Here is a 576,716-nt window from a genome sequence, read left to right as displayed (position 1 = left end):
AAAAGCGGTCTTTCTAAAAAGCTGCTCCCTCCCACCAGATTCCCAGTACGGGCTATGGGCTAAATGATAACCCACTAATATATCTTTCAAACAATTCATTATACATACAATACACCTGTGCCAAACCCTATGCACTGTTTGCAAGCAAGCAGGCGTCACAGAGATTTCTAAAAAACAAACAAAAAAACAACTTTCTTTCTAGAGAAACATCATTTAGCTCAAGGCTACAAGAACCATCTTAAAATGGACTTTAGTATTAAATGAAAACTTGGCTTCACAGCCCATTAACTCATAAAGACAAGGTGATTGAGCTAGGAAGTGTCTCATTTAATTTATAAACTTTAAAATAATTTGAAAACAGATGTTTTATGTATTTGATTCTGTTTCACTCATTTTTAAGAGTAGAGTTTATTACATGTTAAACTTGGCAAATGCCAGTGTTCGTGATCGCATCAAGCTCTGGCCTATTAAAATATAGCTGTTCTACGGGCACCACCTACTGAGACCTTCTGTCTTCGTTCTGGGTGAGATTAATGGTGTGGCCGTGGGATACAAAGGTTACACACCTTCTTGTTTCACCTCCAGAAACAGTGATAAAATGTGTATAGAACCCCCACTGGCAAGAAAACATGGTTTTAATCACTGTCTACATTCTTTCACTCGCATATGACTCTCTCTAGCTGAATATCAAAGTGCCTCTAGTCCAAACAAAAATAACTCCAGCAGGTGTTCATTTCTTCTCTAACACATTTTATCTCACTTTAGGGACTATGGACACCAATACTGTGCACCACAGACTGTGTTATAAAGAAAACAAAAAGCAAAAACCCACCACTGTGATGAGAAAATTATTTAAATGAACCCTCACTAGGGAAAATATTCCACTTCCAGGTTTTACAATGTACTTGGCATATCACAGAATGTATTTCTTTGTCTAGAAAGTCAGCAAAGATATGTGTACAATATTATGAGAATCCCAGTAGAAACAGTTACATACGGAACAGCAGCATAGATTTATATCTTAATTTCTTTTTGCGTTTTGCCAATAATAATATGTGTACTAATATATTTTTCACTATTAAATATACCTTACCATTCTCTTTTAATGCACATAGTTGCTGAAGATTTACATGATCTTTTCAACAGAATGAATGGAAAAAGTAATATAGAAACCTAATTTATCCTAGTTAATAGGATATTAAACCAATGACAATTGTTGGTTGGTAGTCAAGTGATTTTTTATACCTTGTTAAGGCCATACAATTTCATGATTTATCCATTTTCCTTGCCCAAACTTTATTTATATTAATAATATGAGACGATTTCCATCAGAAAACAGAATCTCCTGAATAAGAAAAAGAGAAAATAGTGAGAACAGCAATTAATGACACAGGGGAGGGATGCTGTCAGCATCATTTGAGGTCAGTCAGAATTACCTGTCTACCTCACAATTACACGAATCAGTAAGTTCCAGTTAAAACTTAACAACAGAAGCACTTTTGAATATTTATGTATGTAACAAAATGTTAAAAGTAACATTTTCCTGTTACCTCAGATGTTTGCAGAGAATTCAAAATAGGAGACAATGTTTTATGTCCTATATCCTCAATTAAGTTTCTGATCTATCCTCTCAGACTTGCTAAAAGATAGGGTAACTCATTCGGACTGCACTTACCTAGAACCCTAAGACTCTATGTGAGAAGAAAAGCATTCTTTGGAATTTGAAAAGTCCAGAGATAAGGAAAGACTTGGTATGTTCTGGGTTTCCCTCATTACCTTCTGTCCGCAGAGAGGAGAGGGCACTTCCCTCTCATTTTAATCCAGGTGATGGGTACTGAAAAAAGAAAAATTGGAGAGTTTTACACAGTTCCCTGGAGATAGACAAACAAACAGGTAGGTTTCTAATTTTCACCTTCCTGGAATAATCGAAGAACTAGAGATGTTGGCTGGAACATCCTCTGCCTGTTGGCTAAGTGAGAAGAAAAGAAACCTTAAGTATGGCTTATGCTTTCAAGTGTTCGGTAGGACAATGGCATGGATATAGGTGGATTTTGAAAAAGGCAGCCAAGTGGAAGACCCTGGACAAAAGAACAGCACAAGGACACGAAAGGAGCACAATGGAGAAGTAACCCACTAGAAGCCAGGGAGACGAGTGGAAAGCGATGAGTGGCCAGCAGCTGTGTATTTCTACATCAGCGAAATTTTCATAGCAGAGTTCCTTGGGTGGTTTCCAACCAACCCAGAAAAGAACCCCACTAGAAAATAAATTTACCCTTTAAATCTGCTTAACTAGAATGCACACTACACAAGGATTTTCTGTTTCCTTTCCAACTTTAACTTTAGATTCAGGGAGTACATGTTCCGTTTGGTACATGGGTAAATTGCATGTCGCAGGGGTTTAGTGTACACATTATTTCATCCCCCAGGTAATGAGGTAGATTTTCAATCCTCACTCTCCTTCCACATTCCACCCTCAAATAGGCCCCGGTGTCTCTTGTTCCCATCTTTGTGTTCATGTGTATTCAATCTTTAGCTCCCATTTCTAAGTGAGAATGTACAGTATTTGGTTTTTGTTGTTACTGTTCTTGCATTAATTCACTTAGGATAATGGCCTCCAGCACCATCCATGTGGCAGCAAAGGACATGATTTAATTCTTTTTTATGGCTGCCTAGTATTCTGTGGTATATATGTGCCACATTTCCTTTATCCAGTCTACCATTGATGGGCATTTAGGTTGATCCCATGTCTTCGCTATCGCGAAGAGTGCTTCAGTGAACACACACATTCATGTGTCTTTATAATAGAATAATTTATATTCCTTTGGGTATATACCTAGTAATGAGATTGCTGGATCAAATCGTAGCTCTGTTTTAAGTTCTCTGAGAAATTTTCAAACTGCTTTCCACAGTAGCAGAACTAATTCACATTCCCATAAGCAGTATGTAAGCATTTCCTTTTCTCCGCAACCTCACCATCATCTATTTTTTGACTTTTTAGTAATAGCCACAGAATCTGCAATTTGTTCTTTCTGCAGCTCCGATGATAGAGGAGCCCAATAAGGCTTAATGATTTGGGGGCAGACACGGTTGCTCATGCCTATTATCCCAGCATTTAGGAGGCAGATCACAAGGTCAGGAGATCAAGACTATCCTGGCTAACACAGTGAAACTTCATTGTTACTAAAAATACAAAAAAAAAAAAAAAAAAATAGCCAGTGGTGTGTGCCTGTAATCCCAGCTACTCGGGAGGCTGAGACAAAATAATCACTTGAACCTGGGAGGCATAGGTTGCAGTAAGCTAAGAGCCTGCCCCTGTACTCTAGCCTGGGCGACAGAGCAAGACTCCATCTCAAAAAAAAAAAAAAAAAAATACTTAATGAGTGGGAGAGAGAAGTTAAAGATCCAGGTGTAGAAACTGAGAAGCAGCAGCTCATGCCCAACTCCCTGACCCACTTCTGAATTCCAGGAGCTGTTATGTTCAAGCCTTGGGAGACAGAATCTTTACATGTCGTGAAACTTTTGAGAAAGTGAACTGCATAACTTGATACTAGTCTTGGCTACAAAAAAAAAAAAAAAAAAAAAAAGAGGCTTCCGTATATTTATGTCTCCACTGAATATTTATTAAGTACTTCTTAGACGTCCGGCAGTATTCTCAATGGTGGAATAAAACAGTAAACAAGCAGAGAGAGTGGCTGCTAGCAGGGGACTTCCATTTATTTGGAAAAGACAGAAACAAGTCAAATGACAAAATAAACAAGACTACTTCAGTTAATGTTAGGGGAAAAAATAAGCAGGGTAAAGGGAATCTAGAGTAAGATCACCCACGACATTCTAGTCTCAGACTGCCTCTCTAAAGAAGTGAGAAGAGGAGAGTATACGCTACTACGATTCCAATCACAATGTTCCTAAGAGAACATGAACAATGCCTCCAACAAACACAGCGGAGGCCAACAATGCATGCTTCTAACAGGAAATAGACATGGCCATGCCTAAATACAAAAATGAGTGCATTCCGTTCTTTTAAGGTAGTTGCTTCTTTCTTTCTCTCTTTCTTTCTTTCAAGGTAGTTGCTTCTTTTTTTATTTCTTTTTCTTTCCTTTCTTTCTTTCCTCCTCTGTTGCTCAGGCTGAAGTGCAGTGGCGCAATCTCAGCTCACTGCAACCTGGGTCTCCCAGATTCAAGTAATTCTCCTGCCTCAGCCTTCCGAGTAGCTGGGACTGCAAGCGCCCACCACCACAACTAGCTATTTTTTTTTTTTTTTTTTTTTAACAGAGACAGGGTTTCACCATGTTGGCCAGGCTCATCTTGAACTCCTGACCCCAGGTGATCTACCTGCCTCAACCTCCCAAAGTGCTGGAATTAGTAGTTGCTGCTTTCTTAACAGTGACACACCTTGCTTTGTCTCATTCTTCCTTTCTGCCATAGAAAATTATTGAGACTTCTACAATACAGACAGAAGGTCTGTGTTCCCGAGTCTTAGTTAAGGAGGAAAAGAAGGGTAGGATATAGTATTAGAAAGGTAGTCAGATTAGATAGGAGCATAATGTGATTGAAATTTATTTGATGTGAATTGCAAGTCCTCTGGAAGATTTTAAGCAGCAGAATAAAATGGTCTAACTGGAAAAGATTACTCCCATTGCTATGTGCAAAATACATTAATGGGGTGGGTTGTGGGAGTGAGATGGCAATAATGGAAGCAGTATAACCAATTAAGGGACGACTTTCAGTTGTCTGTGTAAGAGTTAATGGTGGTTATAACTAGTCTTAAAAGAAATAGTTGAGTTATGTGTATATTTTAAAGGTACGGCCAATAGGAGTTTTGGAAGAATTTGATGTAAAGATAAAGAAAAGTGAAAAATTCAGAAAAAAAATTGAATTTTGGCTTGAACAATTGGGTTATGAGTGGTGCTATTGGCAGTAGTGGGAAAACATGGGACAACTAAGTTTACAGGGAAAATAAGGATATATCCTTTGATAAAATTTAAATAATTTGTTGAGCAGAGAGCTAGATATTAATAAATATGAAAGTGATATGTATGCTGATGTCTGGAATCGATCAGCCAAGAGAGGTATAAAAGTTTGTTTGTGGAATTTGTTTAAGGAATTTGCTTACTATGTGCAGAAGAAGGAGAACAGAAGAGATATACAAAATAATGAAACAAAAGAAAAATAAGGAAAACACAACAGAGGATAAAGAAGAAAAACAATTCGGATAAGAGGAAAGAGAGAAAAGATTTCTAAAAATTAGAAGTAGAGTCATCTGGCCCAAATGTCCCCAGGAAAGGTTTTAACCTGTATATTATTGTGAAGTGGTGCAAGGCAAGTTACCTGAAGTTGGAAGGAACATTGTAAGAACACATGTGAATGGGAGTAGCTCATTGCCCTCATGAGATATGTACATGTATATATTTTGTGTTGTCCTACATGGCTCATTTCAACTGAGTACAGTTTTCTACATTAGACTAGCATTATTCTTGGGTGAAATTTACATTGTGCTCGAATTGTTTCCTAACAGATAAACTGCATTGGAAAGACTGTTTCCAAAACAAGCATTAACAGCAGGACTAACGATGTTTAAAACAAAACCAAGTGGCTAGATATCAATGATGATAATAGTCCTCATAATTATTATGACTATGATTATGAACATATGGCACTTATTATATGCCAGGCACTCTTCTAATTTTTATGCATATTAGTTCATTTAATCTTCACCAAAAGGCCAAGGGAGAAAAATATTTTAGGAAGAAGTGGACAAAAAATTAACCATCGGATTTTATGTGATGGAGCTTTTTGTAACTCTGACAGAAGTGGTTTCAGATAAATTTAGTTAAGATGCCTTTGGGAAAATACTTGTCTAATTCTAACTGTAATCTTCAAGGTTAGAAATACACACTTCTTTCAATGAATGTTGTCATATATACAGTATGCCTTAACTGTTGGAGTGGTTTTACTACCAGATAGAGGATAAAGTAAATATTCTGAGCACTGAGAGCTATCAATCATCCCTGAATCTTGCCTATTATGGATATTAAAATTTGACTTATTCAATTCCAATACTGCAGGTTCTAAAGTAGGTGGAGATAAACAGATAATAGATAGGGAGCTAGATAGATGGAGAGACATAGAAGATAGATAGATGACAAATGGATAGATAAATAGGTATATAGATTGATTATATATATATATATATATATATGTGTGTGTGTGTGTGTGTGTGTTCCATATTTTATTTAAACATGGATTCCACATAGGATTGAATTTATGAAGTTAATACATTCATTTATAAATTAAAAATTTATAAATTAGATGGAATCTGGATTTTCAATAACTTCTGCTGTTTTTCTCTACTAAGCTGTATGTCGTGATAGGTTGTGATACGATTTGGCTATGTCTCCACCCAAATCTCACCTTGAATCGTAATCCCCACAGTTCTAGGGAGGAACCTGTAATCCCCACTAGTTGAGGGAGTGAAGTGATTGGATCATGTGGGCAGTTTCCCTCTTGCTGTTCTCATGATAGTGAGTGGCTTCTCATGGTATCTGATGGCTTTATAAATGTTTGAAAGTTGCTCTTTCATTCTTCTCTCTCCTGCCATCATGTGAAGAAGAACTATGCTTTCCCTTCACCTTCCTTCATGATTGTAAGTTTCCTGAGGCCTCTCCAGCCACGTGGAACTGTGAGTCAATTAAATCTTTCCTTTATAAATGACCCAGTCTCGGGTAGTATCTTATTTATTTTTTATTTTGCTTTAAGCTCTGAGATACATGTGCAGAATGTGCAGGTTTGTTACATAGATATAAATGTGCCATGGTGGTTTGCTGCACCTCTCAACCCGTCACCTAGGTTTTAAGACCCACATACATTAGGTATTTGTCCTAATCATCTCCTTCCCCTTGCCCGCCAACCCCCTGACAGTCCCCAGTGTGTGATGATTCCCTCTCTGTATCCATGTGTTCTTGTTGTTCAGCTCCTACTTATGAGTGAGAACATGTGGCGTTTGGTTTTCTGTTTCTGTATTAGTTTACTGAGAATGATTGCTTCCAGCTTCTTCCATGTCCCTGAAAAGGACATTGACTCATTGTTTTTTACGGCTGCCACTCATAAGAAAACATTTACGCAGCCAAGAAACATGAAAAAACATCATCATCACTGGTCATTAGAGAAATGCAAATCAGAACCACAATGAGATACCATTTCATGCCAGTTAGAATAATGATTATTAAAAAGTCAGGAATCACCACATGTTCTCACTCATAGGTGGGTGTAGAGCAATGAGAACACAGACACAGGGAGGGGAGCATCATGTACTGTGGTCTGTGTGGGGGGAACTAGAGGAGGGACTGCGGGGGGTGGGGATTTGGGGAGGGATAACATGGGGAGAAATGTCAGATACAGGTGATGGGGAGGAAGGCAGCAAACCACATTGCCATGTGTGTACCTATGCAAAAATCTTGCATGTTCTTCACATGTACCCCAAAACCTAAAATACAATTTTATATATATGGACAGGAATCAGGAGATCAACAGATGCTGGTGAGGCTATGGAGAAATAGGAATGCTTTTACACTGTTGGTGGTAGTGTAAATTAGTTCAACCATTATAAAAGACAGTGTGGTGATTCAGGTATTACATTTAAGTATTTGATCCATTTTCATTTAATTTTTATATATGGTGAGAGATAAAAGTCTAGTGTCATTCTTCTGCATATAGTGGTCTAGTTTTCCTAAAATCATTTATTTACCTCCCATGGTAAAGAAGAGGTTCTGCTCTATTCTGGTCAGAAAAGATACTTGCTATGTCAAAGATGAGTTCACTGTAAATGCATAAATTTTTATCTGGTTCCTATATTCTGTTTCATTGGCTTATGTGTCTTGTTTTTATGCTAGTGCTATGCTGACTTGGTTACTGTAGCTGTGTAGTAAATTTTGAAGCCAGGTAGTGTGATGCCTCCAGCTTTGCTATTTTTGCTGAGGATTGTTTTTCTTATTCAGTCTTTTTTGGTTCCCCATAAATTTTAGGACTTTTTTTTCTATTTCTGTGAAGAATGTCACTGATACTTTGATGGAGATTGCATTGAATCTGCAAATTTCTTTCAGTGTATTGTCATTTTAACAATGTTAATTCTTCCTATTTATGAGCATGGAATGTCTTTTCATTTTTTTGTGTCTTCTTCAATTTCTTTCATCAATGTTTCGTAGTTTTCCTTATAAAATATTTTACCTACTTGGTTAAATTGATTCCTAGGTGTTTTATATTCTTTGTAGCTATTGTAAATGGGATTGTTTTCTTGATTTCTCTTTCAGATTGTTCACTGTTGGCATATATAAATGCTACTGATTTTTTTATCTTGATTTTGTATCCTGCAAGTTTACTGAATTCAATTATCCAGTTACAACAGTTTGTTGATGGGAGTCTTTAGGTTTTTCTAAGCATAAGATTATGTCATTTGTGAGCAAGTCCAATTGACTTCTTCCTTTTCAATTTAGATGTCCTTCTTATCTTTCTCTTGCCTAATTGCTCCAGTCAAGACTTTCAGCCTTACGTTGAATAAAAATGGTAAAAGTGGGGAACCTTTCCTTGCTCCATATCCTAGAAGAAAGCCTTTCAGTTTTCACCTATTCAGTACAATGTTAACTGTGGTTTTGTTATATGTGGCTTTTATTATCTTGTTGTATGTTCCTTCTATACGCAGTTTGATCAGGGGTTTCTTTTCAATGGTAAAGGGATGTTGAATTTATCAAATGCTCTTTCAGCAGCTGTTAAAATAATCATATGTTTTTGTTCTTGCTACTGTTAAAGTGATGTATCATGTTTGTTGATTTGCATATATCAAACCATCCTTGCATCCCTGGGGTAAATCCCAGTTGATCATAGAGCACAGTTTTTTTTTTTTAATGTAATGTTGAATTTGTTTTACTAGTATTTTGTTGATAATTTTTACATCTATTTTTATTCTTGGCTAGTTTTGATATCATGATAATGCTGGCCTCATAAAATGAGTAAGGAATAATTCCCTCTTCTTCAAGTTTTTTTAAGACATTAGGATTAGTATTAATTTTTTAAATGTTTGGTAGACTCAGCAGTGAAGCCATCAGATCCTGGGCTCTTCTTTGATGAAAGACTTTTTATTACAGCTTTCCTACTAACTGTTGGCTCATTAAGGCTTTCTATTTCTTCACAGTTTAATATTTTTGTGTGTGTGTGTCCAGTAATTTGTCCATTTCTTCTAGATTTTCCAGTTTGTTGGAGAATAGTTGTTGATAATAGTTTTAAATCATTTTTTATATCTCTGTGGCCTTAGTTGCTATGTCTCCTTTGTCACTTCTGAGATTATTTATTTGGATCTTTTTTTTTTAATTAGTCTAGCGAAAGTTTTTTGATTTTATTTTTCTTTTAAAAAAATGAACTTTTCATTTTATTGTTCTCTGTATTGCTTTTTAGTCTCAGTTTCATCTATTTCTGCTCTATTTTTATTATTTCTTTTCTTCTACTAATTTTGAGTTTGGTTGGTTCTTGCTATCCTAATTTCTTGTGGTGCATTATGTGGTGTTTATTTAAAGTCTTTCTACTTTTCTGATGCAAGTGTTTATTTTGAGAAACTTCCCTCCTACTATAGCTTTTGCTGTATCCCAAAGATTTTGGTATATTGTATTTCCATATTTATTTGTTTCATGAAACTTTTTAATCTCTGTTCTAATTTCTTCATTGACTCATAGGTCATTCGGGAACATGTTGTTTACAATTCATGTGTTTGTGAAGTTTCCAATGTTCCTGTGATTGATTTCTAGTTTTATTCTATTGTCATCAGAAAAGATACTTGATACAATTTCTACTTTTTGGAATGTGCTGAGACTTGTCTTGTGGCCTAGGATATGGTCTATTCTGGCAAATGTTCCATTTGTCAATAAAAAGAATGTGTATTCTGCAGCAGTTCCATAAATGTTCATGAGGCCTATTAGGTCCAGTTTGTAATTTAACTTGGATTTTTTTGTTGATTTTTTTTTTCTTTGGTCTGGATGGCATATTGATTACTAAAAGTGGGATATTACAGTCCCTTAGTATTGTTGTGTTGCAGTCTATCTCTCCGTATAGGTCTATTAATATTTGCTTTATATACTTGACGGCTCTTGTGTTAGGTGCATAGACATTTATAATTGTTACGTATTTTCATCATTATATAGTGACCTTCTTTGTATTTTTTCCTGGTCTTTAATTTATAGTCTCCCTTAACTGATATGAGCGCAGTTACTCCTGCTTTTTTTGGTTTCCAGTACCATGGAATATTTTTATTCATTTCTTTACTTTCAATCTATGTGTATCTTTACACGTGAAGTGTGTTTCTTATGGACAGAATATAGTTAGGTCTTGTTTCTTTATCCAGTTAGTCACATTATACCTTTTAATTGGAGGACTGAGTTCACTTATATCCAGTGTTATTATTAATATGGAAGATCTTACTACTGCCATTTTGTTTGGCATTTCTTGTTGTTTTAACTCCCTCTTCTATTTGTTCTTTCTTACCGTCTTTCTTTGTTGTTAATTTTCTTTGGTAGCATGTTTCAATTTGTTGCTTTTTTGTGTTCGTGAATTACATAGGTTTTGGTGTTGTGGTTACCATGAGGCTTACACATAACAAATGAAGCTTTAAAATAAGTTATTTTAAAGAAATGACAACTTATCTTTATCACAACAAAAAGAATTAAAAAATAAAAATAAAAAATTCTACACTACATTCCCCCATATTTTGAATTTATGTTGTCTCAATTTAAGTATTTTATATTACCTGCCTCTTAAGAGATTCTGTAGCTATTACGGTTTTTGACAGATTTGACTTTTTAGCTTTATACTAGAGTTATGTCTAGATTGCAAACTATAATCATAGTATGATTCTTAGTCTGTTTGTGTACTTAATATTACCAGTGCACTTTGCACCTTCAAATGTTCTTTATTTTCACATTTTCTTTTCATTGAGATTGAAGAACTCTCTTTAACATTTCTTACAAGACAGGTCTGATGGTAGTGAATTCTCTCAGGTATTGTTTGCCTTGGGAAGATCATCTTTACTTCATACTCAAAGAATAATTTTACTGGATATGATAACTTGATGGCAGTTTTCTTTTTCTTTGAACATTTTGAAAATATTGTTCCACTCCCTCCTAGCCTGTATGGTTTCTATTGAGAAATCTGTTGCTAGACAAATTGGAGCTCTTTGTATGTTATTTGCTTCATAATTCTTGCTGCCTTTAGGATTTGCTCTTTGTCCTTGACCTTTCAGATTTTGATTATTATATAACTTTAGGTGGTCTTACTTGGGTTGAATCTGGTATTCTCTGACCCTCCTGTACCTGGATAGTATATCTATGTAATGTTTTAGAGAGTTTCCTGTTATTACTTCTTTAAATATTTTTTATGTTTCTTTCTCTTGCTCAATTCCCACTTGATTATCAATAAATTTTGTCTCAAGGTAATTTTCTGTATCTTGTACGTCATCTTTGTGGTTTATCTGTTTTTTGTTCTTTCTTCTTTTCTCTGCTTTGACTCTGTATTTTTAAATATCCCATCTTCAAGCACACTGACTCCTTCCTCTTCTTGATACATTCTGCTGTGATAGTCTCTAATGAATTTTTCAGTTCAGCAAAATTAGTTCTCAGTTCCAAGATTTCTTTTTAATTTTTTTATTATTTAAATTTCCTTATTAAACTTATCTGATAAATTTCTGAATTGATTTTCTATATTATCTTAGAGATCACTGAGTTTTCTAAAACTACTATTTTAAATTCTTAGTCAGAGAGCTCACATATCACTGTCTACTTGGGGTCAGTTACTGATTCCTTACTTTGTCTATTTGGAGAGATCATGGTTCCCTGTTTGCTGTTGTTTCTTGCAGATGTATGATTCTTATGGATGTATGTCTATCTTGTTTTGATTTTTATTTAATATATTTATTTAGAGGTTTACCACGAGGTTGCTGCAGCTCTCAATGGCTCCTTAAGCCCAGGTTCACCTCAGCTCTCATAAACAATAGGAGTACCACCTTTCCTGAATTGGGGAGGTCCCAAAGGTAATATCCAGGCAATGTGGGAAGATTGGCCAATGGCTCATGCCTAGGTTCATGCAGTCGTTTATGTCTCCTACAATATGGTGCTGCTGAATAGCCACTTTGACGTGGCACCTCCTCTGGCAGTGTTACAGAGCAGAGTTCCCAGGGGTGGGGATGGTAGTCCCACTTCCCCCTTTGTCTCCACTTGTTCCTTCAGGCACTAACAATCTTCCAGTGAGTTAAGGCAGGGACAGATTTCCTGCCGTAGAACTTAGGATAATGAAGAAGCTTCTTATCCACCTCAATTTACATTTTCCAGTGCAGACACAATGAGTTGGAAAAAAAAATTTCTCTGTGCTTGGTGTTGGGCAGAATGAGAGGAAGGGGTTTATGGATGTGAAAGTCCAATTCATTTGCCATGGGCTCAGAGTTTTTTTCACTTCTCTGCAGCCCCAGAAAGTGACTCATCTTCATATTTGAGTTCTAGGATATTTCTTTTCTTTTTCTTTTTATTTCCTGAAAGTAACTCTCACTCTGCCACCCAGGCTGGTGTGTGGAGTGCAGTGGTGTGATCCCCGGCTCACTGCAACCTCCACCTCCTGGGCTCAAGCAACTTTCCTGCCTCAGCCTCCCAGAGTTCTAGGATATTACTATATGTTTGTTTTTGTTTTTTGGTTTTTTGTTTGTTTTTGAGATGGGGTTTCACTCTCTCTTTTTTTTTTTTTTTTTTTTTTTAACAGAACCACAAGATTATACAATTTATTTATTGATAGCCTCCTCTCCACCCTTGCAGTCTCTAGGTCACTTTTTCTGCTTGTAGATTTTGCATGCAAGCCCCAGAAAGATAGCTGGGGGAAGGGGCGCTGCATACCGTTCAATGAGACCCATAATGTGGTTGTAACTGTCTTCCTCATACTGCAAGAACACGGCCGGCAGATCCAGCTCCTCATATAATGCCTTCACTTGGGCCACATTCTCAGCCTCCTTCTGCCCATAACTTTCCTTCAGGATCTGGTGCTGTTCCAGAGTGGGCCGTTGCAGACACTGGACCACCAGCCAGCTGCATTTGTTGTCCTGGATGTCAGTGCCAACTTTGCCAGTCACACTGGGGTCCCCAAAGAGGTCAAGGTAATCATCCTGAATTTGAAAGAACTCTCCCATCTCCAACAGGATCTTCTTGGCATTGGCATGCTCCTTCTTGCCATCAATTCCTGCCATGTACATGGCAGCAGCTACAGGAAGGTAGAAGGAGTAGAAAGCCGTCTTGTACTTGACAATAGATTTGTACCTCTTTTCAGTAAATCTGCCGAGATCCACATTGCCCTGGGGGGCTGTGATGAGGTCCAGGGTCTGCCCAATCTCAGTCTGATAGGAACTCTGCAGGAAGAACTCAATCAGGTTCAGGTAATAGGGCTGCTCCCGGCAGTAGAGCTTCAGCAGGCGGTAGATACATACTTCCAGGATAGCATCATTGATGGCATCCAAACCCACGCCTGGCTTCTGATACCAGCAGAGCTGTCTCTGGCGGGTGAGGAATGAATCCATGATGTCATCTGTCACCAGGAAGAAAGCTTGCAGCAGTTCCACACACCAGCCCACAGTCAGGGCCCCCTGGAGACTATCAGCATCCTGTTTCCTTGGCTCCACCAACTCGCAGAATGCTACTAGCACCGTCACACCCTGGTGATACTTGCCTCCAATGGCGTTGTACTCCAGGACCTCCTTGAGCCGGGCAATAGCATCTCCTGTCTCTGGGTGCTCCATCTCATCCTCAGTTAGCACCCTAACGATCTGGGAGAAGTGCTGAACAAAATCCTGCTTTTCTTGGGCATAAACATCTGATTTCTGGTCTCCATTCATTCTGAGGGAGGAGCAAAGGGCTCTGTTCCTGGATGCGGGTTCCTGCTCCTGGGGTTTCACTCTTGTCAGCCAGGTTGGAGTGCAATGGCACAATCTCTGCTCACTGCAACCTCTGCCTCCTGGGTTCGAGCAATTTTCCTGCCTCAGCCTCCCAAGTAGCTGGGATGATATGCACATACCCCCACGCCTAGATACTTTTTGTATTTTTAGTAAAGATAGGGCTTCACCATGTTGGCCAGGCTGGTCTTGAACTCCTGACCTCAGATGATCCACCAGTCTCCATCTCTCAAAGGGCTGGAATTACAAGCATCGGCCACTGTGCTGGTTCTGTTTTATTTGTCTATTTTGTTTTGTTTTGTTTTGTTTTGTTTGAGAAAAGTGGCAAAGTCAGCTTGCTTCTACATCACAATTTTGGAGTCAATTGAGTCACTGAGTCTTTGAACAACTTGTCCTAAAATCCCAAATCAATAGGTAACCTTTTATCTACACTCACTGCTTTTATCTGAATTTCTTTCCCAGAATGGATATATGGAACACCAACATGAGTTTCCACTAACTTATCCCACTACAAGTTCATTTACTGAGGGTTAACTGTCTACCAGACTCTATGTTTAGTATATTATATATTTTCTCTCACTACATCTCTTCTAGTTCACTGTTTTCAAATTATAACGAGAAATGTTATATAACTATTACAAGTCATTGACTCCTGATAGAGGGATCAGATGTGGTTTGGGACTTTAATAAATTAAATTTTGTTAGATAATCAAGGAATCTGCAAATAATATTTTTTCCTTTTTATTGTAGTTTCCTGGAGGAAGAATAACACACAAAAGTAGACAATGATAAATGGAAAATACAGCTTTGTTCTTAACTGGAATAGTGCCATGGACATCTCTTTGGCTAGCCTTTCAATAGGCCCTAGATTTCTTACCATGTCTTTTACATGGAAGGAGAAAACAAAAGAATAATACTATACCCATGAGTTTGAATGTTTTATACAATATACTTTATAGCTCCAATGACTACTAAATGTCACTAATGTACTGTCTTAAAATTCTGTGAAATAGATCCTTCTTGGATTGTAGCAAGCAGGGAGAGAAGGGTGGGCAGAAGAAGAAAAATTTCCATCTTCCCTGAAATATAATAAACTCTTTTTGAAAAATCTCCACTTCCAATACTGACTCTGACATGAACCCCTCTTCTACAACTGTTTTCTTTTACCTTAGCTACTCTCTAATAACAACCCAACTTGTTCATTATTATTGTGACCTATAGCCCCTTGACTTATTCCCTATTCTCAGAGGCCAGTATTTCTCAATATGGGATCAGAATGATATTTCTAAGTATGGGACTCAGAGCACCTGTGTCTGAATCACCCGGGACACTCATTACAACACAAAACCTTGGCAGTACCTTATTTCTAATTAAATAATAGCATATCTGGAGTGGGTCCAGGGAAATTTTATCAAGCATCGGAGATTAGATTCATACTTCGACTGAAATGTGGAAATCAAACCTGAACCACTTCAGACCATGACCTGTATTGTGCTTCATTCTGCCTCTAGGTTATACACATGGGAAGTGTTTTAAAAATGCATTCACTATAACTCAGAATTTCGATGTCTTTTTTGCTATTCAATAGCTCTGAGAAAACTGCATTTTTTGTCTTCATTGCTCTCTCCCAAGCTACCTAGTATAGCTAGAAGTTTGCAGAAATTCTACTTTCATTAATTGCATGTACTTGCTTGCTATCTTACCTTGGTTCTTCCCTTTGTGTTGCCTTTCAACTTCCTGCTATCTGTCTCTCATCATCTTCCCAAAAAAAGCCTTTCCCAAACTTTCTCCATCCTCACTTCAAGCCTTCATGCCTAGCCCTAAAGTTCTTACTTTTATTATACAATATCAGTTCCTAATAGCACTGTAAAGAAGTGGTGACCTTTGTCTCCAACTTGAAGTCTTCTTGCTGTGTCTACTCTTTGTATTTACTCTGCTCACATATCTGAGAATCAAATTTTATTCTTTCTTGCCAAATATTTTCTTTGATTGTAACGTTTTTCACTTATAATAGATGCCTCGATTCCTTTTATCGGAACTTTCCCCATATTCTATGACATGTTGAGTTTCCATACCCTAAAGGAAATGCTATTTTTTGGCATTCCTTACAAATATCTCTTCCTCAAGCTACTGTATAATTTTTCTCCTGTCACCAAATATTTTACTTGAATATTCTGCCCTCATTGCCTCAGTTTTTTTTTTCACTTTTAAAACTTTGCAATGTTTTCACATTATCAGAGAGAGATTGTTCTCCTGAGAAAGATGATGGCCTCTTGATCGTGAAATTCGATAGCATTTTTCATTCTTCAAACTCTTTGCAGTTTTGTTGTTGCCGAAACCCTTTTTTCCTTTAAACTCCTTAACTTTTTGATCCCACATAACACCACAACTCCCTCTCTATTTCGTCTCCGCCTCTGCTATGTTCCTCATTATCCCAAATGAAACTATTCCTGATAGTTTGGTCCTTAGCTCTCAGAAGTTGTCCTTTTGCACTGCTTCCCATGACAATTTAGCTCATGCCAAGACTATCAACTCTGAGCATAATTAAAACTACCAGTAGATCTGTATTCGTTTTCTATAGCTCATTGCTAATTTCTTTCTTAGCCCTCATCAGCAGTGCTTTCTAACTTCCATATTTATGCCAGTACTCTGTTTATGATGTATCATGTAAGAGGATACAGCTTTTCTCTAGCATCCTCATCTCTGCCTGACCCCGCATAGGCAGAGTCTTCAACCTTGACATTTTGAGGAATAGTCTGTTAAAGAAAATCTAGGTTTTTCTATTATGCTTGTTGAAATTATTGCAACCACTGTCTATGGCCCAGTTCCAAAGTCCTTTTCACATACATAGGTGTTTCTTACAGCAGCATCCCACTTTCAGGTACCAGAATCTGTGTTTGTTTTCTATTGCTGCTGTGACAAATTACCAGAAATGTAGTAGCTTAAGGAAACACAGGTTTACTGTTGTGTAGGTCTGGAGGTCGGGAGTCTGCAATAGGTTTCACTGGGCCAAAATCAAGGTGTCAGCAGTGGCCTGTTTCCTTCAGAGGCTGAGGGAGTGATGCAATTTCCTTGCATTTTTCAGCTTCTAGAGGCTGACTTGGCTCATGACCTTTCCACCAATTTTAAAGTTAGCAGAGTAGCATTTTCTCTCCTGTTTGACCTCTGTTCCTATCGATGCATTTTCTCAACGACATTGTGCTTCCTACCCCCATCACAAAGCGATTTTTGTGATTAAATTGGACCCATTCATATTCACAGATTCGAGGACTGGATGTGGATATCTTTGGGTGGCCATGATACAGCCTACTTCAATCTCTAAACCTTAGTCTTCCAATTCCTAAGCACAATTCCAACAGCTTGCCATCCATTTTTATTCAAATATTTTCTTGGCACTTTGAAATCAACAGCTCTAAGAGCAAAGGCATGTTTCTACCAAGACCAATGAACCCTTCTGATATCTTGAACCTTAATGATCTAAGTGGAAAATACAATATATTCCACTTCCACAGTATTTTTTACACAAATCCTTTTATTTCTAATCTCACTGCCACCTGCATTAATTATCATGCCATTACAGCTTGTCTGGATAATTATTTTATAAGTCATGTATTTTAACTATTTGTCTGCCTGTATCTTCAGATTATAGCTCCCTTAAGGGTAGAAAGTATGCCTTGATTATCTCTTTTTGACCTGCAAACTTAGCATACAATATTATGTGTTTGCATAGAAAGAAAAAAAATGAATTGTCTGTAATTTCACTTCTATCAGTTTTGTACAATTATGTACAAATACCCCAGATATACATATGCTGAAAAGAACATAGAAACAAAGACATTTTGAACCCAAAGGACATTTTTACTCAATGAGATTCAATTCAATTCAAAGTCATGTATGTGCTTAGTCCATAGCAGACACTATTTTATGTGTTACAAATATATCCATAAGCCAGACAAGTCCATTGCCACTGAGAGGAAAACACAAATAAAAACAACAACAGTTCCAATGTGCTGTGTGCTCTGATAGGAATTAGTATGGTGACCTGTGGGTATAGGATCATGTCCCCAAGCCTTTGAAGAATCTAGCTGAAAGTCTAAAGTAGGGAAGGCCTGTTAGCCTAAGGAACATAAATGAAAGCCAGTTCCATATCAGAGTGTTGTCAATGCCTTTTAAAAACTTTACATTTATATTTGCATTAAAAATTTATGAAAATGCAGACTTAATATTTTACATTTAATTTGGACTTTTTAAAGTCCTCAAATGTACTTTCTTGAATGTTTTGGAAATATAAATTTCTTTTCAAAAAAGAAGAGAAAGGAAAGAAGAAAGAGGAAGAAGAATAATTATTATAAAAACAATCCTAAATACTTGCTCTGAAAAGCCTATGGAAGTGGTTTGCAGTAAGTCAAAATTTCTGAAAATGTTTATTCTACTTTTTATATGAGAACAAATCTCAAGAAATGGTATTTTCCCCTTGTTTTATTACATAGAATAGATATTAAGTGGTTTAAATTATGTTTCTCCAAAGAAACCAACTTTTTCTCCCTCGTGGCACAAGAGCTTATAAAATATAAATTTCCGACTACTTTCTCAAAGGTATTATTAGGTAGGGGTTTATTTGCTATTAAAATTACAAACAAGTTCCCTAATCCCTTATTCTTTTTTATCTAGGGTAAAATAAATGAAAAACATCACCACTGATGGCAAAATGTTTCGGCAGATTCTTCCTTACGGTTTCTCTGTCAGCATTTTAATATCATCCAGACTGAGTTCAAGAGGGTCACTTTTTAATAAATACAGGAGCGTGTAAAGGCTTTTATAAATGAAACTAAGCCATCCTGCCTTTTGTCAGGTTGTTCATGTTGCACAGAATGTTCCTTTCCCTTGCTGTACTGATCACATTATATCCTTTTATTTTTCTAGGCCCCAACTTCACAACACACTAATGGATCAAACCTATTTCACACCATGTAATACCTTGTATTATATAAGTGTTTGTTTACAAAGGCATTGCCTTAAAATAGAGTAGTGGGAAAAGACAGTGCCAAAGACCAATTCTATTACCTAATATCATTAGTGGAAAAATTTATTGTCACTGGAAGTAGTGTATTGCTGACAACAGCTTTGGCGAAGCCACATCTGTTTATCCTAATGCTTAAGGGGTAAGAAGTGTGACAGAGAATGAGAATATGCCATTTGAGTTGCTGCTATTACCTGACTTCAAAGACAATGGATAGGTGCATAAATAGAGGCTAACCAATATTACAGTGCAGCAACTGGACCTCCTTTCAAAAAGCTGAAGCTTTAAGCAGACTGCAGAATTGCTGTACCATGGTAAACAATATTGTAATACATTCTCTTAATGTCAGGACTTATTCTCAAATAAAAATACATTTTAAAAACTTTTAGACGTGACTTTTAAATGTCACTTTTAATGTGAATTTCCTTTTATTATTTTAGAAAAATCAAGTCAGGCAATGTCTATCCCTTCAAGCAACTTTTCTTCCTAACTCGTTTATTGGTGTGTGATATAATAGTTTATTTAGAAATCACTCTATTTTGACAAACCAATAGTATAGATACAGACAGGAGGCAGGGAAATATAGCAGAAGAGGATGGTTCCCCAGGAAAGGTCTCACCCTCAAGTCTGGAAACACACAGTCCTAAATGGGAAGAAGCATTCCTATTTTTGCACCGATTTTTCCTTTTGGCCTACCACATTCCCGTATCCTGTATTCATATGAACTCCAAACCTCAGGCTCTATGAGCAGATGAACAGAAGAATGAAGTGCAGAGGAACAGAAGAGTGGTGCAGCAAAGAATGTAAGAAGAGAAAGACCATTTGATCATTAAATGGAGCGCAGCTGGGGACCATAGGAGAAGAGATCAACCACAAGACTGCCACACTCTTCCGACTTTATCCCCTTTCCAACTCTCCATCCACCCTGCTGAGAGCCACCTCCATCTGTCCATAAAAGTCCCCCTAATTTACCATCCTTCAGTTTGTTCATGTGACCTGATTCTTCCTGAATGCCAGCCAAGAACCTAGTTACCAAGAGGGCACTGAGCTGGTTAACACTTAAGCTGTCTGTGGACATCAGAGCTAAAAAAAAAAAAAAAAGGACTGTGACATGCCCACTAGGGCTTTGGGAGTCACAAGCACCCACACATAAATGCTACTGTGGGTATGGAGCCCAAAGGCTCTCTCCCTGGTTCCTCTGGCTCCTGCACCTGCCCATCAGTGTGCTGCCCCTCCTGTAAAGGGTTTGAGCATGAAATGACCCAACAAATGTGACATACCTCTATTGCATGTCCTGTGAAGGGGGTCAGGGAACTCTCCCATATTAATATCCTACTTTTGCCAAATCTAAAAGTTTTCTGAATGCCAATTGAGATGAAAGAGAGTCCCTTTGAGGTTTAAGTTTGGTTTTAAAGAACTATTTGATGATTTCAAGAAATAAAATGGAGTCCTAGAAAAAAATGTAAGGTTATAAGTATAACAGAAGTTTGGAGATGAGTTGTCATTCTGAGAACCAATATATGTCAAAGCCAGCATTTGTCATTCTTAACTAACTCCACTCTGGAATTAGCCAGAATGTATAAATATGTCTTAATATTAGAGTGCCCTAGAAATAATACAGAGTAAATTTATAAAGTAGTACCCTTTTAATTACTGTTATTTATATGCAATCATTTGCATTTCTGAGAAGAACTGTGACACTGTTTTCCTTAAGACACAAGTCCTCATTATGCCATTCAAAATGGAGTATAGCAGCATTATCTCAGCTTGCGGTAACCTCAAACTCCTGGGTTCCAGTGATCCCACGTAGCTGGAACTACTACAGCCACGTATTCACACCTCATTATTTTGCTGTTGTTCTTGTTAGAGAAGGAACTCTTGCTATGCTGTCCAAACTGCTTGAACTCCTGGCATCAAGCAACATTCTCTTTTCAGCTTCCCAAAGTGTTAGGATTATAGGTAGGAGTCACCCTGCCCAGCCTTTTTACACATTTTTTAAAAGGAAATAATCATCATAAATCTAGGCATTTTAGTTATACAACAAAAGTAAACTATAAAGAAGATAAGTCTATTTATAAAATTATTCCCCTTAGTCTATACCCACAGTGGCAGTGAACAAACAAGGTTCAAATCCCAAACTGTCACTCAGTAAATAATTGTCATGTGCCAGGTACTGTGTTAGATCATATATAGGATTCTTAAAATGGTAAAACATGGCCACTGCTCAAAGATAACTTATCCAGTAAGAAAAACAAAAATATAAATAAGGCACCTTAAGCAAAGGTAATACGTGCTCTGAGAGTGTAAAAATTACTAGGAGTAGAACAGAGAACATTCAATTCTGCCCAGGAAAGTTGGAAGAATTCCATACCTTAGAGGATGAGTAACTTTTAAGTCATTGAAGGGATCAAAGAGAATTCAAAACAGAGATAATATCCAGAATGAAGATACTGGCATGATGTTACGTGGCATTTTCTGGAAAACCATGAGTCAGGAAGGTGAATCCTACAAAGTAGAATTATGGTCTAGGACTGTCAGAGTCTGATAATAGACTAACAGCATAGGCAGAGTAGACTACGATTAGCAATACTAACTCTGGAGCCAGACTGCTTAGGCCCAAAGCCCAGCACCCACACATACAAGGTTTGTCATTTTGGGCAACAACTTAACATCTCTATGACTCAATTTCCTCCTCTGTAAGTGGAAATAATGATAGAATCTACTCCCTACGGTTGTATGAGTTACTACGGATATGAAAGATGACAAAAACTACCTCTTCAAAGGAAAAGACTTGAAAGTGAGTATACCCTCTCACCTGGAAATATAACTTCTGTAAATGACAATGACCCTACTTTAGTTTGTATTGTATGTCATCCCCACAAACTTCACATTTCTGCATCGGTATATCTCTGTTTTGCAAAGGAATTTGAAATTGAGAGAAGCCAAGAAGCGTGGTCAGGTTTCAGCAGTTATAACCATAACAAAATTGGAAGTCAAATAGAGGGCTGCCTTTATGTGATATCTGTGCAGTTCTTGCTGCCGTTCTATCATCCTGAGTCTGTTTGAGATAGTCCTGGTGGCTGCAGGGGCCTGGGCCAGAGGGTAGAGAAATCTTTATAGAGTTGCAAGAAAATTCTTTTGAAGAGTGAATAAGAACGGAAAATGTATTCAAAGGAAGGGAGAGTTTACCAGCCAGAGGGGAGATCATGTGCAAAGAGATCCAAAAGAAAAAATACATTTGGGGGACAGAGAGCCCTGTTTTGTTGCTGATGCTCATAATGCCGGTGGCGAGGTGGAGGGAGAAGACTTAGAGAGGTAAACAGGTGGCAAAGCTTTTGTGCCATTCTATGGCTTTGATTTTTTTTCACTCAGAGCTCTGGGGAGTCGTTAAAGCTTTTTGAGCTGGAGAATAGCATAATCAGATTTGAATTTGTAAGAGCTTACCCTGGCAGTGGTGCAGAAAGAGCTAGACTATAGACAGGGAGATTGGTTAGAAAGCAATTTAATGAATTGAAGGCATAGGCAAGGAAAATTAAAGGAAAGGGTGAGGTTGCAGAAATATTCAGGTCTTTTTTATTTTTAATTTTTACGGCTACATAATCATTGCACAATTTTAAAATATAATATAGATAAATATATTTCTATAGCCCGGAAAAGGACAAATATTTAGGTCTAAAGATTATTTCATTCTTCCAAAAGTAATTGACTTCCTCATGTCCTTAACAGTCTCTGGCTTTCCAATAATACCTCACAGGCCTTTGTGCCCTGGCTAGAATTGTCTTTCTGAACGAAAGAGAATTTATTTTCCTTTCCATTTTCTGTAATTAGCTCAATTTGCTTGTGCTACTCTTCACTGTGTATTAAAATAGTACTTTCAATTTCTTTAGGTGCTTGCATTTTAACAGACACATTTTTGAGAACTATTCCTTAATCAGAATATTTTCTTTCTAAAGGTAGAAGTAAAATCATCAAATTATGCCCAGGAAGAAAAAAAAAAAACAAAAAACTGTGAGAAAGGTGACTTATATGCTTGAAAGTTCTCACACTTGAACTTAGAAGTTTTCATCATAAAGTTATGTAGGTACAGAGAAACATTGTCAAGATTTTTAAAATTAATTAATTTATTATTATTATTATTTTTAGCTGGAGTCTCACTCTGTCACACAGGCTGGAGTGCAATGGCAGGATCTCCGCTCATTGCAATGGCCACCTCCCAGGTTCAAGCAATTCTCCTGCATCAGTCGCCTGAGTAGCTGGGATTACAGGTGCCCGACATCATGCCCAGATAACTTGTATTTTTAGTAGAGGTCAGGTTTCACCCTGTTGGTCTGGTTGGTCTTGAACTCCTGACCCCCAGTGACCCACCCACCTTGGCCTCCCACAGTGCTGGGATTACAGGCATGAGCCACCACACCAGGCCTTTATCTAAACTTTTAATTTTAGATTATTATAGGTACATAATAGTTGTATGTATCTGTGGGGTATGTTATGTTTTGATACAGGCATACATTAGCAAGATAAAAGAAGGGATTCATTAAACTCATATTGTGTCTCAGTAATAGACTGTATTGCCTGCCCTTGAAACAATTATCTTACAAATTCTCTATTTATGTCAATAGTATCATTTCATTTTTAATTTAATGTTTAATGTGAGCATTTCAATCAACTAACATAACTTTATTACACTGTTGCAGGAGTGGCCGTGGGAAACAGATCTCTCAGACACCGAATATTGGAGGAAGGAGTCTATTCGGCTGGGAGCAAGGTGGCATATTTGCCTAATACCCAAGCTCACCTGACAAAAGAAGGTTCCTTCTTTATATAGGCTTATACTTTAGATGTTACATGTGGAAGAATCTTAGGTTCACAGCTTAACATATGAAAAGGGTCTCTGTTTACAGTCTTAAGAATTACATATGAAAAGGGTTTCAGTTTACAGTCTTAGGAATTACATATGAAAAGGGTTTCCTGTTTACAGTCTTAGGAATGAAAAGGGGAAGTTTACAGTCTTAGGAAAAGGGAAGTTGATCTGAGATGCCTGGATCTCCCTCTTCAATACATGTATTTGTATTATGTCAGTGAGTACAAAATACAGAAGTATCCCAGGCCTCCTTCAAAGTCTGAAAGATCCTGCCTTCCTATTTATTCAACAGCCAAATGCAGAGGCAGGTAAAAGGGGGTCCCAAGAAAATCTTCCATCTGCCCCACTAGTGTTTACATCACATGTTTTTGTGGATGAAGGAACCTGCCCAGGACTTGTCGGGACATGGCCACAGAGAACTGGAGCCTGACATGCGCCCTGGGGGAAGTGGGTGGAGGCATGGGGAATTTGTAACTTATGCAGGGGAGGGGCCTTCCCTCTTCAGCTCCAGTGTTGACCTGGGAGTCAGTCTGCGAAGTTGGGGTCTGTTAGGAGGACTCTATCATGTTTTGCTGAGTTTTTGCTTTTTTGTTTTTTTTCCTTTTTGCCCAGTGGCATCCTGCTCTAATCACCCTCCAATGTGCCACGTGCCTAAATTTTCCTGGTCATGTGACAAGAACCCAGATGTTAGTTAAACTAAATTCTGCAGCATGGACATAAAATCCTATATAGAGTTTCTAATTGTGAAGGATACAGTCATTAATTTATTCATCAAACTTAGTGTGTGCCAGTCAGTGTTTAGTTGTTAAAGGTAGGTAAACATAACCACTGCATTTGGCCCACAATCTATTGCCCTCTTTTCCAAAATGCTGGTCACAAACCATTGCTGGGTAATGAAACCAACCAAGTTGTTCATATGAAGAACATATTTCAAAAATGAAAACATAATAAAAGAGTAGAAAACATGAGAGTAACGATGCTACACAAAGTAAATATAGTATTTTTTTTTATAATATCATTTTACTTATTTAAGGGGGAAGAGAAATACAACTGAGTTGAACAGTAAAATACAGTTGACCCTTGAATAACACAGGTTTGAATGGTATGGGTCCACTTGTATGTGAATTTTCTTCCGTCTCTGCCACCCTGAGACAGCAATACCAAATCCCTCCTCTTTCTCTTCCTCTTCCTACTTAGCATACACAGCATGAAAATGATGAGAATAAACACATTTAAGATGATCCATTTCTATCTAATGAATAGTAAATACATTTTCCCCCTTATGATTTTTAACCATTTTCTTTTCTGTAGCTTTATCGTATGAATACAGTACATAATATATATAACATACAAAATATATGTCAATCTATTGTTTCTCGTATCAGTAAGGCTTCCAGTCAATAGTAGACTATTAGTAGTTAAGAACTGGGGGAGTCAGGGGCCAGGCACGGTGGCTCAAGCCGGTAATCCCACCACTTTGGGAGGCCGAGGTGGGTGGATCACGAAGTCAAGAGATCGAGACCATCCTGGTCAACATGGTGAAACCCCGTCTCTACTAAAAATACAAAAAAATTAGCTGGGCATGGTGGTGCATGCCTGTAATCCCAGCTACTCAGGAGGCTGAGGCAGGAGAATTGCCTGAACCCAGGAGGTGGAGGTTGCGGTGAGCCGAGATCGCGCCATTGCACTCCAGCCTGGGTAACAAGAGCGAAACTCCGTCTCAAAAAAAAAAAAAAAAAAAAAAAAAAGAATTGGGGGAGTCAAAAGCTATATGTGATTTCTGAATATGCAGGGAATCATTGCCCCTTACCCCTGTGCTGTTTAAGGGTCAACTGTGTATCTTTTCTTGAGCATCAAAATTTTAAAACATCTATAAAGCTCTTAACTTTTAATGAGTCATTGACAAAATTATGTGGTGGTCTCCTCAAAGGAGGTTAAAGTTAGTAAGGCCAGGCGCAGTGGCTCATGTCTGTAATCCCAACACTTTGGGAGGCCTAGGTGGGAGGATCACCTGAGGTTATGAGTTTGATACCATCCTAGCCAACATGGTGAAACCCTGTCTCTATTAAAAGTACAAAAATTGACTGGGCATGGTGGTGGGTGCCTGTAATCCCAGCTACTCAGGATTCTGAGGTAGAAAAATCATTTGAACCCAGGAGGCGGAGGTTGCAGTGAGCCAAGATAGCACCACTGCTCTCCAGGATGGGTGACAAGAGCAAGACTCTGCCTCAAAAAAAGAAAAAAAAAAAAAGCACATAAGCAGAAAACAGATAAATAGATAAATTACAACATAGATGAGTGAAGCAGTGGAAGCAGGCAGAGAGGAGAGAGGCATGGACACTGACTGAATTGCTTTGAGCAGGGAAAGGATCTGACCTTTTGTGTGTTTTCTTCCTTACTTCTTTTTGTCTTAGAAAAAGCCACAGAACTTACTAAAACTAATATTCTTAATCTTGTGACTCTGAAGGTCTATTATGCTCTAACCTCTAGAAGAAGAAACTATCTCCATTTCCTTCTGTGAGGCTTTTCTTAAACATGTCAGCCTGAACTCCATTAAAGACAATATTTGGATAGAGTTGTCTTGGCCAGCAATATAAGCAGACAGATGAAATTTCAGAAGACCTGTACTCTGTACATACCTTAAGAGCCTTTCTGTTCCAAGCTGATAATGCTTCCTGGTTGAACAACTGGTGCTACCATGTCTAGAGACCATACTACTCCCTATGCCATGTCAACCTCCAGGAATTTCAGAATTTCGAATTGTCTCTTAAATTATCACTTAAATAATCTAAGTGTGGTTAAATTATACTTAACTAATGTCTTCTTTTTCTGTACTAGAAACTAGGTTAAGCACCAAATGAAAAACTAAATTGCAAAATGAGGTTCTTCTTTCTCAAAAAGTTTTCTCTGATAGTGGCTGATATGCACATTAAGCACATAATATTATGCATAAACATATAATATGTGCTATAAAATGAAACATACATACCTAAGACAGAATATTTCTAGAAAACCAAATTAAATTTCAGGTGAAATTCACAGACATTCTCACTGAAATTGTCATCTTTGATGAGAGTGGATGGACAGGAGCAAACATGGGGTGATGGATGAAGTGAGGAAGGGAATGGATGGCATCACTGTGAGAGAAATGAATATCTGTGAAATATACATAAAGACCCTGAGGTAGAATCCAGTGTGCCGGAAGAACTGAAAAACTGGCCATGATGGGACCAGTGAGAAGACTGAGGAGAATAACAGCACAAAATACACTGAGAAGACACAGGATGTACGGGATCTTTTGTGTATGTTCAGAATTTGAGACTTTTATTTGAAGAGCAATGTGAAGTCACTGAAAAGCTTTAAGCACACAAATTGTGAAAACAATTACAAAATATGTGATGTGTCTAATATCTTTACAGTAACTAACTGCAGAAACGTTGTTTGGTTTATGGTAATTATATTCAGTCATATTTTATGTATTCTTTAGTTAAAAATGCATGAGACTTCATGCATATATGAATTTTATGAAGATATCACTTAAGTTATTTTACATGTCCCATAAATAGTTATAACACCATTTATAGTTAAGCAAATGATCTTCAATTGAGAATACAGTGTTTTGTTTCTTTATACTCACTGTTTATTTTCACTAGATGATATATTGAATATGTCTTTCTTATCGGTTTTCTGTTGGATTTTTCCTACTCAAGGTGATTTCTTAATACCCGAGTGTGCAACCAAATAAAACAACTTTTCTTAATTGCCAGTTCACATATACATTTTTCTGGTTTGCTTAACACCAATTTCCCTAAAATTCTTCGTTACATAAGTTTATATTTTTTTCAAGTCTCATGTGATTTCTTCACAACTAAGCTAAACAAACACTAGTTTTATCAAAATTAGTGGAAAATGAAAAATTTTCCACAAAAACCTAATAGTCTCATAAAAAATCAAAACTTACCAAGTATGCTTATCTCTGCAAGATAGTTGAGGAAAAAAGATCAGGCAAAAGAGAATGATTGGAAACTTGATTGGTTCCCAAATTCTAGATAAACAACTGTTTTGTGAAACAATATTTCAACCACTCATAATCAGAGAGCAAACACATTAAGCTGTGTGGTTTTATAACTGAACCTATTATTTTGCTTAAACTTGGCTGATGGCTTTCAGATACTATGGTTTTGGGATTAGAGTAAAAAGGAAATCTTGCGGATATATATAATGATTCTGCTTGAGGGAACATATTTTGTTACCTTTTCTTATTTGTGACATATTTGTGCAAATTAAAAAAATAAAATATTATCGTTGATTTTAATTACTCAAATAGAGGAATGAATCTTAATCCTTCCACTGAATCACCATTCACATTTCTTTACACATTTAGCTTTGTTGTTAAGGTATATGAATTAAAATATGTTTGTAAAAGGCTAAGTTTAGATCGCCTTCTGTGGGTCTAAATTTCAGATATGCAAGAGGTACATTTGTGAGCAGCAAAGCTGCAGCATTATGATGTATAGAGAAAAGAAATCTGGCTCCTCCAAGGTTCCTCCATGATGACATCTTTAAACCAAAATTGACATTTAGCAGAGGCCACTGAAAAGCTAGAAGAGACCATACTCTGAAATTGTCCTCATAAATAAAGGTTGAGTATATTAATATTGTGATGCTGAAATCCATATTAAACTCTATTATAAAAAGATGGCCTGATCATAAAACTTGTCAGATTAAAAATGAGCTCCATAGCTAATGAAAAACATCTTATTAGCCACAGCCCCATTTACCTTCTCTTTCCTTCTCTCCTCCTTTCAGCAGACTCTGAAACAACTTGCTTCTTACTGCACTGCAGCCTGGGCAACAGAGTAAGACTTCATCTCAAACAACAACAACAACAACAACAACAACAACAACAACAACAACAACAACTTGCTTCTTCATGGCCGTCGTCTACAGGGAGGAATTTTTTTCTTCTCATAAAGTCATCTACAGGTAGAGATTTTTTTTTCATTACTTTGAAAGAATATGCACATATGTACATATTTCTTATTTTTGAATATGCACGTATTTTATACATATATAAATACATAGGTATGTCTAAAATAGAAAATATATGTGCACGTTCAACAATTCATATTTGCTTTGTTATTTGTTTATATTCAGAACTTGATAGAGGCACTCAAAATATTTCAGAAATATTGTACCGAGAACCTGAAGATTGGGTTTTAAGCCTAGCTATGCCACAAGCTAATTTCATTATTTTTGACTTGATCTAGTCATTTAATTTAAAATGTAATTAGATGATATTAGTGCTGAGTTGAGTCCCATTTCCCTGAAATTGACTATTGAGCCTCCACAGCTAAGAATGAAAGATGTCTTTTTCCCACACATCAACTGCAAAGAGATCAGTTGTTGGAATTTATACATTCCCCACAGCTATGTCACTCTTCTTAGCATAATCAAGAGGCGCACTTGGAGACACAAGCTTGTATTTTGGAAAAGAGCATCCACAGAAAAACCATTCTCTTTCCGTCCTTCCCCAGGGCAAAAATAATGAATTTTTAAAACCCAAATATTTATTGAAATTTTATTATATGCTAAATTCTACCATTAGTAATTCATTTAATCATTACCTCCTTCCCCAAAATAACTATTGAAACACGGATAAGCATCACCAACATTTTACAGGTGAAATAACCATGTCACAGAGAAGTGACATAACTTGCCCATGGTCACCTTGCTAGTAAATGACAGAGGTAGTGTTTATGCCCGGTAGTCTCTCCTAGATATGGTCAAACTGTGCAAGGCAACACTAATTTCCCTTTTCATTTAATCTCAGCCAGAGAACCAAATGGTGATAGAGACGAAAAAGCCAAAACAAATTTGAGTTAATACTGATTTTTTTAAACGAATAGAACAAATATTTAAAAATGAAAAGTCTATTTTCACAATTGTTGGTACTTGAAAAAATGTAGAGCTGGGATGAGAACTGTTATGCCTTCCTACTATTATACCTTTGGCAAAGGGAAGTTTCAACAAATACTTGTGAATATTGGTGTTTACTGGAAAAAAATGAAGCCATTTCATGTGTATACTCTCAAAAGTTGTTACTCCTCAGCAAGCTGATTCCAAACAGCTGTCTCACCTTTTAAATGGGGCATTTTAGGGTGTCCTAAAATGATTTGGAGTTTGTAAAGTGAGTTAGAAATCCAGTTTGGCATTTCCACTTTCTTGCACTTTGGCCTTACATAATTCAGGTTTCTCATTGGTAAAATGAGGACAATAATACCTATTTCTCAATATTATCATAAAACATAGATGAGATGGGTATATGTATTAGGGAAGACCTATGCTGCTTGAATAACAAGACCTGCATGTGGCTTAACAGTGGCTTAACAGGCTAAAATGTTATGTGCTATTCATATAAAATTATTAGATGGGAATTCAGGTCAGCCGGGTGGCTCTTCATTGTGTAATCATTAGGGAGCTAGGCTGATCATAGCTAAGACTGTAACAGAGAGAGAGAGAGAGAGAGAGAGAGAGAAAGAAATAAAGAGAATAAATCCACCTGGAGGGTTTTTGTGGGCAAGGCCAACGGTGGTGAATTATTTCTACCTATATTTCTATAAAGAAACTCCAGTCACATGACTGTACCCACCTGTAGGAAATTCTGGGAAATGTAATCTCTGTGTCCAAAGAATGGAAAGAGAATGCTGTGGATGGCTGGCAATTTTTGTCAGATGTACCAAAAATGCCTGGCACAAATTGCATTCAATTTAGTTGCAGCTAGCTCTCAAAGCCCTAATGGATTCAAAATTCTAAGAAGTAGAAATGGAAAATTATTTTAATTAAACCATAGATAACCAAATTTCTTGTAAACAGGATACTTTGAGCATTACAGTAGGTTTTACTCAAGCATAAGTATACACATGTTGATGGTAAGATAATAATTATTTCCAGTAAATAGCGAAGTTTGAACATTATATAATCTCCCTCTCCAAGAAATAGCAAAAACAGATATTAAGATTTGAAAACAAGAAACAAATACAAAAGCTTTCATGGGAAAAAAAAAAAAAGGTAGGAAAATCTACTTTCTAAAGCTCTTATAAATTTCTGCTTAAAAACGTGCAAGTTGAAAACAGCCTTACAGCCTAACATCAACACACATTTTTTCGTGAGAAATGAACTTTCTACAATTCTATTCCAACTCTCCCAGGATGCAGATCTCAAAGGTGCCAACACTCAGCTACATCTATTAGCTCTCCAGTTTTTGAACTGATATGAAACCTCTAATATTATCCCAGTAAATATTTAAAGGAATCAAGGGATATTCGTTTATAGCATTTGGTAGTTAATACAGTAACAGGATAGACTTCATTATGTTCAAGGATGGATTACCAGTGGAAAAGAGAAAATAAGAAAAAAATAATCAATACAGAAATAGCTGATGTAACATAATAGAAGGGAGAAAAACAGCATTTGAGAGACAGAAATTTTCTGTAGCATCTCCTTAGAGATTCCCATGGAGTTGAACAGAATGTGCACTTTATGAAGCTGGAGATAAAAGATTGGCTGACAATATATGAACCAAAGTGAAAAGTTAGCTGTCAGAATTTAAGAAGAAAGTTAAGGACACAAAGAATGCTTTAGCAAAATGTAAACAGCATAAACAGCAGAATTTGGGGAAAACTGTAAAAAAAAATATAGATATAAATTCCTGTGGTCCTAGCTATGGTTCTATCCAACAATTTTGGACAGTTTTAGGAAAGAGAAAATTAATATCATAAATATTTTTCTGTAGCAACCTGGGCATAGAGTTGTTTTAACATATCCTATAGGATAAGGGCTTTCAAACTTTAATTACCACTACCCGCAATGAAAACATCGTTTTACCTCGTGATCTCATATACATACACATACCACGTACAAAGACAAAAAGCTTCTGAAACAACACTGTGCCTTATATAATGCTCTCTAGAATTTTCTATTCTTTTCTAATTTATTTAAAATGACATTTATTTAGATGCATTAATCTGATAATCTGATCACCTAATGTGTTTGACTAATAGTCTGAAATACACTGATGAAGATGTCTGTGAATTTGCAGTGAAACAGAAAAAATGCTGATTCCATGCTTTAAGTTTCTTTTTGTTCAAGTTTCCTGACAAGCCTATCCAGTGCTCTTGATTTATTAAAGGGCCCATCCTTGTCTTTAAGCTCCTAGAGGATTCCTCTAGGCAAAGCTTAGTGGGGATTTACCTAGAAAATGTTATTAAAGAAAATGAAGGCTGTGAGTAAATTTCTTATTAGCTACATCTGTATGTGCACTAGACTCCAGGGAACTCAATAAACTGTAAAGACTAGACAACGTGGAAGACCAAATACTTGAAATTTCTACTGTCATTGAGCTGATGGCTAGAAGCAGCCCCCGTCTACATTTGCCTGTACCAAGAGTGAACAATCCCAGCTCAGGTCTTCAGGCATTTTAACAATTAAAACATCAGAGTGCTACAGACAGTGCAAATAAACTCATTCAGTACCGTTTAAGTTCCAGGATACCACTAAACACTGGACCTTGAAGTAAACTGAGTCACGATAGCATTAAAAATTTAAATGGAACAGAAATACCTGACCACTTTGCAGCTTTTAAGCACAATTTATCATTTTTTCATTTACTTAAATAAGTAACTGTCTAATTATATATGTCTGTGAACATGCATACATGATATAAAATGTCTTATAGTATGTCACTGAGTAAAGACATCATAAACTACTTTAGTTATTATTTTGTCATTGCATTTAAAAGGAAGCAAAAAGACTGAGAAACTTACTGGCTCTTACTGTTGGGGTCAGAGAATATTCATTTGATTATGAACAAGATTTAAAAAAATCAGTTTACCATTCAGAAATGTCCTCTACACACACACAAAAAAAGGCAAACAAATCTCTCATAATAACTACGTTGCAAAAAATTGTATTGGATTTATTACAAAACTACCACATAACCCTTCCATAATACACAGTAACAACAAAAATACTAAGAACTGTAAACAATCCAAAGACGTAAAATATAGAAAACTAACAACAATGTATAATATAAAATACAATAGTAAGCTGGACACAGCGGCACCTGCCTGTAGTCTCAGCTACTCAGAAGGCTGAGGCGGGCGGATAGCTTGAGCCTAAGAATTCAAGGCCCATCAGGGAAATATAATGAGATCCTACCTCTTTAAAGCAAATACAGTGGCAATTACAATTATACACCACACAATTTCAATCAGTGATGGACCTCATATCCAACGGTGATCCCATAGGGTGATAATGGAGATGAAAAACTGCTATTGACCAGCAACATTATAGCTGCATAACGTCACAGTGCAGCACATTATTCATGTGTTTGTGGCGTTGCTGCTATAAACAGACCTACTGTGCTGCCAGTCTTTATAGCACATACCGTTATATACAGTACATATCACCTGATAATGATCGTAAATGACTATGTTACTGGTTTAGGTATTTACTACACTGTGCTTTTTATCATTATTTTAGAGTGTACTTGTTTAACTTATTTAAAAAAAAAATCGTTAACTGCAAACAGTCTCAGGCCCTTTAGAAGTTCTTCCAGAAGAAGACGTTGCTTACAGGAGATGACATTTCCATGTGTGTCACTGCCCCTGAAGACCTTCCACTGGGACAGGATGTGGGTGTTGAAGACAGTGATATTGATGATCCTGACTCTGTGTAGGCCTGGGCTAAAGTGTGTGTTTGTGTCGTATTTTTTACTGAAAACGTTTAAAAAGTAAAAATAAATAAATACATAAATTTAAAAAATAAAAAATAAAGTAGAAAAATGCTTACAAAGAAAGACATAATAAAAGAAAGTGGTTCTATACAGTTTTACAGTTTCTTTGTGTTTGAAGCTAAGTGTTACCACTTAAAACTGAAAAAAACAAATAAATAAATAAATAAAAGTTTAGGAAGTAAAATAGTTGTCCTGGTTTGGTGGCTCATGCCTGTAATCCCAACACTTTAGGAGGCCGAGGTGGGCAAATCACGAGGTCAAGAGATCAAGAGCATCCTGGCCAAAATGGTGAAACCCCGACTCTAGTAAAAATACAAAAATCAGCTGAGCACGATGGCACATACCTGCATTCCCAGCTACTTTGGAGGCTGAGACAGGAGAATAGCTTGAACCCGGAAGGTGGAGATTGCACCATTGCACTCCAACCTTGTGATAGAGCAACACTCTGTCAAAAAAAAAAAGAAAAAAAAAGAAAGTAAAAAAGTTAAGCCTGGTGCAGTGGCTCACACCTGTAATCCCAGCACTTTAGGTAGCCACGACAGGCAGATCACCTGAGGCTGGGAGTTCAAGACCAGCCTGACCAACATGGTGAAACTCAGTCTCTACTACAAATTCAAAAATTAGCCAGGCATGGTGGTGCACACCTGTAATCCCAGCTACTCAGGAGGCTGAGGCAGGAGAATCACTTGAACCTGGGAGGCAGAGGTTGCAGTGAGCCAAGATAGCACCATTGCACTCCAGCCTGGGTGACAGAGTGAGACTCCATCTCAAAAAAAAAAAAAAAAAAAAAAAAAAAAAAGAGAAGAGTAAGCTAAAGTTAATTTATTACTAAAGGAAAAAAAAGTTTAATAAATGTAGTGTAGTCTAAGCATACTGTGTTTATAAAGTCTACAGTAGTGTCCAATAATGTCCTAGGCATCACATTCATTCACCACTCACTCACTCATTTACGCACAGCAACTTCCAATCCTGTGAGCTCCATTCGTTGTAAATACCTTATACAGGTGCACTATTTTTATCTTTTATAGCATATTTTTACCATACTTTACTCTGTTTAGATATGTTTAGATATAGAGATATAATTTTCTTCTAACTGACTACACTATTTGTTATAGTAACATTCTGTACTTATTTGTAGCCTACGAGCAATAAGCTATACTGTAGCACCTAGGTTTGTGACAGGTTATACCATCTAGGTTTGTGTAAGTACACTCTGATTTTTCCATAATAATAAAATTACCTAAAGACACATTTCTCAGAAGATATCCCCATCCTTGTCTCCATCATTGCTTTATAAGCAAAAATAATTAGAACAGAAATATTTTTCAAGATTTTTAAAAAACTCTTAAGAAGAAAAATATTTAAATTTACATTTATTTATTAGACAGCTAAAATTAACTGATTGAGGAAAATTATTACAAGCCATAAAGATCTATATTAACCACCACCTAGAAGATTCTGATTATTTAAGTCCTTTAAGCCTTTTGTTAAAATAGTGCTTAGATGGGAAGAAAAATTAGGCTGAATGGTAATTAAAGAAACAAAGCCTTATCTATTTCCACTGAAAACAGAGTCCAACAATGAATGCATTTTCAAATAATTAGAAATAGAAGCTTATTGAAATAAAAATAACACCCTTTTTTTTTAAAAAAAAAAAAAAGGGCAGGGGAATAATGGAAAGGGTCATCATTGTGCAATGCTGACAGAAAAGAAATAAAGGGCAGGTATGGTGTCTCACACCTGTAATCTTAGCACTTTGGGAGGCAAAGATGAGAGAATTGCTTGAGCCCAGCAGTTTGAGACCAGCCTAAGCAACATGGTGAGATCTTGTCTGTTAACAAACAAAATAGCCTGGCATGGCGGTGTGCCCCTGTGGTCCCAGCTACTCTGGAGGCTGAGGTGTGAGGATTGCTGCAGCTGGGGAGGTCAAGGCTGCAATGAGGTATGATTGGGCCGCCACCTTCCAGTCCAAATGACAGAATGAGACCTTCTTCCAAAAAAAAAAGAAAAAAAAAATTATAATGTACATTTAAAGTAAATATCTAAAACAGTTCAAAGAAAAGAAGAAATCTGTTAAGCAAAAACAGAAAGCAAAGGAGGCAATAGTTCCTTTTGAGTTGGAGGAAACTGCTTACTGCAAAGAACCATCCTTCCCCCATAAACATAGTGACTGCTGATGACCCGATTGTTTACCTGTGACAAAGCCAGACACAGACCTTTGACTTTTCCACTTCTTAATTCTAAACGATTAATAAAACTGTTCATCCCGTTGACCAATCTAGACCAAATGCCCACAAACTTAACTTACCCAATGTTAGCCAGGTTCCCCACTCCTCACCAGCCATGAGACTTTGTCATTCAAGCAGTCATTGAAAATCAGAACAACTTCTCCTTAATGATCCCTCCCAGGAAACAGCTAACACTGGAGAAAAATATCCTTGAGAATAACTTACTGCTCCCATACCTGACCCACACTTTCTTTCTAGTCTTGTTTAAGACTTACTGTTAAAGAGCCTTTTCTACCTACCTAACCATTGAGATACTTGCAGATCTTGTGAATGAAGAGTTCTTCTGTAACCGCCTCCCTACCTGTTCCAATAACGTTTTCAAATAAAGTCTTTTCTTACACAAGTCCAAATTTGTTTTCATTTGACAAATGCAACCTTTTTCTATAGCACATAATTTTCTTTAAAACCTATTTAAAAAAAAAAAAGACAAACTGATAGAAACTGTTGTAATAGATGACTAAAATCTACCTCTATCCATCCTACAACTATCAAGTAAGAGAAAAGTAAATGAAGTTATAGGAGATTTGAAGGATAAAGTTAACAGAGCTAATTTATTAACTACATTTTAAATCAAGCACATGGAATAACGGAAAATATTAACAAAAAATAGATAATATTTGTATTATTTTTATAAATGATTTGTGTACACAGATAAAAGTGATTTAAAATAAAGCAATTAAATTAATAAGAGTTTAATAATGTTTTTATTTAATATATAATACGTATATATATAATATATTTTAAATATATGTTATACTATACATTTAATGTAGATGCAACTACAAAAAAGATTCATGAAAGATGACTTAAATAAATATGATATAATACCTCCAGGAAAGAAAAAAATGTTTTTATTGGTATTTGTGTTCTCCCTGGATTATAAAATTACCTCAATATTCATGAGGCTTCAGAGACATACTGTACTGATCACCTTGAATATGGATAATGTTGCAGCATCAAATGATTCTCAAATTTTTGCTTCTTACAACAACGATTTATTTTTAACTATCCCTGTGTGTCTATTGTTACTTTTGTCACCAGTGCACACTCTGTCTGGTTACAGTGAGTCCTATGGCGAAGGGAAAAAAGAAATGAGGAATTACATGATTGTCTCACAGTATTAGCTCAGAAGTAGCAAACGTCCCCCCACTCACAATTCAATGGTCAAAACATCACCACTTTAGCCTCATGTCAACAAGGCGGGGGGATGTGTATACTGCCCCTAGGAGGACAGAGGAACAGGGGTTATTTGTAATTAATTTTGTGTGTAGGGGTGTGTGTGTGTGCGCGCGTGTGTGTGTGTGTGTGTGTGTGTGTGTGTGTGGAGAGAGAGAGAGAGAGACAGTGATAACGAGAGAAAGAGACTAGCACTTTTACGCCCATGTGAAAAAGAATCAATTTTAATACAACTTACTCTTTTCAGAAAGCAATTGCAAATAAAAGGAAAAAAGTAAAAGGTAGATTTTTTTCAGTTTTACTTCCTTTTAAAATAAATTCAATTTTCACTAAGAAACTATAAAGGTCCTAGAAGTAAATCGCATACATTTATTCATGGGCTGAGGGAAGTTTTTTTTTTTTTTTTTTTTTTTAACACAAAAATAGAAAATGCCAAAAAAGACTCATAGATATGGTACATGAAAAAATAGGGGCATATATATTCATGCATATGTGTCTGTATATATATATACATATTGATCTATGTGTGTGTGCATATAAATATATACATTTATACACAAAAAAAGACAAAAAAAACTCTGAGAATGCTTTGAAACCGATGTTTTACCAAAGTGTTGATACACTTAATTAGTCCTTATATGGGTAAATTGTGTATGACATGATTCTAAGGGACAAAATTCACTTTTACAATGCTTGGACATTTGTTTACTACAGATTTGCCAATCTGACAATTTTGCTGGAAGATTGCAGGCAGTGATGTGTCCTGAAGAAGGGGCGGCTTTTTCTAATTCATACAATGTGCTATTTGGAAGAGGGTGGTGATGGAAATGATTGTTGTTCCCGGCAGAGTAAAGAAAACAGCTGATTCTTATTACACACTGCAATTTTATACTCAGGTTTACACCGCTTGCCAGTTGAAGTTATACAAATATCATGTTCTTCTATTGAAGGGAATGTTTACAAATATCAAGTTGTGCTGGTCCCTGAGTCAAGCTCAGCAACAGTAAGGCAACAGCCCAGCCTTTAAACATTTCAGAAAGCCTGCTGCTATTTCCCATGCTAAATAAAAAGAAAAACATTTTTAAAATGGAAAGAAAAGTATCAATACATATAATGAAATTCAACTCAACGTCACAGTTACTAAAGTAATGCAAACAAAAATGTGGTGATTGTCTTATTGCTGTGAAAATGAAAGGTCAATAATGAAAATGTATTTTCATGAGGGCAGGAAGTTGCTAATTTCCAACATCGTTAATGCTTTTGTATATTTTTTTCCAGAAAGAAATTAGATAATGTTTCAAAATTCTTAAAAATATTATTGTATTTCTAGGAATTCACAGCAAGGAAGTAATATTCAGAGATGTGAAAGAAGTGTATGTACAATAATATTCATTCTATCATTAATTTATTATTATTATTATTTTGAGATGGAGTCACGCTGTATTGCCCAGGCTGGAGTGCAGTGGCGCAATCTCAGCTCACTGCAACTTCTGCCTCCTGGGTTCAAGCAATTCCCTGTCTCAGCCACCTGAGTAGCTGGAATTACAAGTGCCAGCCACCATGCCTGGCTAATTTTTGTATTTCTAGTAGAGATGGGACCTCACCATCTAGACCAGCCTAATCTTGAACTCCTGATCTCTTGATCCACTGACCTCGGCCTCCCAAAGTGCTGGGATTACAGGAATGAGCCGCCATGTCTGGCCTCCCTCTACCATTATTTTTGATAACAAAATACATAAACTTTATAATAAAAATAAAAATGTTTGTTAAATTGGAAATTTTTCAACACATTTATAAGTTTAAAAGGAGGTTAAAATATGTGAATATGGGCTAGGCACTGTGGCTCACACCTGTAATTCCAGCACTTTGGGAGGCTGAGGCGGGTGGATCATGAGGTCAAGAGATTGAGACCATCCTGGCCAACATAGTGAAACTATGTCTCTACTAAAATACAAAAATTAGCTGGATATGGTGGCTCATGCCTGTAGTCCCAGATACGTGGGAGGCTGAGGCAGGAGAATTGCTTGAACCCAGGAGGAAGAGGTTGCAGTGAGCCGAGATCGCGCCATTGCACTCCAACCTGGTGCCTGGTGACAGAGCAAGACTGTCTCAAAAAAAAAATGAATATGATTATATATTTTATTTACTATATATAATAGGTAAAAAAATATATGATTTATAACCTTTTCTATATAATATCTTATCTGTTACTTCTACCATATATACGTATATATCATATAAGGTATATTGCATAATGTTCAGGCACAGTGGCTCATGCTTATAATTCCAGTGCTTTGGAAGGAGGGAAGATTGCCTGAGGCCAGGACCACTTTGAACAACATAGCAGAACTCTGTCTCCACCAAAATGTTTTTTCCCATATCTGAATTTGGTGACATACACCTGTAATAGTCTTGGCTACTTGGGAGGCTAAGGTGAATGAATGGTTTAAGCTTGGAGTTGCAGTGAGCTAGATCATGCAACAGCCTGGGTGACAGAATAAGACCCTGTCTCTAGAAAAACTATATGATATACACCTATATGATATATCACTTTAATATATCATATACTATAATGAATAAGATACATTATATATTATGCATAATTTACATATTTGATTATATCATAAATTTACTATATTTAATTATATGGCATTTTTTAGCTTCTTCTATGGACTGAATACTTACGTTTTCCCAAAATATTTGTATATTGAAGCCCTAACCTCCACCATAGCTGCATTTGGAGATGGCACCTTTACAGAAGTAATTAAGGTTAAATCATGTTCCTAAGAAGAGATACCAGAGAGCCTTCTCTCCTCTCTCTCTCTCTCTCTCTCTCTCTCTCTCTCTCTCTCTCTCCTCTCTCTGAGTACACTTCTTTCTGAGTACACACACAGGAAAGACCACATGAGCACATAGCAGGATGTCCACCTTCTGCAAGCCAAGAAGAGAGCCCTCCCCAGCAACCAAATAGTTTACCACCCTGATTTTCCACTTCCCAGCTTCAAGAAGTGAGAGTGATAAATTTGTATTTTTTATGTCATCCAGGTTACAGGCAGACTAAGGCAGCTTCTTCTACTTGTTCAAATTTTCTACATTTTAAATTTTTATAATGTGTTTCGGTTGTTTTAAGTAGAACTTTGCAGCATTTCTTATGCTTTGGTGACATTTTTAGAATACTAAATAAAAGCAGGTTAAACAATAAAGACATTTATTTTCTCAGTAAAAAAGTCAGTGCCAGATTTAGCAGAGGCAGTTCCAATCTTCATCAAGTGGCTCAGTGACATCATCAAGGACTGTCTCTTCTCATCTTTCCCTGTCCACTATCCTCAGAAGATTGTTGAACCTCATCTTTGAAAGATGGTCATTGCACTTTCTACGATCAAAAGTTCTTGTCAGATATCACCCAAAACAGAAAGGATAACGTCAGAGGAAAAATTGTCTTCTGTGGTGGAAAATTAAATAAGCAAGAGTTCGTTAGTCTGATGCTGTCGCCATACTTTAAGTTCACACATAGCAAACCACAACCCAACTTAGTTTGTAAACAAACCAAAACTGAACTTAGAAGTACACTTTTTATAACCAATAGTCCAGTTTCAGCCAATCACAGGCAGCAAACTAATCAAATCATGTTGAAATAAGGAAAATACCTCATCATAGCATTTCCAAATAAGGCAAATGCCTAACTGTGGCCAATCGGAAAATTTTTCTGTCTTGCTTCCATGTTCACCTATAAAAGCTTGCCGCTCTCACTGCTAGGTGAGTCCTCTGAACTTCTTCTGGCTCTGAGTGCTGGCCAGTTCATAAACTTTTCTTCACTCAAATAAACTCTGTAAAATTTAACTTTTCTAAAGTTCTTTTTTTGACATTTGCCATAAATTGAGTCATATCCCCACCTAAATAAGACAATTATTGGTAATGGGCAATGGAATTACCATGATTGTTTAACAAATAACTATTTATGTTGTAGGTCTTGGCCCACTGTCAAAAATAGTGTTCTATTGATTAAGAACAAAATTGAGGATCAGCCTACATTATTATTTGAAGTGTAATCTAATATGATATCACATTATCAAATCTCCTTCACTGTCAAGATGGCTGCCAACAAAATAATATCAGCACTTCAACAAATATGACTTAGACTCAGATAGGAATTAAAACCAAGGGAGGTTTTTCGTATGGTTACATAATAGAAGTTTTGTGGGAATGCTGCAAACATCTAGTTTCTGTTCCCACCAGTCTGACTAGGGAACAGACACCCTGAAGTGGCTGCAATCCAGATCGTCCTCTTTAGGATTGAGGCACATTCCCCAGCTGCCAGGAATGTTTGCTCAAAATGGTAATTATATGTCACCATGTTTCTTCTTATAGTTTCCCTGTAATTTCCTCATTTCTGAATTATTAAAGAATTAAGGGCCTATTCTTGTTAACATATCAGAGTAAAACAAATATTTTTCTCTTAGCATGAAGTTACTTTTCTAAAGCAAAAATAGTTAATGTTTCAGGTAGTTTGGTTTTATTGCTATAAACTGTCACCCCAACATTCATTTTTTTTTTTTTTTTTTTTTTGAGATGGAGTTTCACTCTTGTTGCTCAGGCTGGAGTACAATGGTGCAATCTTGGCTCCCTGCAACCTCTGCTGCCCAGGTTCAAATGATCCTCCTGCCTCAGTCTCCTGAGTAGCTGGGATTACAGGCATGCAACACCGTGCTCAGCTAATTTTGTTTTTTTTTGTAGAGTTGGGCTTTCTCCATGTTGGTCAGACTGGTCTTGAACTCTCGACCTCAGGTGATTCACCAGCCTCAGTCTCCCAAAGTGCTGGGAAATTCATGTCTTTTGTGTTTATAAATGCTTCATGGAAATCAGAGAAAGATGGCTAAGGTCCAAATATAGCAATATCTAGCATGAGAAAAAGAAACCAACCACGGAAAATGTGGTAGACAGAATAATGGTCCTTCAAAGATGTTTACATTCTAGTATGCTGAGCCTGATATAAAACATTGTATTTATATTTATATATGTTATGCAATTAATAAATATAAGATATCAATGTTACAAAACATAATAACATTTATTCTTTCTGCTACCTTAATCACTCTTCACCTTCTATGGCAAAGAATTATTAAGGTAGCAGATAGAATAAATGATGCTAAATCAGCTGAGCTTAAACTTGATTATCTCAGCAGGCTTGATGTAATGGCAGTGGTCATTTAAAGTGGAAGAAGGAGGCTGAGGAGCACCTCACAGTGATATGGTATGAAAAGATCTTCAATCTGGCTTTGAAGATGAAGTAAGGGAACAAAGACCCAAGGGTTGTGCATTGTCTCTAGAAGCTGAAAACTGCAAGAAATGGTCTCTCCTCTGGAGCCTCCAGAAAATAATGTAGCCCTGCCTAAAAATGCACAAAATTCCAGGCAGAGCATGAGATTGTTCAGAGAATGGAAGTGGGGTAATTAAGCCAATGTAATATAAATCTCAAAAGATAGGTTAACCATAACTGAATCTTAACATCTAGATTTAGCTACAAAACATGACTGTTTCCACTGCTGTTGTGACTGTTGCCATTGTTACAGTTGATGCTGGATTTTGACCACTCATATTTGCATTTTACTCAATTCTGGGTTTGGGTTCATGATCCTCTATTTATCTTACCCTCAAAGTGAATCTCCAAATTGTTATTTCTCTGTGACCATGTATTGCATGAAGACCACAGCCCAGAAGCATCTTCTAAAGCTGCAGTCCTCAAACTGCAGTGTGCTAAAAACAGATATTCAGAGACTATCCTGGGAGTAAGAAAATCTATATCATCTTCACAACTAATCTTTAGGCAATATCAGTTTTACTCAAAGATCTAAGGGGAAACAGTTTTATTTTGTTTATTTATTTTTATATTACAAATAAGCAAACAAAACCATAGAAACCTACTTTCCTAGTTTAGTTAATTTTATACTTCTTTTTCTTATCCACATACTGATATTTACATGCAGTCAGATACTAAAAGACTGTGTACTTTTATGCTGTCAAAGAATCACATAACAGTGTTATTAGTACTGCAGTCTTGATTGAGCCAGAATGAATTATGCTATTTCACTGGTTTACATAGCTAATTCTAGTTCCTACACTTAACCCCAATAAAATTATCTTGACAACACAACCAGACTTTTTTTACTCAAATGATCTTGGAGCCCAAAACTGGAATTTTTTACTTCATCGTTTTGTGAACCATTGTTGTTATTTTTATTCATAAACAACACACATGCACACCCACATGCATGCACACATATATACATGCATACACATGTATGTCTACAAATCAATTCAATGCCTTTTGACAACTTTATCAAACTTCCAGGTAACAAAACAATTGAATATTCGATATTTCACATAAATATTGAAAAATATTTTTAGAGTAGCTTATCTAAATATCATAATTTAGGTTTTTATTAAGCATATGTGCTTTATTGCCAAGGAAATGCAAGTCAGTTTAAACCAACAGAATTGATATCTTGCAACTTCTGAGCCTACTTTCCAAGAGATCTTAAAGCTTGCTATGGTTTTGCTGTGTCACCACCCAAATCTCATCTTAAATTGTAATCCGAATTGTAATCCAAATTGTAGTCCCCGTGTGTTGAGGGAGGGACCTGGCAGAAAGTGATTGGATAATGAGAGCGGTTTCCCCAATGCTGTTCTCATGACAGTGAGGGAGTTCTCATGAGATTTAGTTGTTAGATTAGTGTCTGCTGCTACCCTTTTTCTTTCTCTCTCTCCTGCCACCTTGTGAAAAAGGTACCTGCTTCCCCTTTGCCCTCCACCATGATTGTATGTTTACTGAGGCCTCCCCAGCCATGGAGAACTGTGAGTCAATTAAAACTCTTTTGTTTACAAATTACCCAGTCTCAGGTAGTATCCTACCTGATAGCAGAATGAGAACAGACTAATATACAGCTTTTAGACTACCTTTTTTGGAAACTTGCCCTGAGATCACCATAGATAGAAGCCCTAACGTGCTTAATGGAGAATAAGAAAGTATATGAAAGAGAAGCAAGTTGAACCAGGTAGGGCTTCCCAAGCAACCATCTGCCAGCCAGCATCAGCTTCAAGACATATGAGTGAGACTGTCTTAGATTACTGAATCCTTGTAAAGCCGTCAAATCTACAGTTGCATAAATGACCCTTGGCAAAAAGAAAAGAAAAGAAAAAACCAACAGAAGCATTGCCTAGGTGAGCCAAATCCAAGCTGACCTGTAGAATCCTGACCAGGAACAGTTACAGTTTTAAGAATATGTGTTGGCCAGGTGCAGTGGGTTGCACCTGTAATCATAGCACTTTGGGAGGCCCAGGCAGACAGGTCACAAGGTCAAGAGATTGAGACCCTCCTGGCCAACATGGTGAAACCCGGTCTCTACCAAAAATACAAAAATTAGCTGGGCATGGTGGTGCACACCTGTTCTCCCAGCTGCTCAGGAGGCTGAGGCAGGAGAATCACTTGAATCCCTGAGGCGGAGATTGTAGTGAACCGAGATCGTTCCACTGCACTCCAGTGGCTTGGCAACAGGTGAGACTCTGTCTCAGAAAACAAAAACAAACAATTGAAAAAGAGTATGTGTTTCACATTTTATTTTTTTAGACAGCAATTAGTAACTGATACAGTATGTTCATCACCTAGTGTGCATGCAAAACCTGGATATGCATTTATAAGACATCAAAAATATTATTAGAACACACTAAAATAAATCAACTGGCATATTTAACATTTGGCTTTAAAATATCCTTAGTCACATCTACATGTTCATCAGAAAAAAATGTGTATTTTTCAATTTACTGCAAATAATAGTTTTGGCAATTTTTTTTATGACTCTGTAAGTCACCAGTTTTCCAACTTCTATTAGAAGTTTTCTCACTAGTTTGCAAGTGCCCACTGACAATTTGTGTGCCTTGTCTACAGCCTTGCAATTTTTACAGCCTATTCCCACGATTTCTCTTGAAGCCAATGCCACTTGTTTGGAGATTTTGTTAAGGCACTGCCCTAAACCTAGGTACAAATTTCTGTATCCGTTATCTACTGACACTTAACTTAGTGATGCCAACTTAGTAAGTTAAAAGAAACTATTTATTTTGCTCACTATGTTGTCAGTAATTTGGGGTAGAATTAGTTGGACAACTCTTCTGCTAGTCTTGCTTGTGTTATGCAGTGGCTGTCATCTGACCCTGGACTGGGGCTGGATGAGTGTAGTAGTCCGTTATCACGCTGCTGATAAAGACATACCCAATACTGGGTAATTTACAAAGAAAAAGAGGTCTGGTAGACTCACAGTTCCACATGGTTGGGGAAGCCTCATAATCCTGGAAGAAAGCAAAAGGCACATCTTACATGGTGGCAGGCAAGAGAGAATATGAGGGCCAAATGAAAGAGGAAACCCCTTATGAAACCATTGGATCTTGTGAGATATATTCACTACCACCAGAACTGTATGGGAAATACTTGCCCCATGATTCAATTATCTCCCACTGGGTCCCTCCCACAACATGTGGGAATTACGGGAGATACAATTGAAGATGAGATCTGGGTAGAGACACAGCCAAACCATATCAATGGACTATGATATCTTCACTAATATAACTGGCAGTTACTGCTGGGTATAGGTCAGTTGCCTTATGCTGAAAAATCTGACTCTGTTCCATAAGGCTTTCATGCTTCAGTCTAGTAGATCATATCTTTTTTTCATAATAGTCTCAAGGCTGCATTCAAGAAGAATAAAAGCAGAAGCTGGACGCAACTTAAGCCCATGGTTTTTCTGCCAAAATCTATTGATTGAAGTTGATCATAAGACCAACCTATATTTATGGGGTAGTATAATGGTTTGCATAATGGCTTCTCAAGATATTCATCTGTCTTAATACCCAGACACTGTGAATATTACCTTACTTAGACAAAAGGTCTTCACACATGTAATTAACTTTTGTGATGATACCCTCCTGGATATACCCAGACAGGCCCTGAATCCAGTGACAAATGTTCTTGTATAAGAGGCAGAAAAGAAGACACAGAGAAGAGGAAAACCCCATTTGAAGACAGAGAAGCTGAAAGAGGCAAAGAAAGCTTTTCCCTTCTAGAACCTTCAGAGGAAGTACAGCCCTGATAACACCTTGATTTCAGATTTCTGGTCTCCATAACTGTGAGAGAATAAATTTTTCATTTTTTTAGTCACCAAATTTATAGCTTGTTACTATGGCCACTGAATATGGCCTCCACCTTCTTATGTGAGGTATAAGTGGCAAAGTCACCTTGCAAAGGAATAGACATAAGGAGTGAGAGAAATTATTGCAGATATATTTGAAAGCAATCTACCATATATATGAAGCCACAGCTCTTGCATTTCCAAGGCATTTTCATTAAAAATGGAAATTTGAATGAGAGTGAGAATTGTATTCAATTAAAACATGAGATGTCTTGCATAGAAACAATACATTTACAAGTTCAATTCAACATGTAATTTTTTAATTCTCAAATTCTCTTATTTATCAGTTTCATGCTTTTCGATAAAAGTATATTAATAGGAAAAACTTGGTAACTTTTTGCCTTTATAGATTAAACTGTTTTGCATAAAAAAGCACCATAGCTGAGAAAGATGACCTTAATTTTAAAAATTGATGATGCATTTAAATGACTTCAAAAGATATACTTGAGCTATTGATTGAAAGACAGTTTGTTATCTCAAAGTAACTATTTATATTTTTGTTTATATTAATAATGATAGTCTCTATAGAACAGTTAATTTGCAAATCATGTATGGAAAAATTGATGTGGAAGGTATTTTAGAAAGTAGCACAATTCTTTTAGCAAGGAATATTAACCATTGAAAATAATAATAAGTTCTGGAACCATGCACAGATGAAGCCAAATCTATGGGTAACCAAAAAAATAAGAGTGACATCTCAAAACAAGTTCATTGTAAGTCCTTATTATTACCATCATTAATCACCAGTGAAGTCTTTGTTCAATGAAGATATTGTTTCTTAATTGTCTCAGGGTGGTCAGTGAAATGATAACATTCAAAATTCTGTGCAAAGAAAAACCAGTGGTTTTAATATTCATGTTTAAAACCGATTTATAATTAAAGTAGAGTGAATGTACATCATCTTGCCCTGTCAACACACAGAAGGTGCTTACAGTTTTTGAACCCAGAGCTAAATTGTTGTTACAGATTTTTCTTTACTTTTTCCTTATAAAGGAATGAAAAGAAATAAAGAGACCACAAAGGATTTTAAAGCTTGATTAATTTTCCTTAATGAGCAATGCCCTCCAAGTTGGGTAGTTTTGTGGATCTAACTCCAAGGCTTAAGACTCCTAAACAACTTCAAGGCACAGCAATAAATGTTTTTATGACCTAGGACAACAAAACTACAAAAACAACGAAGTGTAAAAACTGGATGAGGAGAAATGATTACAGAGATTGTGATTTGAATGTGACTTGTAATTCATTTATTTGTTGTTTAAGTTACAGATTCTATAGGATGGTGAAGAATAACACTACTGATTATTTTTCTTCAATGATAAAAACAGTTTGGTGATTATTGACTTGAGGCCATCAAAAAGACTAACCAGTGGATTCAAGAGCCTCTTAGTCTACCGTAGAGAGAAAGTTTTGCATTTCTTCTTTCCATTTCTACTCTTCCCATTTTTACCCTCCCCTAAAGAAAATTTCCACTAATGTTTCATTGTTTTATTTATTGGTCAGTTTCTTAGGCAACATACCTTAGTAACTACCTGATCATATGAGTTAGAAGAAAAATGTTGTTACTTGTAATTACGTATTAACGGAAGGCTAAGCTTTCAAAATATTATGAAAACATAACAATGAAAAGAACTTGCTGTACTGTTACCTGTTATAATCATAGCCCTTTTTTCAGTTGACAGTTTCTGTAACAGCCCATCTTTAATTTACGATCAAGAAAATAAGAAAACACCCTATCATTTGTCCTTAAAACATTGCACTGTATTTTGAAACAGACTTAATTTGTTTTTTATAAAAAAATTCCAAACAGAACCACCCAATTTTACAGTATGCATACATGTTATGTCCCAGAGTTTTAGTGTTTGAGTTCACTTACCTCTAGACTACTTAGGTTTCAGAAGTTGGAAACAAACTATTCTGAAATGTGTTTCTCAACACAGCTTTATAATGTTTTTTGTCAGACACTGTTTGAGGGCAAATTTCTGGCCTCATATGTTCTATGAACAACCAACGATCTACTCTTGAGATTCTTTAGGATATTTTATTTACATTAACCCCATAAATTGGTGCGAGTGGTGATTGGTGGTCATGATTCCAGAAGAAAGTATATCATATTTGGAAACAACAGATCTCTTTTTTAAATTTCTTTCACTTTCACAGTTTGTCCTGGTGACTTAATGCAGTCTCTCTCTCTCTCTCTCTCCATATATATATATATATATATATATATATATATATATATACTTGTTTTAAGGGGGACTTTTTGTTTCAGTAGGGTTAAAAACTCCCCCTTGAAACAAATCATAGGATGACACATTTACAACTTTTTAAAACCACTTCTTTCTTCTAACCCCTTCTCCCCCACATACACACACTCACCTTGTTGGTAATATCTGCAGATCAAAATTTACAGGTAAAATTGATGATTGTCTTAGTTCACTTTCTGTTCCTATAACAGGATATCACAGACTAGGTAATTTGTAAAGAAAAGACATTTATTTGGTTCATGGATCTGGATGCTGGGAAGTGCAAGACAGAGGGGCTGTATCTGGTGACTGGTGAGGGCCTTGTTTCTGAGTCATAACATGATAGAATGCATCACATAGTTAGTGCAGGTAAGAGAGAGAAGAAAAGAAGGCCAAACACTCCCCCCTCCCCCCTGCCCTTTTATCAGGATCCCACTCCTATAAGTAACCCACTCCTATGATAATGGTATTAATCCATTCATGAGGGCAGAACCTCTATACCTAATCATGTATTAAAGACCTCATTGCAATGTAATGGTACATTGGCAATTAAATTTCAATATGAATTTTGAAGGGGACGTTCAAACCATAAATAATGGTGTTATGGGGAGCTCACTGTTGTTATGACAAAATCCAATCTTTCTCCAGATTTCATATAAGAAATACAACTCAACTTTTCCAATTACTGCTCAGATCTATTTGCTTTCTTTAAAACTCCTTGGATTTGAAGCTTAGTTTTTATCAGTTGACTTAATGGCCTCATTAAACTTTCATTAACTTACAGGAGGACACTTTCATATTCTTTATTCAGTTTATTACTTTACCTAGATTATACGTATTGTTAGTGTGTGCATGCCTTCAAAAGGCTTATGTTAAGATAAAGGCTAACTCTGTCCTTCAATTACTATTAAATTCTCCATAGTTAGGTTGGAAGTATTTTATCTACTGCATTTTGGATAAATAAGACAACCATATGCACCTTATATCAGTTTATTCTGTTGCATTTTCCATTAAGTATTTCAAGAAATGTTGAAATTTTATTAATATAAAGAAGCAAGACTCAGTTGGAAATGTCAAAACTATTTTTATTGAAGCGATAATCAATTCCTGTTGGCTTTGCTAAAAACTACCAAAAGATTTGTTTATTAATTCAACAAATAATAGGATAAGATTATGTGCCTTTCCAAAAACCAGATTATTCTTAAGAATACTACCTAATCAAAGATGTGAAGGGCCCAGCTGCTGTCTTCTACAAGTATACAAAAAAGAACAGAAAAACTGTTATTTAGAGTCAAATTTCAATTTATTAGAGCTGTTATTTTGTCAACATGTTACTTCTGTGGTTTGTTTGACATTCTGCTAGCTGGACTCTCTTTTCTTGTCAATTTTTCCAGTCTTTTGAAGAACTTGTCAGTAAAAAATATAAAAATCATAGTTGTCTAATGAAGTCTTGCCATATGCATACACGTATATCTATGGTATGGATGGTGTTTTAGATCTGTGGATAAAATAAATTCAATTATTTGTTCATTATTGTTTTCCATTAGCTCTAAGCTAATTATTCAAGTAATTAGGGTTTATCTTCTTTTAGATAAATCACCTTTATACAATGAAGGATCCCTTAATTTTTATAAATGTCTAAAGTGCCATATATTTGCTGTTTTTATTTCATGTTTTAGCATGACACAAGCGATTTTCTTGCAATACTTAGTTTTCTAAAAATAAATCATATTAGCAAAACCTAAAGAAGCTTTTCAGCTTTGACATGACATATACATTGCATGAGCTTTCAGTATGTCCTTGATAAATGTAAAGGCTTATTAAAGGAGCTTCTGTAAGACAAAAGAATCATCAGTTTCATTTTGCTTATATGAGCGTCATTCAAAGGTCCCTCAGACAATTTTTAAGTTTCTTCATTCAGTCAACAAATATTTATTTTGTGCCTACCATATGTCAAGCACTTTTCTAGAGACAAGAGATACACAGTAAGACAAGGCCAAATCCCTGTTGTAATAGATTTTACACACATGGATGTTGGAAGAGGGGAATATTTGATAGAAAAACTAGACATGTGAATAACTTGATAATGTTTCAGTTGTTGATATAAAATAGGGCATGGTATGGGAGATATAGTTACCTGGGTGAGTGTTGCTAATTGATATAGGATATCAGGGAATTGAGGTCCTCCCTGATAAGGTGACATTTCAGTAGAGATTTCAAGGAAGTAAGAGAATGAGCCCTGCAGATTATCCTGTCAAAGAATGTTCCAAGCAGAGCTGGTACAGTAATGCAAAAGGCAAGAAATAGGATCCTGTTTGTCATGGTCAAGGGATAATAAAAGGACAGTATGCCAAGGATTGTTTTTTTTATTTTCAGTTACCAATGTTTGAAATTACTGGCTATACTTTTACTTTAAGAATATTTTAAGAATTACCAAACATTTGAATATATTATTGTGTTGATCACTACATGCCCGTGATACCACTGGGAATTATTATCCTAACATTATTCGGGAAGACATTGAAGTTCCAAGATTTTAAACAGCGTTATCTTAAATTTCATAGCTGCTGAATAGACATGCTAAAACTGCAACATAAATTTACTGATTCCTAGAACATTTTTCTCACTATTATTATTATCTTTTTCCCATTATTACTATATTTTGCATCACAGAGGAGAAGGGGCCTTTTCTAAAATTTTCTTTTTTTCGATTTTTCTAAATTTTCTAAACTTTTCATTTTCTAAAATACATTTTTTTTCAAAGGAAAAATTTAACCACAAACATGAGAATCCAGAAGCAAAATCTGGAAGAAAATCTCTTATAAAATACATGCCATGATGTACGAGTTCATGGCCTTTGCAGGAACATGGATGAAGCTGAAAACCATAATTCTCAGCAAACTAACACAAGAAGAATAAACCAAACACCACATGTTCTCACTCGTAAGTGGGAGTTGAACAATGAGAACACATGGACACAGGGAGGGGAACATCACACACCAGGGCCTGTCACGGGGATGGGAGCCTAGGGGAGGGAGAGCACTGGGAGAAATATCTAATGTAGATGATGGGTTGATGGTGCAGCAAACCACCATGGCACATGTATACCTATGTAACAAACCTGCATGTTCTGCACATGTATTCCAGAACTTAAATTTTTTTAAAAAGTGCACGCTGACAAGCAACCAGAGTGACTATCTGTCGAAACCTTCACATTTGGCAAAGAAGAAACTAAGATCAAGAGTTACATATTTACAAAGCTTGTAAGACACTGGAATTAAAAAATTGTTTTTCTCCTAAGGAATAGCACACTAATTATCCTTAGATAAAAAGTATTAACTCTCATTTAATGATTAATTGATGTGAGACTTTAAAATTATTTGAGTCCAAAAACTAAGAACATATCAGACATCCACTGAACATAGGATATGCCATTCTGCCACCAATCCTTTATTACCTTCATATCATCTACCTAAAATACATTTTCATTTCTCACCACCTCTGAAAGGTTTTTTATTGTTTGAGGTATCATTCATGAACCACTAGGCCAATCACTCCCTGACTCCTTTATATCAGTCTCATACAGGTCAGAACAGCATCAATGCTTCGGCTGATTTCTCATTTTGAAGCTAAAATATGCTTTATTTATTGTCAGTTACATTTAAACTGTCTATAATATCTGTCCTAGCATCCCTAAACAAAACAAATGGTAAACTTTTATTGGCTCTTTGTATTTTCAGCCCATTTATTTTACACACACATGAACATATATACATATACATAGAAACACACATGTGTATATATATAATAAATTATGTAATAATCACTTATAATAAATGGTGGTGATAATAAAAAAAGATGACTTAAATCAAACTGACTGATCATACACAAATTATGCTGCATATGGACTCTACACCTTCCAGAATCTTATAATTATATTCAAGTGCCCATTTCCAACCAAATGCTTACTAATCTTCCTTTGGAGATATAGAGTTGTGAGGGGAGAAATTTAAAATTATAGTGCCTTTGCCCTAATTTAAATAGTGCACTGTATTCTACACTAGGGAATGTTACGGTGAGCATAATGAGTAATTCACCTAAAGAAGAAATTTAAATTTTTTGATGACTTTTTTTCTAGTAATGATCAGAATTTTCTTCCCTGAAACTCTCTGAAAAAAAAAAAAAAAAAAAAAAAAAAAAAAACCCTTATTAGTTAGCTAAGCATTAACAGTTCCTTTACTACTTGGATCTTTAGTCTTCCTAATTATGTCTCAAGGGCTTAATAATCTGGCAGACAAAGGGAAACCAGTTTTGTGCTTATTTCAAAAATTCTTTAAAGCAGAGGAAGTTTATATTACTTTATGCATTTAAAGCAAACCAATTGCTAAACCAAGGTCTTTCTTAGGGAATGGAAATAAATTATACAACTTTAACCAAGGTTTTACTTTAAGCAGGAAAAAGAAAATTTCTGATAGTATATGCAAAATGAAAGTGGTAAATCAAAATGTAAATAATTTCAAAGAAATGTGAAATAAATGAGCAAACCATACAGTCATGCTTTTTGATGATGAGTGAATCATGATAAGAAGTCGCCTTTTATTGACGATTATCCGTTTCACTTAAGTAACTCAGTACATGGATATTGACTAGAAACTCGGGTTAGGCAAGCAAAAAAAAAAAAAAAGAAAAAAAAATGGTTTTATGTATGGATGCACAAGGAACATATCCAAGAAGAAAAACTAAGTTTAATAAGGTCCCAAGGTTTATTACAAGAAGGATATCAAGAAGTAGCTCTGAATCTATTTTTGTGAGATAATGTTTTACAACTTAGAATATTGAGCCGGAGAGAAATCTTGGACTATTGTTATCTTTTGCTGCCATAATAGTCCTGAGCTAGAAAGCACCCTGCATAAAGCACTAAATAAAGAAAACGCCAACTGATAAAACAAACCATCCACTTATCTTGGTGTTTCCAAAGACAGTTGAAACGAGAGTGACAAAAGTTCTCCTAGAAGCCTAGAATGCTGGTAGGATTTAGAGAGATCAAAATTCAGCAGGCCAATCTTAATCAAGAATTGCTCATTTCTAGTGGAATTTGTGGCTCCAGATAGCAGTGTAGTAACAGGACCCTTCAACTAATCAAATATAATGAAATAAAAATCATTAAATGTAATTTTAAACAGTGGTCAAAAGTATTTTGGAGGAAAAGCCAAAACCCTGGAGAAATGATAGACCAAATAGCTCGTTTTTGTTCCCAAAGTATGCTGGACAACCTAAAATTTTAGAAGACTTTTTAAGTCACAAGATCATTGCACCTATGCTGCTCTCGGTGTATAAATTGTTATAAATGAACAATACTATTTGATGCACAAAAGAAATCCTTTGGGGAAAGAAATAACCATTAGCTGGGTCAGGCAATTCTGTGACAGTGCCACAACACGCCCACCTGATATAGCTTAATATCACTGACATTGTATTGTAAATAACAAGCTGGGGTTGTGCTGAATAAACAAGAAAAATAGCACTGGACTTTGAATACTTACTAGGCAATACACTATGCATTGTACACAGACTTCCTCATTTAAGCATTACAGCCACCATATGAGGCAGGTTTTTACCTCACTTTTTAAATGGAAAAATTGTAATAAGAGGGGAAAACAGGAGAGAAGGCAAGGGAGAGAAAGAAAAGTTGAGAAGCAGAAAAAATGTTGAAAGATCCAAGACAGCTGAATTTTTTTAATGCTTCAGTGCTGATGCATTCCAAGACAGTTGTCCCACTTCCAAACTGCTCATAAAATGTAACTCTAAATATAAATTGAATTAATTCAGCAGTAGAAAATTCTCATTTAAAGGCATTTACTGAAAAGTGAGCCAAATATTGATTTCTGGAAATAACTATTTGAAATTAAAATCTAGATCACAAAAGAAATCACCAATGATTGATATCAACATTTGCCAAAATATATTCCTGAAGATTACTCTGCATGGCCATGAAAACACCATGCAGTTTTTTGATTACAAGCTCTTAACTAAGCACCTCCCTTGCCCCTGTTCATATTTAAGTTCGGTTTTTTAAAAAAGAAAGATCTAAATCAGAGATCAAAAAGCTTTTTTAAATTATTACATGTGGCAATTTGAATTTAGGTTATATGTAGAATTGACTTTTCTGAAACTAAGGTGATAAGGTACTGTTTTATATTTAGAAGGAAAAAAAAAAGTCTACTTGAAATTTTCCCAAGATTCCTCCCGTCATAATTATTTCCCTGCCTCTCCTTTTTCTTTTACTGTTTCTGTGAAGGATATAGTCACATTTCCTACAAAAAGGTCAAACTAAGCAGTTCTGTATGCCTCACATACATACAGTTTTATTCCCCTTTGTACATAATGAAAATTTTCATGAGTATCACAAATTCTAAATGGATGTTCAGTATTTTTTTTCATCAAAGAATTCTAAATATTCTATGGATTCAGAGATAAATTTCTCCGTGTCTTTATGCAATTTGAAGAAATCTTAAAGTATAGCAGCTCCAGGTTGGGTGGGTTGGCTCACGCCTATAATCCCAGCACTTTGGAAGGCTGAGGCAGGTGGATCACGAGGTCAGGAGATCAAGACCATCCTGGCCAACATGGTGAAATCCCATCTTAATTAGCCAGACATGGTGGTGCATACCTGTAATCCCAGCTACTTAGAAGGCTGAGGCAGGAGAATTGCTTGAACCCAGGAGGCAGAGGTCGCAGTGAGCTGAGATTGAGCCACTGCACTCCAGCCTGGTGACAGAAGGAGACTCTGTCTCAAAAAAAAAAGTATAGCAGCTCTGCTATCACAAGACATTAAAAATCATAACAATAAAAACCTTCTGATTGGGAAATTGGGCACTCATGGTTGAACCATTTGGAGAACTGGTTATTTCTTTGTGGCATAAAAAGAGCCCTCATGTTTAGGGCTCACATTCACATTGCCCTGTACATCCATTACTCTTAACTTCAATAGCTCTGTCATGAGCTTTGCTTTTTTTATGTTTTAAACTTGCTTTTAATTTTTATTCTTACTCCTGGAATTGTCCAATAGTCAAGGCACCTGATAATTTTAATTTCCTGTTTATTTTTTCTTAATACCCCAAATAATTTCAAACTGAAAAGAAAATGGGTTAGGGTGATAGTATCACACTAGCTCGAATACATATTGCCTAATTAATTTTTTACCTGTCCTGTATAACTTAACTAGTCCTTTTTTTTTTTTCTGGGCTGGAAAATAAAAGTCATTTCATTAGTAAGATAAATAGAACCAGGAGCTTTTTCCTTTACTATGAATCTCACATTAGTCGAAACTGAACCTACCCCTATTTCTTGCATATTGTCTATTTAATATTCATTAATGTATGGTTCTCTTTTCTTCTGGTTAAATGTGAACCCCCTTTGAACTGCCCTCTAAATATTTGTTATTATCCTATTTTACAATAGAGAATAACTTGAGAGTAAAGATATTTTCTTCCTGAGCTCCTTCCTCAACCTTCATGGGTTCGAATAATAATAATAAATAAAAATACTTCTTTTAGTTTGAGCAAAGAAAGCACTCTCAGAAAATCCAATTTTTCTTAGATACCGCATAGCGTAAGAATGACAGGAAGTAATTATCAAATAGTCACAAAATAAGTTTCCCTGACTCATGTTCACTCACAGAGGTGGAATTTTCATTTATCCACTTTGTTATATAGTACACATATTGGAAACTCATTTTTGTCTAATGTGATATAAACTGGTCTCTAGGAAGACACTAGGAAGTATTTTCACTCAGACAACTCTGCAATCTCATTTGTCTGCCTAGACAAGCTAATCTGATTGTAATCATGTTACTTATCTTTTAATTTCTTTTGAAGCTGATGTACATCAGAAGTGGCATTCAGCTGGGAATAACATAGGTAAAATTGATTTTTATCATATTTGAATGTTTCAGGGCCTGGGCATGTGTTTTTTAGATATGCAATCATAAACCACCTTGGGGTGGGAGTCCAACAGAGAAGCCACAGGCATAAACTCAGTGGTGAAAAATAACAAGACTGTAATATTGCCAACAACAATTATAATAAGTTCCAATTCCCATTGTTTTTTTTTTTTTCAGAGTGAATTAGCCATAGATAATCACTAACAAATGCACACCTATTTTATTATAGAACTAAAGAAACTATTATTGTTTAAACAACACCTGACTGCCTTCCTCCTCTTGCATTACATGCCCTTGCAATGTCAAAAACAAATATTATGAACAACAATAGTATCATTTACTTCTAAACTGGATTCATGAGAGCTATTAAATAGCCAAGTCATTTTAAAATGAAGCACATCAGTTGCAAATTTTACTTGATAACCATTGGTTGAGCAGGGAAAAAAAAAACACTAAAAACTGTAGAAGTGATCATGATTTTATTTATTTATGATCTTGTACACACACTTCTTGGTCTGCAGAAAGATATAAGAAGCCTTCAATTTCAGGACACTGAATTAGATAATTTCTCAAGGTAACTTCTTCGAGAACTGGGTGCTGACAGCCTATACCATGGAGCGGCAGATCCATGTTGGGAGGTCTAGGTAACAGATAATGGGAGGATGGCCAGCTAGGCAATTAGACACAGGCATCCAGAACTGTGATGATAATTGTCTGGTGGTAGAAATCACAGCAGATGGTTGAATGGAGGAAGAATGATCAATCACAGCATTGTTTGTAGTAACTAAAATTTGGAAATAACTAAATGCCTATCATTAGAGAAATAGATCATGAGAACATGGAATATTAATGGAACAATGATCAAAAATAGTATACACAGGGAGATAGAGACATGCAAGTGTGTACCACAGAGAGAATGAAAGAGAGAGATTAATTTTAAGGACAAAATAAAAAGCTAAAGAAACAAATCATATTATAATATATATTTTTAAAAAGCTACCCTTCGACTTAAATTTGTTACAAATAAATATACATGTAAGTAAAAGGATAAAAACAGACTGGAAATGCATACACTGACCTCTTGATGGTCACTGTCTCTGGAAATATAGGTAGGGATTATTGTAAGGAAGATAACATTATAAATATTTTATATTATTATTTGTGTTTTTCTATATTTTTACATGTATTTACAATGAAAAAAATAAAAAGAAAATGCGTAAAACACATTCAGGTAGGTAATATGAGAATACCAGATATTCTGTCTATGGAGTTCTCAAGAGTTATAGTAGGGGGCATGGATGTATGCTACTGGGGAAATAAATTACAAGAGAAAATATAATATGTTCCACTTGCTATGAGTAATTGCATTATTTAGGATTCTTCATTGCAAGAAATAAGTCTGGGAGCAAGGAGGGAGGGTGAGAATGGAAAAAGAGGATACATCCATCAAATGTTACAAAGTTTCTGTTAGACTGGAGGAATAAATTGTAGTGTTTTATTGCACTGCAAACATCATACCTAAAAGGGAAACATAAAACATTTTTTCCATAAACATGAGAAGATGATAGTGATGTGCAGATTTAATCATTCATTCATTATTTTAATAGAAGTCCTAACCAATGCATTAAGACAAGAAAAAGCATTAAAAGGCATCCAAGTTTGACAGGAAAAAGTGAAACCATCCTTTTTTTTTTTTTTTAACATGAGACGCAATTGTGTTTCTAAGTAACCCTAAGGACACAATGACAATAAAGTAAAACCCAACATAATAATAAGGAAAGTTAATAAAGTTGCAAGGTAGGTGATCAATATACCAAAATTAATTTTGTGTTCCTACACAATACTAAAAATTGAATTTAAAAATATTTAAAATTGCAGAAAATTATGAAATGTTTAGGAATAAAAATTCAATGGTCCAAAATAAGCTCTACTCTGAAAACTACAAATCATTACTAAAATCATGAATTAAAACCCAAGAAAACAGAAAACTCTATCATATTCATAGAATCCTCCAAAATAATCTATAAGCCAATCCAATCATAATCAGAATGTCCATTAGGATTTTGAAATAATAAGAAAATTCTAAAATTTGTTTAAAAACTCAAAGTATTCAGAAGAGTTAAAAATCTGCAGGAAAAATATGCATAGGAGAATATCCTTGGAACCTTAAAACAGTGAAATATGCCTTTGCCAAGACAAAAATATCATGAAATAAAAAAGAAAGATAAATAAATTGAACTGAATCAAAACTTAAAATTTCTGCTCCTCAAAAGCCAATATTAAGAATATTTAAGCCACAGACTGATAGAAAATAAAATACAAGAAGAACTATATTCAGCATTTAAAAATAATTTATACATTAATAATAAAATTTTAAATAATTCACTAAAAATTGGCAAAAGACTTGAATAGACATTTGAAATAGAAGATACACAGATACCTTGAAAAGATCTTTGACATGGTTTTGCTGTGCCCCCACCCAAATCTCAACTTGAATTGTATCTCCCAGAATTCCTATGCATTGTGGGAGGGACCCAGGGGGAGGTAATTGAATCATGGGGCCAGTCTTTCACATGCTATTCTCATAATAGTGAATAAGTCTCAGGAGACCTGATGGATTTATCAGGGGTTTCCAGTTTTGCTTCTTTCCCATTTTTATTTTGCTGCTGCCATATAATAAGTGCCTTTCCCCTCCTGCCATGATGCTGAGGCCTCCGTAGCCATGTGGAAATGCAAGTCCAATTAAACCTCATTTTCTTCCTAGTTTCAGGTATGTGTTTATCAGCAGTGTGAAGACAGACTAATACAGTAAATGAATACCAGTAGAGTGGGACACTGCTGAAAAAATACCCAAAAATGTGGAAGCAACATTGGAACTGGGTAACAGGCAGAGGCAGGAACAGTTTGGAGGGCTCAAAAGGATACTGGAAAATTTGGGAAAGTTTGGAATCTCATGGAGACTTGTTGAATGACTTTGACAAAAATGCTGATAGTGATATGCACAATAAGGTCCAGGTTGAGGTAGAGATGAAGAACTTGTTGGGGACTGGAGCAAAGGTGACTCTTGTTATGTTTTAGCAAAGAGGCTGGCAGCATTTTGCCCCTGCCCTAGAGATCTGTGGAATTTTGAACTTGAGAGAGATGATTTAGGATATCTGGTGGAAGAAATTTCTAAGTAGCAAAGCATTCAAAAGGTGACTTGGGTGCTGTTGTTTCAAGAGGAAAACAGACCACAAAAGTTCAGAAAATTTGTAGCTCGATGATGCGGTAGAGAAGAAAAACCCATGTTGTTAGGAGAAAGTCAAGTAACTGCAGAAATTTCCATCAGTAGCAAGGAGCCAAATGTTAATCCCTAAGACCATAAGGAAAATGCCTCCAGGCCATGTCAGAGACCTTCACAGCAGTACCCTGCCATCACAGGGCTGGAGGCCCAGGAGGAAAAAGTGGTTTCGTGGGCTGGGGACAAGGTCCTTAAGGTATGTGCAGTCTAGGGATTTGGTCCCCTGTGTGCCATCTGCCCCAGCTATGGCTGAAAGGGGCCAAAGTAGAGCTCAGGCTGTGGCTTCAGAGGTTGGAAGCCCCATTCTTGGCAGCTTACACATGGTGTTGTTGAGCCTGCAGGTGCACACAAGTAGGATTTGAGGTTTGGAAACCTCCACCTACATTTCAGAAGATATATGGAAATGCCTGGCTGCCAAGGCAAAAGTTTGCTACAGGGGCAGGGTCCTCATGGAGAACCTCTGTTAGGTCAGTGTGGAAGGAAATGTGGCATCAGAGCCCCCACATAGAGTCCCTACTGGGACACTGCCTAGTGGAGCTATGAGAAGAGGGCCACTGTCCTCCAGACACTAGAATGGTAGATTTATCAACAGCTTGCATCATGTGCCTGGAAACAATGCAGCCACTCAACACCAGCCCATAAAAGCAGCCAGGAGGGAGGCTGTAGCCTGCAAAGCCACAGGGTGGTGCTGCCCAAGACCATGGGAACCCACCTTTTGCACCAGTGCAACCTGGAGACAAAGGAGATAACGTTGGAGACTTAAAATTTGACAGCTCTGCTGGATTTCGGACTTGTATGGGCCCTGAAACCCCTTTATTTTGACCAACTTCTCCCATTTGGGTAGGCTATATTTACCCAATACCTGTATCCCCATTGTATCTAGGAAGTAACTAGCTTGTTTTGATTTTACAGGCTCATAGGAAGAAGGCACTTGCCTTGTCTCAGATGAGACTTTGGACTGTGGACTTCTGGGTTAAGGCTGAACTGGTTTAAGACTCTGGGGACTGTTGGGAAGGCATGATAGTTTTGAAATGTGAGGACATGAGATTTGAAGGGGCCAGGGGTAGAATTAGATGGTTTAGCTGTGTTCCTATCCAAATCTCAACTTGAATTGTATCTCTCAGAATTCCCATGTATTGTAGGGGTGACGCAGGAGAGGTAATTCAATATTGGGAGCTGGTCTTTCTCATGCCATTCTCATGATAGCAAATAAGTCTCAGAAGATCTGATGGGTTTATCATGGGTTTCTGCTTTTGCTTCTTCCTCATTTTTCTCTTTCCACTGTCTCCCACCATGATTCCCAGGCCTCTGAAGCCATATGGAATCATAAGTCCAATTAAACTTACTTTTCTTACCAAACTCAGATACGTCTTTATCAGCAGCATGAAAATAGACTAATATCACCTTCAAAGTAATCATCCGTATCACAGTCCATTTACTGTTGTTATAAAGGACTCCCTGAGGTTGGGTAATTTATAAAGAAAAGAAGTGTCTCACAGTTCTACAGGCTGTACAAGAAACATGAGGCCAGCATCTGGTTCTGGTGAGGGTGTCAGGCTGTTTTCACTTATGGCAGAAGGTGAAGGGGAGCTGGTATGTAGAGATCACATGACCAGAGTGGAAGCAAGAGGAGAAGGGGAAGGTACCAATTTTTTTTTTTTAATGACCAATTTTCACAAAAACTATAGAGGGTAAACTCACTCACCCTCCCCCTAGAAGAGTATTAATCTATTAATGAGGTAACAACTCCCATGAACCGAATGTCTCCCATTAGACCCACTTTCGATATTGGGGATTAAATTTTAACATGGGATTTGGAGTGGGCAAACATCTAAACTATAGCAATCAGTAAACTGAAAACTAAAACAACAATGAGAGACCATTTCATTTGCATTTGAATAGCTAAAATTAAAATGTCTGATGATGCCAAATACTGGCAAAGATATAGATCATATTGGAACTCTCATATGTTGCTGGCGAGGAAATAAAAAGTGACAAATACTTTGGAGCACTGTTCCTGATAATGTAATCAATTCCTGATACTGTTAAACAAATGTCTAACGATTTGAGAACAGATAAATAATTTGTGTAATTATATAATCTCACCATGAGATATGACTAGTAATAAACACTTTGTTCTGTAAAAGAAATCTGAAAATAATTGCTTCTTGGAGAATGAGAATGACTGTACAGTACACAAGGAAACCTTTTGGGATTCTAGAAATATTTTGTATCTCGTTTTGCACAGTGCTTACTTTGCTATATACATTTGACAAATTCATTGAAATGAACCACTAAAATCTATGCATGTTATTTTACGTAAATTATACCTCAATGAAAAAAAACACAAAAAATCAAAACTTGTGCATTTTCTTTCATGTCAATTACACCTCAATAAAAAAAAAAAAGAAAAAAGTGAAATTGACAAGCAATTCAATCAACAAGTATTTATTGATTGAATACCAGCTGGATCCAATGGTGATGAAGGTGTAATTAATGCTAGCAGCACAAGATTCCTAATCTCAAACAACTAATTAGCAAAAAAGGTTAAAACAAAATTTGAAATAACAATTTAAGTAATGGTGCAATACATTCTACGGTAAATTGTATTTTGTTCTTCTCTTTCTGGATGCTCTTGGACGAAATCTGTTTTCTGGCTTTTTCCAGCTTCTAGAGGTCACCTCCATTCTCTGGCTTAGTGGCCTCTTCCTACATCATCAAAGACAGTAGCATAGGATCTTGAAATCCCTCTCTGAACTCTAATGTACAACGCCCTTAACCTGATTACATCTGCCTAGTTTCTTTCTTTTCTTTTCTTTTCTTTTCTTTGCCAGGTAAGGTAACATATTCACAAGTTTTGGGGAATAAAAAGTGGACCTCTTGTGTGTGTATGTGGTGGTGTCTATGACAGCACACTTCTAATCTCCATTATTCATATGTGTTCTACATGCAAAATATATTCACCCCATTTCAGGATTCCTAAAAGTCTCAATCCATGACGGCTTCAATTCAAAATCCAAGGTCTCATCAGTTCAAAGTTTCCAATTCTTACGTACATTATCTAAATTGGATATGAGTGAGGCTCTGGGTGTAATTCATCCAGGAGCAAAATTCTTCATCTGCAAGTCTGTGACACTCAAGAAATGAGTTGTCTGCTCTCAAAATACAGCAGTGGGACAGGCATATGATAACAGTTACACACGTGGACCCACCTTCATGATGGCTTACTCACATGACCAGCAAGTGGTCTTCTGCATATCAGAAGGAGGCCTTGGTTTCTCACCATGTGCATTTTTACGGGAGAACTGCATAATGTGGTGGTTGATTTCCCCTTAACTGAGCAATCTAAGAAAAGAGAGCAGAAGTAGCAAAGTCTTTGCTCTTGTCCATATCCTATTGGCTATATAGCCCAATTTTTGTTTGTTTGTTTGTTTTGGGGGTTTGTTTGTTTGTTTTAAGATGGAGTCTCACTCTGTCACCCAGGCTGGAGTATGGTGGTGCAATCTCTGCTCACTGCAACCTCTATCTCCTGGGTTCAAGTGATTCCCCTGCCTCAGCCTCCCAAGTAGCTGGGATTACAGGCATGGACCACTACACCCAGCTACTTTTTGTGGATTTTTTTTTAGTAGAGATGGCATTTCACCATGTTGGCCAGGCTGGTCTCGAACTCCTGACCTCAAGTAATCTGCCCGCCTCAGCCTCCCAAAGGGCTGGAATTACAGGCCTGAGCCACTGCACCTGGCCACATAGCCCAAAGTTTTTCAGGGAACTACACAGTGGGGTAAAATGAGAAGGTCAATATCACTTGGGGCCATTTTTGAGATGGCTACCACAGTGAGCAATATCGAAATTACAGAAAAATTTACCAGATAAAAACTCACCTGTGAAACAAATTCTCACAGGAGATGAGGGGGAACCTCCATGATCTGTGAAGAATATGAATTCGGTATTAAGAAAAACACTTTAGGCCAAGCATAGTTGCTCACGCCTGTAATCCCAGCACTTTGGGAGACTGCAGTGGGTGCATCACTTGAGGTCAGGAGTTCAAAACTAACCTGGCCAACATGGTAGAACCCCATCTGTTCCAAAAATACAAAAATTAGTGAGGCGTGGTGGTGGGGACCTGTAATGCCAGCTACTCAGGAAGCTGAGGCAGGAGAATGGCTCGAACCTGGGAGATGGAGGTTGCAGCGAGCTGAGATGGTGCCACTGCAACCTCCAGCCTAGGTGACAGAGAAACTGTTTCAAACACACACACACACACACACACACACACACACACACACACACATCTTTGTTTTAAAAACATTCTTAGGTTTATACTGAGAAAGAAAACTGACAATAATCAGGCTGTAGACTTCATGAAAAACAGAGTATTATTGACATGTATAACATAAAAGTTAATATGGATCTAAACCACTGAAAACATTCGAGCCATATGTAGTACTTGAGACCCTGAAAGAGCATTTATCAACTGTGTGTTTACAAAATTAATCTTACAAAAGTGGGCACGGCTTCTAGAGTCATGTCAACACATTTTTAAAAATATATATTGTTTTAACCGGAATTTAGCCAGTATTTCGAAAATACCTTGGCTCTAAATTTATCATTGTGCAAAAATCATAATTGAAAGGAAAAGTAAGAGGTCATCTAACATTTTCTCCTAGCAGAATGCGTAGCAAATCATTAGGGTCACATTCAAAATGAATGGATAATTGTTTGGATTTCTGTTCCAAATCTTGCCTTTTGCTGGAAGTAACAATGACCTGTGGGATACCCCAAGGCTAATGTCGTTCCTGTATTGTAACAAGCTATTTATTTGGTTTTGTTGGAAACATTGTAAATGCAGGTGATACATGGGATTGGGGCCCAGAATATGGTTGAGTAAATAGAACTCTTTTACTCGGCTTCCTCTAAAGGCGTATGATCTGATTTCAGCTATGCTTCTTTTTAGAAAATAATAAAAACAATAAAGGACAATTTCAGACAATATAAAGTATAAACCTCACAGTTTTTACTCATCAACAAATAGGTACATAATATTTATTTTACTTAATATAATGTTGGACATTATATAGGAAATAATACCAAAATAATAGAGAATCTTTAACACGAAGGAACTTAACATGAAACATCTTGACTCCTGTTGGAATTTGGAGATGTCACTTACTCACCCTCTTGGTCTCTAGGTTCCCCATGGCAAATCCTAGGCCAAAAGGAGAAGAGAATGAAAATGTCAAGGTTATTAATGGCCACCTAGATGCAGATACCGCAGTAAAGGTGGATTGGAGGACAGAACTGTATGTATAATGAAAACGCGGTAGACACGATCCACCAGTCTCACAGCTTCCCGTTTTACTTTCCTCCCCACAATAATGCAACCCTAATTTCTCTCAATTTGCCCACAATTAGGCTAAATCTGACAAAACAAATGCTTATCCAATACAACAGGAAAGACTGTTTATCCTTAGGGATTAATATGCATTTTATCTCCTTGTCTGAATGTCTCAAGATAACCCAGGGTTACACAGCAGCTTCTACCAGGGTGATAGGCCCCGAGTCTCCCTAAATACTGCTGGAATACATCAGCAACCTGACATCTTCAGTATCTTTCATTAACGTATCTCAGTCCCTGAGTCCTGCTAAGGGCGCATGTTGTGTGATTTTTGCAGTCACTAAAATTTACAGCAAAACTCTCTAACAAATGACTAGGAAGATTTTAGGAGAAGCCCCAACACCTTATTCCATATAACATCATTAATTTATATCTAGTTAGAGAGAAAAAGAAAATGAATCACAGCACAAGAGCTCCAGAGAAACCTTTAGAGTGTGTATTATAAAGTTGCTTTGAAGCTCTGAACATGAAATGGGAATGAATTAAACTGATATCATTTCATTTCACTAATGAGCAAATATTTAAACAGCTTTATTTGCCATCTGGAGGGCTGCCAATAGGAAAGCTCCTTCAATGAAGAGTTGCTATCCTCTTGCTTATTAAAGCTGTGTTGTTTTACATATCTGTCCTCCTTCAGGTTTTTAGTGAAAAATGTAAGAATATTAAAATAAGAGGGTCAGGTATCAAGCAACATTAAAATATTTTCACTTACATTATAGGCATATGAACTAATTAGATTAGCATATAATTACCGAAGTCCATGTTAACATATAGAAGGAAGCTGATATGGGAGGAAGCAAGCTGAAATATTTTAATAACTTCAAGATTATGAAATAACACATTTCTGTCCTTGTAAGCTACATGAAATAACACAGTTTTCCACAGTGCAGAAAACTAATAGAGCCAAGCAATAACACCCTTACCAATAGCAAGATTATCTATGCTTCTAATTGAACTACTGCCAATTGTTAACCATAATACAATTGATAGTAAATACATACATCTGCATAAACACAGATTCTATTACTCTATTCTGATGCTGCCAATACAGACATACCAGAGACTGGGTAATTTATAAAGGAAAGAGTTTTAATGGACTCACAGTTCCACATGGCTGGGGAGGCCTCACAATTATGGCAGAAGGCAAAGGAGGAACAAAGTCACGTCTTGCATTGCAGCGGGCAAGAGATCCTGTGCAGGGGAACGCCCTTTTATAAACCCATCAGATCTCATGAGACTTATTCACTATCACGAGGTCAACACGGGAAAATCCTGCCCCCATGATTCAGTTATGTCCCACTGGTTCCCTCCCACTACATGTAGGAATCATGGGAGTTACAATTCAAGTTGAAATTTGGGTGGGGACACAGACAAACCACATCACAAATTCACAAGCACAAATACGCACAAACACAATGGGATTAATTGGTTTTGGAAATGAGTAGCCTTCATTCTATATTTGTGATCAATGCTCATGAAACAAATAGGTGGCGTGTATTATAATGTCCAAAAAATAATACTAAAAAATAATACTGAAAAGTATTAAAACAAAGTCATGCTTTGCGATCTCAGTGGTTATACCATTCTGTGTCAAATGTAGTTGTCACTATAAAGAGCAATCATATTATTGCTTCCCCGTTAGCACTGGCTAAATATTATTGCTCTGATATTGCAACAGCAAACTGCAGTCCTTTGGAGCCAGCGGGCTCTCCTCAAGGACTTGCTGATGTGTAGCAAAAATATTGTAGTGTGAAAAAACTACTCCCTAGTGTACTTGTTTGCAAACTGCTGAATTTCTAGATAAGTCTAACTATGTTTGAAGACTATTTTTGATAGTGCAGATCTGGTGCTGAAATGCTTCTAAAGAATCAACACTTCTTTTTTCTTTCTTCTTTTTTATTTTTATTTATTTATTTATTTATTTATTTTTACTTTTTTTAGTCACAGCATGATAAACCCAGTAGAAGCACAGAGCTGCTTGGGTAGTAATTTTTTTATTTTGAACAGTAATTTGTTATGTTGAACTCAGACCTGTTTCATGCTTACAAAAAGCAGTCAAGTGAAATGCAAATTAATATGAAACTCAAATACTCGACTTAACAGCTTTCAACTTAGTAGACTCAATTGCCAAATGAATGTAAAGCAAAGCTTTAACACTGCTGTTAATTGTGCTTTTCTTGCCAGAAACACTTTTGCCATTACCTAGAAACTGTAAGGAATTGTTTTATTTCATTCCGAAATTTCTGTGTAATTTAATTACTGTTTATTTCCGTTTTATCCTCATCTACTTTTGTTTGCATAAAATCCAGCAACAAAGCAAATAGTTTTCCTAATGGTTCTGTTTAATGTACACCAAAAACTGAAGCCCATTTCACTACCACAATAAAGTCTAGTTAAAGACTGAAAATTTCTTTTTGCATTGTTGTACTTCATATAGATTAAATGTACTTTTACTTTTGTATCCTCTACTGAGAATATGCTTTTGTATATCTGATTACATCTATTTATATTAATAAACTTTTAATACACTTAAACTTAAATATGTTTATGCAAGTGACATTGATATTATAGACAATCGAGACTGTTACACATTTAGTGTTTACATTATAGCCATGCATAGAAGAACTTTTACCATTTGTATATGAGATACTATGTGCTGTATTACACTCTGGTATTGAAAGGATAGACAAGACATTGTGCTTTCTTTGTGGAACTCAACATCTTGTGATGGGATATATATTAAAACACATAATTGCAATAAAAAGTACAAAGTATTATAATTGTTTTTCATAAAATCAATATATTTTGTTTTATCATCAGGCACTTAAGACCTATCCACAATGTGTGTTTTTTTATTCCTCGGATACCAGGCCCATATATTTCAGTAGGTTGGTAAATGTATACTTGGTACTGTATTTTTCTGTCACGTTAGATGGAGCATGAACTGTCTGATTTATCACTATTTCTACCACTCCCAACTGTTACACACAAGCACAGAGTGTCTCTTGGATTACCAAAGTCATTTCAGTTTGAGACCTTGAAGTGGTAGTTCCTCTAGTAAATGACATAAACCCTCATGTTGACTGTCTAAACTAAACTTAATTGGACTTCTGGCTCAAATATTCAATTACTGTACAATTGTATAACTGACAAATCTCCACTTCACTTTTCAGTACCAGAACACATGTCGTCCTTCATACGCTCAAGTGACATTACTGACCCACCATCTGTCTTGAGAATTTTTCCTGGTGGTGAGAAGAGATTTCCATGGATCCATATACACCTGGTCCCATTTGTGACAAAGAGCATGCATTTTGGAGACAGCTGGCCAAAGTTAGGGGCAAGCTGTGTGGGTGTGGAATAGGGCACAGTAAACTGGCCCCACATGGGGATTGAACCTCGGCCTCATTAGTAATAAACTGTAATCAGTTGGTCTCAATAGTCTCTAACAGCTCTATTGCAAATGAACAATATGTTCAGCCATCCACTGTGAATTTGCTCTTTCTTAAGTGTGTCAGACCAGACATTCTCTGCAAGTTTTAAATTTGCTTTTTTGTTTGCTCTTATTTCCGAGGAAAAAAGGGCTTACTGTCTACTGTTTTCTCCATATCTCTCCACTAACATTTTTTCTTTTTTAGTTTGCTTTTTTTTTCCCCTGGATATTTTCCTATTCTTACCACCCATTTTATGTAGGTGAAGGGGCAATTAGGGGTTATAACCTGGAGTATGTTAATGTCATACAGCTTCGAAGAGTGGGCCTTAGGCATGAGGGCTGAAAAGAGTAGACTTTGAAGTAGGACTTTTGCTTACCAAAAAATATTGATATAATTGTCTTACGAAATTAATTTGATCCTCCGGGTAATGTGAGGATGGGACTGCTGTGATAAAAATAATACCAGTGGTTTTCTATAGCAGCATAACCAACTACGGTTTTAAGCTCATGAACATTCAGAGCTGGAAAAATCCTCACAGTACATCTAGCCCACTGAAACCCAAAGAAATGAAATAATTTTTTCAAAATTCCAAAAACTAGGTAATGCAGAGTTGAGTTTCACATTACTTAAGGGATACACTGAGCTGTAATAACAAGGAAACCAAAATAGAATGATTGGAATAAGTTCTTTTTGAGATAACAAAACAGAGGTGTGGTCCAGGGTCGTTTTATACGTTCTGCCATCTTTAACTTACAGCATTCATTTCTGAGTCTAAGGCAGATTCTCCAGTTGTCACCAACTCCCAGCCAGTGGGAGAGGAAAATAAAGAATTGGAAAGTGGATACCAATTATCTGCCACTTCCCACATTTCTTTGGCCAAAAGGTAGTCACACGGTATATGTAGCTCTGTGCAAAATAATCTAAGAAATATATTCTCTAACTGGGCACATTTTTTGCCCAGCTTACGCTTGGAGGCGATCTTTATTATTATTAAACAAACATTACTAAAGGACTAAGAAAGAAAGAACTTTATTTCTTTTGTTATTATTTAAAGTGCTATTTTATTAAATGGAACTGTATAAAAGGACTAAGAAAACAATAGATGTTGCTGTCCAAGTAGAATTGCTGTAGAACTCTAGTATCTTGACTACAATGCTAGTCGTCTTTATAGCACCATAGCTTTACAGTTTGATTAACTTATTCTTTTGCTTAAAATTACTATATTATTAAAATTTTATATCATAACACCATCTTTGTGATTGCCTTAGATGAACTTACCTCATCTCTTTTGCAATTTCTTTACACTATACTTCTGTTTATGTGAGAAAAAGTGGAAATTTTAATGTATATAATTATTTAAAGCCTTATTCAATATTTAAGTGTCCAGTGCTTTCACCTCACTAGGAAAATTAATTAGATTCATTGACTTGAGTCTTAATCCTTTTTTACTGGATCAAATTACAATATTATGACATTTGAACCCAGATAAAGGAATTTCTTTATTTATTTCAAAGTTTTCATATACTATGAAATGATATTCAAAAGAACACATGACTTACCAAACAAGTTCTAGTGCTTGGAATATTTGAAACAATTTAATTCCTCAAATAAGTTTTTGTATACATTGATCAGTAAATGAATGAATGAATGAGTGAATCAACATTTCCCAAGAACAACTTTGATTTTTTTTTCATAACTGATTAATCTCTATAGATTAGGGCTGGGGTCAGTGGCTCACACATGTAATCCCAGCACTTCAAGAGGTAGAGTTGGACAGATTACCTGAGGTTGGGAGTTTGAGACCAGCCTGACAAACATGGTGAAATCTCATCTCTACTAAAAATACAAAAAATAAAATAGCTGAGTGAGGTGGTGCACACCTATAGTCCCAGCTACTCAGGAGGCTGAGGCAGGAGAATCACTTGAACTCAGGAGATGATTACAGTGAGCCGAGATCACACCACAGCCTTGGCAACAGAGGCAGACTCCATGTCAAAACCAAAAAACCAAAAACCTGTAGAGATTAAATATTTGTAAACTCCTTATTAAATTTATAAATTCCCTGAGAGATGGTTACTGATTGCCTTTTCGTCTCCTAGATCATTAAAAATAGTTTTATGTCCTCTTTGACTTGGCATTGAGGGTTCAGTAATGAGAATAAGTGTGAATCTGCATATGGTCAAAAGCTTGGCTTTGTTTTTTTTGTCCAGCTATATAAATGCCATCCATTTTCATATCAGAAGATTTAAGAGTGAGTGCTACAAATGTCCTTTAGCATATATCAGTGAAACATCCCATGACTTTTGCTATCTCCATACTCAGGATTATCAGTGATACTGTATTGGTGTATTTTTCCAAGTCTCCCCAAGTCAAAGCCATTTCTTTCCCCCTTGTTTTTTATTCTTCTTGAGTTCCTGTCATCTCTCTCCTTAGCCTACTAAAAAGACATCCCAAAGATTTCCCAATGATAAGCTGTGGAAGCTTTTTAAAGAGGTTTTTGTTTTCTTTCTTAGTTTTTGGGTAGGAGTTAAAAAAAAGCAAAAGGAAAAGGAACCACTGGAGACAGTGGGATGTACTGTATTGTTTATCTGACTATAAAGTCTAGCAGTATCTCTTTGTTTCCCTTTCTCTTTGAAAATCTCTGGCCTCCAGCCAGGCCTCTGACCAGCTGACTAGCTGGTACCACACCCTTAGGAATAAGGAAATCTTCCCTTTGTAGGGCTTAACTGTCAGTGCCCAGGCATTTCACGTCACAGGATGGCTTTCTCGTTTCCCATAAATACAATTTACTTTTAGAAGAACTGCATCTAATGTAAAACTATTGATAACCTTAAGACATTAAAAGTAGACATTTTAAAGTACAGAAATGATTTTTGAAAACATATACCAAGTAATCTAGAAGAAGAACTAAGGATACATTAAAATGTATAATAGATGATGTTGTTGTGAAATTTCTAAATCTAATAACGTGATTCCTGTCTTTTATAAATTCAATTTTAAAAGCATTTCCAAGATCTGCTTATAATAAAGTAACTCTTCATTAATGTTTCTTTCTACTAGCTGTAAGCTGGTGAAAGCTGTACTGCTTTGTTTCTTGATTTTAAAGCTAACTTAGACCTATGGAGTTGTTTTGCTTTCTATTTTGTTAATTGGCTGCAAATTTCAAGCATCTAAGTGGAGAATAAACTACAGTGATAATATTTCTATTGATCTGGTCTTTGACACATGTTTAAAGCATACAAATTGAAATTAGTTTTATTACAAAGGCATGCATAAATACATTAGCATTTTTTCACATAAACTAATTTTTCATGGTTCTATAAAATTGCAATATAAACTTTCTCTGAAGCCAAATTAGCAAAAATAGAACCAATCAAATTTCATTAAACAGAAGGATATATGCATTCACAAGTTTGCAAAATTAGTGAAACTCATTTTTCAGAAATTAAAACCAAAAGAAAGGAGAGCAAAGAAAGAAAAGACGCAGGATATCAGCTGGGAAAAGAAAAAACATGAGACCTCCCTTTGAATATTTGAAGATTTATTTGGTGGAGGGTCTTCTGGGGAGGCCAAAGAGTAGACCTAGGCATAATAGATTAAAATCACTGTGACATTGACCATATTTTATTATGAAGGCTTTCTATTAATATGAGTCATTGGGAAGGTAATCTGCTGCCTTTTCAGGTGATAAGGATCCTATTAAGGCCAGTGTCCTGAGATATACCAACAGATTGCCAATGCATTGACTATTAGACTGAATGAGATCAACTGGTTTAATCTGATGTTCACACTGATACAGTTTGGCTGTGTCCCCACTGAAATCTCGTCTTGAATAGCAGCTCTGATAATTCCCATGTGTTGCATGAGATACCCAGTGTGAGATAGTCAAATCATGGGTTTGGGTCTTTCTGGTTCTGTTCTAGTGATAGTGAATAAGTCTCATAAGATCTGATGGTTTTATAAGGGTGAGGTTTCCTGCACAAATTCTCTCTTGTCTGCTACCATGTAAGATGTGCCCTTTACCTTCTACCATGATTGTGGGGCCTCCCCAGCCACGTGGAACTGTGAATTCGTTAAACCTCTTTTCCTTTACAAATTACCTAGTCTCAGGTATATCTTTTTCAGCAGCATGAAATGGACTAATAAACACACCAAAATTATACCTGCTATTAATCATATTTTTTCCCATCTGGCCTGAAATCCTCCTCTTTAGTAATCTCTTAGAAAAACAAACAATAACAACAAAACCCAACTTAAAAAAAAAAAAAAAAAAAGAACATTTTTTCTTAGAATCCTTAAATGAGTATCGTATGTATAACCCAGGTATGACCCTCTAGGCTACCCCATTATCATAGTAGTATGTGCTAGATTATCAGAACACCTTTTGACATAGATAAAGTCAAGGTGATTTTCAATAAAATTACTGCTGAATATAGCAGCTACCAGTACTGGGAGGTAAGAAGTACATGGATGAGAATAATGCCCTGGGTGGAGGTGTTCATTAATGCTCGTTGATAAGGTATATGCAATCCATATTTTGTTCCATCGCATTTATTGTAGTCTAAGATATTCTGTTAATTATATTTAATATCTGCTGCCAGAACTTTTACTATAGTTTCTCCAGTTTTTTCCTGGCTTTCTAAAATTAATTTCTCTACTAATATACTGAAGTGTAGCTCAAATGTAAACTCTTCCTTGGATTCTTGGGTATTACTTACTGACATAAAACTATGTTCACAGGCTGGGTGCAGTGGCTCACACTTGTAATCCCAGCACTTTGGGAGTCCGAGGCAGGTGGATCACAAGGTTGGAAATTCAAGACCAGCCTGGCCAAGATGGTGGTCTTTTAGTAAAAAGACCATATTTTTGTAAAAACTCCATCTTTATTAAAAATGAAAAATTAGCTTTGTGTGGTGGCCAGTGCCTGTAATCCCAGCTACTCAGGAGACTAAGGCAGAGAATTGCTTGACCCTGGGAGGTGGAGGTTGTAGTGAGCTGAGATTGCACCACTGCACTCCAGCCTTTATTTTATCTTTTTTTTTTTTTTTTTTTTGAGACAGAGCAAGACTCTGTCTCAAAAATAAATAAATAAACAAAACAAAACAAAAAAAACAACTATGTTCACTAGTCCTGGAAAGACTTTGGCTGAATATAAATTTTTCAGTTCATACACTTTCTCCTTAAGTGTTACATAGATATTACTTCTCTGTTATTATTGATTGTTATCTTGATGTAGAGAAATAGGCTAGCTTTACCTTTCCCCTTTAGAATTCTTCTTTCATTATTATTGTTGAGAAACTCCAACCAGCTTGCCCACTGAGGTGGAGCCTCATGAAGTTCAGGATGCTTGCAGCAGGGAGGAGCCTGGTGCATCTTCTTCCTATATGTGGAAACTGGGATTCAAGCTACTGGCAGGAAGTGCTCTAGTGGAGAGACCCTGGCCTTATGAGAGTCCCTGTTACCCACTTTTCTTCCTTTTCACCCAATAAAACCCAGTCTCACTCCCCATTCAAATTGTCTATGAGCCTGAATTTTCATGGCCCTGGGACAAAGACACCCGTCTTTAGCTGAACTAAGGAAAAGCCCTGCAACACTTACTTTTCTTAATACTCTTCATTAACTGAGTTGTCTTTTGCTTGACTAGCCCTTTTCAGAAGAATTCCATGGAGTGTATGGAAAGCAGAACCCCAGGGTCACCTTCTAGACTTCCCAAAACCAAGCTCCTTTTGGTTTGCCAAAGAAGCATCTTGCAAATGTTACTTAGCTATATTGTGCATAGCTCTGCTGCCTCTTTTCCTATTACTTTGTGCACAGGAAGCCTTTTCCTTCCAATTCTCTTCACCTCCGTTTCCTCTGCTATTATTTTCCACACGAGATTTAGTGTTTTCACTTCATGATCATGCCCTCAAATTTAGAAAGTATGTTTCGCTGGCATATTCTCAGATCTGCCAGCATTTGGCCCTCTCCCCACTCTTCATGTTTTTATTTCACTTTTGTTTCCTCTTGCTCCACATTTCTGCCCTACTCAGCTGTTTTTAGTAGGCTTTACTCTGTTTGGAAGTCTGTGAATTTTGTATTTTTTTCTATTTTTGTTTAAAATCATTTTTCTTAATACCCAGAAGGAAAGGGGATAGATAACCATTTACACAGATATGCTGTTTTAGGAAGTCCCTATATTGTTATTTTCATTTAAAAAAATGAATAGTTGACTATAGAAGTTTGGGAAAAGTGAGAAATGAGTCTTGTCTGTTGAGTCTGAATTTCTCAACATGGTATTAAGCAGTGATCCAGGTATGAAATTTTATTCTTTTTTTTGATATGCCTTACGATCAGGTATAGAGAGACATTGTTCTCAAGGAATTAAAAGTTTATTTGAAAGTAAGACTGTAAACAAAAGCCATGGTATTTTTTCAACAATATTTTTCCTTTACTATTAAAAAATACACAAATGCTACAAAAGCCAAATTTTATCAAGTTTAAGTGTCTACAGCGTAGTTCAAAAACTCACAATTTCAGGTTAAATTTCAACCAGACTCCATCCCTTCTTTTTTCCTGTTTCACTAATTGCACCTGCAATCAGTCAATAGCTTGCTCAAGAGGTTATTTGCACCTGCATTTTGGCACCTGCAATTTCAGTGACCTTTTGAGAGTAATATGCATGCCTCTATTCACTTATCAAAAGTACTAAGCTAACCAAATCATAGATCTTATCTAAAGTGTTCAATTTTTTTCCTTAGTGTTTTCCAGGTGAATTTGGAGATAAGCAGAAGACTTGACAATATTTTAATTTTACAAAGTTGAGTCTATTGTATGGTGAAATGAACAATTGAAATTTTTCAAAGAAAGAATCCTTACAAATAAACAAACATAAAACTTAAAGATCATTTAAAAGTGTTAGATAGGGCCGGGCGCAGTGGCTCAAGCCTGTAATCCCAGCACTTTGGGAGGCCGAGGCGGGTGGATCACGAGGTCAAGAGATCAAGACCATCCCGGTCAACATAGTGAAACCCCGTCTCTACTAAAAATACAAAAAAAAAAAAAAAATTAGCTGGGCATGGTGGCACGTGCCTGTAATCCCAGCTACTCAGGAGGCTGAGACAGGAGAATTGCCTGAACCCAGGAGGCGGAGGTTGAGGTGAGCCGAGATCGCGCCATTGCACTCCAGCCTGGGTAACAAGAGTGAAACTCTGTCTCAAAAGAAAAAAAAAAAAAGTGTTAGATATCATGCATTTATTACATGAAAATAAATGCTATTTCAAAAAACAATAGGATCTCTCTCTAATCTTATAAATGATATCTGTTTTTGTCTTGACATGCTTCATGGAAGGTTCAAAGGTTATATATAAAAGATGTTCCTTCTACAGCCTGAAACGTCACCTCTGAAGGAGAGAAGAAGAATTGGAGCTTCTGGACCCTTAAGATTTTTATCTTTTATTAAGTGATGTCTAAGTTCAGGTTCTGATAATTTGAAATGAAGTCAAACAGACAAACTACTTAACCTGAGATGAAAATTAATGGTTGGAAATAAATTAACTCCCTAAATATTTAATTACTTACAGACATAAAAGTCAGTGGTCAGGACCAAAGGTAATCTTTTGACACATTACTCAGCGGGGTATTTCTGACTGAAATCTTTGATTTTTTTTTTTTTTTTTTTTTTTTTTTGAAACAGAGTTTACTCTGTCCCCCAGGCTGGAGTCTAGTGACGTGACTTCGGCTCACTGCAACCTCTGCTTCCTGAGTTCAGTCAATTATCTGCCTCAGCCTCCCGAGTAGTTGTGATTACAGGCACCTACCACCACACCTGGCTAATTTTTTTTTGTATTTTTAGTAGAGATGGGGTTTCACTATCTTGGCTAGGCTGGTCTAGAACTCCTGACCTCGTGATCCACCTGCCTTGGCCTTCCAAAGCACTGACACTACAGGTGTGAGCCACCACACATCACAGAAATCTTTGATTTTTAGGAAATATTAATAAGAAAGTAAATTTTTAAAAATTGTAAGTTAGATGACAACACTAGTTTGTTCTGATATTTGAATCTATAGTCTGTGTTCCATCTCAAATATGTTTTTTAAGCGTTCTTTTATGGGTTCTGAAATCCCACCAGCACAGAACTAAGAAAAATATTAGCTTGTTGAGACCTTGAGAACTATAGAAGCAATAAAGCCACCAAAATGACCAAATGTGTTGCCAACTGGGAGTCCACACAGATTTGCTTGTACATTCCCTGTGTCTATTATTCTCATCCATAATGTTAAATGTGCAAAGGAGAAGAGGAAGATTAATTTATTCCAAGTGGTTCTATTCTGTTTCTGGATTTACCAAGTCTATGGCCCCTGACCAAGTATTATGTTTACTGACTTACACTTAGGTAATACGCTATTGCCCAAATTAAAGGAGCTCATAAGAAACTGCTGATGGAAGATGGGGCAATTCATTTAGTGAAACCATTTTTCACTGGATTAGACATTCTTTTAATCAGCACCCTCATGGTACGTGCTTCTGGACTTTTGCAGAGTAGTTATGTTTCCTTTGAGCCAGTAGTTCATTTTTGTATTACAGATATTATAAACATCTAGACTTGATCTATTTTCTTCTTCCTGTCAGTTGCCAAGAAGCTTAGAGCAACATCCTGATCAACCTTCAAGAAAAGATTAGCATACTGACATGCATTTTATGTATTCTTCATTTTATTCCCCTGCATGCCTATTCTCTTTGCTCTTCATTTTCCTTATTTATTTGTGGGATGTGGAAGGATATAACAATTACCTCGAAAAATCAGATAGGTACTTAAAACCGATCAAAGAAGCATTAACTGTGATTTACTAGCATTGTATGTTTTAGAAACAAATAAATAAGAAGCTAGTATGAAGAAAGATGACTGTTTTCCTGTGAATCTGCTTTTTTTCTGGAGAGTAAAATGTGTGTGTGTGTGTGTGTGTGTGTGTGTGTGTGCTGTGGTGCGTTTGTGTGTGTGTGTAGATTTATGTGGCAGTCACAGTGGTTGCTAACCTACCACTTGCCTGCTAACAGTATCTTAATTTTCTTAAGGCATCAAGCAGAAATCCTTTTATCTTACAGAAAGTGGGCCTAAATCTCTTCATTTAGGGAGTGGTCATTATCTAGATCTCCTGAAAGTAATAAAGAAGAAATCTGCTAAGAATTTTTGTGAAAAGATAATTTTACAAAGAGGAAACAGTCATGAGAAGTTTTCTTACTGCTGTGGCTTATATCCTTGTCTTAGAATGAGGTCTTGCTGTCTGGAGCTGTGGCAGCCTTCTTGTAAGCATGAGGCAGCAAACCTAAGAATAAAAGACCAAAATTCAGAGGATTGTGGAGTAGAAAGATAAGACCATCCTGGGATCTTTATGATGCTGCTGAATAGCTGAACCATTACTATCAGTATTTCACCTCCAAATTAATTGTTGAATAGAAGAAAAAATATTTTTCATGGTACTTTCAATGGCAAAAGCCTCAGTTATATTTGCACCAATCTAATATTTTCTTAATGTTACTTACAACTGAATGCGATCAATGATATAGTTTTTAAAGACAAGACTTAGGAATATTTGGAAGCCTAGCCATTTTTTAATAGTGATTTATAAAAGAACAAAGGATGAGCTCTTTTGTAGTCACAATACTAAAGTTTATTATCTTTCCCTCTATAATAAGTAGTCTGACAACTTCCTTTCTCTGCCTTTACAAACCAATAATGTTGGATAGTTGCTTAATATCAAGTGTTATATACTACCTATAATTGTATGCACTATGCTTTTAGAAGACTGGTAGCATTGGCCAGGCATGGTGGCTCACGCCTATAATCCCAGCACTTTGGGAGGCTGAGGCAGGCAGATTACCTGAGGTCAGGAGTTCAAGACCAGCCTGGCCAACATGTTGAAAAACCCCATCTCTACAAAAATACAAAACTTATCCCGGCATGATGGCAGGTGCCTATAATCCCAGCTACTCTGCAGACTGAGGCAGGAAAATTGTTGAACCCAGGAGGCACAGGTTGTAGTGAGCCAAGATCCAGCTATTGCACTTCAGCCAGGGTAACAGCGAAAGACTCCATTAAAAAAAAAAAAAAAAAAAAGGACTGGCAGCATAGTAAGTTTGTTTATACCAGTATCATCATAAGCATGTGAGTAATATGTTCTGCTATGATCTTAGAACAGCTCTGACATCACGAGGCAGTGGAAATTTTTCAGCTCCATTATAATCTTATGTGACCACTGTTGTATGCAGAATGTAGTTATGTGATGTGTGACTGTACCAGAAACCCACTCAATATGGTGATCAGTTCACACTGTGGGACATATGTAAGATCTAAAGCCAAGTAATGGAAAAGTAAGTTTACTTGCTAGTTTCAGGATAATTCTGGAACATTTTCTTCATTTATTTGTTTATTGTGTGGAATGTTAAATAAAGTAAACTGCACCATTTAAAATGTATTTTCGGTCCCTTCTGTGTATGTATGTGTGCGGGGGGGAGTGTTATTTCATAATTTAATTATTACAGGTAAAATGCAATTATAATGCAACTTCACTGTATTTGAAGACTGATGTCTTATTTGATAATTATTTGAGAATTTATTCCTTTGTTATGAAGAAAAATTGGTATCTGTGTGTGTGTTAACTAGGTGTTCTATGTGTGCTGAAAGAAGAAAAATAAGGTTTAAGCTAAAATTTGTCATGTGTATTAGAAAATCTGAATTAAAACCCTTGGTCAACAGCTTATTACTGGAATGACTCAGTAAGTATATAACATTATACATTTTTGCTTACTCACTTGAAAAATAAAAGTAAAACAGTAAGAATCAAGTGAAACTGTACACATGTATACACACAGAAAGAGAGAGAGAGAGAGAGAGAGAGAGAGAGAGAGAGAGGTTTAGCAACCTAAATCCCAAAATACAAAATCTGAAATGTTCTAAAATCTGAAACTGTTTGAAAACTAACAGGATACTTGGGGGAAATGCTCATGAGAGTATTTCAGATCTCAGGTTTTGGATTCAGGCAACTTAATTAGTAAATATACAATGCAAATATTCCAAAATTATGAAAAAATAAAAAATACGCTGGTCCCAGGCATATCAATAATGGATCTCTGTGTGTGGCAGGGATGGGGGTGGGTGTTTGTGTGTGTTTGTTGGGGATAGATGTGTGAGTGTGGGGTATGTTGGGGGGATGGTTGTGGGTGTGTGTGCATTTTTAAAGTATTACATTAGCGATACTTGTTTAAATAAATATGAATTCAGTATATGAATTTGAATTTTTATATATATATTAAACAATGTTTAAAAGTTCTTTATAAGTAATTCACTGTAGCATAATAAAGACACACACACACACACACACATATATATATATATATATATATATATATTTATATATATTATATATAATTTTTCCCTGAAAAACTTCACTGGATATAGGGAATCCACCTTCACTGTGGGTAGCATGTAGTTGCAGTCTTACTGACTAACATCAAATCACAAAATGAAATCAGGAAGTCTAACCCATGCTTCATATTCCCAAGTTAACTTTTCCATGGTGTTTTTATTCCCTTTTTATTTCATTCTTTCTTTCCACACATATCTTTGTGTGTGTAATATTTTTTGAAACTGAATTTAGAACCGAAATCAATGACATACTAGTAAACAGTGATTCTTTAAATGGTAACTGCTTAACTTTGCCTTCTAAAAGTTCCAGATCTGACTACTTCAGCAATTGTGGCAGCATCACTTACCCGTAACAATAAAGAATGTAACATAATTACTCAAGGTTCAGAATCATTGACAATGCATTAGTCCATCGGCACTGCTTAGCTGCTATGGGAGAAAGTGAAGGTGTTGAAGATAGAGTGTCTACCTTCAGTTGCTTTTATTACATCTACTACAAAAGATACCCTTTCTGACTTTCACTTCTTCATCTTCTCATGGCAGAAGAGTCTTTACCTGCAACTCTAAATACCTAGAATGGCTTCTCTGTTCTGATCAGGCTCTGACCTCCTGAATTTGTCCCCCGTAATCAAATGGGTACCTGAGGCCTTGGCAGATGGTTCAAGCTGAACTACTTAGAGTTCTTTTCTTTGGAATTTAGAATTAAAAATAAGAGGTTTCAGTCTCAGCTGGGGTTAATTTCTTGAGCCGGAGGTATGTAACAGCACACGATGAGCCACATGGCTCCATATGAACTAGATAGTAGGGAAAGCTGGCCTGCAGGGAGACAGGGAAACAAATGCCCAGAAAGATACAAAGACAAGAGAGGGGTGGGGATGGGTCACAAAATGGGAAGGGGAAAGGACAGAGAGAGAGAGAAAGAGATTTCCAGATTCTGGAAGGTTCCCAATTTCCTGTTGCAATCCCTGCCTTCCCTTGATTTCCAGAAAACATGTCTGTGTCCTTGGGACAAAGTCTTTTTTTGTGGCTTCATTTAGCACATGCTGGTGTTTACCATTCGCAACAAAAATGTTCTAATTTATGCAAACAGCTACCTTTGGATTGACAGTTCTTATCAGGTGAATGGATGTGTCCAAAAAAGAGAAAAGAATTAAATAAATGGTTAAAAAAACCTATGATTGCTCATCCATTGGTTTTCATTCGTATCCAAATATTTCTGGGATTGAGAGACACATTCCTGTCCAAAACAGCCCTGGGGAGCAAAGCACATTCTCCAACTAACCCTGGACTACAAATATGAAGATCATGAAGTTTCTTGGGGTGGTAGATATGATGGGTGATTTTCACAAGACTAAAGATTATGAGCCCGTTTATATACATTTCCTGAACTTTTTTGGCCCTTCAGGCAATGTCTAATATAAAAAATCAAAACAATCTCTTGCTCCATAAACAGAACTGAAAGAATGTCTTTTATTAAATTCCAATCCTGGGTGAGCTAAGAAAAACTTTCAGATCAAAATTAAAAGCTGAATAGGTTTCATAGGAGAAAAAAAATACAATAAAAATATGTGTAATTAGGTATTTTATCAATTAGAAAACTAAAAACAAAGTTGCATTCCTGACATACCCCATAAGCATCTAGTCTTTAATAATCAGAGAGATTGACAGAAGTGTTATGATATTTTCAAGAATGCTCTTTTGAAAAAGGCAATGTTAAAATGATGCTTGGTTCCTAACCTAAGTAGCTAAATCTAGAGGGGAATATACATCCTCTCTGGGAAATGCCACACAGTTAAAAGTAGAATACTTCAAAAGTCCAGAGGAAAGACTTGGCGTTTTTAATATAGAGGTTGATTAGAAATGTAAGAACTCATAAGTGTTTCTCAAAAGGACAAAGAATAGAGAAATTTATAAGGAAATCATTTCTAATCAGGCCAGAGGCCTGGTGAATTGAGTGCTGGCTCACCTGGAGGCCTCAGGGGTTCTAGCTGTTGGTTAGAAGAAACTAATCATGCTGGGTGCCGTGGCTCATGCCTGTAATCCCAGCACTTTGGGAGGCTGAGGGCAGGTGGATCCCATGAGGTCAGGAATTTGAGTTTGAGGCCAACCTGGCCAACAAGGTGAAACTCCATTTCTACTAAAAATTCAAAAAATTAGTAAGGCAAAGTGGCGTGTGCCTGTAGCCCCAGCTACTCAAAAGATTAAGGCATGAGAATCGCTTGAACCCGAGAGGTGGAGGTTGCAGTGAGCTGAGCTCCTGCCACTGCCTTCCAGCCTGGGCAGCAGAGCCAGACTCTGTATCAAAAAAAAAAAAAAAAAAAAAGGTAAAAGGAAAAAGGAATCAGTTGCTTGGTCTTAATTGTGTCTTCATCTTAGCGGTGATAATTAAAAACAAGGCGTGTCCAAGATGCTTTCGCTGCCGAAAGGAACCTAAGAAGACACTAGGACTAAATTGAAGCCTGGTATCTGGGAACAGAGAAAGGACATTAGGGTGTGATGATTAATATTGACTGTCAACTCGATTGGATTAAAGGATGCAAGGTATTGTTCCTGGGTGTGTCTGTGAGGGTGTTGCCAAAGGAGATTAACATTTGAGTCAGTGGGATTGGAGAGGCAGACCCACGGTCAATCTGGGTGAGTACCATTTAATCGGTTGCCAACACAGCTAGAATAAAGCAGGCAGAAATAGATGGAAGAGTAGACTTGCTGGGTCTTCCAGCCTTCATCTTTCTACCATGCTGGATGCTTCCTGTCCCAGAATATCAGACTCCAAATTCTTCAGCTTTTGAATTCTTCAACTTACACCAGTGCTTTGCCAGGGGCTCTCAGGCCTTTGGCAACAGACTGAAGGCTGCACTGCCGGCTTCCCTACTTTTGAGGTGTTGGGAATCTAACTGAACCAACACTGGCTTCCTTGCTCAACTTGCAAACAGCCTATGGTGGGACTTTACCTTGTGATCCTGTGAGTCAATTCTCTGTGATAAACATTTTCACATATGCATCTATCCTATTAGTTCTGTCCCTCCAGAAAACCCTGACTAATATAAAAGGTGAATTTACTCTCTCCTCTCTCTTCTGGGACTGGATGGCCTTCATCTCCTGCCCTTAGACATCAGGATCCCAGGTTCTAAATAAATTAATTTTGTAATGTATCTATGTAGCAGATTTAGCAATGTATCTATATTATTTAATTAATCATGACAAATACATCATACTAATTAATAAAAGATGTTAATAATGGGGCAAATGGGTACCGGATGCAAAGGAACCCCCTGTACCATCTTCGTAATTTGTCTGTAAAACTAGAAATGCTTTAAAATAAAAGGTTGATTCAAGGGGGCAGCCCTTCCCTGGCTCCTGTGCCAGGGCTTGGGCTGCCTTCACTTAAAAAAAAAAAAAAGAAAGAAAGAAAAAAAGAAGGGTTATTTAAGTCCAGGTGTGATGGCTCATGCCTGTAATCCCAGCATTTTGGGAGGCCGAGGTGGACAGATCACCTGAGGTCAGGAGTTTGAGACCAACCTGGTCAACATGGTGAAACCCTGTCTGTACTAAAAATACAAAAATTAGCCAGGCGTGATGGCAGTCACCTGTAATCCCAGCTACTAGGGAGGCTAAGGCAGAGAATAGCTTGAACTCAAGAGGCGGGGGTTGCAGTGAGCTGAGATAGTGAACTACAGCGCTCCAGCCTGGGTGACAGAGGGAGCCTCCATCTCAAAAACAAACAAACAAACAAAAAGTGTATTTTAAAAAATTGCAAAACAGTAAGAGATAAACTTCCTGAAAGCAAGAATGCTGTTGTATCTACCCTTCTATCCCTTTATAGTGACATCTGGCACAGGCTCCAGAAGTATTGATGATTAGACGAATGGGTTGAACAAATGAATAAATGCAGGAAACCATATACCAATTACCAAGGTAACACTGGATTTGAAGTAATCAATTATTCTGGGGAGTTTCAGCAAAGGTTTTATTTATTTATTTATTATTTATTTGAGACAGAGTCTCTCTCTGTCACCCAGGTTGCAGTGCAGTGGCCCGATCTCGCCTCACTGCAACCTCCACCTCCCAAGTTCAAGCGATCCACCTGCCTCAGCCTCCCAAGCAGCTGGGTCTATAGGTGCACAGCAGCATGCATGGCTAAGTTGTTTTTTTTTTTTTGTAATTTTTGGCAGAGACAGGGTTTCATCGTGTGAGCCAGGATAATCTCAATCTTCTGACTTCGTGATCTGCCCGTCTTGGCCTCCCAAAGTGCTAAGATTACACTGTGCCTGGCCTCAGCAAAGGTTTTTATAAAACACCCAGTAATTTATTATAGAAATCAGTATGTGTGAGGTCAACTCCAGAGAAAACAGAGTAGATACTAAAACCGTGTACACGTGTTGTTTGTTTCTTTTTCATATTAAGATGACATCATAGCACGTTAATATTAAAGCTCCCAGCTTGCCTCAAACTTGCCACTTGCTGCTACTATAGTCCAGATACAATGCCCTCAACTTGATTTTTAAATAGGTCAATTTCCTAATTTTTTTCAAGGTTCCAGTCTGGTATATTATCTCTACTCCCACACTGCTTTTCTTGCTCCCACCGTTACCTGATCAATTCTCATTCAGTCTTCGTCTTAAACCATTTTGTTTTGTTATAACAGAATACCACAGACTTGGAAATTTAGAAAGAAAAGAAGTTTATTTCTCATAGTTCCAGAGTATGGGAAATGCAATATCAAGATGCCAGCAGCTGGCAAGGGCCTTTTTGTTACCTCGTCTACTCCCTGGTAGAGATGAAGAGATCAAATTCACAGCTTCAGTACTTTCATAGCTGGCATTAATCCATTCAAAAGGGTGGAGCCTTCATGACTTAGACACCTCCCATTAGACCCTATCTCCCAAAACTGGTTCACTGGGGATTAAGCTTCCAACATATGCTTTTTTGGAGACATCTTCAAACCATAGCAGTCTTCTAATCTCACATTAACTGTCACTTCCTCAAGGAACTCTTCCTCCTTGGACCAGAAAACGTGTTTTTGTCGTTGCTGTTGTTGTTTCAACGATTTGAAAGCATCCTGTATTTTTGTTTTTCCACTTGAATCTCTTATCACCACTACAAGTACATAAACCACACACACACACACACACACATTTCAATGACTATAAATTCTACAAGAGCAGGAATTACACTCTTGTATTGTCTGCATCTAGCATGATACCTAGGGCATGGTAAAATACTATATATATTTATATGAATTAATCAATGAGAAAATGCACTAATTAAATAGTAATTGTGGGAAATAACAAGCAAATGAATTATCAACTTTTCTATGCTACAAACGTATCATTTTTTCCCATGAATGATGGTTTTTCTTATTTCTTCCTCTAGCTATTTAACACAGTTTCAGATCTTCATTCCTAAAACCCAGGTTACTCCAAAATAAAGTGCCTTGCAATTTCCTCTTAATATTGGCTCCCTCCCTCTTTGTAATAGGCAATCGGTCCTCAGATTCCTTAATATAAGAGAGCCATTACAGGACTTCTTTTTGCGAACTGGAAGTTCACATATACACAGAAATAAATAAAAAGATGTCTCTACTGATCTTGCAGCCTACTGTAAATTTAATTCATTTTAAGGGACTCCAGAAAACACCAAAATTATGCTTTTCAGCTCCATGTGGATATACTGCATGAACTACATGAAATATCTGGCTTGATTCAGCATCTGAATCTAAAAATATCTCCTTTTGTTATTTGTGGCTGCTGCTATATCTTACGAAATTAGCTGAACCTGTAGAGATAAGAATGTTTTCGTATTTTACATGAGACATGCACATCCATATATACATATACATGGGGTTTTAATAAAGGGAGAGGAGCAGACAGAAATGGATGCTTTTCTGACATGGAGCACAAAAGCGATATTTCTCATCATAAATATTCTGCTGTCTATCTACAGAGCAATAAGACCTAGTCATGGAATCTTGTAGAAATCTAGCTATTGCCTGTTAAATTGATCTACCCTTGCAAAATCTAAAAAGAAAAAAAAAAAAGTTGTCATCACCAATTACTTAGGTTAGGCTAGCTGTATATTTTAACTTTTTTTTTTCCCAATAGAAAAATCAGACATTTAACTTTGCAGAATATCATTAGTTCCTTGAGAAAATAAGATTTGGGGAACTAAATTTTCAAAGCCATCAAGAGAGGATACAAAATGGTTTAATTTGATGTTATCTTGATTCCATGTAGTAAAAGACCCCTCTGATTAAATCTAATTGCCTTTGTTATTAAGGAGGCCTTGTTCACTCTTGGGAATAATCCCACAGAACATTTTTTAAAGTCCTTAAAATCAGATAAGGTAGGTTTATTTGCAACCCAAGGGTCTACAAAATTTGCAGTAAGCTATGGTTTTACCTAAGCAAGTGGCTCAGGTAAGTGACCAAAGTATGTTTTGGAAACTCTTCTCTTGTGTTATTAATAAGTAGACATCCTGCAACTGCAAGAAAAACTGAAAACCTTCTTATTTAGGAATTTGAACAAAATACCTCTTTTACATGCATAATATATTAGACTATTTAAAGAGGCAAAGATTAGGAAGAATGAAGATATGTAAATACAATATGCTTACAATTTCATCCTAGAAGATTATTTTGGAAATCCCTAACTCATGCCAATCTATGTAGTCCTGGATGAATTCTTCCTCATTGCAAAATTTTCCTCAATGGGCACATATAAAATTTCCCTCTGACTGCAAGTTGCATATTAATTTTTAAGAGTAACCAGGTCTCCAACTTAGTGATGGTAACATGACAATTAAATACATATTCACAGGGGTTTCTAGGCTGGGGGCCCTCTTAGGACAGGAGAAAAAGATAAAATCTCTTGTCTGTTGGAAACATTCTGGTAAGGCAGATACAATACATTTGAACAATCACTAAGATGCAATGTGATAAATACTTTTTTAAAAAATAGAGAGAGGCAATACTATAGGGATTTAGATGAAGAAACAAATAATTTTGTACCATCCAGGATGGTTTCAGAGAGGAGATGTATAGGTGTCTTCTAAATACAGTGCCACAAAATACATGTTTGTTCCCAGAGAGTGTCCAGAGAGTATTAGGCTTCTCCAAATCACATCCCTCTCCATTTCTGATATACAGGAAAACTTTAGCCATGCATCAAAGAGAAGATACTCCAACAGTCTGACATTTGTCACGATTTACTTAGGTTTCAGTTAGTTTGCATGGCCACATTTGCTTCTTATCAGAATATACACAGTTATTTGGAACTTATCTCAATAATAACATCATACAAGAGACACAGTCACACAAAGACAACGTGAAAAATATTCTCTCATGAAAACACATTTGATTTTCAAGACCCATTCAACAACATTTCTGAAAGAGTAAAAAAAATATATAGATGGTTTGATTAGATCTGAAGGGTGATAGAAAACACTACCCCATAATATGCCATTTGGCATAAGGATTATTTTGAGCTGTATTCTCTTAAAAAATCTGAAGTTTCAAGAGCTCCTGACCCTCTTCTTTTTCTTCCTGAAAGCAGGTGATAAATACTCCATGTAAAAGACATCTTCCTCATACCAGAAGGAATGTAACATTTTTATTACCAAGAAAGTGAAGTTGAAACTGAGAGAACTCTGTACTGTTTGTTAAAATAATCCTTATCTTTCTTTAGCCTCTCTGGATAGTTTAGTCACTATTTCACAATTGCCTTTCTTTGTTGAACCTAGCATCAAAGCATTTAGATTTTGTGACTTCTTTGAGTCTTTATTTCCTTCTGAAGATTCTCATGTCATGTAGAACTTACCGTAATGAATTTTACAAGCTTTACTCCTATTAATCAGTTTATGTCACTTTAATTCTCAGGCCTAGTTGAAAACTCTGAGACGGTAAGAAAAGTTGTCCTCCCTACAGGTTCCTCCAGAAACATGTATCTAAAATTATTTGCATTAACCAATAAATCTGGAGCTTAAACATTTTTTAAACTTATGATAAAAAATATTAAAGATGTGCTGTACTCCACACATAACAAACAAATTGAGTGGACAGTCTCAGATGACTGTCATTGACTAGTTGACTCTCATTGACTAGTATTAAAAGGACAAAATGGGGCTTTTGTAAACTAAGTATGAGTAAGATACAATAAGAAAGCCAGTCTAGGTTAAAGGCTGAGCTAATAGAAATAAGAAAAAACAGAAAAAAGACAAAAGAGAATAATTAAAATATGTAGAAAACTCAGAGATTTGAGTCTGCTGAAGGTGTCCTGAAAAGCACAGGATCTAGTATCCAACTCGATGGTTAAATATCTTTTCTCTTACTTTTATGCCCTAGTTTAATATTAGGTTACTGCAAAAGTTGTTGTGGTTTTTGCCACTGAAAGCAATAGAAAAAAATCTCAATAACTTTTGCACCTATTGATTGCAGCTTTTACCATTAAAATTAATCTAGTGGTATGACAGGATACTGTTCCTCATTTCACCACACACACACACACACACACACACACACACACACTAACCCCTTTATATTCCTTACAGTGAATTAATAAAGCAAGTGAACAAACTAGCATCTAATTCAGAATACCATTGGTAATGTTGGAGTTTTTCTCCTTGGTCATACTGGATAACTGCAGCACACTTAACAAGTTGTGGTTTAACTTTATTACTTCCATACACTTCATTAGCTTACATAAATTTAAGAGGAAATAATCTGTGCATACATTATATCAAAAAGATTTCAATCTCTTGAGCTGAAAATCTATTTGTAAGGTTTTACTGCCCCTATATTTAATAAAAAAGAAATGAAATTACTTTTATTTGCTGAGGGGAAAATTTTTAGACGATGTATTTAGGTATCTAATTAAAATGCTTGTGTACCTTGCCTAATTAAAAATAGACACTTATTCAAAATAACAGTACATCTAATACATCTATGTATAAATAACACAGACAAAATGTCTAGAAATAAGGAGAAGCATGGTAACTAAACTCTGTTCATGCAGTCACCTTCAAGTTCGCCCACCCACGGCATATTTACAAGAAAACCTTGTGTAAAACAAGTCCTGCCCTCATTAGCTTTAGAAAAATCTCCAGTGGTGGCATAGCATAAAGCAAAACATCTAAAGCTAAGCATTTGATTTTTTTTTTTTTTTTTTTTTTTGCCATTAGTGTTGTGACCACAACCCAGAATAAATTAGTCATGTTAGGATCATAAGATGACTTTTTTTTCAATGGACTTGAAGGGGTTCATGAATGCAAAATGGACCCAAAGAGCCCACTTAGTCTCTAGCTGCTGACATGTCTTTAATCATAGAAAAGAGCCTCTATCTTAGAAGACAAAAACTATTTGTGTAAAAACCCCAAACAAACCTTGGATGAGGATCTGGGGCATGTGGTAACATTTAAAAATAGTTGAATGAATGAGATAGGAAACAGAATGTTGACTGGAATATGGAAGAACTCAAACTTGGTTTTGAGACTCTTAACCAGAATTTTCTTAGATCCTAGATCCAAATTCATTTAGGTGGAATCTGTTGTATGTATTGTCTTTAAGAACTTTCAAATATGATTCATAGTCACCACTCATTTTATAATAGTAGAAGTTAAAATTTCACAGAAAATCCAAAAAGGTAGAAAGTATTATGTTTAATGACAATATTTTATATATTGTCCCTATGGAAATTATAGACATATAGGAATGCTTGTGACAAAGTGTGTTTTTATACAATATAACAGGGAAAAGTTTGGAATGAATAAGTCATTTTGTGAATTAATTCTTTTTAAAACAGGGTGAATTTTCTGATCACAGTCACAATAAAAATTTGAAGGTCATTCATTTAGAGGATAGTTACATTCTGGAATTGACAGTTAAGAACACATTTTCAATGAGCTTTCCATATATTAGTTAAAAGCCTATCTTCCTTCCTACCTTCTTCTCTTCTCTTTCTTATGTTTCACTTCTTACTGGGCTTCAACTATGTGTCATAAACTGGGTTACTTTACTGTGATATAATACTGAATAAGGTAGACAGGTTGCCTGTCCTCTTGGAACTTAGAATCCAATTGGAAAGCCTGTCTATCTGTTGATCCTACAGAAATGATACCTTTCCTCTTAAAATCAGTGGGTATTCAAGTAGTAAATTAGTATTATCTACAATTTGTTTCGACTTCAACTTGACCATATGACATACATTTCTAGGATTTGAACACTCACATTGACTGACTTGAGTTTATTTTTTTGGCAAACCTGATACCTTGAATTTCTATCAATCACAGCTTTAAAGTTTGCACTGTATAAATTATAAACAAGCAGACATAGAAGCTATAATTCACATAAATCCAGTGGTTTTAAATAGGCCATCCAATTATGCTTGCAGAATCTCCAGAATTATTTAAGACTCTGCCAAGAAGCAGTTTCACAAAGCTCTGTACCTATTCACCTGAGAGCACTGCTGAAGTCAGCTTCCCCCGGCCTCTGAAGTACCAGTAGATTATGTTAGACAATGAAATGTGCTTTTTTTATAGAAAATATTTTTGAAAGATACATTCATTCAGAGATTTAGAAAGTCTGTCTTTAGCTTCTGAGGTTATGTGTAAATAGTCCCCTACTTTTATATGTCTGAAGGGCTGGAGCAAATGTGACTTCACTTTTACTAATAAATGACGGGTAAATCATATGGTTAGGGGCACAGACTCTGGAGGCCAAAATCTGGGGTTTGAATTTGTAATCCACTTTTGGTGACCTTGGGCAATTTGCTGAACTTTTGTGTCTCAGTTTCCTTCCCTGAAAAGTAAGAGAGTAAGATTAATTCTCATAGATTGTTTTGAAGGTTAAATAAGTTAATATTCATAAAGCTCTTGGAATAGTTCCATACACATAGAAAATCACATATAAGTATATATGTGTGTGTTTATAAATATGTATACTGGATTAATTTATTTTAATTTGAAAATTAGCTATAATTGAATTGCACAGAGTGACCCTAGAGACCCTAGTGACCCTAGAGAAAGTTTAAACCCATGTTTAAACTTTACCTTTCTTTTATTTTAGATCTACATACATGTTGAATAAATTAAAAAGGGGAAAAAAAGAAACAAGAATCTGAAGAAAAAAGTCTAGTGTTAAAATCAAATATCCAGAACAACAGAGAAGGCATATGGGAATTACAGTAGAAATCTCATTAAAAATTTTCTCTTGTAGACCATTTATTCTGCTGGCAGTAAAAGACAGTGCTGACTGTATATCATTCCTTGAAAGAATATCTTGAAGGTCATAATTGCTTCTGTTGCATTAGTAGAGTTCTGTTTTTGCCAAATAGAAATCAGAGACGTTATTCTCTTAGTCTACTGAAGTCTAAATGGTAGAAGTTTTGACATATATGATGCCCTTACCACTTTTATCACACAGAAGTGGTTAAGTGAAATTCACATGAAATTTCAAGAAGGAGCCCAACAGTCCTTTTTTTTCTCCTTTGGCAGAATAAAACAGTCACCTATTCTCTCCCAGCTTAGAGATGTAAGTCAAATTATTTCTTCATGTAAATTCAGTAAAAGATGTAAGATAAGATAAGTAATGATTCTAAAGAAGTTTAAAACAAATACAATTTTGGCATATATTAATTTATATTATTCTCAAGGAAACACTATGGGTAAGTTTTTTTTTCCCAAATATTATAGATTCTGAAATGCATATTCAAAACTATGTCAAAGGATATAATAAATAGTGAAATGGTCTCAAAAAAGGGTATTATGATCTACTTTTTTGGCTCTTGGCATAACTATAAATCATAGCACCTTTTTGAGAGCAGTGAATAAAGACACCTATTACTCTGCAATCAGTCACTCAACATTAGTGCATTAGTGAACATTGAAATTGTTGAAATACTGAATGATTTAGCAGAAATTGTGCTCAATTACTTCCAAGAATTATTTCATAACTACATGTAATGTCACTCTAGAAATTCTTTAGTACTGAAACATTGTTTCTCTTATAATGGAGACTTCAAAAGCAAAGACAAGATATTATGGTAAGAATTTTATCAAAATCAGTGTCTTGATATCTATCAATATTATCTCATTAGCATTTGCATAATAAGAGCTATGGAAAAGATAGAGAAAACTTTTAATTTTCTATATCTACCTCTGTCTCAATCTTCATCTCTCTCTCTCTCTCTCTCTCTGTGTGTGTGTGTGTGTGTGTGTGTGTGTGTGTGTGTATGCATATATGATCTATAGGATGGGATATAAATGCAAGAAGCAAATATTTCACTAAGCAAGACAAAAAACCAAATTATTCCCCTGTGGTTAATACTTTCGATTTTTGTCATTGTTGTTGTATTTTTGTTTTGTTTTGTTTTTATTTAATACTTTTGATTTTAAAAGATTTGGATTCAAGAAATAAAATGAGCTAATATCTGTTTCTCATCCATGAATTAAGTCAGTCTGCTATGAGGAGGAGTGAAATATGAGGCAAGAAACTAAGAGTGTTTTGTAAAACTCTCTCTCATATAGGAAAGGATAAATGAAGAAATGATATTCCTCTTCTCAATTAGAATTTCAAGGAATAGAGAGATGATTTTTGAGCTGAAACAATCAAAGTAGGTACTAGGGAATCTAACGTTAAGGTAAGCGCGTGCCATGGGCAGGATTTGAGTAGGTTTTCCGGAAGCACATGCTTTGTGATGAAGGAATAATGTGAAAAAAAAAATGGCCTAGTGATTCAAATACAAAAGGCAAGTTCAGAAAAAAGAAACGTGAGTAACTAGAGCAGAGTAGCCATGGGAATATTGGGGCAGATACACCTGGCAAGGTCAGACGATACAACAACATGAAAAGGAGGCTGGGAACATGAACTTGTTTTCTGCATTTTCATGCTTTTGACCCTACAGTCAATACTATTAAGCAGGTATTGCAGGTTTAGGATTAAAATGCTCACTAAAAGGCAGAAGCTAGGTCAACTCTTTTAAGGCTCCTTGGAAACAGCTCTGGGGCTCAAGGCTGCTGAGATAAGAAATAATGTTTAGGGCTTCACAATTAGAATCAGTCAGCTCAAACCATTTTCTGGCTCTGAGTTCTCCTCCAAATTGGAGAAAGGATCAAGTTGGCCCAACTTGAATCCCTACCCAATATGTGGCCAGGAGAAAATGGAGATGCTTAGCCACAGACAGCTGGCAAAGGAAAACTGAGGTGATTTTGCCAAAAGATGGCAGAAGAAAGGCTTGGTTGATGAAACGAGCAGGTGTCCACCATTAGTGATACCTCGAAACAGTAGGGAAGAGAGATTTAATCACATACACTGTGTATGTGAAAAATGGGGCTAAGAAGCAGGCACTTACAAAAACTGTGTATTATGGAATAGTAGGGACCCTACCCCTCTTATCATTGTGCTCTAGGAATTCTGAATACTTGCAGGCACTACCTCTGATTTTCCTGTTTTCATACCTTTAACCTTTAGCTTTAGTGTTCTCTGTGCTTGAGATACTTATCTTTCACTTATTGGTTTTCTTACATTCTCTTAATCTTTCCATGCTAACTTTTAAAGAACCATCTATATCAGCTTCTCCTGATGCTTCAGACAGACCAGTCGCTATGATTTCATTTATAATCATATCTATACATGTCACTTTTACTGGATATAATGCCTGTCATCTCTTTCTATGGCCCAAAACAGCAGAGGAATTTCCTATGATTGTATCATCATACTTTGTTTTGCCTTATCCTGGAATTGGCTGATTGCAGCAGGATGACCTGAAAGCAGCCAGTAGGATGACCAACATTTCCTTTGAATTAGTTTAAAAACAATCGCTGAAGTTATTTAGCACTTTGAGGGGAGAAAATAGCTAATGTGAAATGTCATAAGTGAATGATAATTTAATTTTTTTAAAATACAATTTTCTTTGGGGGCATGATCAGATAAACAATATTCAGTGCCTTAAAATTAAGCTGTATCTTTTACTATTTTTAAGTTTATTCACTGAACTACCCATAATTTTAAAATAGTATCAAAATGTTTACTTTTTCATGTTGTTAATGTAAAATATATTGTGCACAATTTGAAAAATACAAACAAAAATTAAAAATAAGCTCCAAGAATGCTGTTATGTTCATCAAAGTATTTCTTCTTTTCATTTTGTGCATATCATGCTCTAAATATGAAACAATACCATTTTTTTATTTACTACAATATAATGAGAATTTATGTATGACATTTAAATGCAAAAATGTTTAAAGCTTTTGATCCAAAGGAGAATAGCAATCTCCCACCTCTAACCCCAAAGTGGGCACTTCTAGAATAAGATACTCTTTTTTTTTTTTTTTTTTAACTTTTTAAGTGGAGAATTATTCCTGCATTAGGAATCTTTTTTTTTTTTTTTTTCTCTTTTGTGGCCTGAAGACTTCCTGCACATTGACCTGCTTCTCTTACAGACTCAAACTTTTGTAATATAGGGATGAGATTTTTTACATAAGTAGTCAATAGGAAGCTAGTCAATGAGAAAGAAAGACTCTGATAAGCATGGTGACCATATAATTTAACCTTTAAACATGAATAATAATAGATGTGTTGGAGAATCCATAAACCAGCACTGTTCTAGGCAAAGAGGAACATATTTAAGGAAGGTATCAAAAAAGAAATTTGAGTAATAAATTCTAAAATTAATATCAATTGAAATCATTTTGTGTATACCAGACTCAGTAAACTAAAATCTATTGGCCACATCCGGCCCCAGTGTCTCTTTATATGTTTTCTCAACTAAGAATTGTATTATGCGTCTAACTGACTGAAAAAAAAATCTTAAGCGTGATTCTTTCTTGTCATAGAAGTACCTACACAATGTCCTTCATTTTGCATCTTGAATTACAAAGCCTAAAATATTTATAATTTGGCCCTTTACGGAAAAAAGCTTGTCATCCTCTGTATATGCTAATATATTCTACTCTAATAGTTTACATTGTTTCATGCTTTGCTGCTTATCAGTTTCTCTGATTTCGTGGTTCTCACAACTGAGTAAAATATGGACTCTTGTAAAAAAAAGAAGAAAATTCTTTAAACTCCAGACAATACAGTTTTTCATGCAATAGATGAGTAACCATTGACTTACAAAGCAAACTTCTGTTCTGTAAAATTCAGCTTCAACTGAGAATTACCACTGAGAAATATGCTGAAATATTACTTTGATCATTATATTAACAATACTGAAAAATTCTCTCAGTGGACCTCAAATGCTAGTTTAAGAAATTGTTATTCTAGTATATTCCAGCTGTACTGTAGGGTCTGGGAAAGCATTCAAATAATTGTTTTCCTTCTAAAGGCAGGTATTAAAACTGTAAGTAAATAATCTATCCAACTACTTACTTTATTTCATTCTACTCTTTTTTGCTTCCATTTTCTGTATATAAATGTATTATAAAATGGTTTAAATATGCAGTCAAACTTTTATAACAATCCATAAAATTGCAATAGATATATTTTCTGTAATATTATGTAAAGCACATAGAAAAAACTGACATAATCCTATCAAGCTATGACTAATTTGACTAAGTCTTGGATATTGTAATGCATTTTTAATTAAATTGACAAAATAAAAAACTTGTTTTAATTTTTTTAGTTTTCTTATTCGTTTCTTTAATGCACTTTTTAAAAAAGTAGGCACACTCATTAACATTTTTGTCTTTCAAAACTCATTCTAATCTTTAAGATAATATCTGGCATTATTTCATTGATCTCATGAATCTTTCTTATGATCTTTCTGGTAAGGGATCACTTGAACCATGATAACTTCCTGGAAAAAACAAAACTGAACATCATGAATAAACTATAATTTTTTAGCACCATCTGACAGTGTTGGGGGCAATTTTTTATTTATAAACTATTAAGCGTCTTCTACATTTTCCCACAGGAGGTTCAACAAATACACAAAATTATTTCTGTGTGGGTCACACATATTAAAATCAACCAATGAATGAAATTTACATTTAACCAGAAACACAACAGGAATAAATAAAATTAGGGTTAAAGGAAAGCATAAATAGCTTTCCACATTTTACATTCATATCCATTCCTTACTAGCTGTGGCTTAGAAAATTTATATTATCTTGGTTAATCACCTTCCTTCACGCAGTTTATAAACAAGTATTAGAGTAAAGGATAAAGATAAGAGAAAATAAACAAATTTAAGTTCATTTCCCTATTTACTCTGTTTCCTAAGAGCTCAAGTTAGTTGATATTGTAAGTTTCCACTAAAATAAAGCTGATTGTGTTGCAAATTCTCTAGACCTTTGTTAAGCACCTAACATCCCCTTGTCTAGTGGGAAAATGATGTTTGCTTTCCAAAAAGGAAAAGCACAGAGTGAGTAACTTCTCAAAGTGTGGCGAAAGGTTTTGGAATGAGGACACTAAAAGGTTAAAAATACAAAAAGAAAGAAAAAAGACAAAAACTCAATAGACAATTTCTCTGTGTAATCAACCTATTGAAAACTAAAGTCAGTTTGGGAATTCTACAATTATCTGATCCATCTTGATAGTGCTGACTGTTGGTTGTGGAAATTTGAGTTCCCTAAGGTAGGCTATTTATCAACCCAAGTTCCACCAAAACCTCGTTGCCTGATAGACTAGATCAGGGGTATTCAGCAGAAATAAATTTGGCTATGAAGTTTCCAAGATTTACAATTTGCTATCTGAAATATTATTCAAGTTACAATTACTGCCAGAGTATGCTGTGCAATGTCACGTGAAGATAATTAGATGTCAGCCTGCATAATTAGTGTCCTCTTCCTGAGATTCCTTTTTTACCAAATAATTATTATTTTCAGGTAAGTGTGGAAAGTTTTTTTATTTTTCTTGTCCCTATGGTAAATCATGTGAAATGTTTGGATTGGTACATAAGCCAGTAGAGGGAAGAATGCTAATATTGGTAGAACGTTGTGTTGAAATTTTTATTAACCTAAAAATTATTAAAAGTAAAATCTCCCATACATGGTGGTTGTAATCTCAGCAATAGAGAAGGCTGAGGCAGGAGGATAGCTTGAGGGAAGGAGTTCAAGACCAGCCTGAGCAACAGAGCAAGACCCTTCCCCTACAAGAAAAAAAAAAAAAAAAAAAAAGCTGGGCAGGGTGGTGGCAACTACCTGTAGTCCTAACTACTTGGGAGAGAGGCTGAAGTGGGAGAATCTATTGAGCCCAGGAGTTCCAGGTGATGGTGAAGTATAATGGAACAACTGCACCCCGACCTGGAGATATAAAACCCTGTGTCTAAAAACTAATTAATTAAAATAAATAAAAAATAAGTAAAAATAAATGAAAGTAAAATCTACCTTCATAAATGGCTTATCTAACTACAGCTTATGTTGCAGGTATGAGACTTTCAAGATAAATCTTATAGTGAAGGTAAAATATTGCTGTGAGCAGGTCATTGTGCTGAAGTCAAGCTTCTAAGTTACAAGATGAAGTTCTTCCAGTGAATTGGAGATGGTAGAATAACTAAATCTATGCCTTGGAAGCAGGACTGTGCGGTTTTTGTTGGCCTGCTTCATGTCTATCTTCTTTCTAAAGTATATCACCTTATATTTACATGTTTGAGTTTTCCTTGTTTTATTTTTAAATACATTAAGAACGTAATTTTATAGTAAAAATGTTTCTTAAAATCGAAATGAAAAATTTAAATGAAGACTACATAGTGACCTCGTTTTACGTACTATTTCATTAAAATATGTGCACATTTACTTTTCACCACTAGAAAAGCAGAAAGCCAAAATGAATGGACAGATCATTTCTTCACCCCATTCCAACTTGAAGTAGCCTTTCTTACCACATTTCAACTTAATTCCTTCTTTAGAGAAGAAAGGCTGCCAATGAAACTCAATTTACAAAGATATCTTTGATTCAAGAAAGTATATGTCATCTAATATAAATAAAATATATTAAATTTTCACATAAGAGGGGGGAAAACTGGCAGAGAAACCTCAGGCAATGATATTTAGAATTTTTTTTCAAATTGGTAAATTTTAGCATTGCTGTTGAGATGGGACAGAAATTCAAAGCAATCTGTTAGTACACATAGAAATGTTTTCTTTCTTTTTTTAAGTTTCTGAGTTGAAAAGAAGGCCACGATTAAGAGATTGAATAAGAGAAGGTGCTTACTTGAATAGATACCAATTTAACAAATAAAGAAGATAACTATAATAGTCAGGGACATAATTTTACAACAAATAGCAAGAAAATAATTAAAAATAGATAATAAATGATATAAATAGAAAAACTTGAAGAAAAAAATACATTATCAAAGTAAAATTATTTTTCCTTTATTTTCTCTACATTTTACATGATTTTTAAAAGTCTGTAACTTTTTCGTATTTGTCATTAATTTAGATATAAAACAAAAATTTCCTAAAAAAAGATAACATTTTGACTTAGGATTACTTTTATCTTAAATGTGAAATTTCTGTAGATGCCTCTGAAAATAAATCAATCTTCATATTAATGATAAGTTCTTTTTCCTACCATATGCTGTAAGATTGTAAAGCTAGCCAGGTAAATGTCTCAGGAATTATTTTGATGAAAGTGAAGGATCTGAGTTCTACTCCATTATGAGGCAAAGTAATGTGACAGTTATGCATTGTCCCCCCTAAATCCACAGGTGCTGCCACATTAGCTTCCTTGCTGTGTCTTTATTTACAAGGAATCAAACCATCTTAAATCAAACTGGTACGTGCATCCATTCACTTCTCTTCCAATCAAACTGAATTACCTGTCAACAGAGAAGTACACTTACAAGTGTGAAACCATTTGACCATGTTATATTTTAATTTGCAGAGACAAAAATGACAAGCAATTTATTTACATAAAACTGTACAAAAGCAAATTAAATTATGTAAAGTATTTCATAAATAGTTGGACGAGTGTTTAATACATTTCGCCATGTTAAGCATAGTTGCGTGCATAGTGACTCATAATAAACGATGATAAATTGTTCTCTGCTTCACTATCAACATCCAAGTAGCAGAACAATAGTCAATGATTAACATTACAAACAGATCGTACCACACTGAATGCAAGTGCTTTAAAATGTAGGAAAATCTGAAAGTAAACCCTAGGTAGCTGAAAAAAATGATGCCTTCCTCCAGATGTTATCATTATACCTTTGCTTAAGTCACACCTAACATCCTTTATTATATTCATGATCATCTTCACTTTTTTTTTTTTTTCTTAAGGACACATTTACTTATTTATCGCTGATAGCATATACCTAAGATTGTTTAGGTCTTTAACTTTCTCATGACTGTTTTTGGATGGCTGTTTGATTCTTGACAATTTCTTCTGGTCTGTGTGTTTCATTCTATTTTCCTACAAGACAGCTTCCTAGGGTAGTGTTTCAGTCAGACATCCTCAGTACCATCTTAGTTCTTCCTCCCATAAAAATAATGCCTCCCTTGTTTTCTGAAACTCAGGCAGCAGGCCAGTCAGAAGCCATACAGAAATGATATCTGGAGATTCAGAAAGAGCAGTAGATTTTAGACTGAAGCTACAGACGTTTTAACATACATAAATTTATATAGTTACTCATTAATTTATAAATGTGTCCTAATGTATAATGCATGCAAAATTCACTTGAGATTCTTGTGTACAGAAAACAAATATGGTTTATATACTGTACAACCAAAATGAAATCTTAGCTAAAAGAAACAAGAAAACAAAAAAGAAATAAAGAATAAAATTCTAAATCAATATTTACCTTGCAAATGGACTGATTTCACTCCTGATAAAACCTGTTACTCTTACAATACATGCTTTCATCTTTTAGTCAGATTTAAGCAGCCCATATTAATGCCTTAATTTTGCTTTATAAAATAACAATATTTAAGACTGGTCCATTATCTGAGTTTGTCAGAAGGCAAATTTTTAATATATTATTTATTATTTTCAGAAAATAAACATGGATAAATATACAGGATCAAAAAAGGTGGGAATAGCCCATTTCCCCTCATCGTCCAAACCCAACAACCGTTTTTTTACCATAACAACAGGTATAAAAGGCACAGTTGCTTATTTTGCATTCACTCATTTATTTATTTATTTTTTTGTTTCTTTTTATTGATTTTTTTTCAAAAGCACTCTATATATGGAGTGGCACCAGATTTAACCTATTCAAAATAAAAGTCATACAAACACAAAATATATTTCTGTGTCATGCCAGCTCATTATAGAATAAACATGTTATGATAGCTAATTCTACTAGAATTACTGGAATACTTACAGTACACTGAATTGTATTCTTTCACACCCATTTTAGTTCTAAAGAGAGGTTCACGAGTTAAATGACAATGGCATGGCTGTCTTGAATGTGGTGCAAACATCATTGGGGAATGTGGATCCAATTAATCCAAAGGTCCGGTGTGACCCGTATTAGTTTTATAGACAAGAGAAGGGTTTAAGATAGAGTGAAATGAGCTATCAGCAGTTTCAGTGTCTCGTGAAAGAAAGAAATGCATTTAAAAAAAGCTTGTTGAACATCTGTGTTATGCAATTATTTCCTTTGTAACGTGCAAGAAAAAATATGTATACATTTCATAAGTATCTTTAGAAGTATTTTGTCTTAATAGGTACTTACAGATTATACAAGGCAGAACTGCTTTAATGCAGTTTCCTAACAAAGTACTAGAAATGCATCTTTCCATAGTGTAAATAATCAAACATAAACATGTTCAATTACCGATATTTTAGTCCAATGTTTTTGTTTCATTACATATCTTTTTGCATCCTACCTATTATACATAAACTGACATCAAAATGAAAACTTCATTTAAGAAAGAGCATAAGGAAATGACCCCCAAATAGTACTCCACCAAACAGAGAAGTGGTTTTCAAAGGTAAGTATTTTGAGGACCTATAGTGAATTATCAACCTATATTCCAGGCTGTGTCACTTTATATTCTAAGAACTTCTGCAAAGCATGAAACTACCCAAAGCTACATTGTTTCTACAGTTTGCTAGATAGCCATCAAGGCTATGCCTTAACCAGCTTACAAACATTCATTGACATTGATGAGAGTTTGTTGTCTTCACACCTGTTTTTCCCTATTCTGTCCATGGATTGTCACTTTCGTCTGAATGTCCCAGCTCAATTTTCAGGCGCATTCGGTTATCCTCTATAGAGTAAGTAGCTCAAAATCTGCATATTCTGTTTCTTTTTATTGCACTGGAAAAACTCTGCTTTCAACTTTGGGATATACATCCTGTGAAAAATGTCACTGCCCAGAACCCCTTTCTTTCATGTTCAGTCTAAATTTAAAACATGCATTAAATAATGTTCAAATCACATTACTGATAAATTCAATTAAGGTGTCACCTTGTTTCAATGTTGTGAGTCTCAAAATATTTCCATATTGCACACAATTTAAAATTAATGCACTTGTGGTGCATTAATGTGTGCACTGAACAAGTAAAAAATGCAATTGTACTTTAAAATATGGATAAAAAGAGCAGCAATCATAGCCTGGATTTTGAAATAGTAATTGTGGACCTAACTTACAAGACTGTATACCAATGCATCTTTCTTGACCTACCCATGACCCATAAATACTATTTTAAAACATGGAATCCTCCCTGAAAATGATACCTGAAACTAAACTTGAACCTCAACCAATTGCCTCTTATAATACCAAAAATGTATCTCACTAGTTTTCATTTTCTGAGCTTTCAAATGAAATCCATTTTAAAAGAATAAAGATGTTCCTGGGCACTATAAAATAAGCGAGTGTTTGATTGTTTCTGTGCACACACGGGTTCAGTTGCTTTTGTTGCTTAATGGTTTTCCACGTCAAGACCAAATCAACTTCATGATTTCCCTGATCCGCCATATGATCTTTGGCCTTTGGATGATAGAGTTGCTCAAGTTAGTTAATAATAGTGGTCCTGTTCTGAAAAAAATATGCTTTTTTGCAAGTCATAATTAGTGAAATTGATACATGTAATCACAACTGTATGTATACTGAGAATATTTGGTGAATATATGAAATTGAAGTTGATGCTCTTGACCTGAAAATAACAACATATGCCAATTTAACACTGCAATCACCCACTGAGTATTGTTTTGCTCTTAGTCTTTGTTGGAATATTAAAGCTTTGATCTTCCCAAAATGCTTTTTAATATGCTCCCTCTTTCTAAGGACTGTACCTTTAGAGAGACTCTATCACTTTCAAAGGATTGCCTTTGATGGTGATAAACCATATTCCGATGATATGTCTGAAATATATTTTATCTGTCCTGCTTATTTTTGACCAGCCGGATGACACTCGAACAAAATCAAAGTGACTAAAATCATGCTTCAGCTTAGGGATAATGAGAGTGTGTTGTGTTCTGCTAATCAGGCTTCGTACAGTTACCGTGAAAGAAACTTGCAACCATCCCCTCTTTTTTTTTTCTTTCCTTTTTTTTTTTTCTTTTGGAGAGGGGTGGGGAAGAGAGAAAGTGAGTGTTGGGAATCAGTGAAGGGGTTAGACATGCAAGTAACAAGAATGGGTTCTACATTGTACAGTAGAATCAGGCTAACAGTATCACTAAAGGCCTGATCTGGAGGCAGAAGTGGCAGGCAAAGCTTTGTCTCTTTGGTAGCCCCTTCTCTGTGATTAAACCATTTTGCTTTGTAAGGTTTTTTGCCCCTTATTCTCCTTTTCACACATGTAAAGAACTTTGCTGTTGCTCCTTGATAGCCTACAGGTAAACTTCTCTTCTAGTGAGAGTATTCACAGGAGATGGCTTATATTCCCCCGTTTTTGTAAGGGGAATATCCTCAGGGTGGGCTTCCTCATTTTTGCTGAAACTAGCTGCACTGAAGGTCTCATAGGATGAGGTTAACTTTTTGTTCAGGAGGTTTCTGTTGCGGTCACCCATGATGGCGGCCTCCCCATTGGCCAGCTTTTCCTGGCTTCCTCGTTCATCAACAGGCATGAAAGTAGAGAGTTTAGGCTGGCTCTTCTTCCTCTCGGGAGAAGTGCGGACGGGCATCCAGCAGGAGTCTGAGTGGCCATACTCATCACACTCACGAGTGCACTTCCCAGTCAGGGCTACATCTGGAAGAGGCCTTGAATCTGAAATCCAAGGAGAATAACCCATTAGTACTGGACACTCCTCAACAGGCTTCCCTGATCTACATGGCATTGGGGAATATATAAATATATTCTTTACCATCTTTTTTTCTCATTTCCCAACACCCTCTAGCTCATCATTCCATAGGATAGTTTTTAATCTAATGTGCATCAAATATAAGGTTTTGCAAAGACATTCAATATTATAGAATAGGAAAATAGACAAAATGATACGTTTTGATACAAAAGTGTGTAGATGCGACAGATATATATGTGTTTGTTACAGGACAGGGACATGAGGATATTCTCAATTAGAAGCTCTAAGTACATAGGTAAATTTGTATGGGTGTTAATATTTTCCACATCCATAAGAAAAATGATTAAATCCAAATAGACAATTTTCTGGACTTATAAATTATCCCAGAAGTGGTATGCTTTTGCCAATTAAATTTCTTCCTGCTAATACATTATTCATAGAATGCAAATATGCAAAACCTTATATTTAAAATATATTCTAAGACATGGGGTGACTCAGAAGTAGAACGTAAATTGACAGCATGTTATGCGGTAAAAAGTAAAATACTGGTAGTTATAGGTATGACTGCCCTAACAATATCACGCACCTGCCCACCCTAGCCCACATCCCCCTCACCCCATCCCAAATGTGCTGTAGGATAGTTCCCTGAGTGTTCACACAGAAATGCATTGGCCATATTATCTGTAATGTAATGTATTGGGTGAATATAGGCAAGTTACTATACTTTTGATGAACTTGCATGTACTCCTAATTAATGGTGCCATGCAATAAAGTGGGAAATGACTTTTACTTCTAAAAAGCTAAATCATGTCCAAATAATTCTTAGGCAACAAGACTAAAGATGGCAGTTAATAATTATGTGTATGTGTAATTGAAAGCATGCATCTGTCTTTGGAGAATAGTTATGTATTTTCTAAATATTAAAAATGTTTTTATAGACTGTTTTTGTTTGAGAAAGAGAGAATGGGAGATAGAAAAACCTGCTCTACTTCAACAGATTCTAAGGAAATAACCTGGAGGGTTTTATTTAAAATGTTTTATTGTTTTTATTGCCAAACAAAATAACATATGATTGCATTCCAGTTATTATCACATGGTATCATTTTATTCTAAGACTTGGGACTTAAAGACTGACAAATTTGACCTCTGAAGATATATTTGCAATCAGTGGAATCAGTGAGATTTGCATATGCACAATTCTAGTAGATATGTTTAAAATAAAAGAGAAGTTATGTAAATTATTCCCAATATAAGTACACTCTCTGCTTTTGCTTCTATATACCATCCCCTGTAGTTTAACATTTATATAGGATATTTTAGAAGTTTTATTTGGCTAAATCTCCTAAATTAAGGCTTTCCACTAATGCTGGTCATTTTTTCCTTCAATGATAGGTAACTGAAATATTGACATTTTTTGGTTCATCGATGATTGAACCTCAGTGTCCTGGGATTTCTATTGCCCTGTACTATGCATTCACATGGAAATTCCAGTGTTCTACACAGAAATCTAGAATTATCTGACCCTCTTCTATAGGTAAAGTGTAAGGTTAACTATTTATTCCCGTTGCCCATGCTGCTGTTTGACTTCTAAGTGGGCATATTATCTTAACTTTATCATCAGAAGGAAAAAAGTACTTTATTACTCATTTTTTATCCTAAATTTTCTGTTTCTCAAAGATGTAGTTTAGATGCATTGTAAGAACCAAAATATTGACAAATTTTATTAATGGTTTTTGTAATCTAGTTGGTTTAAATGAACAAACTGCAAGTTCTTTGAGAATATTTCCTATCTTGGGATACTTTTTTTTTTTTTTTTTTAACTGACCTAAGTGCTTTGAACAGGGGGAAAAAAGTATACAAATGCAAAGTGTAAGGTCAGGTCTACTTTTTACTCAAAATATTTCCTTTTTTTTCACTGCTTCAACAAATCAAATGGTTCCTCTTTTCTTATGAGAGTCAATGGCAAGGACATGTGAAAATAATCAGGAATTGAGCTTCTGAGATAGAAAAATAATATTTTTATGAATGTGGTTGTCATTCCCTGCAGAAATGACCCAGAATTGTCTCCAGTCATGTCTCCGCATTTATTTATGTCTCCCAAATATGTCGGCTCACTTATACAATGACTTATACAGGTGGCTGCTTTTCAGGGATTAATTTGTGTTTTTAGCTTAAAAGTCATTGCACTTGTTTTCTTTCTGTTTGAGATGCATTTATAAACAGGTTGTAATTCTATACTGATGCTCAAACAAGTCTTCTTACTTTTTAACTTGTGTACCTAAACTATCTACTGCTCAGAAGAGATTATACTCATTTATTAAATAGACTGACTGAATCTCCAATCAGCTGTGAGATGCTCTTCAGTTCTTTACTTCAGTCTTTACTTCATAGTCTGGAGTACTTTCTGCCAAAATTGATTTCCTCTATTGCTTTTAATGAAAGGCAGCTTGTCTTCTGTGCCATCTTATACATGCAAGCTGCCACATCTCTTATCCAAGAAGCATGACTTTTAATAAGGATCTCCTGTCATTTCCAAAGTAAAACACTTGATTGGGGACCACAGTGGAAGTTGACAAGCCTAATTGGCTGAGACATGTTGCAGTGTTTGTCATCAAATTCAGAAAAATAATCAAGAAGGGCTATAAGACATTCATCATAAGCAATCAAAACTTCCAATTTGGTTGACTAAAGTGAGTCTTCAAAAGAAACACCAGTGATTAACAAATGCAATCTGTATTACGATGCAACTTATTAAAGAAGGGCATGAGTGAAATTGTATTTTTCTTTATTTACGTATTTTCTTATTTTAATTATGCATGCATATATTATAAATTTTTTAAAACACAAAATTTATGCAGGATCTTAGAGAATCATCAAATGCAATTCTTTCTTCTTTGCACAAAAGAGATACTTTTAAACTGTCCTACTTTTTGTGGCATTATAGAGGAAAAATCTTTCATAATTAGTAACTCTTCTGATTCTTCACCGAGGGATGTGTTTTCTCACATCTAAGAATATTATTTTATGCTTTAGCGCTGTTTTTAAAAATGTTGATCTTAATGAAGATGGAAAACACCTGATCACAAATCTTCTTAGCTGGCATTGAGTGAATCACTACAAATGGACAATAGGAAAATGTAATAGTATTCTCTGTAAGCATTTTCCAAAATAAAGCCAGCTCTTCAGAGATTTTCTTTTTCTGTATTTCTCAATGCCCCCAAACCCCATCAATCATATCAAATTTTGAGAAGACTGGAAGTAAAAATGGGATCCATCAAATCCTGTTCTTGCTTAATACACTTGCAGAGGTTTCCATTTTAATCAAGTTATACTATTTATTAGAACCAATGCATCATTTTAGAAAGTTAAGATCCTTTCCTAGACATAAAGTTAATGTCCCTTTTAAAAGCAGACAGTTTTTCTTTTCTTTTTTTTGAGACAGGTTCTCACTCTGCTGCCCAGACACCAGTGCGGTGGCACAATCTTGGCTCACCGCAGCATTAGCCTCTTAGGCTCAAGTGATTCTCCTGCGTAGCTGTGGTTACAGGCACATGCCAGTACCACCCGGCTAATTTTTGTATTGTTAGTAGAGACAGGGTTTCACAATGTTGGCCAGGCGGGTCTTGAACTTCTGACCTCAAATGATTCACCAGCCTCAGCCTCCCAAAGTGCTGGGAGAAAGTAGACACTTTTAAGCCATCATACTAGCAAACAATCTTAGAACAATTCATAACACATGAAGTACTTCCCACATGAAGTTCATCTTTTTAATTTAGCACCTAAATCATATAGCAAGGAGGATGGAGCTGTGAAGGGGTCCAAGCTATGGGAGAGCTGAAGCCAAAGAATAAGTGTTTTGACTTTCAGTTTACTGTTTTCCCACTACAACACATTGCTTCTTCTTAAAATATAACAGCTGAGTTATTTAGAGGTCAATTACTGCTACTTATAACCATCAGAAAAAGCTACAGTCTGCAAAGAAAGAGAAAACAAATCTGAGTAGCACAGGAAATAGATGCCACAGAGTCACAAATTTTACTAATTAGTGAAAAGAATGACACAACCTCCCTAAAACTATGTTTCTGAAAGTGAGGAAAATTATATGCTATCCTAAGAAGTCAGATTTTCACTCAAAAACATAGTATTTTTGTTCTTACTAGGCAGGGTAGATAGATGGGTGGTGGGCAGATGCTGCTAGATGCTGTTACAATGACCTCAATGAGAAGTGACAGAGAGATAATAGATAAAATCATTAGAAATAACAAGGAAAGCCCAGGGTTAGAGAGGAATTTCATGTTTCCAGAAGCTGCCCTACACAATTCAGAACCCATTAGCGGCATCATTATGATAGGAGAGCACAGTAGACTCATTAAGACTTGAAGACAGTTCTGCACCAGGAAGGATTTTAAGTACGCAGAGTTATGCCTCCTGCTAGATTCCAAGTCACTCACTCTACTCCAGGTCTGTGGCTTTGGGCTAGAGATACACGGATCTTTGTATTTACTGAGAGAAGATACAAAAAGGTTATATTTAGTTTTAATATACTGTCAATGAGTCTTCTTAAAGATCAGATATGTAAAACTGTATGTATCATTTGCTTATTTAATTCATACATTATTTGTCTTGCTGACCACATGAGATAAGTGGGTTGTAAGTCCACGTGTGGAGTTCCCTTACGTCCACACCATTCCTCCAGTATAGCCATTAACATCAAGCTCCAGCACATGATTAACATTACTTGACAAAATCTGCAAAAAAATAAGTAGCAATTTCTTTTCTTTATTAATTTATATTATTTTGTTTTATTTTATCTTATATTTTGAGATAGGGTCTTGCTCTGTCACCCAGGCTGGAGTGCAGTGGCACAATCTCGACTCACTGCAACCTCCACCTCCTGGGTTCAAGCGATTCTTGTGCCTCAGCCTCCTAAGTAGCTGGCACTACAGGTGTGCACCACCAAACCCAGATAATTTTTGTATTTTTAGTAGAGATGAGGTTTGGCCATGTTGGTCAGGCTGGTCTCGAACTCCTGATCTCAAGCGATCCACCCGCCTCAGCCTCCCAAAGTGCTGGGATTATAGGCGTGAACCACTGCACCTGGCCTGGTATTTTCTTCCGTTAGAGAAAAAATAACAGCAACAACAACAAACACACATATGAACATTTTCCTTTATCCCTTTTTAAAGTGTTTGGTTTTCTTTCCATGCTTCTTGACTTCCCTCTACACAAAGACTTTTATTTTTTCTAGAAGCACACTTAAATGCTCGTGAAATTTGGTGGACTTATAGAAGGTTTTACAAAAGGATAAACAGGAAAAATAAAAGATAAGTGAGAAGTATTTTATAAAAATTATTTTCACATTCCCTTCACTGTCATTGGTCTAAATGAAATGATTACATAAGTGCTTTATTCTAAAATAGCAGTTAGAAAAATGTTTACTTTCACCTTGTATAATAGGACTGAGGAAAAAAATAATTAAATAAATTTTGGTTAACCAAACCTTTTTTTGGATAATTATTATCGCAGTTGATAAAGACTGGAGGTGAAGAGACAAGATCCAAAAGACACACAACTGGTCTGGACTTGGCTTTTTCATATAAATAACTAAGAGATCCCCGCCTTTTGCCTGTTGGGGAATTTGGGAAGACTAGACAGGCAAACACATCACCGTTCACAGTCACAGTTCACAGTCAGGGCAGGAATCACTTATTGAGACAAGCAGTCTGTGATGCTCTAAATGTGGGGACACTTTCTGAAAGAGGGGAAATTTATAGTTAAGTAAGTAAGTGTCACTCTGGCCACAAAAGGGCCATTAAGATTCCTAAAGCGTGTTCTAATTTATTATAAAATCACTTAATTTAACCAAATTAGAAGAATATACGAAGACCGGCCAATCAGTCACTCCTTGCTGTAGCATTCCTGGGCCTTTCCTGCAAAGAGTGATGAACTTTTGAAAAGAGCAGGAGATTTAGAGTCCCAATATTGCTCACTGTGATTTCCCGGCTCAACCACTTAGAAGCTGTGTGACTTCTGACATAATTTTTCTGAGCTTCAAGTTCCTTATATGTGAGATAATAATACCTACTCCTCCATGTATTGTGAGATAAAAGAGTCAATGTCTATACAGCTTGTAATATGGTCCCAGCTGCCATGTAGGTGCTCAGTAAATAGTAGGTCATAGCCCCTGGAGAGATTTAAGGAGGTAGAGATTTTTTTCTCTCTGCAGTCTTCCAGGAATAAAAATAATATTGTTGAAGAGAACAGGCTCAGTAGCCAGGTGATCTAGATTCACATTCTAACTTTGTTACTTCACAGCTGTATGCATGTGGACAAGTTACTCAATTTTAGTTTCCTCATCTGTATAATAAATGTTTAAGAATGTATTAATGTCTTAGAACAACTGTGAGAATTAAATGCAATTCTTTAATATATGTAAAGTACTTATAATAATGCTTGACACGCAGTAAGGCCTCAATAAATATTACCTACTTCAGGTGCACACCCCCTTATCCAAATTCAGTCTTCAAAAGATCTTAGGAAACAAAAACGGTTTCTTTTCCCCCCCTTCATAAGTACAGCAAACCTGATATGAATTCATGCAAGGCCATTTTCATCTTTTTTAGCTCACATAGTGTGAATATTCATATGTTTTACTATAGAAATAATGTGTTTAATTAAACACATGGCCTTAGACTCTTAGGTTTTTGAAATAATATATGTCACATGTATGACGTTAACTCTTACAACATATGAAGGATTCCAAATTTTGTGATGTATCTGGCCCCAACTGTTTCAGATAATTTAGTATAGAGTAAGTACCCATTGTCAACCAAATGGGTACATATTTTGAGTTACTCTTCTAGCAGTGCTAAGAGATTTATGCTGATAGAGCCTGTGATACACAGAGCTATTATCTGTCTAGAAAAATATGCTGGCTACCGCATTCTGGTTACTCTACATTAGGCATCCTCTGAATACTTCTTTATTAGGTGTTTGCTGAAAAAAAGATTTATTCAGTATGTGTCAGGGTTGCTCAAAATTCAAGGGCAAATGATGTATTATTTGGAGTTATCTTTACAACCTCACAGATTAACCTCACAATTAATTGTTTTACTTGAGACTTGCCCCTAAGATACTAGGTTGTCAGCTCGCTATCTTGCTTAGCTTGCATTGGCACTACAAGGACCAGCTCCATTTAAAGACGGGTTAAAATAAGCAATAAATTACTTTAAGAATAAGAAGTTGAAAATCAGGACAAGACAATGTAAACACAGGGTAAATACCTAAAATGCAATGCTCTATTCATACATCAAAAATAATAAAACCAAACAAGCCATTCAGCATGAGCTATGAAGATTTCACGATGCACAGATGTGAATTTCTTCCAGTCTCCCTACACACACCCACTTTGGAATGTGACATTGCTACTCTCACTGTCAATTCTGCACCCCTTGAAGCTGGACTGGCATTGACAAGCAGAATGTGGCAGAAGTGATACCGTGCTATTTTCAGTCTAGCTATTAGGAAGTCACAATTTTGCATTCACTTCTGGAACTCTGGGATCATCATGCTGAGAGAAAGCATGCTCTAGCCTCTTTGCAGATGGAACCCCACTTCAGAGAAAGAGACCCAACTGTCCCAGCAAAGTCTTTCTCAGCCAGTTCTCCAGTTGAATGCAGCCACATGAGTGAACCAGTGAGAACATGAAAAACCATGTAGCCAATCCATAGAAATGTGGGAAGTAATTGATCTTTGTTGTTTGAAGTTTGAAGCCACTAAGTTATAGTTGCGTGTTTGTTTGTTTGGAGGAAAGATTTCATTGACAAAGCAATAGGCCACTGAAATAATTATCATAGATATATTACCTGCAATAAATTAACTGTTCCAAACAATAGCCTGGGATCTAACAACAATACATTCTACTTCTTTTTCTTTTTTTGAGATGGAGTCTAGGTCCGTTGCCAGGCTGGAGTGCAGTGGCCTGATCTCAGCTCACTGCAATCTCCGCCTCCCAGGTTTAAGAGATTCTCGTGTCTCTGCCTCCAGAGTAGCTGGGATTATGGGCACATGCTGCCATGTCCAGCTAATTTTTGTGTTTTTAGTAGAGACAAGATTTCACCATCTTGGCCAGGATGGTCCCCAGGATGGTCTCGGTCTCTTGACCTCATGATATGCCCATCTTGGCCTCCCAAAGTGCTGGGATTACAGGCATGAGCCACCACGCCTGGCCCATTCTACTTATTTTATGTCTCCTTATCATGGATAATAGACTGACCAATATCACCACAAGTACAACACTTTTAACAGAACATTTTCAGAGACGTAAGCATATTTAATTAAGAAGTTCAAGTAGAGGGCTACTATCTAAAACTTCAGAAATTTCTGTCCTTTAATTACAGGATTCCACTGGGTTATACCTAGGAGTGCTCTAGTTCAAGCTGACATGCCAAGACAGTATTAAAATGTTTAAACATGTTTGAAAGCATCAACTTTTCTCCGTACCTTAGGCTAAACTCAGACAGCAATTGAATGTATCTCAAGAAGCATTTACTGCCCTTAGGCTTAGACCACTGTCATTCTGAATGTGGCATTATTATATGCAATGGAGATTCTGCCCGCCATGTCTCAAGCAGTCTTGCTGAATCAACTCAAACATGAATCTGCCGACTGGCACATGAAAACTGCACTACAGCAGAAAAATGTGTGGAGACTGCTTGAAAGTGATCAATTTATGCACATCAGAGATGTGGCTTCACTTAGGTTCCCCTCTTTACCCATGCCAAGTTAGACACAGCAGAGGTTCTCTTGTGAAGGAGCAGAGTGGAAAGAAAGGAAGGAAGTCCTGCAAATGAGATGATTCCCTGATGTGGATAAAGGTAATTTATAAAACTCGGGAACAGACAGGACCATATATTCCACAATAATCAATGGATTATCCCTCTAAGAATAGACTCAATTCTTGGTCATTCATGTTTATTTTTTCACGGAAATAATCATAGCTTTCATGATTTTCCTTCTAGTCTCTTGGATTTTCTTATATTCAAAATTACTTGCTCAGAAATGATGAACTTTAATATTCTGCTGAAAACTGAATGTACTGTCTCTTCCCAGAAATGCAAATGTGTACCCAGAAAAGTTTACATACAGTTTCTCTGGGGTTCAAGATACCTGAATGAGCATCTCAGAATAGTTCCAACATCCAGGTAGATGAGAAAAAGGCAGTGTACTTTGACACTTAGCCCTTTTTCCCCCCATTGAGTTAAAATCAAAGGTTAAGAAATATTTTAAAACTCAACACCTATTATAATAAGTAGAAATTACATGTGGTAAATAAACTCCCATTCAGTGACACAAAGTTTTAAAACAAGCAAATTATAAAACACATATTTAGAAGAAAAGGAAACAGGTCTAATTATGTCAATATTTTAGGTTAGTTCTTCAGAGGCCCAAATCTGAAAATTCCAATAATTTGCAAAATTTTGTTTAAATAGAAAGTTGATGCTTGGGAATGGATTTAACCAGTTGGTGATCACCAACCTGAAAACCTGTTTTCTTTTGTAAAGTCCACGTTCAGCATTGGCTTTGAACCAGAGCCTTGAACTGCCAGCAACTGAATCTTCATGTTTATTTGTCATAAGAAGAGAAATCAGTTCTTGTTATCATGGAAGTTCAAATAAGAACAGTAATGATGCACATGGGGTGCTTTCTATAAGTTAATAGAATTTTTTAGTCACTTTACAATGATTTTACTAGAAAGTGTGTTGGTGTGGTACTAAAAGAGTTGGAAGTATCAATTTAGAGCCATTTTACTTTAATGGTCTCAAACTGTCAAAGTTTTACATCATAACTGGGTAATTATCATCTGGCAGTATGATCTTTTTACTCATTAGTTCTGTAACTGGATTATTAACTAAATGTTTATTATTTAAGATAAAGTTGTAGAACATATATTCTGTAATAAATATTAATATTGGCTTCAGGAATGGATGTTTACTCTAAAAATCGTACATAAAGTCTCCATTAACTGTTAGAATATTACCTTTGGGTTGTAATGTTGGAGGAAGTGCTCATTTTATCTTTGCTATTCCCCATGACATATATTGTTATACAAATAAAAAGATGGAAGAGAAAATAGAACTGAAAAACGTATAATAGATATTTTCTCAAACTGTCTTTGCTTCCATATAAACCATCATAAAGCATTTTAAAAGTGAAAAGCAAGAAATAGCCTCTGCAATAAATAACTCTTATTAAAATACTTAATGAGTACAAATATGCTAAATCAATTCAGTAGTAGCAGATGTCTTAAGAAAGAACATACCATTACAGTAGGCATCATGTGATATGTGGTATTTCTATGTTTTGTTTTCTATTTGTTTTATGTGAAAGTCTGAAAGGAACCACATTAAAGCTCAAATCACATTGGATGTAGAATTGAAAGGTGATCACTTTTTGCACAGGGGCAAATCATAGCACTTTAGATTTACCGAAGTAATCCTAATTTTTTTAATGTACCGAATATCATGACATCCATTCATTTTTCTTTGCTGTAGTGATCCTGAGAAACTATACAGTTATTCTAATAACATGGTTATTTTCAAATCATATTCAAATATAATATATTCAAATCATATTCTCAAACTCTTTGCTTAGGATTGCCTATTGAAACATTTCAGAAATCACAGCGAAAAGTTTATTGGGTTGGAACCTCTCCTTTAATAACAAGCTGAGTTGTAATAGAATTTCACTAATGATTGTGATTTGAGACAAAGACAAAGGTTTCAACCTCTGAGGAAGGTTTCAAGCGAACATTGAGTTCTCAAATACTGTTGAGAGATGAGGCTCTGAGAGCTTTTGGTAGGGGCTGAAAAACCATTCATGGGAAGAGTTTTAAACATTTGGAATGCTGGCTTCTTACTCTGGTCAATAAGCTGATCAGTTGAAAGTAAAGTCGGCAATCACAATTCGGAGCAAAAGAGTGTTGAAGAGCTCAGGAATGCAGAGCAGGTAAATAAAAGGAAAAGGAGGAACATGATCTCTGGTGACCAGCAAACGAAACTCAATGATCAGCTAAAAGGGGGGAGAAATCAATGAAGCAGCACTGGATCAGGTTACTTCATTGATTTTCCCGGTTCATTGAAATGTTTTCCTTTGTTTACTTCCTATTTCTTTGGAGAGTGGCAAAATCTCACTGTTAAACTTCCCTGGGAGCCTGCGATGGGCGGAGAAGCAAGCTCTGGAGATCCCCTCATGCCTGCATTATGCCTTCCCGGGCTGCATGGATTCAGAGGCATCAGAGGTAGTCTTAGTGCTGTCTGTGATGGGGCTGGAGCTTCCCTACACATTCATTCTCACAATCTCTCTTGGCAGGCAGAATAATGGTCCCCTCCAAAAATGGATGCATCCTAATCTGTGGAACTGTGAACCTGCTAGGTTAACATGGTTAAGTGGAATGAGGGTTTCAGGTGGTACTGTTACCTCAATTCTTCATTCCCCCTTGCCATGGTTGCTAATAAACTAATCTTAAAATAGGGAGATTATACTGGATAACCTGACTGACCCATATTGTGATCAAGGGTTCTTAGAAGTGGAAGTGGGAGGCAGAAGAAAAGTCAATGTCAGAATAAACTTTTGTGAGAAAGACTGAACTTATCAATGCCAGCTTTGAAGATGGAAGAGGGGCTACAAATCCAGAAATGTAGGCATGCTCCAGACACCGGAAGAGGCAAGGAAGCCGATTCTCCCCTTGAGTCTCTAGAAAGGAATGCAGTCTTGCTGAGATTTTGATTTTAGCTCCAGCAGATTTATGTCAGACTTCTGAACTACAGGATTTTTAGAAAATAGATTTTTATTGTCTTAAGACCCTCATATGGTAGTTATTGTTTACAGCTACAATGGGAACCTTAAACACATTCCCACTTCTCCGGTTACAGTAAGCCTGCAAAGACTTGATGCATTTGGTCCTTTCTACCCGTATTTCATCCATTAAAGGACAAGGAGTGGAAAAACTGATTTTTATTTCCCATCGAGTCATGTGTACCTAACTTTTTAGAATACACTAAAGAATTTTCATTTTGCACTTCTGAAAATTCGACTTCACCCTAGTATCCAATTGTCCATGTTATTTGCTTATGATCAATCAACACAACCCAAATTCTTCTTGTTCAGTAAAGTACAAACAGCTCACCTTTCTGGGTGATAATATTTTCTTCTCTCTACCCTTAGTGACAGCTGCCTCTGGCATTATAATCAAAGGAATCACTTTAAGTCATTCTAAATTTGGGTAATGTAATTCTAAGAAGAAAAAATAATCTGACATAACATTTAAGAACTAGTGTCAGGTACCAGGCACAACTCGAATGAGTACTTTATAGGATTTATGGTATTTTTGTGATTTCCTGATGCTTGTTATTTGTTCATCACTTATTTTTTGTGTCATTTTTTATAACCTGTTTCCATCCTAGGGATTAGCAGGAAAGTGTATCTAATAAAAAATAATTTGCTGGCCAGGCGTGGTGGCTCACGCCTGTAATCCCAACACTTTGGGAGGTCTAGGCAGGTGGATAACCTGAGGTCAGGAGTTTGAGACCAGCCTGGCCAACATGGCAAAACTCCATCTCTGCTAAATACACAAAACTTAGCTGGGCACGGTGACAGGTGCCTGTAAATCCCCTAGTCAGGAGGCTGAACCAGGAGCATCAATTGAAAGTGCGAGGCAGAGGCTGCAGTGAGCCGAGATTGCACCATTACACTCCAACCAGAGAGACAGCAAGACTCAGTCTCAAAAACACGAGAGAATTTTATGATTATTTTAGGAAATGTATGAAATGTATGTAGAGTAACAAGTCTGTCCCTAGTTTAAAACTCTCCTCTACCAACTTCAGTATAAATCACAGTCCCTTATTTTAGCACAGAAGAGCCTTCTGGATCTGAACTCTTATCTCTTCCCATTCTCACATGCTCCCATTTGCCACTTCCACAGATCGAAGGTAGGTATCATTTCTGAAAAGACTCGTGCTGTTCCATGTCTTCATGGCATTAATGTGTTTCTTCTGCTATTCCATGACACTGATGTGTTTCTTCTGCTCTTCCTTGACTCGTTATCTATCTATTTCTCATGAGTCCTTCAAAATAGAGTTCCGGGGCATCTCATTCAAGATTTCTTCTGGATTGCCTGTGTAATTCTGATTCCTCATTGCCTCTTTGGTCTTCATCCTTTGCCTACCTCTTCTTAGCACTTAATGTATAGCTACCTATTCATGTGACCTTTTCTGTAAAGTATAACTGTCTATGGGCAGGGTAAGGATAAGTTGTTCAAGCACATACTCTGAATCCTAGGACCATTCCAGTCCCATGCTCAGGAAGTGCCTGCTGAATGGCTGAATGAAGAATACAGCAGGGAGACAGATTATCTGTGATCTCCGAGGATTATATCTACCTTCACAATGGCTACAGGCAGAATTATTAGCAAGACATTTGTTAATCCCAATTGCAATGCCACTGGCCAAGCTGAGAAAGCAATGTGGCTTTTGCTTTTTTGTTTGGCATTTGCTGATTTTGTTTGGTTTTGCGTTTTTTGAACTTCTGAATGAACGTCACCCCTCTCCTCATCCCCTTTTTAGGACCTAGCCTATAACCTTTTTAGTTGAGATGTTCTTTCTAACAGGGCAATGTAGTCAACTGGAATAATCCATGGATGTGTTTTATAACACAAAATGCAGTCCTCAAACCCAGCCTAGGGAGCAGGGTGTTGTCAGCAGAGTCAGTAAAGACTGCTAAGAAAAAGTCCAATGGGAAAATTCTATACTTAGTGGTCACAAGGATACACACATGAACTAATTTGTTAAGCTTCTTTGCTTATGGGTAGTAGCTATTTTATAGTTATTTTAGTGTTGTCATGACTTATAGTTGGTGGTTATACATGACTTTTAAGAATAAACTTGGGGGATACAATTTATTATTGTCCCGTGCATAGCTCATTCCATAGATTAAAACTGTCAAAACGCAGAGGAAATATTCCTATCTGGTAGAAGAAATGAACAGCACAAGGCTCTCTTCTCCCATTCCTGTAACTGAGTGTATTGTGATAGGAACTACTGTAGGCAGTGTGCAACCGAATTCAGTTTGACAAATCTTATTTTCCCTGTGGTTGTAACCTGATGAGTACATTTAAAATGGGTATCATCATGGACAGTTTAGATCAGTGCTTTTCAACCGAGCACCATGACCCATGCGATGGTGACTGAATCCATTTAAGGAGCTCTAACCAGCTATACATGAAGTTCAGGTTGTTTAAAGAAAATTTTGTTTTAGATTTTTATATGTGTGTGTATATATATATACACATATATACATGTGATATGCATACACATATATGCAGACACATATATGTGCATATATATGCATACACATATATGTACTTGATCATTCTGAAAAATTAATTTCTTATTTTGAGTCGCACTAAAAAAGCTTGAAAGCCTCTAAAATTTAAACCGTATTATATGAAAATTTGTGTATGTTGGCTATTTTTGAGTAAACTCTATCCTATGACATTTAATACAGCATAATATAATTTTAATATGCACACAATGTCATCTGAATTTTAAATTTTACTTTTAGCTGTCATTTCAAATTGTACTTCAGAGACTAAGGTTTTATTCTTATTAAAAAATAATTCAGATAACTCAAAGAATAAGAGTTAGTTACAGTTTCAATAACCACTTTAGGAAATCTACTGTAAATATAGTTTCTTACCTTGAGATATTCTGAATTTACACTTAATTCCCTAGATTTCAATTTTCTAGAATTAGGTGTAATTGTGATGAGCCTTCTCATAATTCACTTAAATCCTCTGGTAGACTTTCATTTATTTCAATCAACAAAATGGCAACAGACCCTTTAAAAAAGGAGGATTTAATGTGACTTCTTAAAGTCATATAGACATTAAGATGTAGGACACATTTAAGCAGTCTAATTGTACTGCTGGTCTAATGCCTAAGTATTAATCTGTCACAATGTCAAATTACATACATTTAGGCTTTTTTCTTTAAACGTGTCTGTGCTTAACAAACTCACAGAGTAAAAAAATCAGGAGTGCAATTAGAATGTCATCTTTCCCGTAGATGACTTAAGAAAAGCATGAATCAGAGCTTAGCAGTCAACATAATTTCATAGATAATCATGGCAAAATGATGGTACTGCAACAATTTCAAGGGAGTACAGTGAGTGAGACTAGCAGACAGTGATGATCAACTATTCATCTCCACCATCTGCCACACATGCTCTTTATTTCAGTCTCTCGTTTTTGTTTTTGTTTTTGCCAATATTTTCTGTTTTGACTTTGCCAGCATTGGGCATCACATAGGAGAACAGGTTTCATGGTGTAAACAGATTTTCGCATGTGTGCGATGAATTAGCTTCACTGGCTATTCTGCAGTTCTTAGGCAAAGAAGACTGGCTGGAGGGAATTCATTTCTGCAAGTCTTTGTATATTGGCCAGTGTCTTGTACAATTCAAATAAATCAATCCTATCAGAAACAAAGAGATCAAACCACAAGTATTGTTAGCAAAAGATCATCACTAAAGAGAATTTTCCCTTAAATGACACACTTAAAGTTTATGTGAACTGCATTAACCATTTGGTGGTACTTTGTGAATACTGAAGTGAATCATCAGATGGAAAAAACTGGCAATCTCTGCTTTCTAATTTGTCATCTTTCCCTGGTCTGCAAATAAGCTAAGGATTAGTGGAACTGAGATTTGCTATGGCAGGACATAGAATCTCAGTGGAAATTCCAAGATGAAGAGGAAATAAGAACAAATGGACTTAACTGCACAAAACTGGCATGAAGTTTCCAGGCTTAGGGAAGATGGGTGCCACTATTGTAGTACTATAACTCCAAAACTATATTTATTCATACAATTTAAGAAATATGTCTGGGTGAGGTGGCTCAGGCCTGTAATCCCAGCACCCTGAGAGGCTGAGGCGAGCAGATCCCTTGAGGCCAGGAGTTCAAGATCAGCCTGGCCAACACGGCAAAACTCCTTCTCTAGTGAAAAAAAAAAAAAAAAAAAAAAAAAAAAGAAAAAGAAAAAGAAAAAAAAGCCAGGCGTAATGGTGCACACCTGTAATCCTAGCTACACAGGAGGCTGAGGCATGAGACTCTCTTGAACCCAGGAAGCAGAGGTTGCAGCGAGGCAAGAACACACCTATGAACTCCAGACTGGATGACAGAGATTCTGTCTCAAAAAACAAAAAAGAAAAAAAAACGATATGTCAGGTGCTATTCTAAGAAATTTACAAATAACTAGTTGTATACTACCCCATTTCACAGATGAGGAAACCATGGCACAAAGAAGTTAAGTGAGTTACCCAGGAGCTTGTATCTTCCAAGTGGCAGAATTAGGTCATACACCCAAGTAGTCTGATGTCAAACCCGTGCTCTTAACCATGACACTATGCAACATCTTGATCAAAAAGATATAAATGTACAGATACTTTTCGACTTATAATGAGGTTATGTCTCAATAAACCCATTGTAAATTGAAAATATCATTAAGTTAAAAATGAGTGTAATACTACTAACCTACTGAATATCATAGCTTAGCCAAGCTTAGGCTGAAGGTCCTCAGAACATTAGCCTGCAGTTGAGCCAACTCATCTGACAACACAGTGCACTGTAGCAGCTGGATGACTAGGAAGTGTGGCTCACTGCCACTGCCCAACATCACAAGAGATTATTGTACTGAATGTCATTAGCCTGGGAAAGGATAAAAACTCAGAATTTGAACGATGTTTTCTTTCCCTTTTTTTCTTTCTGAGGTGGAGTCTTGCTCTGTCACCAGGGTGGTGTGCAGTGGTGCAATCTCGGCTCACTGCAACCTCTACCTCCTAGGTTCAAGCAATTCTCCTGTCTCAGCCTCCCAAGTAGCTGGGATTACAGGCATGTGCCACCAAACTTTGATAATTATTGTATTTTTAGCAGAGACGGGATTTCACCATGTTGGTCAGACTGGTCTCAGACTCTTGACCTCGGGTCATCCACCCTCCTTGGCCTTCCAAAGTGCTGGGATTACAGGCATGAGCCACTGTGCCTGGCCCTGACCTATGTTTTCTACAGAACGCATATCACCCGCACACTATCATAAAGTCCAAAAATCATATGCCAGACCTTCATATGCCAGGGGCAATCTGTACTATAAACTCATGTTGTAAGTTTGAAGAAAATCTTTGTCTAAGCTGAATTGAAGGAGAAAAGTACTCCTCTATATGTAGAAGAAGAAAGCTGTGAAAAATAGCATCCCTGAATGTAAGATATAGTGGTAAGTACAAAATTTTAGCTTTAAATAAAAAGAACATTTTTAGCTTGGACAGATAGAAAGGTGAAAACTTGAGAGTGTATGCTGGGAAGATTCCAGGGCCAAACCACATTCGGATGTGACTGTTGGTGTCCAACCTGTTTTTCCTGGGGCGGGGCGGGGAGCAGTTTCCTCCCACAGCTGTCTCTCAGTTGGTCCTTGAATGAGATGGACAATTTTGTGTACAAGTCAAAAGAAAGAGACAAAATTACTACGTTGGTAAAAAGCCTCAAACTTCCACTATTATTAAAGCCATATTCAGCTAAAAAAAGAAAAAAAAAAAAAAAGCTTCATCTTCACGGGATAGGTCTATTTTAAATTCTACATGGCAAGAAGACCACTCATTTATGAGGTTTTGGATTATTCTCATTTCACAGAAAGAAAAGCCATGTTTGGAAACCACAGCTTGCTGGGCTGAACTAAGAATGGGAGAAGCTGAACCACTCCCTGGAGAATTAGATGTGAGAAGCAGAAATAAATGCTTAACCACAGAAAAAAGGAGGAGGATTTGACAGTTATTTCTGGCAAACAAAGCTTCCAACAGATTATATAGGACTTATTAATCACAATTGGGTTGGTTCTATTGGGAAAGAACGTACAGATTTCTTATGAGAAAATGAACACAAAGCACTGTTTGGGCTGTGCATCACCAACCTGACTTCCTATATTAATCAAGTAATTGGATAATCTATTATGTATGGTCACAGTCCATGAAGCTAATAAATAATCTGTAAGAATGGGAAAAGTGATGTATAGGAAAAGATTGAGGTAAGAAGGTAGTAGTGCACTCAAGTACATTCATATACCTGGTACTTTTAATACTTGTATCTTGGAGCACAAAGACCAAGGAACGATGCATGGTGTATTCCTTCATTTCACTTGGTATTGTTTGGAGAAATCAATCAATCAGGGTGGTAAATACTCAGGTATTCGAACAAAAGTAGTCTGATTTGAGTCCACCTTCTACCACTTATCAGCTATGACCTTTAGCAAGTTATTTAAATCTGAGTCCATCCCATTGGGTTGTTCTGATAATTAAATAAGAAAATGTACATTAAGTGCTTAGCATAATGGTGTACACATAGTAGCCCTTAACATATCTCTGCTGTTATCACTACTGATATAGACAGGAGGCAGGGAAATACTAGGTAGAAGAGGGCAGGGTCCTGGTGAGGGCTCCAACCTTGAGGCTGGACCCATGGCCCTAATGAGAATATGGATTCCTATTTTCCAAAGCAACCCTGGCCCATCACAACCCCTCACCCTGTACCCATAAAAACCTCAAGCTCCACTGGCAGAGAAGCAGAATGGCATGGCAGAGACGAAAAGAAGAGAAGCATCTGAACTTTGAGAGAAGAGGCAGCTGGACATTGTAGATTGAAGTTGGAGAGAAGTTCGGTTGGGGATGGATGAAGAGGAGTTTAGCCGGGTACCGTTGGGGGAGTTTGGCATTCTCTCTGAACTCTTCCCACTCCATCCCCTTTTCAGAACCCCAACCCACTGCGAGCCACTTCCACTGCTCCATAAAATCCTCTGCATACATCACCCTTCAATCTGTTCATGTGACCTGATTCTTCCTGAATGCTGGACAAGCCTTCGGGATGCGCTGGGTGTGGGAACCCAAAAAGGCTATCACAATGATTCTTCACTGAGCTGTTTAACACTCAGGCCATCCGTGGACAACAAAGATAAAAGAGCATTGTTTGTAACACATGCCCTCTGGGGCTCCAGAGGTTGCAGGCAACCTCTAGATGCTGCCATGGACCAGCAGGGGGTTAATTCCTGTTGGTGCCCAAAGTCACTCGCCCTGGCTCCTGCACTGGCTTACCTGCACGCTTTTCTTCCTGCAAGGGATTTGAATACGGTGGCAGCTAAGTAAACAAGCCACCCCTTTCGGAAGTCCTGAAAGGGGGTCAAGAGCACTCTCCCATCTCACTACTGTTGCTTTAACTACTATTCTATGTATTCTTTCCCCCACAAATATTTGAATGATAGAATATTCATTCTAAATTATTGGAAAATATTATTTTTACTTAATATTCTTTTTCCTGGCAAAAATTAAAGATGTTAAAAATCCGAAATTTGTATATGCTTACCAATAAGAAAATGAAAGATTACAGATTCCTGTTTTTGTGTTATAAATTTATAGTACCAAATACATTTCTTTTAAATAAACCCCCAGAAAAGTAGCTAGAAATTAACCTTTTAGTGTTGCTTATTTTAAAAGTATTAAAATTAATGAATACTAAAAATGCATATTATTAGAAGTTTAAAAAAATGAAAAATAATTTAATTACAAAGATTAGGTTTTCAAAAGTCAGTGATTTTTCTGACAGTTGGCATTGTATTTTATAATTACTAGCTGTTCAAAGTTAACTGAAATTTTATCTTTTGTAACTTGCAGATACATAATAATAAAAGTTACAAATAATAATTAATACTCCATCATCTACTTTACAAGATATAATCTCTCAATTTTCCCAAAGAAACAATTTTTATATAATTACTATTTTATAAATTTTAGAAACACATTTTTTTCTACTGCTTAAATCCCAATTTACTTTAAAAGAATGAGGCATGAAAAGAAGGTAAAATTGAGAAAATTAAAGAGAATATGTGTCTTCAACATACTAAAATGTCTACCCTATATTTAGGTGGACTTTACAAACGTATCAGCACTTGAAAAAAAAAGTCTAAAGAATTTTTAAACAGATTAGCAAGTGTAAAAGGTACAGGATTCCAGTAAATGTGCATCAAATAACCTTCAAAAAGAGGGGTAAAAGTTAGAAAACAGTTTCCTGCTCTGCATGTTAAGTAGGCTAAACAATGCACAGCTTAAGTGCAAAAGCAAAAGAATTAAAAGGGAAAACAAATATCTTGAGAAGACTTGTCTCTTAAAGTAACTGTCAAGGAGAACTTGCTTCTCTAAAAAGAAAAAGGTAGCAATGACTTATGGGATTTATTTATCCTTTAGGCTGTATTAAGTAGTGTCATTTAACTATCAAAAATGTCCAGCCAAAGTGAGGACTAATTATCTGCCCATGATATAACTACAAGGCTTCGAAAGAGCACATGGGGATTTGGCACGATTAAATACATTTAGAATTGCAGTCAGATTCAGGATTCAGAATACGATGATCTGAGAAGTATCTGATGAGTTATACATTATTCATGAATTTTGAAAAACAGTTCAATATGCTGCTTACGGTGTGTCCGGATAGTTATGGCTAAATATTCCAAAAAAGTCATCATCAGACTTGCTTTTGCTTCTTTGGGGTGGAGGGGGGGGCAGAGGAAGAACTCCAAAACTTCTGGATAAATTGTGATTCAGGTGTAAGAATGATCCTGTTGAATACTTAACCCCAGGGCTACCAACCGACGAGAAGCACCATGAACTTTTTCCTCCTGGGCAAAGTATAATTAAATCTGCTATCCTGTAGATAACTAAAGAGATTCACATATTTTTTTTCTTCCTACAAAATGGAACTCCTTACAGATGTACCACCAAGTTACTAAAGTTACTATTATTATGCTAAATTAGGTTATTTAAACTAAGTTGGAGTAACTTTAAATGAGCAAATTTTTATGAGAGATGCATTTTCTTCTACCACTGATAGTTGTTTTCAATTGTTCAAAGTTGTTCTTATTTGGAGGTTGGGAGTACATGGTACATGTACCTATGTACATGGAAAGCTAACAGCAACTACAAATTCTCAACTAGTAATCCTATTTCCCTGACTGTATATAAAAAGATACAGGAACATAAAAAGTCCACAAAGATAAAATATCTCTGATGTCCAAGCATCCACAGATTATTATACTGCTGCTTTCAGCAAAGCACAGAATATCAGACTTAACTAAATCAGTTATTCTTAAATTTATAAGCAAACCTTTATAGATGAAACTCTTCTAATTTGTTCCTTTACAATGAAGGAAGCAAATCATAGCCATTGATATTTTTCTTGCACTCTTCCTTCCTAATGATATTTTGTTATTAAAAAGATAGATGATTTATATATGCTGCCTCCTCTCCTCAAAATTTGTCTTAAGTGAATATTGTATTCAACCTGAATTAAGTTTGGTTGAAAATGTCTTTTTTCCTCTTGCAGCACCTGGATATAAAAATGAAGACAATGTGCAAAGGATGTAACAGCCCCAAAACATCTCTATATTTACATGAAACTGCGAAAAATGAACATGTGCTGATTACATCCCTCACACCAAAATTAATTAAGATAAATGGCTAAGCTGTCATCATGAGTGGTGTGCATTTATCCACATAAAGGTAAGGATAGCTTTGGGTAAACAAAAGGCTATGTAAGTGTAAGCTATCGTCATTACCATAATCATCATCATGGAAATTATTACTGCCTGGTACAATTGAGGGCATCTTCTTTATTGAATGAAGAAGAGAAAGAGGCAAGTGTTGCATTCATTTCCCAGAGTGTTAAAAATAAGAAACAGATGCCAAGTGATTTGTTCAAATAGCAAATCTACACAGTGAAAGAGGTAAAAAAAAAAAAAAAAAAAAAAAAAAAAAAAAGGCTTTGGCTAAACTAGGGTCCCTGTAGTAACCACACCTGCTTTCCAATCCTGACACTCACCTATGGGTTTACCCTTGCTTAGCCATTGTCTGTTTATTTCCTTGGTGAGACACTGCAGAGAACAAATGAGATTCTGCACCTCAAATTTCTAGATTTATGTACGTAAGTCGTTTTCAATAAATATGAATTTAAGAAAGGGGAAGGAAGGAATAAAATAAGGAAAAGCTGGAACCTGATTTTTTCATCTTTTCTTTCCATTATACCTAACTAATTTTCAGTGAACATATGGGAGATATAACATACAGATTGACAAAAAAAAAAAAAGAAAAGAAAAAAGAAAAAAATAAAGAGAAAAGAAAAAAAGAAAATAAATGAAAGAGACAACAGGAAAAAAAATGGTAGGAAGCTTGGGGAAGAAAATAAAAAGAGGAAGGGAACTGAACAAAAGAAGAATTTTAAAAAACAAGGAAAAAAGAAGGAAGGGGAAAATGAAAGAAATAGGGATGAAGAGGAAAGGAAAAAAGAATGGAAAGATGTATGAAGGAAACAAGAGGAGAGGAAATGGAAGAAAAAACAGGACGGAAAAAATAAAATGGAGAAAGATAATGCTTTTCTTAATTTGGTGTGTGACTTGTAGAATAATTCATATTTGCCATTGACTTTGTTACAGCGGGTAGCTAGTCAGACACCAACAGGGCTGGTGACAGCCCTCACACCCCACCAGGAAAGTCAGGCGAACATCAGGTGTCAGACAGTTGTCACAATGCCTGTCTAAAATGATAATTGGTCACAGCCAGCACCAGAAAAAGGCAGTTTCTCTACGGACAGAAGAACGCCTGAAACCGGTGGCCAGTAACTTTCTGATAAGATCTCTGGAATTGGGTGAGTGGGCTCACACATGCACACTAAGAGGGAAAATGGTGGAATTTAACCTGTATATGATCTTCTGGGGCATTCCACAGGAAAAGGGAAGAATGCCTCAGGTTATTCTGGAGCATATGTATAAGTCCAGTACACACCCCCACATGCTTGCCTCCGAAGCACTAGCAGACCATTGCACATTGGATAATGCACCCCAAAAGAAGAAGCCAGGGAAGGGATGCAAGACCCCATAAGAAAGCCGACATAGAAAACCTCAAGTCAAAAGGTTGAACCTCAGCTCTTGCCCTTCAAGTCCGCTGCTTGGACCTCTTTCAACTGGACTTTTCTTTCTTTCGTTCCTGCCCTAATTTTTTTTTAATAAACTTTCACTCCTGCTCTAAAACTTGTCTCAGTCTCTCCTGCCTTATGCCCCACAGTCAAACTCTTTCTTCTGAGGAGGCAAGAACTGATGTTGCTGCAGACTCGTACAGATTCGAGATTGGTAACAACTTTAATAGATTTTCAGTTCTGCCTTAAGGTGTAGTGTGTGGATTAATTATAACCCTTGACTCTCAATGGTCACAGACCTATGATAGATTGATCTGGGCTTCATTAATTAGATGCTGTGTTAGAGCTAGGAGTCTTCTTTTTAACAGGTATGGACAGGCTAGAATGTAAGGCCAAAACATAATTTTAAAAATGACTCTACAGGATATTACCACATTGGCATGAAAAATAACAGACAATGTGTGAGTTAATCAATCATTTCCATCATGAAGAATGAAAATATATAGAAGCCTTATAAAATGAATCTAAAACTGGAACATGGTAGACAAGTTAATGAAAAACTATAGACACTGAAAGAAACAAAAACTGCATAAGAAAAAAAATGTAGATCAATGACACTGAAGACTTGAACATTTTATATTATCTACCCTAAATCTCGAAAAGTTTTTAGTAGCACCCTAGAGGTTAAAAAAGAGGAGTAAGCCAACAGAAGCTGTCTGTTACATATATATTGAGATTCAACGATTTTCTCTTTTTTTCCTTTTAAAAATTTTGATCCTTGGGGATCCAAATCTAACCATCAAGTTTTCTGGATGTTTTAACTAGTCTTTTCATTGTGTTAAAGAACATATACTTTAAGCTCTTTCTGTGTTAGTGTTTTAGGTATTTTAAATAAATATCACTATCGGTTAGAAGCTCTTCATCTGTTCCCTCTGACTTTATCCTTAGCTCTTGTTCATTTGTATCATCAGTACGAAAAATGTTGCTTTAAATTGAGGGCAGAACATCCAGAAACAGATTTGAAATTAGATACTACTCAGGTTGACATCCTGTTTTTCTTTTTATTCCTTTTCTTTTTTAGGAGTTACTGGCACTAAACATGTTTTCAACTAAAATTTTTCTTAAACTGGAAAGATGATGGATCAGCTTCGCAAGACGGAAAGAACTCCAAATGACTTGGCTAGGCAGAGGCTTCTATTTTAGGACAACATCCAAAAAAGTTAGTTAGGAATTGTTTAATATTCCACAAGAAGAACAACTGATGACCTAAAATTAGAGGATTTTCAGTTCCCAGTCACTGATATCAATTCCCTTTCAAAGTAAAACTGAGTGCTGTAAAGACAGCAGTGATTTCGTCATAATTTACACAAGCTCAGCTACATTCTTACAACGTTGGACCTGAATTTTTAAAAGAATGTTAAATTCCTTTCTTTACAATGTTGGACCTGGGTTTTAAAAATTTTTTCAAAGTTTTTATAAGTCATTGAGGGGACATCTTACTTAAATACAGATTTTGCACTCAGATATTTATTCAACAAATAGTTACTGTGTATCTCCTCCCGAGGGATTGGGGAGGGAACACAAATATGAATCCCATCCTCAAGGTGGGAGAATCTAGGAAAAGGGGTAAGTATAGAAGTAACTTTAATCCATGTTAGAAAGCACTGACTTTCCTAAGAGAATTACAATAAACTACGTGAAATGTTCCAGGAATAATAAAAACAAAGAAAACACAGCTTTTCTGATTGAGTCTGTCGTTAGAAATGAAATGTACGTCCCTAACAGTTCCGACCCCTTCAAGACAGAGTTCATTAACAACGCTTCTGCTCATCCTTTCTACTACAGACTGACCTCTGCATCAGGGTCCTACCACATGTCATTACTCAGTGTTGGATGACAGATAAAATTATTTTTCATCCCTAAATATGGCAACTGGTTTTTTCTTGTAAATTTCAATTATCTCCATCATTATATTCTATCAAGGAACAAATATAGCCTTATCCAAACTGGAAAATTAATGGTTTTAGCAATAGCAATATTATAATCATGCTAACATCCCAGGAAGAAAAAACCATATTGCACTGATAAAATATTTTGCCTAGAAAACTGCTTGGCACATTTTAAATACATGATAAAAAATTGGGGGATAAATGAAGGAATGAATTCTAAAATATTAACTATGTCTGCATCATAATACTTCTTATTGTTCTGTCAAATGCTTCAAATATAAATGGGAGTCTTGAATGTGTTACTCAATGTAAAATTCGGTGCATTTAATGGAACTAGGGAAAATAAGCTCTAGGGTACAGCCCCTAGTTGTGGAATTCACCTGGAACCATGTGCGAGTTTAGCCCAGGTAATTAGGTTTACTGACATTTTACTCAAGACAGATTCCTGAGCATCTTTAATTTTCTTAGTTGCTAAAAATTTTAAAACAGAATCCTGCATATATTATATAAAACCCACAAAGGTTCAGTCTGAATGTTAGATAATACACAATATATTATTTATGGTATAGTGCTATATACACAATTACTATTGACATTCACACTCACCTTGGTTTGTATATTTTACAGTTATATTCTTTCTTTTCCCTTTTTATTTTATCCTACTCAACTTCCTCTATTCAACTTGCATTTGAGACTATATGGAGAGAAAAGTCTGAAGTAAGATATTTTTTCCGAGTATAACAAAGTCACTATGATCTGCATGGGGTTTCTCAAGCAGCCCCATAAACTATTTGTGCAAAGCATGGTGCCAGTGTCACAGAAAAGGTCACCTCGGTGGTCAAGACAAACTTTGTCTACTTCAGTTTCCTCACAGGAAAAGTGATATCAATACAGTGTCACTGAAACTTTTGATGTTTTGGTAGGCTTTCACAGTGCTATGTTACACGTTTCTATGAAACACATGCTCATTTTGGTTACTGCCTATACAAACCAGAAAACTATGCAAACAGTGTTTACGGACCTTTTTTATAACCAAATTCAATTTGGTAAACTAAAGATGCCTCATGCTTTCCAGAGAATTACAGCTCTGCAGGTGTCTAGGTACCGTGATGCCTGCAGGGAATCAACAAAGATTGAAAGATGCTTCAAGGTATTTTGAGCACAAAACAGACTTTTCCAGTGTCAGAGGCACTTATTTTAGAGGGCTTGACTTTTTAGAATCATTTCTCTCCCCTCCATTGACTAGGCGGAGTCTTGTAGAAATCTAATTAACCTGCATATAGAGAGGGATTTTAATATATTCTATAGCTCCCAGGAATAAGACAATAAAGAGTTATTACATCACTATATTTTTCTAAATTCTTTGTGAATAATACTATTTTGGAGGGCTGGAGAAAGAAGCATTAAGCCAAACTTAAGGCCTCTGGATACAACGATGGTTTTTCTTATCCATTTTGCAAGAAAAAGAATAAATGTGAATTCAGTAGTGATAATGGACTGAATTTTCTGAGCTGGCAAAATGTATATTGTAAACTGATTTTCTGTTGTGTGAGATCCAATTACTTCTGTTAAACTACTTTAAAATTCAATATAGCTTCCTCCTATCCATGACTATTAGAAAGAAGAAAAGCATAGAATATGTATTCTCTAAGAATTCTTTTCCGAGTTATGTGAATAATAATAAAGAATTAATCACATTATATTGATAATTATTACTGATCATAAAATTTAAGAGAAAACAAGAATCCTACAGTTTTTCATACTGGTGAATTCAGCTTATACCATATACATACATGAGAAACTTGAAAAATAAATTTCGTGATCATACTGTCCACAGAAAAATAAGGAATGAGCTGAAAATAAAGAATTCATGTTAAATAGCTACATATATTTCACAACAAATCTGCAAAGATGTCAATTATTTAAGAAAACTACTTTTTCTTCTTCAGTTGAATATCTTAGAGGGAACAGAAATTATCCATAATATAATAATATAATAAAACATCAGAGGATTGAAAATACCAGTTAACATACTTTTAAAAATCATTTTATACAGAAATCTTCCAAATATACTGTGTGTTCATAAGCCTCTTTGTATTTATCATTCAACACATACAATTCTATTAAATTCAAGCAAAACATGACAACTTAATGTGTATATGCTGTTTATTTTGTACTGTATTATACTGTGTATGTTGTTTCTTCTATTTCCAGATTTTCAGCAAGTGAAAAGGGAGGAGGGAGGGAAACGGGTCAGAAGTGACAGCAAAACTGAATCAGTGCATCCCATGCCAATGAAGTAATGAAAACCCGCACTGTTCTTACAGCGGCAATAATGAATATAAATAGACAAAGGGCGTTGAATAGCTACTGGGAGAAAAAGAATGAAGCATCCATTTCAAGAAAGAACCCTTTTCTACCATCACAGATAGCTTTTTGGACTGGCTAAATTAGAATGCCATATAACAATTTCATGCTTTAAGAGAAGTCTTTGAAAGCTAGCTCTTACATATTTTCATTTAGGGGGTATGATTAAATAATAGTAATTTTGCTTGTTGTATTAGCTGTATCTGCTCACCTCTCTCTCTCTCTCTCTCTCCCTTTTTCTCTCCTCCACCACTGCCACTTTCCTTTGCTTCCTCTCTCTTCCTCCTCCCTCCCTATCTCTTTGTGTGTGTGTGTGTGTGTGTGTGTGTGTGTGTGTGTGTGTGTGTGTGTGTTGAGTGACTTTGGAAGAAACACTGATAAAACAGATCCAATAAACTTCAGATATAATGATGCAATTTCATAATTTCATGGAGGACCTAAAAACAAGCCCAATTTTTCACTACTAGAGGAGTATTTTGAATGCAGACTTGGGGTAATTTATAAGTCAGTATCTGAATTGTGATCATTTTACATAGGAAACAGTATTTATAGCTGACAACTATATGTCAGTTTATTTCAAGGTAATATATTAGGATACCATACTGTCAAAATACTTGGATTATAATGGATTTTGTATATTTTAAATAATACCAATATATTGATTTATTGTTTACCCAAAGATGCCATGTAGATGTGTAATTACTCATCAACTAATTGTCTGAAGTACTATATGTGTAATTACATTAGGCAATTTCTACTGATTAGAAAAGTTTTTAAGTGAAAAATGAGGACAGAATAATACAAAATATTTTGATGATAGATTTAAAATGCTTAACTTTTAGGCTGGGTGCAGTAGCTCACACCTGTAATTCCAGAACTTTGGGAGGCCAAAGCAGGTGGATCACCTGAGGTCAGGAGTTTGAGACCAGCCTGCCAAACATGGTGAAACCCTGTCTACTAACAATATTAAAAATTAGCTAAGCCTTGTGGTGGGTGCCTGTAATCCCACTATAATCGCAGCTCCTAGAGTGGCTGAGGCGTAAGAATCACTTGAACCCAGGAGGTGGAGGTTGCAGTGAGCCGAGATTGAGCCACTGCACTCCTGCCAGGGCAATGGAGAGACACTCTGTCTCAAAAAGAAAAAAAAAAGGTTAATTTTTAAATTTCAAAAACGATAAGTAAATTAAATGTTAACATTAAGAGTATGGCAGATTGTAACTAAGAGTTATTTTGTGATACTGCAAAAATTTATTGTACAATCTGCTCAAAACTCAGTAGGTAAAGTGCCTTTTTCCATTTCTGAAAATGTATAAAGGTAATTCTTGAAACTACAAAAATTAAAATATTTTATTTAAGTATAATCTTTTATTTATGCAGTGAGAGACTATACATGGGTAATTTATGGAATAAGCCATATAAAATGCCTCAGTTTTTGCTCCTCTATGTCACAAACATTAAAAATGATAATATATTTATATGAAAAGGAGGAAATAATACCAATGTGTCCTACATCAGATCCTTTTGTATACTGGTTACATATAGCTTTATATATATATATATATTTAAAAACAAAACCAACCTCCCTCCAAATAATCCCCAAACAAACAAAAACCATATTAAATAAAATTTACAGTGAATATACCCAGCAAACATCTGTATGTGCAATTAAATACTGTGTCAGTTACTGCAACACAAACCTCAAACAAACAATATACAAGTGTTTGGGGTGAGGGGGTCGGGGGAATCCCAAGTTTTAAGTCTGTGGGGTCTGAGAAGACAAGATGGGGAAGTGAGAGAATGGGGAAATCAATTTTGTTTATCTTAATTCTGTCCAACAAAATATACTTTAATAATGCAATTATTCTGTGATTTTCTTTTTAATAGCAAAGTCAAATGTAAGATTCTTTCAACTTACCATTTGACCTTGTTGATGTTGGTGGGTGCCAAACAGTCTAAAAATGGAATTTATAGATCTCATTTATTTGTAAATATTATCGGCAATGACAGGTATGCTAATGAAGCATTGGAATGAAAGGCGGTTATCATTTGAACAAAATTTTGATCTGTGACAACTCAAAAATTTTCCAATAAACATTCCCTAAATACAGACAAAAGAAGATCAACTTTAATATTAAATAGCATTTTTGCTTGCAGTGTTCGACTTTCTTGCAAAAAAAAAAAAGTAAGAATAAAAAGGGAGCACAAAGAAGAACTGAAAAAAAATGAATCAGCTTTCATCTAAACAGGATCTGAGTAATTATACTGAAATTCATGTAGTGTTCAGAATAGCAGTCCTAGACAGTAAATCTGACTATTACCCCAAATAACATAATTACCTCCTCTCTACTAAATACTCTACGCTCTTTTCAAAAGGATGGGCAGAGGGACTAATTCTCTGTGGTTATGCAAATCCCGCCTAGAAAGAACACTATCAGTAATAACCACAGGTCAGTTTATTTCAAGATAATATACCAGGTGCCCACATTGTAAAAATACCTGCATTATAATTCTATTCCAGTTGCTGTTTTTAATTATGAGCCTCTTCTCAATAGGAAACAATCCCACAGAGAACTGAAACAATTTATTTTAAATACTGTAAACAACAGAGAGAGTTTGATTCTTGGATTTGAGATTCCTATTCATCCTGAGAGCTCACAGCATGTTACGCCAACTGAACGAACAGTATTGATAGATTTTCATTTCAAAATGTTTTGCCTCATGAAAGATGTTAAGTAGAGATTAAAATAGCTTTGGTTTTTAGTACTAATTATTAAATATTATAAATTTGCTGTCCTAATAGTAGATTTTATGAAAATATAAATCATTACATAAATTAAATATGCCGGTCCTACCTCCACTGAACATGAATTCAAAGGAAACCATTTTAAGACACAGCTCTGGACATATTCATTCAAAACTATGGATAACTTTCAGAGTAAAATGTTTGCAAGATTTCTGCATCATATATCATCATATATTAATACCTGAATCTTGCTTGCTTAAGGAAAGACTCAGAAAGTTAGCAAACTTATCAGCAGTCAACTGAAAGAAGATTTCTACCAAGAGAAACTAACTGGCAAGTTAGTATATAAGAAAGAAGTCAAATGGGATTGAAAGAAATTTCAAGAAAAATAAATATCTCAGTTAACTAGCATCTGTGCCCATACTTAATTTCTAGATTTTACAATAACACGTTTATAGAATGTTTATTATTTGCCTGTCATGGTTTTAAATGCTGACTCATTAATTCATTCCATTTTTTAATTCCCAGTTTAGAGAAGGATCACAAAATCATTAAGTAACTTGCTCAAATCATTATGCTTTCAAATGCTCCAGGCTGGACTTGAACTCTTGACTATCTCCAGAGACTATGACATACTAACAGAAAAGTGAAGTTGATGCCAAGAGTTAGAACATAAGAGAAATGAATATGGAAACTATAATTCTTTGCAGGAATGATTTGGCACTGCAGAGGTTTCGAGTGAGTTATTCTGCAGCATGCTAGGGTTAAGAAGTGCCTTTTCTCCTACCTACTTGTTCTTAGAGTGTCTACAACATAGCACTGCTTATTGTTCTTAGAACATACCCTGTTTGTTTTATACTTCTACACCTCTGAATGTTGTTGTTAGATTTGTTTATTTTACCATGATGGAGATTATATCCACACAGGAGAATTTGTGGGAGGCGGAGGTGGGCAGATCACCTAAGGTCAGGAGTTCAAGACTAGCCTGGCCACCATGGCGAAACCCCTAAAAATACAAAAAATTAGCTGGGCGTAGTGGTGGGAACCTGTGTAATCCCAGATTTTTGGGAGGCTGAGAAAGGGAGAATCATCTGAACCCATGAGGCAGAGGTTGCACTCCAGCCTGGGTGACAGAGTGAGCCTCCATCTAAGAAAAAAAGAAAATTTTTAACAAATATCGATAGTTTTTAAGAAAGTAAATTACAGAAAATATTGAGCTTTTAAAAAAATCTTATTTTTAACTGCCAATTGTAAAATACGTGTTAGGCTACATATAAGGTACATCAAAGATATTATACAGGCATGATGCCGCAGGTCTGTAATTCCAGCTCTTTGGGAGGTTGAAGAAAGAGAACCACTTTACTCAGGAAATTGGAGGTTGCAGCGGTGAGCAGAGATCAAGCCACTGCACACCAGTATAGTAGTTTGTAATAATAATTTAATTACCTAGAATAAATATGAACCATATATTAAAGATGGATACATTATGAATTCACAAATATACTTATCCTCAATCATAGTATTCTTCATGGTGACTCTATGATAGCTGAAATTTCTGTCTGTCAGTATGGAATTCTGTTAAATTTAATAATAGCTTGCAACATGTCATAGCAAAATGCCCCACATTAATATAAACTTGACTTTTATATGATGTAAATTAGCCTTTGGTGTTCAGTGTTTGAAGATTTGTTCTCTGATTTCCAAAGCCATGAACTGCTTGGTCAAAATAATAAGTTTTCTGAAACAAAATATTTTGCTGCATATATAGAGTTAAAAAACTAGTCTTAAAGTTTTCCGTTTAATTAGCATAACTCCTTATTTTATATCTAGTGGAACTTCACAACACCTAGTCAACAAATAAAATCTTTGCATTGTTTTTAGAAAAATATTACTAACAATAAAGTTTTGTAGCAAATCATGAACACAATTCAAAACTTGTACGAAGTTATCAGATATATGATTAGCTGTTTCTTCTCTTTCCACTAAGCAGCATTGTTGAAAAAAACAGTGGGTGTTAAGGGCATCATTGTGGAATTAGAGTGTCTGTGTTTGAATGACAGATTCACTAATAAGACATATGGCTTTAAATATGCCCCCCAATACTTTTTACTTCAGTTTTCTCAGCTGAAAATTGGGCTTAAAATAATTTCTACAATTCATGGTTGGTGTAATAATTAACCAATTCAGAGAAAGTACTCAGAACAAGCTTAGGTAGCGATGAATGTTTTGAATTTTTAATAAATGCTATTCTTACAGTATTCTAGGTATACTTTCCATTTCTGATTAATAATATTAAGCTTTGATGGAGAAAATGAAAGCTTAATGCTCTCCTTCCTTCACACCAGTTTATGCTGAAATTAAAAAATTTAGGATTGCCTCCAGTGAAGTCAAGGTTAGATTGTAATGGCATTTGCCTAGCTGTAGAGATATGGAGGCCAATTTATGAATCCATTGCTGAGATTACCAGCATTGGGCGAAGTCCTGAATGTACCAAAGGCAATGTCTGTGGGACACAGCCGAGTACTCATGTTTGGTATTTAGTTATACATATTTTGGAAAGCAAACCTTGTCTTCAATAATTTCAACTAAAGGAATTTTGATTTGGTGAACGTTGCCAGAGAGAAACCCTTGAAATGGTTATACTAGTGAGAAGTACATGACAATGAGCATATATTAGTCCATTCTCTGTATGTTATAGAACGAATAAATACATTCAAACCTAGAAGTAGCAATCATGAACACATAGGTAAACACTATTAATTACAGTAATCCTACCTTTGAACAAACAAATCTCTATCATGTAACATTCTAACTACAAACTTGACTTTATCCTCTTACAATCTTATAATTTGACTATTTCATGGCTTGATTTTTTTGCACTATTTTGTTTTATATGGGAAAAGACTGAAGCTAACAACCTTACATTAATAAATATGCTTAAAGATATTTCAAAAACAGACTTGTCAATTATTCTTTTAACCCAGTCATCACGGTAGATTGCTAAAATGGTCACAATTCTTTATCCTTTCCCATATCAATGCATATTTTGCAACGTGACTGCAATTTTCCCCCTCACATGGTGGAGTCTGTTTTCCCACATTTTAAACTAGGCCTAGTGTTGAGACTCGCTTTGATTAATGGAATGCGGTGGAAGCAACATCATTACACTCCAGACCTTTGCATGTTTCTGCTCTTGTGTCATTTCTGTCATGGCACAGGAACAAGCCTGAGCCAGCCTGTTGGGGCAGAGGTGCACTGTTGTCCCAGCAGAGGACAAATGGAAGAATTCAGCCAACATCAGCAAAGCAACCCAACACAACCCCTAACAGACCACAGAAGCAGAATGGGTCCCACCAGGAACAGCTCACTACGGCTCAGGAGAGAAGAAATGTCCTGGTAATGAACGTTTATTGTCTTAAGCCAGTGAGTCTTCAGGTTTTCAGGTGGTTTGCTGCACAGGAATGGCTGATAGTCTTCTCAGCAGAGTTTATCCTTTCTTCTGATATGACTAATAACGTTCAATGTGTAATTGTGAAAATAAGAATGAATTGATATTTGTTAATACATCATATATGTACAATTTATTGCACAGTTACTTTATGCTAGTCATGTTCTAAACAGTTTGCATTTACAATTAATTTTCTCCCCCATAAAAATAGCAGCTGTGAGCTCTATTTTCCCAGCTGGGAGATAGATGCCTATGCAATCACAAAAACAAGGTTTATCTCTTCTGGGTAGTAGACACCCATGTGGCACAAACACTGATTCATCGAATTAGCAGTTAACTTAGTTAAAAGAACTGTTCGATTTTTCAGCATGTGTTTCCCCGTCTCTTTTTCCTATATAATTAGAAAGTGATTGTTTTATCTGTATGCTACATGTTATAGTCTACGTTAGTCATTGCTCTATTTTTAGAATACTGGCTGAATTTCACATTTTTCTCATTAGTAACTTTTTCAGCAGTCTTTATTATCCTAAATTTGATTTTTGAAAAGAACTCACCTTTTGCTAGTGTAGAACAGAGGAATAGAGTGAATATTTACTGATTTCATACTCTAAACATGAACATGGTCTATTTTGGACTTGGAATTTAAGATAATTTTAACTAAGTTTTGCCTTTGACTGGCATCAGTGACATAAAAATGTCCTTTTCTGTAGTTTTCTTTGAAATACAACACCTAAAAAATGCAGAAGTACTATACTTTGTATGTTAATGCATTACCTGACATATTGGTTCATTTTGCTACTATAAAAAGAATTGATCTTTTTGGCTGCCCCTTAAGTAAATTTGATAACAACTACTAATAAAATATTTGCAAAGGTATTTTATGTATATCTAATCATAAATGCCCACAATATTTCTGTGAGAAAGGTAACTTCATACCCATTTTAAAGAAGATAAATTACTTATTCATGCTAACACAGAAAAAATGAAAGTCCCAGTTTCACTGGCTTCAAAGACTATATTTTCCCACTAGATTATAAACTACTTTTATTTCTCCCAGCTAAGAACTGCAAACATTTTTTAGATATATATTGATATGGAGTCTATTACCCCAAAGCCCAAAGTGAAACTGAAGCAAAGAAAAAGATTAGAAACTCTCATCCCAGATGACTAACTCAGTGTTACCTGACTCAGAGGAATATTATACTGACATCGCTTATCATTTTGACTGATGTCCTGTTTCTGTCTCAGAAGAAAAGAACATTTTCCTTCCTCTGTCATCTGTGCGAGCTAAGCAAGCAGGAGATTGCTTTTGACTCATTCTAATTATCAAAACTGCTTTCTCACTCTCATTACATGTCTTTGGTCTCTCTACTGAACTACATTGCTTCAGCGATTTTGTATGCCAGTTAATGGGCCTTCTAGCACATATATTTGTATCATCCTTCTTTGCACTATTGTGAGAAAGAAAGAAAAAAGAATCCAAATGCAAAATGCATTTCTATCACCATTTAGCCTTCAATTTGCATTCTTTCACCCACTTATTCATGTCATTACTTGTATACTTTAGTGCTTAGTTATAAAAAAAAATGTCCTGGGTAATTTTATCAGATATATACCCTGCTTTGAGTGCCTATGAGAATTGCAGATAGGTTAAACTTTTGAATAAGAAATATTATTTAAAAAAAACTGTTGGAAACCAAAAAAAAAAAAAGAAAGAAAAAAGGGGAAATGTAGAAAATAAATAATTGTATTAGCTTCCCATACACTATGAGTAGTTACCTTGAGCAAATAATTATTCGAGAAGTAAAAGTTATTGGTATAAGTAGGACAGAGAAGTTAAAAGACTAATGCTTAGAAAACCATGGTGGATTATTAGGAAATGCTGAGATGCTCATCCTTTATCAAACATCAAATTCTATGGACTAATGTCAAAGATAAAATGTGTGTGTTTTCATCAATCACACCACATGCTACTTCCAGAAATAGAATACTATCCTAAGTGGACCATATTTCAGAACCAGTATGACACATCTAAATAAGATTCCTTCAACATGACTGTGGCCAATTCACCCAGCATTGTTTTCCTGTTGGGAATAATTTCATGATAACTGATGTGAAATAAACAGTCCAACTCTGGCCTTCTAGGGCCAGGAAGTATGGTTAATAATGTTAAATAGGAAGTACCATGACATTCATGTTTCTGCCTAAAGGCAGATCCACTTTTAGCCCAGAACCAAATCAGGAAGTGGCTCTTCCATCTAAAGGAGCGGAGTATAAAACCTCCTTTTCATCAACAAAGGACACAGGGAAACCTCACTTCATCACACTCAGAGAGAGCAATGCAAATAGCAAGAGCAGCTGTATTCTATAGTTAGCAGTTACCTGGTGACCAGCATACCACAGAGATTAAAGGAAAAAAAGTAGATCCCGCTAGCAGCACATCTAAAACTTTTGTATTGTCAGGAAATTTTTGCACAATCGCTTCTATAAAGGCTGACCATTTCTGCAATTAATATTAAGGTTTCCCCTCAAGAAAGTCACTTCCTAGCACAGACACAAGATCAAAAAGAAAGCAGGACAAGAAAGTCAATGGTAGAACTTTGAAAAGAAATCAGAACCGAACCAGAACAGAGACGACTGCCTTAAAAATAGTTTGAGGGTTTTATTTTTTGTCTTGTTTTGTTTATGTTTCAAAAAACATGAAATTAGTATAATACTCCTGTTATATACCATACTTTGAAGTTTTAAAATATACATATTCTATGCTGTGCTTACATTCATAGAATAAGCTCCATTATTTTCTGACCATACTCATTATAGCTCCAAATTTAACACACACACAAACACACACACCCCTACAGTAGTGTCATGAAAAGAATTCCGAACTAGAGAATGTTATACTTCTTCATTTCAGTGATGTTGTTGATCCTCAGAGCGAGCAAAGTGACTCTTTAGAGCAAGAGTCCTATTAACAATATCCCATTCAGGGAGCTTCTCACTCTTCCACCCAACTGTTCTTATATGTTCTTCCAGAGGACACTCCTGATATTTCCCCGAATGATACTATGGCAGAATTTAGCACACACACCAAAAAAAACCCTTGAATTTTGTGATTCATTCACATACATTATATTAAATGGAATATTGCCATTCTCATCATTCATATAAGTTAGATTACAGATGTAAATTTATTATCACAAAACTCATGTTATTTTACATAATTGAGTTAATAGCTTTACATATATAAAGTGTCCTTTATATACAAAGAAGTAAATGAAATATGATAATTATTCAATGAGAGTGAATACATCAGTTCAAAGCTAGGTTTAGGATTGAATATTTTCAACAAGGAACTTTGTTCCCATTCTACTTCATATATGAAGGCAGGTACCATCCTCTGGGTCAAAATGAAACCCTTTTCCATTTTATTAACTTCAAATGAAGTCTTTGAAATATCACATACAAATTGTCATGTGTTCCTTAAGGTACACTAGTGCCTTCATATTAAATAGCTTGTCCAACCCTTCTACCACCTATACCGGCCAAATTTTACCAACACAGCTTGGCATACAAATCTGACTTCCCTTTCAGTTGGCATCCTTCTTGTTTGAGCTGGCACTAATTGATCAATACGCTCATACTTCAGCTGTTCAAGCAGCAGCTAACCAGGCAGCCACAACAAACACAATTCTGGCAGCTCCTAATGTGTGTCTCTGCTGTAATTCAGATGCTGTTTGTAAAGAGTTTACATGTAGACCACGTCGCTCTTAGAAAGCTCAGTGTTAGGATTTTAAACAGAAAGCTTATTAGGCACACAGTCCTGCAAATTAAATCATTTTAAGTAGTTGCTCAAAATAGTTTGGGAAGACAGAGGGCATGGTAATGTATTTTTATACACAAAAACTAACATTTTCTTGGACAAGGGTACTGCTGTAGAAAATGATAACATTCTGGCAAAAAGCACTAAGCACAGATTCAATTAAGAACTATATCGTTTACCTAAAAGAACAAACTGATTTCTTCTCAATATAAATCACAAAGGTTGTGGACAGAAGGGGTGTGTATGAGACAACCAGATTTTTTTTTCACTTGCTTTAAGTATATTTGGCAGGAAATATAATTTAGTACAATCAGGGATGAATGCATTTACTCTAAACCTCACATACAGTTCATTTCACTGAACACTCTGAGCAGATTCTATGTTAGTCACCATTCTGGGTGCTATGGTGGTAAAAAAATAAACAGAACTAACTGCTTGCACTGCAAGAGCTCACACTATACTCGAAAAGACAAATATTGAGAAACTATAACTGCAATGCACTTTCTGTAGCATTGTGCTACAGATGTCCATGTTTAGGTGAGAAATCCTCCCTCAGGAGTGCATTTAATCTGGATTTTGCATTTAATCTGGATTTTGAAGTGGTTGGCTTTTGACCACCAAGGAATGGAGTGGAGGTAGAGAGAACATTCCAGTCAAGGGAATGGCATAAGTAAATGCATGGAGGCATAAAACCATATCATGTATTTGGGGTCTTAAACTAGTCCAGAATGAATAAACCAGATTATATGGGGGAAATAAGGTTAGAAAAGAAAAGAAAGCAGTTGGTGGTCTTCAATGCTATGCTTAAATGGTAGACAAGTAATGTTAGTATTTCTAAATAGGTATGTGGGGATATGAGATCCATTTTGGAGGAACAGTCATATTCATAGAGGAGAATAGACTGGAATAGTTAAAAGGATACTTTAGTAATCCAGGGAAGACAATGGTGACAGCTGTTGGTGATAATCAGGAAGATTAGAGAGACTTTCTTAAAGACAGAAACTGGGGGGGTGCTCACGCTTGTAATCCCAGCATTTTGGGAGCTGAGGCAGGTGAATCACTTGAGGTCAAGAGGTTAAAACCAGCCTGGCTAACATGGTGAAACCCCGTCTCTACTAAAAATACAAAAAAGTTAGCTAGGCTTCATGGTATGCACCTATATCCCTGTTACTTGAAAGGCTGAGGCACGGGAATTGAACCCAGGAGGTAGAGGTTGCTGTGAGTTGAGATCACGCCTTTGCACAGCAGCGTGGGTGACAGAGCAAAACTCTGTCTCAAAAAAAAAAAAAAAAAAGAAAAAAAAATCGGGAAAGTTTTCTGAAAAATTGTATCCATTGTAAATAAAGAAAAAAATACATAAAATATCCCTATCACGCTAAACTTTCTAATTACAGAAACACTGCAAGGAAATATAAGAAAATAAATGTATAAAATTATTTGATGTCTCTCAAGCAATATAATTAACAAAATATCGAAAGAGATTGATCTGGCAATTAGTCATATGTCTTGTAAGGAGACTTATAGGTAGTATTAATTATTTGACCAGAAAATCATTATTACAAATATTATATTTTTTCTATATGCTACATGTAAATACTAATGGAAACAGTTTAAAAAAAAAACAAAATTAAACCTGCAAACATAAAAAATTACTCAGTGATTATACACTGTTCAAACTATGTATTTACTATAGAGTTCTATGTCACATAATGAACAAAAGTTATGTATTCCTGAATGTGAATAATTTAGATCTCACAATGAACCTAAATTATATCTCTAAAAGGTAGGTTGTTATTATGTCTATCAGAAAATCCAAAGATGGCACAGGAAATAAAAATTACATGTTCAAATTATGTGTACAGATACAGATACATGAATATTGTACCTGATATTTGACTATAATCCTGATACACCTTTCATATGTCTTTTTTTTTTTTTTTTTTTTTTGCGATGGAGTTTCACTCCTGTTGTTCAGGCTGGAGTGCAGGGGCGTGATCTCATTTCACTGCAGCCTCCACCTTTTCGGTTCAAGCAGTTTTCCTGCCTTAGCCTCCTGAGTAGCTGGGATTACAGACTCCTGCCACCACACCAGCTAACTTTTGTATTTTTAGTAGAGACAGAGTTTTTTGCATGTTGGCCAGGCTGGTCTTGAACTCTGCCTGCCTCAGCCTCCCAAAGTGCTGGGATTACAGGCATGAGCCACCACGCAAGGTCCATAAGCCTTTTTATTTACAAATGCTTTTCCTCATTTCATTTTCACGTTAAATCTACAATATTATAAACACCGATGCTTTTGTGAATACTGCCTCTTCCTGTTCATCTCAATGGCCCCAGAGTAGCTAACAAAATAAAGTATTTCATTTCCAATTTTCGTACTTGACTTAGTTTAGACAGATACCAGGTGACATTATTACTTTGGATTTAGGATATCATTTGAGGTAAACAACAGTAACAGAAAGGGTAATAATATTGTTTTGAAAGTGGCTACATTTGGGGACTATCAGATATACTAGTTTTCATTTACAGTAATAATTCTAAGAATGATGCCTATTGCTGGAATTCTCCATATCTTATTCCATTTTAAATTACTCTCTGTTACTGGAAGATATGAAAACATTAATAAGGCTTGAGAAATGCTCCACATGGGTAATATTTAAGTCATTAGGGTCAGAGCCATGTGAAATTTTTCATGCATAAAAAGATGAGTTTGTTAAAGCAAAATATTCCTACCATGTCCTTTCATTTGTAATATAGAATTATGCTTGGTTCGTCCATATTTTACCATGAGAGTGTACAGATGCAACACGCGCACATGGGGACCATCTCATATATCTCTGAATCGCTCAATATGCTTTGCAGTGCCTTGCATTTATAAAAACTATAGTCAATACATTCATGTAATATGCTTGGTTTTGAAACATTTCAGTTGAAAGGAAAATCTAAAGGTCAATGCTTACTCCGTTAAGATAAGACTTTTCATATGTAGAAATAACAGCCTAAGATGCAGGAATTCAACAGTCACATATTGTTAAGAATCTAAGTGACGAGAGACAGTAGGTTTTCCAGGACACCTGAATATATAAGGTTTAAGGCACCTGCACACCAGCAGATATGGCAATTGTTCATTGCTTTTTCCCTAAGTATGCTTATTGCAAAGAGGAAAGAAAAATGTTTCATTGTGTCACACACATACACATGTCCTCCAAATTGTCTCATTAAAATATATTACTATCTGAATTATACTTACATGTATAATTTAAAATGATGCCTACAATAAGTTCACTAAAAAATCTTTTTTATAAAAATACCACTTTAGATACAGCAGTTCAAAATCCAGTACATAATTAAATACTTATGATGGATTTTACTGAGTGCTTAATGCATGTAAAAGTTCCTTTGACAATTCAAATTTAAACTCACTTTAGTTCTTATAAATCTTGCAAGAGTATAATTGACTTAACATTTTTTTCTCCCAAACAGCTAATACATTACTTTCATTTCTATCTGGATTTTTATACAAATGAGAATAAGAAATGAGAAAAAAATGCTACCTGGTAATAATCAATGGAGAAGCAGCTTGGGAAAACCAAATACATTTTTTTTGCCTCTCTTGTGCAGTCTTTTGTAAAAGTTTTTGGTGATTTTGAATATGATTCATTACAACCAACATAGCAAATAGGGTAAAATTAATTTTAGAGTTGCAAATATTCTGATAAGAATCAGCAGAGAGAATGCTCCAGGCAGAAATTAACAATTTTTCTCTGGAGATTATGAAACCAATTTTCCACATGCCAAAGATAAATGCATGTGCAGCATGATCTAGATAAAACAGCATTTTTCTACAACTTCAAGTACAAACAGTTTATATCAGGTCACAGTTCTCTTTCCCTGACTCATCCACTTATGACTTGTCCAGAAAGTTAAACTTGAGTGGAAACAGTCCTAAAGAGGGAGCCAGGAGATCTGTGATCCAGTACAGTTGCCAATCCATACATTTGAATTACTTCTGTTAATTTCTCTACAAGTTAGTTTTCTCTAAAATTCGTAGGTAAAACCAGATTGCTTCTGAGATATTGGGAACTCTAAAATTCTGCTTCTGGCTTTTGATGCTTAACACTTGAGAAAAGCTGAATGCCTCACTTAATAACTTCCTGTGTTTTATCAGGATTTTCCCTATACTTAAACTTAGCAACGATGGGACTTACCATAACCCAAGTAATATGAATCTGTATTTCCACTAGGATTGATTATCTCATCTGCGTCTTACTGAAAGTTCTTTGCAAATAGAAATATGTAGCCATTCTTTTACATTTTTGTTAGATGCTGGCTTACATAGGCTCTCACCGTTGTTTTCCAAACCTGTTTCAGCCACGCTGATCTCCCCCGTATCTCCATTAAACTTCTGTTCTTTAACCTATTGAGCTTTACTTCTTTTTATCCTTCAACTACAGCTTTTTATCTTCTTTCTAGGACCTTTCTTGAGCTGAAGAAATCGGAGCTATTACTTTCTTTACTTTAGAACTACATTTTGCATGTATTTGGCTGTGGAGATTCTTTATATAACACAACCAAGGCAAAGTAGAGAGAGACACACACAGCCAAGTTTCCTCCCTCCCTTTATTTTTCCCTCCCTCCGTTCCTCCTTCTTTCCTTCTGTTTGGCATTTATCTGAGCCTCATCATGTTATAGGCACAAAGTTAAAGACTTTTAATGTAAAGATAGCATTGCCCTCCTACAAGAAGGGTCAGGTGTATGCAAATATAACTGCAATACATTCCTACAAAGGCTAATGGGGACATGTGTCAATTTGTTTTTTGTTTTTTTGTTTTTTTTGTCTCACATTTCAGGGTGAACTGGTCTGAAGAAAGAGCACAGCTTTAGGAATGAAAGAGTCCTATCCACTCCACTTACTAACCTGTTTTGCCATGAAAAAGTTCCTTAGCTTCTTGGGGGTCAATTTCCCCATACGTGAAATGGGGAAAATAGTACGTATTCTCCTTCTCAACTTTTAGTAAGAATAACACAGAAATTGTATCACAGTGTCTGCCCTAGTTGGCAACAAATAAATTACATATGCTATATTTTTGTAGATATTTTGTATAGATTTGTGTGTGTTAAAGGCAAAGCCTGTTATTCCCTATTTCCACATCAGTTTCCACGTTTCCCAGGCAGTATTTAATACGTATTTCTAAATTTACTACTTCTGCAAACCTCTACAGTCCTCCGCTCTACCAGCTGAGCTATCGAAGGGGCTAATTTACTACTTCTGATAAATGTGTGTGCCTAGGTTTCCCTGGCATGTTCCTGAGTATACAATCTGCCTACAGCCAGAGCCTTTAGGGAGATCACGCTTGCAGCCACACGTTGCTCATATAAAGGGAATTCACTTTACCGGGAGAGCAGATTGAGTGAAACTCAGGCCCATAACACAGCCTAACAGTGACTTTCCTTTGCCCCCGTTCAGGCTGTATAACAAAGGCACCGTTTGCACCTTTTAGCTGTGTGTACCAGTGTTAGCCAGATTATATTCACGGCACATGAAATTTTCTCTCCCTCTGTGTTATATGCGGAATCGTGTCACCTCAAAGTTCATGTGTTGAAGCTTCACCCCCAGCGTGATCGTATTGGAGATATAAGGTGTTAACGGTAAAATGAGATCATAAGGGTGGGGTGCTAATCTAAAAGGACTGGTGTCTTTATGAGGGAGGAGTGTGCACAGAATGAAGGACACAACAGGAAACAGCAAAAGGGCGACCATCCGCAAGACAAGAAAAGAGGCCTCCGGCGAAACCAAACCTGCTAAACCTTAATCTTTGACTTTTAGCTTCCTAAACTGTCAGATAATAGATTTCTGTTTGTTAAGCCTCCCAGTGTGTGGTATTTTGTTATGGCAGCCCTTGTAAACTAAATTGCTCCATATTAAAATGCTGGTCATCTACTGCATGTATTTAGCTAATCTACTCTATGTCAGAGGCAGAAGGGACTCTTGGAAACAAGGTTTAACTTTCTTGAAAACTATTATAGTGTGTGTTTGTAATACAGTCTAACAGTTAAATAACTTTGCTGTAATCATAAAGTTATAGTGACTGGACGGATGTGAACCCAAGTAGTCTGATACCAGAGCCCATGCTATAATCACAAGGTTGTTCTCTGTACCATTTGTAGCAATGATTAACTTTTGGCTTTGCAAAAACCGGTTCAACCCTTGAAGTTCTTGCAAATCGAGTATAAGAACATTACATGGCAGGGTGGTTAGGAAGATTAGAAATAAGGTGTATAAACTGATATACAATAGCTACTCAGTATATAATCCTTCTTGTTATTATGTGTTTTCTAAACACTGACTCAAATTGTGCTAGAAATACATTTCACAAAAATAGCTTATGACTTTTTCCACTGGTCAGTCATGAGACCAGAAGCAAAAACACCCTCAAAGATGATAATACACTTTAAAAATGGGAACATTTTAACTAGTAGCCCTGGCCTGCCCATGTGGGCAGTGACATCCTTGGGTAAAGGAAGCAGTAGCTACGGGGACATAATCCAAGATTCTGATCCCACTTGTCTTCTCTCTGGGTGAAGAAACAAGCAATAAGTTTCCTAAACAGAAATATATGAAAGACTTTGGGTTACAGTTCTGTACCCAAATACTTCCCGTTAGGATAATCCATGGCCTGAAAGATCTTTCCTAAAAAATAATTCACTTAGATTAAGAATCCCTTATCTTAACGCATGGAAATTTCCTTCGAAAGGATAAAATAACAGTGACCTACGTTTTTAGTATCAAAGGTCTCATTTAATCGCCTTATTTTAAGAGTCTCATATCTAAGATAGGAGCAGATCCTAATTAGAGTTAACATCTGAAAAAAAGGAAAACACACATATAGAAGTGCGCGACTAGCCTGACTTCCAACTAAGCTAGCTGTTTTATAACCACATTTTAGCCATACGTGCTTATCAGGAAGACAGCAACTTGAATATAAAATTAACAAGCTTCATAAAGGAAATTACAGAAAAAACATAGATTACATATTTTTGGAGGAAAAACATAGCCACATTCACATAGTAAGTGCACATGTTTCTTTTCTTGCTTTTCTCAAGACGAAGTCTCACTCTGCCACCCAGGCTGGAGTGCAGTGGTGCAATCTTGGCTTATTGCAACCTCTGCCTCAGCCTTCCAAGGAGCTGGGATTACAGGAACATGCTCCCACCTCAGCTAATTTTTGTATTTTTCGTAGAGACAGGGTTTCACCATGTTGGCCAGGCTGGTCTCGAACTCCTGACCTCAGGGAATCCACCCACCTTGGCCTCCCAAAGTGTGAACCTGGCCACTTTCTTAAAGACAGAAGTACATCACTATGTCATGGTCTAAAAAAATGGCAAGTAGGCACATATTTTCTATTTGTCACTGTTTAGTGGATGTGAGGATGGCACAATTAGGGGCAAATTAACTTTATCTGAAACAAAATTCCATAATAGTCTCTCTTTTTCTCTTTGTGTATTGACATGCACTCATATGAACAACCTCATGAAAAGCATGTACACAAATGCACACACAGTGACAGAAAGTCTTATTCACACCACCCCCACACACATACACACTGAATTTATTAATATTCTCGCAGTGATCAATTATGAACTTTTACAGAAAGTATACTCTTTCTTTTCTGTCTTGTCTGTCCAAGAGCACAATAAACTCAATAATAAATGTTATTATGACACTGAAAGCAAGGATCCCAGAATCTGCCCATCTGGATCATCTAAGGTTGGAAACAAACAAGGTGTCCCAGTTACCTTGTAATCTGGGAGAAGGTTTCCGTTGTCCATATATCAATTTATTCCTGAAAGCATGAGATTAGATTATTTTTGTAACATCATCTAAACTCTTAGAAGCATAAAATTATTTATTTGTTTTTAAACTTTAGACATAGATTTAACTCAACCTTCTGAGGCTGTGGATCCCACAGGTTGATTATATGCTACGAAAAAAAAAACCTCTAAATTTGCTACCCTTTAATTTAATTGAGAGTGTCTACTCTATTTTACCCTGAATTTTGGGACAAGGTGAAGAGAAGGTTTTTCTTAAGATCCTTTTTATATTCCTCAATTGCTTCCTAATTTTTTCCCCTCCAGAGCCAGTGACCCAACTTTCTATTTTCATGCACGCTTGATCACACCCTTTTCTATATTAAAGAGGTGGCTCGGAACTTGGTAAAAGGTTAACATAAAATAGATTTTATTGAATATCTAAGCTATTCTAAAGACCAGAAATACTTCCATCTAACTCCCCCAAACTTCTCATAATAGGAGAACAACTTTATATAATGCAAATCATTCATGGTAACTTGGAGCCTAGAGGATACCTTCTGCACATATGATGTGCCTGTGTTGCATGATGAGATATATCTTTTTAGTGAAATTAGGTTATTATAATACTTCAGCACTTCTTAGGGGCCTGAAATATTAGTACAGCAGCTACTTGCCTAGGTCACCAACACTAAGGGAGACGCAGTGTTTGATGATCCTGAGCATCACGGCAAGTATGTTTCAGACGTACATAGGTAACAATTTATAATATCCTGCTTAAACTTTCTGTAAGACCTTATTTGTACAACAAAGCAACAATATATTGATAAACAGTCAAGTATGAAACCATTCTGTAATAATTATGAGAAGAAACACTATTTAGAGAAAGCCTATAAATTAACAGAAAGTGTCCTAAACACCATAGTAGTGAATAGAATTTCTTAATTTTTTCACTGTTTTAAAGGGATATTATTTCCCTTGCTGAAAATCTCAGCTGAACACTCCATTCCCAGGCCTCATCCACCCAGTCCTTAGCCCTCTGACGGGACCTGGCTCTTACTCACGAGGAGAGGAGTCTTCTTTTAAATTCTTGAATAAAAATTGAATAAATACCTATATTGAAATTGTTTTCTTAAAATAAAAATGAGTTTTTTTACACTGCTCTGTCACAAAAAAGACACCCAGACGAATGACCCTATCAGAAGTTATTTTGAAAGACAGAACAAGTACAGATGTCTGATAAGAAACTAGGTTTCTCCAAGGACCTGCAGAGAAGAGTTCTGGGGTCAGTAAGTCGATTCTCAGTGGGAATACAAAAGCTATAAAACCCTTGCAGGTCCCCCCATTGAGATACTCCCATTACCTTTGTTTCCTACCCTTCACCAGACTCAGATTCAGTACTTCAGGGTTAAAAGTGAGGGTGGCAGGGAGGGACTCACTAGAACAAATAAATATAATTTAAGCTAGTTAACAAAATCTACCATGGGACCAATTCCTATAACTGCCAATAACAGCCTAAAATAAAAAGAAGTAATATGGTACCAGACATAAAGCTAAGGTTTCAGCCATAAAAAAATACCCCGTCTGGTAGATCTATAATTCAGTTCTCTGTTGTATCTTTGGCTTTCATATAGGTAAAGGTCTTTTTGTTTCTGAAAATATAAACCCAACTGCTCTATTTGATTTTTCACCTTATAGCTACACCTTTACTAAAAAGATTATCAGTTAGTCCACCAACATTTAAACTCGAGAACCTTGTCTTTTCAAGTAGCAGAAGAATTATAAGGTAAATTGGTATTTGATGCTAGCTTCCAAACTCTAGGTAACATCCCTAAGGCATCATGTTGCTGGTAAAATGAATCATGAAACTTAACTGGAATGTTTTTAAGGATGTAAAAGGAAATGTGCTCTGGCTGCAGGAAACGTACTGGAAGAGCAGCTTTCCGCTCAACTGCGCACTTTTTTTGTGTGTTTATGTGTTCCCTATCAGAGGTATCTGGATGAAGGGCAGGATTCTGGCTAATGCTCTCCCCAGTTCCATTTACCTCTAACAGATGCTATGAAACTGCTCCCAGTCCCACTGCTGGATGTGCCTTGCTAATTTGCTTCTGTTTATCACAAACACTTTCTGTTATCACAGTGTGATTTGTCTGTGATTCTACAGCATAAACTAAAACATTCCTTACCATGAAAATAACACATTTCTCCTCACAATCCATTGTGAAGTTTTTATTAGTCTTTAAGATATGTTTTGTCCATTTGTAGTCTTTCACTGATTTGTTTTAAGATGTCCTTATATAACAGCCCGCAAGTAATAGTCATTGAGCAATCTGTCATTTTAATGAAAAATCTACATGGACTGGGGTTCAGCTTTCTATTAGGATGTCTGGCATGTTTCTGTTTTAGAGATTGTTGCAGAGATATGCATAAATACAAGTATGTGGTTCTGCCTATTTATTGGTTTTCAAGACTTCATTTACTGAGTGATTTCAAGAGGGTGAAGTCATCATCGTATTTTCTCTTGAGTAATGGTAATTTACAAATGGTTTTCACATATGCTATTTCACTCAATTCTTAGGACGTTAAAGAGGCAAGTATGATGATGAGTATTTTGAGGATGTGGAAACTGTACAGATGGAAGTTACAGCAGGTCCCCAAAGACAGTGATGGAGCCTTGAATGCATGTCTTCCAACAACATGTCCGCCATAAAGTTGAGTAAAATGGAAGGGTGAAGATTGTTTAAAAATTCCAGTTATCAACTGATGAAACACTCACACTACACTAATAAAGATTTATAATCAGCTTGTATACTATATCGTGATCCTTTATTTTATCTACAATAGGCTTTCCCAAATTTCATTTCACTTGATCCTCATGAAAACGATAGATGAAAGAAGTGACTCTGGCTCATGTGGTTGCCTTTAAGAGTATAACTACTCCAAGATCACAGAATTATTAAATTGGTCATGGGAGAAACCAAAGATGACTTGCAGGGTAGTGGATACACTTGCACTCATGCTTTTAAGAAAAGCTTATGCTTAAGTTTTCAGTTAACAAATGTCTTTTTCATTTGAAATATATGGAAATTTCACTATACCTTTCATTTTTATTTATATAACTTCAAAATAAAACTGTAGAAAACAAATATGCTCCTTACGTTGCCCAGGAAAATCCTAGCTCTATGCAATATTCTACTGCCTTAAGAAATGGACTCAGAGATGTACATTTTTGAGGAGCACAAAAAGGTATAAAGAAGTCTGTAACCCATTTTCTCCCTACCAAATTTCATTATGCTTCTTTTTAAATGGGAGTAATGCAAAGAATAGAGTTTATCTTTGACTAACTGCTTACTGCAGGAGGGAAGCAAACAGTGTTGTTATTGATACCCCTTAAGCTGTAATGAAATAAATGTAATGAAAACAGAGGTTCTTGCTATTTTTTAGTTGTCATACAACTCTTATTCTAGGATATTCAAAATAATTCTTTCTGGTTTACAATAAAGACTACCCTACCCTGTTTAAAAATCAGGCAATATCTGAGAGAAATAAGAATACATCATCCATGTGCCTGTTACTGGACAACAGATTTCCTACTCCACATGGTCTGTGTGCATTATTCACTGGTGGATAGGTGGAGAAGCAAACTGTTAATACAGAAATGGGACAGACTGGTTCAGACAAAGCTTTAAAATGGTCACTCACACACACAAGATCCATGACAGAATGCAATATTTTTGTCTATGTAAAGACAAAATTGAGTGGTAGAACTGGACCACTCTCTGGTAGAAAGTGGAAACTGCTCCCACACTTTTCCATCCAGTCATAGAAATGAAAACAAACTAAGCATGAAGTGGTGACTGCTTTGAAACACTATCAGTGCAAATGGCCTAACAATGTGGAGAGACAGGAAAGGTAAATGTATTAGATTTAAAGAGGCTGGCTCCTCTCTAGGACTCCAGTTTATGCCACCCATTTATAAAATGAACTTTGAATAATTAAAGGCTCTTAAATTGCATCTATAGGTTGCCTACATTAAACTGGAATTCCTGGAAATGTATGCAGAATCATGTGCAAAATTGTGATTCTGGGCAAATGTGTAACTTTCCAGCAAAAAGGTCTTTAACCCCCATCATATTCACAAAGCATCTCATAACCTCACATCTGTTAAGAACCATTGGTCTAGATGATCTCTAGGGGCCCTTTCAATTGTAATATTCTGGGATTTTAATACAACAAATAGTTTCAGAGAAATATGACCCATTTTCTCTGGAGAATAAAAATGTTATCACTGCTGATAGCTTAGAATCTGATCTTATGTTTGTAGCTTTTTTCTAATTTCTCATTTTTTTCTTTCCCCAATGTCTATCCCTAGTAGATTCTTTAAATTTCATTTATTATTTCAAATTCATAGCTAACAAAGATAAAGATTTTGACATTTACTTTTTATATTTATACAGAAGAGAATAATCTCGCTTCTTAAAGATAGAAATATGTGCAGTTTAGACTGTGTATATATAGAAAATATTTGTTGATTACTTTTCTTACTCATAAAGAAATCCTACTGCACATCAACATTGTACCAGGCACTTCTTCATACAGGGAATTAGGCAATTTCTCATAATGGAAAAATATGGAAAATCTAAACACGTGCATGAGGGAAGAATAGTAACTCCATCAGGCAAGAGATTACTCAGACGACCACCGGAATGGAAATCATAGTACTTTAGATTGAGCTTGATTATGATTTCACAATTCAACTATTAAAAATACTCCTAAGTTTTCATTTCCTTTCATCACACAAGCATTTAGCTTTACTCTTTAATTATGTACATCCAGAATCTCACTCCCTGTGTTTCTAAGTTGTAAAATTCTTGAGTTAATTGGAAACTTTATTCACAAATGTCAAGGTGGAGTGAGAATCATATATTTTTATATGTAATTACATATTATGCTTTGGTTCAGTAAGCATTCCTCACAATAACTGAGAGAAGACTGGGAATTAAAGTAGGATATAAAATTATTTTTCATCAAATTCATTTTTATGTTATCCTTTTCATTTTAGCAATACATAACAGCATGTTTCATTCAAAATATAGACCTTACACCAATTTTTGATTAATAAAAGTTTTAAAAATGACTGAAAATCTAGATGATATTTAGGATAACGTAAGTAATTAAATTTTCCACAGTCATCTGTTTTCATTTTATTAATTTCATAAGAAGGAACTCAAGTTCATTTTAAATTAAAAAGTACATTTTTAATTTTTTATATTTTAATATTTTTCTACAAAAATTCACAAATAAATGAAATCAATAGGTATATATACATATATACATGTCACATAGCTATTTTAATATCTTCTTCAGCTAAGAAGTATAGGAATGCTAAAAATGCATGCTTTATATCTTCTTTAGGTTTATTCTCCATTAATATTCTTAATATGTTTGGACACATCTACCAGTAGGTGAAGGCATTTCATTATTTCCCAGGGTGGATCATAACCTATCAGCAAGCTCTGAAAGTTACCTTCAGGTTTTGGTGACAGGATATAATAAAGACATGTCCAGAAAAGTTTCTGGAGAATGGAAGTCTAGAAATGAACTGGACTAGAAAAGAATGTTGAAAATCATTATCTCACCCAAAATATTCATTATATTAAGAGATAAACTATTAACGTATTTCATTAAGTGTATTTCATAAAGTTTCATTTAACTACAACAGTTTTGTGACTTTAAAAATGAGACTATATCATGAGCTTTGAGGAGGCATAAAAATGCATCTAAATATCTAAATAGCACTTTTCATAGGTATTCTGTAAAGGAGACATGGAGTTAAAACTATTGACTTAAGGATAAGTCAATAAATTTAGAACAGAAAAAAATAGTCAAGAAATATCTTTAAAAAATACTATGCTTCTCATCAATTAGTAAACTTCAAAGATTAAAAAACAAAGATCAATGTATATGAAAGCTGATGTTGAGTTACAGAGGAAGAAAACTATTTTGGCATTCCTAGCGTATATATCCAAATTAGTGAAACTGCAAATATTCTTATCAACTGAATTACTGTTTTACAAATATTTGTTTGCTTTTATAGTAAAGACAGCTTACAAGGTTTTGGTGAGGAAAGAATTCCTTTTTCAATAGTTAGAAAGAATGAGTAAGAGCTAGTATTTGCTAGCACAAGGTGACTATAGTCAAACATAATTTAATCGTACATTTTAAAATTACTAATAAGGTACTTAGATTGTAACACAAAGGATAAATGATTTAGGTGATGAATATTCCATTTACCCATATGTGAGTATTATGCACTACATGCCTGTAACAAAATAGCTCATGAATGTATACACCTACTATGTACCAACAAAAATTAAAAACAAATATTTTCTAAAAAAGTAATTCTTCTTTTTCATAAAGTCTTTCAGAACCGTCTATATATTTAATACTTACACACATCAAGAATCCTCTCTCATTAGGCCCACTTGGCATGGGTGCAATGACCTGAATAAACTAGAAGCTGGCAGGTTATTCCTGAAGGCCAGTTCTCATAGCCTGCTGACTTGGCATTTGGCCACCGAAATCAAAGGAGAGAAAGGGGTGATGACTTGTGGTTTGCCTATGTACATGACATCTGAGTCAGGTGTTTCTTAATCACATCTTTAAGGGTAATCATGAGATCAAATTACATCTGACAAGTCACTCTAAAAATCTTATTATCTGGAGACTGTAAAAGAAAATTAGCAAATGTACTTCACAGAAATGTATGAAAGCTAAAATGCTGAGCTCACTAACATAGCTGATTTTAGGGATTTTTCCTTGTTGTAATACTTTGAGAGTTAGTTGATGGTTCTCTGAATATGTCACTTCTCCGTTACTGAAACTTACCATTCAAAGAGTATCATTAAGTAGAATTATGGGGAAAAATTAAAATTGTTACAGGGAGCTTTTATAAATGGCTTTAGAAATTCTCAAGTAAGAAAACATATCTAAATATGTTACTATGCTGCATTTGGTCTTAATATTTCTATTCTGGGAGTTTAATAGTAAAATACAGTTATATTCTTTTTGATATTTTATACACAGCATCCAAAATACACTTTTCATTACAAAGATCAATTTACAATCTTACCCATCTTCACACAAAAGTCATGCCAAGAAAAATTTAAAAATAAGAAAAAAATTTTCTTGGCATTTTATATTTTAGTAAAGTAGCCCAAAATCCTTAAACTGTTAAAAATAACAGGGTGGCATTTAAAGGCATATATGTTTTTCTGTATTTATTACAAATTATTTTTCTATTCCTAAAATACATTATATGATGTTTATTATAAACTGTAATGCTTTTATGTTTTATAATATAAGCATAATGTTTTGAAGACATAGTTAAATTGTAATGACTGGTATATAACCTGGTCAACAACACAATGTCTCTGCAGTGTGGTCGTTTTCAGTATGAGAGGTGATGAATGACCAGAAACTCACTTATCTACAGCAAATGAGTGGTGCTCTTAGCTATTTCCCGACTGAGTCAGAAGATAGTGTGTCTCAAACAGTCAAAAACTGTAGCGCAAACACATCACATTAGGAAGTAAAGATAGAATACCTAAAGTGTAAGATATTTTTAGGTGTTACACGTGATCTATTGTATCATGTAACCAGAATAATTAAAGCATAAAACCATATTTTAATTATTATCCTTGAAAACATTTACTTGGAGCTTTTATTACACTCTACTATTGAAAAGAATTCTGGTTAGTTATTTTTAAAAATGACTCATAAGTTGATTATATTAAAAGATGGTATACATAGGTACAGAAATTCTAAGAGAGAAGATGCACTTGTTTGACGTTTTTAAAAAATGAAATACACTCTTTTAAAGGACTCGGCAATAACCTTTTTAGGCAAATCACCATGTAAGATGTTCTCTTCATTGCTAATTTTGGTAATTATCACTGGTATGTTTGACCTACGTATGTTTTACCAGTGGCAGCTGGAATTATAAAAACCATTAAATAATTACTCTTGCCTTCAAGAAGCCTAGGAGAGAGAAGGTATATACAAATACAACACAAAGCAAAATTTACGGCATGTATGAGATAAAAAGAAAAGCTCAGGGAAAGCCAAGGGAAAATTAATGAACTTTCTTTAAGTTGTTTTATGAGTTCAAGTTCACCCAGATAATTATGTTGCTCTTCAAGTAGCTTGTACTGTTGATAGAAGTATTAACAGGACTCCTAAAGTCATATGCATCTCCCAAAAATTAACAGAAGCTAACAGAAGCAATTCTATTACATCTAAATTTGATAATAACAATGTCCCCAACGAATGCTCTTTATAAACATGAGAGACAAATAATCTCACTATGAATGTTTACTATGGGCCTAAAAAAATACATTAAAAGGGTACTATGGCTCTTTTAATACACAAAACAGCAAAGTAGTTAGAAGCACAGAATCTGGAGAAAGAGTTTTGGTTTCAAATCAATTTACTGAGTGACCTTTGGTATTTTATCTAAAATATCTGCCTTCGTTTCCTTACAAAAACACTGAGAAATCCTAATTGTATCTATTCCTTAGAATTGTCATAATAATTAAATGAGTTAATAAATACAAAGCATTCAAATGAGTGATTTTATCGTAGGATCATCATACTTCTCTTAACTACTTATTGAGCACCTACTACATGCTAATCATGATTATATCCCACTAGTAATATATGATGCTTTAGAAAACTGAACAGAAGTACAGAACTTACCAAAGTAAAATAAATGTTTTAATGTAATTCATCTGAATGCAAGAAAGATGACAAAATGAAATTCTGAATTAATCTTGAGTCCCCTTCATGTCGGTTTCCACCTTTTCTTCATGTGTGCCATTAAAGGAATCGGGGTCCTTTCATTAACAGCTTTATATTCACTATTATTTCTCTTCCTGTGTCATTGTTCCTGCCCACCATTCTATGCTTCTCATTAGCATACGTCATTTCCATGTCAACAACTGTCTATCTCTAGATACCAGGCTGGTTTCCTAAAAAAGATGCAGGTCCAATCTAGTAAAGGTTTTATCTTAATGTATAGAAACATATGGTTTTTCTAAGAATACCAGATCCAAATATAACTGCATGGCATTGTATTTGAGTTTTTCCTCAAAAACAGTATCATTCACCAAACTTTTCATATAAATCTTCCTACTGAATATCACACAGCCATCATTCTATTATCTTTATAAAACATAATGAATGACAGGGAACACAATGAATTCCAAGTGTGAAAAACGGTGCAGACACCACAACGATTAAAAAGATTTTGATCTAACCATAGCTGGTAGTTGACATACTGATTTAGAAATTATTCGAACAGGGTGACTACCTGCTGTATGTTTATTTACTACCACCTCTATGAACTATGCCATGTAATTAATCACACTCCGCACTAGCAGTAAGGGAATCTGCTCCCCACAATGCAGAGAACAGTTATTTGCCTCTCTCTCACTTCATGTTTCTGCAACCCTATTGTGATTTTGTTTCCAGAAAGACTTCTGTCCCTGCTGTTTGGGGAAATGTATCTATAATGTCTTGATCCAAGAATTTCATATTCAACAGATGGTATTCTTGGCTATGTATTCACTGTGGTTTCTCTGAGCAGAGCTGAGTGTTTAATATTGCTTGTTCTCTGCCAATCATCTCTTAGTCTACAAGTGCATTTTGATCAAATATGTATTATTCCTTGTGCTTTCGCTCTGACCCTTTGGAATTCTGATCTTTATCAGGCATAGGCTGTTAATATGCCAAGTATGTTATTGTGTGGCCCTGTTTCAAGACAGATGCCAAGGCTATATATTTATATGCACAGAGAAATGAGAAATGTATCTATACCTACAGAGACGGAAGCAAAAACATAAACATTCCCAAAGAAGTTGATTCTTTCTGAAAGTGGAATTTTCTCTATACTACTTTTTTCTGTACATACCATAAAATATACCTCTATCCTGAAATCTTACAAGGCAAAACAAAATAATTATTAGGCAAGATAATTCATTTAGGGTTAAGCATTTTTTTAGCCTACAAATATCTAGGAGTATAGATAATATGGCTGTATATATAATGAGATGAGGTAATGGTGTGCATGTGTGCAGATATGCACACACACACACACACACACGCACAGAGAGACAGAGCATGCAAAAACAAGACTTAAAAATAACGGTGGGAGATCATCAGCTGAAAAGTTTTCTGAAGTGCTATAGGTGAAGAATTAGGCTTTTTGCAGCTATTTTGATTTCTTTATTTAAAACAAATAAAAAGAACTCTGCTCTGTTTCTATATATGTCTAGATGTTTAAAAAACAGAGGAGAAAGTGGTGGGACAGGGCAGGCTTTGCATAAAGGAAGAACTTAAATCATACGTGTTTTTCTGCCTCACTTAATAAGCCTCTACGAGGCTTCAGTGAAAAGATTCTATTTTTCCAAACAAAGCAAAACCAGGAACAAAATGGATTAACTGATTCCAAACCCTCAGTTTCCTGATGCTTTCCTAGCTGATAAAATCCAGAATTCTGGTTTTTCTACTTATTTTGTTACTTCCCGGCATTCTTTAAAGAGTGTCTTCCTGTTAGGCACTAAATTTGTCATCAACAGATTTGACATGGTCATTTGTAAACGAAAGGCTGAGATTTCTTGGTGAAGAGAAAAGATGAAAAAAAAAAAAAAAAGAGAGAAAAGAATCTGATGTGTAGGATGTCACAATATATTTTTGACTTTATAATGTAGCAGTTGCTAAGTCAAAATGCTATTTTAACACTTGTTAATCAATTGCCATATTAGGAAAGTTGATGAAAACACCCTACATGATATTGTTTAGATATCTGTCCCCTCCAAATCGCACATCGAAATGCAATCTCTAGTACTGGAGGTGAAACTGCTTTTGCAAAATTATGGCTGAGACAGTGAAAAAGATCTAACTTAACTGACACCATTTTGCCTCTAACCTCCAAGCTGTCCTTGCTCATTCTTGGGCGTAGGCTGAACTAACTTTGGGAGAAACTTAGTTTATAATTTATAATTTAAACAAAGACAGTAACAGCCCTTTCCCAAAGCAGACCTCATTCTTGCTTGGGGACCAGATTGCCTTTATGGGACTAACATTAGCCACAAGATGAGATATTATGGTTTAGGAGTCACGCAGCTGAAGGCACCAAGATTCTGACTCTCCCTAAACTGCTCCTAAGATCAGTGCTTGAGATATTTTGCAGACACTGCACTTGATGGATCAGCTGGGCCCACTCAGATCAATAAACAAGCTCATCTGATCTTGCGGCCCCTACCCAGGAACTGACTGAGCACGAGAAGACAGCTCCAACTCCCTGTGATTTCATCTCTGACCAATCTGCACTCCTGGCTCACCAGCTTTCCCCCACCCACCAAGTTATCCTTAAAAATTCTTCTCCCTGAATACTGAAGGAGACTGATTTGAGTAACAATAAAACTCCAGTCTCCTGCACAGCCGGCTCTATGTGAATTACTCTTTCTCTATTGCAATTCCGCTGTCTTGATGAATCGGCTCTGTCTAGGGAGTAGGCAAGGTGAACCCCTTGGGCGGTTACAGAGGCAGGGCCTGGTGGGAGGTGTTTGGACCATGGGGGTAGATCCTTCATAAATGGCTTAGTGCCATCCCCCTGGTGATGAGTGAGTTCTCGCTTTGAGTTCACCCAAGATCTGGTTGTTTAAAAATATGTGGTGCCTCCCCACTCTCTCTCTCTTTCTTGCTTCTGCTCTCATTTTGTGACACTATGTCCCTTGCCTGCCACTATGAGCTAAGTTCTCTATAAGCTCCCTGAGCCCCTTTCTAGAAGCACATGCAGGCACCACGCTTCCTATATAGCCTGCAGAACCATGAGCCAATTAAACCTCTTTTTAATAAAAATTGCCCAGGCTCAGGTATTCCTTTATAGGAATGTAAGAACAGACTAATGCACTGCACATGTATTCAACTAAAATTTTAACTTTTCTGTAATAAAGTTCAATAACCATACTTTTAACTAATTTCAAATTTCACATCTTAGTCTACAATGCAGAAAAATTAAATTCCTGTCCCTATAAATGAACCTATAATATATTTTCCAACCTTTACATATTTCCCTGCAATCTGTCCATATATTCATTATTGGCAATCAAATTCAGCCCTCATTTTCAGTTAGTATTTTATATGTCCACAATAGAGTCGGCTCAGATTTATTCTAAATATAGTTATATTTGAAATAGTAGTGGTATTTTTAATAATCTGCATCCAAAGTGTGTATCAAATTTCTGAGTTTAATTACTGAATAATAGGTATTGTTTGAATAGAACAAACATAAAAAATAGGCTAAATGGCAGACACATGATATTTAATAAATGATTGCAGATTTCTCACATTTACTATACTTTATTTCACTTATAATTTTTGAAGAAAAATTTATTTATGATATTAGGCATTTCCTGTTTATTCTTTCAGCATCACTGAATGGGCTGGGGAGGGATGTGGTATAAGTAAAATATGCTGCTACAATTCCCTCTACATTACTTAATACATTGAGGGTAGTCACACTTTGACACATCTGACTTCTTTGATGAGGTCAAAGGCTCAGATATTGTTTCACTCCGCCCCATCACTGAGAAAGGAGCATATTGAAGACAGGCTGGAGAGCTCTTAGAGACACTGCAGTCTCTCTCCTTAATCCTGCTGGAACATTTACAACATCATGGGATGTCTCCTTTGAATGTCAAGATTAAGAAGGTAATCCTTTAAAATTTGGCTCAGACGCAAACAAAAATGAGCTTAAGTTTTTTTTTTTTTTTTTTTTTTTTTTTTTTTTTTTTTTACTTTTTAAGAATGTGGCAAAAAGATGCTCTCTATTACCTGTAAGTCTCAAGGAAGACATGGTTTTGAAAACAAAATCATTTAAGTGGTCTCTGATAAAGACAAAAAGAACCTAATTTTTTTTTTTTTTTTTTTTTTTTGAGACGGAGTTTCGCTCTTGTTACCCAGGCTGGAGTGCAATGGCGCGATCTCGGCTCACCGCAACCTCCGCCTCCTGGGTTCAGGCAATTCTCCTGCCTCAGCCTCCTAAGTAGCTGGGATTACAGGCACGCGCCACCACGCCCAGCTAGTTTTTTGTATTTTTAGTAGAGACGGGGTTTCACTATGTTGACCAGGATGGTCTCGATCTCTCGACCTCGTGATCCACCCGCCTCGGCCTCCCAAAGTGCTGGGATTACAGGCTTGAGCCACCGCGCCCGGCATGAACCTAATGTTAAATAAAAATCTCTTTTTTAAAATTGGTAATAACCAACCATAGTTCATACCTATATTTTGAAAAAGGTATCACAAGACTAATAATAATTTCTCAATACCAAAATTTATTCTTATTATGATGTTTGATTGAAAACTAAGGTAAAAGTGATTTTTTTCTTTAAAAAATTTTATTTCAATAGCTTTGAGGGTTCAAGTGGTTTTTTTGTTATGCGGATGAATTATATAGTGGTGAGTTTTAAGATTTTAGTGCACCTGTCACCTGAGTAGTGTACATTGTACCTAATGTGTAGTTTTTTATCCCTAGTGCTTCTCACCCTCGCTCTTCTGAGTCTTCTAAGTCCATTATATCACTCTGTATGCCTTTGTGAACTCACAGCTTAGTTCTTACTTAAAAGTGAGAACATACAGGTTTTGGTTTTTCACTAGTGTGATACTTCACTTAGAATAATGGCCTCCATCCAACTTGCTGCAAAATACATTATTTCATTCTTGTAAAATCAATTTCTGATAATGTCAAGATTCATTTTGACTCTCTTGCTTTTTAAAGGCTCTTTCTCATCAGTATTTCCAACTGTCCTGACCCCAAACTTTTGGCTCATTTTAATTACATCTAAAATTTGATAAATATCTGAATCACTTTAAGTACAGATGACCAAAACTTTATTGTACCGTATTTCACTATACACCTCAGAATAACATACACATTTTATGTTGGGGAAAAAACAATGTAATCTACATTCTTTTTATATGCATGTTTAGTATATGTTTCTCACCTTACACGAGTCTTAAGGTTGTTATATCCCTATGAATTTTGGCAATATTGATTTGTTAGGACAGGAAATATGCTGTAAGATGGAACAATGCCTAGAAAGAATGTGGACCCACTTAGGACTTGTATCTATAATCTAGGCTATACAAAGGCAGTCCAGGACATTTTACCTAATACTTGGTGCCTGTTTTCCCAGATTCCATAAGTTTACTTTCAGTTAAAAATCTATATATTAAAAAAGAGGCTGGGTGCGGTGGCTCACATCTGTAATCCCAGCACTTTGGGAGGCCCAGGTGGGAGGATCATGAGGTCAGGAGTTTGAGACCAGCAAGTCTGAGACCAGCCCGGCCAACATGGTGAAACCCCGTTTCTATTGAAAATACAAAAATTAGTTAGGTGTGGTGGCACACACCTGTAATCCCAGCTCCAGCTACTCAGGAGTCTGAGGGAGGAGAATTGCTTGAACCCAGGAGGTGGAGGTTACAGTGAGCTCAGATCATGCCATTGCACTCCAACCTGAGAGGAAGAGTGAGACTGTCTCAGAAAAAAAAAGAAAGAATTTTTTCTTTAAAAATTCTCCTCAAACAAGTTTGTATTATATTTAAGCATTTTCTTATAAGGCTATCTGACTTTCGACTTTCTTAAAAAATAAGTTGGGGAATGGGAAAAATGAACCTTGATAACTTTCTTAAGATAAGCTCACATAATCTCAACTATCTTGGCCAAAAATCATATAAGGGACCCAAAAATAATAATGTTGCAATATTGAAAGAGACAGAAATATGAGTCATTGTAGAGGCGTATCATTGGGACTTTCAGCAAAGTTAGAAGCAAATAAATTTAAGGGCCATATTAAGAAGATGTTATGTAATGTTTCTAAATCGATCACATTTTCCTTTCTAAAATGTCATGTAAGAATGATTAAAATGTGCATATAATATATGGTTATTCATAATTAATAGAATAGAAAAACTGAGAAGTATAAAATATGGTGAACTTTAGAAATAAATGCTTGACAGTTTCACTGATATGTTATTCCTTATTTAAAAGGCTAAATGTTAGAAAGTCTTCTTACTATTTAGAAAACATAACCAAATAAAGTTTGAAAGCAACTCTCTTCTATAAAAAACTATAAACTATGAGTGAATATTTTAAATACCAGAAATTCCATTTAGAGTTTTTCTTCTTTATTTCACAATACTGCATGTTTTGCATACATTATGTATTAGTCTGTTTTCACAATGCTAATAAAGACACACCCAGGACTGGGTAAGTTATAAAGGAAAAGAAGTTTAATGGACTCTCATTTCCATGGGGCTGGAGAGGACTCACGATCAAGGCAGAAGATGAAAGGCACATCTTACATGGTGACAGATAAGGGAGAATAAAGCCAAGTGAAAGGAGAAACTCCTTGTAAAACCATCACATCTCATGAGATTTATTCATTACCACAAGAACAGTATGGCGAAAACTGCCCCCATGACTCATTTCTCTCCCATTGGGCCCCTCCCAGAACACATGGGAATTATGGGAGCTACAATTCAAGATGACAATTTGGTTGGGACACAGCCAAGCTGTATCACATTATAATATTTAGCTTGGTATTATTGCAAAGGAGACTTGTGGCAAGTTTACTCTTCATTTTATAGCTTTCTCTGGCAACACCTCTACAAACAATCTGTGCTATAGATGTCTCTTTAGTGCATGAATAAATGCAATATGAAAAGAATTTCACTTTTTTCTAAACAATAATCTGATTTAATTATCAGTAGCTAATTATTTATTTTATAGTAAGTCTCAGTAGTTCCTAATACATCAAATAATTAAATGTTAGGTGTTTTAAAAATACCTTGTCAACTCACTAATGACTTTCTATCCTGATTAATTTTTGGTTTTGTAATCACAGGTGCAAATATAATGGCTGTTACCCTTTTTTAGGTAATCAACAAATTCTAATATTTTTATCACATGAATTACACATTTTTTTAAATCAATTTGATTAACCAAGGTTGAACCAAGGAATGGATATGCTAGTTAAAAAAAAAAACTTTCTAAACAAGACAAAGAATATTTACAGACTTGTGGGGTGGAAAGAGGCAAAATTAGGTAACATTTTACAACTCAAACATTTTATTAGCCTTTTAAAAAGTAGTAGAAAAGCCTTTATCTAGTTATTTTAGAATATTTCCAACTAATTTTAAGATTTAAAGAAAGTGCTAGAAAGGATTTAATAGCTAAGTTAAATCTGTTGAAGGAGCCCGCTTTTATGTTATTATAGGAAGGACTTAGGTGGTAACAGGCAGTCAGAGGTTAATTACGTGAAGTGGAAGAGAGGTTGCAGCACTTCTTTTTGAGTGTTTACTCTTATCGCTGCTATTTTATTTGTATTATATTTTTTCCCTCATCATTTTGTATTCCATCTTTATTCCTTTTTCTTGAACTGGGTACCATATTATCCTCTATTCCTGGCTTGCTCATTTTGATTTATCTGCAGAATTGTATGTTGTATGACTCCACCCAAATGTGTTGACCTAGACTTCTCGTAACAGACATTTGGGCTGTTTCTAAAGCTGCAGTTGACATTGTTGAACGTGTCTCAATGTGCTTTTGCATGAGAGCTTTTCTAAGGTCTTTGTAAGAGAGGAATTGATGTGTTGTAGGATGTGATTATCTTGAACTTTACCAGCTATTGCAAAATTTCTTCCTAATGCAATTTGATATGCCTGTATTCTCAAAAAATAATAATAATAATAAAAATAAAAAAGGGAACCGTATATGAGAATAGCTATTTCTCCACATCTTCAACGTACACTTGGTATTACCTGCTGTTGGACATCTTTGGAATCTGATGGTTGTTGTCAAATAATATTTAAATGCAGCTTTAATCAACCTTTTCTTGGTTACTAGAGATACTGAGCAATGTTTCATGTATTTACCAGCCACTTGGACAACTTTTCACATCCACCACTCTTCTGTCTATTTTGAATAAGTGGTATATACATTTATCCCAGTATTGTAAATATCTTTTACACTCTGTGACATTGTTTTTTTCTGGTTTATGGAATCTTCTGTTGCACTGATGTTTCTAATGTTAAAAAGTTCAAATTTTATAAATACATTGTTTGTAGTTTTCAATTTTAGTGTCTTGTTTGGCAAAAGAAAAGGTCCTCACTCTTGAGGTGTTAATGTTTTTCTATGTGATCTTCTAAATGTTTTACATGTCTATCCTTGAGTGTTAAATGTTTAATACACCTGAAATTTATTTCATGCATTCTGTGAAGTAAATTTCCACTCTTCCCACACCCAATTATTCTAGGTTCATTTATTGACTGGAGTCAATAGACCACAGTTTTCCACATATACAGCATCTATAAATTAATTATCCACATATATGTGGATCTATTTTGTAACTTCTTATTCTGTTCCATTTGTTTGTTTTTTTTCTAACATTGTGCAATCTTTAATACCAACCTCTTAACCATTCTGGCTTTAAAATAAAATTTGACATCAGGTATGGAAAGCTGTTCCTATCACCAAATCTGTTCTCCTTAAAATTGCCAACTTTTGGACTTGTAATATTCCAAACAAATTTTGGGATTGACATTTAATTACTTGAAAATTATATCTAGAATGTTTTATTAAAAAAAAAACCTAACAACAGCAAAAAACAAAACTGGGCATGGCTATGGCTCATACCTATAATCCCATCCCATCACTTTGGGAGCCAAAGAAGGAGGATAGCTTGATAGACTGATGCTAGGAGTTCAAGACCAACCTGGGCAGCATATCAAGACCTAGTGTGAGAAAGAAAAAGAAAGAAAGAAAAGAAAGAAAGAAAGAGAGAGAGAGGAAGGGAGGGAGGGAGGGAGGAAGGAAGGAAGGAGGTAAAAGAAAGGAAGAAAGAAAATAAAAGAAAAGAAAGGAAAAAAGAAAAGAAGCCAAGCATACTGACATGTTCCGGTATCCCTGGCTATTTGGGAGGCTGCAGTGGGAGGATCACTGGAGCCCAGGAGTTTGAGTTTACAGTGAGCTTTTATTGGACCATTGCATTCCAGCCTGGCTAACAGAGTAACAAATTGGTTTTATGTACTTTGGGTCTGGCAGATGCCTAAAGCTGACTTGATTCTGCAATCTTTTGAAAATTGCACATAAGCGTCCTTGCTGAGACTCTCTAACTGCAACCACCATGACATGGATGCTACATTAATTCCTTCCCATTTCTGCAGATGAGCTTAGTCTCTGCTTGTCCAGGGTGGCACAGATTCTTACTGTTAGATCATACCAATGGACCCTTGTTAGATAGAAGTAAAAAGAGCTATATGCCAGCTTTTTTTCTCCACATGGCCTACATCTAAACCTTAGAAAGTGTCCCTGTCTCCTTTAACCTAGTAAATTCTGGGATCAGAATTCTGATCCTAAATCAGCCACAACATGTTAATTCCTCCTTCAAAACAGCTTGTCAGATCTCTTTTATTCTCTAGATTTCTATTCAGCAGTCAGTCAGTGGACCATGTGCCTTCTAAATTTCAGTCATATATCGAATTCTCCAAGTAGCCATACTTCAAAGTATTGCTGAAGGCCTTCTTCTTTTTACTCATCTTGTCGTATAAAAGGTGTTTTCCTTGTCAATTCCATTGTAGAAGGTGGGTGAAATGCTCCTAGGCTATCAACAAAGCAAGCTCTTAGCTGGTGTCTACCTTCCATAATTTCCTTTCCATCTTGTATCATAAACATGAAGTAGGGAAACATATTAAGAAATAGGATCTAAACATTTTCAAAGTTTCCTTTGAAAATTTTCAATTGATTTGTCTAGTATTTTCTTTATTATCTGATATAGGTCATCTCTGTAACACATTCTGTTTCTAATTTAACATTTTTAGAAAATGTTAAACAGCAGACTTGCAAATTTTTACATACATAGTAACATCAGATGTACCTGTGTATGTATATAGGTATAGGTAAATATGATACCATTTCCATTGTTACAATTTTTCTTTTTTTTTTTTTTTTGCCTTTTTGTATTGAAGATCTCATAGGATGTACCAAAGCAGTGATAATAAGCATTCCTGTCCAGTCTAAACTTGTAAAGTCTTCCAGTATTTTATTACTAAATATAAGATTTCATGAGAATTACAAAATCCCCTTTTATTCTAAATGTGCAAAGATTTGGTTTGACATGAATAAGTATTGTTTCATCGTCTGTTGATACGACCATTATTTCTCCCTTCTTTAATCTGTTAATGTGGTGCATTACACGAATACATAATCTGTGTAATAATGTTGCATGCCACATCTTCCTGTATGTTTTAGATCTTCCTAAAATAATTGCTATAATAATACTATGTTGAGATGCTGAAAAAGTGCAATTTGGCTGTTTCATTTTGGCATATGGGGAGTTTGAGAAATAAGAATAAAATGTAGCTTTCTTAGAAATGGTTTGTTTGAATAAACTGTATGGAAACTTTGTAAGTATAAAGATATATACACCAATTTAGATGAGAAAGCTTCAACACCAGTGGTATATTTTAAATAGTACCACTGCTTTACACTAATGTCTTATTTATGTTTTAGGAAAGTAGAAAAAGGAAGTTTCCATCTAGATTTTCTCTTAGAATATTTCTGTATGAAACAAATGCATTTTTAAATGTGTTTCTTTTTTTATACTAACAGGCCACAAAAGGAATTTAAATAAAGTATGAATTTAAAAAAATCTCTTTTGAAAGAGGATGGATCACAAAAGGTTAACCTGTTATATCCTGGATACAGAATTAATTAACACAATTTAACATATTAAGAGTGTTGGCAATATAAACTTGATGACTATACCAGAGCTGATCCTTCAGATGTTACTATGTCAGAACAGACATAATTCATTCCACTGCACTTTAAGAGCTTTAAAAACAGCCTGGCTTTCAAATTTCGGATTGCATAGGGGCAAGGAAAATAGCTATCTCACTAGAATGAAATATATATGCCACATAATATTTGCATGCCACTTAACTTCGAGGATATTTTAGAGATACAAATATTTCTATGAGTTCACAACCTACATTGGGAAATTTAAAACTGGTCTTATACCTCCACAAACACTGTCAGGGCTTGTTGGAGTACTTGACATCCCTTCTGGTTTAGAGTTGTTTGAATTTGGCTTCTGGGATATATGAATAACAAAAGGAAGGAAGGAAGCATTAAGTTCTGGATTCAAAAGCTATTGATAAATTACATTCCTTATGGAATTTAAGGTAGTTATAGATGTCACCCACCATGAGATATAATAGGGCACATATCGGATAGTCAGACACTGACCTTTGTGTGCTGTGATGACAGTTAGCATTGCCAGAGGAGTAATAAACTAGGCACATATTTTGAGGTTCCCAAGTCGTAATCCATACCTTTGCTTCTCACATCTAGTGCCTATCTAAATTACCTGTGTATCATTTAACAAGTATATATTTCAGACATAGAGAATCAGATTCTTTGTTATATATCATTTCTTTAATTTATGAGAGAAAATACTATAGGAGTAGACATTAAGACTCTGGGAGACTAAGACACGTATCTGCTGCCCAAGGTCTAAGCTGACCAGGTAGCAGAAACAGGTCTGTGATCTCAGTTACATTTTCTTTTTATTTACTCTTAATCTCTGGTTGTTTCTACCATGGCACATTGCTAATCTCTAAACAGCACTATGCCATCCCTATAATTACTACTGTACTATGCAATAGAACCACTTTCAGGCAAAGGCAAAGATCGTATTCATGATTATAGAACAGAGAGAACAAAATCAAAATAAGGAAAGACAAACAAAAAAAAGAGGCTTTTTGAAGGCAACATGTTACAAAGGAATGCAGATAACAAATACAGTTCCCTCACTTTTATCTACATCTGTCTCTGTAAAAAAGGGTGAGGTCCAGACAATCATGTAATTTCTTTTTTGCAGGCTCCCTTTCAAAGTCTTTCTCAGCAAAGCCTTAATAAGTACTTTGCAGATGAGAAGGACATGGTTGATTATATGCTAGAGTAGGAGGAGAAGAAGAAAGGACACTAACATTTCCTCCTAATTCCTATTAATTTTCCTGGTACAAATGATGAGCAATGTATCAGTGGACATGAAAGTCTCCCTCTGTAACCCAGGCTGGAGTGCAGTGGTGTGATCTCAGCTCACTGCAACCTCTGCCTCCCTGGGTTCAAGCAATTCTTCTGCCTGAGCCTCCCGAGTAGCTGACTATAGGTGCCAGCTGTATTTTGTATTTTAAAAAATAGTCCAGCCATTTTTTGTATTTTTAGTAGAGACAAGGTTTCACCATGTTGGCTAGGTTTGTCTCAAACTCCTGACCTCAAGTGAACCACTTGCCCCAGCCTCCTAAAGTGCTGAGGGTGAGCCACCACATTTGGCCAATAAATGAAACTTTTAACCAAACAAACGTCTTTTCGTAACGCAGAGGGGACTAAGACACGTTTTTCTTTCCAGCCACACCCAAATATAATTTGTACTTGTTGTGATTAATGTCACTTTTGAGAGCCATGATCTAAATATATGATAATGTCATATCTTCATCCACTCAACTGAATACCAACTGTCCTAGGTTCTCAGAAAACAGAAATGTGCTAACTGGACAATTTTTTCTCATATTTTGTAATATAGTGCATTTATGTGGTGGGAATATGAGATAGAAGGAGACAGAATAAAGATGTAAGTACGAAGATAAATGGGATAACTTCAGATGAGAAAAATGATATAGTTGAATGTGATGGGGGTTTTGGGGTTGCTGAGTGCAGCTAATCTAGAACAGAGAGTGTGGTGACACTGGGTGAGGATTTGAAAGGCAAAACCACCATGTGACTCATGGGGAAGAAGAGCATGGATAGTAGGAAGAACAAGTGCAAAAGGCCTGGAGTGTTGAGTTAGCTGCGTTTGAAAAATAGACAGAAAAAGCAGTCTGCCTGGAATGGACAAAGCCCAGGAAAGAATAATAGGAGACAAAGTTAGGAGTACGCACCATTGAAATACTGGAAATATGTGTAACGCATGACAAGAAATTTAGGTTTCATCCTCAGAGAGATGGATTGGAGGATTTTAAATGAAGGATTTAATGCATATCTTGAAGAGGATTATGATTTACATATTTAACTAAAATAAATACTAAGTTTTGTTTCATAAAATTGTGTATGCAAACAGTGACATAATCCTGCCATGTAATGATTATACATCATTGATTAGTATTCAGTATTCAGTCTTGATTCGTGGTGGGGCAGAGGCCAGAAGAGCTACTATATATATGGCATATGTGTTTCTTTTTATATTAGCATATTCACTGGACTTAAGGAGAAGCCATAGCCTTGTTCAGAAGTCTTTTATTTAGTCACTAAACTGCATGAGACCTGCAATGAGTTACTGTTCCTTTAATTGTTCTGTTTTCCTTTAAATTAAAAGGTATCTATTAGACTAAGTAATGATGAGACAATTGAACTAACAGTATAGCAGGTGGATTCTTCAGTTCTTTTTAATGACTGACACATTAAAAACTCTCCTTGCTCTAAAGTATAATCATAACACAGACGGTATTAGAGATCAGTGGATTGAGCAAACTGCAATCTACTTTTTTTATTTATGTGTGCTATAAATCAATGGTTCTAAAATCCAAAGATCTTTTTGCTGCTTTGCTCAGAAGCTTTCACTGATGTAGTGCTGAGTAATAAATCGAATCCCCTAAGCATAGTACTCAAGGCCTTCTACCCTGAAAAGCTATGCCCTTTGATACCCATTTGCATTCACAGATAATTATTTTACTTGTGTTGAATGTTCATCTCACACTCTCCATCTACTATAATATTTACATACCCTTCAGGATCTAGGCCACGTGTCAGCTTCTCTGTTAATTTTTTCCTGATTCTCTCAGGTAGATTTAGTTGGGACCTGTGTTTCACTTCTACGATATTCTGTGAAACTCCAATTTAAGAATGTATTATATTGCTCTGTAATTTTGTGCTTTTCCTTCCATACTCCACACTAAAGAATGATCCCTACACAGTTGCTATATGTTATTCATTTCTGAATGTACACTCACCCAAATGAGTTCATTGAATTCTTACAACCCATTGCAGAAACTCAGTGAATGAGTGAATTAATGGGTGAATGTGTCAGCCATCATTTCATTCTTGTATTTGACACATTTCCATAATGTGATGTGAGTAATGTGATTGAGATAAAACAACTCTGAAATGATCTCAGACTTCTGGCCTTCATATCTTCAAACATGTTCCCCACTCTTTTTTTTTTTTTTTTTTTTTTTTTTTTTTGAGACAGAGTTTCGCTCTTGTTACCCAGGCTGGAGTGCAATGGCATGATCTTGGTTCACTGCAATCTCCGCCTCCTGAGTTCAAGCAATTCTCTTGCCTCAGCCTCTCGTGTAGCTGGGACTACAGGCACGCATCACTAGGCCCAGCTAATTTTTGTATTTTTAGTAGAGACAGGGTTTCCCCATGTTGACTAGGATGGTTTCAATCTCTTGACCTCGTGATCCACCCGCCTCAGCCTCCCAAAGTGCTGGGATTACAGGCATGAGCCACCACGCCCGGCCTCCTCACTCTTACAGTTGCCTCCTTTCACCAACAGCTCTGCATGTTAAATCTTACACATCTTCAAATATCTAAAATGGTCACTCCCCCAAAAAGGCTTTATTGGCATCTAGCCCGTGAGCCTGCTTCTTTCCTCTGTATTTATTCTTGTGTTGTCAATGCCTCATTAAAAAAAAAAAATACTTCTTTTTACCTTGTGTTTGCTTACATTAAAGCATAATCATTCATGCATGAGTCTTTACACATCTATACAATTACAGGCTCTACAAGTGAGACACGTATGATCTTCTCTGTACCACTCTCCTCTAAATATATGAACGACTACACATCTCAGGGTGATTCAACTGCAGTGCTCAATGGAATGACTGATACAGTTATAAGTTTTTTCCTGTTTGCATTTTAAAAAAGATTTAGCGTATTATTTCTGCCAAATATGATAAAACCCAGGACAGCCCTTCACTGAATTGGGTATTTTTATTTGCCCAAAAAATTTCCTTAGAGTTTCAATCCGTTCTATTTTTTTCTTAAAGGTGTGCTAATGTGCATCCATGTGAGTGTTGTAGATCACTCCGATGCTGCCTTCCAAAGAAAATTAACTTCATTACATGTCGAAGCATAGAAAGCAAAGATAGTAAACATGACCCATAGCTCTGAAACTGGTTTAGTATAAGAGTAGTTATTTATTTGAGCTAATATAAAAGTAATGGCAACTAAATAGTGTTCTCACTGTCTTCAGAATACCCAGAAAAGCAGATATATCCTATTATTTGTATCTACCATTAATTAGACAATTTCCATAATACTGCAGGAAAAGCTCTTTCTCACTGCTGTATTCTTGTGCCTTTTTTTGAAAAGAACAAAAGGAACAAACCGAAATGAAATGTGAGGGATCTATGCCTGGGAGGATGATGGGAATATGATCTCACACAATCAGAGCAACCACTCTGCAGATGAACTATGGTGGGTGGGATAAATGCAATGAATTGAGCTCTCTCTGCTGACTTACCCCATTATTTTATCACTAATGAATTGATTTGTCAAACATCAAAAGCAGAGAGAATAGACCTAAAATTTACCTGCTTTTACTAAAACCTTCAACTCTTTTCTGTAATTCCAAAGCATCATTATGATAAGGTGAGCTTGTCAAATATACATTCAACATTGTTCAGTTCTAAAAGGTTGCCCCCTCCCCCGCCAAAAAAAAGCACAGCACATGTTCAACCAAAGAATTTTTTCTTAAACACTGATCTTCTTTCATATGCATACAAAATAAAGAAGCTTGTTTGTAAATAAACAGACACACATGTACACAGTAAGCATGACAGAATGACAAAAATATAGCTGTACAGACTATGGGTTTTTGGCTTTTGGGAGAATAACAGCCTCACAGTGAGTTAATACTATGCATTCTCTTCTCTATATTTTTCCTCCACCAGAGTTTTTAAAAATAATCTAATAAAGACTATTCTACCTGTGAATGAGCTTTGAATTACCTTTGCTTCTGTCAAAGACCATTTATCAACCTGACAGTGTGAGTCTCTAAAAGCAAATAAGGGCAAGAAGGGGCCCTGCACTCTTGCCTTGGCAGAATTAAGCTTTTTTCCACATGGGAAAGGCATCCTAGAGACAGCTGTAGTATTTTATACAAACTCAGCTAAACACTGCATAATGGTTTTTTTTAGATGGTCCTATATAAATTGTGTTTGATATGATTCTGAATGCCACTACTTTGCAGCACTGCATTAACAAATACCTGTTATTTGTTCATCTTCATGAATCTAACATATTAAGTTGTAGAATATAAAAGTCTGGAACAAAAAATTAATTAAATGTCCTCTATTTTCTACAAAGTGACTTCTGGTTGGTTGTATTCTTTTGATTGTTTTTATGTAAGTTGTTACAGTCTTTGCAAAGTAACCCAAATACATAAAGCGATTCTATATTTGGGGAGAAATATTTCTATAGGCTACAGTAAATTTAAAAATCTGATTAGGTCTAAGTAGGTCTAAGTTTAATACAGTAACCATTTGGTTAATACAACTTATATATTTAGAGAATAGTTTGTTTGAGCAAATGTCTCTATATAAACATTCAGCATCTAGACACAAATGTCTGTGTTTATTAGCCAATGTCCTTGAGAACATATTTGTGTAACTTGAGCAACCCCCTTTTACTAATGGAGTAGAACATTCTAGAGGGAATTCTATTAAACAAAAAGTCAGTCGTATTATGGGATCTTGCTGGATCAGTGATGGTAAAAACATTACCCAGCCAAGTCTGAAAAGTGTTCATTGTCAGATGTCCGTCTAAATAATTATGCCCATTTTGTTTCAGTGAAATAACTCAAAAATTACACTGTTGAATGAGCCTGTGTATTGGTCAACCGATAAATCCTACTACAGGTAAAGTGAACATTTGAGAATACCCAAGGTGGAAATCGATGGTAGATATGAAGGATTTATTCTCACACATACATGCGTATTTCATATTTTTCTAGAATCACTTTGTATCGATTCAAGATTCAGTGGAAAGGAAAATTCACTTTCGGCTTGGAATACCTTTACTTTTTAAAATTAAGTGTGAGTAGATCAGTCATTCGCAGATTGCATATAAGACCAGTTACCTTCTCAGTTAATTTAAAGATCTCAATAATGCAATCAAAGTATTTGGGCTGTGAAAGATTGTTGCACAATATTTCAGCTTTTGAAAGGCTCAAACCTCAGGAATTCAACCTAGAGCTCATCTGTCGAGAGAACCATCAACTGAATCAAATGGAGAAAATTTGAGATTCCTATATATATAATATATAATAGAAAATAGCCAAGAAGTAGCTAATACTATCCTATGGATTAATACTGAAAATTGACATAAATACAACCATGACAAAAATGTTAAGGAAGAATTATGCCAGATGAACAGGTGATCTAATAAGAAAAATTTCATCTTTCATTCATAGACAAGCTTCAACTTTTAAGAGAAATTTGGGATAATTTCATCAAACTTTTATCATCATTTACTCTATAATCATTATGCAAAAACTAAGTATTGTTTCTAAAATAATTCTAGTCATTAAACTATCATTATGAAGGAAATTTATTGCAATATTATTTCTGCTTTCCTCAAGCATTTTTTTCTGATGGGTAAGGTGATGCCCATTGCTTCTCTCTGGGTCTGCTAACTTTTTGGTTTAAAAATGCCTTCAAATTGTCACTGAAAAAGTCTCAAATTCCATGAGAAGAACAAACAGGTGTTTTCAGAAAGGAATTTGAGGCATGAGGCACTAGAGAGACTTGCTTTTTTCAGCAAAGCAGCTGAAGTGGATGAGGTTTTTGAACCCTGGTTTCACCAGAGTAAAGCAAGTTCCTCCATGCGTTAGTGTTTCTGAGTCAGAAGGGCCTTTTCTCAACAGTTGGCATAGGGCTGCTTTATGGTTGCAGTAAACTCCCTTTTTAAAAACCTTCATTTACCCCTAAAAATAAAGGCCCAGAAAAGGAAACAATAAAGTGTCTTAAAGGTATTTTTAGTCTATCAGTTTAGGATTTATCTCAAACATACCAGCTGTTTGTAAATACACACACGATATGTAAATACACACACACACACACACACACACACACACACACACACAGAGAGATATTAAGAAGTTATAGGTACTTAACAAAGTCATCTTTTCTGTTACTCTCAACATTTCTAGGACAAAAACCAAAAAAGTATCTGGAGCTATATTTTAAAACAAACGTTATTCTCTGAATTACAGGCCTTAAGTCTGTTCTGGAAATAATCTCATGGCCAGTGTAATTATGGCTTAGATGAGTCATGGAGCCTACTCTACGCACTGTTTGTCCTATTTATAATCTGTCCCTGGAAAAAAAAATTCAGAAGCTAAGGAAACAATGATAAAGAACAATGTCAGGTGGAGTTCAAAGGACACAGCCTCCTTTCTTATAACTCAATCTCAAGGATCCCAGCAGACAGGTTAGGGAGACCTCCTGCTTCCTTGGAATCCCTCAATAGTTATGAGGGGACATGCAGGAAGGTCACTGCTTCATTTGAGGTGTGACCTTGCTGGGTTATTATAGAGAATTGGATCCTACTGAAAAATTTGGCCATAGCAATTTACTCTACAGCAGAATAATGCACTTCACCAGAGAAGTGTCAGATTATTGAATTCTTTGTGCTTTGTACAAGGGTGTATATATTGGAGTCTACAAGCCTAATACAGTTCCTACACATTCTGTCTGCCCTCAGTTTACGAGTCATCTTGCTGTGCAGGAATTTTTGTACAGCAACAATGTGTTAGCTGAATGCGACATATTTTTTTTTTCTATTTTCTCTCTTTTTTATTGAAGACTTTATTTTTTTACAGCAGTTTTAGGAAGGTACAGATATTTCCCATCTATTCCATGCCTCCACATATTATCTACTCCTGTATTATCTATTTTCTCTTCAGTTAGCAGACTCAAAGGAAATAAAGATCAGAAAGATGAGAATTACCGCTTTAACGGTTGCTAAAAATTTTAAGGTCCAATTTGCCTGTAAGAAAAGGCTAGAAAAATGTTTGGAATATCTTGTCTTCAGTGTCTCTCTCTATAATTGTGTATGGACTGCATTAAACTGTAAGCTCATGAATAGAAGGAACTATGCATGTTAAAACTATTGTGCACAGTTAGGTCCTTAAATAGCAGATAGCAAGTATTAAAAAGTACCTTTTGGTATGAGTGAAATCTGAAGCTTAAAATATTCTTTCAGAATGCAAAGTATGGTGCTGCTCTCATTGTTTCACTGTATATATTTATCTCTAGAACTTCATAGCACTTGCCATTGACAATTTTCTATGATATCTTAGAATGAACATACCAAATTCTTCCTTGAAAGGAAGAAGCTTGTTTGTTCTGTTGAATTTTTTAGAAAAGGGGCTATGCTCTCATAAATGAATGAACTAAGCTGGTAATAAAACAGAAGCATGGCAAACATTATATTACTTTTTACTCATTTCATATACTGATATTTCTTCCTGGTTCCTTGATAGCACTTCATTGTGTGAACTGGCTGCTATCTTTCTCTTTCTCCTGGTGTTCCTCCTGCTAATACTCACTGACACTACACAAAGTTTGATTATTTATTCAGCAGCCCTTGGAAACATCAGTGACACAATCCGCATTTGTCAGAGGAAGAAACTGAACCTCAAAAGTGTAAAGTCTTGCAGATCCCAGACTAAAGTACTGGTCCTTCTAATTCCAAGTAGGCATTTGTTTATCTCAGTGATGAAGTTTCTCTGAGGTAGACATCGAGAGTCACATGTATTTCAAACTGAAATAAAGATCCCAGACATCCCTGGAACAGTGGTTCCCAAACCTTTTTGTAGGTCCCAATCTCTATGCACTTAGCAAAAAACACAGATTCTTGGGCACTGGCCCTAAACTCAAATTCTTTCAAACTTAGACGGACCTAAGGTATCTGTTTTAACATGCTTCACAGCTGAATATGATGTGTAGTACACTTGGAGAGCATGGATCTCTTCCAAGGCTTTTATTTTATAGATGAAACCACCAAAACTTGTGCTTGTGACTATGAAAGGAATAAAGCCCAGGCCTCCTGCTCCCCACGTCAGTCCTTTTTCTACTCTATCATGATCAGCAACTAGTTCTCATGTACATCAACCATCCCTGGGGATTGCTTAATTATTATTTCATTTATCTTATATTGTCTTTAGACAGTATTCTTTAGGAGACTGTGAATTAAATTAATGGATTAATGAGAGAGATGTTTAATCATGTTCATGCATCACTTCTTTGTCTACTATTTGGAGGTGGAGAGTTAAAGGAAATGGAGTAATTGAACCTTTATGAAATAATATTTAATATACTCCATATGAGAAAGCATATTTGAGGTGTTAAGTATTGTGTCAATGGCATGACTAGAATAATTTAGACCCTATTTAGAATCAAACCTTATGTCAAAGCACCTCAAAAGAGCAATACCATAGTGAAATGCCAAAGGGAGAGGTGCAGAGAACAGATTAATAGAGCTCATTAGAAGGTGCCTGAGAGACTGTTAAGTTTGCGAATGTGGCTTTGGTCAGTGAGATTGGCTAATAATAACACCTGAACTAAATCCTCACCTGAATTCTCATTTTGTTTGTATTAAGTATGAAGAGAAAAATTAGAAGTCTACAGATTTTCTAGATGTTTCTTAGTGTTTGGCCAGAAAAAAAGACAGATCTAAGCCTTTTTTTGAAGGCAGGTGACTTAATACATTTATCCTTATTATGTCATTATTATTGCATTATGAGACTCCTCATATTAGATAATATCAAGCCGGATTAGCTCTAAGCTCTTTATTTAACATGAAAGAAACAGAGCCACCTTTTCTTATCATATGTGCATATATTATCTCTTAAAGTAGAGAGTGAATCTTAGGAGTAGAATAGCCTTGTCTCACATTGCGTTGCCAATGACTGAGTCTCAAGTGGAGCCGTAGTTGAACTAGATGTCCAGTGAGTGTTTACTGAGTGAATGAGGCTGATGTGAAACAGGATGGTGATCACTGGTTAGGAGGTTAGAAGGAACACCTCGATACGAGATACTAGCTTTCAAGGAACACATAAGGAAAACTGTGATGCTACTAACTAGGTCCAACACTCAATTACTCAATATCAGGCATCTCCCCATTTCACCTCCATTATCAGCAAAACTTCATTTTTAGCAACGAAACTGTATTGCACAATTTTTAAATCCATGACATGAAGTAATTGGGTTTTTTTTCCTGGTTCCAAAAGATCTGAGACACAAGAGATTTCTGTTAATATTATGGTAGAGCTACTGCGTAATATTCCTGTCAATTCTACCTTGAGAGTACATTTTAATTTCCTAAGAGTTAAAAAGTACAATAAACGAAAGCCCAAAAACATAAAGTGAATTGCTTACAGTCTCAGTGACGAGACATTTCAGACTTACTACTCAGTACATACTGATTGACTTAATACTCGTTTGTTAGATGTCTATTATATGCATGATTTTCTCTCTAATGCCATTATTTTTTTGAAGTTCTAACCAACAGACTGCATGTTACATTTCCTTTCCGTTGCTGACTACATGCTTTGTAATTGGAGAAGCATTAATTTTACCCTGAATGTGATCTCTTAGCAACAGGTAAATGGAGGGAAAAGAAAGTTGCAAATTGCCACCCTGACTTCAAACTACAAAGTGAAGACAATTTTCAGTGAAGTCCATTTAATTTAAAATCTCTTCTGCCTCTCAGACAGCCTTACCGCTAAGCACTGCTATTAAAGTGCTGCTCATTCCACCTCACTGAAGAATTGCTCTCCTGGATGTTACAATGACTCAGAGCTAAGGACACTAGACTGAAGGTGCCACACGGATCTTATATTTATTGCCAATATGCAGGTGAAAGGATGGGAAGAAGTCAAATTTCTAGTGTTCTTGCATTGCCAGAGGAAAATAATAACATGGGTTTACACAGCATGCCTCAGAGCAGTGTCTTAGTTCTTCACAAAAGCACCACTGGGGTGATGAAATATATTCACATTTTTGAAAAGCAAAATTCCAAATTAAAACTCTAACTTCTTTATTGAAAATATAAGCAAATTAACTTGAGAACTTTAACCAGCGTTAATCTTAATTAGTGACCATGGAAGTTATCAATAAATTAGATGAAATAAGCTATGAAATAATATGTAAACTAAAATTCTAGTTTTCCCGTGTCTCTGTGTGTGTGTGTGTGTGTGTGTGTGTGTGTATGTGTGTGTGTGATGAATTGAATTGACTTGTGTCCCCCAAAAGATATGATGAAGTTCCAATTCCAAGTGTCTCATAGTGTGATGTTACTCAGACATAGGGACTTTGCTGAGGTAATTAGCTAAATTAAGATGAGGTCATACTGGAGGATGGTGGGTCCTGAATCCAATATGACTATTGTACTTACAAGAGGGAAGACAGCATGAGGACAGAAACACAGGATGAACATCATGTGAGGACAGAAACAGAGATGCAAGCAGTACAGCTTCAAGCCAGGCAATGCCAAGGGTTGCTGCCACCCCCAGAAGCTGGAAAGAGGTAAGGAAAGGTTCTGAAGGGATCCTGGCCTTGCCAACAACTTGGTGTGGGACTTCTAACCTCCAAAACTGTGAAAGAATAAATTGCTGTTATTTTAAGCTCCCCTATTCATGGTGCTTTATTACAATAGCCTTAGGAGATTTTGTTGCTGCATACAAAGACACACACACCCTACAACACAGAGGGAACTTTCTCCCTGCATATGCCTCGAGCACAGTGACAACACATGGAAGTGGGCCAACATTTTAAAAGTTCCTATTATCTGGGTGATGAGAGTAAAGGGGACTTCTTCCCCCGCATGCTGTTTCTATTTTTTTTTTTAAATCTTAAACATATATTGTGCTGCAGTAAAATAACAAAACAATAAGTAAAACTTCAACTGATTTTCTTCTGTTGGTACTATAAATTTTTAAAAATAACATTTTTTGTCTCTTGTTTTGAAAACAGTACTGATACTTACATGGCTCAAAAGATAAAGTTGGGTGTTTTACCTGCTTTTTCATTTTTGATATAACTGCAAACATTTAAAACTTCTTGCCTTTCAATACTGTATACAACTTTGTGCCAGTCCACTATTAAGCTTAAAAGTCATATAGTTTTCAGATGGAACTGGGCTGTCTTCTCCACTTAACTACCAGCCATTTATTTTGAGCAAGTTTTTAAGCCTCCCTCAGTCTCAGTTTCTTCATCTGTAAAATGGGGACATTTATAAAAACCAACTTAAATACTATAATACGTAGAAGAGATAACATCTAGAAATTGCTCATGTCAATGTCTAAAATCTACCTGTTCATTCAATATTAGAGACTATTATACTCTATAGAATGAGGCAGACAACTTAAATACTGAATACACTAATTTGAATATTCATTCCCTTATTATAAAGAAGATAAGGCCATTATTTAAAATTAATTGTCCCTTGCTTTGAATGACAGCATTGTTACTTAATAAGTGCAATTTATTTTACAAGTTACTTAACTTGGGGATCAGTTTTCTCAAATGCGAAATGGAGGAAAATAATACATTTCCCATTTGGATTGTTTTAGAATAATAATGATAATAATTACCATTATTAATTAAGTCCTAATGATACGTCAGGCCCTGGATTAAAAAAGCATGCATAATAGCATACTCCACGCTTGCAAAAATTTTTTGTGAAAGATTTTGTTGATTAAGTCCCTAAGAATTAAATATAGGAGAACCACACAAGTCTCATAGAAAAATTTGTTGGCATTAGAAACAAGATGTAATATATACCTGCACGTGTTAAAGTTAGGTTATCTGCTAAATATTTGAATAAGCTTTTTGAAGGAAAGGGCATTCGTATATTTTCTCTGCCATGACAGTAATTCACATGGTACATACAGATGAATGAGTGAGTGAATTGGTTGAATAATAATAGATCTACCTGGAGATGTCTCAATTTTTAGTTATGCTTGAGGTTCGAAGGCTTGACAAAGACTTTCTTTTTAAGACATCATTTTACACTTCATTCTCTCAAAGTCTTCTCAGATTCCCAATAAAGACTAATTTAGCCAAAAGACTATATTATACACATATGTAATTAAACACACATATTCTTTCTTTCTATAGATATACTGCATGTAATATATTATGTACGTTATATACAGCCTCAAAATTTATGCTAAAACAGTAGCAACAGCAACAAAACTTGGTGGTTCCTTTAAAATTTTCAAAATTAAAAACATTGAGTTTTTGATTTTACTTAAAACCTCCAAGTTACACTTTATACAATCAAAAGTGTACATGAAAAATCAGGTTTCATGGGACACACACATAGAAACACAAAATTACATTTTGTATGGCCCTGTGGCATTTTGACAAAATGACCCTGAAAAAAATAAGAAAGAGTATGAGGAGAGGATCATGAATGCAGAAGGAAATTGTTTTTATTGATTTTCATTGGCAGTAGAGTTCATAACATGAAGACTAAGTTTATGAAATCAGTTGTTGCTTTGGCACTGAGAGGCAGGCACCTCTAGAACTCAGAAGGGTTTGGCTCTCATATCCTTCTGATTATTAATTTCTGAGTTTCAGGCCTGTTTTTGACGTCTGTATGATAAGAACTAGGCCAAAATAAAGGAAATTAGATATTTTAAATGAACAAGAAAACTATTATTCTTAGGAATATCCTGAACTCAAATCTTAGCATCTATATTGGCTCTTTTATGTATTACTTGATTTCTTTTCTACACGCTATCCAGTTACAACAACAGAAATTTGACTTGGAAACAGAGATAGAATGCAATATCCTTAGTGTATTCAGATATATCCAATTGTTCTAGGATGCACTCCTAGAATTTTTTTTAAAGGCTGGAACTTATACAGTTATAACAGATGGTTATCACACTGGTAATGGCTTTTGGTTTTCTGATAACTTTAAAGAAGCCACATTTTAGATACCATCTTTAATATAACAAACCAATGTAACATACATGAGTATCTGAAAGGATTCCTGGATGTTAAACAGTTGTAGAATCCACTGTTACTCCCCCCTGTGTATGGTTCTATGTCCATTTGCTTTCTGACACATTATTAAACACAATCATAAAGTAGAGTGTTTCCTGGAGCGGAAGAGAAGCAGAGGAAAATTATTTACTCAGAATATCTTAAATTCAATAAACAAAGTCTCTGTGTACATGCACAACCAATTTAATCATGTTGACTCAATTGGTCAATCAATTCTGATTTAAAGCAAAGGTCAGCTCAGTCAAACCAGCAATCATTTCAAAGAAAACCAGTAAAAATTTCACTTTCAATCTCCATACTCTGAATGATACAGGTGATGCAGTTATTCAAGAAAAGAGGAAAATAAAATCTCCAATGCTGTTACACTGAATTTAAGATTACTGACTTTTAAGTCTCTTTTGTTGAATTACTATTTTAACTCTTCCATGCCTTAGAATATATATTTTTTTGTTACTGCAAAAAACAGAAATCAATTTGAGTGCGTGGAGACTTTTTTTTTCTCTGACGAAGTCCAGATACATTTTATAATGAAGGAAAATAGGTATAATTTCCTATTTTCTGATAGTAATAGTCTTAGAGACAAAACAAGGTAGGTTCTGTTGAGAAACAAAGATTAACTCTCCAGAAGAAAATTAAAACTATAATCTTTGGATTTTTCATCATCATAATATTATCAAAACACTCTATGCATTCTACCGTTTAAAAAATAAAACAAACAAAAAAGGCTTCATGAGCCAAATGCTGTTGGGAGACAAGCCTAATACGACAGTTATCACTAGGTAGCTTCTGCTAAACTAGATTTTAAAATAAAATCACAAATATTCAACCCAGGGAACAGTCAAAATGATACAAACTACAGACTTGTGAGTAATATACTGACACTGTAATTCAAAGCTATCTTTTAAACTACGCATATTGTTGAATGTCATATCCTATAGAAACCAACACGGCAATAAATGAAGTCAGTAAATAGAGAACAGGCATGCACATTCTAAGAGAAGTTCACACTGTGAAATTCTTAAAACCTGGGTACCAACAGATCTCAACAGACACCTGGAGTCCCTCCTCATAACTGGGATAAACTTGAGCAAGCTATTTAACAACCCATCTTGTTGTATTGAAATAATGAAAACTTTCCTTAAATTTTTAGTGAGATTGAATGAAAAAAAATGCATGTTATGTGTTCACTATAGAGAATACTGAAAAACTGACATTCATTAAATAATAGTTGTCATTATTGATGAATTATCTAAGTTAACTAAGTCAACAGTTTCATCCACATGGCTGACAGTCTGTGCTTCAAAGAAAAACATAATGAAAAACTACTAACTTAAAAGAATTAAAAGCAGGATTAGAAGAAGAAATTATAGACTAACCGTCACATGTGTTGAAATTGAATATGTTTAGACTTTGGAGATGGTAATAAATAATTGTTCTTGGGGAGTATTTAAAATTTAAGGCATATGAACAGTATTAAAAATATACACAGAAGTGGCTGGGTACGGTGGCTCATGCCTGTAACCCCAGCACTTTGGGAGGCCAATGTGGGCGGATCACGAGGTCAAGAGATTTAGACCATCCTGGCCAATGTGGTGAAAGCACTTCTCAACTAAAAATACAAAAATTAGCTGTGCGTGGTGGCGTGCGCCTGTAGTCATAGCTACTTGAGAGGCTGAGGCAGAAGAATTGCTTTAACTCAGGAGGCGGAGGTTGCAGCGAGCTGAGAATGTTGCACCACTGTACTCCAGCCTGATTACGCAAGACGGTCTCAAAAAAAAAAAAAAATTACACATACACACACACACACACACACACACACACACACACACACACAGAGGTAACCCAAGTTGACTGGAAAAACAGTGAATTAAACTTTGGCAGATGGCCAATAACAAATCAGGAAAACTGTCCCCTGTCCCCTCAAGGGACTTTAATTAAGTATTTGGCCACTATGGGACATCAAACAATATGGCAATGCACAAGACAAAAGCATTTAAGAACCTAACTGCATACAGGGAGCACTTTTTAAAGAGATAAAGTTTTCTTTAAAAATTGACCCCAAATAAATAAACAGTGAGTAGGCTCTTGGTCATTTCAATGTTAGGGGAAGTAATTTATTATCATAGAAAGACATCTGCTTTCATAATCAAGATTGGGGACAATGTATCCACAAAATATCCATCCCTTACCAGCTTACAAGAGTAAAGAAAATATGAGCTTGCAACCAGATGCCACTGATTTATACTTTATAGGATTTAGCCACATTGGTATAAATTTCTTTGTAAAGATAAAGCTCCTCTCAATGGAAATCAGCACACTCTTTACATGTCTTTGGTCTCGTATCTCTGACTAAGCAAAGAAAGGCAAGCATCAGACTGATTCTATCCCTCTTTATGCCTCAATAATTGTGTAATTTTAAGAGTCATTCTGCCTTAATGTTGCTCAGTCTCTTCAACTTGTAGAAGGAACCTGAATTAGACAATCTCTAAGGTTACTTTCAGCCTAATATTTTATACAGGTAATAAAATAATTATATAGTAAATATGCATAATGCTTCAATTTTATTTATATACATCCATGGAAATAACATACACTTGATGAAAAAATATTCTCTTGATTGCAATTTATTTGGGTTAATAGAAACACAGAATAGAATTCAGAGATATCTAACTCAACTATCCTGCACTAAATATAAATTATTGTTTTCCCAGATTATCATACAAATGGAAATGTACATCTATCTAACTCAATTTGAAATTCATATTCTTTTACTATGTATTCAAAAAGTTTAACTTGTTATTATTTCGAGGGCAAATAAAACAGCACTGAAGTGACATGGAGCTTAATCATTAGAAGAAAATATTTATATATACTATGGAGATTATGAATAAATATGACTGAGTAATCTCAAATGATACAATTCTACTGTCATGTTCTCAATAGATGTTGAATAGGCCTGAATAAATACACAAAATGATTTTAAAAAATAATAATCAGACAATGTTGCTAGAAATGTTATTAGGAACAAAAGTGTTTTGATTTCTATTATTTTAAGGACCATTTTGATAAAAAGCTATGCAATTCATAGAGATGCTAACTGTCATCAAGCATTCATAGAACATTTCTCCTCAGAATAAAGATTTGCTTCAAAATTGGTTGTAATTTCAAGTTAATTCAAACATAAATAAGTATACACTTCAAAAACTATATGAAAGTCAGCAAATACAAAAATGATCTTGAAACATAATGGTATGCAGTCAAGACAAATATCACAATTTTAAGAAGTAAATTCTAAGGGAAAAAACTTGAAATGTTTTTTAAGCATCAGGTTACTCCATATAAGGAAAAAGATTGCTTCAATTTCTGTTAAGTCTTGTATTAGTGCCTATGACTTTTATCCAATTAAAATGGAACAATAGGCTTTAGATCTGCAGTCAGTTACATGTGGCAATGAGTGTCAGCCTGCAAATAGCTTCACAATTCTGTGTATCACTGCTTTTGTTAATTCTTCTACTTGGCTCTATTCATTCTATTGTCCCTCATTCGAATGACTGTCTCTGGAATCCCCCACTCAAAAACTCCATCATTATCTAAAGCACATTTGTCTACATGAGAGAGTATTTATTAGGTTTGCCACTAGATTGCCAACACAGTTGGTGTGAAAGGCTGCCAGGCAATTAACTTTCATTCATTAATTTCCAAAAATATTACCTACCTTATAAGAAGGTCGTTTACTTCCTTAATTAAATCAATGGTCAAATTATATTTATTGTCCTCAGAAAGCTCATTAAAATAAAGTAATAAAAATTTAGAAAATCATCTTTGGAACAAAATGTCATATATATCATTTTCTTCTCAGGTAACTGCACTCTGCCTAACCAAAATGATCTTAAGGATCATACTCTTTGTCTGTTAGACTTACACATTTGGGGATAAATTTTCCTTCAGTAGACTGGCATATATCAACAAATCTCTAACAAATAAATTAATATTGCTTACACAGACATCAACATTATTTAAGATGAATTTCACATAACCATACCATTGTGAATACTCTATTGAACAGGAAGGATTAAAATAAAGAATACAGTAAAACTCTCTGAGTGAAAATGGATATCACCCAATTCCTTGCACGAATACATGGCTGGCTTAGAATTAATTGGTGAAAGTCATTAATCGGTATTTTTGTTTTTTGTGTGTTTTGTTTGTCGAGGGATTTATTTTATTTTAATTTTTTTGTTGTTTTGGTTGTGTCAGAGAATCCAAATTTTTCTCTACTGCTCCTAAACAAAACTATTTCAAAGCTGCAAATTCTTATTTCACAGCAGATACTTCATTGGAATCTTATTGCTTTCAGTTGTCAAAGGCCATTTCAACCTAATTGGATATTTAAATCCAAAGACTATCCTGTGAGCAACCACTAGAAGATTTATCTCTTCTTTGAACTCCTAATCATGCTTTCTATGATTCTGAATGCAGTTAGAAAGAATATTTACATATCACAGGTACACATTTTCTCTCCCTTTTAAGAAAATGCATATCTTACAAGGATATTTCATTGGTTTTGCATTCTGATTGGGCTACATGTATTTAGTAGGCGCTAAATAAGTCTTTTCTAAAGAAATGGTTAGATAAGGAAATAGCTGGTTGTAGTGATAGAGATATATAGTAATGAATACTAATTTTTTTCTAAACCAAGTCAGATTTTTAATCAATGTATGTAAATGATCACACTACTGTTGGTTCCTAAAGAGATCCCTATGCTTGATTTTCTGTTCATTTTTATGAAAAACGTGGTGTTACTTTGGTAGTTGAATTCAGTGACAGAATCAGATTCCTATAGCTAACTGGCAAGTGACCTTAATCATCAGATGTATTATCACTGCCCCGTTCACACAGACATATAGGAAATTTTATTCACTACCCTAATCACCAGTACAGAAAAGTTAATATATGTTTATGCCAGGAGACTCATGCAATGATCCAATTCTGCATCACTACCACTGAAAGTGACAATACTTGTTCTATTTCAGAGATTGTGCTTTAGGACCATGCCTTCATTTTTCCATTTCCTATGATGACTTTATTTTGAAGAAAAATGGAGGAGAGATTACTATATAAATGGAGTTGGAAAAATGGTTTCTGGTAGGTGCAGAGGAAGACAGGAAAATATAATATGAGGAAGCTTTTCTGCTTATGAAAGTAAAACTTTTTGAAAGTTGGCAAAAGAATAAGAAAATAGGTCTCATAGGTTTACAAATATTTCAAATAAGTACATTTATGAATGGACTTAACCAAAGGCCAAACTTATTTAATAATGCAATTTTTCCTAAACACTAAAATTTTCTAAAAATAAAAAAATCCTTAATATATAACATAAATGAATTAAGATATTCATTGACAAACCTACGTATTTAAAGTTTGCCCCATTTGGATATTTGACTAATGGATGAATATTTAAGAAATGTCAGCTGGGCGTGGTGGCTCATATCTGTAATCCCAGCACTTTGGGAGAACGAGGCAGGTGGATTTCCTGACGTCAGGAGTTCAAGACCAGCCTGGCCAACATGGTGAAACCCCATGTCTACTAAAAATACAAAAATTAGCCAAGCATAATGGTGGATGCCTGTAATCTCAACTAGTCAGGAGGCTGAGGTGGGAGAATCGCTCAAACCCAAGAGATGGAGGTTGCAGTGAGCCAAAATGTTGCCACTGCACTCCAGCCTGGGTGACGGAGTAAGACTCCATCTCAAGCCGGGCGCGGTGGCTCAAGCCTGTAATCCCAGCACTTTGGGAGGCCGAGGTGGGTGGATCACGAGGTCGAGAGATCGAGACCATCCTGGTCAACATGGTGAAACCCCGTCTCTACTAAAAATACAAAAAATTAGCTGGGCATGATGGTGCGTGCCTGTAATCCCAGCTACTCAGGAGGCTGAGGCAGGAGAATTGCCTGAACCCAGGAGGCGGAGGTTGCGGTGAGCCGAGATCGCGCCATTGCACTCCAGCCTGGGTAACAAGAGCAAAACTCCGTCTCAAAAAAAAAAAAAAAAAAAAAAAAGACTCCATCTCAAAACAAACAAACAAACAACAACAACAACAACAAATGGGTTTATAGTCTCTTCAAGACAGACTATAAACAACCAATATTTATAAAGAAGGTGGCATCTGAAATCTGTAGAAGTAAAAGACATTTCTCCTTTTTACACTGAAGTTCAGCCATACTGCAGGTGGTTAAAATGTCTCCAGCTAGCATCCTGATGATCAATAATACTGACAATTAGCAGAAATAAGTATTTCTTTATAAACAAGGTACACGTTAAAGCATCAGATGCTCTCTTTCTCTCAGATTCACACACTTTAAAAATATTGTGAAATTTGCAATTAACTGGTTAAACACATTCTTGGGCTCTCTTTCCCTCCTTCGCTCCCTCCCTCCTTTGCTCCCTCCCTCCCTCCTTCCATCCCTCCATCCTTTCACCCCTCTGTTCCTCCATCCCTCCACCCCTCCATCCCTCCATCACTCCCTCCCTCCCTCCCTCTCTCCCAGTCTGCCTTCCTGCCTGCCTTCCTTCTTTCCTTCCTTCCTTCCTTCCTTCCTTCCCAAGTTCTCTCTCTGTCACCTAGGCTGGAGTGTAGTGACACTATGACTTACTACAACTTCATTCTTCCGGGTTCAAATGGTCCTACCCCCTCAGCATCCCAAGTAGCTAAGACCACAGGCATATGCTTCCTCACCAGGCTAATTTTTGTATTTTTTGTAAAGATGAAGTTTCCCCACATTGCCCAGGCTGGTCTGAAACTCCTGGGCTCAAGCCATCTTTCTGTTTCAGACTCCCCAAATATTGAGATTACATGCATGAGCCACCACACTTGGCTCTCATTATTTTCTAATGAGAGCCAAGTGTGGTGATACAATCCCAGCCAATTCTGGGATACATTCTTAGTCTTAAAGGGAAAGCATTACTAACTACCACTGATTTATTCAGTTCTAGAATTTGAGACCTACATTACAATGCCTGGGAAGTCATTTATTTAGCATTTCCTTTTTGATAAAGATGAGGAAGAGTCTTCTGTGAGAATAAAGAAGATTATAAAGCTTTTGTATGGCTGGGCATGGGTGCCTTTATATGGCCTGCAATCCTAGCACCTTGAGAGGCTGAGGTGGGTGAATCACTTGAGGTCAGGAATTTGAGAGCAGCCTGGGTAACATGGTGAAACCCTGCCTCTGTGAAAAATACCAAAATTAGCCTGGTGTGGGTGGTGGGTGCCTGTAGTCCCAGCTACTCAGGAGGCTGAGGGAGGAGAATCACTTAACTGGGAGATGGAGCTTGCAATGAGCCAAGACCGTGCCACTGCACTCCAGCATGGGTGACAGAGTGAGACTCTGTCTCAAAAAGAAAAAAAAAAGCCTTTCTATTGCAAGGCTCAATTCTGGGACCTAGTACGTTTCCAGATGTTTACTAAGGTGAATGCCATTTGGAGTTTTAAAAAAATCTACTACTGCCCAAAATCACTATGGTCCACAATTGAATTTTTTAAAAAACCTACTATTACCAAAGCTTTTGTAGATGCCAAAATGCACAGCTACTATACTACTATATAAGGGAGTCTTATGAAATAGTTTTTAAAAAAGTTTTAACTAATTGTGGCAATTAAAATACACGAACATTTTCTGAAAATCAATATTTTTTAACAGAAAAACGCTCTAAAAAACTAAAAATATGGGGTTTTTAAAGCAAATTTAACATGTTTTTCTGCAGGGGGAAAGTTATATAAACAAAACATTTGACTTGAAGATGGATGACATAAATAAATAAAAACTATCATTTAAGAAGAAAGGAGCAAAGGCATTTGTGAAGCTGAAACTAGTGGGCTTCAATGTCAAATCCTTATTCGCTACAATGAAATATAAATGCTTTGTTATTCTTAAGTTACTAAAAATATCTAGGAGGCAAACACTTAGAGGTAATAATATGAAAAATAAGAAGCAAGCAAGCCAACATAAGACAATGACGGTAGTTAGTAAATAACATGAAATGGGATGAAACAAAAATTATGGCAGGTTGATAGATTTCCTAAACTCAACATTAAAAAATGTTCTTAAATAAAAGACACCATGTGAAGAAAATATTCAAGGAATTAAGTTCTAAAAATAAACCTGCAGATAGCCTAAACCATACCAACAAAAAAGAACTGAGGTCATATTTTAGACCAGCTATTAATATATCTGTGTGGCATCTTTAATCACTCTGCGTTTATCACATAATGAAACCAAGAATAGGAACCAGAATCTTTAGTTTAGTTGATTTCATGATATTCAGATTACTTCCTTGAATTTGATCAAGATAAATGTTTCAGTTAATTTCTAATCTTCTTACACAGGATGGAGGTACTAAAAGAATTTTTCAGTGTCTTAGAAGCACCATATCTAGATATCCAAAAAGCAACATCTCTCCTTTCAAAGTTGATGTGGTTGAAACTAGAGGTATCTTTCACACTTTGATGTTCCTACTCCCTGTAAGAGGTTAATTTGTATCTTCGTGCCTGTTGTGCAAGTCCAGCTGCAAAATTAATAATCATCAACTGTTTTGGGACATATTAGCTTGAACATGTTAATAATTTTCAACCTTTGTTGTATATGTTAAATTTGTTGTGGCTGCTTTGATTTCGCGTGTTATTCCCAAGAAGTTCTGATTGAATTGTGGAATCAAAGTTGTTCCAAGGGCTGGCTGTGGTGGCTTACACCTGTAGCCCCAGTACTCTGGAATTCTGAGGCAAGTGGATTGCTTAAGCTTGGGAGTTTGAGACCAGCCTGGGCAACATGGTAAGACCCTGTCACTACAAAAACACAAACTTGGCTGAACATGGTGGGGTGTGCCTGTAGTCTAAGCTCCTGGAGAGACTGAGGTGGGAGGATTGCTTGAGCCAGGAGGTGGAAATTACAGTGAGCTGTGATTGTGATTGTGCCACAGTACTCCAGTTTGGACGACAGAGCAAGACCATGTCTAAAAAAAAAAAAAGAAAAGAAAATTCCAGGGTCTAGGTGTAGGCATTATCGTTGCTGTTGAAAATAATGTCAAATAACCAGAAAATTTTAGTTTAGTAACCTATTATTTTTACATATTTTGTTAAATCATATCGGAAAATCAAAAGAATCATCATATATAACTACCAACTCCAAGAAAGTAAAATTTAGCTTAGGGACAGAGCATAAATACATAACAGGATATAGGACAATAATGCAGGTGACAACCAGTGAGTGTTACCAAGTAGAGGATCATAGAGTCACAGTAAAAAAGAGAGTACAGTGACCTCAGAGGGGCGGAGACGCCTCAGCAGAAGATAAAGACATCAAGGTGAGTTTTATATTTTACTTTTATTTTTTGTAGGGACAGGATCTCACTTAGGTTGCCAAGCTGATTTCCAACTCCTAGCCTTAAGAGATCCTCCCATCTTGGCTTCCCAAAGTGGTAGGATTATCGGTGTGAGCCAGGGCACCTTACTGAAACTGAGTTTTGATGGATGTGAAGAATCAAAGTAAGTGGCATTGACAGAGGATGATGTATCATAAGTTGCGGAAATAGCAAGAGCAAATGCATGGAAGCAAGAAAAATAACTAAGTTACGTTTGGGGGACAGGATGTAAAGTTTAGAAAGCTAGGTTGGGACAGTCTAAATGACTAGGGGTGGGAGAAGGACTTTGGGTGGTGGGTAGTGCTTTGAAAAGGTTGTTTTCACAAGACTAGCCAGGTGATGGGTACGCAGAACTCTGGAAGTGAGGCGAGATGGAGGCAAGAAGACAAGCTGGGGTGCTCTAAAAGAGCCCGTGTGAACATTGATGGGTGTGACAAGAAAACAGAGTATGTGGCTTCCCTTTTTGCTTTTATAGATCATATTTAACTTTTAGTATTTGCAAAGAAAATCACAAATTACCAACAAAAAGGATATCCTAACTGGTGCAAAGAGAGGAATGTGGCATCTGATTTCTAAAAAAAAAAAAAAAAAAAAAAAAGCCATCAAAGAAAGCTCTGGTAAAAAAGTAATTTGACTCCTGATGAATAGATAGCAGTTACAACGTAGCATTAAAATACTTAAAAGGGGGTAAAGAAAAGTTGAAGAGAAATAGGAGAAAAATTGTTAAATAAATAAAAATACATGATGAAAATCTCTATTCTGATGGGACAAAGTTTGATTATATTATTTTCATTTGCTCTTCTCTTTAGAATAGTCTGAAATTCAATCTCACACAAGTGGTTCCTATGAACAGATAAACCAAACAGTCAGATGCTGGCATCAGCAGAAGCTCATCATATCCAACAAAGTTTGCTGTGTGTCAGAAACAAGGCTCCTTTTACAATTGCATACGCAGTTAGATTTTTCAAAATCACTTGTGCTTGGTATGACTCTTCTGACTTCTAGTCACTTACTATATTTTTATTTCTTAAAGAACCATTTTTATTTGGGACAGTGGCTTGAGGGTAAAGACTAGGTTAACTGGGACTTTATGTCCTTAAAGAAAAAGACATATTTTAAATATTTTCATTACGAAACCATCTTTGGATTGAATTGATTTCATTATTTTATCTACCACCTTGCAATACAACTTTTTTAAAAGTCCCAGCTGAATTGTAAACTCCAAGTCAAGAGTCTGTAAGTTCTTGTTCAATAGTACGGTGATAAATTCCTTTGTGTAATTTCAAAATGTTCAGTGGCGTGGATGATATTACTACTCAAAGTTTGATGTTACTCAGACTAGATGGGAGTCTATCAGTTTAGCAAAAACTGAAAACATTGGCACTAGGATTATTGTGGATAGAAGACACTTTTGGTTAAGCCAAAATTGGTAAGGAACAGGCATGATAATTCAGTTCCTCCAACACCAATTCAAGTCAACACTTCTCTAATGCCTTAACCAAAATGTGACCAAAAAAAAAAAAAAAAATGGGACATTATATACAGTAACAAGCCATAGAGTACCATTAGCCTTCTATTGTTATATAAAGCTATAACCTTAACACTTAATTCAGATATTTACAAAATCACCAATCAACTCTTTCAATGGAACCACAGAAATATAGTTCATCAGAATACCACTGATAAGCAAATGAATGTCATAATACTCAGGAATAAATATCACAAAATTGTAAGACATCTATTATTTGCCGAAGCTATATTAAATAAATGAAATATCATAAACCATTTCCCCTACCCCCAAACACACACACACACACACTCACACACACACACACACACACACAAACACACACACACAACAATGCTTTGGCTTTGGGAAGATCAAGTCTGCTCCTGTTTAAGACAAGATGTAATATTTTTCTACAGAAGATGCATACCTATGTATTAGCAACTCAAGGCTGCTATTTTTATGCTGTAAAAAATATTTTTATGCTATTTTTATGCTATTTTTCTGCTGCTACCCATTACAAACATGTGATTTAGTGCTGTTTTATTTTACTTGTTAAGAATTAAGTTTAGGGGAGAGATCCAAGATGGCTGATCACTAGCAGCTCGGGATTGTAGCTCCCACTGAAAGCGCAAAGAAGGAGAGGACGCCACACCTTCACATGAATTCTTGTTGCTCACGCACCAGGAGATTCCCAGCGGAGGAGCCCCACGGGTCGCCAGCGCGACTCTTGTGACCGTCGAGGCGGTTTTGCCGGCACCTCGGAGCGTCGGTTCTCGGTGCAGAGTCGGAACAGCACCATCAATCTTAACGCCGCTGATTTAGTCGGTGCAGTGGGTTGCTCAGATTTCGGCGCTGAGAATCAGTAAGTTGGACGTCCACTCAGAAACCTAATTACAAAGACGGTAATTATAAAGACCACAGATGGATAAATCTACAACGAAGGGAAGAAAACGGTCAAAAATGGCTGAGAATACCCAAGATCAAAACGCTTCTTCCTCAGCAGGGGATCCCAGTTCCTCATCAGCAACAAAACAAGGCCTGATGGAGAATGAATGTGTTCCAATTACAGAAGCAGGCTTCAAAACGTGGATAATAAGAAACTTCTGTGAATTAAAAGAACTTGTTATAACACAATCTAAAGAAACTAAGAACTTTGAAAAAAGGTTTGACGAAATGTCAACAAGAATACAAAATTTAGAGAGGAAAATAAGTGAATTGATGGAGCTGAAAAACACAATACGAGAACTACGTGAAGTATGCACAAGTTCTAACAGCCGAATTGATCAAGCAGAAGAAAGCATATCAGAGGTCGAAGATCAACTCAATGAAATAAAACAAGAAGACAAGACGAGAGAAAAAAGGATAAAAAGGAACGAGCAAAGTCTCCAAGAAATATGGGACTATGTGAAAAGACCTAATCTACGCTTGATAGGTGTACCTGAATGTGACGCAGAGAATGAATCCAAGCTGGAAAATACGCTTCAGGACATTATTCAGGAAAATTTTCCCAGCCTAGTAAGGCAGGATAATATTCAACTCCAGGTAATACAGAGAACACCACAGAGATATTCCTCAAGAAGAGCAACTCCAAGGCACATAATCGTCAGATTCACCAGGGTTGAAATGAAGGAGAAAATACTAAGGGCAGCCAGAGAGAAAGGTCAGGTTACCCACAAAGGGAAACCTATCAGACTTACAGCAGATCTCTCAGCAGAAACCCTACAAGCCAGAAGAGAGTGGGGGCCAATATTCAACATCCTTAAAGAAAAGAACTTTCAACCCAGAATTTCACATCCAGCCAAGCTAAGCTTCACATGTGAAGGAAAAATAAAGTTTTTTGTGAATAAGCAAGCACTCAGAGATTTCATCACCACCAGGCCTGCTTTGCAAGAGCTTCTGAAAGAACCACTACACATATGAAAGGAACAAACAGTATCAGCCTTTCTAAAAAAATTATCAAAAAGAGCATCAATATAATGAAGAATTTACATCAACTAATGGACAAAATAGCCAGCTAATGACAGTATTAAACTCACATATATTATTATTAATTCTAAATTTAAATTGACTAAATCCCCCAATCCAAAGACAGGCAATTTGAATAAAAAACTAAAACCCATCAGTATGCTGCATCCAGATCCATCTCACATTCAAGGATACACAAAGACTCTAAACAAGGGATGGAGAAAGATTTACCAACCAAACAGAGAGCTAAAATAAATAAATAAAAAGCAGAAGTTACAATTAAGCAACAAAGATCAAAGGAAGCAAAGAAGGACATTATATAATGATAAAAGGATCAATGCAACAACAAGAAGAGCTAAAGATCCTAAATATATACGCACCCAATACAGGAATACCTAGACATACAGGACTTATAAAGAGACTTAGACTCCCACATAATAATAGTGGGAGACTTCAACATTAATATTAGACAGATCAATGAGACAGAAAATTAACAACAATATTCAGGTCTTGAACTCAGATCTGGAACAAGTAAATGTAATTAACATTTATAGAACTCTCCACTTTAAATATACAAAACATACACTCTTATCAGTACCACATCATATCAATTTAGAAGTTTAAATGAAATCTTGGTTGGCTCCTTGTTTGTTATTCTCTTCCCTCATTTTCTTTCATGTCTCCATTATTAAGGACAATTATAGGCATACCCATATTTAGAATGCATTCTAGCCTGGGCAATAAAGCAATACCCCCATCCTCTCTCCCTCTTCCTCTTTCTCTTTCTTCCTCTTCTTTATTCTAAAAAAAAAAAAAAAAAAAAAAAAGAATTGTTACTAGTAAACTGTTGTGGCTGGGCACAGTGGCTCATGCCTGTAATCCCAGAACTGTGGGAGGCTGAGGCGGGTGGATCATGAGGTCAGGATTTCAAGACCAGTGTGACCAACAAAGTGAAAAAAAAAAAAAAAAAGAATTAAGTTTAAAACAAAGCACATTATTTAAGGCCTTTAATATCTGAATAAAGAAATAGAATCAACCTGTAATACAATTGTAGAATGGCAACTTATAACTCTGAGGAAAAAAGTTTAAAAAACCCTACATATAAAACCCAGGGATTATTATTCTATGGCTGGAAGTTAGATTACTTATCTGTAGCTTCACTATGCTTCGGTAGGTCACTGTATCCTATAGCTCTGCTGCTCTGGTTTTGGTGTGCATGATTCATTCATTAATTCATCAAACACTGATTGGTTAACCTTCAGGTGCCACACTCCTGGAGCACTAGTAACAAAAATAAGCAGATGCAGGGGATATGTTCTCTGTCTTCAAGAAACTCACAGTTCAGTTGGAGAAACAGTTATGTAAACAAATCATTATAATAGAGTGAGACACACTAACAGATGCTTGTACAGGGGGGCTGTGATGATAGACAAGGCATATTGGCTTGGGGATTCAAGGAAGGTCTTAAACAAAGAGTGGGATATAGGCAACATCTTGAAGAAAGAATTGGAATTACCAAGGCCGTTCCAATAAAAATCACATAAATAGTGAAACAGATATATTAAGTAGTTAAATAAATAGTTATGTGAACGAAGTGGCTAAGACTCAGGTGCTATTCACAAATAATACCCTTTTTGAAATACATAAGCAAATGGGGGACAGACAATGAGAAGCAGAGAACCTAGTTATAAATGTGAAGCAGTGACGTGACCCGTGGAAATCTGTTCAGGCCCATTTTCAATCTTTAAGATACAGAATAAATGTATGAATTCACAGGATTTTTGTGGAAAGTATTTGAACCTGTTCTGTGAATTCTAAAGTATCCTACAAACGTTAGCTGCTTAATTCTACGAGTATTTGTCCAGTGAGTGTAGAAGGTGAGGTCACTTAATTATAAAGATGTGCTTCTCAGAAGTGGCAAGATAAATTTTCACATCCCTCTTTAGTATAAATATCATTTCAGTAAAATATGAGGGGCTAACAATAAAATCTTTTTATATCACATTATTGTCATTAATGTCCATAGGCCTAATCGATACCTGCACAAGGGTATCCACAATAAAACACAGATCATATTTTGAAGATACCATTTACAACCAAAAAGTGTCTGAGTAGAGCACTGTCCCTGCACTCTGAAAATATATGTTTTGTTTTTCCCATTATTCTATTTCTGAGCTAATGTAATTGTCAGTAAAATTATTATGTCATATAAAATTTATTTTCAGATTCACCCCCACCTGCATATTGTCAGTATAACAAATAATAATATTGTAGTTTACCTAACAGAGTACAATGGTAACAGAATTAACACCCAGTGCCAAAATCAGGATATTTTTAAAAGTTGTTTCTTGAAAATGATGTGCAATGAATCTGACACAAACCCAGTGTTTGGCAAGAGCCTGTCTGAGGTCACTTTTGTTTGTCTACTTCTTGATGAAGCATATTCGTGAAGCCAAAGTATAAACTGAACATAGGAAACTTTAAAAGGAAGTACTGAGTCCTGTACCTCATGTCACAGCCAGAGAAACGTGCCCTCACTGTAATTATTGATTTATTGACCAATATATTAGACATTTGGGTTTTTGCCACTCAGAATTCACTTCCCCTATTTTTAGTGTGAATATACTATTTTGTTTTGGAAAACTGCCCCTTTCAGCTTCTAGCCTATGATGTGTTTGCTGAGCTAACTGCATCCCTAAGCCTAGCGTGGACATTTGATTTGGGCATAAGCCAATCAGAATATCTTAGCCTTCATGGAACTGATTGGCTCAGGTGTTTCCATGTGACCTCACTGGAGACTATGAGACTATGCTAGAATGGCTATCAGGTACTGTATTTTAATCACAGAAAGATATCGTGTCTGAGAATGAAAAGAGAGACAAAGAAATGAAGAGAGTCAAACAGGGCCCTGATGACTGCATCTGACCCAGCACCAGCCAAGCCCCACATCAAATTCCAAACTTTTCAGATACCTAATCTGATGAACTTCTCTGTACTTAAATCTAATTTGAGTCAAGTTTTCTGTCACTTACAATGCAGTTAACAGACACAATCAGTATGAACAATTCAAGCCCAATCCCTGTTACTAGCAAGAAAAACAAAACAAAACAAAACAAAACAAAAAAAAACGTAGCTTATTTCGTGCTGTTTCTTCCCCGGCTACCCTTCACGGTCTGTGTCATGCTTGCATACCCATGCTTGGTTCCTCCTAACTGGGGCCTATACCTCTTATCACTGAACTGCTAAATCCCACACTAATAGTGACTTTGAAGAAACGGGTTGTACTTATCCATAATACTCACAGTTACTCTATTCTCATTTTTGCTTGCCTGCCTTGCAGCCCCTTTTGAGTAAGCAATATAAAAATTTACTTGTAAATGATAACTACAGCTTGTTTTTCTGTTTTTGGTTTACAGTTGAATTATACATGACATCACAGTTGTCTTTATCCTCACGGTACCTATATTATCAAAGGGTAATTTGTCCTTTTACGTTGCGGAGCTCTGCTAGGACAACATTTTGATATAACGTTCTTTCTAGATTGTTTGGAAGAAAAGCTTACACTACACTAGGTTAAGTGGATTTTCTTTGTTGAGTGACAATAGCATCCTTACTTACAGAATTAAGCTTTGCCTTTTTTATTTCTCTTTTTGATAGTGCTAGTGGAATGCTTTCTTCTGAAAAGCTGAGTATCCGGCATATGAAAAAATCAACTATTTGTAGTAAAAGCTTGAGGCTTCCAAGGACTTTTGTGGGCATCCCATATAAAATCAGTGAGTTGGAATTAATAGGTCTGTCCTTGCATAAATGAATAGAAAGCCTGCAAAGTAATTCTTTACTAATCACAGCAAATTAGTCTTGAATTCTACTGACATGGAAAGATTCTAACTGGCATCAAGCCTGAAGACTAAAAATAATTATATTACCATGGATTAAAAAGTGTCAATATTTACATGCCTTTGTGAGATGTAATCTTTATTGAAAACAGAATGACTAAATTTTACCCAAAATTGTGATACTCTGATTATTAATATATTTTTGGATTTGTTAAATATATACCTTCTTGTCTTAGGACTGAGTATAACCATAATTAAGAAACATAGAAATATCTCCCATTAATATTTTAGCCTTCAAAATTCCTGAGATATTCTTTTTCCTGTCACTTAACAGTATTTAGTAATTAATAATGACTTTATTTTACATATTTTCTGGAAAATGTTTACTGTACCAGTCTTTACACAGTAGAGATACAATTATGTGAAAGGAGAAGAAAAGGTCCCTTTCTTTATGGAACTTATAATCTAACAAATACTCATACAGATAATTGCTTAATTAGAGTTTTGAGGAGTATAATTACCATGCAACCGTAAGGTAAAATTTATTATGATTTTAGATGTATAAATAAGCCACACCACAAGTCATCTATGCATGTGGACATTTAAAAATATTCATTTAAGAAGTCACTACAGAATAAACCAAACATATTTCCTATCAAATGGGAACTTACATGTTTTTAAAACTGTGTCTCTTAAGTCAGTTATGAGTGCAGAAATAAATAGCAGCTTCAAAATGTAGAAATAGGAAACTCATAAAGAAAGCTCTGAAATCAATCAGCTAAGCAATCAATCAAAAAGTTAATTGAATAGTCTCTCTCTTTGTCCCTACTGTACTTCTCTTATGACACAAATGAGTACATTTTGAGAAGTAAATTTTGAGAAGGGAAAAATGACAATTGTGTGACTCCTATGGAGTAAATAGAAATTAGATAATCAGGGAAAGGCAGGGATGGTGGCTCCTATGACAGTGAGCATTTGTCCAAAAGATGCAGCTGTACATGGCTCAATGTTTGTAATTTCTGAATTTAAAAAAAAAAAAAAAAAAAGATGGAATGATGACCAAGTTTTGAGACCACTGGTTTGCACTTTGAAGCTTACAAATTGGCAATCATGCCATGCGTTAGTGTATACATGTGGGGGAAATTTGTATTTGAACCTTTGCCTTTAACAGCAACTGAGGAGAAATCCACAGGAAGCTATTCATGAGTTTAATCTGTAAGAAGATTTTGAGTCCAGGTCATCTGATTTTAAAACTGCTGTTATGTAGTATTAGCGTAATCAGAGAAAAAGGAAAGTTTCAACTACTTGGAAATGAGCCTATTTAAAAAACAAACAAAAAATTTGTGTTTTAGTTAACTTGAGAACATCAAAACTTAACTACCCAAATCTATCAAAATCATACACAATTAAGGACTATTATATACAGAATGTTATAGTAGCAACTGTGTCCTTTCATTCTCATTTAACTCTTTAAAATAATTATTAAAGAATTCCTCTTAGCACTTACAAATTTTTATGTTGGATTTATATGTATATACAGTATATACATTTATATATGTATACAGTGCAAAACAGAAAATTAGAACTAATTGATTTCTCCTTTCAAGTGATATTTACAAAAAAACTCCAATCCTTTAATATGATGGATGTAAGTACTATTTCAACAAAAATAATTTATTTCAAAATGTTTATTTGTTATGCTTTGGAATATTTAACTCAACAGATTCTGCCTGTTAATTAGATTTAATAATTAAATCTAAGTCACTTAGAATAGAATTTCTATAAAACTATACTTGCATGTGTGTGTATACTTTTGGAAATGCTTTGAAAATTTGAGATTTTTAAACTCCATGTCTGAGAAATAAAAAGCATCCTTTATATTTTGAAAAAAAAAATCTTCAATCATCAGAGTTCAACTAAATTTCACAAACTGTAAGCCTGATTACTTGAGTAATGGCAAATGCAATAGAGAACTTTCAAAGTATATTATATTTGTGCGATTAGCTTAATATTGTACATATATAACTCATATAATCCTCATAATAACCCAAGAAGAGAAGTAATTGGCCCATATCCCATAGTATAACTGATGGAGCTAGTACTTTAAACCTAAGAAATCTGACTCCGGCGTCAAGCATGGTATGTGTATAAATACGGTGAAAAGTAAGATAACTTACAAAAAAATATATTTTAATGAAAAGGGGAAAAATTAATGTTAAGTGGGACAGTTTTGAAGGATCCTTATTAAACAGGCCTAGACTGGACTATTTAGCCTAAGTGGATCAATCTACAAAATGTTACTGATATAAAACTAGTACACTGATATACAAGTCAACCCATGGTATGTAATAATGGACAGGGTGATGTTGCTGTAGATAGCAGGGTTGTGAATGATGCAAGGACTACATGATTGGATTTCAGATAAAAATAGATTAAACTAACTCTTTAAGTGTTGCATGGGGTCTTAATAAAAGGATACAAATTATACAGTATATAAAACAGGTGACAGTGCCCTCTTGAGGATGCTACTGAAATTTGGCACCAGCTACCTATTCAAGAATGCTGCAGGTAAAATTGACATTCTTTCATGTATCATAGAATCACTCTGCTTCATTTTTACAATTAAAAAAAAAAAACACAAGTACAATTAAAGAACTGTTTACACTTGTTCTTCAAACTTGTCCTCAAAAGGCAGTCTCTGTAATACTTACCATCAAATTAATGCAAGGATACAGTTGGGGTAGTATTGGTTTTGATAACTACAGGAGAGTTGTTGCAATAATCCAGTTTACAAAGGGCATTATCAATTGGTTACTAAGGATTTCAACCAAAAATATTTTATTAACATACATCAATCCCAAATTATTGCAAATCAGAAATTGCATTTGACCAAAGATTTTAAATATGCTGCCATCATTTGGATGGGCTACCATTCTGTTTATCATGCTATGACTTCTGACAGCAGGAATGGAATGCCCAGTGTGAGTGTTTTGTGAAACTCTTGATTTAATATTTGGTCTAGAACCTTTATGTTCACGATAGAAATAGCCCTCTGGCTCTTCATATTGTCCCTTTGACACACATACACAGAGGCAGAAATAGATACTGTGTACAATTACTTCCTGAAACCAGACATCAAAGAAGGTTTGCAATTGAAATACAAATTCCTAGGGAAAAAATGCAAAAAGAAAAAAAAGAGAGAAGACATATACACAAAGCAATCTAAGCTTTATCAGAGACAAGAGAGTCAAAGATTCCACTTCAGATAAAGTACCAGAAGTTAAGAAAGCAAGAAAACAGATTCTAAAGCTCAAACTGATTTTCTTTTCTAAAGTCACAGTAATTCCTGTGTCATCACTATGCTAGAACAAATTAATAAACTACCTTGACACTACAAATCATTCATTAATATGCTAGCTTACTTCCTAAAAAAAACTAACTGGTTATTTGTATTCTGCTAGGCCATAAAAGAAACATAAATAAAATGAATAAAAATAAAATACTTAGGGGACTCTCCAAAACTTGATAGCTGAAGATTAAACCCGAGGCAGAGAAGTCAGGATCTGAAAGTCACTGCATGTCCTATGATGATTTGTGTTATAACTTGGGAAAATTGATAAATACATAAAAGTAACTAACTTTATCTCTTTCTTCCCAAAAAGAGAAGACAGCTACAGTGAATCTTATGTTTAGTTTCCCAAGAAATGACTCCAAACTTATTTTTGAAAAATTAATTTAGAGATTCTTGCTAAAATCGTTTGTTAAAACATCAAATTATATTACTAAGAGCACTAACATTTTTGTTTATTTCACTGCTTAGTACTTAGAAATAACTCTGTAGTATGCAAATGTACTACATATAATGTAGTAATGTATTATCCCACATATATTAAATCATTATTTTATTTTAAAAATCTAGATAAAATACATAAAGTTGAAAGTTGTTAGCCTCCTAGCATGAGAAAACACAGAAATGTCAATCAATGAAAAATAAAAACAATGTTCTGAGTCTGTTGAATGCATTCTTACTGCTGATAATTACATTTAAAAAGAAAATGAAATGGGAAAAATCATAATACCTTGTTGTCATAGGACACCTATGCTTCTAGAAATATGGAATATAAAATTTACAATATATAAATGCAAAAAAGAACAAAAAATGAAAAAAATGCAAAAAGCCACAGTTACAGTATTAAATTGTGTACCCATAGACATTTGTGTGTCTTTTGACTTTCTCGGCACAGCTTTGTATAAAAATCCAAGTCCACTTTGTTAACCCTGAAAACATCTGGCTTTCTGCATAACCTACTAATTTCTTTTCAGCCCCCACAAATGTGGCATCTGTTATATTGAATGAGCCCTCTCATCATTATGTCTTAACGGTGGGCACCACTATTTACTTACTTACTAATCTATTCATGTATTTAAATAAATGGAAGTTGTCTGTAAGAGAGTGCCACTTTTAGGCATAAGTTACAGCAGAAGCTGCCATCTTCTCTCCTTTCTCTCATCATTAGACATCCTTAGAGAAAGGTAAACTACATCCAGCCAGCTCCATTTCTTTCAGCTCCTATTTAATTTTAAGTTTCTTACACGTTAGCCTATGCCTTTACCATACCAAAGCAGTTGTCCTGAAGGATCACAATGATCACCTTTGTAAAATCAGTAACCTGCTCCAGCCTCATCCTCTTTTAACCTTCTGAAAATATTAACTAAACAACTATACATCAAAAGAAACTATTATCAGAGTGAACAAACAACCTACAGAATGGGAAACATTTTTGCAATCTATCCATCTGACAAATGTCTAACATTCAGCATCTACAAGGTACTTAAACAAATTTACAATGAAAAAACAAACAAATGAACAACCCCCATTAAAAAGTGAGCAAAGGGCAACATGAACAGATGCTTCTAAAAAGAAGACATTCATGCAGCATGCAAACATATTTTTAAAAAGCTCAACACCACTAATCATTAGAGAATACAAATCAAAACCACAATCAGATAGCATCTCACACCAGTCAGAGGGCTATTACTAAAAGTCAAAAAACAACAGATGCTTTTGTGGTTGTTGAGAAAAAGGAACACTTTTCCACTGTTCGTGGGAGTGTAAATTCAACCACTGTGAAAGGCAGTGTGGTGATTCCTCAAAGATCTAGGGGCAGAAATACTATTTTACCCAGAAATCCCATTTCTGAGTATATACCCAAAGGCATATAAATCATGCCATTATTAAGATAAATGCATGCATATGTTCATTGCAGCACATTATTTTATGCCAGACACTGTGATTTGAACATTGGTCCCCTCCGAACTCATGATGAAACTTAATCACCAATGTAACAGTATTAGGCGATGAGGTCTTTAATAGGTGATTGGGTTATAAAAGCTCTGCCCTCATGAAAAATTAATCGATTCAGGGATTCATGGATTAATGAATTAATGGATTTTCAAGAGAGTGAGTTGGTTAACATATAAGTGGGCCATTATATAGACCAATTTGGCTGTCTTCTGTGAGTTCCTCACAACGTGATACCCTTTGCTGCCTTGGGACTCTGCACCAGCAGGAAGGCCCCTTCACCAGATGCAGCTCCTCAAACCCCAGAACAATAATAAATACACTTCTTTTCTTTATGAACTACCCAGTCTTAGGTATCTTGTTACAGGGACAGAAAACTAAACAGGACACCAAACTTTACAGTAATTCCTTTATGCACACTGTTTTGCTGAAAACAATCTCTTTTTTATGTTATTCACCACTGATCATCTGTACTTCTCATATGGTAATTTTTAAACTTTGCTATATATCACATTTATTTTTGTGCCATTGTCTCTCCCTAAACAGTAAAATTTTTGAGTTCAATTTCTACATTTAATCCTTCCCCATTGCTTAGCACAGTACCCCAAAGAAGTTAGGAGTTCACTTACAAAGCTCCCTTTTCTTGAAACAATCTGCATAATGATTCATAAATATAACACACACACACAAACACACACACACACACACACACACTTACATCCATATATACACATACATGATAATTTTGATAAATTACTGCAACAATACTCATCAACATATCAAATATTCTCCATATCAATGTAGCTAACAGTCATTAATTCAGCATGCAAAGATCAAAAAAAGATTGGATAATTCTACTGGAAAAAATATTATGATTGGTCTTCATAACAGGAATATCTAACTCACTGCTGTTACTCTAACTTGATGATGAGAAGGAAAAGCATATCTTGACTTTGCTATCCTTCTATTTTATCTAGAAAACAGGGATGAGAGAAAACGACAATCGATCAAATAAACATATGAATAAAAATCAAGCGTTGAAACATGCACATTCAAATGATACGAATGAGTGCTCAGCATTTCTACATTACTGAGGCTGCACACTCAGCTGATGAAAACCTCAGTGCCCTAACTCACTGAATACTTTTTCAATTGGAAACACTAGTATCTTGTTGCAGAGGGACTGCTGCCTGGATTCACATGATTACCTTTTTGATTAACTTTCCTACCCCCATTGCTACCATTTGTCCCCTGTTGCACACAACTCTCTTGAAGAAAAAAAAAAAATATTCACTTCTATGAACAGAAAACTTTTAAAAATACTTGGTTTATTCTATGCCCCTTAGATGACATTTATTTATTGCTTAGAAACATTAAAATTTGCTTTTATAAAGCAGCATTATTTATGAAAAAAAATAGCACAACCCAGTTGGTGGCCTTTCTACATCTTCATCATAAAGAAACATATTGATTGGATTAAAAAGCTACATAAGAAAATTGCAGCAGCATGTTTGAGGGGAAATTGCCCTCCCCTAATGAAAATGCGAATAACCACCAAAGCAATGCCAACTGAAACAATGGTGTACTTGGGGACAGCTCCTTTCTTTGTAGGACTGCTCAATGCAAAGTCCTAGCCAACTTTAACTTGCCTTTTGTGTCCTGCTCCTTCAGGATTTTGCTTAGAACTGCATGCCTTCCAGCACTTAGGAGTCCACGGTTTTCACTTGCAAAGTTGAAAATTATAGCCATGATAATTAGCAGTGACTGCATTTCCCCATGCTAAGCAAGGAGCATGCTCTTTAAAATACACCAAGTAGAAGAAAGCAAGGTGAATAAAAGTAAAGCACCAGTATTTGAATATTAAGCCAATGTATTACTAAAACTTTTCACCACTCAAAAATATCCCTGAAATAATAACCAAGCAAACAATTCTAAAAGCTGGTAGACAGCACCATACACTACTAGGTAAACTCCCATGAGAAGAAACACTTCAGAAGAAAATTCCTATTGCACCTCTTTCGGGGAGACTTATTGGTAGAATTTCATCCTGAGACTCCCATAAATGGATGAGCAAGCACAAAACCAAATCCCTTACGGAGTTGATGTTCCAAATTTTGTAGCATTACAGAATTTTAATGATGGAGATCGTAATGCAAGCCCCGGTAAACAGAAGTCAGCACTGTCAAAAAGCAATTGTACTTTTCCTTTCTCAGAAAGTGGACAAACATTTTTGAACTTTTTTCCATGGCGCTGTATCCCCATGTGCTTTCTCGGTCCAGATGTTATTTTTTTTTTTTTCTTTCCCAGCACACACATCATTTGAATGGCAGCTAGTGGGAAAAAACTTTTAGTAACTAACTGGCAGATGATTTAGGTTTTCTTCATTTGACTTTTAGTTTCTAAACCAACAAAACATGCCAGAGGGCATTTATCTGGGCAAATTGGATTTTAAAAATAGTATTTTTTAACTCAAATGATCCAGATTTTTAGGACATTACTAAATTTTGAAGATGGTTGAACATGTGATGAGTAATGGCCTACCTAATGAACTGCTGAATGACTAAATTTTTGCTTCATTTTTACTTGGCCAACCTGGCCTAAACTCAAGAAATGTTTTTAGTTTCTGATTAATGGTGAATATGCCCTACACACCCAAGTGAAATCAATTATACTTTATTTCAACTAATTCAATATGTCACTTTGAATTAAGGTGATTTAAATCATTGTACATGTACAAATATTAAGTGAAAATAATTGTATAGCAAAAATCGATTTAAAAACATCCTTTCCCTTTATGAACACCAGCACATTTAACTGAGCAAAAGGAGTCAGATAAAGTTTACATCAGCATGCTTCCATTTATATGAAGTTCAGGAACTGTCAAAACTAAGAGATTGTAATAAAAATCAGCAGTAATGCCCAGATGAGTCAGTTAAGAGTGGGGAAGAATGGAGAGAGGATTCAAAGGAGCCACAAAGAAATTTCCTAAAGCAATAGAAATATTCTATATCCTTATTAGAGTGGTGGGTACATGGGTATATATAGTCAAAACACACTGCAGTATACACTGAAAAAAATCTGTGCATTTAACTGAATGCAAATTATGCACATTATTTCAATAAAGTTGATTTATTAGACAAACTAAAACAAATATTCAGCCCTGGGCATTTGCTCTATTGATAAAGAAGGCAGCACCATATCATCTTAGAACCCCTTTCTGAAGCACCCTGTTTATATTTAAGCCTATAACCTTTAAACTGAGTGCAGATTCTACATGAAGGGCGGACAATCTTAGTTTGCGACATCTAGCAGTTCTGTCTATTGGCTTGATATTAATGAAATTTACCTATTTTGCTTTGAAGATATAATCATCAGATTGTTGCTTATAATTACTCAGAGAAATTGCGGCTTAGTTTTCATTCAGTTATGAAAGGTGCTTATCCATACACACACCAACAAAACATTTAGATAAAACATAAGCTTTTCAGTTGTTCTTCTAGAAAAGTTGTAATGTGTAGAGTCAAGGAATTCTTTTATATTGTTCCAGAGATCAGAATAGGGACACGTGGCTATTCAGAGCTGTGTTTGGGCACTATAGAAAAGAGGCAGCAAGACTATAAACTGTGGCTGGGCAAAGTCCCATTGTGTGCCTGCAGTCCCAGCTACTTGGGAGGCTGAGGAAGGAGGATTATGTGAGCCTAAGGATTCAAGACTGTAGTGCATCACAATCATGCCTGTGAATCAATCGTCACTGCACTCCACCCTGGGCAACATAGCAACACCCCATCTCTAAAACAAAGCAAAAGAAAACCACACTATAAACTGTATGCAACAGACTATTGTACTTCAAGACATGTTCTTTCTTCTTAATGAGAAAGATCCTTCAATTGGCTTTAGTCTTTAGAGAGGAATATTTGCATCTGATGGTAGAGGAAGTTGTGATGAACATTCAAATACTCTGCCATTGTCACAAAAGTACGGTGAACTCTAAAATACTAAACTGGAATGCCAAATTGAATATTTGATTTTGGTGCTTTAAACCACATTGAGCAGAAATGTGAGCTTTTCTTTTTATGTATATATTTAGAGTTGATAATTCTTACAGAAATTATTTCATTGCTTTTGAATAATACTATGAACAATAGCTAATACTTGTTTGCACTTATGGGAAGCTGTTGTTTTAAGCACTTGGTATATGCTCTCTCATTTACTCTTTGAAAACACTATATGGTAAGTGACTGCTGTCATTCCTATGTTACACAAAATGAGTCTTCCACTCAGAAAAATTGGGTAACTTATCTCAGGTTTAACAGTTGATTTATGTGGACTGGAATTTTTAAATACAAAGGTTATAGACTACTGCAAGAAAGTACACATAAGAACATGGATCAATATAGTGAAGAACCAGAAAAGATTCCAATGTCCATCAACAGAAGAACTGATAAATAAACTATCATATTGTTTTCCAATAACATACTGTATAAATTGAAAATCAGGGAACTATAGCTACCCACATCAGTATGGACTAATCTCACAAAGAGAATTTCTGATGAGTAAATCAAGCCACATAATATATAAAGTATAGTTATATGTATACAATTCACAAATGAACAATATAAAATATCTTTTGAAGTTATGTAACAATTCATTAAAATTATAATGAAAAATAAGCTAGCAGTAAACTCTATTTTCTGTTTTGTAATTTCTTATTCCACCTCAAATAGTCCTCCAGCTACCTTTGTATTTATTTTGCTTATATTTAAGTTTTCCCTTCTAAGATAGAAAAATTTGTTTTCATCACTTGAAGATTCTAATAGCATATTTCAATAAATATTTTGGTTTATGATGGGTAATGTAAATAATAATTATAATAAAATTTTAACATAAACTTCAGGAACAATATTTAAGAAAAATAAACCATGTGCCACCTTCCTTTGGTACTGATAAACACTAATCTAGAATACTAGATGTCAAACAATTTCCTCTGAACTTCCCCAGAAGCAAGCAGTTATGCTAAACCCTTGATATTCCCTGTCTTTTCCATATTGTGCAATTTATTTTCAACAACAAGATCTCTGCCTTAGCCATAATGCTAGAATTGCAGGTCAGGATTGCTCTCCAGAGTCTTGGCCTAGGCCCTGACCATCTGCTGCCAAACCTTATTGAATCCATCTACTTGCCTCCCTGAATTTCAAGTATTGCTTGTTGCTATCTTACTGTGTCGATGAACTCTGATCATCAGCCAGAAAACACCCATCATCTACCTGTCACTTGTGACATACCTGTCTACTTGAACTGCTATCTCCTTCTTTCACCATACTATTATGATATATTTCCTCTAGGCTTCCAGCAATTAAAGCAAACGCCGCATCACAAATGCTGGCCTCGCAGCACAGACGGGGTGGGAGAAGTGAGAACTGGCTAGATATCTCTAGAGTGCACGCACCAGGATTTCTTCTAGAAAAGAGGCAATGGATAAGAAAGAATGATTGCTTTCAGCAGGAGAAGGTAAAATATTCCCAACTACTATCAGACATATGTCTATTTTCCAGAGCATTTCTTCATTCCTTTAGTTGACCAACATTCGAGACTTTTAAACATTTTAATCATTAAAGATACAGGAGGAAATAACACATGGCCCATATTCTCAAGGCAGTCATCAAATATTAGATTCACAGTAACACAGAATGTGGCTAGACCTGCAAATGGAAGTATGAACACAGTGTAGTGGGACCAGGGAGATCTTCTTCCAGGGGAGCTCATGATATCTAACCTGAACTCTGAATATCAGTAATGCAAATATTAGCAAGTAATTGCTGCTTAACTAGTATATGCTAATAGTTAAGCAAAATGTTTCATACATTTATTTAATTGAAATCACAATGGTTAAGTTACATTGTTAATCTCAATATATAGATGAAGAAACAATTTCAGAGAGATCAGGCAAGAGTTTTCACGGATAGAGAAATGCAAAAAAATGACAAGAGACAATTAAAGATTAAGTAACATTAACTCAAAATGCAGGAGATGATGTTGGAGAGGTAAAGATGGTAGTAAGGTATAGATCTGGTTTGGGTGTGTCCCCACCCAAATCTCATCTTGAATTGTAGCTCCCACAATTCCCACGTGTTGTGGGAGAGACCTGGTGGAAGGTAATTGAATTCTGGAGGTGGGTCTTTCCCACACTGTTCTGGTGATAGTCAATAAGTCTCATGAGATCTAATGGTTTAAAAAAGGGGAGTTTCCCTGCATAAGTTCTCTTCTCTGGTTTGCCGCCATGTGAGGTCATACTGAATTGATGTGCCTTTCACCTTTTACCCTGATTGGTGAGGCTTCCTCAGCCAAGTGAAACTGTGAGTCCATTAAAACTCGTTCTTTGGTAAATTGCTCAGTCTCTGGTATGTCTTTATCAGCAGTGTGAAAATGAACTAATACAGGCATGGAATTTTCAAAGTCATACTGACTTTAGAGTTACAAACACAGCAGAGTATGCTACTAGTGCAGTGTAGTGCTTTGCACACAACAGATAATCAAGAAACGTTTTTGATGAAAGAGTAAACATTACAAAGTTTACTCCCTAATTCAATTTTCTCTTTTGTAATCTACCAAGCTGACCTCACATATATGTAAAAATGTTAGTTTTAGAGTCTTTTGGAGATGGGATCTACCATTATCTTTACACTTCAAGAAATATGGGCTGGACTTGGTGGCTCCCATCTGTAATTCCAGCACTTTGGGAGGCCAAGGTGGGCAGAACACTTGAGGTCAGGAGTTAGAGACCAGCCTGACCAACATGGTAAAACTCCATCTATACTAAAAATACAAATATTAGCCAGCTGTGGTGGTATATATCTGTAATTCTGGCTATTGAGGAGGCTGAGAAAGAAGAATCATTTGATCCTGGGAGGCAGAGGTTGCAGTGAGCTAAGACTATGCCACTGCCCTCCAGCCTAGCTAACAGAGTGAAACTCGGTCTCAAAAAAAAAAAAAAAAAAAAAAAAAAAGAACTATAATTTCTCAGTTTCTATGTGAAAAGGCCCAAATAAGACTTAGCAAAATACAAATTAAGTTACTGTATTAAAATAATAAAACCTTCACACCTTGTGTAAAACACATTTATAATACCTTATAAAGTTTCTCTGTTAGCACTTCCTAAGGTTTTGTTCAACTTCATGGAATAAAAAGCATATTAACCCAGACAACATGTGCTCTGATAGGAAAAATCAAAATGAAAGTCCACTTACTGGTCTTATGAACATTTAATGACATCTGCAAGAAAACACTTATCACTATAATAAATATATTTCTAAAACCTGTCAAAAAATAATTACATACAAACATTTGAAATCATTTGAAAACCAAGAAAATCATTCCACATCCTCAAGGAACTTTAAAAAAAAACACACACACTTTAAAATAATGAACTGCCTCCCATTTTCCTCTATTAAATGATTATCTGATATCAGATACTTGTCACCAGTTGTAGCTTAATTACATGGTGGCACTATCATTTGGGGAATTATATTCTAATGTAATGCTCACCTAAAAGTAATTTGCAAGCAACCTGCTCTTTGGTTCTGAGGATGACATCAGCCACAACAGAAGCAGAGAGCAAAAGTGTTATTAAGAAACAGATATGGCTGGGCATGATGGCTCACGCCTGTAATCCCAGTTTGAGAGGCCGAGGCAGGCAGGTCACTTGAGGTCAGGAATTTGAGACCAGCCTGGCCAACATGGTGAAACCCCTTCTCTCCTGAAAATACAAAAATTAGTCATGTGAGGTGGCATGAGCCTGTAGTCTAGCTACTCGGGAGGCTGAGGCATGACAATTACTTGAACCTGGGAGGCAGAAGTCACAGTGAGCTGAGATCCTGCCACTGCATTCCAGCCTGGGCAACAGAATGAGACTGTCTCAAAAAAAAAAAGAAAAAGAAAAAGAAAGAAACAAAGAAACATAGATGTTTGCTGAGGTCATGCTGAATTGATGCTACCACATAAGCTAAGGACAAGTACATCTCTTACTAGAAGAGATGCCATCACCATGTTTCTCCCATGAGAGCACAGATTTCTAAAGAGCCTCATCGATCATTCGATGAAAAGTGACCCGAATTCTAATTTTCTTCTGCAAAAATCTTCTTTGAAATATCAGAAAAGCTGTTGATTCTCTATTCCCTAGTCTCCCTGTCTCAGAGTTGAGGATACAATCTCCCACATCACAAGGGTGTAATTAATTAAGGTGCAAGCATTTTCCAACCTGTGGATGCAGGTAACAGGTGTAAATTATCATTTGAAAGAGTAATTCATGTCACCAAGACTAACTGCTGACTAGGGAGGCTTAAATCAATCCCATTTGAAGTTCTATTATTTTTTAAATGCTGACAGAGAAGCCACTCTTACATACAGCATTTCACAGATAAGATATGCTCCCTGCCCTCTGGGTCTGCCATGTCAGTGAAACAGATGGCGAGATTATGGGATAAATGTGAAAGCAATGGGCAGGGAAATGATGAAATGACGATAGATTTTTACAACCCTAAAAAAAATCTGGAGTAGCCTTACCAGTAGGGAAATGAGACCTAGATAATATTAAAGTAGTAATTTCTGAATTCTGATGTTTATCTGAAATTTTGTAAAAGTACTGAGGAGCTAAGCTTTAGCTGTTCTTATTGTAAAAATGTGTTTTCAGAATAGGTAACATCTCCCCCGCTGTATTTACAATGAAATTTGAAAATCTAAACCATAATATTTAAGGCACACAATTGCTGTTTACATCATAATTATTGTTGAAATATATTACTAATAATGAATAATTTCCTTTTAAAATTAGGTAACTTGGCTTAGATTTTGAGGTGGTATATGAGGGAAGGTAATTTTCTGTGAAGAGAAGCATTTAATATGCCTCTGAAGCCAAGGTCTAACTCGATGTAGAGAATTAAAGAAAGGGATAGGAGATCAAAGGGAGGAAGATAGAGACTGGAGAAATCGATTGAGGAGGACTACTGTGGCAAGACAGGATAACTTGAGTTTTTGCTGGACAGGATAAATTTGGATTTTTTTTTTTTTTTTTGAGACAGAGTCTTGCTCTGTTGCCCAGGCTGGAGTGCAGTGGCACGATCTCGGCTCACGGCAACCTCTGCCACCCGGATTCAAGCAATTCTCCTGCCTCAACCTCCTGAGTAGCTGGAATTACAGGGGCATGCCACCACGCCCAGCTAACTTTTGTATTTTTAGTAGAGACAGGGTTTCACCGTGTTGGCCAGGCTGGTCTCGAACTGACCTCAGGTGATCTGCCCGTCTCGGCCTCCCAAAGTGCTGGGATTACAGCCGTGAGCTACCACATCTGGCCAGGATAGTTTTTAATATAAAAGGAAAAGAGCTACAGAAAAGTAGCAACTGAGTATGAGAGTGAATACGAAAGTGGAGGTGAGAAATTTAAGAAGCACTGGGAGTTAAAGGATTGGATGGAAAAATGATTTTAAAAGGGGGATCCTGGTTAATTTCTGTAATGATTAAACTGTCTATGCAAGTAAGGGACCATGTTGAATAAAAAGCCTGGTAAAAAGCTTGTGTTAATATGTTGAAGTAAGTTTTTGAATTGAAGTTTTGAAGAGTTTTGAAGTTCTGATGTAGATTCCAGTTGTATAACACAATGCAATTGGAATTAGCAACTGAAACAAATTCTGCAGCAAAAATAGTCCTCCCCGGTATTTCTCCCCATCCTCTTACTCCATTTTGTTATATTTCTATTTTTAATACAATGCATTGAAATGCTATTTTTGGTTATCTGAGTAAAGATTCTCTAATTTTCATATTTTTTTTCCTGATGAAGCTGAAAAAGACATGCTATCATTTCAATCAATATTTTACAATTTGTTAGGATGCTGCACATAGTTTCATGGACCTTTTGATGGAGCATGTTGATAGCATGTTACTGTAAGTTATCATCCGTGAGGTCCACTTTTAAGGAAATAACAAAAGCACATTTCTATTGGCTTTACATGAAGCATTTACGTCCTTGTTACCTTGCATTTCATATTTTCTACTTTTGGGAAACTGCCTTATACAAAAAAATCAGATAATGTTACTTTAAAATTACTCATTCCACAAATATTTTCTGAATCCTTACCAACACACTATGTTTCCTGTCCAGAAGTAAACTTTAATAAAGGAGAGGCAAGGAAATTACAAAAAAAAAAAAAAAAATCATAAACACCATTATGTGAATAACTACAAAAAAGGCAAAGACTTGATGAAAGAAACAGTTACTGCACAAAATCTATTTCTTATTTCTTAACTGTCCACTAATAGATTCTAAGACAAAACATCATTTCATGACAAAATTCTAATCTTTTAATTTCATATAAAAATGAATTGTTTCAAGATTTGAATTTTAAGATAATTCATTTTGATTATTCGTAAAAATCAAGTGCTCACAATGACATGTAATCTTTTCCTCCCTCCGTCCCTCCCACCCTCCCTCCCTTTCTCTCTTCCTTCCTTCTTCTCAACCTCAGTCCCTCTCTCTCTCTGTCTTTCTTTCTCTCTCTTTCTTTTTTTTCGACAGAGTCTCACTCGGTCACCCAGGCTGGAGTGCAGTGGCACAATCTCAGCTCACTGAAACCTCCACCTCCTGGGTTCAAATGATTCCTGTGCCTCAGACTTCAGAGTAGCTGGGATTACAGTCATGAGCTACCATGCCAAGCTAATTTTTGTATTTTTAATAGAGACAGGGTCTCATCATGTTGGCCACTTTGGTCTCGAACTTCTGGCTTCAAGTGATCCACCTGCCTTGGCCTCCAAAGTGCCAGGATTACAGGCGTGAGCCACCAGGTCCAGCCATCTATTATTTCTTAAATGTAATCATCTTATACATTTAAAAAAATATTTTGGCTGTTGAAAAATCATATGAACCACATGAAGATTCTCTGATGTATGATCTTACATATAATTTATACATATATAATTCTATGATTAGAGGCCAAATTTTTCAAGAAGGGCGTATCATCTGATAAAAAGTTTCTCTGATCTGAAGAAGTTGTTTATTATCGCTTGACACATACAGATAATTACAAACAAATAATTTTACTAAGGGAGATATACTAAAGCTATTTAACAAGTTAATTGAAAATAAAATAAGTAACTCTACATTTTATCTTGATGCTTTTGGAGACTGAGCAATAAAATGAGTTTGCCACATACAGATATTACATACTATTTATGTGTAATTAAAATAATCATGAAAATGCCTTGAATATAATTATTTAATGGAGAGAAGTCATGAAAGCCTTGTTAGAAGAATCTCAGCACTTATCTAAGGAAGTGATCTCTTATTCTTTGTAAATAAGTTTGACGGAAACTGGCAGATAATAGGAATATCATTCTAAGGAAGTACTTGCATATGTTTCCAAAGGCTCTTTAAATACTTTACACTGAGAAGAAAATAAATTTTTTAAAAGAACAAAATCTATTGAATATTTGAAATAACATTGAATGAAACTGTTTTTTTTCTTTTAATTCACATTATATCTGATGAAATATTTTATTAGTTGGTACTGGGAAGGCCAACAAATAAGAAAATACATTTTTTTTTTTGAGACAGAGTTTCACTCTTGTTAACAAGGCTGGAGTGCAATGGTGCGATCTCAGCTCACCACCTCCTCCGTCTCCTGGGTTCAAGCAATTCTCCTGCCTCAGCCTCCCGAGTAGCTGGGACTACAGGCGTGCACCACCATGCCCAGCTAATTTTTGTATTTTTAGTAGAGATGGGGTTTCACCATGTTGACCAGGATGGTCTCGATCTCTTGACCTCGTGATCAACCCGCCTCGGTCTCCCCAAGTGCTGGGATTACAGGCTTGAGCCACCGCGCCCAGCAAGAAAATACAATTCTTTAATCTGACATCAAAATCTGTCCACATCCAGTCATAAACTATCCTTCCAGCCTCACGTGTCGTATGCTTTTTCACGTACTCCATACCTCAGACAAACTAGACCACACAGAATTTCCCAAAGGACATAAGCCTTGCTTTTGTGAGTATTATTCTTTCTACTTGGAATGATTCTTTATTCCAGAATTGACAGTATTGACAATTTTGGTTGGACCATTCTTTGCTGCTGTACTGTGGCCGGCAGAACGTCTGGTGGCATCCTTGACTTCTACTTACGAAATGTCAGTTGCATCCCCCCCCCACCCCTGTTGTCACAAATAAAAATGTCTCCAGACATTGCCAATGTCCCTTGGAGAGTTGGTAGGGTGTCAAACATTCCCCTCATGGAGAATCAGTGTTCAATCAGTTTATGTGTGTTTGATGGAACCTTAACTATCCTTCCCCTTCCAGGCCTAGACAAAATACGTTCTTTCCATCCTCCTCATACTACCACCACTTGTAACTCTTCTTCAGATAAGCCCGTTTGTCTTTATATTACATGTACTTTTGTGCATATCTTATCTACATCACTAGAAAGGAAATTGGTTGAAAGCCAGGATCATGCATTTTCTTCTTCAATATCTTCAAGAGAGCTTTGGGAAAATGCCCTACATCTCTCATTTGCTCAGAAACCATCGAATATTCATTCTGGAAGAGTCAGAATTATGATCACCACCATGTTCTTTGCACCTATGTAGGTGTCTTGTAATTCTTAAAACAGCAAAACATGATTAATGTTCACCAATCTGAAGAATGGTAAGACAAGTTCTATTGTCTTTTTTGCTTGAAACTGGGGAGCAAGTCATTGCTGTTGAATTCAGTAATGGTCTTGTTTTCTTTTCTTTTTGCAGATAAAATTCATTACTAAACAAATTAGCTTTTCAATTACTGCTGCTAAGCCATAAATAACTGAAATTCACTAAAACTTTCAGTCTTTTTTCTATTTGTTCTTTTCCAAGCACTGATAATTTAAAATAAGATGAAATTATGCTGCTCATGATTAAAAGTATATGTAAATAGAAGTGTAACTTGGCTCTTAGCCTGAAGACACAATTGGGATAACAAACTTCAACTTCTTTTCCTTTCTCTCTTTGTCTATAGCTAACTGTGGCTAGTCTCTGGATAGGATTCCTCAATGCAAAAGTTTGGGTTATTACTGGTAATTGAGCAAATAACAACATGTCTGTTTCTATTATTTGTGAGAAAGAATAACATCCTAGTACTAAATTGCTGGTCCTATAGAAGTCAAAGCAATTTGAGGATACAAGGAAGGATTGCTGAGATGATGTAACAAGGATGAGTCTTATTAGACAAGTGAATATAACTGGCTTGCTGCTGAACACCACTCCCATACACACACACACACACACACACACACACTCACAGACACACATGCATGCACACACGCACACACACGCACACCCCATGTACACACACACACACGCATGCACACATGCACACACGCTCCTTAATAGGTCCTCCTACCTCAGAAGCCAAGTGTACTGCAATTTGGGCAATTTAGAAATAAAACATGTAACTTCCTCTATGATGTTTTAAGGAAGATTTTCACATTTAAATAATCAAGCTTGAGTGTGGTGTACTGCATGAACTTTGAAACAAAAAACAAAACATAACAGATTTTAAATAAAAGAACATTCTTAAGTCCTCTTATTCTGGGACTGCTCCTGTGTATAACACTGAATATCATATAATTTTTTATATATCCTAGTATCACTATAGCCATGTTAGCAGACATTACTTAAGGCTACTCAAAATCAGTACCACACAAAATAAATAATTTGGCTTATGTAAGAATACTTTCTAGAGTATTTGTCTTATGTTAAAAAAAAAAAAAAGTTATAAAAGGTACAAAATGATCATGGTCATTAATAAGTCATCTAAATACAAAAAGAGTTGCAATAGCTAAAATTCAATTGGCTAATTTAATTCCCACAGGAAACTGAAGGATTTCTTCAGTTAAATTACATCAAGTTGATAAAATACCAATAAAAGATAGCCAGGATTGATACAAAGCAGGTGTGTTCACACGGAAATGTTACATACAGTAATTTCCAGGGAACCAACAATCGGAGACATACTTACTTTTAGCAATTGAGTTCAATGTCAAATATACTTGTATGTAGGAAAGCATATATAAATATTATGAAGATATAAATAAACATTATATACATATATAACATTTACATGTAAATATAGGAGTTTTTAAAGGAACAATGTAGAATATTATAAAAAATAATGAAGGGTAGTCTATAAAGCAAACTACCAAGGTGTTTGATCAAATGCAGAGTGAAATTTTTCTTACAAAGAACATAATGCCTATTTGTGACGAGGTTCCAAGAAAGCTTAGCTGGCAATTTAAAGAGTCCTTTGGGGAATTAATTTAGCTACTCCACCAAGACTTAACAGAATGGTAGAAAGAGTTGGGTCTGGTAAAGACAAATTTATCTTACTAGTCAGCAAAGCTCGGGCTGGATTTCCTTATGGCAAATCATGAAAATTTGTGGGGCCTGAGTAGAGGATTCTAGTGTTACAATTGCATTAGATTTGCTTTTAAAAAAGTTTAGAAGTAGATGTTAGCGTCTTACTCCCATTTTTACTTAAAATGCAATAATTTGAAGCCCTTTCGAGAATACTACCAATCAGCTGACATGTATTAATTGACCAAATCATGAATCAACTGAGGCAATCAGCTTTGTGACATCACTGAATGCGCTTCTTTTAATGTGGGAGTCATGCAACATTAGACCATGCTCTCAGGACATGAGTCCACAGGGGTGTGTGTGTGTGTGTGTGTGTGTGTGTGTGTGTGTACATGCTTGGATGGGGTTTCGCCCCCCACAAAGGAAAGGTAAATAGTGCTACATAGTTTTATGGCAAAAAATAAGAGGTGTCACAAATATCAGTGATGTGTAGAAACTTTTAATTCTGTGGGAAGCCAAGGTGGCAGAATGTTATGTCCCGAAGAGAGAAAACGAGGCAGTCAGGAAAGCACGTATGCTAATACATATTTGCTCACAGGCACATAGACTTTCAGCTTTAAAGGGAATCCATAAAAATTGTGCTGCAGACAATATCTTTATGCAAATTTATCATAGCATCTGTCAGCTCCATAATATGTTCATAAAACTGGGAACACGTGTCGGAACAGTATGCTCATTTCGGTATGCCCACTGTTTGTTATCTCAACTTCCCTTGCTGCTAGCCTGGCTGTTGTGGATCAGATCATAGCCTTGGGGTTTTTTGTTACTTCCATACCAAAGTGCAAAGTTTAAATTTAAATAAATCAAAAGTACAACTTGTGACACAAAAATAGAGGCAAATGACACTGTAGTTAGAAAGATAATCCAAATAAAATGTCTAGAAAATTGGGAAGGAACTCAGGAAAAATTTCATAGATGAGGGGGAAAAAGGGAGAAAATGTAAGAAGGCTAAGGAGTTATTGATAAGAGTCTAATGCTGGCAAACATTTTGGTTGTACCAAAGTCAATGAGACCTCAATGCTATCTGGAGTTTCTCAGTAATGGTGGTGTAAGGCATGGCATGTAACAGTGCATGGTAAATTGTTTGACACGTGTTAGTAATTGTAGCTATGCAAAATTCATAAAGCATGTACACCCACAGGTGGCTGTCTAAAAACCTTGGAGTCCTGTGTGTTAAGCATTATTACTCTTTTTAGTCTATATGTCCTGGAAACTTACAGTATTTTTCACAAAGATTTTAATAAAGACTTTTTGTAATATTCATACTTTCAGTGGGTGCCATAATATATATTCTGTAAGTTTTACATTTCCAAAGACTGGATTGCAAAATGCAATCTTAATTAAAAATCACTACATTTCTAATCTCTGAAATAATGGAGAAACTTGTTCTTGATATATTTGGGAAAGAACAGGAAACACTTAAAATGCATGATTGAGGCTGAATATTATAGTATGAAGAGATAGGTTTTAGATAAATTTTGTAGTAAATAATAGGCAAGTGAAACATTTCTTTCTTCAAGCATCTGTTAATTACCGTTGATAATTAGAAAATAAATCATGTACTTCAAAACAGTCTCACAGGTCTCCTTGATACTTAAAGAACAACACAAGACTGAATCCTTGTTAAGTGAGATCAAAACATTCAGCTGAATGACAAAAAAGGAGAAAAAAATCCTTCAAATACTTACACTCTGCCAGAGTTGAGATTTCTTCCAATTATTAGAACTACATTAAGAAACAAGTCACTCTCCTAATGCTGTTTGTATACTAACAACCATTTCATTTAGCTTTTCATAGCTGAAAATTAAGGGCAGATGCTATGCAAGATGTTAAATTCAACATGTCCTATATGTGAGACAATTTCTCTGAAAATCCTGAGAAATATATGTTAACCTTTCCTTTTGTTGGATACCTCTTGAGAAAAAATGACACAGAATTGTGCATTTCAATACACCAGCTAAAAAGCAACAAATATTACCAGCATCATAAACGGAATCACCATTTCTGTGTAAGGTTATTCACAACTTTTAAAAAGTCAAAGAGGCTGGGCATGGTGGCTTACACCTGTAATCCCAGCATTTTGGGATGTCGAGGTGGGTGGGTCACCTGAGGTCAGGAGTTTGAGACCAGCCTAGCCAACATGGTGAAACCCCATCTCTACTAAAAATACAAAAATTAGCTGGGCATGGTGGTGCACACCTGTAATCCAGCTACTTCGGAGGCTGAGGCAGAACAATGGCTTAGAACCCGGGAGATGGAGGTTGTAGTGAGCAGAGATCATACTACTGCACTCTAACCTGAGCAACAGAGTGAGATTTGGTTTTAAAAAAAAAAAAAAAAAAAAGTCACAGAAAGACCAGGTTCCTATGAGAATGTCTTTACTAGTTATAAGTAAAATCACACATTGTTTCTCTGAATAATGTTACTACAGTATGTAGCTTCAAAGAAAAAATGCTTTGAGAAAGTCTGGGAAGTCAAAAAGAAATGTGATAAATTGAAAAGAATATATCCATCTTCAGTATTATACACAAATAGGTTTAAATTATGGTACTGATTCTAATATTTACTTATGTCATAATCTAGATTATAAAATTTTCTTGAGCTTCAAGTTCTGTATTTCATAAATAGAACTGACAATAATAATTATAATGGCTACCATTTTTAAAGAGACCCTAATATATTTCTGGCACTTAACCAGGTGCGTTGCATAATAACTTCTAATTTTTTCAATACTCCTATTAAACAGATTTAAGTATCTCAGTTTTTTACAGGAATAAAAACTGAGACTAAGTGAAAAAAGGAAAGTAAAATATAGATTATATCTACCCTGAAGGTTTTTGCAAGTATTAAAGGAAATTATGTTTCATTCAGTGATTAGTCGAGTGCTCTGAAAAAAGTTCATGTTTTTCATATATTATTCTCCACTGTTCTCTATCCCACTCCACTTTTCTGGAGTATATCTTTCCTCAAACACAGAACTCTCTTCGAACAAATGACTACCCATCCACATCACAGAAACTAGCATTTCAAAGTTTTAATGCTCTTCTTACTGACAAGCTTCAATCCCTGATTCCACCCAAATGGACATCAAGGTCTCCAAAGCCTCTGACGGTGCTTCTTTTATGCTGTGCCTCATTACATTTCCTGACCTTGAGTTCTACTACTTTGTCCTTGCGGGGTTTAGAACGCTCTCTCTTTTACACGTCTCTGAACATCCCTTCTGTATTCAGCTCCTCCTAAATCCTGAGTATGATTTCTAGGAGCTTTGTTTTATATTCGGTCTTTCTTTGCTATAACGTAGTGTAAGGCAGAGAAATCCTGTAGCATCACTTTTATGTATAGTCATTCTTCTGTAATTCTAAAATAAACTTTTTAAAAAGGAAGGAGGGAGGAAGAGAAAGAAGGGAGGAAAAGCTGACCTTTACATGAAAGTAGGCAAGCAATGAAATGAATCGTCAGCCATGCCAGATATCTTCTGTGCTTGTGTTGTTTAGGCTCTTACCTGCATGAATATATTATTTCGCTTACTCCTAACAATAGTCCTGCAAATGAGGAATTCTCAGTTTTATTTCAGAGTAATTTTAGCTTTAAAAAAAGAAATGTTGAATTATACTGCTAAATTAGAGATAGAGCAGGAATTTGATTCAGGTCTGTCTGGCTATGAAATTGTTGTTTTTCCCAGCAATTCTTTCAGAAGAGAAAGGTTTAGATGCCAGGACAAGAATAGGGACAGTGAAATATAAAATACATGCAGGAGATTCATCTGAGTGCCATAGTCTATTTTTACAACCTCCAGACCACTTTAAACCACACCCAGCTTCCATTGCAAACTGCGATTCTGGTGTTGCCAGTAATCAGGTCTGAATGGGAGAGTCAAAGACTCTGCATTTTCACACCACATCAGCTTTGCCAATTAAATGCTCTGCTTTTAGACCTTGACCTCACTACCTAGCCCACCATCTCCTTAAATTCACAAGTACCATATTAACATATCTTAAGTTTTGTTTCAATTTCCATTGTGAATATTTGCCAGTTTCGCTCTCATTTTCTTTACCCATGTACACAAGCCCCTTGTTCTGAGCAAAGATAGTTGGCATAATTTACCTGATTAGGTTACTTTCAATTCCTATTTCCTTTTTATTTTCCCATTCTTTTCCTTCAACTTAACTGTTGGTCTCTCTTATTTTCATTTTCCTAATCACGCTCACCATATTCCAGATTGCACAGCAGCTTATGACGCTGTTTCTACCCCTATGTATGAGCTTTTTCAAAGGCAAAGCCCAAGTTTCACTCAACTCTGTATTTTTCTAACCTGATGACCTACTCATAAGAATTTTCAATCCATAGTCATCAAAATACAGACAAATTCGGTATTCACATGTTCTTTTCTATGGAAAAACTACAAGTAGGAATGAAGGAGGTTTCAAACATTCTCCTCACCTCTCCTGATAAATCTGATTTACACTTGAAATATCTGGGTTACAATCACTTTTCAACATTTATGTGCTCTATCTCTGATTCAAGAGTATGTTTCTATTAAATAAACATATAAGAAACATACAAAATATTCAGTCATGCCTTATTCTTAATGTACTTCTTTTGCTTTCCCACCATGCTACAGAAAATGTTTTGCCTCATTACCTAAATAGATTTAATGATACAGTAAGCAAAATTATGTAAAATAAAACTAAGCACTAGGATTTTCAAGCTTATAGTGTGAATTTTTAAAGTCATTACTTACTCTACTATTAGAAATAATCATCATCAACTGTGCAAAATCACAAAGTCTCCATGGTGCTAAGAATACCTTTATCAGCAAATGTAGGAGTTGTTTGCCATGTAAAACACGAGAGTTTTAAAAATTATTATTAATCCGCAAAGGGTACTCTCATACAATCAGTTGCAAACAGAGTCTACTGCTACAGAAAATCAACACTCATTACTATTAAGAAGCTTTTGCAGTTTAAACACTGACTTCCTTATAAGGTAATTCAAAGGAAGTGTTCTTTATTTCACATATTTAAATGGCAATAATTCTTCCCAGAACATCAATTAAGCAAAATAAGCTGTGTTAAGTTTCCTAACCTAACCAAAGGTGCATTCACCTTATAATTTCAAAACTAAAGATACACTTCACATAGAGGAATGTTGCTGTTTTGTTCTTATTTTGTATCTCTTTATTTCCAAAAGAAAATGACTTCCTGAATGAAATTTCTTTTGTGATAGCAACTCACTAGGTGCTCATCCAAACATCGTTTCCTCTTCCTGGTCTCTAGATTAGACCGTATTTATCCACCTTCCTTGAAATTAAAGATACTCATGTCTCTGGACCTGGAGAAGTGTGCCACTGGCAGGACTGACGCATGAAAAAAAGTATTGGTGCTGCACTTCCTGCTCCTTATCTCCTTGAGGAACAGTAAAGACTCCAAGGTCTTGGGAAAGGCTGGAATTAAAAGATGGAAGAAATTTGGGTCTCTGAGTCCCACAGAAAGCCACCCCCTGGACATCCACTGTGAATTATATAAGCAAAAAATCAATGGATGTTGGGAGTAAAGCACTAAAATTCTGGGGCTGTTGATTACAACAGCTAGCATATTTCTGACCATACAAAAGGTCAGAACTGCCCTTTTCAAAGAAATACAGTCCTTTCAGTTGGTTAGCTTCTTCTTAGCCAATGTTGGTCAGAGAAAATTCCTCCAAAGAATGTACAAATGGGGAAATGAAGGATTTTTGTTTGCATGGTGATGGACCTAGATTCTAGTAGTTAGAACATGCATTTCCCTAAGGGCTATGTGAGACCACTTGGGATAACAACTGAAAGTGTCTTAATGAATTAGAGGTAATGGCCTCTAATTCTCCGGGTCTAGTGCCACTGGAGACCCTTAGCCCTGGACTTAATCAACAAAACTGTCAAATGTAATCAAGACTTTTCTTTCCCCATGCACGGTTTTACCTTATAGACTGATTAAACATGTATGAAACATTTATTGGTCCATATATTTCTCAGAATATTTTCCTAATGTGTTATTTTTTTTTTCAACGTAAACATGGAAAAATATTTTCTTCCACTGCACACAAACATCTTCTTGCGTTCTACCATTCAGAAGGCAAAATAAAGGAAAGGGAGGAGGAGAAAAAAAAATCAATTTGTATGAGAATCTTTGCACACAGTCAGTGGGTAGAAATCAATGTGAATCCTAATCAAACATGGATTTCACAGTGGGAATATATACAGCCCTGCATTACTCAAACAAATGGCTAGTGTGCTGTGAACAGTAGTAATTAGGCCTGGATTGCATTTGAATTAAAGCGGACAGAATCCTACTGCTAATTTACTAAACTGAGATTGCTGGGTGTTACAGCTTGTGCCACTTTATAAAAGACAAAGAATTTAGTTTCTGAATCCACACCCTTCTGCACATCTGTCCTGGAGTACTTTTTTTTTCCTGCTTTTTGTTTTCTTTGTTCTGGAAGCCAGCACTGGATATCAGGGAGAGATTAAGAGGGATTAACAATCGCAGTGACTCCCAAGTTTACAGTTCAACTGTGAAATAGAACTTGATTTGTCTACACTTTAGAAGCTGATTAAAATCCAGTGTCTCTTAACTACTCATATCAGACACACACACACACATACACACACACACACACACACACACACACACACAGAGCAAGAGAGAGAACAAGAGCACACGTGCACAGGAGAGAGACGGAGAGAGGAGAGAATCTCTCACACCTTGAAACAAATAAAATCCAAATAATATAGGAAAAGTGCTTTTTATTTCTTTAGAATTTACAGTCACTGAATGATAGAATTCTCAGTAAGAGATTCCATTCATTCTGACCTGTGTTGGGATTTTCCGAGGAAGGCCGCTGTTTATATTGATCCTCAGCTTTTACAAGGTTGAAATGGAAATACAGATTAGAAAGGAGGTTAGTTTTTGTTTGTTTCTATGGGGTGTCCAGGATCAATGGGACTAGGGGTCTGTTTTTACATATGGATACATTTACTTTTCTATTTTTTCATTAATACCAGGCGACGGTTATTTCTATTTTAATAACAGTCTACTTACTTCATTTTGTTTGCCAAATTGTTTTCAAAATGAAACATTTTACTTGTGCTTATAAAGACCTCCACCTTCTTTGCTTCTCTCTTCAAAACATCTCCAACGCCCCACTCCTAGCATACCAGGTGCTATTCTTCCAATCAGCTAACAGAATTCTCCTCTTAAAACATTACAAGCGTACGTGTGTATGTGTGTGTGTGTGTGTGTGTGTGTGTGTGTGTGTGTGTGTATGTGTCTTTAATGAATGTTTCCTCTCCTATAGTTAACCATGGGCTCCACAAAGGCAGGAATCCTAATTCTTTTCTTTTTTTTTTTTTTTTTTTTTTTTTTTTTGTGACAGAATCACGCTCTACATGTAGCCCAGCCTGGAGTGCAGTGGCATGATCCCAGCTCACGGCAACATCCCCCTCCCGTGTCCCAGTTCAAGCAAGTCTCCTGCCTCAGCCTCCTGAGTAGGTGGGATCACAGGCACGCGCCACCATGCCCAGCTAATTTCTTTTGCATTTTTAGTAGAGATGGGTTTCACCATATTGGCCAGGCTGATCTTGAACTCTTGACTCTGTGATCCACCTACCTGGGCCTCCTAAAATGCTGGGATTACAGGAATGAGACACTGTGCCCAACCTCTTTTTTTTTTTTTTTTTTTTCTTTTTTTTCCACAGAATCTTGCTCTGTCACCCAGGCTGGAGTGCAATGGCACGACTCTGCTCACTGCAACCACCACCTCCTGGTTTCAAGTCATTCTCCTGCCTCAGCCTTGTGACTAGCTGGGACTACAGGCGCTCGCCATCATACCCAGCTAATTTTTTTGCATTTTTAGTAGACACAAGATTTTATCATGTCAGCCAGGCTGGTCTCAAACTCCTGACCTCAGGCAGTCCACCGCCTTGGCCTCCCAAAGTGCTGGGATTATAGGTATGAGCTGTTGTGCCTGGCCAGGAATCCTGTTTCTTTGGGCTCGTCATTTTATCCCCCTGCCCAGACATGTGGCCTCATGCAAAGTAAAATTCAAACAACATTTTTACTAAGTAAATGAAATGTGATCATGCTTTTTAAATTTTGAAAACTCTTTTTGTTAATAAATATAACTCTAGCAAGTCATTTTAAGACTATATATTTAATTTTATAAATATGTCATAATTTGTTTAACAATGCCCATATTTATCTTTTTTTTTTTTCCAGTTACTTACAATGGTGTAATGGACATTTATATACATACATTTTGAGTACTAATTACCCTCTTAGGATAAATTCCTCAAAACGAAATGTTGGGTCATAGATAGATTACCTGTGATACATATTTTGGAACTACTTCATTGAAAGTTGTGCCGATAAATATACTCTCATCAAGCATAAATCAAGGTGCCTATTTATCTTAAGCTTTAATGACATTGTATACTATACCTGTATTTTCACTTTCGTTAGTTATGTGGTGAAAAATCAAGACTAGAGATATTTTGCTGTTTCCCTGTATTTTCTGGCCATTTTCTGATTTTTTAATATGTAAGGATTTTATTTTCCAAAGTATATTCTGGTCTTTTTATGAACTTGCTAGGAAATAGAAAATCATGGGGAGAAGCAACTTGTAAAAAGAAATACATAAGCAAACAGCAGCCTCAATTTGTGTCAGGTATTACAAATGAGATGCTGCAAATTATCAGTGGATTTAGAGTACAGGTGGTAGCAGATTTTGGCTCAATTTTCTTATTCTACCAAAACATCCACAACTCAGAAAATCTTTATCTCAAATCTTATAGGAATGCAGAATAAAATGGGAATAACTTCAAGGCTTTGTTTTCATTTGGGGATTAAAAATGATCAAACCAAGGAAAGAGAAAGCTATATGGGTCCTGAATTGAAAGATGTTGATATAGAGACAGATGCCTGCCAGGTATGCTGAAGTTGAAGGTTACTGGTAGTAAGAGAAGAAAAGGTTTAAAGGAATCAAGAATGTTGTCTTGGGCAGATGTAGTTCACCTCTACTTAAAATTTGGTCTAGATTCAAAGATCTTGGTTTTCTGATCAGAATCTTTCTCCCCAAGTTACATTGGTGAATATTTCCTTTTAGTGATTCAGCTGAACTAAAAATAAAAATGAGTTAAGTAATGATATAGGGAGAAATCCAAGTCAGACTAAATGTATCAGAACTTTGCAGAAGAAAAATTTCATTATCTTGTCAATCACCACATGCTGATAATCTTCTTTTTCAGCCTTTTCACAAAGTTAATTAAGATTTACAAATATTCGTAAGATTGAAAAATGCGACAGGCTTGAAAAATAAAGTTGCATACTTTGATGTTACAAATCTTGGGATTATTAAAACTGTCTACTTTCTAAGTAAAACAAGGCTGAAATTGTCTTTGAGTTACTCATTTAAGTGGAAAGTTTTATTGCTTTAACATTATTGGGTAGACACATCATTAATTCATTTTCAGAAAAAAAGTCCTGTATTGTAAAGCCACTTGCATACTGCCATCATTACTACAAGCCTTTTCTGTATTGATCATCATTGTATCTATATTCAAAGATAAAATCAATGTACCCTCAACTCTAAAAAGAGTTCTTTATTTATTCCCACCTTGAGCTAAGTATTAATTTAATTTAGTTTTTTTCCTCTCTATATTGTTTTCACTACAACAGCCAATCAAATAGAGCACACTGCTTTTGTGATACAATCACTATTGTTGTTACTGGGTGGTAGTGGTGGTGACAGCCTGTACATAGGTGTGTGTGCAATGCGTATATATACGTTTATGTGTCAAATGAAACTTTATATCAGAAGCATTAATAAATAAAAGATTGTTCTACCCCATTTCTTCTACTCTGGGTATCTTCATTCAGTCAATAAGTGATTCTGAAAGCCTGTTAGGCATTATGTGCAGGGAACGGTTTAGATCCTCCCATCTGTATGGGACCCGTGTAGATATGAACAAGTACAGCTAACAGAGTCCTTGCTCTCACTGAGCTTATGGCATAGCCCTTACCACGGTGCTGTGCATTGAATGCATCTAAATTATTTTTTAAAGTAAGAATAACTATCGCTTAACTCAACTTTGCGTTAGTCATATAAATTCCGTCTTATGTTAACTCCAATCCAAAAGTTAGAGTTAAAAGCAGAAATTTTGAAGATAGCAAGATTCAGATTATGCTTAGAAGGTAAAGGTGCATAATAACTGCTTCTTGGGCAGCTTTTACAGTTGACTAACTGGGTCTGCTTCTCTGATACCACTGGCAGCATGGCTAATGCTTCTCTTAAATGGTTTTTCACATAAATTAGATAAATCTTCCTGTCACACGTAGTCCAGAAGAGCTCAATGCTATAAACAAGAATACACAACTTTCTCTTTCTCACACACACATCCCAAGCACAATAGCCTTTATACTCAATTATTTGCTTTGAGACACTGTATTGAGACAGTTCATGTGAGTCTTCAATAAAATTATCTTACATATGGATTCCAAGGCTATTTTGTTCATTTACTTTTACACAAAGAGACCACGAAACTATTATTTCCTTAACAAATACTACTCATCTTACTACAACATTGTTTGTGATAAGTCCTTACTTCCTACTGAAACCACTGCATTCCAGGGATCCAAGAGCACCAATCCCATCGTAGCCTTTGTAACTGGTGCCCCCTAGAGTTGTTCTATGGCCGAATCATTGTTTTAGATGATGGCCTTTCACCCTCTCCTGCCTAATAAAATCAATAGTGGTGTTCTGTCAAAAAAATAAAAAAATAAAAAAAACCCTGTCTTTTTCAGTGACTTACTTAGGAAGCTCTTGTAGTAAATCATATGCTTCTAAAATTATTCAAATTTTCTGAAGAAATTATTCAAAAACACCTAAAAGAATGTGCAAAACCTGTTTCTTACTCAAAGCACTCCTCCCATAAAGTGGTTATACAGACCCCTACGGTCCTTGTGATCTAATAATTGTAAATATACGGATATTACATTATTGATTACAGATATACAAGTGTATATTTTCATTGGGTCATTTGGAAATTTTAGCATGTTTTGCACATTTACTTGAAAATATAAAAAGAACCTGAACATTGATCATTAATAGCTGTTACTTTAATGTCCTTGGACGTAAATATCCTTACATTTTTGTTAATGATTGAATTTTGCAGATGGAATGTTGGCCTCAAATAATTTAATTGCATAAAATAAAATGAATCATGTTACACCCACCCACCAATCCGGGCCCATCTTTTCTGTCACCAGAAGCTATGTATCTTGGTAACCATACCATAAAATTAATTTGTGAAATTGAAAGAGTGTACATATGAAATAACGAACACATTTAATTTCAAAATAAATTTAAATTAGATATTGACATTTTATGTATTAACTAAAGTCTGTATTTACACAAGTGATCTATAATTAATATTTTTAAATATTCTCATTATTCATGTTTGATAGTTTGGGAAGTACAGAGAAAACAAACACGTCACTACCTTTAAAGACTTTATAATATAAAGCTATATATTAAAGACTCATATGCTAATAGTTTTACTCTTCTACAAAAGAATGTGTTAAATGATATAATGCAGACATGGGTAAAGGCTTATGAGTGAGTTCAGAGACAGATTCTGGGTAGTGTGAGATTTTAGAAGAATTAATAGAAGAGGCAGAATTTGTACTGGGCCTTAATGGAGGTGCAAGGATTTGACATGACACGCTTGTAAAATATGATTTTTATATATGTATTTTCATGGCAATTCTTGACTGATAGGGACAAAATGTTCCATGGTTTGTGTTATATGTTTCCATTTGACAGACATATCTTACTTACTCTGTCAATAAAACCTATAAAACACACTGGGGATCATCACCTGGGTATTCACACTACACCGCTGTAAGGATGTATTATTCAGCTGTCATGGACTTGGCATTTCATCATAAAGTGTGATGTGGATTGGATTTATTTGCACAATAAAGCAACTGGTAGTTTGCTGAGTTTATGCATTCTGATTTTTTGACAGAAAAAGACAAGGGCATGAAGTAGAGCTGTCTCCATTATGAGAAAGAACAAGAATGAAACTTAAAGGAACTTTCTCATCGCCAAGTCTGGAGGGTCAGCCATTGACATACATTCAGGCCAACTTATGGTGACAAGGTATTATCACTGATAATCCAGAAAAATACAGTTTCATTGAAAAGGAACTTCATCGCATTGAAATATATTTACTTATTTATCAATTCATCTAATAAATATTGATTGTCTTTGATGTGCCATGCAAGAGAATTTCTCTCCTCTCACATTAGTTTATATTCTAAAAATGAGACACATATAAGAAACAAACAAATAAATAAACAAGTATTTGCCAGGTAGGAGTAAATCTTGTACAGGAAATTAAAATAAGGTGAGAGAAAGGGAATGAGTGGCTGGAGATGTCTCTGTAAAGGGGCATATATCCGAAAATGAAATGATATTCCAATTCTAGAAGATCATTTTCCTGTGATATCACTTAAGAAAAGTATATTACTAATTTGATGGAATACATTATATATCTCAAGTTTTATATCTCTACATCATGGAGAAATGACAGAAAAATGTATTCTCGTTTAATATTTTAAGTATAACTTTTTGTTAAGATAAAAATCGATGTGGAATTGCAAAATAAAGGTGTGGTTCTCTAACTGGCTTATATATTTATATATATTTCACACTTTAATAGCAGCATTCCAAACATTTTTATAATTATGCTACTTCCTTTCTGTTTCCCCCCACCCCTCTGGGTAGATTTTTGCTGTATAATTTAAATAGGCCACTTCCTTTTTTTTCTACAGCAATGCAAACTTCTGTGTAAATCAAGATTTTAAATGAGTTTATCCTACATTAGTATTTTAGTACTGAAAATAAATTTACTATCCCCCAAATCATAATTATTTGTCTATTTTATTCAAAAGTCTTTATAAGGTTTTCATTGCTGTATGATTTCTTTACAAATATTAGCTAAAATTCCTGAGATAATTAGCTGCAAATCATAGCCTAAGCTGGAAATCCCCAGGAATAAAAAAAAAATGTTCCACTTACAGGAGGCTATAAATAACATGAATGCCAATGTAACAGCATGGAATTCTATGTGACAGGAACATTTTTTAAAAGTCTCACTTATTCCATATGTAAATTATAGAATGCTAGAATTATTGCATCCTTGTCTCCAGGATAGATCCCTCCCTTGTCTTATATTATAGAAAACTGTAAAATATACAATAAACACATAAAATTTATGTGAAAAATAAGTCAAAATAACTCTTCATGCACATTCATTATAGTCTCCTTTCCCAGAGAATCAGTATGTGTAGATCTATAATATGTGTGTGTGTGTGTGTGTGTGTGTGTGTGTGTGTATACCTAATATATAAACCTTCTCTTTCTCTGGGAAAGGAGACTATAATGAAAGAGTATGTCTATATATATATATATATATATATATTTATTTATTTATTTATATACACATACACACATTATGTATCTGCATAAATATATATGCAGATATATATATTAGTTATACTGCTTGATAAATATATATTCAGATATATATTGTGTGTATATACGATATGTGTATATAATATGTGTGTATATATATATATATAGACATACTTTTTCTCTGGAAAAATATATATATGCAGATATATAGCGTGTGTGTGTATAAACATATATAGTCATATATATAGAGTCTTCATTAAAGACACAGAAACACTTCCATATGTACATCTATAGTTGTTCTTTCTTGTAATTTAATGTTTCAACTCTTTTCCTTTAGAGAACCGGGGTCTCCCTCTGTTACCCAGGCTGGAGCACAGTGGTGTGATCATATCATTGCTCACTGCAGCCTCAAACTCCTGAACTCAAAGGATCCTCCTGCCCAGCTCTAGAGTATCTGGGACTACAGCCATGTGCCACTATGCCTGGTTAATTTGTTTCATTTTACTTTTGGTAGACAACATCTCTTACTTTGTTGTCCAGGCTGGTCTTGAACTCCTGGCCTCATGCAATTCTCCCGCTTAGGCTTCCTAAAGTTCTGGGATTTCAGGTGTGAGCCTGGACATCTGCTTTAAAATGAATAAAAAAGTTAAAAAAAAAAAAAAAAAAAAAAACCAACCAAACAAACAAAAAAACTATGTTTTCCAGTAAAATAATTTCTTATTTTTTGTATTTTAAAAGAACTAACTTTTCTGGCAACCTTAATGCAAGGGTTAATTTTTTTCTTCTACAGAGAGACCTTATCTGAAGTTATATATCAAATACATTTATCAAATAAAACACAGATTTTTAGCCTCATGGGTATAAAATGTATTGAGCACTTATTGTACTGAACACCTAGTAAATAATAGGATTCTCTAAAAGCATCAAACTTTAAGTTTCGACAAGTATTCTGTGAGTGCTGCTGTTTTGTTTTTCTAGGAGGCAGTTTGTAATGAAAATTAAGAATCTTTCTATATTTAGTTGCCAGAGGATAAATTTGGCAATAATAAACCAACACGACAAATTAGAAAAATAAAAATAATATTATTTAGATAACCTTGGAAGGCGCTTTGTCTTTTTGTTTTATTGTTTGTTGGTCTGTTTTGGTATATTGATTGATTTTCTTTTCTTTTGTATTTTCTACATGGCCAAGAGGAAATCAAACCTTAGAGATGGATGTAGCTTTTTCCTTACAAAATACTATGCTTGCCAGCTTTAAATCCATGTATTGTCACAATTCTCAAAAGAAATCATTGAGGTTTTCAAACTACAACTATTGTTTCTAATAAGAAGATTTCGTGCTGACTAAAATTTCCCTAATTCACGTAATGCCTGAATAAAATATAGGGTATGTAATTTTTTTAGCAAATGCTTATATAATTAAAATATTTAACTAAAAGCTAAGAATGCTACATTAAAAATAATCATTTATTTTTGTTGATTTAAGTAACAGTATTATTGGAAAAGTAGACCTTAAAAAGCAATCATGGTTGTAGAAATGCTATATTAAAAAAAGAAAATATATTCCAGTTTTTCCATATGTAATTTGTCAATTTAATTTAGTATGGTTTCAACCATTAATTTTAAGTAAATAAAGTGTGTTTACAGTTTTGAGCTATGGTAGTGATTTGATAGGTAATTACTATAAAGTTGAGAGTTGATGAAACTGTATTTATTATTTATTAAAAACATTTCAGACAATTCATATATACCCCAAACGTTTCTGTGATTTTCATTCTATGGTTGCCACCTCAGTATGTTGTAAAGTCCCTCATTTTAAATGTATGCAAACATTAGAACATGTCTTATTTGCAAAGAAGAGAGAAAAGAAGAATAGAAGAAGAGAAAGAAGAAAGGAAATGGCTCTAAAACCTAGAAATCTATTAAAAGTATCCATTATTAGCTTGTAATTCAACATACTTCAGTAGACACATGCCTGGAAAGAAGCCAAATATCAGGAATAAAAGATCCACGCTGAATTTTGCAAAGAGAACAAGTTCCAAGAATTGTGACCGTATTTCAACTGACATACTGAATAAAAAAGCAATTTGATGTACTTTCTTACAGCAGCACAGTCCTTTAATATCTTCTTATAAAATAGCTTAATGCATCTGTTATCTTCCTATTTGATTTTATGAATAATCTACCTCTACAGTCCATGCGTGCTACAAAACTGTAACCTTGTGATTGCCCTTGTCAATAGAACCTACTGTCTGCTATTTGCATTGACTTATTTTGACCACAATGTTTAATTGAGGGATATATATATATATATATATATATATATATATATATTATAAAAACCAACAGAGAAATGATGAGTTTAATTTTTCATATAGGTCCAAGAAAGAATTCTGCTATTTTGATAGAGAGGAAAAAAACACATTTCAACAGATTTATCAGGGGAAAGAAAGAGATTGGCATTTATTTTCTATCCAGTACCTATAATATGTTGTTTACAAAATTGTTCTAAAGGCTGGAATTATCATGCTCATCTTTTTATGTTTTAAAATACGACTGAGAAAAAAAAATAAAGTTTAACACTGTCATATTATTTTTGCAACCTTGTTTCGTCTTATTCTTATTACTTCCTGTAGGTGGAGGTCTGGTTAAACAAGCTTCTACCTGTCTTCTTTTTGAAACTACTACACCTATTTAAAGCAAGAGTTGAAAATTAGACAAGTTATTAGATGGTCACATTTTCTACCAAAATGTTTAAGAATATTGCTTTAGTATTAGGGGAAATGTAAATGTATTTGTAATCTTTAATCAGGAGCTCTGAGGTAGAGCACTTCTACAAATGTAATTTCAACTTCTAACAACTGACATCAACTCAGTAGAGATTAATCGAATCAAGTTAAAGTTGATTCTCAATGAATCTCTTATATAATCTTATCTTTTCCAATTGTTTTAGACCTGTTACAATCCTTATGTAAAATACCGCCTTAATTTACTTATTTTCTTTAAAACTAAAGAGGAAAAGGCAAAGATTTACAGAAAGCAAAAAATAAGCAAGTAAATTAACAACTGCATCAGGCCTAGATAAAGGAGAGCTTATTTAAAATATGTTACTTACATTTAAACTTCGGATTTTCATTAAGTTTCTAGCTCTAACTAAAGTTCCATAACAGAGAGGTTGGTTTGAGAAGCCAAGAAAAAACGCTTACATGGTGCTCATCCAGGCATGAATTACAAAACCCTCCCAGCTTTAAACATGTGAATGTGGGTTGCTTTTGCTCTCAATACATTTTTCTCAATACAATAAGAAGGACAATATTCCAAGCTTGAGGTTTATACCACAAGGCATTTTTGAATTTTTCAGGCATAAAAAACTGCTGAAATCTTATGATTCAGTAGGGAACACATTTCTTCCCTTTTCCTTTCTAGCATATAATTCAAAAATGGCAAAGCCGGTTTTATCTAGCTCCCTAAAATATTCACCTTTGGCCCTATGTCAATAAAAAGTTTTACCTCTTAAGAATTGCTTTCTGGACTTTTACTAGAAAATTCATCTTTACCTTAGCAGTCAATGAATATCAACTATTGAACTCCGTCTTTATCACCCTCAACAGTATGTTTTGGGCCAATCTAAAGGTGGGGTTTGTTTTAGTAGAGAGAATACCTTATGGCTAGCTATTGGGAGAAGTCAGCCCAAAATAAATTCCTGAAAATACCCCATACATACTTGCTGTGTAGACCAAGGATAGAGAAAATGAATATATATAGATATATAAAAAAACACATCCTGACAACAAAAACTAGTTGAAATTAATAACATATCTAATTCTCAGAATATATTCAATTTAGTGACTGGAATTTTGTCCCATTAGAAGTCATCAGAACTTGCTACCATAGTACTGGTGGTCTCTGTTATAACTCTTGGCAGATTCTGTGTAGATTCTGTGTTTTCTTTACACTAACGGAAATATACAATTTGTCTGTGTGTATGTGTATGTATGCACACCTTCAATTTTAATATAAATGTTACTGCACTTGCCTCCGGTAAAAATAAAACTCTGCTGATATTCTAAACAGTTGTTTCCCTATTTCCACGAATACAAGCCAGATTTCCCAATGCCAAAAAGTGGAAGCAAGTGGAAACGGCCTAAAAGAAATACTGTCCTGCTACTCTCGTATGTTTGACAATTTATCACAGGAGTACAGCTGATCTGCCATTTTCAATATATAATAAATGAAACATTACACAATATTTCCATGTCAATATTATTTTACATTTTAATTACGCAGAACCAGTGTTATAGAAAATTGGATTCACTTGTGTGTCAATAAATTTCCAAATTTCCTTCACTTGTGTGTCAATAACTTTCCAAATTTCTCTTTATTTTGATTATGAAAGCACCCTGGCTGAACTGTTTCACAGGCACAAAGTGACTTGGTATATTATGTGATGGGACATACAGTGTGGCAGTAGTAGGTAACAGCCAGGAGACTTATCTAAAATTACATAACTGCAAATTTGAGAACACAGTGGAATAAAAGAACTGAAGTTGAAAATAGAAGAAATAAAACTATGTTAGCTTAAGGGGAACTTTCTCCTTTAAATTACTTTTTGAAGGGATTTCTTTTATTACAAACTTTACTAAACTGTAGAAAATAAAGAGAAGAACAGACAAAATAACATGGCAGGCAATCTGTGGGTACTGGAGTTAGAATAATACAACACTGTCCATTTGGTTTTAGAAAATAGGACAAAGAGGCTGAATTAGACCTTCAAAGGTTATTTTACAGCTGCTATTCTTTAAGAGGAAACCCTGTAAATTACAACTGAAATACAGGAAGGGAAAGAAACACTAATATTCATTTAACATTTTTGTAGTACTTACATTTTCACCATGTTACCCAGAAAATCTAACTTAACAAAGTAATAAAATGCATCCTGAGGATTAATTCATAAGTTGAGAGAACAAACATTTGGATATGATCTTCGAGAATGACTTTAAAAGTAAGTTATTCAAGTTAACCAAGTTATAATAAGTCTATTTTTATAAACCATCCTATCATTCTCTAAGTTAATAACTTGAATAGTGTATATTTCCCCAAAAGCTATAATTCAAATTCTTTTGTCCAAGTAATAAACTGACTAAAAGTGCACTTAATGAATATATTTCAGAAAGTGAAAATATCTGATAGCATGAGGAAAATGTTGGCACCTCTCTGGAATTTGATTTCATTTTTTTTCATAATTCATTTGACTAATGCACCTTTTCTCCTCTCCAGCTGCTGTGCAGAGTGTCTGCCTTCTGTCTTAATATCTCATCATCTGCCATCTCCCACAAGTAATTTTCTGACTGTTTATGTTTATTGTCAACTTTTCATGACATTCCCCCTCCCTTCTTGCAACTTCTACCCCATGTCATACTAAAGTGATTAAGTGATGTGCAATAGTTGTAACAGGCAGGTTTATTTTACAATGAGATTTCAGGGTAAAGCATGTTCAGTAAAAGAAAAGAAAGTAGATTCTGTAATTCACTTTTCAAGGAAGCTTCCAAGATAATCACAACATGGTTGTCTTTGAATCCTGAGGTCATATACTAAAGCTATTACAAATGATTTAGTAAGTACATATTTAATTATTGAATCATTTTAAGTGCACTATCTAATTTTCTTACCACAAATGGCACACAATTACTAGATTTACTCAGGTTTCTCCACCTAATTTCTATTAGCATATATTCTCACTAATGGAAATTACATGGAGAAACCGGAGTTTCTTTTGCAGAATTTGGAAAACTATTTAGACCACTGCCTTAGAGAGCATCCAAATATTTTAAAAAGAAACAACAACAAAAAAAACCAATACAACTGTATCTTCTAGAAACTGTGAAAACACATAAAAATACTGAATAGCATTTACAGAAAAATTATATAATTAAAACTGGACTTGAGAAGTTATTTTATACTAAAATTTCATATTCTTTTATGCTAGGACAATCTTTGCAATGCAAACAATTGACAAGATACTTTTACACTAGATTCACAGGAGGGAAGAGAGGAAGAAAGGAACTAGTTCTCCAGGGTCACAGCCTCTTTAATACTCTTGTCTAATATTGCTAACACTATGCATTGTATACCCTAAGAATCAGGTTATTCTTCTCAACAAACACAAGTGATTATTTACAATTACTATCTCCGTGTTACAGATGAGAAACTGAGGCACAGAGATATTAAATGATTTTCCAAGTCAGACAGCTTGTAACATAGGAGGGAAATTTTGTCCAAACCATCAGACTCTGCTTTCAGTGCTCGTAGCTACCAAGTTATACCAGTGCCTCACTTCCAAGTAAGTATTTCAGGCTTCCCTAAACTAATTCCTGGTAATTTTTCCCTAGATGGTTAGCAGGGCCTGCTTTTAAAAATATAAATAATAGTAGGCTGTTAAAATAGCTATATGTAATAGATCATTTTCTGCCAATTCTATAAGGTCCTGTTTCTTATGAAGCATGAGCTAAATTCACATTATACATGCCTGCAACCCGGAAACTTCCTGCATTCATTTGCATTGCATCTAAATTAAATAATACAATAAAATTAAGATTATGCCTAAATATATATCTCCCTTTGGCCATAACTACTAGGTCTCTCAGATATGATTTATTGTTGTGTAATTGAAATAGCATCCTTTAACCATGATCTTCCATATGATTCTCATTCTCATCCTTAATTTTAGTTTTATCTGCTTAGAAATTGGTTAATCATTTTCAATTCTGTGCATTTGTGTTTTCAAAAATGTTTAATAGCCTCAAAGCTCTTTTGAAAACACAAAATGTATCTGAATATACGGAAGTGAAAATGTGTTACAATCAAACATTATAGGGACCTACTGTCATGTTGATTTTAATCCCAAAATGTACAATTGGTCCTTGTATAACTGATTAATGACATTTGATTTAATGGCTCTAAAAACAAGACTAGTTCCTAACAATGGTAGCCAAAATTTATTTAGCCCTTTATTTGTATTGATCTAAGTACTTTAGATACATTATTTCATTTAATTCTCATGGCAACTATATGACATAGATATTATTATCATCTCCATTTTACAGATGAATAAATGAGTGTCAAGATGAAGTTGTCCCTGGTCATACTGCTGGTATGTGATGAAGTTGGGTTGCAACCCAGGAAGTTATCTAACTTGACCTGTTAACCACTACTCTATACCAGCACTATCCAGACGAGCTTTCTGAGATGACAGAAGTGTGCTATAAAACAGTGACTGGTAAGATTGCAGAACTGTATTTTAAAATTTAAGTTGATTTTAATTAATTCATATGTAAATAGCTGTACATGGCTAAGGTGAGCACACTGGACCTATACTGCCTCACGTTGCTACATTTCACATATTTTACAAAAACATACACACTCAGCCTGTTTCCACTTTTACTTGTAAAACAGCTAAACTCTTTCATCCAATTCTCAACAAAATAATGTTAACAAATGCAGTGAGGGAAAGCGTGTAAGTTTTGGAAATCATATCATGCCGATAAACCTAACAGAACAGGTTACGGGAGGGAACGTACTGGTAAATCATTGCTTCCCTATTTATCTTCTTTTTTTCACACATAAAACCTATTTTGAAGCTGGTTTCTCCTTTTCCAGCTGATCTGTTGATCTCTTTTTGAAGAAGAGGTGATGACACACTAGAGAAGTAAGCTTCCTTCTGCGTTTACAGGCAGAGAGCTAGCACTGCCTCTGTGGTGCCTCCATTCACGTGCATTTCCTTCCTTCCACATCACTTCCAGCGTTAAACCGACTGGGGAAAGGCTCACAGCCAATAAATGCAAAAGAGTGTCGCTTACAGCTTCCCAAACCTTCCATCATAAATAGAGCAACACTCAGTTCCTCATAACCCCAACAGCAGATAAAACAACTAACATCTGCAGAGCAGTTTGTTTCGTCCAGCACTTTTACGAGATAAACCACTTGAAATTCAAGAAATCCTGCAATCTGGAGGCCAAATTCGCTTAACTATACTTTATGAAAAGGAAGTTAAACTCAAATATTTCACTTGCTCAATTTCACAGAAGTATTATTTCACATAGTAAATTTGCCAATAAAGATTTGAGGGATTTGGGTTTTATTTTGCTTTTTTTGTGTGTTTCATTTTGACCGCTGATTACACTAAATTATCCTGTGAGCTCAGATGTCAGACTCCCTGGGCTTGGTTGCTGTTGTAGCTATTTAGCTGTGTGATCTAGGGCAAATTAATTAATCACTCTGTTTTCTCATTTTTAAAGAGGAAATAATATTGTTTTTCCTTTGGGATTGCTGAACTATTGAGTTAATAAAGAGTACTTCAAACAGTGTTTGTCATGGTAGCAAATGTTCAATAAATATTGGATGCTTCTACTGTCGTTATTATTTTGGGGACAGAGTCTCCCTCTGTTGCCCAGGCTGGAGTGCAGTAGTGGGATCTCGGCTCACTGCAACCTCCATCTCCCGGGATCAAGTGATTCTCATGCCTCAGCCTTCTGAATACTTGGTATTACAGGCGCGTGCCATCATGACCGGCTAATTATTGTGTTTTTAGTAAAGACGGGATTTCACCATGTTGTCCAGGCTGGTCTCAAACACCTGACCGTAAGTGATCTGCCCACCTCAGTCTCCCAAAGTGCTGAGATTACAGGCATGAGCCACCACCCCTGGAGTGTTGTTGTTCTTATTGATCAGTCTCACTCATTTTAGTATTGCCTGCACTCGATAGGTTAGCATACTGTGCCCTGTGTTGTAAATGAGCTATCACGTGTGTACAGCTTCTTCCGGTGACTCTTCTCTGGGTCAGGGCTCTGCTTCATATTTCTCTCTCTCTCTGTCTCTCCTCTGACCCATAAAACTTGGCAGAATGCAGCACATGGGATATAACTATCGATTACATACAAACCGAAGTGAAATGTGTCTCTCCAATGGAACAGTTTTTTATAAAGGGAAAAGGCTTTCCCTAGCCACTAGATAACAGGAAATTTGGTTACAACAGTTGTGAGATAAACCTCTAAGTACCGCAAAGAAGCTCTTCTACTGGGAGACTTTAGCCGGATTTGCATACTAACTCTTTTGGGGCTCAAAAGTCTATGAGGAGAATGGCATTCTTTTTCCTAGACAACCTAAAATGCTGGAGCCATGGCTGTACAAAAGAAAAGAAAACCTACTTTATTTAGTGTTAGCTAAAATGAAGAAACAGAGATATCTGAATTTCAAATTCGAAATCTTTCAAAATCGGAACCATTTTGAGTGTCACCATGGTGGTCAAAGAAAATGTTCTTTGGAGCATTTCTGATTCTGGATTTTCAGCTAAGGGATACTGAGCTGGGGATTACACTGCAAATATTCCAAAATCCAAAACAAAATCCCGAAACCGAAACATTTCTGGTCCCAAGAACATCGAATAAGAAATAAGCACCTGAAAAAACGAGGGTTAGAAGGAGTACAGGACAGCAGCAATTGGCAAAGAAGAAAAAAATTAGTATTTTTGTGGTGAAATGTTTACAATGTGGAGGCTTCTTTCAGATGTCATTGTGTCTCTAGCTAGAAAATTTCTTGGTAAGAGGCTACTACTTAAGATTCACTTTGTATATATTTATTGTCAAGATAAGCAAAATCTTCCAGTTGGAAAGTCTGCAAAGAAGAAAGAATTCCAAAGTTACACATTTAAATGAAAGTATGCTTATGGGAAGGAAGTCACAGAGGTGATCAAGAGGCTTAAAACAAATAAGCATGGTAAATATTTTTAAAGAAATTTTAAATAAGCATGATTTTATTTCTTCTAGACTGTGCCTTTTCAGAATTCTACACATGAATGAATACTGTAAAAATAGTTATTATGTTTCAAAGGATGCATTTATCTATGAAAGTGTTAAGATAAAGTCATCTACCCAGAGCTAAAGTTTAGGCTAATTAAAACATATAAATAACTTTTCTTCTGACCTAAAGGAGAGAGGCTCAGGCCAGTAGCAGCAGAAGCCCTGATCTCAGCAGGGGAATTGTGATTATAAATGGAATGGAGCTTCAGATATTACAGGAATGCACATGTCAAAATATTTGGGGCTATGGCTGTAGACAGAATCAATGTAATAGACACATGCATCATTCTTCTCCTTGATTTTCCTATTAAGTTGAACTTAGAATACCTCAAGCAATATAATTATTTCATGCCAAAATTACAGTAAAATTTGCATTTTTGCATTATTACTAAAGCACAGTTTTATTTAAAGAAATATTCTACTTTACTAAAATTTTATTTGTTCGAGTAATGCATTTTCCAGTTTTCTGAGATTATATCTCCATTCCTATTCAAGCCATGCATCAGAAACTAATTCTGTTAGCATCATTGCAAAACATCTTTCCCTCTGTACTCAAGAGCGATCTAAGTAGAACCTCCAACTCTAGCAAGCTTATTTATGTCAATTTACTTTAAAAACTAGTCTACATTAAGTATACTGGAGCATTTTGAATGGTGCAGTGAAACTGCTGGGCTATTAAATGCTATTAAATTGTGCACATTGCTGCAAACAGGAACAATGAGTCTGATGTGAAACTGTGTGTACATGTACTGCTGGTGAAACCATGGTGCCTGAGTGCTTAACATTTTATCCCTTTGAAAGGCTAATATGGCCCCGCAATTACATTTTTGACTCAAATCAATATAAAGATCACTCTATATTTTTGGCTAATATTTTTCAAGTGTGTGCATATATAAGCATGTTGATGATTCCCAATTAGTTGAAAAAAGTCAGGTTGACAGAATTTGTAGGGATAGGGGAGCAACTGTTATCTATCGTTGTTTATAATAGCAAAGTAGCTTGCTTTAAATATTAAAAGAAGCTATATTCTATCACATTGGTTCAGCATATTTGATTATTACTATTAGGAGTTTATAATTAGTTTAAATAGTACAGTCCAAAAAATGCTTTTGTTGTTTTGTTCTTGTTTGCAATTGGTTGACAGGACTTCAATATTATCCTTGTTAAGAAAATAATTACACTGTTGAACATAGAAGTAGCGGTAAATAATTTTGTTCTCAACAACAAATATGAACATATTGAACTTTTCCTTTAATTTATGTAAATATTCTCAACAATAAATACAACATCAAAAGGAACTGTTCCAAACAGCTTCTACATAATCAGAATTTGGTTCGTTCTTTCTTCACCACACGATTTAACGACTGGGTTAGTAGGTGTGCTTTTTAACTTCTTTTTAAAACATAAATCAATGCTTATAAATGAGTGTGTCAACTGTGTTTGAGTGAATACAAGTTAATTATTCCTTACATATGTGAATGTGTATGTGTTTGTGAGAGATGGTCATCAAACACATTAAATATGTAGCTGTATACGGAAATACAAATATATACTGGTTTAAAAAAATTTGCACTCTGATTTAGTGAAAGCACTCCTCAGATATATGAGTGCAATTGTGTGTTGATTTTATGTGCTCTTGTTAATCTTATTTATATATGTATAAGCATGTGTTTAATGTTTTATTATGAAAAAAATGTGTTTAAACAATTTTAAAATATGCTCTGAAGAAAATTTTCAGCACTCATACTTACAAAATGCACAAAATCTGTCTTTTTATGTATTGGGAATCAAAATATACTACCTGGCTTTACCTAATTAAATATTTTTAAATTAGGGTATATGAATCAAGTCGTGGGCTATTTTACCAACTTTTTTTTTCCCCACAGGTTTTTGTTACAGATGATTTTCTATGTAGCCAAAAAGTCCTTACTATAATCATCGCCAAGAAAGGCTTATATTGGATTTAAATGCATATTAGACATACATGTTTATTATCAACATTCTTTTGCCCACATGCCCACTGCTGACAGTCCTAGTTTCCCCATTTAATTAATATACTTGTGATGCTTCACCATCTATATAAGTGTGTATTTGTGTGTACACATAGACTCTAAACTATGTAAAATATAGCATCACAGCATAAAGAATAGTTTGCACTAAAAACAATAATAATAACTCCTCCAGTTTGTCACCGTTTTATTAGACATAAGAACCACCGTTTAGGAAAGTGTTATTTTCTGGTTTCAAACACTGTTTTACTATGTTTTACATAGATGGAACTTCTGCTGTTTCTTTTTCTCTCCTTTCTTTTCTTTGAGTCACGTGTTTTGTAGGAGAGAAGGAAAGAAGAGAGGCAAGGGGAACTGAAAAATAGAAGAGAAAAGCTAAGAGAGAAGATAATAGAAGAAAGTGATGAATGGATCCTACCATTTAATTGACCTCATACTTATTTTAACCTTTCCCTCTTTTCCCCGGGAACAACAAATTTCCTAATTCTTACATAATGCTAGCTAAATTAAGCCTATAGAAAATAATTTTCCAGGATAGCAGATCTTTTAAACTGCCTATGTCGGTGGAATATAACAATCTATTCAAAACTCAACTTATTTGTTGTGTTTAAGATATACCTTGTAATTGAAGGCCAATACATTCAGATACAACTAGATGTCTGTGTATGTATTGCAGACTTCCTTATAGCGAAAGTAACTTTGTTCCCAACAGAAACCCTTGTTGAATATGAAAAAAATCCTAACTTTGACACCTACTGACCTTATTTTCTTTTTCTTTTTCTTTTTTCTTTTTTTTTTTTTTTTGAGACGGAGTTTCGCTCTTGTTACCCAGGCTGGAGTGCAATGGCGCAATCTCGGCTCACCGCAACCTCCGCCTCCTGGGCTCAGGCAATTCTCCTGCCTCAGTCTCCTAAGTAGCTGGGATTATAGGCACGCGCCACCACGCCCAGCTAGTTTTTTTTTTTTTTTTAATTTTTTTGAATTTTTATTTTATTTTATTTTATTTTCTGAACTTATTTTCTAAACATTAAAATTGACAACAAAACCCTACTGCTGATTTCCATAATCCTGTAGTATCTTTGCCCACTTCAGCTTTCTCAATTGCAAAGCTATTCCAGATGGGACCATGAAATTTTTGCAGCAAGTTCTACAGCACATAATTTTGGTCAATATAGTTATTATGCCACACACAGCTGTATATTGCCACATAAATGAGCACATGTGCAATAGGATTCCTGTATTGTAAGTTTTAGAAAAATAAATTGAGATTAAACAGCCATACACAATAATTTATTTGAAACATCAACATGTGGATTGCTCTAGGGTTATACAAATGTTGCTATTCCTTTTCCAAGAGAAAACGTTTGTCATTTAATATTCAGTATTAACACAAATGTTTTCCCCAGAATTATAATCTAAATTAGGTGCTTTAAAATACATCAATATATCATTAACTTCTTACTTTAACACATTAGATCTATAGAAGAATCAATTCTCCCTAACAATGGTGAGAGAACCTAATCATTCTCTAAATTTACTTTTAATTAGCATCATCTTCATTAATTGGTGTAGCTGATAGCAAAACATTATAGTGAATTGCTCTTTTATATTTAAAATGTAATATGTCATTTGGTCCCATGTCTTTATGAAAGAACCCTACTCATTTTTCTGCAATCCCTTAGTAACTATTTTTAGATGTGTTGCTGAGTAATTTTCTCCAGGAAACTATATGAGGCTATATTAAGGATGCTCTATTCAAATTAATTTTCAGGCAACAATTTGGTCTTTATTTCCTCTGCATATTTGTGAATGTCCTGAGAAAGATTTTCCTCCTTCCTTCATCCTCTTCTCTATCAGATTTTTGGATAAATCAAAGGAAATGTTGTGTAATCAACAAATAGCCAAGAAGGATGAACCTGCCATTTATTAAGTGTTTCTTGTTAACTATGCTATGGTTTCACACACTTGTTATTTTTTCACAAGAATTATGTTCACAGGCAACATTTCCATTGTCCTGATGAGGAGGGAAAACAAAAACCAAAAGACTAACAAAACACCTGGGTCTTTAATTAGTTAACCGGATCTCAAGAAGTGACTTTCCAAAGGTAACCCCCATTACTATTCATAGCCAGGTAGGGTTATAGATGTTATAGGTCACAGTGAGAGTTCAGGTTCTCTGATTCCCAAGTTCAAGGCTCTTTCTGCTACATCACATATTCTAATGGTGTCCCACCCTCTATCCAGGTGCCTTTGCTGTAAAGGAATGCTATGAACACATTAACAGACTCTCCAGTGCAATAAAGACCAACAATTGGTTTAATCAAGACCAATTCCTGACATTTAACTCTAGACTTACTGTTTTGTTTCCAATCACAGCTTCCTTTCCAATTACACGTTTTCAAAAGTACCCTTTTGGCTTAAACTTTCTTTCATATATCTTTTCTCATTTAATGACACCCTCTCCACTTCCTACAATAAAAATTTTAGCTGTTCCTGATAATTCCGTCTTCCTTATCTGCAAATCCCATCAATTCTTCAATTCTGAGGATTCTGCTCTGAAAATACACCTTTAAGACAGCTGTTTTCAAATATTAGTATGTCTCACATTCACCTGAGGATTTGTTAAAACATGGTTGTGGGATCACATCCTCAAAGTTTCCGATTCAATTGTTCTGGGATAGGCCCCAGATAATTGGAATTTTGGGCCAGGTGATGTCAATGCTTCGGCTCTGAGAACCAGATTTTGAGAAGCATCATTTCAGGAGATCTCACCACTGTTTGCCCACAGGTATTGCATTATATTTTCAACCATATCTTAGTCACACAACTACAAAAAAATACCAACTGAGTATTTCAGTCATTACCCTTCCTACCTCCATTCCTCAATGTATCCTGTATCATTTTAACAAGTACAAACAAAACTCTGATAAAGTTATCTAATAACTCATGAATCTCTTTAATGATATTCCACTGTCCAGAGATCAATATGATCACCTTAACATTATGGTTTTCAGCTACCATGATCTACTGTTGGTTCTGGCTGTTTCTCTTACACAAACTTTCACCTTAGTCTTAGTCTGGCCAACTCTTCTCTCTTATTTAATAAACGAGCACATGGGCAATAGACTTCTTGTAATATAAGTTTTATAAAACTAAAAGTCTATTTCAAACTCATATCCTTTGTGAAATACGCCCAGGCTTCCCATGGTAGAGTTTGTAACTTCCTACTTTGATTTCCTATTTTGCTTTGTAATAGCTCCATTGAATTGCTCATTACATTTAATTCAATTATCACTTGGTTCTGTGAGAGGCTTATTTCTATTTGCCTGAGCCTCCAACAACTTTGAATATTAAATACTTTATGATTATTTCCTTCTCCCATCCCCCAATAAAAATAAAGAAAAAAACAGATCATTTGTTTGGCCTGATGACTTTCCTTTATTAAGTGTTCTTTAAAACTGTCTTGATTACAAATATATCATTCAGCATATATTATCACCTCCAACACGCTATGCTAATGCCGAACTGTACTAAGGAAAGAGTTCAACATATCTGCATGATTTTAGAAAAAACAACTTGTGTAGGCATGTGTCTCTGAGATACATATGTCTAAATCAATACACAATTATTTCTGTGTAATTTAAATCACCATCTTTATATAAAGAAATTGCCTTGATCAGCACCTCATGATATGGCCTGTCATTATCCTCAGTTTTAAGGATTCTACTTGTATGAAAATTCAAAATTTGCTACCAACCACATTTGCATTTTCTAAATTATATAGTCATAGACTAAATTCTAAAACTATTAAAACACATCTTCAATATTAAAAGCATTTTAAATTTTAACAAAGATATCAGCCAACTGGAGGTTGAAATTACCATGGACTAATTTTTATAGCGTTTTCCTTTCCTGCAATATTACATTATTACTTTTTATCACATGTTATTATTAATATTTCTTCACTTTCTAAAATAACCACTTATAGAATAAAAAGAATGTCATAAATTACAGAATTATAAATAAATTGATTTTGTCTTCCTCAACCATTTTATTATATCTCTCTTTAGCTGGTAAATTTTCCCTTAAAAATCACCTATGTGGAAATAATGCAAAGCTTTCAGAGCTAGTACACTGATGTAAACAAAACAAGAAAGAAAAGAAGAAAAATATCCAGCTTGTGTCTAAATCACCATGCTTAGAGTTCACTGATGTTAAAGTTATATCTCTTGGCAATTAGTATCGAATTTAGCTTTGTCCAATAAATAGAGTAAATGGACAGTTTTCCTAAGTCTAGTTAAATCATCATTGCAATGCAGAGTATAATATGTTAAAAGATGGGTTTTACCCCATAGATTACTACCTTTGAAGAAGTCTTTGAGTCATTTTTCTGCAGAAGAAAAAAATGCGGTGGCCAAATTCTGACTCCTAAGCACTGTTCTCATCAATTGTCTTATAATTAAATGTAGTGGTTCCCCAGTATTATAAAACCAATGGTGAAAACTGTCTAATCAACTATCCGATAAAAATGAAACTATATTTTCCCAGTGTTTGACAAAGTAAAAAGAAGTAACCAAATGTCTGCCACATTTCTACAGTTTCTGAAGGAACACGCTTTTTAACTAAAGCAGCACGTTCCAAGATCATCTCCAAAAGTCTGGGCAGGTGTGCGAAATTAACAAAGTCTCTTGGAGTTGAAGAAAAGTTGTTTTCCACTTTCCTTTATTTGGCTTTGTCTCAAAGCTCTTTCTTCGTGAATGGCCTACTGATTTGATCCATGCTGAAAAATGCACTTGCGCACCGGAATCACTATCATTTTTTATGGTATTTGCTGTGTCAGTTATTGGTCTACCTGACGAACATTGCAAACAATTCCAAACTCTGAGGGGTTTTGCCCTAAATAGAATGACCACCTTAAAACAGATAACTTTGTTTTTTCATTCAGCACGTGTTGGCCTTTGTCTATGACTGTTTGGATGAGATAGCATTTGTTAGATGAAAATTAGTACCAAAAGGGAAACAAAGGGAAAAAAAAATCTAAAGAACACTAAGATTTTGTGAAAGGGAGAAGAAAAGATAGAGAGATAGAAAGAAGATACATGGATTTTTATATGTTTATTTATTTAATTCAGCGTGACTATAAATACATGTATAAACATTGAAGAGGCACAATAATGGCCACTAAAAATGTTTATATCCTGATCCCAGAAATCTGTGAATACATTAGGTTACATGGCAAGAGATGGAGGATCAAAGTGCCTGATCACCTGACTCTGACATGGGGAGATTATCCTGGATAATCCTGGTGGACTCAATGTAATCAAAGGGTTCTTAAAGGAGAAGAGGGAGGCAGGGAGGGAGCTCTGGAGAGATTCAGTGTTAGATGAATATGGCCCAATATTGTTTTGAAGACAGAAAAAATGGGGCCACTAACAAAGGAATGTGGGAGGGCAGGCTTCAAAACCCGAAAAAGGCAACGAAAGGGATTCTCTGCTAGTCTCCAAAAGGAATGCAGCCTTACTGACACCTTGATTTAGTCCAGAGGGATATACTGTGGGCTTCTGAACTCCAACTGTAAGATAATAAATGTATCATTTCAGCTGCTAAGTTTGAGGTAATGTGCACAGCAGAAATAGAAAATAAACATACCTTTCCTCATTCATCTTTAAATTGCAGTTTTCCTTTTGTGTATAAACTCTCTGCATCAATGCTGACCAATAGAAGAAATATAATGCAAATCACACATAATAACCATAAAGATAATTTAAAAGGTCCTTTACGCCACTTTAAAACATCAATTCTAATCATATCTTTTGTTTTACTTAATATGTTCAAAATATTGTGTCAATAAAAAATCATAAATGAGATATTTAATACTCCTTTCATTTTCACCAAATCTTCTAAATCTGGTGTGTTTGTAATACTGACAGCACATCTCAGTTTTGACTAGTTACATTTCAACTGCTTAATTGTCCCGATTGACTAGGAACTGCTACATTAAACAGCCCAGATTTTATATAGAGATATTTTAGCTATCTGAAGCCAATTTGAGTGATAGTTTTGAATATACCTATATCAGAAGACTATAATTTTAATATGTATCTGTTTTTAATAAAGGATAGTGATTTCTTTATGTGTTTTCAAAGTGCATGTGCTTTGACTTTCACCAAAATTTTGAATAAATAGTCCAAACCTGAACACAGAAATTTAAATGTTAATAGGACTGTTTCAATATATGAACTAATTTCAAATTACTAAGTAGAATTTATAGTACTTACATATCAACCATGCCTTCACATAGGCATATTAGAAAGCCTATCTTCAAATTCTATACAAATTTGGTTTTTATCACCTATCATTTCAAATTTGAGTTTCTGCTTACTCCATTTGGACTCTAACTTTTGTGGTACAAAAGGAAGATAAAGTAAATTTGCTTGTTTTCATCTACCTCTGAATGGCTGCTAATTCATATCGAAGCATAGGTACAACAAAGCTGTCATGGGTCATGGTGTCAGTTCAGAGTATTGGGGTGAGAATATTGGTATTTCGGGGTATCCTTTCCAACGACTGGCTAAATTCTACAACTTTCTGTTTCTTATACTTTGAGATAATTTATTCAAAGGCAAAAATGCATAATTTATTCTTAATGAAATTTCATGAAGACATTTTACAAAGAGAAAATATATAATCATAGATTATAAAAGTCAGTAATATTTCTGAAGGTTTTTATTCTAACCTAAGCAGTTAGTAGGATGCCCCCCACACGACTATTATATTTATTTTTTAAATAAAAATAAATGTATTGATATTTTAAAACGTCTACTGGTAATAAAGTCTTTTTCACTTCCCATGTTTATATTCTATTCAAATAGTTACCAACCTAGCATTCTTTTTTTCTCTTTCTGGTCTCCAGATTTACATATTTTGGGGATGTCAGGAACTGTGAGTGTATACCCATACAGACACACTCTCTTTCCTAAACAATTGGTTGGCATTGCAGGTTTTAAATAAAATATATTACAATCTTCATATAGTTTACAATCGAATAAATGTTCCAACTCTAAGCCTGTTTTTTTAAGATTATCACTATTTAGCAAAAAAAAAAAAAAAAAAATCTAAATTGAAGGTGGTTCTCAAATCTCTTATTTTTTCTATAAAAATAATAAAAATAAAACTTCTACATTTTTTTCTCTTGTCCTGGCTTTAGCTGACTTTTTCTTGTAAAACATTAAATATGACAATGCTGTTTTTTGACAGTTACCTAATATTTATGTTAGGAATGGGTTTTCCCTACAATTAACAAAGTATCACACTTTATGAAACACCTTATTTATTATCATTACATGTTCATTTTGCTGCTTTGGTGGCTCCTTCCATCTATGTTTTAACTCAGTCTTGATTATGGTTGCATTAGATGTAAGGAGCACAGTGACACCTTGGAAGGTAAAGCATCATGATCAGACTTGAAAGTATCTCAACACCTTATTTCTACAATTTACTAGAATGAAAGAGCCATCCATAGGCATATACTTTGGCTGCCCCAATATGACACACAGCACATGTGAGATGAAGGAAAGATCTACGGAAGTTCTGAGTGGCCGTTTGATCTCCGAGGGCTGTCAATAAACAAATGGGACAACAGTCCTCCTTGGGCATTGACATTAGTAAGAGTAGTTGGGAGCAGGGAGTGAAGAGCTTGTTATCTGCATTTTAGAATTCATCTTTGTATTGTTTCTATCTCAGCCGGTAACATCAGCTCCTTCTCCTTTGGCTGACTCTTGTGATTTATAAGATGATTTACCAGGTCTATTCCCTAAGCTTGGCTACAGTAAAGAAATGAACCCCATCTGAAAGGCAGCGGATACACGTCTTGACAATACCAAAAGTAAAAACTGGAAGCTCAAGAGGAAGCGTCATTACACATTATGTTTATTTCTTCTTCCTTGGGACAATTCTTCAAACAACTGAAAATACTATCATTTTCCCCAAACAATAGAAGGTTGTTTTTATACTCAGGCATCTGTAAGATCATCCCATATCTTTGTGTGACCAGAGGAGGAAGGAGTTCTGAAACCCAGTGACATTGCTGGTATTCAGCTGGATTGGGAATTATTCATTGTGAGCCACCATAAAGAAAAAATGTTCCTTTAGAGGACATTTTGTAATCATACGACCCTTATGCAACATTAAAAAGAAGACTCGCTGACATGCTGATATTTGCTTAACACTATGAGCCAGGCACAATGCTCCCTGCTTTATATTACTAGTTCATTTATCTTCATCACAATTCTACCATGTACAAAACATTATGATCTCTGTTTTTTTGATAAGGAAACTGAGGCTTCAGAAGGCCTTAGTAATAAGTACAAGGTATTCACCTAGTCACATAATTAGGATTTGATCATTCATCTGTTTGATTTCAAAGACATGGCTTTACTCACCACACAAAGGAAGTTTTAAGGACTGTTCCGCGACCAATAATTGCATGAGGTCTTTTCAAATATTTAGTAAAATTTCTCTAATAAGGAAAAATTGTGTGTATGTGTGTGTTTATATATATGTAAATACTGTCATATACATTAATACAAAATGTACATTTTATATAAATATTAATTTTAAGCAACACTTTAATTATTTTCAGTGAGAGAGAAGGCTAAAAACACAGGAAGCCAAGAGAAATAATCTAGAATTACCAAAAGGAACACTGGACTTCCAAAAGAATGATGACCAGTTTTATTCTTAGGTGTCAATTTCAAATACTAAATTAAAAACATTTAACCTTTGCCTTTTAAAGTTAAATGAGAACCCGAGGATCTAAATCTGCACTGTCTAATATGATAAGTACTAGCCAAATGTGGCTATTTAAATGTAAATTAAGATTAAATAAAATATTAAAAAATCAGTTTCTCAGTCTCAAGAGTGCTGATCTAAATGAAACTAAGGGCTAAGTGCTGATTTTATCAGGGATATTCCTCCTTAACTCTTTTCTCCTTGTCTAGTCTCTGTCCTTCTCCCCCTTGAAATGGTACACTTTGGAGGAAGATGAGCTGTTTGTCATTTTCACATTATCTTTCATATGTTCCAGTGGGAATGTTGTCCATTTAGTTAAAAATGATGGCTGGCAAAACATAAACTGACCTTCTGACTTAGGGGTGGGGCATGAGGTTCGGCCAATGGCATAATTTAGCAGACATCATTTTAAGACACAACATTTCCATGGTGACTTGAGTGCTTCCAGATTATATGGAAGGGAAAGAGTTTTAAAAATAGATGGCTTTTTGAGAAACATAACATCTAGATGGAAAGAACTAGTGTATCGTGAAAAATAGATGAAGAAATTAACAAAGCAATGAGCATTTACATCTCTAGAATCTCCTTTTTAAAGTGAGAAAAATGGAATACCTCCCTTCCTTACTATACCTGACCTTAATTTTCTTTCATTACATATGTAAAAAATTACAGATAATTATTTTATACCTACTACAAAAAGAGGAAGGATTATTATTCTTAACAATATGCATAAATAACTTATTAAAAATTTTGCATTTTAAAAATGGGAGGTTGAGCAAGATGGTAATTTGGATTGTGACGCTATTAAGCAGAAGTGGGCTCATATTATGCTGTGCTCACTTTCAGCCCTTGAAAATAGTTTCAATGAAAAAGGATAATATTGTTGACATCATTATTTTTAATAGCATTCATGATTTTCATAATCACAATAGTATTCCCCAACTCGAACAAGTCTGTCAGATTATATGAGTGGTTTGCCAAAGCCTGTTTAGTAGCTACTTAATTAGTGTTTACTCATTGCACTGTATGTAAAAGAACACATATGCAAACCAAAGAGACTATTCTGAAAAAGAAAAAAATATTTTTGATGCACTGGATAGAAAGGTTAAAAATTATTTCTTTTTCCACCACACATGGAATTTACAGGTATTTATGGCAAAAATATAGTAAGTAGCATTCTGAAAGAAAATTCTCTATCACTAAAGTTGCTATCATGCTGAAAATATTTCTACAGTGTATATAGTCTCTCTCTCTATAGTGTGTGTTTATATACATATAGTGTGTGTGTGCATACATATACAGATAGATACATAGATACATATATATTGCTCGACTTCTTTGAGGCTATCATTGCATGCTTCTTTTTCTCTTTAGGCACCAAATTTTTAAATTTAATGTAGAATAATGCTGAATGCTTGCTCTTATTTGACTATATTTTATAAAAATTATATTATCATCATAAAGAGAATCTGTGAAATAGAACTCAAGATTTATTAATGTGATAAATTTTGTTTATGGTCCTTCAGTCTATTAATCTGTATCTATCAACATTCTAACCTGGTTAACTTCTGTATTCTATTTCCAGGTACCACGTATATTATCAGGAACTCTTTGAAAAGTCAATAGCCTGTGAATAATCTCTGACACATTTTTCTAGACATAGTTTGAGGTAAAACTTTTGATAATTTGATATATAAAGTAAGGATTAATTGAGATTTCTCAATCTCCCTCTCTCTTTTCACTGAAATCTATATATTTTTTGGTGGAGAAAGGTTTCAGATAATCAACCACATGTTGTAAATATACAACATAACCCCTGTTCAATCATTAACTACTCCACTGTTTCATTTCCTTAGCTTGGTCATGAGTCTAACTCATTGAATGTTAGACCAGCGACCTCCAAAAACATTGCTTGAAAGTAGGCAAAAGGAGAGGTTAGAGCTCACAGAAGTTCTGTGCCTCTACTTTGTAACTACTGCCCATTCTTTTAGTACCTGTGGTTCCTTGGAACGGTGCGGCACCTGTAAAAGGTTAATGAGCATAGAGACTTTCAGGCATAATAAAAATTACAGACACTACACAGACATTTCAAGAAACAGACAAGCAACATGCACGCTGCAGGCACACTACAGGTGGCAGATATTACTGCAGCTCCATCCCTGAGATATCTTACAGATTATATACACACATATATTAGTGAAATATATATATTTGGAGAGTTACCATTGGTAATTACTATTTAAAAAGAGAGAGAGAGAGAAAATTGTTTTTCGACAGGTTTTAGGTGTACCTATCTTAGCTTGTTTTGCAATCAGATATTTACACCTTTCTTGTGACAGATGATGAGAAATTTCTTCAACTTTAACAAATAAATCCAATGATCTAAGAAACAAGTTTCTTAAAAAACAGCAACAACTGTGATTCACTTCTATCCAAAAAGTTTTACATTCACAATTCAGGGACTTTATCTTCAACATAAAACATCTTTAATGCTAAAAATAAATTGTGGTCTAAATCATTGGCAATAAACATTTTAAGTAGACTTGAACTCTCAGGTCCGTTAAACCGTAAGGTGAGGATTTTTGATGAACTCTCAATTAAAAAAAAAGAAATCAACCTGTCAGTTTTTCTAAAAATCTTGAACGATTTGCCTTCAAAATTGCATTCATTGCTCTATGAGAATCATCAGGCATTAATGTACATGCATTAATACTACCATCATTGCAGAGGGCCTGCAGAGAAAGAGTGCTTCCATTCCCAGTTTCATTTTTAAAATAATCTCTTGTTATTTTGGTTACACTAAACACTAACACAGAAGTAATCAAATTAGCATTAGCAGTTCATGTTGCAAACTTCAATTTGTATTGCTACAACATCAAAGTAAAAATATTTGCATATCAAAAGTAAAAGAGGTGGGATTTAAATTAATTTAGTGTCTTAAAACTAACTAGGCCTTGATGGTAACTTAAATGATAAATAGTTCGCAAATATAGAAATTGAATATATTTATATTCTTTTTCAACAATCCCAAGGCCTGTGTACTAAATGCTAATGAAATATGAATATTAGGAAAAAAATGGAATATGACAGTGCATATGGAAAATGTTGGGCTTCTCATAAACTGAGAATTCTGTTTAATTCAGACTACAGTGTTTATAACTGTTTATAACTAAGAGTATGTAGGTGACAATTCTTTTCACTCATCTATAGACCATATTACAATACTTTGAGTCTACTTATTCTCAATAATTCATTATATAGAAAAATGCAATGGAGTTGATATACTTGTGGGCAGAAACATGCCAAAATAATGTGTTTTCTACCATATGTATCCCTCATTTTTTATCACACGATATTATCGTGCAGTTTCTATTTGCCTACCACGATGTCTGACGTTTAATATTCCTTTCTCACCTGGTGATTCAGATGGCCGCATTGAATAAAACATACAATTTAGATAAATGAGTATTTTTATGTAACTCATGTCTGTGTGCTTTCTAGGTAGGGAATAGCATGTTTTCACAGATGCAAATCTGGCCTTTAAAATAATTTATATTCTTGCCTTAGCTCTGTCTGATCTTGACAGTGACCTGATGAGTGACCACCATTTGCAGTACAATACCCTCCCTAGAAATTAAATATCCCCTAATATACTTAAGGGGTTCTTTCCTCCTTGGCATACACTCCTAAATTGCCCTAATAAGAAAAGTATTTCTTAGGTTTCATTTGTATGACTATGCACTGATATTTTATTTTGTTGTTTCATATTGCAACTAATATTTAAAAATAAAAATATTCTTATGGAACTATTATGCCTCAAACTATTTCTAAAAGTATATAAGAAATAAATGTATGCAATTTTATTTTAATTCTATATAGGTACCTAGAAAAAAAAGAAAATTGATTTTTTTTCAGAGATAATTTCTCACTATGTTCCCCAGGCTGAAATAGAACTTCTAGATTCAAGCGGTCCTCCTGCCCCAACCACCTGAGAAGCTGAGAATATAGTGGAGAAAAAATGCTATTTTCTAGTCATCTTCATGATATAAAATTAGGTAAAATAATTCAAGAATTACTACTGGCAAAACTTCCGAGAGATACTATTAATAATATCCACCACATCTTACAGCTATTAAGTAAGGTTCATGGAGCCAACTTGACATCTGTACTTAGAAGCTTTTGAGGCAGTAGCTTGGTGTCCTTACAAAAAAGGCATACCGGGAATAGGTAAATAAGAAAAAAAAAGGTTTTTAAGTAAAAATCTGATATAAAATAGATACGGATTGTTGGATTCCCACTTTTTTTTTAACCTTCTTACTTAGGTGACCTGTAAATTAATTACATGATATCTAATACTTGGATTAAGTTTTTTATTTGTTGTTTGTTGATTTTAAGAAAGATTTTAGAGTACTATAGAAGAATAATATTCATTAGCTTTCTCATCATAAAATCATAAAGGAATGGACTAGAAAAAGGGCCAATTTCTCTAATTTACAACCTGTGAGTACTGTAATTTCCATGTAGCTGCAAAATGTCACAGTGTATTGTAGGATGTTATGCCCAAAGATAAAGGTATTTTCTTTTCTTTTTTTCTGAGGCAGAGACTCGCTCTGGGGCTCTGTCACTAGGCTAGAGTGCAGTGGGGGTTCTCCTACGTCAGCCTCCCGAGTAGCTGGGACTACAGGCACGTGCCACCACACGAGGCTAATTTTTGAATTTTTAGTAGAGATGGGGTTTCACCGTGTTGAACAGGATGGTCTTGATCTCTTGACCTCGTGATCAGCCCACCTTGGCCTCTCCAAGTGCTGGGATTACAGGCGTGAGCCACTACACATGGCCAATAAAGAAATTTCCAAATGGATTCTGATTACATTAGAGAAGTTTTAATTTAATTTTTCAGATAACAAAAATTAAATTGTGAAAAGATCACCTTTGTCATTGTTCAACCATTTGTTCATAATGGTATTATAAGGTCATTAGGCTTTTCTTGGCGGGAGGAGGTGAAATCAGGTTTAACTACACATCTCTCACTGGTTAGACTTTGCATATTTGCTACAATATCCATACAATGGTGAATTATTTTATGTTTTAATATAGAAATAGGCGGGTTTTTTTTTTTTTTTTTTTTGCTTGCTTGTTTTTTTGCTTTTCTGCATAGAGAAGCACTTATAGCTACAAACCATCTTATGGGAAATAATAATTCTATTCTCAGGAGAAAATAGACTAATTAAAAAAAGAGGCTAAAAATGACCTCTTGGGAAGAAAGGACAGATCTGAATATTAATGTAATCAGTAGTTATCATTTAGCGGGCAAGAAGAGATCAACTGCAGGCCAAGAAAAACTGTAAGTTAGATGTCTCTGACTCAGTATTTGTTGGAAAATTTCAACTTTTAAAGAAGAATTCCATATGTGGATTAATTTTTCTTCAATCTTTCTTGGTTTTAGAAAGAACTGAAAATACCCATCTCATGTATTTTAACTATTTCAGGTAAAAATTATCCTGCTTTTCAAGGTGATTCTTACAAAAGACTAAGCTTTGATGTAAAAAGTTCACAATAGCTACGATATTCTTGGGGTAAAACACGTTGTGTCTAAACTGTTGTGGTTGTTACAGGGTTAGGGGATGGTAACATCTATTTTGTTGTTGTTACCGTTGTTCTTTTAAATCTAAATAAATGAAAAGAGATAAAATGTGATGAAAGGATAGTGGAATATTTAAGATTATTTAGTTCAAGCTCTTCCTTTTGCAGATTAACTCTGCAGCCCAAAACGAAAATGGTTTACTCAGGACCATACATCCTTCTGCAAAGCAAGGACTTAATCATAGGTTTAAAATTTCAAGAACAGGGAAATGTGCTTATTTCAAAGGTAAGATGAGTAAGTTGAAGGTAAATCAACTAAGCATTGATGGGCATCTACTCTATGATAAGTACTATGTTACATGCTTCATAGAATTTTTTTCATTTCACCCTGACACAGTTCAGGAGGTAAGAAATTTTGCCGTTTTTTCAAACAGGAATACTTCATGCCAGAAAGATTAGGTAAATTGTCCAAGGTCACAAAATCAGTAAGTTGACTGCATAGTCACCACTAAAACCCAAGCCATTCTCTTTCTGAAGCCAAATTATTTCCATTTTACTAGATATTAAAATGTCTGAACTCAAGGCATCTTCTATAACTAACCTAGCCTGGAATAATATTTGTTGAAAAATGAAGTTAATAATCTATAATGCTTACTGAAAAGGAATCAAAATATAAATCTAATAAATAATTGATAGATCTTCTGACTCAAAACAAAGACAAATGAAGTTTCTAAGCATGATGAAATATAAGAGCCGGGCACATTGGCTCAAGCCTGTAATCCCAGCACTTTGAGAGGGCAAGATGGTGGATCACTTGAGGTCAGGAGTAGGAGACCAGCCTGGGCAACATGTTGAAACCCATCTCTAGTAAGAATACAAAATTAACTGGGTGTGGAGGTGGGCACCTGTAATCCCAGCTACTCGGGAGGCTGTGGCAAGAGAATCACTTGAACCTGGGAGGCGGAGGTTGCAGTGAGCCTAGATCACATCACTGCACTCCAGCCTGGGCGACAGAACCAGACTGTGTCTCAAACAACAACAGCAACAACAACAACAACAACAACAACAACAACAAAAAGATGAAATATGAAAGGGTGTACAAATTTCCCTTTCTTTTTTTTTTTTTAATGGCATTACTAATCTAGTCTTTTGCCCCAGAAAACAAATGTAACTAAATCTTCAGGGACATTTCTTTTTACACGTTTATGCTCATCTATGGCTGGCTTTCTTTCTCTAAGATAAATGTTTTATTTAACCTGCCTTTGTCACATTCTACTGGAATTACCTTTGTTGCCCATGGCCGTCTTCTGTATTTAACTTGGAAATTTCATTGTCATAGAAGTAGCAAACTGGCTGCCTTTAGAGGTGACTCACAAGGACACACTAATAAATTTTTGGAATTACATATTGGCAAACCATTTGCTCCTGGATATAATTCTGACCCTTAAGTTTTACTATTTCTTTGGGGCACCAGTCATCTTTCAGTCATGATCACAGAATCACAGTCTTCAGAGTTAATTGAAAAGAACTATACTACCAGTTAGTCCAACTTCCTTATGTTTATGTGCGAAGAAACTGAAGACCTGAGAAGTAAAATTGGCTGGGTGAAAACATTACCAAGGAACAGAAGATTTAAGATCAAATATAGGTTTCCTAATCCATTGCTCTTCCCGTATGTTCTCACAATAAGCGTTGAACAAACACTCTGCTGACAAAGATTCTCAAATATTTAAGGATGAGAAATGAAAGCCAGGCCTTTCTCCAAGAATGTCACTTTGAAGTCTTTTCTGTTTCAGCAGTCTCTAGTTACAAAGCAAGATTTTATGTAAAAACTAACCCTTGCATATTAACCCCTACCCTGGGCTTGTTTGTACCTCCCCAAAGAATAGCAAGGTAATTTTTTGTATTTTTCATATTTTTATTAATAAGTATGTTTGAATCTGGGATATGATTTACTAATTTCCTTAATCCTGAAACTCTGTGAATATGAACACAGTTGTTTTCTTGAAAGCAATCAATTTCAGCACCAGGAATACTGTCAGCTCAGGAGGTGTCAGTAAAAAGGTCATAGAATTTACTACAGAGAAATGTGGAATGCTTTCTGTTAAATCCACACGAAGACTTTCTTCTACTCAGTGGTGTGGAGAACTATGACAGTACCCTGTGAGTATCAACAGATAAATGGAAATATACTGTTACAATGCTATTATTAGTATTTATAACAGCTCTTGTGCTCTTGATAAATGAAGCCACATTAATTAGTTTCAGGATCTTATTCTCACTTTGGCATATCCACTAGCACTTCTGAACATGCAATTAAAATATTTCAAAATGTCACTTATGTTTCCATTTTACAAGAAATGCATGCTGATTATAGGCACTTGATTTGTACTAAGCCATATACTTTTAGAAACAAAAATATGTTAACGTTTTAGGGGTTAAGAAATCCCTCCAATACTATTTGAAATTAAGTTGGATGAAAGCTAAAGCTATAAATGATCATGCAAATATATAATTATGCTCTTTTTCTGAGTTTGAAATAGCTTTTGTCTTGGAAATTCCATAAGTTAAAGTTGGCTCTTTACTAAGCAAATGGTGTAGTTTGATTTGAAAGTTAGATGCTGACCCATGCAGTGACTTTAAAACAAACTAGTCCTCTACTCAAGTTTTTAGAGATTGATTTTCCACTTTGTCCAAATAATATCAGAAATCCTTTGGCTCATAATAATTAGAGTTTAAAACAAAACTGCTACTTTTTTCCCATTAAAAAGAAAACTAAATTTTAGATTAGATAGATGAAGATAAAAACACATGTAAAGATGTAGACACAGATTTATATCTACTTGTAAATATGTATTGGACAATATTCTTTTCAAATTATTTGGCCAATGTAACTGCAACATGGTCTTAGGTGGAAGCAGTGAAAGACCAAAGTCCAGCTATGAAAGGTGCCCCTGTAGCTACCTATTCCCTTGATCCTAACAAGAGGCAGATGATGTCCAGATAAGAGTAGAAGCATGTTGCCAACAACTTACCTATAATGATAAGCTTGATTCTGCAGAAAGAGTATGTTATATATCTGTCAGATCCCAACTGCAGTTAATGTTTAATGCTTAAAACAATGAAATTGTTTTCTTTAAATTTTTAATGGTCTCTGAAATCAATGCTATAAAATGTCTACATTCCTCCCCAGCTCTGCAATACTCTCTCTAGGTACTAACAGAAGTAGATTCAAGTGTTCTTCCTGTTCTGGATGTGACGGACAGTAGAAGACCTCATACAAGGGAAACAGTAGATTCAGTTACTGTTAAATATAGTGAGTTCAGTAAAGTAACTGGAAAAAAAAAAAGTCTGACATCCTCCATAACAGCATTTTATATATAACTCAGCAGGTCGTATGTATTACACAATGGCTTAAGAGTTGTTTTGTTAATTATTTGGAAAAGGAGGAAATGTAAAAAAAAAGGATTCTCAAATTAGGAGTCTGAGGAGAGCTGACAGCTCTGTTCTGAAGATCAAGCCAAACCTTGGTGACATGCTTGGATGATACCACAATTCTACATCCTATGGGAGAGAAAGTGGTGAAGGTTTTCTTAAAAGAAGAAAAATGGGGTGTAAGTGTATGAGCCAGGAAAAGTGAGATGAGGAACAGAAATAAGCAGAAACTGGGAGAGAAGTTGAAAGTGGGAGAACTGACTGAAAATGCTTGTGAAGACTCCTCAAGGAGAAATTCACATGAAAGATATAATAGAGCTTCAGAAAGCTTCCTCCTACATTCCCTTTTTCTCTACAGGCTCCCCTTTGCACACTGCTCCTGTAATTCTTTCATTTTTAAAATCAATTGAAAGTTTAAATAGACAAAAATTATGTAGTTTTTTATATACCCCATGATGCTTTGAAATACGTACATATAGTAGAATGGCTCCATTGAGTTAATTAACATATCCATTATCTCACATAATTATAATTTTTGTGTGGTAAGAACACTTTAAATCTACTCTCTTAGTGATTTTCAAGAGCAAAATACATTGTTGTTAACTACGGTCATATCAATGGTACAACAGGACTCTTGAACTTCTTCTTCCTATCTGTTTACTTGCAATTCTCTTCTGACATAGAGTTCATGTACCACTAGAAATAGAGCAGAGCCTGCCAACAATGGTGAATGGTGTTCTAAAGTTAAACCATATAAACTCTGACTATCATTTCAATGGGCAAAAATAAATAAATAAATAAATGAGGGTAACACTTTTTAAAAAAGAAAAATTCAGTGATACATAACACAAAGCATTTTCATATTAGATCGACACTAGCATGAGAAGACTTCACATAAAGGAGGAAGGTTAAGAAAGCTGAAAAATGAATCCATTATTATTCTTGGAAGCTGTATTTTAATACATAAACTGATGCATTCTATTAATTTAAAAAGGATTCTTTGAAGAGCTTGTATTTTATTCACTGATAGAATATGAGCTTTTTATTGTCTAAAATTGATTTGATTTCTAATAAAATATTTGCTTCAACCTTGGGCTGCAAGTACCAGATAGTTCAATGTGAGACAGTAATATTATGAAAACTTGTGATATTTTTTCATGCAGCTCAAAGCTTCATGTGCTATCCATCAAATTCATTTCCTTTGTAACTAAATCTGCTATAAATCTCTGCATCCAAATATGAAATATGGCTCCCCAAAATAATCTACTGTCAATAAACCTAATAAAGCCTTCAAGTGATACAACACTTTCTGGTAGCTTTAAAATGCTTCACAGATAGATAATTGATCTTGGTAGTTGATGGCATTAATAATAATCTACAAATAACATGGAAACAGAGGAGTCGGGGGAGTATTAATTAGTCGCAACCATGGGAGATCTATTTTTCTTTTAAACTTTCATGATTAAAAATAAATAAACAGACTCATAGGTAAATTCAAATTGTGATACAAATTTCTAGTTATTCCACAGAAATTAACAAAAATTAATCACACTTTAAAAAATATGACAATTGTTTAAGAATTGGATAATTTTTAAAAAGACAAAAATAAATAGTTTCAAATGTAGATATTAGAGGGCTTTTTTTCTCACTCAACAATGAATGAATCATATGTATTTGAGTGAGTATATACTTGATGTTTCTTTGTAAGCCTTGTGTTTTCTTCTGTTGAGGATCAATTGGAGAAAACACAATATGAACACTGAAGTTAGGAATACTTCTTAATGCTCATTTTTGGCTTCATTTTACTTCTGTCAGTATCCACTGCGAAGACTAAATTTTGTTAAGCAGGGAAGGAAATCCCAAGTTTTTTCCCAATAGCTAAATATGCCCTTTACACACACACACACACACACACACACACACACACACACACACACAAAGAAACAAACCAAAGAAAGAAAAAGATTTATATTAGTTGTACCATCTCAGTTTTAATAATAATGTAGTGTGTTTCAGATTATTATGACTTTAAATTATTAGTCTTATATTTAGAAAAATGTGTGCTTTGTTACCAGAAAGCACCACTGTAGTCACGTGGAATACTTTCATGCCTAATTTAATATGTGAAATGAATATTGACACTCCACCTTAAAGCAAGGAGCATCTTAATTTTATATAAAGAGAAACAATAGAAGTCAGAAGGCTCCTCATTCCCTAAAACTGTTAATGTTGTTAGTCTAACAGTATAACAAAGGGAAAGCACCTAGAGTACGGTTGTTGAAACAGTTAAAAGCATTGTGACAAAAATTCTTTTTTACAGCTATGATCCAACATACTGACAGGGTAGGGAATGGGATGCCATATTAGTGAATAGGATAATAAACAACATCAAGCAATTGTGGACAAAAAAATTGCTGGTAGGTAATATTAAGCAGTGTGTGGAATGTGCAGTCACTATTGAAAAATCAGGCTCAATAAGTATTTAAGAATCCAATTCATTTTATGCATGTTTGTGACCAGGTGTGAAAGATACAAAATGATAATGATATAGTCCCTGACTTCAAGGCCTTTGAATTTAATTAGAACTCAAAACACATCTAAGTGAAACAATAAGTAATACTATTAGACAGTGAAAATAAAATAAAGACTGGCATTCCAGATCATATGATAGTGCTTGCCATATTACACATGTCAGTAGAATGATGCTTGAGAGTGTCAAAAATTCCTGGTATGATGTGGAAGAAAACACATTTTCTATCATCAGATTATATTGCAAAAGTCAAACCACTTTTGGTCTATGGTTGAGGGAGTCTATCAGAATTGAAATTTGTAATACTGATCATCTCATTGTCTACTCTCAGCTTTAATATTTCCTTATTTGGCAAAAGGATTAAACAAATTTTCAATCAAAGCTTCAGCTTCAATTTCAGGTAGTATCAAAATATTTTTTTAAGGATCACGCATTCAGCCATCTGATGCCTCACTAATCTTTTATCACCAATGAAAAGTGTTATTAACTTGAAGAGTTCTAAATATTACACTTTTTTGTGGTTTTAAGAATCAAACTGTTTTTATTAATATCCAGAAATAATAATTAATTTATCTTGCTCCATTCAAGACTGACTGTTCATTATCATCCCCTTATTTTGTATCAGCAAAAATTGTGTCTTTGTTATTTACCAAAGAGGAAATATACCCTGATATTTTCGACAGTCACTTACATGTAGCATGTTAATTAGTGATTGATGGATTTTATTACTGATATTACTAAAACAAAAGAAGTATATTGTATCAAGAAGAGAAAAAAAAACACTTACTGAATGCCAAATATTGCCAGATAATGGGGAAGATGTTTTAAGAATCACAACAACTTTAAAAATATTATTATTCCAATTATTTTTGCAAATTATAAAATCAAAGCTCAGGAAGTTTAAAACTTGCCTAACATCACATAGCTAGGTAAAAATGTAAACATATGCATATCTGAACCAAATCTAAAGTTTCTCACTAAATCACAGCACTTCTCAGTATGAAAATATTTTCATTAAAAACATGTTTACTTTCTTCTGACACCAAGGCTGTATGGGCTATTAAACAGGATGCTAAGATTCTACTTTTTGAGGGTTTAAATAATTCTTTCTTTTTTTTTTTTTTTTTTTTTTGAGACGGAGTTTCGCTCTTGTTACCCAGGCTGGAGTGCAATGGCACGATCTTGGCTCACCGCAACCTCTGCCTGCCTCCTGGGTTCAGGCAATTCTCCTGCCTCAGCCTCCCGAGTAGCTGGGATTACAGGCATGCACCACCATGCCCAGCTAATTTTTTGTATTTTTAGTAGAGACGGGGTTTCACCATGTTGACCAGGATGGTCTCGATCTCCTGACCTCGTGATCCACCCGCCTTGGCCTCCCAAAGTGCTGGGATTACACGCTTGAGCCACTGCGCCCGGCCTGGGTTTAAATAATTCTTAATGTGGAATGTCAGTGTGGGAATAATATTTAGAAAATAATTAGTGACATATATAATCACGACTTTTAAGATAAGGAAATTAAGGATCAGAAAGGAAAAATGTGTTCTCCATGGTCACACCCAGCATTCTGGAGGCAGAGCAGTACTGAAAAACCATTTCTCCTGGATACTAATCAGTACCAATTCATTTATAAGATGTTTTCTTATGTAATCTTAGGATAAGGGAGTCAGAATTCTATGAACTTCGATTTTTAACAGAATGTCCCTCTATTAATGGAGCCACAGATACAATATTTAGTTCACTGCAACATTTAAATAAGCTTTTGAGTGATACTCATGAAATACAGCCAAACATCAAAGAAAATTCAGAGTATAGAATTAAAATAACCAGCTGCAGTGTTTTTTTATTTATATGAAGCTAAGGAGCATGCATCTCTATATAACTATATATGCAAAGCTCCCCACCATGTTATTTTAATACCAAATGATTTTCATTTCAAAATGGCCCACATGAGAAAATACAATTGTTCAATGAAAACATTAAAAGACTTTTCTCAGATGACACTCCAGAGACCCTCAGAGGATTACAGAACGGGAAATGTTGGGGGCTTAAGCTGCGTAATAAAGAGCCACAAGCCTACACAAAACCTCCATGACTCTCACTATAAAGAGGAAAGGACAAAATGAATACTATGAGCACCGAAGTGAAATTCAAGTAGACAATTTCTGAGAACAGTCCAGTGCATGAAAATGTGCACTCGGTGAAATATTTTAACATAATGCCATATTCCCTATTTGGCTGAAATGCAAGTTGTATTTCCTCCTAGAGATGGGAGGCAAGGGAGAAAAACAACAGGAGAAAAGGGGAAGAAGGAAGAAGAAAAATCTTATTTTGCCTCCAGAAGAAAGTCTTCCATTGATGATTGAGGTTGGTCCTGTGCTGACTTCGAAAAGCCTACTGGAGTACTCCGTAGACAATGAAGGGCCAAATTATCTGGGGGAATAAGTCAGGGAAAAGAAGGACACAGGGATAAGGACTTCTAACTGTAATTTTTAATAAAACGATAATTGTAATGGAGTGGAGTCTCCACTCTATTATAAAAGTGGCCCAGAGCAAAAAACCTAGGACTACCTACAGACATACTAGTTCTAACTCTTGCAAATAAGAAAATTCAGCTAAGTATTGTTTCTCATAGCAATTGAATATAGAAAACTTTTAAAGAAAGATATGATAAATGACTACTTGTCAATTTTTTGTTTAGTGTGGATTAAAGTTTTCAAAATTAAAATCCTTCCATTGTATTAAAATAACTATATATTTTCAATGGAGACAACTATTTACAAACAAACACAGCATATTATTTAAATGACTTGCTATTACTTATGAGACTCAACTGGGTAAATGTTTAATAATTACCCAGTTTCCTGATAAGAAACTCATTATTTTTAATGAAATAAAACAACTTTTACTTATTAACTTGAAATATCATGGCATAATATTTTTACTCTAGTTTAACCATGAATTTTGTTCTAAATCCTGTCAAGAATGCGATAAAAATAGGCAGCAAGACTTTGTCAATGGCAACCAAACATGTTTCCCATACTATCTTATTCACTGGCTTTTCTTTAAGAATTTTATGGGCTGGGTGCGGTGGCTCACACTTGTAATACCAGCACTTTGGGAGGCTGAGGTGGGTAGATCATGAGGTCAGGAGTTTGAGATCAGCCTGACTAACATGGTGAAAGCCCGTCTCTACTAAAACAACTAATAAAAATTAGCTGGGCATGGTGGTGGGTGCCTGTAATCCCAACTACTAGGGCTGAGGCAGGAGAATCATTTGAACCTGGGAGGCAGAGGTTGCAGTGAACTGAGATGGGGCCACTGCACTCCAGCCTGGATGACAGACAGAGCAAGAATCTGTGTCAAAAAAAAAAAAAAAAAAATATGGCCGAGTGCCGTGGCTCAGGCCTGTAATCCCAGTATTTTGGGAAGCCTAGATGGGTGGATCACCTGAGGTCAGGAGTTCGAAACCAGCCCAACCAACATGGAGAAACCCCATCTCTATTAAAAGTAGAAAATTGCCGCGTGTGGTGGTGCATGCATGTAATCCCAGCTCTTTGGGAGGCTGAGGCAGGAGAATCACTTGAACCCAGGAGGTGGAGGTTGTGGTGAACCGAGATTATGCCATTGCAGTCCAGACTGGGCAACAAGAGTGAAACTCTGTCTCAGAAAAAATAATAACAATAAAGAATTGTATATTGAAAGTAGATATAAAACCTCCTGGAGTTATTACAAACCAAATCTGTAATTTGAGAGATTCATTTTGGGGGACTTCAGATATTAAACCCTACTCGTGTTTTGATTTGCATTTTTTAACCAGGGAAATCCTAATTGTGAAGTGATGGCATTCATGAACAACCGTATTATGAGGGCTGCAAATTCTTTCAAAGTTAAGACAAATGGTCACCTGAGGAGGCAGGGATTTACCAGAGCTGAAAGGGATTGAAGGACATAATGAAAATTCTGTTAAGGATTGTGGTTGGAGACCAAAGGCTGCTTGGGGAAGTTTTGACATTCTTATCTGGTTGAATACACTCAGAGGAATATGGGAAGTGAGACAAGGCCAGCTTTAACATTCACAGACAGTAGGCATTGATACATTTTAAAACAATTGAACTTTCAGGACCAAGGGCATTTTTTAAACTGTGTTTGCAATATATAAAGTAAACCAATTTGAAGCTGCTGTCTGAGTTTGGAATATGGTCAAGGGCTGTAAATGAAAGAATAGAGAAGTAAATAAAAGTAACAAGTAAAATTGCGAAGACTAATATGTTGCTTTACAAAATAAGTACCTTAAAAACATAAAACAGATGGGCCATATAATATTATCTCTGGAATGTGTCTGCTGAAAATTGAAACTCTGGTCGTCTCTCTAGAATATAAAGAACAGGGAGCATGTATGAGTAAAAGTATTCTTGCACAATAATGATTTTGCTCGTGTGAAGGAAATGTCTATTTTATTAGTCATGAAGGAGAACAATGATTCTGATGATTTTGGAGGTACAATATTGCTCATTCTTACTCATATTTAGAACTTTCCAGAGCGATGTGACCTCTCTGAGAAACTTTTTCCTGGCTTTTCATAAACCAATCTATAGTTGGTTAGAGACAATTCATGTTCATTGAAACTTAAACCTTCCTGGGTTTAAGGTTTTGGTAGGAGATCACTACATATGCACACAATGAAAGGGAAGGAAGGCATGGATATTACACACACAATAAAAGGAAAGGGCTGGATGGATTTGATGGGTTTGTAACACGTTGCTTTATCTCTCTCCTCCGCAGGGGGACTGCCTCCTCCTGAAATCTCTGCTGGCAGCTCTGCAGTCAGAAACAGTCCCAAGCCAGAGAACTACAGTCTCCTTGCTCTAATGGTTCTTTCCAGAGATGTAACCCTAAGTGCCTAACTTAGGCTACAAAGAGTGAGAAAGTCCATGAGAGCTATACCAGCCAACTAACGAAATGGCCTTTCTCTTGTAGTTGTTATTAATTTCTCCCAGCTTGCCTTTGGTCTCATTCCCCTGCCCTCACCTCCAACCCGACATCCTTTAAGATTGCCCTGTTAAAACTTCATTGAAAGGATGAAACTCCAGCACTTTTGAAGGCTTATTTAAAAGTGCTGAATTGGGCCAGGTGATAGAGAATAGTGAGAAGGGATAGCCTTTCCAAAGGTTATAAAATATCACCTTATGTGCTTAATTTGTCTTGGCACTCCCAGATATTTTGGGTTAATTATCAGAAATTAGCTTGAGGGGAAGATTAATCTTTTCACTTAGCCATCACACAACTGGTGGTTTCTAGTTAGTCAAGTCCCATGACAGCTTCCTCTATTTCTTATCATTATCTAGAAAAATCAGAGGTTTGGGTGGTGGAAGAAAGTCTCTATTATCCAATTTAGTTCATTAAGTATCTGGCTTTTGGTTATGAAATGAAGCACACCTAAATTTAAAAAGAGAGAGAGAGAAAAAAAAATAACCACCTTTCATGTTTAGTGGGAAAGTACTCTGTCTTTGTGAAGAAGTTCTGCTTTGTTTTCCTCTCCAGGCCATGAGAATAATTACATTTAGTAATCAAAGATGGAAATTCAAGGTAGAAATTCAAGAAAGAAATTCAATAAATAAATTAATTTAAAGAAGAAATTAATTCAAGAAAGAAAGAGGGAGAGAAAGAGAAAGACAACTGAATTCATAACTGACATGAAAAATAAGAAAACATCTAGGAGTGCTTCCTTTTTTTTTTTTTTTTAGATGGAATCTCTCCCTGTTATCCAGGCTGGAGTTCAGTGGCACAATCTCAGCTCACTGCAATCTCCGTCTCCTGGGTTCAACCGATTCTCCTGCCTCAGCCTCCTGAGTAGCTGGGATTACAGGCATGTGACACCATACCCAGCTAATTTTGTACTTTTAGTAGAGACAGGATTTCTCCATGTTGGTCAGACTGGTCTTGAAAGCCCACCTGGGCCTCCCAAAGTGCTGGGATTACAGGTGTGAGCCACAGCGCCCAGCCTAGGACTGTTTTTTCCTCGAGAAGATTTGAGCTAGGAGACAGGGGTATCTGCCATGAATTTACACCTCCCACCCTCAAACACACTCCTTTTTGCTATTGCTGGTTTACAAGTAATTTTTTAAAGTTTGGTTTTTCTAAAAGCTAGAAAGTAAATTCACATAAATTCAAGCAACACTTTTTTCTACCAAATTTCAGGTTGCATTTTTTTTTTTCTTTTTTGCAAGAAAGTAACTCAATCCATTTGAACAATTTTTCTCAAGGTGAAATTGAGATAGATTACAATTGAAACAAATATAATTTTCACTCTCAAGGACATATTGGCTACAGTGAAATCTGAAAAAACCGAAGAATAATTAAAAAAAGAGTAATTGGAGATTGTGACATGTACTGCTTAGCACTCCAGGTATATTTCGTCCTCAAGGGGGTTTCTGTATTTACCTCATTCCAGTCACTTCCCTGCTGCCATTACCATCATCATCCTCCCTGCTTTTCATGCATTCAGTAATCTTAATGCTTGGCTTTGACCCCTTCCTTAGGTCTCAATTACTACCTTTTCCCTTCCTTGAATATTATTACAACAATCTGCCTAAAATTCTAATATGGTAGTCTTTTATTCCAGAAATGTACCAATCATTTATCACACTCAGTTAAACATCTTGTAGGTTAATCAAAGGTGCTATGATTTCATTCTAGCACATCTGTGTAAACCTGTCTCCCCGGGTAATACTCTCTCTGCTCTCACACCAGAATCCCCTGTCTTCCCTAGGTACACAACAGCATTTCTCAATCTCTGCTCATTCTGTACCTTCACTCTGTCTTTTGGTATCTTGCAAGCTCCCCTTCATTTAGCTAAAATCTGTTAAATCAAAAGGTCTTTTCATAATCTGTCTCTATATCAGATATCTTTTGTAAATGTGATTTTTGTTTCTATCACAACTTGGCCATTTAAAGGCAAACTTAGAAGAACTGAATTCTATTTCCACATTTTGGGGGGAGTTTGTTTCTATATGTCTTATTTTCTCATTATGATACTTTTTGAAAGATTGGAAAACATATTTATCTTTTCTTCACATCTCTTAGTAACATGGACTATTTATTCCTCATCTAGGAGTTGTTCAAGAAACATTCATAAGAATGGAACTGCTTAAACTAGAAAGAACCAAACATAATGGCAAGAAAGGTGGTGAGGGCTACAGGTTAAAATAGTTTTGTGCAAATAAATGTGAGTTTATGTCATCAAGTGAGTCTAACACTCTTTGTGGTGGAGTGGGGTGGGGTACAGTGGGATGGACTAGGCATGATTGTGCCTAAGTAATTATATGTCATGTTAGATGATATGAAGGGTGTGGGTGATGAGGGTGAGGCCAGTGATTTTATGAGCAAAATAAGATTTGTGAAGTGTAGTTTTAGAGATAATTTGTTTGTGTTGTAATGAATAATTACATTAATATAGGTTGGGCATTATAATAGTCTTGATTACCTCACTCTTTGTAAGAGGCATATGCTAACTGGAAGACCATTTAGTGTACTTGCATCACAAATTGACTCTAAATTTTCAGGCTGGGTCACATCATTCAACTATTGTTTCTAGATGACAGTGGCCTCCCCATGTTCACCATTTATAATCTTTGTCTTAACTGTAGAGCAGACTTAGAATTGGAAAATTATTTGGAGAAAATAAAAAAAAATCCTGCACACAAAAACCAAAGTTTTAAAATAAATATAACAAGCCAGTCGAATGACTCATATAAAAAAAAAACACTATGTTAAATTTTCATTAACAGTCCACGCATTTTAGCAATGGCAAATGAAATACTGGTGTTCAGATTAAGAAATATTGGAGCACTCATCATTTCCATAATAGTGATTCTGACAAAGAGAGAAATATTTTAGTTATAAAAAGTTTTTACTTTTTATCTTGAAGAAGTGATAAGACTGCCATTTAATATCACACAGCCTGAGGCTTCTTAGATGTTCCATAAATGTTAAGTAAATTATAAATAAAGCCATCTCAATATTTTACCGCTCAGATGACCTTTGAAGTTCATCTTTTTAATCATGAATACTTTTTTTTTTTTTTTTGAGACGGTCTCATTCTACCGCCTAGGCTGGAGTGCATTGGTGCAACCATGGCTCATACAGCCTCGACCTCCCTGGGCTCAAGTGATCCTCACATCTCAGCCTTCTGAATAGCTGGACCCACATGCGTGTACCACCAGGCATGGCTAATTTTTGTATCTTTTGTTGAGACTGTGTTTTGCCATGTTTGCTCAGGCTGGTCTTGAACTCCTAGACTCAAATGAATTTTTAATGGTGTGCTCATGGTTCATGTAGCTACTTCCCGTCCTTTCTCAAAAGGAGACAGTTTACCTAAAACGTACCACTTACTGCGCATACTTGTCAAAATGTTCTAAAACAACTGACGAGAATACTTGTTTAAACAGCAAGAGAGAGATTAATTCTGACTCAAAAGTCTTTGGAGCCCAGGGATCTGTAATTTTAATAAAGTGATTCTGATGCAGATGGCTTGAGGACTACATTTTAAAAAACACAGATCAAATTTATGCTAGTTACCAATAAAGCCAGAATTACTGAGCCACGTTACCTGGGACATTTTAGTGAAATAATCCTTCCTGAACTTAATTTACATAAACACACAGCAGGTGTTTGGGTTTATTTTCCTATTGCTTTGTTGCCAGAATTTGCAGAGTAATTGGAGCCTTGCTTTCAGTCTATATGGAGATATTGCTTTGTTTTATTTTCCCCCTAGATTAAGAAATTTGAATATAACCCGTGCTAGTTCTTAAGATACTGCTTATTATATATGCATTTAGTTCATACAAGCTAGTTAAGAAACTCAGGGTAGTAAAATGTCTTTAAGAGCTACTGCAGTTTACCTTTCGATTTAATACAGCTGTGACTTCTAAGTGACCTCTGGCAAGGGATTCTTTTGAATATTTCTAGTGATGTGGATCTAATAACTAAAAAGTAGATGATTCTGTGTTTGGATAACCCGAATGACCCTATTGAGCCGCATGTAATATTCCTTCCTGAGATTTTACTTGCTAGACTACAAAATCATTGAGCTGAGAACTGGAAGTGTCATTTGTCTATGAACTCACTCTACATTTCACACATGAGGAACATGTGTCTAAAACTTAGACAGACGAAGAAACTTTTCACTACTTCACAGAACTGCATCTGAAAACCTGGACTCCTGATACTTTATGCTACAATGATCTATTTTATATATGCTCTGTAGCTACAGAAAATATACTAAATCCTTGATTTGCCTGACAAATCTAGTTAACAGTTAGTGATGTGTTCTGTGAAACAGTGTTGATTGCTTAGAAGTAATAAAAAAAAATTTTCCTTTTGGTTTTCTAAAAAGTAATAAGAGAACAAAACCTGTCTGATATTTAAAAGGTATCATTCAACACATCAAGTATTATTTGTGCCAGGAAGAAAGCAAAACTATCACTTTATCACATTTCTGTGTTGTACGACTTATAATAAAATTCCTAGAGCACAATAGGTCTATTATTTCAGAACTGGTATTAATAAAACCCCATTTATAATGCACATAAAGCAGCAGTATGCACCACACTTAGAGTTCGGGCTCTGTAGTCTGACCACCAGGATAACATATTGGGTGAGGCCAAATGAATAACTCTAAGCTTCAGTTTCCTCATGTGTAATCAGATTGTTGTGTTGTGATTAAATTAATTAGCACATTATTTAAGAAGCAATGTCTGGCACACAGGAAGTGGTGGACAAATAATACTTACCTCTTTAATTTAGGTAAATTCTATCTGTGGAAAGAAAGGTTCGGTAAGGTAGTTTAAGGGCCTAATGACTCAGCTTCTAGATGCTGTAGATAAGTTTTGACTGCAGCATCCATAATTTAACTGCTATCATTATTTTTAAAAAAAGAAACAAAAACTTTGATTTTTGTTCATTTACATAGATAAAACATACTTTAAAATTATGTATTTAGATCAAATTTTCAACTACATGCATTCTCTCTCTTTCCATTCTCTCTTACTCTCTCTCTCTTTTCCAATCTCTCTTCCAAGCATGCTTAGATCTTGGGTACTTAGAAATTACATATACATTTAGAGATAAGGCTGAAGAAATGGCTTCTATATTTGTTCAACCTCTTTCATTAATCCTTGTTTCATATTGGCAGTCTACTCTGAATAGTTATAGGAGCCAAACATTTTGCTTCATTTGAGTTAGCAATTTCCTATATTGCGTTCTGGGTGTGTCCTTTAGTTCCTGAAGGATTCACGAAACAGGAACTCTCATTGCCCTGGGAAGCTTTGAGGAAAAAAAAAAAAAAAAAAAAAAAGACAAAATCAAGTTTCTTTCTTAACAAGAAATTTGCCACATAGGTGCAGCAGTATAGTTTCAAGGACAGAAACATGACTGGCATGTCTGAAAATGCCCAGGGACCCTTTATGCATTGTATAGGGGTGACAATCAAAATCTTTAACAAACTGGTACGGCAAGGGCATGGAACATTCAGAATGGACATTGGCTGTAAATAACCAGTAAGTCTAGGCTCTGCATTCCGGCCTAAAACAGCCCTGTCTCTAAAGCTGAAATGGCTCTTTGTTCCTGGTGCAGTGCTTTAAACAAAACGGGCTCTCAGTAAATATTCTCTGACCAAGAGTACATACAAAATGTTATAAAGGGAAGAAAATATTATAATTTCATGCAGGATCCTGAAGCTGTTACATAAGCTCATAAAAAGTGATAATGTTTGGGAGTTTAATGTATGAATGAGTTGTCCAGAAAGAGAAGACAGAAAAATTGTAACAGGGTAAAGGAAACAAGATGTATACAGGCACATGCATGCTTGAGAACCTGGAGCTGTCCTACGCTACTGTAGAGTATCCTCTGCCAGTTTCTGTTTTTCAGTGTTTCATGAGACTTATGTTAACTGAGGTGACATTCTTGTTCACATAGAGACATGAAAACTGTCAATTGTTAGGCAGTTCTTTATTAAGGCTGGATTCTAAGTAACTGGCAAGTGAACTTAATTAATCTTTCAAAATTCAATGATTAAAATATTAAAATTAAAATGTTCTTTGTGCACAAAAGAAAGTATCCACAATAATGTGTTTAGAAAGTTAAGGGATGAGAAGCAGGGAGGTTAGGGATGATTTTAGGAGATTAAAAAGAAGATTCTGATCATGAGCTTTGCTCAAGAACTCTCCAACCTTGGTCTGAAGGCTGAGTTGTCCTGTCCTTTTTTTTTTTTTTTTTAATTCTGCCATAATATCCTTTATATATAGCTATAATCAATTTTTTCTATGATCAATTTTTATGTTCTTTTCACTGTGTCTTGAATTTGTGTAGGACAAGGACTCCATGTGGTTAATTTTTGTTTTTATTACTGGAAGCTAAACAGTGCTTGAAACAGTGTCCACTCAACAAATATTTGCAAAATAAAGTCACAGAGGAACAGGGGAGACAACAGTGGAGACCACATTGTGCTTATTACTTGGCTTTTAGGGGCACATTTTAAATGAAATCAAGGAGGTACATGTATTCTTTAAATATATATTGAGAGATTTTTCAGTCAATGATAATGAGCTGTGAATACTGGTCCCTCTACTCTCAGGGCTTAGTCTCTTGGAAGAGTGAGACATTTAAAGCAATTTTTGTATGAGTTATGAGATAAGCTATGCTAGAAGTGTGCATGAAGTACACCTCAGCCAGTTCCCATCACTCAATCCAGGGCAAAAGTTGGCAAGGATTTGTCTTAATTGTGGGGAGTACTATAGATTGGGCACCAAATGTTCAGACAGAGACGATGGATACCTCATTTCTTAAATTCTTTGATTCCTATATGAGGTTTGGAAAATGCTACTCAAAATATTTGGCTCAGAAGGCTTATGTATGTAAATATGCTCAGTTTGAATGTAACGTAAATATCAAGGGAGAGACAGAAGAAAATATAACAGCACTTCTTGGATCCCAAGAGCTTCTATAGAACCCAGTGCTTTCTCTAATAGGATCCAGTGATTTCTACCATTGAAAGTCCACTTCAGTTTGTACAACTGTCTGTATTTGCCACCAATTGGAGTCTGTGTAATTTTCATGCAAAAGCATAAACTATAATTTTAAATAGAGAGAGAAAGAGAGAGAGAGAGCAAAGTCAGAACAACATCATATGCAGACTATCCATCGAAGAAAATAATAATAACCATGAGAATTGCTTGATTCTAAATGTGTAGGAAATTCTATTTGGCCCAATTTTAGAAACTATCTATCGCTAGCTATTAGGGTCTTTTGTAATTAGGTTTTGAAACTAAGGTCTGGAATTACAATTCATACAAACCGAATAACCAAGAGGATAAAAATCAATTGTTTATGACTGATTATTTTTTTTTGCAGTGTCAATCATTGCTTTCCCTTCTTGCAATTCAACGTTCTTCTTAGCCACAATTCTTATAATGATTTAAAACATCTTTTTAAATTATAATTTTGGGGTAAATTATTTTTACATCCACATTTTATTTATATTGGCTAATTTTAAATATCCAGCATATAGAAATAAAACAAATTTAAAACTAGCTAAGATGTTTAAAGTTTTTAGCACAATTCTATAATTTTGCAACAAGAAAACTGAGGAATAAAGAAGTTGACACATTGCTTAATTTATTTCCTAAGAAAAAATTAAAATGGTGACTCTCAGTTTCCATTTTGATGCTCTTCTTACTAAATTATATTCTTTCACAATAATAATAAGATTTTGTCCTTTAAAGCAATTTAGATAACCTAGATTTTCATTTACGCTTTAATAGTAATTTGTTGCATGGCCTAAGAAGACTTTTATTCCCTATTTACAACAAGGTCAACTCTCAACATAGTTTTGATTCAACAACTGACAATATGGAACCTTTGCGTTAAAGTTGGTGAAGAGTCTATATGTAATTTTCTCCTTCCAGTTTTTCTTGAAAGTTAGAAGAAAAGCACATCCCTGCTTACTCAGTTCATATTCCACTCCCTTCAAAAAAAAAAAAAAAAAAGACGAACAAAACCCCCCAAAAAATGTGTTTCTCTTCCTTTACTTTCATACCCAAAGGCCTCCAAATTTTTCTTGTAATTTAAGAGCTATTACTCTGTATTTTGGGGCTAACATATAAAACCACCATGAAACACTTTATGGATATTAAATTTTGTCACAGAAACAATGACACCTATCTCTCATGAATCATTAAATGAATCTAATGAAAATATTTTTGTCCTGAACACCATTACGGATGGAAAAAAAATGTAACATGCTTTTAATCCAATAGAGACATTTAAGTATGTATGACTCAAAGTTCAAATGGTAAGTTATAACTTAAATAGAAATTCTGACAGTGTTGTTCTTGCTTGCAATAATATATGCTGATTGGAGAACGGCGCTTTACAATTACTTGGAGAGTAACTTCCAAGCTCTGACATCTAACCAGCAGCAGTCAAGAATCCGCAATGAAAATCCTTTGATTTAAGCAGCCCTTGCTTTGGAAATCTGATGAGTTATAATGCTGATGGTCAGAAGCAGCATAGCATGTTTAACAAGGCCAGGTTACCTATCTAAATCATCTTGTGTGCACTGAAGATTAATTATCCTGAAAATTCCAAGAGAAAAATGCATTTTCACTCTGCAGAAATACTGTTAGATGAAAATGGGCATCCTGTCTGAATATTGCTTGAAGATTATCCATAATAACTTGGCTAGGGCTGCTTCTGAACATAGGAAAATACTACCTTCTTTTAAAAAAATATTTTAAACGTTTTCTACTTGAAATACTATAAAACTTGAGGTATTATTTTCTTTTTCATGGCAAGAAACAGATGCAAGAACAGAGAAGGCAAAAATATCTAACATGACCATTTCCAGTTGACAAGTTTTGTACTTTCTTTAATTTCTTTAAGGCTGGTATAGAATCAGAAAGAAACCTAATTTGCACTGGAAGATTCGACAGCATGAGATAACATCTCTTGTGAGACATAAATGCTTAGAATTGTTAAAATCTTTTGTTTGCATGATTGGTGAAAGGTGATTTGATATCTTATCATGTGATCTATAGAGGGAAAAGCTTGAAGAAAAAGTGGAGGCTTGATAAATACTCTAGTCAAATTTAACAAAATTATTTTGATAACAGTTATTCATTGTACTTTACAAAAGTCTAGAAAAACTAAATTTCATGTTCTCTAAAATTAGCCGTCAATTTTTAATATGTCATCTTATATAACTAGAATTAAAAAAATACAGATTATTTAAACAATTCATATATCTGCATGCTTTGGTTGAACCAAATCGCTTTATCTACCGGTTTTGAGTCAGGTATAAACATAAATTTACACTGCAGAAAACATTTCTCCTATTTTATTAGTCTATATAAATTAATGTATAATTAAAATGGAAATTGCTGTACCTTAAAGACCATGTACTAAATACACCACACAAGAATTGCAAATCATATTAGAATATAAACCAACAGAAATAAAGAGTTGCCGAATTTAAAATAACTGAATGCAAGCTAATTAACATATATTCATTTCCCATAGATTCTAGAGCATGCCTGCTAAGATTTCACACAAATCTTAAGTGCTTTGTGTGAACAAGCATGGCACAAAATGTGAATTAAAAAGTAAGCACTCAAGCAAAACTTACAGCAATAACTCTGAATATCGCTTACTTTCCCTAAAATAAAATCTTAGCCAATGGAATACAAAGGACCTCTCTACTCATCAAAACTGGGAGCAGCATTAAAAAAGAACAAACAAAAAACACCTAAGTAGTTCATCTGTAAAATGTGGAAAAGGGAAAGGACTTCTTAGTTTGTACATGAATTGCCTGAATGAACAGAAATGGAAGTAGAACAATTTCACTGCCATCTATTAAGTGCTGGTACTTCTGGTACTTCTAACTCTGTTGTCCAAAGATCTGAAACTGTACGTCTTCTGCTGCTATTTCTGCCCACCCCAGGGAAGTTTTTCTTTAAAAAAAGAAGTCTATTTGTGCTCCTCATATGCAAATATATAAAAAAATAAATGCAGTATGTCCCCAAATAAATAAAACTACTACTGCTGAGAAAGCTTAACATATCCTGTCACTTCCCCTATGGCAAACTAAAGCTGTGAATAAGACATTCCCCAAAGAAAATGAATTCTGAAGCACCAAGTAGATTCAGCTGTATGCCGTTATTGGAATAAGATCATATAAAGACAATTTAATGCTAATAGAAAATGCAATATTTTTTACAAAGCCAAATTATATGTATTTACTGAAGATACATCAAGGGAGCAAGATAAGACATATGTGTTTGAAATAGAAAGATAATATGTTTGTGTTTAATATATTGTAGGAATTGTCCTGGAATGGTTCATCCATGTAAAAATATGGCCCCTCTGATACTGCCAAGAACCATCAGAATCGGAGTCATCTTCTGAATTCACTCTTGTTCTTAAGAGCCGAGAAAGGCTTTAACTCATGTCAAAATTTCCCTCGGCTTGAAAAATTATTTTGGAAATGAGAAAAAGGGGCAGTTCACTTGGTTGCGCCTTTCCTCTTTTTCTCCTTTCTTGCATTCCACTCAGATTTGGCAGATATCGTAAATTCTAAAATGCACAGCCTATACCATCTTACTCCCTATGAGCTATAAAAAATGCAGCATTATGCAGCCACTCCATTTGCATTGTAATAGGAAAAAAATTTAACTGGCAGATTAGGTTCTATCAATTCAACCTAACACCTAGCACCGGGTCAAGGCACAAAGGAGGTGTTCTGTACTATTACTCACTGTTAGGTAAAAGTTTATTACAATGATGCAAATACATACTTGGTCTTAAGTAATCATGGAAAGCTCAGAGAACTTCATAATTTAGGCTCTCCAATAGTGAGAGGAAACATGTATACAGACACTGAGAAGATAGTATACTTCAAGAAGACAACTTGCCAAAGGTAGAAAGAACTGTAAAATCTTCAGTGACTTCCAAGCTTCAAAATGTATTCTTAGTCAACATATGGCATGTTATTTTATACTTAGAAGTCTTCGTTTTGATTGATTAGATTTAGGCCAAAAGCCAGAGGAATCTGTGAGTCAGCCCCTATCACATCTTCCTGATTACAGTTACCATTAGCCAAGGTTTGAGTTTTATATGATGGCTTCAATAGTGTACCGATGGCATACCCCTTCTGTGTTTCTCACTCTAACAGAAACTATAATGAACTTTACCTCACACACTTTCTGTGATTGGCAAATAATACTGATGACAACATGACTGGGTCCTCAGGCTTTTAACCTTCCTGGTGAAAGCCCAGCTGAGATGTTGCCACTTCAGCAGAAATAAAGAACAACAGGGCCACTTATCAAGATAAGTATTAATATGAAGTCAAGGCTCTTAACTGTAGTCTCAAATGTATCAACACCTCACTTATATATAATTGCCACTTTTCAAAATTATTTTTTTGAGACTAAGTCTCATTCTGACAACCAGGCTGCAGTGGCGTGATCACGGCTCACTGCAGCCTCAACCTCCCAGGCTCAAGTGATCTTCCTGCCTCAGCCTCCAGAATAGCTGACACTACAGGGTGCCACCATATCTAACTATTTTTTAATATTTTATAACAATGAAATCTCCCTGTGCTGCCCAGAATGGTCCCCAAATCCTGAGCTCAAGCAATCTTGTCACTTTGGTCTTCCAAAATGCTGGAATTATTAGCATATGCCACTGCGCCCATCTTAGAATTACACTTTTAACTAACCATCTTTCCACTTCAATTATAAACGTACATACATACTTCAGTGCATGCACACACAGGTACACACAGGCTTTAAATACTCTGAAGGTTAGAAATTTAAGAAAAGTATTACATAGGCTGTCCAACTTAGACAAGTCTAGCTGATACACCTTGGTTTGGACTCTGTAATAACTTCCCATTGCAGTGGCAGGAGTTTTGCCATAATTTTGTTATATTTCTGGAATTTCTATCAATTTGAGAGTCATTTGCTTATTAAGCATTTATTTAACTGCAGAAATATCTGTTTTAGGACCTTAATGGTCTTTCATAGATAAGAATTCAATTCAGTGTGTTTCTTCCAAGAGCAATTCAAGTCGTTCATAAATAAATGTGCATTTGTTCAACAGGAATCTGTTGCTCTTGTTATTAAGCTCCAAAGATGTGTGTTAAGTCAATGTAAGTGTTGACTAAGGAAAGGGAGAGGCAGATTACCAACGATGAAAAAAATATCACATTTTAAGTAAGAGATCAATGGGAGAGATTAGCATTAGTAAAACTAAGTGCTTAAAAGTTATTGAGACAAAATTTCAAACACCTCCTTATGGGCACGTTCTGTCTGACTAAAAGAACAGCAGACAACTTATCCATACTTGCTACAACAGGTGAGATGAGCTGACTCTTTTTGCAGCTTAACGATGGCAGTAAAAACAATGAGGTGGCACTAGTTCAGTAGACCCATAGAAAAGCTGTATGCAAATGAAGCTGTATCAATTGGTAATAATCACATGTAGAAAGCAACCACCAATATTACATTTTTTTTAAATCATAAAAAGAAGTTGGGGAAAAGAAGGCTGTATTTTTGATAGATTTAGATATGTTTTGATCAAAATCAAACTATGACTAGGTGCCAAGGTTTTATGATATCTTTTTATAAGCTACTTTAGACAAATTTTAGTAAGATACAATATGAATGCAACTCATTAATTTTAAAAAGTATTATTAAGAATATAGTAAGCACTTTGTACACATTCCCACGAAAGAAATGTGACTATCTTCATTTGACAAGACAACATCTGCTGAGAGAGAAAACAGTCTCTTACAGATGTATAAATCCACATATTTTAATTTCAAGATCAAATAACAATTGTCTTCTTTTCTTCTTAATTCACATATTTTAGTCACCTAGACTCTTTAATGAAATCAACTCTAATGTTTTACATTCTATATTCACAGAGAGAGCTAACAAAGTTTACTCAGATTAAAACATAAGACATCTTAAAACTAAATTTTATTTCACATTTCCTCAACTCAGTAGATATATTTTTGGTCTCATTTATAGTCCTACTGTTATTTTCTCATTTCACATTGCATAAAATCAGGTGAATGAAACTGAGGTTCACATGAGAAACGAAAAAGGCCTTCTTAACAGCTAGAATTAATTTGCATCTGTAATACCCAGGAAAGTCCTGAAACAGAAAATAAGACTCAAAAGAAGATAAATAATATTTTGGTTAACTAATATTTTAGAATAAATCGCTCTCACCTAATTTTTAATCTGATGTTTACACTGTGATTGTTCCTCTAACAGTTAGTATAAAATATATACTACAATTTCTTCCCCAGATCTTTTCCATGACTATTATGTAAGAGCCCTCTCGAATATTACTCTAAAAGCATGGCTATGCCAAAGGAATTCCACTCACAATAAGCAGGAGGTAGCATTTTGCTCATTCATGAACTACCTGGTTTATTGGTAAGTCTGCATAGCAGTGCCTCTTTACATGACCTAGCCATAGCCAATTCTCATTTTCTAATTCATTCCCAAAAGCATTTCTCTAAGCCCACCTATATAGAGAATCCTATTTTAATGGCAAAATATTCTATTGCATCCATTATCCATGGTATCTCCTTGGAGATAGCATCTCCACATCGCACTGGGGAACTGATACTTTTATAAATCAGTAGGAAATCTTTCCTCCTTCCTTCTTCCTTTTCCTGCCTTCCCTCCTTCCCTCCCTCCCCCTTTCTTTCCATTTCTGTATAATTTCTGCATGAACCATTGGGAACCTAATGTAGGTTACTATGTTATCATTTCACAGGTGAGAAAATAGAACACAGAGTGGTCAGACTATCACAATTTAATAAATGGCAATCCTGTGTAAGCACTTGGCTCTCCCTCTTACTCATTGATTAAGCATATATCCTTTTTCATTTAGGATTTTTGCTAAATAAAATGGAAGCTCTAAATTATTGATTCAAAGTGGAAGAGACAAATAAATAACAACTACCTACCAAAATAGATGAAGGCACACATTTATAGCTCTGTAAACTAAAATAAAAGGCAACTTAATCTGCAGTTTAAGTATCTAAGTTTTATTACTTTATTTTATAAAGTTAATCCTTACTTGTTATGGTCATAGGCACTAATCTGGTTCTTTAAAATTGATTTAATGCCATCAGGCTTCTGGAAGAAAAAATAGTCTATACATTTTACTTATGAACACGATATTCATACAACTGCAGGAAACATACTTTTGTACAAACTCTAGTCATGCCAAAGTAAAATCTGTAACATGTAATAATAATAGTTCATGTTTTACTTTTGCCAAAAATCCTCTGATAAGAAGTTACACTTTTTAATTGTACTTTTTTTCTAAAAAGATATAATTCATCAAATAAGACAAGACAATATATATCTCTGATATTTGGACTTTGAGAGCCCAGAAAATAGTTCATCACTTTAATTGGTAATGGTGCTGCATAAATCACACATTTCCTTAGAGCAAGCCATTCTGAAGTTTTACAGTTATTTACAATAAATCATTGGATTAGAAAAAGACCTTCCAATTGCTAAAATGTTCCTTTTAGTGTCCCTCAATTTATGAGCAAATTTCAAAAAAAAATCATTCTTATTACTGAATCTCATAAATACAACTGCAGGTAAAAGTTAAACAATATTAAAGCATTACTGAAACCCTTGAATTATAACATCTTTGAAAAATCTAGTGATTTCTATACCAAGTTGTAGATGATTCAATACTTTCTTAAACTTTCAGAACCATTTAATTTTGTTAAACTGGTGCTTTAAGCTTCACCCTACTGAAGAGACAAGCTGGCTCCTCCACCCCTACCAAAGGGCTAGCAAATATTGCTCTGCTTAAAATGGATGTTATTATCTACTAAGCAAAATGCTTTTATTCTTTATTTGTTCATGAAACTTTTTATTTTCTTAAAAATTTAATCTAAAATTTATAATAAGAGAATTTGATTTTGTCTTTTCTGGTCACTATTTCAATAATGGCCACAGTTTATTTATGAAATGACTGGTTTGCTTTTTCTTGGTTAATTTAGATAAATATCAAAATTCTTTAAAAGAAACAAAACACTACATTATGTCCCATAATCATTTACTTCAGTTGCAAGCTACTTCAATTTCCAGATTGAATTAATTTATTTTGTTAAATATTATTAAAACTTTAGAGTGTTTTGTCAAAAATACATGAACATTTTTTTCTTAAGATAATGTTATTCTAAAAACTAAAAGTGAACTGTTAAGAATTTTATTAGGTGAAATATGTTTTTTATCTGAAGTTATTATTTAAATCTCCATAAGTTATTAATTATCATTTAAATATACATGGATGTATTTCTTTTGCTATTATAATATCCTTATAACACCATTAAGGCAACATCAATGACCAGAATAGATTGTGTTTCCTTTGATAAATATTTGATATAATCCTATGATTACATGCCACTCACATATGCATGAAATATATTTTGGAACTATAAAGAAGGGCGAATCTGCCCGGTTAATTATCTGAGACATCTACAGATGGGCCCTTGGTTTCTTTCCACCTTCAATACATTTAATTTCTTGTGTTTCCACTCCAGTGGCAAACTAGCTAACTACCTAAAAGTTAAAAGTATTTTTTAAAACACTGTAACCTCCTTACTCACTGATTATTTTCACGTGCATATAGTTTGTTCTGCCTGGTTTTGATCTACCTTTTCCACTCTTTCCTCTCTTATATAAATACCTTCCATCTATCATAATTTAGCAGATATTTTCAGTCTTTGAAGCATAATGACAAGTTTTTTAAGTTCAAGTGCCATAAAACACATTCAAATGATTTGAACAGTGCCTCATGTCTCATTCATACTGAGGCTAAAAATATTTGGAAATGATCCACTAACTTAATATGATCCAGCAGAGTTAACAGTAAAGCAAATTAATATGTTAGTTGAAAGTAACTTTTTCCATTGATTTCCATGAAAAAATTAGAACTTCAGTCCCCTGGAAGAAAATTTCTTATGGTTATATATAAAAAGACTCTTAACAATGTAAAGCTTATTTAATTAATATCTTTAAAAACATACAATATGAAATGTTCTTTTGAGAACTAGTTCAGAAATAAGAAGAAAATCCATTAATAGTATGGTGCTTACTGGGGAAAAAAATCTTTAAAAATAAATGATCCAAAACACCTTTTAAACCAATTACCCCACCCAATGTCAATTTTTGTTCCTATTATATAAAGGGAGATCAGTAAAACTGTTGCATTTCAGCCAAGCTTACCCTCATGAAAGTGTCACGATTTCAAAATTAGATCCACATTTTCTGGTTGTTTAAAAAATATTTTCTTGTATTTTCTTTATTACTTGATCACACTGGCTTATGTTGTTATTATACTCAACTAAGATCACAAAGAATCAAAACTGTGAGTAATATTTCCTATTGGTGTCTGAGGACATTTTTTCTCCTGACAAATAAATAATATTCCATTTTCATCAGTGAATGTGCTTGTGTTTACAATTCTCTTTATTTAATTGAGGTCCGTTGTCCTGATTAGAGTGGACGGGCAAGCTTAAATAATGATGGTTGAGTCCGGTTAATGTTTATGATTGGATATCTTTGGTAACTTGCTCCGTTTTATTTGTTATAAACTCTAGTGGTGTTAAAATCTGTGGTAACCAGAGCTATGAGACAGTGGTAATAAGCTCATGTTATGCAGCTCCCAATTTTAAGTTGGAATATATATATATATATATTCTTTTACTGTTTTTACTTATGGCAAGAATTGTTAGTAGATTACAAAGAGTATTTGTAATGTCAAGCTTTACAAAGGGATGCTGACCTCCATGTTCCTTCAGGAACACAGCAGGCTATGCTACCTAGTGTTTTTCTGTTTCTTCTAATACAAAATTGGTTGTTTGTCTTCCTATTTCATCCTGCTGATTCAAGACAAGTAGTGCATCCAAGGATGCAAAAGAAAGCCTCAACTCACCAAGATCTGTACTTTAAAGCAAGCTACTACAGTACATTTGGTTACTCTGGACTGAGGTTCAGAAAATCCGGATCACAAGTGTCTCACTAAGTGACCTTGAAGAAGTTAACTAGATTTCAAAAGGAAATTTTCATAATCCCTACCAGCTAAAATACTTCATGATTCTATGTGAATGTTTTATATTCTATAGCTTAATGCATTGAAAATAATCATTAAATTACTTTTGCAAATGATCTTTATTCTAGCTTTTATTACAGTCAGTTATACTTCAATAAAAAGTAACATTCAAAATGAAGATACAGAGTATAGTCTATAGATAACAAAAAAAGTGAATTCCACAAATGAAGATTAGTAGCTTTTTATTCAAAAAGGCAGCTTTGGTAAGGTAAAGCACTTTACTAGAACACTACAACAGTGGCTAACAAGTACATGACTTACTTTAAAATTCTAAATCATCAATTCCAATAAAATCTTTGATAATTATATCACTGAATCCAAGTATAATATTATTGATATTATTATGTCTGATAGTTATTATGGAACCACAGACAACTAGCATTAGAATTCATTTTAACTAAATGGCTATTTTATGAGGTCCTTTAACAATGGCGTTGGCCTGGTATGGTGGCTTACGCCTGTAATCCAAGTACTTTGGGAGGCCAAGGCAGGAGGATCACTTGAGATCAGGAGTTTGAGACCACCCTGGTCAACATTGTGAAACCCTGTCTCCACTGAAAATACAAAAATTAGCCACGTGTGGTGTGCGCACCTGTAATTCCAGCTACCTGGGAGACTGAGGCAGAAGAATCCCTTGAACCCGGGAGGCAGAGGTTGCAATGAGCTGAGATTGCACTACTTCCCTCTACACTCCAGCAACGGAGAGAGACTCCATCTCAAAAATAAATAAACAAATACATACATAAAAATAGTGGCCTTGAGAAACTGTCAGGCAATCTAGATTTTAACATATTTAAGGATGCAGATTTCACAACAGAGACTATTCTATGTATCAACCTTTGCTGAGCATTTTCTATAGTAATACATATTATTCTTATGTGGAGTCAGTCTTTTCCCCATGTTATCCTATTGGCTTTCAATCTGCTATTAGGAATCACAAAGGATGAGTGGAATCCCTCATCTCTCTTATGAGTTAAAGTATTCCAAGTATCTAAAGTGGCTGTCCTCTCCTCAACCTGTCTTCCTTAAAAGCACCAAACAGTTTCCTGGATTCACGTATTTTTAAGGATCATCTGTATATACCTCAAATAAGAAAAAACATAGAAATTTAAATATTATAATAATCATCAAAATCTTTCTTTTTGAATGAGAAGCATTCTTAGAATTTATGATACAAGTTTGTGACATAAGAGGTAATGGTCACAGCACTCCATGCCACTCAGTCAAAGCAAGCTCTCAGACTCCTTTTTAAGAGATAGCTTCAGAAAGAAAAATAAGTCAGCACATGTTACCACTAAAGATTACATCCGTGATTTAGCTCAGTCTCCTTATTTTGCAGCTGAGGAAACCCTGCTCCAGGAAGGTTAAATATAGTTTCTTGGCAAACCTAGAACAAAATCTCAATTTATAAAATTCCTAGTCCTCCATATTCTGTAGAAAGTTGGATTTTACCTTAAAAATTTTAGTCCAAATCCCGCATTTAAATGACATTAGTGAGGTCTTGAGAGGTTAAGAGATTAATCCCTGTCTTCTATGATACTAAAAGACAAAGTGAAAGGTATCAAATTGATCATGTTCACATGGCATACTCCTTCAATAGCAGTGATAGCAAAGCAGATACCACTTCCCTCTTGTTTTAAGAATATGACCTAAAAATCTTATATATAATCAAATATCTAAAGGGTATTCCTTTGGAAACTGAATGTCAAAAAGCAATATATTCATACAATGTACAAAGAAACATTTAGTGCCATAGAGAAAAAATTTACCTCAGCCCTGGAGTGCCTGAGAATACTGTACAAAGTCAAACAATATAATTACCATATGGAAGACCTTCATTAAGATTATATAGGTTCATAATATATGAAGCACATTTGAAAATGGAAGTCTTCGGTAGGGTCAGAAAAAAGGGATGTGGCATAAAAAGTGTTCTCTGCCAGAAAATTAATTAAATTTCCTAGTTCTGGAAAAGGCCGTATATTCTGCATAGACACTACCTGAAAGTCAGATCTGCAGGGCTTGCAGAGTGTGCTGTAATCTACTCGCAAATAGGATGCACCAAGGGATATTGACAGCAATTTGGCATCTCTAAGAGTTCCCATAAATGAAGAATTTACTTTGCAGTAAATTCTGTTAGGGAAAGCGCAGATCTGACAGCTCTTGCCTTACACACCTTTTCATCTTATTTGCTCTATTCTGCCCTCCATGTAAAAATATACTATATCTTTATACATGAGATCATATTATCAGTCAATCAAGTCAATTACTTGCATTCAAAAAATAGTTTTTGTTTGGTTTTGCTTATCTTATACTTCCACCGATATTATATCCACTTAAGGATATTATATTTTGTACTGTGAAATTTTTTAGAATGATGAATGGGCTTCTTAGGCAAAGAAGCACCTCAGGCACCCAACTCAAACTAAAATATGTATTCAAGTAAAAAGTAAAGACTGAAAGTCTTTCTTCAAATTGTATTTTAAAAAATAATTGTTTTATACATACTTGTATTTATATACTGTATCCTATATAAACCACACCTCTAAGAAATTCATGTCAAAGCCATATGCAACTTTAAACTGTACGTTTTTTTTTTTTTTTTTGGAAGGTGTTCAAATGAAATTGCTAGTTTCTTCAAGCTGACCAAATATAAGAATATACACTGTGGGAGCCCATGTTGAATTTCTTGTTTTGGGCAAGACCATTTTCACCAACTAAGAAAATGAAAATAACCAGAATACTAAAAAGATTTGCAACCAAGTAACATAGAAAAATTAGAAAGACTGGGGCTATAAACCAAAAAAGAATATTTAGAGAGACATTAGATCTCTAGATATTATGACGTAGCGTCTGTCTGAATTTAGGTCTAGAAATACTTTCGTTTAAAAAAGAATTAGAAATTATTCTGTGTTTCCAAAAGGGAAAACCAAGATAACTGGATGCAAGATACAGGAAGCTTGATTTGGCTCAACACAAGAAAAAGCTGGAAAGTCAAAGATGTCCAAAAGAGGAGCCACCTCTGGACTTTGCATCACTGAAATTATTCAAGTAGGGATAAGCAGGTCTTATAAACTGTTCAGGGATGCATGCGCAATCTAAAACAAGATTTGTTGACCACTGGTAATCTCTATCCACTCTTAAAATTTCATGACTAATTCAGCAAACACGTATTCTATGCTTCAGGCACTCTACATAAAGAAAAGTAGATGTATGATGATACTTTTATGTGTAAAACTAACAGATTAGTTAGTGTTATGAATATCTTGGTAGAGAATGTGGGGGGAGGGATGTTTGGACTTAGTTTCCCAGTAAGCCCTGTCTCAATGGTATTCTCTAGGCACAACTATTTTAATTCTAATGCTTCAGACTGTATAGTGCTCTCAAGAAAACTGTTGTCACAGAAAACTTCCTAAAAACATACAGTGTACACAAATAAATGCATCTTAACTTGCCCTTTTGCTTTTCAGTCATTTTACCTCAAAGGTTTTTCTAAGAATGAGGAAACACAAACTCGTAAAAAAAACTTCTTTCTTTCTACCTGCATTGATTTTTTTTCCCTCCTAATTTTAATTCATATTCTTTAAAAAACAAAACAAAAAACAAAAAAAAAAAGAAAAAACGGAGTTTCGTTCTTGTTACCCAGGCTGGAGTGCAGTGGCAATATCCTGGCTCACCGCAACCTCTGCCTCCTGAGTTCAAGCAATTTTCCTGTCTCAGTCTCTCAAGTAGCTAGGACTAAAGGCATGTGCCACCATGACCAGCTAATTTTTGTGTTTTTAGTAGAAACAACGGGGTTTCACCATGTTGACCAGGATGGTCTCGATCTCTTGACCTTGTGAATATTCTGACAAATTGTTTTCCTATTCAAGCATATTCCCTTTATTTTCCTATAATCTCATGTACAATTTTTTGTTATTTCGTTTCCTCGTATCTTTAAAATTTTTGTTTGAATTTTCTTCTTTCTGTGTGAGCTATACATATTTCTGTGCTCCCTTTCCTGCTATTAGATTTGATAAATGTTACAGGATTTGAATTATCAATTTCTTTTTCTGGGGATGCAATTATTTTATATTGACTAAGTTTGTAGTTACAGGTCTTAAATCTGAAGAGAAATTATAAATTATTTCTTATAGAAAATATATTGAGTAATCTATGAAGCTAATAATGGCCAAGAGCAACAAACTAAGAAGGGAATAAAACCAAAGTAGAGGGAAGAATGGGTGAGGGGAAGGGCCCATGTTCACATGAAGATGAATGGCTCTTTTGTAAACATTCACTCATCTAATCAACGGTTAGTGAGTAAAAAATACTGTGGACATTGAAGAGCTCATAAAAGATAAGGCAGGCCGGGCTCAGTGGCTCACGCCTGTAATCCCAGCACTTTGGGAGGCTGAGGTGGGTGGATCATGAGGTCAGGAGTTCAAGACTAGCCTGGCCACCATGGTGAAACCCCGTCTCTACTAAAAATACAAAAATTACCTGGGCATGGTGGCTGGTGCCTGTAATTCCAGCTACCCAGGAGGCTGAGGCAGGAGAATTGCTTAAACTGGGACCCGGGAGGCAGAGACTGCAGTGAGCAGAGATTGCACCATTGCACTCCAGCCTGGACTGCAAAGTGAGACTTCGTCTCCAGGAAAAAAAAAAAAATGCAAGAAAAGATAAGTTAGAATTATTGACCTCTAGTAACTCAGAGTTGAGCACGAATGAGAGAACTGTTTTCCTGGGGAGAAATGAGGAGAAGCTATATAAGGCATGCCCCACTTTGGTCAATCCTGAGTAATCTTGGCCCCTCTTGACTTCGTCAAGTCTGAGTTTTCTTACCTATTATATAAAATGAATAATAATTTCTAACTCATAGTTTCTTTGTGCATATGAATTAAGGAAATGGAAGTGAAGCTCATTAACACTGTGCCCATACACAATAAATCCTCAGTACATGGTTGCCTTTATTATTTTTTGTGTGTAAATTTTCCAAATAGGCACAGGTAAAGTGCCTTCCAGATGGAGAGTCCTAGCCGTGCGAAGGCCTGTGGACATGAAAGATTGCACCCTCTGAGAAAGATGCAGAGCACAGAGCGCAGTGCACGTTCAAGGTTAAAACATAACATAAAGACAAGAAATGTGGGTAGAAGTGAGATCATGAAAGATACTCAGTGATCAGAGCTTTATCTAATAGAAAGCCATACATTTCTAAATGAAGATTAATGAGCCAGACTAACATTCATTACCTTTCCGATTTCTCCAGTATTCCAATACACTCAAATACAGTGGAAAAATGAAATACGATCTTTTAATGTTTGGTGAAAATGCATGTAAATTGAAATGCTTTGCTTTGTTTGTGCACACAGAGAAGTCTTAATTATGCTACTGTTTTAAAGAATACTACAAATAATGCTGCTATACACATGCACACCCATAGACACACTATTTTTCTAAGTCATCTGCCAAGAATCTTCCTAGCCCAAAGGTAGCATTTTAGTCATGTGTCTTAAGCTGAGAGAGTCACAACACTGTAATGCAAAGTCTGATACATCAAAACAAGCCCCTGCAGGAGCTGGGAGGACTCGTTCGGCTAGTGAAGAAAGAAGTCATGAAGGTGGGTGTTTCCTGGTGAGTGTTCATGTTTTATAGGTTATGACTGTGCTGGAGTTTGAGCCCTAAGGGCCTAGCTCCTTTCAAAATATAGCACCCTGAATGAAGAATACCTTGGACTGAATCAACAGTCCCCTCTGTCTCCCTCAAATGCCACCAGCTGAGTTGACAAAGAAAGTTGCAGAAAGTAATTAGCATGCATTCAGCTCTCACATCTGAATGGCATAGCTTTGTAGGGTATTTACATTTATTTGAACTAGCTTATCCCTAATTTTCTATAACCGGATGAGTATTATAATTAAGTGCATAAAATTCTGTGCACTGCTTTTGAAGATGCAAATGTTATTTAATTTTGTAATAAAATCTACAGAAATATTCCTGTTTTATACTTTCAAAGGTATGTTATGTAACAATTGTTTGTAGAATGTTGAAAGTGGCATATTCATATATAAAAGTTTCATTTCTTTTAAATATATTTTGTTGAGGAAACTGCATAGCAACTTTCCCTGAGAATTATATCATTAAATCTTCTAAACTCTTTACATTTAGAAAAATCTACCACTATGTAGGGATTTAGGTAATGTATAACATGGTAAAATATATAAACTCAAATTGAACAATTCTTCCATATGGAAAGGTCTGTGTAGTGGATGAAAATTATCTTGTAAATGTAAAAGAGACAGACTAGTAATGGAGAATGCAGAAGAGGGGCAGCTACACTGTTTCATGAGAACCACCATACCTGTTGATTAATGGAGAGGCCTTAACAGCACTCTTCTTCCAAGCGTCTTGCCATGAGGAAAGGGGAGGAAGGGAAAGGTAGTGATGGCAGCAACACCTGGGGAAGGGAGATGGGGAAATATGTAAAGGGAAAATCAGCAGCCCCTACACAATGGTGTCCATCCTCAGACCTCGCCAATAAAACAACTTCCGAAAACCCTGAGCTCGTTTTCTTTCTTCTTTTTTAAAAATCTATATAAATTTCAAAGACAATCCAAACAAATTCATATTTTGAAATGTGTTAATTTGAACAGTCTTACTACTATAATTCTCCATGTCCAGGGACACAGTTGGCTGCTACAAAATGAGCCACCACCTTATCCTCACTCTCAATTAGGCAGGATATTCATATATGAGCATAACTTTTTTAACAACAGAAAATAACTGTAAGATGATCCTAATACCAAGTAGATATGTGTTTTCTTTTTAACATACAGTAGGATTATTGTGTCATTCTGCCTCTACCCAGCTGTTACATAACTGTCTCACAATTCACCTTCCTTTTTGTGTTCTCCTAAGGATATGTAGTTTTGACGTGAAAACAACTTCAACTTATTAACCTAATAAAAACAATTAAATTTAACAGAATCCCTATATACTGGAGGAGGTCAAAGGAATAAAAGTTTAAAAAGTTCATGTTTTAATTATTTTTTTAGACATGGTTTAATCTGGACTATACATACTTTTGAGAAGCATAAATATACAGAATTTTATAAAAATAATGTTCACCAAACAGTTGATGGAGGTAAACTATTTGAATTTTAATAGAGATTAGTTGTTTCAGTAACCTATACAATAATTCCACTGTAAAAAAAACACTGGTACATTTTTTTCTCTTAGAATTAATTTATTTTAAAAGAAATATTTAACTTTGCATATTTATATTTAAATGCAAATAATATATAAAAATGTTTTTCTTAAACTATTTAGAAAAGCTGTTATATACAGTGAAGTTAAACTTGCAAAAATAGATGTGTATTTTATGAAGAAAATAAGTAATGTAAAAAAATAAAAATATAGGAGAGAACTAGTTTTCCTGTGTGTGACTTCTCACACAAATATGTTTCTTAGTGTATTAGATACAGAAGGGCTAGGACATTGATGAATTTCTCTCTAAAAACAAGGCTATTCATTAATACATGTTAGCATTCTTGTTTCTAAACATGAATCTAACCTTTAATCCCACTGTTTGGGAAAGCAGTTATCACAAGAATCATAGGAGTTTGGAAAACAATAATCCTTTTCCTTTAGCCTTAATCCTATTTAGACAGGGTGTCTCCAAATTTCCCAGTGTTTCAATTCCTCTTATCTTTGACATACTGCTTACAATTAGCCAGCATATCTAGTTAAAATAACATGACCCACCTAAGGCTTAGGCAATAGTATTAGTCAGTCCTTGAGTTGAGAAATTTGGAAACTTTTCGGTTAACATAAGAGATTAACATCAGAGAATTCTGAAGGCATAAGTAGTATCTAGGTCCTCTGATGTAAAAGAAACAACTCAATGTAGCAAACATAATTTTTAACTGATATTATTGAACATATACTTTTTGCACCATTGCTTGGGATCCTATGAATTTCTATGATTTTGTATTTGACTTAAAATAATAACTGATATTACACGTAATATTTTAAAGTTTGGATCCCCTTTCGAACTTAAAAACTCTATATTTCAGTAGGATAAAATTGAAAAAATTAAACCTAATTTTTTGTACATTTAAATATTCCTCAGTGATTATTTTGGGATCAGAATTTTGTCTTTGGAAGAAGCAAATGTGGGAATCTCATAAGCCAAAAACCAAAAAGGAGAAGAATCCACATGCTCTTAATTTGTGGCCAGATCTTGCACATAGCATGAAATACAGCTTTTTAATTTTTGCATACGAGTCCCTAATACACTAAGACTTTATGTGTAGAAATTATTCCTTTGTCTTTAAGAAGGGTAGATTATTATGGGATGATATATTTATAAATTAGCACTGCACTGGGAGAGATTAAAAGTAATGAAAGCTATACTTACGAGAAACTATAAAAAGTAAATATATACACATAAAAGACAGAAAAACTCTGATAATTTATCAAGATGTAATAAGTAATATAAAAGAATTTTATAAATAGCAGAGTTTACAAATAACCAAAACAACATAGAAGGGTAACTCAAAAATAAATAAATAAATAAATAAATAAATAAATAAATAAACTGGAATCTTAAAATGTCAAATAAACCAGGAATAGAAAGTTAAGCACCACATGTTCTCACTCACATGTAGAAGCTAAAAACAGTTGATATCATGGAAGTAAAAAGTAGAATAGCGGATATTAGAGGTTGAGAAGGGTAAGCAGAGGAAGGGATAGGTAAAAAGTGTTATAGGATGCAAAATTATAGCTAGATAGGAGGAATAGGTTCTAGTGTTCTCTGCTATTGCAGAATGACTACAGATAGCAATATTATATTATATAGTTTCACATAGCTAGAAGAAGGGACATTGATTGTTCCCAACACAAAGAAATGATAAATATTTGAAATGGTGGACACATGCTAATTATGCTGATGTGATCACTATATATTATATGCATTAAAACATTGCTAAGTACCCTATAAATTATTACACAACAATTAAGAAATAAAATAAAATAACTGTTACAGTAGAGAATTGCAATTTCTGGATTGTTTGCACTAACTGTGGCCTGAAAGAAATATAAATTTTATGCATTTGAAAGGTAGAGACCAGGATAATAAAAGAATCCATCATCCCCATGAGGTATTTGGTAGGAATTTGGTATGGACAATGATATGAGATAGATTTTCACCTGGTAACAGTAACAAAAGGAAAATTAGCCTTATGATTTGTAAAAATAAGTAGATGGAGAGACAGTTTGTGATTGTTATTAAGTACATTGACAAGGAAGAGTTTGTAATAAGTTTGTTTTCCCAAAATGACAGCAATTATCTGCCACAAAGATGAATCAATATGATTTACATGGAAAATACTGTTGATCTGACCACTCTCTCTGTTCTTGGTAAAAATGTATGATCGTGGTAGAAGGACATATGGTCGACTGATATACAAGGCTGTGGGACTTAATAAAATAAGTGTAAAGAGCACATGCAACTGTAAGCAGAGCAGGCATTTGTTAATGTTCTCAAGGAAAGTGTTCTTTTTTTTTTCTTTATTTGTACTTTAGATTCTGGGGTACATGTTTAGATCATGCAGGATTGTTGCATAGGTACATGCATGGCAAGGTGGTTTGCTGCCTTCCTCCCCTCATCACCTACATATGGTATTTCTCTCCATGTGATCCCTCTCCACCATCCCAACCCTCTGCCGTCCTTCCCCTAGTCCCCTCCAACTGACTGAAGTGTGAGATGCTCCCCTCCCGGTGTCCATATGTTCTAATTTTTCAACACCTGCCTATGAGTGATATCATGCAATGTTTGATTTTCTGTTCTTATGTCAGTTCGCTGAGAATGATGGTTTCCAGATTCATCCATGTCCCTATGAAGGACACGAACTGATCATGTTTTTTGGCTGTGTAGTATTCCATGGTGTATATGTGCCACATTTTCTTTATCCAGTCTATTGTTGATGGATGTGTTTGGTGTTCTTTAGATGGGGTAAAACAATAAGGGCTGAGGCCAAGCACAATGGCTCACACCTGTAATCCCGACACTTTGGGAGGCCAAAGCGGGCAGATCATCTGAGGTCAGGAGATTGAGAACAGTCTGGCCAACATGGCAAAACCCCGTCTCTTCTAAAAGTACAAAAAAATTAGCTGAGGGTGGTGGTGTGTCTGTAATCCCAGCTACTTGGGAGGCTGAGGCAGGAGTATCACTTGAAGCCAGGAGGCAGAGGTTGCAGTGAGCAGAGATCGAGCCATTGCACTACAGCCTGGGCAACAGAGTGGGCCTCTGTCTCAAAAAAAAAAAAAAAAAAAAAAAAAAAAAAAAAAAAAAAAAGTTGCTAAATACTGAGGTGGTTAGGGATTAAAAGCAAAGATGTAAGAGGAGTAAATGTTATTCACAAGAGAGAGACTCTTTTTCACAGACTGGGTAGGGTATGTATAAAAGAATGACAGCATAAAAGAACTGCTGTAGAAAAAAGAAAAGTTTGTGGAAAGAGATGTCAAAACATCCTAAGGCAGCGTGGAGGGAGGGTGGTGGGTGAGAAATGGAGAGTCAGCGAAGTTTGTCCAAACAGGGTGAATCTTGTGGTGGAAAAAACAACAGATGGTGGGAAAAACAACAGAACACATCCTTGATAGGTAGGAGAGACACATTAAACATTAATATATCATATATTAATATATTACAGGAAGTTTAGTTAGGCACTGGGACCCCTGTTCTGTGCTTACATCTATAAACATTTATCAAAACCTGGTGTGTCTGGTGTAAGGATATACAAGAAGAGATTATTACCCTGCTGTGGCAACCTTCCCGACAACTGTATTGTTTTCCTTATCCTATCAGTAAGGTCTGTCTTAAAAGTAAATTTTCTTTAACAATTGAAAAAATAAGAGATTTTCATTCTGGGTCTGACTCTCAGACTTTCGCACAGTCTGTCGCATTGAGACTCAGGGTTTCTGTGACCATGGATAGTCTGGTATATTCCTCAGGGGAGGCCATGTTTTACGCAGAGACATTTCAGATTTTCTTTAATCCTGCTTCTTGCTAATAGTGGCTGAATAATCATCAAAAAGGGCATTTTAATCATCACAATGTCCTTGTTATAGGCATTGCTGGAGTGTGGAGGGGTCACTAACTGTGGCCTGATGGAATTAAGATCAGCTTTGGGTGGCAGCAGAAGTGGCAACATGAAGAGGAAACCTTTGCAAAGGAGGAATATCACATGTTTTCACGGGAATCAGGAAACTGCAGATATGCTAGTGGCTGATCCCCTTTAAACTGAAGAACAAACAGTATTTTCAAATTACAGAATATATAATCATATAAACCCTGGGTGATGTTATCAGTCAGGACATAAATGAGACAACATAAAAAAAAATAAAGAATATGTTTGTTTTAAAAATAAATCATTGTGTAGGCATCACCTGAAGCATTTTAAAAAAACTTACTAAGAATTATAACTGAATTAAGATGAAAGAATAGTTAATTATGAATCCTATATTTATCTCTTTTTTATTAAGCATTGATAGTGTTTCTGGTATTCCTGAGATTTAAATGCATAAGTTGCATAGCTTAATGGCAGTAAAAATCAGCTGAGTAAAACTGAAATTTTAAAAGTGTTTAAAATTACCAGCTTTAATAAATAATTGTACAATGAAGAAATTTGTAAATAATATTTAAAAATTAGTTGTAAATCTAAGCTATGAAATATATTACAATTGAATTTGAGATAACATACATGCACACACATATATGAAAAGTTGAAGTATTAATAGTAGCATATCATGTTTAAAATTCTGTAAAATATATAATTTCTTAAATCTACAGTAAATATTTTTCTTTTTAACTGAAGAGTCTCATTAATCTTATTTAATATTACACACTTCTTTTTAAAATTTAATTTTCATGACAATTAGAATGTTGCTGTCTATAACTCTGGAGATGAGATATATTTTTCTTAGGTGACGATTTTATTACAATTTCAAGATTTAGTTGCATTAAAAACATTGCAAAACACTCTTGGCAAATCTGTAATATTTTGCTTAATAGATTTCAAATTTCTAAATTTCACAAACATGCTCCCTAAAAATCTCACAATGTATTACCCTAATAGCATGACCTACTATGTCCTTTATCGTAAAAGCTAACAACCTACCTAGATACCTAGTTAACTGTTGATTAATGTATTGAGTAATATTTGCTTGCAATTTAATTTTAACTAATACATAATTTTACACAATGGAAATAATAAATATTCTAAATTTACTTTTATTCTAAAGAATATATTTTTCATATGAGATTTGCTCATTATCTTCCTGACTTATAGTTGTTTGTTAGAGTAAGTTTATAAAATAACAGAAAGTCTAAGTCGTCACTAGAACATCTACAGTCTCCCCCACTGGATTGGTTTATTAGTGTGACTATTTGGCTTTGTTAATCAACTAGTTATTGGGTGCTACAGGTTGCTTTAGTCAGTGGTCTCATGTCCTTTGGTTTCCAAGCTTCCTTTACACTTTAAAAATTATAGGGGACCTTAAAGAGCTTTTGCTTATGTGGATTATATTTGTTGATATTCATCATATTCAAAATTATAATAAACACATTTTAAAAATAATCAGTTATATATATATGTTTGAAAATTGCCACAATAAATTCATTATGTTCTGACATAATAATACATTTTAATAGAAAACTACCATATTTTAAAAATTGAGAAGAATGACATACTTCCACTTTTTGTTTTTGGCCTATCTCTTGAGTAATTATCTTACCATAGGAGAGCTGGATTATCCTCTCTGGTCTGAATTCAATGCGTTGCACTGACACAGGCATGTCACCTCAGGAAAATTCAGTTGTGCACTTGTGAGAGAATGAGAGTCGAAAGAGTAAATAATATCCTAATATTATCATGAAATGATTTTGAGTCCTGGAGTTTTGAGATCACTTGGCTTTGAGAACTGCCAGCTTAAGCCCCTTCAATACTGAGAGGAATTTTTTAAAAAGTAATAATAATCCTGCCCTCACGGAGGCCACACTGGAGCAAGAGGAGTGATACATTCATTTTTAAGACTCTAAGACATACGCTACTACCAAGATGTGATATGCAAAGAGCTATGGAAGAGATAGTCAGGAACCGTTCCCCAAAAAGAGTCAAAATTTACAGTCGAGTTTAAAGCAATGGTGTCCAATCTTTTGGCTTCGCTGGGCCACATTGGAAGAAAAATTGCCTTGGGCCACACATAAAATACACTAACACTAACAATAGCTGATGAGCCATAAAAAAAAAATAGCAAAAAAACTCACAATGTTTTAAGAAAGTTTACAAATTTGTGTTGAACCGCAATCAAATTCGTCCTGGGCCACAGGTTGGTCAAGTTTTGTTTAAAGAAAGAGTTGGCCTGCAGTGAAGAGATGCAGGTGGAAGAGGTTAAGACCATTCTGATGAAAGAAAGGCATGGCTAGATACAGCATGAGGCAATGGGAAGAACATGGTTTGGTTTGGTTTGTTTTTTTTTCCCTTGACAGATTTTGTTCAAATTGCATTTCAGCCACTCACTGGCTTCATGACTAAGTCAGTCACTTAAACTCTGTAATCCTTAGTTGCTCACTGGTGAAATAATGAAACCCACATAATAAAAATGCAGTGAGAATTAAGTGAAATGAAATATGCAAAGTGTTTTCGCTTGTGACAGTTAATTAGCACACCAGTAATATATTGGTTTTGTTGCATATTTAAAGAGAGTGAATTGGTTATCATGCTGAGAGCTTAGGGTGCAGTGATCTGGTACAGAGAGGACTAAAGTTATAAACAAGAGTGGAAAGGGTAGCAGTAAAGCGGAATTGATATGGAGGTTAAGATGAATGAAAGTGATTTAAAAACAGAAATATGATAATATAAAATAAACTACCTTGGGAACTCAGAGAATTTTTTCCTATGCAGACTTTAGCATACTCATAGCAAATCTTGACTTCTACCCAGTGTCAGCCTATCTTCTCCCAGGGAAAAAGAAAAAAAAAAAAAAAACCTGTAATTTTTAAAATGTATGCCAGAATCTTCAAAAAACAGAATAAAATGTGTAAAGAGTAGCATATTTAGGAAACAAAATTTACTCAAGACAGAAATATAATCTACCTCTCCCATTGCTTAGGTAGGTTGTCAGACCTGAATCTTACACCTGTCTTTGAAATTTGATTTCAATAATATTTTAGTAATAAGGGAATTATTGAATGAATATGCAAATAAATACATACTTCATTGTGTATCACCAATGTAGTAAGAATTCAAATTCATAATTGTGATTGTGTCAACTTGGGTTACTCATAAAGTTTACTAATCAATACCAACTTATCTAGAAAATAATTTTATTAAGGGCAGAGTACACGGAGAATGCTCACACTTTTCCCCATCGTCATGTCATCTTTGATCTTCAAGTTCCTGATGTCCCCAGGTCCTTGAGGAATAGAACATCTAAAAAACTGATTTTTGAACTACAAATAAAGATTTGCCATTGACACATATTAGTTCTGCCAATTAGGACACTGAAAGGAAGAAATTATACCTCATAGAGAAGCATGATTTTGAAATATAAAACACACTTCATCAAGGCTCTATAAAGAATTTAGGATTAGCAAGTTGAATTTCTTTTTTATAAAGTATGTTTTATACTAATCAATACTTTTGACTAATTTCTTTACTAACACAATTCAATGCAGATTAAGTTATCGGTAGAGCAAGCCAAAAAAATTAAAACACTAAAGCATGGGTAATAATGGAATTTGTGAGTAGATCCTTGACTTGAGTATTCATTTATTCATTAATTAACTCAACAGTTTATTAAGACTCTACTATATGCAAGACTCTGTCCTAGTTTAGCTGGATATATTACGGTTAACAAGAAAACATGGTTTCCGACTTCATGTCATCATGTAGCATAAAGTCTAGTAAGGTAGGATATTAACTAAATAAATACAGGCCTCCACCCTAGCCAATGTATTACAACAAATTCTAGAAATTATTTTCAAAAGAATTTTGTTTTAAAAATTACATATCATAAAACTTAAGCCAAACTTTTCACTTCATAATTTCTCACTTCCTGACCTTGTAAATACTGATAGTAAAGGTTATATCTACATAGACAGATTTTTAACTCCACCTAGCTACATACCCAGGTTTTACAAAGGGTTGTCTGAATAGCTAAATTTAAATATTAGATGGAAAATTTTGCCTCATTCTCTGGTCTCATGTATATGTGCATGTATGTGAGGTCGGGTTACGGAGTATTCAACATAGAATGATAACTTTTATATTTCCATTTTTTATTTTGTGTTTTCCATCAACAGTAGAATAAAATAAAATAATCTTATTCAACCATTCATCACTAAAAGCCCAATTTGCTTACAGATTCTTCTTTGAAATTTCTTGTCTTCACAACCTGTTACCTCTCCTCTGAGTATCAACTACCATATTCTAACTTTGCCAAGACAAACAACAGTTGTCAATTCTGAGTCAATTTAGCCACATAAATGTAATAATCTGCTCACAATTGGAAACATTCTTTTGTCAAAAATGCTTCAGTCTTGAATAAGATTAGCAGAAGCTACACAAAGCCATTTTGAGTTTACCCAAACGAAAATGAAAACAAAATGGATGATTTCCTCCATAAAGTAGAAATAACTCATTTTGCACTGTTTTCTTATAATTTTAAACTTCAAGGAATGATTATTCACAGACATGTAGAATGGAAGAAAAGTAAAACAGTCTGTTCACCCTATCTACTTGAAATATTTCGCACACTGTTCTTAATGTATTTTAATTTATTTTTAAAATACAAATTGTTCTTTGACAATAAAGCATCCCAGACGCTTACAAAATTTTTTAAAAAATTATTTTCTGCTCACCACATTCATGTACAACTAGAAAGATAAGTAGCATGCTCTAAGTTGGAATTCAGTTTGTACATGAGAGTATCTTTCCAAATACTATCATTTAAATCCTAAGAACTATTTGTTAACTTTGGGCAATGCTATTCCCTCAAAGCATATATCCCATTTCTTTATGTATATGTGCATTCATAATGTTTTATTTCAAGTTAAAAAAATATGGTATACTCTTGAGAAATCTAACAGATGATAAAACTGCAGGAGCGAGGTACATGTGCACGTGTTTTCATACTTCTGCGAAATTGCTGATTTCTTATTTCAATAGCTGTCTGAATTGGTTGAGGATCGTCAAACTTAATAAGCGGCATAAGGGCCTGCTAATATGTGTGAAGGACCTGTTCCTTCTCTTCCCCACCATCTATGCTCTTTTATATCTCAGTTAAGTAATACATTTCCTGGTTGAGAGAAGGGGAAACTTGAGAATAAGCCATATGCCATAAGGATTTCATTGTAAAAACGATGGCTAAGTTTAAGAATACTGTATAAAAAGAAACTAAATCTTTGTCTATATTCTATACATAATACACAAAGAATATTTTTCTACTATGCTAGTGTATTATTTTGGCTTGCAAAAATATAATTCTATAAAATATTAAGAGGCTATAATGTTGGGATTTTTAAAATATCATTGAGCATATATCAATCAATGGAAGTCCATTATAAAAAAAATTCTAAAATGAGGATTTTAAAAAATTAAAATTTTACTGACCAAATACACTGAATTTGTCAATAGAATTTTAATGAAAATCTGTTCAGAACATGTGACGTTAATTTTTTTTTTTAATTCAAGGCACAAGAGCAATCTACTCTTTAAAATGGAGACCAATACTTTTTAAAGCCTAATTCTTGGGATATACAGAAAGAGGCTAAACGTATTTCAGTGTTACTACATTTTCAGGCTATTGGTATAACCCTGGGTTTCTTTTGCCTATCACATCATTACTCTTCAATCTGGAGTAATCATTGGTCTCAGATTCTAGGCATGTGCTCATCAACTTTGACCTGTTTTTCCTCTAATTTGAATCCAGTTTAACTTCCTACTCTTAATTGATCTTCCATTTCTTGCCAATAAAATAAACAGGTAAGGAAATACATCCAAAGCAGTCCCTGTACATGAAATGCTATCTTCTGTGGGACAGCAATTACTTCTATAATAAATACTTATTGCAAGTTTTCCTATATCAAATTTAGATTTGTAAAGCCAGGCCATGCATGATTTGAAGTGCCAAAGGCATAATTCTAAAGTGATTCCTGCTTTTGAGATCTCGTGGTATAACAGCATTCATTTTTACTAGGCATTATAGGAATTTTCTCAAATGTGTATATTAAATTCCTTTATAGAGACAGTTGTGTTTGTACAAGCCATAAATTTGACAAATCATCAGACATATAACTTTCATTCTCACATTTATATTACCAAATATTTTATGGAGCAATTTTCTTAGTCATGGCAGTGAGATTGTTCAATGATATAAATAAATAAATAAATATGATTTCAACGTAAAACCCTTAACTCTAAAGGAAAATAACTATGCTGGAGTCTCAGAAGAATACAATTCACTATTAAAGAGAATTTGGTTATCAGTAGGGTCTATCTTGGATTGCATCCATGAAAGTTTATTACCAGTAGTATCAGAAGGACTTTATTACAGCAAGCAATACAGAAGCCAAGGATAGAATTATGGCTGAGTTCCAGTGCTGAGAGAAAGTACAAGAAAAGCCTAATATACCACAATACTGAAATGATTATTATAAATAACAGGCACATTTACATCAGATTATCATAAGTTTTCAACAGAAACTTAAAATACCAACTGTCAGCATCAGTCTCAGGGCATGGGATTTCTTGCTGAGACCTGCTATTGTGCACTGACAGTGACAGGTCTAAGTGCTTCCAGGGATTTTCAGGCTTGCATTAAAAAACAATATCCCTTGTATGGAAAATTAGCACTTCAGGTGTAAACGACATTTCAAAATGATGAAATACTTGATCAGTCCACTGAAATAATCTTGAAAGAATATTTTAAAATACTTTAATCTATTTGTATATTTTTAACTTCATGTTGTAAAAATGTAAGGACACACCTTACTCTGGAGGGCAAAAAGGCATTAGAAGGCAATTAGGAACTACAACCTTAAGTTCACCTTACAGGGTTTCTCATCAGTATTTTACTTAAAAGATTATGTTACATTCCAGGTTGGCACGTTAAGTAATAAGAGAAAATGACCCAAATTTTAAGGCAAATGTGCTGCAAATTTTCTTGTGGCCATTTATTAAAGCTTACTTTATTATAAAAAATTATTTAATTTTATAAGACAAAAATATCTCAATATATTAAGAGACTGTCAAGTTTGCAATGTATGAAACAATTGATTTTAATTTAATAGAACATTTCCAAACTAAAATCTTTCTGAAAATATAATTTATTACTCAAATTATTTCTTTTTTTTTTTTTTGAGACGGAGTTTCACTCTTATTACCCAGGCTGGAGTGCAATGGCGCGATCTCGGCTCACCGCAACCTCCGCCTCCTGGGTTCAGGCAATTCTCCTGCCTCAGCCTCCTGAGTAGCTGGGATTACAGGCACGCGCCACCACGCCCAGCTAATTTTTTGTGTTTTTAGTAGAGACGGGGTTTCACCACGTTGACCTGGATGGTCTCGATCTCTCGACCTTGTGATCCACCCACCTCGGCCTCCCAAAGTGCTGGGATTATAGGCGTGATACTCAAATTATTTCTAAGGGTGCTGAAACCTACTTGGCCTAGCCTGTCAAGACTGGTGTATGTACGTGTGTGTGTGTGTGTGTTCTTCCCCAGTGAGCAGTGCCAACTCTTCCTAAAATTTGTTCACAGATTTCAGAATGCGTATCCAAAATATACAGTCACTGGGAAGTCAAATTCTCTACATGTTGATCCAGAAGATAAAATATTTGTCCTAAAATTTGTTTAGGAATGCGTATCACATACAAGTAGATAGTTCATAAAGTCCAATCAATAAGGAGACTAGCTGAAGTGTGAAAATATTAAAATGAATCCTTTAGCTCTTGGGAATCAATGGCAGTAAACTTCGTTTAGAAAGAATGTGTGTCTGAGCAATAACGTGTAGCAATATTTCTCAAGCTGCTAAAATGAAAAGAGCTCAGAGGCAGACATCTCTCCATGTAGCTATATTACATTTTCTGTTCTTTTTTTCCCCCTATTGCTACAAGAGAAGTGTCCTAACCACTTCAGAAATGTCCTGCCGTCTTGCCAAGAAGGAAATGAAAGTCCTACCACTGATAGTAAAACATATATGATAATTACAAAGGAGCAGAATTGGCAGATGGGGACTGAAAGTTGCTTAATGATGAGGTCAATTATTAGCAAACTACGTATGCCAGCTTCTCAGTAGAAACAGATATTTTTACTTAATTATACTTTGAAATATGCATCATCTTTTCTGCATGTGTGTTCCTAAATAAATGACACGGTTCCATATGTCAAATAAAAATCCCATGATAACCTAATATTAGGATAAGAAATTTCCAATATTTTAAATCTTAGCTCCAGTTGAGACACTGATCCACTTTTGTAAGGTATGTCCTTCCTGACCACAAAAAGATTTAATGAGACTATACTTGAGAACAAGAAAATCTGAAAATGTGTTGTGTACATAATACTTCTGTCATGCCGGTAATTTCAAAATTATTTTCTATTTTATTTTAATTTGTCATTGTATCCAAGGAAGTTTCTCATTTGTAAGCAAGTCTGAGCAAGTTCAATAATTTAGGTCAATTGGCATGCATAATTAAAATAAATATTCCCCAGGGAGGTGGGAGGAGGGATTTCGACTTGTGCTGCAGTTAAAAATATTTGTGACCAAGACCCAAAAGAGCTAAGATATTTTCTAATTGAACTACATATTATAAAAATTATATTATTTAAAATGCATTATCTAGCAGTTTTAAAAGTGGTGATATGGACATGGAAATACTTTCCTATATTTATCCAGCAGAGAAGAAAATTTGAAAGAAAAATCTGAATTACATATTTAGCTAAAGTTTTTTGCTTATTTTGAAATTTTCAACATTACTGAGAATATTAGAAGTATTAAATAAACTAACATCTTTTTACTGCTTTCTTTACTGAATGGTTTGCATAATTAAAAAGTTAATTGCTTCGTTTCCACAATCTTTGGGAGTCATGGGACCAATTCCAAAATTAAGCTCTTCATGCAATATTTTCTTATGCCTCTTCCCATTGAGATAAGCATCCTCCCTACCATGGCATAAGAATACAATGCAGGTGTGTGTCTGTGTGTTTGCGTGTTTTGAAAGAACGCAATTTGAAAGAAATACCAATGAATTACAGTTAAAAGTGGTATAATTTTCAAGTTTAACCACAAATAAAGCATCTGGTATTGATTCTCTTGCCTTATTTTTGGTATATTTCTTTAAGTGGCTCATGATACTGAACCTATTATTCTGCTTTTCTGAAACAGACAAATGAAAGCAACACCTCCCCCACCAAAATCTATTAGGCTCTTTCTTAATTTAGTGATGTGAATACTTGACTACCTGGGAATAATCCAAGTCATCAACATTTGTGTCAAAGCTACAATTTACAGTGACTCTTGATAATAAAATAAATATTGCTTTATGCAGAAAACACAAAAAATGCATTGGGTTTTATAAGACGCAAATAAAAAGAGAAATTATCTGAAAGACAGATAGAGCAAAGATTATTGCCTGCTTTGGATAATGAGGCAACAAAAGGATAAAGGATTTGCTTAAAACTAAGCAATAAATCAGTGCTTCTATCAAATATAAAATAAAAACTAAATGTTTTTCTACTTAAATAAGTTTTTAAAATATAAATAATTATAATGGGTAAAATAGGTTTTTGTAAGCTCTGACTGCAATAATGCAAATATAGCTCTTTGGAGTTAATAGCAGCAAATAATAAATAATAATGGTTATGTATTAAACACTAAGAGTTATCAGGTGTTAACTACAATTTTCCATATTTTATTCTCACTTTCATCATCTATAGAATGCTGGTAATATTACATTGCTCATAGTGATTCTATAAAGCAAATGATTATGAAGAACGCTCAGGTAAACACCAATGTACTATAAAAGAATTAATTTACTAATTCAATTATTCCTTGCTCTATTTATCTTTTCCTTTTACATATGTAATAAGGATACTATTTCATCATTCTAGTAAATATTTTTTGATGGATAGGTTATCCGTTTTATGTTGTTCCTTTTTAGAGCTTCTTTCATTTTACGTGTATGTATAACAGGGAGTGAATACAAACATCATCATAATTCATTTATCTCTGACATCCTGATGCCTTAGTGCCTTTAGATTACTTCAGCCTTTTATGATTGAACTGTATTATAATTGGGGTGTTTTGCTCTGTGCTCCGAAAATTATCTCAAATATTCCATAAAAGTTGATTTCTACATTTATAAATTTATTTGGCTTAATTAGCAGTTTAAATGGAGATGTGAATATGGGCTATGAAATGGTGCCTAATTGGCAGATTCTATCCACACTCCGTGATCAGTGATAATCTTTACAAGCCTTTTCTCACTGTTCTGAATACTTGAGAGTTGTCTGTAATCTCAGCCTTTTTGGAACTCTGCTACTGCTCACTGAATGATGTTTAAAAATGACTTGATGAATATCTCTGTGAGTTACTGGTTTCTGTCATTTGCTATTCCTTAACAACAAATCCAGGAAAATATATGCAGGTTTTTTAAAGACAGAGCCATTTATCTTGCAGAAAATAGATGTGATACTATTAATGTTTTTTTTTTTTTTTCTCTGTGGTTTTCATAGAATTCTGTTTGTTATAAATACTGGAACTTGTTCATGGTAGTTAGAGACCCATGTACTCTTAGCTTAGAGAATTGGAAACCAATAGGGAATTCAAAAGGGGCCAAGAAATGACTTACCTTTACAGCTAAATATAAGTGAGGCCAGTGCACATTTCTGCAGGTAAGAAAATAATCATGCATTTAATAAATATTATGAACATTGCAAGTTGGAGTTAATGTCGAAAAAGACTATTGTAGAACTAGTTACCAGAATTTTAAGGTATCTATAAATAAATAAATAAAGTAAAGTAATACTTCAGCATACTTTTAATAATGCAAACTTCCAAAAAATATATGTTCAACTGCACATAATAACCCTTTGAGGTAGATTAGGTAGTTATTATCAAAATTATTGTTTCCATTGTATAAGTGTAGGAGGTATTACGTGAATTCACCCAGGTTCCCTTCCTGGAAATATGATGATCTTGAATTAGAACCCCAAATATCTGGCTCCAATTCTTGGCAAACGTATTATATGATAGATTGCAATATAGTAGAATTGTTACATTTAAAAAGGACTTTTTGAAACTGAAAATTTATGAAATAGAGTCTTCTAGAAGGTATCCCAAAGGAAAAGAGAAGCTTGATAGTCAAAAATGACTCAAATATAACGACTCTTGGTAGAGAATCTGAATTATTTAATCTCCCAAAAGTCATAGATAAGGTATTATAAAGAAGAAAGTGCATGAGCTGGAAAGTTTAGCAAATGCAAAGGAATAGATTATTAGAATGAAGAAATAAAGAAAAAAAAAATGAAACCCAAGAGTTGATTTGTGGAACAGTCCTCTAATTCTCCTTCAGAAATGAAATGGCAGAGAAACTGAGAATTTTCATTAAGGTAAAGAAGAGTCATACTTTCTCTGCTATTTTCAAAAAACTTCAGAAAAAGTTTAAGACGCTAAATAATCAAGTCAGAAGTCCTGTACTGTGTGCTCTAAAATAAAATGTAGTTACTTAAACACACACACATACACACACACACACACACACACACACACACACACACACACACGGGGATCTCTAAACCCATGGACAATTGATAGAAGTAATTTAATTGCTACTTGATCTTGGGGACATAGATAATACTCAGACATGGGCAGCAAAAGAAAAAGCATACAGGCTTTATGTCACAAAGGACGATGAAAGCAGTCTGGGGCTGAAATAGGCAAGAATTAGATTTTTAGATCTTCATTATTCTGGGAGAAAGAGATGGACCAATGTTGTCCAGGAAACTAGAAATGCCTCTCAAAATTGAAGTCTCAAAGAACTAGTGAAGGTGAATACAGCTGATCACACTGAATAAAGGGCAGTAAGCTTACAGGGAAAAACTGATAAAATATGGTTCCCTGTGAACACATTGCTTCCAGTCACCTATTGAAAGATTATGGATGGGTAGACTGCTTCAACCACAGTGAAGGAAAATTATAAGGACTGGGCACTAAAACTCTGTTTCCTCATGTATTCATATAATTAAAGATTGAGCTTGTGTTAGGTGAGAGTTACCTGAGAACTATGAGCATTTAATTAATGATTTTTCAAACTACGTATAAATCTGGGAATTGTTTCTTATGCACACAGCTCTGAGTGTGAAGCATCACCTACACAAGAGTAACTGCAGGTAACTGCCAGGTAAGCAACTAAAAAATTGATAGACAATTGGTGAATGTTTAGAGAGTGCAAAGACACCTTACAGAATGGACCAGAAGCAAAGAGAAAAATGAAGTCTGCTTATATAATCAGGCCTAAAACTAATACTGAAAAAAAATCCTTTCTATATTTTAAGAAAGAAAATGCAAAATCCTTAATGGATGGCCTAAAGACAGGAGAAAACAAATAGCAACAACAAGCGTGAGCTGGAGACACAACATCGTGGTTAGTAGCCAGTACTGAAAGAAGCACTGAATCTAGGGAGCAAAAGCAATGTGTTTTTCAGGTGACCTCAAAGACAGATTTTGTTTCTGCAGGCCTCATCATTCCTCAGTGTGTGGATTAAGAAACTGCTCGTCTGATTCTATCCTCTTTAGGCAACATTTTAAGAGCTACACTGACTCCTTGGATTTCCTTAAAGAAAGGATATTGCTTTGAGGAGGAGGCAGGGACTTTCTTATCTACTGAATGGGAAAGTCTCCTGTTCTAAATTCAATAAACCGATATTCCAGTTTGACATTAGGATCTTGTAATATTGTTGAGACTTGGTTATCATGCTTGGCTCTGTACGATTCTGAGGCACCGATAAAATGGTGTTTTATAGATCTAGAAAGCAATTTACAGATATCATCCGGAGGCCGCTTTATGTGACAAGAGGTGGCTACCTAATCAGCCAGGTATGTAAATGTCACATATCGCATTTACATACATTCTATTTAATGTTTTAGGACAATGAGGAGTGCACACAGAAGTCAAAAAATGGACATTACTAGAGATTGTCCATGAAACAAATATACATATGAGCGATTAAATGGGAGCTGCATTTTTTGCTTGGAAATTATTTTGTAGCAATTGGTTAGATTATCTTGAACTGGAAGACTTTTTATCAATATGGTCCTTATACATACTTCTTAGAAAGCAACAATGAACTCAGAGAAATAACAAATTTATGTGACATTGCTGGTTTTATTTTTTTAGGTTAAAAACAACATTAAAAGTGACATCCTCCTGACATATCATTATTAATAAGACTTTTCATATAATATTTTTAGAAAAATTTCTTTCCTTAGATGTTACACTAGCTGTGTTAGGCATCAGTGACATGACATGTCTGTGATGTTATGCAAACATAAAATGGACTGGAATTAGTCCTTTTACCATACAATTGGAATTTATTTCTCATTCAGATTCTATTTCCATGATTTCTGTTTTGAAGCACACCTAGAGTATTACTAACAATTGATAGAACTATTACAATGTCAAGAATCTTAAAATTACAAAATAATTTTTTATGATGACCAGAAATGTTATACATTATTAGATCTCACCGTAAATGTAATTAGTGACACATTCTTTTAATTTCAAGTAAGTAAAATGGCCAAATGATTGCATAGTATAAAATAAAATATAAAAGCGATACTAGAGGACAAAACTAATTTAATGAATTAGGGTATATCTTTCACGAAAAGAAAAGGAAAGCTATTGTGCAGAAACATCACACTCTATAGTACTTTCAGAAAATTTTGTAAAAAAAAAAATAAATCCTGAAAAATAGAAGCATAAGGCAATTAGAAATTCATTAAGATGGATATCAAAAGATGTCACCATGCCCCTGCCTCTGATAATGATGTCACATGGACTTGGTGACCTGAGAAAGAAATTCTCAAGTATGTTCTTAATTATATTTTATGGTTTCCAGTTTTCTGAGTTGTCTCAATTCTGTTAAATCTGTATCAGCAACATTGGGCCCCTATTTAGTACACATAACTTTAATTCAACTTTTTTTTTTTTTCTTTTGGACACCTATATGTAAAGGATAATTTCAGAAGTACCCTGCAGTGGTCGCCAAGGCACAGGTCCTATCTTTAAGCAGTTTGCAGTATAGTGGGGAAGAGGGGGAAGAGGAGTGGTAAAAACACAAACTATCTTCCCATACAAATGTCCTACTTCTCTTCATTAACCAATATCTGCATGACCCCACACGTCGACTTCTTCATCTTCAGCTCTGCAGGACTAGATATTTAATAGCTACTACTTTCCCAAGGCGAACTTCTTCCTGTATCCTGTATTTTGTTTGTTTGCTTCTATTTTTACTTTGTTTGTGTTTTGTGTTTTTAGGGACAGGGCCTCAGTCTGTCACTCAGGCTGGAGTGCACTGGCACAGTAATAGTTCACTGCAGCCTGGAACTTCCGGGCACAAGCCCTCCTCTTGCATCAACCTCCTAAGTGGCTAGAACTACGGTCATGTGCCATCACATCTGGTTAATTTTTAAACGTTTTTTTGTAGAGACAGGATCTCGCTATGTTACCCAGGCTAGTCTGGAACTCATGGGTACAAGCAATCCACCCACCTCAGCCTCCCTAAATGCTGCAATTACAGGCACGAGCCATCTTACCCAGCCTGCTTTTGTTTTTCATATATTTCTCAGTCACACTCACTGGATCTTACTTACCCCTATTCTCTTATATTTCATTACTTTTTAACATTCTGTTCAGATAACATCTCTTAACTGGTGCCATATATTTAAATCATAGTTTGATCTATTCCCAAGAATTTAGCATTGCCAGTGTTCTAATGACTCCTGAAGCTACATTCTTCTGCTTATCTATACTCACAATTTCAGATCTATATCCTGTTAAATATCACTTGCATTTTTCAAAGATACCTTAAATACAGCATGTTTTAAGCAGAATCAGTCCCATGAAAATGTGTTGCTCTTTCCACTTTTCCTAGATTGGCAAATAGCACCACTTTTTCCCCACCCTCTCAGGTAGGTATCCTTGGTATCTCTCACTGTTCTCCATAACCTTATCCATATTTCTGCTTATCAAATTCCTACTTTCCTACCCCTGAAAGCATGGATATGATTTTTTATAACCCCTACTCATATCGTCCTCTACCTCTTGCAGCATTTAATCGATCTCTCCTTATGGTGCCTCTCATGCCTTGACTGTTAAATATCTAATCTGTACAAGCCATTCTTTAAACATTTAGCAAACAGAGCCTGTGTCATTCACCTCAGAGTCCTTCATACAAATTTGCATAAAGCAAATGCTCAACAAACGGTCATTGACTTTTACTCAGTGGATTCTTATAATAGGCTACATTCCCTGTTCACTATATACAATTTCAGCTATAGCTGCTATGACTTTTGGCTACAAATGTTGCCTTGGTGAAATGTGGCCTCATAAGGAACTGAAACAATGGGGACAATTCAGCATTGGGCACTAGAGCTCAGAGGAATGCAACCTCAGAAATGCCTATCACTTTCAGATCATATATGGCCTCTTAACTACTTCATTAATGTAGATGCTGAGCATTGCAGAGAAGAAATAAAATCATGAAATACAGACTGTCAAGCAGAAATAAGACTGAAAGTTTTTAAATAGCTGAGTACTATTCTATTGTCTGTTTACTCCCAAATCATACCACTAATCAGAGATTTTATTTAAATGTATAGTACCAAAATTTTATTTCCTTTAAGATTATCATATTTTAGTAGTTGAAACTCTGTTCTAGAGGAGGCATTTACATTTGCATGCATTTCAGATATTTTCTCATTCTTATAATGAACTTACAATTATATTTTCTGGGTAATAATGGGAAGGCATACATGATAATGAGACTTAATGCCAAAAAAATCTACTTGCATAAATTAAGAAAAATTTACCAGAGACAAGATTTAAAAACAAAGCAACCTACTCTCTATATTTCTGGATGAAGGGATTGTAATATAAATACCTGTATGCCTAACTTGAATCTTGAATTAACAATTACAAAAACAGTTTGCAACCGCCACAAAATAAATGAGTTTTTTTTTTTTTTAAATAAAGGTAATGTAATCCAATCTATTCTATTCTAATGTAATTTAATCATCTATTTAATTTGAGTAATACAACTGGTTTTCTGAAAAGAAATATCAATAACATCAAAAGATTATTTACAGGTTCTTATTAAGTTTAAAATGCCTTATTTACAGCACACACATTTTTAGTAATTATCCATGTTTATAATGAGAGAGAAAAGGAGGACATAAAATTAATCTATTTTTAGTTTAGATCTGGATTTAGCTTCTGCCACCAATTTCATTAATGCTAAATTTTAGAGTTTTTGCACTTATTTGTGTTTAATATTTAAAAAAATGAAAAAAGGAAAAAGGACGACATTAAAGGGGGAACAGTAACTTGATCAGAGAAAACAAAACAAATAATCTGAGCTTATTTGGCTTCAAATGAAGCCTCCAAGCCAATATAATAATTGTTTTTAAATATATCAAAGATGAGTAGATAAAGGGAGAGGATGTGTGGGAAAAAACATTTGAAGGTCTTTTTCCTGTTTAAAATTTCATGTATAAAATAAAACTTTTTAAAACATGCTTTTATAATTGTTTCTTCCGTATAATTTTCCTTCCCTCCCCTGTATCTCACAGCACTCTGAACTTCTCTAATGCACTTACCATTTTCTTCATTATACTTAATTTAAGTGATCAAGGTTGTAGCTCCCAAACACAAAAACTTCCATCTTAAAGGCAGAGATTCTTTCTCATCTCCTTAAATTTCCTCAAAAAGCCTTGGTCATATTTTATTTTCAGTATTGGTTTGTTGAATCAAAATGAATAAGCAGAGCTTTGACACTATATATTTGGCCCCTGAAAGGAGAGAAACCTATTGTTTTACTTTGCTTTATTTGCACGGCAAAAAATACTCATTAAACCTTTAAGAGAAGAGGTAGGAATGCAGAGTGTTTTACCTTAGAAGAGGAATATTGAGATAAAATGGTTTGTCAGTAAGTGCGCTAACCTCCCTCCGAGATTGAGTACTAACTTTCTGGGTGGGGTGGCTCATGTCTATAACCCTAGCACTTGGGGAGAGGCCAAGACAGGTGGATCACTTGATTCCATGAGTTTGAGATCAGCCTTGGTAACATAGTGAGACTTTGTCTCAACAAAAAATTAAGAAAATTACAGGCATGGTGGTGAGTGCCTGTAATCTCAGCTACTTAGTAGGCTAAGGTGGAAGAATTGCTTGCACCTGGGAGGTCCAGGCTGCAGTGAGCCAAGAATGTGACACGGCACTCCACCCAGGGCCACAGAGCAAAACCCTACATCCAAAAAAAAAAAAAAAAAAAAAAGAAAAAAGGACTACTATACTTAAATACACTTAAACAGTCAACACCCAGAGTTCCTTTAACAAATAGAAGATGCTTGAGACTGCTATGGTTTAGCAGCACAATTTTTTTTTAATACATAAATCCAGCATTAACATCAACATCCAGATTTCCTTTACCAAACATATACAGAGAGATTATATATAATCTATAAGCAAAACGTATATAATCTATAAGCAAAAAACAACATCAACATCTATATTATATATAATCTATATAATAATATAACCTATATCTAATATAGATTATAGATAATCTATACTAGATATTATATATATATAATTATAATAATATATATAATCTATACCTGATATAGATGATATATAATCTATAAGCAAAAAGAATTCAGAGGAAAGACTGAGATAATACCTTAACTCAATAAGGAACTAAACAATCAAATGCATTATCAACAAGTGCTGAAATTCACACAAGCAAATGCTTTGGGAGTCTGGAGGCAACAAAACCACTAACTGACCTCCAAAGTCACTTTGAGATTTGATGAGCGCTTCTTCCCTCCCCAAATGTCATAAGGGTTCAGCAAAGTGATCTAGCTTAAAAGGACCAAATTAGAATAAAAAGGGTAATATGGCCACACATTTTATCAGAGTTAATTATTAATATTGAGATTAGAAAAGAAAGGACTGAGAATCTGGTAAGAATACTAATTGGACATTATTTTCAGCTCATTTTCCCTGTTAATGTGAATAATTTGCAGCAGTTAAAGGGAAATGTACACCTGAAGAATAATGCATTCAACTAGAACACTTAAAAAAAAGAGAGAAGAATGTAGAGAGATCATAATGACATAGCCCTACCTTGAATAACACAGAACACAAAAGAGTGGGTTGACTTGATGCCAAGAGATAGAAGACTTCCTTCCCCTCATTTTAGGTCCTTGCTATACTTATAAATCACTATTCATGAGGACTATCCTATGGTATTCCACACACACACACACAAACAAAAAACTAACTGGAAAATATTTAAGGTGAGAATATAATTTATACTGATAATTTAACAATGCTAAATTTGTGAGGTTGAGCATTTTATGAAGTCCTCATGATTAAGTCATTGTATTATATCAAATCTACCTAAAGTTAATAATAATCCCAACTATTTATTACTTTTATTTAAATAATAATGGTAAAACATTTTATCAATTAATATAGTGAAATTACAATTCATCACTTATTTATAAATTATTACATATTATTGTCTCATTTAGTTTCTTCTGCAATCCTATGATTTGCAGTTGAACAAAGTGAAGCTAAGAGGGGTTAGAAAAGAATACTCCTTGCAGGAGGTAAAGCCAGATTCAAATGGATGTCATCAGATTTTAAAACTTGTTTTGTAAACCAGTAGATTCTACTCACAGCATTGCCAATTCTTCTCTAGGACAGTACCTTCTTTAGATTCTTTTAGATTGTACTGCTCATTTTGCTAGACAACTGAGAAGCCCCTAAACGACACATTTTAATTAGTTGAGATCTGGCTGAGAGACAGTCTCTATAATCCCTCTCTGTATATATTACTATGAAGAAATCAAAATGAATAGCACCCTCCCAAAGTGGTGGCATACAGACGTTTGGGGGATACTTGGGAGGTATAGAGCCATGCCACAATTGACAGGAAAAGTGAAAAAAATGCAGCCTCAGTCAGACACTGGCAACTAGTGTGACACGGAGAAATGCAAAACCCTGAAAATGAATCCTTAGCAAGGTATGTTAGTCTCTTCCTGCAGAAGAAAAAGAAAAAATAAGGTAATAGAGGCATTTGGTTTTGAGGTATTGTATTTTGCTTATGTCATTACAAAATATATGAGGATCTTTGGAAAGATGGCAGAGGCAGCCTTGCTAGAGATGTCTGTTCAATCTACATGAAATCAACACAAACCAATAACTAGACAACTTTGCCTGACAGATGCCGGCTTGAAAACTGGGTAGACAGGAGAAAAGGAGAGAGAGAGAAAAGGTTCTTCATCTCATACAAAGATAAGCATTTAGTCTCTACTCTCAATACCCTTGGCCATATAAAAATGGTGGCTCATTCCCAATGATATTTCATATATACTGCCCTTTACTTCTAAAAGCAATATGAAATGTCCATGGTTTTTCTGTGGCATGTTTTATTCATCAAGGACAAGGTATAAAGCATGTAGAATGAAGAGATGAAGGAAACAGAATCAATAAAACAGTTGAGCTTAACTCATATAAGTGTGAAAAAGTAAGAAAGTTTGGAAAGGGAGAGTTCAAAAATATTCATGTATAAAAGTCAGAAGTTTTTTTTAAAGATCTGAGAAAATCACGAGGCATAAAATGAATTAGGGATTTAGAGTAGCCAAATTTCTAACCTCATTTAACTTCTTAAAAACCTGTTTCATGGATCATCTTCTGTTTTTTTTTTTTTAATTTATTTTTATGGTGTAATATTTAAGACAGTCTACATAAAGTAAAGTATGCATCATTTCCTACCTTTTTTTATCTGTACTCTGACCAAAGTTCACATTGTTAAGTAAGAAAATAAACGTTCTTATTCTATTGTGAAATGCCTTAATCATAATTAATGTATTTCAAGGACATTGTACACAGGGCTTGACCAGATCTACAGATGGCTCTTGCATAATGGGATCTGAAGGAGGCTCCAGAACTATCTCCCACACTGGCCTACTATGGTGTCAACACTCCCACCCACCTGGCCAGAAATCACACCATTGGATTCAGTTCATTCCTTTGCTTTATGTAATAAATGCATTTCCTACTATTAAAATCACTTGCTGTATGAATTGAGAGAAAGGTCCTAGAATCACTACTGTCCTGCCCACATTACCATATATTGTCAAATTCACTCACTATCTCACTATGAGACAAATTTCTCTATTCTTTAGAGTAGAAGACTCAATAAAAATTTAATGTAAGAGAATCACAGATTATTGGACCTTGAACCGAGTAAGATTTCAGAGTTGATTTATTAATTTCCTTAGACAGTGGCCTACCAAATGTTGATGGCAAAACTGAGAATCCAAGCAAGGTGTTTTCTATATCTGAGCTTACTAAACACTAATTATCATAAAGCCTTACATAGCAAAGGCAAACTGGCTTTGCAAAGATAATTTAGAGGGGGCTTTAGAAAGAACAAGTAGACCATGGGGCATGAAGCTAGGGGCCAGGATAGACACAATAGACCCAAATAAATTGTTATATACCACTCCAAGAGACAGTCTGAAGACTACTGCATAATTAAAATAAGAGCAAACTCTTGCACAGTCCATGTTGCTTTGAATGGGATGGTGATTTTAAGCCTAATGTTTTTATCTGAATTATCAATTCATTGCAATATGCATCAATTATTCTAACATTTCCATTATCAAATGCTTTTATTACCAACTTCCCACCATAAACTCTACATGAATTATTTTATTGCTAAATGTATTTTAATGAATAATAACCAATTACCTCAATCTTTGATCAGATTGATACTAAAATATTAGCAAGAAATTACCATAATGTTTATTAAATAATTAAAGGCAAATAAATATATAATAGTAATCTTTACCACAAATAAATATATAACAAATAAAGATTTCTTAAAATATTTTTAAATGGTGCAATTCTTATTATTACTTTCTAGGGACCTGAGGCATTCTATAGATTTGGAACTTTAAAATGGTGGGTCTCATTCTACATTATTAGATTCTGGTGGTAAGAAACTATGTTTATTCTTAAGGTATATTCTTTTTCCTTAGCTCATAAGAGAATAAAACCTTATTCTCCATTTGGCAGTAATGTGTTTTAAAATATAACATAAAGCTTGTTAAACAGGGAGTTAACACACAGGCCCTTTGAATGAAACTGTTTTTATCATACTACAGTACAGGAGGATGATAAAGCCTTTGTGAAACATACATTTTGCTTAAATTTACCTGTTTCAGTTCCTTCTTTGCATTTGTGAAAACTTACTTTTATGATTAGCTATCCTAACTTATTCCTGGTTTGTGACATTGGAATTGTATTTGTTACTGCACTGGAAATTATCTTCTAAACTTTACAATGAAAGTTAATCTCAAACACTTAGTAATAACTGCATGGTTTCATATAGGTTAAAATTCAAGGAAAATATTTGAGGTAATAATAATAATTAGGAACTAGCACAGCATCCAAAAAGGTATTTTAATGGAAAATCCAAATGAAAATCCAATACAAATCCTGATTAAAACCTAGCCAAGCAAAAAACTACAGATTACCTGGATTCCAGTTAAATGTGACAAATGAATACTTGACAGGTTTCAACTCCAATTCTATTTATGTCAGAATGATCCATTGATATTGAAGATGAAATTACCAGAATTTAAGCAATACAATTGTACTTTATGGCTAGATGATTAGTGTGAAAACATGGACCCAACAAAATTGTTACTCAAATGTCAACTGCTACATTTCGATCACCTAAAGGGTATCACTTCTCATTTTGGCATTACCTATAGATCAAGTTTAACATGAATCACAGCTAGTAGATGACAAATTGTCACATAAATCTGAATTTCAAGTGTTGGTCACATTTAATATCAGGAAAAATCCATTACATTATCATGGCCCTTGCTGTTGACAGGCCTAAAAAGTGGTTATAAAAAAAATTAAAAGTCTTTTTTGGAACTGTTTTTCAATATACTTTCTAGTTTATTAACAAGCTCACTGTTTAGTTTTCTGTGACATGTATGTTTCCTAAAAGGTAGCTGATATGTGTTTCAAATTATTCATCATTCTTTCTTATTTTAAGGGTGGTGAATCCCCATAAACTCATAAAACAGAAACTAACATTAAAAAATGACTATAATATCAGTGGTACAAAGTCCTTTTTTAATAAAGCTGATATAAAAAATTTAATTGTACATTCTGTTCTTTACAGTAAGAATAAGCACTTCTTAAAATAAATAAAATTATATGTTCTCATGAGAAGGTAATCTCAGATGTAGTAACACCCATAAATTAAATTAATCTTGCCTTTCTAGGTATGCTCTATTTATCTATCATCTATATTGTAATTACATATACTGTAATTACATATATGTAATGATATATAACATTAAAATTATGTGATTACATATATGTGATTATATGTAACATATATGTAACCACAGAATTTGTAGTTCAATTTCTTTTTCCAAATAATTTTAAACATACCTGCCTTAAATATATATTCATTAGCATTGCAATTCACCAAAATTGTATACCCATTTAATAAATTGCTAAAAAAGGTAATTCTTAAAACCCACACCAGACTCCCATCCACATAAGCACACACCACCATACACACAGATAAGCATGCCTTTATAGTCATAAGGCAAAATGCCATTTTAACTCTGGAGAATTAATAAAGAGGGACATCAATCATCATATCTTCTTACCAAGAACAATGTAGATAAATAATTATTTAGCATAATATAATTTAGCAACACTTTCCCTTGGGGTCATTTATGATATATCATATTCTAATGTTGAATTTTAATATTCATAGGAAAACTTCCAGAAGAAAATCAGTCCTTATTCTGCATTAATATGCTCTACTTGCATATATATCAGCACTAAATAAACTGGTATATAACAAAAAGTTAGTGTCTTATTTCACATGGGAGTTGAGATGATAAAAGACATAAATCCATTTCAAGTTTTACTAAGGATAAAACGTGTGTGATTCCTCTTCCTTTCTCTCTATATAACCATATCTTTCTTCATATTTGAAAGAATAATGAAGTTAGGATGAATTTTACCATTCCATTATTTGACACAAACTTATTCCTCAGGCATTTACTTCTGACTCAAAATCCAGAAAATAAATCACCAAATTGTCTCTGGGAATATAAACAAAAGTGAAAAGTTTTATAAGTTTTATTTGCAATCTAAATGTATAACTTAAAAAAAAGTGCATAAAAGGCCAATTTTGGTAATTATGAGAATCACCTCACAACAAGATAAAAATACAGAGTATTATGATTATTTTCCTTCCTTTCTCTCACATAAAAATGAAAAAAAAAAACCCTTATATTTAAATAAGAGGGAAATTCTAAGAGCATTTATTGTATACTATGGAGAACAAAGTAGTGCTGTTCTCCTTTGACTCTATTCAGTGATCAATGGAAAGGAGAGGTTTGAAAACGCTTTTCTAAACATCTAGGACAAGAAAAGGTAGGGCAAGGTGTGTTTCTTTCATTTCTTTTCACTAAGACTGGACAGTTGCAAGTGAAGAAATAGTTGCATGACAAAATGAATAGAAGAAAATAATCAGACAAGACCTTTCTTGGTTACTATTGTTTAGGAATTCTGTACTTATTTAGCTTTCTTCATGGTGAGCCCTGTTCTAATTTATTTCTAAGTGCATTTATTTCTAACAGGATGTTTTAAAATGATGGTGCAATTTGGGTGAATTTTATCTACAGAGTTATGTTCCTTTATTTGGCATTTCTGTATTTTAGCAAATATTTATCAGTTAAAGTACAATGGTTTTAGTGTCAGCTATTTTATTTCGGGTTTAGACTGACCTTCACAAGTCTACTTATTACAGCTCACTAGCGTGATTATGTGTGTGGATGTTGTGTTTGTCCCTACCATTTTCCATATGCTCTGCCTCACCAACACTGCCATCCGGCGTGGTCCTTTCATAGTTGTCCTCTGGGAGTGGAAGGGCACCCAGTCTTGGCCCTGATGAACTCTTACTGCTTGGTGTTTCTGACTCCTCCAGCCCGCTGTCATAGCAACTCTGCAGTGACCCTTGATGTGGGTCCTGAGGCTGACTCACAACAGAAAACGTCACTCTACGAAATGGCTGCAAAAGAAAAGATTCTGAATGTCACTACGATGTAAGATTGTAAATGATCTTATTTAAAAAATACATAAATTACATACATTAAGGTCTACTGGTAACTAATCCACCACAGAATGAATAGATATGTTGAAATCAATTTAGTTAACTACGTATTATCTAAGGCAATATCTAGAGCTTAGATTTTATTATGGAAAAAATGAAAATTCCCTTTCAGAAACAGAGATTTAAAAAAACAGCAATTTCACTAAAACATACATTTAAATCTGGTATGTTAGTTTCACATGTTCAGCTTTTTTCTATTCCATAGTCTTCACTTCAGATATGCTTTTCACAAATAGACTCTAAAAAAACAAGTTCAATGATTTGTGAAGACAATAAATATTGAACTAATCCATTGTAAGAAGACTCAATTTTTACATACTTTGTCTATATAATACAAAGTCATAAAATCAAATGGGTTGGCAGTTGACTTAAACTATTCAAAGTACAGCTGACAAACAGAAATTTAGACGCAGTGCTAGGAAATAGAAATATGTTTATTACATCAATCCTATAAAAATATTGTCTATTGACCTTGAAATTGTAAGTCATACTAAAACAATAGATAAAAGTTTCCCTAAAAAGTGAGTAGAAAATAAACTATAAAGTTTAATTGCATGTGCTTAACATTACTGTTTGTGATTTGTTCAAAAAAGTAAGATCATGTATAGTTTTTAATTTATATTTTAAAAATTTTATGAAACTTTATCCAATTGAACCCCACAATTTACTGTGTTACTGACAATGGCTGGACTGAAGATTTACTATGAAAGGTATTTGCAGATTATCTTAGATAACCACAAAATAAAATGGAAAAAAAAAAAGGCTCATTAACGGAACAAATGAATGCCATGTATTGACAGTGCTACACAAGAATCATAATGTGAAAAACATATAAAAAGTCCTGTAATGTCCATTTGAGATTATCCTTGGCAATAGTTGTATCCATAAAGCTGCTGCATGAATTTGAAAATGTCAGAAGTGTACATATTTTTAAACTTATAACTCAGACTGTTTCCTTTTACTACAAAGTATAAAATTAACGTTGCTAGAAAATAGTGAAAGGTTACAAAACCATTTTTGCACATTTATAACTTGAATGTTCATGATACAAAATACTAATCACCACCTGAACCAGTAGAATTTTAGAAATATTAAGGATTATTTGCATATGGTAGGTTATTAATGGGAAAGCTAAGAAGAGTTATAACATCTCCCCCTAATTTATAAAGTCACTTTGCTAAAGACAAACACATGCTTCCATAAAATTTCCCTTTATTTTGTCATAGACGGAAGATTAGCTGAAAATATTGTGAATTATTGGTATTGTTAACCCAGTAGCTCACTTTTCACAATTCTTATTTGATACGTACAATCTTTACAAAATCTCCTTTTTTATTCTAATTCAAAGTCAAATAGCTGAATCTTAATACAAAAAGAAAACATTTAATTCATGTTCTCTTCTTTGTAATGTTTCACTGAGTCAGAACTGTGACATTTATAAACAATTATAAATATTTTCAGTATGCATAGTATATGTTATGGATTTAAATTTACTGACAATAAATTTTCTAGAAATATTCTTATTTCACTGAGAATATCATATTTCTTTACAGTAATATAATTGTGATATTTTACCTCATATTTAAAAAAATCAAATTTGTATTGTCATTTTTACCTGTGTGTGCATATTTTCTTTTCTCTCAACCCTCGCCCACCCAACTCTTATGCTCAGCTGCCTGCAAACTATCTTAGACTGTTTAATGTTTTTGGTCTCACCTTGGAAATGAAACCACTGGCAGTTTCCTAAAACCACATTGCTCTACACATAGAAAATATTCAGTAAATACTTCTGAACAATAAACTTTTAATGACAATGTTGAATGTAGCCAAGACCTCCAAGGGTCAGGCAGACATATTATTATTTAAAAACAGAGCTATGGGTTTAAAAACAAACAAACGTATAAAAAGAGAAAAGAGGGTCAACTGCTGTTCTTAATTCTATTTTAATGACTTTCAAATCTTTTAGAATATTTTTATTGACAGAAGAAGAAAGTTTAAAATGAATACAGAAATACATATGATATACCAATAAATTCAGAAACAGAAAATAAGAAATGATGAGAAACGGTGTTTCATTTTGATATAAAAGTAGAAAAAGAAAGAGTGATATTTGGGTGAAGCAGATAATTTTGGAATCTGTGCTTACATGTTTATTCCACCAAAAGTAGATAAACTAGCAGAGAAATAGGTGACAGCTGTGTTTTTAATAAAAAATGTTACCAATAAAATAATGACTTTTCTGTAATGTATTATATAATGACTGCTATGAACCTATGCATTTTGTTTTCTTGACTTCCTACCCTATGTTGACTGTGAATATTTTAATCTCCCTAAATTATTTTAGAAGAATGTCATAATTTTAAAACATTTAGATCTACTTATATATTAGAAACTACTTAGATTCATCAATTCTTCCTTTCTTGTATAAAATGCTTTTGCATTAAAATAATATCTGAATGAATAAAAACATAACTCACAATAAATATTCAAAATAAAATGTATCACACAATGGATTATAATACGTCACACCTATCATTTTAATCCACATTTAAAATATTCCATTAGAATGCTATAGTAGGACATCAGCATTATATCACTAGCTCTTCAAATTCATTTTGATAATTTTGAATAGCAAATTTTTGTGGCCAAGTATTTAAGTTGGCAATGTGAACCAAATTAATATGAAAGCCTAAATTCTAAGATACCCCATTGATGCAAGAGTTCAGATTTAATTTCAATAGTATATCAGACATACAGAGTTAGATGAAATGAGAGAAAGAGAGACAGAAAGAGAAAGAGTGAGAGAGAGGCAGACAACTGGGTCTTGAAAAGATGGTTCAGTTTTACAGCAAAGGTTATGACACCATATTCATATTATTTGTATATTCCAGAAAGATTGACTAAAGCAGAAATGTAAAGCAGAGTGTCAACTCTTAGCAGAGATAATAAATTTGCATTATATATGTGACTGTCACTTTGTTAATTACTGATACTCCAAAGTAGAATAGTGTAAGTGATAATTCTTCAACCTAGATGTGCCTTAGTATCACTCAGAGAACTTGTAAAAAGCCAAATGCCAATATTTGGTCCCAACTTAAATCCAATCAATCAGCATTCAGGGCAGGATCAGAGATCTGGAGTGTGTAAAAATCTCCCCAGCTGATGAAAGCAGAAAGGAATGAGAAATCTTACTGTGAGGAAGAACACAGAGGTTCAATAAAGCAATGTGCTTCAGGAAGGTAGCTGGTTCTCAAACTGTATAAAATAGTTTCCAGGGAGAGTCAGTAGACTCCTGGTTCCATCTTCAGACTTAAAAGTACATCATAAAGACCTTTTGTAAATTGCAGTGTCTGAACTTTGTATTTTGTCTGGAGTGATAAATGATTTTGTGTCCTATAAATGTAAATTGGTCTATCAAATAGAAGAGAAAGCAAAAGAAAACAACAGAGCTTGAGGAAGCGTTAAGTTTGCCAGCTCTTTGAGACTGTGAAGACAAGTTAGAGACTTGAATAAGTATTGCAAGGTGGATAACTTAAAGAAAATTATTCCAAAAATTGTGGATGGGGTGTGTGAAAGAATTAAAACCAGTAAGTGAAAAATCAAAGAATTTCTTTAGGTAAGTCAATGATCTAAATAAAAGGCCAATAATGAAGACATTTTCTGACAGTTCCTTATAAAAGAGGAGGATGAAATGTTGAAGGCAAAAGATTATACTAGGAAAGAAAGTATAATAAAATATTTACCTAGCAAGAGGTAAGGCTGAGAGAAGGTGGTGGCAGTGAAAATGGACAGGAAGGCCATTATAAAGAAAGCTCATGTAGCTGATTGGATTGAGTCACTAATTCACTAGACCTGCATTTATTTTATGTCCATCATCTTCCAGGGTTTTCAGGATGGTCCAATAATGATTCTACACATTTAAGAAACTCAAAACCTTCTAAGTCTATAAAGGAACATAAAACATAATGTGATCAAGTTTCCAGTAAAATGGAGGCATAAGGAAGATGCTGTAACACTCAGAAATTTAGGGCAGGCACTGCAAAGGCAGTGGTATGTGCGTTGAGACCTCTAAAAGAAATTTGATAGATAATATATATTTGGGGGTTGATTATAAATTCCATATTGCTAGAAGCAAACAATTTTTTTTAAAAAGGTTAACGACGAAAAGCAGGTCACTTTCAAAACTCAGAAGTCAGGGAAGCAGAACATTTCCAGAAAGGCAATCTATGTGATCAAAAGCATCAGAAACATCAGGAAAGATGCTGACTACCACATGACCATTGGATTTATCCTTCAGAAGGCCACTGTGGCTATAGTGTCTCTAAACTCTGGGGAACCATTGTAGATTGGACCAAAAGAAGCAGAAGATTGACTTGTCAATAAATGGAGAAATAGAGAAAGTGGGAAAAGTACTTTATTTTTAAAAGGTACCTTCTTTAAAAGTGCTTATTACTCTTAAAAATATGACAAACGAGAGAAACACAGTCGAATTTAAAACAATGATTGATGTAAAGTTTTTGATTTATTTTTCTACGTTTTTTGTCTTTCTGCGTTGGCACTGAAGGTTGGCTTTAAGATTAATATTTGGAGATGTAAGCAAAAAGGCGTGCTCAACAACAGAAGGTGAGAGCAGAATGGAAGAGAGCAAAGAAAACAAGCTAACTAGAATTAAGAGGGAAATAACATCAAAATAATTACAAAAACAGTAGACTATTTTGAAGAATTTTATTAATGGGGGTGTGCGTACACATGTGTTTAACGGGAAAGAAACAGCACATAAAAAATAACAGAACAAGAAAAGAATTCTATTCCAAGAAACCTTATGTGACCTTGAGGACAAGTTAGCTGATCTTTGGTTCTTGTGCCTTAGGCTCAGAGTCTATTGAATGGAGATAATACCTGCCCCTTGCTAACTTAAGTTGTCTCAGAATTAATGAGATAGTTTATAGAAAGAGCCTTAAGCTCCCTCAAAGACATGCACTATAAAAGATGGTATACCTCAGGCCACAGCTCTATAACTAGAGCTATCTCCCATTGTTTCAAAAAAAAAAAAATTATGAAAATATAGAGCTGACTGAGTAAAACTTCTAATAGAATTTCTGAAATTCATACAAAATTTCAAACCTAATTATCCTATTAATGTGCTACAACTTTATTGTTCTAAATGCAAATTATTTATAATGCAAATGTGTACATACTATAATGCTCAAAATTTTAAAAAGCTATTTGAATTGAATCATTCATTAAGCATGATTATTCCTCTATTCAATTATTTTGGAATGGTATTTATCAACTATTTTGTCTCCATTATGACTTTCACTTGAGGAAATACCCTACTATAGGCACTACTCAGACGTTTTAGAGTTTGCTACAAATATATTCCAAGGTAAACTCCAGATAACGTATAATTCCTGGAGCATTGTACGTACCATCATTCTCCCTCTAAGCCTCCAGCCGATGCAAGTGCAGTAGAGCTGACACTGTTTTAAACTACTATCTACTTAAAACCAACATTATTCACTCATTATTTAATTTTATTCACTTTATTTTCTGGAAATCTAGCAGTCACACGAGTAGGCAAACGTGTGAATGGAGAGGTCCTCTATCTGCCTTGCTTGCTCTTCTAATGTCCGGAGACCTGGGCAGGGTGGCATCTTCAGAGCCTCCCCTCTGCTCTAAAATGTGGGTGAGCCTAAAGGAAGGAGTGTGTGATGACAGTGATCATTTCTGAATGAAATTAATCTCAGAGACTTAACAGTGCAAACACAGCAAATTAGGACTTATTAAATTGACTGCGGTGGTGTGACTATGGAACATATTCAGTAAATGCATTTGTGTTAGATAGTTTTGTTTTCTGTAAACAGATGCTAAAATGGGCATATTGGTGAACTGGAGATCAAGAGAATGATTGCCTGCTTAGATGAAGAGAGGAATTAGAATCCATCTGGATTACAGAAAGAAGGCTTCTGTTCTAATGACAGTATTGCAAAAGATAAGACACTCATGAAGGGAAAATGAGGTGAACATTTGATTCATTAATCCTTTCCGTAAAATTGCATCTCCGTGATTGAAACCATAAAGTACCTAACAGTCACCCTAAATTTAGGCAGTAGACAGATTTACAGTTGACATGAGAAGCTCTCACAAACTACTTTATTTCCAAAATAAACTAGCAGCCAAGTTCTCTCCTGCTCTCCACCCAGAAAGGTCAAGAAAAGTTAAGTCCACACATTTCATATTCACTAGAAGACAGAAACAATTTTCTAAAATGTCCATATTTTTAAATCTCTAGAAAGCAGAAGTCAAATTGTGCTATAACAACTTCCTTTTTTTAAATTTTATTTTGTGGATTCATTTTTAATATTTTTTTAATTTTAGAGAATCTTATAACCACTCTCCCTTTTTGAATGTACTGATGTAGTAACATTTACTACTTATAATCTGCGTATTTGAGGAAGTAAATCTTGAAATAAACATTATTACTATTATTATCAATATTATGTTATTAATGTATTCTGCTTTCAGAATACAATGATTGCAAAATACGTATAACATTCACAAGCATTATCTATTTAGCAATAGAGACTAGAAGAATATTTATAAATATATATAATAACAGTATTAAAGCCTTTCTTTTTATCCATCCTGGTTAGATTAGAAAGTAACCATCACACCATAAAAGCAAATGTTATGTCCCACAATCAGACATACTTAAAAACATGTACCTTTCATCTACTAAGCAAATTTTTGTAAGTTACAATCTGTACACACTAGTTACAGTAAAACAGAAAATATAGCACAAGGCTAAGAGTGCAGATGCTTTCCCCTTGGAGTCCATTTTTTATAACCTAGTGGCACTACCTTTATGGGGATTTTATTTGCAAGAGGATAGGACCCTAAGGATGCCATCTATTGGAAAGAACCTCAGGTTAAATCTCTTTCCTTATTGAATACTGCTCTTTGTCTTACAGACAACTTTATTGGGAACTTTAAATCTGCACCTTCCTTTTTAGCTTCAGTAGTTTCCCCATAAATCGTCTCCTTATCTGGAACTCACATACAGCTGTCTCAGTCACATCAATTATTTCTGAATGGGCTGAAAAGCCTTTTTTATTTTTTCCAATTCACTTAGTTATGTCCATCAAACAGACTTCTAATGACTCTCTTTGTCAGTCATAAAGCACTGAAACAGTCATGGAGCAGAACATTGCAGTATTATAAAGAGTGCTGCATTTCATTTTTAAAGAGGGGCTAAGGCTGTGAGATCTTTCCTTCCAAATGAGCAGGGACTGATTAATCTGCATAGAGTCTTGACAAGTGTCAGTGGCTATTGAGCAAACATATTTCGGATTCCATAGTGCATTAGTTGGAGTCTACCTGGCAGAACTCTCAAACAAACTTTAATCAGGTCTTTAAACTTTTTAGGGTGTTTCCCTTTGCTAACATTTCAAGATCCCTCCATACTTCAAACTGCCTTTCTTTCTTTCAAGTCAATAGCAAATGAAAGGATATTAACAAGGAACATGTTGAGACCTTCGGATTAGTTAATTAAAACTCTCATTTCGGTCAGAAGTTAAATAACTATATTTCCTTCGACTTGCATGCAATTATATATTTGACATTATTGTTTACATTTGTACTTTAGAAATGAAGAGTGCAGGCGATTATTATAATTTTTAGCTCAGTAGATCACAAACTATTTAATTATTGCAACAAAACGATGCTGTTAATATTAAAATAGCAGCTACTCTTTGCGAGCAAAATGCTATTCATTTATGTTGTCACTTTTCATGCCATCCCTATATGGATCATATTAATATTCTGATTTTGCAAACAAGAAGAAAATAACAAATTTCAATATTCAAACTCATGCAAGAACTACTCTCACCTAAAAATGCAAGTTGGCTTCTTGGGTTTTTTTTTCCCCCACTAATGAAAAAATGTCAGGAAACAGAACAGCCAAAACCTAAAACTCTTAGTTAATGTAGGCAGTTTTTCTTCTGATAACTTCTAAAAGAGATAATATATTCTAAAACTCGAATTGTGGGTCCTCTATATTGTTGACACAATCATTAATGTAGGTTTTGCTCTTTATTGCTGGGTTATTTTAAACCTAGTCAAGGGTTTGGTAAAGTTTTTCTGTAATATGTCAGAAAGTAAATATTTTAGGCTTTGTGGGCTATAGGTCTTTGCCACAGTTACCTAGGCCAATGGAGTGTAAAAACAGTCATAGAACATCCATAAATAAATGGACATGGCTATGTTTCAGTAGTTCTTTTTTTTGAAAAATTTTAAAAATATACTTTAAGTTCTGGGATACACGTACAGAACGTGCAGGTTTGTTACTTAGGTATACACGTGCCATGGTGGTTTGCTGCACCCATCAAACCATCATCTACATTAGGTATTTCTCCTAATACAATCCCTCCCCTACTCCCCAACTCCCTGACAGGCCCTGGTGTGTAATGCTCCCCTTCCTGTGTCCATGTGTTCTCATTGTTCAACTCCCACTTATGAGTGAGAACGTGCAGTGCTTGGATTTCTGTTCCTGTGTTAGTTTGCTGAGAATGATGATTTCCAGCTTCATCCATGTCCCTGGAAAGGACATGCAAGAACTTGTTCTTTTTTGTGGCTGCATAGTATTGCATGGTGTATATGTACCACGTTTTCTTTATCCAGTCTAACACTGAGGAGCATTTGGATGGGCTCTAAATCTTTGCTATTGTGAATGGTGCTGCAAGAAATACACGTGCACATGTGTCTTTACAGTAGAATGGTTTATAACCCTTTGGCTCTATACCCAGTAATGGGATTTCTGGGTCAAAAATGGTATTTCTTGTTCTAGATACTTGAGGAATTGCCACGCTGTCTTCCACAATGGTTAAACAAATTTACCCTCCAACCAACAGCATAAAGGAATTTCTATTTCTCCACATCCTCTCTAGTATCTGTTGTTTCCTGACTTTTTAATAGTTGTCATTCTAACTGGCATAAGATGGTATCTCATTGTGGTTTTGATTTGCATTTCTCTAATGACCAGTGATGATGAGCTTTTTTTCATCTTTTTTGGCCACATAAATGTCTTCTTTTGAAAAATGTGTATGCATATCCTTCACCCACTCTTTGATGGGTTTTTTTTTTCTTGTAAATTTGTTTAAGTTTCTTGTAGATTCTGGATATTAGCCCTTTGTCAGATGGACAGATTCCAAAAATTGTCTCCCATTCTGTAGGTTGCCTGTTAACTCTGATGACAGTTTATTTTGCTGTGCAGAAGCTCTTTAGTTTAATTAGATCCATTTGTCAATTTTGGCTTTTGTTGCAATTGATTTCGGTGTTTTAGTCATGAAGTCTTTGCCCATGCCTATGTTCTGAATGGTATTGCTGAGGTTTGCTTTTGGGGTTTTTGTAGTTTTCAGTCTTACATATAAAGGGAATCCATGAGCCCCACATCACCTGTGGGTACCCCAGGTTCGGTGGTAACAAAGGAATGAGAGAAAGACATATTAAGAGAAAAAGTGGGACCAGAGGGCCATCACTTTATTACTCTGGAGGTGACAGCAAAGGCCCCGAGCTCTGATCATCCACACTATTTATTGATTATAATGATATTGATCTATACGGTAGGAGTGGAGTGATGGTGGGATGAATCAGTGAGCCAGAAGCAAAGCAGTGAGCTGGATCTGGTGTGTCATCCTAAGGAATGATAACAGTGGCGGTTTGGAAATCTCATAAAACAAGAACATGTGGTTATCTTTAGCTTATTATCTATGTGCAGCTGATGGAACTCGGACCCTACAGGAGCCTATAAGTCTGGCTAGGTCATAATGCTCTGAAGGGGTTTTACATCCTTGAGCACAATATTTATGATAACAGAGCCTAGATCACCCTGCACCAGAACATGAGGCATGAAGAGGCCTTCCTCCTCAGAGGCCTCCTGTGGCCTTCAGCAATTTGTTGCTCCTTGTTCATGTGTTACTCATAACCAATTTATGTAGGCACCCTGTAAATCCTTTCTCCTTTGCAATGTTTCCCAACAACATATAAATCTTTAATCCATCTTGAGTTAATTTTTGTATAAGGTGTAAGGATGGGGTCCAGTTTCAGTTTTCTGCATATGACTAGCCAGTTTTCCCCACACCATTTATTAAATAAGAAATCTTTCCCCCATTGCTTGTTTTTGTCAGATTTATCAAAGATCAGATGATTGTAGATGTGTGGTGTTATTTCTGAGGCCTCTGTTCTGTTCCATTGTTCTATATATTTGTTTTGGTACAAGTACCATGCTGTTTTGATTACTGTAGCCTTGTAGTATAGTTTGAAGTCAGGTAGCATGATGCTCCAGCTTTGTTCTTTTTGCTTAGGATTGTCTTGACTATACAGACTCTTTTTTGGTTCCATATGAAATTTAAAGTAGTTTTTTCCTAATTCTGTGAAGAAACTAAATGGTAGCTTGATGTGAATAGCATTGAATCTATAAATTACTTTGGGCAGTATGGCCATTTTCATGATAATGATTTTTCCTGTCCATAACCATGGAATGTTTTCTCCATTTGTTTGTGTCCTCTCTTACTTCCTTGAACAGTGGTTTGTAAGTCTCCTCGAAGAGGTCATTCACATCCCTGGGAGTTGTATTCCTAGGTATTTTATTCTCTTTGTAGCAATTGTCAATGGGAGTTTGCTCATGATTTGGCTCTCTATTTGTCTATTATTGATGTATAGGAATATCTGTGATTTTTGCATATTTATTTTGTATCCTGAGACTTTGCTGAAGTTGTTTATCAGCTTAGGGAGTTCTTGGGCTGAGACAGTGGGGTTTTCTAAACATACAGTCATATCATCTGCAAACAAAGATAATTTGACTTCCTCTATTTCTATTGAATGCACTTTATTTCTTTCTCTTTCCTGATTGCCCAGGCCAGAATTTCCAACACTGTGTTGAATAGGAGTGGTGAGAGAGGGCATACTTGTCTTGTGCCAGTTTTCAAAGGGAATCCTTCCAGCTTTTGCCCATTCAGTATGATATTGTCCTGGGTTTGTCATAAATAGCTCTCATAATTTTGAGATACGTTCCAACGATACCTATTTTATTGAGTGTTTTTGGCATGAAACAATGGTGAATTTTATCTAAGGCCTTTTCTTCATCTATTGAAGTAATCATGTGGTTTTCGTCATTGGTTCTGTTTATGTGATGGATTAAGTTTATTGATTTGTGATGTTGAACCAGCCTTGCATTTCAAGGAGGAAGCTGACTTGATCGTGCTAGGTAAGCTTTTTCACGTGTTGCTAGATTTGGTTTGCCAGTATTTTATTGAGTATTTTCACATAGATGTTCGTCAGGGATACTGTCCTGAAATTTTCTTTTTTTGTTGTTGTCTCCCCCAGGTTTTGGTATCAGGATGACGCTGGCCTAATAAAATGAGTTAGGGAGGGGTCCCTCTTTTTCTATTGTTTCAATTAGTTTCAGAAGGAATGATATCATCTCCTCTTTGTACTTCTGGTAGAAGTCGGCTATGAATCCACCTGGTCCTGGGCTTTTTCTGGTTGGTGAGCTATTAATTGCTGTCTCAGTTTCAGAACTTGTTATTGGTCTATTCATGTATTCAACTTCTTCCTGGTTTAGTCTTGGGAGGGTGTATGTCTCCAGGAATTTATCCTTTTCTTTCAGATTTTCTAGTTGATTTCATCTTTGTTGTGTGGTATTCTGAGAGACATAAATACTGTAAACTCCTTATTTCCACCTCATAGCTAATTATACTAAAGGATGCTATCCTAATTTCTAATCTTGTATATTCTCTAATTAATTATATTACCCTAGCATTGGGCATTTGTGCTTTCATTTTTGTCTTCATTGCAATTTTTAATCAATGTACTCCAGAGGGGGCCCTTTAATTAGGAAGCCCATTTCTTTAACTCCCTTACTGAAGGACTCTGTAGCCCAGTGTTCTTCATCTTCATACACAGCTGCTGAGAAGTCCATAGACAGGTCAACAGGTTGAATCTTGGTTTAATAATACTTTTTTTTGCATTTGGATCCCCAACAATGTGCATTTTAAAAATTATTGCTGGGACTATAGTCTACTTTTTTATTTTATTTTATTTTATTTTATTTTATTTTATTTTATTTTATTTTATTTTATTTTATTTTATTTTTGAGACTGAGTCTTGCTCTGTAGCCTAGGCTGGAGTATAGCGGTGCCTCCCATATTTTCCTGCCTCAGCCTTCCATGTAGCTGCGATTACAGGCACCTGCCACCACGCCCAGTTACTGTTTGTATTTTTAGTAGATACAGGGTTTCACCATGTTGGCCAAGCTGGTCTCAAACTCCTGACCTCAGTAATCCTCCTGCCTCGGTCTCCCACCTGCTGGGATAACAGGGCTAAGCCATAGTGCCCAGCCCATTATTTGCTTTCTTTTTAATTTCTTGAAATGCAAAATTCAAGATGCTGTATAACAGCACTTTTCTAATTTGTCAAATTATTGGAAAGTGTAGCTGCTATTGAACCAAATATATCTCATTGTTTCAACATTTATAGTCGTTCTTCAGTTGTATTAAATTTTTTACACATTATTGTGGACTTTTAAACTATACTGTACAGTCCTTATAGAGAGAATTTATCTATTCTACCTGAGTTTCAATGACAATATCCTAAAATTATGTTTACTCAATTGCTACCTATTTACATGTTTTAATATTTCTTGTTCTTTTTGGAAATAACTGAATTATGGGGTTTAGGGGGATTCAAATGGTGGTTCTGATATTGTATGAAATATGGGGCAACAGCAAATCTTTCAGCATTAATACCTTCAACTTTCAAATGAGAGGATTTTAGCAGGTGATATTTAAGATTCTTTTCAGTTAATTACCCTGAAACTCACGACTTTCAAACTATAAGAGTATATGGGTTGGATCAGTGACTAAATGGTAGAAATCAATTATTTCAGAATAGACTTTGTTCATTTATTAAGAAATTCTTTAGTATACTGCCCGGCTTTGAAAATATTAATGCATCTTGAAATATCACAAAAATATGCATAATAATCAAACATTTTAGTTAACTTAATGAAAAGCTACAAAGATAGCAAGATTTCCTTAAGCTTAACATCTTTGTGAAAAAGCAAAGACATTCCCAAAGATGGTTCCTTGGAATATATTTGTCTAACTCTTCCCTATCTCTGAAGCAATCTCTTTTGTGATTTCTTCTTTGACTCGGCTTCATAAAAATATTGTATTCCCATTGTGTGCAAAAGGCTGTGGGATCTCATTCATCTCTAAAATGTATACTTCTAATAGCAGAGGATAGCAAGGCTGGTATAAAATAGAAGGAAGAAAGCATGCTGTACCATAATTGGATTTCACCCTCCAATTATTTGAGTCAGGCCCTTGTAAGTCTCTATGATTACACCCACAGAAAGACAGGAAGACAGAGGGAGTCTTAGTCAGGAAAAGTGAATATTGACAGGCAATTAATGAGAAAAATACTATCTTCACAATGACATGCAATACAACAAAGACTTATTAAGTACTTGCTTTGTGCCTACCACTGTGCTGAAAATCTACATGCTGCAAATTCAGGCATTAAGCGCAGTTAGACAAAGTGTGGATTAATCGTACAAAAGCATTCACAGTATACAAGCAAAGATTTCTTTTATTTTTATGTTTTTTTTTTTCCGTTTTCTCATTGTGATAATCATCAAAAGATCAGTTCACATGCTGCTCTCTTGCTTTGCATGACTACCCTACACACCCATGGAGTTCCAGACGAAGCTGAATGAGGTCAATAAACCTACATGGTAAATTACACAGTTGGAGTTAGTCTGCAGCAATTCAAGGGAGCAATGCTGAAGAGCAAAGTGGAACTCCAGTAGGACCGGTGAGATTTGTAACTGCTAAAACATTAAAAATGAACAAATAAACAAAGGCAAGAAACCAAACTTTAAAAAGCTACCTCCTAAAATACACAGAAGCACAGATAGGGGCCTGCATCACAAGCACTGGAATCAATTCTACCATAATAAAATGAATGAAAATGAAACGTGCATTTTAAGATCCACTCAGACAGATGCTCGATTTTCTTTCTTTTTTTTTTTTCTTTTTCTATCTTAGACATTTCATATAAACTGCACCTGGTGAAATCTGTTTAGGAAACTACATACATTTAAAATACTTGAGTTTTCTTATTCTGTGGAATGAAGGTTTGTGTCCTTAAATAGCTTTTCCTGGTCTGGATGAATTAAAATGTCTCACAGGAATCAAGACAGACAAACAGAGTTAGTTCCCGGAGTGTTAGTTAAGCATTTAATGATTAAACTGAACTGAAACCTAACTTTGGCACCCGAACCTTTTACTACAAAGGTGAATTTATTTCCTCTGCCACTACCATCACTCATTTGTTTTAACTTCTTTGCCTGCACTTTGTTAAAAAAGAAAAGCTACCAGCGACCATAAGAAAAAAATATATTCAATGCCCAGTATACGTTATTTTTTATTCCTTAGTATAAGTCAAATAACTCCAGGAAAATAAGTGAAAGTGGGTGTGCTAAGCAGAAAAATGGACTCCCAACAAGGTCCAAATCCTAATTCTTGGAAGCTGAGACATGTTCCACATGCAAAGGGGAATTAAGGTTGCAGATGAAATTCAGTTTGTTAATCAATTGACCTTAAAACGGGTAAACTGTATATTGAATCATCTGCGGGTCCTTTATAATCACAAAGTTTCTTAAAAGAAGATGGGGGAGGAAGAAGAGAAGGTCAGAGGACGCACTGTGAGGACTCTATTTACCTTGGCTAGTTTGGAAGACGGATGGACTGAGCTGCATGCCAAGAATTGTAAAAGGCAAGAGTGCAGATTCTCCCCTAGAGCCTCCATAATAATCATTTCTTTGCCGACACCTTGATTTTAGTCTAGTGAGACTGATTTTGCATTTCTGACATCAAGAAATGTAAGGTAACAAATTGGAATTGTTTTAAGCCATATGTGCCTGGTAGTTTCTTAGAAAGCAATAGAAAACTTATATAGTAGGTTTTAGAGCCTGGACATGGTGGGGAGTAGATGGAAGTGACACAGCTGGGCTTGGGCTCCATACTTATGAAAGACGTTATCGTCATCATTCAAATGTAAATGGGTGTTCCCTTGCCGAGTTCACCTGTTGGACACTGCAAATCACATGTCATTCTAACAATGACACTTATTTTATAAAACACTCAATATATTGCATCGTATATTTTGTATTACAAAAATTTTAGTTTAGTAAGTGTAAAATCATTACAATAGTCTTTATAGGTTGGTCATGGTGACTCACCCCTATAATCCCTGCACTTTGGGAGGCCAAGGAGGGCAGATCACAAGGTCAAGAGTTCAAGACCATCCTGGCCACCTACTAAAAATACAAACATTAGCTGGGCATGGTGGTGCACTCCTGTAGTCCCAGCTGCTAGGGAGGCTGAGGCAGGAGAATCACTTGAACCTGGGAGATGGAGGTTGCAGCAATCCAAGATCACACCAGCCACTACACTCTGGCCTGGTGACCAAGCGAGACTCTGTCTCAAAAAAAAAAAAAAAAAAAAAAAAAAAAAAAAAAAGTCTTTATAGTCTTATTTTTACCTGTATTATCCTTTTAATACAATAAAAACACCAAAAACAAAACAAACAAACAAAAAAAAATGAAGTGGACTAGGCTTCTGGAATTCCCTTGTAAGGCACAAACACTGAATATTTATATTTCAGTTCTCTCTTTTCAGATAATTAATACTGCACTTTGGGAAATTCATGGAGTTTCAAGTCTGGAAACCAGAATTTCTTCTGTGACATCAACTATAAATTAAGCAATCTTGGGCCACTCACTTAACTTCTGAGCCATGATTCACCTTTGGAAAATATAAATGATAATCTTTTAATTTCAAAGACGCAATGAAGGCCTGCTGAGATCTTTATAAGTGAAACAGATTTAGAGAATGCTCTATAAATGACTGAATGAAGCCCAGAATTGTGTCCATAAGCTGAAGATTTTAGGCACATGTTATATACACTAAGAAGGAAAAAAATCTAAAAACTTGGAAGAAATGAGTTTTTTCCACACTTGTAAGAATAAAAAATAACTGACAATAAAAGTCTTTTTTTTTTTTTTTTTTTTTTTTGAGACGGAGTTTCGCTCTTGTTACCCAGGCTGGAGTGTAATGGCGCGATCTCGGTTCACCGCAACCTCCGCCTCCTGGGTTCAGGCAATTCTCCTGCCTCAGCCTCCTGAGTAGCTAGGATTACAGGCAAGCGCCACCATGCCCAGCTAATTTTCTGTATTTTTAGTAGAGACGGGGTTTCGCCATGTTGACCAGGATGGTCTCGATCTCTTGACCTCGTGATCCGCCTGCCTCGGCCTCCCAAAGTGCTGGGATTACAGGCTTGAGCCACTGCGCCCGGCCCAGTAAAAGTCTTTATTGTCAGGATTGGCCTAATTTTTACTGGAGAGAGTTACTGAGTTCTGATTGGAGACTAATTAAAGTTACCATCTTTGTAGCTATTGTCTTTTGTTTACTTCCTTCTTGTTTCCTGTTTTATACTTGAGTTAAAAATATTAAGAGAATGAGTTAGTTGTATAAAAACACAAGCTTTTCAGAAGAAATGAGAAAAATAAACTCCCTAAATAATAGTAAGTTTTGATATCTCATGATTCTTTAGGAAAATGAAGATATTCACAACCTGGCCATAACCCAGGGGCACAGAAGTCATTCTTCAGAGGGGCAAAGTTGTCAGACACACTGTTGACCATCTGGAGTTTAATTTTAAAGCACAATTTGATAATATGACCTAAATTTTCCAGTGTTCTCCATGTATTATCCGATAGCAAGTGCCACAAGAGAAACTTAATTTATTTACCTTCTTCATGATAAAAAAATTGTTTGAATTCTTAAGCTTATAGAAAAGGGATACTTTTAAACAGGAAGGCAAAACAAATCTATGAGGTAATATTAGAACAATCATATTTTATTACTACTACTACTTGGCTTTCAAAGCCTGTTTACATTTCATATTTAAAGGAGATTTGGTGAGCCATATCTAAAATAAAATGGTTGTATTTCTTATTAAAAATGATTTTTCTTATGACTTCTTTAAGTCTCTTCTTTTTCCACACAAGTTAATAGACATGGCCATTTTCTACACATTACTTCACTGATATCTTAATCTTCAACTTCAGAAGCACTAAAATGATAACCCTTTGGCACCCATAATCTGTTAAATTTATTATAGCCTATTAAAATGTTTGATTCACCAGTGTTTCTGCCCCTTGGATCTCATTATATGCATCCCATGTATTAAGAAATAGCATTAATAATAAAGCATGTAATTAAGCTAACTCTTTTATTCTGGGGGAAGGAACAAGATAGTGTCAGTATTTTTAAAAACGTTTAACTTCAGTTTTTTTTTTTTTTTTTTTTTTTTTTTTTTTTTTTTTTTTTTAATGACAACTGCTTACATTGGCAGATCATGAATTAACTAGGGATGACATTTATTACCTGCACTCAGTTTGACAGAGAACCTTAAAGTAAAAAAAGAAAAAGAAAGAAAGAAAGAAAAAAATAGAGATACATGGCTGAGCTGCAGACTTAGACTTACATACTGCAACAACCGCCCAATTGAAAGATTATCCTTTCCAGTGGGTAATGAGTGACTGGTAGCAGACATTGCCCAGAATATAGTGAAAGAAGGAAGGCAAAGCTTTCTTAGTAATATAGTGGATAAAGTGTTTGTACTTAAAATGCGTAGTGACATTCCCTAACACTCATTGTTTGTCGAAATTGTACGGTGGGTAAATACTACTGTTATTCTGCATTTAATTGAAAAGAAAATGAATGCCCATGGAGGAAACTTGCTCACAGTCACATAGTTGCTAAGAGATCCACAGATCAGTTCTTACTCAACAGACAATGTCATGGTTTTGACTGAACCTTAAGAAGTTGATAAACAGGCACTGAGACTTCTGAATATATTGATAAGAGCACTGATACAACTAAACCACATTCTAGCACAGTCCAGCTTATTTAAAAGTAAAGGATGGTAGAACTTGGACTATACAAGAAAATCAGTCCTCAGGAGAATGAAGTCAATTATCACAGCCACTTCGGATCAGAGTTTTTTATGAGTTCCTTAGGCTGAAAAACTAGACATCCAATTTGAAGTCCTCCAGACATTATGTGCAGTTGGTTACATTTAAGCCAATTGTAAGGAAAAAGATCCGCCGTTGACCTTCCATCATGTGGGTCTGAGTCATTTTCATACAGTCCAATAAACTTCCTGCCTTGTTTTACACAAGTCAGCTGTTCTCCACTCTGGCTGCACATTTCAATTACCTGGGAAACTTAAAAAAATACTGATGTCTAAACTACATCCCCAAATTATTTTTGGATACAGCTCAGTATCTATGTCAGCAAGGTTGACAAATCTACTCTGGTCCTAAAATAATATGGAAAATTGTCCTAATTTTAATCTGCCTTGGCTGCTAGGGATGTCAGCACTCAATCACTGTATAATTTCTAAGCTGGGTAGGATTGGTATATATACTCACTCCTCTCTCTGTGTGGTTTTTCTGTTTTACTTTTGCTTTATTATTTCTATGTTAATAGTCTCACTATAAATATGACTTATTGTAAAATAACTCAAATCTTTTTGGAAGCTGGTAGCCTTCACTTTGCAAATGGTTACGGAAAAACTTAAATGAGTATTCCCTCTCATTCACTTTACTCTGTAAAAAAATGCCTGGGTGTTGTTTTTAAAGCTATTATACATTCTAGTAAAAGTAATTTATAATTGGAATCAGCCATATTTGGGAGTCTGTTCAGAAACAGGATGAGTAATGGAGTTTTATTTATAAGATATTATGAGAACAATAAAGATGACATCAAAAACCAGAAAATTCATCTTCATAGAGTTATTCTAACACTTCTCATGAGACATGAAAGACATATTTTGCTTCTTAATGAGCAATTAGTCTTGTAAGACTGGTACTAGCCCTATTTTTAATCATCATATTACAAATATATAGTGCCATTCCTGACTTTATTTCCCTGTGATCAAAGGCTACTTCCTTCTTTAAGCCCAGGAACTCCCCATATACAATGCCATCACTAGGCAGCACTGAGAAGCATTTCCAACTCTATGTCTTTACTGTCTCTTCTGTCTTTTAGCATTTCTTATGTCTGTATTTTACTTTCTCTGCATCCCAAATACCTCAAGTCATTCTGCTGACATACTGCATCAAACCCATCTAGGATAAATTAACCTTTCTCTGTCCTGGGACTGCGATGCACTGATTTGTAAATACTTATGGTGATGATAAAAATAGTATTGATGTATTACCTTTTAGATGGTGTGTTGCTCCAGTGTCCTAACCCAATTAAAATCCCTGGTGCCTTCAGAAAATCTTTCATAAGTAATATACGTTTGAAGAGCATTTTATCTGAAAGTTGAAATTTGAGGAAGAAGACTGAGGAAGGAGATTGAATGCCTTAAATCACAGGCACTCTACCTATTCTTCTTTCAACTGGAAATGCCACCAGACTTGGAGTTGATAATTAAACATCCCCATTTCAACAGCAATTTAAAAAAAAAAAAAAAAAAAAAAAACAACTTAGGTTCTATTCTTTGCTCACACTATATTTTTTTTTTATTTCTAGCTTTACCATTCATATGTTCTATGACATAAGACAACTCCTCTAAGCCTCAGTTTCCTCATGTCTAATTTGGGGGGAAAATGGGAATACTTACATCACAGTACAGCAAATAGACTTAAGTCAGACAACCCAGTAAATCCCAATCTTTGTGTGTCTGGAAATCACTTGGGAAATTGTTCAACACTCAGAAGTCCTTTAGCCCCACAGTCAAGAGAATATGGTGTTAGGGAAACAAACAGATGATTGTGACGCACACTAAGTTTTGAGAATCATTGATATAAACCATGTAAAACACAGCACATTATTTGTTTTATTATTATTATTATTAACCTAATCATTTTTATGACTAATATTGAGATGTTGCTTAAAGCAGGTGATAAAGTGGGAGTCAGGTCCACCCCTTGTCAGAAACTTTAGTTATGATAAGATCCAATGCCTAGGATCGCACCCATTCCCAGCCCACCTCACTCCCACCCACAAGCACACAAGAATTGGTAAAAGATGAAAACAAACTAGTGTCGTAGTCAAGTGGTTCCTATTCTATAAGGATAGAGAAGAAAGTTAAGATCCATTTCAAATGATCCCTGGAAATAATGTGATCTGTAGAGTTCGACTCTGTGGAGCTGATCTCATCTTCCCTTGGTCTTTCACATTCCTGTTCTTGTATCCTCCTTCACTACCTTTCAAAACTGGATCCAGCCTTAGATAAGATTCAATCTGATGCCTGCCACCAATTAACAGAAGAATAAATCAAGGTCCTGAGAGAGTGAGTGCCAGCCCTACACTTCAGTTCCTTCCAGTTTTTAAATTCCTTCAGGTTTTATACAGATAGCAAAGTTGAAGTCAATAACAACCAAAAATAAAAAAATAAAGGCCCCTCAAATGCTATCTATGGTTTTATTAGTTCATGCAGTTTTTCCCCCTGAGGCTACTTCTATGGATAGAAAATAGAAACATGTTAAACCAATTTGACTGAACTCTGCTTTTTAATGTATAATTTATCTTACCACAAATTGAAAAACTTAACTTCTCAATTTTCTTATTGGGGTTCAACTACAAATGTACCTTTGGGAGGAAAGAAAAACATTTCCAGTGAACTCTGGAGTTGGATCAGTAAGGCAGACTATTACGGGGCTGAGAGCTGATTACACCAAGCTGTACAGATATTTTCCATTATTGTCAAAGAATCATATATGTTGTACTATTGGCTAAAATTTGAAATGATTTCTCAAATGTGCACACGAATGTTCATTGCAGCACTGTTTACAATAGCAAAGACCTGGAACCAACCCAAATGCCCAACGATGATAGACTGGATAGGGAAAATGTGGTACATATACACCATGGAATATTACGCAGCCATCAAAAACGATGAGTTCACATCCTTTGTAGGGACATGGATGAACCTGGAAACCATCATTCTCAGCAAACTGACACAAGAGCAGAAAATCAAACACCATATATTCTCACTCATAGGTGGGTGTTGAACAATGAGAACACATGGACACAGGGAGGGGAGCACTACACACTGGGGTCCGTTGGGGGGAAATGGGGGAGGGGTGGGGGGTGGGGAGGTGGGAAGAGATAGCATGGGGAGAAATGACAGATACAGGTGAGGGGACGGAAGGCAGCAAACCACACTGCCAAGTGTGTACCTATGCAACAATCTTGCATGTTCATCACATGTACCCCAAAACCTAAAATGCAATTAAAAAAAAAAACAAAAAAAAACTAGAAGCAATTTTGCTCCCATTCCCAGGATATCACCACAAAAAAGTAACTACAACCCATTTTATTGGTCTTCAATATTAATGTACATAATTTATTTCAAAGACATAAATAGCTATGTGTGTGTTAATTAGTTCAGCTTACTTAGTTACATATACTGACTAGCATCAATAATAGAATTATTCATTCACATAACTTCTGTTAAGAAATGTAGGAATTACAGAATTCTCTTCCTCTTTGAAAAGTCTGTAATCAATAAAATATATCCAACTAATATCCAAATAAATACCTTTACCTTATTTAATTGAACATCAATATTAACCTATTATTTCATATTAATAAAGGCAATTGTCATGTAGCTTAAGAAATATTTTAGACTGGGAATTTCTTTCTTTTTTTTTTTTTGAGATGAGTCTCATTCTGTCACCAGGCTAGAGTGCAGTGGCCCAATCTCAGCTCACTGCAACCTCCACCTCCTGGTTCAAGCGATTTACCTGCCTCAGCCTCCTGAGTAGCTGGGACTGCAAGCTCACCACCATGCCTGGCTAATTTTTTGTATTTTAGTTAGAGACAGGGTTTCACCATGTTGGCTGGGTTGGTCTCAATCTCCTGACCTCATGATTCACCCACCTTGGCCTCCCAAAGTACTGGGATTACAGGCATGAACCACCGCGCCCAGCCCTAGACTGGTAATTTACTTAGAGAAACCTTAGAAAAACTTCCACAAGCACTTTGGCATAAATATAAAAAATATTTGAAGTTATTGAGCCACTTACTTATGATTTATTGAACTATCACACTTAGTAAATATGGTTAAATAAGTGAAGTAACAAATGAGAGAAAGATGGTTAAACCTCGTATCTTCAAGGTAATTTAAATCTTTGTATCATCTCTGACAAAGGAGTTTGTGAAGCAATTTAGTGTTGTAAACAAAGAACTGGGATGGGACACAAGAGAAGGGGAAAGTATTTAGCTATCAATTCAAAAGCACACTGGAGTCCACATATGTACAAAGGTATGGGCAAATTGCAAGTAATTCACTTGCTTTTGCTTTAGAAAGTAATATAGGAAGTCAGTATAATGACACAGTTATTAGTATAAGATATAGTAAATATTTTGAAGGAATAACATTTTATTCAAAAATTATGTATCAGATTTTCCACTTCTTCCTTAAAATTTTCCATATAATTAGTCTGAATTATTATGATTCTATTGTATCTAATTAGTTAAATTACTGTTTAAATTACTCATCACAAGTAAGACTAAAAAAGAAAGTCATAAATCATTTCTTGTTCTAGTGATGAGGTTTGTACTTTATATTCAAAGTACAAGATAGTTCATAACATTTGTAAAAATAGAATCTTTCATTGTTATTCATGGTGGATTAGACTCCAAGGTGGGGCGGGGGAGGAGGGTGGGGAACACATTTGCAGAAACGGACCATTGAGAAACAGAGCAGTTCAGCATTGAAATAGCTACCCAAATCTAGAAAAGAAATTAAGCTGTTTTAGAATAAATATAAAATTTCAACAAATAACATTTTATATTTTGCTTAATTTCCAATTTTACAGCAAGAATTTAGTGCTGTGAAAATCTATATAGCTAAATTATAAATTATATGCTCTCTAGGCACACCAAATTTATATCCAAAATGCAAATATAACTGGATAGTCAGAAGTTGTTCATTAGAAAGTGAAATGAAAATAAAAATGCTGTTAGAACATGTAATTATGTCATGGAGTTCAAAAAGAAACAATAACCCCTGCAACTCCTCATGGTTTATGTAGAAAAAATCACTATTGCTTATAAGATTTTATGGAACTCTCCAAAAACCTTTGACATTGAACCAGAGTTCCATGTATGCTGCATTAGATGGAGTGGAAGAAGTAAAGCATCAATAGGGTTTTGAATTATTGATACGTTCATTGGAGAAAGCAGAGATCTTTATTTCCCACATCCCTGCCTGTGCTTAGCTTCACTTTGAATGGGTTTGTAGTTGTTTACATTTGCTTGTCGTATAAACTCAATCTGAGTAAGGTAGCATCTAAAAAAACTTGCGGCAAGCACTGGGCCCAACCTGCTAGCAACCGGCATCAGTGTTCCGTATTTGAGGGAGGGATAAGAAGGAGATTTTTTCATATCCTGGGATTCTTTGCAAGGTAGCTGAAAAAATAACATGTCCTGCTCTAACTTTTATCACTAGTCAGCAGAAAAACGAATTGCTGCTCTACTTCCACTGGTGGGGGGGAAATATGAAAAGAGGAAAATAACGTTCATGTTGGGAGAGCAGGTAGGGTCAAATAAAATCCCTTTCTGTTCTACCTTACATTAAAAATGCATCATACACTCCTGTAGCCACACTTCTCAGAAGCTCTTTATTAAGCTGGTGTTTTGGAGATCACTTACATCTTCTGGTTATTCTATCTGAAGATACTTAACCTGTTCCTATTGCCCTATTTAGCTGAGATCACATCATGAATGCTATAGACTTACAGCAAAATACTTAAACATACATGTGATTACATGCTGCATGGTTTCTTGATTAAACTGGAAGATTCTCCAGCACAACAGATTTTGTCCTCTTTTTCTTCTCCACTGCTATGGGAACAAAATTGGTACTCCTTTTTTTTTTTTTTCTTTTTTTGCTGAAATTGTAAAGTTAATAATGAAAATTGAACTGCTTAAATAAAAAATGATATTGATTTAAAATTTTATAAAGAAAGGAGAGATGTCAGCCTTGGTATGAGAAAACTGATGTATAACATGGTTCTATAACGAAAATAATATAATAAACTAAGCATAATTGATTTAGCACCTATGAATTTGCTAAATAAAATGCTGGAAGTTTTGCATATATTGCTTATTTCTCACAAGAACCATATGGCACCTGAATTATTATTTCAGTTTTATAGAGAATGAATCTGATTTTCAGAGAGGTTGACTAACCTTCCAGCAATCAGTAGAAGGGGCAGAGCCACAGTGTAAAATCAGGCTCCTGATCTTTTTACTCCTGGAGTTCCTTTGCAATCTCATGGTAATCACATGGTCATAAAAAATATCTGAATTTTCTCATCAAACATTACTGATGACCAATGCTTACATTTAAAAAAACATTTACCAGGATTAGTCTATGAGTTTATAAAACTCAAAACATATAATTTGTTCCCCCAAATGAAACTGGTCTCCAGACCATGACCTTGGCCTCATCAATACCACTCTCCAATCAATTGAGCTTATCTGGAAAGCTCCAAGTACAGAGAGACTGATTAATATCATTCACTAGTGTACCCTTTGCCACAGACAGTGGCACTATTTTCTCCTAACAACTCGCCACTTAATAGGACTTTAAAAGTAGCAAAGCTGTTCTTTGGGATAAGTGTTTCCTCTGGGGTGCTATTGTCTGGTTTAATAGAATTCAAAGCCTACCTAAATGGGCTGGAAAGCAAACGTCAAGCACTGGAGGTCCCGCACTTTCACTGGAGATGATCCTTTAGAATAAAATTATTTTCTTACAGAAATAATTTCTTAAGAACAAAATATAATAGCCTTGGCGATAATCATTTATTATCAGAAAATTTGTGGAAGTTTGAATGATTCCACATTCAGTTCTCCCAGGAAGCATTTTGGTATCTGTCTGGTACCCTGCACGGCCATCTAGAGAAGTACAAATGGCTTTAGCCATCAGTGGCCTCCCTGTACCATATTTAACACACAAATCCTTTGTGAGGATGACCTAGAGTTCACCACTCCCTAGACACTTCATCTAGCAATTTCAGCCAAGATGACACATGCGGGCATGTGTGAGCAGCAGAGGCAATTTTTCATACGGAAGGCATGTGGTCCTTCAAAGGAAAATAATATATTTAGGAACAATTAGTGAAGTAAATAATACATTTTGTTGCAAATAAAAGTCCCTCTTGGTGTTATACACAGAGGGATTTATCTAGAAACACAGTTACAGATGTCTTTGCCACATGCTAATATTCAACTGAATAAGCCATAACACTAGGAGATAAAATCCTTCAAGTCTCACATGTAGCAATTCATATTTCTGCAGGAGTATTAGCTCACATACCTGCAAACTTGAATATGTGCTAAACTTCCAACTTTATATTCAAAGTAGTAATAGCTATAAGTGAGTTTGAGAAATAGTAAGACAGACATTGCTATCTCTATAGCAGTATACCGAATACTGACATTTGGTGATACTTTGAAATTTAATTATAATCCAATAATTTCACCATATATATAGTTAGGTAAATTCTCTTCTCAGGAGAGAGGAATGCAAATTTTTTTGGAAAGTAAAAATAAACCTACTTATTAAGTTACCACAAGCCTAGAAAAACAATGACAATGGTAGCTTGGAAAAGTTGATTACTGAAAAAAGTTTCTTACATTTTAATCTTTAAACAAATATATTGTCTGCTTATTTTGTCATGGAGAACAGCTAATTTGTTTTTGATGCTTCCAATTTTGAGATAAGATGGTATGTGACACAGAATATACAGAGTGTAACAATTTCTTATAAAGACCATATAAAATGTATTCAAAAAATGACCCTACAATACTTCCATAATGTTTTAAACAATGATAATCCCACTTCATTATGACAGTCAGACTTGATGCAGAAACAGCTGTTGTATGGCTTGGAGTGAATAGTAGTGTAAAGAAATGTGGCCTGTTTTATAGTGGTAAGAGGAAGTGGCCTAGGTAAACAGGAAGTTGATGGGAGGGGCCAGTACATACTATTTAATTGGCAATTGCTGAGTATCCCTAATCCATGAAAGCATTCATCAGATTTACTTTTCCTCTATTTTAGGAAAGAGAATACAATTATTAGTTCCCTTCTTTGTTGTTTCACTTCCTGCAAGCATGACATTCAATACCCAAAAATAAGAAAATTCATATTAACGTATTATTATGCAATTATTCATTTCACACAAAAAAATCTTAATTTACCAATAATTCACTATTTAAATTCATCAAGGAAAAGGCCCCTGGTGTACTAAGCATATATCATTTTCACAAACTTATGCAGTATAAATTATTGCATGAAAAAGGCTCCACTTTAGAATTCTGTTCAAGTAAATTTTTCTCTGTTAGCCTTGTTTGATTCAGTTTCTAATTCACCATGAAATATTCCAATAAATCTTAATGCCTTCTCAATTAATTTAGGAATCACTGGATATAGAATAATTCTTCTGAACTTTCTTCCTTTTTTCATATGTACTACATCCACATCCACTTTAGAGAATTCACCTTTCCACATGGTCTATTTTACTAACAACAGATTATAAATTCTAACAATTTTCTTCTTTATTTTTCTAATGATATATTTATGGAAAGGTGCTTCATACCAACATTCTTTTGAAAATAAATCACATTATTTCTACAAGTACCTTATATTTACTTAGTGTAATAAATTACATCAGTAATGTCTTAGTGAAATCCAAATGAAATAACCAACATTACTGAAACAGGAAATGTGTCCTTTTGATTTACTGCAGCAACCCAGTTAAGCGGGGGCCTTTCTGTTATTAAATATGATCGAGCAACATGAACAGAAACTTGCTCATGGTTAGAGATAGGCTTTTTATCTATATGAAAAGTCATGAACAGATTTAACATTCATACTTTTTTGACAGGGTATCTTTCTGTTTTCTATCTATCCTTTGTAAAATGCATGTTAGCTCACAAAAAATTCTTGGGAACATGATCCCCTTGCCAAATTAGTTGAAAGTGACATATCATGTAAGAACAAAAAGGCATCATGTTTTCTGCAGTAACTTACACAATAGACACCCTGGAGAGTACAGTTGAACACTTTAACAGAAAAAAAAAAAAAAGAACCCCTCAGAGAATCAACCAGTTAGTTGCAACATGTAATTAATTAGCAGTTTATGTTAATCAATAAATGACCTTTGGTCACTTTCCTGCCCTTCCCATGACAGAGTTTCTTGCCGCTGCCATTCCTTTATTTAGTTAAAAGAGAAAAATAGTGGATTTGGATCAGACACACTGCTAAGTTCATTCGCAAGGAGTAACCGTTTCTCCATTAAGGGGAAGAGAAAATCTTAAAGGATAACAAGATCCTAACCAACTATTCACTTAATCTAACGAAACCTGGTATCCTAATTATACACATTATTCTACATAGTTAAGTACAGTACATGACACTCTGGGTTCAGTAAAACTTGGGTTTAGTATTTCTACATAATGTATAAAAAAACAAAACACTGAAATTGCAGCTTCGGAATCCAGATCCTTTCAAAGAAAAGGGACACTTTTAGTCCAGTTAATAAAGCTCCTATCTCATTTGCTTAGTGGTTGACAAGTTAAATCAACTCCAAAACGTGGCCAATGTATTCTCCTATTCCCAGTTTAAAAAAAAAAAATACCTAATTGTTTACTATACCATGAGATTAAACTAACTTAGAAACCCGATTAGCTATTTTAATGGCTAAAGAAAGGCTTAGTAGATGATCCAAAATGAGAGAGGTAATTATAGGCCTCTCCTTCATTTAAGCTGAGCTACCAAAGGTGATAAAAATGCAGAGAATGTACAATCCATAAACCGGTATCACCTTGAGAGTTTCATTTTTCAAGCATTTCTAGAGCATCTAGTTTGAACCTATCTAAACTTGAGAAACTTTCTGTTCACATTACTTGATCATGTTTCATAACAAAAAGGCCCATAGTTAACTGGATTGCTACAAAAACTTAAAAGAACACATTTCCTATTTTAGTAATATTAGTTATTTCACTTGGATATCAAGAAATCATTACTGATATAATTTATTACACTAGGTAAACACAAGGTTTTAAATATAGCCTTAGAAATAATATGATTTATTTTCAAAGGAATGCTGATATGAAGCATATTTCCATAAATAAAGGAATGGCATTATGCATTCCATTTTTTTTCTAAGAAATCTCTTAGACTATTGATTCTTTCTTCCCTCCAATCTTGACAACTATAAAAACAAACTATCTGAACTCTACTAATATGCATCAAAATGAATTAACTATTTGAAAACATTCTTAAATATGCACAGAAACAAAGCTGATCATGTATTTGGGTTTAAATATTTGAAACATTTGATTTTCACCAGTTGAGAATGACTACAGAAAGATCAAGAAAAAAAACAAATGATTAAATCTCGTGCAATTGCATCTTTTAACAGACACATAAAACAAAGTGCATTAAAAATGATGCCATCTAAAGTCTTTATGCTAAGCATGCAGTTAAAATGGAAGTATATTAAACGTATAGGGTATTTTTTTCTATCACCTCAACTTCAGAATGCTTCAAATTAAGTGAGTATGAATTGCATTAAATGAAAAACCCGACACATTAGGCATACAAATTACAATTCTCTTGAACAGTGATTTCATTTTCTGTGTTTTTAAAGGAGATACCTATAAATACTGGTAAATGGTCAATTTTACTCAAAGTCTGTATTTCTGAAAGTCTGCTAATAATATCTCTTTATAATTTAAGTCACTGTAAATAAATGCTGTACATAGAACATGGTAGAAACCTCTGGTAACACTTGTTTGATGCCTATACTGACACCTAAGCTGAATTGATCATGATCCCTGTGTGTTCATTACACAGGTCTATCATTGCACGGATCCTATAGTCTTGCATTCCTTGTTTATGTATTTGCCTACCTACAAAGACTTTTTATTCTACCATATTAGGATCAATGTATGTCTCTGCAATGCCCAGTATAATGCTGCTATGGTATGAATGTTATGTCTGTGTCCCTCCCACATCTGTATATTGGAGCCTAATCACTAATGTGATAGTATTAAGAGGTGGAGCCATTGGAGATGATTAGGTCATGAGGATGGAACACTCACAATGGGTTTAGCATCCTTATAAAAGGCGCCAGAGAGCTGCCTTGCCCCTTATACCATATGAGACTGCAGTAACAAAGCATGATCTACAAAGAAGAATAAGTCCTCACCAGACACCAGATCTGCCCGTGGTCCTAATCTTGAATTTCCCAGCCTCCAGAACTACGAGAAATAAATGTCTGGGTTTATAAACCACCCAGTTTGTAGTATTTTGTTATAGTAGCTCAAACAGATGAAGACAGATGCTGAACACATAGATTTTGTATATATATTGTTTTACTATAACACTGTGAAATTTATTACAATATTATTGTCTCATGCTATTGAGCACCACTATGAAGGTTTTTTTGGTGTTTTACATTCTGAAAATGTTATAATGTGAACTAAGATCAATGTCCCATAGCTTATAATAATAATAATAATAGTTGTTATTATTATTGTAACAAAACCAGTAGGAGAATATACTGCCATTGTATATCCCAAATCATAGTTAACTGCCTGCAGTTACTCTCAAGCGACCTCACAAATGCTTAAAGTACTTCCACTTTCTAATTTGTTAACTCTTGCTAAGTTAAAGAAGAGATCTAAAGTAAATATACAGTATTTTCTTTTGCTTTTTTTATTGCATTTTAGGTTTTGGGGTACATGTGAAGAATGTGCAAGGTTGTTGCATAGGTACGCACATGGCAGTGTGGTTTGCTGCCTTCCTCCCCTTCACCTATATCTGGCATTTCTCCCCATGCTATCGCTCCCCAGCTCCCCACCCCCTCGTCTCTCCCCCATTTCCTCCCAACAGACCCCAGTGTGTAGTGCTCCTTTTTTTTTTTTTTTTTTTTTTTTTTTAAGATATCTGCTCACTGCAACTTCTTCCTTCCTCCCACGCTCAAGCAATCCACCCACCTCAGCCTCTGGAATAGCTAGGAATATAGGTATGCACCTCCATCCCGGGCTAAGTTTTAAATTTGTTGTAGGGATGAGGTCTCACTGTATTGCCCAGGTTGGTTTTGAACTCCTAGAGTCAAGCAATCTTCCTGCCTTGGCTTCCCAAAGTGCTGGGATTACAGGCATGAGCCACCACATTGGCCAAAAGTAAATAGGTATTATTAACACACTTGTTTTACTGTGGAGAATTTTAAACACGTGCAAAACCCAATAAAATAGTGTAAGTACTCATGTATACACTGGCCAGTCCCCACAGCTATCATCCTAAGAACAACTCTATCAAACCACTCTCCAGTCCAATTTCTTCTCTTCCCAGTTACCTGGAAGCAAATCTCAGATGTCACCTCATTTCATCCATATTTAACTATGTACATCTATAAAAATGAGTGGTATTAACCAAACCAGAGCCCTATTACCAAAGTAAAATATTACAATAATTCCTTAATACTATAAAATAGCCAGTGTTCACATCTGTAATTGTTTTATGCATATAATTCATTCTGTTTTTAAAGTAGAATCTATAAAATTCCATATATGATAAAATGATACTTGATTGCTCTATCTCTTCTAGTCTATAAATATTCCCTCTCTCTCAATCTATTTCTGCCTTGCAGCTTAATTGTTGAGGAATAAAATGATTGTTTTGCATAATCTCACAGTTTGGATTTTGTTGATTACTTACCTGTGGTCAAGTTCAAACTGCCCCTCGATTCTGTGAATACATAGGCTTATCAGATTCTCTCTCTCTCTCTCTCTCTCTCTCTCTATCTATCTCTCTCTCTGTGTGTGTGTGTGTGTGTGTGTGTGTGTGTGTCATAAGACTACTTCATATAAAGTGCCTAATATATGTCATGCTTTGAATTTTAAAATTATGATGGATCCATTACACAAATCCATTTTAAAAAGAAATGGACCACGACCATACTTGGCTCATTGTTTCTTCTCTTAGAAAATCTGATGAATGCCATGTGAATGCAAAACTCACGTTTCATTGAGTATAAATTAATTAGTCGACATGTTCTGATGTATGAATCTTCACGTGTAGAACTGAATGTGCGTACCTTTGTAATTTACACCATACCTAAACTATTTAATATTAAACCAACAAGATTATTTTAGACCTGATTGTAATCATACTTGTTTAGTGTTTCATAGAGAAAAAAAGTTTTAAACATTAGAGGGAATATATTTTTATGTATTTTATCCAGTATTATATACATGCTGAATCTGTGTCTACTTTTTGCAGTTACCCTCCATTCCACTTGGCCCTTGATAATGGAGTCCATTGTATTATAGACAATACAATAACCATTTATTGAGTGCCTACTATATTTGAGTGTTCTGAACTCTTAGGATATAAAGATGAACTTAAGAAGTAAGCAGTATAATACAGAAGAGAGGCGCATACAGATGATTTCTTCTTCAGTCTTAATGTGGTATAAGTGTGCTTATAGCAGTCCCAGCTTTAGGAATTCAAGTTGAAAGAAACAATGGTTATTTCAAAAAATCTAATATTCTTACTATCAACAGGAGATTATTATTTAGTCATAGATACCTTTGCATTCTACTGTATTGTTTGCCAAGAATAAGATTGTCCCTATGCAGAGCTTATAAACTGCACACACACACACACACACACACACACACACACACTCTCTCTCTCTCTCTCTCTCTCTCTCTCTCTCTCCACGTGCCAATATTAGTGTTTTATACTTATTAACTCATTTCATTCACCCAAAAATTAACATATATCATATCAGAAATTACCATGTAGGAGAAAACAGCTTCAGAGACGCTCCCGATATTTCACACTAACAAGTGATAGATCCAGAAGTTGAACTGTGGCAATGTGGCTGCAGAGTCTGTATTTTAATCACTACGGTACCCTTTCTCTTAATCAAAATGTAGCAAAGGACAAATGGTTGATTGTGTTATCTTGCCTGGAAATCACATTGCCTCAGCTTGGATTCTGGGCCCATGACCTTGTGCAAAATACTTCACATTTTCTTCTGTTTTAAAATGCTGAAAGTACCTACTATACACACATGCTGTTGGGATTCACACAAATGGCGTGTACGGTGTTTGGCAAATAGTAAGGTGCTCAAAAATTTCAGCTATTAACTTTATCATTATGTGCCCAAATTACAGGTCGTGGCATTTAGAATTTGTTTTGAGTCAAAGAAAGCTCCTTATTTAATATGTAATATTAAAATAAATAGAAAATACAGTAACCAGGAAAATCTACTTTTCCTCTTGCCACCTACAGGAATTAGAAGTTACAAAAGGAGAGGAAAATGTTAAAGGAATCAGTTTGTCACTAATGGTGAGGGGATACTGGTCTGTCTCAGAATTACCTCCATGTTTCACTTCAACTCCACAAGAAGTGTTTCCCCACATTCCAGTTAGAAAAACTGAGTCATGTTGATCATTCAGATTTGCACAGTCAGGAAATGGCAAAACCAGAAGGACTTGAAACTCTACCTCCCTGACACCACAGCTCTTACTTTTCCATTACTTCAGTGTCCAACATATTATACGTTACAAAATTTAGAAAGTCACGAAATAATGTTAGTGGATTATAAACTAGCCTTTGCAAAAATTAAAAAAAGAAGAGAAAATATCAGCATACATCGTCACATGGAGTAAAAGCAAATACCATTGGTTGAAAGTGTTACAGTCACATGTGCATGTGTGTATCCATGGGTCTACAGGGTTGCCATGGAAATTGTATTTCTTAATGTCGCTAGCAGCAAAAATGGTAGAAACAAATTAAGTACCATGTTACATTCCTCATGCTGGTGTGATAGTCAAACAAATACATATTGATTCCCTAAACCGCTGAGGTCATGATCCAATGATTTCTTGAACCTATGCATATTTCAAAGAAAATGGAAAAAATATATATGTAAGTGAAATAGTGTGCAGCTCTTTATTCTTTATCACATCCTCAGGAAGTACTGGGAGAATCTGGCTTGATAATGGTTATACCATCACTAACAAGCTGAGTGGGTTGATACGTCAATTAAATTTTATGTTCCTAGGTTTTTTCTCTATAAAAGAGAAGATAACAATCCCTTCTCTCTAATTACCTCTGTGGGATTCTGAGCCATTTAGGCAAAAGTCAGTGTAGTGATTTAGAGAAACAGTCCAGGGAAATGATAAGTGGAGGGGTGTGCACATGTGTGCACACAGGCACACACTTGATAGAATCCAATGCTGACAAAAGATATGGCACAGTGTCAGATAAGAAGGCAACATATGTATCTGAAAGGGACATTACTGCTCTTTGAGACCATGGGAATTCTTTATTATGTGCTGGGTCAATAAGAGTCTCAAGTGATAAAATGGAAATTAGGAAGAGCTTGAAAAATGGGATAAGGTCAACACAGATATATGAAGATATCTGGATGTTAGCTAAGAAGCATATCCTATTAACTTCTGGCATAAGGTCAACCTCCAGTGATTGCGGTTCTTGCTAAGCCAGTGACTTCCACAAGCAGAAGTTTGTTTTTATCTTCCTTCAGCTCTTCAAAGGGTAAGGGAGGCAATGAAAGATTTATTTCCCCACATGACTAACACACAGAGATGGTAGAAACACCAGTTGCATATTTTACTTATTTTGCCAACGGGTACAAAGAAAATAACTTTGTATTTAACATCCTCCGAAACACTAGAAGAACATTCTCAGGCCAGGTGCAGTAGTTCACACCTGTCATCTCAGCAGACCAGGAGTTAGAGACCAGCCTGGGCAATAGAGTGAGATCCTGTGTCTACAAAGAATTTTAGAAAAGCATTAGCCAGGCACGGTTGTATGCCTGTCATCCCAGCTACCTGGGAGGCTGGGGTAGGACTGCTTTAGCCCAGGAGTTTAAGGCAGCAATGACCCATTGCAGCTGCCCCACTGCACTCCAGCCTGAGCTACAAAACAAGGTCCTTTCTCAAAGAAGAAGCAGCAGCAGAAGGAGAAGGAGGAGAGAAGGAGGAGAAAAGGAGCAGGGGTAGTAGGAGGAGGACAAGGAGAGGGAGGAGGGGGAGAAGGAGGAGGTAAAGGAGAGGAAGAGGAAGAGGAGTAGTGGCAAGAAGGGGAGATGGAGGAGGAGGAAGAAGAGGAAGAGAAGGAAGAGGAGGAAAAAGAGGAAGAGACAGGACTTCTCAGAATTACTGGCTCCAAATTGTGACATCTACAACATGACTCATGTTCCCTACTTGGTAGCCTTTAAGGCTGTCCCTCTGCTTTGTGGCCAATTGTCATCTGTTACTTTATATATGATTCACATTTTTATCTTAGCTTTGCTCAAATCAATAAATAAAAAAAAAAACCCAAAACTTCAGATTTAGGAATAGGCATAAACCCCCAATCCCATCAATTTCAGGACTATTTCTGTAGGGTTAGTTTCAAACACTACTAAAAATATGAAGGTGGAACCTGCAAGTCACATAAAGGAAGATTTGCATTTTGGCCAGTTTTAACTAAATACGAGAGCAGCAGATGGTGTCTTATTGAAAGCACTTTTCAATTTTCTGGGCAAAGTAATTTCTTAAATGAAAAGGCTCCTTTAGGCATGCAAAAACTGCATTCCAAAGCTGTTAAGAGACCTAACTGCAGTCAAAAAGCTAGAAACAGTGGTAAAAGACAACTAGAACTCAGTGAAACTGCCTCCTAATTTGTGCTAGAGATGACATGAATTCCTGAAAGATCTCTGGTTGCCGTAAATGTCCATGTTTGTTTTTATGCATGTGTCTTTAGATGTGAGCAGTTGTTCTTGCCTTTGACCAGCATTCTCCCTTCTTACAGTAAGGGAGCTTATAGTTTTATTTGTTGATTTATTAATTTGAGATGGCATCTCGCACTGTTGCCCAGGCTGGAGTGCAGTGGCATGATCTCAGCTCACTGCACCTCTTGAGTTCAAGCAATTCAAAACTTAAGAGTTTTTAAGTGAAACACTCCTCTCCTACCTCTTGTCTCTGTGGTGACCTGCTAATGGCACCAAAAGCTCCAGGGTTGGTAACAGAATCAGTTTTGTTTACCCATCTACCTTGCCAGCGTGCTTGGTCAAGACTAAGGAAATGTCCTGTTAGTCCATCCTGACACTGTTCAACCTCCACCTCTTGGGTTCAAGCAATTCAAAACTTAGTTTTTAGGAGAAAAACTTGGTCAAGACTAAGGAAATGTCCTGTTAGTCCATCCTGACACTGTTCAACAGATTTAATGCAGGAAAAGTATGTGACGTGATTTGATTTAATGAAAGCTAATATGACGGTCTTGAAGTTGAGAATGTATAAATCTGACTTTAGGGAGCCCACTGGGGAAGACAAACAGTGAGTACAACACAGGAAAGCGAGGAAAACGAAAGAAGCTACGGAGTCTTGATGTCCTTGTTTGGGTCTCCAGCTCCAGCTCCACTCCTCACAAGACTCTTCCTCTTGGCTTTCATTTAAGCATGCCAATCAATTCAATTTTATACTCTCCGTGTTTGGTTTATCTTAATTCACTTCTCCTTGTTCTTATCTGCGTGACTCTATATGACTTTTCGTTACTCAAAAAGAAAACTATTTGAGTTTGCATTTTTGAGCTTGCATTATTTCCAGAAAGGAGAGTTTGGCCTTTTTGAGTTTTTATGGAACTTAAAGAAATATCTAGCACAGTAAGAAAAAAAAAAAGAAAAGAAATAGACAAGAAGATAGATCGCCTGTTTCTATGTTTGTTTGTTTGTTTTGTTTGCTTCAAGTTGTATGACAGAAAGTAGATGACATCTCAGTGCATAAAGAACTTTATTAGAAATTCAATGCAGATTTGTTTATATTGAGCTGTGCTAATATTTCATTGTTTTTCACTGAATCACAACTATGATACCTCTGTGTCCTATAACAGCTACACATATTCTACATCCTGCTTTAACTATGCAATGCAGATTTAGTTATTGAGACTATTTTAATTAAGCGGTTTATATGAGAAGTCCTTTGTAATATGGACTTTCTATAGAAAAGCTGAGGAGTTTTGTTTTTCCTTCTGCAGCTTTGCTTGTCAGTACTATGTATGATGACCACTTACACCTGAAAGACCCTTAGAAGAATCAATATAGATTGCCTTTCGTCATTGAATACTTTGCCATAGTTAGTTAAACCTCTTGGTTTTCTTCAGCTGTTCCTAGGTAGTGCACTTTTCCAAGAAGTTAAAATTCACCCTAAGCTATGAAATACCCAAAGGACGTTCCATTAATTATTCCATACTGATTGAGAGTGAGGGGTTCCAAACATTGGGTTATGAAGTGGAAACCATGAATGGGGTTTAGGGAATCTGTCAGAAACTAAAATATGCAAAATATTTTAGAAACATGTATCAGGGTAATTTTTTCCCCAAGAAAAGGCTTCTACCTTTCATCATATTATCAAAGAGGTCTATAATTCAAAAAAATGTTATTATCCAGTAGCAACCAGAAAAAAATTTGATCTTTTAAGAGAAAATCAAGAAAACAAGGGATGCTACTGTGTTTTCCAGAATTTCCATTGTCTATTTATCTAATCAAAAACCAGCTTCAATTTGATGTCAGTATCTGCAGGTGGCAGGGTTATGAATACGTAAAATTAAGCATGACATAATCTGCTCAATATTGCATATCATCATGGCAATAATTGCTTTATTGTTCAGTGGCATTGGTCCCTGTGAGGAAGCGTAACCCAAACGAGAATTAGACGCAAGAAGCATATTTCCATGATATGAAAATTAAGTTCAGTACAGTTTGACTTGAAAGTAAAAGGCCAATGTATAAACTTTCAAGGCTGCTGTCATGTAAATGGTAAGAATTTGGGGCTTAAGAGAGAAATTTTGAGAAAAAAAAGACTCTAATATGAATTGTGTGATCGCAGTTTTAAAATGTAAAATAATCTGATCTAAAGACTTTCCTCTTAATGCACAGTTTGTTAATTCCGGAAAATAATTACTTTTGATTTTTTTGGTCCAGAAATCAGAATCAGATAATTGTTTCAACTTGTTTATTGAAGAAAAAAAGGAAAGAACCAAGAAAGTAGAGAAGAAAGGAAAGAGAGGAGGAAAGAAGACAAGAGAGAGGGAGGGAAGATAGGAGAAAGGGAAGAGGGAGGAATAGAGGGAGGGGGGAGGGAGGAATAAAGGAAGAAAGAACTGGATTTTTTATATTAACTGAATAGTTCCAGAGAAACCTCCATCTCTTTCTAAGTTCAGTGGCTTTACTTTTGCTTCACTTCCTAATTAGCTTATAATATTTCTTATATGTATTAACAAATACTATTAGAGGACATACTTTTGATACTTTTTCTCCTTCTAGCTATATTAGTTAAGTGACTGGTAGCTAGGTTGCTGCAATAAAGATTCCAAACAACAGCAAAACGAAAACACATGAAAACAGTGGCTTACAATAATGGAAATATATTTCTTTTTCTTTTCTTTTCTTTTCTTTTTTTTTTTTTTTTTAGACAGAGTTTCACTATTGTCTCCCACGCTGGAGTGCAATGGTGCATCCTGGCTCACTGCAACCTCCCAGGTTCAAGCGATTTTCCTGCCTCAGCCTCCCAAGTAGCTGGGATTACAGATGCCCACCATCACACCTTGCCAATTTTTCTAATTTTTAGTAGAGATGGGGTTTTGCCATGTTGACCAGGCTGGGCTTGAACTTCTGACCTCAGGTGATCCATCCACCTCAGCTTCCCAAATATTTCTTTTATATCAAAGACTGGAGGTGAGTGATCTAAGCTAGCCGCATAATTCTGCCTTAGATGATCATCTGGATGCCCAGCTTCCTCTCCTTGTGCACCATGCTATTGGAAACCTTGATTTTGGGAAGGTTCACTGGCTGTCCTTTAGTCTTCATTCTACCATTCTCCCTCCCAATACAAGTACTCCATGGAAGCTCAGAAAGACATTTCCCAACCTCCCTTCCAGATAGGAAAACCCATTTGACTATAATTTCTGGGCAATAGCATGTGCACAGGAGTAATGTGTGGAAACTGCATCATGCTTCCGGAAGCGGACTCCCTTTACTCTCCATTGACTGAAATGCAGACCTCAAAACTCATTAAGTGTGGTGAAACATTGAGACAGAAGGAGTCCACACCTAAATATCATAGAGCCAAGCCACTGCACCAGCATGATGCCCTTTTAATGTGTGAGAGAAATAACATTCCACCTTTGTTGAAGCCAGTGTTATGTTGGGTCTACGTCACACAACTGAATCTACATCTTAACTATTATATCAATATAATATTGAGTGCGCTTCCTCACACACTTTTCTTCTGACATAAGCCTATCTATAAACTCTTCCACCTCATTTTTCTCATAGTGAGTTATTTTTGCTATAAGTAAAATAAAATAAGGCACCATAGCAATTTACAGTTCCCATTAAGAAAAATAACAAATAACGATCTCCAAAACTTTTTCTTATCTAACCCACCAGATTTCCATATCTGGTTAAGAATTAGCACTGGCATATTTCCATCTCCATCTGTTGATTCCCATGTAAATTACCTAAGAACAGAAAATTCTGCCTAAAGCTATATGTATGAAAATTTCCACTGAATACCATGTAGCAACCAGCATAAAAATAAGAATGAAATCTTAGGAAAAATAAATTGGGGAAAAAGAATAGGATAAAGTTTATTAAAGTCATATTCCTGAGTACTGAAGTTAGAAATGGAAATTGCCTGCGTGGTGAAGGGAGAGCCAGTCGGAAGGAGGCAGAGGGATAGGTGGTCTGCCTAGATCATCCGCCTGCTGCCTCGTTTCCTTCAGATCCTTGGTATTTTATTTTATTTTTATTACACACAGCACTGTTGCCTTAGGCATGTCTTTCTTTGATAGCTACAACTTCCTCTTCTTACCGCCCATCTCTCACTAATCAATACACTATGAGGTGCCAGAGTAATTTCCTTTTTATAAGACTCTTACCCACTTCCTGACACTTTTCACATTTCTTTTCTAATTATTTTCGGATTTTGACACCAGATAGAGAGTTCTTGTCCTCCCTAATAGGCATTTACCTTTCACACATTGGTCCAGCTTTTGCTTAATCCTGGCCTGATAAGCTTTCGTTTCCTTTTTTTTTTATTCCCTGCCACGCTCCCCAAACCATCAACCCTAGTTTAACTTTGTCCTTACATCCTAAGAGGTACTTTTTTCTTCTAATATTCACTAAAATTTTCACAAAATACTTTCATAATGCTCCTCAATCACTACTAAGAAGACTTTGACTGGAGGAAAAAAAATGAAAACAAGAAAGCATTAATAGCTAACAGGGGCAGTGCAGGTGATATTACAAATTATTCTTCATAACAATGAGAAAGCATAGACACAGGGAGGGAAACATCACACACCAGGACCCGTCGAGGGGTGGGGTTAAAGGAAGGGAGAGCATCAGGACAAACAGCTAATGCATGCGGGGCTTAAAACCCAGATGTTGGGTTGACAGGTGCAGCAAACCACCATGGCACGTGTATACCTATATAACAAACCTGCACGTTCAGCACATGTATCCCAGAACTTATAGCAAAATAAAAATAAAAATAATAATAAAACACAGTATTCGTCATAGGTAAGTGACTCACGTCTCCACCTTATGTGCCTAAACACCTGTTCTCTGAGTTCTAAAGTATTTTTAAACTAAAACTCTTAATAAACATACTATAAAACTTGCATGCAATATAATAATACAAATGTACAATATTATAACGATGCATCCTTTCAAATGAATTAAGTGTAATGAATGCATTTACACTATTATCATCTACACAAACATTTTTATTATTTTTTTAACCATCAACAGCAGTTTATTTAAAAAAAATTACAGCCTTTCTACTTGAAAATATTTCTGGATCTTAAATTTAAAAATCATAAGAGCAGTGGTTTCAGTTTCTTACATTTTATGTACGTTAAGCCCCAAATAAATATACATTTACTATCATTCACTTCACATATGTTTACTAAAACTTTGTCTATACATAATTTCCATTCTGATGTGTTTTCCTGTTCACTAGATGATAACACTCTAGGTTGATCTTAATGCATATTGCAGTCTGTTACCTTCTCTAGCTGAGAAACAGGTGAGTGGCCAGGAGTGAAGTAGAGGAAAAAAGCCGATTTAGATTTTATATGTCTGACTAATTATTTACTGATATTACAGGACACCTTCAGTACTTACAAATATTACAGATATACGTGGTTACAATTAACAAATGCTCCTTGGAGACCAATACAACCTTAGAAACGACTTACACAAATTTTAAACAGCATACTATTTAAAACCAGTGAATTAAATTTTCACCCTCTTTCACATGACAGAAGAAAACGTTCACAGATCCTGTTGAAATTAATAGCCTAATGTCTAGCCAATATCAGAACTTCTTAACAAATCTTTGCTAAATGAATAAATGGTAAATATGTACAGAAGATTCACAGAAAATTTAATTAATAATGTTCACTTATTTAACTAAGAACCTTAAGCTAAGACCCCACCAGGAATCAGATGACCTTAAATCACTACCACATGAATTTTAACATGACCCAAATGAGTGCAGGGCTCAGAGGCTTTCACTCTATTTAGGTAGAATGTATTGATGCATTAATCTAGAGAGAGGGAGGTAACAAAATACTCAGGAAAGCATTAGAGAAACTAAGGATTCTTGTTCTGATTCTGACATAAATGGACGGTGTAAACTTGGACGATTCTCTGAGAATCTCTAATTTCCAAGCTCTAACATTAAAAGGTGGATTTTAAGACAGTCTCTGTTATAGATTGAACTGTGTCTCCCCAAAATCCGTATGTTGAAGTCTTAAGCCCTAGTACCTTAGAATGTGATCTTATTTGGAGATACGGTCTTTTCAGAGGTAATCACTGTAAAGTGAGCTAGCTGATTAAGGCAGGACCTAATTCAATATCACCAGTGTCCTTAAAAAAGGGGAAATTTGGCAACCCCGTCAAAAAGTGGGTAAAGGATATGAACAGACATTTCTCAAAAGAAGACATTTATGTGGCCAAAAAGCATATGAAAAAAAGCTCATCATCACTGGTCATTAGAGAAATGCAAATCAAAACCACAATAAGATACCATCTCATGCCAGTTAGAATGGTGATCATTAAAAGTCAGGAAATAACAGATGTTGGAGAGGATGTGGGAGAAATCGGAATGCTTTTACACAGTTGGTGAAGGTGTAAATTAGATCAACCATTGTGGAAGACAGTGTGGCGATTCCTCAAGGATCTAGAACTAGAAATAACATTTGACCCAGCAATCCCATTACTGGGTATATAGCCAAAGGATTATAAATCATCGTACTATACAGACACATGCATATCTATGGTTACTGCAGCACTATTCACAATAGCATAGACTTGGAACCAACCCAAATGCCCATGAATGTTATACTGGATAAAGAAAATGTGGCATATATATACCATGGAATACTATGCAGCCATAAAAAATGATAAGTTCATGAGTTCATGAGCAGGGACATGAATGAAGGTAGAAACCACCATAATAACACAAGATGTTAGCAAAGTAACACAAGAACGGAAAACCAAACATGCCATGTTCTCACTCATAAGTGGGAGTCGAAAAATGAGGACACATGGAAAGAGGGGAACACCACACACTCAGCCTGTTGGGAGGTGGGGGGATAGGGGAAGGATAATATTAGGAGAAATGCCTAATGTAGATGACGGATGATGGGTGCAGCAAACCACCATGGCACATGTTTACCTATGTAACAAACCTGCATGTTCTGCACATGTACCCAGAACTTAAGGTATAATAATAAAGAAAAAGAAAATTTGAACCCTAAAAAAAAGTGTGTAGGGGGGGATTTTGAAGACAAAGATAAGCATACAAGGGAGAACAACGTGTGAACACGACGGTGGCCAAACGAACCAGGAAGAGAATTTCGGAACAGCTCCTTCTTGAAAGAATCAACTCTGCAAACACCTTGATTTCGGATTTCTAGCTCCAGACTATAAGAAAATAAATTTCCATTGTTTAGATATGTAGTACTTTGTTAAAACAGTGCTAGATAACTAATACAGTCCCTAAGGTTTTAGACTTGAAAATACTATGATGTGAGGGAATAAGGATTGCAAAAAAAAAAATGGGTGCAGGTGGGAGAATTTGTAAGACACACCAAGTCTGAGAACTAGCATAAGCACCAGTATATATTCAGGGGCCACAGTAAAAACAATAAATAATAATAATAATAAAAGCTCCAACACGTATTGCTGAAAAATAAATGCTAAATACTTTAATGAGGCTGAGGTAGTTAACTAATGGTACCTAGTATGGTAGAAAAGGAGGAGAAGATAGTTTAAAATTCACAACATCTCTAAAGAAAATTAATAATAATATTGTCTTTTGTTTTGTGTTTTCAGTTACACTATTTAGAAATTAATGTAGCCCAACAGAAACAGCCAGGAACTTTCTGAGCCATTACATCATAAAGAGCTTTTAAACACTGTTAAGGTTATTCAGACTTTTAGTCCTTAAATTAAAACTAAATAAATAAAAGCCTCCAAATAGAATTAAGCCATGAACCCATAAAACTGTATTTCTATGGATTTGAATTTATCCAAACTAGTGTCAGGTGATATTTGCATTATGAACATGGGGCATATTGCATGTCATATTCAACACATAAAAGTAAAAATACCCAATACAACACTCAATTTTGATCTGAATCTCATGACCTTATGAGTACTGCAAAACCTCCAAATCATATTCTTGGAATTTGACCTACACTTCCTCTTAATTTAAGAAAATGAGAAACTAGCCAGATGATCATTGTAATTCTTTGCAAAATTCCTCATTGTTTAGAAATATATATAGATCTCAAATTAATTTGTATTAAATTTTACATAACATTGGGTTATGTTAAAATTCATGCCTAAACTGCAAGATGTTTAGGTATTTTAACTAGCAATTTTCTGATTATGAGTCTATTTCTAGTTTTAGATTACTACTCTTATTCTTCTGCCCAATCTTCTTCCTTATTTGTTTCCAGTAGAAGGAGAGTTTCTGATTATCATTAAGTCAATGTAAACAAACAAAAAAATACACTAACCAAGAGGTTTTTCTCTGCTATATCTCCATGAAATGCTCTCAATCATATATGAACAAATTTTATTCAATTTTATATAGTTGGCTAATGACATCAGAATCTCCAGGTATAATAGATAAATATTTTATACCAAGGTTATCTCTAAAGCATAATTTTATTCATTGAACGATTTTTCCTTTAAATTCTTATTGTAACATGGGTGAGACTTCAGGCAGAGTGTAGCTAGAAGACTTAATGGTCACTTTCACAGTTTTATGGCATTGCTCTCCACAGTTGAGCAGAAATAGTATATGAAATAAAAGAGAAACTGTTCTTTCATCATCATCAAACTGATAAATCAGAAAAAGGGACTAGTCAGGACTGAATAATCATGATGTATTCATTCAGTTCACTCTTTCACATAAACTCTGCAAAAAAATAAAAATCAGTAATTCCTTTTGCTGAGTAATAAGGGAAGCTAATTGTAACAATAATGGCCAATATGACTCGGTACCATTTACTGAGCACTTGTACAGTCCCAGGCACTGTTCTGATTCTTGACATGTATGAACTTACTGAATCCTCTTAAAAGCAAGCTAAAAGGTAGGCACTATTGTTACGTCTATTTAAATGATGAGAAAAAAATGAAGCAGAGTGTTATTAAGGAATGTATCCAAGATGAAGCATCATAAGGAGACATTGCTCTCATCTAATATGTTATACTGTCTCTGCCAAGCCAGAGCTACCTAAACAACTACATATGAATGCATACAATGAGCTAGGTGTTGTGTGGTTGATTTACAGGAATTGTCCTCATTTTATTGATGAGAGATTGGTTCTTACAGAGGTTAAGCAATTCAACATCACAGCTACCCAATGATGGTCAGAATTTGAATTTATGTGTGCCTGAATCCAATCCCAAGGTTCATTTCACAGTGTTCACATCCAGGTATTTGTAGAACATAGTCTAGCAGAGGTCTGCAAATACTACAGTCCACAGGTCAAATTCAATAAAGTGTATGAAATTCAATAAAATAAACTTTTATTGGAACAGAGCCATGCTCACTCATTGATTATTGTCTATGACTGCTTTCATGCTGTAAAGGCACAGTTGAGAAATTGTGATGGAGACTATGGTCCGCAAAGCCAAAATTGTCTGTCTAGATCCTTACAAAAAAAGCTTTCTGATCCCTGGTCTAGGTTGTCCCTGAATAACATCTTGGTAGCAATTAAAAGAACTTTAAAATGATCATAGTTGCTACATTTTATATTTAATCTATTAATAGGCAGTAACTGCTAAAGAACTTAAAACAAAACAAAACAGAGGAACCCAAATTATCTGTTATGGGTTAAACTGTGTCTTTCTCTCAAAAGATATGGTGAAGTCTTAACCCCTGATACCTATAAATGTGACCTCATTGAAAAATTTGCAGATGAATGAGGGTCAGATGAGATTACTGGTGTAGACTGTAATCCAATATGACTAGTGTCCTTAGAAAATGGAAGCACCATGTAAAGGCAAAAACACAAAGAAAGAAAGATGTCATAGATGATGGAGGCAGGGTTTGGAACCATGCAGCTGCAAACCAATGGATGCCAAGGACTGATAAGTCACCACCATCAGCAAGGATGGGGTGAGGAAGGAGGCTACCAGAGTCTCAGAGTGACCATGGCTCTGCTGACACCTGGACTTCAGACTTCTGACTTTAGAAGTGTGAAATCCTACATTTCTACTGTTTGTGCCACCCATTTTGTGTTACTTTTTTATGACAGCCCTAAGAAACAAATATAATGACTTTAGGATATTTAGAGGCAGAGATTAGCACTAAGTTACTTATTTTGAGCAGTTAGCAGAGGTTGCCAGCTCATCATCAACATTTTGTTTTTATTTTGTTTTTTGGTAGACTTGGGTATGAGAAGTGGTTGCCCTGTCAGAGGCTACATTTCTCTGCCCCCATAGGCTTAGGCAGACCCATGTGACTGGTACTCATCAACAGAATATTGTTGGAAGCAAAATGGGCAAAGTGATGAAGAAAGCAGTGTGCCTTCTTCATGCCAGATGCACAGGATCTAGCAGATGGTTCAGAGGTCCTACGGGTCACAGAGCCACAAGCTGAAAAAAGTCTGGATACTGAACAATACATGGAGCAAAACCCTATGCTCCCGACCCATCCTCTGTCAACTAGTCTCCATACGAGAGAAGAGTAAACTCTTGGTGTAAGCCCCTGGAATGGTTTTATATTATGTCAGCTGCAATTACATGAACACAGAAAATCAAGTTTCTCATCATCTCTAGAACTTGAACTCCCTGTAGGTGTCATGTTATGATTCTTCTATAAATATATTTAAAAACAAATGAAAAAGGCATCACCAATGTAAAGTTCACAAGCACCTTCATCCAATCTCAAACAACATTTGCCATCAGCACAAACCTTGCCAAAGAGCCAAATAAAATATATGACAAGAGAACATACAAACACCAGCCAAGTATTGAGCAAAAGAGTAAGTAAATCTCAGAATTTTGGGCATAGAAGATGTTTACAGGTGCCACAACGCACAAAATTTTGCGGTAATAACTAGATGTGGACATGCAAGGGAAAAAAAGTAGCTGGAAGATCAGTCTGAGGCACAGCCAAGACTGTGCTTGAAGCAAAGCATTAGACAAGAGGTGAGAATAAGTGAGTCACTGACAGCTTTGCCTTCTGCAAACAATGGCTTCCAAATGACGCCAAAATGTGATCTTTCCGTGGGTGCAACAGAGAAACCAATTGGTGCTATTTTCGCACTTCCTAGAGGCAATAACACATCTAGAGAGCAGTCTTTGTCAAAGATAGTCTTTAAATCTACAAATCCATAGAAGCTTTTGATGGTTAGGAGGAACATTCACCTGTCTTGAATAACCTAAGATGAGATAACAAATCCAAAATTTCCAAATAAGACATTTTACTTTTTATCTTCTTTTTAAAAATTCCTTTTTTTTTCTTTTTAAAATAAATCAACATTATTATTTTCTGAATTCACAGAGGCTAAACTATAAACTAAAAACTTTGATAAGATTTCCTTGCTCTCACTAACGAATTTTTTTTTTTTTTTTTTTTTTTACTTGAAGTCCTAATGAGACTGCAGATTTATCTTTCTGGAGTGGCATGCTGCTGTGTGATCAGTGGATTAGCTGCCACCCTGGAACTGGCACACTACCTTGTGGTATTTCTGTGCCATCTGACAGAAGGAATCCAAGATTATCATGTCGTTCTCCATCACTAGTTGGAAAAAAAAAAAAAAAAAAGCTTGATAGCATTTTTGGTTTTCTTTTGATATTGTGTATTTTTAGTTCACCCTTTTTCATTTTCCTAATTCTTTTTCATGTGGTCAAACTATTTTGTGGATAAAACTTCCACACATAAAGACAAAAACCTTTGCGTAGAAGTCACACTGTACATCAGAAAGGATGAGTTACATACAGAAACATCTGTCAGCATATGGCTATACAGATGCATCACTACACTTTAGGGTCTGACAGCTTTACTTTGGATGGGCTTTTCAGTCAAAGAACAAATTGCTTTTGTTTCCTTGAATTCTAAAACAACAGGCCTATTCCAGGGATCAAAATTTCTTGATATTAGATTCCAGCTTCCATCGGTCACACTTACATAAACATAGATTTTTTTTTCCATCAGAGAGTTTATCATTATATTGTTTAAATAATACAAAGCACAAAAACTAGAAAAAAATTAAGCACGAGGAATTGCCATTACAAACAGAAGTCTTTGAATAAACATCATAAAATGGAAGGCATTGAATATTCCTTGTCAGAGAAGCTAAATCAGAACATGCACAACGCCTGCTCATAAGTGCTCGGGAAAAGGCAGAGACAATTCAGTAAGGAACTTAAGTCAGCAGCGTAATGTTTAAAATTGGGGTTTTGCAATCTGACATACCACTTGAATTTCAGCTGTACCATTTTGTATGATCCTAGCATGCAAATGAACCTAAATCACCATTTTTTTCATCTTTAAAATAGCACTATAATAGGGATTAAACGAGGTGATGTATGTAAAACACTTAGCACCATGCCTGGCATATAGGAATTTCGCCAGAAAGGGTAGCTTTAAAAAGTGAATATTCATAACAGTTGGTATCATTAACTGAAGTCCCAGTTAGTAGTGCATGAATTTTTATTTCTGTCAGAATACATTTCTGACAGGACTACTGAAAAGTAGTGAAAATGATGGATTTTACAAGACATGTAATGATGGATAATAACTATTAATAATAACTAATGTGGCTTCAAATTTGAGCCTCTTTTAGGGAAAGGTTTTATGACATCCTCTTACAGAAAACCCAACATGATTGACAGACCTACATTTTAACATATATTAAAAATATCATGCAATTTTTAAACTGCATCCTAATCCAGAACTATATGTTAGTTTCTCAAAATGAGAATATCACCTCTGATAAAATTCAAGCAGCTCTTTTGAACAGCCCTACAATCAGAGTGAAAAATGAATGCTATTTTCCCCTCAGGTGAGCCATATGAGTGACAGGGACAAATAGACATATTCCACATCACCCTGCACGTCTGTCTTCCCCTTTCTCACAAGGAAGTGGCAGTACCAATGAGTCACCAAACCTTCTGTGGGCTCCTACCCAGAGAAAGGGCACTGTGCCAGGCTCTGAGATGAATCCACGGATGTCTAAATCCTTGTCCTTCCTTCCCACAAGAAGCCTACAGCTTAGGTGATGAGATCCAGGAGAAAAGTATGATGGGTAAGAATGCAAAAGTTAGTGAGTATGTCACGTACCACCTTAAAAGAGGCTTTCCTTCTTCCTTGCTAAACAATGATTTGAGTATTAGGTGCTCTGAAGTATATGACAAATGCTCTAAATAATCATAAAGCCCATCACAAAACATGTATTTTCTCACTGCTTCCAGTATATTCTTTAAAACTTCAACAATGTCTGTGAAGCGAGCCTTTGGGTAATACTAAGCTGAACCCTCACCTCCATCCTTACCTTTTTCTCCCTTAGCATACAGAGGCTATTTCGACACAGGGTAACCAAATGAAATCAGAACTAAAAGTTCAAAGCAGCAATAATTCTCCATCTGCGGTTTATGTTTCTGGGAAGTCACAGAGAGCTCTGATCTGTGGACCTGTACAGACAGCCTGAGTTGACATACCAATTGAATCTCATCACCCTGGGCAAACAATCTCTAATTCCATCCAGACACTAGCAAGCAAAGGTGTAGAAAATAAATCTCCCATTTCTACCCCATGAATCTTAGACCTACCTCACATTTAAGAGTAAGGTTTCATTTCCTTTTTGTTACCCCAACTGAAGTCTAGCTCTAAGTTGTAGGGGGAACGAAAAAGAAAAGAAAAGAAAAAGAAAAGCAAAACGGCAGGTTTGCTGCTTAATCAAATGAGGGTTACACGCAGAAACTTCTTTACTGGCTGCAGGAAGGCTTCATCTTTCCTTTCCAAGTCCTGCATTTCTGTAAATGATTGTCTTATTCCAGTTTACCATGTAAGGACTGCAGAGAAAGGAGTAAAAACACATCAAAAGGAACAATACTTTCTTTTTTTTTTTTTTTTTTTTTTTGCCTGAGATTCTATTTGTGGAAAGAATTTTCCTTTTATGGCCATGACCAGAAAGCAAATGATTGCTGAGCAAAGCTGTGTAAGCACAATATCCATTCACTTCATTTCACAGAAATGTAACCTGAAAAATTGAACAGAAAAGTTAGAAACTGGAGTATATTCACTCTAATGTTATAAAAGTCAGCACAAAAATGCCTCTATTAAAAAGATCTAAGTCAAACAAGGAAAGCTGTTGTGTATACTGGAAAGAGTATGGACTTGGGGTCAAACAGATCTCATTTTTCCTCTGTTTAGGTCTTGGCTGCACAAACTGACTAAGCATCTGTTTCCTTATACTTACACAATTAACAGCAATACTTCTTTCTTGAGGAAGTTTAGAGAATTTAATAAAACCATGTAGATATGTTAGGTAATTAATAACCTGTTAAGTAACAAGCCAGGTTAAACTTCTCAAATCTCCCCTCATTACCAACATATAAACAAAGTTAAGCTTCTTGATATAGGATCAGCTTTTTAAAAATTCTACCGACTAAAGAAATGAGGGCAATGGAAGGAACTAGAAGGAGCTATAAGATAATGAGCAGAAATAGCTCAAGACTATCAGGTAATAAGAGAGCTTTAAAAAGACAGGAGTGAAGTCATAACATGTTCATTTAACACACAGAAATTCAGCTATTTCGATTCAGGCAAAAAGATGCAAGGAGCTTAGCTTGTGTATACGATTTTATCCAATTTTCCACTACATGGACGTATGCCCCTGAATTCGAGTGAGAAGATAAGAATGTATCTGCTCCTCTCTCAGGAATCTTAACGTCCAACTCTTCTTCCAGCATGTGAGGATTTCCATGCCAAGTGTGATTCAAGGGTCAAAAACCACATGGTTTTTATACAACATACCCTACAAGCATGCCAACTACTTCCACGGGTTCTTAAGAGTCAACTGTTCATCAATTGAGAGAAGACTGGCTATGTTAGAGGGATATGTGTGTATATTTCTATCAGTTCCTTCCTATGAGGTTGTCCAAGGTAATTTTCCTTAAAATATGACAACATTGTAAATTATTAAGAATATTTGCATATTGTTATGGACCTTTGACTGTCATCTCATGGCCTAAATGTCAGGGACTCTTAGAGCTCTACAGGTTTACAAGGTGGTATTTAACATGGTTGGAACAACTGTTGCTGACATGTTCAAATTCCCTACGTGAGATTCAATGAGCAGTCTACCAAACCACCGTCCAGCTTTTCCTGAAGAACCCTTAGGGATGGGAACTCACTACTTCCAGGATTTCCACTTCATTTTTGGATATGCCCCATTGAAATGTTCTCATACTTATTAAAAGCCTCCCTTCCTGTAAGTATTGATCACTCTCCTGAATACTGCAATGTAATTTCTCTTAAGCATGACAAATACTCAAGCATTTCAAATTTTCAATATAAAACCTATGAACAGCCCAAGTGTTATGTTCTCCAAGTCCAACATGATTAAAATCTTCAGTCTTTTTTATATGGCTTTTTCACCATCCTGACTTCCTACCTCTTAAAAATTATTCTAGTTTTAGACTGTGTTGTGTCACTTGTCACCTAAGATGCCTAAAAATAAGCACAAAGTAACTAGTAGGGTATGACCAGTGTTAGACCGTTTATCAGCTCCTACTTCTCATATGCTCTCATCTTAATCAAGTGTTCTAAAATCCATGAGCTCATTTTGCTGTGAACGCCACACACAGTGCTGATTTCTGCTGTAACTTATATGAAACTCCTGAATATTGTTGTCATATATGCTGCTCTTGAAGTTTATCTCCCTCATTTATTTAATCTGAATTTTGCCTTTATTTTTTTTCTATTATCTGTAAAACTCCAGTTTTGTAAAACTCCACCCCTAATTCAGTCTGTGAGAACCTGTTGCACTGATTTACTTTGAGATGTTTACATATTGGACCAAGCTATAATATCTTAGTAACCAGAAATATCTAACAGAATCAGAGGTTTCCTCAGCTGAACTTTGAAAATGCAAACTTTTTCATTCACAATATAGGACAACTGAAAAGAATACCAAAGCATCTGATTTGTATGGACTGACTTTATTGTGCAATAAACAATTCTGTCATCTATGTAAATTTAGTATAGCATCTATACCCTACCATTTTAGGAACAACAACAAAATTAAACCTCACTATTTTCACTAGTAGATTAAGCTGGCTCCCTTGGCAACAAACGAATGAGAGAGAGAAAGAGAAAGAGAGAACGTGTTCTCCAATAACTTCTCTTTCTAGGATAAAAATTAAAGGACTTAAGGACTTTCTCATAATAACTGTTTATTAAATTTGAGTCTACAACTTCCCTAATTTTTCAAGGAAGAAAAACAATTAATATTGCTTTTATGGGTTTATTTACATGTCTGTCTCATATTCTGGATGTGCTGAGAGGTCAGGAGACATGTTCTGTTGTTTTTTTGTTTCTGGTGTAATTAATATGCTCCTGGTGTAATTAACACATTCTACTGAATGAATAAACATATAAATGAATGAAAAGGTCATACAATTGAAAATCAATACAAAAACAAAGAGATGGTCTTAGAATAATTAACCAACTTCCTCTCTGGTTGCAGAATTCCTCTGCCAGTCTTTTGTGCACTGTGTTGAGCCGATTACAGATTAAAGTAATTACAGTGAATTCTTGATTACTGTCACGCGTTCTAGCTATTTCATGAATAACCTATCACAACTAATTCCAAACTTATCTGCTGCCACCCAGCATATGTCTGAGTTACAGTCAGCCTCACTGATAGCAGATGTATGTTTCAGGAAAGCACATTTATGTTGATATTTCTGTATAGAATATACAATTATGAAATTTATTCTGGTGGGGGGTTGGAGAAAACCCACAAGCATTCTGAAATAAAATACAGAATCTTTGTATAGATAAAAATTTTTTGTGTGCCAAACCTCAATACAAAAGATTAAATAACGATTTCCAGCCTCACCAATGAGTATATGGAGAAGTATAAGAAGTTAGCAATCATAGCCAGACATATTTGAGAGTCTTTCTTCATTCCATATTTATGGTACAGTTTTTATGCTGTGAGATACTTTATGAGGCAAAAGACTAATTCTTGCCCTGGAAAAATCTTACAAACTAGAGGTTAGACAGATGTAAAGCAATAAACATTAAATCAGAGTTTCTCAGCCTCAACACTATTGACAGTGGTGCTTGACAAATATTTGTTGCAGGGGCCTAGCTTCTGTGTTGCAGAATGCTTAGCAGAATCCATACTCTCCACCCACTAGATGCCAATAGCACCACCAACCAGGTGATAACTAAAAATGTCTCCAGACATCACCAAACGTTTCCCTGGAGTCAAGATCACCACTGGTTGAGAACAACTATATTACAGCCACATACGGTGGTTTGAGATTACAGAAGAGAGAATAGCTAACTGCATAATCAGGAAATGAGGCATCATTTTCTGGGCAGGAAACCAATACAATATCTTTTTCATTCCATAATATTTTTCAAGCAAAGGGAAGTTATTCCATAACCACCAGGCAGAAGTCCAATTTCCCTTCGTAGTACTCTGATCCCAGAACACATATGAATTTGAAGACTGCTTTGAAATTGCAAAGGGGACACATGTATTGGTAATGCCAAAGCTGTCCAGACATAAAACTCCTTTCATAAAAATGAGAGAATTTACTTTAGTATTTGTCTCTGGTACACAATTAGAAAATTTTTTAAATTCCTTTCACTCACTTCTGGCAATGTATTCTAATAATCAGAACTATGTTTCTATAATCATGTGCTTCAGTTCTACACTAACTCAGTCTCATGGTACTACAGTAAACCTTTAATAATGTAGTCCTGCAGACATCAGAATGTCAAGAGAACAAACATTTTCATTTCAAGTAAGAAAGACTACATCAAGTGATGCTTCACCTGGTCTCACTTATGACTCTTTTGTTGTTGAACTGAGAGAAGCTACTAAGAAAAGAAAGCAAATAGCAAGATTCTTCTGTGCATTTATTTAAAATCTGTAGCAATGAAAAATTCAGCAGAGGCGACAAACCCTAAAAGGATATTTGCAATTGGCATGAGATATTACATTGGTAAAAACACTGGATAAAATATATTATCACTTCTTAAATATAATTCTGTAATGTCTCACTATGTACACACTTCAAATTTAGAAACAAATTTCTGCATTTCACAATAGCCAAGCCATTGGAACACAAACCTCTGCTTATATGAATAGGGATTCCCCAAGTTCTCAGCATGATTTTCTACATTGTGGATATAGATGGCTAACGGCAACAGAGTTTTCTGTGGAGAGAATAATGTGATTCTGACAATTCTGGTTCCTATAAAGGAAATATGTTAGCCACAGAGAACTTCACACTGTTGGCATCCCTCTCTGAAATTCCTGGAGAGCCCCAAACAATTTTTGGTTTTCATCGCCACTGTGAACTTTTGGTTTTCATCACTACTGTGAATTTCTACTTGGTTTATATTCTAATCATCATCAACATTTTATTATTAGTTATGTTCCAGTGTAAGGAAATATATCATGGGTAAGCTGGGAGATGAATACCTGAATTCAAAGGACTTGGGAAGCTAGTGATACAACCGTGATCTTGACCTGAGTTCCTTCAATTGTAAAGTGAAGATTTAAAGTATATCATTTCTATAGTTCCTTTCAGCTTTACTGATAGATAAACCAGACTTCTTAACATGCCCTAAATAGCATTATATTTTCTCATGTATAGAATTTATACCTAGCTTATAATTTGAAACTAATGAGGGCCAAAATGAATCAGAAATGTAACTTGGGGGGAAAAAGTCAAATAAAAACCTAACAAGGTGCTCTGCTTCTAAGTAGCCTACATGTAACCTCTGTCTGACCAAAATATAATTTTATACCATTGAACATATACCAACTACAAATACTACATTTAATGTTACTTTAATATGTACTTGTATACAAAGGTAAAAGCATCGGGTTTCTTTTCTCAAAAAAGAGCAACAACATAAATGAAGCTTCCTAAGAAACATTAAGTAATACAGTACTACACTAGAAATTTATGTGTGGAAATTAATCCCATAACTTTAACTACATTGAATTTAGCAATCATAAATTTTAGAATTTCACAATAGTTGAAAATTATCCTAAATCCCTCAATTCACAAGTGTTGAAATAAGGAATACACAGCAGAAAATAATGAATACTATTAAGGAGGTCACTTCTTTGTCATTTTTGTTGCTATTTCAACTACACTGCATATATAGATATTTCACTCCTGTCATTACTGTAACATGCAGACAAACATACATGCATTAGTGGCTCAAATCAACTCTTAAAAAATATACAAACATCAGCCTGGCCAGCCATGTTATATCTGCATGCAGTATATCACTAGGGAATCAGAAGCAAGAGAGTGGAAGTGAATCAAAGTAATTACCTCCACCAGAAAACAACTTAAGATCCTGTAATATTGATGCTGAACCGTTGGAGGCATCACCCTCACATACAAAGAACAGTACTTCAAGTATATAAGGTAGGGCTGTCATGTAATACAACCGATTCAGCAGATAACCCAAGAACATTTCTCTTTCTCATATATACTCCCTTCTGCAATCACCTTTTGTTAATTATCAAGTAGGTAAGATCTGCCTGCATAAACTTGAAAGGCCTTTCCAAACTCTTTTTAATGTGTTATAAAATACAAAGGTCCAAAAATAGTTTTTAAAATGATTTTGATATGAAAATATATCCTATGTAAACAGCAATAAAAAAATCAATTCAAAAGCAGATGACAGTATTACTGGGTCAAAACTGAAATAAGCCTGCATAATCTTTAGAAGAGTCACATGTTAAATTTGGAAAGATTTAAAAAAAAATACAATCCTAATACCTTCACATTTATTTTTACGTACAATTTTTAATACACATTATATCACCTCAAAATATGAACATTATAAAAGAGCAGATGATGCTATTTTTGGTCTTGGGGCAAGATTGACCAAAAAGGTAATCAGGTGAGAAGAGAGGATCCTGGGCAGATAAGCAGAGCCTCAGAAAGGTGTGTCTGTGTTCACATAGACTCCCAAAATATGTAAGACACGATGCATGAATTGAAAAGCACAATGAATACACAAGCCATATTTAACAAATCCTAAAACTTTCCATTTTAAAATACGGGTGATACTGAAACAAAGGAGTTAAAAAGAAATAGTTATTCATTTATATTTATCGATTTCCTCAGAGCAGTACAAAGTGACTTTTTCTGGTTCAATGTGTCCTTTTTGGCAATCAGGGAGTTCACTGAATTCTTTTATCCCCTTGGGAAACTCTTCTTTTTAGACCCTCACTGAAGACAGGTCATGATTTTGAAGGCAGAGAGAGACCTGGTGCTCCATTACTTAGTAAAGACACTGCAAAGTATTTAACTTCTTTGTACCTCAAATTTTCCCATCTGTAGAATGGAAATAAAAAGAGCCACCTTTCAGAGGTTTGAAAATTCGATGACTTACTGATGTTTGTGTCTGAAAAGAATCTAACACATGGTAGATGCTCCAACAAAAACTGGTTCTCATTTTTTCACTACTTTTCATATTTCCCCTCCAATGAAAACTGAAAGATTCCCAGCCTCAATCACATTTTCATGAAACGTTTACTTTTTACTGATTTTTCTTCTGAATGTCTGTTCAAAGAGGAATACTAACTCATTGAGAGACTTCTTTCTCTTACTTTCCATACGCTTCACTCAGTCTTTACCCTTTCCTGCATCTAATAGAAGCAAAGTCCTGTTGGCTTTTAGTTTCCTTCCAATCAGCTAAATTCTTACCTTTCTGAACTAAGACAATGTTGCCTTCTAAAGAATCAGAGCTAGCCCACTGTGGTGGCTTGTGTCTGTAATCCCAGCACTTTGAGAGGTCAAAGCGGTCGGATCACCTGAGGTCAGGAGTTCAAGACCAGCTTGGCCAACATGGTGAAATCCTGTCTCTACTAAAAATACAAAAATTAGCTGGGTGTGGTGGAGGGCAGCTGTAATCCCACCTACTCAAGAAGCTGAGGCACGAGAATTGCTTAAATCTGGGAGTCAGAGGTTGCAGTGAACCAAGATTGCAAGATTGCAACACTGCACTCCAGCCTGGGCAACAGAGTTAAATTGTGTCTCAAAAAAAAAAAAAAAAAAAATCAGAGCTTTCTCTGATGCACATACAGGGGAATAAAATTAATAGCTATTGTTTTCAAATTATCACACACTCAGAGAGGAGTATACAAGTATTAGGACAGATTTATTGGCTTCATCTTATGTCAGTGTGCTCTCCTAATTATACCTAATAAGTTGATAGGCTACTTCAAATGCTGAGAGATTATCCTATGTTGACTCTTAATGTCCTTTTTACCTAAGAAAAGACCCAGGATGAAAACCACAGTTTTAGATAGACAAATTGTCTGAAAAACGAGTATGCACTACAATACAACAAAAACAAAATGAACAACTTCACTACAATGATAAGAATAACAATAGTTAAGAACAAAGAGAGAAGGTGAGGAAAGAAAAGGCTGTTTGCAGGCTACTGTACAGAATGTACAGCTATGAAATTTATTCTGGTGGGGGATTGTAGAAAACCCACAAGCATTCTGAAATAAAATGCAGAATTTTTTGTGTGGATGAAATTTTTTTGTGTGCCAAACAAAAAGGAAAGGCTGTTTGCAGGATACTATAGCTATGAGCTGTAGTGCTTAGGACAAAACCTAGAGAAGAGTAACACTATTGGCCAAACACATGTGCAGCCATCACCACTCAGACAATTCAGAATTCCTGAAGGTAACTGATCATTATCCCCGCTACTAAACAACAAAATAGTATGTGGCAAGTTAGAATTCAAAACAAGAACTCAATATATTTATCTCAGAAACTACTCTCACATAGGACACACTTAAGGCTTTAAAAAAAGACTTCACGTGGAGTCTCAGCACAATAACAAGCTGAAGAATTAAATGCTCAAGGGATACTAATCCAATGGTAGGAAATCAGTCAACAGCTCATTAACCTGGTTATATATACCAGACTTTTGCCACTCTTGTCTACTAAGAGATCCTCTCTATGCTACAGAGATGTATTAGCAATGTAACTTATATGTGCAGAAATATATTTCTAAAATAACTGTGTTATTTTATCCTATTAATGTGCCTGGCTATAGGCTTACCTCTGAATATAATTTCAGTGATAAATTTACTTAATTACTTTCACCCATTAGAATATTAAGTTTATCCTCACTACCAAGAAAAACTTATGCTAGCAAAACAAAATAAATAAAATCAAAAAAATGATATAGAAAGTTGGAAACAAAACAGGAAACTATTTGCAAAATATCACAGTGACTATCCAAATAGTTAAGAGATTTTACACATCAGTAAGGTTGGAAGGAAGAAACAACATGGGCCGTGCCAACATAAATGAGAACAAAAGACATGAAAAGGTGATTTAAAGGCTTCTGCTGAGATAGTGATAAAGAGGAAAAAAAAGAGACTTTTTCAAATGAATATCAGAATGGGAAAAATATAAAAGATTGGCAAAAGTCTATATCAGCCTTGATATAGAAAATGACAACTTCCAGCATTACTGACAACGTTATGACTGCATGAATCAATGCAGGCACACATTCATATGTAATCAATAAATACATTTTGCACAGAGATAGAACTGGATATAAATTTGCCAAAATATTAACTATGAGTTTGAGTGGTTAGTATAGTTTCTGTTGATCTTTAGTCTTTACTTAATTCTGTATTACTTTCAATTTGTGCACAAAGCATTTATCATTTTTACAAAAGCGATACTACTACTTTTCCAATGAACTGCATTGTTCATGTGAATAGTTCAGTTAACATGAATTGTAGCACAAGGCAGAAGACTGGGTTCTGGGCTGTGATTCAACATAAACAAAGGAGAAATGATCCAGAATAAAAAAAGCTAATATAAATTACCTGTTTTCAGGGCCTTGAAATACAGTTTTCACAAAGATAGAACTGATGCAAAAGGTCAGGATAGGGTAGAGGAAAACACACTTCATGAACTGTCAGGATACTCATAATAGATCTTGTTGTATTGATGCTCCTCGGCAGGACAATGTGCGTTTCAATTCTCTCTCTCCAAAATGAGGAGTCTGGGCTCCAGTTCTAACATGCCAAGAACTAAGATCCTCAGAACACACCTATGCACAGCCCAGACAAGCTTTACTTACACAAAAAGATCTGTAAGAGTTGCAGGAAATACTACAGACAGGCAGAAATTGAAATTATAATGGAAAACAGCTCCACATTAAAAGTTAACTTGCTGAAACCACATCCTTTATAAAGGTTAAAGGGCTGTGGTCTTTTAGCAAATAAGATGCTCCAGTGAGAGGAGTTAGCTTCCCTGTGTCAACCTCAATAATAATGTTAATGACTTGATGAAAACAGCATCCAGACAGCCTAAAATGGTTAGGTTTTTACAGCATTGCTGATTTGACGCAGACAGCGAAATGAGATTTATAAAATATGCCTATTAAGTGAAAGGCATTCAGAAAACACACCCCGGAAGAGAAGTCACTATAAAAAAAAGATAACAAGGTTGCCATGAGATTCAAACAAGAGTAGAAAAGTTGTGTTTTGACAGTGGGTTTGAAAAGGTTTCATTCAAATATCATAGTTAACCTTGTTTTCTAATTTCAGAATGTATTTAATTACAACTCTATTTCAACCTCCACGTTGACTCACCACCACTACCACTGTTCTCTGATAACTGAAATGCCTGACAAAGTGGAGTCATTTGAAAATTTTTTTTAAAAAAGGAAAAAGCTTCCACAATTATTTGAAGGGTTCACTGTACAATTTCACAATCAGGTTTCAGAGAGTAAATCTGTATTTCTTTTTGACAGTAAAAATGTGAATTTTAAAAGTGAATAAATTCATATTTTTAGTTGGCTGCATATATATAAACATATATATACATATATATATAAACAGAGGTATATATATATATACACATATATACATATATATAAACAGAGGTATATATATACATATATATGTATATATGTGTATATATATATATATATATATATATATATACATATATACCTCTGTTTGCAGTCTTATGTGAATAAGTTTTAGTTCTGTCTTACACTAGTTTAAAAGATATATATGTGGCCGAGCGCGGTGGCTCAAGCCTGTAATCCCAGCACTTTGGGAGGCCAAGGCGGGTGGATCACGAGGTCAAGAAATCTTGACCATCCTGGTCAACATGGTGAAACCCCGTCTCTACTAAAAATACTAAAAATTAGCTGGGCATGGTGGCATGTGCCTGTAATCCCAGCTACTCAGGAGGCTGAGACAGGAGAATTGCCTGAACCCAGGAGGCGGAGGTTGCGGTGAGCCGAGATCGCGCCATTGCACTCCAGCCTGGGTAACAAGGGCGAAACTCCGTCTCAAAAGAAAAAAAAAAAAAAAAAAAAAAAAAAAGATATATATGTATACATATCTTTTTCTGATATCAGTAGAGTAAGTTCTGGCAAAATTACTTACAATTCACTTCACAGTTATATTTCCCTAAGCATGAATAGAATACGTATTACACATATGCACCAAATTGTGACTTTATATGTTATAAATTGAAGAATTTGTGATCAAGCTTAAACTGGTACAAGACAACTGCAGAATACAGATTCCATTTTTAATATCTGCCTTCTAAGCTTTTGTAACATCCTATAATCTTGAATTATTTAAGGAGCTCAACGTTTAATCTGTATTTCTTCTTTTACCTACTAAACTCTCATCCTAAAAGGGAAAGAGAACATATTCTATCATGAAAAGTTAGTTCCAGTAATATCAAGGATTAATACAACTCCAGTCCATACATGGTGGAGGAAGAACTTGCCTCTGTTCAGAAGAAAAACATAAATACTCCAAAGGATTACTATAAAAATAGTGACTTAGCACAAGATAGAAAAAGAGAGTGTTTTAAATCTCGTAAAATTACTTTTTTTTTGTAATCTGTTAATTCTTCTTGGCATAACCTCTCAGATGAACTAAATTTAGGTGTAAGAGTGAGAAACATTTTGTTTAAAACTGACACAGAACTGACTGTGTTTTCTAAAAATGTCCTCATTCCATCAAAAGTAAGAAAATGGGTTCAAGGGAAAAAAATCAAGAGGGTTAAGTTCTTACTTGGTACTTCAATAAAATTACTTGTCACTGCATTCAGTTGATGATTACCCAGATGGTGCCCCTTACATTAAGCATGCCGACAGATCGGACGTTTTACTGATAGCAATGGCCATCCGGCAGATTAAAGCACAATGTAGATTTAATCTCCCCAATGACTTGATAGCCTCAAATGAAGGATTCTCAAATTTCATGGTTCTGACCTATTCAGGGTGAATAAGTATATAATAAATTACCTGTCCCCTAGTTTTGTAACAAGAAAAAGAACAGAACTGCCCTATTCCTGTGCTAACTCCAATGTATTACTATGTATTACTAAGTTTACCAACATAATCTGCATGCTACAAGCAAAAGATCATCCTCTTTAACAGATTTCAAGAAATTAACTTGCATTGATATATGACCCTGTTTGACAGCAATAGAGTAATGTGGCAGCAGCAGGTTACAGAGAAGCCAGATTTCAAGAGAGGCTCATTTGACTGGTGATTAAGGATAACTTCCAATAAAAGTGATTTCTCTTCAGGGAGAAAGGATGAGTTTGCTGCAAAGAGCAACAGTGCCCACTGGCCAGCACTGTTAATCACAGTCACACCAAGTTTACATGTCACAATCACATCAGACCACCTAGGGAAAGGGACAACGAGCAACTGATGTCTTAGAGAAGGTGGATGATGCACAAACACTATTAAAGGAAGAAGCATCAGGTCTACCTGGATGTTCTGTTCTGAGCATGACAAAATCAAACATCTTTACAAAACTTTCATTTATATTGTGCTTTCCCTAACTCTGGCTGATTAAATTAGAGTCTCCATTATCCAGCGACAGTGCTGCCAATGCATAGGCGCTTCACCAACGTGTGGCTTCCTGTCCTTGTCAGCAGCCCCAGAAATATCACAACAGCAGATTTTGGGAACACTGAAAATTAGCAATGAGCCTTCTGGCTTCAGAAGGCAAATGCTTTCCTCCACTCTCTAAGCAGAAGAAAAGAAGCTTGAGCCAAAGTGATTGCCAGATCATAATTTTAGGTGAGTTACTTAACTCATAACTACAGAGATCCTGATCAAGAAGGCATAAATAATAATACCGGTTTTTACCTGAAAATGGTGTTTCTTTTCAAAAAAATTATAAAAATTACAAAGAATGTACATTTTATTTCTTGAATGCTCCTAGGAAATGTATTACTTTGCCACCATCCCACTATCCATGACCCTCCTCTTCCACTTTTCCAAGTCCTTCAAACTAATATCAACAACAACTGTAAAAATTCCGACACTTGGATGACATTCATAAAACATATGCATAGCTTTGGTAGTTTTGCTTTTGCTGCAAACAGCTTTAAGCTGTTTTTTCCATAACGTAGTTCTTTCTGCTTAAACTCCAAAGACCATCCTTCATGGACTTTTTGTCTCTGAGATATGTTTTACCTTTAGTAGAAGTAATAGGAAGATCCAACCAGATCATTTTAGAGCTTAATAAGACTACTATAAATCCTCATATGCTTAAGTTGAAATATGGTACTGGAGGAATAAGTAACCACACACACAAAAAAGTCCACACAGGGACTGGCCAGCCTGGTGAGTAGTAACCCAGTTCTCTTAATCCTTAAATCAGTAGAATCTGGAGACATTTTTGATATTCACAGCTGTCAATGATAAAAGAAGGTGAGTTAATACCGGCATCTAGTATGCGGGGCTGGGGATGCAGTTAAACATCCTACAACGCACAGGGCAGCTCCTAAGAATTCCATAGTCCAAAACATCCATAGTGCCAACGCTGAAAAGCTGTTATGTAGCCTATGAGGTGGGGGAAACTGAGACTTTTTAATAGAAGTTTTTCTTTTTAAGGGACGTTATAATCAAGTTTGAACTGTTATCTTGAAACGTCAAAGCTGGTGTGTTAATAATGGTTTTCCTTTCAAATTTTCATTCTCTGCCCAAATATACCATGAAACAGAATGTTTTCAATTCTGCATGGAACTGGTATTTACTATCATCACATTTCATTTTACCTTGAAATGTTAATTGCCATACAGCAGGGCTGCATGGTTGATTTAAATTTACATTTGCTTTTAAATTTGATTAACCTAGTCTCTTAGGAGCTCATTCTTCCATATCTACTCAGAGGGAAAATAGGCTTTGGAGTACACGATGGCTTAAAACAAATCCTGGCTGATGTGGCAGTTACATTTTTACATCTAAAGTGACTTTTAACTTTAAGCAGACGAAAAAGGGATGCTAATAGAAGAGTAAAATATATCATCATTTACGCTTAATTTCTGCCCTGAAAATCTCAGGCATGCTGCGACAGAGCAATAAATACATGAGAATCTATAGCTTTGGATTACTTCCCATTATTCCAGAAAATATGCCATCTCTTAGTGCTACTCTAACATGTTTGATTATAAATAAAAATAAATATATAAAACTTTGAAAGAATCCTCCTAAGAGCTAATAGGGTTGCCTACATAAAAACATTGCCTGTGTCTAGCTTCTGGCTTAATTTACAACGCTGTGTTCCCATATTCTCCTGGTGGGTACTGCTGAACACAGGCCAGAGGCCCGTTGTAAGAGAAGTCTTGTGGCTGCACCTAGGAGACTTGATAAACAGTTAATGGAAGAGAAATCGCATTTCCTAAGTATCTAGTGCTCACTACACGCTCTCCTAGACATTTTATTCCTTGTAACCTGGAAATAGTTTGGGAAATTAGTAGCATTTTTTAAAGACTAAATTAAAACTAGGTAAAGTTAGTTTCCCGCAGGGTCACACAGTTAAGAGGGATGGATCAGGATTCAAATTTATGTCTCTCTGACTCCAGAGTCCTAGTTTTTTCTTTCAGAAATTCTTCCCCATTTTCCACTTTCTAAGCCAGAAATGGCAAATACTGGCAAGCACCCATCCCCCTCACATTCCAAAGCAGGTATCTCTAATCAATCATGTCACTTTCTCAATAACAGGGTCTACCATAAAGTCCTTCTCAAGGTAGCACTCCAGAAAGCCATTATCAATCAATCTTTATGAAGAAGCAGGTAGAATGAAACCCATTTGCCATCTCTGATAAACACAAGAGCACAGACAAGGAATTCTCTGCTGTCCATTGAGGCCAATCAAATTCTCAAACAGAGCTTTTTTTTTTTTTTTTTTCTTTTTTTTTTCTCCACTTCGTGCTTGATGGACTTGAGTTTGAGCTCCGGTTCTGATAACTCCACATCAATTTCTACCAATTGCTTAACCTTAGCCCCCATCTCATCTGAGGCCAGTGTAGCTGGAATTCTGTCAGGAAAGTATTGAAATTTGCAGGGTACAATATTATTAAATAAGAGTTTCATGTGCAAAGTTTTAAAGTCCTTCCTCCTTCAGGGATTTTTCAGAAGGACCATTATGATTCAATAAAGAACTTCAAGTAGTGTCATTTGATTTCATCACCAAGAGATTTTCTACTCTGCCACCATTTTGGTTAACATATTAATAACTCAAGATGACTTCAAGTGGTCTCAAGAGATAGTTTAGGATTCTGGCTGATTAGATGAAATAGTATGGCTGAAGGGCACATTATCCTCTGACATATCTGAAGCCATTAATTGCCTGGACCACTATTCTTAGATCTAGAATAATTATTTCCCTATTCTCTAATCCCCCACTGCCTTTTGTTTTCTTGACTTAGACACAGTGCTAACTCCTATACTACATGAATCTGTATATATCCACATATAAACAAACGGCCTTCATTGAATCCAATGTGATTCTGTAGCTTGGTAACCAGCGTCTTAGCATGATATTCTATATTTTGCCATAGTCTCTTAAATATAAAACATTAAAATGGTACAAAAACACTCAGATTGCTAGACCTAAATAAAAATGCTTATATTGCAATTCTTTTTAGATAAGAAAACTCTGTTTCTAGGTGTTTGTTGAAGTTAATAACATAAAATAGCATCTTCCACATATTTTATCTATTGCTTTCATTTGAAAAATCTCTCTTCCTAAGTTATAAGTACGGTTATCTTTGAAAAAAGCCACTGAATTTCATTACTTCTATGTAGCCATGATATGCGAGTTGATTTTTGTGTGTATATGTACATTAGGTTTTAGGAGTAAATAAATATAAATGATCATTTCTAGCTAAATATATCCCAATACTGATGCATATAGTATCACTTGCCATCAAATTTACCATCTTGACAATATATTTTCAAGAAAAATTAATGATTACCATTACTTAAGGAAGTAACGGTTACTTCTCGTTTACTACACTCAGTAATGGTTACTACATTCAGTTTCTTAGGGTGAAGAGAAGGTAGAATAAGAGGTCTTTAATGTTGTTTACAAAAGGGATCTTTCACCTACATGATGTAATTTTGGTCATACAGTTATCTTTATCTCCATAGTACAGTTAAAGCAACTGAAGCTCAGAGATGTTAAATATCATGTAGTCTTCATTCATTTATCTCCAGGTAAGATTTTTTCAGTGACATTGAATGAATATTCTCAATCAGAGAATGTATTATGTTATGTTATATGAAAAATATAGATTTGGGAGCCTGGTAAACCTTGGTTGGAATTCTGACTCTAACACTTAACTTACAATTTTTCCCAAGATCACATATTCAGTAACTGGAGAAACTAGATTAGAAAGTAGGTAAGTCTAATTTCCAGGCCCAAATGTATCTCATTGTACCAAAACTGAAATGCATCCCTCTAATGACATGTGTTTGTAGCATTTGTGCGATACCTCAACATAAATGTACGTGTACACACACATTCCCCCCCCCCACATACACATTTACACTCTCAGCCTCTCAGCTTCAGGGTCTAAAGGAAAGCTGCAAGATTTTGAAGAACATGTCACCCATCTTAAACAAGACTACAAATTTCCAAAAGTTGTTGTATAAAATTTTACAAAATATTTCCAGAGAACAATCGCTTGGCTTCCTTTAATACCTCCAGCAGGCAGAAAAAGGGAGAAAAAAGATAGAGACCAGGCATGCACAATGTTTCTCTCAGGCCAAAAAAAATATACATATATATGCAGGGAGCCAAGGAGGAGCAGCCTGGTATCCAAAGCACAGTGGCAGGTGATATTGGGAGAAAACCAAGAAGGCCTCATGGAGCACATGTAGTGTTATCAGGTGGATAGCTAACCAAAAAGCAAGGTCTCTAGGGACTAGGAATCAGCAGGCAATGGGCATCAGGCTAGACTGGTGTCTGGTAGTGAGTGTCCAGCTGTGGAGCTGGGCCCTGACACAGAAGACTACCAAGAAAAGGGTCATGCCTCAAATGTGGACACAAAACGTAGCAACTTAGTGAAACAACTGTTTAGGAAGCATGGGTGCATAGCCGGAATGGATACAGAGCTAGATATTTTAGCAACAAAACCAGTACTGCCCCCATACACACACACACACACACACACAGAAACCCTGGTTTATAGACTTTTAATGGATACAGGGTAAGTCATTCAGGTTCTCTGGAGCTTTGTTTTTTCATTTATAATATGAGATGAAACCAAATTATCCCTAAAGCTATTTCTAGCACAAATAGTCTATGGCTTGGTCAGAGGAGTGAAGAGAAGATCGGTTATTAAAACTGAAGGCGGAGGGAGTGGGAAAGCAACACGGAAGCAGACTCATTGCTTAGCCATCAAGTTGCAGCTGAAAAGCCCATTCTCATTTATACCATGAAGACCGAGCACAGTCATTGAGATACACTAAAACCTTGCCCCTCAACCACAAATAATATGTAGATACATCGAGAATACATTCTCAGTTGAACTCTTCACAAAAAGTGAAATTTAATTGTACTTGTAATAAAACAGGAATATATAAGAGACAGTAGCTCATCTCTGTGGAGAAAGAGAGTTTTGAGCTATATGAAGACAGAGGCAAGAAAGAGATAAAAAAGTCCAGAAGAAAAGTGTAGCCAAAGGAAGCAGAACAGACTGATCCTTTTACAGAATAATTTTTTTAAAATGCTATAGGCAAAGTAATGTTATAGACAAAGATTAGGGTTCTGACAGAATTTTAGCTTTCATGAGAAGAATTTTGACCTGAAGCTAGAAAGGACAGACCGAAGTCCCAGACTAAGACAGATATGTCTGTACTCACAGATAATGAAGAACCTATTCTGCCTTGGATTCCGGGAATAGAAATTAAAGAAATATCAGAGAAGAAAAGAGACTTCAAGGGATTGGAAGCTTGAGAAGGAAGAGGCCAATATGAGGGTCTTAGTGGAAGAAAATGGTCAATGCTTTAAATTTAGTGAATAGATTTCTCAGAACAAGCAGCATGTTTATATTTTACACACAAGAAAATGAGATCCAAAAAGGTAAAATAAACTAATAAAATTATGTAGCAAAATAAACTAATAAAATTATGTAGCTCATTACTTTGGAATAAGCAGAAACTATACATTCACAATAACCTAACACATAAGCACACACAGGCATGCACACATGCATATTGTCATCCATATTTTTCTCTACTATTACTAAAACGGGATATTTAACACCCCTGAAGAACTGTCCTATGATACAGTGGGAAATCTGAGGGAAGACGACTGAAAGTAACATGAAATGGGGAAAGATCCTGAAGGGTCAAAGTCTGCTGGTACTGAGAATCAGTAAACACATGTGATCTTACAGGCCGTATGCTATTATCTATGGAAGCTGTCTCAACTTTAAGGTAGTTGAGCTAACATGTTTTCTCATTATGAGTCGATGGTTTCCTCAAGCATAGTTTTTGGAGTGGAGAAGGAGGTGAGTCTTCTCCTATATACAAGCACATGACTCCCAAAAGGCCAAGTTTCATCCAACACTATGTTCGCTTGAACAGCAGTTTTCCATACTGCCATTTTTAAATCATATAGACAGACATCCCTATGAGATTTTTCTCCACTGACAAACTACAAATAAATGAATGTTTTTAGTTAGAATGGAATGTTAAAGGACAATAAGCATTATTAACAAGGAAAATATATTTAAGCATCTTCATTTTAAAATCTATAAAGAACTGAGCATTTCTCTAAAGAGTTCAACCTCAATAGTGTGCTTTTCCTTTTTATAATTAGTAATAAGACTAGGTCTGAGGAAAGAAAATAGTATTCCAAAGTCCCATCGTTGGGGCCAGTTTATCACCTACCTAGAATAGTACAATTTTAATTGCATACTTAGGTCATTGGCTGTAAGTGCTGATAAGCTGTTACCATGAAACATCCTAAAATCAATAACAAAAATGTTAGAAGGAGAGGAGAATTGTAAATGGAAATGTTAAGAGATTCTTAACTATGCTGTCTTAAATGCTGCTGTTGGAGTACAAACTGAACTTTAAGCACGATTTAGCAGGACTATGAAAAGAAAGACCTCTGAACCATAGCACTTATTCTCAATTGTACTGAAAGCTAGCAGTCTTGTGCTTATGCCAGACTAATTTAGTCAAGAGTAAAAGTATTCATCTAGGCACACAGCCCTCATTGCATCTGTCCTCATCTGAGAAATAAAAACTAAATGAAAAAGCAAAGAATGCTCTTTGCTATAGAAAACTTTTTAAATACTCAAAACCACTATTTAGTATGCCACACAGTACGCCGACATGGTGATAATTACATATTAAAATTATAATTATGCAGAGAATCACCTGATGATATATTACCTCAACAATTTTTATTTTCCTACTGATTTACCTAGTTCATACAGAATACTTTAAATTTTAAAATCTATTTTTGTTTGCTACCTAGTCAAAGTTTAGCTACATGCAAAGTTTTATGTTCTAGCAAAGATTTCATATAGTTGACCCTATCCTCATTAAAACTATTTCAGGAAGAAGTTAGTCCAGAGAAGGGAAGACTACTGCACAATTGCAAAAACTTATGCTTATAGTGTATATAAATAATCCATTTATATGGGTAATCCATTGATGTAAATAATCCAATCCATCTTCATATCATTAAAGACAGAGCAGGCATAAGTTAAGGGAATTCATTAACTATATAGTAATAGTTGCAAAATAGAAAGTTTATACTTTTCTCTTGAAAATCATTTTATAGTAATATTCTGCCTTTATTTGTGTCAACTCTAAACCCTAGGTTCACACTGATACACCACTAGGTTTAGAGATTCAATAGTACCAATATGAACAAAGTAATAAAGGAAGAGTGCTAGAGAGGAAAGAGCAAGGAAATAGGATGAAAATGAAAAGCTTGTGGTAAAATATCTAATGTAATTCTCTAAGATTAAATAAAATTCATACTGCACTTTATTTATAACACTTTACATTATTAAAATCCACTATAAAATTAAGTTGTAATTATGATTTCAGCAAATGTCAACTAAAATTTTCTATCATTCTTTTTTTTAAAAAAAAAAAAAAAAGATTCACTAAACTATCTATCTTATGTATGAAAAAATCCCATGTCCACTTGGTTGACTGAAGAAGTAATACTTTCACTCTATACTATTCACATTACATTGTGCCTTTGTGTATGGGAAGGCAAACAAACATTTTGGCAAGTCAGACATTAATGCATGTGGGTGTGGGCAGCAGCTCCTTCACAGGACAGCTGGGTGAGTCCTGCAAAGACGTCTCAGCCAAATGTTTATTCTAAAGCCTTCTGGTGTGAAGCATAAAGGGAGGCCTGCAACACAACTAGTTTGAATCAGCCCCTAATGCAGAAAGCTAACACTACTCATAGTGGATTCTCACACAGACTTGAGCTAGAGTGTGTAAATCTGAACCTATCTTGTGTCAATCCACCGCATAAAAAAGGAGGTAAATGCAAAAAATCTGCTAGTAGCATTATAAATTATGAATAAAGCTAAAATTTTTTTAAATGCATTCTTTTTTAAAATTTTATTTATTTAGTGACAAATTCTCACTATTGCCAAGGCCAGAGTACAGTGGTATGATCACAGCTCACTGCAGCCTTGACCTCCTTTGGAGTCAAGTACTCAAATTCTCCTCCCACATCAGCCTCCCAAGTAGCTGAAACCCCATGAACATGCCACCATGCCCAGTTATTTTTTAATTTTTTGTAGAAAGAGGACTTGCCATGTTGCCCAGGCTGGTCTCGAACTTCTGGCCTTAAGCCATCCTTCTGTCTTGGCCCTCCAAAGTGCTGAGGTTACAGTCAAGAGACACTGGCCCTGGCTGCATGCTGTCTGTTAAAAGCCTGAGTTCTACGCATAGAACTGGGAGGCTAAATGTATAGATGCACAGAAACAAAATATATATTTTGAGCGACAATAAAATATAACTGGATATTTACCTTAGAAATAATAGTTCTCAACAGGCAACTCTTTTTATGTGACATTTGACAATGTCTGAAAATACTTTTGATCCTCTCAACCTGGGTTGCACCATTGGAATCTAGTAAGTAGACACCAAGGATACTGTTAAACATTTTATGCTGCACAGGATGGTCACCCACAAATAATAATTGCGTTTACTATAACATAATACCACAGACTGGGCAGTTTATAAAGAAAAGAATTGTCTCACAGTTTTGGAGTCTGGGAAGTATAACATCAAGGTGCCAGGATCTGGTGAGGGTCTTCTTGCTGTGTCTTCACATCGTAGGAAGAAGAAGGGTAAGAGAGCACAAGAAAGGTGGAACAAGGAGGCCAAATTCATCCGTTTATCAGAAATCCACTTTTCTAATGACTAATCCACTGCTTCCTGTGATAACAACATGAATTCATTCCTGAGGGTAATACCCTCACGACCTAACCACCTCTTGAAGATCTCAATTGTCAACACTTTTGCATTGAACTTTGGGGACACATTCAAACCACAGAAAGAATTATCTGATCCAAAATGTCAACAGTGCCAACACTGAGAAATCCTGCTATAGATATATTCAAACCATGTTTTACTTATAGCTATCATCATAAGTAAAATTTTAATGTATTGATAAATGGGATAACTGCTCATGAGACTGCCATTTAAAAATAATTACAAGATGAAAATTCAATTTTAAAAAACAATGAGAACACATGGACACAGGGAGGGGAGCACTACACGCTGGGGTCCGTTGGGGGGAAATGAGGGAGGGACAGGGGGATGGGGAGGTGGGGAGAGATAGCATGGGGAGAAATGGCAGATATAGCTGAGGGGAAGGAAGGCAGCAAATCACACTGCCATGTATGTACCTATGCAACAATCTTGCATGGTCTTCACATGTACCCCAAAACCTAAAATGCAATTAAAAAAAAAAATTCAACATTTCTTAAGCACTTTTTACACAGTGCTGAGTTAATCAATTTCTGGTTTCACAGCATACAAATCAGAATAGAGAGGCCAAGTGTGGTGGCTTACACCTGTAAAACCAAAACTTTGGGAGGATCACTTGAGGTACGGAGTTCAAGACCAGCCTGGGTAACATAATGTTACTCTGACTCAAATTTTTAAAATTAGCCTGGTGGCACACACTTGCAGTCTCAGCTACTCGGGAGGCTAAGGAGTGAGGGTAGCTTGAGTCTAGAAGTTTGCATTTGTAGTGAGCTGTGACTGGACCACTGCACACTCCAGCCTGGATGACAGAAGGCAAACCATCCTATTTCCCACTGCCTTGTAACTTTACACCATGTTTACACTGACTTAAAAATGTGTTTTTAAGTTTCAAACACACCACAGTGTAAGTGGTATAATTCCATAACAAATTCACATATTTAAATGTATTATAAGCTAGGATCGGTTTTACTAGAAGTGCAATTTCACTCCACATGATATAAGCACATACTAAGCAAGTTTCCCACAAATTTTCCAAGTTATGATTCCATATCAAAATAAACATCTCACACTAACATTAAAAATAATTGTAAGAGACAATATTTCCATCAAATACGACATCTGAAAAGGCTAAAACCTCCTGTTAAAAATACCAATGTCCTTTTAATGGGTTTCACCTTTTGAAACCACTGTGTAATAAGACCCTCAAATTAAGAAGATTGCATTTTAGCTTAGATAAACTAATAGCACAATTAGAGCACCACATAATTCACCATTACTGCTCCAAAGGAAATCACTTAAGTATTTAAGCTCTTTAGAATAACTTCACTGATAAAGGAATGATAAAACTCCCCTGAAGATTAGTGGTTTTGGTGTCAGTGGAAGGGGAAAGAAGAAAAAGAAAACCAAAACCAAAACAAAACTCCCTTTTCATTCAAAGACGTACATTTGATGGACAAAATCATACACAGATTTTCAAGGACATCTGCTGTATTTCTCACCTCTATTCCCCTCAAAATGTCAAAAAGAGGTGGCATGGTTAGCCTACCTGATTGTAACCATGTGGAATGTAATTAGAGAGGTTAAACTTTAGTGATCTATACATGAATTTGCACTCTTTCCAATAAGGATTACCACCATCCCTCAAATCTATATCTTTTTTTCTCTTTGAGAGGGAGTCTCGCTCTGTCATCCAGGCTGGAGTGCAGTGGCGAATCTTGGCTCACTGTAACCTCTGATCCTGGGTTCAAGCGATTTTCCCCACTCACTCTCCTGTATAGTCGGGATTACAGGTACCCGGCAGCTACTTTTTGTATTTTTAGTAGAGATGGGGTTTCACCATGTTGGTCAGGCTGATCTCCAAGTTTATTTCATTCATATGCAGATTACAGTATGCTCAAATCGTTTTTGAAACAAAGATAGATATATCTACAGCAAAACATATACATGTATGTAAATAATGTGGTTTGTGTGACTAATTGATTTGGAGGAGGAGACATATAACTAGACTTTTCCATAACTTTTTTCTAACCACCTTAACTCTGTATCTACTTTAGAAATGACTATAAAACTGTTCCTTGAAAAAGCTAGAAAAGTTCTCAGTATGAAAAAGAAAGGTAACAAAAGTGTGTGCGAGTCAATACCAACCTAGAATCCACAGAGTTCCCAGAGGATTGATTTAAAAAGCAAATATCTCAAAAGCTAATTTTTCTGATAATTACAGCTAAGTATACAAGAAAGAAATTTAAATTGTTGATTATACTTTTTGCCATTTCCACAGTGACAATTTTGCAATGAGAAGCTGAGTTTTTATTTATTTGTTTAGTAACATTACATAACACAGGAAAACTCTTAGTTTTTCAATGGTATTATTCATGCTTACTTCATATGCATTTATTTAATAGGAGTTAATAGACATGTCTGCATGCCATGTAGGAGAACATTGTGCCTGGGAAGCATCCACAGGTAGCGATAACCTCAGAGTAAGCCGTTTATTTAAATAATCTGACATTCTCAACTTTTCAACTAAGAAACTCCCTGGACGCTAAAGACAAGAGAACTATACAGTGCAAGTAATTTGTAACAGGAAACAGAAATTCATTGTCGACATCTTGTTGACATGGTCATGCTCCTCGTTACTATGACTTATTTTTAACCGGTGAGACCCACAGAAAAATCATCACTGCGGATGCACTCCTGAAGTTCTGAGAGAATTTTAAATGCCTAGGCACGGTGAAGTAGTTTCTGTCTGTAGAAGAAAGCGCAGTCTGTGTAAACTTAAACAGATTTCTGAACTGGTAAGAAGAGGCCATCCTAATCTTGATGAGAAGGTAAATTGCAAGCTCTGCCCAAATGTACCACAACTCTCTAAAGAACAAAATCTAGGTAATGCAAGAGTAAGTCTGTTCTTAAACGTGTTAAACTTAGTTTAGATCGACGTCTGGTCTTTTTGTTTGCTTTATGTCTAATAGTGCACACGCTGACAAAGTAAAGACAGAAATTAGAAAATGTGAGTCTTTGTGAATAACTGCTACATCCTCAACTGAAAAGATGATATCTATTTTATTTAAAGTTCTATACCTGAGGCCAGGCAGGGTGGCTCACGCCTGTAATCACAGCACATTGGGAGGCCAAGATGGACAGATCAGTTTAGACCAGGAGTTTGAGAACAGCCTGGCTAATATGGCAAAACCCTGTCTCTACTAACAACTAAAACATTAGCAGGGCATACGTCAACAGTCCCAGCTACTCGAGAGACTGAGGCAGGAGAATCACTTGAACTCAGGAGGCAGAGACTGTAGTGAGCTGAGATTGTGCCACTACACTCCAGTCTGGGCAACAGAGTGAGACTGTGCCTCTAAATAAATAATAAAATTCTACATTCGAAAGATGGAATGTGAAGAGGTAAATGTCCAAGAAAAATATCTTAGTAGACTAGTAAAAATAAGATATAATATATAGCTCAACTGACACTTATAAACTGTTCCCTAACTGTGCTCAAATTCTAAAAAAAAAAAAAAAAAAAAAAAATCATGGTTTATTCAATAACATTGAGGTCCTAACATATACCAGTAGTAGTTGCTAGGGGTGCAGCATTGCATAAGACCAGGGGTAGACAGAAGACAACAGAATAAATAGGCAAATATCACAGAGTAATAAGCACTACTATGAAAAAAATAAGAGTGCTATAAAAATTATTGCAGGTATTCAACGTGCCCCCTGCTGCTGCCCCTCTCATGGTTCTTCCTCCATATAACCTTCACAGTAGTCTGCTAAACCATAAATCTTACCGTGTGGCTTCCCTGCTAAAATTCTTTCATTGCCTCCTACAGAATATAAGCTAATACCTATGGTGTTCCAGATCCTTCACAACCTGCCTTCCCCACCTGCTCACATTCCAACCTCATCTTCTACACTAAGTGTAATCATAGCACATCGTGTATAACTTTCATCATTAATTCACTCATTCATCCACTTACTTAATACAATGTTTATTGGGATACCTATATGTGCTGGGGATATAATAATGAATGCACATATTTGTGATTCCCCCACTATAACAATATAAAATCTAGTGTAGAAGACAGATACTAATCCAATTCCATGAAGAGACTGCCAATTTCTAATGTGAAAAGTGCTTCGAAAGAGAACACGATATCAATAAAATTCATAAAAATGATATAAACCCCAGAGAAAATGATGAGTAGGATTTATTCAAATTTATCTTACTATGTTCCAGTTACATATTTCTATGCATTCATTTAATTTGTGTGCTCCTTAATAAGTTATTTCTGGGTGCCCAAACCCATATACAAAACACCATATAAAATATTACAAGTAATAACAAAATTATTTCCAATAAATGTATACCTCTTCCTACCACATTATACATAGCTATAATTGTTACTAAAAGCAGAGGCAAAAGACCTGAGCCCAGATCTTATCATTGTCAAGTGTGTTTTCCACATCAGGTTCTCCTCTCATCGTCATACCCAACTCATATGACCAATGGCCTTCGTCTTTTTTCCTTCCACTTACTCTGAAATTATGTTCTCAGACTCTAAATCCCTAAAAAGAATAATAATTTTAACCTGCTGACACCTCTTCTAGTGGTAAGGGTCTTAAATGTGTAGATCGGAGGATTCTCTCTCTCAATAGACAACTCAGGAGAATATTAAAATTGATTCTCAGTTTTTAGGGTGGTAACATCCCCTTTATAAGTACACTGTCTCCAGATGTTAGCCAAGATACACTGGAAATAATAAGGAGACAAAGATAAGTCAGGGTTAGATAATCCTGATCTTGCTAGGATAGTACTTGTCTATATCCTTATATTCTAGGGTATATGTATTATTTTACATTTTCACATATTCAGGGGGGTACCTCCAAACCCATATTTATAGGTCAAACATTCCAGCTACCACCTATTTCCATCTATTTGTGCTTAATGCTTAAGGCTGAAAATGTTTCAAAGAGATCGCAAAATCACATCACGTCAGAAAAACAACTTTTTTAGAATGTCTGGAGGGTAATGCTTTAGATAGATTAAACTAAAACATCATATCAAGGAAGTTGCTGGACTGCAAAACATAATGTTCTTTTTAACTGAAAAGATAGAGCACAGAACTGCAGAACAAGAACGGCAGAGGCATTTAATTTTTTAATGTCTAAACAATTTAGTTCCTTGAACTCATTATAGCAAGATGAAATTTGAGAAATCATTTTCCCCATAAAAATCTCTGGAAAAATATATTACTAGGAAGCAAATTATGAAGTCTTCAGGTCAAATATATGACTGTTTTCATCGTCGTTCTTTGTAACTGTCTTAATCTAAGATTATTATCTTGAAAAGAACCAAATTATACTCAGAAATGAATGTTTCTTTCTTCAATTTAATTCCGTTTCTTTTACAGAGTACATTAGAACTATTAAAAAGTATTTTAGGCAGGTGCAGCACTTCAATGTATATATATCAAGATCAGCTGCATTTATTTAAATTCCATAGTCTTACATTTTAAGTGTATTTTCTAGTTGTCATTTAAAATGTTTTAGCAAAAGAATCGGAATTCCCAAAACCTGGGTGCTTATGCATGGCAGTGTTTCCCTGTATATGAGAAAGCAAACTCTTGATTTTGAAGAAAAAAAAAAGGGCCAAATAAATTATATGAGAGCAACTGTATGTCCTTTTACAGCTAGAAGTTGGCTTTACACATTCCACGACTCATAAATAAACAGAAGAGTTCTGTGAACTATATACAGATGGCTGGGTCTACACTGGGAGGCTTTTGTAATGACTTTGGTTTGCTTCCCTGTTTTGCCATCTCTTAAAATATCTGCAAAAAAAATTTTGCTCTGCTCCTCAGAAATAGGACAAGTAGAATCCTGTAACTTGAGAATTTGCCCTCTGCGTGGTTGGGGCTTTATAAAGCTTGGAGAAATCCATTTTTGTTTCTCATTATTGTTTCTATAAAAATATCTGCCCCCACAACTGGCATAAAAATGCTTTATGTTTGAAATATTTTTGTTTTATTTTAAAAGGATAATACAATAACGGAAGTATGAGATAGATGAAGCTGCAAGGTGGTCAAGGGAAGTAATAAGGCAAAGAGGGGAAAAGTCCCGCAGACCACATAAAGGAAGAGATGAGATCAGCCACTTAAGTAGGCGAGTTTAAGGTTACCACACTGGCACTGAGCTAAGGCATTCCTGCCAAGCCCAAATGAGAAAAGAAGTGGAAAGAATAAGGACATCCGACAGAGCAAGGCAGGGAGACGAGGCATCAAAGTCAAGTGGAAATGCTAAGACAGCAGTTTTGTGTCTTTTCTTCCCCCCAGCTGATTATGGCACAGAAATCCTAGCAGGCAGATAAGGACATTAGATATTAAACAAAGAACTGAACAAAAAATGCACGCCGATATCTATTATCATTTCAATGGTGCAAATACTTTTGTTCAACTACCCCTACTCCTCCAAAGACTTACACACCCATAACACAAACACACACACACATGCACACTCATCCTCATTACTACTATAGCACCAGTCATTTGCTTAGCTAATCATAAAGCCGCTTTCTGAACAGCAAAAGCCTAAGGGCCTTGGCAATGTAAAAGATATTGGCATTTCTCTGATGTATATTCAAAAATCCATATTACAATTCTTAATTTAGCATGCATGAGTCAGCAATAGATACAGTGTATCTTTAAAAAGACATGAAGGTTTCCAGTCAAGCCTTTTAAAGCTTTACAAATAACATTTCAAGAAGGTTGAAAATGTAGACTAAGATAGCAGATGGCTTTTAGAACAATACTGCTCCAGGATCCTTTGATTTTATTACTTTTGCTTTAGATGGTGCTCTTTTCTGGTTTGTTTTGATGACTCTGTGGCCTAATGGACTGAAATCAGACAGTGAAGCTGAAAACCCTTAAGTCCTAATGACACAGAGTGACTTATTGGGTGTATAGGTGACCCCAGGTAAGTGCTACATTTCTGTCATCACAGTTTCTATGGCAAAAAATGAAAATCACCCTGACCCCCACAGGGATGGGCCTAGCACACCAATAATTATTATTAAACTTGCATAATACAAAATCATACTTGTTCCCATTTATTATTTCTATGAACCAGACACCATTCTAGATACGGAGCATATTTTGCAGCTTACACACAATAGCTATGCAAACTGTAGTCAACTCCATTTTACACATGAAGAAATTAGGCCCAAGAGATTTGAGGACAGAACTTAAGTCAGCTTGACTATAAGTCCTCTTCCCATTCCTTTTTGCTATATTATCTCTATTAATGAATAATGATAATTAAGGTCCAAAATGTTTACTAATTTTTAATTGGTTATGTACATACAGAGAGAGAAAGAATGCTACATAATACACAGCAATTATTAATTATAATTATTATATAGACTACATATAACATAGATATATACTGTATATTTAATAATTATTAATTGGAGAAACAATATTATAAGTTCAGGATGGCCTTTCATACTAGTGTTCTGTGGTTACTTGACTGCATTCAGCCTCTGCCTACTAGTGTAATACTCGAAAGTAAATACCTTAAAAAAAGGACAGAAGGAAGGAAGGAAGGCAGGAAGAAAGCAGGAAGATGCTTTTCTCCCTATAGTCCGTAAATCAGAGTTTTCAATGAATGGGTGAGTTGATTTCTAAGGCAGGTTGGCTCCTGATGTGAAGGTGTAGTCCCAGGTGCTAGACTTTTCTGCATTTACTGGTTCTCAGTTGAACTATTTTCCCTGGAAATCACTAGTCTGCAACAGAAAATAAGATCCATAGCTCTTTCCAGTTCCAAGGAGCACATAGAGAGAACCAATCTGAATCCTCACTAAAGAAAAAAAATAAATAAAGACAGAAAAAAAAAAAAAGAAAAATACTTCTTGGGCTGCCTGAGCTGCTCTTGCCAAGCCAGGGACTGGCTTGTTACATGAGTGCTGTTTTTCTAGATAAGCTTTCTGATAGATCACTTCCACGTGGCTTAATGCATTGTCTGTGTTTATTTTAAACAGAAAAAAAAAAAAAAAAAACCTCTAAAATGTGTTTGAGAAACATTGATAAGTTAAGAATGAGTCAAGGGATTTGACTGGAATGATTACAGCCACTTCTGAACGCTAAGGTATCAAGAAAAGGCCAAATTTAAGCACATCTCCCAAGAGTTCATGCCAGAAAAGGAAGGATCTAGTCATTGAGTTAAAAAAAAAAAAAAAAAAAAACTGTATCTCAAATTCCTAATTCTAGTGCCTGGGGAGAACCACATGCCTATGGTTTCTTTAAAAAAGATGTTTTATTTTTCATTTCATTTCACCTGCCATTCATTCAGCAAAGGCCTCAAAGCACGTTAGAACATTAATTTATAATACTTATGCATATGTAGCAGAATCTCCTAAGATTTTAAGGACTAACTTGCCAATGGAAAATAGGCCATATGGAGCACCCAGGCATTCTGTACACAACTGAAGTTGATTATCTCACCTAGCCCCCAGCCCCAGCATGATGAAGATGATATTTGGCTATAATATTTTGGAAACTAACATGCTCTTGTGGATTGCTGATGCCAAATTGGAACAGAATTAGTCCCATGTAAGACATTAATGGAGTCAAACACTATAATGTTTTATATATATATAAAACAATATACATATTAAATATATATTTTAAAATAGTTGATTATATATGTAAAATCAATTATTTTTAAGAAATATACTTTGTTTAGTGTCTTATACCAAAATTTATAGCGACATTAATAATGGAGTGAGAGTTAATTTGTAAAAGTTTTCAGCTAGCAAGTCTGTTGCCTTCAACTTATAAAACATTGCCTTTTCAGAGAATTCATGAAATTTTGTCAGTATGCAGAGGAGAAACTTATCAAAACTTTGTGTTTATTGACCTGAAGACAAATGAAACAGACATTGCTAAAGTGTACCCCATCTTTCCTCAGATTCTACATACTCCCCTATATTCTCGTTTTTTTTCTCCATGTTCTACTTTGTTTTTAATTTTCTTCCTTACTTGTAACATAACCAACCTCTCAGGTGTCACAGTATGCCATTTTTTTTTAATGACACAACACGCTCACAGATAAAACGGTAGGCAATTATCTCTGGAATGCTGCAGAAAAGAATTCCTTAAGCCTCTGGCTAGTTACAGAAGGGCTTACATTAATCATTCTCTCTCTGCATGCTTGTCTCCTCTTAGTAGTGTCCAATGTCAAGTCAGACAGTCCATGCAGGGCCCTGGATAGAACGTTAAAAGGGCATTACCACACACTGCAGGTGGCCAGCAGGAACAAAGCCCTTGGCCTGGAGTAATTTTAATAATTTCTGCACAGGTCTAATCCAGTGCTTTGGTGCATATTTCTCCTGAAATCTTTGTTACGCTACTTACCATACAATTACTGATTCATGTAAAACAAAATTAAAAAGACACAAGATGCATTACATGACATTCTTAACCACTCTAGACTTTGTTTATCTGCCATGTAGTCCCCTCTTTTCAAAAATACTGACAACCAAAAGCTGGTTTCTCAATGTTCAATGTTTCATATGTGTCTCAAGGAGGAGCCTCACCGTCCTATCCTGCTGGCCAGTATAGTTTAAAGTGAGTCAGTGATAATGAACTCTAAGGCACTCATCTTGGTTGCTGAAATCAAACAATGAGTTACTCTGACATTCAAGGTCACAAAAACGTAAATGGGTGGGATTTTCATCTCTTGTGTTGGAAATCTGCAGATATTATAATACTATTTTGAAATGATCTGAACCAGCTAGAGCCAGGCTTTTTTTTTTTTTCCATTATCATAACCTCCAGGTTACAAGTTTTTATCTTAACATTATTTTACTCCTGGATCTCCTGATCATGTTTTCAAAACTACTACTCTTTGCAGTAAAACTTTTAGGAGAGAAATTTAAATTTTCATAAACCGCAGTAAATGTTGCTATGAAAAAATTCACCAACATATACAATCTCCTGGGCAGCATTGGTTATTCTTTATAAAGCAACTTACGGGATTTCCATAAAATGATAATACCTTCTCCTACACTTTCTATTTATTCCACACTGCTTTATTTTAAACTGTGTTTTTTCTTGCCAAAGATAACATTCAGATTGTTAGTTATATGGTTTTCCATTTTGTATGCTCACTTCCTCCTGCGGATCCTTGCAGCTATTCTCTTACAGCGCTTAATACATTCGGTCTTGTATGCAAACATTTTATCCCTATTGTCACTAGTAAACTGTGCTCTCTTTAAGGGCCTAGACTACAACTTATTTATCTTGTTTATCTCTGCATCACTCCTAATGCCTTATAAATAATAAATGCTCAATAAAGTAATGAAATGAATCAAATAAGTCAGTACTCCTAACGTCTTCATGTTTTGTCCTCTCTATTAACTATCCAAGTCAACCAAATATGGATTACATAACACAGTGAATTAAGGATGAAAATAAATTAGCCCTTCTAACATCTTCAGTCTCTTTGTTTTGGTCCAATAAGTATCTGAATCACCAGATATGAATTATCTAAGGTAAGGTAGTAAAATAGGGATTAAAATAATGTAGCAGTGTTTCGTGCTAAATCAGGCTTTTCATTTGTTGTGATTTTATTGTCTGTGTCTTATTTGGAACAATACTTAGTGCAAGAAAAATACTTTAATTTAATGCCGCCTTCCTCTTTCCGTTTTAAAATATTTTCAACATGCATTCATATTTATGGATCCATTTAGTAATTACATCATCTCTGGAAGTAGGTAGAAGAGATATTATTAGCCCCACTTTGCAGATGGTGAAATATACAGAATGGCTGTGAGCTGCGCAAAGTTGCACGTTTTCAATTTGTAGAATCATCATTAAAATGTCCAAGCCCTGAGCTTGTACTCTTACTATGCCTTCTCTTCCAGTCTTTGTCATAGACTCTCTCTGAGGAGACCTCCGATCTCTCAACCCAGCAGTCCCCAACCTTTTTGGCACCAGGAACCAGGTTTCCTGGAAGACAATTTTTTCCAGGAACAAAGTCTGGTGGGTGGAGGATGGTTTGGGGATGAAGCTCTTCCACCTCAGATCATGAGGTATTATTTAGATTCTCAGAAGGACCACACCACCTAGATCCTTAGCATGAGCAGTTCACAATAGGTTTCACACTCCTGTGAGAATCTAAGGCCACCACTGATCAGACAGGAGGCAGAGCTCAGGCAGTAATGCTCACTTGCCCGTGTTCACCTCCTGCTGTGTGGCCGGATTCCTAACAGGCCACAGACCTGGACTGGTTTGTAGTCCAGGGGTAGGGGATCCTTGTCTCAGCCTACTGACTCTGAGCTACCTGGGAATGACTTTATTATTCTTACTAATACAATCATTACTAATTTTCCCTCACACTGCCTAGCATGTGGCACATAGCAAACCCCAGAAGATGCATATTAAATTTATTTGAGGTATAACAACCAACAAACTCAGCTTCCTCTCCCATCCTTCTGGCTTATTATTATATATAGTTCTCCTAGTCTCACTTTATTAAATATGCATGTATTTATATTTATAGCAATTTTATTGATGAATATATATATGTACATAAAACCAATGTTTATAAAGTTCAAATTTCTTCAAGATAAATTGGGACAGTGGAGAAATATTGCTTTGTGTAGTTTTATCAAATCTCTCCAGAAAATTCTGCTGTATAAATTTATCTAATAAATAATAAATATTGTACCTTGAACAAGGGAATATACTCAGACATATGATTATGCAAAGGGAAAAAGCTGATTTTTGCCTGTTTGAACAAATGTCTTGGAAGAGATTCAGGATTTTTTTTTAACTTTCATCTCTATTAGTTGAAAAATGAAATGAACATTTTTACCAAAGACCATCAAACATAATTCAGTTCAACAAGCACTTAGCAAAAGCTGACCATGTACCAGACAGTGTGTCATAGTTGGGGAGCAGACACATTTAAGAAGACATTATCTCAAATAAGCAGGAGAGTGGAGTGGTTCAAAGCACCTCAGCTTCAAATCCTGGCTCTTTAATGCAACAGCCATGGATGCTGGCAAGTTAATTCTTCTGTGCCTCGGTTTCCTCTTCTACAAAATGTTGATAATAATTGCATCTGATGCATTGCTTTATCATGATGAGTAGTACCAATGATACAATTTAAGAGTCTTCATGCAAAATGAAAAAGCAGAGCCATGTGTTCAAAAATTATTAAGAATTTCAAGATGGTAACAGCAAAGCATTAAACCAAGTGGGGACCTTTCTCAGTGCAAGGCCCTGTGTGATTTCCTAGGTCAGTGCCCTACAAGTGGGCCCTGGTGATGAGTAAATGTTTACTACACGTGAAGCAGTTGGAAAAGTGCCTGGCACATGGTAAGTGTTGTATGTTTTAGCTTTTGCTATTAAAGAGTTTATGACTTCATTGAACACATAAGAAATATAAAGAAAAATGGCACATTTTTAAAGATTCTGGGTAGATCTAAATTTCTAATGACCTCTCAAGTTTGCAACAATGTTCTTATCTACACCGGATTTGGGATCCTGTCAGCAAAATGCACCACCTCTTATTTACTTCACAGAGATAACTCTAGTCTTCCCTTCATATAAAGTGTTCAGGATGTTCTTTCCATCATTTTAATACAACATTTATATAATATTTTCCACTTGTTTATCTGTATAATTTGTGTCTCATAATGGTACATAGAGTATGTAATAATGCAGTTTCTTAACAAGAGAGTCAAGTCTTGATCTCTTTTGTGTTCAGATGTACTTTCTGTGTATTATTTTCTACATTTTCTCCCCGATATACAATCCTTAGCCACACCTTTGTGCAGAATAAAGCCTTTCCTCCCAAAGATGCCCACATCCTTACCAATGGACCCTAGGCATATCTTATGTTATGTGGTGGCAGAGGATGGAGATGGGATTAAAATGGCAGCTGGAATTAAGGATGCTGAAGAAATAATTTTAAAATAGAAGATGATCTTGGATTATCTAAGTGGGCCAACGTAATCACAAGCGCACTTATATGTGGAAGCAGAAGGCAGAAGAGTCAGTGCCAGCGTGATAAGAATGTGAGACCTCCATGACCAGCCACTGCTGACTTTGAAGATGGAAGGGGGCTGTGAGCCAAGGAATGCAGCCAGTCTCTAGAAGCTGAAAGAGGCAAGGAAACAGATCCTCCCCTAGAGCCTCCAGGAATTCAGCTGATGCCTGGATTTTAGCCCGCTAAGACTCATTTCCAATTTTTGGCCTCCAGAATTGTAAAAGAAATATGAAATGTTTTAAGACACTCAATTTGTTACAATTCTGGCCTCCAGAATGGTAAAATAAATTTGAAATGTTTAAGACACTCAATTTGTTACAATTCTGGCCTCCAGAATGGTAAAATAAATTTGAAATGTTTAAGACACTCAATTTGTTTAAGACACTCAATTTGTTAGCAATAGGAAGCTAATACAACAGACTGCTATAGGAAGCTATACAGGCGTAGCATGTGTACACACACACACACACACACACAAACACTCACACACACACACACACATTCCAAATAAGGTCCTCGGCATTGAATATTCCCGTCCTTAATGTCCGGTGGATACCCTCACAAAACAAGCTCTTATTGCTTGAAGCCAGCAGACTCTATACTTTAACACTGGTTGCCAAACAAGCTTCCACCTTTCTGCTACAGAGATATCGTAGTAGAAATTGCAAAGAACCTGCCTTCCGTGACCTACACTGAGTATTTCAACCTGCCACATTGGTTCTGCTGCACTGAATCTACTACTCCATTATTGCGTTGATCACATCAGCTAATGGCTGATACATGTATCCATCTTACTAGACAGGGACTTCCTGGAGGACAGGAACTGTGTCCTTGTTCATATCTGCATATCTGGTATCTAGACAATGTATGGCTCATGACAGGACCGTCGAAGTTTCTTTACTGAAATTAATGAATGCACATCTAGAAAAATCTTTAAGCACATGCACATACAGGAGCAGAAGTGCATGCACACACACAAACACACACCACACGAGGGTAAACGTGTACTTTTATTTTTTCCTAATAACAATGTTATAGGCACTATACTAGTGATGACAGAAATGGATTTAAGGTCTGATTCATGCTTTTCACCACTAATCATTGGAGCCTTCTGATCCCTGTTTGAATACTTATCAGTGAAAGAACAACAGGCTTCACTGCTGTCAGTTAATATAATAACACATTATTCAAAAATCTGTCAATGCTTACAAGATATTTAGTTGCAGAATATACCAAATGTATCCAACAGTGAGAAATCAAGCAAGCAAGCAAGCAAGAAAGAAAAAGAGACAAAAAGAGATTCTTCAGGCACCCCCAAAATAGGCACCATTCCTGCTGCATGTGAATGGGTAAGTGAGATAAAATTCTTCAACGGTGGAGTCACGGGAACTATTTTTGTGTTATTTCAGGTTGCATCCTTTCTAGCTGAAACCAGGCTTCATTCCCCCACAGCAAGAGAGAGCTCACAAGTCTCCCTCAACCTGTGATGCCGAGATGACTTCTAGGTGTGAACAGTGTTTCTTTCAAAAGAAATTTAACAAATCCCACTGAGTCATATATGAGTTACTGTGCTTTTTTAAAGTGCCACTTTTTGAGAATTGTTTAAGTACTGATTCATATATGGCTAGATCCCAGTAAGTGGTAACCATACATTAAAAAAGCAAAATTATGAAAACTATGAAATGTCTGGAATACGAATCATTCATGCTACTTTAATTTTAGAGATGGAACTCATTATCGGAAAAAACACTTGACAGGTAGAGCATGAGAAAGACTTTTTATTGATGATTGAATATTCATCAATAATAACTCTATGAACAGGGGTTTTATGTCTATTTTACAGATGAGACTTTTGTTTCAGTAGCTGGTATAGAAAAAAGGCCTTATATTATCATCCTACCATTAGCTGGGTGAAGTGTAGCTAAATCAGATTCTAATGCATTTCTTCCTGATTCAGAGTCAGCCTGATGAGAGAGGGTGTGTACAATGAGTAGAGGCCCTTCTTTCTTTTTTGTTTGTAATGATTTTGTACTAATCAATCAGGTAAAAACAGTTTTGCAGTGTGTTTAAATGATAAAAGAAAGCAATGCTTGTGAAATCTGTTGAATACCCACATTTACGACTCTATCTGACAAATTTGTGCCTTAGAGTTTACAAATGTTATCTAATACAGCTTAAAACTGACATTCCCCTATGAATAGTTGTTATACTCGTTTTACTGATGGGAATTTTGTCCCATAGCTAGCAAAGGCCAAGACTATCGATTGAACCCACTTCTTTGAGTTAATCCAGTCTGTACCCCATACTCCTGTTATGTAGTGGTTCTCAGGATGACGGCATAAAACAGAAATATATTTCATCTGAACCAATTCTAGTTATGATGCTTTTTAATTGTCCAGGCATAAACAGATGAAGCATATAAGGGACAAAATCTGTCCAGTCAGAGAAGATGTGGAAGCATCATACCCCCCGACAGAAAACAAGATGCAGATGCCGCACAGATAGCAGTGCCTGGGAGGGTGAAGAAAAGCCTAAGAATTGACCTAAAAACCACCTCTGGGGAACCATTAACTTGTGGGATGTCGGCACACACATACTTTCAGAAAATTATTTTTGGTGAAATGCTTTCATTCTACTAAAACTGACCAGACCTGTATCAAATAGAGAGAAGTCCAATATTTAGTGAAGAGAAAGATGGTGAGAGTGGAAGGAGTTGAAGTAGAAGAAAGTGTTAAAACGTTGGCAGCATTATGAGGAAATAAGAAGTGGAGTAGTACATATGATACACACAACTTTTGGAATAATGAGATTCAAACACAACCTGAAAAAGGTAAGAAATCTGTGGACATGTTGAGAAAAGCATAAATGATTTTCATTTGGCAATGGCTAGCAAGCCAACTAAAAGCAGAGAAGTAACCGCAGTGAACCCCCAAATCCCAAGATCTAGGTCCAAGATTTCTATTATTATTAATGTTAGCACTGCAGAGCAGGAAAGAGAGTAAAGATAAATGAAGAAAAACAAGTCCTATCTAAACTGGGGAAATGAGAGCCAGACACGGAAGGAAAGCAAAAGAAGTGTGAAGGATGATTAAAAAAGAAACTAAAATAACAAAACATGCTATTTTATTTTTATCTTTTTTTAGTCTAAAATAATAAAATAGAAAATGTGCAAAATGTGAAATCTAAATCCATCAACAGTAGGATGTACAAAAATCATAATGTCCTTATTACATCACCATATGTAGTACTTTTGATTGCTAATTACACTATCAGATATATAGACGTATGTGATGTGAATAATTTGTTTTCCTTTTTTTAAACTAACTTTGGTTCCTGCATACATTAATTAACAAGATTCAACTCTACAATGTACATAATGTGAAAACGCAGTTTTAAGCAATTATAAGTATACACTTTTCAAAGCATTTATATTTAATTTAAATAACATGCATTTAGGTATCTTAGTTGAATCCGATTTGACACACAGTGCATTTTAAAATATCTCAAAGTGAGAGTCTAGTAAAGAAAAAATTGATATTAAACAAAGACCAACAAAAAATAAAAGAAGCAGAATAAATAAGTTTTACAAATTAACGTGCACAAAACCAGAGCAGATTCTGATTGGCTAGATCTGCAATCATGATTTACTAGCCTATTTGCTCTCCTATTCAATAAATAACATGATGTCAATGGGGCAACTGTCATATTGTAATGAATGCAGCCCATAAAGTGGTCCCTATGACAATATATCATTGACGCCTTTCCACCCCACTTCTATTTTAGAGCAAACTGTGTGCAATAAGATGATAAAGCTTCCTACATTTTATTAGCCATATTTCTATAAACTGTGGATCATGCAAATTGTCTAGTTCTTGCCCACCCTCCAGTTTATTGAAAACTAGGATTGGTGGCACTGTCATAGTCTTATCTGTTTAAAATAATGACATGTGGTAAGATTTCAATCTAGATACTTGATAGCAGAGGAATTACCCTTTGCTACTGTCAAGTTCTGAGCATTCTTTTAACATTTGACATTTTTCAGAAGTATTTTAAAGGGTATCAGTTAGCTACTATTGACAATTGCTTCATGAAATAGGGCTGCATCTGTGGGTTCAGGCTGTTGTTTCTAAATACTGATATACTGATACCTTATCTATCAAAACTTTGCTTCTGAAGAGCAAAATCTGATTCATTCATAGAGATTTTACCCTCCAACCTAGCTTACAATTTGAGAAATTTCTAAAACTGCCTCTCATATTCTGCTGAGTGATAGCATTTCCTTTTATACCACATTTGTATAAATCTGAACTCTACCTGTTTGAGAAGTAGGAAATTAAAGAGACGATTTGCCTATTTATATATTTATATATATTTAATTTACATTAGATATTTAATTAATGCTTATGGAATGAAGTATTAAATTATATGTCTAGAACTATTTCATTCTTTCTGCCTATAATGTAGTCCCCTGGGTAGAGTCCTCTCTCTGTCTCTGAGCACAGACAAATACCAGGATCAGCTTCTCACATCCTCTTCCCTTCCAAAATTAAACACAAAAGAATGGCAGCTACAGTTTGAAAAGATGAAGTGACAAAATAAAGCGGAGGCACGTGTGTATCTGCACATGTGTATGGATTCGATCTGAATTAAACTCAGGCATAAACCTTCATGTCTATGTTCGTTTACTTTAAGGAAACCATGCCCTAACAGCCACATTCAAAAAGAACTCACGGCCAGGTGCGGTGGCTCACGCCTGTAATCCCAGCGCTTTGGGAGGCCGAGGCGGGTGGATCACAAGGTCAAGAAATTGAGACCATCCTGGTCAACATGGTGAAAACCCGTCTCTACTAAAAATAGAAAATATTAGCTGGGCATGGTGCGTGCCTGTAATCCCTGCTACTCAGGAGGCTGAGGCAGGAGAATTGCCTGAACCCAGGAGGCGGAGGTTGCGGTGAGCCGAGATCCCGCCATTGCACTCCAGCCTGGGTAATAAGAGTGAAACTCCGTCTCAAAAACAAAACAAAACAAAAAAACAAAAAACAAAAAACTCGTAAGGCTTACAAACCATGCTGTTATAAAACACAGGCAAATGACAATTACAAATGAGTAAGAAATGTATTGATTAACTGTCACTATTAAAATTACAGGTTTAACAATAACAACAAAAAACTCTGGGTCAAAGTAAAGGCAAATTGTACGTAGAGCCTTGTAAATGACAAACCAGAAAATACCTTTGGCAGCCACAGTTTGAAATATGCATGATAGTAAATGTGTATATTGTGGGTAGAGGAAAGTGAGCAACTCTTAAAAGAGTCACGGTAACCAGAGAACCATGCGTTCGGAACCATAGTAACCAGCCTTATGTTTTCTTCCACACAAGAGGCAATTGAGAAAAACATGCATGTTTACAGACCTAAGTTTTTTATTACTTTTCTTTTTTTATATCACTCTAATTGGATTTCATGATGACCACATGCATTCTCACGAGGGAGATTTCCCACTTAACTGAAGAGAAGACTATTAATGAGATAACTGATGCTATTTTAAGCCATAAAACTGTGAATAGCTGGGCATATTTCATATGTTGACATTGAAAGTTGAGAAGTTCATGGTGCCACATTCCACTTGAGAATTTCTCTTTATTAATCACCAGAACCAAATTCATGGTAGTATAAATGTACAGTATGACTTCAGCAAGAACATACTATATATTTACTCTTGTTTCTATAGCTTGTGCACATGACATTCCCTCTGTTGGTAATATCTTTTCTTCTTTCCTTGCTAAAGGTAATTTTTTTTAAGCTAATAGTGACTGAGTACTCAAATGCTAGTCATTGCTTTAAATACATCAACTCCTTTTATCCTCTCAAAACTAATAGTACCACCTAGTTCTTCTGCATATTCGGTGGCTTATTTGTACAGTGCTGATGACACTATACAGCACAAAGCATGTGCTACGTGTTTGCCTACAACCATATGAAATAGGTTATATTTGCTATCCTCATTTTATAGATGAGGCAACAGAAGCAGAGGTAGATTAAGTACCTCTCCAGGGATCACAAGCTAATAAATGATGCTGCTGGACTTTATAAATATCAGCAGTGTAACTACAAAACCTAAATTCTTCATCATTCTTAACTGCTAGGCTCTGCCTCTTGCAAGGATTGGGTGGATTGCTCCTTCAACAACTTGATCCTAATCATGTCTTCCAAGAAGTTTTCCAGAATTGATATCTATGCACATACTAGATTTTATGTTTCTTGAGAACACAAATCATGTTCTGTCACATAGCAATTTCCTCTAGGGTACTCTCTTCACTGATCTCTACTCAGCAGATATGTATTGCATGCACCACTGGCTCTATAGATCAACGGCCTTGTAGGTATAAAGTAAAAGATAACATTTTAACTTTAAAAAATTAATGCATTAAATATTTTATGCTTAATGATGTTACATCCAGTTTAATTATCCTTTTATTTTTTATAAAAAATAAAAAAATATCAGTTACCTGATGATGCCTGGAGTACCTTAGTTACCTGGGTATTTCAAAGGCAACTCTTTCTGTACCTACCCTTACCAAAAATATTTCTAAACACATGCACTGACAGTCATGAGTGCATATTGTGGTATTTATTTTTAAATGAGTACTCAGCTTTACAGACAGATTTTGAGTTTGTATCCCAGCCCTTCCAGTGCCTATAGTACTAGTTGTAAGTTCTGGAAAAAAAAAAATCCTTAAATTTTATAAGCCTCAGTTGCCTTAGCTTTCAAATGGAAATTGCAATATCTATTTAATAAAGTGGTGAAGAGACTTAAATTAAACAAAAGAATAGCTGGCCCTAAGTAAGCACTATATAGTAAGTCTGTAAATTAATTTGCAGGCTTTTTATAAGAAAGTGAGGTATAAGTTAAAAACTCACAAACATAAAAACGAAGTTAACTATAACTTTATATGGGTTAAATATGTGGACTTTCTTTGCATTTTTATCTTTCTAATGCTAAGGTGAAAATGTATCCCCATTGTTTACTTACATATTGACTGCAAAAAGCAGGAAACATAAGAGAAAAATCTAGAGTAGCATTGGAAAGAGTCAAGTTAAAAATAAGAATTCCTAGCTTGGGCAGCATGGCAAAACTCCATCTCTACAAAAAAAAAAAAAAAAAAAAAAAAAAAAAAAAAAAAAAAAAAATTAGCTGGGCATGGTGGTGTGAGTCTGTGGTCCCAGCTGGGGGGCTGAAGCAGGAGGATTGTTTCATCCGGGGTGGTCAGAGCTGCAGTAAGCAGAGATCACGCCACTGCACTGCAGCCTGGGTGACAAAGTGAGACTCTGTTTCAAAAATAAGATAAAAGTTTCCTGAGAGTAATTAGTGGCCTGATAACAGGACCTCTAGGCCTCCCCAGATGACACCCTCTTGTAAGCATCATGGTCTGCAACATTCAGTAGTTTGAAAATCTCTAGACCTTCTTGCTGAGGCAGACCCACTTCTGGGTGAATCCCCCAAAGAAGAAACTTCCTGCCTCTTTTTTTTCCACAGTGATGCCATAAGTCAATTATTGCCTAAAGTGGAGCATGCTGGGAATAAGTTCCGGAATAGCTTCTAATATACTAGATATGCTGGCAGCTCAGTTGGACTGAGGGTGGATTATTGATAAACTGTATTACTGTGATGCATTTTTTAAAAGCATATGTTTACTCCCATAAGGCATGGTTCCAAGGTTGTCTGAATATTCAGTGCATCTGTTTTATTTATGTACATAATCCATGTCCCAGAGAATCCTAACCACAAAATGGCAAAATACACTGACTTTCTATCAGTCCTGCTTCCCTTTCACAAAATTTGTGATGAATATGTATGATTCTAAACTCAATATAGGTCCTAGAAATAAATAAGCAGTGATGCAGCCATGGCTTTAATGAGGTTATCAAATGGAACCGAACTTAAGATCTGCCATTGTGTTTTAAAGAAGGGTCATCCTTAAGAATGAAGCCTTCTTTGGGGCACAAGGAATGAGAAAGATGCAGCAATGATGCTTGAAAGAAAGGAAAAAGAAACAGCAGAGCAAAAGAGAGGAACGAAGAAAGGACAGAACAGGGAAGGTAAGACAGCTTCTCTAGCCAGCTACAAGCCAGAAGCCAGATTTAAGCAAAATGCTACATTTATCCAAGTCAGGTTCACTGTTCCTTTAAGGTGCTGGCAGCCACCCCATCTTATTAAACATTAATTTTAAAAGCCTGTCAATGCTTGGCCTGGTCTGACCTGCCATTTTAGAATTTTAAAGCAATAAAAAATAGCCATACAAAAGCACCTTAATATTTTTTGATATGTTAGAAATGATCCAAAAACTTAAGCATTGAAACCACTGCGGTCACTTCTCAAAAGTCCCCAGTGAAGTTTTGACCTATTCCTTGTCACCGTTGCATACATTCTTTGTGCTTTTATGGAAGGGAAACTACTTAGGGCCACCATCATGGTAATGCAGCAGTTAAGCAAGAAGCACCAATAACAGCAATACGGATTTCTGACATGTTTTCCTTTCTCTGGCTTGCTGACAATCCTCAGGAAATGAAGCATGTGGTTTTGATGAAGTAGTTCCTTGAATTTTAATGTGGCATTGATCTATCTTAGGATTCCTGAAGGTTCATGGGCAATACACTAAGGGAGGAGAAATAACAGCAAAGAAAAAGAGAAAAACATACTGAAAGTTTAGTTCTATCGAAACATTCTGTAAAGTGTAAATCAGAAACGGTACTTACATTACAGCAAAACATAATATTGATAATCTTTTGGTTCCTATCACAGATTTTCAAAGTTAACAGTGAAAAACAAATCACATAAATAATATGCCTTGTCCATGAGCTAAGACATGATTCTACAACGTCGAAGCACTAGTGGAAGGAAAGAATGCAGTGGTGACATTACCTAGTGTCTAATGTGGTACTCTTCGTGTCAGATATTGGAAATACCTGACAGTTCCATTGTCTAAAGCAGGAACCTTAAAATAAATTTTATGGGTTGTCTTCATGAATACAACACATCCACATGTATTTACTAAGCGCTATCCATTCAACTTTACGTGTGCCTGCTACATCTCACCTCCTCATTCTTTCACTGTTTGATTTGTTAGAGTGTTCATCTTCTGTCTCTTAAGCCCTACTCCACGCTCTGTGCCACTGAATCTTGTCTTCCCAAACCATCTACTGTCAGAATTATTTTCCTACATCATAGATCTCAAATAATTACTATTTATAATTACTGTTTATAAGCTTCTGTTTCCTACTGGATAAAGCTGAAGCACCTTTTCACAGTATTCAGATAACCCCAAGGTACCACCTGCTGGCCCAAATACTTTGCCCTATGCTCTGCTTCTTCAGCCACAACAGAATACTGAACAATCCAAAATCGCTTTCATGTTGGTAAAACTGGGCCTGTATTGTTTTTTCCTAACTCTGCCTAATAAAACTGTACTTTAGATCATAGTCAAAGACCTTCTCCGCTAGAGTAACCACTGCCCTAAGGCAAGACAATATCACTCCTTTGTCCTTCAGTCATTCTTGCGATGTACCTCTATCAACTAGTTGTGATTGGTTTGGCAGCTTCATTTTCGAATGGCAAAGTTAAGGTATACCATCCACCCATAAAGGATGTTTAAAACTTGACTGTATTCATTTTTTAAGGTAAATAATGCCTTTGAGTTGCCTGTGATATCTCTCCGTGAAACATTACAACTACAAATCTGGTTTCTCAAGAGAACATTAAATCAGATTTCCGATCTTCTGTTTAAATTTCTGAATGGAGAGAGAACACAAATAGGGTACCCTTGGTGGGCAATGACAAGAGATGATGTCAGCCTTATGAAGAAGAGCTAAAAGATAAAGATTTCCCAGTAGATGGAAGGAGAATCACATATATGAGAGAAGCAAAAAAAAAAAAAAAGTAAGAAAGAAACTCCGCTTTAATTACAGACTATCAGACAACCAACCATCAAGAGTGGCCCGTCTTTGCTATGACTGATATTTCTGTAAAATCCTCGGAACTTACTGGCCTCTCCAGATTCTGGGTTCTTTATTCCAAATTTGATGAAGAATAAAAGGAAACTGCTTTTGCTGAGCCAAACAAGAAAAGCACTTTTGGAGTGAAATGTAAATGATAACCCTAAAATTAGAGAAATTGAAAATTCTCGTTTTTGGTTGGGTGCCTTTGGTTCTGCAGAGGCAGCATTTTCGGACCTATGCTGAGTTAGCCCTATCCTATTCTAGGATAATTTAAGAGTGTTAGACTTTCTACTAATCGAACCCCAAGATCCTAGCTCTTGATATTATCCATCTAATAGTAACCAGGTGTTTCCATAATATGATTTCAAGGAGCCTCTCATACTCTGATCTCTGGAAGGCATTTCATCAGATGCTTCTCGTTATCAAAACCCCCGTACCCTGAGGTAGCATCATATTTAAATTTGCAGGGACTTTATTGTAATCTCAGCAGTATCTGGCTGTCAGCAAGGAGGTGGCATAATGGACTATAATCATTTTGCACAGAGTAAGGACAGGTCTAGCAGAAAACGTTTAATTCTAGGTGATGGCTCTTGCAGAGTCAGTAAAGGGCACGTACTAATAAGGAACTGCAAAAAGTACCGGTGACGACATGCTTGCCTTGAAAAGCAAGCTCAGCAGATTTTCCACAGCTAATAGAACCATTACCGCTGCATGTCAAGCTATGAGAAATATCAAAGGACATAGGCATCGAAGTGAAAGGGATGAGAAGACAGCAACTACAACAGAAAGAGATAAATCAGAAGACCCAAATCGTGCCTCTATATTTTTACCAGCTGAAAGTTATTAAGTCAACCATGTTAACAACTCTGTGAAATAAAAGGGTACCAAAAAGCTAGCACAGGAGAAGCTCCGTGTTTTAATATGTTATAAATATCACATACGGTCACCGCACTGTTCACTAGATGAATATCTGTGCAAAGCTCATTTCTGGTGATGCCTGCATTGTCATCTGCCTCTGCATCTAGGCTCCTAAGGCTTTTATCTTTGCTGTTTAATGCTTACGTCTTTTCCCCTTCTTACTCACATAGAAAATGCAAAACCCTGCAAATACAGAGAAGGAAAACGCATGAAAAGGATCCTGTTGCTTTCAAAAGAGAATTAATTCTACCCACTATTTCTAAAGGTTTCCACTGGTAGACTGAAGAGTCAAACTAGTTCTTTGGAAAACAGAGCAGGTAGTCCAGGAATAACATCCAGGTTTTAAATCTGTGTACATTATCCTCTGCTCACCAGCACTCCCCACAGTTGCATTCTGTAATAAAGGCCGTCTTTCCTGTGCAATGACCACAAGAAGCACCAGCATTTAAAAGCCCAGTATTTGAAATGTCTAACTAATATATATATATATATATATATATATATATATATATATATATAAATTTTTAATATAAAGAGGTGGAAGCACAAAATAAGTAAACCATGACAGATTCATAGATTCATCAAAATGCATACAATATCCCCACAGGAATGTAAAGTAGTTATTTAAGGCTTACAGTACCATTTAACAGGCAGAAAAATAATAACACAAACAAAAGATGAAAATGCAACACCTGACCTTTTGCACAGCTCACTGTTAGCCTGTGCCAGGCTGTCGCTGTTTAATGCAACACAACAATGAGAAAAGGTCTCTGGATGTGGCGTGTGGCATTCCAAACCAAGGGTTCGCTGGCCCGCACTGTGAAACATTGACAGCATCCAGGCCTCCGTTAGGCAAGGCTTCAAATTTTGACTCATTACTTTGGGCAAATTAAATTAAATAATAGAAGTTGCCTGCACATAAGTGTAAAAGTAGGTGCTCTTTGAAAATGAATTTGCTTAGGATGGGAGGGCACTCCCATGACCTCACTATCAAGGAGTTTAATTAGTCATGCCTGGAAGACAGAGGAAATGCTTGGGTTACAGACCTGCCCTTTAAGGACTGACTCTGTCTGTGCTATCACCCAGTATCTGAGATACTGATCCTTTGTGATCACCAGTTACTATGCTGCTATACGACGGGGCTTAACTCAATTTATCTCACTCTTAATTTAACGGTTAATAAAAACTGAGCATCGAGGAACATAGCTCAGAAGGTTCTGAATATTGCCTCTGGGATACACATTTTATCCTTCCCACTGTTTCTATTCTTGTTACATCAGTATGCAGAAGCCATTTCAACTGAATATTCCTAGACACAATAAAATTGTATGCAGAAGGATGGGTTTGGGTTTAAATAAAAAGTTTCAAATTCCGGCAATTCAACCTTCATGCATACTCCACCAGTGTCCTGAAAACCCTGGGTTCCCATGAACACCGATCATTTATCTTGGGAGAGGATGAAGGAAATCTGTGAAGAAGCAAGGATATCTGTTTGTTTCAGACTAAGAAGACAAGTGCATTTGTAGCAAGAGGAATGCTCCCTTATGCCGATTCCAGGCCAGCCTAATGGGTGGGAAATCTGAAGCACGCAAGGCTACGCCCAGCATCTGAATTAGACCTGGAGAAGGCGACCGTCCTTAGCTACATATCAGAACCAGTTTAGCCTCACTTTTATTTTCTGGACATTGTGCCAGAGCTAGAGGCACACCAAATGCCATGAGTCAACTGTGCAATTGCACATCTTCGTTCCCTGCGATATCTAATAGGGGCTGAACCCTTTCCTCTGCATGATGTTGGTTCTTCTGGAAGCCACTAAGTTCAAGAAAGCGTATAAAACTTATTTGAACCAATGCTTGGCTGACAATGTGGAGATCATAACTTTAGATGATTTTCCAGAATCTGCAAAAGGGAGGTAGGCAGGGTAGTAAAGACTTGATATTTAAAATCAGACAGACCTGAGAGTAAACACAGTGAGATCATTTACCAATTACAAGGACGTAGAGAGTGACTTAACCTCCCAAAGCCTCAGTTCCTCATCTGTGAAATGGGTCAAATAACAGTACCTATCTTGCACAGTCATTGTGACAATTCATAAGTCCTTCACACAACTGATTGACATTAAATGCTCAAGAGATGTTGTACATTGTGTTAATACTCCAATGTCAATATTTAAACCATTGGTGTCATTTTTTTAAAATGAGGCTTAGAAAAATAATTCAGTTATAAGAACAGTGCAGATGAGAACCTGTACTTAAAATACCCTGAGAAATGCAATAACAACCCCCCAAATCTTCTTCGCTGTAATTGATAAACATTGCATTTTCCTCACGTATCACTGCTAACAAATTCCTGTGGCCTGTGGTGTTTTTGCAAATGTGCTAAATGGATCAATTACACATTAAAATATTCATATTCATATGAAAACGTGTCCACCTCCCCATTTCCTCCTGGATTAACTGTAGTTTTAATAGTCTGATCGTCACTTATATATGATGTGTTGGCTGTAGCCTACATATTCTCAAAATTTATTTATTCCTTAAAAAAAAAGCTAGTATTGTTTACTTAACGTAAGTTTTCTTTTTGCCACAGTACTATGCTCAGTTTCGCAGCAGAATAATACATGACTATTTTTAAATCCATTTGAATATGGATTGCTTTCACTGATTGCTGCCCATGCGGTTCTTCATACACAAGAAGTAGCCAAATACACAACTCCTTGTCCAATCACACTCTTCACGGTGGTCAAACTTAAAGTATGAAAAATCATTCAGTTTAGTGTGTCACTTCTTACATATTCCTAGAGAGTGGCAAAAAGAACTATTTTCATTTTTTTAAAAAAATGCTTGAGTCAAAAGTGTGAAAACGAAGATAAACTAGGGATTACAGGCCTCCTGGGGCTATTAAGACACAGACATCCTCTCACACACAAAAAGCATCGATTTAATTTTACTATTGATTTTATAACTCAGGCCTGTTTTGAAAGTGTTTCCATTATTTTCTCTCTCTTTTTCTGTATTCAGTGCTGCTTTTTTCTTTAATAGCAAAAGATTTTTTCTATTACTGAGTTACCTAAAATTGCTAATTGAAAGTCCAGGAGTATTATTTTGGATGTTGAATCTTAACCTATTAACATCTTTACTCTCTTAATTGTTCTGGTCAATGATTTTATGAGAATTCAAGACTCTTATTACCATATTTAGAGCACTCTTACAAGGCAGGACATGTATCCTATCTGCTCTACATGCTTTCAACTAGGATTTAATCAGAACTTGTTTATAGCAAGAGTACGTCTCTTGAAGATAGAAGAGGCACCATTACACATATTTGCCCCCATCCTCTCCCAGAGATCTTTAGAATAATTTATTATAGGATTTACTTTTCAAAAAAAAAAAGAAGGAGCTCTTTTGTCAGGCTCAATTACAGAAATTTGGTCACCATACCTAATTAGAGAAAAGTTCTACGTATTGAAAGTTATCTGAGCAAAATCCACTAAACAAATAATTTCATAACCAACTGTAACTTATTCAAGAGACTATCATAACATAACACTCCCATCAAACCTAATGGCAGGGATAGACAATCTGAAGATGAATCATTTAATTTGTCCTTAGCAAAATGGCAATGAAGTCTATTTTTACTTTTATCTATTCAATTTCCCCCTAACAATGTTAAATTCTTGTATAAGCACAAAGCCATCTGCACTTAATTAATCACACAATCCACCCAAACATTATCAGATCCCAAGAGAATGAAAAAGTATATATATATATAGTTAAATAGAGTATTCAAGTAATACATTTAAATCAGAGTCTATCTAAATGATCTAGAAAAAGCAGCACTACGCTGCCCAACCAGTGCAATCTCCAATTTCAAGGCAACAGCACAGACAGCCAGGCCTGGTTCCCCATTACAACTTTTTATCCTCATGACATTGATTTTTCTTCCCTAAAAGACATTGTTTATATTGAAGGTCTTCATACATACGATGGGAAATTTCCAGAAGACTTTATCCACTATGAGGCATGGCTCCTGTACCCTCACGGAGAACAACACATCACCTTAAAAAAAGCACTCATCGATGTTCTGGGTTCTGTGAGCCACAGGTCAGCCACCTCTTTCCCATTCTGTGATAACAGGAACGACGGACTAGAAAAGATGTCCTTCCCTTTCCAGTTAGAATGTGGAAACTCAAAATGGTTAGAAATAGAAACAATTAATCAATAAGATTAAATTTTAGAACTGTAAGTACAGGGAAAGAAAATGAGATTGAAAACCTCTCTTTGGGCTCTGTTTTGTCATCTTCCCTGCCAGTATAGTCCACTGGATTTCAGGTATTGGCTTGCTAATTTACTGGTCATATTATCCCTTCAGGGATGGTTTCCTGGGATCATTAAGCTGCATATATTGGAAAAACAGTGCCTTGGGAAACTCATGTTCCAGATTCTAATTCCAATCCTCCTAGTTAGTCCTGATTTTCCAGTTCTATGGAGCAAATCTGAGAGTTACTATGTTTATATGCTTACTTATACAGAGAATTAATTATGATAATTGGAATTGTTGGGTTCTCTTCAAAGGAAAAGCTACTCTCTCATTACAGGCAGAAATCATCTGGTGTTTAGATGTGAAAAACAACTAGTCCCATATTATGGAGAAAAAAAGGCTCATTTTCTTGACCCTAAAGCTTCCTTTTTGGCATATGACAACTAAAAATATAGAAACTGAGAAACAGTAAATAATTACTTATTCAACTCCATAGACATTCCTGATCTCTTAAAACTTAGATTCTAATGGGTGATGAAGAAGTAAAACAGATAAATAGGTCATACTAAATATTACACACACGTACAACATACATACATATCCCAAGCAGGGTAAAGGATAAGGAAAGAAGAGTGGGGTTTGGGGTACAGTATGAAGGTGCAATTTCAAATAGAGTATCTGAAAGAGCTCACTGCTATGACCTCAAGAAGGAAACATGTTGAGTTCTGAGAAAATATGGATGAAATGGATCAAAAGGCTAAGCAGGTACAGATCCCAGGCAGAGAACAGACCTGGCCTTGTGGCGAGAAGAGGGAGGAGGCCACTGTGGCTGAAGCTGAGTAAGAAGAATGTAGCAGGAATGGGCTTGAGAATTCAGATCATGTAGGACGTTTGCGCTTTTGGCTTTAACTTGGATGAGATGAAAAATCACTGGAAGTGTCTAAGCAGAGGAGTAATTTGAATCGTGTTTTAAAAGAAGCGCTCTGGCTATAGTTTTAAAAATAGATGGCTGTAGGGGCCCGGGTTGGAAGCAGGGAGTCTTTTAGACACCATTTACCAGGCAGAAAACAAAACAGAACACCACAATAGCATGCATGCCCTGAGCTGAAAACACAACAAAAGCCCTCTAACAAAAATCCACAATATCATGAAAAATGCTGACCAGTTAATTTTCCCAGAGTTTGAATAGTGATCTCAAAAGGGTGAGGGTTAAAAAATGCATGTTCTTCAACAAATTACATAAGTTTCCAATATTCCATTTACTTTATCTTATTCCTATGTATATTTTTTACACCTACTTATTTATTGATATTTTTAGAACAGATATATGCAGACAAAAGGAAAAATGAAAACACAAATGTTTAATGCATAATGCAGCCCCTTATCTTAGGACCGACTAATAATTAAACTAAGACCTAAAAACCAAACTTTAAAATACTAAAATAATGACTCAGCATACTGAAACACAGAGAATGAATCTAAAATGTTCGGACACTATGAGTAAAAGCCTCAGAAACTGTCTATCTTTGAGCCCTCACAACATCCTATGAGATAGATGCAAAAGCAAAACCTAAGCTACAAAAACTGAGCTGACCTGCCCAAGGTCCCATAGCAAGTAAGTATCTTGCATCTAGTTAAATCAGGTGTTTAAATCCAGGTCCCATTTTCTCCTCATGTATCACAACTGCCATGGTCTTACTTGAGAACTGCTTTCTCTGAATTCCTCAAAATAGAGATTGCATAGTCAAACAATCAAATATCTAAGGATGGTCAGTATTGTTAATAACTTATCTTGATATGACCAATCTGTCCTCTATATATGCTCACTGAATTTCTGGCAAAGTGATGTTAAGAATAGATGCTATGCTAACTCATAATGAATCCAACCGATGAAGTTCTTTCTTCAACACTGGAATGCAAACTAAAGACCTTTAATAACAAGACCAAAGAATACTTCCAAAAAAAGTCCCCTTTTCCCATTTTTTTCTAATAAATATCCCACTGATGAGATTCTTTCTTTTTTTTCCTTCTAACTCTTCATTGTGAAATTCTGACTCAAATTCACTAGAGACAACATCTTGAAAAACAGATATATATTTTCCATCACATATAATCACTGTTTGGATAAAAAGTGTTGTGTCTTCTACTGCCTACATGAAGAAAGGAAAACATGCTTCAAAAATTATTGAATTCTCATTGTAAACATATGAAACTCCATTCCCCAAATTTAAGAGAAGTTAAAAAAAAAAAAAAAAAACTCATTCCAAAATATCACCTTATTTTATAAAGACTTACAGTACAGATTTAATTTAAACAGTGCAACATAATTAAAGGGGAAAGTCCATGCTTACATATTTTAAAAGGTCAGTGTCAAAGTTGTCACAAGAAAATGTGTTTCAAATTGCACCTTTTGAATTTAAATTCCCTTCTTAAACGTTCCCCTACAAAGTCAATCACTGCAGGAGAGAAGTACTTCAGGGATTTTAGAACTGAAAAAAATTTTAAAGCAAAATATGCCACTAGCAGCATTATAAAAAAACTCTAGAGAGAACATGACATCATTTGCATTTAAGTATATACAGTACAATATATTTTAAAGCACATCTGAAGCCCATTTCACCTAATTTCACTAGATGTATTACCTACGTTTACTATAAAAAAGTCAAGATGATATTTTAAAAGGATGAACGAAACAAATATTGTATCTGTAAAATAATGCAAATTACCTCTTAATCAGCAGTCTCCCTGGAAGTGTAATCCTGTGTAAGTTAGAGGTCCATTCTTTAATTTATTGAATCAGTTCACTTGTATGTTTCAAAAACCTTTTCTCAAAGTTCTAGCAGTAGTGAGATACTATCAGAGTAGGTAGCTAGGCAGACATTAGCGGGGCAGGAGAGGGCCCTCTCCTGAGGATTGTCATGCGACCATCAGGTTTTGGACAGGCGGTTGTTAAACTGTCTCTCTAAAATGATCATTGGTCACAGCTGGCACCAGGAAAAGCAGGTTCCCAACAGACAGAAAAACCTGAAGCTTGTGATCAACAGCTTCCCAATAAGATCTCATAAGTTGGGTAAGTGGGCTCCCACAAGAGCACTCAGAGGCAAAATGGCAGCGTTTCACTGGTATGTGATGTTCCTCTAGGAACGCTCCACTGGTAAGCGGGAAAACGCCGCAAACGAGCATGTGCAGACCCTCAGTAAACACACCGCGCATGCGTCCTCTCCCTGCACGGGCAGGCCACCACGCGTGTGGACCGCCCGCTCCAAGGGAAAAACCAGGAGAAAAGTGATGTAAATGCAAACCTCAGAAACACGTCGACGTATAAACCCCCAGTTAGGGGTCAGGTCGCATTGCGCACAGGGATCTCTAAAGCTGCCTGCTTGGTCCTCTTCCAAGTGTAGTTTACGTCCTTTTGTTCCCACTCTAAAACGTTTTAATAAACTTTCATTCTTGCTCCAAAACTCGTCTCAGTATCTCCCTCTGCCTGAAACCTATTTCTGTCCCTCGGACAAATTCCTCTCTCTGAAGAGGCAAGAATCCAGTTGCTGCACACCCATATGGACGAGTTCGCCACTGTTAACAGTACTGGGTGTAGATCCTTCTTTTTTTCATTATAATTTATATATATATGCACATATACACATATAAGCTGTATTCACAGATTAGGAAAACTGCCTATGTTTATAATATTCATTGTATAACTTACAATTGAGCTATATTATCTTTTTTATTAACATAGTGCTATTTATTTTCTGCTTGTTCATCTGTCTCAAAGCTGTACTCTGAGTCCATTTAGTACAGGGATAGAGCCTTACACTGTTTTTAACATTCCCATCACGTCAAACATAATATAGGAAGGCAGATGCTCAATTCATGAGTCTTAATTAACACATTTGCTTTAATAAAAATTACGGGGAAAAAATTGACTCTAATTCACTCTTATATTAGGCATGAAATGTGAGGAGCTAGTAACTTTTTCCAAAACCTAAAGAAGTTCTTTAATTAATAAATTATAACAAGTTTATACCAATATTTGAAGCCTTAGAAATCTTTCCCAAGAGGAAAGAAACAGTTTGATTTGTTTCCATGTCTTTGTAGCAATTATTAAGTGAGAAGGTAATGATGGTGAATGAAAGTCAATACAGATTGCCAACACAAAAGGACCTCCTCATATAAAAAGAAAATTCAAGTAGGTAAAAAAGAAAAACATTCTTAGGCCAGAAAAAGGTAAAAACATACTGCCAACAATGAGATTCGGAGAAAAAAAAGTAAATAAAGGAGTCAATACTGCATTTTATATGGTTTTAAAGCAATTCACTGAAGAGTAAAATAAAATAAAGGAGCTCACAACTAAATGAACTAGTAATAGAAATTCATACAATGAATGTCATTTTTACTGTGAATCTGATGTGAAATTAAATCTGCAGAAAAAATTGCAAGGCATAACAAAAACAATTTTCAAAATGTGTTTAATAGTATTTGCTTTTTCTTTAATATATATTAAATATAGGCATATAACTATATATATATATATATATACACACACACATATATATACACACACATATACACAAACGCACCTTTACTGGTTATATGTAAATCTAGATGTTTATATAAGCAAGTAAAAATTACCTATATGTAATAAATAAATGTTACCTATCTGTAAATACATGTAAATATTAAATTGTGATACGCATTTGCTTATCAAAATATAAAAAACAATAGTACAAAGATGGGATAAAAATTTCATAACTTCGGTCATAGATAAAAATAGGCAAACTAGGTGTATTATTTCAAATAATTTACTCAGTTCTTTAAAAAATAAAGTAAGCTTCTTGAACCAAGTGACATTGACTTGACAACCTTCACTGACATGTTAAGCCTGAGTTCAGTGTCTTTCGTCTATGTTATAGGCTGCACTAGTATTAGTCATATCATGCTGTATTTCCAATTTTCTACCAGAGTGTACGTTTCTTGAGGGTAGGGATTCTGCCTTATACAGTCCTACAGTCTCTGACTTTAGTATAATGTTTTGCCAAACCAACATTTTCGTAAGTGAACAAGTAACAATTTATTGTGGAGGATCCAGAAATTGCTGAAATTCTTGCAAATCACTTAAACACACCAAAAAGAAGAGTTAACTTTTGACTAATGCCTTTGTCTGCCTCCCCTGTATAAATTTTAGGGTTGCCAACAAATATGAAACAAATGGGGAAAAAAATGTGTTTTAAAAACTAATAGATCTCTCTCCACATTTAGTAAGCATAGATTGCAATAGCCAAGAATCCAACTACTTTCTCATATGAGGGGCTGGTATCCTTTAGTTTTGAAGATTCCCTATATGACGCACTATACCCAGGCACACCCTTTTATTTCCAATGGCTCTCCTATAGGCTAAGATTGATCTGCAAAAGTTCTAGTAAGGATAAAGCTAGACACCGGAATTCTGATTGAGTTGCCTCATCTCCATAGATGTGTTAACAATCAGCCCAATATATCTTCATAATGCTTAGAATTATGTTGCCTTCATTTTCTAATTAAAGGCCTGATTATATTTATGACAGTTAGAGAATTTAATATGTGCATGTTTACTTAGTTGAAAAATTAAATTCATCAGCTCACCTGCTATTCACTACAGCTTTTATAATAACAAGAAAAATGTAAGTAGCCTTAATGTTATTCACACAAAATAAATTAGATGAATAATGTTTTCCCTTAATTACAAGAGGGGGAAAATAGAAGATAATACTGAGAACCGAAGTTTAGGAAATACCAAGAGAACATACCCTTTTAGAATTTGATTAAAGCTCAAATGGAATTAACACAATAGCATATACTAAATGTAAGTTTTGATTTATGCTCTACTGTTTTGAAAACAGCTTAACAGAATTCATCAGTATGAATTGTATTATTATTCACTGCTGAATTTGGATTTGAGTTTATTCTAGAAAAATAAGGAAGTTTATTTTTTTATGAGTAAACACTTTCACACAATGTACTTAAGAATTCATTTCCTGACTATTCACCTAATCCTGGGTTAATTTCTGAGGGTCAAGATGGTTACATTATTTTCCATGTAAATTTGAAATGCTATATTTCTAGGTATTACTTTCAAAAATTTAGGGAGAACAATAAAACAAATATTGGTAAATATATAGTTATTTATAAGTGAAGATTTCAGGACTTTGGGATAGTCTCAGTACTATGCTGTCTCTTACCGTACTCCCAAATACATCACACAGACTAGAACATGGAGAGTTATACAATGGTAAATTTTTAAGCAGTTTTATTTATTTAAATAGTCTAGTTGTAAAGCTTTAATTCTCAGAGACCTTTAAGATTCAGGAGCAAGTGCCTTATTCACCAAAATAGGCATATTTCTTCACTACCGTAACTTTTCATTCACATACTTTTGCTTCTATCCACTGAACTGATCAATCTTTTCATGTGGGGACCATGTCTTGTCCATCTCTGAATTATCTCATCCTGCACTTTCACAGGTCTGGATCTTGGCTTTGGCTAATCTTTCTGGCTAAAAAAACTCTCCTATTCTCCACGTGGTGAAATATTACTATCACTTTAGTGCCCAACTCTCGTGATCTGAATCTTCTCCACCCTCTCTGACTTCCACCTTCTGCCAGTCAGGACCACATTAGGAATTTCATGGCTCCTAGGCTGTTCTGCCTTCAGGGAACACTTTCATCACTAAAAACACTATAGATTATATTTTATGATTATGTTGGTATAAAGACATTACATACTAAAATATTTTATTTTTCCTAAAAGGTCCTTGTTTCTCTTACTTTAAAAGAAATTAAAATGTCACAGGACCCCAAAAGTATCATGTGTCCAAAGCTCTGTACCTACTGCACCCTGGAAAGGGAGTCCTGCCCAATTGCTCCCCTCCAACATCAGAGTGAAATAGATTCCACATGAATTTGTGTCCATAGCACTTCATTAGCATCCAGTACAGTGTTAGGCAAAGAACAGACCTTAATCATTGTTTGTTGAATGCTGCAAATTAAAATGTCACCTTTTCTTTATAGGGAATTGATTATGTTTGGCCTCCCTAAACTTATTGCGAGTTCCTTCACAAAAGGGCCAAGACCTTATTTACTTTTATATACCTAGAGAATTAGAAACTAATTGGTATGTAATAAATGTCTGTGGAATCACACTGACCACGATTAAACTTATCCTTGTCAACTCCTACCAGGTGCCCCTGACTGCCACCCCAGAGGAAATATTCTTCCAGTAGAAAGTACAGCATACTTCAACATGAAAGGACTGTTTGAAGCTTCTGGTGTCATTCAGGTTATCCACTTGTCTGAGCCTCAGTTTTGACATGAAATGGGCAAAAAGCAATAATATGTCATGGTAAACCATGATGCAAAGTCACAATTAGGTTTTATGAGTTGTGGCCTTATGTTGCCATAGTGCCTCCACAGTAACTGCTAAGTTTTAAGTATAAACCACAAGATGAAAATACTCCATATGATACACAAAAGGAATTACAAAATGAGAAGTTGGCCCAGCGCTGTGACTCATGCCTATAATCCCAGCACTTTGGGAGGCCGAGGTGAGCAGATCACTTGAGGTCAGGAGTGCAAGACCACTTTGACCAACATGGTGAAACACCATCTCTACTAAAATATAAAAATTAGCCAAGTGTGGTGGCAGGCACCTGTAATCCCAGCTAGTTGCAGTGAGCTGAGATTGAGCTACTGCACTCCAGCCTAGGCAACAGAGTGAGATGAAACAAAAGGAAGGGAAGGGAAGGGGTGGGGAAGGGAGGGGAGAGGAGCAGAGGGTTGGAAAGGCAAAGGGAGGAAAGAGAGAGAGAGAGAGAGAGAGAGAGAGAAAGACAGAGAAAGAATAAAGAAAGAAAGAAAAGAAAAAAGATGTTTTTTAAAAAATCATAATTTACAAGTTTTCATCATCTAATTCTTTTATTAATCAATTTATTTTTTATCATTTCCAATGCATAGAAAAGCAAAAAAAAAAAACTTTTATATATTGTCTTATATTAAGTGCAGAGCTAATTAGTTATTAGCTATTTCATATTGTGTATCTACTTACTAAACTAAAATGAAGTATATATGTAAGTATTCGCCCACCCACTGATTCAACTGACATGTAATAAATACTTATTATGGATATTATAACAGACATAAAAAACTATATGTTTCAAGATATCTCAGTCTAGAGAGACAGATAGTTTATTATATTACACTGATAATTATTATGAGAAGTGAACATCTGTGCTAATGGAACATATGAGAGACGATTCTTTTTTTTATAATTTTTATTTATTTTTATTTTTATTTTTTTTTCAAAGATAGGGTTTCACCATGATGGCCAGGCTGGTCTTGAACTCCTGACCTCAGGTGATCCAACCACCTCGGCCTAGCAAAGTGCTAGGATTACAGGCATGAGCCACCACACCCGGCAAGAGAGAATTCTTATCCTGATCCAGCTTTCAAATTAGGTACTTCAGGTTTTTGCTAATAAAATCTTCAAATGGCATTTTTAATTATAAAAGCCATGAAAAAACTACAAAAGTGAAGTATAAGAAAGAAAACTTTAAAACTACCTGTACACCTACCACAGTGAGTTCAGGTAGTTAGCTGCACATTGAAGAACAAGAAAAACTTAGCAAGAGAAAAAAGAAATTTTGCACTCTAGGCATGTCCAAAAGCAAATAAGGGTGACATGGCATCATAAAATCAGAAAAGGCACTACAGCCCTGGGACCAGGGACACAGTATGTGTTACATATAATAGATACCAGACCAACCCATTCTGCCACCCCTGAGAGGTTTACTAGGACATCAAAAGCAAAAAGGAAGCAGAAAAATCTGTGTGCCCCTTATAGATACACAAAGAATACCCATGCAGCAATAAAGAAAGCAGCAGTAGATAAAGGTTAGTGAATATTCACAAGCCTCCATAGGGCCAAGGTTCAGAATGAAACAGGGCTGGAGCAAGTCTACATATTGTTACTCCTCAGAAATTAAATATTTTATTCTTCAGATGGGCAATCATTATTGTCTTATTTCAGAAACCTGCATAATCACAGCTACTTCGTAGTTCTGGAAGGGGCTTACTTTTCCAAACCATTTTCAAATTATTCTTCATTTCTTTAATTATTCATAACAGTACTTATGATAGACTAGCATAAAAAAATTCTTGCATCATAGAAACTGATGCTCACAGAGATACAGTTTTCTCAAGGTCAGAGTTTCAAAATAACAAAGTCAGGAATGTCACTTCCCTTTCCCTCTTTTCAGTGGAGTGACCGAGATATTCAAGACCTATTAATTCTACAGTGGACAACATGGAGAGTTGGGGAGGGAAGAAGAAAAATGATTTGTTAATGCTATCCTGATGATTAATTATGAATGTTTCCTTTTTGGCCTTGATTTATTCAGATTTTTGCTCTAATTTCCCATTTTGTTAAATATCTGTAACTACATAGCTATGTCGCTAATCTAATTTGATTTTTTTAAAGGTTGTAGACTTCACAGAGAACGTGAAAAGGAATGATAAACTCTATTTTGCCAGATACATTTGTATCTTTTCAAGAGTGACACAAATATGAATATTTCATAATTGCATATTTTCTTTTTTGAGGACGAATTGCCATTTTAGCATAGAAACTGTTAATAGAATTACCAGATGGGTGCTTTATCTGCTTTTAAAGTGGGTTACAAATAGTAGCAATTAGTCACTGATGACGACCTCTAAGTTGAGAGGTTTTTCAGAATTCGGCACCATGATAATTTTTGATATCATCTGCAAAACAATAAATACAAAAACGTTTGTAAAAGCAACATATGTCTTGACAATTTTCTAATTATCTGTGTGTAAAACACTCCATTCTTCTGCACAGACGGAACTTTTCACATGATACATTTGTACTATAGGGCATACAAAATATTACTAGATTAGTGAGCCTATATTTCTACAATTTGTTTTTATCTGATTCAAACCAGTTAGAGCCCAGTTATATGTATTTTTCCCCAAACAAAAACAGTAATTGCTTGTACAGAAAACAGAAGGGAGGATGAGTGTTGAGCTGAAGGCTGAATTTACTTAGAAATAGCATTAAAAAGGAGACTCCACTTTTTGCAGGGAAAATTAGAGGCAAAGGATGCCAGATGGAAATCGGCCAAATGGTGTTCCTTTAGGAATTGTGCCTAAGCTACCCTGAAGAAAAAACAAGAGAGAAAGAGAGGGAGACTTAAGCAGATGGCCCTGAAAAAGTTTTATTTATTTATTTTTTGGTTTTACTTGCCAATAAAGAAGCTAAAAAACGGTTGTTATTCAAGCATCTCAACAAACTCATTAAGAACAATTACTGAATATTTTAGGCTGGGGAAGGCAATTTATAGCAGCTCTTTGGTAATACTTGAAATTTGTCTACTGTGCTCTCCAAAATCAATTACTGATCTCTGAATTTAACCTGTTTTCAGTCTGTTTGTTCATTTAGTCAGTACCAGCATCTCTTCTATCCATCTGACAGCCTTAGTACATGTTTGGATCTCAGTCAGCTTCTGCATACCAACACAGAGACGTGCCTACAAACCCACCGCCCCTGCCTCCTACACCAGCTAAGAAAAGAAGACGCCCATGTCACTGTAGACTCTCCAGAGAGCCCGCTGTGATTGCACATACTTTTTGCTCCTTCATGAAAAAAGAAACCTGTGTGGAGATCTCTCATGTTTCAGAGAGTCTAAATAAATTTAAGCACTAATTAAGCATCTCAGTTTCGAATTTATAAAATAATTAAGACCAGATCCTCTCTCTGAGCCCTCTCTATCAATGGGAACTTGGAAAGTGTGCCTATATCACCAAATTTCCTTTTTTTTTTTTCTTTCACAAATAGATGTTGACTACGATAATATGTGCTGGGTTAGGCCTTTGCTCCATCACATCTTTAAAAATGCAACCAGAATTCAAAAATAGAATATTTGTTGTTTCATGTTATGCATAAAAAGCCTAATTTGACCTTAAAATTTTAAGCGACTATAAAGAGAATTGAGACTGCAAACCTAACATTATCTTTACATTTGCTGAGTCAGAGTCTTTCTAATTTTGCAGAGGAAAGCTCGTGATTGCAGTTCTTTAAAACCCAATATCCTCAACCGTATTGCTGTTACCTTAAAACAGTAATCCATGAACATGCCTTCGTGGTCAGTGTCTTCATCCATAACAAATAGAGTCCCAGAGAAATATGCATCATTGCTTCAGAAATAATGAGAAATATGTTTCCATTGCTGTGCTCCAAAGCAAAGTAAGTGTAAGAAAGACAATGTCTTAGTATTTTTGTATTTCACTGTTTACACTTTTGGAAACTACTGGTAAAAAAAAAAAAAAAAAAAAAAAAAAAAAATCTAATAGTATATTCTGATACATTAATCTTATTAATAAAATAATTTGTGAATCAAGGGAAGTATTTCCAGGCTAATTTGACAATTATTTCAGAGCTCTTAAATATGTCAGGAGCATAACTGCTCAATTTTTAAAGAGCATGTAGTTCTTCATGAGAAACCCAGTTCCAAAATAACTGCTATTTTATCCTCATCAACCATTACAAATGTGAAAAGGATGTTCGTAAGGCATTAGCAGATACCTGTCTAAATACAAGGCTGAGTATATAAAAAAAATAAAATTTAAGAAATTCAATGATGAAAATGTAGATAATCAGGTAAAACAAGTGAAAATCTACAACAGATTCTTATTTTTTTTTCAGATTTAGGTGTGTGATCAATGTGGGCAAATGAAGTTTGGGGCAGAGATTGAAGACTGAAGACCTTAGTAAGTGCAGAAGAAAATAGAGTACTTTGACAGAAAGTAGTCAGAGAAGCCTCTGTCAGGACATGGAATTTGAAATAAAATTTAAATGAAAAGATTGCAGATATGAAGATCTGAGGGGATAAATTGTTTCAAGCTGAAGAATAATGAGTTCAAAGGCTTTAAAAATGGAAAATTTTTAGGCATGTCTGAGTGAGTGAAAAGGGCTCAGAGTGGATTTTAGCAAATAGCTCTGAGAGAGAAAGGAGTGGACGTTCCAGACTCAGGCTAGTACGCAGTCAGGGCACGCTTGTGCCAATCTGGGAGATTGGGATTTTGTTCTCAATGGAATGGACAGACGCTGAAGGATTTTAAACAATGAAAGGACATACAGGTTGAGCATCCAGATCCAAAAATCCAAAATCTGCAATGCTCTAAAACCTTTGAGCACCGACTTGGCACTCAAAGGAAATGCTCACTGGAGCATTTTGGATTTCAAATTTGAAATGCTTGCATAGTAAGTCCAATGCAACATACTAAACTCTGAAAAAAAATAGGTAATCCGAAACACTTCTGGTCCCAAGCATTTCACACAAGGGATATTCAACCTGTATGTCCATTTACACTTTAGAGAGGTCACTCCATGGAGATTTATTTCAAGAAGCATAGAAGTATCAGGAAAACAGATCAAACGTTGGTGACCTGTACTATGGTTTAGAGAAGGAAATGATGAAAAGTGGTCAGATTTCATATACAATTTTGAAGTAAAAATAACAGAAATTACTGATACATTAGAATAGCATAATGAAGGAAAAGAACAAAACATGAATTCCGGATTTTTTACCCTAAACCAACTGGTTGTATGTCAGTAGTCTTCACTCACAAGAAAGGTTTCTGAAGAGAATAAACTTGAGGGGGGAAATAATCAATAGTTTCATTTTTGCTCTATTATGTTTGTAATACCATTAATAATGAGCAGTTATTGAGCACTTAATATGTGCCAAGAACATCTCTTCTTTTATATTTATTTATGTATTTATATCTTTTACTTTTTTAACCCTTCCCAAAACTTCATGAAATATTCCTTAGTATTATCCTCATTCTATAGGTAAGAAAACTAAAGTACAGACGTTAAGTAACCTGCCTTAGTCAGCCAGCTAATAAGTGACAAGAGCCAAAGAGAATCTGGCACCAGAATCTACCATATGACCCCCTAACATATGCCTTCACCTTTAGAAAAGCCAGGAGAGTGCTTGCACTCAGCCCAAGGAAGAAGTCTGGGATGGGATGGTGATACATAAAAACAAAATCCTGGGGGCACTACAAGACTTAGACATCTATTAGAACCAGAGTAGCAGACTGACAAGATGTAGTCAGCAATGGAGGAGGAAAACCAGGTAAATATACTGATACAAAGTGCTCCAGAGAAGGGAATGAACATTCAAATGACAAGATTTAGAAAAAGAGACAGAATTAACCACCAGATTCAGCAAAAGAGATCTGGTGCCCTTAATAAGAGCCAGGCCAGTGGCGTAGAAAGCACAAAATGAGTCCCATAGGACCAGATTAAGGAGACCTTAAGATGTGAGCAACGGAGAAGGACTACATAGACAACACCTTGACAAGTTTTGGTGAAGGAGATCAGAAATAAGGGGCTATCGCTGGAGGTGGTAGCTAAGTCAGAGACCTTATTTTAGTTAGGTATTTTATGTTTGTCTTAGTCTGTTTCTGGTACTATAATAATCTTTAACTGGGTAGTTTACAAAGGCAGAAATTTATTTCTCACAGTTCTAGGGGCTGGGAAGTCCAAGAGCAAGGAACCAGCAGATTCAATGTCCAGTGAGGGCTGTTCTCTGCTTCCAAGATGGTGGGCCGTTACTGTGTCCTCACACGGCAGAATAAAACTTGAACTCATTTCAAAATATACCTATGCATGAAATCTTAATGTGCATTTAAGCCTGCACTATGTTCTAGTGGCTAAATTTCCTCCTCTCTACTAAGTAGAAGCAGAGACCTCTCTACTACTAGGTCATGCCAATTTACATTTAAACATATGGTAATATAACCTATTTTAAATGCTGCTGTGGTTTGAATGTTTGTGTCATGTCTAAAATTCATGTTGAAACTTAAACTCAATGCAACAGTATTCAAAGGTGAGATCTTTAGGAGGTGCTTAGGCCATGAAGGTTCTGTCCTGATGAAGGGGTCAGAACTCTTATAAAAGGCCTTCAGAAAACTAGCTAGTTTAAGTTTTATTCCTATAGATTTCACTGTATGCTAGAATACTGCTAAAAATAGTAACCATCTTCTTGGAAGTGGGACATTCTCTTGGATTTCCCCTTTCAATTCTGAGACATTGTTCCACTGCTTTAGTTGAGTAAGTGTTATATTTACAAGGTCCAAACAATGAAACCTTCTAGCTCTCTTCTAAATTTAGTCATCCACCTTACTACATCAATTTACTTGCATATGCTGTGCATGGTGGCTTATGCCTGTAATCCTAGCACTTTGGGACACCAAGGCAGAAGGATGGCTTGAAGCTAAGAGTTCAAGGCCAGCCTGGGTAACATAGCAAGACCTTGTCTCTACAAAAAAATTTAAAAATAACTTGGGTATAGTGATATGTGCCTGTAGTCCCAGTTGTGAGAAAGGCTGAGCCAGGAGGCTCTCTTGAGCCCAGGAGTTCAAGGCGGCAGTGTGCCATAATCATGGCATTGTGTGCCTGCTTGGTGACAGAGCAAGACCCTGTCTCTAAGAAAAAAAAAAAAAAAAAAGAAAAAAGTACTTGAATAACTTGGCAGCCGGTGTTTTATTGTTGCTTTCTTATTCGTATTATTTTCTCTTTTATAAATCATTACTATTCTAGATGACTTGGATGACATATTCCCCTATTTAGATTTAAAATTCTTTTGCTCTTATGTTTCAGTGACAGTCACTTCTACTCAGCTTTGGCAGTTCACAATCATAGATATAAAATGGGCTGTTTTGAAACAAACAAAAAAAATGCTCTACTGTAATATCTAAAATTGTGAAATTCTCCTCTCTCATCACCTATCCCACTCACTCATGCCCACAAAACCTCCCCTTAAGCTTCAAAGGCTAATGACCTCCATGGCTTCACCCTTCCCTGAATTAGCAGTGTCGAATCCTTCCTGGTTTGACTTCCTTCTCTCCCTAATTTTGATCCCCCCGATAAACCATTTTCAACACACTTTCATGGGTGCAATTGATTTCTTCCCTTCTTTAACCTTCTCTCGCAGCTGCTTTGCCAATCCCATTACCAAATCAGTCCTACCATCTGTTTGCTCTCCTCCTCCTCCTGGGCTGCCAAGAGTTCCTGAGAAAATTGAATAACCATGCTGATTGACTCTGCTACAAATTTATGATTTCCGATGTCAGCTGAACCTTCAGAGCTGCTCAGCAGCCTTATTACTCATCCCTACTTGGCGGGTCTTTCCATTCCACACAGCAGCTGTTCCCACCACACCCTCCTCAGATCCCCACCCTTATCCTCATTCCCCTCAACCTCAACACATGATTTCCCGTCTTACTGCTGAAAATATTGAGCCCATCAGGTGTGAAACCCTTCCGCTTCAATCCTCTATGTCTCCAAATTTATCTGCATCTTCATTCATCTGGACCTCATTTAGCATCTTAAAAGAATCCTTATTCTTTTGTCCATCTGATTTTTTGATGCCACTCCTTCCTGCCTCTGCCAGGATCTTGTTTGATCCGTGTACTTTCTCCTTCCTGTTCAACCTCTAATTTTTTTTCAACCCACAAACCTACCTAAATTTCCCTGTTTTGTAAAAGAGATCATTCCTCATCTCTTCCACTGCTGAACTGCTCTTTCCTTTTCTTTCCTGAAGAAATTCCTGGCAAAGCATTTACTTAAAACTGGCTCCATAAAACTTGATGTATTAATAATTTTCTTGCTTGGCCACCATACCGAAGAAACTATTAGAAATGCTACAAAAATAGCCTTTTCTTACTTTGGTTTTCTTAATCTGAATGATGGGGGTTGGCTTAAAATGAATTCATTCACTTACTAACGTGCATAAAATTGAGCAAGTTATATAATTACTCTAAGATGTGACACCCTCATATTTAAGTTGAAAGTGATTTATGAAGATTCATAAGTCACTTTTACACAATACAAGTAGGTATATACTCTTGTATTCGACTTTCTTTTGGTAAGGACGCCCTACTTTCCCTCCAGCAAGTTACTTTTCACCCACTGAATTTACTCTGGTAGGATAAAAACATTTAGTCAAAAAACGTTACCCTTCTCTAACCAAAAGGTTGGCTAGTTTCTCCAACAGGACGATTCAGCAGCATTCTCTCGCTGGAATCTGAATAGTGAGCAAAGGGATTAAATAAATTAACATAATTGGATGGAAGTCACTCCAGCAGTAGTGTTTGAAAGACAGTTTACCAGCTCAATTTACTTCTACTCTCTGGTGCTGGAATACACCTGTCTCTTTCCTGAACATGTTTCTTCATCTCCACTAGGACCTTGTGAATCCCACTTCATGATTCATAACACTTTCTTTAGTTTAAAATATTAAGTGATAAATGAGATAATTTGTATAATAACTTTAAAGTTTAGCAGCCTAGTAGAGACTGAATTGATTTTTTTAATATTGTTGCTTTTGATATTATTATGTTGACTCCATGAATGCTGAAACACTCCTTCTTTAGTTTCTATCACGATTTTCCCCTGATTCTAAGTTTACTTTATTGGCTTTTCTGTTATGATCTCCTTCCATGGTTCATCAAGATTAGCATTTTGCCTTCTTCTGTTTTTTCACTCTCCAGATGCATATATTCCCCGGGGATTTCATTTACTTGCATAGAGTCACCTATCACTAAATGCAAATAAATTATTGAATTCTGTCCTCCTAATGTTTATCTCCCACATTTCAATTTCCACTGTCTTATTAAAATGTTCAAAACTAAAATCTAAAGCAAATATCTTATCCACTACTCTTTTCTCCTTTCCCCAACATCTAATCTTTGCCCAACATCGAATCACCTACCAAATATTTTGTATCCTTCTGTCCATATGCTTCTTGAGCTGTCTCCAAGGTCACTGTCCAAGGACATGGCATCAAAATCACACAAGCAGACTTCATCAGACTGCCCTAGTCCTCTGACAAGCATCCCTTCCTCCAGAGTTTTCACTAGAAATTGTCCTTCACTCTATCAGTAGAGGCAACTTCCCAAAACAAGGATTTTGTTATGTCTTGCATGAAAACTTTCAATGACTTCCAAATGTTCATAGGATCGATACAAACTCCTAGGGATAAAATTCAAAGCCCATCTCTGGCTAAATCCAGTTTCTCTTTCCAGTTCCCATCTAGTCACTCATCCCATACTCCCCATACTTTAATCACACTGGATGATGTGCCTTTTGTCTAATAAATGATAAACAGTGATACCTCCATGACTTAGTTCATGATTTCTTATTCAGTTGAAATGCCTTTTTCTTCTGTCCTAGTTTGAGGAAACGTAATTTAGCACAAGGTGCAACTCAAAAGGTTTTTGTATCATTAAACTTTTCCCAAATATCCTCAGTTTTCTTGTCTATCTCTGTCTTGCTACAGCACTTACAACACATCTAACTCTCATGGTAGTGAGGTTCTTAAGAGCACAGATATTATCTTTCCTATACTCAAATTCCCAGCACCAAGCACGGTGCCTGGGCTAAAGCAGGCACTCAACAATTATCGCTGAGTAATTATAGACTTCTGGTTTCTTCAAATTAAAAAAATACATTTTCAAAAAAAAAATATATATATACATATATACATGAAACATGTATATAAAGAAAAATTAATATTGCAAAAAAATATACAGATATATATTTGTGTGTATATTTCCAAAATAATCTACTATTTTTATACTTCTACACTCCATGAGTTAATGCATCAGCCAAGTCAGCTCATCACTTCAAGCTGACATTAGAATTCCTAATATATTTTACTTATGATAGTCATAGAAGTTATATTCATAAATAGCAAATTAAAATGAGAGAAAATGCTAAATTATATGCAATAAGATATTCCAAAAATATAATATATTTCAGATTAAATTTTTTCATAATTACATTTTTTCTTAAGTCTGGTAAAAAACCCTTGATTTCTAAGTAAATTTTAAAAAGAAAACTTTTAACTCTTTGAATTAGAAAAATAAATTTTGAGTTGTCATCTCTTGAGTAACAGCAATGTTAAAGGCCATATTCTCACGAAAATTTATGAAAACTAATCAGAAATTCAGATAAATACACAATCACTTATAAGAAAGTATATGACAAAATATACTGAATGTGATTTATATGAGATTTTCTATAAATTTTATGATATTGCATAAACCAGGCATTTCAAAATTTATATGTGTGTGAATATTTATCTAGAGAATGATGAGTTAAATATTGCATTGATATGGTACAGTCAACTTCTGCATTACACAGAATATTAAGAATGGCTTCAACCATACAGAATAACTTTGTGGGGTGTCTTTCTTGGAAAATTTAATATTACATGTACTGCGCATTAATCATTATTTATAGGACAGGGGTTCTGAATTTTTGAAATGCTAGATAGCCCCTAGCATGCCACAGGCCCTTTCAGCTCTAACAGATTGAAGCTGAATTTCCTTGATTTCAAGTCAAAGATCAGACAGAAAACATCCAGGCAGAAAACATCTAGTCTAGTAGAGTATCTTTTAATTAGAATTAAAGGTAAAAAAAAATAAAGGAGAAAAAAAGTAACTCCACAGACTATGTCTCCGATATTGATGATCCTTAAAATGTGACTGTCACAGAACTGCCAGAACTGTCTTTCTACAAATGGAATCATATGAATTGTTTTATATTTTTTTCAAAGAAAACAATGAGTCCTATAAACTACAGAACTGTGTAGATCATATTCATACTATGTGTGGCATAAATTCCTTTTTTTAAACCAGGAAGCGCAAAAGCAAACAAGTTATTTTTAAAAAATTAGTAATATGCTGCAAAGTACAAAAATCAAGGAAAAATATAGCCTGAAATAAAAATCAGTTTATAGCTTGAACAGTTAGTTCAGGGAAGTCTAGAGATAGAAATGAGATGCATGGATTCGCTAGCGACGGTTCTTTAGCCTTCAACATCAAGACAGCCTCCTAGACATGACTTCATTGAGATCATAGCTTAACACCAAGAAAGTCTCTTTTAACTGTTCGTACTCAACAAAGTAATTTTAAAAATTTATATTAAAGTTATGCCATATCATCACACATAAATAGTTTAAATGAACTCTGTTCACAGAATGGTTTTGTGCCTACCGATTTTTGAAACCATGCATTCATCTGTTTCTCTTTTGTTGTTAATTATAATTATTCCTCAACTAAAGAAGTAGGTCTCAAGTACCAAGCATCATATTGGTGCTTAGAAATGACCAAATGTGACTGTCTCTGCTACATCCTATCTTACATAAAGTATGGCCACTAATGCCACAAGGGTTCTAAGTTTAATGGAAATAAGTCTCAAGTAAGCACACAACCCAAATATATTTAGGGTTATTTGCTTCTTCTCTCTATAGTGCTTCCTCTGTGCCATCATGAAAGTTCTTCTAAAAAATCAGGACATCCATTCCCCTGTCTTTAAAGAACTGTGCTGTCTGACTCCCATTTCTCCAAAGTTCAAGTTGAATCTCCTTCAACTTAAATGCACGTCTTAGATATTCTGATCCATTTTCCAGCCTCACTTTATACGATGCTGCCTAGACACCAACTTGTCCTCCACTAGAGCCTGGAATCTTGGCACTGTATATTTATCACATATGGGTAACCCATTTATCTTGGTAAAAACTGAATTCCTGCAATGTAGTAGATCCTGAGAAACACAAAAGAATGTGAAGCTCTAATGAAGTTCACATGATTTTTTTATAGATTCATGGGCTTTGTAACATATATGTGTATAAACATGTGTGTATTACCTCAATTGTAATACCCAGCATTTAATATTTACTAAGAATGTGATAAACACAGCACCTAATACACTGTAGGAACTCTATAAATATTTATTGCATGCCCCAGAAAACACATAATTTTCCAATTTATAGCATCAAATGAATTCAACTATTGTTTAGTAAGCAATCTGGCAATCTACTACAATTGAGCCACTCTGCAAAGAACTAGGAAAGGGACAGAGAAATATGAATCACACCAGGATCTTCCGAGTGAAGACATTATGGAGTGAAAAAGAAAAATACACACGTATACACTAGCATGCACACAGTATTCCATTATTAAAAGTAGGAAGTGTCTGGGAGAGGTGACTCACGCCTGTAATCCCAGCACTTTGGAAGGCCAAGGCAGGCAGATCACCTGAGCTCAGAGACCACCCTGGGCAACATGTGAAACCCCGTCTCTACTAAAAATATAAAAATTAGCTGGGTATGGTGGTGTGTGCCTGCAGTTCCAGCTACTTGGGAGGCTGAGGCATGAGAATTGCTTGAGTCTGGTAGGCAGAGGTTGCAGTGAGCCGAGAGCCGAGATCACGCCACTGCACTCCTTCCTGGGCAACAGAATAACACTCTGTCTCAAAAAAAAAAAAAAAAAAAAAAAAAAAAAAAAAAGAAGAAAGAAAAGAAAAGAAAGAAAGAAAAAGATGAAGCACTAACAACTTGATAATTAGGAAAAGCTTAGTAAAAGAAGCCTTAAGGCAGGTAGGATTTATTCATGTAAAATTAGAAAGAGAATTGCAGAAGAGATAACTGTATGGGTTAGGAGAAGCTGGTAGGGAAGTATAAAGCACGTAAAGGCCTTTGAAAGTTAACAGATTTAGTTGGAGAATAGACTTGTAGAAGAAGAAAAGAAACCATGCATTAATATGTTTCTCTTTTGTTGGTAACTATACTTATTCCTCAACTAAAGAAGTAGGTCTCATGTACCAAGCATCATATTGGTGCTTAGAAATGAACATGTGTATATCAGAAAGCAAAGTGGGAGAGGGAGTTTAGAACCAGAGGTAGGTGATTCTAAATTAAGACATTTAAAATGTATTTATTAAAAACAAACTGGCACTGGATGTATCTGAGCCACTCAAGAAGTAAATTGTTCTGTCCTTGCAGGAATCTGAGCAGCAGTGTATGGAATACTTTAGTCCTCTATGTAATATCTGAATCCAGCATATATAATTTGTCCACAAACCATAATATCAGATCAACTAAGCACTTCGGGCCTAAACATGATCTATTACATTTCACAATTTTTATCAGTTAGCACAGCAGTACATAGAAAAAGAGAATTCTGTTTTTTTGAAAAAACACCTATTCCATGTCACAATATGACTAGATGGCACAATAAGTGGAACGGCTGCTAATAACAGTCATCAGCGCTTATCAATTTCAAATTCAGACTAAACAGTACATAACAGTGACTACTGGGCAAGCCCGTTAGGCCCCTACTGAAAAGTAGTCAATCTAAAGATCCAACTGTAATATATCTTTGAAAACCAGTTAATAAGAAAAACTGCAGTAAAATATTTGAAGAAAACTGGAACAAAAACATTCCTAAACCTCCGAGTTAAACAAAGCCAAATGGCAACAAAAATGATACAGCAATAGCTGCAAGAGAATGTCAAGGTTTTAAAGGTGTTTCTCATTAGACACAACAGCCTGACACCTTTTATTAATATAATTCCAAATACTCGTAAAAAATGGAGGTGAGAATAGAAACTTACCTAATTACTTTGTTGAAGTCTACTAGAAAATAAATAAACCTGTTACATATTTTTTCCGTGTTTGTTTTAATAAATAGTTTCTATAATAACAGGGAAATATAGAAACTCTTATTCTCACAATGACAACTAAATGTGTGTACCAGTCATAATCATTTTTATTATGTTCCTATTTTACAAGTATTACCATGTTTTATGGGAATGTCCATATATTCTAAACAATTCAAAACCATACCTTTTAAAAGTCTTGATAAACAGCAAGTGTATTTATCAAGGTTGTGAAATCTATACTAACAAACAGTTTTAATAACAAGTTTAGATGCCTGCAAACATTTAAGGAAATTAGGGTTTAATGTCACACACATTTGCAATTCTCATCCCGGCCTAGTTAGTGACTGGTGTAAGATCTTTGGAAAATATGTTTTGTTTTTATTTTTATTTATGTATTTTTTTGAGACACAGTCTCACTCTGTTGCCCAGCCTGGAGTGCAGTGGCGGGATCTCAGCTCACTGCCACCTCCAGAAACCTCTGCCTCAGCCTCCGGAGTAGCTGGGACTACACGCATGTGCCACCATGCCCGGCTAATTTTTTGTGTTTTAGTACAGACAGGGTTTCACCATGCTAGCCAGGATGATCTTGATCTCCTGACCTTGTGACCTGTTCGCCTTGGCCTCCCAAAGTGCTGGGATTACAGGCGTAAGCCACTGCACCCAGCATGTGTTTGTTTTTAATAGCAGATTGTACCTAGATGCATGTATGCCAGGCAATGTTCTCTTTGCCTTGCTACCACTTCTAGAATCTTAGCTCAACCAGTAAGTGAGTAGCTTTGTGACTTGTGTCACATTTCCAAGCCTTCTTTAACCACAGCTATTATTTACAGTTTCTTTCTTTATGCCAAGCAGTGCTGGGTTAGATATTATATTATGTATGTTATATGTAAAACGTTCACTTACTCACATTTCCAAATAATGCCGTGAGAGTGTGCTATTATCTTCATTTAAACACATGAAAGAGCTGGGTAAGGTGGGATTTAACTGTAATTCCAGCTACTCTGGTGGCTGAGGCAGGAATGTTGCTTGAGCCCAGGAGTTTGAGCCCAGCCTGGGCAACATAGTGAGACTTCCATCTCACCATATATATATATATATATATATATATATATAAAAATTAATTAACCAGGAGAGATTAAGTAACTTGCCCAAAGTCTCAAAGACTGATCCACATCGGTGCTCTAAATAATTTGCCTTTTAATTTAGAAATTATGTATAGCTTTAAACTATGTATTTTCATAGAAAATCCAAGAGGAGGGAAATATACTAAATAAACGTATTTAAATTGAAAGATCACTGTCAGATCAAATCATTATTACTTAACTATCAGATCAAAAATAAAACTGCAACTTTCTGATTATCTGATGATATCATACCATCAAACTATAAAGAAGTGTAAGTATCACCCACCTTTGTGTTTGTCTCAAGAAAAATGCCTACTGGATAATTTTTTATCACAAATTCAAATTCATTCCTATTTTACAAAATTGAACTTTCTACTGAGTGTATTAAAAATTAAAAATGTCTAATTTTTATATACTTTGCATGTCATTCACCAAAAATCCCTACTAAACAAAAAGTGAGCCATTTGAGTTTATGTGTTCAACAAAGAAAAGAGACAAGAAAAAAATTAACTTAAATGTCTCTCTTCTTGTAACATTTTGCATAACAATGAATTTTGATTTCCATAAATATACAGTTCTGTGTGCAGTGAATTATCTCTGAATTACATAACAATTCTAAAGTAATTCCAAATGATATCTTTATATTAACTGCCAAAAGAGTCTATGAAACAGTTTTTAAGAGGGAAATAAGAGTCCTCTGTGGACTTACTGTATTATACAAATTCAAAGGAAACTAATAGTTTAATTATACAGTCATAAAACAGGAGGCCAACAGCTTCCAGTGATTAAGAATGCAAGCTTGACAGAATCTTTGGATATCAGTCAGATCCTTCAAATGTTTTATTTTTGCATGTTTTGAATAGTAAGCAGCATAAAATGAAGAGAAAAACACCTTCGGGAGATTTGCTGTGTTTTATAGTCCAATAGTCACAACTCTTGTAGACCTTCTCTATGCTGTTGCAAAATGGCAGAACCAATCTTCTGGTAGATGACTGTCTTTGGCTCTGCAGAAACTTTTATCTCATGTAATAAAGAAAAACACACACAATTTGAATATGTTCCTACTGGGGAGGGGAGAAGAGATGAGAAAATCTTTTTATGTCTTGCATGAAACAAATCATTTCTAATATGCATATTTCTTTTCCTCAAGTTTGTCCAAAGGCAGAGTTCCATTGTGACTCTCCAGAATGCTGTCCTTTCTAAGAAATTTCAATGGCCTTAACAGAATCCTATGAATCACATTATTATTCAAAAACATAATTACCCTTATATATCTTTTATGTTTGCTCCCAAAATAGTGAAAGGTACTTCTTTATCTAAGTGAATCCTTTAGGCGTTGATTTGTGGGTCATTTAGAATTTAAAATGTAGTTCCTTTAACGCTATTGTGCACATGCACATGGTTATTTAATATGCTTTGAATTTGTGGAAGTATTTCATACCATCAAAATGCCTTTTTAAAAAATGTGCTTTGAATTCAGAAACAAAGTATATGAGTGTTCTCATGTGTTCAAGTGAAGAATTATGTTTAATTCTGCTGGTGTGTGACACAGCCGTCAACAATTCTGCAGCTTTTTCTTTTTCTTTTTTTTTTGATTGTCTTCACTACCATTGGGAATACAATGACTTAGGTCACAACATGAAACATCATGCTAATTAAAGTGCTAATTAACTGGTATAAGAAATAAATTGCATGAAATAGACTGTTGTATTACTTTGTTTTAACTTTTGTGTCATTTCTACTTGGTAACCACTAATTTAGAATCTTCTAATCATGCTCTTTAATCCAGATGTTAATCTCAAATGACAAGAGTACACAGTTACTGAGCAGTGGTGCAAGATACATATTGCATTTCTTCCTACTATTTAAAGTGGGTTATGGAAATTAAAAGATTCTGTGTTTGCGTTCTCCTTGGTATTAATTTGAATACAACCACTCTTATGGTTGGACTAATTGGAAGTAAGCCTCATAAACATTTTCACAAATTTCTCAATCTAAATAGCAAGGCATTTATGTAACTATTCATCAAAGGATTTTTATTTAAAAAGCCATGCAATAAATTTGATTGTTCCCTTAATATCATCAATGTCTTTCTTAACATGTAATTTTTATCAATTACATAACTTTAACAATCAGGTTTCAATTTGGGGTTGAAAAGATGGCATACACTTTTATGTAGTAAGTATGCAGAGTTTTTTAAAAGTCAACCAGCAGAATGTTAGAATACTGTACTTACTCGAAATGTATTATCGGGAGGCAGCCAGTTTCTGATCTTTCTGGAAGGCACATACCAAATGTCTGCTTCTTTTATAAGTCTGACACATACAGGAGAAAAAACCCATGCTGACCTGCCTTTAACAGCTAGACACACAGAAAAGAAAGATTAGAAACCTGGATCCCCCTCAGCTCCTACTGAGAGAGGATTTTCACTGACACAATTGGGCAGCAGCCAATTAGAAAACAGACTGAGCTGTACCTGATCTCAGCGCCCCAATCTCTTAAAATTGGAAATGTTAATTTTTCCTCTAACATCTAAACATATAGGCTAAGAACATTCATTTTTAATCACCATAATTTTAACTCTTCACTAGACATTTTTTAAAAAGCAGCATAAGATAGGTTATTATGGCATTAACATCCATAAAAATAGAGTAGCCGGTCCTTTTATAAAATCTGTAAAAATGATTGAGACTTTTCATCTAATGAAAATCTGAAGTTGATTTTGTTTCTTTTCTTATGCTCAGTTACTAAACTCTAATACTAAGTTAAAATATAACATTCTCGTATTTTCACATGTGATACTACGTACCCCAAGACCAGAGAACCATTTATGAGGACAACATTTTCCAGCCACAATTATTAATCAATATATTTCTTTCAAAAAGTCACTTCAAACAAGCAAAACTGAACATTCTCAGTGGTTGCTTATTTTATCTTCTCCAAAATACTCTTAGTTAACTATTTCCAATGAAAGCCCCTGACTTTTCAGATATTAAACTTTATCCAGTTCAATTCAGCAAGTATATTGTTTCCATTCATACACTGAAATCTTATCACTTAATAAACACAGCACATTTGTTATTTAATGAAGAACTTTTGAAATAATACCCTTATCATATATAATAGACACTTTAAATATTTGCAAAGAATAACAACTATTTGTAAAATGGTTATCATAATCAGTATTAAGGTTTTATGATAATATGAGAATTCATAATTCTTAAGTTTCACAATTCTTATGCTACTAATAGTTGGAGACACTTGTATATACCCTTATCATCGTGGATAAAGTGATTTTCAAAAATTATTCTTCAACCTTTTTGAAACTTTCATCATCAGTTTGTGACAGAGATTTGATTTTGGCTTTCACAGTTTCCTTTCACTTTTCTATGCCTAAAAAAATTACAGCTCACAGAGCACAAGATTTGAATTATATCTGAATTATAGAAAAACAGAAACTGGAGAACTTGTATTTGCTGGATTTTGTTGAGTTTCACACAATAGCATACAGGGAATATTGAAGGCTTGGGGTTATCATTTCCATAGGCATTTCACTGCTGACAATGACACTGGGTTTATTTTGGTCCATGAACATCTAAGTCAGTAACTACTACACTGTATTCATACGTCAATTACAGAAACAACAATAAGAAAATTAATAATTGCTGGCATTTAATGAGTTCTTCTTGTGCCATCCATACATTGCCCAGATTAATCTAATCAACAGTCATAACTAATTTATAAGGTAAATAGTAAATACTGTTAATAACTTCATCTAAAATATGAAGAAATGGAGGTCATAAGAAGTAATTTGTCCAAAATTCACTCAACTTGTAAACATATGAACCACATTTCAAACCCAAGCAGGCTGAATTCCAGACACTGCATTCTTACTCACTATCATACTCTTCCATTTAGCAAAGGACATTGTAACAAGTAACCTGCATGGATGGCTGTATCCCATTAGGCTGTGAACACTCTCTGTTCAAAGAATGCAGTTGCCATTGTCCTCATTCCACCTAGATTCCAGGGGAAAGAGACTCATTTTCAAAATATTTTTCATACAAATACTACATATATACAGGAATATACATTGAGCCCACAAAGCAGGTAGATTGGAAACGAATTTCCCTTTTTTCCTGTCTTTTAGTATTTGTGTATTTATTTATTCATTTATTGTTTTTTGGGGTTTTTTTGAGACAAAGTCTTCCTCTGTCACTCTCACTGGAGTGCAGTGCCACAAACATGGCTCACTGCAAGCTTGACTTCCCAGGCTCAAGCAATCCTTTCATCTCGGCCTCCTGAGTAGCAATAACTACAGGCACATGCCACTAGCCCTAGTTAATTTTGTTTTTTGTGTTTTGTAGAGATGAGGTCTCACTATGTTCCCCAGACTGGTCTTGAACTGTTAACCTGAAGTGATCCTCCCATCTCGGCCTCCCAAACTACTGGGATTACAGGCATGAACCACCATGGCCACAATATTTAAAGCAGACCTTCTATATCAGATTTCATCTTCATCCACTACTTCTGTACGTTAGAAATTTTGAGTACCTTTCCCAGCTAAGTCACGCAAGTTGAATCCATTAAGCTACTGAATGTGTGATTTAAGGAAGCACAGAATTCTTCTCTGCATCCCTAAATAGTTCCCTATTTATTACTATTTGTAATTAATAAATCAAGGCTCTGAGGCCACTCTGAGTGTTAAATCTGGCCTCAAAGCCCAGTTCCACTTTCTGCTAGTTCTGTAGCTCTGCAGTTACTGAAATGCTGCATCTCATGTTCCTCAGCTGCAAGATGGGTATCAGGACAATAATAGTATCTGCTTCAGCAGGTTAATAAGAATATTAAAAGAGCAATTAATATATGGCCTCTACAAGTTTATATGGCCTCGGCAAGTTTAAAAAAATTATCAGACAAATATTAAAATCAGTGCAATGAAGCTATAGTTACCAAAACAGGAAAGTGAAATAATAGTATTCAATAAAATAACAAGAACTAAAACCAAAAGCAAGATTTTGATCCTTAATAGCGTATTTTACATTTTGTTTTATATTTTAGTGAAATTTTTATTCATGGGAGTCCAAATCTAATGATGGATTCTGAACATAACTTTTCAATTGGTGATTCTCATTCACAGCTGCTCTTCTGCTGTAAATAGCCATTTTCCTTGAGGCAAGTTTAGTCTCCCTTTTTTTTCCCCAAAAAATAGAGGCAAGACGAAAGGGTAGAAGGTTTATTTAGATATAGGGGCACATAAGAGAGATTTAGTAGGTGTCTCTCATCTAATCTTCTAAGGAAAATAAAGCATTAATGGGACAAAATTGAATTTCATAATCTCAGTGAGTTCTATCAATGGCCAGAAATTCATCAAAATACAAAAATTCAGTGTGACCAGAGCACTAAATAAGGATTCCTGAAGATTATCCATCACACCTTTGGAATTCTGAAAGTGACATTACTTTGCAAGTCAGCATGCTGCAAAGAAGGAAAAAGAAAAAAAAAAACCCTCTCTATATGTTTTCATTTTGCTTCATACTGGTTCCCTGACCTTTCACAGTTGGAGTAGTAGCAGGAAACTGAAATAAAAGCACTATTTTCTGTGTGAGGCACTTTGCAAGTAAACATTAATCGTAAAATTATAAGTCACAAGACTCCTCCGCCTGTTGTTTCTTCTAAAGCAGAGAATTACTATTACATAAAGGAGCCTACAGCAATAAACATCAGGGGCTAGTGTCTCCTTCTCTTCTGGACTCAATCAGGCTGATCCAAGTCCAGAAATGCCTTTGAAGTGAAAGAGACCTTCATGTGCTGATCAATCCTTGCAGGGGTAAAGAGCAAGAAAAACTGGTTCTTGCACTTTAATATTCTGCCAGGCAATGCATTCAACTCAATGCAGAACAAAAAGGTTTCCTCTGTTACAAATTGAGTGATTTTGTACTTGGGTATTGCTTGCTTCAATTACCTTAGCGGGGACCTATTGATTCCAGAACACGATAACTTCTACCTCAGTACATATTTCCATTAGGTTAAACTAACGATGAGACAGCAACAACTGTAAATTCATACTGTCCCTCGGTCTTGTGCTTTGGGTTAATTTAAGTGGAAATCAGCATGTGATTCTCTTAATACAAATGATCAATATTGTATTAATGTGATGAATATTTAATATCTGTTTGTAACATTTCTATGTTACCAAAACCTTTGAAGATTTAAAATATTCTTAAAACCAGTAGTGTATTACAAAATTCCACTGAAAAGCCTGAAATACCTGAGAACCTAATAAAATGTATCCCTCATGTCTGGCTGTTTAGTGGCACAGCAAAATTTGACATCAAGACTTCTAACTTGTCCCGAGTGTTTTGCTCCATACATTCTCATAATTATCTCAGTCAAATCTTTTCTCCTTAAGTGTCTACCATAAACTCTTTTCTCTCCAATTGTAAAGCTGTAGGGAGTGTATTCTAAAAGCCAGCAATATGAACCTATTTTATGTCCCATCATGTTTTAAGAGACTGTTAAAATAGGAAAACAGGCATTTTACAAAGTAGTTTTTTTTATTATTATTTTGGTCACAAAAAATATTCAATACAATAGAATTATACAGTTTGTTGACTTATTATAGTAGCATAAATAAGGACAAAAATCCCTGTAATATTGTAGATACGGTACCAACTGCAGTTGATTGCCACATAGAAAGAAGAGGTAAAAATTTTAACTATAAAGTTAATCAGCAAGATAAAAAGAAACAAGTACAAACAGCAGAGAACAACAGTTTCAAAATTATGGCACATGGTGACTACAAAAAAATATGTCAATCTGTTTTAAATATTCAATACCTTATTTATGTAAATATGTGATTACTTGTTATATAATTTAGGTTGAAGAAAAGTTGGGGGAAGTACATGTAACTTATTGGTAGAATTAAAAAGTTATAGTTAGAACAAAGATATCTCCCTATTCTTTTTTTTTTTTTTTTTTTTTTGAGACGGAGTTTCACTCTTGTTGGAGTGCAGTGGCGCAATCTTGGCTTACCGAAACCTCTGCCTCCTGGGTTCAAGCAATTCTACTGCCTCAGCCTCCCGAGTAGATGGGACTACAGGCGTGCACCACCACACTAGGCTAATTTTTATATTTTTAGTAGAGACAGAGTTTCACCATGTTGACTAGTATGGTCTCGATCTCTTGACCTCATGATCCACCCACCTCTGCCTCCCAAAGTGCTGGGATTATAGGTGTGAGCTACCACACCCAGTCTGATATCTCCCTATTCTTTTCTACAAGAGCACCCATGATTCACATCCTGCTGCTATGTGAAACAGCCTGAAGGAGGACACTATGAGTGTCCAAATGTCTGCAGACTAATTTCACATGAAATTAATCTCAAGGATGCTGTCTCTGACAAGAGATATTGTTGCCATCTTAATTTAAATGGCTCAATTGCATTAAATATTATATTTAATTGGTAAATTGTTGCAGTAGTCATTATGTTTTAAAATTGCTTCCTTTGTGAATAATAATCTTTAATAATGATAACAGAATGGCTTAAGACTGTTTACTCTACCTCTTTACATTCTAGGTAACAAACCAAAGTGCAAATGCTCAACATTAAATTTTACCTTCCTCCCCTTGTACACACACCACACAAATGCATACACATACACTCACACCCATACAAAAATGAGACTTTATACAGTATCTTCAATTGAGAAAGTAACTGTAATGCAAAGAGGTACTTCCTGCATGCAATGCATCCTTAATGTTAAAAAAGGCCCTTTCTGCATATATAAATGCATAGGACCACAAATTCAAAAGGCCAGTCTCCTATTGATGTAATGGCCATACATTCCTTGAACACTTATATGGTTAACCCTAAATTTGGTTGGAAACTGTGTAAAATGTCTGTGAGCTATACTGTGACCTATCTGCTGCTTTTACACCATCATCAATTATGCTTCAGCAAGTGTGATAATGGCCTAAATTTTATTTCCTCTCACGTTCACTAGATTCTCACTTTCCCTGATTGGCAATAGTATTTCTTCTTAATGCCTTATTAAATAGCACTGAATTGTCTAATTTTCTCGGATTTCAATCCTGAGGTATACATTTCCATTTTCTTTGTTGATCTAGCACAGGCTCAGGTGATTTCTATATAATGCATCCAATTAGTTCAAGCAAGGTAATGAAATCACACATATACGAATCTCCACGATTAACTATAAACAGTAACAAGATACATATCTGCACTCTTTGCTTGAGTCCATTCAAGTGCAAACTGAAGAAAAAGAATTTCCTGTTCTTCTTTTCATACTCCTGAGTATGGCAGTATCTGATTCTGTTTCTCCAGAGTAATTGATAAGATTGCAAAACCTCTCTCACATCCCTCCTTTATTCCATATTGAGAGCTTGATTTTTGTCACTCGTTTGCAAAGCAGTTTGATTCCTTTTTGCAGAGATCTCATTTTAAAGCCACTGGTTTTTGTTTTCTTCAAAATCAAAGCTTCATTTTAATGAGTTAGTGATCCTGCCCCTTGGGAATCGATTTCTTTTTACACAAGACAAATCCAGGTCTATTAGGATCCAACATATTGAGTTGGAACATTGCATGTATTTCACTTACGAGCACATACATTCATTTTACTCGATTCCTCAATGTGGCCAGAGGGGTTCCTGGTCTGCACTGTATCCACCTATAAAAAATACAAAAATATATGTCTGCTTTACAGGGATGTGAGTAGGGTTTTGCCAGCCTAGTTCCAAAGCTTGGACTGCACATCTTGGCTGATAGTATTCTTTCCTCTTTTACGATGTATTTCTAGTAGCCATAACCTCTTTCAGAAGTCATAGAGACATAACAGTCCTCACTGCAATTAACAACCCTAGGGCATCTAAATCAATACAGCTGGCTAATCTCAAGGATGCTGTCTCTGAGAAAAGATGTTTGCATGGTATAAGAAACATTGCATTTAGTGTGTTTCAGAGTTCAAGCTTTTCTTTCTCTCTTTTATTTATTTATTTTTTTTTGAGACGGGGTTTTGCTCTTGTTGCCCAGGCTGGAGTGCCACGGCTCGATCTCAGCTCACTGAAACCTCTGCCTCCCAGATTCAAGCAATTTTCCTGCCACGGCCTTCCAAGTAGCTGGGATTACAGGCATGAGCCACCACGCTCAGCTAATTTTGTATTTTTAGAAGATGTGGTGTTTCTCCATGTTGGTCAGGCTGGTCTCGAACTTCTGACCTCAGGTGAACCTCCCACCTAGGCCTCCCAAAGTGTGGGATTATAGGGTTGAGCCACCGTGCCCTGCTAAGTTCAAACTTTTCAAGGCTACGAAATGTCAAAACAAGAGGGGCTGGGTGGTTGGGTATTGTTTGCTTTGTTTATATTACAAATACAAATAAGAATGAAATGGTAACTTTGCTGTCACTGCTTTTACAACTTGTACACACATCCCTAAGATCTCAGAGATGCGAGCTTGATCTGAATGTTCACAGTCTTCCAAGTAGCTCTAGTCTCTTAATGCAATCATTAGATAGCTCACTTTCTCTATAGAAATCAGGGTAATTCATATGCTACCAAAAAATGGCCTGCTGATCTCTGGTCAAGGATGAATTACTCCCCTCTTCAAAGTCATGACTATAAAAGGGCAATGCTTCCCAACTTTGTTTCTAGTTTGAACAAATAAAAGTGATGATAGAAACTCCTTCAAAATATTTTGGTGCTAATGTCAGTTTTAAATAGTGTTAAATATTTCACTGAACTGGAGCCTGACCAACAGGCCAATTTTTACTTTCAGTGCCAGAAAGTACACAAAGTGTAGTTTTCTATTTTGATGGTGGTGCAATTGATGTTAGTAAAATCTTAGTTAAGTCTGAATTTTGCCGAAAAAAAATCACTTTCATGGAGTAAACATGGTATACTTCACTATTAAAGTACTTTTTTTTAAGAGTTAGGATCAGAGAAGAGAAATATGCCACCTAATTTCCGATGTAACAATGCACGAGTACACTAGAATCAAAGAAAGAAGTTAATGACTTATTTCACTGAATGTTGAACCAACTTATTTGTGAAAGTAAACGATGTAATAAGACAAGTAATGACTCACTTTGAAATTAATTGCTTAAAGAACAGAAAATGCATTAAAATGCTCTGACAGTATACTATCAGTGTTAGCTGCATAAATTTAAGCAGCATTAAAATATGTCTTAATTTTAACATTTAAATTGTATCTTCTTCTAGAAATAAAAATAATATCTTTCTGTTTCTCTAGCAGCTTTAAAAATTAATATATTTTGGGATATTCTTGTTAATTACATAAGGCACAACACATTTACCAAGGCATCTATGATAAGAGAATTTTGTGACTTAAATTGTAAGTTTAAGATAGTTTATCTTCTTTTACACAAGCCATATCACTGTACATTTAACTTTAAAATTCCTTATACACAGATGAAAGCTAAATATTTCAAAGTTTCTGATACTGTGTGTTATTTACTAACCAACTGCAACCACATTAAAGTAATGTATACCAGGACTACATTAGATTTTCCTACTGTGCACTCCTCCTATACATGATATGTTTCCATAGCAGTTACCAACTATTTAACTATTTTTGTGAAGTTACTAATTTAATTATCACATTCTGTGCAAGGCTACAATGTGGTCTATGAAGGCAAATGTTCTTTCTGTTTCTTTTCAGTGTTAGCACATGGTTGGTCTGCCCTGAAAATTGGATTGATGAATAAATGCATATTTGGAAATAACCTTTTAAGGAAATCATATTACTTGTTATATCACAGAATAACATACCTAATTTTAATACTTTAAAATCACATGGTTATCTTTGACTTTCTATTGTTTGTCATATTTTAGATTATGGAATACACCTCTTTAAAACTATAGTAAATGCTCTTTATTTTACCGGCATCCCAGTTTGCCCTTTTTTTTTCCCATCTCTCTCTTAAATTTAGACTAATAATCTAAAATTTCATTAAGCTTCTCCTGTTAATTTTTCTCATACAATAGTAATTTTCTTCTTTTCTTAAGGGAAAGATACTATATAAAGTTTTCTGCAAGATTTTTAATAAACGAATAAGTAAAACAATTTTTAAAAAAATAGAAAATTATATAGGTGTCAAATGTTTTAAATTTGATTTTCAGGTACTGACTTATACTTTTAAATTAAAAGCATCCCCAGGAATCTAATGCACTTATATAGTATGTTAATCATACTGCCATGCAACATACTGAAGTCAACTTATTAAAATATTACTGAAGAACAGAAAGAAACTCTCGCATTTTATAGGTTAACTACATAGGAGCAGGCTTCTATTTTTGTGATTTACGCTATGATGTGCTTAACAAATGCTACCATATATTAACACTCACTTGTCGCTAAAGACACAACAAATAGATTCATTTCTTACAATTAAAGATTAATGTTTAGAAATAGAAAGTGCATATCTCAAATCACTTACTGAATTTATACACAACTACTAAGGAATCACCATCCTGAAAAATGTCTTCGGTGAGGGTCAGAGTAGAAATGGATGTTACCAGTAGGTGCTGGTTTTGATTTGAATCAGCTAATTAAAATGGCCCTGGAAGCAATTTTCAGATCACAGACACCAAGGAGATAGGGTCTAGCAAATCAGACCAAACCAATCTTTCAGTCAGTTCCAATTCAGCTGAAGTTGTATAGACACAGCCTTTGTCTTCGCCTCTCAACCTTTCTCTTGGATTTGTTCTATCACCCAGGCAACAAGTCTCTCTCTCTCTCTCTCTCTCTCTCTCTCTCTCTCACACACACACACACACACACACACACACATACACACACACAAACGGAGATGAAGCCACGTTATTCCTTGAGCAATTTCTACTAAGTTATCTCTGTATCTCCCTCAGATTATTCCATTTCCTAACCCAGAGACTAAATGAAGCTGGGAACTTTACTAAAAAACAATTAGTAAAATGTTAACTCATTTAAAGTTGTATTTTTTACCTTCTCTAGGCCTCCGTGGACAACAATAGGTAACTAGTGCTAGGAGGAGGAAACTGAATTATTCAAAGAATCAGAAAAGGACTCAGAGCTGGGTACAAGAACACAATGAACACCTATACATGGGAATAAACTTGTCCTTTGTGATTCCAAAAATCTTCAAAACCACAAACAGGGAAATATATATATTTTAAAAGAAACAGATGTCTATTTTTCTATTTTTATCAGGTATACTTCAATGCTAAATCATGCACTATGTAGTTGGTGTATGTTAAGTACAAGTATCGTTAAATGTGTTTGCATATAATTGGCAATATGTAAAATGATCTATGAATATTCATTATCTTTTTCCTTGTCTAATGTTCAAATCTAGGGAAAAATAAAAGGTATAATATAAAACCCAGAGTGTGGCCCATAACCCAGAAAACCAAATTGATGTTAGTTTCCACTGTCTACAAACAGGAAGTTGGCATTAATTTTTAGAGCATAAATGTATAACAGAGGAGGGCCGGGCGTGGTGGCTTACGCCTGTAATCCAAGCACTTTGGAGGCCAAGGTGGGCGGATCACCTGAGGTCGGGAGTTCAAGACCAGCCTGACCAACATGGTGAAACCCCATCTTTAAAAAAAAAAAAAGTATAATACAGGAGCTGAACCATTGGTTAAGAATAACCAATGTTATTATTAACATTGAAAAGCTTATCCAGTTTTTTTTTTTTTAATACTAGAAAATCACTTGAAATGAAAAACAGGTCATATGGTGCACATGGAATTTAGGAAAGTAAAGGACTATGAGAAGGACAATTCCGGGTGGTATTTCAGTATTTTACTTTCTTCTGAATTTTACAAATAATGTATCAAAAACCATAAATATTAAGAATTGTTAATTACTGTGTAACTTGTATAGATGTTGATAGGGCTCAAGGAACACCACCCCAAAATATGGTACCACGACATTTGAGAAAACAGCAGGAGTAGGAGAAAGCCTAGTCTCACCTTCCCCTTGCCCTTATTGCTTGAAGCGGTTCATCTGACCCTCATTTGAGAGGCACCCTCCACATACCGAGAGGAAAGGAACATCCTTATCTCTGAAGACACAGTGCCACATAGAAGAATCTGAGCAAATAGGCCTTCCTAAGTTCCCCCTAGTTTATAGCCATTAAATCACACCTCCTTTGTCCATTCATACTTTTCTACAACTACCCATCTCTTCGTCAAATCCAAGCAAAAAAAATATATGTTTACGGCCAGGCGCGATGGCTCACGCCTGTAATCCAGGCACTTTTGGAGATTGAGGTGGGCAAGTCACAGGTCAAGAGTTCAAGACCAGCCTGACTAACGTGGTCAAACCCCATTTCTACTAAAATTACAAAAATTAGGTGGGCGGAAGGGCACGCACCTGTAATCCCACCTACTCAGGAGGCTAACGCAAGAGAATCCCTTGAACCTGGGAGGCGGAGGTTGCAGTAAGCTGAGATCTTGCCCCTGCACTCCAGCCTGTGTGACAGAGCAAGACTCCATCTCAAAATATGTGTGTGTGTGTATAAATATATATATAACATATATATAAATTTGCATGCTTTGCTGTTATTATCAGCTGAGGTGGGGAGTTCAAGACCAGCCTGACCAACATGCAGAAACTCCATCTCTACTAAAAAATATAAAATTAGCTGGGTGTGGTAGTGCATGCCTGTAATCCCAGCTACTCGGGAGGCTGAGGCAAGAGAATCGCTTGAACCGGGGAGGTGGAGAAATAAGTAAACAAATATGTATATGTTTAGCAATGGCTAAAGAAATCTTTTCTCTCCTACAATGTTTATTACAATATTGCATTTAACCATCTAATTTAACTTCATAAAGTCCTTGTAAAGTAGAAATAATGGTTTTGCTCATTTTACACTTGGAACAGAAGCTCAGAGAGTTTAATCTCCTTATATAAAATCACACAGGTAAGTGGTAGAATTAGTGCTCAAATCAAATAGGTTTCCCTTACACTATGTTTCCTCACATTTATTTTTTTTTTAAATCCAAGTTAAAATCTTTGAAAAATAGCAGTTATCATTGCAGATATCTCCATTTTTGTCATGGTTTAAGAAAAAATAACCAAACTTATACAAGTTTCCTAAACTAGCATAAATGAAAGTGTTAAGAAGCTAGGTTCTAGAAATTTCAGTATATATCATACTCTATCATGATTATTTAAATTCACAAATATATAAAGATTCTATAATTATTTAAATAGATGCATACATAAGAAGCAACTTCTACATACCTGAAAGTTGTCTAAATTGCAACAAGAAAAAGAACAAATTAAAAGATTATTTTTATCCTAAGAAAGAGAAATCTATACCCATTTACATGTGTATAGTATACACACACACACAAAGACCATTAGCACCATTTGAACTATATTGTTAAAAAGAAGTATTTCAGACTTCGAGTCAACCACTGATGAGCTACATAAGAAAAGGAGACAGAAAATATTAAAGTAATTCCTCATCATAGATACTTGGCCCTGACTTCAGAGTATAAATGATTTGGAAACTAACAAAAGAATGCTTTGGGTTGGATAGCCAAGCAATCAATGATACTGACTGACTGTTAAAATCATGGAATCTCAGCACTCATTAGAAAGAATACCTTAGGTTCAGTCCTGTAAGAGGCATGAAAGAAATACAAAGCACCATGAAGCATAGTCCTGGGTCTGAGGAAACTTATTTATCTTTTGAAATGGTAAAACTATTTCCCGTAATTTTACTTTCTTGGCTCTTACCAAGGTTACAATCTGCTTATATGTACAAAGTTGACCGGAAGATACAAGGTGAGGTCAGAACACAGTGAGAGGATTTAGTTTCCCTGCCGAAACCAGAGATTTCCTTAAATCCACTCGACTCTGTCATGAGCTGTTGTTCCTATTTTCTCTTCTTAGCTTAAGCCTACATATAGTAGGGTTGAGTGTGATAAGAAAAAGCAAACGTAACAAAACTGTCCTGAACATCCTCAATTAGATGCACACACACAAATTAATTCAATAACTATCAAAAGACAGAGTATTCCACTAAAACAACTATTCGTCAAGAAAACGCTAATGTAATTAAGTATTTAAAGACTGGTGCTCTAGGAGCCTATTCTTCAATGTTAAATCATGTTTCTCTTGGTCCATATTTTATAAAAACAACTATTTTATTTGTTTCTTCGTTTCTTTCTTTTCTTTTTTTTTTTTTTTTAAAGAGAGAGTCTTGCTCTGTCACCCAGGCTGGAGTGCAGTGGCAAGATCTTGGCTCACTGCAACTTCTACCTCCTGGATTCAAGTGATTCTCTGCCTTGGCCTCCAGGGTAGCTAGGTTTACAGGGATGTGCCACCATGCCCAGCTAATTTTTGTATCTTTAGTAGAGATGGGGTTTTGCCATGTTGGCCAGGCTTGTCTCGAACTCCTGACCTCAGGTGATCTAACCACCTCCACCTCTCAAAGCACTAGGATTACAGGCATGAGCCACCGTACCTGGCCAGAAAAACAATGATTTTAAAGAAACACCCTTTCTAAATCAGGGAAGGATGGAGATTACTAGAATAGACCATACCACTATGCACTATGTAAGTAAAACATTAAAATGGATCGCAGCTTTGGAGTTCTAATTACATTTGGCCGAAGAGTTAATAATGCATTTCCATTCTGAAGGCTCATAATACAAGTGTAAAATGGCTGGGTGCAGTGGCTCACACCTGTAATCCCAGCACTTTGGCTGAGGTGGGCAGATCACCTCAGGTCAGAAGTCGAGACCAGCCTGACCAACATGGAAAAACTCTCTCTCTGCTAAAAAATACAAAATTAGCGGGACATGATGGCACATGCCTGTAATCCCAGTTACTTGAGAGGCGGAGGCAGGAGAACTACTTGAACCCAGGAGACGGAGATTGCAGTGAGCCGAGATCACGCCATTGCACTCCGGCCTGGGCAACAAGAGTGAAACTCCATCTCAAAAAAGAAAAAAAAAGAAAAAGTAAAATGATACAAACATAAACTATCATCATTATCTTCTTCATGCCATAATACTGGCCACTTTGGAAAGCAAAAGCAGTATAGGCTAGTATTCACGTGCCAAGGCTGCCTGAGAGGAGCAGAAACTAGATGCTAATGAGAAGATGAAGTGAATAGCTGGTTTGGCTGTCCTTAAATGACATTGAAATTACAATCATGTGCCTGAAAAATTGAGAGCTACTTGGGGAGCCTTGAACACCCACAGAGTACAGTAGAAAGCACAAAGTATTTCCAGGTGATGGATAAACTCACTAACAGTTTGATCTGCTAACAAACAAATTAAGTAAATGTCCAAGGAATTACTTGAGACTTGAATTTCTACATGTGAAATAGGACAAAATTAGAATTTTCAAAGTTTCCTATTTATGAAAAATATGTTAAAAATCTAAGAATTGGCACAGTGATTATATATATCCTTTTGGTTAATAACAGATGAATTTATAAGTTGAATATAATGCTCTTTTAATATGATTTGTGGTTTACCAGCTTCAAAAATCTATGCTTTCTGACCATTAGAAAGTTCTAGAAATGTTTTCAGAAATACTTTTTGCAAACAATAAGACATTGATTTAAGGATTCATATGAACATATTTAAATATTGATTTTAGTACACAGAAAAACATCACATTACTATCTAATGTAGAAATATAATTTCAGAAATAAGAAGGCCAGGGGCCAGGCCCAGTGACTCATGCCTGTAATCCCAGCACTTTGGGAGATGGAGGCAAGCAGATTGTCTGAGTGCAGGAGTTCAAGACCAGCCTGGGCAACATGACAAAACCCCATCTCTACTAAAAATAACAAAACAAACAAACAAAAAAAAACAGCCAGGCGTGGTGATGAGCACCTGTAATAATCCCAGCTACTCAGGAGGCTGAGGCAGGAGAATTGCTTCAACCGGGAGGTAGAGGTTGCAGTGAGCAGAGATTGCACCACTGTACTCCAGCCTGGGCAACAGGGAGACTCCGTCGCCAGAAACAAATAAACAAACAAAGAAGGAGGCCATTTGGAATCATTCTCTACTAGATTATTCAGTTTACTAGTGATAATGTTGAAATCCAAAGAGGTGACAGACATGCTCAATATAACATTACAGACCCCAGATAAAACTCAAATGTATTCATTCTCAATTCAGTTCTTTATTTCCACTTAAATTATAAGAATCATATCACAAATACATTGAAGATTTGGGGATGAGATTATTTAAATAAAGACTAAGTATCTCTAATTCCAGTATAACCCAGTTGTGAAATGCAGAAAAGATAAGTACGTTACATTAACATCCTTTTAATTGGTAGCAAATTTTGCATTAATGTCAGTTGGTTCATAAGAAAGAATAAATGGCAATGCAAAAATCTCAGCAAAAAGTGATAAATATCAAAACAGTATTCTTCGTAGTAAAGTTTATGTGTGATGTGAGATGAACTTGCAGAATCTTTTATTTTTGAAGAGTTTGAAAAAAATCATAAAAATAAAAGTTACTTTAAGTCAAGCTTTGTCATAGTTACATTTTAAATTTTGGTGGGATGGTTCCAATCAATATAACATATAATTTTAATATGCATACTGTATGAAAAGCACTGAAAATCTTACACTTCAATATAGATCATAAGTCTTAAAATGCTTAATTACAAGGCAATATGGTGTTTCTCAACAGAAAAAAAAAGATTATTTGCTTTTATTTTGCTCTTTTGTCTTATAAGTGCAGAGTGATGTATTAGTTTAATTAAAGTCTACCAAATTATAATAAGGATTTTATGTGCTGCAAATAATTGGCTTTTTGTTCTCTGCTCACTTTTTGTTAATGGAAGCAGATTTTTTTTTTTTCATAATACTTGTTATAAGATATCAGAACACTACAGGGAAGAAAGGCAAATGAGGTGGCTAATGAAGTGACCTTTGGCATTTTGGATTGGAAATAAAATGAAGCCTGCACAAATGCAATGAAAAAGTCAATGTTTCCAAAGGGTTAAAAGGATAGATCATATTATGGCTGACAGCCAAACTATACATGAATCCTACCATATATAAAAATAACAATTCTATGAATATGAAAAGCTGTAGCCCCTAAAATTAAGTAAAATGTACAAGTAGATAAAGATTTTTTAAATGTTTACTAGAATGAATCAATTGTTTTACATGAAAGATTTAAGTTGTAATTCAGATGAGAGTTACACTACCAGGTACCTCTATAATAATAGGCAAATATAGCACACAAGTGAACAGAGAATTAATCAATGTAACATACTAAATGAAAGCTGTTTCAGAAAGTAACAGTATTAACATAATCACTCTTACTAAAGGTGAGTGAGAACAAATTTTAATTAAAATATAAATGTATTTACATGACACTGGTATTTCTAACAGTAATATAATAAAAACTGAGAATGACCTCTGAACCTGAAATCAGTCCACTGATTATGGAATCTGGAAGTCAGAAATTAAGAGTGACTCCCATGTAGAGTGATTCTAAAGCACTTTACAAAATATTCATAGAACAGAAATGATAATCAGCAATGCTTTTTGTTAAAAATAAAATTATGTGATCACCACTCATTTACTACTGTCTTAAAAGAAGCATAAATCTATATATTACAGGATTCCTGAAATGTTTGAGCTTCTAATTCATCCTTTGATTTACTTTTAAAAAAATTTCTGCTGCTATTCTTGGCGTCAAAATATTTTAAGAGTTTCAATTAGTGATACTAACATTCTACATTCTACTGAGAGTTTATGAGAATTTATGAGGTCTAAGGCTGATGCACAAGGTCACTAGGAAGTAAATACTTTCCAGTAACCACATTTAATAAAGGAGGAACTCAGGAACTGAGAAATTAACTTGTCCCAAATCACAGATCTAAGGAAAAAAAAAAAAAAAAAAGCCCAGCAATATTGGAATTTTAAGCACAGGAAGTCTCACCCTAGACTTTGTTCTCTTAAGTAAACTACACTCTGCTGCCTCTCCAATTAGCGATTACATTTTTCTTAAAAGCAAGTTTTGTCAAACTTGCTATAGCTTTTCAAATGTACCTCAACAACATTTTTCAGGTAGGGAATATTATTGGGATTTTTGATATAGCCATAAAAAATAGTATCTAACCTTATGTTCTTAATTGAAACTCTCTTTCCTACTTCACACACGCACACACACACACACACACCCCTCATATCAAAATAATAATCGTATTTCTGAAGAACAATCAAAATGTGTACCTAACGATATACTCAAATGGTGCTAAGCCTGTAAGTTTTCCTCATTTCTTAAAGGCACGACTTTGTTCTTGTGAAATTTTATAACCTCAAAATGTGCCAAACTAAAAATTAAGCCAAGGAAATGATAGTCTTCCCAACTCGTGATACATTTTTTTTCTATAATTCTCTCATTGGTTGTCTCTTTAAAAACACTCTTAGGAAGGAGTGTTCCTCAGTGAGTGCCCATGCATATTTTGAGCAGATATACTTGATTTACTTCATTTGTTTCAAGCCAAACAGTGAAAGCGAATCTTTGACAAAACTGTCATCTTTAAAACACGGTGATATTTCATTTTCCCCTTCTGCACTATTTAGATTGCTTCGGACTGAAATGCTTCCAGCAGCTTCTATGTCCAATTTTTCAAAGCTGTCACTTCCTAGCAAATCTGCTTAAGCAAAATACTTATGTTTTTAGAAAACAGAACAAACATACATTATAGAATACATTCCATTCTTCTTTGCAGATCAGAGTCTCATTCAAGAATGGGAACTTGGAAGAACATGCAGAAATAACTTAAAAGATGACTATGATGGATTGGTTTAAGTCAATGAATCTGGTACACCTCTGATTAGTTTCCAAAGATACACTTGGACTTAGTTCAATATAGTTTTTCACACAATAATCATATCAAAATGTTATTTTCAATGCATTCACCAAAGTTCATACAATGTAAAAGAACACATCCAGAGGAAAATGCAACAATGAAAGACGACCACAGTTACTCTTCCTTAGTTCATGTCTAGAGCAACTATTATAATGTACTTGTCATCATGCTATGTCTCAGAGGAAAATGAAAAATGGCAAAGCGTTACACTTGTAGACCTCTGGCCTTTCCGAAATGTGGACATCATAACTCATTTTTTAATTTTTTTTTAATTTTTTTTTTTTAAGATAGAGTCTTGCTCTGTCGCCCAGGCTGGAGTGCAGTGGGGTGATCTCGGCTCACTGCAACCTCCACCTCCAGTGTTCAAGTGATTCACCTGCTTCAGGCTCCCAAGTAGCTGAGATTATAGGTGCACACCACCACACCCGGCTAATTTTTGTATTTTTAGTAAAGATGGGGTTTCACCATGTTGGTCTCAAACTCCTGATCTCTTAATCAGCCCCCTCCCCTCCCAAAGTGCTGGTATTATAGGCGTGACCCTCTACACCCAGCCAATAACTCATATTTTATAATAGCTGAATGAGAGAACACATAACAGAAGCAAAATTCAAAATAATGATTACAAGAATCAGTTGAATAAAAGGAAAGAAAACTTGTCATACTTAAGCAACTTCCAAATGTAGGAATAAATACGTTTTGAGAAAGGTTCAGTGATGAGTGATGCTGTCTCGAAATATTACTCAATATCCTTAGCATAGAGTATACTTTCTGAATACACACACACACACACACACACACACACACACACTCTCTCTCTCTCTCTCTCTCTCTCTTTCTCTCTCTTTAAGTTGTATATATTTAGATATACAGTATTTATCATAGGTGGAACTTATTCCCCACTATGCATGATTAAGTAATGCTGGCTGAAATTTATCTTTTCAAAATTACACATTAAAAATTACCCAAGACTTACAATTCCTTCCATTACTTTAAAAACCCAGTCATGTCTCAGCAAAAGCCAAGACTGCCTATGGTGTACAATCTGAAACCAATTCTCTCTCGGCACTTTAACACTAGATCTGTCACCCTTTAACACCACAAAATCAATACCCTGGAATGTCATGGTTCTCTGATGGCCCACAAAGTCAAGGCATGATCAATTTCAACTTCCTTACTAGACAGAAATAGACTTAGATAAATAAAAGATTTCATTCAAGTTAAATTCAATAAAACAAAAGAATAAAGGTAGAAGGAGTCAAAGTTGTCAGAATTCAGTCCAATAAATTTACACTTAAGGCTAAATCAATTTTTTAACCCAACAAAATTGCACACCTACTCAAAAGGTACGTATTATAACTTTTAAAAAGCATACAAATTACTCCAATCCACAGATTAAGAAATACTATCAATTAGGTATGTCTGTTTCCTTCATTACATTTGGTAATAAAAAGGAGAAGGATGCCATCTGAGTTCTATACTATGTATCCCTAGAACATAAGAGCAAAATTTTATATTTCTTGTCATAAACTGTATATCCAATACATAGAACAGTCCCTGATGCAGATTAAGCCCTAAATAAATATCTGATTACTCTATAAAAAGCATTTCATACATTAAACATGTCTGGTACATAAACTCTGTGAGGGCAAAGGCTCACTCCTTCTTGTTCACCGCAATACCCCTGGCTTCTGTAGTGCCTAGTACATTAGTAGCACTCAATAAACATCTGCTGATTTGAATAAACAGATGATTCTCTGGAATTTAATTGGCAGATTTCAAGATTTTTTTCTGTAATAAACACTTCATACACCAGCAGTTTTGTTTTGCTTCTAAATTTTGACAAACATAAACACAAAGACTTATTAGTTAGTAATGCTTTAAAAAGCCAGGCCTAACAGGAGGCATGGTGTGTGGTTTTGGTTCGCTAACTTGCTGTGTAACTTTGCCTCTCCACGTCTCTCCAGTTTCATCTACAAAATGCAAAGGAAGGGTACAGAGAGAATGAGATGGTTCTCAAGTATCCTCTTGGTAATATGTAGGTATACACCCTCTTGGTTATGTGTAGAGACAGGGATTCAAAAGAAATCAATGAAAGGGATTCTAGAGGTCAGGTCAAAGTGGGAAAGGAATCCTATGAAGAGAGTTAAAAGAAATTGAAATCACTAAATTGAGCAAAGAAAATGCTGAAAAAGCTAAGTGAAGCAAACCAGCATAGGACAACTTAGAAGCATGTGGTACCAAGACCTCAGTTCCTACTTCCAGTCCCACTAAGGGGAGGATGGAATGTCCCATTACTTTGTCTTCCAACATCATAAAAATTAAAAAGAAAAATATTCACACTCCCATCTAGCTTGTCCCTAGGGGAAGCTGTGTGACATAATTCTGACCAATAAGATACACAGAAAAGTCTTTGGGAAGGAAATCCCTCCCAGAATTGAAAGAAAATGGCATGAAGGGAAGTTTTCCCTTGTCTTTCTCCCCACCTGAAACAGGGGCTTAGTGGCTGGAGAGATGGGAACCCTCTTGAGAATATGGGAAAGAAAATAAAATATTCAGGATGGTGGGCAGGAGAAAAGCAGCACCATGATTCTTCAGTGCAAGTTGCTGATGACTTCTAGAGTCTTGTATAAGGAAAACATAAACCCCTCATTCCACTATGGTTAAACTGTTACTTGTAGTTGAGTGCATTCCTAAGCAATACAGTTCCAAAAAATAAAAAGAAAAACAGATAAAAGAATTAGCCAAAAAAAGAGAAGAGAAGAAAAACATAATGTGTGATTATGAGGGATCCGTGATGCTACTCACAGACACTAAATACAGGGCTGTACGTGTTTTCATCTGCTGTCATGTTTCACATACTTTAATATGGCTGACACCTTGCAGAAAGGAGACTGCTTTCAAGAGTAAAAACTCTGAACTAGGAATCAGAAGACATGGATTTCACTTCTGGCTCTTCCACTGAAAAACACACTCAACTTTCAGCAAGAATTTCTTCAATATTAAATAGAAAGTAGGCCGGGAGTGGTGGCTCACCACCATAATCCCAACACTTTGGGAGGCCAGCTGGGTGGACTGCTTAAGATCAGGAGTTTGAGACCAGACTGGCCAAAATGGTGAAACTTTATCTCTACAAAAATACAAAAATTAGCTGGGTGTGGTGGCACACGCCTCTAGTCCCAGCTACTTGGGAGGCTGAGGCTTGAGAACCACTTAAACGTGGGAGGCAGAGGTTGCAGGGAGCTGAGATTGTGCTGCTGCACTCAAGCTTGGCCAACAAAGCGAGACTTTGTCTTAAAAAAAAGAGGATTAAATAAACAAATAAATAAATAATTAGAAAGTACAGCATTTATTTGATAAAGGAATTGTTAACAATATAATGCATGTAAAAACACTTTAAAAAAACTTACAGCACTTTACTAATAGCTATGTATGTGGGATGACATAAATAAAATACTGAACACAATTTTGGGCACACAGTGAGTGCTTATTTGTCATGGCCACTGTTAATATACAAAGATACCTGTCCATAGTTCCTTGAGAAAATCCCTGCCTTTGCTAGAGACTGAGTCCTTCAGAGGGCACATTCCTGCCTCACGACTCTTCCCTCCTAGGCACAGTAGATGGAATGAAGAATTAACTTTTAATCCAAGCAGAGCCAGAGTTTCCCTCCCTAGCATTTGAAATACTCACTCAAATACAGTAGCCGTTTTATAGGCAAACAGGCATATAACAGGCAAAATCAGGAACTATGAAGTTATCAGCCATGGTTTACCTCTAGAGAAGAAAAAGATAACAGAACGGGGAAGAAGGGAGAGAGAATAAACATGATGGTCTTGAATTACCAATCCATTTCTGAGGACCAGGTCCCAAGTATCACCAACTGTAGCATAATACATCTTTCACTAATTTCTCTTATAGGAAACCAAAGTGTTAAAACTAAATATATTCATTTTAGTGTTGGCATTGAAACATGTTATCAAGTTGTTTATACAAAATCTGAACCTATGACAGTGTATAAGAAAAGGTGACCCATTGCTGAGCACGGTGACTCAGGCCTGTAATCCTAGCACTTTGGGAGGCCGAGGCAGGCCAGTCACCTGAGGTCAGGAGTTTGAGATCCGCCTGGCCAACATGGTGAAACCCCATCTCTACTAAAAGCGGGCACCTATGATCACGGCCACTCGGGAGGCTGAGGGATGAGAATCGCTTGAACCCTGGAGGCAGAGGTTGCAATAAGCTGAGATCACACCAATGCACTCCAGCCTGGGTGGCTGAGCAAAGCTCCATCTCAAAAACAAAAAGAAAAGGCTATCCATATTCCCTTCTGTTTCTATCGTTTTCCGTTACCTCTATGATTTTATGATAAAATTTTCTAAAGCATTTTATGAAATAAAAAGATATTTACAATTAATAACAGAGGATAATTTCCTATTTATTTACTATTCCCCATGTCTGCAATCATTAAACAAAATATTAGATTGGTTAAAATCTTAAAGTTACAAAATATTTCCTGGAATGTTCAGTCTAAGAGTCTCCTTGCAAAACAAAATAAGTGAAAATGATATTTATGTATAAATCTGTGTACTTTTTCTCTTCTGTGAGCAGCAAAGAGCCCCAGGAAGAAAATAGATTTTAGGTGCCAAGGAAATAGAACTGACCAACTTCTTACCGCCCCCGCCCCCCATGAGTGTCTATTGAATGTGAAGATCCTCTGACTGCATGATGGTACCCAGATCCTAGAATCAAATTATGGCTTTTCTGAAGGTGGGCACAGCCAAATTGCTGAATGCTTTTGGATAGAGTCCCAGATCTAAGGCCTTATGTTTATAGTCTTGTTTTGTTTTGTTGACAATGAAGTACAACTTCTGAGTTTCCCTATAATCCTAATTTAACAACAGTCATTTGTCAGATCTAGAACTGGTTCAAATATGGTTCTTTTTCCATAGCTAGGGCAAAATTATGAATTTGTTCAAATCAGAAACACAAGTTAAAAATAAGAAACGTGAAGGAATATTTCCATCTGGTGACAATAACTAGATCAAATAATATGTATCTCCTATTTACAACACTCAGGTAACTTACTTTGTCAAGGAAATGTTGGCTCCCAACAGAAATAAGTTTAAGATGTGACCTTCCCTGAACTGAGAAGACCTAATCCAGTGTTCACACTTTGAATTCTCACTGCTCAGATCTAAACTGTCTGCTCTCTTGTGGTGTTCTGTGGTAGGAAAAGAAACAGTTGTACAAAGTAAGCTTGTATCTTGCATAATTTCTTTCATAATGAATCATCTAGTGTATATGATTTTTTTTAAAAAGACAAATGAAAGTCTTGTTTTCTGCTTCAAAATGAGGTTCTTGTGTAACTTCAGCTATAACAAATGGAATATGGTGAAAATTATTAATGACCCTTTTGTTCAATTTTCCAGTTTTTTTAACGGGAAAGCTGCATTTCATTCCTATATACTTAATAGGAATTTTGGCACGCTTCCAGCTTATAATCATCTAGAAGCACATATTATAACTTTAATTATAACTTCTAAGCTAGAATAGTAGTTAGCATGATGTAGTCATTCAGTTACTGTTACTGCAGTGAATGATTCTGTAAAGGCAGAAGAGTACAAGTTATCACCCGGTGAGCACGCTATTCCCACCTGAGTTTCATATTTCTCCGTCCATTTACTTCACCCCAAACAGTTTCCATAACAAACACATTGGGTAATAGAGCCAAGACACCCAAGCTATTTCTTATTGTTTAGAAGCAGGAAGTCATAAACCATTACAAACCACATTCCCATAACTAAGGAAATCTGCCAAAATACATGAAAGCGATAATTATTTATTTCTTGGAGGAAAAGAAAACCTGATGGACTATTTCAAGTGAGGACAACTGGAACTGGGTGCATTAGCAGCACCGGTGGAATCTACTTTTAGAACAGATATTACTTGTTTGAAAACAGAGCATGAAATGATGTTAATTGGCAAGTGGAGGAAGCTGTTCATGGCCCTCTAATCAGAGCGCGGTGTACTTGAATCATCCGCCCTTTCATTTTTCAACTCAGGATACCCACCGAGCCTGTTCCAGTGGCCATTATGAGTACACCACTCTTAATAAACTCAATGGGTGTTTTGCAAGTACAAAGCCTGAGGGATTGGCCACTTCAGGCTAAATTTTAGCTGCATAATCAAGAATATAGCTGAAAACGCCAATTAATGGTGCAAAGCACAAATGATCAATCTTTAGCTATACAGAAACCATCTATGGACTAAAAATATCACCTCTGAAATCTATCCGTGACTTTGCAGGATGGCGCAGCAGAATATTAACAATAAAGGTATCTGAATAAATTCCTGCTGAAAAGTAAAAGCTGATCAACAGAGTAAACTCTTAGCTTAAGAGAATTACGTAGATAAACGTAAAGTGAAAAAATGTCCTTATATACACAAGCAATCTCATTTTTTGTTATTTACACCATAAAGCAAACAAAACTCACAACAGGGTGGATCTTAATGCATTAAGATCCTCAAAATAGTATAGACAATATATAAATGGATGCTACCATGCATGATAGTGTATCTTAAAACAGAAACACCTCAAAGTTAAGAATTAAGTATTAATAACAAGCACAATTAAACGGAAGATACACGCATGGAGAAATTTCATCTTGAGTCTCGACCTGGGAAGGCAAATCTTAAAGCCAAGTTGAGGCTTATCAGATAAATGTATGCATGCCAGGCAGGCAGCGAGAAAAGCTAGGGAAGAATACCAACACAGATGGGAACGAGATAGCTGACTTGCAGGAAACCACGCGGAGTGACAGCTCTGCAGTGTCTCCACACCTGATCTGGCAGCAGGGCCTAAGGGGGCTGCAGTGCAGCCAAATCAGCAGGAGCCGGAGGCAGATGTGGCTCTGCATTAGCCGCGTGCAGGAAGTCCTGGTACCTACAATCCTGCAACTCTGCAAGTGGTTTCTCAAAATCATAAAAACTCACGACTCAACTCATCTATACTTGACTAGATCCAAACTGTACTTCTACGTTGGAGAAACTTATCAGAAAGGAAATGTCTGCCAATAATTGCTAGGAAAACATTTCTTTGACCCTGATCCATGCTCCTCATTAGAGTCAATTATTTTAAATAGCGTATGGAAGTGGAAACACAATCATCGCTAATCTATATTAGATTGATTCGGCTGTAAAAATTATACTACTTTAAAGTCACCTGAAACTATCATCTCCTAAACTTGATTTCATTCTCAATAACTCCATGTAAGAAATACAGCTTAAAATCATGCTTTATTTCAAATTGTTTTTCACCACAAATAGCAACATCTGTTAGTCCTTACTTTTTGTGTAGCTTAACATGATTCTCTCTAAGGAAGGTTTCCAGCTGATTTTAAAGATATGTAGGATAGCAAGATAATAATTGAAATTCAAAAATCAAGTCATGGATACGAAAGAACATGACACGGACACTGGCATCTGGCTAAATAAGTTCACTGGTGATATAAACAGCAAGAGAGTGTTTTTAAAGTAATCTTCTCTTACTTGAAAATCTCTGCTCTAAAACTTCCACACAGAATATTTATTAAGTCCAATTTCATGCTTTAGTAGGGCTGAATTACAGGGGGTTAATCTCAGATTCAGGCCAACTGAGGTCTTCCTGTTCGTAACTCCTTTGCAAACTGAGCTTACTAGGGAAGCTGAAAAGGAACCAAATGCTTCACAGCTGAGGCTACCCACTCGACCTTTCTACTGGTGACATAAATTCTTAAAAGTTCTAACATTTCTAGTAATAAGCAAGTGAAAGTTCGAGATATAAGCATACCACCTGGAATAGCCAGTAAGCTTAGCAAATGTATATTTGATTGTTGAATTAAACAATAAATTAAGAGATCAAATAAGATGCAACTGTTAGATCTTTAAAGCCTTATCAATTGATTGATCCACAGCATTAGATTTATTGTCATGGCAGCTATAAATTTATGTAAAGAACATTTTATAATAAAAAAGTAAATTTTAAAAATTAATCTGTTGAATTTTTCTTATCAGATTTTTAAGGTAAAATAACTGTTAAAATTATTAAACAACATTTTCAAACAAAGCAGACACAAATATCAAGTTCAACTGATAAAATTGTAATAATGAAGGTAGGAGGTTAAGTCAGACAAATTGCAGTCTGGCCAGATCCTTTAATGGCTTTAATGGAACTGGGCTTGAATTCTCCTTTCTATTGATGTTTGTCTCAGAAGATAAGCAGTACAAAGAAGATTTTTTTTTCTGAAAAGTTTAATTCTCTCAGATTCCTTATACAGTATTCTAACTTGCAAGGTAGGCACCACATTCTGCCTTACAAGTAAGATCTGATTTTGCTATTTTACTTAAATTCTAAAACACTTTTTCCACTCAGTACCTCTGGGAGACTATGAGTTTCCTTACTGTTGGCAGAGCTACTAAAGATTCCCAGCCCAAATGAAAGGAAGATTTTCATCAGAGTCCAGGTTTTTAAACAAACCCTCACAGTTCTTGTTACCATCTCCTTCCTCTCTTAAAAATGTACCTTGAACTTCTGCTAGTAAAACTCAGATTGGTTGAAATATACAGCAGACATACCCTGTGCTGTGAAGTTGCCCCTTCACTGATTTCTCAGAGGCAAGTTTACCACTTGATGAATCATTAGCATCACTTTCTGTGGCACTGAAGTTTTCCCTAGAGGTTCCTACTAACTAAGGACTAATCACTGGTGTTGTTATTCAGCTCTTGAGTTCTGATCAGACCATAGATTAAAATGCGTAAATGCAGACTGCTAATTATACTTGACAACATATTGAACAAAGATTCCATATTTAGGAAATACATTTTATCTTTCCTTTTCACTATTCCATACCCTGCTATTGTAATATTAAATGTGCAACCATGCTGAGTTGAGGTATTCAGAGAAAAGATACGAAGACTTCAGTGGCCACAAGTTATTACTATGGGAATGTGTAATGGCTGTTACTTACAGCCCACTAGCGGTTTAAGAACTTAACGTGACATTAGAAAAAAAAGTATCAGATGTAGGTTTATACCAATGGGTCAAACTCATTCAACAAATATTTGAGATGAGTAATAATTTTGATATTATATTTATATATTTCACAACTGTGGGCAAATCTTTTAAAACCATTTTGATGAATAGTACATTTTATCTGTCTGCCTGAAACTTGAAAAAAATACAATGATTAATTCCAAAATATTGCAATTTGAAGAGACTGTGATAAAAATGACAACAACTGTCATACAAATGAATCAGATATAACATTTAAGAAAATCCTTTTTCGGCAATTTTCTATCAAAATAATGTCTAAAGTATAGAAGATATTTTGTTCTTGCTTTTTAAAAATATAAATGGGACATTGTTTTACCGACACAGATACACACTATAAATATACATACACTTGAGATTTTATATAACACAGCACTTCTACAAATAACACATTGTTATATGATACCTATAAATACACCTGTATCTCAGTTAAATGGGTTTGAAAATCTGTATTTCCTTCCACCTACTAATGCAGTTATCTTATGATTAAATTACAGATCATGTATCATTATCATCTAGCACATCAGAAGTTGTGTTAGGTTACTTCTGAAGTGAATTCTTATAAAAGAAAAAAAAATAGTATAGAGGCTTGAATTTTGGTTGTATATTTTATTCAAAAAAATTGTTTTACATGGAGTCTTCCTGTGATGCTCAGGTTGGTCTCAAAACTCCTGGGCTCAAGGGATCTTCCTGCCTCAGCCTCCTAAGCAGCTGGATTTCCAGCATGCACTACCCTGCTTGGAGGAGCTGCATATCTTAAAACTGTATACAAACATTCTCTTAAATTTATAATCATCATAATACTAGACCTTACTTATAACACAGTGACATTTTACAATTAGAGGGGACTTTTCATTAGAATTCATTTCTTTGTTTTTTTGTTTGTTTGTTTGTTTTTTTCCTGCATATAATGGGAGTGATCCGTCTGGCCCAGAGTCCCCAGCCACTCTTCCTGTGACGTCTTCTCTAAGCCCACTAGTGTCTCTTACCAGGCGTCATTTGGTTCCCTTCTCTGTCTTGAGGGAATTTGACTCCTCCCTGCTCCCTCCCAATTATAAATATGCAGGTTAGATAATTGACCCACCCTTTGACTGATGCATTGCCTAAACAGAACAGATTGCCTTCTAGTAAACCTCTAATGACAGGTGGGGGAGGTAGTACCGATTAATCAACCTGAATATCCAGAGTCATTATTGCCTCAAATCCCTTCGAGCCTTCTTCAATTCTCTCACCTATTAAAACAGCTCTCCCCTCTGCCCACCTGCACACTTCATGCTCTTATCAGAGAACACAGTAAATACAGAGGCACATATGCATACTTAAAACTTGCATTTCCTTTTATATCGTAGGTTTTACAATTAGATCCTCAACTGTAAATAGCTGAAAGGCCTAGAAAATTCCATTAGAAAATAAATGGGATTAAAAAGAACTTATTCCCTTGACCCACAGAGTATCTGTCTACTCCAATGTCTCTGCTAAAAGTAGTGGAATTAGATCCCCATGAAAGTGCAAAATCAGTAAGAGCAGACCTTTGCACAGGCGGTTCTAATGCTACGAAGGGTACCAGGGCCTAAACAAAAAACACCAAAATACTAAAACATACCTTCCAGAATAGTAAAGAAAAATCCTTGTGGGGGCAACTTATAACATCTATTCCAGGTAACGAGGCCATGAACTTAAGCCTAAAGCCACCAGATGCCATTAATGTCTTTTTTGTCCTTGGATTTTAGGTGGCAAAATGGAATTTGAAGCTTTTTCAAGTCAATTATCTAATATCATAACATTATCTTTCTAGGTAGTTTTCGGGAACAATGAGACACCCTAACTCATACGTGCTACTTTCCTTTCCTTCTTACTGAATCTATGAAAAGTGTCTAAAATCCTATCTCCCTTTCCCTTAAGTAACCTCCTTAATTGCAAAGGACATTTCCCAAGCAGATTATATATGCAAGAATACAGATAAGAAAAAGGACCAAACATTCAATCAGGCCAATTCTGTGCATTAAGTAGAATTAGACTTAGGTCTTCATCTCACATACCAATAAAAAAAAAAGAGCTAGTGAAACCTAAGGCTGGTATCTCAAGGTTAACACAGTGCATCTGTAAACTTCATTTCTTTCAGTGTCATATAAAGATTTAACAGTGACATTTATTTTCACAGTAACATTAACTATTATCTTTGGATAATCTTTACCAGTAACATTCATTATTATATTTGGATAATCTTCAGTCAAGTATTGACTAGGTACTTTTGCATAAATAAATATCTTGGGATAATTGATAAACTATAAACAGTTAACCACTACTTAAAGTTAGATACAAGGATGGCTTGTTGATGCTCATGGAAATTAACTATATGGTAAAGTACCCATTAAGCATACATATAACCATTTGTCTGGTTAAAGGCATTGCACCTCGATCTGATTTCTTACAGAATAGATGAAGACTCATGATTATTACAAATACTACATATGCTGAGTCAGCGCCATCCGATGTCAACGAAGTATGTGTAACTTTATGAATTCAGATAAGGATTCTCTCCTAGACTTACATATTTTCCTTACATTTGAGTATCACTTACTACTGATAGCAAAATATGTATGTCTTACTAATGCTTGAAAGATTAGGATCTTTCAAATCCTGATTGGCTGCTTTAGCCAAGTTAAGAGTAGGAAAGTAAGTATATTTGGAACAATCATAGATTAAATGAAAAGAAACAGGCTCCAGCGAGTGAGGATTTAGACATCAGTAAATTATGTGAGATTTCCTGCATACATTTGGTAGCACCTCTTTTAGTTATTCAGTGCTCTTTTTAGCTTGTTTCTCAGTTTCATTTTCATTCCAAATAGTAAAGGTTACACAGTGAATTAATGTTTAAAATGTGTAAATATATCAAAATGCAAGCAAGTATTTATAGTAAAGTAAGAAGAAACGGAAGACGATAACAAACGACCAGGATGTGAACAGTGTAATCTTCCTTTTTCTCTTTCCAAATGGTAGCTTAAGATATTGAGACCCTATTTCATCATTAATGAAAAGGGATTTGAGAAATACTGAGATCAAAAACAAAGCTGATCTTGAAATCCCAGGCTAACAGAGCACTCTGGGATTATATTTCCTACTTCTGACTAGACAGCTATACCCATGAGGTAACAGCTGAACCTAGCGAAACACTGATTTACTGACTTGGTAATGAATGTACCTCAATATTGAGAAGTTTCCAAGCCTCCATGTTTACCTTACATATGGGTAGACGATTTTATACAGCCAATTTAAGAGAGCTGCTGATATTAAAAATAATTTCCCCCGAATTGTTCAGATAGAGATCACTGTGGCGAATCATCTACCAAAAATCTTAACTCTAGCTAGACTTTCTCTATACTAATATATTTCTAAGAAATCTTACTCATTGACTAATCCACATACACTCAGAATTAGGAAATAAAGATTTAAAAATAATACAGACGTTTTAGGCTAAATATATTGATAGACTTAATTTTTTGAGACAGAGTTTAGCGGCTGTCCCCCAGGCTGGAGTGCAATGCACGATCTCGGTTCCCTTCAACCTCTGCCTCCCAGTTTCAAGCAATTCTCCTGCCTCGGCCTCCTGAGTAGCTGAGATTACAGACGTGTGCCACCAGGCCCGGCTAATTTTGTATGTTTAGTAGGGATGGGGTTTTACCATGTTGGCCAGACTGGTCTTGAACTCATGACCTCAGGCGATCTGCCTGCCTCAGCCTCTCAAAGTGCTGGAATTACAGCCGTAAGCCACCAACCCCAGCCTAAGCTAAATATATTTATATTTAAATTGCTGTTTGCCATCTACCTTTGCCCATCTCATGGAGTGACTAATCAAGTTTGGGACATTCTAACTTTATGTCCGTTGTAATGACAGATAAATTAAGCATCCAGTAAACTTATAATTATTGAAAGAAATAATGTTTGTTTGATTTTGTGTTTGCTTTAATTCCACATTTTCAACTGGCTGTAGGTTTATAAAGCACTTGCTGCCTTACTCTGAAGATCTAATGCAATCCAGTCCAAGACAGTAATAATAGAAGACTAATGCTTTCCATTTAAACTAATATTTTCTTTGGTCTTTGAAAATCCTCGAGGGGTAAACCATTTTAATTTAATAGCTGCAATTGATCTTCAAATATTCAGCAATATTAAAAGCAAAGGGAGTCCCTTTTTTTTAATCAACCAAGTTAGAACTAGAATAAATGAAGATGTTCATATCATGAGTTCAGGAAGCAAGGGAAAGGAAGAGTGAATAACTTCCAACAAATAAGCTTCTTTGAACACATGATAATATGTTAAGAGTCTTGCCCTTGAAAAACTGAAGCTCTTATAGTTTTATTGCACATTGGGCCTATTTAGTTATTTATCTAATCATTCATATATTTAAAGTAATGAATAGTCACTTGTAAATGGTCTTTTTATATTATTGGTTATAATGTTTCTGATTGCCTCGGGGGGAAAAAAACTCACTAATCTTAAGAAATACAAAATTGCTAAGAAAAAACCTACGAATGGAAAGTTTCAGCATTTTGATAATATACAGGTTTTATAGCCCATTCTCCCAAGCATTCCATTCCAAGGGTGCTTATTTCAATTCTAGGAAGTCAAGTGGCATACTGGATTAATATATAAATGTAGTCTCATTGTCTCTGAATTCTATTTTTTATATATTTATATCAAACATGGCCTTGATCATGTATAAGACTTTAACTTTGGAAGAAAGCATGAATTTCAGACGATTGAACAAGAAATAAGCATAGTTTTGAAGAGGGCGCTCTAGGGTGGTTGGCAGTTACGCTCTAAGGTCACATCAAATTAATTCTGTCTCTCACTTCTCTGTAAGTTTGGGCAAATCAACACCTAAAGTGAGAATTTGTTTTTCTCTACCAAATAGATAAAATAGCATATCTAATTCATATTATTGTCATAAAAATGTTGTGATATGCATTTTAAGAACTTAGCACACGACAACACAAAATAAAGCATATTCTTATTTAGATAGTCAAGTGATTGAATTTGGTCTTTTCCACATTGCAAGCTTATTTATTAGATTGGAATGTAATTATCCCAAATTGTGCTAATACAGTAGTCACTAGCTCTATATGATTACTGAGTACTTACAATGAGGCTAATATGAGTTGATACAAGGTGCTGTAATTACAGAATATATATCAGATTTTGAAGATTAAATTTTTAAAAGGATATAAAATAACTCATTAATAATTTTACATTGATTAAATATTGAATGATAGTATATAGATGAGGCTAAATGAAATGTATAACTAAAATTAGTTTTATCTTTTTAAAATAATTATAAATCTGGCTACTAGAAAATTAAAAGTTACTTATGTGGCTTGCATTATATTTTTATGGGACAGTGCTGCTCTTGAGTATTTTCATAAGAAGAACCCAGTGTGCTTTGTAAAAGTGCAGGCTCCTGCCCCATGACTGAGATATGCAGAAGAGAGCTGCATTTCCTAAAAGCTCCCTTAGCGAATCTTTTGCAGGTAAGAATTTAAAAATTATTTCCCTAAGGCTTCGTACATTAGATACTGCCAAAAACCCATCCTCATCTTGACGTTGCATCTAAAAGTCCTGGGGGATTTGGCTATTCCTACTTAGTGCCTAATGAGAATATAGTACAGGGTGCCCATTAAACAGAGAGGAGTTCTTTACTCAAGCACTCAACCAAATGGTGAACCTCAAGGGTAAGGAGAATTTACAGACATGTCATATTTCAAGTTGATTTGAAGCATGTGGGTCTTTCTTAATGTAGGGTGCAAATAGAACACCAAAGAGAATGATTGGGAAGAAGGCACCCTGCTGTGTAAGACCCTATCTGATTCGCTCTTGGAGATACGTCTGTATAAGACACACAGTTGAGCTGTCAAAGGAGGGGAGAAAAGTCAAAATGCAGCAATTTCTCACCAAGTAGCAATGCTCAGATGCACTTGATTGGGAGAACTTATCAGTGTCTTGGGCCCTTTAGGAAACGACATGGCATAATGAAGTATTTAATTTGATTTCCTTAACCAGTGGTTTGTAGTTCTCCTTGAAGAGATCCTTCACTTCCCTAGTTAGCTGTATTCCTTGGTATTTTATTCTCTTTGTGGCAATTGTGAATTGGAGCTCATTCATGATTTGGGTTTCTGCTTTTCTGTTTTGGTGTATAGGAATGCTCGTGATTTCTGCACATTGATTTTGTATCTTGAGACTTTGCTAAAGTTGCTTGTCAGTTTAAGCTGTTTTGGGGCTGAAATCATGGGGTTTTCTAGATATAGGATCATGTTATCCGCAAACAAAGACAACTTGACTTCCTTTCCTTCTGTTTGAATACCTCTATTTCTTTCTCTTGCCTACGTGCCGTGTGCTGGAGGAATGAACTCTTGCAAGGGATAGGAATAGTGGGTGGGAAGTTGACTTTGATAAGTGTTTTTGAGCAGTGCAAGACTGCTTTCCCCTGTTCCTCTCTACTTCTTCCTCCTTAACGTTCCATTCCTTCAGCAAGAGCTGTGACGAGGCACTGAAGGAGAAATTTTTGTGATAGAAGGCTGAGAAACATGAATAAAGACTGAAGGATACTAACATTGAGAAGCAGAGAAACAATGCACTTGAAGCTTAACTACCAGACTTAAGTTTTATTTATTTATTTATTTATTTTTTGTTAGTAGCTTTCATATGTGTGTATGTATCATGCCCGTCTATTTCCAATGTAGAGAGGAGGTGCCAATGTTTTGAAGGGAGGGTTTCATAAAAAGATTGTCCTGGGGCCGGGCGCGGTGGCTAACGCCTATAATCCCAGCACTTTGGGAGGCCGAGGCAGGTGAATCACGAGGTCAAAAGATTGAGACTATCCTGGTCAACATGGTGAAACCTCGTCTTTACTAAAAATACAAAAAATCAGTTGGGCATGGTAGCACGTGCCTGTAATCCCAGCTGCTCAGGAGGCTGAGGCAGGAGAATTGCCTGGACCCAGAAGGCAGAGGTTGTGGTGAGCCGAGATTGTGCCATTGCACTCCAGCAATGGTAACAAGAGCAAAACTCCATCTCAAAAAAAAAAAAAAAAAAAAAAAAGATTGTCCTGGGTTTCATTACAAGGGAATTGGGGAGTAGAGATCAAGCCAAGAGAAATATCACACTATGCTTTTGAGCCACATGAGTTATGATCAAAAAGTAATAGTAAGAAGCATCTAATCTTAGGAAACAGATTCCTATATTACAAATACAATGGTGATGATTTCTTAATCATTTACCCACTGTTAATTCATTTAATAAAGATTTCATTCAAATGAATTTTTCATTTAATGAAAGATTTCATTATATATGTATGTGTATATATACTGTATTTTACACATTTCATTTATTTACAAGGTAATGAAATTATAACTAAGACGAAAAAAATTTAAATAGATTTTTTTTCTTTTCACATAAATATAAACCTCTGACATCCAATAACTTAATATTCAAGTCCATCTTTTCACTCTTCCTAGAAAATATGAACTTTATCTTTCTCTCGAGAGCACAGATTGGAATAAGTTGACTGTTTAATTGAGTTTCTTTTGTCTTTCAAAGATCCTTTATTCCCAGAATTTCCTGAAAGCTGATTCACCGAATTCTAAGAAACTCAATCTCCTCTATGTCACCAGAAAAGGGTATAGCTCAAAGTAACTATGAAATTGCAACAATAAATTAGGACAGAGGATAAAGAGAATGATTTCTATACTTATCCATAAAGAAGAAGGCTGACATCTTTGACATGGCCACTTAAAAAGCTTCCTCAAAAAAATAAAAACAGGTAAGTCACACATCAACAAAAAATGATCTATCTGAATGTGCTAGAGTTTCTAAGAAATATATCTACTTAATTAGAATAACTGCATCTATAATTTATTATATGAAATATGAAATACTCTTTTCCTTCCAAATTAAGCAGTATATTAAAAAGCAATGGGCAATCCACAGTTGTGTAGTGATGTTAGTGCCATACCTGCATTCCCAGCCATGATTCTCTCTCTTCCCGTCCACGGATGCAGGCAGGGTCATTTGTCCTATCTGCCCTTCAGTGATAACACAACCGTCATACTATTGCAGATGGAGGTGGGGTTTTTATCTTTGTGAATATTGGTTTTTCTCAAATATATATGTATGGCAAAATGAACAACAGCTTCAAGAGCCTTCGATGCTCTTTTTAAAACTGTTGTTACAATTGTATGGGCAGGAACTGCTCATACTAGAACTGTAAGATAAATGTTTTAAATTCTATAAAGTATTCCACTTGTCTGCCAGTCTTCCAATGCCTTCTCATGACACCCAGTGTAAAACCGCTACATAACATAACCTCTGATCTTCTCTGAATTTACTTCCTATAACAGGCGTCCCCAAACTTTTTACACAGGGGGCCAGTTCACTGTCCCTCAGTCCGTTGGAGGGCCGCCACATACTGTGCTCCTTTCACTGACCACCAATGAAAGAGGTGCCCCTTCCTAAAGTGCGGTGGGGGGCCGGATAAATGGCCTCAAGTTTGGGGACGCCTGTCCTATAACTTCCCTTCTAATAATATTCCCGTAACTCCCCAGCTCCTCTCCCACCATGCTGGCCTCCAGGACCAGGCCTCAAGTATCCCGTACATGTTTCTACCCAAATCTTTCTGTTCTCTCTGCCTGATGAGATCCTCAATATTCACATGGTTTCTTCCCTCCTACAGTTTAGGTCTTTCTCAAATATGACCATATCAAGGCCTTTCTTGATAGCTAATTGCAGCCCTCACTGCCCCCAGAACTCCCTGACTTGTCTCTGCATTTTGTTTTCATAACATTTGCCACCATCTAAGTGTGTACTTTGCTTATCAATGTCTTATTAATTATGCATATTTCTCCACTAGAATGTAAGCTTCCCGTGATAGCAGTGATTTTTAGCAAGGTGGTTCTTTGCCCTATCTTAACATCTTGAGCACTACCTGGCACACAGCATGTGCATATGCATTATATAAATGTTTGCTGTTTACAGTCACTCATCTGATCACTCCAATCATTCTACAAGCTTTTATTGAGAGCCTACTATGTATGCAACATTGGATATTCAGTGATAAATTACACAGTCCTTTTTCTTGAAAAGGTCACATCATTGCGGGAATAGGCATATAAAAATTTAATTGCAATGCAAAGTGATTAGTGCATGTTGAATAAAGACTAAAGGAAGGAGAACAACTCATTTGGCATGGGAGGCAGGGAAAGTATTGCACAGGAAGTGACATTTGAGCTGAGTCATGAAATATGAGTGTGTTTCTGAGAAACGGAGAGGATCAAAGGATGTTTCATACAGGCAAACAGGAATGTACAAAGACACAGAGCTGATACAGGGGAGATCCTGTTGGGCAAATAGTAAATAGGCTAGGTATGGCTAGCATATCTGAGTATGGCTAGGCAGAGAGTGCCTGGGAGGGAAGTCAGAAAATACAGATGAATAATCACTTGCTAAGGGCCTTTCTGCCCTGTTCATAGTGTTCACTTTATCCTATTGGTGAAGGCTTTATCCTGAAGGCTTTTACACACAGGAGCAATCTGGGCAATCCAGAAAGCAAGATCTATTTTTTTGGAATAACTCTTAGGGCATCATGAAAGGTAGATAATTTGAGGATGAAGTCCAGAAAAAGGAGCAGAGGGGATGTGCAGCTATAAGGAGATAGTGAGTCTGACTTTGCACACATTACACATTGAGACTTGTGCACAAATACAGAAACCAATTGTCATTTGAAAATGACAAATGCTCTTTTGATAGGTGGTGACTGCTCTAAGAAGGAGTGTAACTCGCTGGAAGCTTTGGGAACGTGACATTGAAGGGATAAAAAAGATGTAGAACTCTTTGGAGGTAGAAGTACCCCCTGGATACCATGACAGCTGTTACTGTAAACTCTGGGAGCAGAGCTTCCTACAAACAGTGGCCCAGTAAGGCTGAAAGATCCAAGCCTCTCAGTCAGAAGAGAATTAGCAGGAACGGTTGGAAAGGGAGGGTAAGGCATAAGCCAGAGAGTAGGGAGCTCACAGACAAAAGGCAGATGAAGAAATTAATATATACAATGGAAGGCTCCATTTTATGGTGGGAGAGCTGTGAAGAAGTTGGTACATGTTAAAGAAGTTAGAGATCTAAGCATACTTACAAGCAGAGAAAAAGAACTAATGGGAAGAGAGAGACTGAACAGAAGACAGGAAGAGAGTAAGTAATGAAACAACGTTTTAGAAGAAATCTAGGAAGTGGTGTAACATACAGGGATAATAAATTTAGCCTAAGCATTTTTTTTTTTTTACTTGAGACAGCAAAATTTTCTTAACACGGCACATAAATGTGAAAGATAAGAAGAGGTCATACTATAATTGGGGTGTCAGCAAAATGTAATGGTTGACACCAAGGTCTCTGGCATCGTACATTAAAGATTCAAGCTCCATTATTACCATTTACTTGCTATATGACATGACCTTACTTAACCTGTATTTGCCTCAGTTGCCTCATCTTACGGGATGGTGCTTAACATTTGGACATGGTCGGTTTGTCCTCACCAAATCTCATGTTGAGATTTGATCCCCCGTGTGGTGCCGTGGGGAGGTGAGGATTAGTGGGAGGTGTATGGGTCATGAGGAGTGATCCCTCATGAACGGCTGGGTGCCATTCCAAACCCAGACCGGTTCCCAAGGGAATGGATTAATTCCATCTAGAGTGGGTTGTTACAAAGCTCTCTTACGTTTAGTCCCTCCTCACAGGTGCATGCTTCCCGTTTGAACTTCACCACGTTTTAATGCAGTACATAAAAGCCCTCACGAGAAGCCAATGAGATGCCAGTGCCATGCTTCCTGTACAGACTGCAGAACTGTGAGCCAAACACACCTCTTTTCTTCATAAATTACCCAGCTTCAGGTATTGCTGAGCAACAAAAAACAGATTAAGACAGTGGAGAATGGTAACCATTTTTCCTGCGCATGCCTGCTATGAGAACCACAGGAGTCAATCTCCCCTTTGGAAAACTCACAGGACAGTGTTTGGCACTACTTTGTGGCTATAGAATTGTTTGCTGAGAAAATAGGAAGGCAAAGATGTTTCGAGGACTCAGGCCTCAATACTGGAGGCCTCTCCGTTTTCCTGTCAAGAGCTGATAGGAAGGAGTACAAGGAGTTGAAATCTGAGCAACTTCCAGGATCCCAAAAGAAGCCTGTTTATAACAGATTTCTCCTAAAGATTTCTCTCGACAAAAGCAATTATAGGGCAAACAAAAATTGTGAGGAAGAAAGGGAGAGCAGCTTACTTGTCGTAAACAGAGAAACATCTGTAATTTTCAAACACTGGAGTTGTTTGAATTTCTAAGATCAACCACATGTAAGGTTTATGTCCCTGTTAATATTATAGGATGGCTCACATATGGTGAGATACACGGTGAGGTCTGTGACTGATCTTGAACTGACATAAGAAGCTGTGGAATCACCTAGCCTGGGTGCCAACTCAGTTCTACATATTAGCCACTGTATGATCTTTGACAAGTCATTAAACCCCGAACCTCAGTTTCTTCATCTGTGAATACAACCATAAAATATTATCCATCAGCAGCATAAGGATGAAATGGCATAGTCAACTTACGAACACCTTGCCCTGGATCTGGGATATAATAGATTCTCCATCAATGTGGATTTCCTTAAACCCCATTATAAATAAAATTTTTGAAGCCATCTGAATATTGCCAAACAATCAGGTACACCCATCAAAAATCTTCACTGCCCATCTACTTGTTAAGCTATGTAATTAGATAATGTCAAAAAGTACATATAAGTTTCTAAAGGATTGACTTAAAATATTTAAATACCAAACTGAATTGAAGATAAAATATTGAAATCCTTTAAAAGGGTATCTGTGTGTCATACAGAAAATGATGAATCTCTTTGAATATCTTACATACCTCCCTGAATAGTATTATCGGGTGACCTTCATTTTTTTTTTTAACAGCAATAAAAGTACCTTGAGCCTGACAAGATTTATTGTTTCCAACTAATATTTCCTGCATTAGGTGTGAATTTAATTCACATGAACAACTTACAATTTAGGATCTTTAATTCATAACTTTTGTAAGCACAGAAAACCTTAGACCCTAAACAATCTGAAATAAATTAATATATCATGCTTTCTGCAGAAAGGAAAATAATAAAGTGATACACTTCTGCTCACATCACTGGGGCTGCTTGATTATGACAACCTCTTTCCTTTTTTACTTGAGAAATGACTTGGGAATGCTCTGTAGATTGTCTGATACAGAGCTTAACTTTTTTCAGGACATGTTCTAACGAGTCATGGTGGTGGCTAATAGTAACCTCCCCATTACTTCCTCCTCCCTCCAGAAAAGAAAATCACCTAGTTTGTAGCATATCTTGACAATTTTGAAAAGATAAGAAGAGGCTACCTGCTTCATAAAAATTTAAGTTATCCCACACTGCCCAACCTGACTACAATTGGACAAGCGTGTGTATGGCGTGTTAATGTAACTTATACAAATATATTTCAGGAGTATATGGTGCCGTTATGTCTGGTAGTTACTATGATCAGTAACACTTTTGTATAAAATCAACGTTTTGTTGGTAAATTTCATAATGGTCAAATCTAATACATGCTTTATTTGAAATTACGGATGTAATGCTTTTCTCTTCCAGTATCAGTCCATATTTACAAGTGCAATGAAATCAGAAAGTACTGGTAATTACTTTTTTTGGAGGAATTTTTTAAAAAGGTTCCATCGCAATTCTTAAAATGCACTGCATATGTAATAAATGTCTTTTTCACTCAAAATTAGAAGGTAAGCTTCACAAGACTAAGAACAGAGCCAAAAACAGGGAGGGGTTTAATAAATATTTACTAAATGACAAACAAAGCTTAAAAAAATGTCTTTCTCATGGAAGCTTAGCTCAAATCTACCTTGAGGCCTGTGTCAAAAATCCAAAGGGCGTATGGCCCCTGAAATGCTACCTTATATGGCATGCTAGTGCTAGTCTTTGCTCATGCTAAGTGCCTAACAAATGACTCATTTTTCCCTCTAATTCACCTTCATACATCAACTAAGGGAAATTTGCAATTTATGTGAAAACACACTTCTATGTTTCCTGCTAATTTAACCATATTGCCACTCAAGAAAATATGCTGTTCCCCGCTTCCCACAGCCATGTATATAAACTGAGGCATTTTCATCTGGCCCCTTATCAATAACAGAGAAAGTAGTAAAGGTTATCTCTCTTTTTACAGTTAGAGATATCTGAAGGGAAATGAGATATGTACCAGAAATAAAAAGACTTTGTATGGAGAAGTTATGAGAAATGTTCTGACCTTGTCTTTTATAGTGCCCATTATTGTTTATAACGACTTAAAGGGTCTCCCAGGCATGATGCTGACATTTATGGTAGTTTATCTCCCATTCCAGCCAGCTGAGAACCCTTCCACTTTCATTAATATATTTTAATCAAAGATTCCTGGAATCTGAACACTTCTTTTTCCTTTCAGGACTTCCCAAAATCCATGACACCAAGTTCAAATGCTCCCATTTTGAAGTCTAATATTTTTATTTGGGTTACAGTAATATGCCACTTACTTATTCCTTGCAGAATGAATTACCACTTATTTAAATATCTACAGGCTATGTGGGGCTGACCTTTACTCATAAAATCTGTTCCGTTTTCCAGGGTTCTTTTTTTTTTTTTTTTTTTGCCCCTACAGGTTAAGAGGAAGATAGGACTTGATGTGTGAGGATCTGGGTTAAATTTCTATCACAAACTTCTTCAGCCACCATTAATTGTTGAGATTCTGACCTTCAGCAGCGAAAGAAAACAATTTATAAAGTCTGCCAAAAAAAAAAAAAAAAAAGAGTCCGTATCTTCTAACACGTGCTTGCACTGTTAACATTCCTCACATTCAGATCAAAAGACAGCTTTATTATTTTGAGAAATAGAAATATTAAGGCTAAACTACTGAATCATAATGAAATCCTTTCAAGCTTCAGGTTCAGGAATAAAGAGAGGAGACTTCAGGTAGCTGTCACTACTCCCTCACTCCTGGTGTCACCTAATTGGTTGTGAGATGTGTTGGAAAAATCATCCATGAACCTGCTTCATCATGCCAAGAAAACCAAGAAAGAAAAGCAAAGCAGAGAAGATCGCTGTGGAAGAGTGGAAAACTAGGAACTACCTAGGCATTTTCTTTTTCAGTGACAATCAGGCTCTTTCAGTTTTATCTCTAAGCTAGTTAGAGAAAAATCTTATTCCACCCTCAAAACCATCATAAAAACAGGTGTGCTATTTTGAAAAAGGGTAAAATTCCTTTTTTAAAAATGGCAGTGAATAGGAAGGATATTCCAGGACAAAAATATTTTTCTTACTTTCATTCTCAAAATATTTCTTAGGACTAATGGGAAATATACAAGTAAATATTACTTGAAAAAAATGCATAGCCCTATAAAAAGATATTTATTAAGCTGAAGTTCCTTCAAAATCAAATTATCTAGCCAAAGGTGAAGTCTACAATACCAATTCCAAAGCATTATTAAGCACCTACAATGCATGGTACGTAGCTCTGTGGGGGATATAAAGATTAATAAACTTTTTAGAGACCAGGCAAAAAAAAAAAAAATATATATATATATATATATATATATATATATATATATATACATATACACATATACATATACACATATGCATTTTAGAGACCAAGCAAATATATATATATATATATATATATATATATACACATATTTTAATAGTATCAAATAATACTCATACTTTAATAGTGTCAAATTTAGGAACATCCACATAACATAATATTTGAATCCAATTATATGGCCTACAAACTTTCCTTAATTCTATTCCCCAACTACGACTATTTCACAATTTTCTAAAAGATAATGATATGGGAAATAAATTCCAATGTGTGCTAGGATTTAAGAAATGCTTATAAGTGAGAAACAGCAGAAGGACTCTTTCTCAAAATACTTCTGAGATCTTTGATTCTCTATCACTCCAATCAAAATAAGCTCCCAAATGATATGTATTGTGTAATCACTTTTAAACATCAAAATGCCTCAGTAAAATCTTCACTGAATTAAGCTCACTCAAATAAACAAATATGTACAGCATTAATTTTGGCATATTACTTTAAAAGATTTTAATTTAAAGACAAAATTCCAAATGGCTCATATCATACAAGGTTATAGAAGCTGGAAGTCATTTTTAATTAAACGAGTTTGCACAGATATAAAATCACCTGTGCAAGATTCTCCAGTACTTTGAGGTTACAGTTTCAGTATCTTAACATGGCCACAGAAAGTCCTTGAAATCAAAACCCTAACTCATTTTACAGCCTCGTCACCCACTGCTTCTGTGCCATCACATAGGATAACATTTAGTCTTGCACTGTTTTTCTTCTCTGCACCAAAAAGTGCCCACCTTTCCTTAAAAACTCTGTAAATACCACTTCTGCAAGACCTTTCTACAGCCTGGAAAAAAAATTAGTATTTCCATTCTTTATCATAGTACCTTATATATAAATGCTCCAAGTGTTATAGTATAGTTTGTTCATATGACTGTCTCTCCTATTACACTTAAAGCTGCTTCAAGTGGGCACCAATTCATATCCAATTTCTGTATTCTCAGTACATGAGCCACTACCTGGAATGCAGCATGCTCTCAGGAAACTGGTACGTTAATGAGGGCACATAATGGATAAAGGCATATAGTAGAAAGTGACAAAAACAAATGCCCTGTTTTAATATGGTGAGCAAACACAAAATATCTCTGGGGTCTAATTTTCCTCCTCTCCAAATTTTCACCTAGGGTTGACATTTTCCTCTGCGTATAGAACCTAGCCACAGACTCACAGAGTTGAATGTTAGTTTGAGAAACGTATTAATGGTTGAGTTTGGAAATCTCCTATTTCTCAAGGAGCCATACACACCAATTCTGTCCACTCTCACTCTCATTTATTGTGATCATGTTCTATGCCCTGGAGGTTGACCAATATGAACTACAATCACAAGGTCCCTTGACCTCTGGCTTACAGCAAGGTTAAGCCAATGGGAAATTGGCTGGCCCAAACTGAAAAGAGAGAAGAGAAACAGGTTAGGGTGTTTATTCCCTGACTTCCAGCCTTGAGGGCCACTTTGGACAGCCCTCTCCAAATTCCTCTGTTTTCATAATCTATTGACTTCTCCCTCTTCCTGGTGCTTTAGCCTAAAGGTGGAAGAGGGTGGTTATTACTCACTATAGGACAGAAACTTCTTAACATGGCATTATTTACATTTTATGCAGAATAAGTCTATGTTGCAAGAAGCTGCCGGTGCCTTATAGGAGGTATAGCAGCAACCCTGTCACCTACCCACTAGATATAAATACCTTTTGGATAGAAACTTACAGATTACTTTCACTTATTTGATCTCATTTAAGCTCCAGAACTCTGTAAATAAATTATTATAATCATATTTACAGATTTGAAAATGAAACAGTTACAGTACCTAATAATCCTGCACCTAAAAATTCTACAAGGAAATGGTGTACAGTATATGGAATTTCTAAAACCCAAATCATAATCTAATTTTCACTGTACTACACTGGCCTTATAAATATTTATTAAACTAAACTTCCTTTTATTACTGTTTTCCTAAATGCCAGTGTTTTACTATCAGGATTCTCTGGTTTCAGATAAAATACAAAAGTCATAGTGGAGTTCTCTGGGCATTACATTAAACATAAGTGATACAGTCAATCATCTATTATCTCTTTTTTCTCTCCCTTAGAAGAGTAATGTTGCAGGCATGTTGTATTGACAATTGTAATCCTCTTCAATGATAATGTATTCTGAACCTCTTCTACAGTAAAAAAGACCACCAGGCAATAGAAAAAATAGAATAACTCCAGGCATGCTCATGTATTTGATCATTTTATGTTAAATCAAGAAGGATGCTTAATGCATTTCAGAGTTCCAAAGACGGCTTCTATCTTTCCTCCCCTCTTCCCACTGCCATCATGAAGGAGAAAACTAGCACTTATTGAAATTTTCTCATTCAGACAAGACACAAACTGTTATCAGACTTTAAGCAATGATGTCAGCGCATGTGTGCCATGAAAAACTTAAGAATTCAAAGCAGCAACAGGTAACATTTGCATTAGCATTTGAGGGGGCATTAATTCATGAGAGTGGTGAAATAGAACCTTTTCTCCATAGTCAATACTTCTCTTTTACTTTTTCTTTCTTTTGTTTTAGAGGGAGACATTATCTTGGATTCATTATCTCCAAAGAAAATGCATATAGGAATAAATTGAATGAATTTGAGTGAATGGCTTTCTTTGACTTCCATGACTGAATGGCCTTCTCCAATTTGTACATACTCCTTCCACTGTTGATAAGTACCAATATAATAATGGTTAATATGTTCTCTTGAAAGAAAAAAGGTCATAAGACATAATTGTAAGAGAGAAAAGAACTATGGCTGATATAACTGCATCTTATTACCTTTAAGATGTCCCAGAGAACACTCGTTAGGCTGTCCCTTCAGTGGCATCACTGTCAGGCCACTCCTTAGGGAGTAAGGACATTATCTTTTGTTGAGTTCCTGTACCTCCCAGGATGTGTGCATCATTATTGAATGTAACCCTCACAACATCTCTGAATGGCCAGTATTACATAGGATATCAATTAGTGATATTGCTATTCCCAGTGTTCAGATAGTACTACTATGGTTTAAATGTGTCCCTCCCAAAATTAATATATAAAAAAACATAATTGGCATTGTAATAGTATTAGGTGGTAGGACCTTTCAGAGGTGATAAGGTTGTAAGGACATTAATCTCACAGAGATTAATCCTTTGTTTGAAGTGGATTAGTTATCTCAGGAGTGAGACGCTGATAAAAAGAATGAGGCTGGCCCCATTTGTTCTCTGTTTCATGTGCTCACTCACCATGTGATGCCTTCCAACATGAGATGACCCTCTCTAAACTCCTGTGTCATGCTCTTGGACTTCTTGGCCACCAGACAGAACTGTGAGCCAAATACATCTTTTTCCTTTATAAATTGCCCAGTCTGTGGTATTCTGTTACAGCACAAAAAATAAACTAAGACTGTTGTCGAAGCTCAAAGAAGAAAGATGAGTCTTACCCTACCCCAAGTCTGGTCTCACACCCCTTCTCTGCCTCTGATTGCAGCAGGTCCGTCAGATCATATCCAACAGTAATCATAGTATTTGTATGTAACAAGCACTTGATAAGTTGAATAAATAGTTTGTAAAAGTGTCTACAGCCTTGTGCTCCTATTAAAGTGTGAAACCACTAAATTAACAATCTTACTACTGCTTCACATTTCAAAATATTTGATAGCTTCGTATATGAGAATAAACCTTTCATTTTACAGAAAAATAACTGATCACTTAAACTTTTTCTATCTCTGAATTCGTTTAAAACATTAATAAATTATTCTTAGGAAAAAGTAAGATACAGTAGAGGTAATAATAAAGTATCTATTCAGTAATAAAATGTTGCAATTGCACAGAAAAATAGAAAGCCTGACTGGAGTCTACCAAATAGTATTTTGTGGCTTATAATAGGTTGATTATCAAATTTTGGGAATGCATACCAATCAGACCTGTAGTCGGCAAAACAATCGATTTCCCAAGATGTCCACATCCTAATCCAGGAAACTTGTGAATATGTTACCTTACATGGCAAAGGATAATTAAGATTGCAAAGGTAATTAAAGTTTCTAATCAACTAACCTGAAAATAAAATTTTCTTGGATTATCCAGAGGGACCTAATGTAATCACTGTGTCCTTCAACGTGAGAGAGAGAGAGGCAGAAGAAACTCTGAATGAAGAGACAGGACAAAGATTCTACTAGACATTCCTGGCTTTGAAGATGGAAGGGGATCAAGAGTCAAAGAATGCTACAGCCCTAGAAGCTAGAGAAGACAAGAAAACAGATTCTCCTCTTGACCCTACAAAAAGAAGTACCACCTTGCCTCCACAATGTTTTTAACCTAGTGAGACCCATTTCTGACTTTCAACCATAAGAGTCATTTAAAAAAAAGTTTGTTGTTTTAAGACACTGCATTCATTGTAATTTGTTACAGGGGTGATGGCAGGCTAATATACAAATAAAGTTAAGATTTGGAAGACACTTGGAAAATGACGCTTGGATGCAATGGTCGACATCAAATAGGACATGAATTAGAGGGTCCTAATTGTCTAGAACAACAATGCTTCTATGTTCTTGACCAGTTCAGTGTTAACTGTATAAATAATATGAAAACATTTTAACAGTACACAGGTTGTTTTAGCCAATGCCTTTAGAAAATCATAATATAAATTGCCATGATGGGAAATCTTTTTAAATGTATTGAAATACTTAAAGTATTAAGAGACTTCATATATCTTGTTCAAATGTTTCATTATACTGCCATATTTTGATTCACTAATGAATTCACCACTATACTAGCATTATAAATGACTCAGTGATACAAATGACCTATATTTCTAAATCCTCATGTGGGCATAGGCCAGTGCAAGGAACATCTATTTATGGGTTACCGGACTCTACACAATTAAACAAGAAAGAATGGAGAGGAATAAAAGAAGTCAAATGAACGCAAAGGAAAAAAAAAATCCTTTTTCCGTCAACCAGACTTAGTTAAAAATAACCACTGTGAGAGGAAATTATTTTGGCATCAAGTCAGTCTTCAATTTTTTCATTAACAATGTTAATATATTAGACCACTAATATTTACCAGTGGAAATATCCTCTCAATAGACTATGCCAACCAATGCATTAGCTCAAACTATGGCCCTGAGAGAATTAGACAGAGATTCTGCAAGGCTTTCTGGAAAGCAAAGGGGGAAAATGTCAGGAAGACTCACCAAAAATAAAGACTCAGGAGACTGGAAAAGTTGGCAGCATGAAACAGTAGGAAGATGGAATGCCAAAATATTAAGGCAAGGACTGTAACGAAGGTGACTTGCACTGTGATGCCCATTCCAGAATATCTACCCTTTGCTCTCCCTTCATGCTGTGGGGCCTTACAACCAAAGCTAATTCCCAGAAAATCAATCTGGTTCTTGCAGAAAACAGATTGAATTAGGATTTGTGTTTACTATCTTTTACCCTGAGGCTGGGCCCAGACACTTTTTAAATGTAGTGGTCTTTCTGCCTGTTGTTTCTTTTTAATAATTTTCATAAATGACAGAAATATAATTTTGAAGTATTTTTGTTATCATTTAGGCTAGGGTTATCAGCCTCTATTATTTTGTCAAAGTGAGTAGCTTCCAAACCTTGAATTGTTCCATGATTTTTAAAAAATAATATCTCTTTAGCCGGGTGCAGTTGCTCATGCCTGTAAACCCAGCACTTTGGGAGGCTGAGGCAGGCAGATCACTTGAGGTCAGGAGTTCAAGACCAGCCTGGCCAACATGCTGAAACCTTGACTCTACTAAAAATAAAAAAAAATTAGCTGGACGTGGTGGCACGTGTCTGTAATCACAGCTACTTGAGAGGCTGAGGCAGGAGAATCGCTTGAACCTGGAAGGCAAAGGTTGCAGTAAGCTGAGATTGCGCCACTACACTCCAGCCTGGGCAACAAAGTGAGAATCTGTATCAAAGTAATAATAATAATCTCTCTTTAGAAGAAAAATTATATATGCACACACAGACACACAAAAATAAACTGAGTAATTTGACCCTCAGGGATGTAAGAGCTGCATAAGGAGTATCTAATTTTCACCGGGAAACAAAACCAGGAATCCATTGTTAGTTATGGCTTCAAGAGACTGCATGAAGGAACCAAGAGTGACAGGAGATAAATCGAACAGGATTGTTTTGCTTCCACCAGTTTTCATACTGCATGATGCCCCACGAGTCCCTTTATTAGAAAGCCTCATGTCAAGGCTTTTTGTTCTTCTAGAATCCTCCATGAATAGAAATATAACTTGGAGAGACAATATCTTAAAAGCTGTCATCAACCAGTCACTTAAGCAGGATTATCTGAAAGCCAGCTGATAACAAGTAGCGGTGTTAATAGAACACATGATAGGTGCTCCAGTGAAAAGGAGAGCACTAGATAAATGAAAAGCCCCTAAAAACAATTAGAAATTGTAAAAGAAAATCATTATAATTGTTCTCCAGATATCCAAGGGCTAGAACATCCCCTACAACCAATCATAAAAAAAAAAACCCAAAGTGTAAAAATATGAGATTACGTGACTGTTTTTAGGAAAATATAATTTATGACTCAGATAAATTGTACTCTTCAAAGAAGTTGCCATGGGAGGGTGTAAACATTCCAGTCATGTTTCCATGATTAAAACCGTCTATATAACTTCTTTATATAAACTCCTTTTTTTGGAAATCGCTTCACAGCATCTGTCCCTCTACTTTCAATCTTCTCGATGATAGCAAAAGTTCGCATTCGAAGGTGATTTGACATCTAAAAATAACTAGAAGTCATTTAGAGCCAAGTGTGAAGAATTCAGGGTGAACAGTTACAGTGAATAAGTTCAGTTTTGGTCAAAATCATAGAATGACTAAAATGCAGTGAAGCTAACGGAATTGCTCATTAACTGGATCTAGGATTGACAATTAAAGAATTAAACCATTAGCAACCTATTAAAAGCGAAAAACCTGTTGAAATGTAAAGGAGGAATGTGGAGAAAAATACATCCCAACTAAACTCCAATGAGAACAGTTGATGCCCTATGGCCGCCGTTGCAAGACTGATGCAGGACTGATAAAGGCAAAAGAAATCAAAGCCATATTCTAACTCTTATAAGGCAACTGTCAAGTGTTATCCTTCCTAGGAATCAGTCAGTCAAGGGTATATATGGTTCCCATTATAACCCTTATCATACTACATTATAATTATTCCTGAGTAAGTCTGTCTCCCCTCCAAGACTGTCAGCTCCTGCTTTGTACTCCTAGTGCAATGGAACATTAACAACTTGGAGTTAAATAAATGAACAACACTCAATGGACATGTAAATCATGGTTACATTATTATTAGAGTCTTACGGTCCCACCTTATTTGGAATCATATAGGTTAATGGAGACACAGACTATGAAAACTTTAATTTCTCCCTCTGCTTTTGCTGACCTTTAATTATATGGATCAAGAAATGTTGGAAACTTGTTGATTTTTTAAAAAATATATAAATTTGTTAGTCCTTTATGGTTTTTTCAATGCAGCTGGGACACTGAAGTTGAAAAAACATTCAGTGTTTAAAATCCTGTCACTTGGCTGCCTGGTACATACTGACTTCTGACTTCCTTTGAGACAGTGAGAAAACAGCTTGGCGGGAAAAATGAAGACAGAGTTAAGTGCAAAAGCTTAAAGGATGCCACTGAGGAAAGAAAAGAGCAACCCTCAGACGATCATAAACTGACTGTACCGTAGAGCAGTCTAAAGAATCCGGGGAGATACAGATTGCCTACAATCCCATGTCTTTCGGGAAGATTGCCAAGTACAGAATTTCTACTTTGCTCAAGTCATTATTCTAGCAATGTTCTTCCACAACTTGAAATCTAGTGAGATAGTTAATAATACTTACTCTGAAAGCAGCTTTCAAAAATACTAATATTCCTCCAAAGTTTCAATGCTTAGCAAACTGATTTTTTTTTTTTTTTTTTTTTTTTTTTTTTTTTAGTTTGCAAAGGTAAATTTTGACTGATTTAAAACACAAAGCAGCTTGAGCTTCTGGAGGTGCGTACTTCCGTGCATGCGTGCGTGCGTGCGTGCGTGAGTGCGTGAGTGCGTGCGTGCCTGCGTGAGTGCGTGCCTGTGTGCGAAAGAGGAAGCCTGTGCGAAAGAGAAAGAGAGGAAGGACTGACGGAGCACAGAACGTTATGTTTTATTCTGTAGCATTTTCCTCAGAGGCTGGTATTTTTTCAGGGTTTTCAACTGTAAGTTTAGGAGAAAATGCAGGCAGCCATTAAAGTACAGAAAGATACAACTTCCTATCTATATTTCCTTAGTACATTTATCTCTTACTACCTTTTTCCTTTGATGAAAAAGTCCCTCCCCCGCCTAGTTTTTTTCAGTTATTCAGTAAAAGGGCCCAGCAAGAAGTCAGCTTAAGTGATAAAAAAGAAATAAGCCTAATATTTTTGAACCCCTGAGGAAAAACTTTGATTTTTTTTCACTTTTGTAAATTGAGACTTTCCTCTCTAGTTCTGAAGCATATTTTCTCTTTCTTCAATAAGACATCTCAGCTTTTGCACAGAGTGATAAAATAATATGTCTTCAATTTTCCTCCACAGATGAATGCTAGGAATAAAATGTGACAACGTAACTCTGCTATGTTTGGTTAAAAGATACTCTTTTTCAAAAAAACTTTTTTTTTCCCTAGGAAAATACTTAGCTTCCGTTTTTGGCATCATTACATTATTTTTGTTTATATTTCCCATCATCTTCCCCAAAGCTAGTTTATTTACAATAACATGTAATAGATATTATATTAATCAATATCCAAAGTGTCACTTTGATTTTTATAGTGTCTTACATTTCCCAGAAAGTATTAGATGAATTAAGAACAGAGATAAAGAGAAATTGAATGATTTGCTCAACATCAGAGATCAAGACCAAAATAAATCTTGTAAAATCTGTATCTGCCTCCTGGCCAAGATTGTACCCACTAATTCGATGGCATATTGTATGGTAAGTTATGTGGCTTTTACATGAGAGGATCTTTCGCCATTTCAATTTTTTTTTATATGAAGGAGTATGTGATGAATGTTTTTCTTTCTCATATTAAGACGAATTAAAACAAAATTCACAGTTCAGGTGGCAGCACTCTTTTAGCATACTAATGCTAAAGATCAAAAAGGCATCGTACGTGTCAACTCTGAACTCCAGGTAAGTTTCACAGATATGCATGATACAATAATTAGGATTAGAAATGTTTCTGAATTTCCTTTGTTCAGGCCTCATTTTCTTTGCCCAGCATCTCTGTAACTTACACATAGAACTGAGTATTTCCAATGAGAAATATATATAGCTATATGTACATGTAGGTTATAAAAGTACTATATTATATGGATCAATTTTGTTTTTCCAAGCCATGTCTGTTCTTCCTTCACAATGTGCATATGCTATCTTGTTAATGGAATATGACATAGTGGTGACATCAGACACTTTATATCCCTCCAGGTGTGTCTTCATCTAATGATTAGCAAACAACATTCTAGATAACATTTGAAATGATAAGCATAAATTCTTCATGAAACTTTGTCTGGCTAAGCAGTGCAGTGACATGGTTATTTGCCATTAGGATGCCCTGTCTTGTTCTCTGGCAATAACTGTCCTAATTTTACAAAAAAAAAAAAAAAGAAAGAAAAGAAAAGAAAAAGAAAATCAGAAAGTTCAAAACTAATAGCCATGAATTCTCAAGAACTCATAAACTTGCATGTTTATTATTAACTGTGTAAGGTGAGTTGCTGTTTTTTACTGAGGACTGAAAACAACTGCCACTTGTCTGAGTGAATACAAAGACTCACAAGTGTATTCCTGGTGTATCCAGGAAACGTCTTGCAAGAATGATAATAATAGACACAGAGCAAATCGTATATTTCATTAAGTTCTTACAATGAGATCAGCAAAACACACTGCATCAATGTTTTCTTCTTCTCTTGAACCCTCCTTGAAAGCGTACCAATATTTTCATTGAAGTTTAGAGATTCAAAATTAATTGTCCGCTTTCAGCCACTAAATTTGAAAAAGCTTTCCAAATCGAGCCAAATTGTTCCAGCCTCTAATTTGCTTATACTCTACTCATATAGTAACTGCAGATTATATTTGTGGTGCACACAGTTACTGTAGTAAGCAAATAACAAACACTATTCAACTTCCAGAGTTATTTGCCTCAAAGTTGGTTGTTTCCAACTGGGAGTTAAACTTTCAAAAGAATGATAAGGAGGTAATCTGTTGGGCATTGCAAGAATACAAGTAGGACCTGCAGGGGATTGGCTGAGTTCCTTACCATTTTATTATACTTTATTTCCATTCATAGAAAATAAATGCAACAGCGGCAATGTTTTAGTATCTATTGTTGGTCAGGGGAAGTGGCTTATGCCTGTAATACCAGCACTTTGGGAGGCCAAGGTGGGCAGATGGCTTAACGTCAGGAGTTCCAGACCAGCCTGGGCAATGTGGCAAAACACTGTCTCTATAATTTTTTTTTTTTTTTTTTTTGACTAGCCATATATGGTGGCACACACTTGTAGTTCCAATTATTCAGGAGGCTGAGATGGAAGAATCACCTGAACTTGAGGACACCCTATCTAAAAATATATGTGTGTGTGTATGTGTGTGTGTATATAATATATATATACACATATATACACACTGCTGAGTAAACAAAACTATGAATATGTAAGTGGACTGAGGAAACAGCCTCAGATAGTTAATTTACTAATTTTGAAATCTAAAATATTAAATCATTCCAATGATACTCATACCAACTCAGATCATATGTATTAAAAATATATAACTTATCTCAAAGCTACATTACAAAGATATATATTTTGAGATCTATCAGTTGAAAAAAAAATCCTATAATGAAAAGTGTCATCCACACATTAAGAATACAATGTCACAGCAAAATAGCACTACACCATTGTTTTCATAAAGTCAACTCCAGGTGGGCTTTGGTCCTGATTACACACACATCAGCTGACTAAAAATGTGTTTCATATTCTTTGAAGAAAAAAAGAAAAAGCATGTGTCATAAAAATTTACATAAATGTTTTTAATACAGAAGCAAAATGATATATTTTTTAAAAACTGTCAAAACATAGGTCCTATTTTTACTCAATATTTAATAATGAACACCTAATTTAGGTAAAACTAGAATTTGTATAAGTAATTCACATTCACTTTACTTTCTTGCAAACATTGTGAAAGCTTAAAAGAAAAACCTCAAGAGAAAATCATGTATCTTTTTTTTTTTTTGTAAAAGATAAAATGTATTTTTTAAAAAGTCCCTAGGCCGGGCACGATGGCTCAGGCCTGTAATCCCAGAACTTTGGGAGGCCAAGGTGGGCACATCATGAGGTCAAGAGATCAAGACCATTCTGGCCAACCTGGTGAAACCCTGTCTCTACTAAAAATACAAAAATTAGCTGGGTGTGTTGGCGCGTGCCTATAGTCCCAGCTACTTGGGAGGCTGAGCCAGGAGAATTGCTTAAACCTGGGAGGCCAAAGTTGCAGTGAGCCAAGATCATGCCACTGCACTCCAGCCTAGGCGACAGAGCGAGACTCTATCTCTAAATAAATAAATTAATTAATTAATTTATTTATTTAATTAAATTAAAAATCCTAGTCAAATTTTTATTCTCTATAAAAAGGCCTTTTCGTATCCTAAATCAATTGGCAATCAACAAAAATAATGCAATTATTTTTTCCTATCTGAACTCATGATATATATAACAAAGTATATACATAATGAATGAATTGAAGAATATTAAAATAAAATAATGAAAAAGAAAAAATATTTTATGAAGTGTTTCCCAAAAGAATGGAACTGGTCTAATACGCACCTTCCCATCTTTTGTTTTGCATAAGGTAAGGATTAAGGTGATACTGTTTTTTTAAAAAATTGGACTGACTGACCTAATTTCAAGTACATAGTACAAAATACTAAAATAGCAAGGTTGAATATCACTGAAGGCTCAAGAGAAGCAAAGGAATCTCATTCCTTTCTCATAGAACTAGTCGGCTGTAAAATAGACGTGTTCCTCTACTTCACATGTGCACAGTGGTGGAGAGTGGCCTCTGCAGCCCAACTGTCTGTCCCTAAACCTCAGTTCTATCACTTAACAAATTGTGTGACCATGAGCAAGTTACTTAACTCTGCTGCACATTGGTTTGACAGCTACAAAATGAAGATAATGATAGGTGTTACTTTATTGATGTTATGATTATTTAATGAGTTAATATATGTAAAATATGTTGACCAGTGCCTAAAATATAGTGTGCAATAAGTTTAACTATTTGTGTATTTATATATCATTTATATACTATTACTTATATACTGTTTACCTATTAGCACACTAAAATTGAAACTCCATGAAGGAAGAAACTTTTTTCTGTTTCATTTATTGCTTTTCTTCCAGTGCCTAGAATAGATCTTAACCATAATTGGCATATAGTAGTTATTCACTATTTTCTTTCTGAAATGTCAACTGCATTACCTCTTTGTATGTGTTTCATATATGTAGATATATATATCTCTATATGTATGCATATGAATATGTCCACTATACCTAAATACATATCCACACACATACATTTCTTATTGAAGGTAAAACTTTACAGAAAACGTCAAGTTTTAGTAACAAAGTAAATTTTAATGTCCTTGACCTAACAGCATATGCAATAGTTTGGGGAAAATGCAGACGTTGCCATCTATTGTTTCTAAATCCAACAGAAATGCCATCTCTGTATCTAAAATTGATCCTTAAGTTCAATAGTTAAATACACTGAAAAACAGATTTAGATGCATTTTTTTAAAAAAGTCTTTGTTTATACCATCATGATTGCCGTTTCCTCAAACAAAGGAAGTTTTAAAGTTTCCAATAATAATAATTGTTGAGTGTCAAATGTAAAGTTAGTTCTCAAAGCCTAATAATGTACTTCTTAGGAAGAGTCTCCTTGCGATTATATTTTGTTGCCTAGAAATGCTGACCAAAGGAAAAGAAGGAGAAAGTTCCCCTTCCAGACTCTGATGAGTTTATCCTGTATCCCTCACAAAGTCATTGTTTCTACATCACACTGGACACAGACATATATCTATGGTTCCAGGTTGCTCATTATTAATTTTACCATGGGAATGTATTATTTTATTTTAAAAATTGAAAAGCACAACGGGAACAAAAGCATAATTTTTAATTTGTCCATGGATTGGTCTCATGATGAAACGCCTATTGCATGCATACATAATAATAGTGAAGAGTCACTCAGAGTATGGTATCAGCCTTGGTTATGTGCCTGGCAGTTTCCATATGCTATGAGAAATCAGACCCACTGGATCTCTGTCAGACCAATTACACCACTGTGCGTGAAAATCCACTGAGACTCTGCTTTCATAAGAGGAATTATTAAGTCTACATTTCTGTTTCAACTAACTCCCACTCCACTTAACTCCTATTGCTTTTCATTTTCATGCTGAAAATGTACTAAAAACTTAAAACTAAATATGAATATTTTCATTAAAAAAGAACTGATAAACTTGTGAAACAGTTTTTAGATTGTTTCATGTAAATATTGATTTTACATTAATTAAAAAACCCTCATGCACCCATTGGTTAGCAGAATTTTAAAAAACTAAGATATGTAATGTCAGAAATCTACATGAAAGCTGAACATTGCAGAGAGCAGTCAGTGACGTGCCTAATAAGTTAGATAGAGTAAGCTAAACAATGTATTTTAAATTTGATGCCCATGCAAACATAGTATAGATTCATATATTTTTCACAAAAGCCATAACAGTTGAACTATTTTTTTTTTTTTAATATAAGAACAGATCTATAAGGTTGGCTTTTTGGAGATCATCAAGGGAAGAAAATTCTTCTTTAAAATGGAAAGTATACTCTCCTAGGAATGGACAGACTATGTGTAATAATGACAAATTCAGGAAGAAACGATGGTCCAGTCCAATGTGTTTTTGCTCAGAACAAAAATAGATTCTATTATGGACTAAATAGTGCCCTGTAATCCCCAATGTGAGTGTACTTGGAGAGAGGACCTTTATGGAGAAAGTTAAGGTTAAATGAGGTTATAAAGGTAGGGCTCTAATCTGATAGGACTAGTGTTCTTTTGGTTTTGTTTTGTTTGTTTTTTGAGGTGGAGTCTTGCTCTGTGACTAGGCTGGAGTGCAACAGCAGATCTCAGCTCACTGCAACCTCTGCCTCCTATGTTCAAGCGACTGTCCTGCCTCAGCCTCCCGTGTACAGGCACCTGCCACCATGCCTGGCTAATTTTTGTATTTTAATAGAGATGGGGTTTCACCATGTTGGCCAGGATGGTCTTGATCTCTTGACCTCGTGATCCACCCGCTTCAGCCTCCCAATGTCCTGGGATTACAGATGGGCGCCACCACACCTAGCCTAGTGTTCTTATAAAAAGAAGAGATACCAGAGCTTTCTCTCTCCTTTTTGCAAAAGGTTAACAAAATGTACTTTTTAAAAAATCCCTAGGCCACGCGTGATGGCTCACGCCTGTGATCCCAGCACTCTGGGAGGCCAAGGTGGGTGGATCACGAGGTCAGGAGTTCAAGACCAACCTGGCCAACATGGTGAAACCCATGTCTACTAAAAGTACAAACATTAGCCGGGCGTAGTGTCAGGTGCCTGTAGTCCCAGCTACTCAGGAGGCTGAGGCAGGAGAATTGCTTAAACCCAGGAGGCAGAGGTTGCAGTGAGCCGCGATTGTGCCACTGCACACCAGCCTGGGCAGCAGAGTGAGACTCTTGTTTCAAAAAATAAGGCGGGGTGGGGGGGAGGTAGAATTTTTTTAACTGTAAAAACAAATGTTATCAAATTATTGTTGAGTGTTTCCCATACTACCTCGTTTACAACAACAGGCTTTACCTCTCCATCTTTACCAGGGACATTTCAATGGCACTGAAAGTCATTTTCACAATAGCCAATGCCTATTGCTATATGTGGAAGGCCCCATCCAGTTTGTTGCACCTTGATCTGAAATCAGTGTAACTTTGAAGACAGTGGTTAGGATAAAAGGCTATCACAAGATCAAACAAGTGATTAGTGTAACAAATACACACACATATACACATACACACAAATGTATGCATAATTTTTATTTTTTTGAGACAGTGTCTCCCTCTGTCACCTAGGCTGGAGTGCAGTAGCTTGAACACAGCTCACTGCAGCCTCAATCTCCTGGGCTCAAGGGATCCTCCCCGGGCCTTTGCCTTTCAAAGTAATTTGAATTTTGTAATTTCACACCTGAAATTACAAGTGTGAACCACTGCACCCAGCATATATTTTAAATACAATATATTGAAAATGCCCCCAAAAGTGTAAATGCAACTTGAAAAGAAGTTAGAGAAATTCATAGATAATTAGAAATATTCTCTTCAGTTGCTTTAGTGCTTCAAAAAGTTGCAAATGTTTTATATGACTCCCATCAACTCTGTCATGTAATCAGGAGTTATTATTTAAAGTGACAGAAGAGGAGTTTCCAGAGGCTTCAGGACTGGAAGGGGACTTCACAAGGTCACACCAGCCAATCAGTGACAGAACTGGGGCTAGAAGGCAGATTTAGATTGCCTCATCCAGCTTTAGTTTTCTATTTTTCCACAGACCTTTGAGGAGTGAACCAGTACGAATGCGGTTAAGAATTTCAAAAGCTCTCACACCAAATTTCAGTAGCATAGTTTACCATTTGCAGTAAGAATAGAGAAGAGGGATTAGTGTTAAAAACTCAGGTTTCTAGGCTATAGAATAGACCTCCTAGAACTGAATTTCTGAGAATGGGGCATGCAAAATCTGCATTTAAAATGCCATTTGTGCCAGATAAAAATCACATGTCTATTACACTTGGTTAACACAGTCCCACACCACATTATGAGATCACCCTGATAGTTTTTATTAAAAAGTTTTAATTCCACTTAATCTTTATTGTTTTACTAAAAGATCACAGCTAAATAAATGAAATAGATTATCTCTCAAATTACTGAAATATTTAGTCCATTCAACCAGTATGGGGGAGGACAGCCCTTTTCATTTGGTCTGCTCTAAATATTCCAGAGATATTTGTCATTTGTATTTTTTCAAGTTTCTTCCAACAGTGAAAAACAGGCCCTTGTTAACCTCTTTAAGTCTCAGCTTCCCCCAGTTAAGTTAGGGTAGGAAACTGCTGCGTGGCAATAATGTATCAGTAAGTAGCAACTATTTTTACTACACTTGTCTAAGAATAACAGTAGAGAGGAGGCAGGTGTGCTGCCATGCAGTTTTTCTGCTTTCTTTTTCCTCCTTTTCTTTGCTTTCCTCTTTCTCCTAGAAGAATGGAGACAAAGCAGTGAGACTGGATATTCCAGCCTGAAAACAAAAAACAAACCCAAACAAGCCACTTGGTCAAAATGGGAGGAAGTGAAGGTTTCCTACTTTTTTCACACTAAACTGTGCAATCATATCGCATGACATCTACGGGCATCCTAATGGTCACCCTGGCCCTGAGCCAAAATTCCAGGCCACAAACATTTGCTTTTGTCAGGCTTGAACATCGTTTTCTGATGTAGTCTTACTCTACCTCCCCAAATCCTCACTAGAATTCAAGACACCTTGACACAGTCTCAGTCTTCTAAGCTACTGAAGGCTACCCCATCTGTCCTCAAGGCCTTAATCAAAATTCCCATTTCTTAAGGAGGATTGATCTTTGTGAGTTGCTGACCTAGTTATCTACTTAGAGCAGTTTATACCCTGGTGAGCTAAAGGCTGAACCAAACTCCTGCAGAAGTCATTTATGGTCATTTACACTTTGAAAGAGGAATCCTTTGAATATTCCTGGCTGCTTAGAAGGCCAGGGGGGGCGGTGGCACACCCAGTAATCCTAGCACTTTGGGAGGCTGAGGCAGGTGGATCACCTGAGGTTGGGAGTTTGAGACCAGCCTGACCAACATGAAGAAATCCCATCTCTACTAAAAATAGAAAAATTAGCTGGGCGTGATGGCACATGCCTACTCGGGTGGCTGAGACAGAAGAATTGCTTGAACCTGCGAGGCAGAGGTTGTGGTGAGCCAAGATCGTACCATTGCACTCTAGCCTGGGCAACAAGAGCAAAACTTTGTCTCAAAACAGAAGAAAAAGAAGTGATTTTCAGTTGCAAGGGATCTCTGCTCTGAAGTCACTGCTCATTGCTCTCAAGACAGGGCATAGTCCCCTTTGCTTAGTAAACCAAAATATGCCTTGCCTCACCTTTAGACATGACTTTAAATATTTGGCTGAAAAAAGATGGAAAGTTGATCAGCGAGCATGGATTGGCACAAAGAAGGAATACTATCTGCAAGAAGATGTAAGTTGACGAAAACAGAGATCCGTGCATGTGCTTGTGTGCACATGTATCTTTATCTTCTCCAGATAATGATCTCCAGAAAAATGCTAAAAACCTGTATGTTTTTGTGGTTATTCTTTGCACCCCTTCTGCTTCCCAGGTTCAAGCGTTTCTCCTGCCTCAGTCTCCCGAGTAGCTGGGATTACAGGTGCCCACCACCATGCCTGGCGAATTTTTTGCATTTTTGGTAGAAACAGCGTTTCACCATGCTGTTGAAATGTCAGAAGTGTTCTGCAGGACCCTCAAAATGTGTACTGCATGACCAGTGAGTCTCTTATTTGCCTCAGACATTTGCTGTAATTTATCTTGTCTAAGGTGTCAGTGCTTACACCACCAAGGAGAATAAGGGAAGGGGAAGCTCCGAGAAATGCTGATGTGCTACTGAAACAAGAGTCATACACCACACAAGGGAGGTAAGAACTCTGGCCAACACAACAGGGAGACTTTTATCTTGGAGAGACCCACCCAGCAGGGGCAGAAAATAGCAACCATGAGGCTCTCAGAGCTTGATAGGAAATAGCTACACCATATTCCAACAATCCAATGTGGATGGATCTTCAGGCTACCTAGCAACAAAGCCCGAGACCTTTGTTTATTTGTTCAACCAGTATTTCTGAGTGCCTCCTCTACGCCAGCACTCTACTAGGCACTAAAAATACTGTGATAACAAAGAAAAACTTGAGGACAGTCCCTCTGAGCTTCATGTCTCCCTTGCCTCCTATGTGTTATTTTTTCATTGTCCTATGTATGAAGACAGGGAACGTATTCTAGTTGTGTTGTATCACCAATCCAAAGCCTTGCAGTGTGTATTAAAGACAGAAAATCATGACTGGGTGTGGTGGCACACACTGTAATCCCAAAACTTTAGGAGGCTGAGGCTGGATGGATCATTGGAGGTCAGGAGTTTGAGACCAGCCTGACCAACATGTTGAAACACCATTTCTACTAAAAATGCAAAAAAATTTGCCGGGCATGGTGGTGGGCACCTGTAATTCCAGCTACTTGGGAGGCTGAGGCAGGAGAAACACTTGAAGCTGGGAGGCGGAGGTTGCGGTGAGCCGAGATCACGCCACTGCACTCCAGCCTGGGTGACAGAGCCAGACTCCATCTCAAAAATAAAAACATAAAAAGATAAAATCAATACATTTTCTAAAAAATGAATGGATTTAAAAAAATCATGCACATCAAAGAAAGGTGTTTTGCAAAGCTGCAGATAGAAAATTATTCCCAGAGAGCTATTTCCAACTGTGGAATTGCTCCCAAAGGACTTCGGTAGGTTTTTTTAAGAATAACCTAAAAAATAAAGTTAGGGTTATAAAGTGATTTGCCTAATTCTTGATGGTTTTGTTTTTTAATCACATATGGAGCTGTAGCTTATAAGTCTAGTCAAATAATTGGATCTCCAAATTATACCTGCAAGCATATTTTGTGGCTCAAAATGTTTGAAAAACTGGGCCTGTTTCAAGGAATTCTCCTGTATTCCAAAACACACATTTCAAAGCTTCCCTCAAATGTTTTCAGTACTGTTGAATTCTAACTGAATTTTTTTTTTCACAGATTTTATAAGGTTATGAAACTAATTCCATCAGAGTCGTGAAAAAGTTGTTCATTACTTCAGTATCCTCATCTCAGAATAATGGTGCTCTTCCTCACAGTTTGTTCTGAGGTACAAATAAGCAAACATGCATTTAATGCTTTGAAACTCAAGTGGCATGATACAAATATAAACTCTCATTTTTCTGCCCGCTGTGGTGGACACCTGTACTCCCAGCTACGTGGAGGTGGAGGCAAAAGGATTCCCTTCTGACAGGTGTTCGAATCCAACCTGTGCAACATAATGAGACACTTGTCTCTTAAAAAAAGATTAAGTAAAATGTCTAAATAAAATAAACTATCGTTTTTCTGCTCTGTTATCATCTTTATAATGTATTAATTCCACGACAGCAAAGGCTTTATTCTTATTATTCTTTTAATAACAGGACGAGTACTGATAGAGAAAGGAAAAAACGTTATGCAAAGGATGAACTACTCTAAACTAGACCAGTCTCTAGCATCTCACATTCCTTCTCAGATTTTGAAATGGAGAATTAATTATTGTCTTCTAGCTTAAAATAAAATATCCATATGCTAAAATATATAGGGTAATATATGGTTTTTTTCTCTCTTCATCTGTCCTCTGTCCACAGGCACCTTTGTAAATAGAAAGTTCTAGTAATTACAAAGGAGACTGACCTAGAGGCCTGAATTTGATAGCAACAACTGGGTGAGGGGGTAGTTGGGGTGGTGCTGCGAGTGGTAAGGGACTGGGGAATGGGGACTGGGTAGTCTGTATCTGGTCATTGAACCAATGGCGTGTGTTCAAATATATATATTTTTTAATCCTAAGAATAGTAGAAGAATGATAACAGACTTCTCAGAAGCTTTTTGCTGTTGATAACTGTTGCTGTAATAAGCATGCTGTTGATCATTCAGATTCAGCTTAAAAGTACACCAAAATCCTTCAGAGTGTTAGCATTTTTTTTTTTTGCTTTGATTTACTGTTTTTCCAATCATAATAGTAAATAGCCATAACCCTACCCCAGTCTAGAGTGCTGGTTCTCAAACCTTCTCGACTGCTTTCACAATAAGATGTATTTTTTACATAGCAACCAAGAACATAAACACACACCTCCACACAAACACAGCTGAAACAAAAATTGCACAAGACAGTAATTACTCTTACTATGGGTGATGTACTCTGAATTTTTCTATTTCATTTCATACTTTTCTAATTGTGGTAAAGACTCAATAAATTGATTCATGCCTCAAGAGTGTGTTGCAACCTGTTTAGAAAATGCTAACTTACAATGTTCTTCTTTGTGAAGGTATTCATAAATATCACTTCTTTGTGATTGCGTATTAAATTAACCCCAAATTCCGGACTTTATTTCTTCTATAATTTGTTTTTGAGTTGATGTGACTTGTTACAGAATTTACATTTGAAGTATGTCTAGTGACATTTACTACTTGGAATGAGGAAAACAAGCATTTCCAAAAAGCAGAGATTGGTAAAGGTACTTTTCACCAATTTCTTACACTAGTCCTTGTGTTCAAAACACAATGAGAGGTTGAGGATAATTAAGATTTATACAGAAATCTTACTTTACTCCCAATGATGTTTCTGAAAAGTCCCCTTTTGCAAGATTAAATACACAGCTTATAAAATAAAAATCCTCAGGCATACATTAGAGATTCACAGGGGTTAGAGTGCACTTCCTATCACTTCACACTTTAATGTCCTTCCAATATTTATTTATTTTTCTTAAACAGCTCCTATCTCGAGAGTGATTCACCAAAAAATCTTGAGAATTTGGCATTCTTAGTTCCAAAATTCGTAGAAAATTTTAATAGGGCAGACAATGTGGTAAATGTATTATAAAATTATTAAACTTTACATATGGAATACTATTTCCTGGGCTCATAAACACATACAACATAACAAATAAAGACATAAACATAAAAACATACAGAGGTAGAGGGGCCCTCCAGAGGACTTCCTGACCTACCTATAATAATCACTTATACAACTAAAATTCAGTCACTTACTCTCTCAACAATATGTAACATGCTGAACTCTTAGAAGCTGCTTGAGTTTATGTCATCTGACATCAAACAGGATGTTTAATAAATACGGACTTCTGACAAATGTAGTCCATAAAAAAATAGGAAGCCACATATTCCTTCAGAATGTGACTACAGTGACTTTAGCAAACCAAAGTGAAAAGTTCTAAATTTTCTTAAGGAATTAAAGAAAAAAATCAAAAATTATACAAATATTTTGGTCACTATTTCAAGATTAAGAAAAAAGATCCATTACAGTGTCCATGATAAATATAAAAATTAATTTCTCAAACTTGTTTCACAGACAAGATTTTTATAAATATTGCTTGAAATTGTTGCATATATACATATGTGTATATCTTTGCATATATATATATATATATGGAAACACACACACATAAAATGGCATTTACAAATACAGGCACAGAATAAGCAAAAGGTATTATCCTTCACTCTTAACAGAATTATCTGACTGGCCTGTGATTATATGGTACATAAAAATATTTATCAATTTAGATTTTTATTCAAAATCATTATTTAATGTATTAAAGACGAAGACTAAGAGACTGAGTTTCCCTTTGTTCACACAAAGTCTGAAACTTATTGTTGAAATATGCTTTGGGTTTTTTTTTTAAAGACATAACTATTAAGTCTAATAGGTGCTAACCACCTCTTTTAAGAATGGAACACTTCGTGACTCAGACATCCATTAGTAGCACATTTCTGCATTAATACTGTTTCATACATTGATTTTATTTTCATACTATTTTTCCTTATATGAGAAAGAAGAAGACTCAAAAATAAAAGGTACAACGGGTGGAACAAGCAGTGATTGGCTGACACCCCACGGCCAAGGGCAGGCTCCAGCAGGTTTCCAAGTAGCAAGGTCATCACAGTATGGTGCATAATGGAGCATCATATTAGAGTGGAATTCAGCCAAACACAGTAATATATGGATGTAGACGCATCTGAAAAAAGGAAAATAAAGATTTATGCAGGTAAAAAAAAAATAAATGAAGAAAATTTCCTCAGTGTCCTATACCCAGTTGGAAAGCACTAGTAGAGATTTAGAAGCAGAGAAAATTTTGAATGCAAATTTTGTATTTGTAAATAATAAATATGTTTAGGGGTAGGGAAGTTAACTTCTCAGAGGAATCCTACTTTGGAGTTTAATAGCTTTTTGTTTGTACACAGCATTAGAGTTCAATACAAACATCACTACATTCCTGAAAATAAACTTTTATTCCGCCTTTAAAACATTAATTCACCAGAAGTGATAATTAAGATTAGTTTTAGTGGTTTCAGCTCAATTCTTCTTAGAATGTGATTTCTCCCACAACACTAATGCTAAATAAAGCACTGTGTAATGTACTGCAAAACAGTCACTGCTTTAGAAAAAATTCTAAGGGATTCTTTATAAAAACTAGCAAAATTAGATATATGGGAAGAGCTCTTACTATTTCTACAGAGTCATAGTAAATAAATGAATAGGAAACCTTGCCATAGTTTAGAAATTGATTACATACTCTTTCGACAGAACTATTCTAAACAAAATTGGTTATATATATTTAAGATACTGTATATAATTATACTAAATTTCCTCCGTAACTCCACCGCCACCCTGTCCCAGGAAAGAAAAGATGTGAAAATGTCTGAAAGAGTAGATTGTTATGATGAAGTAATGGCTTTGTCACATGATATTTAGTTTTAAAATAGTTCGGATTTTATTTTTTAAATTAATAGATTCAATAACTTATATTTTATCACTGTGCAAATTTAGAATCAAATACACTGGATTGGCTAACTGCCTAACAAGGAAGCAATCCAATTGAAAACTAACAAAATGTTGTATTCTGCTAAAAGCTTGCTAGAAAACAAATTAAGAGGAAACGTTCGTGCATGACTGTGTGTTAAGGATGCTACTAAAATAAAACGTACGTGCAAAGTTGATAAAATGCAAACAAGCCCAGAAGCCTGAAGTAATTATCAATACTGATGGAAAAAAGTAAAAGATGGTTATAATCAGAATGCATAGAAAGGTTCATAGGTCATGTATGGGATGTTTTAATTCTTTTCTATTTAAATACATTTTTATTGAAATATACTAAATGCTAGACAGGAACTTATATCTGTTATCATTGTTCTAATATTAAAAATTCTGTCAACAAAATATATGTTCTCAACCATATTAAGATGCTTTACTGTATGTTATCAATTACAATCCTACATGAGGGGAAAGAATTATTAACTTCTTTAAAAATCTGTAAATTTTGAATTATATTTTCCCAGATAATTTTACACAGAAGAACTGGAGCCCAAATCAGAATTATAGTCTATTGTAAAGATGTCAATCTGCAAAGCCAAATATATAGCCATAAATAAGTAAGCAAATCTCAACACATTTCTATTGCAATTGAAATATATATACAGAAAGTTATAGAAATTCCATTGTTTTTCTCTACAGGTCATATAAGATAAATAAGAATACTGGATACTACATTCCATGACTAGGGCTCTGGTCCACATTATATCCCTGATAATTCAGTAATCCCAATCAAGTCACTGTTTCATGCCGGGGCCTCATTCTCTTCTTGTTAAAATGAGGGGATCATTTGTCCACACCTTGTAATTCTTAAATGTGATGATAATAATGATTTTAGGTACAATCATTAAGCTGTTGATTACAGTATATATTTATTTCAACATTATGTACATTTAAAGTCAGATATTTTTCACTTATTAATCTATAAACATCATGACCAAATAAAACACTAATAGGACCATAAATGGTATACACAAATATGTATATATATGTCTCTGTGTGTACAGAGAGAGTTTGTGATATAAACCATGTTCAAACTTTTTCACAAGATATGTAAATACTTAGAAAGATAAGAAAAAATGATTTTGCTATACTTATTATACTAGATGATTTATTAAAATCTTTAAACTGACTTTGTGGTCTTATATCTAAGTCACAAATTGGTTTAGGATAAGTTTTGGATAAGGTTCAAATAGTCATATGTGGACTTCCATATACATTTGCATATTCATTGCAGATCAAATCAATGGATGACCTTTTCCTTATTTAATAGACATCCAGAGATCCAGATAATGTTGCTTTACTAGATGACTAAAGACACAGCCTAAGTTCCACCAGCTATTAGTCTCTTGCCTATGATGTCAGGCCAAATGTAATAGAAATTTCACCATATGTAGATTCATGGTGCCTTATGAAAACATCCTTGGTTACAAACAAAAGAAACACATTGTAAAAATTATGTTTAGAGAGTGAGAACTGGAAGCTATGGTTGGCATCACTATGTAGATGCATTTCCTCTCTCTCTCTCTCTCTCTCTCTCTCTCTCTGAATATATGTATGTGTATGTGTGTGTGTGTGTGTGTGTGTGTGTGTGTGTGTGTATAAAACATACATTGCTTAATAGATGATGGCAAGTCATCCATGTGCTTCCAAAATCAAAGCAATTTAAAAAGTAAGTTCTGCCACATTTTTTCACTAAGTATACAACAAATATATTGAACATAATTTGATCAATTAAAAAGAACATTATGAAGACAAACTCTGAAACTGTCACTGAAGTTAAAGTAAATTTTTTTATTTCAGGATCAGTTGCAAATGGATTTTAAAATGGATGTTTATTCAAGCTAAGTTCTTGCCAAAAATAAATTACCTTACTTTCCATTTATTTAATACAGTAAAAATTTTACTTGTAAGTGCATTATCTAAATAACAGCCTATCAAGAATAAGCTCAATAGAATTCAAGAATAATAAGCAAAATAGTAACTGTTCTTTTCATACTATTACTGTTTTGCGGGATTATATTATTTTTAAAAGAAAATAGAAAAATGCTTAGCACATAGCAAAATACTGAAGACTAAAAATAAACCGAAAAATAGAATGCATTTGCCTTTCTGTTATGAATCAAAAGCACAATTGTACTTTTAGTTCACAAAAGTTTAACAACCACCAAGAACAGGTTTCCCAAGCAAATGAAGAATTAAACAGAAAGGTGGAGATTTCATCTCAATAATGCTGTCAATGATCCACATTTTACTCAACTAAACACATTATTTAGTTGAGAGCAAAGGCTTTTGTTTGAATTGCAAAGGTATGAGCTATGAAAACTTGGGCTACATCATCCGTTAGCTTTTCTAAAGTGTGAATTTCGGAAATAATTCCAGCAACTCTACGAATCTCCTAAAGTCTGCCAAAGAGTAACTATAGAAGGTTGATTTGAATGTCTCTCGGGTCCACGTACACAAAACAAAAAGTAAGAGGGTAAGGGAGAGTATTATTTACAAACTTGTATCTCTACAAAGCTGCTTAACCTCCTATAATGAAAACAATAGGACTTAGGTACAAAACTTTAAAATCTAATTCTCATGAAGAACACTCTAAGAAACATCACTTTAATTTTTTTCACAAATAAAGAACTGCAATAAGGCAATTCAGGAAAACTATAAATAAAATGAAGGCTTTATGTACAATGAAATCTCAATCTTTAAATTAGACCCTGCTGTACGGAACTGAAAGAATACAACTGTCAAGTTTTACCTTAGATAAATTCATTAATCAAAAGAAGGAAATTACAGAGAAACCCTGAATTCTATTTTTTTTTTTCTTTTTTAACATCAGAGAAATCAAAGAAAGATGTTTAATCAAAGAAAATATGTTTTGGCAGTTCTGTAAAAATTAAAAGTCATAGATTTAAAATAAAAATAGGAAATTATCTGCTTATGACACAAACAAAAGCAGAACAAAAAGGATTCTATTTATGTCAGACGTCAAAACAGACTGTACTTTTGTAAATGATCCCTTGTCCCCTGACAGCAATATTGAGGAGATGAAACATATCAATTACTATTACTAATTACATTAAGGGGAATGTGTTTCATTTGCCTTTATTTCATTTTAGGTTAGCTGTTTACTTGTGGTTAAACTGTATACTTCCTCCGAATACCTAATGACAGAAAAGTTTTTCAAAGCCACCTTTGGCAAACTGTGTGATTCATTCCAATTACTTTGAGGGTTTTCTCTTTTGGAATATGGACTTCTTTGCTCAGTTAAGAGGCTAACACCCTATATTAGTTTATTTATAAGCATATCGCTTTGCCTTTTAAACAGGATGCCAACAGTCTTGATATTAGCTGTTTTAAATATTCAAGAATATAGAGCTAGCCTCATCTGATGAGCAAATGAAGCTTAAGTAACAGCACAGAGCGTATAAAGTGTTTGCATAAAATATCTATAAAAGTGTCACTTGATATGTCCACTCAAAAGCAGATTACACAATTGAGAATGCAAATGCTGTCTGGCCACAGGACAGAAGTACCACTAGGATAAAAACCGAGATATAAATATTCTGCAGACAGATCTCTTCACATTCCTTTGCATTACCTGTTGCTATTTTCTAGAGAAATGTCGAATCTCTGTTTTTGGGTGTTTATAAGTAATCTCTGAAAAGTGCTACCGTTTTAGCTAGAATCTTCCTTGTTTACAAAACTGATAAAAGCACCACAACAATACAAAAATCAGCTTCTAACTCCAGGTAACACAATAATAGAACAGCCATAAACACTCGATTATGTAAAATGTTGGTTTAAAATAAATAAATAATTCAAATGCACATATATCAAAGGACATATTTTCAAAGCCGTTTAATGCAAATGTAGTTCAAACCAGTGTTTTCTTAGATTGCATTTGTTATTAGATATAAACGCATATTAAGACTGTTTCTCCTTATCCAAACAGCTACAGTAAGGTAATATATATAGAAATATTTATTTAAAAAACTAATTTTAATCATAAAAGCAATAAAGAATTAATACCTCTTTCTATAACATCATTAAGGCTATAAAATAACATTTTCCTTTGCCTCAATTCTTCTCAGATTCCACATTCCACACACAAAGCATATTTAATAGAAACTAGATTGACAGTCATAACTGTGTTTCTTGAGATGGGTTCTGACAGTAAGAAATACATAATGATTTATTATCTGAGGTTGCTGTAGCATGAGACACAGCCCTTACCAAAAGGTCTTATTTGCTGTGGGGCAAACTTTGGTGGATATACAAAGTAAACTTTGTGAGGATTGTGTATCACACAAGGAAAACTTTCAAAAATAAATTTCATTTTTGCTTAAGTTCCACCTTAGAATAGATGTATATTTTACTGTTTCTACATTTCACTGAGAACCAATTATGTCAGATATTTTGTCACTGAGAAACAATTATGTCACATAATCTTTATATTCTCAATATATCATAACACATGCCAAAATAGTCTTGCACACAGTATATCGATCATGAATACTTTCATTGCGTGGCTTAAATAATAAATGGCTCACGCAATGTATTTTTGTTTGCAAACTTTTAATACCAAACAGGAAGAATGCAAATAGTATTTGCATATCATTATAGATCACTAATTGCAATAGATATCAATTGTAATAGATATAAAATATTGAGAGTAGAGTTCTACATGACATTTGCATATCAGTAATTATTTTTAAACCAGCGTTTTCATCAAAGCAGTATTTCAATATCTCAGACTTAGTACTACATTTGCATGAATCAGCATCTGCTTATCTGTAAAATCCTGCATTGTAAATAACATAGCTAAAACTTGTATGGTATCCTATTTGCATAGACACCAGTAGTAACTTTAGAAACTTTTGCTCTGGATGCAATTATCCACTTGGTTGACGCAAAAGAAAATAATTTCAGGTGAAAACTAACCATCAAAACAATACATACATATTTATTCTGGGAACAAAAAGTAGAATGAATTAGAGATGTTGAGTGCAAAGAGAAGTGCAAAACACTGCCTACTTTTAACAGTTCTTTTCAGTAGTTTACTGAACCTTAAGTCTAAACTTGCAAAATACAGTGGTACACCTCTTGTGGATGGCCTTTGCTAAATTAATGGTCCATAAATTAACATAAAGTTCCTACTGTTAAAATTTTAATAATAACTTTAAAAACGAGAAAACAAAACTTTACCGAAGAGAATCTGACTCAGAGTTACTAGCCCTCCCTCGGATATTTAAATACATTTGGGATGCATCTTACCTGTTTGCTGTACTTGTTATTGGTTTGACAGCTGTACTCGGAGCAGTGATCTGATCCAATTGAAATGTTGTCTCCTGCTCCCACAAATGTGTTGGCTGGTGGTAGATCTTGTACGGCCTGGTGTTTTTTTCCTGCAGTTGGTGACTGAGGATGAAGCTGGACAGTAGGCAATGGGGAACTAGATTTGTAATGCCTTGCCAGGTCGGGACTGCCAGGCCCACCATTAACAGACCTGTATCGCCCCATGCTTGGGCTGTCTGACAGCTTCTCATTGACACTATCATACCTCTGTCCATTTGGTTTAGAAGCCTCTACAGTGACAATGCTGCTGTAGAGAGGCTGCTTAGACTTTTTGTTTTTCTTGTCCTTTTTAGGCTTTTTAGATTTGTCATGCTGTTGCGGTGTAAAAAAGTCTTCATGATCTTTTTTGCCAGCTTCATAGCCATTTTTATTTTTGGACCTGCAGTACCTTGCCATCACTACAATTAAGATGATTAGAATCACTGTCATAATACCAGCAACCACGCCAATGACAATACTGAGTCTCTGTTTGCTAATTTCATAGCTTGGGTCACCAGCTATATCCTGGGTGAGTGGAGTGTGCAAACTTCTAGCTATCTGGGAGTCAATCACAGTTGCATTAGAAACACTTTCATTGACAAACACATGCACCAGAGTCGTGGTGGACTGGGAAGGCTGCCCACTGTCATTCACTTGCACCACCAACCTGTGCAAGCCATAATGCTTTTGGGTGAGTTTTCCCACTAAGGAAACCACACCACTAGTGGGATCAATCTCAAACAGCTTGAAGGGATTCCCTCCCACAATGCTGTAGTTCAGGTCTGCATTGATGCCATCGTCACTGTCTGTTGCCAACACTGTAGCTACTACTGTCCTAACATTACTTGAAGGTGGCAGTAAAGTGTAGGAAATGTTTCTGGGAAGGGTAACTGTGGGAGCATTGTCATTTTCATCCATCACAAAAAGCGAGACTGTGGCTGTGGCAGATCTGGGAGGATCTCCCCCGTCCACAGCCTTGACTCTGAAAGTGTATGTGGTCTGTTGTTCCCGGTCAAAAGACATTGTGGAGTAAATGGTCCCAGTGTCATTTTCAATAGAAAAAATGTTACTGTTCTCCTCTATATACAGGCTCATCTCTGCATTCCGCCCCTTGTCAGCATCCATCACAGTGACCATCCCCACAGGACTGTTGGGCTGCAAGTTTTCTTTCACATAAAAGGTGAAGACGTCTTGCATAAACTTAGGGTCATTGTCATTCTTATCAGCCACCTGCACAATCACCGTGGTGCTGCCCTGCAGCACGGGGATGCCTTTGTCTTTGGCGTTAACTTTAAACTCATACCTGTCAGTCTGCTCGCGGTCCAGCACCGTATTGACCAGGATGTCCCCAGAATCGGGATCGATGGCAAAGATCCCCATCACAGAGGAGTCCAGCGAGTAGGCGATCTCGGCGTTCTTTCCGCTGTCGGCGTCTGTCGCCAGCACCGTGGCCACTCTCTCGCCCGGGATGTTGTTCTCAGGGAAGTAAACCTCCACCACGGACTGGCCGAACACGGGCGGGTTGTCGTTGGTGTCTCCCACCTTGACGATCAGGGAGTTGTTGCTGGAGAGGCTGGGGCTGCCTGAGTCCACCGCCACGATGACCACGTTGAACTCCCGGGTGGTCTCATAGTCCAGAGGGGTCGAGGTGTGCAGGAAGTACTTCTTCTTGTTCTGGTCGCCCTCGGTGTCGCTGGCCGGCTTGAGCTGGAAGGGCACGTCGCCCACCACGGTGCAGGTGACCACCCCGTTCTCGCCTTGGTCTCGGTCGGACACCTGCACCAGTGCTATGGGGGTGTCGACCAGCACGTCCTCGGCCACGTTGGCCACCCCGTCCTTGAGGGGGATGCGCCCGATCTTGCGGATTTCAATGGACGGCACGTTGTCGTTCTCGTCCTTGATGTTGAGGACCACGGTGGCCTTGTCGGTCTTGGGGGGCTGCCCGCGGTCGCGGGCCATGACCGTGAAGCGCAGCTGGTTCACCTCCTCGCGGTCGATGCGGTGCAGGACGCTGAGCCAGCCGGACGTCTCGTCCAGCCGCAGCAGCCGCCTCACCGACTCGGTGGCCGCCCCGAACACGTACTCGATCTGCCCGTTGACCCCCACGTCCGAGTCGGCCGCGCGCAGCTGCAGGATGGGGGTGCCCGGGGCGCTGTTCTCCGCCAGGTCGGCCTCGTACACGCTCTTCTCGAAGCGGGGGCTGTTGTCGTTCACGTCGGTGATGAGGACCCTCAGGATGGCCTGCGAGGAGCGGGGCGGGTCGCCGCCGTCGCGCACCCGCAGGGTCAGCTCGTAGGAGTCGCGCTGCTCGCGGTCCAGCGCCCCCTTCACGATCAGCTGCGGCTGCTTCTCGCCGTCCGGGGTGTCCGCCACCTGCAGCTCGAACACGCTGCTGCGGCCGCCGGGGTTGCTGCCGCCGCCCTCGGGCGCGTCCGGCCGCCGCTTGGAGCCTCCGGAGCCGCCGCCGCTCGCGCCGCTCCCGCCGCCCCCGGGGTAGGGGGCGCTGTCGGCCGCCCCGGCGCGCCGGCCCTCGCCGCCGCCGCCGCCTCCCGGCTCCTGCAGCAGCTCGTAGCGCTCGATGCCGTTGCGGCCGAAGTCGCGGTCGGTGGCGGTGGGCAGCAGGTAGAGCGTGCCCACCGGCCGGTTCTCCTCCACCGTGAGCGTGAGCACCGGCGACGGGAAGGTGGGCGTGTTGTCGTTGATGTCCAGCACGATGACCCGGCCCTCGAACAGGTCCACCCAGCTCTGCGAGGGCCCGATCACCGACACCTCGAAGTCCAGGAAGCACTCGTTCTCGTCGAAGATCATCTGACACTGGGGCAGCTTCTCGCGGTCGATGCGCCGCTCGCTCGTGCTCAGCTCGCCCGTGAGGTTGTCGATCTTCAGGTACTCGGACCCGGACTCCAGGCTGAACGTCACCTCACCCGACCCCGTCACGATGCCCAGGTCCGAAGCCACGTTGCCGATGCGGACGTCGGCGGGGCCCTCCTCAGCCAGCCGGTACCGGAGGAGCTGCTTGGCGGCCGCCAGGCTGAGCGAGAGCGGCAGGAGGAGGCAGCAGCCCCAGCACCAGCCGCGCGTCCATCCCGTGGTCCGCATCCTCAGCATCTTCTCCTGCTGCTGCTGCTACTGCTCCTTCTAACCACAGCCCCCTCGGCGCCCCCCTCCTCCGGGGCCGGCCGCCTGCCCTCCCCCCAGTCCTCTCCCCTCTCCCGGAAAGGAAGGAGCGAGAGGGAGGGGAGGGAGGGGGCAGAAGCCGCGTGGAGAGTCGGCCGGGGATGGGGATGGGAGGGCAGCGATAGATGCTTCTTTCTTTTCCTCCTGCTTCTTCCGAAAGTTATTGTTTCATAATTCATGCAATGGGTGCTAATCGCCCGCTCGCCGGCCGCCGTTCAGTCGCAGTACTCACAGTTCACGGGACACTGCGCGCCGCGGGTTCGGCGGCCCCCCCACCCAGAGTCATCCCCGCAGCGGGCGGAGAATCCCCGGCTCCAGTCCCGGCTCGGTCGGAAGGGGCCGGAACCGCTCCGGCAGACGGGCCGTGGGGCTGGAAAGAGGTGGGGAACCAGCCTGCAGCCTCCCCCGCCTGCCAGCCCGCTGGTCTTTGCTGCTGCTACTCGAGTTGAGTCCGATTCACGTTCCAGGCGCTCACTCCAAACCCAGGCTCCGCTCCGGCTCTGGCCGCCCAGGCAAACGTGAGTCTCTTCCTGCACCAGGCGCTGGGGCCAGCAACAAGCCAGTCTCAACTCCGACTCTGCTCAGGCGGCGGGGGAGCTAGTCAACAGATCGAGAATGAAAAATCCCCCGGCACGTCGCTCCGGGCACGATGCAGTGGAGACTACTCGCGTCACAGCGCGGTCCTTGTCCGGGTTCCCCCGGCGCGCCAAAGAGAAGCTCGAGCCATCTTCAGAGACGCCCAGAGAGTCAGTCCCTCCTCACCCCGGAGAGCGCGGGTTTCTCTTTTTTCTTAACAACTCTGCGCAAGGTCATTAGTCTCGAAGCCGCCGCCTGAAACCGCAGCAGCCTTTCGCCCGCGGGGGCGAAGGCTTAAACCGTGCGCCCCGTGCGGTGCCCAAGTTTGGGTTCGAAGCCGCAGAGTCCGTGCCTTTTCTCACCTGCATTCGGCCCGCATGTCGGAGCACTGGGATCTGCAGCGCTGTGCGCGATTCAGGGAGGAGATTGCAGCCTCTCTCTCTCCCCGCTCTCTCTCGATCCCTCCCCTCCCTCCCTCCCTTTCTCTCTCCTCCCTCCTCTCTCTCCTCCCCCCTCTCCTTTCCCCTTTCCCCCTCTCCCACTCGCTCTCCTGCACGCTCTCTCTCCTTCCTCTTACTCCCAAGGCAGGGAACTCGAACTGAACTTGATTCCTTTGCAGTTCAAAGGTGAGCAAACCGGGCTCCGAGCACAGGCGACGTTAGCCGGCGAAAGCGCCCGGCCAGGCGTCCCCAAAGGCAATTAACAAAGATGCCCAATTCTGTCTGGGTTTCCGAAGAAAAGCCAAAAGCTTTGGGGCGGGGGTGGAGGGGGAGGTGGAGTCAGAGCCAGCTGCCAAGTAGCTTAAAAAAAAAAAAAATCCAGTTTGCCAAGGGGAGGAAAAGTGCCAGTTGGTTGTGGCCTCGGAGTGTCCTGGCAGGGCTGGTGAATTCCGCAGTTGTCTCGTCCCCTTTTGCGTCTGAGAGAGTCTGGTGCGGGCACTCCCGCCGCCCCTCGGGCTGCAGCGACTCGGAGACACTGCACCGCAAGTGGGAAGCTCCCGTTCGCTACCCGCGAGCAGGAAACCCGCAAGTTGCCCGAAGTGGTGGTTGCTGCTGGGAGCTTGCTCGCTCCGGGCTCAGGCTTGTCCCTGACGCTGCTGCTGCAGCGGCGGCGGCAGTAGCATCGGAGCCGCGGAAACTACACACTGGGAGAGTGCGAGGGAGGAGGGCCTGGGGTAAGGAGGCGGGAGGGAGCGTCAGCCAGCCGCCGCGCTCGGGAATGCCCAGCCTCAGCTCCAGGGGCTGCTCAAAGTGTGCCCAATCCGAGCCAGTCCTCTTTAAGCCAAAGTCCGTTCCGCCCCCAACCCCCAACCTCCGCCCTCAGCGAGTACAGCGGTCTTCTCTGGGGGACTTGTTTTCCCTCCCTCGGGCTGGTAAATTTCCTCTCCCCTTGACTAATGCTCAGTTCACGCGTGAGAGCTTTTGGCGCTGGTGTCAGGATGGGTTTCTCCTTCTCTCACCCCCTCAGACGACGTTCTCCTTCCCCCGGAAAGTGTCTGCGGTTCGCGATTTAGCATCTTGGTTAGGACCTGGTTATCGGGGTGGGGAACTCACGACAGCCCAGAAAGAAGCCACTCTGTTCTGAAAAATCAAGACGGACTGCAGTTGTGAAGAGAGAACATCAAACTCCAGAGAGCGGGAGAAAGATCCTTTTTTGGGAGCTCAGACTTTGGATGGTTGCTGGGGGATAGGGGGTGGAGGGAGAAGGATGCCTGTCCTTATTCAAATGTCTGACATTCCTGTCGTCGTGGTTGCTTATGGGGGGTAGACCGTGTGTGTTCGCGCCTGGGGAATAAACACATGTTGGAAACCTCAATATTATTTTCTGAGCAGAAACCTGCAGCCTTTAGTCACTGGTAAAGTGTAGCGTCACCTATCTGGATAAAAGGGAAATAAACTTTAATGGCAACTTTTGTGTACCAAAGTGTCCCCAGTTCCTTATCTCTCCTTTTGACTTTGTACCACTATTTCCTTACAGGAGGCTTCCCCAATTTTCAGTTACGACCACCGCAGCCGCCCTCATCAGATCCGAGGTCTGTTTTCTGAACTGAGCCATCATTTACTCATTTATTTCAGTGGCTGTAAATGAAGGGGCCAGGCTAGGTTGACAGGATTGAGACGGACTGGAGGTTTTGGGGGAGAATTTTTACCATCTCAAATAAGAGAAAGGGCTGCTTCTGGGATTTGGTTAGTGTTCAGCTCGCCTGACGTATCTGTAGGCATTTAAGGGCCTCCCCTTAAAGAAAAATGTAAACCTGGTTTAAAAAAAAAAAAAAAAAAATGTGTCCGGTGCAGGTATTCTTTACGAGACCTGGGTGAGAAGACGGAATGATTTAAACAAGACAAACACCAACAAAGTCAAGGAGCAGATGTAGCGCGCGGTTGTTTGGGCGGGCGCAGGAACAGGAATGAGGAGGGAGAGGCGGCAGAGATTTCCAAGCTTTCCCTACGGGGGATCGTAGAAGCGCGGAGGATGGAAGTGTGTGGAAGTGTGTGCCAGGGAGTTGGCGAGTATTTTCCAGTCTGTGAAAGCAGCATCACTCCGGGGGTGGTGGCTCCTCCTCCGAGGCCAGGGCAGGGAACCCGGCCTTCCAGCTAACCCTCCCTCGGCAGGCACCCGAGCCTCTCAGCGCTGTATCTGCAGCATCAGCGAGAAAAGCCCCGCGCGCAGGCTCAGTGCGCACCACCGCAGTCTCGAGCCGGGGGCGGGGGTGGGCTCCGCAGCGCCTTAGCGGCTGGCTAAGTGGCAGAAAAGCCAAATCCCTCTTACGTTGGGCAAAAACTCGGGTTTATCCGAACGCCTGCCTCCCTCCAAGCCTCCGACTCTGGTCTTCCTGTTTCCCAAGTTAGAGGCAAAAGGGAGAAGCCGTCTCCACTCCGCGGCGGTGCGCCTTGCATTCCGCTGCGCGGCAATATGGTGCAGTGCACTCACTCCCCTCGCCGCCTTACTAAGATTTTGCAAACTTCAGGCAGCCGCGTGGGCAGAAACACTGTGCACTCCCTCTTCCCTCACCAGAACATAAACTTGAATAAGCCTCTCCGCATCTCCAAGCATTTATTTGCCCGCGGCTCTGGCGCGCACTCTCCAGGCGCACACTTGGGGAGGGGGCGCGAAGGAGTGGGCGGCTTTTCCCCAGCGAGCTGCACATTTCTTCCCGGATGACTAGGGAGGTGCAGCGCGTCCTTCACAGTGGAGTGGTTTCCTCCTGGCGAGCTGGAGGAAGTCTCCAGCCCGCCCTCCTCACTCTCATTCCTACCAACTTCGCGGCGGAGCCCAGCCAGCGTGGGAAATGGGTCCGACGTGTGCTGCATGGAGAGCAGCTAGGACAGACTGCGGGGCCAGGAAGCCTGCTTGCTGTGCTCCCACCCCCATCAGTCCCGGGCTCCGACCTTTCTGCCAGAGGAGCAAAGAAGTGGCGGCGGCTTTGCCCAACAGCGCTGTTCTGGGCAAGCAAACGGAATGGGCGGGGTAGAGGTATGGGGGAGGTGGGGGGAGGTAAGAGGAGCCCTCGGGGCGCCCTGGCGGCGGCTGGAGCTCCCAGTCCTCTTCCGCCCCCTGTCTAGGGGCTGACACTCTCTCCTGTCGCCGGCGCGGAGGATGAATGGAAGAGAAAAGCAGTTTCCCCCACCCCCGCCCCATTTCCGCAGTCTTAGAGCCAGTGTCACAAGTGCTCAGCAATTTCATTAAATGGAACCCGGAGACTTAATCCCCCCGGGTAACAGACCTCACCGAGGGAATGTGATATCCGGCTTCGCTCCCACCCACCAACCCCGCCCGGCTTCTCAGACCCGAGGCTGCATTTATCTTCTCAACCTAAGAGGAAAGGGTTCAGAAGGAAATGGGATCGAAAGTGTAACCGGCTTCGATAAATTGAAGAGCCAGTTGCTGCCGCCGCTGCTGGTGCTGCTGCTTTGGCGGCCAGAACTGGAGAGAGAAAATGAGATCAGTGTCCTAAAGCTTGCATTGCTCAGAGTCATCGGACGTCATCGCATGTAGGAAGCAAAATGAGGGAATGTTGAAATGGAGACTGCTGTTTTTTCTTTAGTGGCTTTTTAAAAAAGAGCAATAAAAGGAAATGTCCCTTTGCAACCAAGATGTAGAAACTGAAATTGATTAAAATACAAATACCATCCTGTTCTAATATGCGTTTAATAAAACCTTGAATAACAATTCATTTTCTGTGCCAAATATCTTACCCTAAACTTGAAATATTCGGTAGGTTTTGTTTTGTTTTTTTTTTTGTTTTGTTTTGTTTTGTTTAAAATTTACCTGCTCGCCTCGCTTGCTTAAACCTGTTTTGCCGTTAAGACATTTCAGTGGCTGAACAGAAAAATAGCATTCAGGGTCCCTGGTGCAGTTCAAGCCTCGAGTAAAGCCCGTAAGAGAAGTAACTACAACAAAAGTTTATGGTTAAGAATACAAAGTAGGTGCTGGAGATATGATCTCGGGGGGACTTTCATTTATAATAGACGCTGTATTCACAATAACACGAGAAAAAGGTTAAATTCAGTAAACATGATAGCCCGTTCTGTAAAGAAATACAAAGCAGTTTGACAGAAAAGGAGAAACTAACTCAAGAACTCCACCAAGGGACAAACAGAGGAAATGACACTCGGATATCTCTCAATCCATTGACCTTTCATCTTTTTTAAAAGGGTCTGCTATCTGTAGAAGTGTTTTCTAGGCCTTTATGATTAACCATCTCTCTAACCACTTTTGCTAAATTAGATATGCCAGTCTTGCTTTTATAAATAATTGCTACAAACGGTTGTCCTTTAAACATATATTACTTGAAAGAGTAAACGTATCTATGGGTAACTATTCCAAGTATAATTCTGATCTTTGAGACTCAGAAAATTTAGACATATTTTTCAGCCTGAAATCCATGCTTGTAGTATTAAAATGTTTAGTAGACTGAAATGACTAAATTATTCATTACAATAACAGCCTTTTTGATAGACATTAAAACTCAGCAGTTTAAAATAAGGAAACCACAGATTTCCTTTTAAGCAGGTAATAACTGCTTGCATCAGTGGTTATTTAATTGGTCTCTAGCCAAGACAGAATAAGTTGTGTTGTTTAAATCAAGAAATCATATGCAAAGCTATATTTTACAATGTATCAATAAAAGAAGCACACAGAAACTAAGCTAAAGTTGATTCATACTACCTACTGGATAACTATAAACATATCCACAAGGCCAGTATGAAAACCCCTATTACAAAAAAGAAGAAACTTTCAAAAATAGATTTTAAGTGTTGATTAACTCACGTGCTGTCTGGTTTTCAGATTCAGTAGAGTGTTTTAGGTTTTAAAATAACATAGAATAAATGATTTTCACTTTAAGTTTAGCACATATTGACCGTTATTGTTTTTTTTTTCACTTTCTGAAGTTTTAAATGCCAAAATATATGCAATATAGCAGAGATTTACAAGTTATGACACACATACAAAGAGCCAGTCCGTATAACTGCCATTTGCCTTTTATTTACAAGATCATTAGTTTATGATTTTTTTTTCAACTTTATGTTAGTTTTCATACATTTTCAAAAATTTAAGTTGGGGGAACACAGCATTTTATAAAATCTGAATTAGCTCTGGGTAAAAGACCCTTGATAGGTTAAAAGCAGTACATCCTATTATTTAGGGCAATCTGAAGCTATCTCCTTTCACTCTTGATGGTAAAATCAGATCTACCAATGCTCTTTACAGTATGAACCTGGGAGATCTGCATATTTTTACTATCATGGCAGAATCTATCAAACACTGCTGTGAATAATGACCTCTAAGCTACATAATATGATAAGGATTTGGGGGAGAAATTTCGTTATAATTGCTTGTACAAATTGAATACCCAAATAAATGACCTTGCTTATAACAAGAATGGCTGAAAATTATGAATTAGCTTTAGAAGTTTTAGCCTCTGGCTATGTTGACCTATCTAGGTCACTTCTTATGGTCCTTCCGAATAACAGGTGGTACAAAACTTTTTTCCAACAAATTTGATGGACTGTAATTAGGAAATACATGATGTGGGATGTGTCTACAGTGAAAAATACAAGAAATTTGGCTACTCCAGCAGTAATGAATGTTCTAACGACAGATGCTCATACTTACAGGGCAGTCACTGAGAACTTGCCCCAAGTATTTCTAACTGCGGCCTCTGGGCCGAAGTTAGAATCGTACCTCTTGGCCCCCTAGTGGCCAGATGAGGCCATTAACTAGAACTGGGTAACCTTATGTGGAAGGGGAAATCAGGGTGGCTGCTCAACTCTGTATAAGTCAAACTGGTTATGACTCTGACTTAAGACTAATACTTGGAGAACTCAGGAAACTTCTGACTGACACTGATGGCGGAAAGTGGTAGAACATTTTCGATGTCCATTTCAGAGTTTTTAAAATGAATTATCCAAGTAAAGATGAATTAAGGAGCGTGTCAAAGTAGATACTATGGGCTCAGCAATACATCCCTATAAAACACCAGGTGTGCTATTCAGTAACAGAGAGAAATACAACTCCACTGACAAGTTCTCCATAAAGCTACACACGTGTATCTGGTGATTTTTCACTATCAAACCTACTTTAGTGAATATTTTTTTCTAGTGACTGGTATAGGGTTTAACACTTTGAACAGGACTCTTTATAAAGTATGGTTAACTCACAGTGACATAGAAAGATAAAAATGATTATTTGTGTGTGTGTGTGTGTGTGTGTGTGTGTGTGTGTGTGTGTTTTCCACAGTTCTTTTTATTTCTTGGTTTGGCTGTATAACTGATTCTAAATATTGTCTGCAAATGATTGGATTAAAAAAAATTGCAAAGAAGTAAATACAAGCGTGGAATTTGACTAACTTAGGTATCAAATAGTGATTTGATATGTTATTAACCTAACAGCACTGATTAGTAACAGTATATGTTATTCAATAATATATACCTAAGTTCAGTACTGAAAGGTTTACTGGATCTTTCTGTTCCTTGGTGATTCTTTGTCTCTTTCCAGATGTTAGATCATGTCTGCCTATTTGGAGGGAAGAAATAGTCTCTACCCTCACTGTTTCAGTGATATCTAATATAAAGCTTCTATTTTTCATCTAACAGAGAAGAAGCATTGTGCATATTTTTTAAATAAAACAAATTTATTTAACATATAAGAGGTTAAGAGCAAAACATGCTGAACTTCAACAGGTATTACTGAAACCAAAGCCATGCCCATGTTTCTATTTTATTTTCACCTATAAGATATTTTCTAAAGGTCTATAAATGAAAATTGCCTTGACCCACTGGAAAGTTCTTCTCTGTAAGCATCCTGGCATTTGTTTCCCAATTCCAGAATTACCCTTCTGGGCAGACTTTCTGTGATGCTAAGGAGGCCTCAGCTTTCAGGGTCTCACTTGTACCAGCCTCTTCCAAGACCGTGAAGTGGTGGTAGAGTGGGAGAGTGTTTGCACAGTTATGATTTTGATATCTGCAAGAGTAAGAATTTTAACCACGGTAGGTTAAGAGCACGTCTTTATCTCATTCCAGTTTTCTCTTTGCCACACTGCTTGTTTAAGTTGTGTGAGAGAGACCACAGGCATTTTGAGGATCTAGCTAAGGGAAAGTTGACATGGGGATACATTTTATTTGGATGTGTTAAAATGTATTTTTATGGATTCACACTCCCCTTCTCTCACAGTTAAGTTATTGCTAGCCATCATAGTGGAGAACAGCTTCCAAGAATTTTCCCAACATCCACTTTGCCAGCTCATCAGTATGGTGGTGCAAAGGTGCAGCATCAGAGGTTGTGATGTGATAGGTTCCCAGGTGTATGTGAGTGATAGAGAGGAATCAAGGCTTAAATGTATGGAGTCAGAAACTAGTCTGTAGAGAGCTCTTTCAATTATTAGACATAAAATACCAAGCTAAGAATATGCTTTCTTATTGACGTTGAAGGGTTCAGAATATGCCACAGTGCATAAAGGACTATTTTGAGTTGAAGACATTTGAGAATCAACAGCCGCAGAAAGATGCTTTTTCTAAACTCTGTATTTTTTTTTTTAAAGCAAAGCCTCCTGCAAATGATTCCATAGTTATAAAGCCTTTCTCTGTGAGTTTCACAACCACAGAGGAGCAAGTCTTAGCATTGATGCAAAGAAGTCAGCACAAGGTAGCACCTGGAAAGAGAAACAGATGCTGGCATAAAACTGTGATATCTATCATTTATTCTCCCAAGGTCCGTTAATCTTCCCTTAAAGTCATTTGTTTTTTCCAGACGTGCCCTCTGACCTCCCCTGAACTCTATTAAGATGACACTTAAGCTGCAAATTCTGACTGCCTCCATGAATCACATTTCTTTGTCAACGTCCATGTATACATACATAATTAAATCTGTTTTTCTCTTTTGCTAATCTGTCTTTTGCCAGTTTAATGGCAAAATACCTCTCAAGAACAGAACCTAAACTGGTAGAGAAGAAGGTTTTCTTCCCTGACAGCGTCTAATGAAAGCAAAAGTCCTCTTTTATCAGGAATTACTCAATAATAAGACAACAGATATGCTAAAAAGAAAAAAAAATAAAAACAGTATTCTTTTGAGTGTGTTTGTCTTTTAAACACAAATCATACAAATATGGAATCCATGTTGGAGGGTAGAAACATGTAGCAGCAGTACTGTAAACAACGTTTGCATGTGTGGTCATAGATCATCAAGACAGCTTACTAGAGGGACCCAGCACATGCTCCTTCCACACACACACACACAAAAACAAAAGAATGAGTAGATAACCACACATCAAAATAGAATTACTAAGGGATAACACTAGAATTCAGTAAGGAAATAACAGGGACCGTCTGAGGCAGGGAAGTTCAAGGTGGCAGCACAAACAGGGAAGAAAAGCAGTTGACTGAAATCAGCTTTGAGCCAGGAAAGACTTCCCATTGCAAGAAAAAGGTAAATAAAAGATCCCCAACAGTCTACATTCCCTCTATAGACACTTGCAATCCTAGCTGCAGAAGACCTTCTCAGGCCCCAGAGTTCCTGTCTAGAGAACTGCCTGGAATTAAGACAACTACATTGCTTCAGAGAGAGAAATCATGCTGGGTCCCACCCATGCCCTTGGGTCTCCAAGCTGCTGCAGCTTGGCACTATTTTGAGAATGGAGCTGATCCCAGATGACATCCCGTCCAATAACATATGCATTTTTACATTCCCAATGCACTTGCCACATCCCTCCACACTCACTCAGAATGCTGCAGTGTTGTTCCACCATCTGGACCCAGCAATGCAGTCATAACCCTAGCACATGAACCCATCAAGTGCCCTACACCCTTGGCAAGAAAAGGTCCAGCACATCAGGGAGGCTGCCTCCAGGACACAGGGAGCCAAAACATGTACTCCCCAAAGCCTCAGAACCGAGTACCCAGGACAATTGCCACTGACAGCAACCCCACACATACCACCCAGGGGCTTGAAGATGGGTTTGTCCAGCCCACTGTTGTCCCCACCATTGCCTGCACATACCACCAAAAAGCCTGAGGACCAGCCCATGCAGAGCCCCAGTCACCAGTAAAGCCTCACCACACCCTCTGTAAATAACCACAGCCTAATCCACTGGAGAACTCACAGACAACTCTGTTATTGATTACGGCTGAAGAAATCAAAGAGTATATCATGGAGCCCACCCAAAACAAAAGCCATAGAACCCTATCAAAGTGATAGTATAGATGGATCTATAGGAAAAAGTCTTTTCTTTCAAAAGCTACTTCACAAAATTGGATGAAGTGAATTTTAACTTAAATGTGCAGAAATATGCATGAGAGCACAAGAAACTCAAAAAGCAAGAAGACACTATACTGCCAAAGAAATCCATTAATTCTACAGTAACAGACCCGATAAAAATCTATGAAATATCTTGAAAAGGAATTCAAAATAATGATCTAAAGGAAATCCAGTGTGGTGAGAGATAACACAGATAGACAATACAAAGAAATCAAGGAAACAATTAATAATTTGAATGAAAAATTAAACAAAAAGAGATAGATGTTATAAAGAAAGAAAGAAACAAACGGAAATACTGGAACTGAAGAATTCAATAAGTGAAATAAAAATACAATCAAGAGCTTCAACAAAAGACTATATCAAGCAGAAAAAAGAATTTCTGAACTTGAAGACAAGTCTTTTCAATAGCTCAGTCATGTAAAAAGAGAGTGAAAAAAAAAAACTTATAACAATGAATGAAGAAAGCCTACATGACATATGGGACACTAAAAACAGATAAGTATTTAAATTTTGGGAGTTTCAGAAGGAGAAGAGAGTAAAAAGTCCTGACAACTTCCCATGTATTGGGAGATATATAGACAACCAGATACAGGGAGCTTAAATATTCCTAAATAGATTCAACTCAAAAAGTCCTCACCCAGGCACATTAGAGTCAAACTCAAAAGTAAACAGCAGAGTGAGCATTTTTAAAACAGCAAGAGAGGAACATCTAGTTACTTCTAAGGAAACCTAACATATGAGATAAGACTAATGGGAGATTTTTTTCTTTACACAGTCTCAGTACATAGCCCAGACTGCAGTGCAGTGATGTGATCTTGGCACACCATAGCCTCTGTCTCCTGGGTTCAAGCGATTCTCCTGCCTCAGCCTCCTGAGAAGCTGGCTAATTTTTTTTTTTTTTTTTTTTTTTTTTTGTATTTTTAGTAGAGACGGGGTTTCACCATGTTGGCCAGGTTGATCTTAAACTCCTGACCTCAGGTAATCCACTCACTTCAGACTCCCAGTGCTAGGATTACAGATGTGAGCCACCGCGGCTGTCAGAAATTTTTTTTAACAGAAACTTACAGGCTGGGAACGATTTGAATGATATATTCATAATGCTGAAAGAAAAAAATAAACAACTGCAAACCAAGAGTATTATACCCATTAACACTATCTTTCAAAGATGATGAAGAAGTAATTTCTTTCCTAGAGAAGAAAAAGCAGAGAATCCATTACCACTAGACGAGTTCTATAATAAATGCATAAGGAAGTTCTACATTTGGAAGTAACAGGATAATATGAACCATCATGAAAATACATGAAAGCATAAAACTCACTGAGAGAACAGATACACAAATGACAAAGGGGTCAAGTGTTTTTACTACAAACAAAACTAAACTTAAAAACCCACTGAAACAGAAAGATTACCAATAAGAAAGGAAGACAGAAACAAAGAATACATAAAGTAATCAGGAACCAATTAACAAAATGATAGGAGTCATTTTTCACCCATTCATAACAACCTTGAATATAAATAGTTTAAAATTCACAATTAAAAAAATATAGACTGGCTAATTGGATTTTAAAAAAAAGACCCAACTATATAGTTACAAGTGAAATCAGAAATACAAAGGATCATTAGAGATTATTATTAACACTATAGGCCAACAAATTAGGAAACCTACAAGAGATGATAAATTCCTGAACACATATAACCTACCAAGATTGAATGAGGGGGAAAAAATTAAAAACCCAAATAGACAAATAACAAATAATGAAATTGAATCAGTAATAAAAAGCCTCCCGAGAAAGGAAATCTCAGGACTAGTTCCTCTTTACTACTAAATTCTACCAAAATTTAAGGAAAAGCCATTATACATATATTTTTTAACTATTCCAAGTAATTGGAGAGGAGGAATTTATTCCATACTCCTTCTATAAGGCCAGCATTACCCTGATACCAAAAGCAAATAAGGATACAACAAGAAAAGCAAACTATAGGCCTGATAAACATAGATCCAAATATTCTCAAGAATAAACTAGCAAACCAGATCCAACAACATGTGTAAAAGACAGCAATTATAGTCAAGTGGAATTCATCTTAGGAATTTAAAGTTTGCAATCAATAAATGTGACACATTACCTAAACAAAATGAAAGACAAAATCTATATAATCATCTCAACAGATGCAGAAAAAGCATTCAATAAAATTTATTATCTTTTTATGACAAAAACTCTCAACAAATTAGGTATAAAAGGTTTGTACCTCAACACAATAAAGGCAACATATGACAAATCAATGCTAACATCATACTGAATGGGGAAAAGTTGAAAGCCTTTCTCCTATAAACTGGAAGACAAGGATGCTCACTTTTACCACTTATAATCAACATAGCACTGAAAGTTCTAGCCAGTGAAATTAAGTAAGAGAAAGAAATAAAGGACACCTAAACTGATAAAAAGAAATTCAGATTATTGCTTTTTGTAGACAACATAATTATTTACATAAAACAAACCTAAAAACTCCACCAAAAACCTCTTAGAATTGATCAATAGATTCAATAAATTAAACCAAAGAGATGAAAGATCTCTGCAATGAAAATTACCAAACACTGATAAAAAAAACTGAAAAAGACCCCCCAAAATGGAAAGATATCCCATGCTTATGGATTGAATAAATTAAGATTGTTTAAAGTCATCACACTACCCAAAACACTATCTACAGATTCAATACAACCCCTATCAAAATATCAATGACATTCTTCACAGAACTAGAAACAATTCCAAAATTATGGATGCACAAAAGACAGCAAAAAGAACAAAGCTGGAGACATCATGTCACCCCACTTTAAAATATACTACAAAGCTATTGTAACCCAAACAGCCTGGTCTTTATATAAATATAGACACATAGATCAATAGAGAATAGAGAACAGAAATAAGAACAGAATAAAGAAACCAGAAATAAATCCATTTATGTACAACAGCTGATTTTGGACAGAGGTGCAAAGAACATACTTCTTCAATAAATGGTGCTGGGAAAACTATATATCCATATGCAGAGAAGTGAAACTAGGTCCCTATCTCTCACAGTACACAAAATAAATTCAAAGTGGATTAAAGACTTAAACATAGGTTCCAAAGTGGCTTAATTACTAGATGAAAACATAGGTAAAATACATCAGGGCATTGGTCTATACAAGAACTTTGTAGAAAAAACTTCCAAAACACAGGCAACACGAAACAAAAAAAGACAAATGGGACTATATCAAACTAAAAATCTCTGCACACCGAAGAACAACAAAGAGAAGAGACAACAGGTGGAACAGGAGAAATATTTGTAAACTATTTATCTGAAAATGAACTAGTATCCACAATATAAAGTGAACTCAAATATGTCAACAGCAAAACACACACACAAACAACAACAACAACAGCAACAAAAACCCACAAATAATCCTTTTAAAAGTGGGTAAAGCAAAAAAAAAAAAAAAAAAATTGTTTAATATCATTAATCATCAGGGCAATGCAAATCAAAAGTCAATGAGCTATCTTCTTATCCCAATTAGTATGACTATCATCAAAAGCACAAAAAAACCCGCAATACTAGCAAAGATGCAGAGAAAAAGGAACTCTTATTCACTATTGGTAGAAATGTAAGCTAGTATACCTATTATGGATAATAGTATGCAGGTTTCTCAAAAAACTGAAAATAGAAAATCCATGCAGTCTCAAGAATTCCACTGGTAGGAATTTATTCAAAGGAAAGGACATCAGTATATTGAGGAGATAACATCATTTTCATGTTTATTGTCACTCCATTCACCATATCCAAGATATGGAATCAGCCTAAGTGTTATCAAATCTGATGCAACTTTTCCTGACAAAGTCAGGTGTTTTGAGATGAAATGACACCTCCTGTGTTAGGCTATTCTACTGTTACTATACAAAAATACCTGAGGCTGGGTAATTTATAAATAAAAGACATTTAATTGGCTCATAGTTTGGCAGGTTATACAGGAAACATGGTGATGGTATTTGCCTGGCTTCCAGACCTCAGAAAGCTTACAATCATAATGAAAGGTGAGGGAGGACCAGCTGCCTTACATAGTGAGAGAAGGAGTGAGCGAGTGAGAGAGAGAGAAGAGAGAGAGAATGTGAGTGGGAGGTGCTATGGTGCTACATACTTTTAAACAACCAGATATCACTCATCACAAAGGGGAAGGGGGCTAAGCCATTCATGAGGGATATGCCCCCATGATCCAAACACCTCCCACATGGCTCCACCTCTAACACTGAGGATTTTAACATGGGATTCGGCAGGGACACAGGTCCAAACTATTATCACACCTAACATTCAACAATGCAATGCAGATAGACCAAGGAAATAAATGTTTCATTAACAAAACCTTTACTATTAATCAATATGTTAATTATGTCATATCTATACAATTATGAATCTCAACATGGTGCAATAATATTTTAAACATCTTTTTCAATTGTTCCTTTTTCTTTCTTAATTTCAAATTAATTCTGTATATATACATATAGATTTTATTTTGGAAGTGTTGATCATACCAAAATTCAAAAAAGAAGTATTATAGAAGTGTCAGTCCTTTAATTAACTGACATACAATTTAAAAATAGTATAGAATATAGAGAATGATTACAAGCAAAATGTGGACATAAACATTTCCTCGAAACCACATATTAAATTCTGAAAACTAAAATGTTTAAGCTTTACATAACCGAATTTATAAATAAATATAGCATAATGATATGTTCCTAAGAACAATAATCATATTAATAATAAAAAAAATGATTATTGGACCAGATTGTTGGTGTTAGATGTTGCTTTTGTGAGGAAAATTTGGACACAGTATTTGGAATCAAAAAACTGGCTATGAATTCCAGGACTTCCACTTTTGTCCTCTGTGATATTGATTAATCTTCCTGAGCCTTGGTTTTTGCCATTTAATTCAATTCATCCAGCATGTATTTAAATTCTATGTTAAATTTTGGGTATGAATAAAACTAAAATTCTTGCTGTCATAAAGCTCATATTTTAATTCCATCTAACAACATGGGAATAATAAGCCACCTTTTCGGTTGTTGTGGGAAGTAATAAGATAATTCTATAAAAATATTTAATGCCTTGAAAAGTTAAGTTCTTAATAAAAGTTATTTTTCTGTCTGGATGTGGAGGGTCACGCCTGTAATTCCCACTTTGGGAAACAAAGGCAGGCAGATCACGAGGTCAGGAGATCAAGACCATCCTGGCTAACATGGTGAAACCTGGTCTGTACTAAAAATGAAACAAATTAGCTGGGCGTGGTGGCATGCAACTATAGTCCCAGCTACTTGGGAGGCTGAGGCGGGAGATTCACTTGAACCCAGGAAGTGAAGGTTGCAGTGAACTGAGATTGCACCACTGCACTCCAGACTGGGCGACAGAGCAAGTCTCTGTTTCAAAAAAAAAAAAAAAAAAAAAAAAAAAAAAAAAAAAAAAGTTATTTTTTAGCTACTCATTCTAATGCACTTCTAAGGATTTGGGGTTAAATGTTATAGATTTTGCAGGATCTTCCTTTCTTTTTATATTTCTTTTCAGAGTTTAGAATTGGAGTTATTTACACGTGTATTGCTCTTCATTTGTTCAAAGGTAGGCAAGTTATAGTCTACTGGCCAAATCTGGCTCTTGGCTTGTTTTGTATGGCTCCTTAGCCATGAATGTTTTTCTATACTTTAAAAGGGCTGTCAAAAACAAACAAAAAAGAATATGGGCCAGAGATGGTATGCAGCCCCAAAGACTAAAATATTTACTGTCTGGCTCCTAACAGGAAGTTTTCTGACATCTTGTTGAATATGGTGATAATACTTGGTGAATATGGTGATAATACTGAAAAATACAGTATTTCCAGGTACATGATACAGGAATTTCTGCAACAAGTAAACGTATAGATGGACATATCTTGCTTAGGTCCATATGTAAATCTCTGTATCTGTAAAGCTGCACCTCAAGTATATCCCGTATCACATTACGTAACCCTTAAACGTAGTGACGTATTGCTTTCATTACAACAAAGAGTACCTATGGTATGCTTGTGATGTATTAAAGATGATCATTTCTCCTACTGAGAGGTTGATTCTCTGTTCCCTCCCCTTGAAACAGGAAAGACTCTGTGATTGATTGGTTTACTGGTAGAACACAATGGATATAACACTGTACCAATTCCTTTCTCTTAAGAGCACTCGTCTGGAAGCCCCGAACTGACACATAGAGAATACAGTTACCTCATGATTGCTATGCTGGAGAGGCCTCATGTTATATAGGAACTGCAAGTGACAGTCTCAGCTGAAACCTGGCTTCTAATCATTCCCTCCAAGACACCAGATCCAGGAATCAAGCCATTCTGGAGGCTCTAGATCCGTCCATCTGGTAACTACCACTGAGTTATCTCAGTTGACATCATGTGAAGCCAGTGAATCACCACTTGATCCCTGCTCAAACTCTTGACTCACAAAATATAGGTGAGCTATATATTCTTTATTGTAGGAACTATGTTCCACATTTCAGAGAGGTTTGTTTAATAAATAGCTGGGACATGGGTATTGTGATTGCTAACTTAATGGATGCTGAATGTCAGTACTAGATTTAATAATGATAATGGTTACCATATTGTGGCTCATTTATGTGCCAGACACCATTCTCAATGCCATTCATTTGGAAGATTATCATTTAATATAATAGCCCTATGTAGTTATTAGGTTAGGAAGATTATTTTCTACATAGCACAGATAAAGACACTGATATTTAAGGAGGTTAAGGAATAAAGAGGTGTCACAGCTACTAAGTGACTAAGACTAGGGGATACAACTCAGTTTTTTCATATTGGAAAACCTTGCTCTGATCTATTAGAAATACCACCTCACATTATAAGGGAAATTGATCTAATTAGTATACCCATAAGTAGGTAAACATACTAAACATCTTTCTTGTTTATATTCCTTTATTTAATTAATCTTACGTGGTTTTTCTTCCTAAAAATCTGTCTTCAGTGCAGCTCCTTTTAACTAACAGTCTGTGTTCAGAATTGTCTGGACTAAAACAGAATAGAGCTATATTTAAATGTACCTATCTCCTTGATGTCAGATAAAAGCAACAGTGCCATTTGTTTCAAAGTTTTAAGGGTGCTACATACAATTCAAAATGTTTTGAAGGACACATTCAATTAAAGCAGCTTTATTTCCAAAGGTGACACACAATCGGTATTTATGGAAAAATCCCGTTCATTGATATTTCATTTTAGCTTCATTATGTTTCATGTTTGTGATCTATGACATAGCTAGAGTGTTACAATGAGTTCTCTTGGTATTTTCAGAAAAAGGCTCTCTTTAAGAGGGACATTGATTCTAACTTTTGTCTATAGAGTACCATTTTGTAATACCAATAGTAGCGATTGCACATAAAATAATAATAATGATAAATAATGATGTTAATAGCAATTGAATTGCAATAGCAAATATTTTTTGAGCACTTATAAATATCAGGAGTAATTCTAAGCTCTTCACATGTATTAAATTATTCAATTATTCAATAAAGAGTCCAGTGGATTAATAATCATAAGATCTCAAATTTGTATATACTTTTGTACTTTTTGATATCCTTTTGATCCTACATCATCTATGGCTTTGACCTGTATTATATGCCTAAGAGATGAACAAGTAATATGACAAGAACTACCCACTCCTGGAAACTAGGAGTATCTTATTCATGAGGTGCCTAAATTTCTGTGCTACTCAATATTTATTATTCACTAAAGTGCACTGACTGTACTTAGGCATAGGAAGAAATGTACTTCCACGAAATCTAGAAATTGGGGTGGCCATGTGAATTGCTCAGGCCAAAGATATATGAACAGCAATGATGCGGTCTCTCCCCAGTGGGGGCATTTAAGGGCCAGCACATCATTTGCTATGTTTTCTTCCTTAATGTGTGTATTAGTTAGGGTTCTGCAGAGAAACCAAACCAATGTCATCTATAATTGTTATACGTAAATATATAAAGTATCTATTTATAGTTTATATAAATATGTATACATTATATATATATACAAACACACACTCATATACACACGAACCACATATATAGAGACAGAGAGAGAGGGAGAGACAGTTTATAAAGCATTGGCTAAGCTGGATACCCTGGAGGATCAATGCAGAGTAGCAGCCCACTTCTAAAGGCTTGAGGCTTAAGAACCAGGAGAGCTGATGGTACAAGTTCCAGTTCAAAAGTTTTCAGGCTTGAGACTCAAGAAAAGTTGAGGTTTTAGTCCGAGTCTGAAGGCCAGGCAAAACCAGTGTTCCAACTTAAGCAGTTAGGCAGGAGAAGTTCCCATCCCATTTACAGAAAGATTGCCTTTTGTTCTCTTCAGGCATTCAATTAATTGTATAAGGGCCACCCACATTAGGGAGGACAATCTACTTGACTCAGTTTACTGATCTAAATGTTACTCTCACCCCCAAACACCCTCAGGACACACTCACAATGATGTTGAACCAAATATCAGGCGTCCTGTGACTCAGTCATTTTGACACAAAAAATGAATGATTATGACATGTTAATATATATGTCTTAAAATGGAAACAGCCTGGAGTGTTTAGCTTAGATGTAGGTTACCAGGAAGTTCCCTGATGGCCTTTGGTAAGATCTATTTTATGCCATGATACAGCACGTGCATTGTATATCTTTCAGGCATGTAGTAAATGTTCAATTCAACAATTGATCGTGCCGGTTAGGAGTGAAAAGTCTGAAGAAACACATACATAAGTCTCTGTTTGATAGTACCATATTAGTTAGAGCCCTATTACATTACTTAATATATGTTCTCTGTAAAATGTGGGATTTTAATTGGATGTCTTTCAGGTCTATCAGAGAACACACCTTCTATAGTATAGTAAAGCCCATCACCTAATGGTTCATTTAATTGTATGTACGCATATAAGTGCATATATTATATATATTGTGTGCATGTATGTGTGTACATAAGAGAGAGATTCATCCATTGTTTTATAATTTATGAAGAGTTATGAAAGGTGTTATTTCTATTTTGGAAGCATTTTGATCTAACTTGAGCCAAGACATAAACATACAGGTAAGCCTAAGACACTGAACTTCAGGCACCGAACCAATGCACATGTTAAACAAGAAGGTTTCTTTTTCTGGAAATTAGAAAAAAAAAAAAGATAGGTTACTTACAGGTTTTTTTTTTTCTATACTATTGCCACAGGGTAAAAAAAAATAAACAGGATTGATAACGGATCATTTATGCATCTCTAAATTTGTCTGAAAGGGGCAAAATTAAAAACATGATTATAGGCTTGCCTTGGAGGGCAAGTGAAGGGAAACACAGAACTACTCCCTGATCATTAGCTGTATTCTTTCCTTAGGAGTCAGTATAATACAGAAAGAATAGTGGGGCTACCTGCCAAGAAAGTGTTGTGAAGATTTAATGAACTCATGTATATGAAGTGCCCAACACAGAGACAAACATATGACTTATGCTTCATAAATTTTAGTCTTCTTCCCTCTGGCCATTTCACAGTGTTGGTATTATTTGCATATCTATGGATATAGGATGAGAATGAATAATTTATCATTGATGTGCAGTACAACGAAGAAGAAAATGGAGAAGAGATATGATCTAATCAAAATGAGTTAGTCATAATCCCTAGTCTTTGAAAAATACTAATATAGTTGAGTCATATTTATATCAAGCTCTTAACTTTTCATATCTATGATTTTTCTTTTATCCCTTCAGTAGCCCCAAGATTTGGTTAGGCAGCTTATTATGATGTACTTAATGAGAAAATCATGGTTGTGACTTGCTCAATTATGTAACTATTTTGTACCAAGAGTGTAAATCAAAATAGAGGTCCCATGATTGCTCAGACTCCACTATGGCCCTCAGTGATTCTTGCCTCTTGTGTAATCTCCTTCAATTATGTGGGCTGGACCTAGTGACTCACTTCTAATAAACATATTATGGTAAAAGTGTAAGTATTACTTCCAACATCAATCTAAAGGAGACTGTAGCTGCTGTCTTATCTCCCTTCTTGCTCTCTCCTTTCCTCTGTCTAAAGAAGGTAGCTCTCATGTTGGGAGTAATCCTATGGGCCCTTGTGACAAAGTATTCTCTCTGCCCAGTATCAAAGACCCTAAGCTTGTCAACAGTAACGTGAATCCTCTGAGGCCTGCCAACAGCCATGTGAGGGAGCTTATAAGATTTTCCTCCAGTTGAAACTTTAATAAAGACCACAGACCAAGCAGACACGTTGATTGCAAGGTTGTGATAAATTCTGAGTCAGAACATCCCGCTAAACCAGGGGTCCTCAACCCCCTGACCATGGACCGGTACCAGTTTGTGGCCTGCTAGGAACTGGGCTGTACAGCAGGAAGTGAGCAGTGGGCCAGCAAGCATTAGCACCTGAGCTTCACCTCTTGCCAGATCAAAGTCAGCATCAGACTCTCACAGCAGTGTGAGCCCTATTGTGAACTGTGCATGTGAGGAATCTAGGTTGTGTGCTCCTTATGAGAATCTAATGGGGCAGAACAGTTTCATCCAGAAACCATATCCCCCCCACCCCACCGTGGAAAAAATTGTCTTCCATGAAATCGGCCTCTTGTGTCAAAAAGGTTGGGGACTACTGAGTTCAACCATTCCAACTTTCTTGACTCAGAGGTAATAAATTTTGTGGTTTTAAGCCACTAAGTTTTGGAGTATCATATGCAAAAATAGACAACTAATACACGTGATACTCAATTTTCCGCAGTTCAAGCATCTAGTCCAGGAGTCCCCAAACTTTTTACACAGGGGGCCAGTTCACTGTCCCTCAGACCGTTGGAGGGCCACCACATACTGTGCTCCTCTCACTGACCACCAGTGAAAGAGGTGCCCCTTCCTGAAGTGTGGGAGAGGAGGGGCGGATAAATGGCCTCAGGGGGCCTCATGAGGCCCGTGGGCCGCAGTTTGGGGATGCCTGATCTAGTCTATACGGTATAGCTTAATTATTAATTGATTGCTGAAGCTTCCAATTTGGAGTCTTCTGATCCTAATGACTCTGCAAATTTTTGCTATTTGCTCAACTTCCCTGTGACTCTGATTTCCTTACACGACATAGAAATAGAAAGAAATAGAAACTATGGGAAGAAGAAAAAGAAAAGGACCATATAAGGTGCTGGCTGATAGGTAGTGAGTGGTCAATGCATGTTATTATTATCATTTCTTCCTTGAAGTAAAAAGCACAACCCATATCACAAATAGATGGAGATACAAAATTTAAGTATTCAAAATTGTGACTGTAAATATAAATCTATGACATTAACAATATATACAAACATGAGAATAAAGGTACAGGATAATGTGGCAAGCAAAAGGACCAATCATAAACTAGAAGTTACAAGACAGGAAGATTCTGGCCTATTTCAGTGTGCGTTGCTTTCTTGTTGAGAGAATGGTGTTTTTCTATTTAATTGTGTTATTTGCCACCTATCTAAATTGACTAACCTTTTTGCATGGCAGTTTACAGTATTTTGATGCCATCTAATTATGTGAATGTTAACATTTTTGTGAAGATTTTTCAATATTACTCTCATATATTAATATACATTTATTTATGAATATACTTAAGTATAAATAAAAAAGTTTTCAAAAATCAAATATGATATATTTAGAGAAAATTGTGTTTAGAATTAATGGTGATTTATTCTTTCCTAAACAAGGAATAAAGTGAAAGCCGTCACTATGCACTTGGCCATCATCTGAGAAATACCACCATGAGCAGAAATAACCCTCAGTTATAACACCAAAATGCCAAGAAGGACGAATAGAGAATGCTGGAGGTAGGAGATTGAGAGACAAGATAGGACTTAAAATATATAAGGATGATCGGATTTAGACTCTACATAACATTTTTTAAAAATGTAGTGCGACACTAAACTGCAATATTGCTGTTTTTATTTTTCAGGGCATTTTTTTAAGATGAATAGAAGTAATAAGGGCTTTTGTACAAATATATAAAGTAAAACAATGAAGAAACATAATATGATAAACAAATAGCATTTGCTGAAATTGTCTTTCAGCATTTCCTAGCCTACATCAGATCTTTTATTCTAACACAATGTGATAAACTTAAAGATCTTCAATAAGAACACATGGTTTTTGAAAAAATTATTAAGGGACAAATTTTATGAAGCTTTTTTTGGAAAACTAAATATGTAAATGACTTCTATGAAATGTATTAATGTGGTATGTTAATATGTGTAAAGAATGGTATTTATACTTATAGTAACTAAAATGCATTTTTTCTGCATATATTATCTAAAATTACTTTCTAAATAAGACTCTTTTACATCTAACCATTATAAAGACACAGCATGGTTAATATCTGAGAGGGCTTGGATCTGTGTCGTCACCTAAATCTCATGTTAAATTATAACCCCCAATGCTAGAGGTGGAGCCTGGTGGGAGGTAATTAGATCATGGGGTGGATCTGTCATGAATGGTTTAGTACCATACCCTCCTTGCAGCTCTTATAATGGTGAATGACACCACAGGCCTGTGCCACCAGCTAATTTTTTGTAGAGATAGGGTCTCCCTATGTTGCCCAGGCTGGTCTCAAATTCCTGAGTTCAAGTGATCCTCCTGCCTCAGCCTTCTAAAAATACTGGATTACAGATCTGAGTGAACACATGGGGCCTAATAATAGATTTTTATTTAAAATATTGAAGAAACATGACAAGTAAATGGTAAGAAGATAACCAAATTTTAAAACAGGTCAAGGATCTGACAAGGTAATTCTTCAGTGAAGATACACGATTGTTCAAAAAGCAAATGATAAGGTGCTCAATATCATTGGCCAATAGGGAAATTAAATTCAAAATCACAATGGGATACCATTTCATATCTACCAGGACTAGGGTAAATGTTTCATTATGGCCCATTTTATTAAAGGCAGATAGTAACAAGCGTCAACATGAGAGAGAAACTGAGATCTTTATGCATGGCTGTTTGGGATAGAAAATGAAATCTCTTTTATAGAAACTACTTTGGCAGCTCTTCAAAACATTAAACCTAGGGTTACCAGAAGACCCAGCAATTCCACTTCTATGTATTTTCTCAGAGAAGTGTAAAATAGTCCACACAAACACATCTACGTGAATGTTCGTAGCAGCATGATTATAGACAAAAAGTGGAAACAATATCAGTCCATTAACTGATGAATAGGTAAATAACGGTGGTATAGCCAAACAATGTAATATTGACAACAAAAGGAATGAAGTAATAAAATCTAAATAAGATTATGTAATACAATGTAATACTACAAAATGTGTGAACCTTGAAAATATTACACTACGTGAAAGGATCCAGTTACAAAAGATTACATATTGTATGTTTCCATTTGTGGGAAACATTCAGAATAAACAAATTGGCAGAGGCAGATATAGATGAGTTGTTGCCTAGGACTGGGGCTATTAGGAGTGGGGAGAGGTTGCTAACATATTACAGGATTTCTTCTGAGGTGAAGACCTATTTTAAAATTGAGTACAGTTATGGTTGCACAACTCTGTGTGTGTACTAAAACCTACTGAAGCATATACTTAAAAAAGAGGAGATAGGAAAAACGCTCTCTTGGATGGCATATTAACACTGAGTGTATAAAAAGTTTCAGAGTTGGTGATTGGGGAACTGTCTTTGTAGAGAATTGGACTGTGAGCACCAGCCCGCTCAATTACAAGGCTGTAGCTTTAAGGTGAACATTCTGAGGTCTTATTAATATTTATCTCCTGAATTTTGGGAGATGCAATGGGATGGCATATGCAACAAGTCTGATTAGTTTAAAGGATGAATGACTAGCTGGCTATCCACTCTACTGGTGGAAACAGAAATCTAAATTTTTAGAGTTTGCTCAAAGTAAAGGATGTAGGAGTGTTTCCAATGGATCCGAGGTTAATCGCGAAGATCCAATATAGAGTAATCACTGACCTGGCCTAGTGAAGTCCCCAGGGGGCAAACAGACCTCAGCTGAGAAAACAGAACCCTAGACAGATTGTTAGGACTGAGCGTGAAAATAGCCGCATCTTAACTCCTCATCCAACAGAATGTACATGTACTGAACCTTGCTTGGCAAAGGATATGCAGGGACATCCTCAGCAAAGGAGAAATCACTGAAGAGCCTACACAAATGCCCATCACACTGTTAATTTAAAACCAGCTGTTGTATTCAAGCTGATGGAGGATGAAAGAAATAGTAATACTACTCAGAGATCAAGGGAAGAAGACAACCCAACCAAGCCTCCTCTGCTCTATGATGTCTTCCTGCCAGACACAAGGCAGAACTGCAGGAAGGGAGAAGCCTCACCTTTAAATCAGCATTGGAATTACAGAGCTTTGATATTACATCAGACCAGACATTTTCATTATTGAACCAATATTGTGCTTGATGACTTAAAATTATTGTAGGACTTTGCTCAATTGATCAGAAAAGTCAGAGTGCCTAAATTTTCTCATAGGAGCAAGGGAAAACACAAGCCTCACCAAGAGTATTTAAAAGACAATGGGAAACAATTTAGATAGTTCATGATTATATCCCACTAGACCTACAACTTCAGATTCTAAAATGAGAATAATGATGGCATCAAATCCACAGAATGGCTGTGAGAAATCTCTTCACTGCCTAGCAAACAATAAACATTTTAAATGAATGATATTACTATCACTTTGCTTTTACCATTTATTGACATATATTCTAGATGTGAATGTTCTCTAGACAGGAATGTTCTCTGCACTGTCCAATAAGTAGCCACTAGCCACATGTGTCGATTGAGAACTCAAAAATTAGCTAGTGCAACTGACGCATTGAATTTTTCATTTCACTTCAATTAATTTAAACATAAATATAAATAGCTACACATGGCTAGTGCCTGCCACAATGAATTGTTCAGATCTAGACTTTGTATAATGAGGAAAAACAATATGGAATGGAAAAGTTGACAGTACATTGAAGTTCAAGTTCAGTCAACAAGGAATACTTTTACAAAACAAATTATTGTTTCATTAGTGTAACTGCTGATGCCAGAAGAACCTAAGAATGAATCAGAAACAAGCAGAGGTTAAGGTAGGGAAGTAGAATTGTAATTTGCATGTCGATTTCAATGTGAATAGCAATATATTCACAAAGAAATTTGCCCATACTGAAATACATTCAAACTAACTTTTTGACATCCAGTATGGTTCATTAGCATTGATAATAAATTGCCTATGGGATTTAAACTAGCTGTGTCCTAATGATGCAGATTGTTAAACATAGACAGTATCTTAATAAGAGAAGCTGCATCATCTTATTCTCTATGAATCTCATAAAAAAAGAGATGTGTGTCCATCTGATTGGAATCTGTTAGTACAAACCTCTGAAACATCCAGAGCAGTTCCGCTGTAATAGTTGGGGGGTTTGCAACACGATGAAGGAAAGGTCATCCTGACTTTGGAAAACCTCCTGATCTACTCTTTTCTACAGCTAAAAAGAAAGTTTACTTTAGTGAGGAGGGTAAAAATAAAGCCATAAGGAGTAAAAAGGCAGAGTCAGCAAGCCTCCAAATTGAACTCCGCAGACCGGAAGGAGAAACTAAAGTGTATTGGGGGACAATTTTTACTTAACGTTAGGCTGTTCTGGCCTCATCCTAACTCAACCTGGTGCCAAACAACTGTGTAAAGTAATATTTACTATTGCTCTCACATTAAAGATTGATATCTGACTGTATCATCTTCCATATAATGGACCTAAGAGCTTTGAATTTGTTTTTTGTGAGTAATGTTTGAAATAGCTTTTGCTCTTTTCCTTCTATCTGAGCTTGCCCCGCTGCCCCAACTCCAGTCTCTGGTACAGAGCTGACAGTGCAACCTCTACTTGGAAATAGGGCAGCTGTAGAGAACTTATACTATTCTAGATGCATTCTAAAATGGAGACTGTCTATCATATCCAGCCTGAACTTAGCTGGATACTGTGGCAGCAGATCTTAGAATCAGCAGTTTTCTAAAAACAACGTGAGATTAGAACTGTGTAAGAAGGTAAATGACTGTTAACAGATATATATTTGTGCAGCTTATGTAGCATTTCTCAAGTGCTTACTATAATTGTGGGACTTTACATGCATTGTTTTTTATCAATAGCTTTATGAGATAAATGATATTTTAACCCTAATATACAAATACAGAAACCAAAGTTTTGGAAAAGACTAAATGATAGCTTGCTCAACGGAACATAATTCATTACTTGGTAGAGGTCCTGAGCCATTTGTTAAGCACAATGCGATGTGGCCTTTCTGATACAGAACAGAATTCTCCCTATCAATCACGATGAAAGGTGGTGCCTTCATCTTTCTGGGGTTATGGAGACTACTGACATATGAAAACAGTGTGCAGTTCCCTATAAATATAACTCGTATCTAAGCTAAATGCTCTTCACATTCCCTCTTTTTTAAAATTATTTTTACAGTGAATATAAAGGCAGTTGAAGGAGAAGGGATAAGTTTTCTAACGTTGCAACTTTATGAGGCCCTAATTGGAATCTGATCAAGGGAGCCAGAATCAGCATCCAGGGACATTTGAATCCATTTTCTGATTTCTGTTCCACTGGGCCACTGGACTTCAGAAGGGGACGTTCCAAATTGAGCTGCCTGAGCCATGATTCTTGTCCTACCTTGTGTCTGGGCAGAGCTGAGAGCAGAGAACCTGGAGGGAACAAAAAGAAAAACACACTGAACTCAAGTCAGAGGAACTGGATTTTAGTCTGTGCTTTGTGCTTTAGCAGTGGTATTGCCTCTGGCCAAGTCATTTTTCACCTCTTTGAGTTGCAAGTTTGTTGTTGTTGTTGTTATTGTTGTTGTTTTAATCCATAAAACAAAGAAGTAAGAACTAGGAGGATTATTTAAGTCTTTTAAAACTCTAACTTTCTATGAGTTTAAAAATCTTAAGATAAAATGCACCTTCAACGTATCCTTAGAAATAAAATTTTCACTAAACCAGCCTCCTTCTTCCATATAGCACTACTTCAAAACCTAGTTCAACAGCTCTTCTTTCAGGAGGATGTGTTTGGGTGTCAGTCAGAGCCCTCTGCTGCAAACAACAAAACCTATGCTGGCTAGCAGACAAGTATATTAGTTTCAAGCAGACAAGTATATCAGGTTAGAATTTCCTGCAGGACTAGAGCCAGACCAGGAAGTTACTCCATGACACCTGGTGGCAAACCACAGGTTTGGCGAAGGTGGGCAGGAATGGGGAGGGGCTTGGGTGGTGGATGCAGCGAGGACTTCTTTAGGAAAAGTATCTCCATCGATGATAGACTGGACAGGGAAAATGTGGCACATACACACCATGGTATACTATGCAGCCATAGAAAACGATGAGTTCATGTCCTTTGCAGGGACATGGATGAACCTGGAAACCATCATTCTCAGCAAACTGACACAAGAACAGAAAATCAAACACTGCATGTTCTCACTCATAGGTGGGTGTTGAACAATGAGAACATATGGGCACAGGGAGGGGAACATCACACACTGGGGTCTGTGGTGGGGAGCTGGGGAGGGATAACATGGGGAGAAATGCCAGATATAGGTGATGAGAAGGAAGGCAGCAAACCACATTGCCATGTGTGTACCCAGGCAACAATCTTACATGTTCTTCACATGTACCCCAAAACCTAAAATGCAATATTATATATATATAAAGTATCTCCAGCTGTTGCTGTTTGGCCCCTGGGGACACTGGCACTGCCACCCTGCCACTGCCTTCACCAGCATGTGGCACCTTCCTCACATTGCTCACTTCTAAATCCGCGTCTCCCCAAGTGCTTCTAATTGTCAGAAGCTAGTCCCCTGCCTGCACCCAGCTGCAGAGGAGACAGAAAATGTGACCTTTTTGAATTGTACCTTGCAACAGCAAGGATTCTTTTTTTTTTTTTTTTTTTTTTTGGAGACGGAGTTTCGCTCTTGTTACCCAGGCTGGAGTGCAATGGCACGATCTCGGCTCACCGCAACCTCCGCCTCCTGGGTTCAGGCAATTCTCCTGCCTCAGCCTCCTGAGTAGCTGGGATTACAGGCACGAGCCACCATGCCCAGCTAATTTTTGTATTTTAATAGAGACGGGGTTTCACCATGTTGACCAGGATGGTCTCGATCTCTTGACCTCGTGATCCGCCCGCCTCGGCCTCCCAAAGTGCTGGGATTACAGGCTTGAGCCACTGCGCCCGGCTAGCAAGGATTCTTAATATGAAGATAAAATTTACTAAAATGGAGCAGCTATAAGAGATGCTGCTCAGCCACAGTTGAGGACTGTCCTCTACGGTTGCAAAAAAATGTTGCTCCTGAGTTTATCTTCCAGACTACAGTTTATTTTCGTAAAGTATCATTGATATCATAGTTAAGAAGAAATTACTTAGGCACGTAGTGGGGGTACTTTGATAAGGTTTTCCTTTCAATGAAAAGCAGCCCCAAATCATTTTCCTTTCTAACAAAAAAATAGCTTGTAAAATCGAGCTGTAGACATAGATGCTGGAAATTGTGCCATGTTCAAAATGTTGGCTTCATCTTCCCTCTTCTTTGTCAGCCATGTGTACCGTACAGAGCAGACATTCCCTGGCCAAGGGGAATGCCCATTTGCATAATAAGATTAGCGTGGGGTGGCCAGCCTTCCCCACGCTATGTAAACATCACATCTGATTGAACCAATCTGTAGGCCCTATGCAGATCAGACACCGCCTCCTCAAACTTGCTTATAAAAGCTGGCAAACTCCATGGCTGACCAGCCGTTTCCTTTCTGAAGTCCCACTCTCTAACTAGAGAGAGAGAGACAATTGTTCTTTTTTTTTCTGACTATTAAAACCCCACCCCTAAACTCCTCGTGTGTGTGCGCATGTCCTAGATTTCTTGATGTGAGATGACAGACCCTGTGTATTTATCCCAGACAAGGAAGCCACTTCATCATTATTAAGAATACAGTAATAAATGGAAATATTTCAAAGACACATTATATAAACCTCTGCCTTTTAAAAAGAAGATGAGAGAAATAGTTTAAACTTTTCTGATGACATTGTTTCTTTTTGAGACAAAGTGTTACTCTGTTGCCAAGCTGGACTGCAGTGGCATGATTTTGGTTCACTATAACCTCTGCCTCCCAGGTTCAAGTGATTCTCCTGTCTCAGCCTCCCGAGTAGCTGGGATTACAGGCCTGCACCACTGTGCCCAACTAATTTTTGTATTTTTGGTAGAGACAGGCGTTTCACTATGTTGTCCAGGCTGGTCTCAAACTCCTAACCTGAAGTGATCCGCCCACCTTGGCCTCCCAAAGTGCTGGGACTACAGGCACGAGTTATTGCCCCCAGCCAGTGGCATAGATTTTTAACACAAACATACAACACCATGAAGATATTACATGGCATATGGGAACTGATTGCTTGTCTGAATCCTTGAAGTGAACAGTCATAAAAGAACTTATTGGCCAGGAGTGGTGGCTTAAGCCTGTAATCCCAGCACTTTGGGAGGCCGAGGCGTGTGGATCACGAGGTCAAGAGATCGAGACCATCCTGGTCAACCTGGTGAAACCCCATCTCTACTAAAGATACAAAAAATTAGCTGGACATGGTGGCACGTGCCTGTAATCCCAGCTACTCAGGAAGCTGAGGCAGGAGAATTGCTTGAACCCAGGAGGCGGAGGTTGTGGTGAGCCGAGATCGCACCATTGCACTCCAGCCTGGGTAACAAGAGCGAAACCCCGTCTCAAAAAAAAAAAAAAAAAAAAAAAAAAAAAAAAAAAAAAGAACTTATCACCAATGAAACTGATTTCATTTAACAGGCATTCTTCCATTTCCAATTATCACATGAGTTATGACATATCCTGGAATCAGTCTTACCTAGGTTTAAATCCTAGCAGAGGAAATTTGGGGGTTTTGGTAATCTTTCATCTTTCTTTTTTGAGACAGGGCTGGAGTGCGTTGGTGCAATTACGGCTGACTGCTGGGTCAACCCCTAGGGCTCACGGGCTCCTCCTGCCTCAGCCTCCAGAGTAGCTGGCTATATGAGTTTCTTCTCACACTGCCATAAGAACTACCTAAGACTGGGCCATTTATGAACAAAAGGAGTCTGATTGACTCACAGTTCCACAGGCTATACAGGAAGCACGGCTGGGAGGCCTCAGGAAATGTACAATCATGGTGGAAGGGCGAAGGGGAAGCATGCACCTTCACATGGTGGCAGGAGAGAGAGAGAGAGAGTGAAGGGGGAAGTGCTACGCACTTTTAAACAACCAGATCTGGTGAGGATTTTACCATGAGACAGCACTAGGGGATGGTGCTAAGCCATTAGAAACTTCTGCCATGATCCAATCACCTCCCCCACCAGGCCACACCTTCAACACTCAGCATCAAGATTCAACATAAAATTGAGGTGGGGACACAGAGCCAAACCATATCACTGGGACTATGGGCAGACACCACCACGGTGGACTAGGTTTTTTAAGTTTTTTGGTAGAGACGGGATTTCACTTTGTTGCTCAGGTGGATCTCAAACTCCTGGGCTCAAGTGATCCACATACCTCTAACAGTGCTTGGATTACAGATGTGAGCCGCCACGCCCAGCCTGATTTGATAGTATTTCTGATCGTTAAAAGTGATGATGAATGTTTGAAGTTCCTGAGGCATGTAAGTACTTACAAGTATCACTGAATGAGTTTTGGTGTTGTTATGAGTGCTTTCTTTTCCCTGATGTTTCTTTTGTGAATCCGCTTAATGTTGCTTTTACTGATTACACCTACCTCTGCTTGGTTAGATAAGAGCTCCTCTTTCATTCTGTCGCTTCTTCCCCACTTTGAGATTTATTTGTTAAGAACATTAGGTTAGTAGCCCTTTCTCTTATTGAATACACAGTTTCAGGTTCTGCATCGGTCTTGTGTGCCTGTTGCTATAAAGGACCCAACCCACCCCACCACAGCCCTGCTCAGTCAGCCTTTATTGTTCTTGACTTTGTGATTTCAAACCTTTAATTTCTCACCTCTTCTGTCTGGTGTTTCCAGAAAGACTAGCCTGCCTTGCAGTGCTTTGGAGGTAGATTCTAACGCTTAATTAAATATCTTGTTGGGCAAAGATTAGAAAGAGAGAACGACAAAACAATTTTTTTCTCTCCTCATTAGCATGTGCAAAGGCATTTGGCGCCCAAATAATATTTGATTCTTATCCAATTCATTGATTATTGAAGGGTCTTTAGGCAAAATGGTTAATGTCTCTGAAAGACTTTCCTAATCTGTGAAATGGGAGTTTATTTCCTGCCTTGTAGGATTGCCCTGAAGATTGCAGATGCCCCACTTTCTTAGGGTGGTGCCTAGCATGTAGTAGGTGCTTCATAAATGCAGGCTGTCTTAGTTACTGCAGTTGAAAGCAACACAGTGGATAGCAGTAGACCCCTCAGGAGCAGATGCTGAGTAGAGAGAGGTGAGAAAAAATGCCCCAGAGAAAATATTGTCTACTTCTGTTCAAGGTCAACCCTGTCAGCCTGCCAGGAGGCAAAGACCTTTAATTTCATGGTGTCATTTTCTCTCCCTAAAAGTACAGTCTGACATATATTTGCTTTTTAAATTGAAGTGAACTAAAATTAATCTCATTATGGGAATCTGATGGTCCTTAAGGTACTTGGAGACTCCTGAGTGTCACAAAACTAGGATCAAAAACCCTGGCAAAATGCCAGCGGGAAAAGCAAAGGCAGTTAAGTGGACGCCTGTGGGGCTGGGGGTGAGGGGGCAGGAGATGCTTATGTATAATTTGACTCCTTTTGACATTTTGTCAAAGTATTGTGGCTCAAACAGACATTTTGAAGCTTGATTATTTTTTGAGAAACTAAAGACCTGGCTTGCTGTTTCTTAGCTGACGGTTTACATTTTTGAAAGCCATTTAAATATTCTGCAGAGGGTTTTTAATAAGCATTAATTTGGGCAATTACGGATTTTGTAGCTGTTACTGGAGCTTGATGTGTACCCGAGCTACATTAGAGGACAAGAGAAAGAATATAGTCCAGCCTGGGGTTTCTGTGTTCTCTACATGGAAAGTTTGCACTTTTCCACAAAAGGAGGAGTTGGGGAGTAACCCCTGAGGAGGGCTGGTGAATCACAGTCATCCTTATTTTTTTCTGTGTTTCTCCAGTCGTAATGTGATGGTTTCCCTTGGTCTCACTTTCTGCCTTCCTTCCTGTATCTTTGATTTTTAACTCATAGCTCTGTCCTCCACTCTGAAATCTGCAATCTCTCTGTACCTTAAACATGTGAATGTAAGACATTTTCTTTCTCACACCTTGAGGGTTCTGGAGCTTCCTGGACAGAAAGCCCTTAAGACTGACACTAGGCAGATACTTTAAAATATCTTAGAAATGGATTTGCCTTTCAATCTTCATTGGCTATGCTCTTTAAGCCTCTGTCTTACATTTTGACATTTCCTTTGTCTTGATTTTGAGAGCCGTTATACTACCTTGACCCTACATATAGCTCTTTCCAAAGACAGAAATTAAGTCCTTCTTTTCTATGTTGAACCTGAAAGTTCCCTGTGGGTCTTTTCTGTCTTATTCCTGATGTATAGTGCTATAAGATTTCCCCAGATGTCATTTACTCATAAGAAATAGCACAATTCACGATATTTTCCATCCTTTCTTTTATCCAAAGGCGGAGTAGCATAATCATTAAGAGCACACGTCTCCTTGGTTCGGAATACCTGGGCTTGCCTACTTTGTGGTCTTTGACAAATCACTTTGAGCTTTAATTTCCCCTTCTGTAAAATTAGTATATTAACAATTCCTACCCTAGAAACTGAGATGATGAAATGAGGAGTAAACCATATGAGGCAATTTCAATCAAGGGAAGACTTAATTTGACCAGAGTAGATGGAGAATGAGGTGGAAGAATCAGAAGATAATCTGTGCTAACTCTTTCTAGTTTGGCAATTTGCTTCCCTAAAAGTGATTACTTAGAGAGTGCTCAAGATACACCAGGTATATGAGGAAGAGTGGTTTGGAGTCCAGAGTTGTACCTGTGTCTGTCTGACATCACAGATGCTCAACCTCTTTGTTAATTACCTACGCACAGAGGAGATATCTAGATAAAGACATGTATGAATACTGAATACATATCTACTGTACTCTTGGTTGCCCTGGGAGACTCTCCCTTCTCCACCACTATCTCCTAGAACTCTATAATTATAATGATGCTGGCCAACTGCCAAAAGGCTTTCTTTGATCTGAGACTGTTCTGCTTGTCAAGGGCAAGTCAGAAGTGCTGAGGAATCAATGAGCTAGCCATCATCCCTGGGAGCCCCCAGTCCATGGCTAGCTAGGTTGGTATATAAATACTCTGGCTCTCTTGCTCCTTGTGTGGGATAACTCTGAAATGCATAAATCTCATGTACTCTCAGAATTCATTAGGCTTAAACTGCAGTTACCCATCATGGCAACTAAACTGATAACACTTTCTTCCATGTATTTCTTTGCCTACTCTGTATTAGTCCATTTTCATGCTGCTAATAAAGGCATACATGAGACTGAGCAATTTATGAATGAAAGAGGTCTAATGGACTTACAGTTTTATATGGCCATGGAGGCTTCACAATAATGGTGGAAAGTAAGGTGGAGCAAGTCACGGCTTACATGGATGGCAGCAGACAAAGAGAGAGGTCTTGTGCAGGGAACTCCACCTTATGATAACCATAAGATCTTGTGAGACATAGTCACTATCATGAAACCAGCACAGGAAAGACCTGCCCCTATGATTCAGTCACCTCCCACTGAGCCCCTCTCAGAACACTTGGGAATTCAAAATGAGATTTGGGTGGAGACACAGCCAAGCCATATGATTCTGTCCCAGCCCCTCTGAAATCTCATGTCCCCACATTTCAAAACCAATCATGCCTTCCCAATAGTCTTCCAAAGTCTTAACTCTTTTCAGCATTAACTAAAAGTCCACAGTCCAATGTCTCATCTGAGAGAAGGCAAGTCATTTCCACCTATGAGCCTGTAAAATCAGAAGCAAGCTAGTTGCTTTCTAGATGCAATGGAGATAGAAGCATTGGGTAAATACAGTCATTTCAAATGGGAGAAATTGGCCAAAACAAAGGGGCCACAGGCCTCATGCCAGTCTGAAATCCAGCGTGGCAGTTAAATCTTTATTTTTTTGAGACAGAGTTTTGCTCTTGTTGCCCAGGCTGGAGTGCAATGGTGCAGTTTCGGCTCACTGCAACCTCGACTTCCCAGGTTCAAGTGAATCTTCTGCCTCAGCCTACCTAGTAGCTAGGATTACAGGATCCAACACCATACCCAGCTAATTTTTTGTATTTTTAGTAGAGATGGGGTTTCATTATGTTGGCCAGGGTGGTCTCAAACTCCTGAGCTCAAGTGATCCACCCCCTCAGCTTCCCAAAGTCCCGGGATTATAGGCGTGAGCCACTGCACCTGGCTAATTTTTTTTCTTTTTTTTTTTTTTAAGCAGAGTCTCACACTGTCACTTGGGCTAGAGTGCAATGGTGTGATCTCAGCTCACTGCAACCTCTGCCTCCCAGGTTCAAGCAATTCTCCTGCCTCAGCCTCCTGAGTAGCTGGGATTACAGGTGCACACCACCACATCCAGCCAACTTTTTGTATTTTTAATAGAGGCAGGGTTTCACTATGTTGGTCAGTCAAGTATGAAAGCTCTAAAATGATCTGCTTTGACTCCATGTCTCACATCAGCTCATGATGATGCCAGAGGTAGGATCCCCTTGTGGTCTTGGGCAGCTCCGGCCCTGTAGCTTTGCAGGGTGCAGTCTCCCTCCCAGCTGCTTTCATGGGTTGGTGTTGAGTGTCTGCAGCTTTTCCAGGTTCAGGGTGCAAGCTGTCGGTGGATCTACCATTCTGGGGTCTGGAGGATGGTGGCCCTCTTCTCACAGCTCCACTAGGCAATACTCCAGTAGTAATTCTGTGTGGGGCCACTGACCCCACATTCCCCTTCCACATCTCCCTAGTGGAGGTTTGCCATGAGGGCCCTGCCCCTATAGCAAGCTTCTGCCTGGGTATCCAGACATTCCCATACATCTTCTGAAATCTGGCTAGAGTTTTCCAAACCTCAATTCTTAACTTCTGTGCACTCCTAGGCTCAACATCATGTGGAAGCTGCCAAGACTTGGAGTTCGCATCCTCTGAAGCCATGGCCCAAGCCTACGTTGGCCCTCTTCAGCCGTGGCTGGAGTGGCTGGGATGTGGGACACCAATTCCCCAGACTGCACACAGCATAGGGACCCTGGGCCTGGCCCAAGAAACAATTTTTTTCCTCCTAAATCTCCAGGCTTGTGATGGGAGGGGTTGCCGTGAAGACCTCTGATGTGCCATAGAGACACTTTCTCATTGTCTCGGGGATTAACATTTGGCTCCTCATTACTAATGCTAAGTTCTGAAGCTGGCTTGAATTTCTTCTCAGAAAATGGGATTTTCTTTTCTATAGCACTGTCAGGCTGCAAATTTTCTGAACTTTTGTGCTCTGCTTCCCTTATAAAACCGAATGCATTTAATAGCACCCAAGTCACCTCTTGAGTGCTTTGCTGCTTAGAAATTTCTTCCGTCAGATACCCTAAATCCTCTCTCTGAAGTTCAAAGTTCCACAAATCTCTAGGGCAGGGGCAAAATGCCACCAGTCTCTTAGCTAAAACATAACAAAAGTCACCTTTGCTCCAGTTCCCAACAAGTCCCTCATCTCCATCTGAGACCACCTCAGCCTGGATTTCATCATCCATACCATTATCAGTATTTTGGTCAAAGCCATTCAATATCTCTAGGGAGTTCCAAACTTACCCATATTTTCTTGTCTTCTTCTGAGTACTAAACTGCTTAATCTCAGCTTCTTACCCAGGTCTAAAGTGCCTTTCACATTTTTAGGTATCTTTTCAGAAGCACCCCACTCTACTGGTACCAATTTACTCTATTAGTCCATTTTCATGGTGCCGATAAATGCGTACCTGAGGCTGGGCAATTTACAAAAAAAAGAAAACAGTTTTAATGGACTTACAGTTTCACATGGCTGGGAAGGCCTCACAATCATGGTGTAATGCAAGAAGCAGCAAGTCATGGTGTGCTGGATGGCAGCAGGCAATGGGAGAGAGCTTGTGCAGGGAAACAGAACCATCAGATCTTGTGAGACGGATTCACTATCATGAGAACAGCTTGGGAAAGACCTGCATCCATGATTCAATTACCTCCCACCAGATCCCTCCCACAACATGTTGGAATTCAAGATGAGATTTGGGTGGAGACACAGCCAAACCATATCACTATCCCACTAACCCATTCTCCTATTGATCATTTCTGGGACAGTGCTCCATATAATCTACTTCCACTTGAATCTTTTGTTTCAGGGTCTGTTTCTAGGGGATGCTGAACTAAGATTGAATCTATGAGAATATGACTTCTTGTGAAAAGCTGATAGAGTGTCAGGTCCTGGCATCTTGCAAATATTTGCACATTTCTTTGTTCTTCCATTCATTGATTCATTTTTTAAAAATAAATGGACCAGTGTATTTCTTCAAGGTACATACAGTCTCTCAAACAACTGCCCTCCACATTTACTGAGAGAAGCAGAAGTCTGAGAATTCCAACTGCCTATCAGTGTAAAATTTTCTTATGACATCACTAGCTCTGGCCACCCACTGGCTCAGAATCAAGAAGTTTAGAAGTTTTTATTAAAAACTATTTCTTATAAAGATCTTTCTTCTCTCAGCATTTACTGCTTCCTTCTCTACATCTTACTGTTAGTGGCCTCATGAAGTAGTTCCTAAGTAGAAATAATTTTGTTTCCCAGAAGAAATTTTGCAATGTTTGGAGATATTTTTTACTACCATAACTGGGAGGGGATGCTACTGACATCTGGTGAGTAGTGGCCAGGGATGCTGCAGTCTTAGTCCATTCAGGCTGCTATAACAAATGACCATATGTGAAGCAGGTTTGTTGATTACCAGTCTCAAGACAAGACTCCCACTGAGTGGAGAAAAACAAAGATCATCACTGTGCCAACCACCAGAAACAGACCTCCATATACCTATGCTCACTGCATCCTGGGCTACTGTTTTGGTCCACCATACACTGGTTACATATTTGTCTGAGCCTGGTGAGATATAACACATTCACACATAAGTTATGCAAAGCTGGTTTATTACTTACAGATAGGTAGCGAGAGACAGAAGTCTTGAATCCTTTGAGAGCCTGTCTCCTAAGGTGCCAGAAAGCTGCCGAGGAAGGATAGAATTTTGTCTGTGCTTGCTCCACTTCGCACCACAACTAAGGTACTCTGAATGGCAGCCTGCCCCAGGTGATATATTTCCGGGACCACGTAATTCACTGGGTGAAGCTTTGAACAAGCACATCCTACTTCTAGGGGAGAGAAGAACAAAGCCAAGGTTGCCCCAGGCAGTTCCTCCCTAATTCAAGATGTTGCATTTCCTAAGAGGGTTGGTAACAAGTCCTGATCTGTTCTGGGCATCCCTCCCTATCTCAGGATATTGCAGTCTCAGCACATTTCACAGTTATTCTTGAGAAGTACAAGTAAGGAAATGGGGGAGGAGTTAGGTTGGTCCAAAGGCACCAGAAGAAATATCCTACACCATAGATTTGGTGGCTTATCAACAACACAAATTTATTTCTCACAATACCAGAGACTGGGAAGTTCAAGATGTAAGGGCCTGCAGATTCAGAGTTGATAAGAGCCTATTCCTCATAGATGGCCTTCTCACTGTAAACTCACTAGGAGGAAGGGAGAGGAAGCATTTGGGGCCTCTTTTATGAAGGAATTAATCCCATTCATGAGAGTTTCACTGCTAGGACTTAATCACCTCCCAAGTGTCCTACCTAATACCATCACATTGTTAGTTAGCATTTCAATACATGACTGAACACATGATTCCGGAGGGTGGGGGACATAAACTTTCAGTCCATTGCAGCTGCTAAATGCTCTCCAATGCATAGGACAGCCCTTCCTAAAGATGAATTATTCAGCCCCCAAATATCAATAGTGCAGATGTCAAGAAGCCTTGAGTAGGGAAGGATGATATGTCAACCTGAACTGACCTCTTGACGAAAGGTAAGAAGTTATTTAGTTTTTATACAAGCTTTAGTCTATCACATAAGAATAATACATTGTCATAAAGCAGTTTGGTCTATTACAGCTATCCCATAGCACTTTCTGCAAAGTTAGCAGTCTTTATTTGCTCTGTCCAATATGGTAGTCACAAGACTCATGTGGCTAGTAAGCATTTAAAATGCAGTTAGTGGGACTGAAGGACCAAATACTAAAATTTATTGATTTTATTAGCTTAAATTTAAATAGTTATATGTTGCTAATGACTACCATACTTCACAGTGCAGTTCTAGTGGTTGAGATTTCAGAGGCTGGAAGCAGAGCAACCTGACTTCAGATCCTTACTCTGTTTTTTACTTGTTTGCTATACGACCTTGTTTTTTGTTTTTGTTTTTGTTTCTTTCTTTTTTGTTTGTTTGTTTTGACAGCATCTTCCTTTGTCACCCAGGCCAGAGTGCAGTGGTGTGAACACAGCTTACTGTAGCCTTGACCTCCTGCACTCAAGCAATTCTCCCACCTCAACCCCCAAGGAGCTTGGACTCTAGGCACATGCCTGACTAATTTTTGTATTTTTTTGTAGAGACAAGGATTTGTCATGTTGCTCAGGCTGATCTTGAACTGCTGAGCTCAAGCGATCCTCCCAAAGTACTGGGATTACAGGCGTGAGCCACTGCACCTGGCCATACATGTTGCTAAAGCTCCCTAAGCTTCTGTTTCATCATCTATAAAATGATAAACATTTTATGTTCATCACAACATGATTATAAGTATCAAAAACAAACTACATAGTACAGCACTTGCGTATATCTATGTTCAGTGAATTATTATCAGCAGTATGTGAACCGTTAGCATTCATTGAATGATACTTTTTTACATACCTCAGCCAGCCTTAGAAATAGGAAGTGGAAACCAGTTAAAATAGCACACTCCATTTCCAGAATCCTGAACTCTCAACCTTATTTATGTTTATGCCTTGCAGTTTAATTATGAATCTATCTATCTATCTATCATCTATCTATCTATCATCTATCTATCTAATCTATTTGCCATCCATCCATCATTTTTAACTCTATACTGTCTATTTCTAACCTATCCACATATAGTTCTTTATTTGGAATTTATGGTCGAATCACACTGCCGGTATTGTTTACATTTTACCTAATTGTGATTCTGCACCCTTACACCACTGGCATGCATTTTGAATCCTTGGCATAAATCCTTCTCTTTGCCTCCTCCTGGTACCTATTTTTTATGGAACAAAGCCATCATACATTTTTTTGTGCAAAATGACCACATTTATGGATAGGACTCTAGAAAGGCTGTTGGAGAGTTTCATTTAGAAAGAGAAATTAAAGTGGAACTTTGTTGAGAGATTCTCAAAAATACTTAATGTTGCTTGAGTAAAAAAGGGTCATTATTATAGTTAATTTGAAATATACCTACTTCATATGAGTTTTATGTAGTTCATATAGTGCTCCTATTATTGAGAAAGCAAAGGGAACAAATGATCATTCAGAAGGCATCATAAAAAAGTATTTAAAAATGTGTAATGGTTTAGCTTTATGTGTAACTTACAGCTTTAGCTGTAAGTTAGTATACGAGGGAGAAAGAAAATTAGAAGATGAAGAGTCTTTTTGCTTTTTTCTTTATTTTGTGGGAAAGTATGAACTAAAGTCTTGAGTAACAGTACATCAAATGATTTAATTCAACAAACATCGGTAACATCAGGCCTTCTGCAGAATAAGGAATCTTGCAAGAATGATGCCTTTAATACCTGAAGTCATATTAAAATAGCATGTCTCCATGATACACACTTATGCACAGACACACACAGATATTCACACACTCATACACACAGACACACCAAAGTGTACATGTAGGTATATTTGAGTACATAGTGCAATAGAAGAAGCAATATAAGATTGAAAGAGACACAGACATTTTTAAAAGTCAGCACTGGACAAATTTCCATCAAATTTTCTCCATCTTGCAAATTTCCACTAGGGTTAATATTTCAGTTTTACTATTTAAGATAAGTTGTATGTTACATTTTAAAGAGAGAACATTTAGAATTATGTATTCCTTAGTAACAGACATCCCAGGGGATGACTGGCCATGCTGGGACATTGTGGGTGTCACCACGTTTAATAGCTGCTATAGGAAAAGGAAAATGTTTAGCATGTAATGCACAGAATCAAAGCTATTGAGTAAAAGGCAGTATTTGCTATTCTTTAGGAAAATTGTAAACATCAAAAATACTTACTGTGCATAATTAAAACCAAGGAAATATGTTACTGGTTCCATTAAATTGGTTCCAGAACCACACACACACACAGAAAAAGTATAGAATTAACTGCATTTGTAAACACTTTATTTCATAATGAACACTGCAATTTTAAAAGACAGCCCTTTAGCCAACTTTTGCTTTTGATGCATTGCCATTGTCAATCAATTACCCAAATTGTAATCAAAACAAGATATTTTTACTGAACTTATATAGTGTTGTGGACATGCTACTGAATATATTCTTTAAGTTTGAAAATTTTTATAGTCAAAAACTTTTTAAAATATTTTTTAATTAAAAAATTTAATTGTGGCAAATGCACACAACATAAATGATACCATCTTAACAATTTTGAAACAGATGTTATTTTTAGAGCAATTTTACTATTTAGAGCAAATTTTACCATTTTTACAGGAAATTTACTATTGAGCAAAAGGTAGAGATTTCCTGATACTCCGTACCCCTAGGAGGAGTAGGGAGCATGGCCTCCCCAACATTCCTCACTACAGTGGTACATTTGTCACTATTGATGACCCCATATTGATACATCATTGTCATACAAGGTCCACAGCTGACATTAGGGTTCATTCTAGTGTTATACATTCCATAGATTTGGACAAGTATATAATAGCAAGATACATCTACTATTACAGTGTCATACAGAGTAATTTCACTGCCCTAAATATCCTCTCTGCTCCTCCTGTTCATACCTTCCCTTCACACTAACCCCTAGGGACAAGTTATCTCTTCACTGTTTCCAGTTCTGCTTTTTCCAGAATGTCGCATGGTTGGAATAATTCAATATGTAGAATTTTCAGACTGGCTTAGTAAGATGCATTTAATCCTCCTCCATGTCTTTTTATGGCTTGATAACTCATTTGTTTTTAGCATTGAACAATATTCCACTGTCTGGATTTGACATAGTTTATTCATTCACTGAAAGACATCTTGGTTGCTTCCAAGTTTAGCAATTATGAATATGGTGGCTATTAACATCTGTGTGCCCTTTTCTGTGCAAGCATTGCTCTTCAACTCCTTTAAGTAAATCCAACATGATTGCTGGATTACATGGTTAAAGTACATTTAGTTTTGTAGAAACCACTAAATGGCCCTCCAAAGTAGCTGCACCATTTTGCCTTTCCACCTGAAATGAACGATAGTTCCTGTTCCACATCCTCACCAGCATTTGGTGCTGTCAGTGTTCTGGATTTTGGCCATTCTAATAGGTGTGTAGAGATCTCTCTTTGTTTACACTTGCATTTCTCTGATGACATATGATGTGGAACGTATATTGATATGCTTATTTGCCGTATGTTTATCTTCTTTGATGAGGTATCTGTTAAGGTCTTTGTCTAATTTTTAAGTCGAATCCTTTCTTTATTGTTAAATTTTAAGTGTTCTTTGCATATTTTGAAGATAAGTGCTTTGTCTTTTGCAGATATTTTCCCAGTCTGTCATTCTTTTTGTATTCTCTTAACAGTAACTTTTGCGGAGTGAAAATGTTTAATTGTTATAAAATGAGCTTTTTCCTTCATGATTCGTGCTTTAGACATTGTATCTAGAGTTCAGATATTTTTATTTCTATATTCATTCTTCTCTTTCCTCATGGTAATCTTTTCATAACAAATATTTATTGGATATTTATGGTCTACTACTACTGTGCTAGACTGAGTAATGTTTTGAAAAAATTTTTTAAATACATTTACATTTAGTGTATATGTTTGTGTTGAATAGATTGAGAAAGCTGAACATATTTTTACTCAAACACTATACATGTTATATACCATGTTTCTTTGGGGAATATTCATACATTTCACATATTTCTATTTACTTGTTCTTGCCTGATGAATTCCACCACATAAGCAACCTTATTTTTATTACAGTGAAATTTCAAAACTATAAATAGTTTCTGAAATAGAAAGGAAGCATAAACAAATAAATAAATAACACAAAAATCTGTACAATTTAAAAACATAAATCAAAATATAATTGCAGGTACAATTCCATTTAGTATATAACTAGGAAGAGAGACAGTGAAATTTAAACATTAATTAAATATTTATTTTAAGATTTTAAAAAAATTCTTAAAAAGCCTTTTAAAGTAATATCAAAATTTTTAGTAGAATTTCCACTGATGGTATTATATTTTAGTTAAGTGATGCAATTGGAGAAAAGAGGATTTTAATTACATCTTCATGAGAACTGAGTATTTTTGCATGTCTGCGGTGAAACTGTCCAGACCAAGAGTGCAGATGTGGGTTAATTGTTAAGCCATGTGTCTCTGAATCCTCTCATACATTTGGATGTATTTCAGAATTTGAGCATTATAAACACGTCATCAGCCACAAAATGAACTGTCTTTAAATAAGCATCATAAACTTCAACTTCTGGCCATAATGGTCTAGCAAAGGTTGGACTTAACTTTTTGTTGTTAAAAACTAGAAAATAGGAAAAACCACTTAAAACTACTATTTGCAGATATTGGACAACAGATAATGCAGGTCTATACTTGAGAAAATGGAACAAATAAAGTGTCTTATTGTTGCCTTGACTTTTTGCTTGTGGCATTTAAAAAATGCAAAATGGAGAGGAATCTCAAACAAAGTTCAGTGGATTCCTGGCATTGAGGAGATGGGGATCAGAGCACAGGGAGGTTGAAGGTACCGCAAGTTACAAGGTAGAGTTTTGGAAAGCAGGGAGCTATACAGAAAAAAAGATCCAGATATGTCCATATTAGTCCCTCTAGCTTTAACTAAGAACTAGGCCATATATTCATGAAGTGAATCTCCACAAAGTCAAGCAAAGAAAGACCAGGGAATAGTAAGCTGAACAATTCTCAGCACTCATAAAGGACAAGGAGATATTCAAACTTCCACAAGCTAGAGTGTAGAGTTGTCAGTAATCACCTACATGCAATATTCAGTGGACACCCCAAATGGATTATACCTTAATAGTAGGAATCAGCTATTCTTAGAGTGTACACTGCATAGTTAGCAGCAAAAATTATAAAGAGGCCTTGTCGGTATCGAGTTGATTGACAGGTATTTAAATGCCTGTCAAAACAAAGCAAAACCAACATTCCAGAAAGGAAACACCAAAATCGATACACTCAACAGCAGGCGTCCCCAAACTACGGGCCCGCCAGCCGCATGCTGCCCCCTGAGGCCATTTATCCGGACCCCTGCCACACTTCAGGAAGGGGCACCTCTTTCATTGGTGGTCAGTGAAAGGAGCACAGTATGTGGCGGCCCTCCAACGGTCTGAGGGACAGTGAACTGGCCCCCTGTGTGAAAAGTTTGGGGATGCCTGCCCAACAGTATAAGGTACAAAATGTCCAGAAACTAATAAGAAGGGTATTAGATATGCCAAAAAGCAAAAAAATGAGGCCCATGACTTTAAAAAGTCATTCAATAAAAACAGAGCTATACAAGAAATAAGGGACTGAAACACAAAAACATTAATATAGTTACAGCTGTATTCAGATCTTCAAAGGTAAATGTAAATGTAGTGATGAGGGAAATGAAATATACAAATATGGAACTTCTGCCAGTAAAACCACAATATTGGGAATACGAATTTTGTTGGATGGGATTAAGAGCAGTAAGTGTAGACTATCAGTCCTTTTGAATAAAGACCCACTCCAGTCTATTTTAACCTTATTTTAGCTTGATTACCTCTGCAACATTTCATCTCTAAATAATGTCACATCCTGAGCTAGTGGGGGTCAGGAATTGACCCATGAATTTTGGGGGAACACAATTCAATCCATAAGAGTATGTAAAATAATATCTCTGGTTCATAGTGATATCTTTCTTAAATTAGTTACTAAATTATATCTGCTTTTTATGTCTCTATATAATTTTTATGATTATTATTTTAATCAGTATATGATACACTCCCAGGAAAAGGAGAACAATGTTTATAATTGTTTCCTGTTATTGTAAACCATGATTAACACTTTCTGCTTAGAATTTATTTTTCCCATTGATAGTTTTTCTTTGACTAAATTCCCTACAAAGTTTATTTTAAAACTAAAATGTTTATTTTATAACTATATGTTTATGTCAAAATTAATTTTTTAATATACGTTACCAAAATACTTTCTGAAAAAAGGATTTGCTCATTAATAATGTCACTGGCATTAAATAAGCCTATAACTTTGGTCAAAAATTTACTGCCATCTTCTTTCTATATTTATAAACGAGTATCCCAAATTTTCTTTAAAATCCATTTTATTACTATTGTAGATGACATTTTCCTATGCATCTGTTCACTCTTCAATTAATACTTGACTCCTTTAACAAGTTATGAAAGTGGGAAATTTGGACACAGACACACATAAAGAGAAGATGGGCTAAAAAATCATAAGGATAAGATGGCCATCTGCCAGCTGAGGAGACAGGCTTGGGACAGATCTCTAGCTTACAGCCCTCAGAAGGAACCACCGTTAATAACACCTTGATTTTAGACCTTTATCCTCCAGAATTGTGAGACGATACGTTTCTGTTGTTTAAACCACCCAGTCTGTGGTAGCTGGAAATAGCAGTCCTAGTTAACTAATACATAGAAGCCAGTTGGGACTACTATAACAAATTGCCATAAACTGGGTGGCTTAGGCTACAAACATTTATTTCTTACAGTGCTGGAGGCTGGAAAGTTCAACATCACAGTGTTGGAAGATCCATTGTCTGATGAGGTCTCATGCCTGATTTGCAGACGGCTGCCTTCTCATTGCATACTTACATGGAAAAGACTGCAGAGAGGAGAAAAAAGTTTACTCAGGTATCTTTTTAGAAGGGCCCTGATTCTATCACAAGGGCTCCATCCTTATAACCTTATTACCTCCCAGGCACCCACCTCCAAATATTATCCTGTAGTGGGTTATGGTTTCAACATATGCATTTTGGAGGGACACAAACATGCAGTTTATATCATACTTAATGAGACTGATTGTGGCTGCTGTCTGTTACTAGAGCTGTTCACCAACTACTCAAAACTCTCACCTCTGGCACATGGCAGGCTTGTGCTTCCTTTCCTCTTGAGCATGGTTATGGTCCTGTGCTTTTTTTTTTGCAATGAACAGTGATAAGACCTGACATATGTCACTTCAGGGAGATGCTTCATGAGCCATTGTATATTTCATGGTCTCTCCTTTTCTCTGCCATGGCAGCTGACGTTAGAGATAATGACAGCTTTGTCAGTGAAAAGAGCAATGAACAGAGCCTTAAGCTGCCCCATGACACACATGTAGTGCCAAGATGAAATAAACCTGTGCTGTTTTGAATAACTGATATTTGGGCGTCATTGGCTAACTGCAGTGAAACCTAACCCGTCTCAAGAAAAACAACTAGCAGGGTTGGGCACAGGCTTTGCTCACAAGGACTTCGAAGTATAAGTGAGAACTATAGGAATAATCAAATGATTACAATTGGGTATGAAAAATGCTCTGATAAAAACACAAGAAGAATTTTATGGGTGCACAAAAGAGAGGCACTTAACCCAGACTAGGAAAATTTCCTGAAAGGAGGTGACACATTAGATTATGCTTGAAAGGCAAATAGGAGTCAGTCAGCTGAAGTAAATGAAGTCAGAGGGGCAACATGTGCTCAAAGGTGAGAATGACAAATTTATCATTATACTGCAATGTAATAGGATATGCATGAGGGTCAGAGAAGTAGAAAGAATATTTGGAGAGGATAAGCTGATGGCACCCAGGCCTGGAAATGTGTTTATCTCATGCTTTGAAGGTTGTATATTACTTTTTTTGGTACCTTACATAGGCAATGAAAAGAAGGGATAGGAGTGAAACAATCAGTTATAGTTTTAAATTGGAAAAAAGAAAATGCTATACCCACTCTGATTGCAGTTATGTATAATGTAAGCATGGAGCATTGCAAAGTGGTATGTAAAAACGGTTATGTGAAGACAGTGTAAAAGATAGGTAAATAGTGTGGCCTACTTAAAATGCTACTATAGAGTTTGTTCAATTAAAAGAAAATGTAATATGATGGTCTGGCTAGCTAAGCAAAATAAACCAATTTTTTTCCCTGAGTCTTAAAAACCTATGGGAAATGAAAATATATGTTTACAAAATGCAGTTAAAGAATTGATGGGAAAGGACTTCTTAAGATAAGCAGCACAAATGGAGACAAAATAATTTGTGTTTGCTCTCTTGCTAGGGTGATTAACTTCTACCAAAGACAGAATAAATATTTTAAAAGGTTGTATTTGCAGATTAGAGACAGAGTAGAAAATAAAAGAGAATGAAAAAGAAAGCTTTGTAGAGAGGATTCTAAAGATGGCCCTCTAAGTCTCCTGTTCTCTGGTTAATTGGACATGAATCTGGACACTGCTATAAAGGTACTTTGCAGAGGGAATTAAGATTACTAATCAGTTGACCTTACAATAGGGAGATAATTGTAGAATATGCAATTCTCAAGCCCTTAAAAGCAGAAGAGGCAGATAGGAGAGAGAGATGGAGGAGTGTTATGCCAAATCCCTATGAACCTCAGTAGAGAAGGCACCAGGTTCAAGAGGCCAAAGAAGAGACCAGAGCCAGCACAAAAGACATGGGATTTCATTAAGGAGTTACACACTGGGGAGAAAGTCCAGTGGTGGTGGGGCTGGACCACATGACTGCAGGGCCTAGTGGTGAGCTGGGCAGAAAAACTGCCACTGCATGCAATGGGTTTATACATCAATTTCACTTAACCCCTAACCCTTAATTCTCTCCACTTGGCAATCCTCCTCCAAATCAAAACTGAGGGCTTCAGTCCGCTGTATGACCTGTGTTGCATGGGACAAGCCGGGGGATCAGATGTTCTTCATGGAGGAAGAACCAATCTCCAGGTTGGCTACTCCTGGATTCCCTTGCTTGGAACACACATTCGAGTGCATCTACCATACAGCATCCTTCTAAGCATAGCTTAAATTGCTGTCACAAGGTGCATTTACCCTATAAGAGGAAGAAGGAAACAGAAAAGCAAGCCAAAAAGAGGAATCAGAGAGATCAGAAGCATGAAAAGGACTCAATCATTTCTTTTCGGCATTGTAGATAGAAGAGCTATGAATCAAGGCATGTTGGAAGCTTCTAGAAACTAAGAACAAACCACTGGCTGAGACCCTGTAAGCAAAAGGGGACCTAAGTCCTCCAATTGCATATAACTGAATTTTTCTAACAACCTGAAGGGCTATAGTAGATAAGGCTGTGTATGACTGTAGCCCTGTCAGCATTTGATGTCAGCCTTCTAAGATGGGAAGGTGATCCAGCTGAGTCCATCAGGTTTCTGTGCTATACAGCTGTGAGATATACATTTGTGCTGTTTCAAGCTACTAAGTTTGTGGCCATTTGTTGTAGTAGCGTTACAAAGCTAACCACTTATAAAAGAAAACATGAAATAAGAGTGTAAGAATATAGTGAAACATGTTTCAGTCTTTCATCAATGAGGAGTAATGTATTGTAGTGATGATCAAAGCTGTGGAATCTGGAGCCAGACTACCTCAGATCAAATTCCAGCTCCCTCACCAGCCACTTGTGAGGGCTTGGATAAGTTTCTGTCCCTCAGTTTTTACATCAGTGGAGTAGGGATAATAGTAGCTTATTATAGAACATTATAGGGTTCTTTTGATTATTACATGACTCATTATATGTCTGGTTCTTAGAACAGTGTCTAGCATGAAGAAACTACTATAAATGTTAATTACAATCATTTAATTTGAATGTGTTAAACTTTAGCCCATAGTCTATTTTGTATGCACCAAGAGCTAAGAAAGGTTTTTGTAGAGAAAGTTTTCAGATCCATGGGTTAAGTTCATCAACTGAAATGTAGACTTTAAGATTAGATAAATAAAAACAAAAATGTAACCGTTTACCCAAAACACATCCGATATAAAATGATAAAGGAATGTTGGAAATAATTACCAGACATGTTAAAAAAAGAAAGCAAGAGAGCAACTGAAGCAATGATGCTAGAAATGAAATATTATTTTATGTTAATACTACAAATGGCTACAGGAGGATTTAAAATACAATATTAATTCATACTAATTAAATAATTATTGGTTGTATATAAAGTAAGTACAATAAAATGTATATAAAACAAATAGAATAAAATATTTTTTTTTTTGAGACAGAGTTTCGCTCTTGCTACTCAGGCTGGAGTGCAATGGCACAATCTCAGCTCACTGCAGCCTCCGTCTCCTGGGTTCAAGCAATTCTCCTGCCTCAGCCTCCTTTAGGATTTCAGTAGCTGGGATTACAGGCACATGCCACCATGTCCAGCTAGTTTTTTGTATTTTTAGTAGAGACAGGGTTTTACCATGTTGACCAGGATGGTCTCGACCTCTTGACCTCGTGATCCACCCACCTCGGCCTCCCAAAGTGCTGGGATTATAGGCATGAGCCACCGCACCCAGCCCTAAAATAAAATTTTATACAATAAGATGCATAAAACCCAATAATAAGACATGGTAATAATAAGTCAATATACTCTTTGAGCAGTGGATTTGAGGAGAGTTCAGGTATAAATCTGTGGACATGTCAGAATTTACTTTTATTTAAAAAGCAGAAAAAGGGAAAGAGTGGATTATTCAAAGTTGGAAAACATTTTGAGAAAAAACTAAATTAAAATCCACCTTTTTCAACGCAGAAAAGTAAATATTAGACCAAATAAAAACTTCAACAGAGAAACAAATGATAAACATATTAGATGGTGTTTAAAGAAGACTATATTTAAAACTTCGTGGTAAAATTCATACATCTTACAAAAGAAAAGTCTGATAAAGCAAGGAATGCTGGTTTTCTAAGTAGGCTCTCATATTTATGCCTGTGTTTAATTTGAAATAGTTAATTTCAAAGTTTTATTTTTTATTATAAAAGCAATGCATGATTATTGAATAAATATTAGAAAATAAAAAAAAAAACAGAAACACAAACATAAAGACAGACAAGATAACACTACCCAGAGTTAACCACAGTTAAAACCTTATTTAGTATTCTTTTAAAAATGTATTCTTTGTAATTTTCTTTTCATATATACATTCACATATAAGGTTTATTCAAGTGGATTTAAGGATGAATAAGAAACATTAAGGACAACAGTATTTTTAAAATATAAGTTTATCTCTGCAACATTTGACTATTATAAGCCTTATTTTGTTCATATTACAAATTTGTTAAATGAGGCTCAGGTATATAAAACTGACCACAAATTGCACAAATGGCAAAAATATGAAATACATCCCATTTCACTAGACATAAAGAGAGTTACAAAAAGACATCACAGCACAAGAAGAAAACATTCTAACAAGAAGCCCATCCAGCAATGAAATGTACTACTTACAGGATGGTGTAACTGCAGTTCTTGACCAATTTCAGTGTAATTTTCAAAACGAAATTTTCCATGAGTAAAAATTGGAAGTTTTTTTATTATAAAGGGATACAATATTTTAGATTTAGATTTCAGATTTTAGATTTTATTTCTAACATTTGTTCCTATACTCTTGGTCAAATCACTTCAACTCTAGGTATCTCAGTTTACCTTTCAGTAATGTGGGCATAATAACCTTTTCACAAAGTTTGTGCTGGAATAGAACAAGAATGTAAGCAAAAGCACCGGTCACGCCACAGCAGTCTATTATTCTTCCTTAAAGAATCAATATGCTTGATGTTTACCCCAAGCACATTTGTTCCTAGGTTACTAGTGTACCGGAAAGGGCAGTCCCTTTCTTTCTCAGATTACCACATTTTAAGATTAAAATTTAAGATTTAAGTAAGATTCTCAGTGCTGCTGCACATACACTCAGGAAATACACAAGTATTAAATAGCTGGGTGTACTGCTAAAAATACTTATTAATTTCAGAATAGCCTATGTGTATGCACTCAATATGCAAGTTCTTTCTCTGAACATTATGCCATGTTCTAGCTTGCCTCGCTTTGCAGTCAGGTGGGGCTGTTAACTATTTCTGGCCAGTTGACTGTAGGAAGTGGTGTCACTTCTCAGGGGAAACATTTGTAATCCAACAGCCCTCTTGCTTTCTCTTCTCCCACTCTGAGGTTTAAGAAGGCCGTTTGTTTTAGATGGTGCAGAAACAACACGGCAGCGCCTCTTTCAGCAGCGGTTCCTGAGTGACCGTGCGGACTTAACCTTCGCTGTCTCACAAAATGTTTACTCTGAGTGAAAACTCAACATTCTTGTGTGAAGGCACAGAGATTTTGGAGTCAATCTGTTACAACACCTAGATTGTCCTGACTAATAATGAATTCAAGAGCATAAATAAGGGGTAAAAAATTAATTTCAGGTCAACTACCAACTCCCATCGTTTAGAAACCTAGATCATTTCTTGGGAAGGATTTTAAGACTCAGCAACAAAGATCAAAATATCCTAATTCTGAGGTCTTCCATTGGTATAGGAATAAAAATACTTGCATGTCTTGAAGCATTTTCCTTATCAGATGTAAAGCTTTACTTACTTCTCTCAACAGATTTTTAAAGCAAAAAGTATTTAGGATTAAAAAGTACTATATGTTCTTTGGGACAAAAGATAAAATAAAATAAAACAAAATAATCCCAAACAAGAAAAAGCACCTGCCATTCCATAATCTAGAGATAATCATAGATACGTCAACAAAAAGAGCCAAACTCTGTAAAATATTTGAAGAGATTTATTCTGAACCAAATATGAGTGACTATGGTCCATGACACAGCCCTAAGGAGGCCCTGAGAACATGTGTCCAAGGTGGTGAGGATGCAGCTTGGTTTTATACATTTTAGGGAGGAATGACACAGCAATCAAATACGTCTAAAAAACACATCGGTTTGCTTTAGAAAGGCGGGACAACTCAGAAGCAGACAGGTGCTTCTAGGCTATAGGTAAATTTAACATTTTCTGATTGACAATTGGTTTAGTTTGTCTGAAGACCTGGGATCAATAGAAAGGAACTATTCAAGTTAAGATAAAAGATTGTGGAGACCAAGTTTCTTTTAAGTCTTAGAGTGGCTGTCCTTAGAGACAATAGATAACAAATGTTTCCTACTCAGATCTTTCAAAAGGTGCTAGACTCTTACTTAATCTTTTCAGGTTTGGGAGAGCCTGGAAACAAAAGACGTAGCTATGTTAATAGACATTCTTTTATTTTATTTATTTATTCTTTTGCGATGGAGTCTAACTCTATCACCCAGGCTGGAGTGCAGTGGCGTGATCTCCACTCACTGCAACTTCCAACTCATGGGTTCAAGCAATTCACCTGACTCAGCCTCACAAGTAGCTGGGATTACAACAGGAGTGCACAACCATGCCTGGCTAATTTTTGTATTTTTGTTAGAGATGGAGTTTTGCCATGTTGGTTGGCCAGACAGGTCTCGAACTCCTGACCTCAGGTGATCCACCCACCTCAGCCTCCCAAAGTGCTGGGATTACAGGCATGAGACATCTCACCCAGCACTGAGATTCTTTACAGATGTACATTTCTCCCCACAAAGGACAGCTTTGCAAAAGGACCATTTAAAGATATGGCAAAGTACCATGTTTTAGGGTAAACTACTTTGATTTTTGTCCTTGTCTCGTGATGTTATGCTAGAGTCGGGTTAGAAAGAAAGTCCTGGTATATAGGGTTAAATAAAACCCATCTGATGAGAATTTATGTTTTGTAGGGCATGACTCCCCAGACCCTGTACAGAGGAAATCAGGCAAAAAAAAAAAAAATAAATAAATAAATAAAAAATTAAAAAATTAAAGCTTAGTCCTCAGGTAAATGAGGTGGATACTAATTGGGTATCACCCTCTAGATACATTTTCTAAACATTATATAGTCACACACATACAAATATGTATACACATACAAACACATATTCATGTATAACACATATATTACATATTGCTTATTTTGTTTTTATAATTATTTTATAGTGTAACTTTTTAAACTTAAAAATTCATTGGTAACATTTCCTACAGTTATTAAGAATTCTTATAAAACATAATTTCCAGTCTTTGCAGAATATTCAACTTCATGGATATGTGACAATTTATTTACTGGCAGAATTTTTGTCCATTGAATTTGTTTCAGTTTTGAGTATATCATACAATTCCCCAGTAACCATTCTTCTAAATGCATTTCATGTGTTTATTCTTTTATTTGATCTTGAACTACATTTTCAATTTTTCATAGCCTATGTTTCTCGTAGTAGCATCTTTAGATCAAAATATAAATATTCTTTTACAAGGCCTCTGACATGTATTAGAAACTCACCATTACTGGCCCTGTGTCATTTGATTATGTCTAAAAGGATACGAAATCTAATAGAAAATAATGATATCACAATTGTGATTTTTATTCTGTCCATTTCCTATTGGTAAAATTGTATATTTCACAACTATTACCATTTATATCACATTTCAGTTATTTATCTATTTTGTTTTAGAATATTTTCAAGTTATTTGCTTTTTGTTGATTTGTGAGCTCTTATGTTATAGTAAAAACCTTAGCTCTCTTCCCAAAGAGTTGCAAGTTTTTTATTCCTGGATCATGATTTGTCTTCTTTATTTAGTTTCTGGTGGTATTTGCCCTACAATATTTAAAATTCCTTATGTGCTAAAAATGCATTCATCATGTAAACTATAGCTTCTTTCTTTGCTTTTATGTTTAGGCATGACTTCCTTTCCTCTAAGCAAAATAAGGTCTGTTCTTTCAGTGATTTAATGATTTTACATTTTAGCATTTCACACTTTATACAAAGGGTGATATTTTTGCTTTTCAATAGTTTCTAGTTATCTCAGCATCGCTTGTATGTGAACATTTCTTCTATTTGTATTGATTTCAAAATTCCATACCTATCTTTTCTCAGATGAAACACTGATTCTTCAAATATGTTCTCAAATGAAACAAATACATTATATAAAATAATTTTTATTTAAAAGGCATAGATTGAAAAGGCCTAGATTGAGATTCCTGAATCTCTAGAAAATATTATGTGAAATACCTGACTTTCAAGTAACAAATAGCTCCTCTACCATTTTTTGAAGTCAAATGGGACTTTGGATACTGAATAATTTTGCAACTGGTCATAAAAATCTCACATTTTGAGTTGTATTTTTCATCTTGACTCATGTCCTTAGATAAATTTTTATGGTCTTAAAACGCGTGTATATTTTTTCAGTTTTCAAATTTACTTTTTATTAAGGGCAAACTACATTAAGTTTATGTGCAAGGTTAAGATAAGTTGTTTTGTTTCCTGTAGCTAAATATACATTTTTGTTCTAGAATAAAAATGACAAAAGTAAAGTTTTATCTCAAGTCAAAAATACCTCTTTAATTTGTGCAGTAAAAGGTATTTCAATTAAAGTATGACAAAATTATGTATAGCAAATACTGCAATTCAGAGGATATTAGCTATTTTTTCAGTTAAAGCAAGCATAATTCATCATTTAAAATCAAGTTTTATAGATTAAAATAGATACACATTTATGATCCATTCTCCAATAAAAAACAAGTAAATTGTCTTCTTATAATCTACACTCGTCATCTCAAAGTAATATATCTGGATTTGATATATTGATTGGTTCGTTGAAATTGAGCTCTTCAGTAGATGATGTTTAAAGATCAATCACCTTATGAATATTTAAATTCAAGAAATGTCAATTAAGGCTTTGCTCATCTTGTTTACTTTTAAGTGTTCTTCAGAAATATCAAATAAAATGAGATCATACTTGGTGGTAGTTTAAAATTCTTAAAAGGCTGATCTTTGCATAGTAATACTCCAAAATATTCAGGTGGGAAATATTCAACTATAATGTAACCTTTGAGATTATTAAAAGGAAGCCTTTTTGATCTCAGCAAAACCTTTATCATTTAACTTCAACATTTTCCAATTAACTTTATTTAACATGGTGAGCATAATTCTAAATTAATATATTTAAGTAAAAAATCAATGATATTAAGCTCTTTTATCCTGTGACTAAATTGTTTCAATGTCGTGGTTAGTTTATTACTTTCTATTTCTCAATGATTACATTCAATATTTTGATGAACCTCAAAGTTGCTTTTATTATTTTCTTTCACTTCTTTTTTAAACAAATATTTAATATTTTAAGTATAATTTTGAACAATCGTTAAGTCTGCAAACTATATACAGGTGATACTCATATAGATACAATTTAGCCATATGGATAAAATTTTATTGCATGATTATATATTCTCCTTAAGAAAGGATTCAATAGTTTCCGGAAAAGCAATTTGAAAGATTCACCAACATGTTATACACATGCTGTAAGTTACTGGTTTACAAAGTTTATCCATGAAGAAGGACATCAATATTCACCAAATAGTATACACCAACATTTTCTGAGCATAGATTTAGAGGATCTGTACATATAGAAGAACGAAAAACAAAGGGGAAGAAAGAGCTTACCAAAAATCCTATTGGTAACTTATTCTTTGTAGATAAGTATGCTTACTTGGAAATAGCCAGATGCAGTCTGATCAAATTCAGACAAGCATGCAGCGTTATAATGTTTTCCAGAGGTGCTTCTGTTTTCTTTATGAAGTAGGATAGAGTGTTATGCCATTCGGGGTCCTGTGAGCGGACTAGGACATCTCATCTGTCCGATATTGGTATCTCCTATGTTTTCTCTACCTGTTACTCTTTGTTCCCCAACTCACACATTCTGGAATTACTTTCAGCTTTGACTTCCTTTATCTATTTGACTAGCCCTACAGTTTCTAATGTTACATCTCGTCTCCCTGACACACAGATAATTTGACTGACTTCAATCCCAGACGTCAGAAAGGATATGCATGTCATCTGTCTTGCTTTCTTTTCACCTCCTACCTCTACAAATCACAACCCATTTCTCAACCTGCCCCAGGTCTTGGATTCTCACCATATCTATAATTAGCCTCTACAGACTGACAATGAAAAGATAATCATAAGTCAGTCTTTGCTGAATAAGAATACTTTTTGTCTTTACATAAATTTCTAAGAAGTCATCAGATTTGAATTTCATGAAAGTCTCTTCTAAAGGACTAGTTGGTTTTGTTTTTCCATTTTCCTTTTAAATAAAGTACCAAACATGCTACAAAACACCTATATATCATTTTCCCAAAATTAACAAGTTAAAATATTGCTAGTCTAAATGTCTAAAAAAGAAATAAACCATATTATATTATATGAAGTTAAATCCACTATGAAAGTCACCCCATGTCCGTTCCATTCTCTCCTGGATACATTTTCTGTTCTCAGCGTTCCCTATTCAGGTCCATTTGTTCTTTTCAAAAACTACTCTGATCAGATTTTGTCCCTATCACTACACGTAATTGTTCTTTTCAAGGTCACAATAACTTCTAAACTGCTGTCAGTGGACGAATCTCAGTCTCTTCTTGGGTAGTCGAGCAGCATCATTTGATACAGTTGATCACACTTACCTCCTTAAACACATTAATTACCTAGCTTTCATCATATCACACACTATTTAGTTCTACTCTTATATACTAAGTAAGTCCTGTTTCCTTATTTCTTTTCTTCTCACAGATCTTTTAAAAATGTAGTTTACCTTACAAGAAGATAGAGATATACATGGAAAATGCCATGGGTTGCTCTCTAATCAAACTCACCAACTTGGTGATTTCATTTAGTTGTATACTTTTAAATAAAACTGTTAGCTCATACACTACTATTTTAAAAATTCCCCGCTTCTTTTGTCCTTCTATTTGCCATCTCGCACTTGTTCTTAATGGGAACTTCTTATTTTCTTCCCAAATCTTCTTTACCCACAGTCTTCCCCATCTCAGTTAATAGCCGCTACTCCTTCCCAGCTGAAAGAGGTTAGGATTTAGATCTAACCAAGCTCTTTTATTTCTTTTACATTCTATATCAAAACCCATCAGACGACTCTGTGGCTTCAAAACACATCTGACCATAACACATCTGATCACGTCTCAATACCTCTGTCTCTGTTACTCTGGTCCATGGCATCACTTTCTCACTTGGAGAGCAATATCCTTTTAACTTGTCTCTCTACTCATGTCCCTCTACCTCTTTCTATCTAGTTATAGAAGCTACAATGAGTTTTTTAAAAAATAAAGTTAGATTACATCACTTCTTTGCTTAAAACTCTTTCACTCTAAAAGCCAAAGTCATCACAATAGCCTGTAAACCCCTACAAAGTTTGATTTCTTCTATCTCTGTCATTTACAACTTTCCGGCTCACACCCTCTTCTTCATACACACTGATCTTGTTACTCTGTGGACATACCAGTAATCTTCCTACTTTTGCACTGGTAATTCATTTAATCTGAAATTCTGTTCTTTCATATATCCACATTATTCTCTCCCCATGGCAGATTGCTAAGATGTGGTCATTAGGAAAGAGTCCTAGTCCGGTATGATGGATGTCCTCCCAAGAACATGTCCATGTGACAGTTAAATAAAAGGAACAAGTTCTAATGTTTGATAACAGCATAGAGTAGCTATAGTTAACAACAATGTATTGTATATTACAAAATAGCTACAAGAAAAGATATAAAATGATCCCAACACATATAAATGATACATACTCAAGGTGATGGACATCTCAATAGCTCTGACTTAATCATGATACAGTCTATGCATGTAACAAAATACCACGTGATACATATGTGTAAATATATATACCCTAAATATGTGCATATATATATATATATATATATATATATATATGAGAATAAGAATAGTACAGTGCTATGTCATCATTTCCCAAAGAAAAAATGCCATGTGGTTCTGTCCTGTCTCCCTAGTTTTATGCAGTAAGGCAGGATTTACTTCCTTCAACTCCTTTTATTAACAACTACCCTTCCTAGAAGAGAGATTAGCTAAGATGAGAATAGAGGGAAAAACATTCTATTACAACATCAAATAAATGCTATTGATACTTGCAAGACAAATTTTGATTGTAGGTATTTAACTGAAAGAGCTAAAGACTGATTTTCACAGGATATTTAAGGGACCTAACCTCTTTCACAGCTTGCCTGCCCATATGCCTAACTGGCTGAAAACAAGGATTAATGGAGCCTATTGACTGATAATCAAGACCTAGGAGAGAGAGAAGGCTAAAGAAGCTAAGGTCACCCTGGAAAAAGAGGAAAGTTAGGTAAAATCTATAGAGATGCAAATTAAATGTAATACCTCTTTGGACTTTGAATGAAAAAAAGGAAAGAACTACCTGTGTCATCCAGTAATGACTGTGTGTTTTGTATTTGTAAAGCAGGGTTTTCTTCTAGCAGCAGACACACTTTCATGATCTTCCAGACATAAAAGCATGTGTAACCAATAATTACAACAATAGCAAAAAAGAATACGGCCATATGAAGATAGAAATATGCATGGAAATGCCATGGGCTGCAAAGCAGAGATTAGAGTCATGTAACTGCACACCAAGAAATGCTAAAGATTGCTGGCAAACCAGCAGAAGCTAGGAAGAGGTGAGGAAGGATTTTCCCTGCATGTTTCAGAGGGAGCATATTCTTGCCTTCTCCTTGATTTTAGACTTCTAATCTCTAGAAGTGTGAGATGATGAATTTCTATTGTTTTAAGTCCTCTAGTTTTCTGTACTTTATTATTGCTGTTCTAAGAAACCAACACAAATCAATTTATCTGCAAACAGGAGCATTCCTGTGCATAGATAGTTTAGATAGACAAATATTTGTGGGGAATCATGAACAGCCTGCATATTTGTAAAGATTCCTGTCTTGTGTCAATTG

The 576,716-nt window shown here is 35.9% G+C and overlaps 1 protein-coding gene and 1 pseudogene across 8 annotated transcripts; both read right to left on the bottom strand.

The window, feature by feature from the left end:
* Window positions 1-12,844: 12,844 nt before the first annotated feature.
* LOC101049773 (farnesyl pyrophosphate synthase pseudogene) lies at window positions 12,845-13,945 on the bottom strand (annotated as a pseudogene).
* Window positions 13,946-102,302: 88,357 nt separating this feature from the next.
* PCDH7 (protocadherin 7) lies at window positions 102,303-519,212 on the bottom strand. 8 transcript variants are annotated; one of them, XM_074395980.1, is made up of 4 exons: window positions 514,975-518,394; window positions 322,141-322,357; window positions 293,258-293,353; window positions 103,035-103,122 (listed from the first exon to the last, which is right to left on the bottom strand). In XM_074395980.1, exons 1-3 carry the CDS (start codon window positions 518,140-518,142, stop codon window positions 293,265-293,267), a joined length of 3,474 nt encoding a protein of 1,157 aa, XP_074252081.1. In that variant the 5' UTR covers window positions 518,143-518,394; the 3' UTR covers window positions 103,035-103,122; window positions 293,258-293,264. The 8 variants fall into 8 exon arrangements, with proteins under 8 accessions (XP_039324175.2, XP_074252080.1, XP_074252084.1 ...); XM_074395982.1 differs by lacking the exon at window positions 293,258-293,353 and adding an exon at window positions 308,806-308,842 and having other exon boundaries at window positions 103,041-103,122; XM_039468241.2 differs by lacking the exon at window positions 293,258-293,353 and having other exon boundaries at window positions 102,303-103,122.
* Between the last annotated feature and the right edge of the window lie 57,504 nt (window positions 519,213-576,716).

Source organism: Saimiri boliviensis, chromosome 3 (assembly GCF_048565385.1).
Source record: "Saimiri boliviensis isolate mSaiBol1 chromosome 3, mSaiBol1.pri, whole genome shotgun sequence".
Classification (NCBI taxonomy): domain Eukaryota; kingdom Metazoa; phylum Chordata; class Mammalia; order Primates; family Cebidae; genus Saimiri; species Saimiri boliviensis.
Note: the sequence above shows the minus strand (reverse complement) of the source record. Positions and strands in the feature narration are given on the sequence as shown.

Coding starts and splice junctions, on each gene's coding strand:
- PCDH7 (XM_039468241.2), bottom strand. CDS start 518,142: ATGCTGAGGATGCGGACCACGGGATGGACGCGCGGCTGGTGCTGGGGC. Junction 322,358..514,974: donor ATAACAAGTACAGCAAACAG/GTAAGATGCATC, acceptor TTTCTTTTGCAG/CCATTTCGTAGAGTGACGTT. Junction 103,123..322,140: donor GGCAGAGCATATGGAAAATG/GTAGGGACAAAC, acceptor CTTGGATTTCAG/ATTCAAGGCCTCTTCCAGAT.